The 514,086-nt window shown below is 44.7% G+C and overlaps 1 protein-coding gene and 1 long non-coding RNA gene across 2 annotated transcripts; both read right to left on the minus strand.

Annotated features, from left to right (window-relative positions):
* Positions 1-157,574: 157,574 nt before the first annotated feature.
* LOC145859163 (uncharacterized) lies at positions 157,575-161,241 on the minus strand. Its single transcript, XR_014379417.1, has 3 exons — positions 161,218-161,241; positions 160,164-160,226; positions 157,575-159,323 (listed from the first exon to the last, which is right to left on the minus strand). It is a non-coding gene; the product is annotated as an uncharacterized LOC145859163 (long non-coding RNA).
* A 10,481-nt stretch (positions 161,242-171,722) lies between these two features.
* Positions 171,723-486,931, minus strand: LOC106594058 (puratrophin-1). Its single transcript, XM_045689763.2, has 13 exons — positions 485,594-486,931; positions 479,913-480,371; positions 479,562-479,685; positions 476,561-476,654; positions 459,330-459,416; positions 298,685-298,801; positions 295,956-296,054; positions 294,480-294,628; positions 270,564-270,702; positions 268,445-268,567; positions 266,561-266,752; positions 215,231-216,313; positions 171,723-171,972 (listed from the first exon to the last, which is right to left on the minus strand). The coding sequence occupies exons 2-12, from the start codon at positions 480,328-480,330 to the stop codon at positions 215,261-215,263; spliced, it is 2,595 nt and encodes an 864-aa protein (XP_045545719.2). The 5' UTR covers positions 480,331-480,371; positions 485,594-486,931; the 3' UTR covers positions 171,723-171,972; positions 215,231-215,260.
* Positions 486,932-514,086: the final 27,155 nt, after the last annotated feature.

Here is a 514,086-nt window from a genome sequence, read left to right on the forward strand (position 1 = left end):
TCAGTATTACCCTCTGGTATTATCTCTAGTAGCTACGTTAAGGATCAGTATTACCCTCCGGTATTATCTCTAGTAGCTACAGTAAGGATCAGTATTATCTCTAGTAGCTACAGTAAGGATCAGTATTATCTCTAGTAGCTACAGTAAGGATCAGTATTACCCCCTGGTATTATCTCTAGTAGCTACAGTAAGGATCAGTATTACCCTCTGGTATTATCTCTAGTAGCTACAGTAAGGATCAGTATTATCTCTATTAGCTACAGTAAGGATCAGTATTACCTTCTGGTATTATCTCTAGTAGCTACAGTAAGGATCAGTATTACCCTCTGGTATTATCTCTAGCTACTGTAAGGATCAGTATTATCTCTAGTAACTACAGTAAGGATCAGTATTACCCTCTGGTATTATCTCTAGTAGCTACAGTAAGGATCAGTATAACCCTCTGGTATTATCTCTAATAGCTACAGTAAGTATCAGTATTACCCTCTGGTATTATCTCTAGTAGCTACAGTAAGTATCAGTATTACACTCTGGTATTATCTCTTGTAGCTACAGTAAGGATCAGTATTATCTCTAGTAGCTACAGTAAGGATCAGTATTACCCTCTGGTATTATCTCTAATAGCTACGTTAAGGATCAGTATTACCCTCCGGTATTATCTCTAGTAGCTACAGTAAGGATCAGTATTATCTCTAGTAGCTACAGTAAGGATCAGTATTATCTCTAGTAGCTACAGTAAGGATCAGTATTATCTCTAGTAGCTACAGTAAGGATCAGTATTACCCTCTGGTATTATCTCTAGTAGCTACTGTAAGGATCAGTATTATCTCTAGTAGCTACAGTAAGGGTCAGTATTACCCTCTGGTATTATCTCTAGTAGCTACTGTAAGGATCAGTATTATCTCTAGTAGCTACAGTAAGGATCAGTATTACCCTCTGGTATTATCTCTAGTAGCTACAGTAAGGATCAGTATTACCCTCTGGTATTATCTCTAGTAGCTACAGTAAGGATCAGTATTACCCACTGGTATTATCTCTAGTAGTTTACAGTAAGGATCAGTATTACCCTCTGGTATTATCTCTGGTAGCTACAGTAAGGATCAGTATTACCCTCTGGTATTATCTCTAGCTACTGTAAGGATCAGTATTATCTCTAGTAACTACAGTAAGGATCAGTATTACCCTCTGGGATTATCTCTAGTAGCTACAGTAAGGATCAGTATTACCCTCTGGTATTATCTCTAGTAGCTACGGTAAGGATCAGTATTACCCTCTGGTATTATCTCTAGTAGCTACAGTAAGGACCAGTATTACCCTCTGGTATTATCTCTAGTTGCTACAGCAGGGATCAGTATTACCCTCTGGTATTATCTCTAGTAGCTACAGTAAGGATCAGTATTACCCTCTGGTATTATCTCTAGTAGCTACAGTAAGGATCAGTATTACCCTCTGGTATTATCTCTAGTAGCTACAGTAAGGATCAGTATTACCCTATGGTATTATCTCTAGTAGCTACAGTAAGGATCAGTATTACCCTCTGGTATTATCTCTAGTAGCTACAGTAAGGATCAGTATTACACTCTGGTATTATCTCTAGTAGCTACAGTACGGATCAGTATTATCTCTAGTAGCTACAGTAAGGATCAGTATTACCCTCTGGTATTATCTCTAGTAGCTACAGTAGATAAGTATTACCCTCTGGTATTATCTCTAGTAGCTACAGTAAGGATCAGTATTACCCTCTGGTATTATCTCTAGTAGCCACAGTAAGGATCAGTATTACCCTCTGGTATTATCTCTAGTAGCTACAGTAAGGATAAGTATTACCCTCTGGTATTATCTCTAGTAGCTACAGTAAGGATCAGTATTACCCTCTGGTATTATCTCTAGTAGCTACAGTACGGATCAGTATTATCTCTAGTAGCTACAGTAAGGATCAGTATTACCCTCTGGTATTATCTCTAGTAGCTACAGTAGATAAGTATTACCCTCTGGTATTATCTCTAGTAGCTACAGTAAGGATCAGTATTACCCTCTGGTATTATCTCTAGTAGCTACAGTAAGGATCAGTATTACCCTCTGGTATTATCTCTAGCTACTGTAAGGATCAGTATTATCTCTAGTAACTACAGTAAGGATCAGTATTACCCTCTGGTATTATCTCTAGTAGCTACAGTAAGTATCAGTATTACACTCTGGTATTATCTCTTGTAGCTACAGTAAGGATCAGTATTATCTCTAGTAGCTACAGTAAGGATCAGTATTACCCTCTGGTATTATCTCTAATAGCTACGTTAAGGATCAGTATTACCCTCCGGTATTATCTCTAGTAGCTACAGTAAGGATCAGTATTACCCTCTGGTATTATCTCTAGTAGCTACAGTAAGGATCAGTATTACCCTCCAGTATTATCTCTAGTAGCTACAGTAAGGATCAGTATTATCTCTAGTAGCTACAGTAAGGATCAGTATTATCTCTAGTAGCTACAGTAAGGATCAGTATTACCCTCTGGTATTATCTCTAGTAGCTACAGTAAGGATCAGTATTATCTCTATTAGCTACAGTAAGGATCAGTATTACCCTCTGGTATTATCTCTAGTAGCTACGTTAAGGATCAGTATTACCCTCCGGTATTATCTCTAGTAGCTACAGTAAGGATCAGTATTATCTCTAGTAGCTACAGTAAGGATCAGTATTATCTCTAGTAGCTACAGTAAGGATCAGTATTACCCTCTGGTATTATCTCTAGTAGCTACGTTAAGGATCAGTATTACCCTCCGGTATTATCTCTAGTAGCTACAGTAAGGATCAGTATTATCTCTAGTAGCTACAGTCAGGATCAGTATTATCTCTAGTAGCTACAGTAAGGATCAGTATTACCCCCTGGTATTATCTCTAGTAGCTACAGTAAGGATCAGTATTACCCTCTGGTATTATCTCTAGTAGCTACAATAAGGATCAGTATTATCTCTATTAGCTACAGTAAGGATCAGTATTACCTTCTGGTATTATCTCTAGTAGCTACAGTAAGGATCAGTATTACCCTCTGGTATTATCTCTAGCTACTGTAAGGATCAGTATTATCTCTAGTAACTACAGTAAGGATCAGTATTACCCTCTGGTATTATCTCTAGTAGCTACAGTAAGGATCAGTATTACCCTCTGGTATTATCTCTAATAGCTACAGTAAGGATCAGTATTACCCTCTGGTATTATCTCTAGTAGCTACAGTAAGTATCAGTATTACACTCTGGTATTATCTCTTGTAGCTACAGTAAGGATCAGTATTATCTCTAGTAGCTACAGTAAGGATCAGTATTACCCTCTGGTATTATCTCTAATAGCTACGTTAAGGATCAGTATTACCCTCCGGTATTATCTCTAGTAGCTACAGTAAGGATCAGTATTATCTCTAGTAGCTACAGTAAGGATCAGTATTATCTCTAGTAGCTACAGTAAGGATCAGTATTATCTCTAGTAGCTACAGTAAGGATCAGTATTACCCTCTGGTATTATCTCTAGTAGCTACTGTAAGGATCAGTATTATCTCTAGTAGCTACAGTAAGGATCAGTATTCCCCTCTGGTATTATCTCTAGTAGCTACTGTAAGGATCAGTATTATCTCTAGTAGCTACAGTAAGGATCAGTATTACCCTCTGGTGTTATCTCTAGTAGCTACAGTAAGGATCAGTATTACCCTCTGGTATTATCTCTAGTAGCTACAGTAAGGATCAGTATTACCCTCTGGTATTATCTCTAGTAGTTTACAGTAAGGATCAGTATTACCCTCTGGTATTATCTCTGGTAGCTACAGTAAGGATCAGTATTACCCTCTGGTATTATCTCTAGCTACTGTAAGGATCAGTATTATCTCTAGTAACTACAGTAAGGATCAGTATTACCCTCTGGGATTATCTCTAGTAGCTACAGTAAGGATCAGTATTACCCACTGGTATTATCTCTAGTAGCTACGGTAAGGATCAGTATTACCCTCTGGTATTATCTCTAGTAGCTACAGTAAGGACCAGTATTACCCTCTGGTATTATCTCTAGTTGCTACAGCAGGGATCAGTATTACCCTCTGGTATTATCTCTAGTAGCTACAGTAAGGATCAGTATTACCCTCTGGTATTATCTCTAGTAGCTACAGTAAGGATCAGTATTACCCTCTGGTATTATCTCTAGTAGCTACAGTAAGGATCAGTATTACCCTCTGGTATTATCTCTAGTAGCTACAGTAAGGATCAGTATTACCCTCTGGTATTATCTCTAGTAGCTACAGTAAGGATCAGTATTACACTCTGGTATTATCTCTAGTAGCGACAGTAAGGATCAGTATTACACTCTGGTATTATCTCTAGTAGCTACAGTAAGGATCAGTATTACCCTCTGGTATTATCTCTAGTAGCTACAGTAAGGATCAGTATTACACTCTGGTGTTATCTCTAGTAGCTACAGTAAGGATCAGTATTACCCTCTGGTATTATCTCTACTTGCTACAGTAAGGATCAGTATTACCCTCTGGTATTATCTCTAGTAGCTACAGTAAGGATCAGTATTACCCTCCAGTATTATCTCTAGTAGCTACAGTAAGGATCAGTATTATCTCTAGTAGCTACAGTAAGGATCAGTATTATCTCTAGTAGCTACAGTAAGGATCAGTATTACCCTCTGGTATTATCTCTAGTAGCTACAGTAAGGATCAGTATTACACTCTGGTATTATCTCTAGTAGCGACAGTAAGGATCCGTATTAAACTCTGGTATTATCTCTAGTTGCTACAGTAAGGATCAGTATTACCCTCTGGTATTATCTCTAGTAGCTACAGTAAGGATCAGTATTACCCTCTGGTATTATCTCTAGTAGCTACAGTAAGGATCAGTATTACCCTCTGGTATTATCTCTACTTGCTACAGTAAGGATCAGTATTACCCTCTGGTATTATCTCTAGTAGCTACAGTAAGGATCAGTATTACCCTCCAGTATTATCTCTAGTAGCTACAGTAAGGATCAGTATTATCTCTAGTAGCTACAGTAAGGATCAGTATTATCTCTAGTAGCTACAGTAAGGATCAATATTACCCTCTGGTATTATCTCTAGTAGCTAGAGTAAGGATCAGTATTATCTCTATTAGCTACAGTAAGGATCAGTATTACCCTCTGGTATTATCTCTAGTAGCTACGTTAAGGATCAGTATTACCCTCCGGTATTATCTCTAGTAGCTACAGTAAGGATCAGTATTATCTCTAGTAGCTACAGTAAGGATCAGTATTATCTCTAGTAGCTACAGTAAGGATCAGTATTATCTCTAGTAGCTACTGTAAGGATCAGTATTATCTCTAGTAACTACAGTAATGATCAGTATTACCCTCTGGTATTATCTCTAGTAGCTACAGTAAGGATCAGTATTACCCTCTGGTATTATCTCTAGTAGCTACGGTAAGGATCAGTATTACCCTCTGGTATTATCTCTAGTAGCTACAGTAAGGACCAGTATTACCCTCTGGTATTATCTCTAGTTGCTACAGCAGGGATCAGTATTACCCTCTGGTATTATCTCTAGTAGCTACAGTAAGGATCAGTATTACCCTCTGGTATTATCTCTAGTAGCTACAGTAAGGATTAGTATTACCCTCTGGTATTATCTCTAGTAGCTACAGTAAGGATCAGTATTACCCTCTGGTATTATCTCTAGTAGCTACAGTAAGGATCAGTATTACCCTCTGGTATTATCTCTAGTAGCTACAGTAAGGATCAGTATTACACTCTGGTATTATCTCTAGTAGCTACAGTACGGATCAGTATTATCTCTAGTAGCTACAGTAAGGATCAGTATTACCCTCTGGTATTATCTCTAGTAGCTACAGTAGATCAGTATTACCCTCTGGTATTATCTCTAGTAGCTACAGTAAGGATAAGTATTACCCTCTGGTATTATCTCTAGTAGCTACAGTAAGGATCAGTATTACCCTCTTGTATTATCTCTAGTAGCTACAGTACCGATCAGTATTATCTCTAGTAGCTACAGTAAGGATCAGTATTACCCTCTGGTATTATCTCTAGTAGCTACAGTAGATAAGTATTACCCTCTGGTATTATCTCTAGTAGCTACAGTAAGGATCAGTATTACCCTCTGGTATTATCTCTAGTAGCTACAGTAAGGATCAGTATTACCCTCTGGTATTATCTCTAGCTACTGTAAGGATCAGTATTATCTCTAGTAACTACAGTAAGGATCAGTATTACCCTCTGGTATTATCTCTAGTAGCTACAGTAAGGATCAGTATTACCCTCTGGTATTATCTCTAATAGCTACAGTAAGGATCAGTATTACCCTCTGGTATTATCTCTAGTAGCTACAGTAAGTATCAGTATTACACTCTGGTATTATCTCTTGTAGCTACAGTAAGGATCAGTATTATCTCTAGTAGCTACAGTAAGGATCAGTATTACCCTCTGGTATTATCTCTAATAGCTACGTTAAGGATCAGTATTACCCTCCGGTATTATCTCTAGTAGCTACAGTAAGGATCAGTATTACCCTCTGGTATTATCTCTAGTAGCTACAGTAAGGATCAGTATTACCCTCCAGTATTATCTCTAGTAGCTACAGTAAGGATCAGTATTATCTCTAGTAGCTACAGTAAGGATCAGTATTATCTCTAGTAGCTACAGTAAGGATCAGTATTACCCTCTGGTATTATCTCTAGTAGCTACAGTAAGGATCAGTATTATCTCTATTAGCTACAGTAAGGATCAGTATTACCCTCTGGTATTATCTCTAGTAGCTACGTTAAGGATCAGTATTACCCTCCGGTATTATCTCTAGTAGCTACAGTAAGGATCAGTATTATCTCTAGTAGCTACAGTAAGGATCAGTATTATCTCTAGTAGCTACAGTAAGGATCAGTATTACCCTCTGGTATTATCTCTAGTAGCTACGTTAAGGATCAGTATTACCCTCCGGTATTATCTCTAGTAGCTACAGTAAGGATCAGTATTATCTCTAGTAGCTACAGTAAGGATCAGTATTATCTCTAGTAGCTACAGTAAGGATCAGTATTACCCCCTGGTATTATCTCTAGTAGCTACAGTAAGGATCAGTATTACCCTCTGGTATTATCTCTAGTAGCTACAGTAAGGATCAGTATTATCTCTATTAGCTACAGTAAGGATCAGTATTACCTTCTGGTATTATCTCTAGTAGCTACAGTAAGGATCAGTATTACCCTCTGGTATTATCTCTAGCTACTGTAAGGATCAGTATTATCTCTAGTAACTACAGTAAGGATCAGTATTACCCTCTGGTATTATCTCTAGTAGCTACAGTAAGGATCAGTATTACCCTCTGGTATTATCTCTAATAGCTACAGTAAGGATCAGTATTACCCTCTGGTATTATCTCTAGTAGCTACAGTAAGTATCAGTATTACACTCTGGTATTATCTCTTGTAGCTACAGTAAGGATCAGTATTATCTCTAGTAGCTACAGTAAGGATGAGTATTACCCTCTGGTATTATCTCTAATAGCTACGTTAAGGATCAGTATTACCCTCCGTTATTATCTCTAGTAGCTACAGTAAGGATCAGTATTATCTCTAGTAGCTACAGTAAGGATCAGTATTATCTCTAGTAGCTACAGTAAGGATCAGTATTATCTCTAGTAGCTACAGTAAGGATCAGTATTACCCTCTGGTATTATCTCTAGTAGCTACTGTAAGGATCAGTATTATCTCTAGTAGCTACAGTAAGGATCAGTATTACCCTCTGGTATTATCTCTAGTAGCTACTGTAAGGATCAGTATTATCTCTAGTAGCTACAGTAAGGATCAGTATTACCCTCTGGTATTATCTCTAGTAGCTACAGTAAGGATCAGTATTACCCTCTGGTATTATCTCTAGTAGCTACAGTAAGGATCAGTATTACCCTCTGGTATTATCTCTAGTAGTTTACAGTAAGGATCAGTATTACCCTCTGGTATTATCTCTGGTAGCTACAGTAAGGATCAGTATTACCCTCTGGTATTATCTCTAGCTACTGTAAGGATCAGTATTATCTCTAGTAACTACAGTAAGGATCAGTATTACCCTCTGGGATTATCTCTAGTAGCTACAGTAAGGATCAGTATTACCCTCTGGTATTATCTCTAGTAGCTACGGTAAGGATCAGTATTACCCTCTGGTATTATCTCTAGTAGCTACAGTAAGGACCAGTATTACCCTCTCGTATTATCTCTAGTTGCTACAGCAGGGATCAGTATTACCCTCTGGTATTATCTCTAGTAGCTACAGTAAGGATCAGTATTACCCTCTGGTATTATCTCTAGTAGCTACAGTAAGGATCAGTATTACCCTCTGGTATTATCTCTAGTAGCTACAGTAAGGATCAGTATTACACTCTGGTATTATCTCTAGTAGCGACAGTAAGGATCAGTATTACACTCTGGTATTATCTCTAGTAGCTACAGTAAGGATCAGTATTACCCTCTGGTATTATCTCTAGTAGCTACAGTAAGGATCAGTATTACACTCTGGTGTTATCTCTAGTAGCTACAGTAAGGATCAGTATTACCCTCTGGTATTATCTCTACTTGCTACAGTAAGGATCAGTATTACCCTCTGGTATTATCTCTAGTAGCTACAGTAAGGATCAGTATTACCCTCCAGTATTATCTCTAGTAGCTACAGTAAGGATCAGTATTATCTCTAGTAGCTACAGTAAGGATCAGTATTATCTCTAGTAGCTACAGTAAGGATCAGTATTACCCTCTGGTATTATCTCTAGTAGCTACAGTAAGGATCAGTATTATCTCTATTAGCTACAGTAAGGATCAGTATTACCCTCTGGTATTATCTCTAGTAGCTACGTTAAGGATCAGTATTACCCTCCGGTATTATCTCTAGTAGCTACAGTAAGGATTAGTATTATCTCTAGTAGCTACAGTAAGGATCAGTATTATCTCTAGTAGCTACAGTAAGGATCAGTATTACCCTCTGGTATTATCTCTAGTAGCTACAGTAAGGATCAGTATTACACTCTGGTATTATCTCTAGTAGCGACAGTAAGGATCAGTATTACACTCTGGTATTATCTCTAGTTGCTACAGTAAGGATCAGTATTACCCTCTGGTATTATCTCTAGTAGCTACAGTAAGGATCAGTATTACCCTCTGGTATTATCTCTAGTAGCTACAGTAAGGATCAGTATTACCCTCTGGTATTATCTCTAGTAGCTACAGTAAGGATCAGTATTACCCTCCACTATTATCTCTAGTAGCTACAGTAAGGATCAGTATTATCTCTAGTAGCTACAGTAAGGATCAGTATTACCCTCTGGTATTATCTCTAGTAGCTAAAGTAAGGATCAGTATTATCTCTATTAGCTACAGTAAGGATCAGTATTACCCTCTGGTATTATCTCTAGTAGCTACGTTAAGGATCAGTATTACCCTCCGGTATTATCTCTAGTAGCTACAGTAAGGATCAGTATTATCTCTAGTAGCTACAGTAAGGATCAGTATTATCTCTAGTAGCTACAGTAAGGATCACTATTACCCTCTGGTATTATCTCTAGTAGCTACAGTAAGGATCAGTATTACACTCTGGTGTTATCTCTAGTAGCTACAGTAAGGATAAGTATTACCCTCTGGTATTATCTCTACTTGCTACAGTAAGGATCAGTATTACCCTCTGGTATTATCTCTAGTAGCTACAGTAAGGATCAGTATTACCCTCCAGTATTATCTCTAGTAGCTACAGTAAGGATCAGTATTATCTCTAGTAGCTACAGTAAGGATCAGTATTATCTCTAGTAGCTACAGTAAGGATCAGTATTACCCTCTGGTATTATCTCTAGTAGCTACAGTAAGGATCAGTATTATCTCTATTAGCTACAGTAAGGATCAGTATTACTCTCTGGTATTATCTCTAGTAGCTACGTTAAGGATCAGTATTACCCTCCGGTATTATCTCTAGTAGCTACAGTAAGGATTAGTATTATCTCTAGTAGCTACAGTAAGGATCAGTATTATCTCTAGTAGCTACAGTAAGGATCAGTATTACCCTCTGGTATTATCTCTAGTAGCTACAGTAAGGATCAGTATTACACTCTGGTATTATCTCTAGTAGCGACAGTAAGGATCAGTATTACACTCTGGTATTATCTCTAGTTGCTACAGTAAGGATCAGTATTACCCTCTGGTATTATCTCTAGTAGCTACAGTAAGGATCAGTATTACCCTCTGGTATTATCTCTAGTAGCTACAGTAAGGATCAGTATTACCCTCTGGTATTATCTCTACTTGCTACAGTAAGGATCAGTATTACCCTCTGGTATTATCTCTAGTAGCTACAGTAAGGATCAGTATTACCCTCCACTATTATCTCTAGTAGCTACAGTAAGGATCAGTATTATCTCTAGTAGCTACAGTAAGGATCAGTATTACCCTCTGGTATTATCTCTAGTAGCTAAAGTAAGGATCAGTATTATCTCTATTAGCTACAGTAAGGATCAGTATTACCCTCTGGTATTATCTCTAGTAGCTACGTTAAGGATCAGTATTACCCTCCGGTATTATCTCTAGTAGCTACAGTAAGGATCAGTATTATCTCTAGTAGCTACAGTAAGGATCAGTATTATCTCTAGTAGCTACAGTAAGGATCAGTATTACCCTCTGGTATTATCTCTAGTAGCTACGTTAAGGATCAGTATTACCCTCCGGTATTATCTCTAGTAGCTACAGTAAGGATCAGTATTATCTCTAGTAGCTACAGTAAGGATCAGTATTATCTCTAGTAGCTACAGTAAGGATCAGTATTACCCCCTGGTATTATCTCTAGTAGCTACAGTAAGGATCAGTATTATCTCTAGTAGCTACAGTAAGGATCAGTATTACCCTCTGGTATTATCTCTAGTAGCTACAGTAAGGATCAGTATTACCCTCTGGTATTATCTCTAGTAGCTACAGTAAGGATCAGTATTACCCTCTGGTATTATCTCTAGTAGCTACAGTAAGGATAAGTATTACCCTCTGGTATTATCTCTAGTAGCTACAGTAAGGATCAGTATTACCCTCTGGTATTATCTCTAGTAGCTACAGTACGGATCAGTATTATCTCTAGTAGCTACAGTAAGGATCAGTATTACCCTCTGGTATTATCTCTAGTAGCTACAGTAAGGATAAGTATTACCCTCTGGTATTATCTCGAGTAGCTACAGTAAGGATCAGTATTACCCTCTGGTATTATCTCTAGTAGCTACAGTAAGGATCAGTATTACCCTCTGGTATTATCTCTAGCTACTGTAAGGATCAGTATTATCTCTAGTAACTACAGTAAGGATCAGTATTACCCTCTGGTATTATCTCTAGTAGCTACAGTAAGGATCAGTATTACACTCTGGTATTATCTCTAGTAGCTACAGTAAGGTTCAGTATTACACTCTGGTATTATCTCTAGTAGCTACAGTAAGGATCAGTATTATCTCTAGTAGCTACTGTAAGGATCAGTATTATCTCTAGTAGCTACAGTAAGGATCAGTATTACCCTCTGGTATTATCTCTAGTAGCTACAGTAAGGATCAGTATTACCCTCTGGTATTATCTCTAGTTGCTAGAGTAAGGATCAGTATTACCCTCTGGTGTTATCTCTAGTAGCTACAGTAAGGATCAGTATTACCCTCTGGTATTATCTCTAGTTGCTAGAGTAAGGATCAGTATTATCTCTGGTAGCTACAGTAAGGATCAGTATTACCCTCTGGTATTATCTCTAGCAGCTACAGTAAGGATCAGTATTACCCTCTGGTATTATCTCTGGTATCTACGGTAAGGATCAGTATTACCCTCTGGTATTATCTCTGGTAGCTACAGTAAGGATCAGTATTTCTCTCTGGTATTATCTCTAGTAGCTACTGTAAGGATCAGTATTATCTCTAGTAGCTACAGTAAGGATCAGTATTACCCTCTGGTATTATCTCTAGTATCTACAGTAAGGATCAGTATTACACTCTGGTATTATCTCTAGTAGCGACAGTAAGGATCAGTATTACACTCTGGTATTATCTCTAGTTGCTACAGTAAGGATCAGTATTACCCTCTGGTATTATCTCTAGTAGCTACAGTAAGGATCAGTTTTACCCTCTGGTATTATCTCTAGTAGCTACAGTAAGGATCAGTATTACCCTCTGGTATTATCTCTACTTGCTACAGTAAGGATCAGTATTACCCTCCAGTATTATCTCTAGTAGCTACAGTAAGGATCAGTATTATCTCTAGTAGCTACAGTAAGGATCAGTATTATCTCTAGTAGCTACAGTAAGGATCAGTATTACCCTCTGGTATTATCTCTAGTAGCTAGAGTAAGGATCAGTATTATCTCTATTAGCTACAGTAAGGATCAGTATTACCCTCTGGTATTATCTCTAGTAGCTACGTTAAGGATCAGAATTACCCTCCGGTATTATCTCTAGTAGCTACAGTAAGGATCAGTATTACCCTCTGGTATTATCTCTAGTAGCTACGTTAAGGATCAGTATTACCCTCCGGTATTATCTCTAGTAGCTACAGTAAGGATCAGTATTATCTCTAGTAGCTACAGTAAGGATCAGTATTATCTCTAGTAGCTACAGTAAGGATCAGTATTACCCCCTGGTATTATCTCTAGTAGCTACAGTAAGGATCAGTATTATCTCTAGTAGCTACAGTAAGGATCAGTATTACCCTCTGGTATTATCTCTAGTAGCTACAGTAAGGATCAGTATTACCCTCTGGTATTATCTCTAGTAGCTACAGTAAGGATCAGTATTACCCTCTGGTATTATCTCTAGTAGCTACAGTAAGGATAAGTATTACCCTCTGGTATTATCTCTAGTAGCTACAGTAAGGATCAGTATTACCCTCTGGTATTATCTCTAGTAGCTACAGTACGGATCAGTATTATCTCTAGTAGCTACAGTAAGGATCAGTATTACCCTCTGGTATTATCTCTAGTAGCTACAGTAAGGATAAGTATTACCCTCTGGTATTATCTCGAGTAGCTACAGTAAGGATCAGTATTACCCTCTGGTATTATCTCTAGTAGCTACAGTAAGGATCAGTATTACCCTCTGGTATTATCTCTAGCTACTGTAAGGATCAGTATTATCTCTAGTAACTACAGTAAGGATCAGTATTACCCTCTGGTATTATCTCTAGTAGCTACAGTAAGGATCAGTATTACACTCTGGTATTATCTCTAGTAGCTACAGTAAGGTTCAGTATTACACTCTGGTATTATCTCTAGTAGCTACAGTAAGGATCAGTATTATCTCTAGTAGCTACTGTAAGGATCAGTATTATCTCTAGTAGCTACAGTAAGGATCAGTATTACCCTCTGGTATTATCTCTAGTAGCTACAGTAAGGATCAGTATTACCCTCTGGTATTATCTCTAGTTGCTAGAGTAAGGATCAGTATTACCCTCTGGTGTTATCTCTAGTAGCTACAGTAAGGATCAGTATTACCCTCTGGTATTATCTCTAGTTGCTAGAGTAAGGATCAGTATTATCTCTGGTAGCTACAGTAAGGATCAGTATTACCCTCTGGTATTATCTCTAGCAGCTACAGTAAGGATCAGTATTACCCTCTGGTATTATCTCTGGTATCTACGGTAAGGATCAGTATTACCCTCTGGTATTATCTCTGGTAGCTACAGTAAGGATCAGTATTTCTCTCTGGTATTATCTCTAGTAGCTACTGTAAGGATCAGTATTATCTCTAGTAGCTACAGTAAGGATCAGTATTACCCTCTGGTATTATCTCTAGTATCTACAGTAAGGATCAGTATTACACTCTGGTATTATCTCTAGTAGCGACAGTAAGGATCAGTATTACACTCTGGTATTATCTCTAGTTGCTACAGTAAGGATCAGTATTACCCTCTGGTATTATCTCTAGTAGCTACAGTAAGGATCAGTATTACCCTCTGGTATTATCTCTAGTAGCTACAGTAAGGATCAGTATTACCCTCTGGTATTATCTCTACTTGCTACAGTAAGGATCAGTATTACCCTCCAGTATTATCTCTAGTAGCTACAGTAAGGATCAGTATTATCTCTAGTAGCTACAGTAAGGATCAGTATTATCTCTAGTAGCTACAGTAAGGATCAGTATTACCCTCTGGTATTATCTCTAGTAGCTAGAGTAAGGATCAGTATTATCTCTATTAGCTACAGTAAGGATCAGTATTACCCTCTGGTATTATCTCTAGTAGCTACGTTAAGGATCAGAATTACCCTCCGGTATTATCTCTAGTAGCTACAGTAAGGATCAGTATTACCCTCTGGTATTATCTCTAGTAGCTACGTTAAGGATCAGTATTACCCTCCGGTATTATCTCTAGTAGCTACAGTAAGGATCAGTATTATCTCTAGTAGCTACAGTAAGGATCAGTATTATCTCTAGTAGCTACAGTAAGGATCAGTATTACCCCCTGGTATTATCTCTAGTAGCTACAGTAAGGATCAGTATTATCTCTAGTAGCTACAGTAAGGATCAGTATTACCCTCTGGTATTATCTCTAGTAGCTACAGTAAGGATCAGTATTACCCTCTGGTATTATCTCTAGTAGCTACAGTAAGGATCAGTATTACCCTCTGGTATTATCTCTAGTAGCTACAGTAAGGATAAGTATTACCCTCTGGTATTATCTCTAGTAGCTACAGTAAGGATCAGTATTACCCTCTGGTATTATCTCTAGTAGCTACAGTACGGATCAGTATTATCTCTAGTAGCTACAGTAAGGATCAGTATTACCCTCTGGTATTATCTCTAGTAGCTACAGTAAGGATAAGTATTACCCTCTGGTATTATCTCGAGTAGCTACAGTAAGGATCAGTATTACCCTCTGGTATTATCTCTAGTAGCTACAGTAAGGATCAGTATTACCCTCTGGTATTATCTCTAGCTACTGTAAGGATCAGTATTATCTCTAGTAACTACAGTAAGGATCAGTATTACCCTCTGGTATTATCTCTAGTAGCTACAGTAAGGATCAGTATTACACTCTGGTATTATCTCTAGTAGCTACAGTAAGGTTCAGTATTACACTCTGGTATTATCTCTAGTAGCTACAGTAAGGATCAGTATTATCTCTAGTAGCTACTGTAAGGATCAGTATTATCTCTAGTAGCTACAGTAAGGATCAGTATTACCCTCTGGTATTATCTCTAGTAGCTACAGTAAGGATCAGTATTACCCTCTGGTATTATCTCTAGTTGCTAGAGTAAGGATCAGTATTACCCTCTGGTGTTATCTCTAGTAGCTACAGTAAGGATCAGTATTACCCTCTGGTATTATCTCTAGTTGCTAGAGTAAGGATCAGTATTATCTCTGGTAGCTACAGTAAGGATCAGTATTACCCTCTGGTATTATCTCTAGCAGCTACAGTAAGGATCAGTATTACCCTCTGGTATTATCTCTGGTATCTACGGTAAGGATCAGTATTACCCTCTGGTATTATCTCTGGTAGCTACAGTAAGGATCAGTATTTCTCTCTGGTATTATCTCTAGTAGCTACTGTAAGGATCAGTATTATCTCTAGTAGCTACAGTAAGGATCAGTATTACCCTCTGGTATTATCTCTAGTATCTACAGTAAGGATCAGTATTACACTCTGGTATTATCTCTAGTAGCGACAGTAAGGATCAGTATTACACTCTGGTATTATCTCTAGTTGCTACAGTAAGGATCAGTATTACCCTCTGGTATTATCTCTAGTAGCTACAGTAAGGATCAGTATTACCCTCTGGTATTATCTCTAGTAGCTACAGTAAGGATCAGTATTACCCTCTGGTATTATCTCTACTTGCTACAGTAAGGATCAGTATTACCCTCCAGTATTATCTCTAGTAGCTACAGTAAGGATCAGTATTATCTCTAGTAGCTACAGTAAGGATCAGTATTATCTCTAGTAGCTACAGTAAGGATCAGTATTACCCTCTGGTATTATCTCTAGTAGCTAGAGTAAGGATCAGTATTATCTCTATTAGCTACAGTAAGGATCAGTATTACCCTCTGGTATTATCTCTAGTAGCTACGTTAAGGATCAGAATTACCCTCCGGTATTATCTCTAGTAGCTACAGTAAGGATCAGTATTACCCTCTGGTATTATCTCTAGTAGCTACGTTAAGGATCAGTATTACCCTCCGGTATTATCTCTAGTAGCTACAGTAAGGATCAGTATTATCTCTAGTAGCTACAGTAAGGATCAGTATTATCTCTAGTAGCTACAGTAAGGATCAGTATTACCCCCTGGTATTATCTCTAGTAGCTACAGTAAGGATCAGTATTATCTCTAGTAGCTACAGTAAGGATCAGTATTACCCTCTGGTATTATCTCTAGTAGCTACAGTAAGGATCAGTATTACCCTCTGGTATTATCTCTAGTAGCTACAGTAAGGATCAGTATTACCCTCTGGTATTATCTCTAGTAGCTACAGTAAGGATAAGTATTACCCTCTGGTATTATCTCTAGTAGCTACAGTAAGGATCAGTATTACCCTCTGGTATTATCTCTAGTAGCTACAGTACGGATCAGTATTATCTCTAGTAGCTACAGTAAGGATCAGTATTACCCTCTGGTATTATCTCTAGTAGCTACAGTAAGGATAAGTATTACCCTCTGGTATTATCTCGAGTAGCTACAGTAAGGATCAGTATTACCCTCTGGTATTATCTCTAGTAGCTACAGTAAGGATCAGTATTACCCTCTGGTATTATCTCTAGCTACTGTAAGGATCAGTATTATCTCTAGTAACTACAGTAAGGATCAGTATTACCCTCTGGTATTATCTCTAGTAGCTACAGTAAGGATCAGTATTACACTCTGGTATTATCTCTAGTAGCTACAGTAAGGTTCAGTATTACACTCTGGTATTATCTCTAGTAGCTACAGTAAGGATCAGTATTATCTCTAGTAGCTACTGTAAGGATCAGTATTATCTCTAGTAGCTACAGTAAGGATCAGTATTACCCTCTGGTATTATCTCTAGTAGCTACAGTAAGGATCAGTATTACCCTCTGGTATTATCTCTAGTTGCTAGAGTAAGGATCAGTATTACCCTCTGGTGTTATCTCTAGTAGCTACAGTAAGGATCAGTATTACCCTCTGGTATTATCTCTAGTTGCTAGAGTAAGGATCAGTATTATCTCTGGTAGCTACAGTAAGGATCAGTATTACCCTCTGGTATTATCTCTAGCAGCTACAGTAAGGATCAGTATTACCCTCTGGTATTATCTCTGGTATCTACGGTAAGGATCAGTATTACCCTCTGGTATTATCTCTGGTAGCTACAGTAAGGATCAGTATTTCTCTCTGGTATTATCTCTAGTAGCTACTGTAAGGATCAGTATTATCTCTAGTAGCTACAGTAAGGATCAGTATTACCCTCTGGTATTATCTCTAGTATCTACAGTAAGGATCAGTATTACACTCTGGTATTATCTCTAGTAGCGACAGTAAGGATCAGTATTACACTCTGGTATTATCTCTAGTTGCTACAGTAAGGATCAGTATTACCCTCTGGTATTATCTCTAGTAGCTACAGTAAGGATCAGTATTACCCTCTGGTATTATCTCTAGTAGCTACAGTAAGGATCAGTATTACCCTCTGGTATTATCTCTACTTGCTACAGTAAGGATCAGTATTACCCTCCAGTATTATCTCTAGTAGCTACAGTAAGGATCAGTATTATCTCTAGTAGCTACAGTAAGGATCAGTATTATCTCTAGTAGCTACAGTAAGGATCAGTATTACCCTCTGGTATTATCTCTAGTAGCTAGAGTAAGGATCAGTATTATCTCTATTAGCTACAGTAAGGATCAGTATTACCCTCTGGTATTATCTCTAGTAGCTACGTTAAGGATCAGTATTACCCTCCGGTATTATCTCTAGTAGCTACAGTAAGGATCAGTATTATCTCTAGTAGCTACAGTAAGGATCAGTATTATCTCTAGTAGCTACAGTAAGGATCAGTATTACCCTCTGGTATTATCTCTAGTAGCTACGTTAAGGATCAGTATTACCCTCCGGTATTATCTCTAGTAGCTACAGTAAGGATCAGTATTATCTCTAGTAGCTACAGTAAGGATCAGTATTATCTCTAGTAGCTACAGTAAGGATCAGTATTACCCCCTGGTATTATCTCTAGTAGCTACAGTAAGGATCAGTATTATCTCTAGTTGCTACAGTAAGGATCAGTATTACCCTCTGGTATTATCTCTAGTTGCTAGAGTAAGGATCAGTATTACCCTCTGGTGTTATCTCTAGTAGCTACAGTAAGGATCAGTATTACCCTCTGGTATTATCTCTAGTTGCTAGAGTAAGGATCAGTATTATCTCTTGTAGCTACAGTAAGGATCAGTATTACCCTCTGGTATTATCTCTAGCAGCTACAGTAAGGATCAGTATTACCCTCTGGTATTATCTCTGGTAGCTACGGTAAGGATCAGTATTACCCTCTGGTATTATCTCTGGTAGCTACAGTAAGGATCAGTATTTCTCTCTGGTATTATCTCTAGTAGCTACTGTAAGGATCAGTATTATCTCTAGTAGCTACAGTAACGATCAGTATTACCCTCTGGTATTATCTCTAGTATCTACAGTAAGGATCAGTATTACACTCTGGTATTATCTCTAGTAGCGACAGTAAGGATCAGTATTATCTCTAGTAGCTACAGTAAGGATCAGTATTATCTCTAGTAGCTACAGTAAGGATCAGTATTACCCTCTGGTATTATCTCTAGTAGCTAGAGTAAGGATCAGTATTATCTCTATTAGCTACAGTAAGGATCAGTATTACGCTCTGTTATTATCTCTAGTAGCTACGTTAAGGATCAGTATTACCCTCCGGTATTATCTCTAGTAGCTACAGTAAGGATCAGTATTATCTCTAGTAGCTACAGTAAGGATCAGTATTATCTCTAGTAGCTACAGTAAGGATCAGTATTACCCTCTGGTATTATCTCTAGTAGCTACGTTAAGGATCAGTATTACCCTCCGGTATTATCTCTAGTAGCTACAGTAAGGATCAGTATTATCTCTAGTAGCTACAGTAAGGATCAGTATTATCTCTAGTAGCTACAGTAAGGATAAGTATTACCCCCTGGTATTATCTCTAGTAGCTACAGTAAGGATCAGTATTATCTCTAGTTGCTACAGTAAGGATCAGTATTACCCTCTGGTATTATCTCTAGTTGCTAGAGTAAGGATCAGTATTACCCTCTGGTGTTTTCTCTAGTAGCTACAGTAAGGATCAGTATTACCCTCTGGTATTATCTCTAGTTGCTAGAGTAAGGATCAGTATTATCTCTTGTAGCTACAGTAAGGATCAGTATTACCCTCTGGTATTATCTCTAGCAGCTACAGTAAGGATCAGTATTACCCTCTGGTATTATCTCTGGTAGCTACGGTAAGGATCAGTATTTCTCTCTGGTATTATCTCTAGTAGCTACTGTAAGGATCAGTATTATCTCTAGTAGCTACAGTAACGATCAGTATTACCCTCTGGTATTATCTCTAGTATCTACAGTAAGGATCAGTATTACACTCTGGTATTATCTCTAGTAGCGACAGTAAGGATCAGTATTACACTCTGGTATTATCTCTAGTTGCTACAGTAAGGATCAGTATTACCCTCTGGTATTATCTCTAGTAGCTACAGTAAGGATCAGTATTACCCTCTGGTATTATCTCTAGTAGCTACAGTAAGGATCAGTATTACCCTCTGGTATTATCTCTACTTGCTACAGTAAGGATCAGTATTACCCTCCAGTATTATCTCTAGTAGCTACAGTAAGGATCAGTATTATCTCTAGTAGCTACAGTAAGGATCAGTATTATCTCTAGTAGCTACAGTAAGGATCAGTATTACCCTCTGGTATTATCTCTAGTTGCTAGAGTAAGGATCAGTATTATCTCTGGTAGCTACAGTAAGGATCAGTATTACCCTCTGGTATTATCTCTAGCAGCTACAGTAAGGATCAGTATTACCCTCTGGTATTATCTCTGGTAGCTACGGTAAGGATCAGTATTACACTCTGGTATTATCTCTGGTAGCTACAGTAAGGATCAGTATTTCTCTCTGGTATTATCTCTAGTAGCTACTGTAAGGATCAGTATTATCTCTAGTAGCTACAGTAAGGATCAGTATTACCCTCTGGTATTATCTCTAGTATCTACAGTAAGGATCAGTATTACACTCTGGTATTATCTCTAGTAGCGACAGTAAGGATCAGTATTACACTCTGGTATTATCTCTAGTTGCTACAGTAAGGATCAGTATTACCCTCTGGTATTATCTCTAGTAGCTACAGTAAGGATCAGTATTACCCTCTGGTATTATCTCTAGTAGCTACAGTAAGGATCAGTATTACCCTCTGGTATTATCTCTACTTGCTACAGTAAGGATCAGTATTACCCTCCAGTATTATCTCTAGTAGCTACAGTAAGGATCAGTATTATCTCTAGTAGCTACAGTAAGGATCAGTATTATCTCTAGTAGCTACAGTAAGGATCAGTATTACCCTCTGGTATTATCTCTAGTAGCTACGTTAAGGATCATTATTACCCTCCGGTATTATCTCTAGTAGCTACAGTAAGGATCAGTATTATCTCTAGTAGCTACAGTAAGGATCAGTATTATCTCTAGTAGCTACAGTAAGGATCAGTATTACCCTCTGGTATTATCCCTAGTAGCTACGTTAAGGATCAGTATTACCCTCCGGTATTATCTCTAGTAGCTACAGTAAGGATCAGTATTATCTCTAGTAGCTACAGTAAGGATTAGTATTATCCCCTTGTATTATCGCTAGTAGCAACAGTAAGGATCAGTATTATCTGAAGTAGCTACTGTAAGGATCAGTATTACCCTCTGGTATTATCTCTAGTAGCTACAGTAAGGATCAGTATTACCCTCTGGTATTATCTCTAGTAGCTACAGTAAGGATCAGTATTACCCTCTGGTATTATCTCTAGTAGCTACAGTAAGGATAAGTATTACCCTCTGGTATTATCTCTAGTAGCTACAGTAAGGATCAGTATTAACCTCTGGTATTATCTCTAGTAGCTACAGTACGGATCAGTATTATCTCTAGTAGCTACAGTAAGGATCAGTATTACCCTCTGGTATTATCTCTACTAGCTACAGTAAGGATAAGTATTACCCTCTGGTATTATCTCTAGTAGCTACAGTAAGGATCAGTATTACCCCCTTGTATTATCTCTAGTAGCTACAGTAAGGATCAGTATTATCTCTAGTAGCTACAGTAAGGATCAGTATTACCCTCTGGTATTATCTCTAGTAGCTACAGTAAGGATCAGTATTACCCTCTGGTATTATCTCTAGTAGCTACAGTAAGGATCAGTATTACCCTCTGGTATTATCTCTAGTAGCTACAGTAAGGATAAGTATTACCCTCTGGTATTATCTCTAGTAGCTACAGTAAGGATCAGTATTAACCTCTGGTATTATCTCTAGTAGCTACAGTACGGATCAGTATTATCTCTAGTAGCTACAGTAAGTATCAGTATTACCCTCTGGTATTATCTCTAGTAGCTACAGTAAGGATAAGTATTACCCTCTGGTATTATCTCTAGTAGCTACAGTAAGGATCAGTATTACCCTCTGGTATTATCTCTAGTAGCTACATTAAGGATCAGTATTACCCTCTGGTATTATCTCTAGCTACTGTAAGGATCAGTATTATCTCTAGTAACTACAGTAAGGATCAGTATTACCCTCTGGTATTATCTCTAGTAGCTACAGTAAGGATCAGTATTACCCTCTGGTATTATCTCTAGTAGCTACAGTAAGGATCAGTATTACCCTCTGGTATTATCTCTAGTAGCTACAGTAAGGATCAGTATTACACTCTGGTATTATCTCTAGTAGCTACAGTAAGGTTCAGTATTACACTCTGGTATTATCTCTAGTAGCTACAGTAAGGATCAGTATTATCTTTAGTAGCTACAGTAAGGATCAGTATTATCTCTAGTAGCTACAGTAAGGATCAGTATTACCCTCTGGTATTATCTCTAGTAGCTACGTTAAGGATCAGTATTACCCTCCGGTATTATCTCTAGTAGCTACAGTAAGGATCAGTATTATCTCTAGTAGCTACAGTAAGGATCAGTATTATCTCTAGTAGCTACAGTAAGGATCAGTATTACCCTCTGGTATTATCTCTAGTAGCTACAGTAAGGATCAGTATTACCCTCTGGTATTATCTCTAGTTGCTAGAGTAAGGATCAGTATTATCTCTGGTAGCTACAGTAAGGATCAGTATTACCCTCTGGTATTATCTCTAGCAGCTACAGTAAGGATCAGTATTACCCTCTGGTATTATCTCTGGTAGCTACGGTAAGGATCAGTATTACCCTCTGGTATTATCTCTGGTAGCTACAGTAAGGATCAGTATTTCTCTCTGGTATTATCTCTAGTAGCTACTGTAAGGATCAGTATTATCTCTAGTAGCTACAGTAAGGATCAGTATTACCCTCTGGTATTATCTCTAGTATCTACAGTAAGGATCAGTATTACACTCTGGTATTATCTCTAGTAGCGACAGTAAGGATCAGTATTACACTCTGGTATTATCTCTAGTTGCTACAGTAAGGATCAGTATTACCCTCTGGTATTATCTCTAGTACCTACAGTAAGGATCAGTATTACCCTCTGGTATTATCTCTAGTAGCTACAGTAAGGATCAGTATTACCCTCTGGTATTATCTCTACTTGCTACAGTAAGGATCAGTATTACCCTCCAGTATTATCTCTAGTAGCTACAGTAAGGATCAGTATTATCTCTAGTAGCTACAGTAAGGATCAGTATTATCTCTAGTAGCTACAGTAAGGATCAGTATTACCCTCTGGTATTATCTCTAGTAGCTAGAGTAAGGATCAGTATTATCTCTATTAGCTACAGTAAGGATCAGTATTACCCTCTGGTATTATCTCTAGTAGCTACGTTAAGGATCAGTATTACCCTCCGGTATTATCTCTAGTAGCTACAGTAAGGATCAGTATTATCTCTAGTAGCTACAGTAAGGATCAGTATTATCTCTAGTAGCTACAGTAAGGATCAGTATTACCCTCTGGTATTATCTCTAGTAGCTACGTTAAGGATCAGTATTACCCTCCGGTATTATCTCTAGTAGCTACAGTAAGGATCAGTATTATCTCTAGTAGCTACAGTAAGGATCAGTATTATCTCTAGTAGCTACAGTAAGGATCAGTATTACCCCCTGGTATTATCTCTAGTTGCTAGAGTAAGGATCAGTATTATCTCTGGTAGCTACAGTAAGGATCAGTATTACCCTCTGGTATTATCTCTAGCAGCTACAGTAAGGATCAGTATTACCCTCTGGTATTATCTCTGGTAGCTACGGTAAGGATCAGTATTACCCCCTGGTATTATCTCTAGTAGCTACAGTATGGATCAGTATTATCTCTAGTAGCTACAGTAAGGATCAGTATTACCCTCTGGTATTATCTCTAGTTGCTACAGTAAGGATCAGTATTACCCTCTGGTATTATCTCTAGTAGCTACAGTAAGGATAAGTATTACCCTCTGGTATTATCTCTAGTAGCTACGTTAAGGATCAGTATTACCCTCCGGTATTATCTCTAGTAGCTACAGTAAGGATCAGTATTATCTCTAGTAGCTACAGTAAGGATCAGTATTATCTCTAGTAGCTACAGTAAGGATCAGTATTACCCCCTGGTATTATCTCTAGTAGCTACAGTAAGGATCAGTATTATCTCTAGTAGCTACAGTAAGGATCAGTATTACCCTCTGGTATTATCTCTAGTAGCTACAGTAAGGATAAGTATTACCCTCTGGTATTATCTCTAGTAGCTACAGTAAGGATCAGTATTAACCTCTGGTATTATCTCTAGTAGCTACAGTACGGATCAGTATTATCTCTAGTAGCTACAGTAAGGATCAGTATTACCCTCTGGTATTATCTCTAGTAGCTACAGTAAGGATAAGTATTACCCTCTGGTATTATCTCTAGTAGCTACAGTAAGGATCAGTATTACCCTCTGGTATTATCTCTAGTAGCTACAGTAAGGATCAGTATTACCCTCTGGTATTATCTCTAGCTACTGTAAGGATCAGTATTATCTCTAGTAACTACAGTAAGGATCAGTATTACCCTCTGGTATTATCTCTAGTAGCTACAGTAAGGATCAGTATTACCCTCTGGTATTATCTCTAGTAGCTACAGTAAGGATCAGTATTACACTCTGGTATTATCTCTAGTAGCTACAGTAAGGTTCAGTATTACACTCTGGTATTATCTCTAGTAGCTACAGTAAGGATCAGTATTATCTCTAGTAGCTACAGTAAGGATCAGCATTACCCTCTGGTATTATCTCTAGTTGCTACGTTAAGGATCAGTATTACCCTCCGGTATTATCTCTAGTAGCTACAGTAAGGATCAGTATTATCTCTAGTAGCTACTGTAAGGATCAGTATTATCTCTAGTAGCTACAGTAAGGATCATTATTACCCTCTGGTATTATCTCTAGTAGCTACGTTAAGGATCAGTATTACCCTCCGGTATTATCTCTAGTAGCTACAGTAAGGATCAGTATTATCTCTAGTAGCTACAGTAAGGATCAGTATTATCTCTAGTAGCTACAGTAAGGATCAGTATTACCCCCTGGTATTATCTCTAGTAGCTACAGTAAGGATCAGTATTATCTCTAGTAGCTACAGTAAGGATCAGTATTACCCTCTGGTATTATCTCTAGTTGCTAGAGTAAGGATCAGTATTACCCTTTGGTGTTATCTCTAGTAGCTACAGTAAGGATCAGTATTACCCTCTGGTATTATCTCTAGTTGCTAGAGTAAGGATCAGTATTATCTCTGGTAGCTACAGTAAGGTTCAGTATTACCCTCTGGTATTATCTCTAGCAGCTACAGTAAGGATCAGTATTACCCTCTGGTATTATCTCTGGTAGCTACGGTAAGGATCAGTATTACCCTCTGCTATTATCTCTGGTAGCTACAGTAAGGATCAGTATTTCTCTCTGGTATTATCTCTAGTAGCTACTGTAAGGATCAGTATTATCTCTAGTAGCTACAGTAAGGATCAGTATTACCCTCTGGTATTATCTCTAGTATCTACAGTAAGGATCAGTATTACACTCTGGTATTATCTCTAGTAGCGACAGTAAGGATCAGTATTACACTCTGGTATTATCTCTAGTTGCTACAGTAAGGATCTGTATTACCCTCTGGTATTATCTCTAGTAGCTACAGTAAGGATCAGTATTACCCTCTGGTATTATCTCTAGTAGCTACAGTAAGGATTAGTATTACCCTCTGGTATTATCTCTACTTGCTACAGTAAGGATCAGTATTACCCTCCAGTATTATCTCTAGTAGCTACAGTAAGGATCAGTATTATCTCTAGTAGCTACAGTAAGGATCAGTATTATCTCTAGTAGCTACAGTAAGGATCAGTATTACCCTCTGGTATTATCTCTAGTAGCTAGAGTAAGGATCAGTATTATCTCTATTAGCTACAGTAAGGATCAGTATTACCCTCTGGTATTATCTCTAGTAGCTACGTTAAGGATCAGTATTACCCTCCGGTATTATCTCTAGTAGCTACAGTAAGGATCAGAATTATCTCTAGTAGCTACAGTAAGGATCAGTATTATCTCTAGTAGCTACAGTAAGGATCAGTATTACCCTCTGGTATTATCTCTAGTAGCTACAGTAAGGATCAGTATTATCTCTAGTAGCTACAGTAATGATCAGTATTATCTCTAGTAGCTACAGTAAGGATCAGTATTATCTCTAGTAGCTACAGTAAGGATCAGTATTACCCCCTGGTATTATCTCTAGTAGCTACAGTAAGGATCAGTATTATCTCTAGTAGCTACAGTAAGGATCAGTATTACCCTCTGGTATTATCTCTAGTAGCTACAGTAAGGATCAGTATTACCCTCTGGTATTATCTCTAGTAGCTACAGTAAGGATCAGTATTACCCTCTGGTATTATCTCTAGTAGCTACAGTAAGGATAAGTATTACCCTCTGGTATTATCTCTAGTAGCTACAGTAAGGATCAGTATTAACCTCTGGTATTATCTCTAGTAGCTACAGTACGGATCAGTATTATCTCTAGTAGCTACAGTAAGGATCAGTATTACCCTCTGGTATTATCTCTAGTAGCTACAGTAAGGATAAGTATTACCCTCTGGTATTATCTCTAGTAGCTACAGTAAGGATCAGTATTACCCTCTGGTATTATCTCTAGTAGCTACAGTAAGGATCAGTATTACCCTCTGGTATTATCTCTAACTACTGTAAGGATCAGTATTATCTCTAGTAACTACAGTAAGGATCAGTATTACCCTCTGGTATTATCTCTAGTAGCTACAGTAAGGATCAGTATTACCCTCTGGTATTATCTCTAGTTGCTACAGTAAGGATCTGTATTACCCTCTGGTATTATCTCTAGTAGCTACAGTAAGGATCAGTATTACCCTCTGGTATTATCTCTAGTAGCTACAGTAAGGATTAGTATTACCCTCTGGTATTATCTCTACTTGCTACAGTAAGGATCAGTATTACCCTCCAGTATTATCTCTAGTAGCTACAGTAAGGATCAGTATTATCTCTAGTAGCTACAGTAAGGATCAGTATTATCTCTAGTAGCTACAGTAAGGATCAGTATTACCCTCTGGTATTATCTCTAGTAGCTAGAGTAAGGATCAGTATTATCTCTATTAGCTACAGTAAGGATCAGTATTACCCTCTGGTATTATCTCTAGTAGCTACGTTAAGGATCAGTATTACCCTCCGGTATTATCTCTAGTAGCTACAGTAAGGATCAGAATTATCTCTAGTAGCTACAGTAAGGATCAGTATTATCTCTAGTAGCTACAGTAAGGATCAGTATTACCCTCTGGTATTATCTCTAGTAGCTACAGTAAGGATCAGTATTATCTCTAGTAGCTACAGTAATGATCAGTATTATCTCTAGTAGCTACAGTAAGGATCAGTATTATCTCTAGTAGCTACAGTAAGGATCAGTATTACCCCCTGGTATTATCTCTAGTAGCTACAGTAAGGATCAGTATTATCTCTAGTAGCTACAGTAAGGATCAGTATTACCCTCTGGTATTATCTCTAGTAGCTACAGTAAGGATCAGTATTACCCTCTGGTATTATCTCTAGTAGCTACAGTAAGGATCAGTATTACCCTCTGGTATTATCTCTAGTAGCTACAGTAAGGATAAGTATTACCCTCTGGTATTATCTCTAGTAGCTACAGTAAGGATCAGTATTAACCTCTGGTATTATCTCTAGTAGCTACAGTACGGATCAGTATTATCTCTAGTAGCTACAGTAAGGATCAGTATTACCCTCTGGTATTATCTCTAGTAGCTACAGTAAGGATAAGTATTACCCTCTGGTATTATCTCTAGTAGCTACAGTAAGGATCAGTATTACCCTCTGGTATTATCTCTAGTAGCTACAGTAAGGATCAGTATTACCCTCTGGTATTATCTCTAACTACTGTAAGGATCAGTATTATCTCTAGTAACTACAGTAAGGATCAGTATTACCCTCTGGTATTATCTCTAGTAGCTACAGTAAGGATCAGTATTACCCTCTGGTATTATCTCTAGTAGCTACAGTAAGGATCAGTATTACCCTCTGGTATTATCTCTAGTAGCTACAGTAAGGATAAGTATTATCTTTAGTAGCTACAGTAAGGATCAGTATTATCTCTAGTAGCTACAGTAAGGATCAGTATTACCCTCTGGTATTATCTCTAGTAGCTACGGTAAGGATCAGTATTATCTCTAGTAGCTACAGTAAGGATCAGTATTACCCTCTGGTATTATCTCTAGTTGCTACGTTAAGGATCAGTATTACCCTCCGGTATTATCTCTAGTAGCTACAGTAAGGATCAGTATTATCTCTAGTAGCTACTGTAAGGATCAGTATTATCTCTAGTAGCTACAGTAAGGATCAGTATTACCCCTGGTATTATCTCTAGTATATACAGTAAGGATCAGTATTATCTCTAGTAGCTACAGTAAGGATCAGTATTACCCTCTGGTATTATCTCTAGTAGCTACAGTAAGGATCAGTATTACCCTCTGGTATTATCTCTAGTTGCTAGAGTAAGGATCAGTATTACCCTCTGGTGTTATCTCTAGTAGCTACAGTAAGGATCAGTATTACCCTCTGGTATTATCTCTAGTTGCTAGAGTAAGGATCAGTATTATCTCTGGTAGCTACAGTAAGGATCAGTATTACCCTCTGGTATTATCTCTAGCAGCTACAGTAAGGATCAGTATTACCCTCTGGTATTATCTCTAGTAGCTACTGTAAGGATCAGTATTATCTCTAGTAGCTACAGTAAGGATCAGTATTACCCTCTGGTATTATCTCTAGTAGCTACAGTAAGGATCAGTATTACCCTCTGGTATTATCTCTAGTAGTTTACAGTAAGGATCAGTATTACCCTCTGGTATTATCTCTAGTAGCTACAGTAAGGATCAGTATTACCCTCTAGTATTATCTCTAGTAGCTACAGTAAGGATTAGTATTACCCTCTGGTATTATCTCTAGTAGTTTACAGTAAGGATCAGTATTACCCTCTGGTATTATCTCTAGTGGCTACAGTAAGGATCAGTATTACCCTCTGGTATTATCTCTAGTAGCTACAGTAAGGATCATTACTACCCTCTGGTATTATCTCTAGTAGCTACAGTAAGGATCATTATTACCCTATGGTATTATATCTAGTAGCTACTGTAAGGATCAGTATTATCTCTAGTAGCTACAGTAAGGATCAGTATTACCCTCTGGTATTATCTCTAGTAGCTACAGTAAGGATCAGTATTACCCTCTGGTATTATCTCTACTTGCTACAGTAAGGATCAGTATTACCCTCCAGTATTATCTCTAGTAGCTACAGTAAGGATCACTATTATCTCTAGTAGCTACAGTAAGGATCAGTATTATCTCTAGTAGCTACAGTAAGGATCAGTATTACCCTCTGGTATTATCTCTAGTAGCTACGTGAAGGATCAGTATTACCCTCCGGTATTATCTCTAGTAGCTACAGTAAGGATCAGTATTATCTCTAGTAGCTACAGTAAGGATCAGTATTATCTCTAGTAGCTACAGTAAGGATCAGTATTACCCTCTGGTATTATCTCTAGTAGCTACGGTAAGGATCAGTATTATCTCTAGTAGCTACAGTAAGGATCAGCATTACCCTCTGGTATTATCTCTAGTTGCTACGTTAAGGATCAGTATTACCCTCCGGTATTATCTCTAGTAGCTACAGTAAGGATCAGTATTATCTCTAGTAGCTACTGTAAGGATCAGTATTATCTCTAGTAGCTACAGTAAGGATCATTATTACCCTCTGGTATTATCTCTAGTAGCTACGTTAAGGATCAGTATTACCCTCCGGTATTATCTCTAGTAGCTACAGTAAGGATCAGTATTATCTCTAGTAGCTACAGTAAGGATCAGTATTATCTCTAGTAGCTACAGTAAGGATCAGTATTACCCTCTGGTATTATCTCTAGTAGCTACGTTAAGGATCAGTATTACCCTCCGGTATTATCTCTAGTAGCTACAGTAAGGATCAGTATTATCTCTAGTAGCTACAGTAAGGATCAGTATTATCTCTAGTAGCTACAGTAAGGATCAGTATTACCCCCTGGTATTATCTCTAGTAGCTACAGTAAGGATCAGTATTATCTCTAGTAGCTACAGTAAGGATCAGTATTACCCTCTGGTATTATCTCTAGTTGCTAGAGTAAGGATCAGTATTACCCTTTGGTGTTATCTCTAGTAGCTACAGTAAGGATCAGTATTACCCTCTGGTATTATCTCTAGTTGCTAGAGTAAGGATCAGTATTATCTCTGGTAGCTACAGTAAGGTTCAGTATTACCCTCTGGTATTATCTCTAGCAGCTACAGTAAGGATCAGTATTACCCTCTGGTATTATCTCTGGTAGCTACGGTAAGGATCAGTATTACCCTCTGCTATTATCTCTGGTAGCTACAGTAAGGATCAGTATTTCTCTCTGGTATTATCTCTAGTAGCTACTGTAAGGATCAGTATTATCTCTAGTAGCTACAGTAAGGATCAGTATTACCCTCTGGTATTATCTCTAGTATCTACAGTAAGGATCAGTATTACACTCTGGTATTATCTCTAGTAGCGACAGTAAGGATCAGTATTACACTCTGGTATTATCTCTAGTTGCTACAGTAAGGATCTGTATTACCCTCTGGTATTATCTCTAGTAGCTACAGTAAGGATCAGTATTACCCTCTGGTATTATCTCTAGTAGCTACAGTAAGGATTAGTATTACCCTCTGGTATTATCTCTACTTGCTACAGTAAGGATCAGTATTACCCTCCAGTATTATCTCTAGTAGCTACAGTAAGGATCAGTATTATCTCTAGTAGCTACAGTAAGGATCAGTATTATCTCTAGTAGCTACAGTAAGGATCAGTATTACCCTCTGGTATTATCTCTAGTAGCTAGAGTAAGGATCAGTATTATCTCTATTAGCTACAGTAAGGATCAGTATTACCCTCTGGTATTATCTCTAGTAGCTACGTTAAGGATCAGTATTACCCTCCGGTATTATCTCTAGTAGCTACAGTAAGGATCAGAATTATCTCTAGTAGCTACAGTAAGGATCAGTATTATCTCTAGTAGCTACAGTAAGGATCAGTATTACCCTCTGGTATTATCTCTAGTAGCTACAGTAAGGATCAGTATTATCTCTAGTAGCTACAGTAATGATCAGTATTATCTCTAGTAGCTACAGTAAGGATCAGTATTATCTCTAGTAGCTACAGTAAGGATCAGTATTACCCCCTGGTATTATCTCTAGTAGCTACAGTAAGGATCAGTATTATCTCTAGTAGCTACAGTAAGGAACAGTATTACCCTCTGGTATTATCTCTAGTAGCTACAGTAAGGATCAGTATTACCCTCTGGTATTATCTCTAGTAGCTACAGTAAGGATCAGTATTACCCTCTGGTATTATCTCTAGTAGCTACAGTAAGGATAAGTATTACCCTCTGGTATTATCTCTAGTAGCTACAGTAAGGATCAGTATTAACCTCTGGTATTATCTCTAGTAGCTACAGTACGGATCAGTATTATCTCTAGTAGCTACAGTAAGGATCAGTATTACCCTCTGGTATTATCTCTAGTAGCTACAGTAAGGATAAGTATTACCCTCTGGTATTATCTCTAGTAGCTACAGTAAGGATCAGTATTACCCTCTGGTATTATCTCTAGTAGCTACAGTAAGGATCAGTATTACCCTCTGGTATTATCTCTAACTACTGTAAGGATCAGTATTATCTCTAGTAACTACAGTAAGGATCAGTATTACCCTCTGGTATTATCTCTAGTAGCTACAGTAAGGATCAGTATTACCCTCTGGTATTATCTCTAGTTGCTACAGTAAGGATCTGTATTACCCTCTGGTATTATCTCTAGTAGCTACAGTAAGGATCAGTATTACCCTCTGGTATTATCTCTAGTAGCTACAGTAAGGATTAGTATTACCCTCTGGTATTATCTCTACTTGCTACAGTAAGGATCAGTATTACCCTCCAGTATTATCTCTAGTAGCTACAGTAAGGATCAGTATTATCTCTAGTAGCTACAGTAAGGATCAGTATTATCTCTAGTAGCTACAGTAAGGATCAGTATTACCCTCTGGTATTATCTCTAGTAGCTAGAGTAAGGATCAGTATTATCTCTATTAGCTACAGTAAGGATCAGTATTACCCTCTGGTATTATCTCTAGTAGCTACTTTAAGGATCAGTATTACCCTCCGGTATTATCTCTAGTAGCTACAGTAAGGATCAGAATTATCTCTAGTAGCTACAGTAAGGATCAGTATTATCTCTAGTAGCTACAGTAAGGATCAGTATTACCCTCTGGTATTATCTCTAGTAGCTACAGTAAGGATCAGTATTATCTCTAGTAGCTACAGTAATGATCAGTATTATCTCTAGTAGCTACAGTAAGGATCAGTATTATCTCTAGTAGCTACAGTAAGGATCAGTATTACCCCCTGGTATTATCTCTAGTAGCTACAGTAAGGATCAGTATTATCTCTAGTAGCTACAGTAAGGATCAGTATTACCCTCTGGTATTATCTCTAGTAGCTACAGTAAGGATCAGTATTACCCTCTGGTATTATCTCTAGTAGCTACAGTAAGGATCAGTATTACCCTCTGGTATTATCTCTAGTAGCTACAGTAAGGATAAGTATTACCCTCTGGTATTATCTCTAGTAGCTACAGTAAGGATCAGTATTAACCTCTGGTATTATCTCTAGTAGCTACAGTACGGATCAGTATTATCTCTAGTAGCTACAGTAAGGATCAGTATTACCCTCTGGTATTATCTCTAGTAGCTACAGTAAGGATAAGTATTACCCTCTGGTATTATCTCTAGTAGCTACAGTAAGGATCAGTATTACCCTCTGGTATTATCTCTAGTAGCTACAGTAAGGATCAGTATTACCCTCTGGTATTATCTCTAACTACTGTAAGGATCAGTATTATCTCTAGTAACTACAGTAAGGATCAGTATTACCCTCTGGTATTATCTCTAGTAGCTACAGTAAGGATCAGTATTACCCTCTGGTATTATCTCTAGTAGCTACAGTAAGGATCAGTATTACCCTCTGGTATTATCTCTAGTAGCTACAGTAAGGATAAGTATTATCTTTAGTAGCTACAGTAAGGATCAGTATTATCTCTAGTAGCTACAGTAAGGATCAGTATTACCCTCTGGTATTATCTCTAGTAGCTACGGTAAGGATCAGTATTATCTCTAGTAGCTACAGTAAGGATCAGTATTACCCTCTGGTATTATCTCTAGTTGCTACGTTAAGGATCAGTATTACCCTCCGGTATTATCTCTAGTAGCTACAGTAAGGATCAGTATTATCTCTAGTAGCTACTGTAAGGATCAGTATTATCTCTAGTAGCTACAGTAAGGATCAGTATTACCCCTGGTATTATCTCTAGTATATACAGTAAGGATCAGTATTATCTCTAGTAGCTACAGTAAGGATCAGTATTACCCTCTGGTATTATCTCTAGTAGCTACAGTAAGGATCAGTATTACCCTCTGGTATTATCTCTAGTTGCTAGAGTAAGGATCAGTATTACCCTCTGGTGTTATCTCTAGTAGCTACAGTAAGGATCAGTATTACCCTCTGGTATTATCTCTAGTTGCTAGAGTAAGGATCAGTATTATCTCTGGTAGCTACAGTAAGGATCAGTATTACCCTCTGGTATTATCTCTAGCAGCTACAGTAAGGATCAGTATTACCCTCTGGTATTATCTCTAGTAGCTACTGTAAGGATCAGTATTATCTCTAGTAGCTACAGTAAGGATCAGTATTACCCTCTGGTATTATCTCTGGTAGCTACAGTAAGGATCAGTATTTCTCTCTGGTATTATCTCTAGTAGCTACTGTAAGGATCAGTATTATCTCTAGTAGCTACAGTAAGGATCAGTATTACCCTCTGGTATTATCTCTGGTAGCTACAGTAAGGATCAGTATTTCTCTCTGGTATTATCTCTAGTAGCTACTGTAAGGATCAGTATTATCTCTAGTAGCTACAGTAAGGATCAGTATTACCCTCTGGTATTATCTCTAGTAGCTACAGTAAGGATCAGTATTACCCTCTGGTATTATCTCTAGTAGTTTACAGTAAGGATCAGTATTACCCTCTGGTATTATCTCTAGTAGCTACAGTAAGGATCAGTATTACCCTCTAGTATTATCTCTAGTAGCTACAGTAAGGATTAGTATTACCCTCTGGTATTATCTCTAGTAGTTTACAGTAAGGATCAGTATTACCCTCTGGTATTATCTCTAGTGGCTACAGTAAGGATCAGTATTACCCTCTGGTATTATCTCTAGTAGCTACAGTAAGGATCATTACTACCCTCTGGTATTATCTCTAGTAGCTACAGTAAGGATCATTATTACCCTATGGTATTATATCTAGTAGCTACTGTAAGGATCAGTATTATCTCTAGTAGCTACAGTAAGGATCAGTATTACCCTCTGGTATTATCTCTAGTAGCTACAGTAAGGATCAGTATTACCCTCTGGTATTATCTCTACTTGCTACAGTAAGGATCAGTATTACCCTCCAGTATTATCTCTAGTAGCTACAGTAAGGATCACTATTATCTCTAGTAGCTACAGTAAGGATCAGTATTATCTCTAGTAGCTACAGTAAGGATCAGTATTACCCTCTGGTATTATCTCTAGTAGCTACGTGAAGGATCAGTATTACCCTCCGGTATTATCTCTAGTAGCTACAGTAAGGATCAGTATTATCTCTAGTAGCTACAGTAAGGATCAGTATTATCTCTAGTAGCTACAGTAAGGATCAGTATTACCCTCTGGTATTATCTCTAGTAGCTACGTTAAGGATCAGTATTACCCTCCGGTATTATCTCTAGTAGCTACAGTAAGGATCAGTATTATCTCTAGTAGCTACAGTAAGGATCAGTATTATCTCTAGTAGCTACAGTAAGGATCAGTATTACCCCCTTGTATTATCTCTAGTAGCTACAGTAAGGATCAGTATTATCTCTAGTAGCTACAGTAAGGATCAGTATTACCCTCTGGTATTATCTCTAGTAGCTACAGTAAGGATCAGTATTACCCTCTGGTATTATCTCTAGTAGCTACAGTAAGGATCAGTATTACCCTCTGGTATTATCTCTAGTAGCTACAGTAAGGATAAGTATTACCCTCTGGTATTATCTCTAGTAGCTACAGTAAGGATCAGTATTAACCTCTGGTATTATCTCTAGTAGCTACAGTACGGATCAGTATTATCTCTAGTAGCTACAGTAAGGATCAGTATTACCCTCTGGTATTATCTCTAGTAGCTACAGTAAGGATAAGTATTACCCTCTGGTATTATCTCTAGTAGCTACAGTAAGGATCAGTATTACCCTCTGGTATTATCTCTAGTAGCTACATTAAGGATCAGTATTACCCTCTGATATTATCTCTAGCTACTGTAAGGATCAGTATTATCTCTAGTAACTACAGTAAGGATCAGTATTACCCTCTGGTATTATCTCTAGTAGCTACAGTAAGGATCAGTATTACCCTCTGGTATTATCTCTAGTAGCTACAGTAAGGATCAGTATTACCCTCTGGTTTTATCTCTAGTAGCTACAGTAAGGATCAGTATTACACTCTGGTATTATCTCTAGTAGCTACAGTAAGGTTCAGTATTACACTCTGGTATTATCTCTAGTAGCTACAGTAAGGATCAGTATTATCTTTAGTAGCTACAGTAAGGATCAGTATTATCTCTAGTAGCTACAGTAAGGATCAGTATTACTCTCTGGTATTATCTCTAGTAGCTACGGTAAGGATCAGTATTATCTCTAGTAGCTACAGTAAGGATCAGTATTACCCTCTGGTATTATCTCTAGTTGCTACGTTAAGGATCAGTATTACCCTCCGGTATTATCTCTAGTAGCTACAGTAAGGATCAGTATTATCTCTAGTAGCTACTGTAAGGATCAGTATTATCTCTAGTAGCTACAGTAAGGATCAGTATTAACCTCTGGTATTATCTCTAGTAGCTACGTTAAGGATCAGTATTACCCTCCGGTATTATCTCTAGTAGCTACAGTAAGGATCAGTATTATCTCTAGTAGCTACAGTAAGGATCAGTATTATCTCTAGTAGCTACAGTAAGGATCAGTATTACCCTCTGGTATTATCTCTAGTAGCTACAGTAAGGATCAGTATTACCCTCTGGTATTATCTCTAGTTGCTAGAGTAAGGATCAGTATTATCTCTGGTAGCTACAGTAAGGATCAGTATTACCCTCTGGTATTATCTCTAGTAGCTAGAGTAAGGATCAGTATTATCTCTATTAGCTACAGTAAGGATCAGTATTACCCTCTGGTATTATCTCTAGTAGCTACGTTAAGGATCAGTATTACCCTCCGGTATTATCTCTAGTAGCTACAGTAAGGATCAGTATTATCTCTAGTAGCTACAGTAAGGATCAGTATTATCTCTAGTAGCTACAGTAAGGATCAGTATTATCCCCTTGTATTATCTCTAGTAGCTACAGTAAGGATCAGTATTATCTCTAGTAGCTACAGTAAGGATCAGTATTACCCTCTGCTATTATCTCTAGTAGCTACAGTAAGGATCAGTATTACCCTCTGGTATTATCTCTAGTAGCTACAGTAAGGATCAGTATTACCCTCTGGTATTATCTCTAGTAGCTACAGTAAGGATAAGTATTACCCTCTGGTATTATCTCTAGTAGCTACAGTAAGGATCAGTATTAACCTCTGGTATTATCTCTAGTAGCTACAGTACGGATCAGTATTATCTCTAGTAGCTACAGTAAGGATCAGTATTACCCTCTGGTATTGTCTCTAGTAGCTACAGTAAGGATAAGTATTACCCTCTGGTATTATCTCTAGTAGCTACAGTAAGGATCAGTTTTACCCTCTGGTATTATCTCTAGTAGCTACATTAAGGATCAGTATTACCCTCTGGTATTATCTCTAGCTACTGTAAGGATCAGTATTATCTCTAGTAACTACAGTAAGGATCAGTATTACCCTCTGGTATTATCTCTAGTAGCTACAGTAAGGATCAGTATTACCCTCTGGTATTATCTCTAGTAGCTACAGTAAGGATCAGTATTACCCTCTGGTATTATCTCTAGTAGCTACAGTAAGGATCAGTATTACACTCTGGTATTATCTCTAGTAGCTACAGTAAGGTTCAGTATTACACTCTGGTATTATCTCTAGTAGCTACAGTAAGGATCAGTATTATCTTTAGTAGCTACAGTAAGGATCAGTATTATCTCTAGTAGCTACAGTAAGGATCAGTATTACCCTCTGGTATTATCTCTAGTAGCTACGGTAAGGATCAGTATTATCTCTAGTAGCTACAGTAAGGATCAGTATTACCCTCTGGTATTATCTCTAGTTGCTACGTTAAGGATCAGTATTACCCTCCGGTATTATCTCTAGTAGCTACAGTAAGGATCAGTATTATCTCTAGTAGCTACTGTAAGGATCAGTATTATCTCTAGTAGCTACAGTAAGGATCAGTATTACCCTCTGGTATTATCTCTAGTAGCTACGTTAAGGATCAGTATTACCCTCCGGTATTATCTCTAGTAGCTACAGTAAGGATCAGTATTATCTCTAGTAGCTACAGTAAGGATCAGTATTATCTCTAGTAGCTACAGTAAGGATCAGTATTACCCTCTGGTATTATCTCTAGTAGCTACAGTAAGGATCAGTATTACCCTCTGGTATTATCTCTAGTTGCTAGAGTAAGGATCAGTATTATCTCTGGTAGCTACAGTAAGGATCAGTATTACCCTCTGGTATTATCTCTAGTAGCGACAGTAAGGATCAGTATTACACTCTGGTATTATCTCTAGTTGCTACAGTAAGGATCAGTATTACCCTCTGGTATTATCTCTAGTAGCTACAGTAAGGATCAGTATTACCCTCTGGTATTATCTCTAGTAGCTACAGTAAGGATCAGTATTACCCTCTGGTATTATCTCTACTTGCTACAGTAAGGATCAGTATTACCCTCCAGTATTATCTCTAGTAGCTACAGTAAGGATCAGTATTATCTCTAGTAGCTACAGTAAGGATCAGTATTATCTCTAGTAGCTACAGTAAGGATCAGTATTACCCTCTGGTATTATCTCTAGTAGCTAGAGTAAGGATCAGTATTATCTCTATTAGCTACAGTAAGGATCAGTATTACCCTCTGGTATTATCTCTAGTAGCTACGTTAAGGATCAGTATTACCCTCCGGTATTATCTCTAGTAGCTACAGTAAGGATCAGTATTATCTCTAGTAGCTACAGTAAGGATCAGTATTATCTCTAGTAGCTACAGTAAGGATCAGTATTACCCTCTGGTATTATCTCTAGTAGCTACGTTAAGGATCAGTATTACCCTCCGGTATTATCTCTAGTAGCTACAGTAAGGATCAGTATTATCTCTAGTAGCTACAGTAAGGATCAGTATTATCTCTAGTAGCTACAGTAAGGATCAGTATTACCCCCTGGTATTATCTCTAGTTGCTAGAGTAAGGATCAGTATTATCTCTGGTAGCTACAGTAAGGATCAGTATTACCCTCTGGTATTATCTCTAGCAGCTACAGTAAGGATCAGTATTACCCTCTGGTATTATCTCTGGTAGCTACGGTAAGGATCAGTATTACCCTCTGGTATTATCTCTGGTAGCTACAGTAAGGATCAGTATTTCTCTCTGGTATTATCTCTAGTAGCTACTGTAAGGATCAGTATTATCTCTAGTAGCTACAGTAAGGATCAGTATTACCCTCTGGTATTATCTCTAGTATCTACAGTAAGGATCAGTATTACACTCTGGTATTATCTCTAGTAGCGACAGTAAGGATCAGTATTACACTCTGGTATTATCTCTAGTTGCTACAGTAAGGATCAGTATTACCCTCTGGTATTATCTCTAGTAGCTACAGTAAGGATCAGTATTACCCTCTGGTATTATCTCTAGTAGCTACAGTAAGGATCAGTATTACCCTCTGGTATTATCTCTACTTGCTACAGTAAGGATCAGTATTACCCTCCAGTATTATCTCTAGTAGCTACAGTAAGGATCAGTATTATCTCTAGTAGCTACAGTAAGGATCAGTATTATCTCTAGTAGCTACAGTAAGGATCAGTATTACCCTCTGGTATTATCTCTAGTAGCTAGAGTAAGGATCAGTATTATCTCTATTAGCTACAGTAAGGATCAGTATTACCCTCTGGTATTATCTCTAGTAGCTACGTTAAGGATCAGTATTACCCTCCGGTATTATCTCTAGTATCTACAGTAAGGATCAGTATTATCTCTAGTAGCTACAGTAAGGATCAGTATTATCTCTAGTAGCTACAGTAAGGATCAGTATTACCCTCTGGTATTATCTCTAGTAGCTACGTTAAGGATCAGTATTACCCTCCGGTATTATCTCTAGTAGCTACAGTAAGGATCAGTATTACCTCTAGTAGCTACAGTAAGGATCAGTATTATCTCTAGTAGCTACAGTAAGGATCAGTATTACCCCCTGGTATTATCTCTAGTAGCTACAGTAAGGATCAGTATTATCTCTAGTAGCTACAGTAAGGATCAGTATTACCCTCTGGTATTATCTCTAGTTGCTAGAGTAAGGATCAGTATTACCCTCTGGTGTTATCTCTAGTAGCTACAGTAAGGATCAGTATTACCCTCTGGTATTATCTCTAGTTGCTAGAGTAAGGATCAGTATTATCTCTGGTAGCTACAGTAAGGATCAGTATTACCCTCTGGTATTATCTCTAGCAGCTACAGTAAGGATCAGTATTACCCTCTGGTATTATCTCTGGTAGCTACGGTAAGGATCAGTATTACCCTCTGGTATTATCTCTGGTAGCTACAGTAAGGATCAGTATTTCTCTCTGGTATTATCTCTAGTAGCTACTGTAAGGATCAGTATTATCTCTAGTAGCTACAGTAAGGATCAGTATTACCCTCTGGTATTATCTCTAGTATCTACAGTAAGGATCAGTATTACACTCTGGTATTATCTCTAGTAGCGACAGTAAGGATCAGTATTACACTCTGGTATTATCTCTAGTTGCTACAGTAAGGATCAGTATTACCCTCTGGTATTATCTCTAGTAGCTACAGTAAGGATCAGTATTACCCTCTGGTATTATCTCTAGTAGCTACAGTAAGGATCAGTATTACCCTCTGGTATTATCTCTACTTGCTACAGTAAGGATCAGTATTACCCTCCAGTATTATCTCTAGTAGCTACAGTAAGGATCAGTATTATCTCTAGTAGCTACAGTAAGGATCAGTATTATCTCTAGTAGCTACAGTAAGGATCAGTATTACCCTCTGGTATTATCTCTAGTAGCTAGAGTAAGGATCAGTATTATCTCTATTAGCTACAGTAAGGATCAGTATTACCCTCTGGTATTATCTCTAGTAGCTACGTTAAGGATCAGTATTACCCTCCGGTATTATCTCTAGTAGCTACAGTAAGGATCAGTATTATCTCTAGTAGCTACAGTAAGGATCAGTATTATCTCTAGTAGCTACAGTAAGGATCAGTATTACCCTCTGGTATTATCTCTAGTAGCTACGTTAAGGATCAGTATTACCCTCCGGTATTATCTCTAGTAGCTACAGTAAGGATCAGTATTATCTCTAGTAGCTACAGTAAGGATCAGTATTATCTCTAGTAGCTACAGTAAGGATCAGTATTACCCCCTGGTATTATCTCTAGTAGCTACAGTAAGGATCAGTATTATCTCTAGTAGCTACAGTAAGGATCAGTATTACCCTCTGGTATTATCTCTAGTTGCTACAGTAAGGATCAGTATTACCCTCTGGTATTATCTCTAGTAGCTACAGTAAGGATCAGTATTACCCTCTGGTATTATCTCTAGTAGCTACAGTAAGGATCAGTATTACCCTCTGGTATTATCTCTAGTAGCTACAGTAAGGATAAGTATTACCCTCTGGTATTATCTCTAGTAGCTACGTTAAGGATCAGTATTACCCTCCGGTATTATCTCTAGTAGCTACAGTAAGGATCAGTATTATCTCTAGTAGCTACAGTAAGGATCAGTATTATCTCTAGTAGCTACAGTAAGGATCAGTATTACCCCCTGGTATTATCTCTAGTAGCTACAGTAAGGATCAGTATTATCTCTAGTAGCTACAGTAAGGATCAGTATTACCCTCTGGTATTATCTCTAGTAGCTACAGTAAGGATAGGTATTACCCTCTGGTATTATCTCTAGTAGCTACAGTAAGGATCAGTATTAACCTCTGGTATTATCTCTAGTAGTTTACAGTACGGATCAGTATTATCTCTAGTAGCTACAGTAAGGATCAGTATTACCCTCTGGTATTATCTCTAGTAGCTACAGTAAGGATCAGTATTACCCTCTGGTATTATCTCTAGTAGCTATAGTAAGGATCAGTATTACCCTCTGGTATTATCTCTAGCTACTGTAAGGATCAGTATTATCTCTAGTAACTACAGTAAGGATCAGTATTACCCTCTGGTATTATCTCTAGTAGCTACAGTAAGGATCAGTATTACCCTCTGGTATTATCTCTAGTAGCTACAGTAAGGATCAGTATTACCCTCTGGTATTATCTCTAGTAGCTACAGTAAGGATCAGTATTACACTCTGGTATTATCTCTAGTAGCTACAGTAAGGTTCAGTATTACACTCTGGTATTATCTCTAGTAGCTACAGTAAGGATCAGTATTATCTTTAGTAGCTACAGTAAGGATCAGTATTATCTCTAGTAGCTACAGCAAGGATCAGTATTACCCTCTGGTATTATCTCTAGTAGCTACGGTAAGGATCAGTATTATCTCTAGTAGCTTTCAGTAAGGATCAGCATTACCCTCTGGTATTATCTCTAGTTGCTACGTTAAGGATCAGTATTACCCTCCGGTATTATCTCTAGTAGCTACAGTAAGGATCAGTATTATCGCTAGTAGCTACTGTAAGGATCAGTATTATCTCTAGTAGCTACAGTAAGGATCAGTATTACCCTCTGGTATTATCTCTAGTAGCTACGTTAAGGATCAGTATTACCCTCCGGTATTATCTCTAGTAGCTACAGTAAGGATCAGTATTATCTCTAGTAGCTACAGTAAGGATCAGTATTATCTCTAGTAGCTACAGTAAGGATCAGTATTACCCTCTGGTATTATCTCTAGTAGCTACGTTAAGGATCAGTATTACCCTCCGGTATTATCTCTAGTAGCTACAGTAAGGATCAGTATTATCTCTAGTAGCTACAGTAAGGATCAGTATTATCTCTAGTAGCTACAGTAAGGATCAGTATTACCCTCTGGTATTATCTCTAGTTGCTAGAGTAAGGATCAGTATTACCCTCTGGTGTTATCTCTAGTAGCTACAGTAAGGATCAGTATTACCCTCTGGTATTATCTCTAGTTGCTAGAGTAAGGATCAGTATTATCTCTGGTAGCTACAGTAAGGATCAGTATTACCCTCTGGTATTATCTCTAGCAGCTACAGTAAGGATCAGTATTACCCTCTGGTATTATCTCTGGTAGCTACGGTAAGGATCAGTATTACCCTCTGGTATTATCTCTGGTAGCTACAGTAAGGATCAGTATTTCTCTCTGGTATTATCTCTAGTAGCTACTGTAAGGATCAGTATTATCTCTAGTAGCTACAGTAAGGATCAGTATTACCCTCTGGTATTATCTCTAGTATCTACAGTAAGGATCAGTATTACACTCTGGTATTATCTCTAGTAGCGACAGTAAGGATCAGTATTAGACTCTGGTATTATCTCTAGTTGCTACAGTAAGGATCAGTATTACCCTCTGGTATTATCTCTAGTAGCTACAGTAAGGATCAGTATTACCCTCTGGTATTATCTCTAGTAGCTACAGTAAGGATTAGTATTACCCTCTGGTATTATCTCTACTTGCTACAGTAAGGATCAGTATTACCCTCCAGTATTATCTCTAGTAGCTACAGTAAGGATCAGTATTATCTCTAGTAGCTACAGTAAGGATCAGTATTATCTCTAGTAGCTACAGTAAGGATCAGTATTACCCTCTGGTATTATCTCTAGTAGCTAGAGTAAGGATCAGTATTATCTCTATTAGCTACAGTAAGGATCAGTATTACCCTCTGGTATTATCTCTAGTAGCTACGTTAAGGATCAGTATTACCCTCCGGTATTATCTCTAGTAGCTACAGTAAGGATCAGTATTATCTCTAGTAGCTACAGTAAGGATCAGTATTATCTCTAGTAGCTACAGTAAGGATCAGTATTACCCTCTGGTATTATCTCTAGTAGCTACAGTAAGGATCAGTATTATCTCTAGTAGCTACAGTAATGATCAGTATTATCTCTAGTAGCTACAGTAAGGATCAGTATTATCTCTAGTAGCTACAGTAAGGATCAGTATTACCCCCTGGTATTATCTCTAGTAGCTACAGTAAGGATCAGTATTATCTCTAGTAGCTACAGTAAGGATCAGTATTACCCTCTGGTATTATCTCTAGTAGCTACAGTAAGGATCAGTATTACCCTCTGGTGTTATCTCTAGTAGCTACAGTAAGGATCAGTATTACCCTCTGGTATTATCTCTAGTTGCTAGAGTAAGGATCAGTATTATCTCTGGTAGCTACAGTAAGGATCAGTATTACCCTCTGGTATTATCTCTAGCAGCTACAGTAAGGATCAGTATTACCCTCTGGTATTATCTCTGGTAGCTACGGTAAGGATCAGTATTACCCTCTGGTATTATCTCTGGTAGCTACAGTAAGGATCAGTATTTCTCTCTGGTATTATCTCTAGTAGCTACTGTAAGGATCAGTATTATCTCTAGTAGCTACAGTAAGGATCAGTATTACCCTCTGGTATTATCTCTAGTATCTACAGTAAGGATCAGTATTACACTCTGGTATTATCTCTAGTAGCGACAGTAAGGATCAGTATTAGACTCTGGTATTATCTCTAGTTGCTACAGTAAGGATCAGTATTACCCTCTGGTATTATCTCTAGTAGCTACAGTAAGGATCAGTATTACCCTCTGGTATTATCTCTAGTAGCTACAGTAAGGATTAGTATTACCCTCTGGTATTATCTCTACTTGCTACAGTAAGGATCAGTATTACCCTCCAGTATTATCTCTAGTAGCTACAGTAAGGATCAGTATTATCTCTAGTAGCTACAGTAAGGATCAGTATTATCTCTAGTAGCTACAGTAAGGATCAGTATTACCCTCTGGTATTATCTCTAGTAGCTAGAGTAAGGATCAGTATTATCTCTATTAGCTACAGTAAGGATCAGTATTACCCTCTGGTATTATCTCTAGTAGCTACGTTAAGGATCAGTATTACCCTCCGGTATTATCTCTAGTAGCTACAGTAAGGATCAGTATTATCTCTAGTAGCTACAGTAAGGATCAGTATTATCTCTAGTAGCTACAGTAAGGATCAGTATTACCCTCTGGTATTATCTCTAGTAGCTACAGTAAGGATCAGTATTATCTCTAGTAGCTACAGTAATGATCAGTATTATCTCTAGTAGCTACAGTAAGGATCAGTATTATCTCTAGTAGCTACAGTAAGGATCAGTATTACCCCCTGGTATTATCTCTAGTAGCTACAGTAAGGATCAGTATTATCTCTAGTAGCTACAGTAAGGATCAGTATTACCCTCTGGTATTATCTCTAGTAGCTACAGTAAGGATCAGTATTACCCTCTGGTATTATCTCTAGTAGCTACAGTAAGGATCAGTATTACCCTCTGGTATTATCTCTAGTAGCTACAGTAAGGATAAGTATTACCCTCTGGTATTATCTCTAGTAGCTACAGTAAGGATCAGTATTAACCTCTGGTATTATCTCTAGTAGCTACAGTACGGATCAGTATTATCTCTAGTAGCTACAGTAAGGATCAGTATTACCCTCTGGTATTATCTCTAGTAGCTACAGTAAGGATAAGTATTACCCTCTGGTATTATCTCTAGTAGCTACAGTAAGGATCAGTATTACCCTCTGGTATTATCTCTAGTAGCTACAGTAAGGATCAGTATTACCCTCTGGTATTATCTCTAGCTACTGTAAGGATCAGTATTATCTCTAGTAACTACAGTAAGGATCAGTATTACCCTCTGGTATTATCTCTAGTAGCTACAGTAAGGATCAGTATTACCCTCTGGTATTATCTCTAGTAGCTACAGTAAGGATCAGTATTACCCTCTGGTATTATCTCTAGTAGCTACAGTAAGGATAAGTATTATCTTTAGTAGCTACAGTAAGGATCAGTATTATCTCTAGTAGCTACAGTAAGGATCAGTATTACCCTCTGGTATTATCTCTAGTAGCTACGGTAAGGATCAGTATTATCTCTAGTAGCTACAGTAAGGATCAGTATTACCCTCTGGTATTATCTCTAGTTGCTACGTTAAGGATCAGTATTACCCTCCGGTATTATCTCTAGTAGCTACAGTAAGGATCAGTATTATCTCTAGTAGCTACTGTAAGGATCAGTATTATCTCTAGTAGCTACAGTAAGGATCAGTATTACCCCTGGTATTATCTCTAGTATATACAGTAAGGATCAGTATTATCTCTAGTAGCTACAGTAAGGATCAGTATTACCCTCTGGTATTATCTCTAGTAGCTACAGTAAGGATCAGTATTACCCTCTGGTATTATCTCTAGTTGCTAGAGTAAGGATCAGCATTACCCTCTGGTGTTATCTCTAGTAGCTACAGTAAGGATCAGTATTACCCTCTGGTATTATCTCTAGTTGCTAGAGTAAGGATCAGTATTATCTCTGGTAGCTACAGTAAGGATCAGTATTACCCTCTGGTATTATCTCTAGCAGCTACAGTAAGGATCAGTATTACCCTCTGGTATTATCTCTGGTAGCTACGGTAAGGATCAGTATTACCCTCTTGTATTATCTCTGGTAGCTACAGTAAGGATCAGTATTTCTCTCTGGTATTATCTCTAGTAGCTACTATAAGGATCAGTATTATCTCTAGTAGCTACAGTAAGGATCAGTATTACCCTCTGGTATTATCTCTAGTAGCTACAGTAAGGATCAGTATTAACCTCTGGTATTATCTCTAGTAGCTACAGTACGGATCAGTATTATCTCTAGTAGCTACAGTAAGGATCAGTATTACCCTCTGGTATTATCTCTAGTAGCTACAGTAAGGATAAGTATTACCCTCTGGTATTATCTCTAGTAGCTACAGTAAGGATCAGTATTACCCTCTGGTATTATCTCTAGTAGCTACAGTAAGGATCAGTATTACCCTCTGGTATTATCTCTAGCTACTGTAAGGATCAGTATTATCTCTAGTAACTACAGTAAGGATCAGTATTACCCTCTGGTATTATCTCTAGTAGCTACAGTAAGGATCAGTATTACCCTCTGGTATTATCTCTAGTAGCTACAGTAAGGATCAGTATTACCCTCTGGTATTATCTCTAGTAGCTACAGTAAGGATAAGTATTATCTTTAGTAGCTACAGTAAGGATCAGTATTATCTCTAGTAGCTACAGTAAGGATCAGTATTACCCTCTGGTATTATCTCTAGTAGCTACGGTAAGGATCAGTATTATCTCTAGTAGCTACAGTAAGGATCAGTATTACCCTCTGGTATTATCTCTAGTTGCTACGTTAAGGATCAGTATTACCCTCCGGTATTATCTCTAGTAGCTACAGTAAGGATCAGTATTATCTCTAGTAGCTACTGTAAGGATCAGTATTATCTCTAGTAGCTACAGTAAGGATCAGTATTACCCCTGGTATTATCTCTAGTATATACAGTAAGGATCAGTATTATCTCTAGTAGCTACAGTAAGGATCAGTATTACCCTCTGGTATTATCTCTAGTAGCTACAGTAAGGATCAGTATTACCCTCTGGTATTATCTCTAGTTGCTAGAGTAAGGATCAGCATTACCCTCTGGTGTTATCTCTAGTAGCTACAGTAAGGATCAGTATTACCCTCTGGTATTATCTCTAGTTGCTAGAGTAAGGATCAGTATTATCTCTGGTAGCTACAGTAAGGATCAGTATTACCCTCTGGTATTATCTCTAGCAGCTACAGTAAGGATCAGTATTACCCTCTGGTATTATCTCTGGTAGCTACGGTAAGGATCAGTATTACCCTCTTGTATTATCTCTGGTAGCTACAGTAAGGATCAGTATTTCTCTCTGGTATTATCTCTAGTAGCTACTATAAGGATCAGTATTATCTCTAGTAGCTACAGTAAGGATCAGTATTACCCTCTGGTATTATCTCTAGTAGCTACAGTAAGGATCAGTATTACCCTCTGGTATTATCTCTAGTAGTTTACAGTAAGGATCAGAATTACCCTCTGGTATTATCTCTAGTAGCTACAGTAAGGATCAGTATTATCTTTAGTAGCTACAGTAAGGATCAGTATTATCTCTAGTAGCTACAGTAAGGATCAGTATTACCCTCTGGTATTATCTCTAGTAGCTACAGTAAGGATCAGTATTATCCCTAGTAGCTACAGTAAGGATCAGTATTACCCTCTGGTATTATCTCTAGTAGCTACATTACGGATCAGTATCACCCTCCGGTATTATCTCTAGTAGCTACAGTAAGGATCAGTATTATCTCTAGTAGCTATAGTAAGGATCAGTATTATCTCTAGTAGCTACAGTAAGGATCAGTATTACCCCCTGGTATTATCTCTAGTAGGTACAGTAAGGATCAGTATTATCTCTAGTAGCTACAGTAAGGATCAGTATTACCCTCTGGTATTATCTCTAGTAGCTACAGTAAGGATCAGTATTACCCTCTGGTATTATCTCTAGTTGCTAGAGTAAGGATCAGTATTACCCTCTGGTGTTATCTCTAGTAGCTACAGTAAGGATCAGTATTACCCTCTGGTATTATCTCTAGTTGCTAGAGTAAGGATCAGTATTATCTCTGGTAGCTACAGTAAGGATCAGTATTACCCTCTGGTATTATCTCTAGCAGCTACTGTAAGGATCAGTATTACCCTCTGGTATTATCTCTGGTAGCTACGGTAAGGATCAGTATTACCCTCTGGTATTATCTCTGGTAGCTACAGTAAGGATCAGTATTTCTCTCTGGTATTATCTCTAGTAGCTACTGCAAGGATCAGTATTATCTCTAGTAGCTACAGTAAGGATCAGTATTACCCTCTGGTATTATCTCTAGTAGCTACAGTAAGGATCAGTATTACCCTCTGGTATTATCTCTAGTAGTTTACAGTAAGGATCATTATTACCCTCTGGTATTATCTCTAGTAGCTACAGTAAGGATCAGTATTACCCTCTGGTATTATCTCTAGTAGCTACAGTAAGGATCAGTATTAACCTCTGGTATTATCTCTAGTAGCTACAGTACGGATCAGTATTATCTCTAGTAGCTACAGTAAGGATCAGTATTACCCTCTGGTATTATCTCTAGTAGCTACAGTAAGGATAAGTATTACCCTCTGGTATTATCTCTAGTAGCTACAGTAAGGATCAGTATTACCCTCTGGTATTATCTCTAGTAGCTACAGTAAGGATCAGTATTACCCTCTGGTATTATCTCTAGCTACTGTAAGGATCAGTATTATCTCTAGTAACTACAGTAAGGATCAGTATTACCCTCTGGTATTATCTCTAGTAGCTACAGTAAGGATCAGTATTACCCTCTGGTATTATCTCTAGTAGCTACAGTAAGGATCAGTATTAACCTCTGGTATTATCTCTAGTAGCTACAGTAAGGATAAGTATTATCTTTAGTAGCTACAGTAAGGATCAGTATTATCTCTAGTAGCTACAGTAAGGATCAGTATTACCCTCTGGTATTATCTCTAGTAGCTACAGTAAGGATCAGTATTAACCTCTGGTATTATCTCTAGTAGCTACAGTACGGATCAGTATTATCTCTAGTAGCTACAGTAAGGATCAGTATTACCCTCTGGTATTATCTCTAGTAGCTACAGTAAGGATAAGTATTACCCTCTGGTATTATCTCTAGTAGCTACAGTAAGGATCAGTATTACCCTCTGGTATTATCTCTAGTAGCTACAGTAAGGATCAGTATTACCCTCTGGTATTATCTCTAGCTACTGTAAGGATCAGTATTATCTCTAGTAACTACAGTAAGGATCAGTATTACCCTCTGGTATTATCTCTAGTAGCTACAGTAAGGATCAGTATTACCCTCTGGTATTATCTCTAGTAGCTACAGTAAGGATCAGTATTAACCTCTGGTATTATCTCTAGTAGCTACAGTAAGGATAAGTATTATCTTTAGTAGCTACAGTAAGGATCAGTATTATCTCTAGTAGCTACAGTAAGGATCAGTATTACCCTCTGGTATTATCTCTAGTTGCTACGTTAAGGATCAGTATTACCCTCCGGTATTATCTCTAGTAGCTACAGTAAGGATCAGTATTATCTCTAGTAGCTACTGTAAGGATCAGTATTATCTCTAGTAGCTACAGTAAGGATCAGTATTACCCCTGGTATTATCTCTAGTATATACAGTAAGGATCAGTATTATCTCCAGTAGCTACAGTAAGGATCAGTATTACCCTCTGGTATTATCTCTAGTTGCTAGAGTAAGGATCAGTATTATCTCTGGTAGCTACAGTAAGGATCAGTATTACCCTCTGGTATTATCTCTAGCAGCTACAGTAAGGATCAGTATTACCCTCTGGTATTATCTCTGGTAGCTACGGTAAGGTTCAGTATTACCCTCTGGTATTATCTCTGGTAGCTACAGTAAGGATCAGTATTTCTCTCTGGTATTATCTCTAGTAGCTACTGTAAGGATCAGTATTATCTCTAGTAGCTACAGTAAGGATCAGTATTACCCTCTGGTATTATCTCTAGTAGCTACAGTAAGGATCAGTATTACCCTCTGGTATTATCTCTAGTAGTTTACAGTAAGGATCAGTATTACCCTCTGGTATTATCTCTAGTAGCTACAGTAAGGATCAGTATTACCCTCTGGTATTATCTCTAGTAGCTACAGTAAGGATAAGTATTACCCTCTGGTATTATCTCTAGTAGTTTACAGTAAGGATCAGTATTACCCTCTGGTATTATCTCTAGTGGCTACAGTAAGGATCAGTATTACCCTCTGGTATTATCTCTAGTAGCTACAGTAAGGATCAGTACTACCCTCTGGTATTATCTCTAGTAGCTACAGTAAGGATCATTATTACCCTATGGTATTATCTCTAGTAGCTACTGTAAGGATCAGTATTATCTCTAGTAGCTACAGTAAGGATCAGTATTACCCTCTGGTATTATCTCTAGTTGCTAGAGTAAGGATCAGTATTATCTCTGGTAGCTACAGTAAGTATCAGTATTAACCTCTGGTATTATCTCTAGTAGCTACAGTAAGGATCAGTATTACCCTCTGGAATTATCTCTGGTAGCTACAGTAAGGATCAGTATTACCCTCTGGTATTATCTCTGGTAGCTACAGTAAGGATCAGTATTACCCTCTGGTATTATCTCTAGCTACTGTAAGGATCAGTATTATCTCTAGTAACTACATTAAGGATCAGTATTATCCTCTGGTATTATCTCTAGTAGCTACTGTAAGGATCAGTATTATCTCTAGTAGCTACAGTAAGGATCAGAATTACCCTCTGGTATTATCTCTAGTAGCTACTGTAAGGATCAGTATTATCTCTTGTAGCTACAGTAAGGAGCAGTATTACCCTCTGGTATTATCTCTAGTAGCTACAGTAAGGATCAGTATTACCCTCTGGTATTATCTCTAGTAGCTACAGTAAGGATCAGTATTACCCTATGGTATTATCTCTAGTAGCTACAGTAAGGATCAGTATTACCCTCTGGTATAATCTCTAGTAGTTTACAGTAAGGATCAGTATTACCCTCTGGTATTATCTCTAGTAGCTACAGTAAGGGTCAGTATTACCCTCTGGTATTATCTCTAGTAGCTACAGTAAGGATCAGTATTACCCTCTGGTATTATCTCTAGTAGCTACAGTAAGGATCAGTATTACCCTCTGGTATAATCTCTAGTAGTTTACAGTAAGGATCAGTATTACCCTCTGGTATTATCTCTAGTAGCTACAGTAAGGGTCAGTATTACCCTCTGGTATTATCTCTAGTAGCTACAGTAAGGATCAGTATTACCCTCTGGTATTATCTCTAGTAGCTACAGTAAGGATCAGTATTATCTCTATTAGCTACAGTAAGGATCAGTATTACCCTCTGGTATTATCTCTAGTAGCTACGTTAAGGATCAGTATTACCCTCCGGTATTATCTCTAGTAGCTACAGTAAGGATCAGTATTATCTCTAGTAGCTACAGTAAGGATCAGTATTATCTCTAGTAGCTACAGTAAGGATCAGTATTACCCCCTGGTATTATCTCTAGTAGCTACAGTAAGGATTAGTATTATCTCTAGTAGCTACAGTAAGGATCTGTATTACCCTCTGGTATTATCTCTAGTAGCTACAGTAAGGATAAGTATTACCCTCTGGTATTATCTCTAGTAGCTACAGTAAGGATCAGTATTACCCTCTGGTATTATCTCTAGTAGCTACAGTACGGATCAGTATTATCTCTAGTAGCTACAGTAAGGATCAGTATTACCCTCTGGTATTATCTCTAGTAGCTACAGTAAGGATAAGTATTACCCTCTGGTATTATCTCTAGTAGCTACAGTAAGGATAAGTATTACCCTCTGGTATTATCTCTAGTAGCTACAGTAAGGATCAGTATTACCCTCTGGTATTATCTCTAGCTACTGTAAGGATCAGTATTATCTCTAGTAACTACAGTAAGGATCAGTATTACCCTCTGGTATTATCTCTAGTAGCTACAGTAAGGATCAGTATTACCCTCTGGTATTATCTCTAGTAGCTACAGTAAGGATCAGTATTACCCTCTGGTATTATCTCTAGTAGCTACAGTAAGGATCAGTATTACACTCTGGTATTATCTCTAGTAGCTACAGTAAGGTTCAGTATTACACTCTGGTATTATCTCTAGAAGCTACAGTAAGGATCAGTATTATCTTTAGTAGCTACAGTAAGGATCAGTATTATCTCTAGTAGCTACAGTAAGGATCAGTATTACCCTCTGGTATTATCTCTAGTAACTACAGTAAGGATCAGTATTATCCCTAGTAGCTACAGTAAGGATCAGTATTACCCTCTGGTATTATCTCTAGTAGCTACATTAAGGATCAGTATTACCCTCCGGTATTATCTCTAGTAGCTACAGTAAGGATCAGTATTATCTCTAGTAGCTATAGTAAGGATCAGTATTATCTCTAGTAGCTACAGTAAGGATCAGTATTACCCCCTGGTATTATCTCTAGTAGGTACAGTAAGGATCAGTATTATCTCTAGTAGCTACAGTAAGGATCAGTATTACCCTCTGTTATTATCTCTAGTAGCTACAGTAAGGATCAGTATTACCCTCTGGTATTATCTCTAGTTGCTAGAGTAAGGATCAGTATTACCCTCTGGTGTTATCTCTAGTAGCTACAGTAAGGATCAGTATTACCCTCTGGTATTATCTCTAGTTGCTAGAGTAAGGATCAGTATTATCTCTGGTAGCTACAGTAAGGATCAGTATTACCCTCTGGTATTATCTCTAGCAGCTACTGTAAGGATCAGTATTACCCTCTGGTATTATCTCTGGTAGCTACGGTAAGGATCAGTATTACCCTCTGGTATTATCTCTGGTAGCTACAGTAAGGATCAGTATTTCTCTCTGGTATTATCTCTAGTAGCTACTGCAAGGATCAGTATTATCTCTAGTAGCTACAGTAAGGATCAGTATTACCCTCTGGTATTATCTCTAGTAGTTTACAGTAAGGATCAGTATTACCCTCTGGTATTATCTCTAGTAGCTACAGTAAGGATCAGTATTACCCTCTGGTATTATCTCTAGTAGCTACAGTAAGGATTAGTATTACCCTCTGGTATTATCTCTAGTAGTTTACAGTAAGGATCAGTATTACCCTCTGGTATTATCTCTAGTGGCTACAGTAAGGATCAGTATTACCCTCTGGTATTATCTCTAGTAGCTACAGTAAGGATCAGTATTACCCTCTGGTATTATCTCTAGTAGCTACAGTAAGGATCATTATTACCCTCTGGTTTTATCTCTAGTAGCTACTGTAAGGATCAGTATTATCTCTAGTAGCTACAGTAAGGATCAGTATTACCCTCTGGTATTATCTCTAGTAGCTACAGTAAGGATCAGTATTACCCTCTGGTATTATCTCTAGTTGCTAGAGTAAGGATCAGTATTATCTCTGGTAGATACAGTAAGTATCAGTATTACCCTCTGGTATTATCTCTAGTAGCTACAGTAAGGATCAGTATTACCCTCTGGTATTATCTCTGGTAGCTACATTAAGGATCAGTATTACCCTCTGGTATTATCTCTGGTAGCTACAGTAAGGATCAGTATTACCCTCTGGTATTATCTCTAGCTACTGTAAGGATCAGTATTATCTCTAGTAACTACATTAAGGATCAGTATTACCCTCTGGTATTATCTCTAGTAGCTACAGTAAGGATCGCTGCTCCCACAGCGAGCAGAGCGAGCAGTCGCACCACGCTTCGCTCCACAGGTAATATTCCACTTCGCTACATTACAACGGCTTGATTTGTTTGATCTGAGCAATTCTTCTTAGCTAGCTACATAGCCGTCTTTGTATCAAAGATAATTGTGTAGTTTAGAGTAACTGAGTAATTATCGAGGCTAGCTATCTTCGTCCTCCTAACGTAGTCAACACTGCTAGCTGCTAGCTAGCTAGTCATCACCGTTAGCTAGCCAACTTCTACCGACTAGCAGAAACTATTACATTACAACGCAACGACTTGATTAGTGTGGTGTTAGTGTTAGTTAGCCAGCTACATAGTTGTCCGTGCTGTCTCTGTATCTAAGATAATTGTGTAGTTTGAGTTTGAGTATTATCGAGGTGTTCTAGCCAGCCGCGACGCGGCGCCAGACTTACTCAACACACCTAGTCATCATTAACCCACTGCCAGCTAGCCATCCGTTACCGACTAGCAGCGCTGTAGTTACTAATACTAAACAACGGAACGATTAGACTAGTGCAGTGTTACCTAGCTAGCTACCTAGTTGTCTTTGTCATAACTTGATAATTGTTAATTGATAATTGTTAGCTAGCCAGCCATCGAGGTTAGCTAGCCAGCTATTTCCGTCCCCCGCGACGCCATTTTTCCTAACCTAGCCAACTATTACCGACGAGCAGCATTGTTGAAACTAAATACACTACAAGGAACGTCTTGATTAGTGTTATGTTAGCTAGCTAGCTACAAAGTTGCTTTGTATCATGACAAGGTGTAGTACTGAAACTACCGAGGTTACCTAGCCACCTACACGTTCAAAGTCAACAACGCAGCCACTGCTAGCTAGCCTACTCCACCAGCCAGCAGTACTGTATCATCTTAGTCAATAACATTTTTGCAACGTAAGCTTAACTTCCTGAACATTCGAGACGTGTAGTCCACTTGTCACTCCAATCTCATTTGCATTAGCGTAGCCTCTTCTGTAGCTTGTCTACTATGTGTCTGCCTATCCCTGTTCTCTCTCCTCTGCACAGGCCATACAAACGCTCCACACCGCGTGGCCGCTGCCACTCTAACCTGGTGGTCCCAGCGCGCACGACCCACGTGGAGTTCCAGGTCTCCGGCAGCCTCTGGAACTGCCGGTCTGCGGCCAACAAGGCAGAGTTCATCTCAGCCTATGCTACCCTCCAGTCCCTAGACTTCCTGGCGCTGACGGAAACATGGATCACCACAGATAACACTGCTACTCCTACTGCTCTCTCCTCGTCTGACTACGTGTTCTCGCATACCCCTAGAGCATCGAGCCAGCGGGGTGGTGGCACTGGAATCCTCATCTCTCCCAAGTGGACATTCTCTCTTTCTCCCCTGACCCATCTGTCTATCTCCTCATTTGAATTCCATGCTGTCACAGTTACCAGCCCTTTCAAGCTTAACATCCTTATCATTTATCGCCCTCCAGGTTCCCTTGGAGAGTTCATCAATGAGCTTGACGCCTTGATAAGTTCCTTTCCTGAGGATGGCTCACCTCTCACAGTTCTGGGTGACTTTAACCTCCCCACGTCTACCTTTGACTCATTCCTCTCTGCCTCCTTCTTTCCACTCCTCTCCTCTTTTGACCTCACCCTCTCACCTTCCCCCCCTACTCACAAGGCAGGTAATACGCTTGACCTCATCTTTACTAGATGCTGTTCTTCCACTAATCTCATTGCAACTCCCCTCCAAGTCTCCGACCACTACCTTGTATCCTTTTCCCTCTCGCTCTCATCCAACACTTCTCACTCTCCCCCTACTCGGATGGTATTGCGCCGTCCCAACCTTCGCTCTCTCTCTCCCGCTACTCTCTCCTCTTCCATCCTATCATCTCTTCCCTCTGCTCAAACCTTCTCCAACCTATCTCCTGATTCTGCCTCCTCAACCCTCCTCTCCTCCCTCTCTGCATCCTTTGATCTCCTCTGTCCCCTATCCTCCAGGCTGGCTCGGTCCTCCCCTCCTGCTCCGTAGCTCGACGACTCACTGCGAGCTCACAGAACAGGGCTCCGGGCAGCCGAGCGGAAATGGAGGAAAACTCGCCTCCCTGCGGACCTGGCATCCTTTCACTCCCTCCTCTCTACATTTTCCTCTTCTGTCTCTGCTGCTAAAGCCACTTTCTACCACTCTAAACTCCAAGCATCTGCCTCTAACCCTAGGAAGCTCTTTGCTACCTTCTCCTCCCTCCTGAATCCTCCTCCCCCTCCCCCCCCCCTCCTCCCTCTCTGCGGATGACTTCGTCAACCATTTTGAAAAGAAGGTTGACGACATCCGATCCTCGTTTGCTAAGTCAAACGACACTGCTGGTCCTGCTCACACTGCCCTACCCTGTGCTTTGACCTCTTTCTCCCCTCTCTCTCCAGATGAAATCTCGCGTCTTGTGACGGCCGGCCGCCCAACAACCTGCCCACTTGACCCTATCCCCTCCTCTCTTCTCCAGACCATTTCCGGAGACCTTCTCCCCTACCTCACCTCGCTCATCAACGCATCCTTGACCGCTGGCTACGTCCCTTCCGTCTTCAAGAGAGCGAGAGTTGCACCCCTTCTGAAAAAACCTACACTCGACCCCTCCGATGTCAACAACTACAGGCCAGTATCCCTTCTTTCCTTTCTCTCCAAAACTCTTGAACGCGCCGTGCTTGGCCAGCTCTCTTGCTATCTCTCTCAGAATGACCTTCTTGATCCTAATCAGTCAGGTTTCAAGACTGGGCATTCAACTGAGACTGCTCTTCTCTGTGTCACGGAGGCTCTCCGCACTGCTAAAGCTAACTCTCTCTCCTCTGCTCTCATCCTTCTAGACCTATCTGCTGCCTTTGATACCGTGAACCATCAGATCCTCCTCTCCACCCTCTCCGAGCTGGGCATCTCTGGCACCGCGCACGCTTGGATTGCGTCCTACCTGACAGGTCGCTCCTACCAGGTGGCGTGGCGAGAATCTGTCTCCGCACCACGTGCTCTCACCACTGGTGTCCCCCAGGGCTCTGTTCTTGGCCCACTCCTATTCTCGCTATACACCAAGTCACTTGGCTCTGTCATATCCTCACATGGTCTCTCATATCATTGCTATGCAGATGACACACAATTAATCTTCTCCTTTCCCCCTTCTGACAACCAGGTGGCGAATCGCATCTCTGCATGTCTGGCAGACATATCAGTGTGGATGACGGATCACCACCTCAAGCTGAACCTCGGCAAGACGGAGCTGCTCTTCCTCCCGGGGAAGGACTGCCCGTTCCATGATCTCGCCATCACGGTTGACAACTCCCTTGTGTCCTCCTCCCAGAGTGCTAAGAGCCTTGGCGTGACCCTGGACAACACCCTGTCGTTCTCCACCAACATCAAGGCGGTGACCCGATCCTGTAGGTTCATGCTCTACAACATTCGCAGAGTACGACCCTGCCTCACACAGGAAGCGGCGCAGGTCCTAATCCAGGCACTTGTCATCTCCCGTCTGGATTACTGCAACTCGCTGTTGGCTGGGCTCCCTGCCTGTGCCATTAAACCCCTACAACTCATCCAGAACGCCGCAGCCCGTCTGGTGTTCAACCTTCCCAAGTTCTCTCACGTCACCCCGCTCCTCCGCTCTCTCCACTGGCTTCCAGTCGAAGCTCGCATCCGCTACAAGACCATGGTGCTTGCCTACGGAGCTGTGAGGGGAACGGCACCTCCGTACCTTCAGGCTCTGATCAGGCCCTACACCCAAACAAGGGCACTCCGTTCATCCACCTCTGGCCTGCTCGCCTCCCTACCTCTGAGGAAGCACAGTTCCCGCTCAGCCCAGTCAAAACTGTTCGCTGCTCTGGCACCCCAATGGTGGAACAAGCTCCCTCACGACGCCAGGACAGCGGAGTCAATCACCACCTTCCGGAGACACCTGAAACCCCACCTCTTCAAGGAATACCTGGGATAGGATAAGGTAATCCTTCTAACCCCCCCCCCTTAAAAGATTTAGATGCACTATTGTAAAGTGGTTGTTCCACTGGATATTATAGGTGAATGCACCAATTTGTAAGTCGCTCTGGATAAGAGCGTCTGCTAAATGACTAAAATGTAAATGTAAATGTATTACACTCTGGTATTATCTCTAGTAGCTACAGTAACGTTCAGTATTACACTCTGGTATTATCTCTAGAAGCTACAGTAAGGATCAGTATTATCTTTAGTAGCTACAGTAAGGATCAGTATTATCTCTAGTAGCTACAGTAAGGATCAGTATTACCCTCTGGTATTATCTCTAGTAGCTACAGTAAGGATCAGTATTATCCCTAGTAGCTACAGTAAGGATCAGTATTACCCTCTGGTATTATCTCTAGTAGCTACATTAAGGATCAGTATTACCCTCCGGTATTATCTCTAGTAGCTACAGTAAGGATCAGTATTATCTCTAGTAGCTATAGTAAGGATCAGTATTATCTCTAGTAGCTACAGTAAGGATCAGTATTACCCCCTGGTATTATCTCTAGTAGGTACAGTAAGGATCAGTATTATCTCTAGTAGCTACAGTAAGGATCAGTATTACCCTCTGTTATTATCTCTAGTAGCTACAGTAAGGATCAGTATTACCCTCTGGTATTATCTCTAGTTGCTAGAGTAAGGATCAGTATTACCCTCTGGTGTTATCTCTAGTAGCTACAGTAAGGATCAGTATTACCCTCTGGTATTATCTCTAGTTGCTAGAGTAAGGATCAGTATTATCTCTGGTAGCTACAGTAAGGATCAGTATTACCCTCTGGTATTATCTCTAGCAGCTACTGTAAGGATCAGTATTACCCTCTGGTATTATCTCTGGTAGCTACGGTAAGGATCAGTATTACCCTCTGGTATTATCTCTGGTAGCTACAATAAGGATCAGTATTTCTCTCTGGTATTATCTCTAGTAGCTACTGCAAGGATCAGTATTATCTCTAGTAGCTACAGTAAGGATCAGTATTACCCTCTGGTATTATCTCTAGTAGCTACAGTAAGGATCAGTATTACCCTCTGGTATTATCTCTAGTAGTTTACAGTAAGGATCAGTATTACCCTCTGGTATTATCTCTAGTAGTTTACAGTAAGGATCAGTATTACCCTCTGGTATTATCTCTAGTAGCTACAGTAAGGATCAGTATTACCCTCTGGTATTATCTCTAGTAGCTACAGTAAGGATTAGTATTACCCTCTGGTATTATCTCTAGTAGTTTACAGTAAGGATCAGTATTACCCTCTGGTATTATCTCTAGTGGCTACAGTAAGGATCAGTATTACCCTCTGGTATTATCTCTAGTAGCTACAGTAAGGATCAGTATTACCCTCTGGTATTATCTCTAGTAGCTACAGTAAGGATCATTATTACCCTCTGGTTTTATCTCTAGTAGCTACTGTAAGGATCAGTATTATCTCTAGTAGCTACAGTAAGGATCAGTATTACCCTCTGGTATTATCTCTAGTAGCTACAGTAAGGATCAGTATTACCCTCTGGTATTATCTCTAGTTGCTAGAGTAAGGATCAGTATTATCTCTGGTAGATACAGTAAGTATCAGTATTACCCTCTGGTATTATCTCTAGTAGCTACAGTAAGGATCAGTATTACCCTCTGGTATTATCTCTGGTAGCTACATTAAGGATCAGTATTACCCTCTGGTATTATCTCTGGTAGCTACAGTAAGGATCAGTATTACCCTCTGGTATTATCTCTAGCTACTGTAAGGATCAGTATTATCTCTAGTAACTACATTAAGGATCAGTATTACCCTCTGGTATTATCTCTAGTAGCTACAGTAAGGATCAGTATTACACTCTGGTATTATCTCTAGTAGCTACAGTAACGTTCAGTATTACACTCTGGTATTATCTCTAGAAGCTACAGTAAGGATCAGTATTATCTTTAGTAGCTACAGTAAGGATCAGTATTATCTCTAGTAGCTACAGTAAGGATCAGTATTACCCTCTGGTATTATCTCTAGTAGCTACAGTAAGGATCAGTATTATCCCTAGTAGCTACAGTAAGGATCAGTATTACCCTCTGGTATTATCTCTAGTAGCTACATTAAGGATCAGTATTACCCTCCGGTATTATCTCTAGTAGCTACAGTAAGGATCAGTATTATCTCTAGTAGCTATAGTAAGGATCAGTATTATCTCTAGTAGCTACAGTAAGGATCAGTATTACCCCCTGGTATTATCTCTAGTAGGTACAGTAAGGATCAGTATTATCTCTAGTAGCTACAGTAAGGATCAGTATTACCCTCTGTTATTATCTCTAGTAGCTACAGTAAGGATCAGTATTACCCTCTGGTATTATCTCTAGTTGCTAGAGTAAGGATCAGTATTACCCTCTGGTGTTATCTCTAGTAGCTACAGTAAGGATCAGTATTACCCTCTGGTATTATCTCTAGTTGCTAGAGTAAGGATCAGTATTATCTCTGGTAGCTACAGTAAGGATCAGTATTACCCTCTGGTATTATCTCTAGCAGCTACTGTAAGGATCAGTATTACCCTCTGGTATTATCTCTGGTAGCTACGGTAAGGATCAGTATTACCCTCTGGTATTATCTCTGGTAGCTACAATAAGGATCAGTATTTCTCTCTGGTATTATCTCTAGTAGCTACTGCAAGGATCAGTATTATCTCTAGTAGCTACAGTAAGGATCAGTATTACCCTCTGGTATTATCTCTAGTAGCTACAGTAAGGATCAGTATTACCCTCTGGTATTATCTCTAGTAGTTTACAGTAAGGATCAGTATTACCCTCTGGTATTATCTCTAGTAGTTTACAGTAAGGATCAGTATTACCCTCTGGTATTATCTCTAGTAGCTACAGTAAGGATCAGTATTACCCTCTGGTATTATCTCTAGTAGCTACAGTAAGGATTAGTATTACCCTCTGGTATTATCTCTAGTAGTTTACAGTAAGGATCAGTATTACCCTCTGGTATTATCTCTAGTGGCTACAGTAAGGATCAGTATTACCCTCTGGTATTATCTCTAGTAGCTACAGTAAGGATCAGTATTACCCTCTGGTATTATCTCTAGTAGCTACAGTAAGGATCATTATTACCCTCTGGTTTTATCTCTAGTAGCTACTGTAAGGATCAGTATTATCTCTAGTAGCTACAGTAAGGATCAGTATTACCCTCTGGTATTATCTCTAGTAGCTACAGTAAGGATCAGTATTACCCTCTGGTATTATCTCTAGTTGCTAGAGTAAGGATCAGTATTATCTCTGGTAGATACAGTAAGTATCAGTATTACCCTCTGGTATTATCTCTAGTAGCTACAGTAAGGATCAGTATTACCCTCTGGTATTATCTCTGGTAGCTACATTAAGGATCAGTATTACCCTCTGGTATTATCTCTGGTAGCTACAGTAAGGATCAGTATTACCCTCTGGTATTATCTCTAGCTACTGTAAGGATCAGTATTATCTCTAGTAACTACATTAAGGATCAGTATTACCCTCTGGTATTATCTCTAGTAGCTACAGTAAGGATCAGTATTACACTCTGGTATTATCTCTAGTAGCTACAGTAACGTTCAGTATTACACTCTGGTATTATCTCTAGAAGCTACAGTAAGGATCAGTATTATCTTTAGTAGCTACAGTAAGGATCAGTATTATCTCTAGTAGCTACAGTAAGGATCAGTATTACCCTCTGGTATTATCTCTAGTAGCTACAGTAAGGATCAGTATTATCCCTAGTAGCTACAGTAAGGATCAGTATTACCCTCTGGTATTATCTCTAGTAGCTACATTAAGGATCAGTATTACCCTCTGGTATTATCTCTAGCTACTGTAAGGATCAGTATTATCTCTAGTAACTACATTAAGGATCAGTATTACCCTCTGGTATTATCTCTAGTAGCTACAGTAAGGATCAGTATTACACTCTGGTATTATCTCTAGTAGCTACAGTAACGTTCAGTATTACACTCTGGTATTATCTCTAGAAGCTACAGTAAGGATCAGTATTATCTTTAGTAGCTACAGTAAGGATCAGTATTATCTCTAGTAGCTACAGTAAGGATCAGTATTACCCTCTGGTATTATCTCTAGTAGCTACAGTAAGGATCAGTATTATCCCTAGTAGCTACAGTAAGGATCAGTATTACCCTCTGGTATTATCTCTAGTAGCTACATTAAGGATCAGTATTACCCTCCGGTATTATCTCTAGTAGCTACAGTAAGGATCAGTATTATCTCTAGTAGCTATAGTAAGGATCAGTATTATCTCTAGTAGCTACAGTAAGGATCAGTATTACCCCCTGGTATTATCTCTAGTAGGTACAGTAAGGATCAGTATTATCTCTAGTAGCTACAGTAAGGATCAGTATTACCCTCTGTTATTATCTCTAGTAGCTACAGTAAGGATCAGTATTACCCTCTGGTATTATCTCTAGTTGCTAGAGTAAGGATCAGTATTACCCTCTGGTGTTATCTCTAGTAGCTACAGTAAGGATCAGTATTACCCTCTGGTATTATCTCTAGTTGCTAGAGTAAGGATCAGTATTATCTCTGGTAGCTACAGTAAGGATCAGTATTACCCTCTGGTATTATCTCTAGCAGCTACTGTAAGGATCAGTATTACCCTCTGGTATTATCTCTGGTAGCTACGGTAAGGATCAGTATTACCCTCTGGTATTATCTCTGGTAGCTACAATAAGGATCAGTATTTCTCTCTGGTATTATCTCTAGTAGCTACTGCAAGGATCAGTATTATCTCTAGTAGCTACAGTAAGGATCAGTATTACCCTCTGGTATTATCTCTAGTAGCTACAGTAAGGATCAGTATTACCCTCTGGTATTATCTCTAGTAGTTTACAGTAAGGATCAGTATTACCCTCTGGTATTATCTCTAGTAGCTACAGTAAGGATCAGTATTACCCTCTGGTATTATCTCTAGTAGCTACAGTAAGGATTAGTATTACCCTCTGGTATTATCTCTAGTAGTTTACAGTAAGGATCAGTATTATCTCTGGTAGATACAGTAAGTATCAGTATTACCCTCTGGTATTATCTCTAGTAGCTACAGTAAGGATCAGTATTACCCTCTGGTATTATCTCTGGTAGCTACAGTAAGGATCAGTATTACCCTCTGGTATTATCTCTGGTAGCTACAGTAAGGATCAGTATTACCCTCTGGTATTATCTCTAGCTACTGTAAGGATCAGTATTATCTCTAGTAACTACATTAAGGATCAGTATTACCCTCTGGTATTATCTCTAGTAGCTACTGTAAGGATCAGTATTATCTCTAGTAGCTACAGTAAGGATCAGAATTACCCTCTGGTATTATCTCTAGTAGCTACTGTAAGGATCAGTATTATCTCTTGTAGCTACAGTAAGGATCAGTATTACCCTCTGGTATTATCTCTAGTCGCTACAGTAAGGATCAGTATTACCCTCTGGTATTATCTCTAGTAGCTACAGTAAGGATCAGTATTACCCTCTGGTATTATCTCTAGTAGTTTACAGTAAGGATCAGTATTACCCTCTGGTATTATCTCTAGTAGCTACAGTAAGGGTCAGTATTACCCTCTGGTATTATCTCTAGTAGCTACAGTAAGGATCAGTATTACCCTCTGGTATAATCTCTAGTAGCTACAGTAAGGATCAGTATTATCTCTATTAGCTACAGTAAGGATCAGTATTACCCTCTGGTATTATCTCTAGTAGCTACGTTAAGGATCAGTATTACCCTCCGGTATTATCTCTAGTAGCTACAGTAAGGATCAGTATTATCTCTAGTAGCTACAGTAAGGATCAGTATTATCTCTAGTAGCTACAGTAAGGATCAGTATTACCCCCTGGTATTATCTCTAGTAGCTACAGTAAGGATCAGTATTATCTCTAGTAGCTACAGTAAGGATCAGTATTACCCTCTGGTATTATCTCTAGTAGCTACAGTAAGGATCAGTGTTACCCTCTGGTATTATCTCTAGTAGCTACAGTAAGGATCAGTATTACCCTCTGGTATTATCTCTAGTAGCTACAGTAAGGATAAGTATTACCCTCTGGTATTATCTCTAGTAGCTACAGTAAGGATCAGTATTACCCTCTGGTATTATCTCTAGTAGCTACAGTACGGATCAGTATTATCTCTAGTAGCTACAGTAAGGATCAGTATTACCCTCTGGTATTATCTCTAGTAGCTACAGTAAGGATAAGTATTACCCTCTGGTATTATCTCTAGTAGCTACAGTAAGGATCAGTATTACCCTCTGGTATTATCTCTAGCTACTGTAAGATCAGTGTTATCTCTAGTAACTACAGTAAGGATCAGTATTACCCTCTGGTATTATCTCTAGTAGCTACAGTAAGGATCAGTATTACCCTCTGGTATTATCTCTAGTAGCTACAGTAAGGATCAGTATTACCCTCTGGTATTATCTCTAGTAGCTACAGTAAGGATCAGTATTACACTCTGGTATTATCTCTAGTAGCTACAGTAAGGTTCAGTATTACACTCTGGTATTATCTCTAGTAGCTACAGTAAGGATCAGTATTATCTTTAGTAGCTACAGTAAGGATCAGTATTATCTCTAGTAGCTACAGTAAGGATCAGTATTACCCTCTGGTATTATCTCTAGTAGCTACAGTAAGGATCAGTATTATCTCTAGTAGCTACAGTAAGGATCAGTATTACCATCTGGTATTATCTCTAGTAGCTACAGTAAGGATAAGTATTACCCTCTGGTATTATCTCTAGTAGCTACAGTAAGGATAAGTATTACCCTCTGGTATTATCTCTAGTAGCTACAGTAAGGATCAGTATTACCCTCTGTTATTATCTCTAGCTACTGTAAGGATCAGTATTATCTCTAGTAACTACAGTAAGGATCAGTATTACCCTCTGGTATTATTTCTAGTAGCTACAGTAAGGATCAGTATTACCCTCTGGTATTATCTCTAGTAGCTACAGTAAGGATCAGTATTACGCTCTGGTATTATCTCTAGTAGCTACAGTAAGGATCAGTATTACACTCTGGTATTATCTCTAGTAGCTACAGTAAGGTTCAGTATTACACTCTGGTATTATCTCTAGTAGCTACAGTAAGGATCAGTATTATCTTTAGTAGCTACAGTAAGGATCAGTATTATCTCTAGTAGCTACAGTAAGGATCAGTATTACCCTCTGGTATTATCTCTAGTAGCTACAGTAAGGATCAGTATTATCTCTAGTAGCTACAGTAAGGATCAGTATTACCCTCTGGTATTATCTCTAGTAGCTACATTAAGGATCAGTATTACCCTCCGGTATTATCTCTAGTAGCTACAGTAAGGATCAGTATTATCTCTAGTAGCTATAGTAAGGATCAGTATTATCTCTAGTAGCTACAGTAAGGATCAGTATTACCCCCTGGTATTATCTCTAGTAGGTACAGTAAGGATCAGTATTACCCTCTGGTATTATCTCTAGCTACTGTAAGGATCAGTATTATCTCTAGTAACTACAGTAAGGATCAGTATTACCCTCTGGTATTATCTCTAGTAGCTACAGTAAGGATCAGTATTACCCTCTGGTATTATCTCTAGTAGCTACAGTAAGGATCAGTATTACCCTCTGGTATTATCTCTAGTAGCTACAGTAAGGATCAGTATTACACTCTGGTATTATCTCTAGTAGCTACAGTAAGGTTCAGTATTACACTCTGGTATTATCTCTAGAAGCTACAGTAAGGATCAGTATTATCTTTAGTAGCTACAGTAAGGATCAGTATTATCTCTAGTAGCTACAGTAAGGATCAGTATTACCCTCTGGTATTATCTCTAGTAGCTACAGTAAGGATCAGTATTATCCCTAGTAGCTACAGTAAGGATCAGTATTACCCTCTGGTATTATCTCTAGTAGCTACATTAAGGATCAGTATTACCCTCCGGTATTATCTCTAGTAGCTACAGTAAGGATCAGTATTATCTCTAGTAGCTATAGTAAGGATCAGTATTATCTCTAGTAGCTACAGTAAGGATCAGTATTACCCCCTGGTATTATCTCTAGTAGGTACAGTAAGGATCAGTATTATCTCTAGTAGCTACAGTAAGGATCAGTATTACCCTCTGTTATTATCTCTAGTAGCTACAGTAAGGATCAGTATTACCCTCTGGTATTATCTCTAGTTGCTAGAGTAAGGATCAGTATTACCCTCTGGTGTTATCTCTAGTAGCTACAGTAAGGATCAGTATTACCCTCTGGTATTATCTCTAGTTGCTAGAGTAAGGATCAGTATTATCTCTGGTAGCTACAGTAAGGATCAGTATTACCCTCTGGTATTATCTCTAGCAGCTACTGTAAGGATCAGTATTACCCTCTGGTATTATCTCTGGTAGCTACGGTAAGGATCAGTATTACCCTCTGGTATTATCTCTGGTAGCTACAGTAAGGATCAGTATTTCTCTCTGGTATTATCTCTAGTAGCTACTGCAAGGATCAGTATTATCTCTAGTAGCTACAGTAAGGATCAATATTACCCTCTGGTATTATCTCTAGTAGCTACAGTAAGGATCAGTATTACCCTCTGGTATTATCTCTAGTAGCTACAGTAAGGATTAGTATTACCCTCTGGTATTATCTCTAGTAGTTTACAGTAAGGATCAGTATTACCCTCTGGTATTATCTCTAGTGGCTACAGTAAGGATCAGTATTACCCTCTGGTATTATCTCTAGTAGCTACAGTAAGGATCAGTATTACCCTCTGGTATTATCTCTAGTAGCTACAGTAAGGATCATTATTACCCTCTGGTATTATCTCTAGTAGCTACTGTAAGGATCAGTATTATCTCTAGTAGCTACAGTAAGGATCAGTATTACCCTCTGGTATTATCTCTAGTAGCTACAGTAAGGATCAGTATTACCCTCTGGTATTATCTCTAGCAGTTTACAGTAAGGATCAGTATTACCCTCTGGTATTATCTCTAGTAGCTACAGTAAGGGTCAGTATTACCCTCTGGTATTATCTCTAGTAGCTACAGTAAGGATCAGTATTACCCTCTGGTATAATCTCTAGTAGCTACAGTAAGGATCAGTATTATCTCTATTAGCTACAGTAAGGATCAGTATTACCCTCTGGTATTATCTCTAGTAGCTACGTTAAGGATCAGTATTACCCTCCGGTATTATCTCTAGTAGCTACAGTAAGGATCAGTATTATCTCTAGTAGCTACAGTAAGGATCAGTATTATCTCTAGTAGCTACAGTAAGGATCAGTATTACCCCCTGGTATTATCTCTAGTAGCTACAGTAAGGATCAGTATTATCTCTAGTAGCTACAGTAAGGATCAGTATTACCCTCTGGTATTATCTCTAGTAGCTACAGTAAGGATCAGAGTTACCCTCTGGTATTATCTCTAGTAGCTACAGTAAGGATCAGTATTACCCTCTGGTATTATCTCTAGTAGCTACAGTAAGGATAAGTATTACCCTCTGGTATTATCTCTAGTAGCTACAGTAAGGATCAGTATTACCCTCTGGTATTATCTCTAGTAGCTACAGTACGGATCAGTATTATCTCTAGTAGCTACAGTAAGGATCAGTATTACCCTCTGGTATTATCTCTAGTAGCTACAGTAAGGATAAGTATTACCCTCTGGTATTATCTCTAGTAGCTACAGTAAGGATCAGTATTACCCTCTGGTATTATCTCTAGTAGCTACAGTAAGGATCAGTATTACCCTCTGGTATTATCTCTAGCTACTGTAAGATCAGTGTTATCTCTAGTAACTACAGTAAGGATCAGTATTACCCTCTGGTATTATCTCTAGTAGCTACAGTAAGGATCAGTATTACCCTCTGGTATTATCTCTAGTAGCTACAGTAAGGATCAGTATTACCCTCTGGTATTATCTCTAGTAGCTACAGTAAGGATCAGTATTACTCTCTGGTATTATCTCTAGTAGCTACAGTAAGGTTCTGTATTACAGTCTGGTATTATCTCTAGTAGCTACAGTAAGGATCAGTATTATCTTTAGTAGCTACAGTAAGGATCAGTATTATCTCTAGTAGCTACAGTAAGGATCAGTATTACCCTCTGGTATTATCTCTAGTAGCTACAGTAAGGATCAGTATTATCTCTAGTAGCTACAGTAAGGATCAGTATTACCCTCTGTTATTATCTCTAGTAGCTACAGTAAGGATCAGTATTACCCTCTGGTATTATCTCTAGTTGCTAGAGTAAGGATCAGTATTACCCTCTGGTGTTATCTCTAGTAGCTACAGTAAGGATCAGTATTACCCTCTGGTATTATCTCTAGTTGCTAGAGTAAGGATCAGTATTATCTCTGGTAGCTACAGTAAGGATCAGTATTACCCTCTGGTATTATCTCTAGCAGCTACTGTAAGGATCAGTATTACCCTCTGGTATTATCTCTGGTAGCTACGGTAAGGATCAGTATTACCCTCTGGTATTATCTCTGGTAGCTACAGTAAGGATCAGTATTTCTCTCTGGTATTATCTCTAGTAGCTACTGCAAGGATCAGTATTATCTCTAGTAGCTACAGTAAGGATCAATATTACCCTCTGGTATTATCTCTAGTAGCTACAGTAAGGATCAGTATTACCCTCTGGTATTATCTCTAGTAGCTACAGTAAGGATTAGTATTACCCTCTGGTATTATCTCTAGTAGTTTACAGTAAGGATCAGTATTACCCTCTGGTATTATCTCTAGTGGCTACAGTAAGGATCAGTATTACCCTCTGGTATTATCTCTAGTAGCTACAGTAAGGATCAGTATTACCCTCTGGTATTATCTCTAGTAGCTACAGTAAGGATCATTATTACCCTCTGGTATTATCTCTAGTAGCTACTGTAAGGATCAGTATTATCTCTAGTAGCTACAGTAAGGATCAGTATTACCCTCTGGTATTATCTCTAGTAGCTACAGTAAGGATCAGTATTACCCTCTGGTATTATCTCTAGTAGTTTACAGTAAGGATCAGTATTACCCTCTGGTATTATCTCTAGTAGCTACAGTAAGGGTCAGTATTACCCTCTGGTATTATCTCTAGTAGCTACAGTAAGGATCAGTATTACCCTCTGGTATAATCTCTAGTAGCTACAGTAAGGATCAGTATTATCTCTATTAGCTACAGTAAGGATCAGTATTACCCTCTGGTATTATCTCTAGTAGCTACGTTAAGGATCAGTATTACCCTCCGGTATTATCTCTAGTAGCTACAGTAAGGATCAGTATTATCTCTAGTAGCTACAGTAAGGATCAGTATTATCTCTAGTAGCTACAGTAAGGATCAGTATTACCCCCTGGTATTATCTCTAGTAGCTACAGTAAGGATCAGTATTATCTCTAGTAGCTACAGTAAGGATCAGTATTACCCTCTGGTATTATCTCTAGTAGCTACAGTAAGGATCAGAGTTACCCTCTGGTATTATCTCTAGTAGCTACAGTAAGGATCAGTATTACCCTCTGGTATTATCTCTAGTAGCTACAGTAAGGATAAGTATTACCCTCTGGTATTATCTCTAGTAGCTACAGTAAGGATCAGTATTACCCTCTGGTATTATCTCTAGTAGCTACAGTACGGATCAGTATTATCTCTAGTAGCTACAGTAAGGATCAGTATTACCCTCTGGTATTATCTCTAGTAGCTACAGTAAGGATAAGTATTACCCTCTGGTATTATCTCTAGTAGCTACAGTAAGGATCAGTATTACCCTCTGGTATTATCTCTAGTAGCTACAGTAAGGATCAGTATTACCCTCTGGTATTATCTCTAGCTACTGTAAGATCAGTGTTATCTCTAGTAACTACAGTAAGGATCAGTATTACCCTCTGGTATTATCTCTAGTAGCTACAGTAAGGATCAGTATTACCCTCTGGTATTATCTCTAGTAGCTACAGTAAGGATCAGTATTACCCTCTGGTATTATCTCTAGTAGCTACAGTAAGGATCAGTATTACTCTCTGGTATTATCTCTAGTAGCTACAGTAAGGTTCTGTATTACAGTCTGGTATTATCTCTAGTAGCTACAGTAAGGATCAGTATTATCTTTAGTAGCTACAGTAAGGATCAGTATTATCTCTAGTAGCTACAGTAAGGATCAGTATTACCCTCTGGTATTATCTCTAGTAGCTACAGTAAGGATCAGTATTATCTCTAGTAGCTACAGTAAGGATCAGTATTACCATCTGGTATTATCTCTAGTAGCTACAGTAAGGATAAGTATTACCCTCTGGTATTATCTCTAGTAGCTACAGTAAGGATAAGTATTACCCTCTGGTATTATCTCTAGTAGCTACAGTAAGGATCAGTATTACCCTCTGTTATTATCTCTAGCTACTGTAAGGATCAGTATTATCTCTAGTAACTACAGTAAGGATCAGTATTACCCTCTGGTATTATTTCTAGTAGCTACAGTAAGGATCAGTATTACCCTCTGGTATTATCTCTAGTAGCTACAGTAAGGATCAGTATTACGCTCTGGTATTATCTCTAGTAGCTACAGTAAGGATCAGTATTACACTCTGGTATTATCTCTAGTAGCTACAGTAAGGTTCAGTATTACACTCTGGTATTATCTCTAGTAGCTACAGTAAGGATCAGTATTATCTTTAGTAGCTACAGTAAGGATCAGTATTATCTCTAGTAGCTACAGTAAGGATCAGTATTACCCTCTGGTATTATCTCTAGTAGCTACAGTAAGGATCAGTATTATCTCTAGTAGCTACAGTAAGGATCAGTATTACCCTCTGGTATTATCTCTAGTAGCTACATTAAGGATCAGTATTACCCTCCGGTATTATCTCTAGTAGCTACAGTAAGGATCAGTATTATCTCTAGTAGCTATAGTAAGGATCAGTATTATCTCTAGTAGCTACAGTAAGGATCAGTATTACCCCCTGGTATTATCTCTAGTAGGTACAGTAAGGATCAGTATTACCCTCTGGTATTATCTCTAGCTACTGTAAGGATCAGTATTATCTCTAGTAACTACAGTAAGGATCAGTATTACCCTCTGGTATTATCTCTAGTAGCTACAGTAAGGATCAGTATTACCCTCTGGTATTATCTCTAGTAGCTACAGTAAGGATCAGTATTACCCTCTGGTATTATCTCTAGTAGCTACAGTAAGGATCAGTATTACACTCTGGTATTATCTCTAGTAGCTACAGTAAGGTTCAGTATTACACTCTGGTATTATCTCTAGAAGCTACAGTAAGGATCAGTATTATCTTTAGTAGCTACAGTAAGGATCAGTATTATCTCTAGTAGCTACAGTAAGGATCAGTATTACCCTCTGGTATTATCTCTAGTAGCTACAGTAAGGATCAGTATTATCCCTAGTAGCTACAGTAAGGATCAGTATTACCCTCTGGTATTATCTCTAGTAGCTACATTAAGGATCAGTATTACCCTCCGGTATTATCTCTAGTAGCTACAGTAAGGATCAGTATTATCTCTAGTAGCTATAGTAAGGATCAGTATTATCTCTAGTAGCTACAGTAAGGATCAGTATTACCCCCTGGTATTATCTCTAGTAGGTACAGTAAGGATCAGTATTATCTCTAGTAGCTACAGTAAGGATCAGTATTACCCTCTGTTATTATCTCTAGTAGCTACAGTAAGGATCAGTATTACCCTCTGGTATTATCTCTAGTTGCTAGAGTAAGGATCAGTATTACCCTCTGGTGTTATCTCTAGTAGCTACAGTAAGGATCAGTATTACCCTCTGGTATTATCTCTAGTTGCTAGAGTAAGGATCAGTATTATCTCTGGTAGCTACAGTAAGGATCAGTATTACCCTCTGGTATTATCTCTAGCAGCTACTGTAAGGATCAGTATTACCCTCTGGTATTATCTCTGGTAGCTACGGTAAGGATCAGTATTACCCTCTGGTATTATCTCTGGTAGCTACAGTAAGGATCAGTATTTCTCTCTGGTATTATCTCTAGTAGCTACTGCAAGGATCAGTATTATCTCTAGTAGCTACAGTAAGGATCAATATTACCCTCTGGTATTATCTCTAGTAGCTACAGTAAGGATCAGTATTACCCTCTGGTATTATCTCTAGTAGTTTACAGTAAGGATCAGTATTACCCTCTGGTATTATCTCTAGTAGCTACAGTAAGGATCAGTATTACCCTCTGGTATTATCTCTAGTAGCTACAGTAAGGATTAGTATTACCCTCTGGTATTATCTCTAGTAGTTTACAGTAAGGATCAGTATTACCCTCTGGTATTATCTCTAGTGGCTACAGTAAGGATCAGTATTACCCTCTGGTATTATCTCTAGTAGCTACAGTAAGGATCAGTATTACCCTCTGGTATTATCTCTAGTAGCTACAGTAAGGATCATTATTACCCTCTGGTATTATCTCTAGTAGCTACTGTAAGGATCAGTATTATCTCTAGTAGCTACAGTAAGGATCAGTATTACCCTCTGGTATTATCTCTAGTAGCTACAGTAAGGATCAGTATTACCCTCTGGTATTATCTCTAGTTGCTAGAGTAAGGATCAGTATTATCTCTGGTAGATACAGTAAGTATCAGTATTACCCTCTGGTATTATCTCTAGTAGCTACAGTAAGGATCAGTATTACCCTCTGCTATTATCTCTGGTAGCTACAGTAAGGATCAGTATTACCCTCTGGTATTATCTCTAGCTACTGTAAGGATCAGTATTATCTCTAGTAACTACATTAAGGATCAGTATTACCCTCTGGTATTATCTCTAGTAGCTACAGTAAGGATCAGTATTACACTCTGGTATTATCTCTAGTAGCTACAGTAAGGGTCAGTATTACCCTCTGGTATTATCTCTAGTAGCTACAGTAAGGATCAGTATTACCCTCTGGTATAATCTCTAGTAGCTACAGTAAGGATCAGTATTATCTCTATTAGCTACAGTAAGGATCAGTATTACCCTCTGGTATTATCTCTAGTAGCTACGTTAAGGATCAGTATTACCCTCCGGTATTATCTCTAGTAGCTACAGTAAGGATCAGTATTATCTCTAGTAGCTACAGTAAGGATCAGTATTATCTCTAGTAGCTACAGTAAGGATCAGTATTACCCCCTGGTATTATCTCTAGTAGCTACAGTAAGGATCAGTATTATCTCTAGTAGCTACAGTAAGGATCAGTATTACCCTCTGGTATTATCTCTAGTAGCTACAGTAAGGATCAGTGTTACCCTCTGGTATTATCTCTAGTAGCTACAGTAAGGATCAGTATTACCCTCTGGTATTATCTCTAGTAGCTACAGTAAGGATAAGTATTACCCTCTGGTATTATCTCTAGTAGCTACAGTAAGGATCAGTATTACCCTCTGGTATTATCTCTAGTAGCTACAGTACGGATCAGTATTATCTCTAGTAGCTACAGTAAGGATCAGTATTACCCTCTGGTATTATCTCTAGTAGCTACAGTAAGGATAAGTATTACCCTCTGGTATTATCTCTAGTAGCTACAGTAAGGATCAGTATTACCCTCTGGTATTATCTCTAGTAGCTACAGTAAGGATCAGTATTACCCTCTGGTATTATCTCTAGCTACTGTAAGATCAGTGTTATCTCTAGTAACTACAGTAAGGATCAGTATTACCCTCTGGTATTATCTCTAGTAGCTACAGTAAGGATCAGTATTACCCTCTGGTATTATCTCTAGTAGCTACAGTAAGGATCAGTATTACCCTCTGGTATTATCTCTAGTAGCTACAGTAAGGATCAGTATTACTCTCTGGTATTATCTCTAGTAGCTACAGTAAGGTTCTGTATTACAGTCTGGTATTATCTCTAGTAGCTACAGTAAGGATCAGTATTATCTTTAGTAGCTACAGTAAGGATCAGTATTATCTCTAGTAGCTACAGTAAGGATCAGTATTACCCTCTGGTATTATCTCTAGTAGCTACAGTAAGGATCAGTATTATCTCTAGTAGCTACAGTAAGGATCAGTATTACCATCTGGTATTATCTCTAGTAGCTACAGTAAGGATAAGTATTACCCTCTGGTATTATCTCTAGTAGCTACAGTAAGGATAAGTATTACCCTCTGGTATTATCTCTAGTAGCTACAGTAAGGATCAGTATTACCCTCTGTTATTATCTCTAGCTACTGTAAGGATCAGTATTATCTCTAGTAACTACAGTAAGGATCAGTATTACCCTCTGGTATTATTTCTAGTAGCTACAGTAAGGATCAGTATTACCCTCTGGTATTATCTCTAGTAGCTACAGTAAGGATCAGTATTACGCTCTGGTATTATCTCTAGTAGCTACAGTAAGGATCAGTATTACACTCTGGTATTATCTCTAGTAGCTACAGTAAGGTTCAGTATTACACTCTGGTATTATCTCTAGTAGCTACAGTAAGGATCAGTATTATCTTTAGTAGCTACAGTAAGGATCAGTATTATCTCTAGTAGCTACAGTAAGGATCAGTATTACCCTCTGGTATTATCTCTAGTAGCTACAGTAAGGATCAGTATTATCTCTAGTAGCTACAGTAAGGATCAGTATTACCCTCTGGTATTATCTCTAGTAGCTACATTAAGGATCAGTATTACCCTCCGGTATTATCTCTAGTAGCTACAGTAAGGATCAGTATTATCTCTAGTAGCTATAGTAAGGATCAGTATTATCTCTAGTAGCTACAGTAAGGATCAGTATTACCCCCTGGTATTATCTCTAGTAGGTACAGTAAGGATCAGTATTACCCTCTGGTATTATCTCTAGCTACTGTAAGGATCAGTATTATCTCTAGTAACTACAGTAAGGATCAGTATTACCCTCTGGTATTATCTCTAGTAGCTACAGTAAGGATCAGTATTACCCTCTGGTATTATCTCTAGTAGCTACAGTAAGGATCAGTATTACCCTCTGGTATTATCTCTAGTAGCTACAGTAAGGATCAGTATTACACTCTGGTATTATCTCTAGTAGCTACAGTAAGGTTCAGTATTACACTCTGGTATTATCTCTAGAAGCTACAGTAAGGATCAGTATTATCTTTAGTAGCTACAGTAAGGATCAGTATTATCTCTAGTAGCTACAGTAAGGATCAGTATTACCCTCTGGTATTATCTCTAGTAGGTACAGTAAGGATCAGTATTATCCCTAGTAGCTACAGTAAGGATCAGTATTACCCTCTGGTATTATCTCTAGTAGCTACATTAAGGATCAGTATTACCCTCCGGTATTATCTCTAGTAGCTACAGTAAGGATCAGTATTATCTCTAGTAGCTATAGTAAGGATCAGTATTATCTCTAGTAGCTACAGTAAGGATCAGTATTACCCCCTGGTATTATCTCTAGTAGGTACAGTAAGGATCAGTATTATCTCTAGTAGCTACAGTAAGGATCAGTATTACCCTCTGTTATTATCTCTAGTAGCTACAGTAAGGATCAGTATTACCCTCTGGTATTATCTCTAGTTGCTAGAGTAAGGATCAGTATTACCCTCTGGTGTTATCTCTAGTAGCTACAGTAAGGATCAGTATTACCCTCTGGTATTATCTCTAGTTGCTAGAGTAAGGATCAGTATTATCTCTGGTAGCTACAGTAAGGATCAGTATTACCCTCTGGTATTATCTCTAGCAGCTACTGTAAGGATCAGTATTACCCTCTGGTATTATCTCTGGTAGCTACGGTAAGGATCAGTATTACCCTCTGGTATTATCTCTGGTAGCTACAGTAAGGATCAGTATTTCTCTCTGGTATTATCTCTAGTAGCTACTGCAAGGATCAGTATTATCTCTAGTAGCTACAGTAAGGATCAATATTACCCTCTGGTATTATCTCTAGTAGCTACAGTAAGGATCAGTATTACCCTCTGGTATTATCTCTAGTAGTTTACAGTAAGGATCAGTATTACCCTCTGGTATTATCTCTAGTAGCTACAGTAAGGATCAGTATTACCCTCTGGTATTATCTCTAGTAGCTACAGTAAGGATTAGTATTACCCTCTGGTATTATCTCTAGTAGTTTACAGTAAGGATCAGTATTACCCTCTGGTATTATCTCTAGTGGCTACAGTAAGGATCAGTATTACCCTCTGGTATTATCTCTAGTAGCTACAGTAAGGATCAGTATTACCCTCTGGTATTATCTCTAGTAGCTACAGTAAGGATCATTATTACCCTCTGGTATTATCTCTAGTAGCTACTGTAAGGATCAGTATTATCTCTAGTAGCTACAGTAAGGATCAGTATTACCCTCTGGTATTATCTCTAGTAGCTACAGTAAGGATCAGTATTACCCTCTGGTATTATCTCTAGTTGCTAGAGTAAGGATCAGTATTATCTCTGGTAGATACAGTAAGTATCAGTATTACCCTCTGGTATTATCTCTAGTAGCTACAGTAAGGATCAGTATTACCCTCTGGTATTATCTCTGGTAGCTACAGTAAGGATCAGTATTACCCTCTGGTATTATCTCTAGCTACTGTAAGGATCAGTATTATCTCTAGTAACTACATTAAGGATCAGTATTACCCTCTGGTATTATCTCTAGTAGCTACAGTAAGGATCAGTATTACACTCTGGTATTATCTCTAGTAGCTACAGTAAGGTTCAGTATTACACTCTGGTATTATCTCTAGAAGCTTTAGTAAGGATCAGTATTATCTTTAGTAGCTACAGTAAGGATCAGTATTATCTCTAGTAGCTACAGTAAGGATCAGTATTACCCTCTGGTATTATCTCTAGTAGCTACAGTAAGGATCAGTATTATCCCTAGTAGCTACAGTAAGGATCAGTATTACCCTCTGGTATTATCTCTAGTAGCTACATTAAGGATCAGTATTACCCTCCGGTATTATCTCTAGTAGCTACAGTAAGGATCAGTATTATCTCTAGTAGCTATAGTAAGGATCAGTATGATCTCTAGTAGCTACAGTAAGGATCAGTATTACCCCCACGTATTATCTCTAGTAGGTACAGTAAGGATCAGTATTATCTCTAGTAGCTACAGTAAGGATCAGTATTACCCTCTGTTATTATCTCTAGTAGCTACAGTAAGGATCAGTATTACCCTCTGGTATTATCTCTAGTTGCTAGAGTAAGGATCAGTATTACCCTCTGGTGTTATCTCTAGTAGCTACAGTAAGGATCAGTATTACCCTCTGGTATTATCTCTAGTTGCTAGAGTAAGGATCAGTATTATCTCTGGTAGCTACAGTAAGGATCAGTATTACCCTCTGGTATTATCTCTAGCAGCTACTGTAAGGATCAGTATTACCCTCTGGTATTATCTCTGGTAGCTACGGTAAGGATCAGTATTACCCTCTGGTATTATCTCTGGTAGCTACAGTAAGGATCAGTATTTCTCTCTGGTATTATCTCTAGTAGCTACTGCAAGGATCAGTATTATCTCTAGTAGCTACAGTAAGGATCAGTATTACCCTCTGGTATTATCTCTAGTAGCTACAGTAAGGATCAGTATTACCCTCTGGTATTATCTCTAGTAGTTTACAGTAAGGATCAGTATTATCTCTAGTAGCTACAGTAAGGATCAGAATTACCCTCTGGTATTATCTCTGGTAGCTACAGTAAGGATCAGTATTTCTCTCTGGTATTATCTCTAGTAGCTACTGCAAGGATCAGTATTATCTCTAGTAGCTACAGTAAGGATCAGTATTACCCTCTGGTATTATCTCTAGTAGCTACAGTAAGGATCAGTATTACCCTCTGGTATTATCTCTAGTAGCTACATTAAGGATCAGTATTACCCTCCGGTATTATCTCTAGTAGCTACAGTAAGGATCAGTATTATCTCTAGTAGCTATAGTAAGGATCAGTATTATCTCTAGTAGCTACAGTAAGGATCAGTATTACCCCCTGGTATTATCTCTAGTAGGTACAGTAAGGATCAGTATTATCTCTAGTAGCTACAGTAAGGATCAGTATTACCCTCTGTTATTATCTCTAGTAGCTACAGTAAGGATCAGTATTACCCTCTGGTATTATCTCTAGTTGCTAGAGTAAGGATCAGTATTACCCTCTGGTGTTATCTCTAGTAGCTACAGTAAGGATCAGTATTACCCTCTGGTATTATCTCTAGTTGCTAGAGTAAGGATCAGTATTATCTCTGGTAGCTACAGTAAGGATCAGTATTACCCTCTGGTATTATCTCTAGCAGCTACTGTAAGGATCAGTATTACCCTCTGGTATTATCTCTGGTAGCTACGGTAAGGATCAGTATTACCCTCTGGTATTATCTCTGGTAGCTACAGTAAGGATCAGTATTTCTCTCTGGTATTATCTCTAGTAGCTACTGCAAGGATCAGTATTATCTCTAGTAGCTACAGTAAGGATCAATATTACCCTCTGGTATTATCTCTAGTAGCTACAGTAAGGATCAGTATTACCCTCTGGTATTATCTCTAGTAGTTTACAGTAAGGATCAGTATTACCCTCTGGTATTATCTCTAGTAGCTACAGTAAGGATCAGTATTACCCTCTGGTATTATCTCTAGTAGCTACAGTAAGGATTAGTATTACCCTCTGGTATTATCTCTAGTAGTTTACAGTAAGGATCAGTATTACCCTCTGGTATTATCTCTAGTGGCTACAGTAAGGATCAGTATTACCCTCTGGTATTATCTCTAGTAGCTACAGTAAGGATCAGTATTACCCTCTGGTATTATCTCTAGTAGCTACAGTAAGGATCATTATTACCCTCTGGTATTATCTCTAGTAGCTACTGTAAGGATCAGTATTATCTCTAGTAGCTACAGTAAGGATCAGTATTACCCTCTGGTATTATCTCTAGTAGCTACAGTAAGGATCAGTATTACCCTCTGGTATTATCTCTAGTTGCTAGAGTAAGGATCAGTATTATCTCTGGTAGATACAGTAAGTATCAGTATTACCCTCTGGTATTATCTCTAGTAGCTACAGTAAGGATCAGTATTACCCTCTGGTATTATCTCTGGTAGCTACAGTAAGGATCAGTATTACCCTCTGGTATTATCTCTAGCTACTGTAAGGATCAGTATTATCTCTAGTAACTACATTAAGGATCAGTATTACCCTCTGGTATTATCTCTAGTAGCTACAGTAAGGATCAGTATTACACTCTGGTATTATCTCTAGTAGCTACAGTAAGGTTCAGTATTACACTCTGGTATTATCTCTAGAAGCTTTAGTAAGGATCAGTATTATCTTTAGTAGCTACAGTAAGGATCAGTATTATCTCTAGTAGCTACAGTAAGGATCAGTATTACCCTCTGGTATTATCTCTAGTAGCTACAGTAAGGATCAGTATTATCCCTAGTAGCTACAGTAAGGATCAGTATTACCCTCTGGTATTATCTCTAGTAGCTACATTAAGGATCAGTATTACCCTCCGGTATTATCTCTAGTAGCTACAGTAAGGATCAGTATTATCTCTAGTAGCTATAGTAAGGATCAGTATGATCTCTAGTAGCTACAGTAAGGATCAGTATTACCCCCACGTATTATCTCTAGTAGGTACAGTAAGGATCAGTATTATCTCTAGTAGCTACAGTAAGGACCAGTATTACCCTCTGTTATTATCTCTAGTAGCTACAGTAAGGATCAGTATTACCCTCTGGTATTATCTCTAGTTGCTAGAGTAAGGATCAGTATTACCCTCTGGTGTTATCTCTAGTAGCTACAGTAAGGATCAGTATTACCCTCTGGTATTATCTCTAGTTGCTAGAGTAAGGATCAGTATTATCTCTGGTAGCTACAGTAAGGATCAGTATTACCCTCTGGTATTATCTCTAGCAGCTACTGTAAGGATCAGTATTACCCTCTGGTATTATCTCTGGTAGCTACGGTAAGGATCAGTATTACCCTCTGGTATTATCTCTGGTAGCTACAGTAAGGATCAGTATTTCTCTCTGGTATTATCTCTAGTAGCTACTGCAAGGATCAGTATTATCTCTAGTAGCTACAGTAAGGATCAGTATTACCCTCTGGTATTATCTCTAGTAGCTACAGTAAGGATCAGTATTACCCTCTGGTATTATCTCTAGTAGTTTACAGTAAGGATCAGTATTATCTCTAGTAGCTACAGTAAGGATCAGAATTACCCTCTGGTATTATCTCTAGTAGCTACTGTAAGGATCAGTATTATCTCTTGTAGCTACAGTAAGGATCAGTATTAACCTCTGGTATTATCTCTAGTAGCTACAGTAAGGATCAGTATTACCCTCTGGTATTATCTCTAGTTGCTAGAGTAAGGATCAGTATTATCTCTGGTAGATACAGTAAGTATCAGTATTACCCTCTGGTATTATCTCTAGTAGCTACAGTAAGGATCAGTGTTACCCTCTGGTATTATCTCTGGTAGCTACAGTAAGGATCAGTATTACCCTCTGGTATTATCTCTAGCTACTGTAAGGATCAGTATTATCTCTAGTAACTACATTAAGGATCAGTATTACCCTCTGGTATTATCTCTAGTAGCTACAGTAAGGATCAGTATTACACTCTGGTATTATCTCTAGTAGCTACAGTAAGGTTCAGTATTACACTCTGGTATTATCTCTAGAAGCTTTAGTAAGGATCAGTATTATCTTTAGTAGCTACAGTAAGGATCAGTATTATCTCTAGTAGCTACAGTAAGGATCAGTATTACCCTCTGGTATTATCTCTAGTAGCTACAGTAAGGATCAGTATTATCCCTAGTAGCTACAGTAAGGATCAGTATTACCCTCTGGTATTATCTCTAGTAGCTACATTAAGGATCAGTATTACCCTCCGGTATTATCTCTAGTAGCTACAGTAAGGATCAGTATTATCTCTAGTAGCTATAGTAAGGATCAGTATTATCTCTAGTAGCTACAGTAAGGATCAGTATTACCCCCACGTATTATCTCTAGTAGGTACAGTAAGGATCAGTATTATCTCTAGTAGCTACAGTAAGGATCAGTATTACCCTCTGTTATTATCTCTAGTAGCTACAGTAAGGATCAGTATTACCCTCTGGTATTATCTCTAGTTGCTAGAGTAAGGATCAGTATTACCCTCTGGTGTTATCTCTAGTAGCTACAGTAAGGATCAGTATTACCCTCTGGTATTATCTCTAGTTGCTAGAGTAAGGATCAGTATTATCTCTGGTAGCTACAGTAAGGATCAGTATTACCCTCTGGTATTATCTCTAGCAGCTACTGTAAGGATCAGTATTACCCTCTGGTATTATCTCTGGTAGCTACGGTAAGGATCAGTATTACCCTCTGGTATTATCTCTGGTAGCTACAGTAAGGATCAGTATTTCTCTCTGGTATTATCTCTAGTAGCTACTGCAAGGATCAGTATTATCTCTAGTAGCTACAGTAAGGATCAGTATTACCCTCTGGTATTATCTCTAGTAGCTACAGTAAGGATCAGTATTACCCTCTGGTATTATCTCTAGTAGTTTACAGTAAGGATCAGTATTACCCTCTGGTATTATCTCTAGTAGCTACAGTAAGGATCAGTATTACCCTCTGGTATTATCTCTAGTAGCTACAGTAAGGATTAGTATTACCCTCTGGTATTATCTCTAGTAGTTTACAGTAAGGATCAGTATTACCCTCTGGTATTATCTCTAGTGGCTACAGTAAGGATCAGTATTACCCTCTGGTATTATCTCTAGTAGCTACAGTAAAGATCAGTATTACCATCTGGTATTATCTCTAGTAGCTACAGTAAGGATCATTATCACCCTCTGGTATTATCTCTAGTAGCTACTGTAAGGATCAGTATTATCTCTAGTAGCTACAGTAAGGATCAGTATTACCCTCTGGTATTATCTCTAGTAGCTACAGTAAGGATCAGTATTACCCTCTGGTATTATCTCTAGTTGCTAGAGTAAGGATCAGTATTATCTCTGGTAGATACAGTAAGTATCAGTATTACCCTCTGGTATTATCTCTAGTAGCTACAGTAAGGATCAGTATTACCCTCTGGTATTATCTCTGGTAGCTACAGTAAGGATCAGTATTACCCTCTGGTATTATCTCTGGTAGCTACAGTAAGGATCAGTATTACCCTCTGGTATTATCTCTAGCTACTGTAAGGATCAGTATTATCTCTAGTAACTACATTAAGGATCAGTATTACCCTCTGGTATTATCTCTAGTAGCTACTGTAAGGATCAGTATTATCTCTAGTTGCTACAGTAAGGATCAGAATTACCCTCTGGTATTATCTCTAGTAGCTACTGTAAGGATCAGTATTATCTCTTGTAGCTACAGTAAGGATCAGTATTACCCTCTGGTATTATCTCTAGTCGCTACAGTAAGGATCAGTATTACCCTCTGGTATTATCTCTAGTAGCTACAGTAAGGATCAGTATTACCCTCTGGTATTATCTCTAGTAGTTTACAGTAAGGATCAGTATTACCCTCTGGTATTATCTCTAGTAGCTACAGTAAGGGTCAGTATTACCCTCTGGTATTATCTCTAGTAGCTACAGTAAGGATCAGTATTACCCTCTGGTATTATCTCTAGTAGCTACAGTAAGGATCAGTATTATCTCTATTAGCTACAGTAAGGATCAGTATTACCCTCTGGTATTATCTCTAGTAGCTACAGTAAGGATCAGTATTATCTCTAGTAGCTACAGTAAGGATCAGTATTACCCTCCGGTATTATCTCTAGTAGCTACAGTAAGGATCAGTATTATCTCTAGTAGCTACAGTAAGGATCAGTATTATCTCTAGTAGCTACAGTAAGGATCAGTATTACCCCCTGGTATTATCTCTAGTAGCTACAGTAAGGATCAGTATTATCTCTAGTAGCTACAGTAAGGATCAGTATTACCCTCTGGTATTATCTCTAGTAGCTACAGTAAGGATCAGTATTACCCTCTCGTATTATCTCTAGTAGCTACAGTAAGGATCAGTATTACCCTCTGGTATTATCTCTAGTAGCTACAGTAAGGATAAGTATTACCCTCTGGTATTATCTCTAGTAGCTACAGTAAGGATCAGTATTACCCTCTGGTATTATCTCTAGTAGCTACAGTACGGATCAGTATTATCTCTAGTAGCTACAGTAAGGATCAGTATTACCCTCTGGTATTATCTCTAGTAGCTACAGTAAGGATAAGTTTTACCCTCTGGTATTATCTCTAGTAGCTACAGTAAGGATCAGTATTACCCTCTGGTATTATCTCTAGTAGCTACAGTAAGGATCAGTATTACCCTCTGGTATTATCTCTAGCTACTGTAAGATCAGTATTATCTCTAGTAACTACAGTAAGGATCAGTATTACCCTCTGGTATTATCTCTAGTAGCTACAGTAAGGATCAGTATTACCCTCTGGTATTATCTCTAGTAGCTACAGTAAGGATCAGTATTACCCTCTGGTATTATCTCTAGTAGCTACAGTAAGGATCAGTATTACACTCTGGTATTATCTCTAGTAGCTACAGTAAGGTTCAGTATTACACTCTGGTATTATCTCTAGTAGCTACAGTAAGGATCAGTATTATCTTTAGTAGCTACAGTAAGGATCAGTATTATCTCTAGTAGCTACAGTAAGGATCAGTATTACCCTCTGGCATTATCTCTAGTAGCTACAGTAAGGATAAGTATTACCCTCTGGTATTATCTCTAGTAGCTACAGTAAGGATAAGTATTACCCTCTGGTATTATCTCTAGTAGCTACAGTAAGGATCAGTATTACCCTCTGGTATTATCTCTAGCTACTGTAAGGATCAGTATTATCTCTAGTAACTACAGTAAGGATCAGTATTACCCTCTGGTATTATCTCTAGTAGCTACAGTAAGGATCAGTATTACCCTCTGGTATTATCTCTAGTAGCTACAGTAAGGATCAGTATAACGCTCTGGTATTATCTCTAGTAGCTACAGTAAGGATCAGTATTACACTCTGGTATTATCTCTAGTAGCTACAGTAAGGTTCAGTATTACACTCTGGTATTATCTCTAGTAGCTACAGTAAGGATCAGTATTATCTTTAGTAGCTACAGTAAGGATCAGTATTATCTCTAGTAGCTACAGTAAGGATCAGTATTACCCTCTGGTATTATCTCTAGTAGCTACAGTAAGGATCAGTATTATCTCTAGTAGCTACAGTAAGGATCAGTATTACCCTCTGGTATTATCTCTAGTAGCTACATTAAGGATCAGTATTACCCTCCGGTATTATCTCTAGTAGCTACAGTAAGGATCAGTATTATCTCTAGTAGCTATAGTAAGGATCAGTATTATCTCTAGTAGCTACAGTAAGGATCAGTATTACCCCCTGGTATTATCTCTAGTAGGTACAGTAAGGATCAGTATTATCTCTAGTAGCTACAGTAAGGATCAATATTACCCTCTGGTATTATCTCTAGTAGCTACAGTAAGGATCAGTATTACCCTCTGGTATTATCTCTAGTTGCTAGAGTAAGGATCAGTATTACCCTCTGGTGTTATCTCTAGTAGCTACAGTAAGGATCAGTATTACCCTCTGGTATTATCTGTAGTTGCTAGAGTAAGGATCAGTATTATCTCTGGTAGCTACAGTAAGGATCAGTATTACCCTCTGGTATTATCTCTAGCAGCTACTGTAAGGATCAGTATTACCCTCTGGTATTATCTCTGGTAGCTACGGTAAGGATCAGTATTACCCTCTGGTATTATCTCTGGTAGCTACAGTAAGGATCAGTATTTCTCTCTGGTATTATCTCTAGTAGCTACTGCAAGGATCAGTATTATCTCTAGTAGCTACAGTAAGGATCAGTATTACCCTCTGGTATTATCTCTAGTAGCTACAGTAAGGATTAGTATTACCCTGTGGTATTATCTCTAGTAGTTTACAGTAAGGATCAGTATTACCCTCTGGTATTATCTCTAGTGGCTACAGTAAGGATCAGTATTACCCTCTGGTATTATCTCTAGTAGCTACAGTAAGGATCAGTATTACCCTCTGGTATTATCTCTAGTAGCTACAGTAAGGATCATTATTACCCTCTGGTATTATCTCTAGTAGCTACTGTAAGGATCAGTATTATCTCTAGTAGCTACAGTAAGGATCAGTATTACCCTCTGGTATTATCTCTAGTAGCTACAGTAAGGATCAGTATTACCCTCTGGTATTATCTCTAGTAGCTACAGTATCGATCAGTATTACCCTCTGGTATTATCTCTAGTAGCTACAGTAAGGATCAGTATTACCCTCTGTTATTATCTCTAGTAGCTACAGTAGGGATCAGTATTACCCTCTGGTATTATCTCTAGTTACTAGAGTAAGGATCAGTATTATCTCTGGTAGATACAGTAAGTATCAGTATTACCCTCTGGTATTATCTCTAGTAGCTACAGTAAGGATCAGTACTACCCTCTGGTATTATCTCTGGTTGCTACAGTAAGGATCAGTATTACCCTCTGGTATTATCTCTGGTAGCTACAGTAAGGATCAGTATTACCCTCTGGTATTATCTCTAGCTACTGTAAGGATCAGTATTATCTCTAGTAACTACATTAAGGATCAGTATTACCCTCTGGTATTATCTCTAGTAGCTACTGTAAGGATCAGTATTATCTCTAGTAGCTACAGTAAGGATCAGTATTACCCTCTGGTATTATCTCTAGTAGCTACAGTAAGGATTAGTATTACCCTGTGGTATTATCTCTAGTAGTTTACAGTAAGGATCAGTATTACCCTCTGGTATTATCTCTAGTGGCTACAGTAAGGATCAGTATTACCCTCTGGTATTATCTCTAGTAGCTACAGTAAGGATCAGTATTACCCTCTGGTATTATCTCTAGTAGCTACAGTAAGGATCATTATTACCCTCTGGTATTATCTCTAGTAGCTACTGTAAGGATCAGTATTATCTCTAGTAGCTACAGTAAGGATCAGTATTACCCTCTGGTATTATCTCTAGTAGCTACAGTAAGGATCAGTATTACCCTCTGGTATTATCTCTAGTAGCTACAGTATCGATCAGTATTACCCTCTGGTATTATCTCTAGTAGCTACAGTAAGGATCAGTATTACCCTCTGTTATTATCTCTAGTAGCTACAGTAGGGATCAGTATTACCCTCTGGTATTATCTCTAGTTACTAGAGTAAGGATCAGTATTATCTCTGGTAGATACAGTAAGTATCAGTATTACCCTCTGGTATTATCTCTAGTAGCTACAGTAAGGATCAGTATTACCCTCTGGTATTATCTCTGGTTGCTACAGTAAGGATCAGTATTACCCTCTGGTATTATCTCTGGTAGCTACAGTAAGGATCAGTATTACCCTCTGGTATTATCTCTAGCTACTGTAAGGATCAGTATTATCTCTAGTAACTACATTAAGGATCAGTATTAACCTCTGGTATTATCTCTAGTAGCTACTGTAAGGATCAGTATTATCTCTAGTAGCTACAGTAAGGATCAGAATTACCCTCTGGTATTATCTCTAGTAGCTACTGTAAGGATCAGTATTATCTCTTGTAGCTACAGTAAGGATCAGTATTACCCTCTGGTATTATCTCTAGTCGCTACAGTAAGGATCAGTATTACGCTCTGGTATTATCTCTAGTAGCTACAGTAAGGATCAGTATTACCCTCTGGTATTATCTCTAGTAGCTACAGTAAGGATCAGTATTACCCTCTGGTATTATCTCTAGTAGCTACAGTAAGGATCAGTATTACCCTCTGGTATTATCTCTAGTAGTTTACAGTAAGGATCAGTATTACCCTCTGGTATTATCTCTAGTAGCTACAGTAAGGGTCAGTATTACCCTCTGGTATTATCTCTAGTAGCTACAGTAAGGATCAGTATTACCCTCTGGTATTATCTCTAGTAGCTACAGTAAGGATCAGTATTATCTCTATTAGCTACAGTAAGGATCAGTATTACCCTCTGGTATTATCTCTAGTAGCTACGTTAAGGATCAGTATTACCCTCCGGTATTATCTCTAGTAGTTACAGTAAGGATCAGTATTATCTCTAGTAGCTACAGTAAGGATCAGTATTATCTCTAGTAGCTACAGTAAGGATCAGTATTACCCCCTGGTATTATCTCTAGTAGCTACAGTAAGGATCAGTATTATCTCTAGTAGCTACATTAAGGATCAGTATTACCCTCTAGTATTATCTCTAGTAGCTACAGTAAGGATCAGTATTACCCTCTGGTATTATCTCTAGTAGCTACAGTAAGGATCAGTATTACCCTCTGGTATTATCTCTAGTAGCTACAGTAAGGATAAGTATTACCCTCTGGTATTATCTCTAGTAGCTACAGTAAGGATCAGTATTACACTCTGGTATTATCTCTAGTAGCTACAGTACGGATCAGTATTATCTCTAGTAGCTACAGTAAGGATCAGTATTACCCTCTGGTATTATCTCTAGTAGCTACAGTAAGGATAAGTATTACCCTCTGGTATTATCTCTAGTAGCTACAGTAAGGATCAGTATTACCCTCTGGTATTATCTCTAGTAGCTACAGTAAGGATCAGTATTACCCTCTGGTATTATCTCTAGCTACTGTAAGGATCAGTATTATCTGTAGTAACTACAGTAAGAATCAGTATTACCCTCTGGTATTATCTCTAGTAGCTACAGTAAGGATCAGTATTACCCTCTGGTATTATCTCTAGTAGCTACAGTAAGGATCAGTATTACCCTCTGGTATTATCTCTAGTAGCTACAGTAAGGATCAGTATTACACTCTGGTATTATCTCTAGTAGCTACAGTAAGGTTCAGTATTACACTCTGGTATTATCTCTAGTAGCTACAGTAAGGATCAGTATTATCTTTAGTAGCTACAGTAAGGATCAGTATTATCTCTAGTAGCTACAGTAAGGATCAGTATTACCCTCTGGTATTATCTCTAGTAGCTACAGTAAGGATCAGTATTATCTCTAGTAGCTACAGTAAGGATCAGTATTACCCTCTGGTATTATCTCTAGTAGCTACGTTAAGGATCAGTATTACCCTCCGGTATTATCTCTAGTAGCTACAGTAAGGATCAGTATTATCTATAGTAGCTACAGTAAGGATCAGTATTATATCTAGTAGCTACAGTAAGGATCAGTATTACCCCCTGGTATTATCTCTAGTAGGTACAGTAAGGATCAGTATTATCTCTAGTAGCTACAGTAAGGATCAGTATTACCCTCTGGTATTATCTCTAGTAGCTACAGTAAGGATCAGTATTACCCTCTGGTATTATCTCTAGTTGCTAGAGTAAGGATCAGTATTACCCTCTGGTGTTATCTCTAGTAGCTACAGTAAGGATCAGTATTACCCTCTGGTATTATCTCTAGTTGCTAGAGTAAGGATCAGTATTATCTCTGGTAGCTACAGTAAGGATCAGTATTACCCTCTGGTATTATCTCTAGCAGCTACTGTAAGGATCAGTATTACCCTCTGGTATTATCTCTGGTAGCTACGGTAAGGATCAGTATTACCCTCTGGTATTATCTCTGGTAGCTACAGTAAGGATCAGTATTTCTCTCTGGTATTATCTCTAGTAGCTACTGCAAGGATCAGTATTATCTCTAGTAGCTACAGTAAGGATCAGTATTACCCTCTGGTATTATCTCTAGTAGCTACAGTAAGGATCAGTATTACCCTCTGGTATTATCTCTAGTAGTTTACAGTAAGGATCAGTATTACCCTCTGGTATTATCTCTAGTAGCTACAGTAAGGATCAGTATTACCCTCTGGTATTATCTCTAGTAGCTACAGTAAGGATTAGTATTACCCTCTGGTATTATCTCTAGTAGTTTACAGTAAGGATCAGTATTACCCTCTGGTATTATCTCTAGTGGCTACAGTAAGGATCAGTATTACCCTCTGGTATTATCTCTAGTAGCTACAGTAAGGATCAGTATTACCCTCTGGTATTATCTCTAGTAGCTACAGTAAGGATCATTATTACCCTCTGGTATTATCTCTAGTAGCTACAGTAAGGATCAGTATTACCCTCTGGTATTATCTCTAGTAGCTACAGTAAGGATCAGTATTACCCTCTGGTATTATCTCTAGTAGCTACAGTATCGATCAGTATTACCCTCTGGTATTATCTCTAGTAGCTACAGTAAGGATCAGTATTACCCTCTGTTATTATCTCTAGTAGCTACAGTAATGATCAGTATTACCCTCTGGTATTATATCTAGTTGCTAGAGTAAGGATCAGTATTATCTCTGGTAGCTACAGTAAGTATCAGTATTACCCTCTGGTATTATCTCTAGTAGCTACAGTAAGGATCAGTATTACCCTCTGGTATTATCTCTGGTAGCTACAGTAAGGATCAGTATTACCCTCTGATATTATCTCTGGTAGCTACAGTAAGGATCAGTATTACCCTCTGGTATTATCTCTAGCTACTGTAAGGATCAGTATTATCTCTAGTAACTACATTAAGGATCAGTATTACCCTCTGGTATTATCTCTAGTAGCTACTGTAAGGATCAGTATTATCTCTAGTAGCTACAGTAAGGATCAGAATTACCCTCTGGTATTATCTCTAGTAGCTACTGTAAGGATCAGTATTATCTCTTGTAGCTACAGTAAGGATCAGTATTACCCTCTGGTATTATCTCTAGTAGCTACAGTAAGGATCAGTATTACCCTCTGGTATTATCTCTAGTAGCTACAGTAAGGATCAGTATTACCCTCTGGTATTATCTCTAGTTGCTACAGTAAGGATCAGTATTACCCTCTGGTATTATCTCTAGTAGCTACAGTAAGGATCAGTATTACCCTCTGGTATTATCTCTAGTAGTTTACAGTAAGGATCAGTATTACCCTCTGGTATTATCTCTAGTAGCTACAGTAAGGGTCAGTATTACCCTCTGGTATTATGTCTAGTAGCTACAGTAAGGATCAGTATTACCCTCTGGTATTATCTCTAGTAGCTACAGTAAGGATCATTATTACCCTCTGGTATTATCTCTAGTAGCTACAGTAAGGATCAGTGTTACCCTCTGGTATTATCTCTAGTAGCTACATTAAGGATCAGTATTACCCTCTGGTATTATCTCTAGTAGCTACAGTAAGGATCAGTATTACCCTCTGGTAATATCTCTAGTAGCTACAGTAAGGATCAGTATTACCCTCTGGTATTATCTCTAGTAGCTACAGTAAGGATCAATATTACCCTCTGGGATTATCTCTAGTAGCTACAGTAAGGACCAGTATTACCCTCTGGTGTTATCTCTAGTAGCTACAGTAAGGATCAGTATTACCCTCTGGTATTATCTCTAGTAGTTTACAGTAAGGATCAGTATTACCCTCTGGTATTATCTCTAGTAGCTACAGTAAGGATCAGTATTACCCTCTGGTATTATCTCTAGTTGCTACAGTAAGGATCTGTGTGTGTGTGTGTGTGTGTGTGTGTGTGTGTGTGTGTGTGTGTGTGTGTGTGTGTGTGTGTGTGTGTGTGTGTGTGTGCGCATGTTTATTTCCAATGTGTGTGTGGCGTGTTTGAATGTATTTCTGTGTGTATGTCCAATGTGTGTGTGGCGTGTTTGAATGTATCTCTGTGTGTATCTCTGCGAATTTGAAGCAGCATCTCCTATCAGGTGATGAAAGTCATGTGTCTGTGTTCTGTTCAGCAAATTATCTTCAGACTGGAAACATCTTTCTGCCGGAGGACTTCAGGGATCAGGACAGGTTGGACCAGGAGGCCAGAGCGGCTGGCGTGACGGCCTTCAGGGATCAGGACAGGTTGGACCAGGAGGCCAGAGCGGCTGGCGTGACGGCCTTCAGGGATCAGGACAGGTTGGACCAGGAGGCCAGAGCGGCTGGCGTGACGGCCTTCATGGCAGTGCTACAGAAACGATCCGGTACGCAGACAGTAATTAATCACAAATGACTCGCAGCAAAACTCTTTAACATCCCAAATGACACACTATCTATTCCTTATATAGAGCAATACTGTTTGTGCTCTGGTCTATAGTAGTACCACTATATAGGGAATAGGGCTCTGGTCTATAGTAGTACCACTATATAGGGAATAGGGCTCTGGTCTATAGTAGTGTACTATATAGGGAATAGGGCCCTGGACTATAGTAGTACCACTATATCGGGAAGAGGGCCCTGGTCTATAGTAGTGCACTATATAGGGAATAGGGCTCTGGTCTATAGTAGTGCCACTATATAGGGAATAGGGCTCTGGTCTATAGTAGTGTACTATATAGGGAATATTGTGACTCTGTCTTTATTAAAGTGTTATTACAGTGTGAAAAGGCTTTTGTTCCATGTCCAGACTGACACAGTGATAACATCCTTCTGGTTCGCTATTGATTAAAGACAACAAACTTTGCTACAGTGTATGAAAGTCTGATGTCATGTGAACATTATTCTTTCCCACAGAGCTCTGTGGTGGCGTGGTGAAGTGACTCACACGGGATGAGTCCCAAATGGCACCCTTTTGCCTAATTTATAGTGCATAATGTCCCATAGGGCTCCGGTCAACAGTAGCCCACTATATAGGGAATAGGGTGGCATTTGGGACACTGTCCGATGCTGTAACATGCTGGTAACTACAGTGTGTCATTCTTACCACAGAATTGATTGGTGATGACATCACGCTGCTTCAAGATGGCTGCCCTCAGATGAAGCAGCAGCAGTTGACCCCTCAGCCTCTGTACATTATGACCTTTGACCTGTTGGTGAGGTACCAGGACTCAGCTCTGGGACAGCTCTGTGTGGACAGCAACGTGGAGGGCAGCAGGCTGCACCTCTCTGGCAACGGGGTGGTCTTCCAACACGTAGAGTTAAGTCCATTCAATTCATAACTTTATTTATCCCACAAGAGGCAATAATGTAGGTAGAGGTAGTGTAGATAGGCTGTTCTAGCAGCAAAGGGGGGACCAACTCTATATTAATGGCCAGGATTTTGGAATGAGGTGATTGACGAGTAGGTGTCCACATACTTTTGGTCATGTAGTGTATCTGTCGGTTCTCATGAGATTTCAGATAGTTGTTTGCATCATATCCAGAGGTTTTCCTGGTCAGGTCACAAATTGGTCTGGTAAAACTCCTGGCCCTATTCTAGTTGTCTGGTAAAACTCTTGGCCCTATTCTAGTGGTCTGGTAAAACTCCTGGCCCTATTCTTGAGGTCTGGTAAAACTCCTGGCCCTTTTCTAGACGTCTGGTAAAACTCCTGGCCCTATTCTAGAGGTCTGGTAAAACTCCTGGCCCTATTCTAGAGGTCTGGTAAAAGTCCTGGCCTTATTTTAGTGGTCTGGTAAAACTCCTGGCCCTATTCTAGAGGTCTGGTAAAAGTCCTGGCCCTATTCTAGTGGTCTGGTAAAAGTCCTGGCCCTATTCTAGTGGTCTGGTAAAACTCCTGGCCCAATTCCAGTGGTCTGGTAAAATCCTGGCCCAATTCCAGTGGTCTGGTAAAACTCCTGGCCCAATTCCAGTGGTCTGGTAAAACTGCTGGCCCAATTCCAGTGGTCCTGTAAAACGCCTGGCCATATTCTAGTGGTCTGGTAAAACTCCTGGCCCTATACTAGTGATGATCATAATGTAATTCAGTGACTCACGTTACTGTAGCTACTGGAGAGACGGTGAATGGCAGCGTTGAGTCGTTATCAAACATGGAATAATAACGGTCCTTTCACACTGAGAAGCCTTTTCATTGGTTCAATTGCAACCTTGCACAGCTTACAACCAATGAAATGGCTTCCTTTCTGACGTAGTGTTTTTTTGTTGTTGCGGTGAAGCCGTATGAACAGACCCTAAAACTGTCATTCCCATCGGGGATGTTGTAGGAACTGGTTAGGAACATGTCCCGCTGACTGAGAGGCAGTGTGAACAGACCCTAAAACTGTCATTCCCATTGGGCATGTTGTAGGAACTGGTTAGGAACGTGTCGTGTCCCGCTGACTGAGAGGCAGTGTGAGCTGCCGGGGTTGTGTGACTACCTGGACAGACAGGATGAGGCCTACCACACCTTCAGAGATGCACTGTGGGAGTTCCTACACAGGACCAGGACCACAGGCAGTGAGAGAACACACACACACACACACACACACACACACACACACACACACACACACACACACACACACACACACACACACACACACACACACACACACACACACACACACACACACACACACACTCCCGTTTGGCCTAGTTGTAACTGGTGCTACTGTCTCTGTCTCTCTCTGTCTGTGTTTTACAGGGTGTTTTACAGCAGGGCCCTGGTCCGCCTCAGTGGCAACGTTCAGCATTTATAAAGTTGTTAAAGTTTATGTGGGAACACACTGGTACGCCACTTACTACAAAACCCTGTTAAAGGTACAGTGACACTCCTGTTTCCTCCTTCACTTTACAGTCTCTGTAATCAGCTCAAACTACTCAGACTCTAGACTAGAGTGGTTAGACTGGTTATATTTAACCTTTATTTAACTAGGCAAGTCAGTTAACAACAAATTCTTAATTACAATGACGGCCTACCGGGGAACAATGGGTTAACTGCCTTGTTCAGGGGCAGAACGACAGATTTATACCTTGTCAGCTCGGGGATTCAATCCAACAACCTTTCGGTTTACTAGTCCAACACTCTAACCACTAGGCTACCTGCTGGTTGCTGGTCCAACACTCTAAGCACTAGGCTACCTGCTGGTTACTGACCCAACGCTCTAACCTCTAGGCTACCTGCTGGTTACTGGCCCAACGCTCTAACCACTAGACTACCTGCTGGTTACTGGCGCCAATGCTCTAACCACTAGGCTACCTGCTGGTTACTGACCCAACGCTCTAACCTCTAGGCTACCTGCTGGTTACTGGCCCAACGCTCTAACCACTAGGCTACCTGCTGGTTACTGGCCCAACGCTCTAACCACTAGGCTACCTGCTGGTTACTGGCCCAACGCTCTAACCACTAGGCTAGCTGCTGGTTACTGGCCCAACGCTCTAACCACTAGGCTACCTGCTGGTTACTGGCCCAACGCTCTAACCACTTTTTAAAGGAATTTTATATCTTGATGATAATAATCAATAATCAATTTGCCTTGACTAATGCCCAAGGTTTATAAGACAATGGGTTAAAATAATTAGGCAAGGACTCAGCTTTCTGCAAAAGGTTTCCGTAGCTTTATTCATGAGAACGTTCTGAGGTCAGGATAACAAAACAGTCATTATATAGTTCTTGCTTTCTTACGCACATGCATTTACACACAAACTGTTGGTGACCTGCATCCCCCATAGACTTCACACACTGTTTATCACTATCCAGAGGTCAGCCTGTTCTTTTCCCTCAAGGTTAGGAACTCTTTGAGGTTTTACTCCCTTGACCATCTGTCTCCTGCTGTCCCTCCTAATTGCATACACACATTTCTTTCCCTCTCCAGTGGTTCCTGGACTTTCCGGAACTAATCAGACTAATCGATCCCTACATTGATTACTCATTAAACCTGCTGTATGACTAATAATTCATCATGGTTTATTGATTCATTTACATTTATTAGATAATTCTCTTATCACCACTAGGCTACCTGCTGGTTACTGGCCCAACGCTCTAACCACTAGGCTACCTGCTGGCTACTGGCCCAACGCTCTAACCACTAGGCTACCTGCTGGTTACTGGCCCAACGGTCTAACCACTAGGCTACCTGCTGGTTACTGGCCCAACGCTCTAACCACTAGGCTACCTGCTGGTTACTGGCCCAACGCTCTAACCACTAGGCTACCTGCTGGTTACTGGCCCAACGCTCTAACCACTAGGCTACCTGCTGGTTACTGGCCCAACGCTCTAACCACTAGGCTAGCTGCTGGTTACTGGCCCAACGCTCTAACCACTAGGCTACCTGCTGGTTACTGGCCCAACGCTCTAACCACTTTTTAAAGGAATTTTATATCTTGATGATAATAATCAATAATCAATTTGCCTTGACTAATGCCCAAGGTTTATAAGACAATGGGTTAAAATAATTAGGCAAGGACTCAGCTTTCTGCAAAAGGTTTCCGTAGCTTTATTCATGAGAACGTTCTGAGGTCAGGATAACAAAACAGTCATTATATAGTTCTTGCTTTCTTACGCACATGCATTTACACACAAACTGTTGGTGACCTGCATCCCCCATAGACTTCACACACTGTTTATCACTATCCAGAGGTCAGCCTGTTCTTTTCCCTCAAGGTTAGGAACTCTTTGAGGTTTTACTCCCTTGACCATCTGTCTCCTGCTGTCCCTCCTAATTGCATACACACATTTCTTTCCCTCTCCAGTGGTTCCTGGACTTTCCGGAACTAATCAGACTAATCGATCCCTACATTGATTACTCATTAAACCTGCTGTATGACTAATAATTCATCATGGTTTATTGATTCATTTACATTTATTAGATAATTCTCTTATCACCACTAGGCTACCTGCTGGTTACTGGCCCAACGCTCTAACCACTAGGCTACCTGCTGGCTACTGGCCCAACGCTCTAACCACTAGGCTACCTGCTGGTTACTGGCCCAACGGTCTAACCACTAGGCTACCTGCTGGTTACTGGCCCAACGCTCTAACCACTAGGCTACCTGCTGGTTACTGGCCCAACGCTCTAACCACTAGGCTACCTGCTGGTTACTGGCCCAACGCTCTAACCGCTAGGCTAGCTGCTGGTTACTGGCCCAACGCTCTAACCACTAGGCTACCTGCTGGTTACTGGCCCAACGCTCCTCCTTGGTCCAATCAGTGTACTTTTTTTGGATATTACGCATCTCTATGGCAAGACACATCATTCAACACAAGTGTCATAAAAATCAGGCCAGTGGTGTCTGAGATATCGCGTGGGTTAGCTAGACTCATATCCCTGTGCATGTGTGCCAAATTTCACAACTGAGTCAAACAGATCAAGAGATACAAACATGTGCCCGTTATATCCAAATTGTATCACAACCGGCCGTGGTTGGAAGTCCCGTAGGGCGGCGACACAATTGTCCCAGTGTCGTCCGGGTTTGGCCGGTGTAGACCGTCATTGTAAATAAGAATTTGTTCTTTAACTGACTTGCCGAGTTAAATAAAAAAAATGGCGCCACCGTGTGGTTGATATGAATGTTCTTGTTGAGTCTCGACAGTGTTTGCAACATGTGGACCACATTTTGTTACAATACCAATATCCTTGACTGATTTATATGCATTTATGTGCCAGACCATGCCCACATCAATGTTTATTGGTCAACAGCGGCCATGTTGTTTTATGTACTAGTTTGGGAAATATTGCATTGAGAGACCCGTTGTTCATAGATGCCACATATCAAAATCGTGCAGATCGGTCATTTTTAAGGGGTTTTCACAAAATTCAAAATGGTGGTAAATCCAACATGGCGGAACGTATGGGTCCCTGAGGTAAATGTGTTCTTTGTGAGGAGAGAGACCTATCTACCGAATTTTATGACTTCAGGTCAAACGGGGTGAGTGGCGTGACCTTTCAAAGATTTCATTTTTAATCTCTTGTTATAGCGCCACCATCTGGCCAATCAGTGTCGTTTGGTAAGTGTCGTTCCTCTATGACAAGACGTATCATTCGTCGTCACGTAAAGACGGACGGAGACAGATCCATTGTCCCCCCCGATTTCATCATGGGGGGACAAAAAACACATAAAGCTACATTTTCACATCACACCTCTCCTACAATAACAGCCAAGAGGGTGCAGTAAGTAGGACAGTAGCAGTAGACTTACAGTATAGGGGGAGGTGCAGTAAGTAGGACAGTAGCAGACATACAGTATAAGGGGAGGTGCAGTAAGCAGGACAGTAACATCAGACATACAGTATAGGGGGAGGTGCAGTAAGTAAGACAGTAACATCAGACATACAGTATAGGGGGAGGTGCAGTAAGTGGGACAGTAGCAGACATACAGTATAGGGGGAGGTGCAGTAAGTAGGGGATGTAACAGCATACATACAGTATAGGGGGAGGTGCAGTAAGTAGGACAGTAGCAGACATACAGTATAGGGGGAGGTGCTGTAAGTAGGGCAGTAGCGGACATACAGTATAGGGGGAGGTGCAGTAAGTAGGAGGGTAACAGCATACATACAGTATAGGGGGAGATGCAGTAAGTAGGACAGCAGCAGACATACAGTATAGGGGGAGGTGCAGTAAGTAGGAGAGTAGCAGCAGATATACAGTAAAGGGAGAGTTGCAGTAAGTGAAAGAGTAACAGCAGACATACAGTATAAGGGGAGGTGCAGTAAGTAGGACAGTATAGGCGGAGGTGCAGTAAGTAGGACAGTAGAAGATATACAGTATAGGGGGAGGTGCAGTAAGAAGGACAGTAACAGCAGACATACAGTATAGGGGGAGGTGCAGTAAGTAACACAGTAACAGCAGACATACAGTATAGGGGGAGGTGCAGTAAGTAGGACAGTAGCAGCAGACATACAGTATAGGGGGAGGTGCAGTAAGTAGGACAGTAGCAGCAGACATACAGTATAGGGGGAGGTGCAGTAGGTAGGAGAGTAGCAGCAGACATACAGTATAGGGAGAGGTGCAGTAAGTCGAAGAGTAACAGCAGACATACAGTATAGGAGGAGGTGCAGTACGTAGGACAGTAGCAGCAGACATACAGTATAGGGGGAGGTGCAGTAAGTAGGACGGTAGCAGACATACAGTATAGGGGGAGGTGCTGTAAGTAGGACAGTAGCAGACATACAGTATAGGGGGAGGTGCAGTAAGTAGGAGGGAACAGCATAAAAACAGTATAGGGGGAGGTGCAGTAAGTAGGACAGTAGTAGACATACAGTATAGGGGGAGGTGCAGTAAGAAGGAGAGTAACAGCAGACACAGTATAGGGGGAGGTGCAGTAAATAGCACAGTAGCAGCAGACATACAGTATAGGGGGAGGTGCAGTAAGTAACACAGTAACAGCAGACATACAGTATAGGGGGAGGTGCAGTAAGTAACACAGTAACAGCAGACATACAGTATAGGGGGAGGTGCAGTAAGTAGGCGAGTAGCAGCAGACATACAGTATAGGGAGAGGTGCAGTAAGAAGGAGAGTAACAGCAGACACAGTATAGTGGGAGGTGCAGTAAATAGCACAGTAGCAGCAGACATACAGTATAGGGGGAGGTGCAGTAAGTAACACAGTAACAGCAGACATACAGTATAGGGGGAGGTGCAGTAAGTAACACAGTAACAGCAGACATACAGTATAGGGGGAGGTGCAGTAAGTAGGACAGTGGCAGCAGACATACAGTATACGAGGAGGTGCAGTAAGTAGGGGAGTAACAGCAGACATACAGTATAGGGGGAGGTGCAGTAAGTAGGATGGTAGCACACATACAGTATAGGGGGAGGTGCAGTAAGAAGGACAGTAACAGCAAACATACAGTATAGGGGGAGGTGCAGTAAGTAGAAGAGTAACAGCAGACACAGTATAGGGGGAGGTGCAGTAAGTAGCACAGTAGCAGCAGACATACAGTATAGGGGGAGGTGCAGTAAGTAGGAGAGTAGCAGCAGACATACAGTATAGGGAGAGGTGCAGTAAGTGGAAGAGTAACAGCAGACATACAGTATAGGTGGAGGTGCGGTAAGTAGAACAGTATAGGGGGAGGTGCAGTAAGTAGGAGAGTAGCAGCAGACATACAGTATAGGGGGAGGTGCAGTAAGTGGAAGAGTAACAGCAGACATACAGTATAGGAGGAGGTGCAGTAAGTAGGACAATAGCAGCAGACATACAGTATAGGGGGAGGTGCAGTAAGTGGAAGAGTAACAGCAGACATACAGTATAGGAGGAGGTGCAGTAAGTAGGACAGTAGCAGCAGACATACAGTATAAGGGGAGGTGCTGTAAGTAGGACAGTAGCAGACATACAGTATAGGGAGAGGTGTAGTAAGTGGAAGAGTAACAGCAGACATCCAGTATAGGGGGAGGTGCAGTAAGTAGGACAGTAGCAGCAGACATACAGTATAGGGGGAGGTGCAGTAAGTAGAACGGGAGCAGACATACAATATAGGGGGAGGTGCTGTAAGTAGGACAGTAGCAGACATACAGTATAGGGGGAGGTGCAGTAAGTAAGACAATAGCACACATACAGTATAGGGGGAGGTGCAGTAAGTAAAAGAGTAACAGCAGGCATACAGTATAGGGGGAGGTGCAGTAAGTAGGACAGTAGCAGACATACAGTATAGGGGGAGGTCCAGTAAGTAGCACAGTAGCAGAAGACATACAGTATAGGGGGAGGTGCAGTAAGTAGGAGAGTAGCAGCAGACATAAAGTATAGGGAGAGGTGCAGTAAGTGTAAGAGAAACAGCAGACATACAGTATAGGGGGAGGTGCAGTAAGTAGAAAAGTATAGGGGGAGGTGCAGTAAATAGGACAGTAGCAGACATACAGTATAGGGGGAGGTGCAGTAAGTAGAACAGTATAGGGGGAGGTGCAGTAAGTGGGACAGTAACAGCAGACATACAGTATAGGGGGAGGTGCAGTAAGTAGCAGAGTATCAGCAGACATACAGTATAGGGGGAGGTGCAGTAAGTAGGGGAGTAACAGCAGACATACAGTATAGGGGGAGGTGCAGTAAGTAGGACAGTAGCAGACATACAGTATAGGGGGAGGTGCAGTAAGTAGGACAGTAACAGCAGACATACAGTATAGGGGAGGTGCAGTAAGTGGAAGAGAAACAGCAGACATACAGTATAGGGGGAGGTGCAGTAAGTAGAACAGTATAGGGGGAGGTGTAGTAAATAGGACAGTAGCAGACATACAGTATCGGGGGAGGTGCAGTAAGTTACACAGTAACAGCAGACATACAGTATAGGGGGAGGTGCAGTAAGTAACACAGTAACAGCAGACATACAGTATAGGGGGAGGTGCAGTAAGTAACACAGTAACAGCAGACATACAGTATAGGGGAGGTGCAGTAAGTAGGACAGTAGCAGCAGACATTCAATATAGGTAGAGGTGTAGTAAGTGGAAGAGTAACAGCAGACAGACAGTATAGGGGGAGGTGCAGTAAGTAGGGGAGTTACAGCAGACATACAGTATAGGGGGAGGTGCAGTAAGTAGGACAGTAGCAGACATACAGTATAGGGGGAGGTGCAGTAAGTAGGACAGTAACAGCAGACATACAGTATAGGGGGAGGTGCAGTAAGTAGCAGGGTAACAGCAAACACAGTATAGGGGGAGGTGCAGTAAGTAGAACAGTAGCAGCAGACATACAGTTTAGGGGGAGGTGCAGTACGTAACACAGTAACAGCAGACATACAGTATAGGGGGAGGTGCAGTAAGTATCACAGTAACAGCAGACATACAGTATAGGGGGAGGTGCAGGAAGTAGGACAGTAGCAGCAGACATACAGTATAGGGGGAGGTGCAGTAAGTAGGAAAGTAGCAGCAGACATACAGTATAGGGAGAGGTGCAGTAAGTGGAGGAGTAACAGCAGACATACAGTATAGGGGGAGTTGCAGTAGGTAGGAGAGTAGCAGCAGACATACAGTATAGGGAGAGGTGCAGTAAGTGGAAGAGTAACAGCAGACATACAGTATAGGAGGAGGTGCAGTATGTAGGACAGTAGCAGCAGACATACAGTATAGGGGGAGGTGCAGTAAGTAGGACGGTAGCAGACATACAGTATAGGGGGAGGTGCTGTAAGTAGGACAGTAGCAGACATACAGTATAGGGGGAGGTGCAGTAAGTAGGAGGGAACAGCATACAAACAGTATAGGGGGAGGTGCAGTAAGTAGGACAGTAGTAGACATACAGTATAGGGGGAGGTGCAGTAAGAAGGAGAGTAACAGCAGACACAGTATAGGGGGAGGTGCAGTAAATAGCACAGTAGCAGCAGACATACAGTATAGGGGGAGGTGCAGTAAGTAACACAGTAACAGCAGACATACAGTATAGGGGGAGGTGCAGTAAGTAACACAGTAACAGCAGACATACAGTATAGGGGGAGGTGCAGTAAGTAGGACAGTAGCAGCAGACATACAGTATACGAGGAGGTGCAGTAAGTAGGGGAGTAACAGCAGACATACAGTATAGGGGGAGGTGCAGTAAGTAGGATGGTAGCACACATACAGTATAGGGGGAGGTGCAGTAAGAAGGACAGTAACAGCAAACATACAGTATAGGGGGAGGTGCAGTAAGTAGAAGAGTAACAGCAGACACAGTATAGGGGGAGGTGCAGTAAGTAGCACAGTAGCAGCAGACATACAGTATAGGGGGAGGTGCAGTAAGTAGGAGAGTAGCAGCAGACATACAGTATAGGGAGATGTGTAGTAAGTGGAAGAGTAACAGCAGACATACAGTATAGGGGGAGGTGCAGTAAGTAGAAGAGTAGCAGCAGACATACAGTATAGGGAGAGGTGCAGTAAGTGGAAGAGTAACAGCAGACATACAGTATAGGGGGAGGTGCAGTAAGTAGAAGAGTAACAGCAGACATACAGTATAGGGAGAGGTGCAGTAAGTAGGACAGTAACAGCAGACATACAGTATATGGGGAGGTGCAGTAAGTAACACAGTAGCAGCATACATACAGTATAGGGGGAGGTGCAGTAAGTAGGACAGTAGCAGCAGACATACAGTATAGGGGGAGATGCAGTAAGTAACACAGTAGCAGCATACATACAGTATAGGGGGAGGTGCAGTAAGTAGGACAGTAACAGCAGACATACAGTATTGGGGAGGTGCAGTAAGTAGGACAGTATAGGGGGAGGTGCAGTAAGTAGGACATGAACATCAGACATACAGTATAGGGGGAGGTGCAGTAAGTAACACAGTAACAGCAGACATAAAGTATAGGGGGAGGTGCAGTAAGTAGGAATGTAACAGCAGACATACAGTATAGGGGGAGGTGCAGTAAGTAGGACAGTAACAGCAGACATACAGTATAGGGGGAGGTGCAGTAAGTAACACAGTAACAGGAGACATACAGTATAGGGGGAGGTGCAGTAAGTAACAAAGTAGAAGCAGACATACAGTATAGGGGGAGGTGCAGTAAGTCGGACAGTAGCAGCAGACATACAGTATAGGGGGAGGTGCAGTAAGTAGGACAGTAGCAGCAGACATACAGTATAGGGGGAGGTGCAGTAAGTAGGACAGTAACAGCAGACATACAGTATAGGGGGAGGTGCAGTAAGTAGGAGAGTAACAGCAGACACAGTATAGGGGGAGGTGCAGTAAATAGCACAGTAGCAGCAGACATACAGTATAGGGGGAGGTGCAGTAAGTAACACAGTAGCAGCATACATACAGTATAGGGGGAGGTGCAGTAAGTAGGACAGTAGCAGCAGACATACAGTATAGGGGGAGATGCAGTAAGTAACACAGTAGCAGCATACATACAGTATAGGGGGAGGTGCAGTAAGTAGGACAGTAACAGCAGACATACAGTATTGGGGGAGGTGCAGTAAGTAACACAGTAACAGCAGACATACAGTATAGGGGGAGGTGCAGTAAGTGCACAGTAACAGCAGACATACGGTATAGGGGAGGTGCAGTAAGTAACACAGTAACAGCAGACATACAGTATAGGGGGAGGTGCAGTAAGTAACACAGTAACAGCAGACATAAAGTATAGGGAGAGGTGCAGTAAGTGGAAGAGTAGCAGCAGACATACAGTATAGGGAGAGGTGCAGTAAGTAGAAGAGTAACAGCAGACATACAGTATAGGGGGAGGTGCAGTAAGTAACACAGTAACAGCAGACATACAGTATAGGGGGAGGTGCAGTAAGTAACACAGTAACTGCAGACATACAGTATAGGGGGAGGTGCAGTAAGTAACACAGTAACAGCAGACATACAGTATAGGGGGAGGTGCAGTAAGTAGGACAGTAGAAGCAGACATACAGTATAGGGAGAGGTGCAGTAAGTAGGACAGTAACAGCAGACATACAGTATAGGGGGAGGTGCAGTAAGTAACACAGTAACAGGAGACATACAGTATAGGGGGAGGTGCAGTAAGTAACAAAGTAGCAGCAGACATACAGTATAGGAGGAGGTGCAGTAAGTCGGACAGTAGCAGCAGACATACAGTATAGGGGGAGGTGCAGTAAGTAGGACAGTAACAGCAGACATACAGTATAGGGGGAGGTGCAGTAAGTAGGAGAGTAGCAGCAGACATACAGTATAGGGAGAGGTGCAGTAAGTAGAAGAGTAACAGCAGATATACAGTATAAGGGGAGGTGCAGTTAGTAGGACAGTATAGGCGGAGGTGCAGTAAGTAGGACAGTAGGAGACATACAGTATAGGGGGAGGTGCAGTAAGTAGAACATGAACAGCAGACATACAGTATAGGTGGACAGTAACACAGTAACAGCAGACATACAGTATAGGGGGAGGTACAGTAGGTAGCAGTGTAACAGCAGACATACAGTATAGGGGGAGGTGCAGTAAGTAGGGGAGTAACAGCAGACATACAGTATAGGAGGAGGTGCAGTAAGTCGGACAGTAGCAGCAGACATACAGTATAGGGGGAGGTGCAGTAAGTAGGACAGTAACAGCAGACATACACTATAGAGGGAGGTGCAGTAAGTAGGACAGTAACAGCTGACATACAGTATAGGGGGAGGTGCAGTAAGTAGGAGAGTAACAGCAGACACAGTATAGGGGGAGGTGCAGTAAATAGCACAGTAGCAGCAGACATACAGTATAGGGGGAGGTGCAGTAAGTAACACAGTAACAGCAGACATACAGTATAGGGGGAGGTGCAGTAAGTAGGACAGTAGCAGCAGACATACAGTATAGGGGGAGGTGCAGTAAGTAGGAGAGTAGCAGCAGACATACAGTATAGGGGGAGGTGCAGTAAGTAGGACGGTAGCAGACATACAGTATAGGGGGAGGTGCTGTAAGTAGGACAGTAGCAGACATACAGTATAGGGGGAGGTGCAGTAAGTAGGAGGGAACAGCATACAAACAGTATAGGGGGAGGTGCAGTAAGTAGGACAGTAGTAGACATACAGTATAGGGGGAGGTGCAGTAAGAAGGAGAGTAACAGCAGACACAGTATAGGGGGAGGTGCAGTAAATAGCACAGTAGCAGCAGACATACAGTATAGGGGGAGGTGCAGTAAGTAACACAGTAACAGCAGACATACAGTATAGGGGGAGGTGCAGTAAGTAACACAGTAACAGCAGACATACAGTATAGGGGGAGGTGCAGTAAGTAGGACAGTAGCAGCAGACATACAGTATACGAGGAGGTGCAGTAAGTAGGGGAGTAACAGCAGACATACAGTATAGGGGGAGGTGCAGTAAGTAGGATGGTAGCACACATACAGTATAGGGGGAGGTGCAGTAAGAAGGACAGTAACAGCAAACATACAGTATAGGGGGAGGTGCAGTAAGTAGAAGAGTAACAGCAGACACAGTATAGGGGGAGGTGCAGTAAGTAGCACAGTAGCAGCAGACATACAGTATAGGGGGAGGTGCAGTAAGTAGGAGAGTAGCAGCAGACATACAGTATAGGGAGATGTGTAGTAAGTGGAAGAGTAACAGCAGACATACAGTATAGGGGGAGGTGCAGTAAGTAGAAGAGTAGCAGCAGACATACAGTATAGGGAGAGGTGCAGTAAGTGGAAGAGTAACAGCAGACATACAGTATAGGGGGAGGTGCAGTAAGTAGAAGAGTAACAGCAGACATACAGTATAGGGAGAGGTGCAGTAAGTAGGACAGTAACAGCAGACATACAGTATATGGGGAGGTGCAGTAAGTAACACAGTAGCAGCATACATACAGTATAGGGGGAGGTGCAGTAAGTAGGACAGTAGCAGCAGACATACAGTATAGGGGGAGATGCAGTAAGTAACACAGTAGCAGCATACATACAGTATAGGGGGAGGTGCAGTAAGTAGGACAGTAACAGCAGACATACAGTATTGGGGAGGTGCAGTAAGTAGGACAGTATAGGGGGAGGTGCAGTAAGTAGGACATGAACATCAGACATACAGTATAGGGGGAGGTGCAGTAAGTAACACAGTAACAGCAGACATAAAGTATAGGGGGAGGTGCAGTAAGTAGGAATGTAACAGCAGACATACAGTATAGGGGGAGGTGCAGTAAGTAGGACAGTAACAGCAGACATACAGTATAGGGGGAGGTGCAGTAAGTAACACAGTAACAGGAGACATACAGTATAGGGGGAGGTGCAGTAAGTAACAAAGTAGAAGCAGACATACAGTATAGGGGGAGGTGCAGTAAGTCGGACAGTAGCAGCAGACATACAGTATAGGGGGAGGTGCAGTAAGTAGGACAGTAGCAGCAGACATACAGTATAGGGGGAGGTGCAGTAAGTAGGACAGTAACAGCAGACATACAGTATAGGGGGAGGTGCAGTAAGTAGGAGAGTAACAGCAGACACAGTATAGGGGGAGGTGCAGTAAATAGCACAGTAGCAGCAGACATACAGTATAGGGGGAGGTGCAGTAAGTAACACAGTAGCAGCATACATACAGTATAGGGGGAGGTGCAGTAAGTAGGACAGTAGCAGCAGACATACAGTATAGGGGGAGATGCAGTAAGTAACACAGTAGCAGCATACATACAGTATAGGGGGAGGTGCAGTAAGTAGGACAGTAACAGCAGACATACAGTATTGGGGGAGGTGCAGTAAGTAACACAGTAACAGCAGACATACAGTATAGGGGGAGGTGCAGTAAGTGCACAGTAACAGCAGACATACGGTATAGGGGAGGTGCAGTAAGTAACACAGTAACAGCAGACATACAGTATAGGGGGAGGTGCAGTAAGTAACACAGTAACAGCAGACATAAAGTATAGGGAGAGGTGCAGTAAGTGGAAGAGTAGCAGCAGACATACAGTATAGGGAGAGGTGCAGTAAGTAGAAGAGTAACAGCAGACATACAGTATAGGGGGAGGTGCAGTAAGTAACACAGTAACAGCAGACATACAGTATAGGGGGAGGTGCAGTAAGTAACACAGTAACTGCAGACATACAGTATAGGGGGAGGTGCAGTAAGTAACACAGTAACAGCAGACATACAGTATAGGGGGAGGTGCAGTAAGTAGGACAGTAGAAGCAGACATACAGTATAGGGAGAGGTGCAGTAAGTAGGACAGTAACAGCAGACATACAGTATAGGGGGAGGTGCAGTAAGTAACACAGTAACAGGAGACATACAGTATAGGGGGAGGTGCAGTAAGTAACAAAGTAGCAGCAGACATACAGTATAGGAGGAGGTGCAGTAAGTCGGACAGTAGCAGCAGACATACAGTATAGGGGGAGGTGCAGTAAGTAGGACAGTAACAGCAGACATACAGTATAGGGGGAGGTGCAGTAAGTAGGAGAGTAGCAGCAGACATACAGTATAGGGAGAGGTGCAGTAAGTAGAAGAGTAACAGCAGATATACAGTATAAGGGGAGGTGCAGTTAGTAGGACAGTATAGGCGGAGGTGCAGTAAGTAGGACAGTAGGAGACATACAGTATAGGGGGAGGTGCAGTAAGTAGAACATGAACAGCAGACATACAGTATAGGTGGACAGTAACACAGTAACAGCAGACATACAGTATAGGGGGAGGTACAGTAGGTAGCAGTGTAACAGCAGACATACAGTATAGGGGGAGGTGCAGTAAGTAGGGGAGTAACAGCAGACATACAGTATAGGAGGAGGTGCAGTAAGTCGGACAGTAGCAGCAGACATACAGTATAGGGGGAGGTGCAGTAAGTAGGACAGTAACAGCAGACATACACTATAGAGGGAGGTGCAGTAAGTAGGACAGTAACAGCAGACATACAGTATAGGGGGAGGTGCAGTAAGTAGGAGAGTAACAGCAGACACAGTATAGGGGGAGGTGCAGTAAATAGCACAGTAGCAGCAGACATACAGTATAGGGGGAGGTGCAGTAAGTAACACAGTAACAGCAGACATACAGTATAGGGGGAGGTGCAGTAAGTAGGACAGTAGCAGCAGACATACAGTATAGGGGGAGGTGCAGTAAGTAGGAGAGTAGCAGCAGACATACAGTATAGGGAGAGGTGCAGTAAGTGGAAGAGTAACAGCAGATATACAGTATAAGGGGAGGTGCAGTTAATAGGACAGTATAGGCGGAGGTGCAGTAAGTAGGACAGTAGGAGACATACAGTATAGGGGGAGGTGCAGTAAGTAGAACATGAACAGCAGACATACAGTATAGATGGACAGTAACACAGTAACAGCAGACATACAGTATAGGGGGAGGTACAGTAGGTAGCAGAGTAACAGCAGACATACAGTATAGGGGGAGGTGCAGTAAGTAGGGGAGTAACAGCAGACATACAGTATAGGGGGAGGTGCAGTAAGTAGGACAGTAGAAGACATACAGTATAGGGGGAGGTGCAGTAAGTCGGACAGTAGCAGCAGACATACAGTATAGGGGGAGGTGCAGTAAGTAGGACAGTAGCAGCAGACATACAGTATAGGGGGAGGTGCAGTAAGTAGGACAGTAACAGCAGACATACAGTATAGGGGGAGGTGCAGTAAGTAGGAGAGTAACAGCAGACACAGTATAGGGGGAGGTGCAGTAAATCGCACAGTAGCAGCAGACATACAGTATAGGGGGAGGTGCAGTAAGTAACACAGTAGCAGCATACATACAGTATAGGGGGAGGTGCAGTAAGTAGGACAGTAGCAGCAGACATACAGTATAGGGGGAGATGCAGTAAGTAACACAGTAGCAGCATACATACAGTATAGGGGGAGGTGCAGTAAGTAGGACAGTAACAGCAGACATACAGTATTGGGGGAGGTGCAGTAAGTAACACAGTAACAGCAGACATACAGTATAGGGGGAGGTGCAGTAAGTAACACAGTAACAGCAGACATACGGTATAGGGGAGGTGCAGTAAGTAACACAGTAACAGCAGACATACAGTATAGGGGGAGGTGCAGTAAGTAACACAGTAACAGCAGACATAAAGTATAGGGAGAGGTGCAGTAAGTGGAAGAGTAGCAGCAGACATACAGTATAGGGAGAGGTGCAGTAAGTAGAAGAGTAACAGCAGACATACAGTATAGGGGGAGGTGCAGTAAGTAACACAGTAACTGCAGACATACAGTATAGGGGGAGGTGCAGTAAGTAACACAGTAACAGCAGACATACAGTATAGGGGGAGGTGCAGTAAGTAGGACAGTAGAAGCAGACATACAGTATAGGGAGAGTTGCAGTAAGTAGGACAGTAACAGCAGACATACAGTATAGGGGGAGGTGCAGTAAGTAACACAGTAACAGGAGACATACAGTATAGGGGGAGGTGCAGTAAGTAACAAAGTAGCAGCAGACATACAGTATAGGAGGAGGTGCAGTAAGTCGGACAGTAGCAGCAGACATACAGTATAGGGGGAGGTGCAGTAAGTAGGACAGTAACAGCAGACATACAGTATAGGGGGAGGTGCAGTAAGTAGGACAGTAACAGCAGACATACAGTATAGGGGGAGGTGCAGTAAGTAGGAGAGTAGCAGCAGACATACAGTATAGGGAGAGGTGCAGTAAGTAGAAGAGTAACAGCAGATATACAGTATAAGGGGAGGTGCAGTTAGTAGGACAGTATAGGCGGAGGTGCAGTAAGTAGGACAGTAGGAGACATACAGTATAGGGGGAGGTGCAGTAAGTAGAACATGAACAGCAGACATACAGTATAGGTGGACAGTAACACAGTAACAGCAGACATACAGTATAGGGGGAGGTACAGTAGGTAGCAGAGTAACAGCAGACATACAGTATAGGGGGAGGTGCAGTAAGTAGGGGAGTAACAGCAGACATACAGTATAGGAGGAGGTGCAGTAAGTCGGACAGTAGCAGCAGACATACAGTATAGGGGGAGGTGCAGTAAGTAGGACAGTAACAGCAGACATACAGTATAGGGGGAGGTGCAGTAAGTAGGACAGTAACAGCAGACATACAGTATAGGGGGAGGTGCAGTAAGTAGGAGAGTAACAGCAGACACAGTATAGGGGGAGGTGCAGTAAATAGCACAGTAGCAGCAGACATACAGTATTGGTGGGAGGTGCAGTAAGTAACACAGTAACAGCAGACATACAGTATAGGGGGAGGTGCAGTAAGTAGAACATGAACAGCAGACATACAGTATAGGTGGACAGTAACACAGTAACAGCAGACATACAGTATAGGGGGAGGTACAGTAGGTAGCAGAGTAACAGCAGACATACAGTATAGGGGAAGGTGCAGTAAGTAGGGGAGTAACAGCAGACATACAGTATAGGGGGAGGTGCAGTAAGTAGGACAGTAGAAGACATACAGTATAGGGGGAGGTGCAGTAAGTAGGAGAGTAACAGCAGACATACAGTATAGGGGGAGGTGCAGTAAGTAGGACAGTAGAAGACATACAGTATAGGGGGAGGTACAGTAGGTAGCAGAGTAACAGCAGACATACAGTATAGGGGAAGGTGCAGTAAGTAGGGGAGTAACAGCAGACATACAGTATAGGGGGAGGTGCAGTAAGTAGGACAGTAGAAGACATACAGTATAGGGGGAGGTGCAGTAAGTAGGAGAGTAACAGCAGACACAGTATAGGGGGAGGTGCAGTAAATAGCACAGTAGCAGCAGACATACAGTATAGGGGGAGGTGCAGTAAGTAACACAGTAGCAGCATACATACAGTATAGGGGGAGGTGCAGTAAGTAGGACAGTAGCAGCAGACATACAGTATAGGGGGAGATGCAGTAAGTAACACAGTAGCAGCATGCATACAGTATAGGGGGAGGTGCAGTAAGTAGGACAGTAACAGCAGACATACAGTATTGGGGGAGGTGCAGTAAGTAACACAGTAACAGCAGACATACAGTATAGGGGGAGGTGCAGTAAGTAACACAGTAACAGCAGACATACGGTATAGGGGAGGTGCAGTAAGTAACACAGTAACAGCAGACATACAGTATAGGGGGAGGTGCAGTAAGTAACACAGTAACAGCAGACATACAGTATAGGGGGAGGTGCAGTAAGTAACACAGTAACAGCAGACATACAGTATAGGGGAGGTGCAGTAAGTAGGACAGTAGCAGCAGACATTCAATATAGGGAGAGGTGTAGTAAGTGGAAGAGTAACAGCAGACATACAGTATAGGGGGAGGTGCAGTAAGTAGGACAGTAGCAGACATACAGTATAGGGGGAGGTGCAGTAAGTAGGACAGTAGCAGACATACAGTATAGGGGGAGGTGCAGTAAGTAGAAGAGTAGCAGCAGACATACAGTATAGGGAGAGGTGCAGTAAGTGGAAGAGTAACAGCAGACATACAGTATAGGGGGAGGTGCAGTAAGTAGAAGAGTAACAGCAGACATACAGTATAGGGAGAGGTGCAGTAAGTAACAGAGTAACAGCAGACATAAAGTTTAGGGGGAGGAGCAGTAAGTAGGACTCTAGAAGCAGACATATGTTATTGGGGGAGGTGCAGTAAGTAGGGCAGTAGCAGCAGACATACAGTATAGGGGGAGGTGCAGTAAGTAACGCAGTAACAGCAGACATACAGTATAGGGGGAGGTGCAGTAAGTTACACAGTAACAGCAGACATACAGTATAGGGGGAGGTGCAGTAAGTAACACAGTAACAGCAGACATACAGTATAGGGGGAGGTGCAGTAAGTAACACAGTAACAGCAGACATACAGTATAGGGGAGGTGCAGTAAGTAGGACAGTAGCAGCAGACATTCAATATAGGTAGAGGTGTAGTAAGTGGAAGAGTAACAGCAGACAGACAGTATAGGGGGAGGTGCAGTAAGTAGGACAGTAACAGCAGACATACAGTATATGGGGAGGTGCAGTAAGTAACACAGTAGCAGCATACATACAGTATAGGGGGAGGTGCAGTAAGTAGGACAGTAGCAGCAGACATACAGTATAGGGGGAGATGCAGTAAGTAACACAGTAGCAGCATACATACAGTATAGGGGGAGGTGCAGTAAGTAGGACAGTAACAGCAGACATACAGTATTGGGGGAGGTGCAGTAAGTAGGACAGTATAGGGGGAGGTGCAGTAAGTAGGACATTAGGAGACATACAGTATAGGGGGAGGTGCAGTAAGTAGAACATGAACATCAGACATACAGTATGGGGGAGGTGCAGTAAGTAACAGCAGACATAAAGTATAGGGGGAGGTGCAGTAAGTAGGAATGTAACAGCAGACATACAGTATAGGGGGAGGTGCAGTAAGTAGGACAGTAACAGCAGACATACAGTATAGGGGGAGGTGCAGTAAGTAACACAGTAACAGGAGACATACAGTATAGGGGGAGGTGCAGTAAGTAACAAAGTAGAAGCAGACATACAGTATAGGGGGAGGTGCAGTAAGTCAGACAGTAGCAGCAGACATACAGTATAGGGGGAGGTGCAGTAAGTAGGACAGTAGCAGCAGACATACAGTATAGGGGGAGGTGCAGTAAGTAGGACAGTAACAGCAGACATACAGTATAGGGGGAGGTGCAGTAAGTAGGAGAGTAACAGCAGACACAGTATAGGGGGAGGTGCAGTAAATAGCACAGTAGCAGCAGACATACAGTATAGGGGGAGCTGCAGTAAGTAACACAGTAGCAGCATACATACAGTATAGGGGGAGGTGCAGTAAGTAGGACAGTAGCAGCAGACATACAGTATAGGGGGAGATGCAGTAAGTAACACAATAGCAGCATACATACAGTACAGGGGGAGGTGCAGTAAGTAGGACAGTAACAGCAGACATACAGTATTGGGGGAGGTGCAGTAAGTAACACAGTAACAGCAGACATACAGTATAGGGGGAGGTGCAGTAAGTAACACAGTAACAGCAGACATACAGTATAGGGGGAGGTGCAGTAAATAGGACAGTAACAGCAGACATGCAGTATATGGGGAGGTGCAGTAAGTAACACAGTAACAGCAGACATACAGTATAGGGGGAGGTGCAGTAAGTAACACAGTAACAGCAGACATACAGTATAGGGGGAGGTGCAGTAAGTAACACAGTAATAGCAGACATACAGTATAGGGGGAGGTGCAGTAAGTAACACAGTAACAGCAGACATACAGTATAAGGGGAGGTGCAGTAAGTAGGAGTGTAGCAGCAGACATACAGTATAGAGAGAGGTGCAGTAAGTAGAAGAGTAACAGCAGACATACAGTATAGGAGGAGGTGCAGTAAGTAGGACAGTAGCAGATATACTGTATAGGGGGAAGTGCAGTAAGTAGGAGAGTAACAGCATACATACAGTATAAGGGGAGGTGCAGTAAGTAGGACAGTAGAAGACATACAGTATAGGAGGAGGTGCAGTAAGTAGGACAGTAACAGCAGACATACAGTATAGGGGGAGGTGCAGTAAGTAGGAGAGTAACAGCAGACACAGTATAGGGGGAGGTGCAGTAAATAACATAGTAGCAGCAGACATACAGTATAGGGGGAGGTGCAGTAAGTAACACAGTAACAGCAGAAATACAGTATAGGGGGAGGTGCAGTAAGTAACACAGTAACAGCAGACATACAGTATAGGGGGAGGTGCAGTAAGTAGGACAGTAGCAGCAGACATACAGTATAGGGAGTGGTGCAGTAAGTGGAAGAGTAACAGAAGATATACAGTATAGGGGGAGGTGCAGTAAGTAGGACAGTATAGGGGGAGGTGCAGTAAGTAGCACAGTAGGAGACATACAGTATAGGGGGAGGTGCAGTAAGTAGAACATGAACAGCAGACATACAGTATAGGGGGAGGTGCAGTAAGTAACACAGTAACAGCAGACATACAGTATAGGGGGAGGTACAGTAAGTAGCAGAGTAACAGCAGACATACAGTATAGGGGGAGGTGCAGTAAGTAGGGAAGTAACAGTAGACATACAGTATAGGGGGAGGTGCAGTAAGTAGGACAGTAGCAGACATACAGTATAGGGGGAGGTGCAGTAAGTAGGACAGTAACAGCAGACATACAGTATAGGGGGAGGTGCAGTAAGTAACACAGTAACAGCAGAAATACAGTATAGGGGGAGGTGCAGTAAGTAACACAATAACAGCAGACATACAGTATAGGGGGAGGTGCAGTAAGTAGGACAGTAGCAGCAGACATACAGTATAGGGGGAGGTGCAGTAAGTAGGAGAGTAGCAGCAGACATACAGTATAGGGAGAGGTGCAGTAAGTGGAAGAGTAACAGCATATATACAGTATAAGGTGGAGGTGCAGTAAGTAGGACAGTATAGGCGGAGGTGCAGTAAGTAGGACAGTAGGAGACATACAGTATAGGTGGAGGTGCAGTAAGTAGAACATGAACAGCAGACATACAGTATAGGTGGAGGTGCAGTAAGTAACACAGTAACAGCAGACATACAGTATAGGGGGAGGTACAGTAAGTAGCAGAGTAACAGCAGACATACAGTATAGGGGGAGGTGCAGTAAGTAACACAGTAACTGCAGACATACAGTATAGGGGGAGGTGCAGTAAGTAACACAGTAACAGCAGACATACAGTATAGGGGGAGGTGCAGTAAGTAGGACAGTAGAAGCAGACATACAGTATAGGGAGAGGTGCAGTAAGTAGGAGAGTAGCAGCAGACATACAGTATAGGGGGAGGTGCAGTAAGTAACACAGTAACAGCAGACATACAGTATACGGGGAGGTGCAGTAAGTAGGACAGTAACAGCAGACATACAGTATAGTGGGAGGTGCAGTTAGTATGACAGTAACAGCAGACATACAGTATATGGGGAGGTGCAGTAAGTTACACAGTAGCAGCATACATACAGTGTAGGGGGAGGTGCAGTAAGTAGGACAGTAGCAGCAGACATACAGTATAGGGGGAGGTGCAGTAAGTAACACAGTAGCGGCATACATACAGTATAGGGGGAGGTGCAGTAGGTAGGACAGTATAGGCGGAGGTGCAGTAAGTAGGACAGTAGGAGACATAGAGTATAGGGGGAGGTGCAGTAAGTAGAACATGAACAGCAGACATACAGTATAGGTGGACAGTAACACAGTAACAGCAGACATACAGTATAGGGGGAGGTACAGTAGGTAGCAGAGTAACAGCAGACATACAGTATAGGGGGAGGTGCAGTAAGTAGGGGAGTAACAGCAGACATACAGTATAGGGGGAGGTGCAGTAAGTAGGACAGTAGCAGACATACAGTATAGGGGGAGGTGCAGTAAGTAGGACAGTAACAGCAGACATACAGTATAGGGGGAGGTGCAGTAAGTAGAAGAGTAGCAGCAGACATACAGTATAGGGGGAGGTGCAGTAAGTAACACAGTAACAGCAGACATACAGTATTGTGGAGGTGCAGTAAGTAGGACAGTAGAAGCAGACATACAGTATAGGGGGAGGTGCAGTAAGTAACACAGTAACAGCAGACATACAGTATAGGGGGAGGTACAGTAAGTAGCAGAGTAACAGCAGACATACAGTATAGGGGGAGGTGCAGTAAGTAGGGAAGTAACAGTAGACATACAGTATAGGGGGAGGTGCAGTAAGTAGGACAGTAGCAGACATACAGTATAGGGGGAGGTGCAGTAAGTAGGACAGTAACAGCAGACATACAGTATAGGGGGAGGTGCAGTAAGTAACACAGTAACAGCAGAAATACAGTATAGGGGGAGGTGCAGTAAGTAACACAATAACAGCAGACATACAGTATAGGGGGAGGTGCAGTAAGTAGGACAGTAGCAGCAGACATACAGTATAGGGGGAGGTGCAGTAAGTAGGAGAGTAGCAGCAGACATACAGTATAGGGAGAGGTGCAGTAAGTAGGGGAGTAACAGCATATATACAGTATAAGGTGGAGGTGCAGTAAGTAGGACAGTATAGGCGGAGGTGCAGTAAGTAGGACAGTAGGAGACATACAGTTTAGGTGGAGGTGCAGTAAGTAGAACATGAACAGCAGACATACAGTATAGGTGGAGGTGCAGTAAGTAACACAGTAACAGCAGACATACAGTATAGGGGGAGGTACAGTAAGTAGCAGAGTAACAGCAGACATACAGTATAGGGGGAGGTGCAGTAAGTAACACAGTAACTGCAGACATACAGTATAGGGGGAGGTGCAGTAAGTAACACAGTAACAGCAGACATACAGTATAGGGGGAGGTGCAGTAAGTAGGACAGTAGAAGCAGACATACAGTATAGGGAGAGGTGCAGTAAGTAGGAGAGTAGCAGCAGACATACAGTATAGGGGGAGGTGCAGTAAGTAACACAGTAACAGCAGACATACAGTATACGGGGAGGTGCAGTAAGTAGGACAGTAACAGCAGACATACAGTATAGTGGGAGGTGCAGTTAGTATGACAGTAACAGCAGACATACAGTATATGGGGAGGTGCAGTAAGTTACACAGTAGCAGCATACATACAGTGTAGGGGGAGGTGCAGTAAGTAGGACAGTAGCAGCAGACATACAGTATAGGGGGAGGTGCAGTAAGTAACACAGTAGCGGCATACATACAGTATAGGGGGAGGTGCAGTAGGTAGGACAGTATAGGCGGAGGTGCAGTAAGTAGGACAGTAGGAGACATACAGTATAGGGGGAGGTGCAGTAAGTAGAACATGAACAGCAGACATACAGTATAGGTGGACAGTAACACAGTAACAGCAGACATACAGTATAGGGGGAGGTACAGTAGGTAGCAGAGTAACAGCAGACATACAGTATAGGGGGAGGTGCAGTAAGTAGGGGAGTAACAGCAGACATACAGTATAGGGGGAGGTGCAGTAAGTAGGACAGTAGCAGACATACAGTATAGGGGGAGGTGCAGTAAGTAGGACAGTAACAGCAGACATACAGTATAGGGGGAGGTGCAGTAAGTAGAAGAGTAGCAGCAGACATACAGTATAGGGGGAGGTGCAGTAAGTAACACAGTAACAGCAGACATACAGTATTGTGGAGGTGCAGTAAGTAGGACAGTAGCAGCAGACATACAGTATAGGGGGAGGTGCAGTAAGTAGGAGAGTAGCAGCAGACATTCAATATAGGGAGATGTGTAGTAAGTGGAAGAGTAACAGCAGACATACAGTATAGGGGGAGGTGCAGTAAGTAGGACAGTATAGGGGGAGGTGCATTAAGTAGGACAGTAGCAGACATACAGTATAGGGGGAGGTGCAGTAAGTAGAAGAGTAGCAGCAGACATACAGTATAGGGAGAGGTGCAGTAAGTGGAAGAGTAACAGCAGACATACAGTATAGGGGGAGGTGCAGTAAGTAGAAGAGTAACAGCAGACATACAGTATAGGGAGAGGTGCAGTAAGTAACAGAGTAACAGCAGACATAAAGTTTAGGGGGAGGAGCAGTAAGTAGGACTCTAGAAGCAGACATATGTTATTGGGGGAGGTGCAGTAAGTAGGGCAGTAGCAGCAGACATACAGTATAGGGGGAGGTGCAGTAAGTAACGCAGTAACAGCAGACATACAGTATAGGGGGAGGTGCAGTAAGTAACGCAGTAGAAGCAGACATACGGTATAGGGGGAGGTGCAGTAAGTAACACAGTAGAAGCTGTCTCCTCTTCCCTGTCCTCTCTCCCATCTCTCCCCTGACCCGTTTCCTCTCCCCTGTCCCTTCTCTCCCATTTCCTCTCCCCTGACCCCTCTCCCGTTTCCTCTCCCATCTCCTCTCCCGTGTTCCCTCTCTTGTCTACTCTCCGTTGTCCCCTGTCCCGTCCCATCTCATCCCTGTCCCATCTCTCCCCTGTCCCAGCACCCAGAGCTCCTGTCCAACCCCAGGAAGAGCAGCTGGATCGTATTCGGTCAGAGTCTCCAGATCAAGGCCGACGGAGCGATGTTCAGACACATCCTCAACTTCCTGAGATGTGGACGCCTGTTGCTGCCCTCTGTGTTCAAGTACAGTAGGGAGCATGGAAACTGGACACAGCAGTGAGCCAAAATGGCCGCTCTTTATCGGTCAATACCATTTTTGTGTCCATGCCGTGCAGGGAATGGCGGCTGCAGTGCCATGAGGTAGAGGAGTTTCAGATCCCGGCTCTGACTGGAGCCCTGGAGGACTGCTCTGACTACAGGTGAGAGAGAAGGGCCCCTCTATATACTGTCAGCAGTCTGGTCAACCTGTCAGTCACTCCAGGTGAGAGAGAAGGGCCCCACTATATACTGTCATCAGTCTGGTCAACCTTTCAGTCACTACAGGTGAGAGAGAAGGGCCCCTCTATATACTGTCAGCAGTCTGGTCAACCTGTCAGTCACTACAGGTGAGAGAGAAGGGCCCCACTATATACTGTCATCAGTCTGGTCAACCTGTCAGTCAAATCAGTCATTTTCAATTCAATAAACAATGATCATGAAATGTAATTTTGACTGACTGATTTGACGATGACAACGGTTGGGTTTTGACTGACTGATTTGACGATGACAACGGTTGGGTTTTGACTGACTGATTTGACGATGACAACGGTTGGGTTTTGACTGACTGATTTGACGATGACAGCGATTGGGTTTTGACTGACTGATTTGACGATGACAACGGTTGGGTTTTGACTGACTGATTTGACGATGACAACGGTTGGGTTTTGACTGACTGATTTGACGATGACAGCGGTTGGGTTTTGACTGACTGATTTGACGATGACAACGGTTGGGTTTTGACTGACTGATTTGACGATGACAGCGGTTGGGTTTTGACTGACTGATTTGACGATGACAACGGTTGGGTTTTGACTGACTGATTTGACGATGACAACGGTTGGGTTTTGATTGACTGATTTGACGATGACAATGGTTGGGTTTTGTACAGACTGATTTGACGATGACAACGGTTGGGTTTTGACTGACTGATTTGACGATGACAGCGGTTGGGGACTGGTGAATGGCTTAGTGTTGTGATTGGTCAGTTATTAGAAGAGTCTTGGCCTGTGTGATGCGTCTGTACTCAGGGCCTGGTGTCAGAGCAACAAGCCTGCTGCCGGTAACCAGTCTTCCTTGTCAGCCGAGTCCCTACTCATTTACAACCAGGATCAAGATGGCTCCACGGGGATCGGTAACAACCCTGTACGTTCCTGCTTGCCTTTTTGTCTCGGCTTTGTCAAACACACACACAACCCTGTCTGGGGACTGGTGAATCCTTCCTCTACCAACCCAGAGGGGTTAGGTGTTCCATATGGATTGAATAATGGCTGGTACAACTTACATGGCATGTTGTCAAACCAGCAGTGTCTCAGAGGAGGTGGGCTGATCTAGGATCAGATCCAGCTTGTCCATGTGATCTGATTTTATGATAGACCAAACTGATCGTATATCAGCACTCCTTACTCTGAGAAGCTTTATGAATACAGGCCCTGATCCAGTTTGGAGAAGTGTCCAAGTCAACCTCTTACACAGTTACACTCTCGAGTTGTTGTTGTTGTTGCTTGATAACTAGGAACTCGTCCAAGGAATTTCCTTTGAGCTCGACCCTGCAGGGAGAGGTGGGGAAGGATCCTATTAGATGACCCAGGAAGGATCGTATTAGATGGCCCAGGATGCTTAGTGGTAGAGGAAGGACCAAATGGACCAGGATGCTTAGTGGTGGGCAAGGATCATATTAGATGGCCCAGGATGCTTAGTGGTAGAGGAAGGACCAGATGGACCAGGATGCTTAGTGGTAGAGGAAGGATCGTATTAGATGGCCCAGGGTGCTTAGTGGTAGAGGAAGGATCGTATTAGATGGCCCAGGGTGCTTAGTGGTAGAGGAAGGATCGTATTAGATGGCCCAGGGTGCTTAGTGGTAGAGGAAGGATCGTATTAGATGGCCCAGGATGCTTAGTGGTAGAGGAAGGATCGTATTAGATGGCCCAGGGTGCTTAGTGGTAGAGGAAGGATCGTATTAGATGGCCCAGGATGCTTAGTGGTAGAGGAAGGATCGTATTAGATGGCCCAGGATGCTTAGTGGTAGAGGAAGGACCGTATTAGATGGCCCAGGATGCTTAGTGGTAGAGGAAGGACCAGATGGCCCAGGGTGCTTAGTGGTAGAGGAAGGACCAGATGGCCCAGGGTGCTTAGTGGTAGAGGAAGGATCGTATTAGATGGCCCAGGATGCTTAGTGGTAGAGGAAGACCGTATTAGATGGCCCAGGATGCTTAGTGGTGGGGAAGGACCAGATTAGATGGCCCAGGATGCTTAGTGGTAGAGGACGGATCGTATTAGATGGCTCAGGATGCTTAGTGGTAGAGGAAGGATCGTATTAGATGGCCCAGGATGCTTAGTGGTAGAGGAAGGATCGTATTAGATGGCCCAGGGTGCTTAGTGGTAGAGGAAGGATCGTATTAGATGGCCCAGGGTGCTTAGTGGTAGAGGAAGGATCGTATTAGATGGCCCAGGATGCTTAGTGGTAGAGGAAGGACCAGATGGACCAGGATGCTTAGTGGTAGAGGAAGGATCGTATTAGATGGCCCAGGATGCTTAGTGGTAGAGGAAGGATCCTATTAGATGGCCCAGGATGCTTAGCGGTAAAGGAAGGACCAGATGGACCAGGATACTTAGTGATACACTACTCTACTCTATTCCACTCCACAGGAGAGAATGGATGTAAGTCCATCACAAACACAAGATGGAGCCGGTCCTGAAGACTCCTTCATCTCAGTGGGTGAGGACATCTGTTCCTTGGTGGAAGCAGAGAATGACCTGAGACTGAGAAACTCTCTGCTTCAGAGACTAGAGGAGAACAGACAGGTCAATAGAGAGGACAGAATAGAGTCAAGCCAGCTCCCACCAGCTCCTCTACAGTCAACAGTAGAGTCTGGTGGTCAGACCAGTCACCTCTCAGTCCCCTCTGACAGACTGACTCAGAACAATACCACGTCATATACCACCAGCAAGCTCTCATTATCCCCTTTGGTACAAAACAGAACATTGGATAGCAGAAAGCTATCCTCTTCTCTCTGCAGTGTTACACACCAGCCTGACCATGCTAGTCAATTCTCTCCAACAGGGCTGAGTAGTCCGGGACAGAAACCAGTAGGTTCCAGACACTTCTCATCTCCTGGTCGATATCAGGGTGGTTTGGTAAAGAGGGCAACACCAGACGGTCTAGGTGAGATCTCAGCCTCTCTCCAGAGGATGATCCAGAGGAAGAGAGAGGAGGAGGGCAGTCTTTCTGGACCGCTGCAGAGACTGGTTCAGTTGGCAGAGACTGTGTTTCAGTGTGGGCCTAACACACAGCCCTGGGGGACGCCATCTGGGCTATCAGCCAGGGAAGGGACCCTCTGCCCCTCCACAGGTGCCAGGGGCTCCACGCCTGACCCCATCCCACCTGACCCACTCCCCAATCCAGCCTCAGCCAGGCTGTCTGCCCTCACAGCCCTCCTGGCCAGACAGGGACTCCCTGGGGCGCACAGGGGACAAGGTACCCCACACAGAGGGCCGATGTGGAGAGAGACAGTCAGGGACAGAGCACAGTCAAGTCTAACTGTACTCAGAGAGGTGAGACAGTCAGGGACAGAGCACAGTCAAGTCTAACAGTACTCAGAGAGGTGAGAGAGACAGTCAGGGACAGAGCACAGTCAAGTCTAACTGTACTCAGAGAGGTGAGAGAGACAGTCAGGGACAGAGCACAGTCAAGTCTAACAGTACTCAGAGAGGTGAGAGAGACAGTCAGGCAGAGCACAGTCAAGTCTAACTGTACTCAGAGAGGTGAGAGAGACAGTCAGGGACAGAGCACAGTCAAGTCTAACTGTACTCAGAGAGGTGAGAGAGACAGTCAGGGACAGAGCACAGTCAAGTCTAACAGCAGCACTACTCAGAGAGGTGAGAGAGACAGTCAAGTCTAACAGTACTCAGAGAGGTGAGGGATGCATGCTTCAAAATATGTACAAACGAAGTACGCATTCTAGAAGTTCTCTCCGTGCTTCGTTTCGCATACTTTGATTTAGACCCGTGCTCTAATTTGAGTGCTCTGAGCATGGTTACACAGAGTTTCTAAACCCAGGCACAACATCACGAGACTTCTGGGAACGCTTGAGAAGCAAACCAAACAGACCAGACCGGGGTTTGGGGATTAGAGACCAGACAGACCAGACCGGGGTTTGTGGTTTATAGAAGACCAAACAGACCAGACCGGGGTTTGGGGTTTAGAGACCAGACAGACCAGACCGGGATTGGGGTTTAGAGACCAGACAGACCAGACCGGGGTTTGGGGTTTAGAGAAGACCAAACAGACCAGACCGGGGTTTGGGGTTTAGAGACCAGACAGACCAGACCGGGATTGGGGTTTAGAGACCAGACAGACCAGACTGGGGTTTGGGGTTTAGAGACCAAACAGACCAGACCGGGCTTTGGGGTTTAGAGACCAGACCGGGGTTTGGGGTTTAGAGAAGACCAAACAGACCAGACCGGGGTTAGGGGATATAGAAGACCAAACAGACCAGACCGGGGTTTGGGGTTTAGAGAACAAACAGACCAGACCGGGGTTTGGGGTTTAGAGACCAAACAGACCAGACCGGGGTTTGGGGTTTAGATACCAAACATACCAGACCGGGGTTTGGGGTTTAGAGACCAAACAGACCAGACCGGGGTTCGGGGTTTAGAGACCAAACAGACCAGACCGGGGTTTGGGGTTTAGATACCAAACATACCAGACCGGGGTTTGGGGTTTAGAGACCAAACAGACCAGACCGGGGTTTGGGGTTTAGAGACCAAACAGACGAGACCGGGGTTTGGGGTTTAGAGACCAAACAGACCAGACCGGAGTTTGGGGTTTAGAGACCAAACAGACCAGACCGGGGTTTGGGGTTTAGAGACCAAACAGACCAGACCGGGGTTTGGGGTTTAGAGAAGACCAGGCAGACCAGACCGGGGTTTGGGGTTTAGAGACCAAACAGACCAGACTGGGGTTTGGGGTTTAGAGAAGACCAGGCAGACCAGACCGGGGTTTGGGGTTTAGAGACCAAACAGACCAGATCGGGGTTTGGGGTTTAGAGACCAAACAGACCAGACCGGGGTTTGGGGTTTAGAGACCAAACAGACCAGATCGGGGTTTGGGATTTAGAGATCAAACAGACCAGACCGGGGTTTGGGGATTAGAGACCAAACAGACCAGACCGGGCTTTGGGGTTTAGAGACAAAACAGACCAGACCGGGGTTTGGGGTTTAGAGACCAAACAGACCAGAACAGGGTTTGGGGTTTAGAGAAGACCAAACAGACCAGACCAGGGTTTGGGGATTATAGACCAAACAGACCAGACCATGGTTTGGGGTTTAGAGAAGACCAAACAGACCAGACCGGGGTTTGGGGTTTAGAGAAGAAGACAATGTCAATGATGAAACATTTTTCCTTAGTTGTTAATTTTCTCCAGATGTAAAGGTACAACCCAGAGTGGAGACGTTGTCTTCAGTAGTTCAACATGTTAATACTCCAACCTTGTGAAAGTGATAAACTGACACCTTTTCATTTTCTTCTAAAAAAATTACTTCATATCAAAGGCGTGTTTTTTATTTGACATCCGGGCACGTCTCCGTTAGACGCCAGACGGCCATTAGACCCCATGACGTGTTTCTGGTCATGAGCTCAGCTAGCCGTCGTCACCATGACAACACCTACAGGTTGGATGGGGGATTTCTATTGGAGAAGCAGTGTCTGTCTATCTTCATACTGTACTGTCTGTCTTCATACTGTACTGTCTGTCTGTTTTCATACTGTACTGTCTGTCTGTCTTCATAATGTACTGTCTGTCTTCATACTGTACTGTCCGTCTTCATACTGTACTGTCTGTCTTCATACCGTACTGTCTTCATACCGTACTGTCTATCTTCATACTGTACTGTCTATCTTCATACTGTACTGTCTGTCTTTATACTGTACTGTCTGTCTTTATACTGTACTGTCTGTCTTCATACTGTACTGTCAGTCTTCGTACTGTACTGTCTATCTTTACACTGTACTGTCTATCTTCATACTGTGCTGTCTATCTTCATACTGTGCTGTCTATCTTCATACTGTGCTGTCTATCTTCATACTGTGCTGTCTATTTTCATACTGTACTGTCTTCATACTGTACTGTCTGTCTTCATACTGTACTGTCTATCTTTATACTGTCTGTCTATCTTCATACTGTACTGTCTATCTTCATACTGTACTGTCTGTCTTCATACTGTACTGTCTGTCTTCATACTGTACTATCTTCATACTGTACTGTCTGTCTTCATACTGTCTGTCTTCATACTGTCTGTCTGTCTTCATACTGTACTGTCTATCTTCATACTGTCCGTCTGTCTTCATACTGTACATCTTTATACTGTCTGTCTGTCTTCATACTGTACTGTCTGTCTTCATACTGTACTGTCCGTCTTCATACTGTACTGTCTGTCTTCATACTGTACTGTCTGTCTTCATACTGTACTGTGTCGTGTCTTTGGCTATGCCGGATTAAGTGATATGACATGCTAACTTATAAAATGATTTCTCTGTAATTAATATTACCTGATTAAGCTAATCATGTAAATGTAATTAACTAGAAAGTCGGGGCACCACGGAAGAACGTTTATAGAGCCGTTATCTTCCGAATAAACTCTTAAAATACTTTGTAATATTTTACATTGATTGCAGTCAATATTAACCCTTATTTTATTTTCAGTCTCATAATGAAAGTTGTAAGTTCTTGGCTATCTTCACGAACCCTGGCTAACAAGTTGAATCAGCAATACAAAATTGGGTTTAATTATTTATTTACTAAATACCTAACTAATCACACAGAATTACAAATACACAGAATACAATGATGTCATACAGAAAACGTCCCGGTAGACGGAACAGATATGACGGCTGGTTACACAAAGGAAAGGGGGTTGGGCTTGAATGAAAGAGCGGGAAGATTTAGGAACAGAGAAACAGCAGCTATGCTATCGTAAATACATTATCTTATGCATTCTAAATTACCGCCCATTTGGAAAAGGAAAATGCAATAAATATTTACTCTGAGCTGCGCTTCGGTAGATTGGTCGTAGATGCTGGCCGGGTTGGCCAACAGATCTCCCTGTTTTCGGAAGAATGTCAATGGGGGTCAATTGGATACGTGGTGGTATCTTCGTCTGGTTGTTAGACTGGATCCGTCGTCCGTCCTTTCCTAGCCCACGTTACAGCGGCCGCTGCTAACTCAACGGCTAGGAAGTAGCACTTCTGTAGTGAATAAGCTCAAAGTTCATACCAGTTCATACCATAGCTCACGCCGAGGTTGGCTTAGTTCTGTCCTTGACATGTGTGTCCTTCTAACGTAGAGGCTGCAGACCTCCCGTACTGGAACCAACTGGTTATCTTTTCGTCAAAGGATTATATAGTGGAGAGGGGGAGGGAGGTGTTTCATCGTTTATAACCCCTGTCTCTTCACAGGGTTGGCCACTGATCGAGCAGGGCACTTTCCTTATGAAAACCCAAATCTCTCATTCGGAAGCTAAAATTACATTTCATCTCCTAACAAACATTTTCAATATCAAACATTTCAATTGCATAACAATTCCATGTGACTCTGATAACTAGATGGTGTATACTTTCTCAGATACAGTTTATGTCGTCCTGTCATCAGTCATAATGTCTCAGATGACAACCGAACTGACATACATACTCATTACGTTCCCAAGCATATTTCCAACTGGTTTTATTAAGAAAATATGTGGTACCTTTCCCCATTTGTTTGATGTTCCCAGACTCTCTATATTTAACACAGGCTATTCAAGTCCTTCAGTAGACTCAGAGAGGGGAAGTGATAAAAGGTATTTATGGGGGGGGGGGTCATAAACCTTACCCACAGGCCAACGTCATGACAACTGTCTATCTTTATACTGTACTGTCTGTCTTCATACTGTACTGTCTGTCTTCATACTGTACTGTCTATCTTTATACTGTCTGTCTTCATACTGTACTGTCTGTCTTCATACTGTACTGTCTATCTTTATACTGTACTGTCTGTCTTTATACTGTACTGTCCGTCTTCATACTGTACTGTCCGTCTTCATACTGTACTGTCCGTCTTCATACTGTACTGTCCGTCATCATACTGTACTGTCCGTCTTTATACTGTCTGTCTGTCTTTATACTGTACTGTCTGTCTTTATACTGTACTGTCTGTCTTCATACTGTACTGTCTGTCTTCATACTGTCTGTCTATCTTCCTACTGTACTGTCTATCTTTATACTGTACTGTCTGTCTTCATACTGTACTGTCTGTCTTCATACTGTACTGTCTGTCTTCATACTGTACTGTCTATCTTTGTACTGTAATGTCTGTCTTCGTACTGTCTGTCTTCATACTGTACTGTCTATTTTATACTGTACTGTCTGTCTTCATACTGTACTGTCAATTTTATACTGTCTGTCCATCTTCATACTGTACTGTCCATCTTCATACTGTACTGTCCATCTTCATACTGTACTGTCTGTCTTCATACTGTACTGTCTGTCTTCATACTGTACTGTCTGTCTTCATACTGTACTGTCTATCTTTGTACTGTAATGTCTGTCTTCGTACTGTCTGTCTTCATACTGTACTGTCTATTTTATACTGTACTGTCTGTCTTCATACTGTACTGTCAATGTTATACTGTCTGTCCATCTTCATACTGTACTGTCCATCTTCATACTGTACTGTCCATCGTCATACTGTACTGTCCATCTTTACACTGTACTGTCTATCTTCATACTGTACTGTCTATTTTCATACTGTACTGTCTGTCTTCATACTGTACTGTCTGTCTTTATACTGTCTGTCTATCTTTATACTGTACTGTCTATCTTTATACTGTACTGTCTATCTTCATACTTTACTGTCTATCATCATACTGTCTATCTTCATACTGTACTATCTTCATACTGTACTATCTTCATACTGTACTGTCTTCATACTGTACTGTCTGTCTTTATACTGTACTGTCTGTCTTTATACTGTACTGTCTGTCTTTATACTGTACTGTCTGTCTTCATACTGTACTGTCTGTCTTCATACTGTACTGTCTATCTTCAAACTGTACTGTCTGTCTTTATACTGTACTGTCTGTCTTCATACTGTACTCTCTGTCTTCATACTGTACTGTCTGTCTTTCTACTGTACTGTCTATCTTTATACTGTACTGTCTATCTTCATACTGTACTGTCTTTATACTGTACTGTCTGTCTTTATACTGTACTGTCTGTCTTTATACTGTACTGTCTGTCTTCATACTGTACTGTCTGTCTTTATACTGTACTGTCTGTCTTTATACTGTACTGTCTATCTTTATACTGTACTGTCTATCTTCATACTGTACTGTCTGTCTTCATACTGTACTGTCTGTCTTTATACTGTCTGTCTGTCTTCATACTGTACTGTCTATCTTCATACTGTACTGTCTATCTTCATACTGTCTGTCTGTCTTCATACTGTACTGTCTATCTTTATACTGTCTGTCTGTCTTTCTTCATACTGTACTGTCTGTCTTCATACTGTACTGTCTATCTTTATACTGTCTGTCTGTCTTCCTACTGTGCTGTCTGTCTTTATACTGTACTGTCTGTCTTCATACTGTACTGTCTGTCTTCATACTGCACTGTCTGTCTTTGTACTGTACTGTCTGTCTTCATACTGTACTGTCTATTTTATACTGTACTGTGTCTTCATACTGTACTGTCTATTTTATACTGTCTGTCTATCTTTATACTGTACTGTCCGTCTTCATACTGTACTGTCCGTCTTCATAATGTACTGTCCATCTTTATACTGTACTGTCTATCTTCATACTGTACTGTCTGTCTTTACACTGTACTGTCTGTCTTTGTACTGTACTGTCTGTCTTCGTACTGTACTGTCTGTCTTTGTACTGTACTGTCTATTTTATACTGTACTGTCTGTCTTCATACTGTACTGTCTATTTTATACTGTCTGTCTATCTTCATACTGTACTGTCCATCTTTATACTGTACTGTCTATCTTCATACAGTACTGTCTATCTTCATACAGTACTGTCTATCTTCATACTGTACTGTCTGTCTTTATACTGTACTGTCTGTCTTCATACTGTACTGTGTCTTTATACTGTACTGTCTGTCTTCGTACTGTACTGTCTGTCTTTGTACTGTACTGTCTGTCTTTGTACTGTCTGTCTTCGTACTGTACTGTCTATCTTCATACTGTACTGTCTGTCTTCATACTGTACTGTCTATCTTCATACTGTCTGTCTATCTTTATACTGTACTGTCTGTCTTCATACTGTACTGTCTGTCTTCATACTGTACTGTCTATCTACATACTGTCTGTCTGTCTTCATACTGTCTGTCTGTCTTCATACTGTACTGTCTATCTTTTTTACTGTCTGTCTGTCTTTCTTCATACTGTACTGTCTGTCTTCATACTGTACTGTCTATCTTTATACTGTCTGTCTGTCTTTCTTCATACTGTACTGTCTATCTTCATACTGTCTGTCTGTCTTCATACTGTACTGTCTATCTTTATACTGTCTGTCTGTCTTTCTTCGTACTGTACTGTCTGTCTTCATACTGTACTGTCTATCTTCATACTGTACTGTCAATCTTTATACTGTCTGTCTATCTTCCTACTGTACTGTCTGTCTTCATACTGTACTGTCTATTTTATACTGTACTGTGTCTTCATACTGTACTGTCTATTTTATACTGTCTGTCTATCTTTATACTGTACTGTCCATCTTCATACTGTACTGTCCGTCTTCATACTGTACTGTCCATCTTTATACTGTACTGTCTGTCTTTATACTGTACTGTCTGTCTTCCTACTGTACTGTCTGTTTTCGTACTGTACTGTCTGTCTTCGTACTGTACTGTCTGTCTTTGTACTGTACTGTCTGTCTTCATACTGTACTGTCTGTCTTCATACTGTACTGTCTGTCTTCATACTGTACTGTCTATTTTATACTGTCTGTCTATCTTCATACTGTACTGTCCATCTTCATACTGTACTGTCTGTCTTCATACTGTACTGTCTGTCTTTGTACTGTACTGTCTGTCTTCATACTGTACTGTCTGTCTTCATACTGTACTGTCTGTCTGTCTTCATACTGTACTGTCTGTCTGTCTTCATACTGTACTGTCTGTCTTCATACTGTACTGTCTGTCTTCATACTGTACTGTCTGTCTTCATACTGTACTGTCTGTCTTTATACTGTACTGTCTGTCTTTATACTGTACTGTCTGTCTTCGTACTGTACTGTCTGTCTTCGTACTGTACTGTCTTCATACTGTACTGTCTTCATACTGTACTGTCTGTCTTTATACTGTACTGTCTGTCTTCATACTGTACTGTCTGTCTTTATACTGTACTGTCTTTATACTGTACTGTCTGTCTTTATACTGTACTGTCTATCTTTATACTGTACTGTCTGTCTTCATACTGTACTGTCCGTCTTCATACTGTACTGTCCGTCTTCATACTGTACTGTCTATCTTTATACTGTCTGTCTTCATACTGTACTGTCTATCTTCATACTGTCTCTGTCTTCATACTGTCTGTCTGTCTTCATACTGTACTGTCTATCTTTATACTGTCTTTCTTCATACTGTACTGTCTGTCTTCATACTGTACTGTCTGTCTTCATACTGTACTGTCTGTCTTTATACTGTACTCTCCGTCTTCATACTGTACTGTCTGTCTTCATACTGTACTGTCTGTCTTTATACTGTACTGTCTGTCTTTATACTGTACTGTCTGTCTTCGTACTGTACTGTCTATTTTATACTGTCTGTCTATCTTCATACTGTACTGTCCATCTTCATACTGTACTGTCTGTCTTCATACTGTACTGTCTGTCTTCATACTGTAGTGTCTGTCTTTGTACTGTACTGTCTGTCTTTGTACTGTACTCTCTGTCTTCATACTGTACTGTCTGTCTTCATACTGTACTGTCTATTTTATACTGTCTGTCTATCGTCATACTGTACTGTCCATCTTCATACTGTACTGTCTGTCTTCATACTGTACTGTCTATCTTCATACTGTCTGTCTGTCTTCATACGGTACTGTCTGTCTTCATACTGTACTGTCTGTCTTCATACTGTACTGTCTGTCTTCATACTGTACTGTCTATCTTCATACTGTACTGTCTGTCTTTATACTGTACTGTGTCTTTATTCTGTACTGTCTGTATTTGTACTGTACTGTCTATTTTATACTGTACTGTCTGTCTTCATACTGTACTGTCTGTCTATCTTCATACTGTACTGTCCATCTTCATACTGTCTGTCTGTCTTCATACTGTCTGTCTATCTTTATACTGTACTGTCTGTCTTCATACTGTACTGTCTGTCTTTATACTGTCTGTCTTCATACTCTACTGTCTGTCTTCATACTGTACTGTCTATCTTCATACTGTACTGTCTATCTTCATACTGTCTGTCTGTCTTCATACTGTCTGTCTGTCTTTCTTCATACTGTACTGTCTGTCTTTGTACTGTACTGTACTGTCTATTTTATACTGTACTGTCTGTCTTCATACTGTACTGTCTATTTTATACTGTCTGTCTATCTTCATACTGTACTGTCCATCTTTATACTGTACTGTCTATCTTTATACTGTACTGTCTATCTTCATACTGTACTGTCTATCTTCATACTGTCTGTCTGTCTTTATACTGTCTGTCTTCATACTCTACTGTCTATCTTCATACTGTACTGTCTATCTTTATACTGTCTGTCTGTCTTTCTTCATACTGTACTGTCTATCTTTATACTGTCTGTCTATCTTCCTACTGTGCTGTCTGTCTGTCTTCATACTGTACTGTCTGTCTTCATACTGTACTGTCTGTCTTTGTACTGTACTGTCTGTCTTTGTACTGTACTGTCTGTCTTCATACTGTACTGTCTATTTTATACTGTACTGTCTGTCTATCTTCATACTGTACTGTCCATCTTCATACTGTACTGTCCATCTTTATACGGTACTGTGTCTTTATTCTGTCTGTCTTCATACTGTACTGTCTGTCTTCATACTGTACTGTCTGTCTATCTTCATACTGTACTGTCTGTCTTCATACTGTACTGTCTGTCTTTATACTGTACTCTCCGTCTTCATACTGTACTGTCTGTCTTCATACTGTACTGTCTATTTTATAATGTCTGTCTTCATACTGTACTGTCTATCTTTATACTGTACTGTCTGTCTTCATACTGTACTGTCTGTCTTTATACTGTACTGTCTGTCTTTATACTGTACTGTCTGTCTTCATACTGTACTGTCTGTGACGTTAGTCTGCATTTAGAGGATCACCCTGCTGAGACCTTAAAGACGTTCCCCAGTGGTTATTCCTGTTGAAAAGTATAAACACACTAAAGGGTAAAAACATGTTGTTTTAGTGACTTCTGAGCTCACCATACACTGGGTCTCTTGGGTCTGTGTCTCAGGTGTAGATGGTATGCCTTGGAGCAGGGGAGAGGATGTCTCTCTACCTCTGTCTCTCTCTCTCTCCATCTGTCTCCCTCTGTCTCTCTCTCTGAGTAGATGGCATGCCCTGGAGCAGGGGAGAGGATCTCTCCCTCTCTCTCTCTCTCTCTCTCCGTCTCTCTCCCTCTCCCTCTGTCTCTCTCCCTCTGTCTCTCTCTCCCTCTCTCTGAGTAGATAGCAGGCCTGGCCTGTGTTCAGTACGTCTCATACCAGGGGAGAGGATGTCTCTGTCTCTCTGTCTCTCTCTCTGAGTAGATGGCGTCCATTGGAGCAGGCCTGCCCTGGGGGGCTGCTTGTTCCCTGTGCGGGGTTGTGTCCTGCCTGTGCGGGGCTGTGTCCTCAGGGTTGACCACCCTCCGGTCCTGGGCAGAGGGGAGCCTGGAGGATACTTCACCCAGAGCCTCATCTACACAGCCAGCCCTCCACACACAGGTCAGCTCTTCTTCTGCGTCTTCTTGTCTTTGTCAATGTATTGTAATGTATTTTGCATACCCTTTAGTGTAAATAGTGAACATACATTTTTCAATGGTGAATAAAAAAAGCTTATATGTTATAAAAGCAATATATTTGAATATATTTAGCATACACTCTGTCTAGTCAGTGGCACGTATTTTCCAAAGGTGAATAAAAAAACATGCTTTTTCCCCTCAGGTTACGGAGTCGACAAAGAGCAGAATGTGAGAGTAGATGTCAAGAGTAAGTCCTTCACCTGTTACTGTGAGATGGTTTGATATCTATGTTGCTGTGCTCAGTAAACGCTGTGAGACCACTGCATGCAGTACTCCTCCCTATCCACAAGGGGGAGATGGAGACCACTGCATGCAGTACGCCTCCCTATCCACAAGGGGGAGATGGAGACCACTTTCTGAAATCAGTCTTACGTTTCGTAGCTATAGAAGTCTATGGTAACAGTCTCATTATAGAAATCTATGGTAACAGGCTCATTATAGAAGTCTATGGTAACAGTCTCATTATAGAAGTCTATGGTAACAGTCTCGTGTTCAGTCGCTATGGTAACAGTCTCGTGTTCAGTCGCTATGGTAACAGTCTCGTGTTCAGTAGCTATGGTAACAGTCTCATGTTCAGTACCAGGCATCTGGTCCAGCAGCTATGATGGATTGGACACATTCCTTGTTAGAAAGTTAAACCAACTGTCGTGCTGAGGAGCGTGTAGCGTGATGTAGCTTGTGAGGTAGCATGTGGCGTGTGAGGTAGCGTGTGGCGTGGGGTGTGAGGTAGCGTGTGGCGTGTGAGGTAGCGTGTGGCGTGTGGGGTAGCGTGTGGCGTGTGAGGTAGTGTGTGGGGTAGCGTGTGAGGTAGCGTGTGGCGTGTGGGGTAGCGTGTGGCGTGTAAGGTAGCGTGTGAGGTAGCGTGGTATGGAGCGTGTTTACTAGTCTTGGCACCAGAACTAAATGTTGCGTGTTGAGTTTGTCACCAGACTGTTTCCTGGCCACAGCAGGACAGAACAACTATCATGAAGCTTTATTCATCTAGTTCATTAGAACAGACTGGCTTTAATGTCTGCTGTTGGTTTCCTGTTTAATGAGAGAGAGACAGGCTGCGTCCCAAATGGAAGCCTACTCCCTATATAGTGCACTGCTGGTTAAAACCAATGCAGTATAAAAAGGAAGAGGGAGCCATTTGGGACGTATCCAACAATAGTTTAGACTGTAGAGATTCTGTTGTATATATTTCCTGCTGAGTCGTGGTAAACAAGGTGATTTGCATCCAGACAGTCTGTCTCCAGGTCACCTTCCAGATGTGGCTTTTGCCTGCTTCAACGTGTCCTGGGAGGAGATGGTGTTTGGGAGGCAGTGCCATGTCTTTCTGACTGGACTCATCCTGGACTCCTTAAGACTAGAGGACTCCAAGGACTGCACTCTAAAGATAGCCAATCTGGTCTACTTCCTCTGGGTAACAAGACTAGACTATACGTTTGGTGGCAGTTTCCTGAACACAGATTAAGACTGGGACTAAAATGCAAACTCAATGTTGAATCTCCATTTGAGCATGCTGTTAAATCCAGGATTAGGTTTAACCTGTGTCCGGGAAACTTCCCCTTGATTGTTGATTTATAAGGACTTTTTTTTTATATTGCTAATATTATAGAGTTGATGTTCTGTAAACTGAGTGGTCACCTGAGGCGTCCATATTGGTTTGGTAAAGATGGGTGAAGCTCTTATCCCTTCCCTGACCCCTCTCTCCGTCCCTCTCGTCCTCCCCCAGACAGGACAGGCGAAGGCTGAGGACTGTGTCTCTGAGCTGCTCAGAATCATTTGTCCTGAGAGACGAGACAAGAGCAGAGAGCAGCAGCTCCTGCGGTGGTTGGAGGTGAGCGCCTTAGGATTTCCTCTCAGTGTTTCCCCTAGAATATTGTTGAGACGGGATCCCACAAAAACCCCAACAACCAGGGCCTCTCGAACCAAAATCTTCAGTTGAAATGAATCTAGTGTGATTTATCTGTGACAGATCCATCATTCCTTTCCTTGTTCCAGTTCTCCCTTCCTCTGGCCCGGCGCTACACCGACTGTCTGGAGCAGCTGGATAGAGGACACTGTCATCCAGTCAGTCTGTTTCCTTAAGACAAGACTACAGACCCGGTGTTCCCCAAACCTCAAAACAGACTACAGACCCAGTGTTCCCCACACCTCAACACAGACTACAGACCCAGTGTTCCCCACACCTCAACACAGACTACAGACCCAGTGTTCCCCACACCTCAACACAGACTACAGACCCAGTGTTCCCCACACCTCAACACAGTAAGATAGACTACAGACCCAGTGTTCCCCACACCTCAACACAGTAAGACAGACCCAGTGTTCCCCACACCTCAACACAGTAAGACAGACTACAGACCCAGTGTTCCCCACACCTCAACACAGTAAGATAGACTACAGACCCAGTGTTCCCCACACCTCAACACAGTAAGATAGACTACAGACCCAGTGTTCCCCACACCTCAACACAGTAAGACAGACTACAGACCCAGTGTTCCCCACACCTCAACACAGACTACAGACCCAGTGATCCCCACACCTCAACAGACTACAGACCCAGTGTTCCCCACACCTCAACACAGTAAGACAGACTACAGACCCAGTGTTCCCCACACCTCAACACAGTAAGATAGACTACAGACCCAGTGTTCCCCACACCTCAACACAGTAAGACAGACCCAGTGTTCCCCACACCTCAACACAGTAAGACAGACCCAGTGTTCCCCACACCTCAACACAGTAAGACAGACTACAGACCCAGTGTTCCCCACACCTCAACACAGTAAGACAGACTACAGACCCAGTGATCCCCACACCTCAACAGACTACAGACCCAGTGTTTCCCACACCTCAACACAGACTACAGACCCAGTGTTCCCCACACCTCAACACAGACTACAGACCCAGTGTTCCCCACACCTCAACACAGTAAGACAGACTACAGACCCAGTGTTCCCCACACCTCAACACAGTGACAGACCCAGTGTTCCCCACACCTCAACACAGTAAGACAGACCCAGTGTTCCCCACACCTCAACACAGTAAGACAGACCCAGTGTTCCCCACACCTCAACACAGTAAGACAGACCCAGTGTTCCCCACACCTCAACACAGTAAGACAGACCCAGTGTTCCCCACACCTCAACACAGACTACAGACCCAGTGTTCCCCACACCTCAACACAGTAAGACAGACTACAGACCCAGTGTTCCCCACACCTCAACACAGTAAGATAGACTACAGACCCAGTGTTCCCCACACCTCAACACAGTAAGACAGACCCAGTGTTCCCCACACCTCAACACAGTAAGACAGACTACAGACCCAGTGTTCCCCACACCTCAACACAGTAAGACAGACCCAGTGTTCCCCACACCTCAACACAGTAAGACAGACCCAGTGTTCCCCACACCTCAACACAGTAAGACAGACTACAGACCCAGTGTTCCCCACACCTCAACACAGTAAGATAGACTACAGACCCAGTGTTCCCCACACCTCAACACAGTAAGACAGACCCAGTGTTCCCCACACCTCAACACAGTAAGACAGACCCAGTGTTCCCCACACCTCAACACAGTAAGACAGACCCAGTGTTCCCCACACCTCAACACAGTAAGACAGACCCAGTGTTCCCCACACCTCAACACAGACTACAGACCCAGTGTTCCCCACACCTCAACACAGTAAGACAGACTACAGACCCAGTGTTCCCCACACCTCAACACAGTAAGACAGACTACAGACCCAGTGTTCCCCACACCTCAACACAGTAAGACAGACCCAGTGTTCCCCACAGCTCAACACAGTAAGACAGACCCAGTGTTCCCCACACCTCAACACAGTAAGACAGACCCAGTGTTCCCCACACCTCAACACAGTAAGACAGACTACAGACCCAGTTTTCCCCACACCTCAACACAGTAAGACAGACTACAGACCCGGTGTTCCCCAAACCTCAAAACAGACTACAGACCCAGTGTTCCCCACACCTCAACACAGACTACAGACCCAGTGTTCCCCACACCTCAACACAGACTACAGACCCAGTGTTCCCCACACCTCAACACAGACTACAGACCCAGTGTTCCCCACACCTCAACACAGTAAGATAGACTACAGACCCAGTGTTCCCCACACCTCAACACAGTAAGACAGACTACAGACCCAGTGTTCCCCACACCTCAACACAGTAAGATAGACTACAGACCCAGTGTTCCCCACACCTCAACACAGTAAGATAGACTACAGACCCAGTGTTCCCCACACCTCAACACAGTAAGACAGACTACAGACCCAGTGTTCCCCACACCTCAACACAGACTACAGACCCAGTGATCCCCACACCTCAACAGACTACAGACCCAGTGTTCCCCACACCTCAACACAGTAAGACAGACTACAGACCCAGTGTTCCCCACACCTCAACACAGTAAGATAGACTACAGACCCAGTGTTCCCCACACCTCAACACAGTAAGACAGACCCAGTGTTCCCCACACCTCAACACAGTAAGACAGACCCAGTGTTCCCCACACCTCAACACAGTAAGACAGACTACAGACCCAGTGTTCCCCACACCTCAACAAAGTAAGACAGACTACAGACCCAGTGATCCCCACACCTCAACAGACTACAGACCCAGTGTTTCCCACACCTCAACACAGACTACAGACCCAGTGTTCCCCACACCTCAACACAGACTACAGACCCAGTGTTCCCCACACCTCAACACAGTAAGACAGACTACAGACCCAGTGTTCCCCACACCTCAACACAGTGACAGACCCAGTGTTCCCCACACCTCAACACAGTAAGACAGACCCAGTGTTCCCCACACCTCAACACAGTAAGACAGACCCAGTGTTCCCCACACCTCAACACAGTAAGACAGACCCAGTGTTCCCCACACCTCAACACAGTAAGACAGACCCAGTGTTCCCCACACCTCAACACAGACTACAGACCCAGTGTTCCCCACACCTCAACACAGTAAGACAGACTACAGACCCAGTGTTCCCCACACCTCAACACAGTAAGATAGACTACAGACCCAGTGTTCCCCACACCTCAACACAGTAAGACAGACCCAGTGTTCCCCACACCTCAACACAGTAAGACAGACCCAGTGTTCCCCACACCTCAACACAGTAAGACAGACTACAGACCCAGTGTTCCCCACACCTCAACACAGTAAGACAGACCCAGTGTTCCCCACACCTCAACACAGTAAGACAGACCCAGTGTTCCCCACACCTCAACACAGTAAGACAGACCCAGTGTTCCCCACACCTCAACACAGTAAGACAGACCCAGTGTTCCCCACACCTCAACACAGTAAGACAGACCCAGTGTTCCCCACACCTCAACACAGTAAGACAGACCCAGTGTTCCCCACACCTCAACACAGTAAGACAGACCCAGTGTTCCCCACACCTCAACACAGACTACAGACCCAGTGTTCCCCACACCTCAACACAGTAAGACAGACTACAGACCCAGTGTTCCCCACACCTCAACACAGTAAGACAGACTACAGACCCAGTGTTCCCCACACCTCAACACAGTAAGACAGACCCGGTGTTCCCCACAGCTCAACACAGTAAGACAGACCCAGTGTTCCCCACCCCTCAACACAGTAAGACAGACCCAGTGTTCCCCACACCTCAACACAGTAAGACAGACTACAGACCCAGTTTTCCCCACACCTCAACACAGTAAGACAGACTACAGACCCAGTGTTCCCCACACCTCAACACAGTAAGACAGACCCAGTGTTCCCCACACCTCAACACAGTAAGACAGACTACAGACCCAGTGTTCCCCACACCTCAACACAGTAAGATAGACTACAGACCCAGTGTTCCCCACACCTCAACACAGTAAGACAGACCCAGTGTTCCCCCACACCTCAACACAGTAAGACAGACTACAGACCCAGTGTTCCCCACACCTCAACACAGTAAGACAGACCCAGTGTTCCCCACACCTCAACACAGTAAGACAGACCCAGTGTTCCCCACACCTCAACACAGTAAGACAGACCCAGTGTTCCCCACACCTCAACACAGTAAGACAGACCCAGTGTTCCCCACACCTCAACACAGTAAGACAGACTACAGACCCAGTGTTCCCCACACCTCAACACAGTAAGATAGACTACAGACCCAGTGTTCCCCACACCTCAACACAGTAAGACAGACCCAGTGTTCCCCACACCTCAACACAGTAAGACAGACCCAGTGTTCCCCACACCTCAACACAGTAAGACAGACTACAGACCCAGTGTTCCCCACACCTTAACACAGTAAGACAGACCCAGTGTTCCCCACACCTCAACACAGTAAGACAGACCCAGTGTTCCCCACACCTCAACACAGTAAGACAGACCCAGTGTTCCCCACACCTCAACACAGTAAGACAGACCCAGTGTTCCCCACACCTCAACACAGTAAGACAGACCCACTGTTCCCCACACCTCAACACAGACTACAGACCCAGTGTTCCCCACACCTCAACACAGTAAGATAGACTACAGACCCAGTGTTCCCCACACCTCAACACAGTAAGACAGAACTAGTGTTCCCCACACCTCAACACAGTAAGACAGACCCAGTGTTCCCCACACCTCAACACAGTAAGACAGACTACAGACCCAGTGTTCCCCACACCTCAACACAGTAAGACAGACTACAGACCCAGTGATCCCCACACCTCAACAGACTACAGACCCAGTGTTTCCCACACCTCAACACAGACTACAGACCCAGTGTTCCCCACACCTCAACACAGACTACAGACCCAGTGTTCCCCACACCTCAACACAGTAAGACAGACCCAGTGTTCCCCACACCTCAACACAGTGACAGACCCAGTGTTCCCCACACCTCAACACAGTAAGACAGACCCAGTGTTCCCCACACCTCAACACAGTAAGACAGACCCAGTGTTCCCCACACCTCAACACAGTAAGACAGACCCAGTGTTCCCCACACCTCAACACAGTAAGACAAACCCAGTGTTCCCCACACCTCAACACAGACTACAGACCCAGTGTTCCCCACACCTCAACACAGTAAGACAGACTACAGACCCAGTGTTCCCCACACCTCAACACAGTAAGATAGACTACAGACCAAGTGTTCCCCACACCTCAACACAGTAAGACAGACCCAGTGTTCCCCACACCTCAACACAGTAAGACAGACCCAGTGTTCCCCACACCTCAACACAGTAAGACAGACTACAGACCCAGTGTTCCCCACACCTCAACACAGTAAGACAGACCCAGTGTTCCCCACACCTCAACACAGTAAGACAGACCCAGTGTTCCCCACACCTCAACACAGTAAGACAGACCCAGTGTTCCCCACACCTCAACACAGTAAGACAGACCCAGTGTTCCCCACACCTCAACACAGTAAGACAGACCCAGTGTTCCCCACACCTCAACACAGTAAGACAGACCCAGTGTTCCCCACACCTCAAGACAGTAAGACAGACCCAGTGTTCCCCACACCTCAACACAGTAAGACAGACCCAGTGTTCCCCACACCTCAACACAGACTACAGACCCAGTGTTCCCCACACCTCAACACAGTAAGACAGACTACAGACCCAGTGTTCCCCACACCTCAACACAGTAAGACAGACTACAGACCCAGTGTTCCCCACACCTCAACACAGTAAGACAGACCCAGTGTTCCCCACACCTCAACACAGTAAGACAGACCCAGTGTTCCCCACACCTCAACACAGTAAGACAGACCCAGTGTTCCCCACACCTCAACACAGTAAGACAGACTACAGACCCAGTGTTCCCCACACCTCAACACAGTAAGACAGACTACAGACCCAGTGTTCCCCACACCTCAACACAGTAAGACAGACCCAGTGTTCCCCACACCTCAACACAGTAAGACAGACTACAGACCCAGTGTTCCCCACACCTCAACACAGTAAGATAGACTACAGACCCAGTGTTCCCCACACCTCAACACAGTAAGACAGACCCAGTGTTCCCCACACCTCAACACAGTAAGACAGACTACAGACCCAGTGTGCCCCACACCTCAACACAGACTACAGACCCAGTGTTCCCCACACCTCAACACAGTAAGACAGACTACAGACCCAGTGTTCCCCCACACCTCAACACAGTAAGACAGACTACAGACCCAGTGTTCCCCACACCTCAACACAGTAAGATAGACTACAGACCCAGTGTTCCCCACACCTCAACACAGTAAGACAGACCCAGTGTTCCCCACACCTCAACACAGTAAGACAGACCCAGTGTCCCCACACCTCAACACAGTAAGACAGACCCAGGTTCCCCACACCTCAACACAGTAAGACAGACCCAGTGTTCCCCACACCTCAACACAGTAAGACAGACTACAGACCCAGTGTTCCCCACACCTCAACACAGTAAGACAGACCCAGTGTTCCCCACACCTCAACACAGTAAGACAGACTACAGACCCAGTGTTCCCCACACCTCAACACAGTAAGATAGACTACAGAACCAGTGTTCCCCACACCTCAACACAGTAAGATAGACTACAGACCCAGTGTTCCCCACACCTCAACACAGTAAGACAGACCCAGTGTTCCCCACACCTCAACACAGAATACAGACCCAGTGTTCCCAACACCTCAACACAGTAAGACAGACTACAGACCCAGTGTTCCCCACACCTCAACACAGTAAGACAGACTACAGACCCAGTGTTCCCCACACCTCAACACAGACTACAGACCCAGTGATCCCCACACCTCAACAGACTACAGACCCAGTGTTCCCCACACCTCAACACAGACTGCAGACCCAGTGTTCCCCACACCTCAACACAGACTACAGACCCAGTGTTCCCCTCACCTCAACACAGTAAGACAGACCAAGTGTTCCCCACACCTCAACACAGTAAGACAGACCCAGTGTTCCCCACACCTCAACACAGTAAGACAGACCCAGTGTTCCCCACACCTCAACACAGACTACAGACCCAGTGTTCCCCACACCTCAACACAGTAAGACAGACCCAGTGTTCCCCACACCTCAACACAGTAAGACAGACTACAGACCCAGTGTTCCCCACACCTCAACACAGTAAGACAGACTACAGACCCAGTGTTCCCCACACCTCAACACAGTAAGACAGACCCAGTGTTCCCCACACCTCAACACAGTAAGACAGACTACAGACCCAGTGTGCCCCACACCTCAACACAGACTACAGACCCAGTGTTCCCCACACCTCAACACAGTAAGACAGACTACAGACCCAGTGTTCCCCCACACCTCAACACAGTAAGACAGACTACAGACCCAGTGTTCCCCACACCTCAACACAGTAAGATAGACTACAGACCCAGTGTTCCCCACACCTCAACACAGTAAGACAGACCCAGTGTTCCCCACACCTCAACACAGTAAGACAGACCCAGTGTCCCCACACCTCAACACAGTAAGACAGACCCAGGTTCCCCACACCTCAACACAGTAAGACAGACCCAGTGTTCCCCACACCTCAACACAGTAAGACAGACTACAGACCCAGTGTTCCCCACACCTCAACACAGTAAGACAGACCCAGTGTTCCCCACACCTCAACACAGTAAGACAGACTACAGACCCAGTGTTCCCCACACCTCAACACAGTAAGATAGACTACAGAACCAGTGTTCCCCACACCTCAACACAGTAAGATAGACTACAGACCCAGTGTTCCCCACACCTCAACACAGTAAGACAGACCCAGTGTTCCCCACACCTCAACACAGAATACAGACCCAGTGTTCCCAACACCTCAACACAGTAAGACAGACTACAGACCCAGTGTTCCCCACACCTCAACACAGTAAGACAGACTACAGACCCAGTGTTCCCCACACCTCAACACAGACTACAGACCCAGTGATCCCCACACCTCAACAGACTACAGACCCAGTGTTCCCCACACCTCAACACAGACTGCAGACCCAGTGTTCCCCACACCTCAACACAGACTACAGACCCAGTGTTCCCCTCACCTCAACACAGTAAGACAGACCAAGTGTTCCCCACACCTCAACACAGTAAGACAGACCCAGTGTTCCCCACACCTCAACACAGTAAGACAGACCCAGTGTTCCCCACACCTCAACACAGACTACAGACCCAGTGTTCCCCACACCTCAACACAGTAAGACAGACTACAGACCCAGTGTTCCCCACACCTCAACACAGTAAGACAGACTACAGACCCAGTGTTCCCCACACCTCAACACAGTAAGATAGACTACAGACCCAGTGTTCCCCACACCTCAACACAGTAAGACAGACCCAGTGTTCCCCACACCTCAACACAGTAAGACAGACCCAGTGTTCCCCACACCTCAACACAGTAAGACAGACCCAGTGTTCCCCACACCTCAACACAGTAAGACAGACTACAGACCCAGTGTTCCCCACAACTCAACACAGTAAGACAGACTACAGACCCAGTGTTCCCCACACCTCAACACAGTAAGACAGACCCAGTGTTCCCCACACCTCAACACAGTAAGACAGACTACAGACCCAGTGTTCCCCACACCTCAACACAGTAAGATAGACTACAGAACCAGTGTTCCCCACACCTCAACACAGTAAGATAGACTACAGACCCAGTGTTCCCCACACCTCAACACAGTAAGACAGACCCAGTGTTCCCCACACCTCAACACAGAATACAGACCCAGTGTTCCCAACACCTCAACACAGTAAGACAGACTACAGACCCAGTGTTCCCCACACCTCAACACAGTAAGACAGACTACAGACCCAGTGTTCCCCACACCTCAACACAGACTACAGACCCAGTGATCCCCACACCTCAACAGACTACAGACCCAGTGTTCCCCACACCTCAACACAGACTGCAGACCCAGTGTTCCCCACACCTCAACACAGACTACAGACCCAGTGTTCCCCTCACCTCAACACAGTAAGACAGACCAAGTGTTCCCCACACCTCAACACAGTAAGACAGACCCAGTGTTCCCCACACCTCAACACAGTAAGACAGACCCAGTGTTCCCCACACCTCAACACAGACTACAGACCCAGTGTTCCCCACACCTCAACACAGTAAGACAGACTACAGACCCAGTGTTCCCCACACCTCAACACAGTAAGACAGACTACAGACCCAGTGTTCCCCACACCTCAACACAGTAAGATAGACTACAGACCCAGTGTTCCCCACACCTCAACACAGTAAGACAGACCCAGTGTTCCCCACACCTCAACACAGTAAGACAGACCCAGTGTTCCCCACACCTCAACACAGTAAGACAGACCCAGTGTTCCCCACACCTCAACACAGTAAGACAGACTACAGACCCAGTGTTCCCCACACCTCAACACAGTAAGATAGACTACAGACCCAGTGTTCCCCACACCTCAACACAGTAAGACAGACCCAGTGTTCCCCACACCTCAACACAGACTACAGACCCAGTGTTCCCAACACCTCAACACAGTAAGACAGACTACAGACCCAGTGTTCCCCACACCTCAACACAGTAAGACAGACTACAGACCCAGTGTTCCCCACACCTCAACACAGACTACAGACCCAGTGATCCCCACACCTCAACACAGACTACAGACCCAGTGTTCCCCACACCTCAACACAGTAAGACAGACCCAGTGTTCCCCACACCTCAACACAGTAAGACAGACCCAGTGTTCCCCACACCTCAACACAGTAAGACAGACCCAGTGTTCCCCACACCTCAACACAGTAAGACAGACCCAGTGTTCCCCACACCTCAACACAGACTACAGACCCAGTGTTCCCCACACCTCAACACAGTAAGACAGACTACAGACCCAGTGTTCCCCACACCTCAACACAGTAAGACAGACTACAGACCCAGTGTTCCCCACACCTCAACACAGTAAGACAGACCCAGTGTTCCCCACACCTCAACACAGTAAGACAGACTACAGACCCAGTGTTCCCCACACCTCAACACAGTAAGACAGACTACAGACCCAGTGTTCCCCAACCCTCAACACAGTAAGACAGACCCAGTGTTCCCCACACCTCAACACAGTAAGACAGACTACAGACCCAGTGTTCCCCACACCTCAACACAGTAAGATAGACTACAGACCCAGTGTTCCCCACACCTCAACACAGTAAGACAGACCCAGTGTTCCCCACACCTCAACACAGTAAGACAGACTACAGACCCAGTGTGCCCCACACCTCAACACAGACTACAGACCCAGTGTTCCCCACACCTCAACACAGTAAGACAGACTACAGACCCAGTGTTCCCCCACACCTCAACACAGTAAGACAGACTACAGACCCAGTGTTCCCCACACCTCAACACAGTAAGATAGACTACAGACCCAGTGTTCCCCACACCTCAACACAGTAAGACAGACCCAGTGTTCCCCACACCTCAACACAGTAAGACAGACCCAGTGTCCCCACACCTCAACACAGTAAGACAGACCCAGGTTCCCCACACCTCAACACAGTAAGACAGACCCAGTGTTCCCCACACCTCAACACAGTAAGACAGACTACAGACCCAGTGTTCCCCACACCTCAACACAGTAAGACAGACCCAGTGTTCCCCACACCTCAACACAGTAAGACAGACTACAGACCCAGTGTTCCCCACACCTCAACACAGTAAGATAGACTACAGAACCAGTGTTCCCCACACCTCAACACAGTAAGATAGACTACAGACCCAGTGTTCCCCACACCTCAACACAGTAAGACAGACCCAGTGTTCCCCACACCTAAACACAGACTACAGACCCAGTGTTCCCAACACCTCAACACAGTAAGACAGACTACAGACCCAGTGTTCCCCACACCTCAACACAGTAAGACAGACTACAGACCCAGTGTTCCCCACACCTCAACACAGACTACAGACCCAGTGATCCCCACACCTCAACAGACTACAGACCCAGTGTTCCCCACACCTCAACACAGACTGCAGACCCAGTGTTCCCCACACCTCAACACAGACTACAGACCCAGTGTTCCCCTCACCTCAACACAGTAAGACAGACCCAGTGTTCCCCACACCTCAACACAGTAAGACAGACCCAGTGTTCCCCACACCTCAACACAGTAAGACAGACCCAGTGTTCCCCACACCTCAACACAGACTACAGACCCAGTGTTCCCCACACCTCAACACAGTAAGACAGACTACAGACCCAGTGTTCCCCACACCTCAACACAGTAAGACAGACTACAGACCCAGTGTTCCCCACACCTGAACACAGTAAGATAGACTACAGACCAAGTGTTCCCCAAACCTCAACACAGTAAGACAGACCCAGTGTTCCCCACACCTCAACACAGTAAGACAGACTACAGACCCAGTGTTCCCCACACCTCAACACAGTAAGATAGACTACAGACCCAGTGTTCCCCACACCTCAACACAGTAAGACAGACCCAGTGTTCCCCACACCTCAACACAGACTACAGACCCAGTGTTCCCAACACCTCAACACAGTAAGACAGACTACAGACCCAGTGTTCCCCACACCTCAACACAGTAAGACAGACTACAGACCCAGTGTTCCCCACACCTCAACACAGACTACAGACCCAGTGATCCCCACACCTCAACAGACTACAGACCCAGTGTTCCCCACACCTCAACACAGACTGCAGACCCAGTGTTCCCCACACCTCAACACAGACTACAGACCCAGTGTTCCCCTCACCTCAACACAGTAAGACAGACCCAGTGTTCCCCACACCTCAACACAGTAAGACAGACCCAGTGTTCCCCACACCTCAACACAGACTACAGACCCAGTGTTCCCCACACCTCAACACAGTAAGACAGACTACAGACCCAGTGTTCCCCACACCTCAACACAGTAAGACAGACTACAGACCCAGTGTTCCCCACACCTCAACACAGTAAGATAGACTACAGACCCAGTGTTCCCCACACCTCAACACAGTAAGACAGACCCAGTGTTCCCCACACCTCAACACAGTAAGACAGACCCAGTGTTCCCCACACCTCAACACAGTAAGACAGACTACAGACCCAGTGTTCCCCACACCTCAACACAGTGACAGACCCAGTGTTCCCCACACCTCAACACAGTAAGACAGACCCAGTGTTCCCCACACCTCAACACAGTAAGACAGACCCAGTGTTCCCCACACCTCAACACAGTAAGACAGACCCAGTGTTCCCCACACCTCAACACAGTAAGACAGACCCAGTGTTCCCCACACCTCAACACAGACTACAGACCCAGTGTTCCCCACACCTCAACACAGTAAGACAGACTACAGACCCAGTGTTCCCCACACCTCAACACAGTAAGATAGACTACAGACCCAGTGTTCCCCACACCTCAACACAGTAAGACAGACCCAGTGTTCCCCACACCTCAACACAGTAAGACAGACCCAGTGTTCCCCACACCTCAACACAGTAAGACAGACTACAGACCCAGTGTTCCCCACACCTCAACACAGTAAGACAGACCCAGTGTTCCCCACACCTCAACACAGTAAGACAGACCCAGTGTTCCCCACACCTCAACACAGTAAGACAGACCCAGTGTTCCCCACACCTCAACACAGTAAGACAGACCCAGTGTTCCCCACACCTCAACACAGTAAGACAGACCCAGTGTTCCCCACACCTCAACACAGTAAGACAGACCCAGTGTTCCCCACACCTCAACACAGTAAGACAGACCCAGTGTTCCCCACACCTCAACACAGACTACAGACCCAGTGTTCCCCACACCTCAACACAGTAAGACAGACTACAGACCCAGTGTTCCCCACACCTCAACACAGTAAGACAGACTACAGACCCAGTGTTCCCCACACCTCAACACAGTAAGACAGACCCAGTGTTCCCCACAGCTCAACACAGTAAGACAGACCCAGTGTTCCCCACACCTCAACACAGTAAGACAGACCCAGTGTTCCCCACACCTCAACACAGTAAGACAGACTACAGACCCAGTTTTCCCCACACCTCAACACAGTAAGACAGACTACAGACCCAGTGTTCCCCACACCTCAACACAGTAAGACAGACTACAGACCCAGTGTTCCCCACACCTCAACACAGTAAGATAGACTACAGACCCAGTGTTCCCCACACCTCAACACAGTAAGACAGACCCAGTGTTCCCCCACACCTCAACACAGTAAGACAGACTACAGACCCAGTGTTCCCCACACCTCAACACAGTAAGACAGACCCAGTGTTCCCCACACCTCAACACAGTAAGACAGACCCAGTGTTCCCCACACCTCAACACAGTAAGACAGACCCAGTGTTCCCCACACCTCAACACAGTAAGACAGACCCAGTGTTCCCCACACCTCAACACAGTAAGACAGACTACAGACCCAGTGTTCCCCACACCTCAACACAGTAAGATAGACTACAGACCCAGTGTTCCCCACACCTCAACACAGTAAGACAGACCCAGTGTTCCCCACACCTCAACACAGTAAGACAGACCCAGTGTTCCCCACACCTCAACACAGTAAGACAGACTACAGACCCAGTGTTCCCCACACCTCAACACAGTAAGATAGACTACAGACCCAGTGTTCCCCACACCTCAACACAGTAAGACAGACCCAGTGTTCCCCACACCTCAACACAGTAAGACAGACTACAGACCCAGTGTGCCCCACACCTCAACACAGACTACAGACCCAGTGTTCCCCACACCTCAACACAGTAAGACAGACTACAGACCCAGTGTTCCCCCACACCTCAACACAGTAAGACAGACTACAGACCCAGTGTTCCCCACACCTCAACACAGTAAGATAGACTACAGACCCAGTGTTCCCCACACCTCAACACAGTAAGACAGACCCAGTGTTCCCCACACCTCAACACAGTAAGACAGACCCAGTGTCCCCACACCTCAACACAGTAAGACAGACCCAGGTTCCCCACACCTCAACACAGTAAGACAGACCCAGTGTTCCCCACACCTCAACACAGTAAGACAGACTACAGACCCAGTGTTCCCCACACCTCAACACAGTAAGACAGACCCAGTGTTCCCCACACCTCAACACAGTAAGACAGACTACAGACCCAGTGTTCCCCACACCTCAACACAGTAAGATAGACTACAGAACCAGTGTTCCCCACACCTCAACACAGTAAGATAGACTACAGACCCAGTGTTCCCCACACCTCAACACAGTAAGACAGACCCAGTGTTCCCCACACCTAAACACAGACTACAGACCCAGTGTTCCCAACACCTCAACACAGTAAGACAGACTACAGACCCAGTGTTCCCCACACCTCAACACAGTAAGACAGACTACAGACCCAGTGTTCCCCACACCTCAACACAGACTACAGACCCAGTGATCCCCACACCTCAACAGACTACAGACCCAGTGTTCCCCACACCTCAACACAGACTGCAGACCCAGTGTTCCCCACACCTCAACACAGACTACAGACCCAGTGTTCCCCTCACCTCAACACAGTAAGACAGACCCAGTGTTCCCCACACCTCAACACAGTAAGACAGACCCAGTGTTCCCCACACCTCAACACAGTAAGACAGACCCAGTGTTCCCCACACCTCAACACAGACTACAGACCCAGTGTTCCCCACACCTCAACACAGTAAGACAGACTACAGACCCAGTGTTCCCCACACCTCAACACAGTAAGACAGACTACAGACCCAGTGTTCCCCACACCTGAACACAGTAAGATAGACTACAGACCCAGTGTTCCCCACACCTCAACACAGTAAGACAGACCCAGTGTTCCCCACACCTCAACACAGTAAGACAGACCCAGTGTTCCCCACACCTCAACACAGTAAGACAGACCCAGTGTTCCCCACACCTCAACACAGTAAGACAGACTACAGACCCAGTGTTCCCCACACCTCAACACAGTAAGATAGACTACAGACCCAGTGTTCCCCACACCTCAACACAGTAAGACAGACCCAGTGTTCCCCACACCTCAACACAGACTACAGACCCAGTGTTCCCAACACCTCAACACAGTAAGACAGACTACAGACCCAGTGTTCCCCACACCTCAACACAGTAAGACAGACTACAGACCCAGTGTTCCCCACACCTCAACACAGACTACAGACCCAGTGATCCCCACACCTCAACAGACTACAGACCCAGTGTTCCCCACACCTCAACACAGACTGCAGACCCAGTGTTCCCCACACCTCAACACAGACTACAGACCCAGTGTTCCCCTCACCTCAACACAGTAAGACAGACCCAGTGTTCCCCACACCTCAACACAGTAAGACAGACCCAGTGTTCCCCACACCTCAACACAGACTACAGACCCAGTGTTCCCCACACCTCAACACAGTAAGACAGACTACAGACCCAGTGTTCCCCACACCTCAACACAGTAAGACAGACTACAGACCCAGTGTTCCCCACACCTCAACACAGTAAGATAGACTACAGACCCAGTGTTCCCCACACCTCAACACAGTAAGACAGACCCAGTGTTCCCCACACCTCAACACAGTAAGACAGACCCAGTGTTCCCCACACCTCAACACAGTAAGACAGACTACAGACCCAGTGTTCCCCACACCTCAACACAGTGACAGACCCAGTGTTCCCCACACCTCAACACAGTAAGACAGACCCAGTGTTCCCCACACCTCAACACAGTAAGACAGACCCAGTGTTCCCCACACCTCAACACAGTAAGACAGACCCAGTGTTCCCCACACCTCAACACAGTAAGACAGACCCAGTGTTCCCCACACCTCAACACAGACTACAGACCCAGTGTTCCCCACACCTCAACACAGTAAGACAGACTACAGACCCAGTGTTCCCCACACCTCAACACAGTAAGATAGACTACAGACCCAGTGTTCCCCACACCTCAACACAGTAAGACAGACCCAGTGTTCCCCACACCTCAACACAGTAAGACAGACCCAGTGTTCCCCACACCTCAACACAGTAAGACAGACTACAGACCCAGTGTTCCCCACACCTCAACACAGTAAGACAGACCCAGTGTTCCCCACACCTCAACACAGTAAGACAGACCCAGTGTTCCCCACACCTCAACACAGTAAGACAGACCCAGTGTTCCCCACACCTCAACACAGTAAGACAGACCCAGTGTTCCCCACACCTCAACACAGTAAGACAGACCCAGTGTTCCCCACACCTCAACACAGTAAGACAGACCCAGTGTTCCCCACACCTCAACACAGTAAGACAGACCCAGTGTTCCCCACACCTCAACACAGACTACAGACCCAGTGTTCCCCACACCTCAACACAGTAAGACAGACTACAGACCCAGTGTTCCCCACACCTCAACACAGTAAGACAGACTACAGACCCAGTGTTCCCCACACCTCAACACAGTAAGACAGACCCAGTGTTCCCCACAGCTCAACACAGTAAGACAGACCCAGTGTTCCCCACACCTCAACACAGTAAGACAGCCCCAGTGTTCCCCACACCTCAACACAGTAAGACAGACTACAGACCCAGTTTTCCCCACACCTCAACACAGTAAGACAGACTACAGACCCAGTGTTCCCCACACCTCAACACAGTAAGACAGACCCAGTGTTCCCCACACCTCAACACAGTAAGACAGACTACAGACCCAGTGTTCCCCACACCTCAACACAGTAAGATAGACTACAGACCCAGTGTTCCCCACACCTCAACACAGTAAGACAGACCCAGTGTTCCCCCACACCTCAACACAGTAAGACAGACTACAGACCCAGTGTTCCCCACACCTCAACACAGTAAGACAGACCCAGTGTTCCCCACACCTCAACACAGTAAGACAGACCCAGTGTTCCCCACACCTCAACACAGTAAGACAGACCCAGTGTTCCCCACACCTCAACACAGTAAGACAGACCCAGTGTTCCCCACACCTCAACACAGTAAGACAGACTACAGACCCAGTGTTCCCCACACCTCAACACAGTAAGATAGACTACAGACCCAGTGTTCCCCACACCTCAACACAGTAAGACAGACCCAGTGTTCCCCACACCTCAACACAGTAAGACAGACCCAGTGTTCCCCACACCTCAACACAGTAAGACAGACTACAGACCCAGTGTTCCCCACACCTTAACACAGTAAGACAGACCCAGTGTTCCCCACACCTCAACACAGTAAGACAGACCCAGTGTTCCCCACACCTCAACACAGTAAGACAGACCCAGTGTTCCCCACACCTCAACACAGTAAGACAGACCCAGTGTTCCCCACACCTCAACACAGTAAGACAGACCCACTGTTCCCCACACCTCAACACAGACTACAGACCCAGTGTTCCCCACACCTCAACACAGTAAGATAGACTACAGACCCAGTGTTCCCCACACCTCAACACAGTAAGACAGAACTAGTGTTCCTCACACCTCAACACAGTAAGACAGACCCAGTGTTCCCCACACCTCAACACAGTAAGACAGACTACAGACCCAGTGTTCCCCACACCTCAACACAGTAAGACAGACTACAGACCCAGTGATCCCCACACCTCAACAGACTACAGACCCAGTGTTTCCCACACCTCAACACAGACTACAGACCCAGTGTTCCCCACACCTCAACACAGACTACAGACCCAGTGTTCCCCACACCTCAACACAGTAAGACAGACCCAGTGTTCCCCACACCTCAACACAGTGACAGACCCAGTGTTCCCCACACCTCAACACAGTAAGACAGACCCAGTGTTCCCCACACCTCAACACAGTAAGACAGACCCAGTGTTCCCCACACCTCAACACAGTAAGACAGACCCAGTGTTCCCCACACCTCAACACAGTAAGACAGACCCAGTGTTCCCCACACCTCAACACAGACTACAGACCCAGTGTTCCCCACACCTCAACACAGTAAGACAGACTACAGACCCAGTGTTCCCCACACCTCAACACAGTAAGATAGACTACAGACCAAGTGTTCCCCACACCTCAACACAGTAAGACAGACCCAGTGTTCCCCACACCTCAACACAGTAAGACAGACCCAGTGTTCCCCACACCTCAACACAGTAAGACAGACTACAGACCCAGTGTTCCCCACACCTCAACACAGTAAGACAGACCCAGTGTTCCCCACACCTCAACACAGTAAGACAGACCCAGTGTTCCCCACACCTCAACACAGTAAGACAGACCCAGTGTTCCCCACACCTCAACACAGTAAGACAGACCCAGTGTTCCCCACACCTCAACACAGTAAGACAGACCCAGTGTTCCCCACACCTCAACACAGTAAGACAGACCCAGTGTTCCCCACACCTCAAGACAGTAAGACAGACCCAGTGTTCCCCACACCTCAACACAGTAAGACAGACCCAGTGTTCCCCACACCTCAACACAGACTACAGACCCAGTGTTCCCCACACCTCAACACAGTAAGACAGACTACAGACCCAGTGTTCCCCACACCTCAACACAGTAAGACAGACTACAGACCCAGTGTTCCCCACACCTCAACACAGTAAGACAGACCCAGTGTTCCCCACACCTCAACACAGTAAGACAGACCCAGTGTTCCCCACACCTCAACACAGTAAGACAGACCCAGTGTTCCCCACACCTCAACACAGTAAGACAGACTACAGACCCAGTGTTCCCCACACCTCAACACAGTAAGACAGACTACAGACCCAGTGTTCCCCACACCTCAACACAGTAAGACAGACCCAGTGTTCCCCACACCTCAACACAGTAAGACAGACTACAGACCCAGTGTTCCCCACACCTCAACACAGTAAGATAGACTACAGACCCAGTGTTCCCCACACCTCAACACAGTAAGACAGACCCAGTGTTCCCCACACCTCAACACAGTAAGACAGACTACAGACCCAGTGTGCCCCACACCTCAACACAGACTACAGACCCAGTGTTCCCCACACCTCAACACTGTAAGACAGACTACAGACCCAGTGTTCCCCCACACCTCAACACAGTAAGACAGACTACAGACCCAGTGTTCCCCACACCTCAACACAGTAAGATAGACTACAGACCCAGTGTTCCCCACACCTCAACACAGTAAGACAGACCCAGTGTTCCCCACACCTCAACACAGTAAGACAGACCCAGTGTCCCCACACCTCAACACAGTAAGACAGACCCAGGTTCCCCACACCTCAACACAGTAAGACAGACCCAGTGTTCCCCACACCTCAACACAGTAAGACAGACTACAGACCCAGTGTTCCCCACACCTCAACACAGTAAGACAGACCCAGTGTTCCCCACACCTCAACACAGTAAGACAGACTACAGACCCAGTGTTCCCCACACCTCAACACAGTAAGATAGACTACAGAACCAGTGTTCCCCACACCTCAACACAGTAAGATAGACTACAGACCCAGTGTTCCCCACACCTCAACACAGTAAGACAGACCCAGTGTTCCCCACACCTCAACACAGAATACAGACCCAGTGTTCCCAACACCTCAACACAGTAAGACAGACTACAGACCCAGTGTTCCCCACACCTCAACACAGTAAGACAGACTACAGACCCAGTGTTCCCCACACCTCAACACAGACTACAGACCCAGTGATCCCCACACCTCAACAGACTACAGACCCAGTGTTCCCCACACCTCAACACAGACTGCAGACCCAGTGTTCCCCACACCTCAACACAGACTACAGACCCAGTGTTCCCCTCACCTCAACACAGTAAGACAGACCAAGTGTTCCCCACACCTCAACACAGTAAGACAGACCCAGTGTTCCCCACACCTCAACACAGTAAGACAGACCCAGTGTTCCCCACACCTCAACACAGACTACAGACCCAGTGTTCCCCACACCTCAACACAGTAAGACAGACCCAGTGTTCCCCACACCTCAACACAGTAAGACAGACTACAGACCCAGTGTTCCCCACACCTCAACACAGTAAGACAGACTACAGACCCAGTGTTCCCCACACCTCAACACAGTAAGACAGACCCAGTGTTCCCCACACCTCAACACAGTAAGACAGACTACAGACCCAGTGTGCCCCACACCTCAACACAGACTACAGACCCAGTGTTCCCCACACCTCAACACAGTAAGACAGACTACAGACCCAGTGTTCCCCCACACCTCAACACAGTAAGACAGACTACAGACCCAGTGTTCCCCACACCTCAACACAGTAAGATAGACTACAGACCCAGTGTTCCCCACACCTCAACACAGTAAGACAGACCCAGTGTTCCCCACACCTCAACACAGTAAGACAGACCCAGTGTCCCCACACCTCAACACAGTAAGACAGACCCAGGTTCCCCACACCTCAACACAGTAAGACAGACCCAGTGTTCCCCACACCTCAACACAGTAAGACAGACTACAGACCCAGTGTTCCCCACACCTCAACACAGTAAGACAGACCCAGTGTTCCCCACACCTCAACACAGTAAGACAGACTACAGACCCAGTGTTCCCCACACCTCAACACAGTAAGATAGACTACAGAACCAGTGTTCCCCACACCTCAACACAGTAAGATAGACTACAGACCCAGTGTTCCCCACACCTCAACACAGTAAGACAGACCCAGTGTTCCCCACACCTCAACACAGAATACAGACCCAGTGTTCCCAACACCTCAACACAGTAAGACAGACTACAGACCCAGTGTTCCCCACACCTCAACACAGTAAGACAGACTACAGACCCAGTGTTCCCCACACCTCAACACAGACTACAGACCCAGTGATCCCCACACCTCAACAGACTACAGACCCAGTGTTCCCCACACCTCAACACAGACTGCAGACCCAGTGTTCCCCACACCTCAACACAGACTACAGACCCAGTGTTCCCCTCACCTCAACACAGTAAGACAGACCAAGTGTTCCCCACACCTCAACACAGTAAGACAGACCCAGTGTTCCCCACACCTCAACACAGTAAGACAGACCCAGTGTTCCCCACACCTCAACACAGACTACAGACCCAGTGTTCCCCACACCTCAACACAGTAAGACAGACTACAGACCCAGTGTTCCCCACACCTCAACACAGTAAGACAGACTACAGACCCAGTGTTCCCCACACCTCAACACAGTAAGATAGACTACAGACCCAGTGTTCCCCACACCTCAACACAGTAAGACAGACCCAGTGTTCCCCACACCTCAACACAGTAAGACAGACCCAGTGTTCCCCACACCTCAACACAGTAAGACAGACCCAGTGTTCCCCACACCTCAACACAGTAAGACAGACTACAGACCCAGTGTTCCCCACACCTCAACACAGTAAGACAGACTACAGACCCAGTGTTCCCCACACCTCAACACAGTAAGACAGACCCAGTGTTCCCCACACCTCAACACAGTAAGACAGACTACAGACCCAGTGTTCCCCACACCTCAACACAGTAAGATAGACTACAGAACCAGTGTTCCCCACACCTCAACACAGTAAGATAGACTACAGACCCAGTGTTCCCCACACCTCAACACAGTAAGACAGACCCAGTGTTCCCCACACCTCAACACAGAATACAGACCCAGTGTTCCCAACACCTCAACACAGTAAGACAGACTACAGACCCAGTGTTCCCCACACCTCAACACAGTAAGACAGACTACAGACCCAGTGTTCCCCACACCTCAACACAGACTACAGACCCAGTGATCCCCACACCTCAACAGACTACAGACCCAGTGTTCCCCACACCTCAACACAGACTGCAGACCCAGTGTTCCCCACACCTCAACACAGACTACAGACCCAGTGTTCCCCTCACCTCAACACAGTAAGACAGACCAAGTGTTCCCCACACCTCAACACAGTAAGACAGACCCAGTGTTCCCCACACCTCAACACAGTAAGACAGACCCAGTGTTCCCCACACCTCAACACAGACTACAGACCCAGTGTTCCCCACACCTCAACACAGTAAGACAGACTACAGACCCAGTGTTCCCCACACCTCAACACAGTAAGACAGACTACAGACCCAGTGTTCCCCACACCTCAACACAGTAAGATAGACTACAGACCCAGTGTTCCCCACACCTCAACACAGTAAGACAGACCCAGTGTTCCCCACACCTCAACACAGTAAGACAGACCCAGTGTTCCCCACACCTCAACACAGTAAGACAGACCCAGTGTTCCCCACACCTCAACACAGTAAGACAGACTACAGACCCAGTGTTCCCCACACCTCAACACAGTAAGATAGACTACAGACCCAGTGTTCCCCACACCTCAACACAGTAAGACAGACCCAGTGTTCCCCACACCTCAACACAGACTACAGACCCAGTGTTCCCAACACCTCAACACAGTAAGACAGACTACAGACCCAGTGTTCCCCACACCTCAACACAGTAAGACAGACTACAGACCCAGTGTTCCCCACACCTCAACACAGACTACAGACCCAGTGATCCCCACACCTCAACAGACTACAGACCCAGTGTTCCCCACACCTCAACACAGTAAGACAGACCCAGTGTTCCCCACACCTCAACACAGTAAGACAGACCCAGTGTTCCCCACACCTCAACACAGTAAGACAGACCCAGTGTTCCCCACACCTCAACACAGTAAGACAGACCCAGTGTTCCCCACACCTCAACACAGACTACAGACCCAGTGTTCCCCACACCTCAACACAGTAAGACAGACTACAGACCCAGTGTTCCCCACACCTCAACACAGTAAGACAGACTACAGACCCAGTGTTCCCCACACCTCAACACAGTAAGACAGACCCAGTGTTCCCCACACCTCAACACAGTAAGACAGACTACAGACCCAGTGTTCCCCACACCTCAACACAGTAAGACAGACTACAGACCCAGTGTTCCCCAACCCTCAACACAGTAAGACAGACCCAGTGTTCCCCACACCTCAACACAGTAAGACAGACTACAGACCCAGTGTTCCCCACACCTCAACACAGTAAGATAGACTACAGACCCAGTGTTCCCCACACCTCAACACAGTAAGACAGACCCAGTGTTCCCCACACCTCAACACAGTAAGACAGACTACAGACCCAGTGTGCCCCACACCTCAACACAGACTACAGACCCAGTGTTCCCCACACCTCAACACAGTAAGACAGACTACAGACCCAGTGTTCCCCCACACCTCAACACAGTAAGACAGACTACAGACCCAGTGTTCCCCACACCTCAACACAGTAAGATAGACTACAGACCCAGTGTTCCCCACACCTCAACACAGTAAGACAGACCCAGTGTTCCCCACACCTCAACACAGTAAGACAGACCCAGTGTCCCCACACCTCAACACAGTAAGACAGACCCAGGTTCCCCACACCTCAACACAGTAAGACAGACCCAGTGTTCCCCACACCTCAACACAGTAAGACAGACTACAGACCCAGTGTTCCCCACACCTCAACACAGTAAGACAGACCCAGTGTTCCCCACACCTCAACACAGTAAGACAGACTACAGACCCAGTGTTCCCCACACCTCAACACAGTAAGATAGACTACAGAACCAGTGTTCCCCACACCTCAACACAGTAAGATAGACTACAGACCCAGTGTTCCCCACACCTCAACACAGTAAGACAGACCCAGTGTTCCCCACACCTAAACACAGACTACAGACCCAGTGTTCCCAACACCTCAACACAGTAAGACAGACTACAGACCCAGTGTTCCCCACACCTCAACACAGTAAGACAGACTACAGACCCAGTGTTCCCCACACCTCAACACAGACTACAGACCCAGTGATCCCCACACCTCAACAGACTACAGACCCAGTGTTCCCCACACCTCAACACAGACTGCAGACCCAGTGTTCCCCACACCTCAACACAGACTACAGACCCAGTGTTCCCCTCACCTCAACACAGTAAGACAGACCCAGTGTTCCCCACACCTCAACACAGTAAGACAGACCCAGTGTTCCCCACACCTCAACACAGTAAGACAGACCCAGTGTTCCCCACACCTCAACACAGACTACAGACCCAGTGTTCCCCACACCTCAACACAGTAAGACAGACTACAGACCCAGTGTTCCCCACACCTCAACACAGTAAGACAGACTACAGACCCAGTGTTCCCCACACCTGAACACAGTAAGATAGACTACAGACCCAGTGTTCCCCACACCTCAACACAGTAAGACAGACCCAGTGTTCCCCACACCTCAACACAGTAAGACAGACCCAGTGTTCCCCACACCTCAACACAGTAAGACAGACCCAGTGTTCCCCACACCTCAACACAGTAAGACAGACTACAGACCCAGTGTTCCCCACACCTCAACACAGTAAGATAGACTACAGACCCAGTGTTCCCCACACCTCAACACAGTAAGACAGACCCAGTGTTCCCCACACCTCAACACAGACTACAGACCCAGTGTTCCCAACACCTCAACACAGTAAGACAGACTACAGACCCAGTGTTCCCCACACCTCAACACAGTAAGACAGACTACAGACCCAGTGTTCCCCACACCTCAACACAGACTACAGACCCAGTGATCCCCACACCTCAACAGACTACAGACCCAGTGTTCCCCACACCTCAACACAGACTGCAGACCCAGTGTTCCCCACACCTCAACACAGACTACAGACCCAGTGTTCCCCTCACCTCAACACAGTAAGACAGACCCAGTGTTCCCCACACCTCAACACAGTAAGACAGACCCAGTGTTCCCCACACCTCAACACAGACTACAGACCCAGTGTTCCCCACACCTCAACACAGTAAGACAGACTACAGACCCAGTGTTCCCCACACCTCAACACAGTAAGACAGACTACAGACCCAGTGTTCCCCACACCTCAACACAGTAAGATAGACTACAGACCCAGTGTTCCCCACACCTCAACACAGTAAGACAGACCCAGTGTTCCCCACACCTCAACACAGTAAGACAGACCCAGTGTTCCCCACACCTCAACACAGTAAGACAGACTACAGACCCAGTGTTCCCCACACCTCAACACAGTAAGACAGACCCAGTGTTCCCCACACCTCAACACAGACTACAGACCCAGTGTTCCCCACACCTCAACACAGTAAGACAGACTACAGACCCAGTGTTCCCCACACCTCAACACAGTAAGACAGACTACAGACCCAGTGTTCCCCACACCTCAACACAGACTACAGACCCAGTGATCCCCACACCTCAACAGACTACAGACCCAGTGTTCCCCACACCTCAACACAGACTACAGACCCAGTGTTCCCCACACCTCAACACAGACTACAGACCCAGTGTTCCCCACACCTCAACACAGTAAGACAGACCCAGTGTTCCCCACACCTCAACACAGACTACAGACCCAGTGTTCCCCACACCTCAACACAGTATGACAGACTACAGACCCAGTGTTCCCCACACCTCAACACAGTAAGACAGACTACAGACCCAGTGTTCCCCACACCTCAACACAGACTACAGACCCAGTGATCCCCACACCTCAACAGACTACAGACCCAGTGTTCCCCACACCTCAACACAGACTACAGACCCAGTGTTCCCCACACCTCAACACAGACTACAGACCCAGTGTTCCCCACACCTCAGTAAGACATGTACACTGACCTTCACCCTCCTCAGGATCCCAGTGAAAACCAACAGCCTCCTTCTGGATACAAAGCAATCCATCTTTATTAAAACGTTTCAACTTGTTAGGATGAAGAGAGATGACAGGTGATGAGACGTTCGTGCTCCAGCTTCGACTAGTGGAAAGTCATGTTGTATGTTTGAGAAGGGTGATTCCCCGCTGCTTCCCTGCTGGTTAATACCTATATGTACAACGTTACCACAGTCTTCCTCAGCTTCCTCCTACACAATACTACAACCAAAGAGCACCACTGGTGAAAATATTTACAGACAGACAATGTACATTTTAGGTGTTTTTCCTTTATGCCATCTTTTTTAAAACATTAAAGCATTTGAAACTCTGTAGGTGAAAGTAGCCTCTCAGTGTGTATCGTTGTCCTCGTCCCGTTCTACAGCACAACAGCCCCGAGTCACACAGCTGAGAGGACAGATCCACAGACCCACTGGCTCTGACCTGTCAGGAAACTGACCTGGAGTCAGGGTGCGCATCACAAATACCACCTTATTCCCTATATAGTGCACTAGTTTTGACCAGAGCTTTTGGCCATAGGTCTCTGGTCAACAGTAATCACCTACATAATGAATAGGTTGCTATTTGGGATACACCCTTAGTCAGACCTGACCAGCTACAGGAGGTACTAAGGAAGTGACAACAACAACAACAACACCACCACAGTAAAACAAGATGGAGGAATCTGACCACAGAACAGATATTATGTGAAGACACTGTGAAAGAGTCGTACCAGAATGCTGCCTTTTGAAAAAATAAACATGTTGCCTTTGAATAGTATCCTGCCTGATTCAGAACTAGCCTTTCACCCAGGGTATAACATCAATCAACAGGTGAATCAGAACTAGCCTTTCATCCCAGGGTATAACATCAATCACCAGGTGAATCAGAACTAGCCTTTCATCCCAGGGTATATCAACAGGTGAATCAGAACTAGCCTTTCATCCCAGGGTATATCATCAATCAACAGGTGAATTAGAACTAGCCTTTCATCCCAGGGTATATCATCAATCAACAGGTGAATCAGAACTAGCCTTTCATCCCAGGGTATAACATCAATCAACAGGTGAATCAGAACTAGCCTTTCATCCCAGGGTATAACATCAATCAACAGGTGATTCAGAACTATCCTTTCATCCCAGGGTATAACATCAATCACCAGGTGAATCAGAACTCGCCTTTCATCCCAGGGTATAACAGGTGAATCAGAACTAGCCTTTCATCCCAGGGTATAACAGGTGAATCAGAACTAGCCTTTCATCCCAGGGTATAACATCAATCAACAGGTGATTCAGAACTATCCTTTCATCCCAGGGTATATCATCAATCAACAGGTGATTCAGAACTAGCCTTTCATCCCAGGGTTTATCATCAATCAACAGGTGAATCAGAAGTTGCAGTCTGTAGTAAAAGTGGTCAACAAGACAAGAGGAAGAAACCAACCGTTCATAAATTCACAGGAAACTATTAAAATAATTATTTACAAAATAACCAATATACTACAGAAAAAAACCTACTGCACACACCAGTACTTTTGGAGAAAAGAAAAATATAACTATATTTAAATTAACTTTCTTCTTTTTTTTAAACAATATAAAAGCTATGCTCAAAAGTGGCTTTTTCTTTTTATAAAACAGTCCCAGGTCTTTTCAGTGTCCATGTGAGATGAGAGTTGCTGCTGGCAACGCGAGAAAATAAATACATATTTGTCTCGTCTGTCTTCCTTGGCGTGGAAATAGTGTCTTCCTGGATATCAGACCTGTAGAGAGACCAGAGAACAGACTTACTACAGAGATACTACAGCACCCAGACTTACAATCAAAACACCACAGCTAGCCTGAAATACAGACCTGTTTTGTGCTAACATTCCACTGCTTGTACTCTTGTGTCATTTGTTTGGCACGACAAGGAGATAGATGAAGGTTAACACAAAGAGACTGGTACCCAGGCTATGTCACAAACAGCAGCAGCTTGGAGAAATACAGGCTTCCATACAGTATAGACGAGCACAGCTCTTAGCCCAGGCTCCATATTCACATATCATCTCAGTACCACTGCTGATCTGGGATCAGTTTTCCCCCTTTTTAGATCATAATGAATGAGATTACAAGGACTGGTGGGACCTGATCCTAGTTCAATCACTCCTACTCTGAGAGGTGTTGTGAATACAGGCCCTGGGCGTTGTTTAGAGAAGGTGAGTTGAGGCGTTGTGAATACAGGCCCTGAGCGTTGTTTAGAGAAGGTGGTTTGAGTTGAGGCATTGTGAATACAGGCCCTGGGCGTTGTTTAGAGAAGGTGGTTTGAGTTGAGGCGTTGTGAATACAGGCCCTGGGCGTTAGAGAAGGTGAGTTGAGGCGTTGTGAATACAGGCCCTGGGCGTTGTTTAGAGAAGGTGGTTTGAGTTGAGGCATTGTGAATACAGGCCCTGGGCGTTGTTTAGAGAAGGTGGTTTGAGTTGAGACGTTGTGAATACAGGCCCTGGGCGTTGTTTAGAGAAGGTGAGTTGAGGCGTTGTTTAGAGAAGGTGGTTTGAGGCGTTGTGAATACAGGCCCTGGGCGTTAGAGAAGGTGGTTTGAGTTGAGACATTGCTCTACTTACTCCAAGCAGGGTTCCAGTCTGGAATCACACTATAGTAGAAGGGCCTATGATCTGAGTTACTTTCTGTAGATGGATGGAGGGAGGGAGGGAGGGAGGGAGGGAGGGAGGGAGGGAGGGAGGGAGGGAGGGAGGGAGGGAGGGAGGGAGAGAGAGAGAGGGAGGGAGGGAGGGAGGGAGAGAGAGAGAGAGGGAGGGCGAGAGAGAGAGAGGGAGGGAGGGAGAGAGAGAGAGAGAGGGAGGGAGGGAGGGAGGGAGGGAGAGAGAGAGAGAGAGAGAGAGAGAGAGAGAGAGGGAGGGAGGGAGGGAGGGAGGGGGGCGAGAGAGAGGGAGGGAGGGCGAGAGGGAGGGAGGGCAGGAGAGAGGGAGGGAGAGAGAGAGGGAGGGAGGGAGGGAGGGCGAGAGAGGGAGGGAGGGAAGGAGAGAGGGAGGGAGGGCGAGAGGGAGGGCAGGAGAGAGAGAGGGAGGGAGGGTGAGAGAGAGAGGGAGGGAGGGCGAGAGAGAGGGCAGGAGAGAGGGAAGGAGGGAGGGAGGCAAGGAGAGAGGGAAGGAGAGAGGGAGAGAGGGAAGGAGAGAGGGAGGGAAGGAGAGAGGGAGGGAGAGAGGGAGGGAGAGAGGGAAAGAGGGAGGGCGGGAGGGAAAGAGGGAGGGCGGGAGGGAAAGAGGGAGGGAGGCCAGGGTTACAAATGTGTTATTATGAGGAATGTTACAAGCATTGATCATGTCAGCAGGGTTTTGCACAAAGCCAAGCTCGTACAGGTGACGTTTAATCAATGAAATGATTGTTAACATGAATCAATAGTATATATCACATTCAATTAGAGACAAACTATCGACCGTTCTTCCATGACTGCAGATTGCAGGGATCGTCACATATCACAAATCAGACCAGCATTGTGTAAATGTTAGTACGAAGCGGCCCTCTGAAAACACCACACTGAACTGGTGTTGTAGCGCTGGGCTGGAGAAAAACCCTGCACACACTGCATTTCTCCAGGACCATAGCCACTGTGTATAAAGTGTAACCTGGTATGGATGAGCCACTACGTGTACTTACAGCTGATATGTACTGGCTGTTGTAGCGCTGGGCTGGAGAAAAACCCTGCACACACTGCATTTCTCCAGGACCATAGCCACTGTGTATAAAGTGTAACCTGGTATGGATGAGCCACTACGTGTACTTACAGCTGATATGTACTGGCTGTTGTAACGCGGCTTGTCTTTGGGGAGGCTGGGGGACGTTACAGCGTCGGACGGGGGTCGGCAGGGGAACGAGGGATCCTCAGGGAGGTGGCTGGACACACAGCCACTGTCTGAACCACTGGAGCCGCTGCCGGACAGACAGTGGGACGATGAACCTGAGCTCTCTGTAGCTGTGGGGGGAGAGAGAGAGAGATAGGGAGAGAGAGAGAGAGAGGGAGAGAGAGAGAGCGAGAGAGAGAGAGAGAGAGAGAGAGAGAGAGATAGGGAGGGAAAGAGAGAGGGAGAGAGAGAGAGCGAGAGAGAGAGAGAGAGAGAGAGAGAGAGAGGAGAGGAGTTGATCAACACTGATATATGGGATGGCTGGTACAGTAGCTGAGAAAGACTATATAAATATTCATCTTTAACTTCCAATCTGTAGAAACTATGAGATTACAATGGTTCAGAATACAGGTGAAACAGAACAGAACAGTTGAAATATATATGTTACATGTAAATCATAAGAGGGTAGTTTAATAAGGAGATAGATGGGATGGACAGAGAGTCAATGATTAGTAGGCTGTGTAGTACTACCCTGATATACTGTCCTGAGACAGGCTGTGTAGTACTACCCTGATATACTGTCCTGAGACAGGCTGTGTAGTACTACACTGATATACTGTCCTGAGACAGGCTGTGTAGTACTACACTGATATACTGTCCTGAGACAGGCTGTGTAGTACTACCCTGATATACTGTCCTGAGACAGGCTGTGTAGTACTACCCTGTATACTGTCCTGAGACAGGCTGTGTAGTACTACCCTGATATACTGTCCTGAGACAGGCTGTGTAGTACTACCCTGATATACTGTCCTGAGACAGGCTGTGTAGTACTACCCTGATATACTGTCCTGAGACAGGCTGTGTAGTACTACCCTGATATACTGTCCTGAGACAGGCTGTGTAGTATTACCCTGATATACAGTCCAGAGACAGGCTGTGTAGTACTACCCTGATATACTGTCCTGAGACAGGCTGTGTAGTACTACCCTGATATACTGTCCTGTCCTGAGACAGGCTGTGTAGTATTACCCTTATATACTGTCCAGAGACAGGCTGTGTAGTACTACCCTGATATACTGTCCTGAGACAGGCTGTGTAGTACTACCCTGATGTACTGTCCTGAGACAGGCTGTGTAGTACTACACTGATATAATGTACTGTCCTGAGACAGGCTGTGCAGTACTACCCTGATAAACTGTAAAGAGACAGGCTGTGTAGTACTACCCTGATATACTGTCCTGAAACAGGCTGTGTAGTACTACCCTGATATACTGTCCTGAAACAGGCTGTGTAGTACTACCCTGATATACTGTCCTGAGACAGGCTGTGTAGTACTACCCTGATATACTGTACTGAGACAGGCTGTGTAGTACTACCCTGATATACTGTCCTGAGACAGGCTGTGTAGTACTATCCTGATATACTGTCCTGAGACAGGCTGTGTAGTACTACCCTGATATAATGTACTGAGACAGGCTGTGTAGTACTACCCTGATATAATGTACTGTCCTGAGACAGGCTGTGTAGTACTACCCTGATAACTGTCCTGAGACTGGCTGTATGTATTATGGATGGATAGTCTGATCTATACAGTATGTACTCATGGATGGATGATCTATACAGTATGTAGTCATGGAGGGATGATCTATACAGTATGTAGTCATGGAGGGATGATCTATACAGTATGTAGTCATGGAGGGATGATCTATACAGTATGTAGTCATACAGTATGTAGTCATGGAGGGATGATCTATACAGTATGTACTCATGGAGGGATGATCTATACAGTATGTAGTCATGAGGGATGATCTATACAGTATGTAGTCATGGAGGGATGATCTATACAGTATGTAGTCATACAGTATGTAGTCATGGATGGATGATCTATACAGTATGCACTCATGGAGGGATGATCTATACAGTATGAAGTCATGGAGGGATGATCAATACAGTATGTAGTCATGGAGGGATGATATATACAGTATGTAGTCATGGAGGGATGATCTATACAGTATGTAGTCATGGAGGGATGATCAATACAGTATGTAGTCACGGAGGGATGATCTATACAGTATGTACTCACGGAGGGATGATCTATACAGTATGTACTCATGGAGGGATGATCTATACAGTATGTACTCATGGAGGGATGATCTATACAGTATGTAGTCATGGAGGGATGATCTATACAGTATGTAGTCATGGAGGGATGATCTATACAGTATGTAGTCATGGAGGGATGATCTATACAGTATGTAGTCATGGAGGGATGATCTATACAGTATGTAGTCACGGAGGGATGATCTATACAGTATGTACTCATGGATGGATGATCTATACAGTATGTACTCATGGATGGATGATCTATACAGTATGTAGTCATGGATGGATGATCTATACAGTATGTAGTCATGGAGGGATGATCTATACAGAATGTAGTCACGGAGGGATGATCAATACAGTATGTAGTCACGGAGGGATGATCTATACAGTATGTACTCACGGATGGATGATCAATACAGTATGTAGTCACGGAGGGATGATCTATACAGTATGTAGTCACGGAGGGATGATCTATACAGTATGTACTCATGGAGGGATGATCTATACAGTATGTACTCATGGATGGATGATCTATACAGTATGTACTCATGGATGGATGATCTATACAGTATGTACTCATGGAGGGATGATCTATACAGTATGTACTCATGGATGGATGATATATACAGTATGTAGTCATGGAGGGATGATCTATACAGTATGTACTCATGGATGGATGATCTATACAGTATGTACTCATGGATGGATGATCTATACAGTATGTACTCATGGAGGGATGATCTATACAGTATGTACTCATGGATGGATGATATATACAGTATGTAGTCATGAGGGATGATCTATACAGTATGTAGTCATGGAGGGATGATCTATACAGTATGTACTCATGGATGGATGATCTATACAGTATGTACTCATGGATGGATGATCTATACAGTATGTACTCATGGATGGCTGGCTGCTGGTCTCGTGCTCCATCTCGTCCTCCTCCATACACGGGCTGATGAAGGGCCTCTCTCCCCCAGGCAGCAGGGCCTGGCTGTGGCTGCTGTACATGTGCAGGTTGAGGGGCCCCAGGAGAGTGCAGGAGCCAGATGCAGCAGGGGCCCCGCTGCCAGACCCCCCGTTACCCGACGCTGTACGCTTGAAGGGGTTGGAGTGGTCGAACAGGGACACAGCGATGGAGGCTCGAGTTCTGGCACCTGGGGAACCAGAGAGGACAGGACGGGTCAGTCATATATTCAGAAACAGCTTTGTTGTCAGAAACGCCAAAACTAATTCTACATTATAATGAACATGGTGTGGCCAGTTTTATCATTCCTATAACCCAGAAATAAGGATATGAAGTGTGGAATTAACACAGTGGTTTAGTGGTTATTGATCATTGTAATAGACAGTGGTTTAGTGGTTATTGATCATTGTAATAGACAGTGGTTTAGTGGTTATTGATCATTGTAATAGACAGTAGTTTAGTGGTTATTGATCATTGTACTAGACAGTGGTTTAGTGGTTATTGATCATTGTAATAGACAGTGGTTTAGTGGTTATTGATCATTGTAATAGACAGTGGTTTAGTGGTTATTGATCATTGTACTAGACAGTGGTTTAGTTTAGTGGTTATTGATCATTGTAATAGACAGTGGTTTAGTGGTTATTGATCATTGTACTAGACAGTGGTTTAGTTTAGTGGTTATTGATCATTGTAATAGACAGTGGTTTAGTGGTTATTGATCATTGTAATAGACAGTGGTTTAGTGGTTATTGATCATTGTAATAGACAGTGGTTTAGTGGTTATGGATCATTGTAATAGACAGTGGTTTAGTGGTTATTGATCATTGTAATAGACAGTGGTTTAGTGGTTATTGATCATTGTACTAGACAGTGGTTTAGTGGTTATTGATCATTGTAATAGACAGTGGTTTAGTGGTTATTGATCATTGTAATAGACAGTGGTTTAGTGGTTATTGATCATTGTAATAGACAGTGGTTTAGTGGTTATTGATCATTGTAATAGACAGTGGTTTAGTGGTTATTGATCATTGTAATAGACAGTGGTTTAGTGGTTATTGATCATTGTAATAGACAGTGGTTTAGTGGTTATTGATCATTGTAATAGACAGTGGTTTAGTGGTTATTGATCATTGTAATAGACAGTGGTTTAGTGGTTATTGATCATTGTAATAGACAGTGGTTTAGTGGTTATTGATCATTGTACTAGACAGTGGTTTAGTGGTTATTGATCATTGTAATAGACAGTGGTTTAGTGGTTATTGATCATTGTAATAGACAGTGGTTTAGTTTAGTGGTTATTGATCATTGTAATAGACAGTGGTTTAGTGGTTATTGATCATTGTAATAGACAGTGGTTTAGTGGTTATTGATCATTGTAATAGACAGTGGTTTAGTGGTTATTGATCATTGTAATAGACAGTGGTGTAGTGGTTATTGATCATTGTACTAGACAGTGGTGTAGTGGTTATTGATCATTGTACTAGACAGCGGTTTAGTGGTTATTGATTATTGTAATAGACAGCGGTTTAGTGGTTATTGATCATTGTACTAGACAGTGGTTTAGTTTAGTGGTTATTGATCATTGTAATAGACAGTGGTTTAGTGGTTATTGATCATTGTACTAGACAGTGGTTTAGTTTAGTGGTTATTGATCATTGTAATAGACAGTGGTTTAGTGGTTATTGATTATTGTAATAGACAGTGGTTTAGTGGTTATTGATCATTGTAATAGACAGTGGTTTAGTGGTTATTGATCATTGTACTAGACAGTGGTTTAGTGGTTATTGATCATTGTAATAGACAGTGGTTTAGTGGTTATTGATCATTGTAATAGACAGTGGTTTAGTGGTTATTGATCATTGTAATAGACAGTGGTTTAGTGGTTATTGATCATTGTACTAGACAGTGGTGTAGTGGTTATTGATCATTGTACTAGACAGTGGTTTAGTGGTTATTGATCATTGTACTAGACAGTGGTTTAGTTTAGTGGTTATTGATCATTGTAATAGACAGTGGTTTAGTGGTTATTGATCATTGTAATAGACAGTGGTTTAGTGGTTATTGATCATTGTACTAGACAGTGGTTTAGTGGTTATTGATCATTGTAATAGACAGTGGTTTAGTGGTTATTGATCATTGTAATAGACAGTGGTTTAGTTTAGTGGTTATTGATCATTGTAATAGACAGTGGTTTAGTGGTTATTGATCATTGTAATAGACAGTGGTTTAGTGGTTATTGATCATTGTAATAGACAGTGGTTTAGTGGTTATTGATCATTGTAATAGACAGTGGTGTAGTGGTTATTGATCATTGTACTAGACAGTGGTGTAGTGGTTATTGATCATTGTACTAGACAGCGGTTTAGTGGTTATTGATCATTGTAATAGACAGCGGTTTAGTGGTTATTGATCATTGTACTAGACAGTGGTTTAGTTTAGTGGTTATTGATCATTGTAATAGACAGTGGTTTAGTGGTTATTGATCATTGTACTAGACAGTGGTTTAGTTTAGTGGTTATTGATCATTGTAATAGACAGTGGTTTAGTGGTTATTGATCATTGTAATAGACAGTGGTTTAGTGGTTATTGATTATTGTAATAGACAGTGGTTTAGTGGTTATTGATCATTGTAATAGACAGTGGTTTAGTGGTTATTGATCATTGTACTAGACAGTGGTTTAGTGGTTATTTATCATTGTAATAGACAGTGGTTTAGTGGTTATTGATCATTGTAATAGACAGTGGTTTAGTGGTTATTGATCATTGTAATAGACAGTGGTTTAGTGGTTATTGATCATTGTACTAGACAGTGGTGTAGTGGTTATTGATCATTGTACTAGACAGTGGTTTAGTGGTTATTGATCATTGTACTAGACAGTGGTTTAGTTTAGTGGTTATTGATCATTGTAATAGACAGTGGTTTAGTGGTTATTGATCATTGTACTAGACAGTGGTTTAGTTTAGTGGTTATTGATCATTGTACTAGACAGTGGTTTAGTGGTTATTGATCATTGTACTAGACAGTGGTGTAGTGGTTACCTCGTCCCTTCATGATGTAGTCTATAGCCCTGTCGTTGATCGCAGCATCACTGGGTTTAATGTCCAGGAACGGCTTGTTACCCACTCCCATGGAAACCATCTCCTGATTACGGATCTCTGAACACAACACAGAGATGAATTAACCACACTGAGCCGACCCAAACAGACACAGTCCACAGTAACACAGAGATGAATTAACCACACTGAGCCGACCCAAACAGACACAGTCCACAGTAACACAGAGATGAATTAACCACACTGAGCCGACCCAAACAGACCCAGTCCACAGTAACACAGAGATGAATTAACAACACTGAGCCGACCCTAACAGACCCAGTCGACAGTAACACAGAGATGAATTAACCACACTGGGCCGACCCAAACAGACCCAGTCAACAGTAACACAGAGATTAATTAACCACACTGGGCCGACCCAAACAGACCCAGTCCACAGTAACACAGAGATGAATTAACCACACTGGGCCGACCCAAACAGACCCAGTCCACAGTATCACAGAGATGAATTAACCACACTGAGCCGACCCAAACAGACCCAGATAACACTTTTTTTTTTCTCTCTCTCGCTCTCTCTCTCCCTCTGTCTCTCTCTCTCCCTCTCTGTTTCTCTCTCTCTCTCGGTCTCTCTCTCTGTGTCTCTCTCTGTGTCTCTCTCTCTCTGTCTCTCTCCCTCTCTCTCTGTCTCTCTCTGTCTCTCTGTATCTCTCTCCTCTACCTTTATTCCGTGTAGCCTGCTGCCAGAGGATACGTGCGATGTTGGTGGTCCAGGCGTGTTTGATGTCTGTGTTGGAGGCCTGCAGAACGTACGTCTGGTTCTTACTGGTCCTGCGTCTGAACCACACCTCGAAACGAAGACTGTTGTCCCCAGATGTCTCTGTCATCCCCACGTCTGCCGTCTGGAGGGAGGGAGGGAGATGTGATTCCCAACAAAATAACCTTCAATTTTTTCCAACTTCTACGTTTCTGCTTATCACATCTCTACATTGTAAAAACAAAGGAGAACCAAATCCCTATGTCACTACCACAACTGACCACAGTATAACCAAATCCCTATGTCACTACTACAACTGACCACAGTATAACCAAATCCCTATGTCACTACTACAACTGACCACAGTATAACCAAATCCCTATGTCACTACTACAACTGTCCACACTTAAAGGAGTGTTTGTAGATATGAAGGGCCCTACCTTAAAGGAGTATTTGTAGATATAAAGGGCCCTACCTTAAAGGAGTATTTGTAGATATGAAGGGCCCTACCTTAAAGGAGTGTTTGTAGATGTAAACGTCCAGTCCTCCTTCGATGCGTTTGGGTTTACTGAACAGCACCAGGTCTTCAAACAGGAAGACATGGCGCTGACACTTCTTCCTGCCGTACCAGATCCAGAACTCATCCTGTCTGACCAGCTGACCCTGCTCCTTCAGGTTCACCTGGGGAGGACCAGAGAAGAGACGGGCTTAAGACACAAGAGTTCATGTTACTCAAAAACTTGTTGCACGTTGCCATCCTCCCTCGTTCTTCACGCTGCTGCTGTTTCTGAACACGAGGAAGTGAATGTCCTGACTGCTAAAGCAAGTCTAAAACTGTATCAGTGTGGTATTTTACAATCCCCCACTTGTATTTCAGACTTTCCAAAATCGTTCAGTTCCACAGAGAGTTTGTCGTATTATCGTTGTACCACACAGGAGGTTGGTGGCACCTCAGTTGGGGAGGATGGGCTCATGGTAACGGCTGGAGTGGAATAGGTGGAATGGTATCAAACACATCAAACACGTGGTTTCTATGTTTGATACCGTTCCACTCCAGCCGTTATTATGAGCTGTCCTCCCCTCACCAGCCTCCATTGTTGTACCATAACTTGTACCTCTGTGTTTTCTGTGAGGGTCAAAGAAGACATGATATCTCTCAGGCTGAAGGTTTAGGGAGGACTCACGTCACAGTCTCGGATGGCGTCCATGGCGAGCAGGTCGTTGCCGTGACGCAGCTGGAACTTGACCATCTCTGCAGCGGCTTGGAGGTAGCCCAGCTCTGTCTCCTGCGCCTCGCTCACCTCCTTGATCAGGTCTTTGAGGAGCAGGGCGTACTTAGACATTCTCTGGATGGGCTTTAACAGGTAGGAGGCCAGGTCCATCTTATCTCCCAGCTCCAGCTGCTTGTTCTATAGCGATTAGAGGTCAAAGGTTATACCAGACAGACAGACAGACAGACAGACAGACAGACAGACAGACAGACAGACAGGCAGGCAGGCAGGCAGGCAGGCGCTAAAAGCCACAGCTAGTTGTCTGTAAGGTCTGAAGTATAGCACATGTATGTGTGTTCATGTGTTCTGGTGTGTTCTCTTCCCTCACCCTGAAGAAGCTGTTTCCGTGGCTGGCCAACAGCGTATCAGACCTTGGCTTGTTCTTACTGTACAGAGCGTACAGGCCAAACGCGTCTTGCTGTGGATTACATGGAAACAGAACAAATCATTCTACCGAGAGAAAACAGAAAAAACATCTCTTGTTCTGTAAACATACCCTGTACCGAATATGAAACGGGGGACTCTCCATTTATCAACCACTTCGGTTTTATTTGGCGAGAATTCTGACGAAACGTCAAATTACTGTGTAATATCGCTCCCAGACTTTGATAGCCAGGAATGTGTCCACTTAGTCTGTGTCCCAAATGGCACTCTAGTCCCTATGTAGTGCACTAGCCCATAAGGCTCTGGTCAAAAGAAGTGCACTATATAGGGAATATAGGGTGCCATCTGGGACGCAGATTCCAGTCTCCCTGTTATAAGCTTAGGAGAGAGGACTATTTCTCCCTGTTATAAGCCTGGGAGAGAGGACTATGTCTCCCTGTAATAAGCCTGGGAGAGAGGACTATGTCTCCCTGTTATAAGCCTGGGAGAGAGGACTATGTCTCCCTGTTATAAGCCTGGGAGAGAGGACTATGTCTCCATGTTATAAGCCTGGGAGAGAGGACTATGTCTCCAGCTGCTGTTTGAAGGGTGGAAAATCAGGATGTTTAAATCAAACCAAGGGGTCTGAGAACGACCACAGGTATGAAGGTAGAGAGAGAGAAAGTCTATGTGTGTGTGTGTGTGTGTGTGGGGGGGGACAGGGTTGTGACAACATGGAACCTGCTAGAGAGATTAGGGGCTGCAGGTAGAGTAGAGTTCAGTATTTTCACAGCTGGGTTGGTAGTTGAAGGTAAAAGCGCCTCCCTAAAGCCAAAATCCCGACTTGAGGTAAACAAGCAGCCAGATACCAGGGCCTGCCAGTTAAATGTACTTGACCTAGGAACCTCAGCAACACATTGTCATCATTAGCATATAGTATACTATAGATGTCTAGAGGTGTAGGAAACAGTGAGACTAAAGGGGGTGGTTACAGCAGTAATGTTACCTCAGGACGTAGTTGAACTGTAATCACCAGTAATGTTACCTCAGTATAGTTGAACTGTAATCACCAGTAATGTTACCTCAGGACGTAGTTGAACTGTAATCACCAGTAATGTTACCTCAGGACGTAGTTGAACTGTAATCACCAGTAATGTTACCTCAGTATAGTTGGACTGTAATCATCAGTAATGTTACCTCAGTATAGTTGGACTGTAATCACCAGTAATGTTACCTCAGGACGTAGTTGAACTGTAATCACCAGTAATGTTACCTCAGTATAGTTGGACTGTAATCATCAGTAATGTTACCTCAGTATAGTTGAACTGTAATCATCAGTAATGTTACCTCAGGACGTAGTTGAACTGTAATCACCAGTAATGTTACCTCAGTATAGTTGAACTGTAATCACCAGTAATGTTACCTCAGTATAGTGGAACTGTAATCACCAGTAATGTTACCTCAGGGACACTTTGTCATTCGGCTGTAACAGAAGTGGATATCCTCTACCGTTTGACGAACATACTGTCATTAGGCTACAACTGTGACTCTAACCGTTAGGCTATAGAGTAAGAGGTATGAAGTCTCTTACGAGTCGTAGGAAGGAGTGTGAGACTCGTAATAGGTGATTTCAGTAGTAACGTTACCTTTACCTCTAGGTATATTGAAACAAGTCGTTAGAGGTATGAAGAGATCTCTTACGTGTCGCAGGAAGCAGTGTGAGACTGGTAATAGCTGATTTCAGTAGTAACGTTACCTCTAGGTATATTGAAACAAGTCGTTAGAGGTATGAAGTCTCTTACGTGTCGTAGGAAGCAGTGTGCCACCCTCAGAGGGTGGTTGCAGCAGCTCTCCAACTCCTTGAGGAAGTATTGGCTGTGGAAGTCCATAAGTTTCTCCAGGTTCCCAAAGATGACGCTCCGTTTTCCCCTGAGGTCCTGTGGGAGGTCTCCTCTCTCCATCTCGGGGAAGTAGTGCTCGATGATGTAACAGAGGGAACGCACGTACTCCCTCTCCGTGGTCACCATTTCATCCACGATGTGACGCAGCTTACTGTGGCGAGAGGAGATAAACTGTTAAGACTGGTCAGTTTACCGTGGAGGGAGAGAGAGGACTGTTAGACTGGTCAGTTTACCGTGGAGGGAGAGAGAGGACTGTTAAGACTGGTCAGTTTACTGTGGAAGGAGAGAGAGGACTGTTAAGACTGGTCAGTTTACTGTGGAGGGAGGGAGAGGACTGTTAAGACTGGTCAGTTTACCGTGGAGGGAGAGAGAGGACTGTTAGACTGGTCAGTTTACTGTGGTGGGAGAGAGAGGACTGTTAAGACTGGTCAGTGTGGTCCTAAGTCCCCTGCTACCTGTCTCAATATGTCCTAGTGGTCCTCAGTCCCCAGCTACCTGTCTCAATATGTCCTAGTGGTCCTCAGTCCCCAGCTACCTGTCTCAATATGTCCTAGTGGTCCTCAGTCCCCAGCTACCTGTCTCAACATGTCAGTGTGGTCCTCAGTCCCCAGCTACCTGTCTCAACATGTCCTAGTGGTCCTCAGGCCCCAGCTACCTGTCTCAACATGTCAGTGTGGTCCTCAGTCCCCAGCTACCTGTCTCAACATGTCAGTGAGGTTCTCAGTCCCCAGCTACCTGTTTCAACATGTCAGTGTGGTTCTCAGTCCCCAGCTACCTGTCTCAACATGTCAGCGTGGTCCTCAGTCCCCAGCTACCTGTCTCAACATGTCAGCGTGGTCCTCAGTCCCCAGCTACCTGTCTCAACATGTCCTAGTGGTTCTCAGTCCCCCAGCTACCTGTCTCAACATGTCAGTGAGGTCCTCAGTCCCCAGCTACCTGTCTCAACATGTCAGTGTGGTTCTCAGTCCCTAGCTACCTGTCTCAACATGTCAGCGTGGTCCTCAGTCCCCAGCTACCTGTCTCAACATGTCAGTGTGGTCCACAGTCCCAGCTACCTGTCTCCACATGTCAGCGTGGTCCTCAGTCCCCAGCTACCTGTCTCAACTTGTCAGTGTGGTCCTCAGTCCCTAGCTACCTGTCTCAACATGTCAGTGTGGTCCTCAGTCCCCAGCTACCTGTCTCAACATGTCCTAGTGGTCCTCAGTCCCCAGCTACCTGTCTCAACATGTCAGCGTGGTCCTCAGTCCCCAGCTACCTGTCTCAACATGTCAGCGTGGTCCTCAGTCCCCAGCTACCTGTCTCAACATGTCAGCGTGGTCCTCAGTCCCCAGCTACCTGTCTCAACATGTCCTAGTGGTTCTCAGTCCCCCAGCTACCTGTCTCAACATGTCCTAGTGCTTCTCAGTCCCCCAGCTACCTGTCTCAACATGTCAGCGTGGTCCTCACCCCACCTCTAGAAACTGTACCCTAGGAGAATGTAGAATGTATCCAAGTCTAGAGAATGCTGCTTGGTGAAAACACCTCAGCAAACCAATGAAGGATGAATCATCATGTTATAACAATGATAACACTACTTACTACCACTACTACTACTAATACCACTACCACTACCACTACTACTACCACTACTACCACTACCACTACTACTACTACCACTACTACTACCACTACTACTACCACTACTACTGATACTACTACTACTACTACTACTACTACTACCACTACTACTACCACCACTACTACTACTACTACTACCACCGATACCACTACTACTACTACTACTACTACTACCACCACCGATACCACTACCACTACTACTACCACTGCTACTACTACTACTACTGATACCACTACCACTACTACTACTACTACTACTACCACTACTACTACTACTACTGATACCACTACCACTACTACTGTTGCTGCTGCTGCTACAGTGAGGGAAAAAAGTATTTGATCCCCTGCTGATTTTGTACGTTTGCCCACTGACAAAGAAATTATCAGTCTATAATTTTAATGGTAGGTTTATTTGAACAGTGAGAGACAGAATAACAACAACAAAAAATCCAGAAAAACGCATGTCAAAAATGTTAGAAATGTATTTGCATTTTAATGAGGGAAATAAGTATTTGACCCCCTCTCAATCAGAAAGATTTCTGGCTCCCAGGTGTCTTTTATACAGGTAACGAGCTGACATTAGGAGCACACTCTTAAAGGGAGTGCTCCTAACCGCAGCTTGTTACCTGTAAAAAAGACACATATCCACAGAAGCAATCAATAAATCAGATTCCACACTCTCCACCATGGCCAAGACCAAAGAGTTCTCCAAGGATGTCAGGGCCAAGATTGTAGGCCTACACAAGGCTGGAATGGGCTACAAGACCATCGCCAAGCAGCTTGGTGAGAAGGTAACAACAGTTGGTTCGATTATTCGCAAATGGAAGAAACACAAAAGAACTGTCAATCTCCCTCGGCCTGGGGCTCCATGCAAGATCTCACCTCGTGGAGTTGCAATGATCATGAGAATGGTGAGGAATCAGCCCAGAACTACACGGGAGGATCTTGTCAATGATCTCAAGGCAGCTGGGACCATAGTCACCAAAAAAACTATTGGTAACACACTACGCCGTGAAGGACTGAAATCCTGCAGCGCCCGCAAGGCCCCCTACTCAAGAAAGCACATATACATGCCCATCTGAAGTTTGCCAATGAACATCTGAATGATTCAGAGGACAACTGGTTAAAGTGTTGTGGTCAGATGAGACCAAAATGGAGCTCTTTGGCATCAACTCAACTTGCTGTGTTTGGAGGAGGAGGAATGCTGCCTATGACCCCAAGAACACCATCCCCACCGTCAAACATGGAGGTGGAAACATTATGCTTTGGGGGTGTTTTTCTGTTAAGGGGACAGGACAACTTCACCGCATCAAAGGGACAATGGACGGGGCCATGTACCGTCAAATCTTGGGTGAGAACCTCCTTCCCTCAGCCAAGGCATTGAAAATGGGTCGTGGATGGGTATTCCAGCATGACAATGACCCAAAACACACGGCCAAGGCAACAAAGGAGTGGCTCAAGAAGAAGCACATTAAGGTCCTTGTCATGACTGTCCTGATCAGGTCAGGGTACAGGAGACCACCACCCTACAGATTATCTCCCAAACCCCCAACAGAGGAGGAGAGATCTAGGGGTCTGAAGAGGTGGGGGTTTTATGACCCCTCACGCCCATAATAAACCTTAGGCCACAGAGAAATTCCTTTGTCCTCACAATGGAGAACTGGCCTCAGAACATTAAACATGCAATAAAGGGACTTTGGAACAATGGTTTCCGTCAGCCACAATGGTGGTCATGACGAGAGGTGGAATATGAAAATGTATGTAACTTTTGTATTGTTATTAAAGGTTAAGAGATGACGTTATTATGAAAACATTGTACCTTTAAGAGTTTTCCCAGTATATGCCTGATGTTTATACATTGTACGTTGTGTGTAAAATATCCAAATCAAAGAGAATGTTTTGGTAAAGATGAGATGTGAAGGTAGTGTCTAAAATAGGATTTTAGTCAAATCTAGGCCTTGCCCCTTAACTTGGTCCGCCCAGAGAATTGCCCTAAAGGCGGTTACGCCCACTTCTGACCCGAGGGTATAAGACAGGAGAGTGAAGAATTAACATAGGAGACTAATTGACCCCAAGCTGCAGCGAAGGTCTAACAAAGTCAACGAACCCCAAAACGAAACACAAGGTTGAAGACAAAGAAATATTTTTCTACACGAGCTACGGACGAGTAGCTGTGTCTAAGCGGGTGAATTCAAGCCGAACCACCCAGCCTCCACTCTCCATTGAATCGTGGTATCTACACCGTTCGAGTCCGAAGCTGTGAGCTCTGAGCTACAGAGCTGTCTGTCCTCAGAAGACCCCTTTCAGATCAAGGGCGAGGGATCAGACCACTAAGCCAAGAAGGACACTGACATCGTGAGGACAACCAGAGAGTTGCGCCGGAGAAGTGCGTCATTGAGAAGCCTAAACGACCCACGCGGAGCTTCCCACCTGAGACCTCCAACACGTAATTACATCATTATATTCTGACCCATAAGAGCGGCAGTTCGGGGCAAGGCTAGGTTTAAATAAGCATGGCTGACAAATTAACCCAAATGTATATTTCTCTCGTGTACTTTCCTTGTTTCTCTCTCTTTTAAATCCCCATTTTGGGTAACACGTGCCATAGTGTGTTGGCCCGTTATACTAAGTCCTAATCAATAGCTAGACTGTGTTTTGTGTATATGTATTTTTATCATCATTTTAGCTTGCTAGTAAATAAATAATCAACTAAGATTGGTGTGGTAAACTTATTGGTGTAGCCCGGGTTCGTGCAGCTTCCCGGATTATGCGATGTTCAGACATGAGACAAGAGGTTGATTAATTTAGCGACTGTTGTAAAATCGATATTCTGATATCCTTTGAGTTAATTTGGGAAATAGAAACTCAATCCAAATAATGTTCCCATGGTGCCCCAGGTTAATGAGTTAATAATTGCTTGATTCATTGCTTAATTCATTTAATCACGCAATTATAAACCGTTCATCATTCGATGAGCAACAGTCGTCACATTAACTAATACAACGTCACGACATCCTGGAGTGGCCTAGCCAGTCTCCAGACCTTAATCCCATAGAAAATCTGTGGAGGGAGCTGAAGGTTTGAGTTGCCAAACGTTAGCCTCGAAACCTTAATGACTTGGAGAAGATCTGCAAAGAGAAGTGGGACAAAATCCCTCCTGAGATGTGTGCAAACCTGGTGGCCAACTACAAGAAACGTCTGACCTCTGTTATTGCCAACAAGGGTTTTGCCACCAAGTACTAAGTCATGTTTTGCAGAGGGGTCAAATACTTATTTCCCTCATTAAAATGCAAATCAATTTATAACATTTTTGACATGCGTTTTTCTGGATTTTTTTGTTGTTATTCTGTCTCTCACTGTTCAAATAAACCTACCATTAAAATTATAGACTGATAATTTCTTTGTCAGTGGGCAAACGTACAAAATCAGCAGGGGATCAAATACTTTTTTCCCTCACTGTACTACCACTACTACAACAACTACTACCAGGAAGGACAGAAATAACATTCCTGGTCGGGTCTGCTTTCCCTACATGCTGTTAGACAGGACCAAAAGTAGCCTGGTTTCCAAGAAAATATCAAAAATAACATTCCTCTTGCACTAAATACCACTTTTAATCAAATAGAGACTTGACTTGTAATATCAACTCGGTCTCAACTGCTTCCCTCTCTCTCAGAGTGTGTCTTGGCTGGCTGGTGTGTCTACAGACTGTCAGAGCAGACTGTCAGACCAGAACAGGGGGGAGACGCCCTGGGGTCTGAGGGTTCTGATAGATTACACTGAGACAGTGGCTGAGTCCCCAATTGCCCCCTATTCCCTACATAATGCACTATGAGTCCTAGTCAAGAGTAGTGCACTATATAGGGAACAGGGTTCCAATTGGAACCCAGCCCAGTGCGGAAGGCTCTGATAGAAGGTGTTTCCAGTGAGACAGTGGTCAGGTCCATCTGTGTCAGTCTCAGTGGACTATGAGACTAATACCCCTCTCTCTACGGGGTCTGGTTTATCCTAATATTATGACCAGCCACTATGGCAACCACGACCACTACCGGCCACCTAACCACCACGACCACCTAACCACCACGACCACCACGACCACCTAACCACCACGACCACCACGACCACCTAACCACCACGACCACCACGACCACCTAACCACCTAACCACCACGACCACCACGACCACCTAACCACCTCGACCACCTAACCACCACGACCACCTAACCACCACGACCACCTAACCACCACGACCACTCTGACCACCACAACCACCTAACCACCACGACCACCTAACCACCACGACCACCACAACCACCTAACCACCATGACCACCTAACCACCACGACCACCTAACCACCACGACCACCTAACCACCACGACCACCTAACCACCATGACCACCTAACCACCATGACCACCTAACCACCACGACCACCTAACCACCATGACCACCTAACCACCACGACCACCTAACCACCACGACCACCTAACCACCATGACCACCTAACCACCACGACCACCTAAACACCACGACCACCACGACCACCTAACCACCACGACCACCTAACCACCACGACCACCATGACCAGCACGACCACCTAACCACCACGACCACCTAACCACCATGACCACCTAACCACCACGACCACCTAACCACCACGACCACCTGACCACCACGACCACCTAACCACCTAACCACCTAACCACCATGACCACCACAACCATCTAACCACCACGACCACCTAACCACCATGACCACCAAGACCACCTGACCACCACAACCACCTAACCACCACGGCCACCTAACCACCACGACCACCTAACCACCACGACCACCTAACCACCACGACCACCACGACCACCTAACCACCACGACCACCACGACCACCTAACCACCACGACCACATAACAACCTCGACCACCTAACCACCACGACCACCTAACCACCACGACCACCACGACCACCTAACCAACACGACCACTCTGACCACCACAACCACCTAACCACCACGACCACCTAACCACCACGACCACCTAACCACCACGACCACCACGACCACATAACCACCACGACCACCTAACCACCACGACCACCACGACCACCTAACCACCACGACCACCTAACCACCACGACCACCTAACCACCACGACCACCTCGACCACCACGACCACCACGACCACCTAACCACCACGACCACCTAACCACCACGACCACCACGACCACCTAACCACCACGACCAGCTAACCACCACGACCACCTAACCACCACGACCACCAAGACCACCTAACCACCACGACCACCTAACCACCACGACCAGCTAACCACCACGACCACCTAACCACCACAACCACCTAACCACACCACGACCACCTAACCACCACGACCACCTAACCACCTAACCACCACGACCACCTAACCACCACGACCACCACGACCACCTAACCACCACGACCACCTAACCACCACGACCACCACGACCACCTAACCACCACGACCACCTAACCACCACGACCACCTGACCACCACGACCACCTAACCACCACGACCACCTGACCACCACGACTACCTAACCACCACGACCACCTGACCACCACGACCACCTAACCACCACAACCATCTAACCACCACGACCACCTCACCACGACCACCACGACCACCTAACCACCACGACCACCTAACCACCACGACCACCTGACCACCACGACCACCTAACCACCACGACCACCTGACCACCACGACTACCTAACCACCACGACCACCTGACCACCACGACCACCTAACCACCACAACCACCTAACCACCACGACCACCACAACCATCTAACCACCACGACCAGCTAACCACCACGACCACCTAACCACCACGACCAACTAACCACCACGACCACCTGACCACCACGACCACCTAACCACCTAACCACCTAACCACCACGACCACCAAACCACCAGGACCACCACGACCACCTAACCACCACGACCACCTAACCACCACGACCACCTGAACACCACGACCACCATGACCACCTAACCACCAAGACCACCTGACCACCTGACCACCACGACCACCTAACCACCACGACCACCTAACCACCACGACCACCACGGCCACCTAACCACCACGACCACCACAACCATCTAACCACCACGACCACCATGACCACCTAACCATCACGACCACCTAACCACCATGACCACCACGACCACCTAACCACCACCTGACCACCACGACCACCTAACCACCACGACCACCACGGCCACCTAACCACCACCTAACCACCACGACCACCTAACCACCACGACCACCTAACCACCTAACCACCACCTAACCACCACGACCACCTAACCACCACGACCACCTAACCACCTAACCACCACGACCACCACGACCACCTAACCACCACGACCACCACGACCACCTAACCACCACGACCACCTAACCACCACAACCACCACGACCACCTAACCACCACGAACACCACAACCATCTAACCACCACGACCACCAAACCACCACGACCATCACGACCACCTAACCACCACGACCACCTAACCACCACGACCACCTGACCACCACGACCACCTGACCACCACGACCACCTAACCACCACGACCACCTAACCACCACGACCACCACGACCACCACAACCATCTAACCACCACGACCACCTAACCACCACGACCACCTGACCACCATGACCACCTAACCACCACGACCACCTGACCACCTGACCACCACGACCACCTAACCACCACGACCACCTAACCACCACGACCACCACGGCCACCTAACCACCACGACCACCACAACCATCTAACCACCACGACCACCATGACCACCTAACCACCACGACCACCACGGCCACCTAACCACCACCTAACCACCACGACCACCTAACCACCACGACCACCTAACCACCTAACCACCACCTAACCACCACGACCACCTAACCACCACGACCACCTAACCACCTAACCACCACGACCACCACGACCACCTAACCACCACGACCACCACGACCACCTAACCACCACGACCACCTAACCACCACAACCACCACGACCACCTAACCACCACGACCACCACAACCATCTAACCACCACGACCACCAAACCACCACGACCACCTAACCACCACGACCACCTAACCACCACGACAAACCACTACCACCTAACCACCACGACCACCTAACCACCACGACCACCACGACCACCTAACCACCACGACCACCTAACCACCACGACCACCTAACCACCTAACCACCACGACCACATAACCACTACTACCATCACGACCACCTAACCACCACGACCACCTAACCACCACGACCACCTAACCACCACGACCACATAACCACTACTACCATCACGACCACCTAACCACCACGACCACCTAACCACCACGACCACCTAACCACCACGACCACCTGACCACCACGACCACCATGACCACCTAACCACCACGACCACCACGACCACCTAACCACCACGACCACCTAACCACCACGACCACCTAACCACCTAACCACCACGACCACATAACCACTACTACCATCACGACCACCTAACCACCACGACCACCTAACCACCACGACCACCTAACCACCACGACCACATAACCACTACTACCATCACGACCACCTAACCACCACGACCACCTAACCACCACGACCACCTAACCACCACGACCACCTGACCACCACGACCACCATGACCACCTAACCACCACGACCACCTGACCACCTAACCACCACAACCACCTAACCACACCACGACCACCTAACCACCTAACCACCACGACCACCTAACCACCACGACCACCACGACCACCTAACCACCACGACCACCTAACCACCACGACCACCACGACCACCTAACCACCACGACCACCTAACCACCACGACCACCTGACCACCACGACCACCTAACCACCACGACCACCTGACCACCACGACTACCTAACCACCACGACCACCTGACCACCACGACCACCTAACCACCACGACCACCACAACCATCTAACCACCACGACCACCTAACCACCACGACCACCACAACCATCTAACCACCACGACCAGCTAACCACCACGACCACCTAACCACCACGACCAACTAACCACCACGACCACCTGACCACCACGACCACCTAACCACCTAACCACCTAACCACCACGACCACCAAACCACCAGGACCACCACGACCACCTAACCACCACGACCACCTAACCACCACGACCACCACGACCACCTCGACCACCACGACCACCACGACCACCTAACCACCACCTCGACCAACACGACCACCTAACCACCACGACCACCTAACAACCACGACCACCACCTCCACCTAACCACCACGACCACCTAACCACCACGACCACCAAGACCACCTAACCACCACGACCACCTAACCACCACGACCAGCTAACCACCACGACCACCTAACCACCACAACCACCTAACCACACCACGACCACCTAACCACCACGACCACCTAACCACCTAACCACCACGACCACCTAACCACAACGACCACCACGACCACCTAACCACCACGACCACCTAACCACCACGACCACCACGACCACCTAACCACCACGACCACCTAACCACCACGACCACCTGACCACCACGACCACCTAACCACCACGACCACCTGACCACCACGACTACCTAACCACCACGACCACCTGACCACCACGACCACCTAACCACCACAACCATCTAACCACCACGACCACCTCACCACGACCACCACGACCACCTAACCACCACGACCACCTAACCACCACGACCACCTGACCACCACGACCACCTAACCACCACGACCACCTGACCACCACGACTACCTGACCACCACGACCACCTGACCACCACGACCACCTAACCACCACAACCACCTAACCACCACGACCACCACAACCATCTAACCACCACGACCAGCTAACCACCACGACCACCTAACCACCACGACCAACTAACCACCACGACCACCTGACCACCACGACCACCTAACCACCTAACCACCTAACCACCACGACCACCAAACCACCAGGACCACCACGACCACCTAACCACCACGACCACCTAACCACCACGACCACCACGACCACCTCGACCACCACGACCACCACGACCACCTAACCACCACCTCGACCAACACGACCACCTAACCACCACGACCACCTAACAACCACGACCACCACCTCCACCTAACCACCACGACCACCTAACCACCACGACCACCACGACCACCTAACCACCATGACCACCTGACCACCACGACCACCTAACCACCACGACCACCTGACCACCACGACCACCTAACCACCACGACCACCTAACCCTCATGACCACCTAACCACCACAACCACCTAACCACCACGACCACCTAACCACCACGACCACCACGACCACCTAACCACCACGACCACCTAACCACCACGACCACCTAACCACCACCTAACCACCACAACCACCACGACCACCTAACCACCACGACCACCTAACCACCACGACCACCACGACCACCTAACCACCACGACCACCTAACCACCACGACCACCTAACCACCTAACCACCACGACCACATAACCACTACTACCATCACGACCACCTAACCACCACGACCACCTAACCACCACGACCACCTGACCACCACGACCACCTGACCACCACGACCACCTAACCACCACGACCACCTAACCACCACGACCATCACAACCATCTAACCACCACGACCACCTAACCACCACGACCACCTGAACACCACGACCACCATGACCACCTAACCACCACGACCACCTGACCACCTGACCACCACGACCACCTAACCACCACGACCACCTAACCACCACGACCACCACGGCCACCTAACCACCACGACCACCACAACCATCTAACCACCACGACCACCATGACCACCTAACCATCACGACCACCTAACCACCATGACCACCACGACCACCTAACCACCACCTGACCACCACGACCACCTAACCACCACGACCACCACGGCCACCTAACCACCACCTAACCACCACGACCACCTAACCACCACGACCACCTAACCACCTAACCACCACCTAACCACCACGACCACCTAACCACCACGACCACCTAACCACCACGACCACCTAACCACCTAACCACCACCTAACCACCACGACCACCTGACCACCACGACCACCTGACCACCACGACCACCTAACCACCACGACCACCTAACCACCACGACCACCACGACCACCACAACCACCTAACCACCACCTCGACCAACACGACCACCTAACCACCACGACCACCTAACCACCACGACCAACTAACCACCACGACCACCTGACCACCACGACCACCTAACCACCTAACCACCTAACCACCACGACCACCAAACCACCAGGACCACCACGACCACCTAACCACCACGACCACCTAACCACCACGACCACCACGACCACCTCGACCACCACGACCACCACGACCACCTAACCACCACCTCGACCAACACGACCACCTAACCACCATGACCACCTAACAACCACGACCACCACCTCCACCTAACCACCACGACCACCTAACCACCACGACCACCAAGACCACCTAACCACCACGACCACCTAACCACCACGACCAGCTAACCACCACGACCACCTAACCACCACAACCACCTAACCACACCACGACCACCTAACCACCACGACCACCTAACCACCACGACCACCAAGACCACCTAACCACCACGACCACCTAACCACCACGACCAGCTAACCACCACGACCACCTAACCACCACAACCACCTAACCACACCACGACCACCTAACCACCACGACCACCTAACCACCTAACCACCACGACCACCTAACCACCACGACCACCACGACCACCTAACCACCACGACCACCTAACCACCACGACCACCACGACCACCTAACCACCACGACCACCTAACCACCACGACCACCTGACCACCACGACCACCTAACCACCACGACCACCTGACCACCACGACTACCTAACCACCACGACCACCTGACCACCACGACCACCTAACCACCACAACCATCTAACCACCACGACCACCTCACCACGACCACCACGACCACCTAACCACCACGACCACCTAACCACCACGACCACCTGACCACCACGACCACCTAACCACCACGACCACCTGACCACCACGACTACCTAACCACCACGACCACCTGACCACCACGACCACCTAACCACCACAACCACCTAACCACCACGACCACCACAACCATCTAACCACCACGACCAGCTAACCACCACGACCACCTAACCACCACGACCAACTAACCACCACGACCACCTGACCACCACGACCACCTAACCACCTAACCACCTAACCACCACGACCACCAAACCACCAGGACCACCACGACCACCTAACCACCACGACCACCTAACCACCACGACCACCACGACCACCTCGACCACCACGACCACCACGACCACCTAACCACCACCTCGACCAACACGACCACCTAACCACCACGACCACCTAACAACCACGACCACCACCTCCACCTAACCACCACGACCACCTAACCACCACGACCACCACGACCACCTAACCACCATGACCACCTGACCACCACGACCACCTAACCACCACGACCACCTGACCACCACGACCACCTAACCACCACGACCACCACGACCACCTAACCACCACGACCACCTAACCACCACGACCACCTAACCACCACCTAACCACCACAACCACCACGACCACCTAACCACCACGACCACCTAACCACCACGACCACCACGACCACCTAACCACCACGACCACCTAACCACCACGACCACCTAACCACCTAACCACCACGACCACATAACCACTACTACCATCACGACCACCTAACCACCACGACCACCTAACCACCACGACCACCTGACCACCACGACCACCTGACCACCACGACCACCTAACCACCACGACCACCTAACCACCACGACCATCACAACCATCTAACCACCACGACCACCTAACCACCACGACCACCTGAACACCACGACCACCATGACCACCTAACCACCACGACCACCTGACCACCTGACCACCACGACCACCTAACCACCACGACCACCTAACCACCACGACCACCACGGCCACCTAACCACCACGACCACCACAACCATCTAACCACCACGACCACCATGACCACCTAACCATCACGACCACCTAACCACCATGACCACCACGACCACCTAACCACCACCTGACCACCACGACCACCTAACCACCACGACCACCACGGCCACCTAACCACCACCTAACCACCACGACCACCTAACCACCACGACCACCTAACCACCTAACCACCACCTAACCACCACGACCACCTAACCACCACGACCACCTAACCACCTAACCACCACGACCACCACGACCACCTAACCACCACGACCACCACGACCACCTAACCACCACGACCACCTAACCACCACAACCACCACGACCACCTAACCACCACGAACACCACAACCATCTAACCACCACGACCACCAAACCACCACGACCATCACGACCACCTAACCACCACGACCACCTAACCACCACGACCACCTGACCACCACGACCACCTGACCACCACGACCACCTAACCACCACGACCACCTAACCACCACGACCACCACGACCACCACAACCATCTAACCACCACGACCACCTAACCACCACGACCACCTGACCACCACGACCACCATGACCACCTAACCACCACGACCACCTGACCACCTGACCACCACGACCACCTAACCACCACGACCACCTAACCACCACGACCACCACGGCCACCTAACCACCACGACCACCACAACCATCTAACCACCACGACCACCATGACCACCTAACCATCACGACCACCTAACCACCATGACCACCTGACCACCACGACCACCTAACCACCACGACCACCACGACCACCTGACCACCACGACCACCTAACCACCACGACCACCTAACCACCACGACCACCACGGCCACCTAACCACCACCTAACCACCACGACCACCTAACCACCACGACCACCTAACCACCTAACCACCACCTAACCACCACGACCACCTAACCACCACGACCACCTAACCACCTAACCACCACGACCACCACGACCACCTAACCACCACGACCACCACGACCACCTAACCACCACGACCACCTAACCACCACAACCACCACGACCACCTAACCACCACGAACACCACAACCATCTAACCACCACGACCACCAAACCACCACGACCATCACGACCACCTAACCACCACGACCACCTAACCACCACGACCACCTGACCACCACGACCACCTGACCACCACGACCACCTAACCACCACGACCACCTAACCACCACGACCACCACGACCACCACAACCATCTAACCACCACGACCACCTAACCACCACGACCACCTGACCACCACGACCACCATGACCACCTAACCACCACGACCACCTGACCACCTGACCACCACGACCACCTAACCACCACGACCACCTGACCACCTGACCACCACGACCACCTAACCACCACGACCACCTAACCACCACGACCACCTAACCACCACGACCACCACGACCACCACAACCATCTAACCACCACGACCACCTAACCACCACGACCACCTGACCACCACGACCACCATGACCACCTAACCACCACGACCACCTGACCACCTGACCACCACGACCACCTAACCACCACGACCACCTAACCACCACGACCACCACGGCCACCTAACCACCACGACCACCACAACCATCTAACCACCACGACCACCATGACCACCTAACCATCACGACCACCTAACCACCATGACCACCTGACCACCACGACCACCTAACCACCACGACCACCACGACCACCTGACCACCACGACCACCTAACCACCACGACCACCTAACCACCTAACCACCACCTAACCACCACGACCACCACGACCACCTGACCACCACGACCACCTAACCACCACGACCACCTAACCACCACGACCACCACGGCCACCTAACCACCACCTAACCACCACGACCACCTAACCACCACGACCACCTAACCACCTAACCACCACCTAACCACCACGACCACCTAACCACCACGACCACCTAACCACCTAACCACCACGACCACCACGACCACCTAACCACCACGACCACCACGACCACCTAACCACCACGACCACCTAACCACCACAACCACCACGACCACCTAACCACCACGAACACCACAACCATCTAACCACCACGACCACCAAACCACCACGACCATCACGACCACCTAACCACCACGACCACCTAACCACCACGACCACCTGACCACCACGACCACCTGACCACCACGACCACCTAACCACCACGACCACCTAACCACCACGACCACCACGACCACCACAACCATCTAACCACCACGACCACCTAACCACCACGACCACCTGACCACCACGACCACCATGACCACCTAACCACCACGACCACCTGACCACCTGACCACCACGACCACCTAACCACCACGACCACCTAACCACCACGACCACCACGGCCACCTAACCACCACGACCACCACAACCATCTAACCACCACGACCACCATGACCACCTAACCATCACGACCACCTAACCACCATGACCACCTGACCACCACGACCACCTAACCACCACGACCACCACGGCCACCTAACCACCACCTAACCACCACGACCACCTAACCACCACGACCACCTAACCACCTAACCACCACCTAACCACCACGACCACCTAACCACCACGACCACCTAACCACCTAACCACCACGACCACCACGACCACCTAACCACCACGACCACCACGACCACCTAACCACCACGACCACCTAACCACCACAACCACCACGACCACCTAACCACCACGACCACCACAACCATCTAACCACCACGACCACCAAACCACCACGACCACCTAACCACCACGACCACCTAACCACCACGACAAACCACTACCACCTAACCACCACGACCACCTAACCACCACGACCACCACGACCACCTAACCACCACGACCACCTAACCACCACGACCACCTAACCACCTAACCACCACGACCACATAACCACTACTACCATCACGACCACCTAACCACCACGACCACCTAACCACCACGACCACCTAACCACCACGACCACCTGACCACCACGACCACCTAACCACCACGACCACCTAACCACCACAACCACCTAACCACCACGACCACCACGGCCACCTAACCACCACGACCACCACAACCACCTAACCACCACGTCCACCTAACCACCACGACCACCTAACCACCACGACCACCTAACCACCTAACCACCACGACCACCTAACCACCACGACCACCTAACCACCACGACCACCACGACCACCTAACCACCACGACCACCTAACCACCACGACCACCTGACCACCACGACCACCTAACCACCACGACCACCTGACCACCACGACTACCTAACCACCACGACCACCTGACCACCACGACCACCTAACCACCACAACCATCTAACCACCACGACCACCTCACCACGACCACCACGACCACCTAACCACCACGACCACCTAACCACCACGACCACCTGACCACCACGACCACCTAACCACCACGACCACCTGACCACCACGACTACCTAACCACCACGACCACCTGACCACCACGACCACCTAACCACCACAACCACCTAACCACCACGACCACCACAACCATCTAACCACCACGACCAGCTAACCACCACGACCACCTAACCACCACGACCAACTAACCACCACGACCACCTGACCACCACGACCACCTAACCACCTAACCACCTAACCACCACGACCACCACGACCACCTAACCACCATGACCACCTGACCACCACGACCACCTAACCACCACGACCACCTGACCACCACGACCACCTAACCACCACGACCACCTAACCCTCATGACCACCTAACCACCACAACCACCTAACCACCACGACCACCTAACCACCACGACCACCTAACCACCACGACCACCTAACCACCACCTAACCACCACAAACACCACGACCACCTAACCACCACGACCACCTAACCACCACGACCACCACGACCACCTAACCACCACGACCACCTAACCACCACGACCACCTAACCACCTAACCACCACGACCACATAACCACTACTACCATCACGACCACCTAACCACCACGACCACCTAACCACCACGACCACCTGACCACCACGACCACCTGACCACCACGACCACCTAACCACCACGACCACCTAACCACCACGACCATCACAACCATCTAACCACCACGACCACCTAACCACCACGACCACCTGAACACCACGACCACCATGACCACCTAACCACCACGACCACCTGACCACCTGACCACCACGACCACCTAACCACCACGACCACCTAACCACCACGACCACCACGGCCACCTAACCATCACGACCACCTAACCACCATGACCACCACGACCACCTAACCACCACCTGACCACCACGACCACCTAACCACCACGACCACCACGGCCACCTAACCACCACCTAACCACCACGACCACCTAACCACCACGACCACCTAACCACCTAACCACCACCTAACCACCACGACCACCTAACCACCACGACCACCACAACCATCTAACCACCACGACCACCATGACCACCTAACCATCACGACCACCTAACCACCATGACCACCACGACCACCTAACCACCACCTGACCACCACGACCACCTAACCACCACGACCACCACGGCCACCTAACCACCACCTAACCACCACGACCACCTAACCACCACGACCACCTAACCACCTAACCACCACCTAACCACCACGACCACCTAACCACCACGACCACCTAACCACCTAACCACCACGACCACCACGACCACCTAACCACCACGACCACCACGACCACCTAACCACCACGACCACCTAACCACCACAACCACCACGACCACCTAACCACCACGAACACCACAACCATCTAACCACCACGACCACCAAACCACCACGACCATCACGACCACCTAACCACCACGACCACCTAACCACCACGACCACCTGACCACCACGACCACCTGACCACCACGACCACCTAACCACCACGACCACCTAACCACCACGACCACCACGACCACCACAACCATCTAACCACCACGACCACCTAACCACCACGACCACCTGACCACCACGACCACCATGACCACCTAACCACCACGACCACCTGACCACCTGACCACCACGACCACCTAACCACCACGACCACCTAACCACCACGACCACCACGGCCACCTAACCACCACGACCACCACAACCATCTAACCACCACGACCACCATGACCACCTAACGATCACGACCACCTAACCACCATGACCACCTGACCACCACGACCACCTAACCACCACGACCACCACGACCACCTGACCACCACGACCACCTAACCACCACGACCACCTAACCACCACGACCACCACGGCCACCTAACCACCACCTAACCACCACGACCACCTAACCACCACGACCACCTAACCACCTAACCACCACCTAACCACCACGACCACCTAACCACCACGACCACCTAACCACCTAACCACCACGACCACCACGACCACCTAACCACCACGACCACCACGACCACCTAACCACCACGACCACCTAACCACCACAACCACCACGACCACCTAACCACCACGAACACCACAACCATCTAACCACCACGACCACCAAACCACCACGACCATCACGACCACCTAACCACCACGACCACCTAACCACCACGACCACCTGACCACCACGACCACCTGACCACCACGACCACCTAACCACCACGACCACCTAACCACCACGACCACCACGACCACCACAACCATCTAACCACCACGACCACCTAACCACCACGACCACCTGACCACCACGACCACCATGACCACCTAACCACCACGACCACCTGACCACCTGACCACCACGACCACCTAACCACCACGACCACCTAACCACCACGACCACCACGGCCACCTAACCACCACGACCACCACAACCATCTAACCACCACGACCACCATGACCACCTAACCATCACGACCACCTAACCACCATGACCACCTGACCACCACGACCACCTAACCACCACGACCACCACGGCCACCTAACCACCACCTAACCACCACGACCACCTAACCACCACGACCACCTAACCACCTAACCACCACCTAACCACCACGACCACCTAACCACCACGACCACCTAACCAGCTAACCACCACGACCACCACGACCACCTAACCACCACGACCACCACGACCACCTAACCACCACGACCACCTAACCACCACAACCACCACGACCACCTAACCACCACGACCACCACAACCATCTAACCACCACGACCACCAAACCACCACGACCACCTAACCACCACGACCACCTAACCACCACGACAAACCACTACCACCTAACCACCACGACCACCTAACCACCACGACCACCACGACCACCTAACCACCACGACCACCTAACCACCACGACCACCTAACCACCTAACCACCACGACCACATAACCACTACTACCATCACGACCACCTAACCACCACGACCACCTAACCACCACGACCACCTAACCACCACGACCACCTGACCACCACGACCACCTAACCACCACGACCACCTAACCACCACAACCACCTAACCACCACGACCACCACGGCCACCTAACCACCACGACCACCACAACCACCTAACCACCACGTCCACCTAACCACCACGACCACCTAACCACCACGACCACCTAACCACCTAACCACCACGACCACATAACCACTACTACCATCACGACCACCTAACCACCACGACCACCTAACCACCACGACCACCTGACCACCACGACCACCTAACCACCACGACCACCTAACCACCACAACCACCTAACCACCATGACCACCACGACCACCACAACCATCTAACCACCACGACCACCTAACCACCACGACCACCTGACCACCACGACCACCATGACCACCTAACCACCACGACCACCTGACCACCTAACCACCACAACCACCTAACCACACCACGACCACCTAACCACCTAACCACCACGACCACCTAACCACCACGACCACCACGACCACCTAACCACCACGACCACCTAACCACCACGACCACCACGACCACCTAACCACCACGACCACCTAACCACCACGACCACCTGACCACCACGACCACCTAACCACCACGACCACCTGACCACCACGACTACCTAACCACCACGACCACCTGACCACCACGACCACCTAACCACCACGACCACCACAACCATCTAACCACCACGACCACCTGACCACCACGACCACCACGACCACCTAACCACCACGACCACCACAACCATCTAACCACCACGACCAGCTAACCACCACGACCACCTAACCACCACGACCAACTAACCACCACGACCACCTACCACCACGACCACCTAACCACCTAACCACCTAACCACCACGACCACCAAACCACCAGGACCACCACGACCACCTAACCACCACGACCACCTAACCACCACGACCACCACGACCACCTCGACCACCACGACCACCACGACCACCTAACCACCACCTCGACCAACACGACCACCTAACCACCACGACCACCTAACAACCACGACCACCACCTCCACCTAACCACCACGACCACCTAACCACCACGACCACCACGACCACCTAACCACCATGACCACCTGACCACCACGACCACCTAACCACCACGACCACCTGACCACCACGACCACCTAACCACCACGACCACCTAACCCTCATGACCACCTAACCACCACAACCACCTAACCACCACGACCACCTAACCACCACGACCACCTAACCACCACGACCACCTAACCACCTAACCACCACGACCACCTAACCACCACGACCACCACGACCACCTAACCACCACGTCCACCTAACCACCACGACCACCACGACCACCTAACCACCACGACCACCTAACCACCACGACCACCTAACCACCTAACCACCACGACCACATAACCACTACTACCATCACGACCACCTAACCACCACGACCACCTAACCACCACGACCACCTGACCACCACGACCACCTGACCACCACGACCACCTAACCACCACGACCACCTAACCACCACGACCACCACGACCATCACAACCATCTAACCACCACGACCACCTAACCACCACGACCACCTAACCACCACGACCACCACGACCATCACAACCATCTAACCACCACGACCACCTAACCACCACGACCACCTAACCACCACGACCACCTAACCACCTAACCACCACGACCACCACGACCACCTAACCACCACGACCACCACGACCACCTAACCACCACGACCACCTAACCACCACAACCACCACGACCACCTAACCACCACGACCACCACAACCATCTAACCACCACGACCACCAAACCACCACGACCACCTAACCACCTAACCACCACGACCACATAACCACTACTACCATCACGACCACCTAACCACCACGAGCACCTAACCACCACGACCACCTAACCACCACGACCATCTGACCACCACGACCACCTAACCACCACGACCACCTAACCACCACAACCACCTAACCACCACGACCACCACGACCACCTAACCACCACGACCACCACAACCACCTAACCACCACGTCCACCTAACCACCACGACCACCTAACCACCACGACCACCTAACCACCTAACCACCACGACCACATAACCACTACTACCACCACGACCACCTGACCACCACGACCACCATGACCACCTAACCACCACGACCACCTGACCACCTGACCACCACGACCACCTAACCACCACGACCACCACGACCACCACGACCACCACAACCATCTAACCACCACGACCACCATGACCACCTAACCATCACGACCACCTAACCACCATGACCACCTGACCACCACGACCACCTAACCACCACCTGACCACCACGACCACCTAACCACCACGACCACCACGGCCACCTAACCACCACCTAACCACCACGACCACCTAACCACCACGACCACCTAACCACCACCACGACCACCTAACCATCACGACCACCACGACCACCTAACCACCACGACCACCTAACCACCACGACCACCTAACCACCACCACGACCACCTAACCACCACGACCACCTAACCACCACGACCACCTAACAAACCACGACCACCACGACCACCTAACCACCACGACCACCACGACCACCTAACCACCACGACCACCTAACCACCACAACCACCACGACCACCTAACCACCACAACCACCACGACCACCTAACCACCACGACCACCTAACCACCACGACCACCACAACCATCTAACCACCACGACCACCTAACCACCACGTCCACCTAACCATCACGACCACCTAACCACCACGACCACCTAACCACCACGACCACCTAACCACCACGACCACCATGACCACCACGACCACCTAACCACCACGACCACCACAACCATCTAACCACCATGACCACCTAACCACCACGACCACCTAACCACCACGACCACCTAACCACCACGTCCACCTAGCCATCACGACCACCTAACCACCACGACCACCTAACCACCACGACCACCTAACCACCACGACCACCATGACCCCCACGACCACCTAACCACCACAACCATCTAACCACCACGACCACCTAACCACCACGACCACCTAACCACCACGACCACCACGACTACCACGAACACCTAACCACCACGACCACCACGTCCACCTAACCACCACGACCACCTAACCACCACGACCACCATGACCACCTAACCACCACGACCACCTAACCACCACGACCACCTAACCACCACGACCACCACGACCACCTAACCACCACGACCACCACGACCACCTAACCACCACGACCACCTGACCACCACGACCACCTGACCACCACGACCACCTAACCACCACGACCACCTAACCACCACGACCACCACGACCACCTGACCACCACGACCACCTAACCACCACGACCACCTAACCACCATGACCACCTAACCACCACGACCACCACGACCACCTAACCACCACGACCACCTAACCACCACGACCACCTAACCACCACGACCACCACAACCATCTAACCACCACGACCACCTAACCACCACGTCCACCTAACCATCACGACCACCTAACCACCACGACCACCTAACCACCACGACCACCTAACCACCACGACCACCATGACCACCACGACCACCTAACCACAACGACCACCTAACCACCACGACCACCACGACCACCTCGACCACCATGACCACCACCACCACGACCACCACGACCACCTAACCACCACCACCGCCACAACCACCTTGACCACCATGACCACCACGACCACCTAACCACCACCTCGACCACCTAACCACACGACCACCACAACCATCTAACCACCATGACCACCTAACCACCACGACCACCACGACCACCTAACCATCACGACCACCTAACCACCATGACCACCTAACCACCACCTCGACCACCACGACCACCTAACCACCACGACCACCACGTCCACCTAACCAACACGACCACCTAACATCCACGACCACCACGACCACCTAACCACCACGACAACCTAACCACCACGACCACCTGACCACCACGACCACCTAACCACCACGACCACCTAACCACCACGACCACCTAACCACCACGACCACCTAACCACCACGACCACCTGACCACCACGACCACCTAACCACCACGACCACCTAACCACCACGACCACCACGACCACCTAACCACCACGACCACCTGACCAACACGACCACCTAACCACCACGACCACCTAACCACCACGACCACCACGACCACCTAACCACCACGACCACCTAACCACCACCACGACCACCTAACCATCACGACCACCACGACCACCTAACCCCCACGACCACCTAACCACCACGACCACCTAACCACCACCACGACCACCTAACCATCACGATCACCTAACCACCACGACCACCTAACCACCACGACCACCTAACCACCACGACCACCTAACAAACCACGACCACCACGACCACCTAACCACGACCACCTAACCACCACGACCACCACGACCACCTAACCACCACAACCACCACGACCACCTAACCACCACAACCCCCACGACCACCTAACCACCACGACCACCTAACCACCACGACCACCACAACCATCTAACCACCACGACCACCTAACCACCACGTCCACCTAACCATCACGACCACCTAACCACCACGACCACCTAACCACCACGACCACCTAACCACCACGACCACCATGACCACCACGACCACCTAACCACCACGACCACCTAACCACCACGACCACCTAACCACCACGACCACCACGACCACCTCGACCACCATGACCACCACCACCACGACCACCACGACCACCTAACCACCACCACCACCACAACCACCTTGACCACCATGACCACCACGACCACCTAACCACCACCTCGACCACCTAACCACACGACCACCACAACCATCTAACCACCATGACCACCTAACCACCACGACCACCACGACCACCTAACCATCACGACCACCTAACCACCATGACCACCTAACCACCACCTCGACCACCACGACCACCTAACCACCACGACCACCACGTCCACCTAACCAACACGACCACCTAACATCCACGACCACCACGACCACCTAACCACCACGACAACCTAACCACCACGACCACCTGACCACCACGACCACCTAACCACCACGACCACCTAACCACCACGACCACCTAACCACCACGACCACCACGACCACCTAACCACCATGACCACCTAACCACCACGACCACCTAACCACCACCACGACCACCTAACCATCACGACCACCACGACCACCTAACCACCACGACCACCTAACCACCACGACCACCTAACCACCACCACGACCACCTAACCATCACGATCACCTAACCACCACGACCACCTAACCACCACGACCACCTAACCACCACGACCACCTAACAAACCACGACCACCACGACCACCTAACCACCACGACCACCACGACCACCTAACCACCACGACCACCACGACCACCTAACCACCACAACCACCACGACCACCTAACCACCACAACCACCACGACCACCTAACCACCACGACCACCTAACCACCACGACCACCACAACCATCTAACCACCACGACCACCAAACCACCACGACCACCTAACCACCACGACCACCTAAACACCACGACCACCTAACCACCACGACCACCTAACCACCACGACCACCTAACCACCACGACCACCACGACCACCTAACCACCACGACCACCTAACCACCACGACCACCTAACCACCACGACCACCACGACCACCACGACCACCTAACCACCACGACCACCTAACCACACCACGACCACTTGACCACCACGACCACCTAACCACCACGACCACCACAACCATCTAACCACCAGGACCACCTAACCACCACGACCACCTGACCACCACGACCACCTAACCACCACGACCACCATCACCACCTAACCACCACGACCACCTAACCACCACGACCACCACGACCACCTAACCACCACCTAACCACCACGACCACCTAACCACCACGACCACCACGACCACCTAACCACCACGACCACCACGTCCACCTAACCACCACGACCACCTAACCACCACGACCACCACGACCACCTAACCACCACGACCACCTAACCACCACGTCCACCTAACCACCACGACCACCTAACCACCTAACCACCACGACCACATAACCACTACTACCATCACGACCACCTAACCACCACGACCACCTAACCACCACGACCACCTGACCACCACGACCACCTAACCACCACGACCACCTAACCACCACAACCACCTAACCACCATGACCACCACGACCACCACAACCATCTAACAACCACGACCACCTAACCACCACGACCACCTGACCACCACGACCACCATGACCACCTAACCACCACGACCACCTGACCACCTAACCACCACAACCACCTAACCACACCACGACCACCTAACCACCTAACCACCACGACCACCTAACCACCACGACCACCACGACCACCTAACCACCACGACCACCTAACCACCACGACCACCTAACCACCACGACCACCTAACCACCACGACCACCTGACCACCACGACCACCTAACCACCACGACCACCTGACCACCACGACTACCTAAACACCACGACCACCTGACCACCACGACCACCTAACCACCACGACCACCACAACCATCTAACCACCACGACCACCTGACCACCACGACCACCACGACCACCTAACCACCACGACCACCACAACCATCTAACCACCACGACCAGCTAACCACCACGACCACCTAACCACCACGACCAACTAACCACCACGACCACCTGACCACCACGACCACCTAACCACCTAACCACCTAACCACCACGACCACCAAACCACCAGGACCACCACGACCACCTAACCACCACGACCACCTAACCACCACGACCACCACGACCACCTCGACCACCACGACCACCACGACCACCTAACCACCACCTCGACCAACACGACCACCTAACCACCACGACCACCTAACAACCACGACCACCACCTCCACCTAACCACCACGACCACCTAACCACCGCGACCACCACGACCACCTAACCACCATGACCACCTGACCACCACGACCACCTAACCACCACGACCACCTGACCACCACGACCACCTAACCACCACGACCACCTAACCCTCATGACCACCTAACCACCACAACCACCTAACCACCACGACCACCTAACCACCACGACCACCACGACCACCTAACCACCACGACCACCACGACCACCTAACCACCACGTCCACCTAACCACCACGACCACCACGACCACCTAACCACCACGACCACCTAACCACCACGACCACCTAACCACCTAACCACCACGACCACATAACCACTACTACCATCACGACCACCTAACCACCACGACCACCTAACCACCACGACCACCTGACCACCACGACCACCTGACCACCACGACCACCTAACCACCACGACCACCTAACCACCACGACCACCACGACCATCACAACCATCTAACCGCCACGACCACCTAACCACCACGACCACCTGACCACCACGACCACCATGACCACCTAACCACCACGACCACCTGACCACCACGACCACCACGACCACCTAACCACCACGACCACCTAACCACCACGACCACCACGGCCACCTAACCACCACGACCACCACAACCATCTAACCACCACGACCACCATGACCACCTAACCATCACGACCACCTAACCACCATGACCACCACGACCACCTAACCACCACCTGACCACCACGACCACCTAACCACCACGACCTCCACGGCCACCTAACCACCACCTAACCACCACGACCACCTAACCACCACGACCACCTAACCACCTAACCACCACCTAACCACCACGACCACCTAACCACCACGACCACCTAACCACCTAACCACCACGACCACCACGACCACCTAACCACCACGACCACCACGACCACCTAACCACCACGACCACCTAACCACCACAACCACCACGACCACCTAACCACCACGAACACCACAACCATCTAACCACCACGACCACCAAACCACCACGATCATCACGACCACCTAACCACCACGACCACCTAACCACCACGACCACCTGACCACCACGACCACCTGACCACCACGACCACCTAACCACCACGACCACCTAACCACCACGACCACCACGACCACCACAACCATCTAACCACGACCACCTAACCACCACGACCACCTGACCACCACGACCACCATGACCACCTAACCACCACGACCACCTGACCACCTGACCACCATGACCACCTAACCACCACGACCACCTAACCACCACGACCACCACGGCCACCTAACCACCACGACCACCACAACCATCTAACCACCACGACCACCATGACCACCTAACCATCACGACCACCTAACCACCATGACCACCTGACCACCACGACCACCTAACCACCACCTGACCACCACGACCACCTAACCACCACGACCACCACGGCCACCTAACCACCACCTAACCACCACGACCACCTAACCACCACGACCACCTAACCACCTAACCACCACCTAACCACCACGACCACCTAACCACCACGACCACCTAACCACCTAACCACCACGACCACCACGACCACCTAACCACCACGACCACCACGACCACCTAACCACCACGACCACCTAACCACCACAACCACCACTACCACCTAACCACCACGACCACCACAACCATCTAACCACCACGACCACCAAACCACCACGACCACCTAACCACCACGACCACCTAACCACCACGACAAACCACGACCACCTAACCACCACGACCACCTAACCACCACGACCACCACGACCACCTAACCACCACGACCACCTAACCACCACGACCACCTAACCACCTAACCACCACGACTACATAACCACTACTACCATCACGACCACCTAACCACCACGACCACCTAACCACCACGACCACCTAACCACCACGACCATCTGACCACCACGACCACCTAACCACCACGACCACCTAACCACCACAACCACCTAACCACCACGACCACCACGGCCACCTAACCACCACGACCACCACAACCACCTAACCACCACGTCCACCTAACCACCACGACCACCTAACCACCACGACCACCTAACCACCTAACCACCACGACCACATAACCACTACTACCACCACGACCACCTGACCACCACGACCACCATGACCACCTAACCACCACGACCACCTGACCACCACGACCACCTAACCACCACGACCACCACGACCACCACGACCACCACAACCATCTAACCACCACGACCACCATGACCACCTAACCATCACGACCACCTAACCACCATGACCACCTGACCACCACGACCACCTAACCACCACCTGACCACCACGACCACCTAACCACCACGACCACCACGGCCACCTAACCACCACCTAACCACCACGACCACCTAACCACCACGACCACCTAACCACCACCACGACCACCTAACCATCACGACCACCACGACCACCTAACCACCACGACCACCTAACCACCACGACCACCTAACCACCACCACGACCACCTAACCATCACGATCACCTAACCATCACGACCACCTAACCACCACGACCACCTAACCACCACGACCACCATGACCACCACGACCACCTAACCACCACGACCACCACAACCACCTAACCACCACGACCACCTAACCACCACGACCACCTAACCACCACCTAACCATCACGACCACCTAACCACCACGACCACCTAACCACCACGACCACCTAACCACCACGACCACCATGACCCCCACGACCACCTAACCACCACGACCACCACAACCATCTAACCACCATGACCACCTAACCACCACGACCACCTAACCACCACGACCACCTAACCACCACGACCACCACGACTACCACGACCACCTAACCACCACGACCACCACGTCCACCTAACCACCACGACCACCTAACCACCACGACCACCACGACCACCTAACCACCACGACCACCTAACCACCACGACCACCTAACCACCACGACCACCACGACCACCTAACCACCACGACCACCACTTCCACCTAACCACCACGACCACCTAACCACCACGACCACCACGACCACCTAACCACCACGACCACCTGACCACCACGACCACCTGACCACCACGACCACCTAACCACCACGACCACCTAACCACCACGACCACCACGACCACCTGACCACCACGACCACCTAACCACCACGACCACCTAACCACCATGACCACCTAACCACCACGACCACCACGACCACCTAACCACCACGACCACCTAACCACCACGACCACCTAACCACCACGACCACCACAACCATCTAACCACCACGACCACCTAACCACCACGTCCACCTAACCATCACGACCACCTAACCACCACGACCACCTAACCACCACGACCACCATGACCACCACGACCACCTAACCACCACGACCACCTAACCACCACGACCACCTAACCACCACGACCACCACGACCACCTCGACCACCATGACCACCACCACCACGACCACCACGACCACCTAACCACCACCACCGCCACAACCACCTTGACCACCATGACCACCACGACCACCTAACCACCACCTCGACCACCTAACCACACGACCACCACAACCATCTAACCACCATGACCACCTAACCACCACGACCACCACGACCACCTAACCATCACGACCACCTAACCACCATGACCACCTAACCACCACCTCGACCACCACGACCACCTAACCACCACGACCACCACGTCCACCTAACCAACACGACCACCTAACATCCACGACCACCATGACCACCTAACCACCACGACAACCTAACCACCACGACCACCTGACCACCACGACCACCTAACCACCACGACCACCTAACCACCACGACCACCTAACCACCACGACCACCTAACCACCACGACCACCTGACCACCACGACCACCTAACCACCACGACCACCTAACCACCACCACGACCACCTAACCATCACGATCACCTAACCACCACGACCACCTAACCACCACGACCACCTAACCACCACGACCACCTAACAAACCACGACCACCACGACCACCTAACCACCACGACCACCACAACCACCTAACCACCACGACCACCACGACCACCTAACCACCACGACCACCTAACAAACCACGACCACCACGACCACCTAACCACCACGACCACCACGACCACCTAACCACCACGACCACCACGACCACCTAACCACCACAACCACCACGACCACCTAACCACCACAACCACCACGACCACCTAACCACCACGACCACCTAACCACCACGACCACCACAACCATCTAACCACCACGACCACCTAACCACCACGTCCACCTAACCATCACGACCACCTAACCAACACGACCACCTAACCACCACGACCACCTAACCACCACGACCACCATGACCACCACGACCACCTAACCACCACGACCACCTAACCACCACGACCACCTAACCACCACGACCACCACGACCACCTCGACCACCATGACCACCACCACCACGACCACCACGACCACCTAACCACCACCACCACCACAACCACCTTGACCACCATGACCACCACGACCACCTAACCACCACCTCGACCACCTAACCACACGACCACCACAACCATCTAACCACCATGACCACCTAACCACCACGACCACCACGACCACCTAACCATCACGACCACCTAACCACCATGACCACCTAACCACCACCTCGACCACCACGACCACCTAACCACCACGACCACCACGTCCACCTAACCAACACGACCACCTAACATCCACGACCACCACGACCACCTAACCACCACGACAACCTAACCACCACGACCACCTGACCACCACGACCACCTAACCACCACGACCACCTAACCACCACGACCACCTAACCACCACGACCACCTAACCACCACGACCACCTGACCACCACGACCACCTAACCACCACGACCACCTAACCACCACGACCACCACGACCACCTAACCACCACGACCACCTGACCACCACGACCACCTAACCACCACGACCACCTAACCACCACGACCACCACGACCACCTAACCACCATGACCACCTAACCACCACGACCACCTAACCACCACCACGACCACCTAACCATCACGACCACCACGACCACCTAACCACCACGACCACCTAACCACCACGACCACCTAACCACCACCACGACCACCTAACCATCACGATCACCTAACCACCACGACCACCTAACCACCACGACCACCTAACCACCACGACCACCTAACAAACCACGACCACCACGACCACCTAACCACCACGACCACCACGACCACCTAACCACCACGACCACCACGACCACCTAACCACCACAACCACCACGACCACCTAACCACCACAACCACCACGACCACCTAACCACCACGACCACCTAACCACCACGACCACCACAACCATCTAACCACCACGACCACCAAACCACCACGACCACCTAACCACCACGACCACCTAAACACCACGACCACCTAACCACCACGACCACCTAACCACCACGACCACCTAACCACCACGACCACCACGACCACCTAACCACCACGACCACCTAACCACCACGACCACCTAACTACCACGACCACCACGACCACCACGACCACCTAACCACCACGACCACCTAACCACACCACGACCACTTGACCACCACGACCACCTAACCACCACGACCACCACAACCATCTAACCACCAGGACCACCTAACCACCACGACCACCTGACCACCACGACCACCTAACCACCACGACCACCATCACCACCTAACCACCACGACCACCTAACCACCACGACCACCACGACCACCTAACCACCACCTAACCACCACGACCACCTAACCACCACGACCACCACGACCACCTAACCACCACGACCACCACGTCCACCTAACCACCACGACCACCTAACCACCACGACCACCACGACCACCTAACCACCACGACCACCTAACCACCACGACCACCTGACCACCATGACCACCTAACCACCACGACCACCTGACCACCACGACCACCTAAACACCACGACCACCTAACCACCATGACCACCTGACCACCACGACCACCTAACCACCACGACCACCTAACCACCACGACCACCACAACCATCTAACCACCATGACCACCTAACCACCACGACCACCTAACCACCACGACCACCTAACCACCACGACCACCACGACTACCATGACCACCTAACCACCACGACCACCACGTCCACCTAACCACCACGACCACCTAACCACCACGACCACCACGACCACCTAACCACCACGACCACCTAACCACCACGACCACCTAACCACCACGACCACCACGACCACCTAACCACCACGACCACCACTTCCACCTAACCACCACGACCACCTAACCACCACGACCACCACGACCACCTAACCACCACGACCACCTGACCACCACGACCACCTGACCACCACGACCACCTAACCACCACGACCACCTAACCACCACGACCACCACGACCACCTAACCACCACGACCACCTAACCACCACGACCACCTAACCACCACGACCACCACGACCACCTAACCACCACGACCACCACTTCCACCTAACCACCACGACCACCTAACCACCACGACCACCACGACCACCTAACCACCACGACCACCTGACCACCACGACCACCTGACCACCACGACCACCTAACCACCACGACCACCTAACCACCACGACCACCACGACCACCTGACCACCACGACCACCTAACCACCACGACCACCTAACCACCATGACCACCTAACCACCACGACCACCTAACCACCACGACCACCTAACCACCACGACCACCTAACCACCACGACCACCTAACCACCACGACCACCACAACCATCTAACCACCACGACCACCTAACCACCACGTCCACCTAACCATCACGACCACCTAACCACCACGACCACCTAACCACCACGACCACCTAACCACCACGACCACCATGACCACCACGACCACCTAACCACCACGACCACCTAACCACCACGACCACCTAACCACCACGACCACCACGACCACCTCGACCACCATGACCACCACCACCACGACCACCACGACCACCTAACCACCACCACCACCACAACCACCTTGACCACCATGACCACCACGACCACCTAACCACCACCTCGACCACCTAACCACACGACCACCACAACCATCTAACCACCATGACCACCTAACCACCACGACCACCACGACCACCTGACCACCACGACCACCTAACCACCACGACCACCTAACCACCATGACCACCTAACCACCACGACCACCTAACCACCACGACCACCTAACCACCACGACCACCTAACCACCACGACCACCTAACCACCACGACCACCACAACCATCTAACCACCACGACCACCTAACCACCACGTCCACCTAACCATCACGACCACCTAACCACCACGACCACCTAACCACCACGACCACCTAACCACCACGACCACCATGACCACCACGACCACCTAACCACCACGACCACCTAACCACCACGACCACCTAACCACCACGACCACCACGACCACCTCGACCACCATGACCACCACCACCACGACCACCACGACCACCTAACCACCACCACCACCACAACCACCTTGACCACCATGACCACCACGACCACCTAACCACCACCTCGACCACCTAACCACACGACCACCACAACCATCTAACCACCATGACCACCTAACCACCACGACCACCACGACCACCTAACCATCACGACCACCTAACCACCATGACCACCTAACCACCACCTCGACCACCACGACCACCTAACCACCACGACCACCACGTCCACCTAACCAATACGACCACCTAACATCCACGACCACCACGACCACCTAACCACCACGACAACCTAACCACCACGACCACCTGACCACCACGACCACCTAACCACCACGACCACCTAACCACCACGACCACCTAACCACCACGACCACCGAACCACCACGACCACCTAACCACCACGACCACCTGACCACCACGACCACCTAACCACCACGACCACCTAACCACCACGACCACCACGACCACCTAACCACCACGACCACCTGACCACCACGACCACCTAACCACCACGACCACCTAACCACCACGACCACCACGACCACCTAACCACCACGACCACCTAACAACCACGACCACCTAACCACCACCACGACCACCTAACCATCACGACCACCACGACCACCTAACCACCACGACCACCTAACCACCACCACGACCACCTAACCATCACGATCACCTAACCACCACGACCACCTAACCACCACGACCACCTAACCACCACGACCACCTAACAAACCACGACCACCACGACCACCTAACCACCACGACCACCACGACCTCCTAACCACCACGACCACCACGACCACCTAACCACCACAACCACCACGACCACCTAACCACCACAACCACCACGACCACCTAACCACCACGACCACCTAACCACCACGACCACCACAACCATCTAACCACCACGACCACCAAACCACCACGACCACCTAACCACCACGACCACCTAAACACCACGACCACCTAACCACCACGACCACCTAACCACCACGACCACCTAACCACCACGACCACCACGACCACCTAACCACCACGACCACCTAACCACCACGACCACCTAACCACCACGACCACCACGACCACCTAACCACCACGACCACCTAACCACACCACGACCACTTGACCACCACGACCACCTAACCACCACGACCACCACAACCATCTAACCACCAGGACCACCTAACCACCAGGACCACCTGACCACCTAACCACCACGACCACCTAACCACCACGACCACCACGACCACCACGACCACCTAACCACCACCTAACCACCACGACCACCTAACCACCACGACCACCACGACCACCTAACCACCACGACCACCACGTCCACCTAACCACCACGACCACCTAACCACCACGACCACCACGACCACCTAACCACCACGACCACCTAACCACCACGACCACCTGACCACCACGACCACCTAACCACCACGACCACCTGACCACCACGACCACCTAAACACCACGACCACCTAACCACCATGACCACCTGACCACCACGACCACCTAACCACCACGACCACCTAACCACCACGACCACCACAACCATCTAACCACCATGACCACCTAACCACCACGACCACCTAACCACCACGACCACCTAACCACCACGACCACCTAACCACCACGACCACCACGACTACCACGACCACCTAACCACCACGACCACCACGTCCACCTAACCACCACGACCACCTAACCACCACGACCACCACGACCACCTAACCACCACGACCACCTAACCACCACGACCACCTAACCACCACGACCACCTAACCACCACGACCACCTGACCACCACGACCACCTAACCACCCACGACCACCTAACCACCACGACCACCTAACCACCACGACCACCTAACCACCACGACCACCACGACCACCTAACCACCACGACCACCACAACCATCTAACCACCACGACCACCACGACCACCTAACCATCACGACCACCTAACCACCACGACCACCTAACCACCACGGCCACCACGACCACCACGACCACCACGACCAGCTAACCACCACGACCACCTAACCACCACGACCACCTGACCACCACGACCACCTAACCACCTAACCACCACAACCATCTAACCACCACAACCACCTAACCACCATGACCACCAAGACCACCTGACCACCACAACCACCTAACCACCACGACCACCTAACCACCACGACCACCTAACCACCACGACCACCTAACCACCACGACCACCTAACCACCAGGACCACCTAACCACCTAACCACCATGACCACCTAACCACCACGACCACCACAACCATCTAACCACCACGACCACCTAACCACCATGACCACCAAGACCACCTGACCACCACAACCACCTAACCACCACGACCACCACAACCATCTAACCACCACGACCACCTAACCACCATGACTACCAAGACCACCTAACCACCACGACCACCTAACCACCACAACCACCTAACCACCATGACCACCAAGACCACCTGACCACCACAACCACCTAACCACCACGACCACCACAACCATCTAACCACCACGACCACCTAACCACCATGACCACCAAGACCACCTAACCACCACGGCCACCTAACCACCACAACCACCTAACCACCACGACCACCTAACCACCACGACCACCACGACCACCTAACCACCACGACCACCTAACCACCACGACCACCTGACCACCATGACCACCTAACCACCACGACCACCTGACCACCACGACCACCTAAACACCACGACCACCTAACCACCATGACCACCTGACCACCACGACCACCTAACCACCACGACCACCTAACCACCACGACCACCACAACCATCTAACCACCATGACCACCTAACCACCACGACCACCTAACCACCACGACCACCTAACCACCACGACCACCACGACTACCATGACCACCTAACCACCACGACCACCACGTCCACCTAACCACCACGACCACCTAACCACCACGACCACCACGACCACCTAACCACCACGACCACCTAACCACCACGACCACCTAACCACCACGACCACCACGACCACCTAACCACCACGACCACCACTTCCACCTAACCACCACGACCACCTAACCACCACGACCACCACGACCACCTAACCACCACGACCACCTGACCACCACGACCACCTGACCACCACGACCACCTAACCACCACGACCACCTAACCACCACGACCACCACGACCACCTAACCACCACGACCACCTAACCACCACGACCACCTAACCACCACGACCACCACGACCACCTAACCACCACGACCACCACTTCCACCTAACCACCACGACCACCTAACCACCACGACCACCACGACCACCTAACCACCACGACCACCTGACCACCACGACCACCTGACCACCACGACCACCTAACCACCACGACCACCTAACCACCACGACCACCACGACCACCTGACCACCACGACCACCTAACCACCACGACCACCTAACCACCATGACCACCTAACCACCACGACCACCTAACCACCACGACCACCTAACCACCACGACCACCTAACCACCACGACCACCTAACCACCACGACCACCACAACCATCTAACCACCACGACCACCTAACCACCACGTCCACCTAACCATCACGACCACCTAACCACCACGACCACCTAACCACCACGACCACCTAACCACCACGACCACCATGACCACCACGACCACCTAACCACCACGACCACCTAACCACCACGACCACCTAACCACCACGACCACCACGACCACCTCGACCACCATGACCACCACCACCACGACCACCACGACCACCTAACCACCACCACCACCACAACCACCTTGACCACCATGACCACCACGACCACCTAACCACCACCTCGACCACCTAACCACACGACCACCACAACCATCTAACCACCATGACCACCTAACCACCACGACCACCACGACCACCTAACCATCACGACCACCTAACCACCATGACCACCTAACCACCACCTCGACCACCACGACCACCTAACCACCACGACCACCACGTCCACCTAACCAATACGACCACCTAACATCCACGACCACCACGACCACCTAACCACCACGACAACCTAACCACCACGACCACCTGACCACCACGACCACCTAACCACCACGACCACCTAACCACCACGACCACCTAACCACCACGACCACCGAACCACCACGACCACCTAACCACCACGACCACCTGACCACCACGACCACCTAACCACCACGACCACCTAACCACCACGACCACCACGACCACCTAACCACCACGACCACCTGACCACCACGACCACCTAACCACCACGACCACCTAACCACCACGACCACCACGACCACCTAACCACCACGACCACCTAACAACCACGACCACCTAACCACCACCACGACCACCTAACCATCACGACCACCACGACCACCTAACCACCACGACCACCTAACCACCACCACGACCACCTAACCATCACGATCACCTAACCACCACGACCACCTAACCACCACGACCACCTAACCACCACGACCACCTAACAAACCACGACCACCACGACCACCTAACCACCACGACCACCACGACCTCCTAACCACCACGACCACCACGACCACCTAACCACCACAACCACCACGACCACCTAACCACCACAACCACCACGACCACCTAACCACCACGACCACCTAACCACCACGACCACCACAACCATCTAACCACCACGACCACCAAACCACCACGACCACCTAACCACCACGACCACCTAAACACCACGACCACCTAACCACCACGACCACCTAACCACCACGACCACCTAACCACCACGACCACCACGACCACCTAACCACCACGACCACCTAACCACCACGACCACCTAACCACCACGACCACCACGACCACCTAACCACCACGACCACCTAACCACACCACGACCACTTGACCACCACGACCACCTAACCACCACGACCACCACAACCATCTAACCACCAGGACCACCTAACCACCAGGACCACCTGACCACCTAACCACCACGACCACCTAACCACCACGACCACCACGACCACCACGACCACCTAACCACCACCTAACCACCACGACCACCTAACCACCACGACCACCACGACCACCTAACCACCACGACCACCACGTCCACCTAACCACCACGACCACCTAACCACCACGACCACCACGACCACCTAACCACCACGACCACCTAACCACCACGACCACCTGACCACCACGACCACCTAACCACCACGACCACCTGACCACCACGACCACCTAAACACCACGACCACCTAACCACCATGACCACCTGACCACCACGACCACCTAACCACCACGACCACCTAACCACCACGACCACCACAACCATCTAACCACCATGACCACCTAACCACCACGACCACCTAACCACCACGACCACCTAACCACCACGACCACCTAACCACCACGACCACCACGACTACCACGACCACCTAACCACCACGACCACCACGTCCACCTAACCACCACGACCACCTAACCACCACGACCACCACGACCACCTAACCACCACGACCACCTAACCACCACGACCACCTAACCACCACGACCACCACAACCATCTAACCACCATGACCACCTAACCACCACGACCACCTAACCACCACGACCACCTAACCACCACGACCACCTAACCACCACGACCACCACGACTACCACGACCACCTAACCACCACGACCACCACGTCCACCTAACCACCACGACCACCTAACCACCACGACCACCACGACCACCTAACCACCACGACCACCTAACCACCACGACCACCTGACCACCACGACCACCTAACCACCACGACCACCTAACCACCACGACCACCTAACCACCACGACCACCTAACCACCACGACCACCACGACCACCTAACCACCACGACCACCACAACCATCTAACCACCACGACCACCACGACCACCTAACCATCACGACCACCTAACCACCACGACCACCTAACCACCACGGCCACCACGACCACCACGACCACCACGACCAGCTAACCACCACGACCACCTAACCACCACGACCACCTGACCACCACGACCACCTAACCACCTAACCACCACAACCATCTAACCACCACAACCACCTAACCACCATGACCACCAAGACCACCTGACCACCACAACCACCTAACCACCACGACCACCTAACCACCACGACCACCTAACCACCACGACCACCTAACCACCACGACCACCTAACCACCAGGACCACCTAACCACCTAACCACCATGACCACCTAACCACCACGACCACCACAACCATCTAACCACCACGACCACCTAACCACCATGACCACCAAGACCACCTGACCACCACAACCACCTAACCACCACGACCACCACAACCATCTAACCACCACGACCACCTAACCACCATGACTACCAAGACCACCTAACCACCACGACCACCTAACCACCACAACCACCTAACCACCATGACCACCAAGACCACCTGACCACCACAACCACCTAACCACCACGACCACCACAACCATCTAACCACCACGACCACCTAACCACCATGACCACCAAGACCACCTAACCACCACGGCCACCTAACCACCACAACCACCTAACCACCACGACCACCTAACCACCACGACCACCACGACTACCACGACCACCTAACCACCACGACCACCTAACCACCATGACCACCTAACCAACACGACCACCTAACCACCACGACCACCTAACCACCATGACCACCTAACCACCACGACCACCTAACCACCACGACCACCTAACCACCACGACCACCTAACCACCACGACCACCATGACCACCTGACCACCACGACCACCTAACCACCTAACCACCACGACCACCTAACCACCACGACCACCTAACCACCACGACCACCTAACCACCACGACCACCACGACCACCTGACCACCACGACCACCTAACCACCACGACCACCTAACCACCACGACCACCTAACCACCACGACCACCACGACCACCACCACCACCTATCCACCACGACCACCACGACCACCTAACCACCACCTAACCACCACGACCACCTAACCACCACGACCACCTGACCCCCACGACCACCACGACCACCTAACCACCACGACCACCTAACCACCACGACCACCTAACCACCACGACCACCACAACAATGTAACCACCACGACCACCTAACCACCACGACCACCTAACCACCACGACCACCACGACCACCTAACCACCACGACCACCTAACCACCACAACCACCACGACCACCTAACCACCACGACCACCTAACCACCACGACCACCACGACCACCTAACCACCACGACCACCACAACCACCACGACCACCTAACCACCACGACCACCACGACCACCTAACCACCACGACCACCTAACCACCACGACCACCTGACCACCACGACCACCTGACCACCACGACCACCTAACCACCACGACCACCTAACCACCACGACCACCACGACCACCTAACCACCACGACCATCTAACCACCACGACCACCTAACCACCACGACCACCTAACCACCACGACCACCACGACCACCTAACCACCACGACCACCTAACCACCTAACCACCACGACCACCTAACCACCACGACCACCACGACCACCTAACCACCACGACCACCACCACCACCTATCCACCACGACCATCTCTCAGCTTCTCCTCCCGCCCCCCCCTCCCCCCTCTCTCCCTCCAGAGTATCAGTTCAGGGGGTTCTGTACCACTCTGTGTGGGGTTGGGGTCTCTCCCTCCCTCTCTCCCCCCCTCCCTCCCCCCCTTGGGGTCTGTGAACAGTGTGACAGGTTCTCTGGTGACAGCCTCTCGGCATCAGGCCCAGCCTTCATACGACCACACACACAGCCTTTTACACACACACTTCCCACCAGGATGCTAAGGAGACTAAACACGAGGTGTGTAGCCGAGGAGAGAAGGGCTTAACAACAGGATCTGGGGGAGCTGGACACACACTGTAAAATCAACGTTAGTTCCTCATTCTGGAGCTCTCTCTCTCTCCCTCCCTCTCTCTCTCTCCCTCCCTCCCTCTCCCTCCCTCTCTCTCTCTCTCCCTCCCTCCATCTCTCCCTCCCTCTCTCTCCCCCTCCCTCTCTCTCTCCCTCCCTCTCTCTCTCTCTCTCTCTCCCTCCCTCTCTCTCTCTCTCTCTCTCCCTCCCTCCATCTCTCCCTCCCTCTCTCTCCCCCTCCCTCTCTCTCTCCCTCCCTCTCTCCCTCTCTCCCTCCCTCCCTCCCTCTCTCTCTCCCTCTCCCTCCCTCCCTCTCTCTCCCTCTCCCTCTCTCCCTCCCTCCCTCTCCCTCCCTCGCTCTCTCTCTCTCTCTCTCTCTCTCTCTCTCTCACAAACACACACAGGGCAGAGATGGACTGGGAAACAGTAGAGTAGTGGTAGCTAGACTAAAACCCATCTGTCTGTCTGTGTGTGTGTGTGTGTGTGTGTGTGTGTGTGTGTGTGTGTGGTAGCTTGACTAGACAGGTACCCACCTGCCCTTGGCGCGGGTCTCTGCTACAGGACTACTGGTAGTGCTGGTGGGGGGGGGTCCTTCGTGCCTCTCCTGCTGCCCAGCCAGGAGGCGTCATTCTGGGGGAGTAGGGTCGCTCAGCCACCTCCCTACTACTGACCTCCAGGCCTTTAATAAACACCCCAGTGTTCCCACGCCGCACCGGCTCGCTCAGCGTACGCTGACAGGTCCCGTAGCGGAAGGAGTCAGGGACGGCAGGGACGGGGGCCTGGCAGTCGAAGCTCTGGGTCTTTCGGAGCGGCGGTCGGCGAGCAGGGTTCGGGACGGAGCTTGGCTCCAGGGGGGTCAGGGAGGGGGAGAAGGAGCAAGAGGAGCTGCGGCCCTGCGCTTCAATACGGGCCCCGTGGGACGACTCCTCGGAGGAAGTGCTACGGGTGAGGCGCTGGGTGGAGAGGGGGGTGTAGGGGGTGTCTTGGGGGGTGAGGGGGGTGTCTTGGGGGGTGTGTTGGGGGGTGTCTTGGGGGGTGAGGGGGAGCCTGTGCACCAGACTGTAGGGAGAGGAGGTTAGGGGTGTCTTGGCTCCTGCTGTCTCCTGTCTGAGGCTGCAGACCGACTGAGCTGAGGCAGAGCTGGAGGAGAGCCTCTCTCTGACCCCCCACACGCCACTAAAGGCCTTTCTACAGGCGTATGACACACTGCTGCTCCTCTTCTGTCCCACGCCACTGTTAACGTCAGAGAAACGTCTGGGGGTGGCATCCCCTGCCCCGCCGTCCTTCCCTGTACCCGTTGTTGTACCCGACCCGGGCGACTCTCCCGTGGGCAGGGCTCGCCTCGTCCTCAGAGCGGCCTCCAGCTTCTTCTCAAACACCTGCTTGGTCTCCTGGCACTTGGACCAGGCGAACTTCCACTGTTTGAGGCCCTGCTCGCTCTTCATCTCCCCGGCCAGCTCCTTCATCTCCTGGAAGCGGAGGTCGGGGATCGGGGGGTGCTGCCGGCGGTACCCCTCCAGACAGCTGATCACCCCCTGGCTCTTGTCGGGCACCGTGCAGTCCTCCATGCTGATGCTGGCCAGGTGACGCATCCCTTCCAACGCCCACTCATACGCCTGGAGAGAGAGAGGAGAGGAGGGAGGAGGGAGGGAGGGAGAGGAGAGGAGAGGAGAGGAGAGGAGAGGAGAGGAGAGGAGAGGAGAGGAGAGGAGAGGAGAGGAGAGGAGAGGAGAGGAGAGGAGAGGAGAGGAGAGGAGAGGAGAGGAGAGGAGAGGAGAGGAGAGAGAGGAGAGAGGAGAGAGAGGAGAGAGAGGAGAGGAGAAGAGATGAGAGAGGAGAGCGAGAAGGAGAGAGGAGAGAGAAGGAGAGAGGAAAGAGGAGAGGAGAGAGAAGGAGAGAAGAGAGAAGGAGAGAGAAGGAGAGAGGAAAGAGGAGAGGAGAGAGAGGAGAGAGAAGGAGAGAGAAGGCGAGAGGAGAGAGAAGGAGAGAGGAGGAGAGAGAAGGAGAGAAGGAGAGGAGAGAGGAGAGAGTTAATCAGTAGTTATCTTGAATGTTCCAAACTGATATGCCTGGAGAGAGAAGGAACAACAAGCCGGTCTTCTGCTACATTTCACATGTTGGTCATTTAGCAGACACTCATATCCAGATCATTACAGTCAGTGTGTTAAACTAAGGTGGTAGGAAGACAGAGGGAGAGAACAGAGAGAACGACAGAGAGAGAGAGACACAGAAGGAGAGAGAGAGAGACAAGGAAAGTGAGAGAAACAGGAGGAGAGAGAGAGAGACAGAATGAGAGAGAGAGACAGAAGGAGAGAGCGAGAGAGATACATAAGGAGAGAGAGAGACAGAAGGAGAGAGACAGAGAGACAGAAGGAGAGAGACAGAGAGACAGAGACAGTGAGACAGAAGGAGAGAGAGAGATGGAAGGAGAGAGAGATAAGGAGAGAGAGAGAGAGACAGAAGGAGAGAGAGAGAGAGAGAGACAGAAGGAGAGAGAGAGAGAGGCAGAAGGAGAGATACATAAAGTGAGAGAGAGAGAGATAATCCACAGGCAAAGACTACCGGCGCGATAGTTAACCTAGAAGAACCATCTGGGAGGAGGCCCGTACTAGTCACCTCAACAGGCCCGTACTAGTCACCTCAACAGGCCCGTACTAGTCACCTCAACAGGCCTCAGGCCCGTACTAGTCACCTCAACAGGCCCGTACTAGTCACCTCAACAGGCCTCAGGCCCGTACTAGTCACCTCAACAGGCCCGTACTAGTCACCTCAACAGGCCTCAGGCCCGTACTAATCACCTCAACAGGCCTCAGGCCCGTACTAGTCACCTCGAGAGGCCTCAGGCCCGTACTAGTCACCTCAACAGGCCTCAGGCCCGTACTAGTCACCTCAACAGGCCTCAGGCCCATACTAGTCACCTCAACAGGCCCGTACTAGTCACCTCAACAGGCCCGTACTAGTCCCTTCAACAGGCCCGTACTAGTCACCTCAACAGGCCTCAGGCCCGTACTAGTCACCTCAACAGGCCCGTACTAGTCACCTCAACAGGCCCGTACTAGTCACCTCAACAGGCCCGTACTAGTCACCTCAACAGGCCTCAGGCCCGTACTAGTCACCTCAACAGGCCTCAGGCCCGTACTAGTCACCTCAACAGGCCCGTACTAGTCCCTTCAACAGGCCTCAGGCCCGTACTAGTCACCTCAACAGGCCTCAGGCCCGTACTAGTCACCTCAACAGGCCTCAGGCCCGTACTAGTCACCTCAACAGGCCTCAGGCCCGTACTAGTCACCTCAACAGGCCCGTACTAGTCACCTCAACAGGCCTCAGGCCGAACTAGTCACCTCAACAGGCCCGTACTAGTCACCTCAACAGGCCTCAGGCCCGTACTAGTCACCTCGACAGGCCTCAGGCCCGTACTAGTCACCTCAACAGGCCTCTGGCCCGTACTAGTCACCTCAACAGGCCTCTGGCCCGTACTAGTCACCTCAACAGGCCCGTACTAGTCACCTCAACAGGCCCGTACTAGTCACCTCAACAGGCCCGTACTAGTCACCTCAGGGTGAGGATGGTGGACAGAGAGAGACTGAAAGCCTCTCAGGGTGAGGATGGTGGACAGAGAGACTGAAAGACTCCTCTCAGGGTGAGGATGGTGGACAGAGAGAGACTGAAAGACTCTCAGGGTGAGGATGGTGGACAGAGAGAGACTGAAAGACTCTCAGGGTGAGGATGGTGGACAGAGAGAGACTGAAAGACTCTTCTCAGGGTGAGGATGGTGGACAGAGAGACTGAAAGACTCCTCTCAGGGTGAGGATGGTGGACAGAGAGAGACTGAAAGACTCCTCTCAGGGTGAGGATGGTGGCCAGAGAGACACTGAAAGACTCCTCTCAGGGTGAGGATGGTGGACAGAGAGAGACTGAAAGACTCCTCTCAGGGTGAGGATGGTGGACAGAGAGAGACTGAAAGACTCCTCTCAGGGTGAGGATGGTGGCCAGAGAGACACTGAAAGACTCCTCTCAGGGTGAGGATGGTGGACAGAGAGAGACTGAAAGACTCCTCTCAGGGTGAGGATGGTAGACAGAGAGACACTGAAAGACTCCTCTCAGGGTGAGGATGGTGGACAGAGAGAGACTGAAAGACTCCTCTCAGGGTGAGGATGGTGGACAGAGAGACACTGAAAGACTCCTCTCAGGGTGAGGATGGTGGACAGAGAGAGACTGAGACTCTCAGGGTGAGGATGGTGGACAGAGAGAGACTGAAAGACTCTCAGGGTGAGGATGGTGGACAGAGAGAGACTGAAAGACTCTCAGGGTGAGGATGGTGGACAGAGAGACTGAAAGACTCCTCTCAGGGTGAGGATGGTGGACAGAGAGAGACTGAGACTCTCAGGGTGAGGATGGTGGACAGAGAGAGACTGAAAGACTCTCAGGGTGAGGATGGTGGACAGAGAGAGACTGAAAGACTCTCAGGGTGAGGATGGTGGACAGAGAGACTGAAAGACTCCTCTCAGGGTGAGGATGGTGGACAGAGAGAGACTGAAAGACTATCAGGGTGAGGATGGTGGACAGAGAGAGACTGAAAGACTCCTCTCAGGGTGAGGTTTGTGGACAGAGAGAGACTGAAAGACTCCTCTCAGGGTGAGGATGGTGGACAGAGAGAGACTGAAAGACTCTCAGGGTGAGGATGGTGGACAGAGAGAGACTGAAAGACTCTTCTCAGGGTGAGGATGGTGGACAGAGAGAGACGTATGAAGAGGTGGGGTCAGGACAGAAGCCCTCTCTGCTCTGACCAGTCAAGACCCCTATCCATACTACAGCAACACACACACACACACACACACATACACCTCCTTAATGAGCTCTAACAAGCTGTCTAATCTCTGTAACGCTGATGAGAAAGACATGCTCAGTCTTACCAAATTAACACCTCTATCTAATACGTTAACCCATCTCATTTAACCAACCAGAATCCATCTCATTTAACCGACCAGAATCCATCTCATTTAACCGACCAGAATCCATCTCATTTAACGGACCAGAATCCATCTCATTTAACGGACCAGAATCCATCTCATTTAACCGACCGGAATCCATCTCATTTAACCGACCAGAATCCATCTCTCAGTATCATCACCAACAGGTCATGTTGAGACTTCATGAAGACCAACAGAAGAATGTCTATATCCTGTCTGAATGACCAGACCAGGACATGTTGAGACTTCATGAAGACCAACAGAAGACTGTCTATATCCTGTCTGAAGGACCAACAGGACATGGATCCTCAGAACGACAGACTACAGCTAATATTGGACTGGGGAAACAGTCTCTTTCAGAAGAGGATTTTCCTCTGAACCAGGGATATTGAGGGAGTCTTTCAATTGTAAATCATGTCTCTGTTGAGTCACTCTATTCAACACTCTCTAAAGCAAAACAAGTAGACAAATCATGGCTCGAATAGTAACCTATTCCCTACATAGTGCACTACTTTTAACCAGGGCGAATAGAGTGGACAAAGTCGTGCACTATGTAGGGAACGAGGCCGTTTGGGACGCAGACCACCTCGGGTGTCTGAGCTCTGCTGGCTACTGGCCTCAGTGTATAGAAGGTGGCTAGGGTCTGACAGGAGGTTACGGTCAGATCAAATGCTCACTGCTGTGACCCCAGAGGGAGAGAGAGAGAGAGACAGGGAGAGAGAGAGAGAGAGAGAGAGAGAGAGAGAGAGAGAGAGAGAGAGAGAGAGAGAGAGGTAATCGCTTAGGAGACCTGATGTTGAGAGGAGCCACCCGGGCCCCTGGACATTCCAACAGCTCTCTAGAAATTCCTCTCTTCCCTCTGATTAACTGGACCTGCTGACAGAGAACTCTCTCTGTGTCTCTCTCTCTCTGTGTCTGTCTCTCTCTCTGTGTGTGTCTGTCTCTCTCTGTGTCTCTGTCTCTCTCTGTCTGTCTGTCTCTCTCTATCTGTCTCTCTCTGTGTCTCTCTCCCTCTCTCTGTGTCTCTCTCTCACTCTCTCATCTGTCCTTTGTGGCCCCTAGGTTTCAGAGTCCATCCCCCCACCAACTCCAGCGTCTCTTCCCCCTGGCCGCACTGTGTGTATATATATGTGTCTCTAACGTCTCAGCGTGACCTTGCAGGGAGGTGTGTCCCTAATGTCTCAGTGTGACCTTGCAGGGGGGTGTGTCCCTAGCGTGACCTTGCAGGGGGGTGTGTCCCTAGTGTGACCTTGCAGGGAGGTGTGTCTCTAACGTCTCAGCGTGACCTTGCAGGGAGGTGTGTCCCTAGCGTGACCTTGCAGGGGGGTGTGTCCCTAGCGTGACCTTGCAGGGAGGTGTGTCCCTAGCGTGACCTTGCAGGGAGGTGTGTCCCTAGCGTCTCAGCGTGACCTTGCAGGGAGGTGTCCCCCTAGCGTCACCTTGCAGGGGGGTGTGTCCCTAGCGTGACCTTGCAGGGAGGTGTGTCCCTAGCGTCACCTTGCAGGGGGGTGTGTCCCTAGCGTGACCTTGCAGGGAGGTGTGTAGGTGACACTACGGTCACATACCAGCGCTCTGAGGGCTGCGAGGGCCACGGCACTGAGACACTAAAGCTACTGACCCTGAAGCCAGGTCCCAGGTCGCAGGTCAGCAGAGAGCTCAGACACATAGAGACTAATGGGTGACAGCACAGAGGAACCCGCTGTCATGAAAAGGACAACCAGGGGAACACAGTGGTTCACTGATCTACTCTACTATTCATTATACAACTATTCACGTTGTTAAAAACACTGACTAGAGAGAGACTAGAGAGAGAGAGAGAGAGCGAGAGAGACTAGAGAGAGACAAGAGAGACTAGAGAGACTAGAGAGAGAGAGAGAGACTAGAGAGAGCGACTAGAGAGAGACAAGAGAGACTAGAGAGACTAGAGAGAGAGAGACTAGAGAGACTAGAGAGAGAGAGAGAGAGAGACTAGAGAGAGACAAGAGAGAATAGAGAGACTAGAGAGAGAGAGAGAGGGAGAGAGAGAGAGAGACTAGAGAGAGACAAGAGAGACTAGAGAGACTAGAGACAGACTAGAGAGATACTAGAGAGACTAGAGAGATACTAGAGAGACTAGAGACAGACTAGAGAGACTAGAGACAGACTAGAGAGACTAGAGAGAGACTAGAGAGAGACTAGAGACAGACTAGAGAGACTAGAGAGACTAGAGAGATACTAGAGAGACTAGAGAGATACTAGATAGACTAGAGAGATACTAGAGAGACTAGAGAGATACTAGAGAGACTAGAGAGATACTAGAGAGACTAGAGAGATACTAGAGAGACTAGAGAGATACTAGAGAGAGACTAGAGACAGACTAGAGAGACTAGAGACAGACTAGAGAAACTAGAGACAGACTAGAGACAGACTAGAGAGACTAGAGAGACTAGAGACAGACTAGAGAGACTAGAGACAGACTAGAGAGAGACTAGAGACAGACTAGAGAGAGTAGAGAGATACTAGAGAGACTAGAGAGATACTAGAGAGACTAGAGAGAGACTAGAGACAGACTAGAGAGACTAGAGACAGACTAGAGAGACTAGAGACAGACTAGAGACAGACTAGAGAGATACTAGAGAGATACTAGAGAGACTAGAGACAGACTAGAGAGACTAGAGACAGACTAGAGAGACTAGAGACAGACTAGAGACAGACTAGAGAGATACTAGAGAGATACTAGAGAGACTAGAGACAGACTAGAGAGACTAGAGACAGACTAGAGAGAGACTAGAGACAGACTAGAGAGATACTAGAGAGACTAGAGAGACTAGAGAGATACTAGAGAGACTAGAGAGATACTAGAGAGAGACTAGAGAGAGACTAGAGAGATACTAGAGAGAGACTAGAGAGATACTAGAGAGACTAGAGAGATACTAGAGATACTAGAGAGACTAGAGAGATACTAGAGAGAGACTAGAGACAGACTAGAGAGACTAGAGACAGACTAGAGACAGACTAGAGACAGACTAGAGAGATACTAGAGAGACTAGAGACAGACTAGAGAGACTAGAGAGAGACTAGAGACAGACTAGAGAGATACTAGAGAGATACGAGAGAGACTAGAGAGATATTAGAGAGACTAGAGAGATACTAGAGAGACTAGAGACAGACTAGAGAGACTAGAGACAGACTAGAGAGACTAGAGAGAGACTAGAGAGAGACTAGAGATACTAGAGAGACTAGAGACAGACTAGAGAGACTAGAGACAGACTAGAGAGATAGTAGAGAGAGAGACTAGAGACAGACTAGAGAGAGACTAGAGAGAGAGACTAGAGATACTAGAGAGAGAGACTAGAGAGATACTAGAGACAGACTAGAGACAGACTAGAGAGAGAGACTAGAGATACTAGAGAGAGAGACTAGAGAGATACTAGAGACAGACTAGAGAGAGAGAGAGAGAGAGAGACTAGAGACAGACTAGAGAGAGAATAGAGACAGTCTAGAGAGAGACTAGAGACAGACTAGAGACAGACTAGAGAGATACTAGAGAGAGAGACTAGAGAGATACTAGAGACAGACTAGAGAGATAGAGAGAGAGACTAGAGACAGACTAGAGAGAGACTAGAGACAGACTAGAGAGAGACTAGAGACAGACTAGAGAGAGACTAGAGACAGACTAGAGAGATACTAGAGACAGACTAGAGACAGACTAGAGACAGACTAGAGAGATACTAGAGAGAGAGACTAGAGAGATACTAGAGACAGACTAGAGAGTAAGACACGAGAGAGAGACTAGAGACAGACTAGAGAGAGAGACTAGAGAGAGAGACTAGAGAGATACTAGAGAGAGAGACTAGAGAGACTAGAGACAGACTAGAGAGATACTAGAGAGAGAGTCTAGAGACAGAGAGAGAGAGAGAGAAAGAGACAGAGAGAGAGAGAGAGAGAGAGAGAGTGAGTTTTTATAAAACCTTTATTTTATACTCAAGTGTTAACATAAATAATGACACACTGCCTTTTCAGAAATGATAATAATAAAATAACAAGAAATTTAAAAAAATATATATATATAAAAAAATAAAGAACATATACATTCAACTTATTTCCTCGACAAAAAATAGTTTCCCCTCCTCTACAAAACAAAGCGCTCCTTCGTATGCCCAGTTCTTCTCAAACAATGGGAGATCTTTCACAGCTGAGTAGAACTCAAAATCCACTTTTATTCTTATTTTCACTAATCCTTTAAAAACACATCTTACATCCTGCCCATATCCCGTTTCTATCTTATGTTTCCTACTCAGAAAAATGGACATCTTTGCTTGTCCCAAAATAAAATTGAACAGTTGACATTTTCTTTTCTGTTGCTTTCTATATTGAAACCCCAAAATAAAAACAGTGTCATTGAAAATCTCCCCTACAGCTTTAAACAAAGACTCCAGCATTTCCAAGAGAGGTTTTATCCTCTCACACTCCATAAAACAGTGAAAAATGGTTTCTCTTATATTACAAAAAGGACATCCAGCTCCAACATCTGAGTTAATAACAGATATAAAAGCATTAACTGCAATGATGCCATGCAAAACCCTCCATTGCATATCACCAGTACCCTTTTGTAACGGTGGCTTGTACAGTGCTCTCCATGCTGGCTTTACCTTGTCATCAATGCCCAATTTTACCCTCCATGGAGTGTCTTTTCTATTTTTCAATTTATCTTTATTCAACACCTTGACACACCCCCTATATAAGTCTTTCCCATTCACCTCATCCAAACCCACCTCTTCCAACCCTCTCAAATCCAGTAATATCGCCTTTCTTTCTGACTCTGGGATATTTGGTGTAATCCCTAGTCTTGGAAATGAGACGTCTTCATCTTGTACCTTCTTCTTGTGGCTATGAAGCATACCCCACTCTTCTACTGACAGAGCCTTCCTGCAGCTTCCCAGCAGTTGTCCTACAATCCTTACCGACTTCACCCCCAAATGTTCAGCCACCCATCTTCCATCCATTAACCTGTTAGGGCTAGGGGGCAGTATTTGCACGGCTGGATAAAAAAATGTACCCGATTTAATCTGGTTACTAATCCTACCCAGTAACTAGAATATGCATATACTTATTATATATGGATAGAAAACACCCTAAAGTTTCTAAAACTGTTTGAATGGTGTCTGTGAGTATAACAGAACTCATTTGGCAGGCAAAACCCTGAGACATTTTCTGACAGGAAGTGGATACCTGATGTGTTGTATTACCTTTAAACCTATGCCATTGAAAAACACAGGGGCTGAGGAATATTTTGGCACTTCCTATTGCTTCCACTAGATGTCACCAGCCTTTACAAAGTGTTTTGAGTCTTCTGGAGGGAGATCTGACCGAACAAGAGCCATGGAACGATGATGGCCCATTAGACACCTGGCGCGCGAGTTCATGTTGGGTACCCTCGTTCCAATACGTTATAAAAGAGAATGCATTCGTCCACCTTGAAAATTATTCATGTTCTGGTTAAAAAAGGCCCTAATGATTTATGCTATACAACGTTTGACATGTTTGAACGAACGTAAATATATTTTTTCCCCTCGTTCATGAAGTGAAGTCCGGCGGGCTTAGATCATGTGCTAACAAGACGGAGATTTTTGGACATAAATGATGAGCTTTTTTGAACAAAACTACATTCGTTATGGACCTGTGATACCTGGAAGTGACATCTGATGAAGAGAATCAAAGGTAATGGATTATTTACATAGTATTTTCGATTTTAGATCTCCCCAACATGGCGCCTAGTCTTTATCGCAACGCGTATTTTTCTGGGCGCAGTGCTCAGATTATTGCAAAGTGTGATTTCCCAGTAAGGTTATTTTTAAATCTGGCAAGTTGATTGCGTTCAAGAGATGTAAATCTATAATTCTTTAAATGACAATATAATATTTTACCAATGTTTTCTAATTTTAATTATTTAATTTGTGGTGCTGACTTGAATGCCGGTTATTGGAGGGAAACGATTTCCTGAACATCAACGCCACAGTAAAACGCTGTTTTTGGATATAAATATGAACTTGATAGAACTAAAAATGCATGCATTGTCTAACACAATGTCCTAGGAGTGTCATCTGTTGGAGATTGTAAAAGGTTAGTGCATAATTTTAGCTGATTTTATGGTTTTGGTGACGCCTGTCTTTGAATTTGCACAACATTACACACAACTCTTGTAAATGTACTGTCCTAACATACTCTAAATTTATGCTTTCGCCGTAAAACCTTTTTGAAATCGTAAAACGTGGTTAGATTAAGGAGATGTTTATCTTTCAAAGGGTGTAAAATAGTTGTATGTTTGAAAAATTTGAATTTTGACATTTATTTGGATTCAAATTTGCCGCTCTTGAAATGCACCTGCTGTTGATGGAGTGCACCACGGGTGGGACGCTTGCGTCCCACCTAGCCCATAGAGCTTAAGGCGGGCCCAGCCATGGCCATTAACTGTTTTAACCTCTTGGGGCTAGGTGGGACGCTAGCGTGCCACCCGTGGTGCACTCCATCAACAGCAGGTGCATTTCAAGAGCGGCAAATTTGAATCCAAATAAATGTCAAAATTCAAATTTTTCAAAAATACAACTATGTTACACCATTTGAAAGATAAACATCTCCTTAATCTAACCACGTTTTACGATTTCAAAAAGGTTTTACGGCGAAAGCATAAATTTAGAGTATGTTAGGACAGTACATTTACAAGAGTTGTGTGTAATGTTTTGTCAAGTCAAAGACAGGGTCACCAAAACCATAAAACCAGCTAAAATGATACACTAACCTTTTACAATCTCCATCAGATGACACTCCTAGGACATTATGTTAGACAATGCATGCATTTTTAGTTCTATCAAGTTCATATTTATATACAAAAACAGCGTTTTACTATGGCATTGATGTTGAGGAAATCGTTTCCCTCCAATAACCGGCAGTCAAGTCAGCGTCACAAATTAAATAATTAAAATTAGAAAACATTGGTAAAATATTATATTGTCATTTAAAGAATTATAGATTTACATCTTTTGAACGCAATCAACTTGCCAGATTTAAAAATAACCTTACTGGGAAATCACACTTTGCAATAATCTGAGCACTGTGCCCAGAAAAATACGCGTTACGATACAGACTAGACGTCATGTTGGGGAGATCTAAAATCGAAAATACTATGTAAATAATCCATTACCTTTGATTCTCTTCATCAGATGTCACTTCCAGGTATCACAGGTCCATAACGAATGTAGTTTTGTTCAAAAAAGCTCATCATTTATGTCCAAAAATCTCCGTCTCGTTAGCACATGATGTAAGCCAGCCGGACTTCTCGTCATGAACGAGGGGAAAAAATATATTTCCGTTCGTTCAAACATGTCAAACGTTGTATAGCATAAATCATTAGGGCCTTTTTTAACCAGAACATGAATAATATTCAAGGTGGACGAATGCATAGTCTTTTATAACGTATTGGAACGAGGGTACCCAACATGAAGTAGCGCGCCAGGTGTCTAATGGGACATCACCGTTCCATGGCTCTTGTTCGGTCAGATCTCCCTCCAGAAGACTCAAAACACTTTGTAAAGGCTGGTGACATCTAGTGGAAGCAATAGGAAGTGCCAAAATATTCCTAAACCCCTGTGTTTTTCAATGGGATAGGTTTAAAGTCAATACAACACATCAGGTATCCACTTCCTGTCAGAAAATGTCTCAGGGTTTTGCCTGCCAAATGAGTTCTGTTATACTCACAGACACCATTCAAACAGTTTTGGAAACTTTAGAGTGTTTTCTATCCATATATAATAAGTATATGCATATTCTAGTTACTGGGTAGGATTAGTAACCAGATTAAATCGGGTACATTTTTTTTATCCAGACGTGCAAATGCTGCCCCCTAGACCCAACAGGTTAAAGTGATGATTTTGCCCTTCACCAGAATCTTGGAAAAATGTGGAACAGCTGCAGTTGTGCAATCCAGTCTTGCCCCATACACCAGAGGTTCCTCCAACAGCCAATGCACTGACTCCGCTGAAGTTCGTCTGGACACCTTCATTATGCTCCACACCCTAAGAAGGCCTCTGTAAAACGGAGGTATTCCCTCCCTAGAAATTTGGCTACTATCAACCAAAAATAAAGCTTTCTTTAAACCTAATCCTCCAACCTGCTGTAATACAAGACCTGCCACCCCTCTCCAAACCACTTTTTCCGGTCCATAAAGCAACCTTTGAATAAACTGCAACCGGAAAGCAGCAGCCCTACTAGCCAGGTGTACAAGACCTTGTCCCCCCTCCTCTTTTGACAAATACAAAACACTTTGTGGAACCCAGTGATATTTATCCCAAAAGAAATCCACAATTATTGCCTGTATCTTAGCCAGAAGGCCAGATGGTGGTTCTAAAACTGACAACCGATGCCACAGTGCAGAGGCAATCACATTGTTAACTATAATAGTGCGCCCCCTATATGACATACGAGATAGCAAGCAACGCCATCTCCTTATCCTCCCTTCCACCATTTCAACCACCCCAATCCAATTTTTTTCCATAGTCCCCTCATCTCCTAGGTACACTCCAAGATACTTAAAACCTCCCTTACACCATTCCAGCCCCCCTGGCAAAGCCATGATCCCTCCAGACCATTCTCCAATCTGTAAAGCACAACTCTTTTCCCAATTTACCTTTGCAGAGGATATTCCCCTAAAACGATCAACCATTAGACTCAAACTATCCACCTCCGCTTGATTTTTCACTAAAACAACTACATCATCAGCATAGGCTGAGAGACGAATAGGAGGAATATCCCTCGAAAGGTACACCCCTTCAATGCGACTTCTAATGCTATTTAGTAGTGGCTCTATAGCAATGGCATATAAGATTCCCGACAAAGAACATCCCTGCCTAATACCTCTACACACTTTAAAAGGAGCACTCAAACCACCGTTAACTTTTAATACACTTTCAATGTCACCATATATCACCTCTATCATGGCAATAAAACCAGAGCTGAACCCAAACGCCTCCAAAGTGTGCCATAAATATTGATGTTCAACTCGGTCAAATGCCTTTTCCTGATCAATTGAAATTAGACCAGCATCCAACCCAATAGCCCTAGAGACGTCCAAAAAATCACGAATCAGAGAAATGTTATCCCCTATCTGCCTGCCAGGAACACAGTAAGACTGGTCCGTATGTATGATTTGCCCCATCACCTCCCTCAACCTGTTGGACAAAGCCTTTGACAGGATCTTATAATCAGTGCACAATAAAGCCACCGGCCTCCAGTTCTTCACCTCCCTAGGGTCACCCTTTTTGGGCAGTAGGGTGAGGACAGCCCTTCTGCAGCTTATTGGTAGTAACCCTCCGGTTAAACTATCATTAACTACTGCTAGCCAATCCTCTCCCAACATAGCCCAAAAAGACTTAAAAAAGTCAACGGGAAGCCCATCAATGCCTGGTGCCCTTCCATTTTCCATTCCTTTTAATGCAGTGTATAACTCCTGCAAAGACAATGGTTGCTCAAGCTCAACCTGAGCTTCTGCAGCCACCTGTGGGAGCCCATCAAGGAACTGCTCTGTCACTGTTTTATCCTCTTTGTACTCACACTTGTAGAGCTCAGCATAGAACTCTACTGCCCTCTTTCTAATTTCACTAGGTCTGGTGAGCTCTTGTCCAACAGCTGATTTGAGACAATGAATAATTTTTCTTTGTCCATTCTTTTTCTCTAAACCAAAGAAAAATTTGGATGAGGCATCCATTTCAGAGATTCCCTGAAACTTACAATGAGACGTTTTAAAAAAGTCCTTGAGGCTATATGAGGTTCTTTGTGATTTCTATCTAAATCACTGACTGTGCAGTTAAAATCCCCAGCAATAAATAAATAATCTTCATTGTTACATTTCTCAATGGTATTTGATAATGTCTCTAAAAAGCATACCCTCTCAACTGCCACCACTGGGGCATATACATTTATCAGACACATATTGATGTTTTCATACCTTACTCTAACTTTTAACCTCTATGGGCTAGGTGGGACGCTAGCGTGCCACCCGTGGTGCACTCCATCAACAGCAGGTGCATTTCAAGAGCGGCAAATTTGAATCCAAATAAATGTCAAAATTCAAATTTTTCAAAAATACAACTATTTTACACCATTTGAAAGATAAACATCTCCTTAATCTAACCACGTTTTACGATTTCAAAAAGGTTTTACGGCGAAAGCATAAATTTAGAGTATGTTAGGACAGTACATTTACAAGAGTTGTGTGTAATGTTTTGTCAAGTCAAAGACAGGGTCACCAAAACCATAAAACCAGCTAAAATGATGCACTAACCTTTTACAATCTCCATCAGATGACACTCCTACGACATTATGTTAGACAATGCATGCATTTTTAGTTCTATCAAGTTCATATTTATATCCAAAAACAGCGTTTTACTATGGCATTGATGTTGAGGAAATCGTTTCCCTCCAATAACCGGCAGTCAAGTCAGCGTCACAAATTAAATAATTAAAATTAGAAAACATTGGTAAAATATTATATTGTCATTTAAAGAATTATAGATTTACATCTCTTGAACGCAATCAACTTGCCAGATTTAAAAATAACCTTACTGGGAAATCACACTTTGCAATAATCTGAGCACTGCGCCCAGAAAAATCCGCGTTGCGATACAGACTAGACGTCATGTTGGGGAGATCTAAAATCGAAAATACTATGTAAATAATCCATTACCTTTGATTCTCTTCATCAGATGTCACTTCCAGGTATCACAGGTCCATAACGAATGTAGTTTTGTTCAAAAAAGCTCATCATTTATGTCCAAAAATCTCCGTCTTGTTAGCACATGATCTAAGCCAGCCGGACTTCTCGTCATGAACGAGGGGAAAAAATATATTTCCGTTCGTTCAAACATGTCAAACGTTGTATAGCATAAATCATTAGGGCCTTTTTTAACCAGAACATGAATAATATTCAAGGTGGACGAATGCATACTCTTTTATAACGTATTGGAACGAGGGTACCCAACATGAACTCGCGCGCCAGGTGTCTAATGGGACATCATCGTTCCATGGCTCTTGTTCGGTCAGATCTCCCTCCAGAAGACTCAAAACACTTTGTAAAGGCTGGTGACATCTAGTGGAAGCAATAGGAAGTGCCAAAATATTCCTCAGCCCCTGTGTTTTTCAATGGGATAGGTTTAAAGTCAATACAACACATCAGGTATCCACTTCCTGTCAGAAAATGTCTCAGGGTTTTGCCTGCCAAATGAGTTCTGTTATACTCACAGACACCATTCAAACAGTTTTAGAAACTTTAGAGTGTTTTCTATCCATATATAATAAGTATATGCATATTCTAGTTACTGGGTAGGATTAGTAACCAGATTAAATCGGGTAAAAAAAATTATCCAGACGTGCAAATGCTGCCCCCTAGCCCTAACAGGTTAATAACCTCCCCTCAACTACCTCTTCAACCTCATATGACAAAGGCAAAAACCCTTTTGAGAACAAGATGGCCACACCCCCACTTTTTCAGTTTTTATGACTACACACCACTGTCCCCCCCCCACTCCTGTTTCCACATAACTTCATTTTCCAAATTACTATGCGTTTCTTGTAGAAAAATTATGTCACTTCCCTTTCCCCTAATTAACTCATACACTATGGCTCTTTTTTTAACGTCTCTTGCCCCATTTACGTTTAAAGAAGAAATCTTAAAACTGCTCATGGATGAAAAAAAATACAGAGGAAGACCCAGAAACCACATCTCTTTACAGAGTTAAAGCTGCGACTGAACTCTTTCATTTTCTTTAGAATTTACATCACTTATCACTCTCACTACCACTTTCTTGAGTCTAGCAATTTCAGGGCTTGTCAAACCTCCCCCTGTTATTTTTTACATTAGAAACTTTGCTAATTCAATAAACAATTCACTTTCAGGGAAAAAGTCTGTTACATTAAAAACTCCACCATCTCTACAACCTGTTTATCTTCAAGTGATTTATCAATCTCTACCTTCCTCTTGGAATTAGACCCTTCACCACCCCTTTCATTCTTCCTCTTACTCCTCGGTACTTTGAAAACAGCTGCTTCCTTTTCCATTATTTCAATCTCCTCTTGACCTCCAATTTCATTGTCCAACACCACCTCAGTGACGGTAGTCGCAATCTCACCGACTGTTTCCCCTCCCTCTTTGTTCTGATCTACCACAATTGCCCCCGTATCCACACTGCCTTCCTCTCCTACTTTTCCTACCACATCTGCCCACCTTCTCCCTTCCCCTGCACCCTTAGCATGTTCATCCCTTCGCGGTGGTGCGTTAGCTGCACCAGCACTAGAGCTGCTACCGGGCTCTGCGTGCTCATTCTCGGGACAATTACGCTCTTCCACAGCCAAAGCATTTCATTGATTCAGTAGAAGCGTAGAAGACATAATCAAATCCATCAATCTTAAAACTGAATGCTAAATTCAGTTCATCAGTGTCCTTTTTTAAAATCATATGCACTTCTCTCCTATGAGACACGACATGTTTCAGCAACTGAGATTTGCATCCAAAAAGAACCTTCTTTATTGTTGATACAATTTGACCATGACGAGATAACTCTCGCTCCAACACTTCATCTCTAACAAATGGTGGCACGTTAGAAAGTATAACTTTCTTTGCCGGATTCATAAGCGGAAACACCGTTGTCTGTGTCTCCCGCAACACAACACAACACCACTCTCAACTATCGTATTCACCTTTTCAATGGAATCTAAAAATATCACTACAGCGCTATTCATCCTTGAGGCTGATTTGATACTATCATACCCAATGATAGCACCCACTGCCAAGCTACATTCTTCCACTGAACACCCGGCTGCAGCAGGAATCTTTACTCCATGTCGCCGACTAAGTTTTTCAAACTCCAAACTTCCGCGAGTGGCCATTGCAACCAGCCCCACCCGCTGGTTGTGCCCTCGCGAAAACCAATCCCAACGATCCCACCACCCCTATACGTGCTTAGTGATATTTAGAGAAGATACCCTTAAAACAACTAAACTAATCAACATATATATATATACACACCAAAACCCAATAGAGTGAAGATAATTCCAGTCGCTCTCACAATCACTCCTGCTTCACGACTCACTCCCAGCATGCACTAGAGAGAGAGAGAGAGAGAGAGAGAGAGAGACAGACAGACAGAGAGAGAGAGAGAGAGAGAGAGAGAGAGACTAGAGAGAGACTAGAGAGAGAGACAGAGAGAGACAAGAGAGACTAGAGAGACTAGAGAGAGAGACAGAGAAAGACAGAGAGAGGCAGAGAGAGACAGAGAGAGAGAGAGACTAGAGAGAGAGAGAGACTAGAGATAGACTAGAGAGAGACTAGAGAGAGACTAGAGAGAGACTAGAGAGAGACTAGAGAGAGACGTCTGATAATGTATGACTGTCGTCCAGTTTAAATGAATTTAACGGGCAAAAAGTAATTAAAAACAGAAGTGTATTCATTGATGTGGGATGTGTTGTATCTGTTTGGTAACTAGTGAAGGTTAGATATTCTCAGCTAAAGGAAACTACTGCCAGAAATAGATACATGGCAACACAACAGTCCTTAGCAACACAAACACAAAGTGTCCTTGTGTCCATATCAACCCACCACTGTCACCAAAAGGTTTTATATGAGAGGAGAGAAGTAATGTAGGCGTGAGTGAGACAATGTTACAGCTGAAGAGACCACAGCCACCCAGACCCCTGCTGCCAAAACAAAAGGCTAACAATCTCTCTCTGTCTCTCTGTCTGTCTCTGTCTGTCTCTCTGTCTCTGTCTCTCTCTCTGTCTCTCTGTCTCACTCTCTCTCTCTCTCTGTCTGTCTCTCTGTCTCTCTCTCTCTGTCTCTCTCTCTCTCTGTCTCTCTCTCTCTGTCTCTCTCTCTCTGTCTCTCTGTCTCTCTCTCTCTCTCTCTCTCAATTTCAATTTAAGGGTTTTATTGACATGGGAAACATATGTTAACATTGCCAAAGTAAGTGAAGTAGATAATAAACAAAAGTGAAACAAACAATAAAAATGAACAGTAAACATTACACTCATAGAAGTTCCAAAGGAATAGAGACATTTCATATGTCATATAAAGTCTATATACAGTGGTGTAACGATGTACAAATAGTTAAAGAACAAAAGGGACCAACCAATCTCCCACAATACCTCCATGTGTCTACCAACCAATCATCTCCCACAACACCTCCATGTATCTACCAACCAATCACCTCCATGTATCTACCAACCAATCACCTCCATGTATCTACCAACCAATCACCTCCATGTATCTACCAACCAATCACCTCCATGTGTCTATCAACCAATCACCTCCATGTGTCTACCAACCAATCACCTCCATGTATCTACCAACCAATCACCTCCATGTGTCTATCAACCAATCATCTCCATGTATCTACCAACCAATCACCTCCATGTATCTACCAACCAATCACCTCCATGTGTCTATCAACCAATCACCTACATGTATCTACCAACCAATCACGTCCATGTGTCTACCAACCAATCACCTCCATGTATCTACCAACCAATCACCTCCATGTGTCTACCAACCAATCATCTCCCACAACATCTCCATGTGTCTACCAACCAATCATCTCCCACAACATCTCCATGTATCTACCAACCAATCACCTCCACGTGTCAACCAACCAATCATCTCCCACAACACCTCCATGTGTCTACCAACCAATGACCTCCATGTGTCTACCAACCAATCACCTCCATGTGTCTACCAACCAATCACCTCCATGTATCTACCAACCAATCTCCTCCATGTATCTACCAACCAATCATCTCCCACAACACCTCCATGTGTCTACCAACCAATCACCTCCATGTGTCTAACAACCAATCACCTCCATGTATCTACCAACCAATCATCTCCCACAACACCTCCATGTGTCTACCAACCAATCACCTCCATGTGTCTACCAACCAATCACCTCCATGTATTTACCAACCAATCATCTCCCACAACACCTCCATGTGTCTACCAACCAATCACCTCCATGTGTCTACCAACCAATCACCTCCATGTATCTACCAACCAATCATCTCCCACAACACCTCCATGTGTCTACCAACCAATCACCTCCATGTGTCTACCAACCAATCACCTCCATGTATCTACCAACCAATCATCTCCCACAACACCTCCATGTGTCTACCAACCAATCACCTCCATGTATCTACCAACCAATCACCTCCATGTATCTAGGGCACCTCTTCGTCCACCAGCAGCAGCTGAACTGCCTCCATACTGACTGGCAGAACAGGCAGCTGTTGCTTCATTAAAACTCATTCATTGTGATAAAATAATGTTACCACAGTAGCTAGCTAGCTTACTGAAGGAACATTTAGCATTTAGTGTTGAACTGGCTGCTTTTCCTTCATTTCATATGAAGTGGCTGGCTCAGGTTTAGAGATGTAATGGACTAGTGGTTGGCTCAGGTTTAGAGATGTAATGGACTAGACTGGCTCAGGTTTAGAGATGTAATGGACTAGTGGTTGGCTCAGGTTTAGAGATGTAATGGACTAGTGTCTGGCTCAGGTTTAGAGATGTAATGGACTAGTGGTTGGCTCAGGTTTAGAGATGTAATGGACAAGTGGTTGGCTCAGGTTTAGAGATGTAGTCTAATGGACTAGTGGTTGGCTCAGGTTTAGAGATGTAATGGACTAGTGGCTGGCTCAGGTTTAGAGATGTAATGGACTAGTGGTTGGCTCAGGTTTAGAGATGTAATGGACTAGACTGGCTCAGGTTTAGAGATGTAATGGACTAGTGTCTGGCTCAGGTTTAGAGATGTAATGGACTAGGGGTTGGCTCAGGTTTAGAGATGTAATGGACAAGTGGTTGGCTCAGGTTTAGAGATGTAATGGACTAGTGGTTGGCTCAGGTTTAGAGATGTAATGGACTAGTGGCTGGCTCAGGTTTAGAGATGTAGTCTAATGGACTAGTGGTTGGCTCAGGTTTAGAGATGTAATGGACTAGTGGCTGGCTCAGGTTTAGAGATGTAATGGACTAGTGGTTGGCTCAGGTTTAGAGATGTAATGGACTAGACTGGCTCAGGTTTAGAGATGTAATGGACTAGTGTCTGGCTCAGGTTTAGAGATGTAATGGACTAGGGGTTGGCTCAGGTTTAGAGATGTAATGGACAAGTGGTTGGCTCAGGTTTAGAGATGTAATGGACTAGTGGTTGGCTCAGGTTTAGAGATGTAATGGACTAGTGGCTGGCTCAGGTTTAGAGATGTAATGGACTAGTGGTTGGCTCAGGTTTAGAGATGTAATGGACAAGTGGCTGGCTCAGGTTTAGAGATGTAATGGACATTTTCAAACATCAGAAATACCGCTCCTTCAACCACTACACTTCTTAGCTATATGTTAAATTGTGTGATCAAGAACTCCTCTGCAAAACTTCAAAATTAATTACAGATTCCTTGAGTTATGTTGACTTTTCTTTAGGGCGAAGTGATGTTCTTGCTAGGTAACACACTGAGGTTCATGGGAAATGTTCTGCCAAGGGAACCTATTTGCAAAAATGTAACGATGACAAAAACTTGACTCAGTAGGTCAGTCCCATAGAATTCTGTGGTCACTCCCACTAAGGCCAACGAGATGTCCCAGGCTTTACAGCCTGGGGGACCGGAGGTTACTCTCCCAGTGACCTCCGCCCAGTGGACCGGATCAAACTCTGCTACCAACCAACGCACAGTCCGATAAGTGAGTGGGAGAGAAGAGCAGAGAGCGAGAGGTTTAGGATGACATCATTCCTGAATCGTTAGCCCGGGCGCCGGGCACCTTTGAAGTGTGAATGGATTGTGTGCAGGGAGGGAGGGAGAGATGGACGGAGGGAGGTTTTGATTGGCGAGCGCCTAAATAAAGCCAGCGAGGAGACCAGAGGGGTCTTTGGAGCTCGGCTACATCTCCTCTAAGAGGCCCCTGCTTTAACAACAGCCACAAAGGGGCCAGATCCCTCCTTTTGACTGGGAGGGGGAGGAGAGTTGGGGAGGTGCCAGATAAAGAGCTGAGAGGGAGGAGGAGAAGAAGAGGCCTTCAGCTTTTGTACATAAGGATAAATTAAAATGACGCTTGAGTGGAGTTTTTACTCTCTCTGGTGAGAGAGGGAGAGAGAGAGAGACAGAGAGAGAGAGACAGAGAGAGAGGGGCAGAGAGAGAGGGGCAGAGAGAGAGAGAGGGACAGAGAGAGAGAGAGAGAGACAGAGAGAGAGGGACAGAGAGAGAGGGACAGAGAGAGAGAGACAGAGAGAGAGAGAGACAGAGACAGAGAGAGAGGGTCAGAGAGAGAGGGACAGAGCGAGAGAAAAGGAGAGAGCGAGACAGAGAGAGAGAGGGAGGGACAGAGAGAGAGAGAGAGACAGAGAGAGAGAGAAACTACTTGAGAGGTTTTTTGTGGATGAAAAGGGTTTCATGACATCAAGCCAATTTATTACCTCATCTGTGAGTCTGGACAGGAATTTGTTTTGTTGAAAGAGAGAGACTGTTCATATCCTACAGAAGGAGGAAAGGGCTTGGAATTACGTCACTTCTCCTAAAGGCACCACTCTACTCTATGCAGCCAGGTACTGTTGATTCAGGGAGCTCTGAGGTCCACTTTTAGTCTAAATGTCAACAACAAAAAGTCTAACGTTTAGGGGGATGTAAGTAACTCAGTGGTTTCATAATGCATGTGAGTGACTACACCACACAGACACTGGGTAGATTTGGCTGAGGTCTTTCAGTTCCAAACGGTCTGTTTTCTATCTCCTTCTGTTTGACAGTCAGCTCCTATCCTTCTGGCCCAGTCTTGGATATTAGAGGATCCATTCCGTGTGCTGGAAGTCAAGAGTCACTAAACAGTCTATTTTACACCTCCAGTCATGAGGCTTAGAACAAACCACAGCTGTACAACTAGTGCAGCCAGGTAAAAACATGGTGAGACCACAGATAGAACAATGTCTTCCTGAATCTCTTATAAGATTCTCTTCCTAGGTCTCTTCCTTGGTCTCTTCCTGGATCTCTTCCTGGATCTCTTCTTCCTGAATCTCTTATAAGATTCTCTTCCTAGGTCACTTCCTGGATCTCTTATAAGATTCTCTTCCTATGTCTCTTCCTGGATCTCTTCCTGAAACTCTTCCTGAATCTCTTCTTGGATCTCTTCCTGGATCTCTTCCTGAATCTCTTCTTTCTGAATCTCTTCTTCCTGAATCTCTTCTTCCTGAATCTCTTCCTGAATCTCTTCCTCCTGGATCTCTTCTTCCTGGATCTCTTCTTCCTGGATCTCTTCTTCCTGGATCTCTTCTTCCTGGATCTCTTCTTCCTGGATCTCTTCTTCCTGGATCTCTTCTTTCTGGATCTCTTCTTTCTGAATCTCTTCTTTCTGAATCTCTTCCTATATCTCTTTCTGAATCTCTTCCTATATCTCTTTCTGAATCTCTTCCAATATCTCTTTCTGAATCTCTTCCTGGATCTCTTTCTGAATCTCTTCCTGAGCTGAACTTCTCTGTCTCTTCATTAAGAGATAAAGGTCCGCTGACCTGGCTGTAAACGTTTAAGAGTGAAGTGAGGAGAGAGAAGTGATCTCTGTTGTGGTGACATGGAGGTGGTGGGGTCCCACACAGCCAGTTGGATACGAGGCAGAACCCATCCCCTGTTCTCTCAATTAACCACTGAGCACACAGCAGGAAGAGGCAAGACAGAGGGAGATGACTCTAAATGTCAAGCTTCTGCCTCTAACCCTAGGAAACTGTTTACCACCTTCTCCTCCCTCCGTAATTCTCCTCCTCCATCCCCCCTCCCTTCCCTCTCTGCAGACAACTTTGTCAACCACTTTGAAAAGAAGGTCGACGAAATCTGCTCCTCATTCACTCAGCCTATTGAGTCCACTGGTCCCAGTCATTCACTCAGCCTATTGAGTCCACTGGTCCCAGTCATTCACTCAGCCTATTGTCCACTGGTCCCAGTCATTCACTCAGCCTATTGAGTCCACTGGTCCCACTCATTCACTCAGCCTATTGAGTCCACTGGTCCCACTCATTCACTCAGCCTATTGAGTCCACTGGTCCCAGTCATTCACTCAGCCTATTGAGTCCACTCACACAGAACTACCCTACGCCTTAACCTCTTTCTCACCTCTCTCTCCAGATGAAATCTTGCGACTAGTCTGTGCCTGGCAGATATCTCAGCTTGGATGTCGGCCCACCACCTCAAGCTCAACCTCGACAAGATGGAGCTGCTTTTCCTCCCGGGGAAGGCCCGCACGCTCAAATACCTCTCCATCATGGTTGACAACTCCATGTTGACCCCCTCCCAGAGTGCCAAGAACCTTGGCTTGACCCTGGACAACACCAACCAGGGTCTCCCAGAGTCTACCAACCAGGGTCTCCCAGAGTCTACCAACCAGGGTCTCCCAGAGTCTACCAACCAGGGTCTCCCAGGGTCTACCAACCAGGGTCTCCCAGGGTCTACCAACCAGGGTCTCCCAGAGTCTACCAACCAGGGTCTCCCAGAGTCTACCAACCAGGGTCTCCCAGGGTCTACCAACCAGGGTCTCCCAGGGTCTACCAACCAGGGTCTCCCAGGGTCTACCAACCAGGGTCTCCCAGGGTCTACCAACCAGGGTCTCCCAGAGTCTACCAACCAGGGTCTCCCAGAGTCTACCAACCAGGGTCTCTTTAGCTGTTGAGCCTGGGGACGTCCCAATATCCGTCTCTGTAGCTGTTGAGCCTGGGGACGTCCCTCAATCCGTCTCTTTAGCTGTTGAGCCTGGGGACGTCCCTCAATCCGTCTCTTTAGCTGTTGAGCCTGGGGACGTCCCTCTATCCGTCTCTGTAGCTGTTGAGCCTGGGGACATCCCCTCTATCCGTCTCTGTAGCTGTTGAGCCTGGGGACGTCCCTCTATCCGTCTCTGTAGCTGTTGAGCCTGGGGACGTGTTTAGTGACTGAGATACTAAAATGTTTCGGTACTGAAGCAGTTTTTTGGTAATCTGTTGCAGATCGTAGCTGTGGGGATCACATAATAAACATTTTAATATGTCTACTTGGGCTACATGATGTCAATAGCTGCGTTTATAAGAGTGTGTACGTCAAACACTTTGAGTGTTTGTGTTCATGTATGACGCTGGTGAAATATGAGGAGTTTCACTGCTGTGACCAATGTGATGTAGATTACAGTACTGTAGGTCTACTGCATTAGGATACAGCCTGACTGGACACTACTACTGTAGGTCTACTGCATTAGGATACAGCCTGACTGGACACTACTACTACTGTAGGTCTAATGCATTAGGATACAGCCTGACTGGACACTACTACTGTAGGTCTACTGCATTAGGATACAGCCTGACTGGAACCTACTACTGTAGGTCTACTGCATTAGGATACAGCCTGACTGGACACTACTACTGTAGGTCTACTGCATTATGATACAGCCTGACTGGACACTACTACTACTGTAGGTCTACTGCATTAGGATACAGCCTGACTGGACACTACTACTACTGTAGGTCTACTGCATTAGGATACAGATGAGAGAGAGAGAGACAGAGAGAGAGAGACAGACAGACAGAGAGAGACAGACAGAGAGAGACAGAGAGAGACCGAGAGAGATAGACAGAGAGAGAGAGAGAGAGACAGAGAGAGCGAGAGAGAGACAGAGAGAGAGAGAGAGAGAGAGACAGAGAGAGGAAGAGAGAGAGACAGAGAGAGAGAGACAGAGAGAGAGAGACAGAGACAGAGAGAGAGACAGAGAGAGGAAGAGAGAGAGACAGAGAGAGAAAGAGAGTCTGACTACATCCCTAATGCCACTTTATTCCCTATATCGTGCTATACTATGGACATTGGTCAACAGTAGTGAGGGAATCTAATGCCACTCTATTCCCTATATAGTGCTATACTATGGACATTGGTCAACAGTAGTGGGGGAATCTAATGCCACTCTATTCCCTATATAGTGCTATACTATGGACATTGGTCAACAGTAGTGGGGGAATCTAATGCCACTCTATTCCCTATATAGTGCTATACTATGGACATTGGTCAACAGTAGTGGGGGAATCTAATGCCACTCTATTCCCTATATAGTGCTATACTATGGACATTGGTCTACAGTAGTGGGGGAATCTAATGCCACTCTATTCCCTATATAGTGCTATACTATGGACATTGGTCTACAGTAGTGGGGGAATCTAATGCCACTCTATTCCCTATATAGTGCTATACTATGGACATTGGTCAACAGTAGTGGGGGAATCTAATGCTGCTTCTGTCATTGATCACGTCTGATTAAAGCACATGAAGAGATCCACTGGTCTCTTATCGACGTGAATGGATCGGTCACTGGCTCCCCTTCGTTATGGCGTGCCAGCGATGACATGTCTGCATACGGCTGGCCATGGCTGTGCGTTCAGACTCGTAGCTTCATGAATGTCAATACAGCCTGTAGACTCTGTCTGTCCGAGGAAGTGCAAAGCAACGCTAGGTTTCGTTGAGTCTCACGCAACAGGAAGTCATGCCTGCACGCGGACACGCACGCACGCACGTACACGCCCTGACAGATGTGTCTCTGTGGCCCTCTTAACCGGAAGGTCATCTCACTGTTGTTGTGTGTAGTAACACGGGGTCCTCATTAGAAAGAGGAGTGTGCCTGGTAATCTGATTTTATATGCAGAACAGTCTCAGAGCGGGGGAGAAAAAGAGAGAGAGAGAGAGAGAGAGAGAGAGGGGGGAGATAGAGGGAGTGAGATAGAAAGAGAGAGAGAGACTGGGAGAAAGAGAGAGGCAGTGAGAGAGATAGTGAGACAGGGAGAGAGTGAGAAAGTGGGGTCCCGTGTAGCTCAGTTGGTAGAGCATGGTGTTTGCAACGCCAGGGTTGTAGGTTCGATTCACACGGGGGACCGGTACGGGGGGGAAAAAATGTATGAAATATATGCATTCACTACTGTAAGTCGCTCTGGATAAGAGTGTCTGCTAAATGACTAAAATGTAAAAATGATAGTGAATCATGACTTCAACATGTTGAAGTGAACAGCTACAACAGAGACTGTTAGCTCAGCTCCCCTTGTCCCTAAGAGGAAAGCTGTTGTTTCCAGTGGCTGCTTCCCAAATGCTGCTTCCCAAAAAGCACCCTAGTAGTTCAACCCGGATGATGCTGGGCTAATTGTGTCGCCGCCCTACGGGACTCCCAATCACGGCCATTAGGGCCATAATCCAACTCCCCTCTGTCAAAACAACATTTCCTTTACTAGTCCTATTTACTACAGTTCCTTCCTTTACTAGTCCTATTTACTCCAGTTCCTTCCTTCACTAGTCCTATTTACTACAGTTCCTTCCTTTACTAGTCCTATTTACTACAGTTCCTTCCTTTACTAGTCCTATTTACTACAGTTCCTTCCTTTACTAGTCCTATTTACTACAGTTCCTTCCTTTACTAGTCCTATTTACTACCGTTCCTTCCTTTACTAGTCCTATTTACTACCGTTCCTTCCTTTACTAGTCCTATTTACTACTGTTCCTTCCTTTACTAGTCCTATTTACTACAGTTCCTTCCTTTACTAGTCCTATTTACTACAGTTCCTTCCTTTACTAGTCCTATTTACTACTGTTCCTTCCTTTACTAGTCCTATTTACTACAGTTCCTTCCTTTACTAGTCCTATTTACTACTGTTCCTTCCTTTACTAGTCCTATTTACTACAGTTCCTTCCTTTACGAGTCCTACCCAGAACCCCCTGTTGGTCACGTGTTTTTACCTGTTTTGTTTACTACATTTTTTCCCTCTTCCCAGCATAGGGCGCTAGTCGATTCAGGCGCAGCTGGGAATTTTATGGACCGTGGACTTGCCATTAAGCTGGGCATTCCACGGGTGCCGATAGATTCCCCTTTCCCCGTGCACTCCCTAGATAGCCGACCATTAGGGTCAGGGCTAGTCAGGGAGTCTACGGTGCCACTGGACATGGTAACGCAGGGGAATCATATGGAATGCATTCGTTTTTTACTTATTGATTCACCTGCGTTTCCGGTGGTGCTGGGGGTTCCCTGGCTGGCTGGTCACAATCCCCGTATTTCGTGGAAACAGGGGGTTCTCCAGGGGTTGTCAGAGGAGTGTTCAGGGAGGTGTCTAGGAGTTTCCATAGGTGCCACGTCGGTGGAGAGTCCAGACCAGGTGTCCACCATGCGCATTCCCCCTGAATACGCCGATTTGGCAATCGCTTTTTGTAAAAAGAGAGCGACTAAATTACCACCTCATCGACAGGGAGATTGTGCGATAGATCTCCAGGTTAACGCTGCGCTTCCCAGGAGTCACGTGTACCCCTTGTCACAGGAGGAGACGGCGGCTATGGAGACATATGTCACGTCCCTAGGACAGGGGTACATTCGGCCCTCCATCTCACCCGCTTCATCGAGTTTCTTTTTTGTGAAGAAAAAGGAGGGAGGTCTGCGTCCGTGCATTGATTACCGAGGTCTAAACGCGATCACGGTGGGGTTTAGTTACCCACTACCTCTCATCGCTACGGCGGTGGAATCATTTCACGGGGCACAGTTCTTCACAAAACTGGATCTCAGGAGCTCGTATAATCTGGTGCGTATCAAGAAGGGAGACGAGTGGAAAACCGCCTTTAGTACCACATCAGGCCATTATGAGTACCTCGTCATGCCGTATGGGTTGAAAAATGCTCCAGCCGTCTTTCAATCCTTTGTTGACAAAATTCTCAGGGACCTGCACGGGCAGGGCGTGATTGTCTATATCGATGACATTCTGATATATTCCGCCACCCGCTCCGCGCATGTGTCCCTGGTGTGCAAGGTGCTTGGTAGACTGCTGGAGCATGACCTATACGTTAAGGCTGAGAAGTGTGAGTTTTCCAAACGAGCCGTCTCCTTTCTGGGTTATCGCATTTCCACCACGGGGGTGGTGATGGAGTGTGACCGCGTTAAGGCCGTGCGTAATTGGCCGACTCCAACCACGGTGAAGGAGGTGCAGCGGTTCTTAGGCTTTGCCAATTACTACCAGAGGTTTATCCGGGGTTTTGGCTAGGTGCGGCTCCCATTACCTCACTGCTGAAGGGGGGGCCGGTGCGTTTGCGATGGTCGACGGAGGCGGACGGAGCCTTCAAGAAGTTGAAGACGCTGTTCACCGACGCACCCGTGTTGGCGCACCCGGACCCGTCTTTAGCGTTCGTAGTGGAGGTGGACGCATCCGAGGCTGGGGTGGGTGCCGTGCTATCACAGCGCTCGGGTACGCCATCGAAACTCCTCCCCTGCGCTTTCTTTTCGAAGAAGCTAAGTTCAGCGGAGCGTAACTACGATGTGGGGGACAGGGAGTTGCTAGCGGTGGTCAAGGCCCTGAGGGTGTGGCGGCACTGGCTTGAGGGGGCTAAACACCCCTTTCTCATCTGGACCGACCACCGAAACCTGGAGTACATCCGGGCAGCGAGGAGACTGAATCCACGTCAGGCGAGGTGGGCCCTGTTCTTCGCCTGGTTTAGGTTTACCATCTCCTATAGACCGGGTTCCCTGAATACTAAAGCCGACGCGCTGTCCCGTCTCTATGACACGGAGGACCGGCCCATCGATCCAACTCCCATCATTCCAGCGTCTAGGCTGGTGGCACCAGTGGTATGGGAGGTGGACGCGGACATCGAGCGGGCATTGGTGTTGGAACCTGCGCCTGCCCAGGTGCCCGTGGGGCGCATGTATGTGCCGCTCGGTGTTCGTGATCGGTTGATTCGGTGGACGCACATGCTACCTACTGCGGGTCATCCTGGTGAGGCGAGGACAGTGCGGAGTCTAAGGGGGAAGTACTGGTGGCCCACCTTGGCTAAGGACGTGAGGTCCTATGTCTCTTCCTGTTCGGTGTGTGCCCAGAGTAAGGCTCCTAGGCATCTACCGAGAGGGAAGTTACAGCCCCTCCCCGTTCCACAACGACCATGGTCGCACCTGTCCATCGACTTCTTGACAGATCTTCCCCCCTCTCAGGGGAACACGGCGATTCTGGTGGTTGTGGATCGGTTCTCTAAGTCCTGCCGTCTCCTCCCATTGCCTGGTCTCCCTACGGCCCTGCAGACTGCGGAGGCCCTATTTACCCACGTCTTCCGGCACTACGGGGTGCCGGAGGACATTGTCTCTGATCGAGGTTCCCAGTTCACATCCAGGGTCTGGAGAGCGTTTATGGAGTGGCTGGGGGTCTCGGTCAGTTTGACCTCCGGTTATCACCCCGAGAGCAATGGGCAGGCGGAGAGGGTGAACCAGGAGGTGGGCAGGTTCCTGAGGTCGTATTGCCAGGACCGGCCAGGGGAGTGGGCGAGGTATATTCCATGGGCTGAATTAGCCCAGAACTCACTTCGCCACTCCTCTACTAACATATCACCCTTTCAGTGTGTGTTAGGTTACCAGCCGGTCCTGGCACCATGGCACCGGAGCCAGACCGAGGCTCCTGCGGTGGAGGACTGGGTCCAGCACTCCAAGGAGACCTGGAGAGCTGTCCAGGACTCACTAAAGGAGGCCAGTGCGCGGCAGAAGAGGAGTGCTGACCCGCACCGCAGTGAGGCGCCCGTGTTCGCACCGGGAGACAGGGTCTGGCTCACGACCCGGAACCTGCCCCTCCGCGTGCCCTGCCGGAAGCTGGGGCCGCAGTGTGTGGGGCCCTTCAAAGTCCTGAGGAGGATAAACGAGGTGTGTTATCGGTTGCAACTCCCTTCCTATTACCGTATTAACCCCTCGTTTCATGTGTCTCTCCTCAAGCCGGTGGTAGCTGGTCCCCTTCAAGAAGATGAGGTGCCGGAGGTCCCTCCGCCCCCTCTGGACATCAGGGGGTCCCCGGCGTACAGCATACGGGCCATTCTGGACTCGAGACGCCGGGCGAGGGGCCTGCAGTACCTCGTGGACTGGGAGGGGTACGACCCGGAGGAGGACGTCCTGGACCCATCTATGTTGAGGGATTTCCACCACCTCTGTCCGGATCGCCCTGCGCCTCGCCCTCCGGGTCGACCTCGAGGCCGGTGTGGGCGCGCTGCGGGAGCCGCGCGTCAGGAGGGGGGTACTGTCACGATTCCCACCGACGGTGGCGCCCCCTCCTGCTCGGGTGGCGCTCGGCGGTCGTCGCCACCGATTCCCTATTGCTTTTCCCTTTTTTTTATTTTAGACACCTGTGGTCAATTAGCCATTAGAGGGGATATTTAGTTTAGCTGGCCCGCTCCTATGTTGTGCGGGATTAATTTGTTGTTATCGACTGTCTTGTTCGTGTTGGCTTGGCATTGTTGCACCTTGTATTTATTCCCTTGTGTTTGGGAACTTTGTTTTCGTCCTTCAAAGTGTTATTAAAAACACCACTCCCTGTGCTCGTTGCTTCCTGCGCCTCATTCCTACAAACACGACTACCAACGCCGTTACATGTTCCTTCCTTTACTAGTCCTATTTACTACAGTTCCTTCCTTTACTAGTCCTATTTACTACTGTTCCTTCCTTTACTAGTCCTATTTACTACTGTTCCTTCCTTTACTAGTCCTATTTACTACAGTTCCTTCCTTTACTAGTCCTATTTACTACAGTTCCTTCCTTCACTAGTCCTATTTACTCCTGTTCCTTCCTTTACTAGTCCGATTTACTACAGTTCCTTCCTTTACTAGTCCTATTTACTACAGTTCCTTCCTTCACTAGCCCTATTTACTCCTGTTCCTTCCTTTACTAGTCCTATTTACTACAGTTATTTCCTTTACTAGTCTTATTTACTCCAGTTCCTTGGTTACCATGGAACACTGTAATAGAATCCAGTCAGAGGCTTCTGTTACTCTGTCAGTGATGTGCTGCCCCCTCCAAAACTGTGTGTGTCTACATAAGTTCTCTCTGTGTGTGTGTGTGTGTGTGTGCTCTGCGGGCCCTGGGAACACACCGCCTGGTGAGCGGTAGCTGGGTAGCGTCAGGGAGAGGGACAGAGCTGACTGAGTGGTCAGAGTATATCCGTATGAGCATCAGTATGATGAGCACTCAGCCGTTACACACACACACACACACACACACACTCCTTAATAACACACACACACCTTAATAACACACACACACACACACACACACACACACACACACACACACACACACACACACACACACACCTTATTAATACACACACACACACCTTAATAACACACACACACACACACACACTCCTTAATAACACACACACACCTTAATAACACACACACACACACACACTCCTTAATAACACACACACACCTTATTAATATACACACACACACACACACACACTCCTTATGAACACACACACTGCTTATAAACACACACACACTCCTTGATAACACACACACACACACACTCCTTATTAACAAACACACACACACACACACACACACACACACACACACACACACACACACACACACACACACTCTGCTTATAAACACACACACACACTGCTTATAAACACACAAAATACGCACGCACACACACGCGACTCCCCGTTAACTAGGCCTGGGAGAAGAGGAGCGAGGACTAATTCAATAACACAGCCTCTGTTTCTATGTGTGTTTGACTCATCACATTATACAGCGAGCCCAGAGAGACACAGTGACACACAGACATGTCAATGAACCCCCCCAAGGGTATTCACATGGATCCCACTTAGCATCTCATCTCACAACCCTTTCAATGGAACAGACAGATTCATGGAATATCAATCAGAGGTTATTAGATCAGTCAGACACCTAAACCTTGTTAACCAAGAAGACTGTTTTTCATGTTGAACAATTAGACAGGTGTTTTAAAGTGAAGTTGGAAGGCGTAGAATGATAGGACACATTAGTAAAGCACACTATGAATAAACCAGAGCTTCAGGCCCTAGAAGACAGAGAGTAGGACTGGTCGACAACTAGCAGCTAGGCTATCATTAGCATGTAACAAACACTAGCACCTAGGCTATCATTAGCATGTAACAAATACTAGCAGCTAGGCTATCATTAGCATGTAATTAGCATTGGCCTTCCCTGTAGCTCAGTTGGTAGAGCATGGTGTTTGCAACACCAGGGTTGTGGGTTCGATTCCCACGGGGGGCCAGCACAGAAAAAAAAAAAAAAAATATGTATGAAATGTTTGCATTCACTACTGTAAGTCGCTCTGGATAAGAGCGTCTGCTAAATGACTCAAATGTAAATGTAAATGTAAATGTAACAAACACTAGCAGCTAGGCTATCATTAGCATATAACAAAAACTAGCAGCTATGTTATCATTAGCATGTAACAAACACTAGCAGCTATGCTATCATTAGCATATAACAACTGTGTTTGGGGGTCTGGTCAGGGGGGCGGAGGGACACACAACAGGGGTACGGGGCAGACAGAGGGCTGTGTTTGGGGGTCTGGTCAGGGGGGCGGAGGGACATACAACAGGGGTACGGGGCAGACAGAGGGCTGTGTTTGGGGGTCTGGTCAGGGGAGCGGAGGGACACACAACAGGGGTACGGGGCAGATAGAGGGCTGTGTTTGGGGGTCTGGTCAGGGGGGTGGTGGGACAGTGTCCCCGCGTGGATGGGGGGGGCCTTGGGTCCAGTCAAGCAGGAGGTCATGCTCACCCCCCCCCCCCCTGGGGTTCAGGAACAAGGGGAGAGAAACCCCCAAAAGATGAAAGGGGAACTGGGGTTGTCCCACTTTCTGTTGAGGGGACTGTGTCCCAAATGACACCCTATTCCCTTACGGGCCCTGGTCTAAAGTAGTGCACTACCATAGGGCCCTGGTCTAAAGTAGTGCATGACCATAGGGCCCTGGTCTAAAGTAGTTCACTACCATAGGGCCCTGGTCTAAAGTAGTGCGCGACCATAGGTCCCTGGTCTAAAGTAGTACACTACCATAGGGCCCTGGTCTAAAGTAGTGCGCGACCATAGGGCCCTGGTCTAAAGTAGTGCATGACCATAGGGCCCTGGTCTAAATTAGTGCACTACCATAGGGCCCTGGTCTAAAGTAGTGCATGACCATAGGGCCCTGGTCTAAAGTAGTGCACTACCATAGGGCCCTGGTACCACGATCCCGTGTGGCTCAGTTGGTAGAGCATGGTGTTTGCAACGCCACGGTTGTGGGTTCGATTCCCACGGGGGACCAGTACAAAAATAACCCCTAACCTATACAGTACTGATCTGAGAGCAGTTGAAGGACCATTCAGAGCTCTCTCTCATTCTCTCTCACTGACCACCAACCATGACAACAACTGATCTGAGAGCAGTTGAAGGACCATTCAGAGCTCTCTCTCATTCTCTCTCACTGACCACCAACCATGACAACAACTGATCTGAGAGCAGTTGAAGGACCAATCAGAGCTCTCTGTGTCTCTTTTCCTGTCTCATATCAGGCCAATAACCCCGTCCTGTGGGACACCTAGTCTGATATCTCTGCTGAGGACAATAAAACAACCAAATCAATCCTTTTTCCCCGAGGAAAAGCTGCATAGTTCCACTCAGTGTTAATTGCTTTTTGCTGACACACACACACATAGACACACCCACAAGTTGACACCAGGTTCCCCCAGAGTGTGAGTGTTGAAGAAAGCAATCAACACCTCATCATATTTTTATTTTATTTTTCATTTTAATTTTACCTTTATTTAACTAGGCAAGTCAGTTAAGAACAAATTCTTATTTTCAATGACGGCCTAGGAACAGTGGGTTAACTTCCATGGGCAGTATGTGTTGTTAATGTGTTGCTATCCTTTATTGTTGCTATCCCACCTACAACATGTTAGCTCTGAGGCTAATAGTAGTAGTGCTATCCTTTATAAAGCAGTAGTACCCTCCTACAACATGTTAGCTCTGAGGCTAATAGTAGTAATGCTATCCTTTATAAAGCAGTAGTCCCCTCCTACAACATGTTAGCTCTGAGGCTAATAGTAGTAATGCTATCCTTTATAAAGCAGTAGTCCCCTCCTACAACATGTTAGCTCTGAGGCTAATAGTAGTAATGCTATCCTTTATAAAGCAGTAGTACCCTCCTACAACATGTTAGCCCTGAGGCTAATAGTAGTAGTGCTATCCTATATAAAGCAGTAGTACCCTCCTACAACATGTTAGCCCTGAGGCTAATAGTAGTAATGCTATCCTTTATAAAGCAGTAGTCCCCTCCTACAACCTGTTAGCCCTGAGGCTAATAGTAGTAGTGCTATCCTATATAAAGCAGTAGTCCCCTCCTACAACCTGTTAGCCCTGAGGCTAATAGTAGTAATGCTATCCTATATAAAGCAGTAGTCCCCTCCTACAACATGTTAGCCCTGAGGCTAATAGTAGTAATGCTATCCTTTATAAAGCAGTAGTCCCCTCCTAGAACATGTTAGCCCTGAGGCTAGGCTAGCTAGTAGTAGTGCTGTCCCACTATTTCACTAAATGATATTGGTAAATTCAGCTTGACTGCTATTCAGAAAGGGGAAATGTGCAGCATACCTCCTAACACTAGATCTATAACCCGTTAGCCTGAGGCTAGCTCATAGAGGTACTTAGGATAGCTAGTACAAGTGCTTTTCCACTAAGTGCTAATCCATTGGTAGACTCAGCTTGACTGCTATTCAGTAAAAGGGGAAATGTACAGCACACCCCCCAATAGCTAACACTAGATCCCTCAAACAAACACCCCTTCTCCTCACCCTGCAATTCACACCGAGAACTAACATTTAGGATGCTCTCCACTGAAACATGCATTCACACGTGTTACACAGTGCTGTGTTAGAAGAGAGAGAGAGAGAGAGAGAGAGAGAGAGAGACGGGGAGAGGAGAGGGGTAGAGAGAGGGGGTAGGGAGAGGAGAGGGGAAGAGAGAGGGGTAGGGAGAGGAGAGGGGAAGAGAGAAAGGGTAGGGAGTGGAGAGGGGAAGAGAGAGAGGGGCTAGGGAGAGGAGAGAGGAAGAGAGAGGGGGTAGGGGGTAGGGAGAGGCGAGAGGGGTAGGGAGAGGAGAGGGGAAGAGAGAGGAGGGTAGGGAGAGGAGAGGGGAAGAGAGAGAGGGGGTAGGGAGAGGAGAGGGGAAGAGAGAGGGGGTAGGGAGAGGAGAGGAGAAGAGAGAGGGTAGGGAGAGGAGAGGGGAAGAGAGAGGGGGTAGGTAGAGGAGAGGGGAAGAGAGAGGGGGTAGGTAGAGGAGAGGGGAAGGGGGGTAGGGAGAGGAGAGGGGAAGAGAGAGGGGGTAGGGAGAGGCGAAGAGAGAGAGGGGGTAGGGAGAGGAGAGAGGAAGAGAGAGAGGGATGGAAGTAGGAGTCAGTTAGTGGTCTGTCCTGATGAGACCACCAGAGCTCCATTCAAGCCAAAACCACCCAGAGATTCCTGGTGTCAGTTAGGGCTACTGACACATTCACTTTACCTTCCTATTCTTCTCTTGTATTATTAGTTATTATTGTTGTTGCATTGTCCAGAAAGAACCTGCAAGTAAGCGTTTCATTGGACGGTGTGTACCATGTGTAACATACGACTAATAAAACTAAATAGGTTTTCAGCTCCACAGCAAAAAACCACAAAGACACACACTCTGGCATAGCCAACAAGTTGAGACAAGTAGTGAGTTCAAACCACCGTTCTCTACAAAAGAAGAGGTTACAGTCATACACTCTCACACCCCGAAACAAGTCAACTTGGAATCCAAACTTTCCAGGCAACATGCTAAAAACCACAACACAGTCAAACCAGCCTCCTTCTCGTTGCCTAGGTTTAGGGTAGCGGGGTACAGTGTGGGATTGGCTCTGTCGCCATGCATTAGTGTGTCCCGAGTCATGTGGTCCGACCACAACCTCTTCCTAAACCCTTCTTTCCCGCTCCCTTCTCTTTCCCATGTCTGTTGGGTAGTCTCCGCTGTCCTACCTCAGTCTGTCCTACCTCAGTCTGTCCTGTGTGTGTGTTGTAGTGTGTATAGTCTCCGCTGTCCTACCTCAGTCTGTCCTGTGTGTGTGTGTTGTAGTGTGTATAGTCTATAGTGTCCTACCTCAGTCTGTCCTGTGTGTGTGTTGTAGTGTGTATAGTCTATAGTGTCCTACCTCAGTATGTCCTGTGTGTGTGTTGTAGTGTGTATAGTCTATAGTGTCCTACCTCAGTCTGTCCTGTGTGTGTGTTGTAGTGTGTATAGTCTATAGTGTCCTACCTCATTCTGTCCTGTGTCGGTGGGTTCCTGTGTGGAGCAGGCAGCTGCAGCAGTCATCCTAACAGTCCTGATGGCCGTGCCGGGACGCTAACTAACCACCAACTTCTCACTGACGCTAGCAGCCTGTCCTGACGCCAACCTCTCGCTGAGATCCTGAGAGACACACTGAGCCCCTGTTGCCCAGGCAGACTCTGCCTTTACCTCCCCCTGTCCCGTCCCCAAACCTCCTCCCCCTTCCCCCTATTCACAGGCAAATGGTAGGCTAAATACCAGATGGGCTTGTCCCAGCAACTGCAGGACAGGCAGAGAGGGGGAGGAGGGGGTAAGAGGGAGGAGGGAGGAGAGTTGGAGGGGAGGAGAGAGGGAGGGGACGACTCTGTCGCTGCCACTACAAGCCACTTCAGTGAAAGCAAGGAAAAAGGGAGGGAGGCATGGAGGGAGGGAGAGAGGGAGGCATGGAAAGAGGGAGAGAGGCATGGAGAGAGGGAGGGAGGGAGGCATGGAGGGAGGCATGAAGGGAGGGAGAGAGGGAGGCATGGAGGGAGGGAGAGAGAGAGGCATGGAGGGAGGGAGAGAGGCATGGAGGGAGGGAGAGAGGCATGGAGGGAGGGAGAGAGGCATGGAGGGAGGGAGAGAAGGAGGGAGAGAGGGAGGCATGGAGAGAGGCATGTAGGGATGTAGAGAGGGAGGGAGGCATGGAGGGAGGGAGAGAAGGAGGGAGAGAGGGAGGCATGGAGAGAGGCATGTAGGGATGTAGAGAGGCATGGAGGGAGGGAGAGAGGGAGGGAGGGAGAGAAGGAGGGAGAGAGGGAGGCATGGAGAGAGGCATGTAGGGATGTCGAGAGGGAGGGAGGCATGGAGGGAGGGAGAGAGGGAGGGAGGTATGAAGGGAGGCATGGAGGGAGGGAGAGAAGGAGGGAGGTCAAACTTGGCACTGGACTGCTACCTGGACTGTGCGAACAACACACACACACACACACACACACACACACACACACACACACACACACACACACACACACACACACACACACACACAGAGCAGGCTTAGTTTGATAGATGAGTAGGGCTGGTGCCTGTGGCCTCTACTATTGTGTCTTATTGTACACACTGGATATACACTATGAGGTAGACAAATGACTGTGGGGAGAGACGTGACCAATCAAAGGCCAGAGGCAGGCTAGCTCCTGGGGACATGGAAAAGCTACATGGCTCATACATTGTCTCTCCATAGACGGGTCTGTTTCGGAACAAAGAAGAGCATGTATTTTTTTAACCTTTATTTAAACTAGGCAAGTCAGTTAAGAACAAATTCTTATCTACAATGACGGCCTACCGGGGAATAATGGGTTAACTGCCTTGTTCAGGGGCAGAACGACAGATTTGTACCTTGTCAGCTCGGGGATTTGCACTTGCAACCTTTCAGTTACTAGTCCAACACTCTAACCACTAGGCTACCTGCCGCCCCTCCACTCTAACCACTAGGCTACCCTGCCGCCGTATTGATATTGGAAGGTGCTGAGAGGAGGGTTGATCCTATAGAATGACATACAGAACTGGTTTATAGGATCTCTGTGGTTGATCCTATAGAATATAACTGATTTATAGGAGCTCTGTGGTTGATCCTATAGAATGACATACATAACTGATTTATAGAATCTCTGTGGTTGATCCTATAGAATATAACTGATTTATAGGAGCTCTGTGGTTGATCCTATAGAATATAACTGATTTATAGGACCTCTGTGGTTGATCCTATAGAATATAACTGATTTATAGGAGCTCTGTGGTTGATCCTATAGAATATAACTGATTAATAGGACATCTGTAGTTGATCCTATAGAATATAACTGATTTATAGGACCTCTGTGGTTGATCCTATAGAATATAACTGATTTATAGGAGCTCTGTGGTTAATCCTATAGAATATAACTGATTTATAGGACCTCTGTGGTTGATCCTATAGAATATAACTGGTTTATAGGAGCTCTGTGGTTGATCCTATAGAGTATAACTGATTTATAGGATCTCTGTGGTTGATCCTATGACTGGGTCTCTGCAGGACTGTTGACAGAGAAGCTGCTAGGGGCTTTGACATGCTAATTTACTCCTTTGATTGGTTAAGAAGCAGGAAGTGTGTGTCAGTCCGTGGGGTCTCGGTGTAGGCTGAGGTTCTCTGAGACGCAGCAGGATATCAATATCCTCCCGATCAATAACCTGTGCCGCTCACAGCCTGTTACACCATACTGTACCGTGACCAAACCACAGAGGAACCGATCAATACTCCTTCTGTCAGGTCAAATACACAACAATACATCCCCATCTAGCTACTGGGGCAGTAATACATCCTCATCTAGCTACTGGGGCAGTAATACATCCCCATCTAGCTACTGGGGCAGTAATACAGCCCCATCTAGCTACTGGGGCAGTAATACATCCCCATCTAGCTACTGGGGCAGTAATACATCCTCATCTAGCTACTGGGGCAGTAATACATCCCCATCTAGATACTGGGGCAGTAATACATCCCCATCTAGCTACTGGGGCAGTAATACATCCCCATCTAGCTACTTGGGCAGTAATACATCCCCATCTAGCTACTGGGGCAGTAATACATCCCCATCTAGCTACTGGGGCAGTAATACATCCCCATCTAGATACTGGGGCAGCAATACATCCCCATCTAGCTACTGGGGCAGTAATACATCCCCATCTAGCTACTGGGGCAGTAATACATCCTCATCTAGCTACTGGGGCAGTAATACATCCCCATCGAGCTACTGGGGCAGTAATACATCCCCATCTAGCTACTGGGGCAGCAATACATCCCCATCTAGCTACTGGGGCAGTAATACATCCTCATCTAGCTACTGGGGCAGTAATACATCCCCATCTAGCTACTGGGGCAGTAATATTGGACAAAACATTTGGACCACTACACTATGGCTCTGATCCAATGTCCATACTTGTACCCTACTTAGAATGAAGCTATGTACCTGTGCACTACTTAGAATTAAGGTATGCATTGGGCATGCGTTCTAAGTGGCATATTAGTTTGGATATTGGAAGGTAGATTAGGACTGTGTTAGGAAGGTAGATTAGGACTGTGTTAGGAAGGTAGATTAGGACTGAGTTAGGAAGGCAGATACCATCTGCAACGTTTGTATTTAAATGTGTCTATAGGAGAGGAAATTGTATGGTCTCCATACAGGCTGTAACCGGTTTCTTCACCAGAGATTACTTCTCAAGGTGGGACAGATGCTCTCTAGGAGTCTCAAGGGGAACGGCACAAAGCAACAGCCGTGACCGCTCCTAACCAAACACTATCTAGTGAAACTAATGGAAACCAGGTTCAAGGAGGATGCAGCAACAACAGAACTAGAACAAGGAGGCCTGTCTTGTCCTGGAAGCCAGGTTCGAGGAGGAAGCAGCAACAACAGAACTAGAACAAGGAGGCCTGTCTTGTCCTGGAAGCCAGGTTCGAGGAGGAAGCAGCAACAACAGAACTAGAACAAGGAGGCCTGTCTTGTCCTGGAAGCCAGGTTCGAGGAGGAAGCAGCAACAACAGAACTAGACCAAGGAGGCCTGTCTTGTCCTGGAAGCCAGGTTCGAGGAGGAAGCAGCAACAACAGAACTAGAACAAGGAGGCCTGTCTTGTCCTGGAAGCCAGGTTCGAGGAGGATACAGCAACAACAGGACTAGACCAAGGAGGCCTGTCTTGTCCATGTAATGGTAAAGCAAACATACAACTTTGACTAATGTTTACTGAGACAAAACTCTTACCAATGTGACTGTACTGAACAGAGGACAGTAAAGATAAGAGTCTTACCAATGTGACTATACTGAACAGAGGACAGTAAAGATAAGACTCTTACCAATGTGACTGTACTGAACAGAGGACAGTAAAGATAAGAGTCTTACCAATGTGACTGTACTGAACAGAGGACAGTAAAGATAAGAGTCTTACCAATGTGACTATACTGAACAGAGGACAGTAAAGATAAGAGTCTTACCAATGTGACTGTACTGAACAGAGGACAGTAAAGATAAGAGTCTTACCAATGTGACGATACTGAACAGAGGACAGTAAAGATAAGAGTCTCATCAATGTGACTATACTGAACAGAAGACAGTAAAGATAAGAGTCTTACCAATGTGACTATACTGAACAGAGGACAGTAAAGATAAGACTCTTACCAATGTGACTGTACTGAACAGAGGACAGTAAAGATAAGAGTCTTACCAATGTGACTGTACTGAACAGAGGACAGTAAAGATAAGAGTCTCATCAATGTGACTATACTGAACAGAGGACAGTAAAGATAAGAGTCTTACCAATGTGACTATACTGAACAGAGGACAGTAAAGATAAGAGTCTTACCAATGTGACTGTACTGAACAGAGGACAGTAAAGATAAGAGTCTCATCAATGTGACTATACTGAACAGAGGACAGTAAAGATAAGAGTCTTACCAATGTGACTATACTGAACAGAGGACAGTAAAGATAAGAGTCTTGTCTCCAAGGTGGTAGCTCTAGCTAGCTGCTAGCTGGTTACATTGTAAGCGTTGGGTGTTAGTGGCAGGCCTTGTCTCCAGGGTGGTAGCTCTAGCTAGCTGCTAGCTGGTTACATTGTAAGCGTTGGGTGTTAGCTGCAGGCCTTGTCTCCAGGGTGGTAGCGCTAGCTAGCTGCTAGCTGGTTACATTGTAAGCGTTGTGTGTTAGCGGCAGGCCTTGTCTCCAGGGTGGTAGTTCTAGCTAGCTGCTAGCTGGTTACATTGTTAGCGGCAGGCCTTGTCTCCAGGGCGGTAGCTCTAGCTAGCTGCTAGCTGGTTACATTGTTAAGAGCAGCTTAGGGCTGCTTAGTGATTAGTAATAAGACCTTCTGGAGGAGAACAAGGCCACAAATGGCACCCTATTCCCATAGGGCTTTGGTCAAAAGTAGTGCACTATATAGGAAATATAGTCCCATTTGGGATGCAGACTCTGTTCATCAATGTACAGCCAGGGACAATACATAGCCACACAGCCACAACCTGAGCCAAACTCATTCAGACCTCTTAACAGAGAACCCTGGCTGTGCCAACACTGTCTGTCTTTCACCTCATTCCCACTGGACTACGACGGCTACTGAAGCCTCCAGGAAATAGACGCTCTATTGACATGGACTACTGTGTGGGTGACAGTCCCTACTGCTTGACGTATAGGGAGGGCAGTGCATTCATACACTAATAGCTGTCAATTCAATACGCAAAGCCTGAAACAGTGTTCGAGGAAAAATATGTGCAAGACAACACCATTTTTGCCCAGAGCGAGGCTGGGGTATTGAGGCAAAGGCTGGGGTATTGAGGCCAGGCTGGGGTATTGAGACCAGGCTGGGGTATTGAGCCCAGGCTGGGGGTGGGGTATTGAGGCCGGGCTGGGGTATTGAGACCAGGCTGGGGTATTGAGTCCAGGCTGGGGTATTGAGACCAGGCTGAGCCTGGGGTATTGAGGCCAGGCTGGGGTATTGAGGCCAGGCTGGGGTGGGGTATTGAAGCCAGGCTGGGGTATTGAGGCCAAGCTGGGGTATTGAGTCCAGGCTGGGGTATTGAGGCCAGGCTGGGGTATTGAGGCCAGGCTGGAGTATTGAGGCCAGGCTGGAGTATTGAGGCCAGGCTGGAATATTGAGACCCAGACTGTGGTATTGAGGCCAGGCTGAGGTATTGAGATCCTGCTGGGGTATTGAGACCAGGCTGGGGTATTGAGGCCAGGCTGGGGTATTGAGGCCAGGCTGGGGTATTGTAACCAGGCTGAGACTGGGGTATTGAGGCCAGGCTGGGGTATTGAGGCCAGGCTGGGGTATTGGAACCAGGCTGAGGGTGGGGTATTGAGGCCAGGCTGGAGTATTGAGACCCAGTCTGTGGTATTGAGGCCAGACTGTGGTATTGAGGAAGGCTGGGGTATTGAGGACAGGCTGGGGTATTGAGACTAGGCTGGGGTATTGAGGCCAGGCTGGGGGTGGGGTATTGAGGCAAGGCTGGGGTATTGAGGCCAGGCTGGAGTATTGAGGCTCAGACTGTGGTATTGAGGCCAGACTGTGGTATTGAGGCAGGCTGGGGTATTGAGGCCAGACTGTGGTATTGAGGCCAGGCTGGGGTATTGAGACTAGGCTGGGGTATTGAGACTCGGCTGGGGTATTGAGCCCAGGCTGTGGTATTGAGGCCAGGCTGTGGTATTGAGGCCAGGCTGGGGTATTGAGGCCAGGCTGTGGTATTGAGACCAGGCTGGGGTATTGAGGCCAGGCTGGAGTATTGAGACCCAGACTGTGGTATTGAGGCCAGACTGTGGTATTGAGGAAGGCTGGGGTATTGAGGCCAGACTGTGGTATTGAGGCCAGGCTGGGGTATTCAGACTAGGCTGGGGTATTGAGACTAGGCTGGGGTATTGAGCCCAGGCTGGGGGTGGGGTATTGAGCCCAGGCGGGGTATTGAGGCCAGGCTGGGTATTAAGGCCAGGCTGGGGTATTGAGGCCAGGCTGGGGTATTGAGCCCAGGCTGGAGTATTGAGCCCAGGCTGGGGTATTGAGGCCAGGCTGAGGTATTGAGATTAGGCTGGGCTATTGAGGCCAGGCTGGGGTATTGAGCCCAGGCTGGGGTATTGAGCCAGGCTGAGACTGGGGTATTGAGGCCAGGCTGGAGTATTGAGACCCAGACTGTGGTTTTGAGGAAAGGCTGTGGTATTGAGGCAGGCTGGGGTATTGAGGCCAGGCTGGGGTATTGAGGCCAGGCTGGGGTATTGAGGCCAGGCTGGAGTATTGAGACCAGGCGGGGTATTGAGGCCAGGCTGAGAGGGGGGTATTGAGCCCAGGCTGGAGTATTGAGGCCAGACTGTGGTATTGAGGCCAGACTGTGGTATTGAGACAGGCTAGGGTATTGAGGACAGACTGTGGTATTGAGGCCAGGCTGGGGTATTGAGGCCAGGCTGAGAGGGGGGTATTGAGCCCAGGCTGGAGTATTGAGGCCAGGCTGGAGTATTGAGACACAGACTGTGGTATTGAGGCCAGACTGTGGTTTTGAGACAGGCTAGGGTATTGAGGACAGACTGTGGTATTGAGGCCAGGCTGGGGTATTGAGGCCAGGCTGGGGTATTGAAGCCAGGCTGGGGTATGGAGTCCAGGCTGAGGCTGGGGTATTGAGGCCAGGCTGGGGTATTGAGACTCTGTGCTCTGATATCTCTGCAGTGGACTCACCACTGATCGTTCTGATATCTCTACAGTGGACTCACCACTGATCGTTCTGATATCTCTACAGTGGACTCACGACTGATCGTTCTGATATCTCTACAGTGGACTCACGACTGATCGTTCTGATATCTCTACAGTGGACTCACGACTGATCGTTCTGATATCTCTACAGTGGACTCACGACTGATCGATCTGATATCTCTACAGTGGACTGACGACTGATCGATCTTGCACAGCCTTTTGTATTCCTCTCAGACATGTGAGACTTCATCACACCCACACACTGTACTCTGTCTTTGGGACCATCTGGTGCCTAAGGAGGTCACTGTCCGGCATGTGACATGCTGGGGGGGGGGGGGGGGCAGACCACATACGATGCACCCTGGCCCATACCCCAAACACCCCTGTCCTCCCTTACCCCCTGTCTCCAAACCCCCACCCCATGTCTCCTATCCTGTGTCGCCCCCCCCCAGGCCAAATCCCAATCACAGCACAAATCAATGGTCAGTGCAGCGCTGCACTTTCAATGGGAGATGATTAGCGCGATGTGTAAAGCTGCCCTTTAGCCACAAACACACCCCCCCCCCCCCCCACCTCCTCCCTTCACCTCAGTGCTAACTGTCACTTTCCCCTGATCTGTGATGGGGCTGTCTGGCTGTCGGTTTGGCTGTAGGGGGTTTACTACAGGGAGAGACATGTCAATAAAGGGTTGGAATATGTGTCTGAGCCCAGGGCTGTGGTGTGGATGTGGATTGGTATTGTTTGGCATCCCTACTCTGTGGGACAGAAGAACATAGGGGTTGGTGGACACAAACAATGTCTATATTTGGTCCAATACATGTCTTTATGTTCCTGTTACAGCTGTGAGAGAGACTTCCAGACCTTTTCTGTTTGTCCTTGAGGATAACAAAAAAGCTGTCATATCCTAATCTCATTTCAATTCAATAAATGGGTCATTGCATTCGGAAAGTATTGACTTTTTCCACATTTTGTTAAGTTACAACCTTATTCTAAAATTGATTAAATTCATGTATTTTCCTCATCAATATACACACAATACACCATAATGACAAAGCGAAAACAGGTTTTAAGAAATGTTTACAAACGTATTAAAAATAAATACTTATGTAAATAAGGTATCTGTTTTTCAGTTTTTAATACATTTATTGACATTTCTAAAAACCTGTTTTCTCTATTGTGTGTAGATTAATGAGGAAAAAAATGAATTTAATCAATTTTAGAATAAGGCTGTAATGTAACAAAATGTGGAAAAAGTAAAGGGGTCTGAATACTTTCCGAATGCACTTTATGTTTAATTTAGACCAGACTGGGACTGTCTACAGTGATTCATGTCTAATTTAGACCAGACTTTGACTGTCTACAGTGAAATATGAAACATAGGGGTCTTGGGTAGCCTCCTACCAGAGTCTCCGCTGAGCACAGTACACACAGACAGAACACTGCTGTAAAGTACTTCAGTAAAAATACTTTGAAGTTCTACGTATGTAGTTTTGGGGGGTATGTGTACTTTACTTTACTATTTATATTTTTGAGAACTTTTACTTTACTACATTCCTAAATAAAATAATGTACTTTTTACTGAATACATTTTACCTGACACCCAAAAGTAGTCGTTACATTTTGAATGTTTAGCAGGACAGGAAAATGGTCCAATTCACGCACTTATCAACAGAACATCCCTGGTCATCCCTACTGCCTCTGATCTGGAGGACTCACTAAACAGAGAACATCCCTGGTCATCCCTACTGCCTCTGATCTGGTGGACTCACTAAACAGAGAACATCCCTGGTCATCCCTACTGCCTCTGATCTGGAGGACTCACTAAACAGAGAACATCCCTGGTCATCCCTACTTCCTCTGATCTGGAGGACTCACTAAACAGAGAACATCCCTGGTCATCCCTACTGCCTCTGATCTGGAGGACTCACTAAACAGAGAACATCCCTGGTCATCCCTACTGCCTCTGATCTGGAGGACTGTTTGTCTGTACTAATTCTAGCCCGTGGGACTGTTTGTCTGTACTAATTCTAGCCTGTGGGACTGTTTGTCTGTATTAATTCTAGCCTGTGGGACTGTTTGTCTGTATTAATTCTAGCCTGTGGGACTGTTTGTCTGTACTATCATGCCAAATAGATCATTAATGATTAAATGTTTATATTTGAAGATTGCTGCATGAGGTCAGACTGTTTGGCATGACGATGAGCAATGAAGTTGGAAAAGAGAGAGACAAAACAGATCTGGGACCAGGCTAGTGGAAGTTAATACCAAACCCAGTCAGGTTAAAAAGGCATCTTCCTTCAGGCTGATCTGAAGTAGAAAGAGATGGGTGTTGTTCCTATCAGATCTGGGACCGGGCTAGCTGTTTGGGTGAGATGGGTGTTGTTCCTATCAGATCTGGGACCGGGCCAGCTGTTTGGGTGAGATGGGTGTTGTTCCTATCAGATCTGGGACCGGGCTAGCTGTTTGGGTGAGATGGGTGTTGTTCCTATCAGATCTGGGACCGGGCTAGCTGTTTGGGTGAGATGGGTGTCGTTCCTATCAGATCTGGGACCGGGCTAGCTGTTTGGGTGAGATGGTTGTCGTTCCTATCAGATCTGGGACCGGGCTAGCTGTTTGGGTGAGATGGTTGTCGTTCCTATCAGATCTGGGACCGGGCTAGCTGTTTGGGTGAGATGGGTGTCGTTCCTATCAGATCTGGGACTGGGCTAGCTGTTTGGGTGAGATGGGTGTTGTTCCTATCAGATCTGGGACCGGGCTAGCTGTTTGGGTGAGATGGGTGTTGTTCCTATCAGATCTGGGACCGGGCTAGCTGTTTGGGTGAGATGGGTGTCGTTCCTATCAGATATGGGACCGGGCTAGCTGTTTGGTTGAGATGGGTGTTGTTCCAACATGAAGACGAGGCCTTCTGTGTTGTGTCATATCCCTGTTGTCTATCTGTGTCTTTTGATTTACATTAACACAGCTAACAGCTAACAGCTCAATATGATTAACATTAACACAGCTAACAGCTAACAGCTCAATATGATTCACATTAACACAGCTAACAGCTCAATATGATTCACATTAACACAGCTAACAGCTCAATATGATTCACATTAACACAGCTAACAGCTCAATATGATTCACATTAACACAGCTAACAGCTCAATATGATTCACATTATTAACACAGCTAACAGCTCAATATGATGCACATTAACACAGCTAACAGCTCAATATGATTCACATTAACACAGCTAACAGCTCAATATAATTCACATTAACACAGCTAACAGCTCAATATAATACACATTAACACAGCTAACAGCTCAATATGATTCACATTAAAACAGCTAACAGCTAACAGCTCAATATGATTCACATTAACACAGCTAACAGCTCAATATGATTCACATTAACACAGCTAACAGCTCAATATGATTCACATTAAAACAGCTAACAGCTAACAGCTCAATATGATTCACATTAACACAGCTAACAGCTCAATATTTTTTTACATTTTTTACATTTTTGTCATTTAGCAGACGCTCTTATCCAGACATTTCATACATTTTTTTTCTCCGTACTGGTCCCCCCGTGGGAAGCCATTATCCACACCATTCTCTTTGTACTGTAACTGAATAAGTGATCAGAGCTAGTGATAAGAGCTAGATGATGCACATTAACACAGCTAACAGCTCAATATGATTCACATTAAAACAGCTAACAGCTAACAGCTCAATATGATTCACATTAACACAGCTAACAGCTCAATATGATGCACATTAACACAGCTAACAGCTCAATATGATTCACATTAACACAGCTAACATCTCAATATGATTCACATTAAAACAGCTAACAGCTCAATATGATTCACATTAACACAGCTAACAGCTCAATATGATTCACATTAACACAGCTAACAGCTCAATATGATTCACATTAACACAGCTAACAGCGCAATATGATTAACATTAACACAGCTAACAGCTAACAGCTCAATATGATTCACATTAAAACAGCTAACAGCTAACAGCTCAATATGATTCACATTAACACAGCTAACAGCTCAATATGATTCACATTAACACAGCTAACAGCTCAATATGATTCACATTAACACAGCTAACAGCTAGCAGCCCAATATGTCAACAGATGGTAGGAGATAGTGTAGCTCTGCCGACACCCCCACTGGGGTCACTCTGCCGTGGTTTAAGGGGAGGAAGAGAGAGGGGGAGAACAAGGTGGGAGGGGTGCTAGGATGATGCTCATTACTAAATGTGATACTGATCATTCTGTAGGGAGGACAACTGTTGTGGGCTGTAACCATGGCTGCTCACCCTGAGAGAGAGAGGGACTGTCTGTCTGCAGAGGGAGAGATATCATCCCATATAGCACCCTATTCCCTATATAGTGCAGTACTTTTCACCAGAGACCTATAGGGAACAGGGTGCCATTTGGGACACAGCCATGGAGACTGGTGGAGAATGTAGTTGTAGTTAGCAGCTGTGAATGAAGGGGTGACTGGGTGACTGGGTGACTTACTGACTGACTGGCTAGCTGGCTGGCTGACTTACTGACTGACTGACTGGCTGGCTGGCTGGGTGCCTGGCTGCCTGGCTGGCTGCCTGACTTACTGGCTGGCTGGCTGCCTGGCTGACTGCCTGCCTGGCTGGCTGCCTGGCTGGCTGCCTGATGGCTGGCTGGCTGGCTGGCTGGCTGCCTGGCTGACTTACTGGCTGCCTGACTGGCCGACTGACTGGCCGACTGGGCACTGAGCGATAAACATTGATAGAGGGCTGCTATTTTAGTGTCCTGACAGTATTGGCTCTGGAGAGACAACAGACGACCAGCTTGGTTGAACTGACTCAGTATTATACTGTATGAGAAGGCTACTGTAAAGTAAACAACGTTCTGAGAGTTCAGGGGTTCAATCGGGTTAATGCCATAAGTATTTACCGAGTTCAAAGTCAAACCTGGAGCAGTTTGTCAAGTCAGACATTTTCTCCAGCAGACTGAGTTTAAATTGAAGACTCTCTATTGGTTAATGTTTATGAGGTTTGTTAACGTTAGTTAACAGGATTTATTGATACTGTTCTGTCTAAGTCTCTACAGCAGCTCAGAGCTTACAGTATGCCTTGTCTAAGATACTGTTCTGTCTCTACAGTAGCTCAGAGCTTACAGTATGCCTTGTCTAAGATACTGTTCTGTCTCTACAGTAGCTCAGAGCTTACAGTATGCATTATCTAAGATACTGTTCTGTCTAAGTCTCTACAGTAGCTCAGAGCTTACAGTATGCCTTATCTAAGATACTGTTCTGTCTCTACAGCAGCTCAGAGCTTACAGTATGCCTTGTCTAAGATACTGTTCTGTCTCTACAGTAGCTCAGAGCTTACAGTATGCCTTATCTAAGATACTGTTCTGTCTCTACAGCAGCTCAGAGCTTACAGTATGCCTTGTCTAAGATACTGTTCTGTCTCTACAGTAGCTCAGAGCTTACAGTATGTCTTATCTAAGATACTGTTCTGTCTCTACAGCAGCTCAGAGCTTACAGTATGCCTTGTCTAAGATACTGTTCTGTCTCTACAGCAGCTCAGAGCTTACAGTATGCCTTATCTAAGATACTGTTCTGTCTCTACAGTAGCTCAGAGCTTACAGTATGCCTTGTCTAAGATCTGACTGAGACAAGGAAGTGACTGACAATGTCGTGACCTCACACACACACGCACATACACAAATGTGCGTGTCTCTGTGTGTATGGCTGTGGTGAGAGACAATTGATTGTCAAGGCAATGAAGTCACAGGTCACTGAGAGAGCTCTCTGTAACACAGTGTGTCTACAGTCCCTCCTGGCACTGCTTTAAGACACACACACACACACACACACACACACACACACACACACACACACACACACACTAGAGGTGCGTGGTCAGCTGTTTGTTCACCCGCACCGACCCACAATTACCAACAACCCATCCGTAACCACCCGACTATATGTGATAAAGTGAAATAGCTAGGAAGATGCATTGTAGGGTACAGTCAGAGACAGCAGAAAGACTTTTGGACAGGGTGCAGGATTTTTTAGGGGGCCGACTTCTGCTTATAATTTCTGTCATTTTGGTGGAAGGCTATTAGTTAGTCAACTTGTCTATAATTAGATAGACGCAGCTTCTCTTCTGTCATTACTCGTTGCCCTAGAAGACTAAATAAACCATATTGCTCAACAGAATAATGTTATGAAGTGATAGAATGAATGAATCTAGTTGACATCGGTCAAGTTCTCTCTGTCATCTCCACTCCATTAAGGAACAAAAAGATTTTTAGGGACCAAGGAGAAAATGCAATAAAAATAAATGACGGGAAATTATTTTCTGCATCAGTTTGACCCGTTGAAAGGAAAATAGAAAGCTGTGAAAAACGACCCAACATGTTTCTGATAAGATTTCAGTTCAACTTGGATGCATATTTTATGTGGTTGAAATACTATCAGCTTTTATGATGCTGATAAAGATAGCACCTTTACAGACGGTCCCTAACTTTAAATTCACATTCTCTCTAAATGCTGATAAAGATAACACCTTTACAGACGGTCCCTAACTACACATTCACATTCTCTCTAGATGCTGATAAAGATAGTACCTTTACAGATGGTCCCTAACTACACATCCACATTCTCTCTAGATGCTGATAAAGATAGTACCTTTACAGATGGTCCCTAACTTTAAATTCACATTCTCTCTAGATGCTGATAAAGATAGCACCTTTACAGACGGTCCCTAACTTTAAATTCACATTCTCTCTAGATGCTGATAAAGAGGGCACCTTTACAGACGGTCCCTAACTACACATTCACATTCTCTCTAGATGCTGATAAAGAGGGCACCTTTACAGACAGTCCCTAACTGCACATTCACATTCTCTCTAGATGCTGATAAAGAGGGCACCTTTACGGACGGTCCCTAACTGCACATTCACATTCTCTCTAGATGCTGATAAAGATAGCACCTTTACAGACGGTCCCTAACTGCACATTCACATTCTCTCTAGATGCTGATAAAGATAGCACCTTTACAGACGGTCCCTAACTACACATTCACATTCTCTCTAGATGCTGATAAAGAGGGTACCTTTACAGACAGTCTCTAACTACACATTCAAATTCTCTCTAGATGCTGATAAAGATAGCACCTTTACAGACGGTCCCTAACTACACATTCGCATTCTCTCAAGATGCTGAAATAAAGAAACCATATTTCTCCACTTCTGTTCCCGAATCAAAATGTACATTTGGTGTATCATATTACTGCAAGAAATGTTTCATTCTGCAGGAAGAACATTCAAACAAAGCTATTCGAAATAGCATGTGCCACACCGAGTCTTGTGAATGATGCTGAGGCAGTAAAGAGAGCCTGAGACAGAGAGAGAAAGAGGGGGTGAGAGAAGGAGAGAGAGACATAGAGAGAGAGGGTGAGTGAGAGTGAGAGAATGAGAGAGATACAGAGGGAGAGAGAGAGAGAAAGAGAGCGAGTAGTTCCTCTTACCTTGTCGAAGAACTCATAGAGACGTACGGTCTTGTCGATGTTGGTCTTGGTGTTTTCTACCCTCTGGGAGAAGTCGTGCAGGTGGACCCAGAAGGATCGAACTTTGACCTCGTACAACTGCAACTCGGCTGACGACAAGTCTTCCCAGCGTTCTAGACGTTTCAGCAGCGCCTCACCTCCCTTACAGTGTTCCTGAAGACAGGATGAATATACAGTCAACTCTAACCCTTACAGTGTTCCTGAAGACAGGATGAATATACAGTCAACTCTAACCCTTACAGTGTTCCTATAGACAGGATGAATATACAGTCAACTCTAACCCTTACAGTGTTCCTATAGGACAGGATGAATATACAGTCAACTCTAACCCTTACAGTGTTCCTATAGACAGGATGAATATACAGTCAACTCTAACCCTTACAGTGTTCCTATAGACAGGATGAATATACAGTCAACTCTAACCCTTACAGTGTTCCTATAGGACAGGATGAATATACAGTCAACTCTAACCCTTACAGTGTTCCTATAGACAGGATGAATATACAGTCAACTCTAACCCTTACAGTGTTCCTGAAGACAGGATGAATATACAGTCAACTCTAACCCTTACAGTGTTCCTATAGGACAGGATGAATATACAGTCAACTCTAACCCTTACAGTGTTCCTATAGACAGGATGAATATACAGTCAACTCTAACCCTTACAGTGTTCCTATAAGACAGAACAGACAGTAACTTTTATAGCTCACACACACACACACACACACCCACCCACCCACCCCCACACACACACACACACACACACACACACACACACACACACACACACACACACACACACACACACACACACACACACCCCCACCCACCCACCCACCCACCCACCCACCCACACACCCCGGTTTTCACACAGCAAAGACCTTGAAGTCTCCAGCCACTCAGCCTTGTTAAAATACTCCAAACCAGAAGGTGGCAGTAGTGTTGTTTGGCAATGCATGTCTGTGTTATTTGCTTAGTTTATGGTCTTGATTCCAATGTTAGCTAGCTATCTAGCTAGCTACGCTAATGTTGATATTTTGTATAAAGCCCCTGTAGATAATAGCCAGATCCCACAGCTAGATAACTAAAAAAACAAATGAATTCACTCTCCATGATCCCATACTGCCAGTGGCAGCCCATAGCCACATGTTTAGCTAACTAACGTTAGCATATTCGCTAGCTAGCACAACATAGCTAGCTAGCTATGCTAGCCCGCTGTTTCATGGAAACTAATCCATTGTGATTTAATGATATAATACTAGCTAGTATTGACATTATAATGTGGTTGTTAGCTAGCATGGAGGAAGTGTTTACTGTTGTGTGCATTGCGTCTGTGCACGATCCCATAGCCCACATTATGAAGTGATACTGGCTCATGACATGTAACCGTGGATGTCAGTCAGTCAGACAGACAGACAGACAGACAGACAGACAGACAGACAGACAGACAGACAGACAGACAGACAGACAGACAGACAGACAGACAGACAGACAGACAGACAGACAGACAGACAGACAGACAGACAGACAGACAGACAGACAGACAGACAGAGGTACCTATGTAAGCAGCAGTGTAGACAGACAGCCAGTCAGCCAGCCAGTCAGCCAGAGGTACCTACGTAAGCAGCAGTGTAGAAGGACAGCCAGCCAGTCAGCCAGTCAGTCAGTCAGAGGTACCTACGTAAGCAGCAGTGTAGAAGGACAGCCAGCCAGTCAGCCAGTCAGCCAGTCAGTCAGTCAGAGGTACCTACGTAAGCAGCAGTGTAGAAGGACAGCCAGCCAGTCAGCCAGTCAGTCAGCCAGTCAGCCAGTCAGTCAGCCAGCCAGTCAGCCAGAGGTACCTACGTAAGCAGCAGTGTAGAAGTCTCTGAAGAGGGTCTGTTTGCTGTGCAGCTGCTCCAGAGAATCCTCCAGCTCTCCGAGTGTTCTCAGACGCCTCTCTCCTACCTCCTCAATCCAGTCACTCACCTACACACACACACACACACACACACACACCACACACACACACACACACACACACACACACACACACACACACACACACACACACACACACACACAGAATGACAATAACTGTAAATCTATGACAGCCTCCTAATGTACAGTTGATGCTTGTAATCAGGGGTTCCCAAAACCTTTTCTGCCCCGTGACTCCATTTTGATAAATAAATAAACGTGGCGACCCCCCATCATGTAAAACAAAGCTCTATAATCAACGGCCAACGTTTATGGTTTATAGAAAATATATTCCACAGCGGTTTAGATGGTACAGTGATTCTCTACACTAGACTTGTTTAGTGTTTTATCAACCAGGAAATGGCGGAGCAATTTCTGCACATTGCACCTTTAAGTCATTATGTATATACTGTTTTTCTATACTATTCTACTGTATCTCAGTCCGTTCTGCTCTGACATCGCTCATCCATATGTATAAAGTCTTAATTCATTCCTACTTAGATTTATGTGTTATTTTGCGGTTTATGTTGTCAAACTGTTAGATATTACTAGTTAGATATTACTGTACTGTCGGAGCTAGAAACACAAGCATTTCACTACACTCGCAATATCATCTGCTAATCACGTGTATGTGACCAATACAATGTTATTTGATTTTAAACGTTTGACAAGATAGAGCCTCTCTGTTTACTAGAACCTCATCTAGAGGCTACCGGAGGTTACCGATGTGACCCCAGTTCTACGAACCAACTCTCTGTTTACTAGAACCTCATCTAGAGGCTACCGGAGGTTACCGATGTTATCCCGGTTCAACCAACCAAACGCAACGTTTAGTTTTTTCTCCTGACCCCATTTTCATATCAGGACCCCTAGTTTGGAATACTCTGCTATAATGCATCATAGCTGAGTTATAAGCTGTTATGTACAGTACCTCCTTGAATCCCTCTCCAGGTTCCTGAACCATGGTAAACTCCAGTCCCAGCCCCTATAACCAGCCCCTATAACCAGCCCCTATCCCTATATCCAGCCCCTATCCCCAGCCCCTATAACCAGCCCCTATCCCTATAACCAGCCCCTATCCCCAGCCCCTATCCCCAGCCCCTATACCCAGCCCCTATACCCAGCCCCTATAACCAGCCCCTATAACCACCCCTATCCCTATAACCAGCCCCAGACCCTATAACCAGCCCCTATCCCCAGCTCCCAGCCCCTATAACCAGCCCCTATACCCAGCCCCTATAACCAGCCCCTATCCCTATAACCAGCCCCTATCACTATAACCAGTCCCTATAACCAGCCCCTATCCCCCAGCCCCTATAACCAGCCCCTATAACCATCCCCCAGCCCCTATAACCAGCCCCTATAACCAGCCCCCAGCCCCCACCCCGTCCCTATCCCCAGCCCCTATAACCAGCCCCCAGCCCCTATAACCAGCCCCTATAACCAGCCCCTATAACTAGCCCCTATCCCCCAGCCCCTATAACCAGCCCCAGCCCCTATAACCAGCCCCTATCCCCCAGAACCTATAACCAGCCCCAGCCCCTATAACCAGACCCTATCCCCAGCCCCTATAACCAGCCCCTATAATCAGCCCCTATCACCAGCCCCTATAACCAGCCCCTATAACCAGCCCCTATATCCTGTCCCTATAACAGCCCCCCTCACCTCCCTGAATCCCTGTTTCAGCCCTATACCCCAGCCCTATACCCCAGCTCCTCTCACCTCCTTGAATCCCTGCTCCAGCCCTATACCCCAGCCCTATACCCCAGCCCCTCTCACCTCCTTGAATCCCAGCTCCAGCACTATACCCCAGCCCTATACCCCAGCCTTATACCATAGCCCTATACCCCAGCCCTATACCACAGCCCTATACCCCAGCCCTATTCCCCAGCCCTATACCCCAGCCCTATACCCCAGCCCTATACCCCAGCCCTATACCCCAGCCCTATACCCCAGCCCTATTCCCCAGCCCTATACCCCAGCCCTATACCCCAGCTCCTCTCACCTCCTTGAATCCCAGCTCCAGCCTCTTGAACTCCATGATAAAGTCCAGTTCCTGAGTGCGTTGGTTGGACAGCATCACCAGCTTGTGAACCAGCTCATCCACATGATCATACAGACCAGCCACAACCTCTACGGCATCTCTGGAGGGACACAGAGAGAGAGAGAGAGAGAGATACAGTCCTTTAGACTTCCAGCAGCATAGAGAGAGGCTCCGATAGAAGACAGTACGGTCGTTCCTCAGTCCAATACAACTTTTCCCTCTTTCTTTGCACAGTAGAAACAGAACACTTTCAGCTAGGAAAGACTGTCTTGACTCAGAGGACTATCTTTCACCACAATCAAACTTCTGATGTTTTAACTGTAGAAGAAAGACCTGAGTGTATTGTTGACCGTCCCTCTCTGAAGAAAAGTTAATCTTTCCAACCCACTGTGTGCTGTCTTTAGTTGACGACAGACAGAACCAGTCTGTGGTACTACTGAACACTGAGGTTATCACTGACATGGACTGGCAGAGCAGGATGACATCTCATTGGATCACCAGTTGAATTGATTGACATGGGGGGGTGTGGATGTGCTGATTGAGTTGAGGGATGAGAGATAAGAGTTTTCATTGGATGAGCTGGTTTGAGTGACAGAGCAGAGTGTGTGTGTGTGTACTCTACCGTGTCTGTCTGCTTCCTTGTCCGTTGTGTGTATCTGTTGTTAAGGAAGCATTAGCTCAGGGCCGCAGCAGCAGACACTGACTGAGGACATTGTGAGGGAAGCCTGGGCTGAAGGCCGGGTGGATGAGTACAACATGACTTCATAGCCTCTAGCAAGCTCTACTGTAGTCCAGTATTACACTACACTGCATTGTCCTCACCTTATACTGTACACTCTGTTTCCCCTACAGTTACACCAACTCACACACACCAGTTACACCAACTCACACACACCAGTTACACCAACTCACACACACACCAGTTAGACCAACTCACACACACACACACACACCAGTTAGACCAACTCACACACACACACCAGTTAGACCAACTCAGACACACACACCAGTTAGACCAACTCACACACACACACACCAGTTAGACTAACTCACACACACACACACACCAGTTAGACCAACTCACACACACACACCAGTTAGACCAACTCAGACACACACACCAGTTAGACCAACTCACACACACACCAGTTAGACCAACTCACACACACACACCAGTTAGACCAACTCACACACACACCAGTTAGACCAACTCACACACAACAGTTAGACCAACTCAGACACACACACCAGTTAGACCAACTCACACACACACACACCAGTTAGACCAACTCACACACACACACCAGTTAGACCAACACACACACACACACACACCAGTTAGACCAACTCACACACACCAGTTAGACCAACTCACACACACACACACCAGTTAGACCAACTCACACACACACCAGTTAGACCAACTCACACACACCAGTTAGACCAACTCACACACACACCAGTTAGACCAACACACACACACCAGTTAGACCAACTCACACACACACACACCAGTTAGACCAACTCACACACACCAGTTAGACCAACTCACACACACCAGTTAGACCAACTCACACACACACCAGTTAGACCAACTCACACACACACCAGTTAGACCAACTCACACACACCAGTTAAACCAACTCATACACACACCAGTTAAACCAACTCACACACACACACACCAGTTAGACCAACTCACACACACACACACCAGTTAGACCAACTCACACACACACACACCAGTTAGACCAACTCAGACACACACCAGTTAGACCAACTCACACACACACCAGTTAGACCAACTCACACACACACACACACACACACCAGTTAGACCAACTCACACACACACACACACACACACCAGTTAGACCAACTCACACACACACGCACACACCAGTTAGACCAACTCACACACACACACACACACACACCAGTTAGACCAACTCACACACACACACACACACACCAGTTAGACCAACTCACACACACACGCACACACCAGTTAGACCAACTCACACACACACCAGTTAGACCAACTCACACACACACACACCAGTTAGACCAACTCACACACACACACACACACACCAGTTAGACCAACTCACACACACACACACCAGTTAGACCAACTCACACTCACACACACCAGTTAGACCAACACACACACACACCAGTTAGACCAACTCACACACACACACACACCAGTTAGACAAACTCACATACGCTGCAGGTAGCCAAGTGGTTAGAGCGTTGGGCCAGTAACCAGCAGGTAACCTAGTGGTTAGAGCGTTGGGCCAGTAACCAGCAGGTAACCTAGTGATTAGAGCGTTGGGCCAGTAACCAGCAGGTAGCCTAGTGGTTAGAGCGCTGGGCCAGTAACCAGCAGGTAACCTAGTGGTTAGAGCGTTGGGCCAGTAACCAGCAGGTAACCTAGTGGTTAGAGCGTTGGGCCAGTAACCAGCAGGTAACCTAGTGATTAGAGCGTTGGGCCAGTAACCAGCAGGTAGCCTAGTGGTTAGAGCGTTGGGCCAGTAACCAGCAGGTAACCCAGTGGTTAGGTCGTTGGACCAGTAACCAGCAGGTAGTCTAGTGGTTAGAGCGTTGGGCCAGTAACCAGCAGGTAGCCTAGTGGTTAGAGTGTTGGGCCAGTAACCACGACAAGCTTCAATGCCATACAACTCTCCTTCCGTGGTCTCCAACTGCTCCTAAATACAAGTAAAACTAAATGCATGCTCTTCAACCGATCGCTGCCTGCACCTGCCCGCCTGTCCAGCATCACTACTCTGGACGGTTCTGACTTAGAATATGTGGACAACTACAAATACCTAGGTGTCTGGTTAGACTGTAAACTCTCCTTCCAGACTCACATCAAACATCTCCAATCCAAAGTTAAATCTAGAATTGGCTTCCTATTTCGCAACAAAGCATCCTTCACTCATGCTGCCAAACATACCCTCGTAAAACTGACCATCCTACCATTCCTTGACTTCGGCGATGTCATTTACAAAATAGCCTCCAATACCCTACTCAACAAACTGGATGCAGTCTATCACAGTGCCATCCGTTTTGTCACCAAAGCCCCATATACTACCCACCACTGCGACCTGTACGCTCTCGTTGGCTGGCCTTCGCTTCATAATCGTCGCCAAACACATTGGCTCCAGGTCATCTACAAGACCCTGCTAGGTAAAGCCCCCCCTTATCTCCGCTCACTGGTCACCATAGCAGCACCCACCTGTAGCACGCGCTCCAGCAGGTATATCTCTCTGGTCACCCCCAAAGCCAACTCCTCCTTTGGTCGTCTCTCCTTCCAGTTCTCTGCTGCCAATGACTGGAACGAACTACAAAAATCTCTGAAACTGGAAACACTTATCTCCCTCACTAGCTTTAAGCACCAGCTGTCAGAGCAGCTCCCAGATCACTGCACCTGTACATAGCCCATCTATAATTTAGCCCAAACTACTACCTCTTCCCCTACTGTATTTATTTATTTTATTTATTATTTTGCTCCTTTGCACCATATTATTTATATTTGAACTTTGAACTTTCTTCAAATTACAAATCTACCATTCCAGTGTTTTACTTGCTATACTTTATTTACTTTGCCACCATGGCCTTTTTTTGCCTTTACCTCCCTTATCTCACATCATTTGCTCACACTGTATATAGTCTTATTTTTTTCTACTGTATCATTGATTGTATGTTGTTTTACTCCATGTGTAACTCTGTGTTTTTGTATGTTGTCGAACTGCTTTGCTTTATCTTGGCCAGGTCGCAATTGTAAATGAGAACTTGTTCTCAATTTGCCTACCTGGTTAAATAAAGGTGAAATAAATAAAAAAAAGGTAGCCTAGTGGTTAGAGCGTTGGACCAGTAACCGTAAAGGTTGCTGGGTTGCTGGATCGAGTCCCCGAAGTAAAGTAAAAATCTGTCGTTCTGCCCCTGAGCAAGGCAGTTAACCCACTGTTACCCTGAACAAGGCAGTTAACCCACTGCTCCCCTGAACAAGGCAGTTAACCCACTGTTCCCCTGAACGAGGCAGTTAACCCACTGTTCCCCTGAACAAGGCAGTTAACCCACTGTTCCCCTGAACGAGGCAGTTAACCCACTGTTCCCCTGAACGAGGCAGTTAACCCACTGTTCCCCTGAACAAGGCAGTTAACCCACTGTTCCCCTGAACAAGGCAGTTAACCCACTGTTCCCCTGAACAAGGCAGTTAACCCACTGCTCCCCTGAACAAGGAGGTTAACCCACTGTTCCCCTGAACAAGGCAGTTAACCCACTGTTACCTGGGCGCCGAAGACGTGGATGTGGATTATGGCAGCCCAGTTGAATAATGACATTTCAGTTGAATGCATTCAGTTATACACCTGACCAGGTATCCCCCCTCTCCTTCCTGAACACACTAAGTCTGCCCCCTGCTGGCAGAGACAGGAAACGCACAACACAACTACAGAATCAGCAGTCGTCCCAGTCAGACTTCACCACTGAATCGGTGTAGAGTGACTTGACTGTCACGTCGTCCAAGCAACGGTAGAACCAGTGTGGTGCTTCCCTAGCAACAGGCTGGCCCGGCAGGGGTTCTGTTGTCATGCTAATGTATGGCGGCATGCTGACTGGACCAGGCTGTCAATCATTATGGCTTTGTCCAGGAAAAGGGAAGGATGGGGTTAGGAAGGCACCTTGGTCTGGCTGTGGGATCTGATAGGCTGGGCCAGGGAGGGTGGGAGATGTTCACAGCCTCAAAATGGAGACTGTGGAAAATCATAAACAATGCAAGGTGCAGAAACACCCACTGTGAGGGGTCCCGTCAGACTGCTGCTGGAGGATCAATGGTAAAAAATGAGTCTGGATCTCTGTGTGTCTCCTCAGTAGGGGATCAATGGTTCACTAGTGTGTTATAATACAGCTACGACATGGGGCCTGATAGAACAGACACCTACAACTACAGTAGATATAATAACACCTTGTCACGCCCTGACCAGGTGAACTCGGGTATTTTGGGTCAGGGTGTGTCATGTTGGGTATTTTTCCTTGGTTTGTTGTCTATGTTAGCGTTATAGCCTTGTGTTAGATCTATGTGGGTTATTTCTATGTTGGGTTCTGTCGATTCCCAATCAGAGACAGCTGTCGCTAGTTGTCTCTGATTGGGATCACATTTAAGTTCCTCTTTCCCCCACGCTGTTTGTGGGGTGTTGTCTCTTTGATTTTGAGCAGCTAACGTATCGGCATTTTCTTGATTTTGTGTATGTGTTTATTTCAGTGTAAAAGAATAAACATGTGTTCGCTCCCAGCTGCGTTTTGGTCCGCTTCCTCGTCACCCGATGACGATCGTTACACACCTATAACTACAGTAGATATTATAACACCTATAACTACAGTAGATATTATAACACCTATAACAACAGTAGATATTATAACACAGGCCTATAACTACAGTAGATATTATAACACAGGCCTATAACTACAGTAGATATTATAACACCTATAACTACAGTAGATATTATAACACCTATAACTACAGTAGATATTATAACACAGGCCTATAACTACAGTAGATATTATAACACCTATAACAACAGTAGATATTATAACACAGGCCTATAACTACAGTAGATATTATAACACCTATAACTACAGTAGATATTATAACACAGGCCTATAACTACAGTAGATATTATAACACCTATAACTACAGTAGATATTATAACACCTTTAACTACAGTAGATATTATAACACAGGCCTATAACTACAGTAGATATTATAACACCTATAACTACAGTATATATTATAACACAGGCCTATAACTACAGTAGATATTATAACACCTATAACTACAGTAGATATTATAATACCTATAACTACAGTAGATATTATAACACAGGGCTATAACTACAGTAGATATTATAACACCTATAACTACAGAAGATATTATAACACAGGCCTATAACTACAGTAGATATTATAACACCTATAACTACAGTAGATATTATAACACCTATAACTACAGTAGATATTATAACACAGGCCTATAACTACAGTAGATATTATAACACAGGCCTATAACTACAGTAGATATTATAACACAGGCCTATAACTACAGTAGATATTATAACACCTATAACTACAGTAGATATTATAACACCTATAACTACAGAAGATATTATAACACAGGCCTATAAATACAGAAGATATTATAACACCTATAACTACAGTAGATATTATAACACCTATAACTACAGTAGATATTATAACACCTATAACTACAGTAGATATTATAACACAGGCCTATAACTACAGTAGATATTATAACACCTATAACAACAGTAGATATTATAACACAGGCCTATAACTACAGTAGATATTATAACACCTATAACTACAGTAGATATTATAACACCTATAACAACAGTAGATATTATAACACAGGCCTATAACTACAGTAGATATTATAACACAGGCCTATAACTACAGTAGATATTATAACACAGGCCTATAACTACAGTAGATATTATAACACCTATAACTACAGTAGATATTATAACACCTTGTGACGTAGAAGTCCGTCACTGGCCGCGGGCAGCATTTGGTACTTTAACGCACGCACACATTCATCACTCCTCCCTGCTCCGTTATCAGATAAGTTAACAATGTGGGTCGACACACAAGTTAACGTCTCTATCTTAGTACATACATTTCACACTTACTTCAGTAACCAGTTAGGGTATAAAGAAATAAAGACAGGTGTTCATATTTAATATAAGCAATATTTAGTATACTTATCGATGTTATGGATGAGCACGGTTGTTTGTTCTGTTCCTCTCTCTCTCCATCTCTGTAGCTTCCAGGTATGCTGGATAAGGACCCGAGCTAAGGGAATTGGGCTTACTTTGTAGTGCCTGTCCGGAATGGCTCATTAATGTAAACGGGCATATTGGAAGACACTGTCAGTAGTGATGTAATTTTGTAAATGTTATATTGTGATGTTGTTTCATAAACGTGTTGCAATGTATATATTTTGGTATGTTTAGATAAATGGAAACTGTATGTTGAATAGGTAATTGCTTAATTAATTAGTGTTAATTGTTCTGAGGGGAGGGGCTACCCCTACAAAAGGAGCCTCTCTTTCAGTTCATGGAGAGGCATTTTGGATTGAGCTGTGGGTGGGGCAGCTTTGTTTTTAAGCTGTCCCATAAGGTATACGTTTGATGGCAGTACTGTTGTTTTGTTCCGGAATCACTATGTAAATAAACACCGTTGCACAGAAGAACTTTTGCGGCTCCGCCATCTTTTTATTTTTTATAGAGGTTAGGTTTTCCAGTTTAGCCTTCTGGCCTACTCTACGTGACATATGGTGGCAGCAGTGGGATGGCGCACCGCAAATCAGTGAATTCCAACAAGAGAGGTAAAGGAATGCGTACAGGATTGCGTTCTCAGCAGCAGCATCAACTGTCAGAAAAGGTAATTGAAGTTGAAACTGGGTGGAATACCATGGAATCTTCTGGTGAAGAGGTTAATTATGAGAAACTAGGAGCCCGACCAAGGGGCCAAACACAAACAGAACTGTTTGAACTACCGGTTGAACCAGCAGATATAGCAATAAGAGACCAGCTGACTGAAGGAGCAGTTGGGGGACCAGAACCACACCCAACCATGGTAGCCCTTTTCCAGCAACTTTTCACCTGCCTTGAGAAGAGGGACGAAGACCTCAAGCAGGAGTTTCGGGGCCTACGCCAATCTATCCTCACAGCTCCTCACCAAGCGGAACTCGTCAGTGAGAGCCCAAGATTGGGTCTGCCAACACCAGGACGACAAAGGCTCGACGCAGCAGGGACTTCAACTCCACAGCAGGATCCCCAAGCAGTAATGAGGCCAGCCCCAGCACCAGGAGACCAGTCCAGCAGTGTTAACGTTCATCTTCCAGCATTCCTGAGGAAGGAGCCAAAGATGCCCTCATACCAGCAGGGGGAGGACATTGAAAACTACTTGCTGAGGTTTGAGCGAATGGCCAAGACGTGGCAGTGGCCGGAGGTAGAGTGGGCCTGCAGGCTTGTCCCATTGCTCACGGGCAAGGCCTTAGAGGCTTACACAGCAATGGATGAGGGGCTGTCCAACGTCTACAAGGGCTTGAAGGAAGCGCTGCTGGTGAAGTTCGACATCTCCTCGGAGACCTACCGTCAACGCTTTAGAGCTGCATCGACGCCATCGGGTGAGTCACCGACAGAGACGTACCACCGCCTCAAGGGTCTCTACCGACGATGGGTTCAACCAGAGGAGAAGACACAGGACGAGATCGGTGAGGTCATCATCCTCGAGCAACTTCTACAAGTTCTACCACACGACATTCGAACCTGGGTTCGAGAGCACGAGCCCAAGGACGGGCTTATGGCGGCCAAGCTTGCGCTGCAGTACCATAATGCACGTAAAGGGGGCCCACCACGACCTGCAGCACCCGCTCCAAGGAGTCTCCGAGACACAAGGGACATCAGAGATACCCGAGATGGTGGAGGTAACTCTGGGGGTTATGTGTCTGGGAGGAGGGAGGTAAGGGATTATGCAGTTCGCTCTGATGGGAGGGGTCTGACCTGTTTTTACTGCCGACAGCAGGGGCACAAGGCTTCAATGTGTCCGCTACGTAAATCCAAGCTCTCAGGTTACTGTTATGTGCCCAGAGAGGGGGATGGTGTTCAGAATAGACAGACTGGGGAAGGGTCAGTCTTGGTACCTGTAAAAGTGAATGGTAAAAGTCTTACTGCAATGATTGACACCGGCAGTTCCCTGTCGTTGATCAGAAAATTTTATGTACCTGTTAACCTGTTAGGGCTAGGGGGCAGCATTGACACGGCTGGATAAAAAACATACCCGATTTAATCTGGTTACCACTCCTACTCAGTAACTAGAATATGCATATACTTATTACATATGGATAGAAAACACCCTAAATTTTCTAAAACTGTTTGAATGGTGTCTGTGAGTATAACAGAACTCAAATGGCAGGTCAAAACCTGAGAGATTCCTTTACAGGAAGTGGCCTGTCTGACCATTTCTGGAACTTCTTTGCCATCTCTATCATTTACTAAGGATCTCTGCTCTAACGTGACACTTCCCACGTCGTCCATAGGCTCTCATAGCCCGGGAAAAAAGAGAATGTCGTCATTCCAGCCCCAGGCTGAAACACATTATCGCCTTTCTCAAGTGGCCCATCAAGAGACACTAGCTTATGCGCGTGACCCCGACCGCCCCCGCCTTTGGGATTTTTTCCTCTGTTTGCCGAAAAGGAGATTCCCTGTCGGAATTTTACCGCTTTTCTACGAGAAAAATGACGTAAAAATTGATTTTAAACAGCGGTTGACATGCTTCGACGTACGGCAATTGAATACTTTGAATTTTATTGTCAGGAATTGCGCCAAGCGCGCGACACTTCTTTACTATTTCGGATAGTGTCTGGAACGCACGAACAAAACGCCGCTATTCGGATATAACGATGGATTATTTTGGACCAAACCAACATTTGTTATTGAAGTAGACGTCCTGGGTGTGCATTCTGACGAAGACAACAAAAGGTAATGACATTTTTATAATAGTAAATATGATTATGGTGAGTGCTAAACTTGCCGGATGTCTAAATAGCGAGCCCGTGATGCCTGGGCTATATACTTAGAATATTGCAAAATGTGCTTTCACCAAAAAGCTATTTTAAAATCGGACATATCGAGTGCATAGAGGAGGTCTGTATCTATAATTCTTAAAATAATTGTTTGCTTTTTGTGAACGTTTATCGTGAGTAATTTAGTAAAATGTTAGCGAATTCCCCGTAAGTTTGCGGGGGGTATGCTAGTTCTGAACGTCACATGCTAATGTAAAAAGCTGGTTTTTGATATAAATATGAACTTGATTGAACAAAACATGCATGTATTGTATAACATAATGTCCTAGGGTTGTCATCTGATGAAGATCATCAAAGGTGAGTGCTGCATTTAGCTGTCTTCTGGGTTTTGGTGACATTATATGCTGGCTTGAAAAATGGGTGTCTGATTATTTCTGGCTTGGTACTCTGCTGACATAATCTAATGTTTTGCTTTCGTTGTAAAGCCTTTTTGAAATCGGACAGTGTGGTTAGATTAACGAGAGTCTTATCTTTAAATGGCTGTAAAATAGTCATATGTTTGAGAAATTGAAGTAATAGGATTTTGAAGATTTTGAAAATCGCGCCACAGGCTGGCAGTGGATGTTACGTAGGTGGGACGAATTCGTCCCGCCGGTCCCATAGAGGTTAATGACATTGATTACGGTCACCAGACACTGATCCAATGTGTCCATGGTGACCAGTCACAGCAGCCCACAGCTGAACTCACAGTGGAGATTCAGGGTCAGAAATACCTCCTCAAAGTTGGGGTAATGGAGAAACTACCTTTTGAGATGATTTTGGGGAGGGATGTGCCTGTACTCTCTGATCTGTTGGGAAGTGTGGGGGGTCAGCTATATGAGCAGTCAGTTTGCCAGTCTGATGTTCAGGTGTCATGTTCAGTTGTCACTCGTGCACAGGCCAAAGCTGGTTTACAACCTCTGCCTGACTTGTGTGATAGTCTGTGTGAGGGGGGAACCAAAGGGCCCAGAAAGTCACGCCGCCAGCGGCGTCTTGAGAAGTATGTGGGAACCCCTGTACCTGTTGCTGATGTGTCTGGGTTAGAAGTGCAATGGGAAGTTCCACAAAATTTTGCTACACTGCAGAAGTCTGATGCAACCTTGAAAGGTTTATTTGATAAGGCCTTAGCTGGGGACAGCCAATCTTCATGTGGGGGAATATACACAGTAGACAACCACATACTCTACCTTGGGTCAGAAGCAGATAGCAGGAAGTTAGTGGTGCCATCTACATGTAGACCACTTGTTCTCAACCTTGCACATACAGTTCCATGGGCAGGCCATCTAGGGCAACATAAGACCTATCTTAGGCTAGGCTCCCGTTTCTTTTGGCCCTCCATGTATACTGATGTACAAACATACTGCAAAACATGCCCCACGTGCCAGAAAACCAGTGCTGTCCGTAGGTCTGACCGGGCTCCTCTATGTTCACTGCCAGTTATCTCTACCCCATTCAAGAGAATTGCAATGGACATTGTTGGACCCTTGGAGAAGAGTAGTGCAGGTTACCAGTATATATTGGTGATCTGTGACTATGCCACCCGGTTCCCAGAAGCCTTCCCACTCCGTTCCATAACCACTCCAAAAATAATCAGTGCTCTTGTTCAGCTCTTTTCTCGTGTAGGAATCCCAGATGAAATCCTGACGGACCAAGGCACAAACTTCACTTCACGACTGATGGTTCAACCCCACCGACAGCTGGGCATTAAAGGCTTGAGGACCACTCCCTACCATCCCCAAACGGATGGGCTTGTAGAGAGATTCAATCAAACGCTCAAGAATATGCTGAGGAAGTTTGTGGCTGACACTGGTAAAGACTGGGATAAGTGGTTACCCTTTCTGCTTTTTGCTTACAGGGAGGTGCCTCAGGCATCGACAGGTTTCTCACCATTCGAACTCCTCTATGGATGGCCAGTGCAGGGACCACTGGACCTGCTGAAGAAGTGCTGGGAAGGTTCCCCAGTAGCTACCTCAGGACAGGGGATTGTCCAGTACGTTCTCCAGATGCGAGACAGGCTGGAGCGGTACCGAGAGGAGGCTAGGGCAAATCTTCAGCAAGCCCAGAAGGCCCAGAAGCGAGGGTATGACCAGCACGCTCGCCACAGAGCGTTTGAGCCAGGACAGAAAGTCCTGCTCCTCCTTCCCTCGTCTACCAGCAAGCTCCTTGCGCAGTGGCAAGGGCCGTACCTAATCGGGAGGAAGATGGGCCCGGTGACCTACGAGGTGCTGCACCCGGACAAGGGTAAGGAGAAGCAAACCTACCATGTGAACCTCCTCAAGGCCTGGGAGGAGAAAGGGGAACTCTCCAAGGTAAAGTCCTTTCTGGTCCGCAGAGTAGAAGAAGAGGACGAGTCAGATGGGGTCACAGAGGCATGGAAAGGACGAGCAGAGGTCATACTGGCTCACCTAGAAGAAGACAAGCAAGATGAGCTGAAGCAGCTGTTTGACAAGTATCCGGCCCTCTTCAGTCAGAGGCCAGGAAGAACCAAAGTCCTGGAACACGTCATTTGTTTGAAGCCTGGCCAGAACCCTGTCCGCCAGCATCCTTACCGTGTGCCTGAGAGGCTGGTGGTAGCCCTCAAAGAGGAGGTCCACACCATGATAGACATGGATGTTGTCGAGCCATCGTCAAGTGAATGGAGCAGCCCTATTGTCATTGTCCCAAAGAAGGATGGCTCTTTGCGCGTCTGCATGGACTTCCGTAAGGTGAATGCCATCTCCCAGTTTGATGCCTACCCCATGCCCCGCATTGACGACTTACTGGAGAGAATAGGTAGAGCTCATTACATCACCACATTGGATCTCTGCAAAGGGTACTGGCAGGTGCCCCTGGACGAACAATCCAAGGCCTACACTGCCTTCCGGACACCGATGGGCCTGTTCCAGTTTAAGGTCATGCCGTTTGGCCTTCATGGGGCCCCTGCAACTTTCCAGAGGCTTATGGACAAGGTCCTCCAGGACTGTGACGATTACTGTGCTGCTTACTTGGATGACGTGGTGATCTACAGCCACTCCTGGGAGGAGCACATACAGCATCTTAGCAGAGTCCTGGGGAAGATCCATGATGCAGGCCTCACGCTTAACCTCCTGAAGTGTGAGTGGGCAAAACAGGAGACTAAGTATCTGGGTTACCAGCTGGGTAAGGGTGAAGTTCGACCTCAGGTGGACAAAGTGGAGTCCATCAGGAACAGCCCTCAACCCAGAACCAAGACACAGGTGAAGTCCTTCCTAGGTCTGGCAGGATGGTACCGGAGATTCATTCCGCAGTTTTCGACCATCGCTGTCCCTATAACCAACCTCACTTCAAAGGTGGCCAGCAACCCTGTGAAGTGGACTGAGGAGTGTGAGGAAGCCTTCAGGATACTGAAAAAACGACTGTGCTCATTCCCTGTTCTCCAGACCCCTGATTTTCAGAAGAGGTTTCTCGTGCAGGTGGACGCTTCGGCTGTGGGAATTGGAGCTGTACTGGCCCAAGGGGAGCCAGGAGAAGAGCTTCCTGTACTGTACCTGAGTCGGAAGCTGTTGCCGAGGGAAACCATGTATTCGACAATCGAGAAGGAGTGCCTGGCTATAAAGTGGGCCCTAGATAGCCTCCGTTACTACCTTCTTGGGAGGGAATTTGACCTGCACACAGACCACAGAGCACTGACCTGGATCCAGACCATGAAGGACCGGAATTCTCGTGTGACCAGGTGGTATCTGGAGCTCCAGCCTTTCAGGTTCTGTGTCCGTCATAAGGCAGGAAAAGAAAATGTCACGGCAGACTACCTATCCAGACTCCCGAACCTGGTCGCTTCAGGAGAGGAGGAAGGTAATGTGACGTAGAAGTCCGTCACTGGCCGCGGGCAGCATTTGGTACTTTAACGCACGCACACATTCATCACTCCTCCCTGCTCCGTTATCAGATAAGTTAACAATGTGGGTCGACACACAAGTTAACGTCTCTATCTTAGTACATACATTTCACACTTACTTCAGTAACCAGTTAGGGTATAAAGAAATAAAGACAGGTGTTCATATTTAATATAAGCAATATTTAGTATACTTATCGATATTATGGATGAGCACGGTTGTTTGTTCTGTTCCTCTCTCTCTCCATCTCTGTAGCTTCCAGGTATGCTGGATAAGGACCCGAGCTAAGGGAATTGGGCTTACTTTGTAGTGCCTGTCCGGAATGGCTCATTAATGTAAACGGGCATATTGGAAGACACTGTCAGTAGTGATGTAATTTTGTAAATGTTATATTGTGATGTTGTTTCATAAACGTGTTGCAATGTATATATTTTGGTATGTTTAGATAAATGGAAACTGTATGTTGAATAGGTAATTGCTTAATTAATTAGTGTTAATTGTTCTGAGGGGAGGGGCTACCCCTACAAAAGGAGCCTCTCTTTCAGTTCATGGAGAGGCATTTTGGATTGAGCTGTGGGTGGGGCAGCTTTGTTTTTAAGCTGTCCCATAAGGTATACGTTTGATGGCAGTACTGTTGTTTTGTTCCGGAATCACTATGTAAATAAACACCGTTGCACAGAAGAACTTTTGCGGCTCCGCCATCTTTTTATTTTTTATAGAGGTTAGGTTTTCCAGTTTAGCCTTCTGGCCTACTCTACGTGACACACCTATAACTACAGTAGATATTATAACACCTATAACTACAGTAGATATTATAACACAGGCCTATAACTACAGTAGATATTATAACACCTATAACAACAGTAGATATTATAACACCTATAACAACAGTAGATATTATAACACAGGCCTATAACTACAGTAGATATTATAACACCTATAACTACAGTAGATATTATAACACAGGCCTATAACTACAGTAGATATTATAACACCTATAACTACAGTAGATATTATAACACAGGCCTATAACTACAGTAGATATTATAACACCTATAACTACAGTAGATATTATAACACAGGCCTATAACTACAGTAGATATTATAACACCTATAACTACAGTAGATATTATAACACAGGCCTATAACTACAGTAGATATTATAACACAGGCCTATAACTACAGTAGATATTATAACACCTATAACTACAGTAGATATTATAACACCTATAACAACAGTAGATATTATAACACAGGCCTATAACTACAGTAGATATTATAACACAGGCCTATAACTACAGTAGATATTATAACACCTATAACTACAGTAGATATTATAACACAGGCCTATGACTACAGTAGATATTATAACACAGGCCTATAACTACAGTAGATATTATAACACCTATAACTACAGTAGATATTATAACACAGGCCTATAACTACAGTAGATATTATAACACCTATAACTACAGTAGATATTATAACACAGGCCTATGACTACAGTAGATATTATAACACAGGCCTATAACTACAGTAGATATTATAACACAGGCCTATAACTACAGAAGATATTATAACACCTATAACTACAGTAGATATTATAACACCTATAACTACAGTAGATATTATAACACAGGCCTATAACTACAGTAGATATTATAACACCTATAACTACAGTAGATATTATAACACCTATAACTACAGTAGATATTATAACACAGGCTTATAACTACAGTAGATATTATAACACCTATAACTACAGTAGATATTATAACACCTATAACTACAGTAGATATTATAACACAGGCCTATAACTACAGTAGATATTATAACACCTATAACTACAGTAGATATTATAACACAGGCCTATAACTACAGTAGATATTATAACACCTATAACTTCGCAACGGTTTGTTTCTTTGTGTGTATATGTCTGTGTGTGTGTGTGTCTGTGTGTGTGTCTCTGTGTGTGTGTGTGTGTGTGTGTGTGTGTGTGTGTGTGTGTGTGTGTGTACGGCTTGGCGGGGTCAGTAATGTTCTTTTTTACATTTTAATTTGTACTCCTTTTTCGTGATATCCAATTGGTAGTTACAGTCTTGTCCCATCGCTGCTACTCCCCTACCGACTCGGGAGAGGCGAAGGTCAAGAGCCGTGCGTCCCCCGAAACACGACCCCGCCAAGCCGTACTGCTTCTTCACACATCTCGCTTAACCCGGAAGCCAGCCGCACCAATGTGTCGGAGGAAACACCGTCCAGCTGGCGACTGAGGTCCAGCTGGCGACTGCTTGCAGGCACCTGGTCCGCCACAAGGAGTCGCTAGAGCGCGACGGGACAAGGAAATCCCGGCCGGCCCAACCCTCCCCTAACCCCGGACGACGCTGGGCCAATTGTGCGCCGCCTCATGGGTCTCCCGGTCACGGCCGGCTGTGACAAAGCCTGGGTTCAAACCCGGGTCTGTGGTGACGCCTCAAGCACTGCGATGCTGTGCCTTAGACCGCTGTGCCACTCTGGAGACCCCGAGCTCAGTGACTTTCAACGTGGCACCGTCATAGGATGCCACGTTTCCAACAAGTCAGTTTGTCAAATGGTCAACTGTAAGTGTTGTTATTGTGAAGTGGAAACGTCTAGGAGCAACAACGGCTCAGCCGTGAAGTGGTAGGCCACACAAGGTCACAGAACGGGATCGGCGAGTGCTGAAGCGCATGGCGCGTAAAAATCGTCTGTCCTCGGCTGCAACACTCACTACCGAGTTCCAAACAGCCTCTGGAAGCAACATCAGCAGAAGAACTGTTCATCGGGAGCTTCATGAAATGGGTTTCCATGGCCGAGCAGCTGCTCATAAGCCTAAGATCACCATGCGCAATGCCAAGCGTTGGCTGGAGGGGTGTAAAGCTCACTGCCATTGGACTCTGGAGCAGTGGAAACGTGTTCTCTGTAGTGATGAACCACGCTTCGTTTGGCGGATGCCAGGAGAATGCTACCTGCCTCATTGCATAGTGCCAACTGTAAAGTTTGGTGGAGGAGGAATAATTGTCTGGGGCTGTTTTTCATGGTTCGGGCCCCTTAGTTCAAGTGAAGGGATATCTTAACCCTACAGTATACAATGACATTCTAGAGGATTCTATGCTTCCAACTTTGTGGCAACAGTTTGGGGAAGGCCCTTTCCTGTTTCAGCATGACAATGCCCCCGTGCACAAAGTGAGGTCCATACAGAAATGGTTTGTCGAGATTGGTGTGGAAGAACTTGACTGGCCTGCACAGAGCCTTGACCTCAACCCCACCTTTGGGATGAATTGTAACGCCGACTGTGAGCCAGGCCTAATCGCCCAACAGCAGTGCTCGACCTCACTAATTGTCTCGTGGCTGAATAGAAGCAAGTCCCCTCAGCAATGTTCCAACATCTAGTGGAAAGCCTTCCCAGAAGAGTGGAGGACTGTTCTAGCAGCAAAGGGGGGATCAACTCTATATTAATGGCCAGGATTTTGGAATGAGGGGATTGACGAGCAGATGTCCACATACTTTTGGTCATGTAATATATGTGCATATAGGTAGTGCAGAGGTCAGGGTAAAGTGACTGAAGGGACCCATTAATCATACAACAGACAGACAGACAGACAGACAGACAGACAGACAGACAGACAGACAGACAGACAGACAGACAGACAGACAGACAGACAGAGAGTGTAATGTTTACTGTTCATTTTTATTGTTTATTTCACTTTTGTATATTATTTACTTAACTTACTTTGGCAATGTTAACATATGTTTCCCATGTCAATAAAGCCCCTTGAGTTGAATTGAATTGAGAGAAAGAAAGAAAGAGAGAGAAAGGGAGAGAGAGAGAGAGAGGTAGAGAGAGGGTTCAAAGACATTCCTGCGGCAGGAAGAGAGGAGAGAGAGAGAGAGAGAGGGGGAGAGGAGAGAGGCGGATAGACAAGAGTTTAAATGGTCAGGCATGATGAAAACCTTTAGTCACCAGCCATACTGTTACTATACACAGGACAGGGCTGGGTCCCTACCACTGTTAGGATGGAAGGAAGCACAGTGTGGAGAAAGACTGGGTTAGGAAGGGGAGGAGAGAGAGGGAAACAGTGGGTTAGGAAGGGGAGGAGAGAGAGGGAAACAGTGGGTTAGGAAGGGGAGGAGAGAGAGGGAAACAGTGGTTAGGAAGGGGAGGAGCGAGAGAGAAACAGTGGGTTAGGAAGGGGAGGAGAGAGAGGGAAACAGTGGGTTAGGAAGGGGAGGAGAGAGAGGGAAACAGTGGTTTAGGAAGGGTGGAGAAGAGAGATAACCACCACATACCTCCCCCCGCCTCCTCTACCCCCCCTCCTCCCCCCTCCTCGTCCTCCAGGGTATCAGTGTGCAGAGCAGCAGATTACTGACAGAGAGAGAGGCCCTGGCCGGGTAACGTTAACAACACATGACTAATAATACCACATGATTACAGTCAGTTAACACACAGCACCCAAAGGCAAGACATTTACTGCATGTAAACTGAACTACAGCACCGAGGGGAAAGTCTGATTAAGTTTGGGACTGCAGCTCCAGGAAAATACGACCCCATACTGACACACAGAGTGGTGTTACTGCAGCTCCAGGAACAATACGACCCCATACTGACACACAGAGAGGTGTTACTGCAGCTCCAGGAACAATACGCTATCTATAATATGCTGTCTTGCCTCTGAAGCTAAGCAGGGTTGGTCCTGGTTGTTCCCTGGATGGGAGACCAGCTGCTGGAAGTGGTGTTGGAGGGCCAGTAGGAGGCACTCTTTCCTCTGGTCTAAAAAATATCACAATGTCCCAGGGCAGTGATTGGGGACATTGCCCTGCGTAGGGTGCTGTCTTTCGGATGGGATGTTAAACGTGGTGTCCTGACTCTCTGTGGTCACTAAAGATTCTCCTTCAGCTGACCAGAACCAAAACAAGTCCCTCAGTCTTTTTGTTGTCTTGTTCTCCACTTCTCCTTCAGCTGACCAGAACCAAAACAAGTCCCTCAGTCTTTCTGTTGTCTTGTCTCCACTTCTCCTTCAGCTGACCAGAACCAAAACAAGTCCCTCAGTCTTTCTGTTGTCTTGTCTCCACTTCTCCTTCATGTCCATCACACCATGTCTTTCTCTCTGATCTCCTCATAAAGCCCTGACTTCCTCTAAAACAAGAGCTTAGCCTTCTCCTCTGACACAGGTCCTTTATAGACTGACCCCAAAGACACAACACACAGACAAAGCATTTCTCTGACTCGGCCAACCCCACCACCACAGGGAAAATAAACATATCAAAAGCATTTATCTGCAAAGCCCCAGAAGTTAGGAACTAGAAGGAAACATTCCCCCCCGCATGTTTGAGTGAGTTGAAAATGCCCTCTAGTCAGGAGCAGGTAGGGAGAGTACATTCCTGAGAAACGGGAGGGGTGTGGCGGGCAGCGCCTGAGGTGACAGACAGGGATCAGGAGAGGGGTTAGTCGCAGGACGGAAGTAGACTGAATCACATCATGACATAAGACCACTGCTAGCTGGTGACGACAGACATAGGCTGGGTCCCTAATGACTCCCTATGGGTGTAGACATAACAGGAGACGTTAAGACACACAGGAGACGTTAAGACACACAGGAGACGTTAAGACACACAGGAGACGTTAAGACAACAGGAGACGTTAAGACAACAGGAGACGTTAAGACAACAGGAGACGTTAAGACACACAGGAGACGTTAAGACAACAGGAGACGTTAAGACAACAGGAGACGTTAAGACAACAGGAGACGTTAAGACAACAGGAGACGTTAAGACACACAGGAGACGTTAAGACACACAGGAGACGTTAAGACACACAAGAGACGTTAAGACACACAAGAGACGTTAAGACAACAGGAGACGTTAAGACAACAGGAGACGTTAAGACAACAGGAGACGTTAAGACAACAGGAGACGTTAAGACACACAGGAGACGTTAAGACACACAGGAGACGTTAAGACAACAGGAGACGTTAAGACAACAGGAGACGTTAAGACACACAGGAGACGTTAAGACAACAGGAGACGTTAAGACAACAGGAGACGTTAAGACAACAGGAGACGTTAAGACAACATGAGACATTAAGACACACAGGAGACGTTAAGACACACAGGAGACGTTAAGACACACAGGAGACGTTAAGACAACAGGAGACATTAAGACACACAGGAGACGTTAAGACAACAGGAGACGTTAAGACAACAGGAGACATTAAGACAACAGGAGACGTTAAGACAACAGGAGACGTTAAGACAACAGGAGACGTTAAGACAACAGGAGACGTTAAGACACACAGGAGACGTTAAGACACACAGGAGACGTTAAGACAACAGGAGACGTTAAGACAACAGGAGACGTTAAGACAACAGGAGACGTTAAGACAACAGGAGACGTTAAGACAACAGGAGACGTTAAGACACACAGGAGACGTTAAGACAACAGGAGACGTTAAGACACACAGGAGACGTTAAGACACACAGGAGACGTTAAGACACACAGGAGACGTTAAGACACAGAGGAGACGTTAAGACAACAGGAGACGTTAACCTGTTAGGGCTAGGGGGCAGCATTTGCACGTCTGGATAAAAAAAATGTACCCGATTTAATCTGGTTACTAATCCTACCCAGTAACTAGAATATGCATATACTTATTATATATGGATAGAAAACACTCTAAAGTTTCTAAAACTGTTTGAATGGTGTCTGTGAGTATAACAGAACTCATTTGGCAGGCAAAACCCTGAGACATTTTCTGACAGGAAGTGGATACCTGATGTGTTGTATTGACTTTAAACCTATCCCATTGAAAAACACAGGGGCTGAGGAATATTTTGGCACTTCCTATTGCTTCCACTAGATGTCACCAGCCTTTACAAAGTGTTTTGAGTCTTCTGGAGGGAGATCTGACCGAACAAGAGCCATGGAACGATGATGTCCCATTAGACACCTGGCGCGCGAGTTCATGTTGGGTACCCTCGTTCCAATACGTTATAAAAGAGTATGCATTCGTCCACCTTGAATATTATTCATGTTCTGGTTAAAAAAGGCCCTAATGATTTATGCTATACAACGTTTGACATGTTTGAACGAACGGAAATATATTTTTTCCCCTCGTTCATGACGAGAAGTCCGGCTGGCTTAGATCATGTGCTAACAAGACGGAGATTTTTGGACATAAATGATGAGCTTTTTTGAACAAAACTACATTCGTTATGGACCTGTGATACCTGGAAGTGACATCTGATGAAGAGAATCAAAGGTAATGGATTATTTACATAGTATTTTAGATTTTAGATCTCCCCAACATGACGTCTAGTCTGTATCGCAACGCGTATTTTTCTGGGCGCAGTGCTCAGATTATTGCAAAGTGTGATTTCCCAGTAAGGTTATTTTTAAATCTGGCAAGTTGATTGCGTTCAAGAGATGTAAATCTATAATTCTTTAAATGACAATATAATATTTTACCAATGTTTTCTAATTTTAATTATTTAATTTGTGACGCTGACTTGACTGCCGGTTATTGGAGGGAAACGATTTCCTCAACATCAATGCCATAGTAAAACGCTGTTTTTGGATATAAATATGAACTTGATAGAACTAAAAATGCATGCATTGTCTAACATAATGTCGTAGGAGTGTCATCTGATGGAGATTGTAAAAGGTTAGTGCATCATTTTAGCTGGTTTTATGGTTTTGGTGACCCTGTCTTTGACTTGACAAAACATTACACACAACTCTTGTAAATGTACTGTCCTAACATACTCTAAATTTATGCTTTCGCCGTAAAACCTTTTTGAAATCGTAAAACGTGGTTAGATTAAGGAGATGTTTATCTTTCAAATGGTGTAAAATAGTTGTATTTTTGAAAAATTTGAATTTTGACATTTATTTGGATTCAAATTTGCCGCTCTTGAAATGCACCTGCTGTTGATGGAGTGCACCACGGGTGGCACGCTAGCGTCCCACCTAGCCCATAGAGGTTAAGACAACAGGAGACGTTAAGACAACAGGAGACGTTAAGACAACAGGAGACATTAAGACAACAGGAGACGTTAAGACAACAGGAGACGTTAAGACAACAGGAGTCATTAAGACAACAGGAGACGTTAAGACACACAGGAGACGTTAAGACAACAGGAGACGTTAAGACAACATGAGACGTTAAGACAACAGGAGACGTTAAGACAACAGGAGACATTAAGACACACAGGAGACGTTAAGACAACAGGAGACGTTAAGACAACAGGAGACGTTAAGACAACAGGAGACGTTAAGACAACAGGAGACGTTAAGACAACAGGAGACGTTAAGACAACAGAACAATATTCACTAGAGGTCTGATAAAGACCAGAGACACCTTAGATGAGAAACAGGAGGGGAGAGAGAGAGACAAAGACACAGAGAGAGAGAGAGACAGAGAGAGAGAGACAGAAATAGAGAGAGAGAGAAAGACAGAGAAATAGAGAGAGAGAGACAGAGAGAGAGAGAGCGAGAGAGACAGAGAGAGACAGAGAGAGAGAGAGAGACAGAGAGAGAGAGAGCGAGAGAGACAGAGAGAGACAGAGAGAGAGAGAGAGAGAGACAGAGAGAGAGAGAGAGAGACAGAGAGAGAGAGAGAGAGAGAGAGAGAGAGAGAGAGAGAAGAGAGAGAGAGAGAGAGCCAGCGCAGGAATCATCTGAGGAGAGAGAGAGACAGAGAGAGAAGAGAGAGAGAGAGAGAGAGGTGTCAACAGCAACCTTGGGGAAATCCTCTGCATTATCATTAACAGCAGACTCGTACATTTCCTCAGTGAAAACAACGTACTGAGCAAATGTCAAATTGGCTTTTTACCAAATTACCGTACGACAGACCACGTATTCACCCTGCACACCCTAATTGACAAACAAACAAACCAAAACAAAGGCAAAGTCTTCTCATGATTTGTTGATTTCAAAAAAGCCTTCGACTCAATTTGGCTCGAGGGTCTGCTATACAAATTGACAGAAAGTGGTGTTGGGGGGGGAAAACATTCAACATTATAAAATTCATGTACACAAACAACACGTGTGCGGTTAAAACTGGCAGAAAAAAATACATTTCTTTCCACAGGGATGTGGGGTGAGACAGGGATGCAGCTTGAGCCCCACCCTCTTCAACATGTGTGTGTATATATATAGATATATATATATAACAATGAATTGGCGAGGGCACTAGAACATTCCTCAGCAGTTCTCTGGCCCAGCGAACAACCCATGGAGCCAGGTGGAGATGTATTGGACCCCTTATACTGACAAACAAAATGAGAAGAGAGGGGAAAATGGAGGAGAGGGAGGTTGGACTAAGGGGGATGAGGGAGAATATAGAGGAGAGGGAGGTTGGACTAAGGGGGATGAAAGAGAATTTAGAGGAGAGGGAGGTTGGACTAAGGGGTTGAGGGAGAATATAGAGGAGAGGAGAGAGGGAGGTTGGACTAAGGGGAATGAGGGAGAATATAGAGGAGAGGAGAGAGGGGAAAATAGAGGAGAGGGAGGATGGACAAAGGGGGATGAGGGAGAATATAGAGGAGAGGGAGGTTGGACTAAGGGGATGAGGGAGAATATAGACGAGAGAAGAGAGGAGAATATAGAGGAGAGGGAGGTTGGACTAGGGGGAATGAGGGAGAATATAGAGAAGAGGGAGGTTGGACTAAGGGGGATGAGGGAGAATATAGAGGAGAGGGAGGTTGGACTAAGGGGGATGAGGGAGAATATAGAGGAGAGGGAGGTTGGACTAAGGGGATGAGGGAGAATATAGAGGAGAAGGAGGTTGGACTAAGGGAATGAGGGAGAATATAGAGGAGAAGGAGGTTGGACTAAGGGAATGAGGGAGAATATAGAGGAGAGGGAGGTTGGACTAAGGGAATGAGGGAGAATATAGAGGAGAGGAGAGAGCGTAGGTTGGAGAATGGTGCTGGGCTGTATACATGTGTCAAGTTGCTGTGGATACAAGTGTATCTTTAAAGGTGCAATGTGCAGAAATCGCTCCACCATTTCCTGGTTGATAAAATTCTAATTGTTCCCCTAATTTCAGTTTATGTGACAAAAACAAACAAGTCTAATGTAGAGAATCATTGTACCATCTAAACCACAGTGGAATATATTTTCAATAACCAAAAATATTGTATTTTCGGCTGTTTAAAGCTGGTGAACAAAACCGAAAGTAAAAGACGCAAAAAACAAAACTTAAGAACGGGAAGCATAGAAATAGCACACATAGAACAGATATACCGCTTCTTAGACTTTCAATGAGAATGACAGATCTGTAACTCACATTGCTATGTGAATCTGTTGGGGTTGCCCAGAAAGGTCCATATCCCAGCGTTAACGACCCAATCATTACCTGTAGTCGTCGCTGAGGCTGACACTGGTTTCCTCTTTACGGAGGCGGGACAGGTTGGCTCCTCCCTCCAGCTGGAATCTAGCCAATCGGCTGTCCTCCAGGACGCTACACATCACACCCCTGTACCTGGCAAGTAACACCTGGGCCTCCTGGGGGGAGGAGCGGAGGGGGGGGAGTTAGCGTTTTATACACGTGTTGCAACACAAGTTAATTAATTTGTTTTCTAAACTCTTCCACATCCACCAAACATCCTTCCTAAACATCTCCTGTCCTGTAATTCATCTCTACCTGACCACTCCATTTCCTGTCCTGTAATTCATCTCTACCTGACCACTCCATTTCCTGTCCTGTAATTCATCTCTACCTGACCACTCCATTTCCTGTCCTGTAATTCATCTCTCCAAGACCACTCCATTTCTTGTCCTGTAATTCAACTCTCCAAGACCACTCCATTTCCTGTCCTGTAATTCATCTCTACCTGACCACTCCATTTCCTGTCCTGTAATTCATCTCTACCTGACCACTCCATTTCCTGTCCTGTAATTAATCTCTCCAAGACCACTCCTTTTCTTGTCCTGTAATTCAACTCTCCCTGACCACTCCATTTCCTGTCCTGTAATTCATCTCTACCAGACCACTCCATTTCCTGTCCTGTAATTCATCTCTACCAGACCACTCCATTTCCTGTAATTAATCTCTACCAGACCACTCCATTTCCTGTCCTGTAATTCATCTCTACCAGACCACTCCATTTCCTGTAATTCATCTCTACCAGACCACTCCATTTCCTGTCCTGTAATTCATCTCTACCTGACCACTCCATTTCCTGTCCTGTAATTCATCTCTACCTGACCACTCCATTTCCTGTCCTGTAATTCATCTCTCCCTGACCACTCCATTTCCTGACCTGTAATTCATCTCTATCAGACCACTCCATTTCCTGTCCTGTAATTCCTCTCTACCTGACCAGCAGTAGCTGGCAGGACAGTACACTACAGACTATATTAACACGGTAGTTACCTCAGCGGTAGCTGGCAGGACAGCAGACTACAGACTATATTAACACGGTAGTTACCTCAGCGGTAGTCGGCAGGACAGTAGACTACAGACTATATTAACACGGTAGTTACCTCAGCAGTAGCTGGCAGGACAGCAGACTACAGACTATATTAACACAGTAGTTACCTCAGCGGTAGTTGGCAGGACAGCAGACTACCAGACTATATTAACACGGTAGTTACCTCAGCGGTAGCTGGCAGGACAGTAGACTACAGACTATATTAACACGGTAGTTACCTCAGCAGTAGCTGGCAGGACAGCAGACTACAGACTATATTAACACGGTAGTTACCTCAGCGGTAGCTGGCAGGACAGCAGACTACAGACTATATTAACACGGTAGTTACCTCAGCGGTAGTTACCTCAGCGGTAGCTGGCAGGACAGCAGACTACAGACTATATTAACACGGTAGTTACCTCAGCGGTAGTCGGCAGGACAGCAGACTCCAGATCAGCGATGGTACTCTGTAGAAGGTTGACAGCGTCCTCACAGTGACTGGTTAGCTGTTCCACTCTCTGAAACATCACGGTCAGAACAGAGACACAGACAGACACACTGTTAAACCACATGAAAGACAACTATACAAATACGTAGAGACAGACAGTCAGATAACGAAGCATAGACAACAACTTCAGTCTTCTCCGGTAAGACGCTCACAGCAGCACGTGGTTGCCATGGCGCCGTAAAGCAGCCTAAATAGAGAGTTCTGGAACATTGGACATATTTTTTTTTTTTAATTGATTTTGTTTTTGATTAAGTCATTGATTTGATTGGATATATCTGGTTGTTGCAGGACTGATGGCATGTTGACTTGTCGGGTTTGGCTAGCTAGCTACCTGGCTAATGTATCTCAACGCCGGCTGCTTCTTGATCAATGAGACCTGACTGCATTGTGGAAATGTCCAAGAGCTCGTAGTGAGGATGCCTACTGCTCTGGACTGATGGGTGGTGGGATGTTAGTGCAGCAGCACAGGGAGCACCCACATGGGTGGTGGGCTGTTAGAGCAGCAGCACAGGGAACACCCACGTGGGTGGTGGGCTGTTAGAGCAGCAGCACAGGGAGCACCCACGTGGGTGGTGGGCTGTTAGTGCAGCAGCACAGGGAGCACCCACATGGGTGGTGGGCTGTTAGAGCAGCAGCACAGGGAGCACCCACGTGGGTGGTGGGCTGTTAGAGCAGCAGCACAGGGAGCACCCACGTGGGTGGTGGGCTGTTAGAGCAGCAGCACAGGGAGCACCCACGTGGTTGATGGGCTGTTAGAGCAGCAGCACAGGGAGCACCCACGTGGGTGATACACGTTAGATGTGGAGGTATGAATTCCAGGCTTCAGAGAGGATGAGCTGAGGGAGATATCAGGGTCAGCAAGACAACTCCTTCACCATCACCTAGCTTCACCATCACCTGGCGTCACCATCACCTGGATTCACCATCACCTGGCTCCACCATCACCTGGCTTCACCATCACCTGGATTCACCATCACCTGGATTCACCATCACCTGGATTCACCATCACCTAGCTTCACCATCTTCACCATCACCTAGCTTCACCATCACCTAGCTTCACCATCACCTGGCTTCACCATCACCTGGATTCACCATCACCTGGATTCACCATCACCTGGCTTCACCATCACCTAGCTTCACCATCTTCACCATCACCTGGCGTCACCATCACCTAGCTTCACCGTCACCTGGCTTCACCATCACCTGGATTCACCATCACCTGGCTTCACCATCACCTAGCTTCACCATCACCTGGCGTCACCATCACCTAGCTTCACCATCACCTGGCTTCACCATCACCTGGATTCACCATCACCTGGCTTCACCATCACCTGGCTTCACCATCACCTGGCTTCACCATCACCTGGCTTCACCATCTTCACCATCACCTGGCTTCACCATCTTCACCATCACCTGGATTCACCATCACCTGGCTTCACCACCACCTAGCTTCACCATCTTCACCATCACCTGGCGTCACCATCACCTAGCTTCACCATCACCTGGCTTCACCATCACCTGGATTCACCATCACCTAGCTTCACCATCACCTACCTTCACCATCACCTGGCTTCACCATCACCTGGATTCACAATCACCTGGCTTCACCATCACCTGGCTTCACCATCACCTAGCTTCACCATCTTCACCATCACCTGGCTTCACCATCACCTAGCTTCACCATCACCTGGCTTCACCATCACCTGGCGTCACCATCACCTGGATTCACCATCACCAAACCATCATGTACCAGGGTGTAGGATCTGTGTGGTAACGTTGGGCTGCTCCAGACTGTTTCATTATGTGTTGTCTGAGTCACCACTATGACCAGTAGGTCTCCGGGTCCATCCTAGGACTACCATGTTGATGTTAGTTCATGTTCGGACCATTTATTTAACAGGACCACAATGGAAATAAATCATCCTTGATGATTTGAAATCATTATCCACATGTGGGGTTGTATTGTGTTTTAAATTAAATACATCTAGAGAAGTAGTGCTCAATGTATAACAGGTAAAACTACAAAATACAGAGAGAAGACTACAAGGTCCAGGGGACTGTGGTGCTGTCTGTACCGTTCTGAAGAAGACCCATGTGCTGTGTGAGAGGTGAAACTACAAACACAGAGAAGTACAACATCCAGAAGGCTATCTCACCGTTCTGAAGCAGACCCAAGTGCTGTGTGAGAGGAGAAACTACAAACACAGAGAACTACAACGTCCAGAAGGCTATCCCACCATTCTGAAGCAGACCCAGGAGCTGTGTGAGAGGAGAAACTACAAACACAGAGAACCACAACGTCCAGAAGGCTATCTCACCATTCTGAAGCAGACCCAGGAGCTGTGTGAGAGGAGAAACTACAAACACAGAGAACTACAAGGTCCAGAAGGCTATCTCAGCAATCTGAAGCAGACCCAAGTGCTGTGTCAGAGGAGAAACTACAAACACAGAACTACAACGTCCAGAGGGCTATCTAACCGTTCTGAAGCAGACCCAGGTGCTGTGTGAGAGGAGAAACTACAAACACAGAGAACTACAACATCCAGAAGGCTATCTCACCGTTCTGAAGCAGACCCAGGAGCTGTGTGAGAGGTGAAACTACAAACACAGAGAACTACAACGTCCAGAAGGCTATCTCACCATTCTGAAGCAGATCCAGGAGCTGTGTGAAAAGGGGAAGGTTCCGTCAAACTCAGTAGGCAGCTGAGACACCTCCACATGCTTATGGAGAGACTTCAGAGAGGTCAACAACTCCACCTGGATAGAGAGGGGAGAGATAGGAGGAGGGGGGAGAGAGAGAGAGGAGAGAGAAAAGAGAGAGAGAGAGCGAGAGAGAGAGAGAGAGAGAAGGGAGGAGAGAGGGAGAAAGAGAGAGAGAGAGAGAGAGAAGGGAGGAGAGAGAGAGAAAGAAGAGAGGAGAGAGAGAGAAAGGAGGAGAGAGAGAGAGACAGAGAGAGAGAGGAGAGAGAGGAGAGAGAGAAAGGAGAGAGGAGAGAGAGAGAGACAGAGAGAGAGAGAGAGAGAGAGAGAGAGAGAGAGAGAGGAGAGAAGAAAGGAGATATTTAGGACAACAATAACAACACACCACTAGCAACAGCAGATCTATAAAGGTTTGTAACAAGCCTCTCAACGCTCTGCCAGACAGAACTCAATACTAAATACATTACAACAGGCCCTCAACACTCTGCCAGACAGAACTCAATACTAAATACATTACAACAGTCCCTCAACACTCTGCCAGACAGAACTCAATACTAAATACATTACAACAGCCTCTCAACACTCTGCAAGACAGAACTCAATACTAAATACATTACTACAGCCCCTCAACACTCTGCCAGACAGACCTCAATACTAAATACATTACAACAGGCCCTCAACACTCTGCCAGACAGAACTCAATACTAAATACATTACAACAGGCCCTCAACACTCTGCCAGACAAACCTCAATACTAAATACATTACAACAGCCCATCAACACTCTGCCAGACAGAACTCAATACTAAATACATTACAACAGGCCCTCAACACTCTGCCAGACAGAACTCAATACTAAATACATTACTACAGCCCCTCAACACTCTGCCAGACAGACCTCAATACTAAATACATTACAACAGGCCCTCAACACTCTGCCAGACAGAACTCAATACTAAATACATTACAACAGGCCCTCAACACTCTGCCAGACAAACCTCAATACTAAATACATTACAACAGCCCATCAACACTCTGCCAGACAGAACTCAATACTAAATACATTACAACAGCCCCTCAACACTCTGCTAGACAGAACTCAATACTAAATACATTACAACAGCCCCTCAACACTCTGCCAGACAGAACTCAATACTAAATACATTACAACAGCCCCTCAACACTCTGCCAGACAGATCTCAATACTAAATACATTACAACAGCCCATCAACACTCTGCCAGACAGAACTCAATACTAAATACATTACAACAGCCCCTCAACACTCTGCTAGACAGAACTCAATACTAAATACATTACAACAGCCCCTCAACACTCTGCCAGACAGAACTCAATACTAAATACATTACAACAGCCCCTCAACACTCTGCCAGACAGAACTCAATACTAAATACATTACAACAGCCCCTCAACACTCTGCCAGATGAACTCAATACTAAATACATTAAAACAGCCCCTCAACACTTTGCCAGACAGAACTCAATACTAAATACATTACAACAGGCCCTCAACACTCTGCCAGACAGAACTCAATACTAAATACATTACAACAGCCCCTCAACGCTCTGCCAGACAGAACTCAATACTAAATACATTACAACAGCCTCTCAATGCTCTGCCAGACAGAACTCAATACTAAATACATTACAACAGCCTCTCAACACTCTGTCAGACAGAACTCAATACTAAATACATTACAACAGGCCCTCAACACTCCGCCAGACAGAACTCAATACTAAATACATTCCAACAGCCCCTCAACACTCTGCCAGACAGAACTCAATACTAAATACATTACAACAGCCTCTCAACACTCTGCCAGACAGAACTCAATACTAAATACATTACAACAGCCCCTCAACACTCTGCCAGACAGAACTCAATACTAAATACATTACAACAGCCCCTCAACACTCTGCCAGACAGATCTCAATACTAAATACATTACAACAGCCCATCAACACTCTGCCAGACAGAACTCAATACTAAATACATTACAACAGCCCCTCAACACTCTGCTAGACAGAACTCAATACTAAATACATTACAACAGCCCCTCAACACTCTGCCAGACAGAACTCAATACTAAATACATTACAACAGCCCCTCAACACTCTGCCAGACAGAACTCAATACTAAATACATTACAACAGCCCCTCAACACTCTGCCAGATGAACTCAATACTAAATACATTAAAACAGCCCCTCAACACTTTGCCAGACAGAACTCAATACTAAATACATTACAACAGGCCCTCAACACTCTGCCAGACAGAACTCAATACTAAATACATTACAACAGCCCCTCAACACTCTGCCAGACAGAACTCAATACTAAATATATTACAACAGCCCCTCAACACTCTGCCAGACAGAACTCAATACTAAATACATTACAACAGGCCCTCAACACTCTGCCAGACAGAACTCAATACTAAATACATTACAACAGGCCCTCAACACTCTGCCAGACAGAACTCAATACTAAATACATTACAACAGCCCCTCAACACTCTGTCAGACAGAACTCAATACTAAATACATTACAACAGGCCCTCAACACTCTGCCAGACAGAACTCAATACTAAATACATTACAACAGCCCCTCAACACTCTGCTAGACAGAACTCAATACTAAATACATTACAACAGCCCCTCAACACTCTGCAAGACAGAACTCAATACTAAATACATTACAACAGTCCCTCAACACTCTGCCAGATGAACTCAATACTAAATACATTAAAACAGACCCTCAACACTTTGCCAGACAGAACTCAATACTAAATACATTACAACAGGCCCTCAACACTCTGCCAGACAGAACTCAATACTAAATACATTACAACAGCCTCTCAAAGCTCTGCCAGACAGAACTCAATACTAAATACATTACAACACACTCTCAATGCTCTGCCAGACAGAACTCAATACTAAATACATTACAACAGCCTCTCAACGCTCTGTCAGACAGAACGCAATACTAAATACATTACAACAGGCCCTCAACACTCCGCCAGACATAACTCAATACTAAATACATTCCAACAGCCCCTCAACACCCTGCCAGACAGAACTCAATACTAAATACATTACAACAGCCTCTCAACAATCTGTCAGACAGAACTCAATACTAAATACATTACAACAGGCCCTCAACACTCTGCCAGACAGAACTCAATACTAAATACATTACAACAGGCCCTCAACACTCTGCCCGACAGAACTCAATACTAAATACATTACAACAGGCCCTCAACACTCTGCCAGACAGAACACAATACTAAATACATTACAACAGCCCCTCAACACTCTGCCAGACAGAACTCAATACTAAATACCTTACAACAGCCCCTCAACACTCTGCCAGACAGAACTCAATACTAAATACATTACAACAGGCCCCTCAACACTCTGCCAGACAGAACTCAATACTAAATACAGTTCAACAGCCACTCAACACTCTGCCAGACAGACCTCAATACTAAATACATTACAACAGCCCCTCAACACTCTGCCAGACAGACCTCAATACTAAATACATTACAACAGGCCCTCAACACTCTGCCAGACAGAACTCAATACTAAATACATTACAACAGGCCCTCAACACTCTGCCAGACAGACCTCAATACTAAATACATTACAACAGCCCATCAACACTCTGCCAGACAGAACTCAATACTAAATACATTACAACAGCCCCTCAACACTCTGCTAGACAGAACTCAATTCTAAATACATTACAACAGCCCCTCAACACTCTGCCAGACAGAACTCAATACTAAATACATTACAACAGTCCCTCAACACTCTGCCAGACAGAACTCAATACTAAATACATTACAACAGCCTCTCAACACTCTGCCAGACAGAACTCAATACTAAATACATTACTACAGCCCCTCAACACTCTGCCAGACAGACCTCAATACTAAATACATTACAACAGGCCCTCAACACTCTGCCAGACAGAACTCAATACTAAATACATTACAACAGGCCCTCAACACTCTGCCAGACAAACCTCAATACTAAATACATTACAACAGCCCATCAACACTCTGCCAGACAGAACTCAATACTAAATACATTACAACAGCCCCTCAACACTCTGCTAGACAGAACTCAATACTAAATACATTACAACAGCCCCTCAACACTCTGCCAGACAGAACTCAATACTAAATACATTACAACAGCCCCTCAACACTCTGCCAGACAGATCTCAATACTAAATACATTACAACAGCCCATCAACACTCTGCCAGACAGAACTCAATACTAAATACATTACAACAGCCCCTCAACACTCTGCTAGACAGAACTCAATACTAAATACATTACAACAGCCCCTCAACAATCTGCCAGACAGAACTCAATACTAAATACATTACAACAGCCCCTCAACACTCTGCCAGACAGAACTCAATACTAAATACATTACAACAGCCCCTCAACACTCTGCCAGATGAACTCAATACTAAATACATTACAACAGGCCCTCAACACTCTGCCAGACAGAACTCAATACTAAATACATTACAACAGCCCCTCAACACTCTGCCAGACAGAACTCAATACTAAATATATTACAACAGCCCCTCAACACTCTGCCAGACAGAACTCAATACTAAATACATTACAACAGGCCCTCAACACTCTGCCAGACAGAACTCAATACTAAATACATTACAACAGGCCCTCAACACTCTGCCAGACAGAACTCAATACTAAATACATTACAACAGCCCCTCAACACTCTGTCAGACAGAACTCAATACTAAATACATTACAACAGGCCCTCAACACTCTGCCAGACAGAACTCAATACTAAATACATTACAACAGCCCCTCAACACTCTGCTAGACAGAACTCAATACTAAATACATTACAACAGCCCCTCAACACTCTGCCAGACAGAACTCAATACATTACAACAGCCCCTCAACACTCTGCAAGACAGAACTCAATACTAAATACATTACAACAGTCCCTCAACACTCTGCCAGATGAACTCAATACTAAATACATTAAAACAGACCCTCAACACTTTGCCAGACAGAACTCAATACTAAATACATTACAACAGGCCCTCAACACTCTGCCAGACAGAACTCAATACTAAATACATTACAACAGCCTCTCAAAGCTCTGCCAGACAGAACTCAATACTAAATACATTACAACACACTCTCAATGCTCTGCCAGACAGAACTCAATACTAAATACATTACAACAGCCTCTCAACGCTCTGTCAGACAGAACGCAATACTAAATACATTACAACAGGCCCTCAACACTCCGCCAGACATAACTCAATACTAAATACATTCCAACAGCCCCTCAACACCCTGCCAGACAGAACTCAATACTAAATACATTACAACAGCCTCTCAACAATCTGTCAGACAGAACTCAATACTAAATACATTACAACAGGCCCTCAACACTCTGCCAGACAGAACTCAATACTAAATACATTACAACAGGCCCTCAACACTCTGCCCGACAGAACTCAATACTAAATACATTACAACAGGCCCTCAACACTCTGCCAGACAGAACACAATACTAAATACATTACAACAGCCCCTCAACACTCTGCCAGACAGAACTCAATACTAAATACCTTACAACAGCCCCTCAACACTCTGCCAGACAGAACTCAATACTAAATACATTACAACAGGCCCCTCAACACTCTGCCAGACAGAACTCAATACTAAATACAGTTCAACAGCCACTCAACACTCTGCCAGACAGACCTCAATACTAAATACATTACAACAGCCCCTCAACACTCTGCCAGACAGACCTCAATACTAAATACATTACAACAGGCCCTCAACACTCTGCCAGACAGAACTCAATACTAAATACATTACAACAGGCCCTCAACACTCTGCCAGACAGACCTCAATACTAAATACATTACAACAGCCCATCAACACTCTGCCAGACAGAACTCAATACTAAATACATTACAACAGCCCCTCAACACTCTGCTAGACAGAACTCAATTCTAAATACATTACAACAGCCCCTCAACACTCTGCCAGACAGAACTCAATACTAAATACATTACAACAGCCCCTCAACACTCTGCCAGACAGAACTCAATACTAAATACATTACAACAGCCCCTCAACACTCTGCCAGATGAACTCAATACTAAATACATTAAAACAGCCCCTCAACACTTTGCCAGACAGAACTCAATACTAAATACATTACAACAGGCCCTCAACACTCTGCCAGACAGAACTCAATACTAAATACATTACAACAGCCCCTCAACACTCTGCCAGACAGAACTCAATACTAAATATATTACAACAGCCCCTCAACACTCTGCCAGACAGAACTCAATACTAAATACATTACAAAAGGCCCTCAACACTCTGCCAGACAGAACTCAATACTAAATACATTACAACAGGCCCTCAACACTCTGCCAGACAGAACTCAATACTAAATACATTACAACAGCCCCTCAACACTCTGTCAGACAGAACTCAATACTAAATACATTACAACAGGCCCTCAACACTCTGCCAGACAGAACTCAATACTAAATACATTACAACAGCCCCTCAACACTCTGCTAGACAGAACTCAATACTAAATACATTACAACAGCCCCTCAACACTCTGCCAGACAGAACTCAATACTAAATACATTACAACAGCCCCTCAACACTCTGCAAGACAGAACTCAATACTAAATACATTACAACAGTCCCTCAACACTCTGCCAGATGAACTCAATACTAAATACATTAAAACAGACCCTCAACACTTTGCCAGACAGAACTCAATACTAAATACATTACAACAGCCCCTCAACACTCTGCCAGACAGAACTCAATACTAAATACATTACAACAGGCCCTCAACACTCTGCCAGACAGAACTCAATACTAAATACATTACAACAGCCCCTCAACACTATGCCAGACAGAACTCAATACTAAATACATTACAACAGTCCCTCAACACTCTGCCAGACAGAACTCAATACTAAATACATTACAACAGGCCCTCAACACTCTGCCAGACAGAACTCAATACTAAATACATTACAACAGCCCCTCAACAATCTGTCAGACAGAACTCAATACTAAATACATTACAACAGGCCCTCAACACTCTGCCAGACAGAACTCAATACTAAATACATTACAACAGCCCCTCAACACTCTGCTAGACAGAACTCAATACTAAATACATTACAACAGCCCCTCAACACTCTGCCAGACAGAACTCAATACTAAATACATTACAACAGCCCCTCAACACTCTGCAAGACAGAACTCAATACTAAATACATTACAACAGTCCCTCAACACTCTGCCAGATGAACTCAATACTAAATACATTAAAACAGACCCTCAACACTTTGCCAGACAGAACTCAATACTAAATACATTACAACAGCCCCTCAACACTCTGCCAGACAGAACTCAATACTAAATACATTACAACAGGCCCCTCAACACTCTGCCAGACAGAACTCAATACTAAATACATTACAACAGGCCCTCAACACTCTGCCAGACAGATCTCAATACTAAAAACATTACAACAGCCCCTCAACACTCTGCCAGACAGAACTCAATACTAAATACATTACAACAGGCCCTCAACACTCTGCCAGACAGAACTCAATACTAAATACATTACAACAGCCTCTCAAAGCTCTGCCAGACAGAACTCAATACTAAATACATTACAACACACTCTCAATGCTCTGCCAGACAGAACTCAATACTAAATACATTACAACAGCCTCTCAACGCTCTGTCAGACAGAACGCATTACTAAATACATTACAACAGGCCCTCAACACTCCGCCAGACATAACTCAATACTAAATACATTCCAACAGCCCCTCAACACCCTGCCAGACAGAACTCAATACTAAATACATTACAACAGCCTCTCAACAATCTGTCAGACAGAACTCAATACTAAATACATTACAACAGGCCCTCAACACTCTGCCAGACAGAACTCAATACTAAATACATTACAACAGGCCCTCAACACTCTGCCCGACAGAACTCAATACTAAATACATTACAACAGGCCCTCAACACTCTGCCAGACAGAACACAATACTAAATACATTACAACAGCCCCTCAACACTCTGCCAGACAGAACTCAATACTAAATACCTTACAACAGCCCCTCAACACTCTGCCAGACAGAACTCAATACTAAATACATTACAACAGGCCCCTCAACACTCTGCCAGACAGAACTCAATACTAAATACAGTTCAACAGCCACTCAACACTCTGCCAGACAGACCTCAATACTAAATACATTACAACAGGCCCTCAACACTCTGCCAGACAGAACTCAATACTAAATACATTACAACAGGCCCTCAACACTCTGCCAGCCAGACCTCAATACTAAATACATTACAACAGCCCATCAACACTCTGCCAGACAGAACTCAATACTAAATACATTACAACAGCCCCTCAACACTCTGCTAGACAGAACTCAATTCTAAATACATTACAACAGCCCCTCAACACTCTGCCAGACAGAACTCAATACTAAATACATTACAACAGCCCCTCAACACTCTGCCAGACAGAACTCAATACTAAATACATTACAACAGCCCCTCAACACTCTGCCAGATGAACTCAATACTAAATACATTAAAACAGCCCCTCAACACTTTGCCAGACAGAACTCAATACTAAATACATTACAACAGGCCCTCAACACTCTGCCAGACAGAACTCAATACTAAATACATTACAACAGCCCCTCAACACTCTGCCAGACAGAACTCAATACTAAATATATTACAACAGCCCCTCAACACTCTGCCAGACAGAACTCAATACTAAATACATTACAACAGGCCCTCAACACTCTGCCAGACAGAACTCAATACTAAATACATTACAACAGGCCCTCAACACTCTGCCAGACAGAACTCAATACTAAATACATTACAACAGCCCCTCAACACTCTGTCAGACAGAACTCAATACTAAATACATTACAACAGGCCCTCAACACTCTGCCAGACAGAACTCAATACTAAATACATTACAACAGCCCCTCAACACTCTGCTAGACAGAACTCAATACTAAATACATTACAACAGCCCCTCAACACTCTGCCAGACAGAACTCAATACTAAATACATTACAACAGCCCCTCAACACTCTGCAAGACAGAACTCAATACTAAATACATTACAACAGTCCCTCAACACTCTGCCAGATGACCTCAATACTAAATACATTAAAACAGACCCTCAACACTTTGCCAGACAGAACTCAATACTAAATACATTACAACAGCCCCTCAACACTCTGCCAGACAGAACTCAATACTAAATACATTACAACAGCCCCTCAACACTCTGCCAGACAGAACTCAATACTAAATACATTACAACAGGCCCTCAACACTCTGCCAGACAGAACTCAATACTAAATACATTACAACAGCCCCTCAACACTATGCCAGACAGAACTCAATACTAAATACATTACAACAGTCCCTCAACACTCTGCCAGACAGAACTCAATACTAAATACATTACAACAGCCCCTCAACACTATGCCAGACAGAACTCAATACTAAATACATTACAACAGGCCCTCAACACTCTGCCAGACAGAACTCAATACTAAATACATTACAACAGGCCCTCAACACTCTGCCAGACAGAACTCAATACTAAATACATTACAACAGCCCCTCAACACTCTGTCAGACAGAACTCAATACTAAATACATTACAACAGGCCCTCAACACTCTGCCAGACAGAACTCAATACTAAATGCATTACAACAGGCCCTCAACACTCTGCCAGACAGAACTCAATACTAAATACATTACAACACGCCCACAATACTCTGCCAGAAAGAACTCAATACTAAATACATTACAACAGCCCCTCAACACTCTGCCAGACAGAACTCAATACTAAATACATTACAACAGCCCCTCAACACTCTGCCAGACAGAACTCAATACTAAATACATTACAACAGCCTCTCAACAATCTGCCAGACAGAACTCAATACTAAATACATTACAACAGGCCCTCAACACTCTGCCAGACAGAACTCAATACTAAATACATTACAACAGGCCCTCAACACTCTGCCAGACAGAGCTCAATACTAAATACATTACAACAGGCCCTCAACACTCTGCCAGACAGAACTCAATACTAAGTACATTACAACAGCCCCTCAACACTCTGCCAGACAGAACTCAATACTAAATACCTTACAACAGCCCCTCAACACTCTGCCAGACAGAACTCAATACTAAATACATTACAACAGGCCCCTCAACACTCTGCCAGACAGAACTCAATACTAAATACAGTTCAACAGCCCCTCAACACTCTGCCAGACAGACCTCAATACTAAATACATTACAACAGCCCCTCAACACTCTGCCAGACAGACCTCAATACTAAATACATTACAACAGGCCCTCAACACTCTGCCAGACAGAACTCAATACTAAATGCATTACAACAGGCCCTCAACACTCTGCCAGACAGACCTCAATACTAAATACATTACAACAGCCCATCAACACTCTGCCAGACAGAACTCAATACTAAATACATTACAACAGCCCCTCAACACTCTGCTAGACAGAACTCAATACTAAATACATTACAACAGCCCCTCAACACTCTGCCAGACAGACCTCAATACTAAATACATTACAACAGCCCCTCAACACTCTGCCAGACAGAACTCAATACTAAATACATTACAACAGGCCCTCAACACTCTGCCAGACAGACCTCAATACTAAATACATTACAACAGCCCATCAACACTCTGCCAGACAGAACTCAATACTAAATACATTACAACAGCCCCTCAACACTCTGCTAGACAGAACTCAATTCTAAATACATTACAACAGCCCCTCAACACTCTGCCAGACAGAACTCAATACTAAATACATTACAACAGCCCCTCAACACTCTGCCAGACAGAACTCAATACTAAATACATTACAACAGCCCCTCAACACTCTGCCAGATGAACTCAATACTAAATACATTAAAACAGCCCCTCAACACTTTGCCAGACAGAACTCAATACTAAATACATTACAACAGGCCCTCAACACTCTGCCAGACAGAACTCAATACTAAATACATTACAACAGCCCCTCAACACTCTGCCAGACAGAACTCAATACTAAATATATTACAACAGCCCCTCAACACTCTGCCAGACAGAACTCAATACTAAATACATTACAACAGGCCCTCAACACTCTGCCAGACAGAACTCAATACTAAATACATTACAACAGGCCCTCAACACTCTGCCAGACAGAACTCAATACTAAATACATTACAACAGCCCCTCAACACTCTGTCAGACAGAACTCAATACTAAATACATTACAACAGGCCCTCAACACTCTGCCAGACAGAACTCAATACTAAATACATTACAACAGCCCCTCAACACTCTGCTAGACAGAACTCAATACTAAATACATTACAACAGCCCCTCAACACTCTGCCAGACAGAACTCAATACTAAATACATTACAACAGCCCCTCAACACTCTGCAAGACAGAACTCAATACTAAATACATTACAACAGTCCCTCAACACTCTGCCAGATGAACTCAATACTAAATACATTAAAACAGACCCTCAAAATTTTGCCAGACAGAACTCAATACTAAATACATTACAACAGCCCCTCAACACTCTGCCAGACAGAACTCAATACTAAATACATTACAACAGCCCCTCAACACTCTGCCAGACAGAACTCAATACTAAATACATTACAACAGGCCCTCAACACTCTGCCAGACAGAACTCAATACTAAATACATTACAACAGCCCCTCAACACTATGCCAGACAGAACTCAATACTAAATACATTACAACAGTCCCTCAACACTCTGCCAGACAGAACTCAATACTAAATACATTACAACAGGCCCCTCAACACTCTGCCAGACAGAACTCAATACTAAATACAGTTCAACAGCCACTCAACACTCTGCCAGACAGACCTCAATACTAAATACATTACAACAGGCCCTCAACACTCTGCCAGACAGAACTCAATACTAAATACATTACAACAGGCCCTCAACACTCTGCCAGACAGACCTCAATACTAAATACATTACAACAGCCCATCAACACTCTGCCAGACAGAACTCAATACTAAATACATTACAACAGCCCCTCAACACTCTGCTAGACAGAACTCAATTCTAAATACATTACAACAGCCCCTCAACACTCTGCCAGACAGAACTCAATACTAAATACATTACAACAGCCCCTCAACACTCTGCCAGACAGAACTCAATACTAAATACATTACAACAGCCCCTCAACACTCTGCCAGATGAACTCAATACTAAATACATTAAAACAGCCCCTCAACACTTTGCCAGACAGAACTCAATACTAAATACATTACAACAGGCCCTCAACACTCTGCCAGACAGAACTCAATACTAAATACATTACAACAGCCCCTCAACACTCTGCCAGACAGAACTCAATACTAAATATATTACAACAGCCCCTCAACACTCTGCCAGACAGAACTCAATACTAAATACATTACAACAGCCACTCAACACTATGCCAGACAGAACTCAATACTAAATACATTACAACAGGCCCTCAACACTCTGCCAGACAGAACTCAATACTAAATACATTACAACAGGCCCTCAACACTCTGCCAGACAGAACTCAATACTAAATACATTACAACAGCCCCCCAACACTCTGTCAGACAGAACTCAATACTAAATACATTACAACAGGCCCTCAACACTCTGCCAGACAGAAGTCAATACTAAATGCATTACAACAGGCCCTCAACACTCTGCCAGACAGAACTCAATACTAAATACATTACAACACGCCCACAATACTCTGCCAGAAAGAACTCAATACTAAATACATTACAACGGCCCCTCAACACTCTGCCAGACAGAACTCAATACTAAATACATTACAACAGCCCCTCAACACTCTGCCAGACAGAACTCAATACTAAATACATTACAACAGCCTCTCAACAATCTGCCAGACAGAACTCAATACTAAATACATTACAACAGGCCCTCAACACTCTGCCAGACAGAACTCAATACTAAATACATTACAACAGGCCCTCAACACTCTGCCAGACAGAGCTCAATACTAAATACATTACAACAGGCCCTCAACACTCTGCCAGACAGAACTCAATACTAAATACATTACAACAGGCCCTCAACACTCTGCCAGACAGAACTCAATACTAAATACATTACAACAGCCCCTCAACAATCTGTCAGACAGAACTCAATACTAAATACATTACAACAGGCCCTCAACACTCTGCCAGACAGAACTCAATACTAAATACATTACAACAGCCCCTCAACACTCTGCTAGACAGAACTCAATACTAAATACATTACAACAGCCCCTCAACACTCTGCCAGACAGAACTCAATACTAAATACATTACAACAGCCCCTCAACACTCTGCAAGACAGAACTCAATACTAAATACATTACAACAGTCCCTCAACACTCTGCCAGATGAACTCAATACTAAATACATTAAAACAGACCCTCAACACTTTGCCAGACAGAACTCAATACTAAATACATTACAACAGGCCCTCAACACTCTGCCAGACAGAACTCAATACTAAATACATTACAACAGGCCCTCAACACTCTGCCAGACAGAGCTCAATACTAAATACATTACAACAGGCCCTCAACACTCTGCCAGACAGAACTCAATACTAAGTACATTACAACAGCCCCTCAACACTCTGCCAGACAGAACTCAATACTAAATACCTTACAACAGCCCCTCAACACTCTGCCAGACAGAACTCAATACTAAATACATTACAACAGGCCCCTCAACACTCTGCCAGACAGAACTCAATACTAAATACAGTTCAACAGCCCCTCAACACTCTGCCAGACAGACCTCAATACTAAATACATTACAACAGCCCCTCAACACTCTGCCAGACAGACCTCAATACTAAATACATTACAACAGGCCCTCAACACTCTGCCAGACAGAACTCAATACTAAATGCATTACAACAGGCCCTCAACACTCTGCCAGACAGACCTCAATACTAAATACATTACAACAGCCCATCAACACTCTGCCAGACAGAACTCAATACTAAATACATTACAACAGCCCCTCAACACTCTGCTAGACAGAACTCAATACTAAATACATTACAACAGCCCCTCAACACTCTGCCAGACAGACCTCAATACTAAATACATTACAACAGCCCCTCAACACTCTGCCAGACAGAACTCAATACTAAATACATTACAACAGGCCCTCAACACTCTGCCAGACAGACCTCAATACTAAATACATTACAACAGCCCATCAACACTCTGCCAGACAGAACTCAATACTAAATACATTACAACAGCCCCTCAACACTCTGCTAGACAGAACTCAATTCTAAATACATTACAACAGCCCCTCAACACTCTGCCAGACAGAACTCAATACTAAATACATTACAACAGCCCCTCAACACTCTGCCAGACAGAACTCAATACTAAATACATTACAACAGCCCCTCAACACTCTGCCAGATGAACTCAATACTAAATACATTAAAACAGCCCCTCAACACTTTGCCAGACAGAACTCAATACTAAATACATTACAACAGGCCCTCAACACTCTGCCAGACAGAACTCAATACTAAATACATTACAACAGCCCCTCAACACTCTGCCAGACAGAACTCAATACTAAATATATTACAACAGCCCCTCAACACTCTGCCAGACAGAACTCAATACTAAATACATTACAACAGGCCCTCAACACTCTGCCAGACAGAACTCAATACTAAATACATTACAACAGGCCCTCAACACTCTGCCAGACAGAACTCAATACTAAATACATTACAACAGCCCCTCAACACTCTGTCAGACAGAACTCAATACTAAATACATTACAACAGGCCCTCAACACTCTGCCAGACAGAACTCAATACTAAATACATTACAACAGCCCCTCAACACTCTGCTAGACAGAACTCAATACTAAATACATTACAACAGCCCCTCAACACTCTGCCAGACAGAACTCAATACTAAATACATTACAACAGCCCCTCAACACTCTGCAAGACAGAACTCAATACTAAATACATTACAACAGTCCCTCAACACTCTGCCAGATGAACTCAATACTAAATACATTAAAACAGACCCTCAAAATTTTGCCAGACAGAACTCAATACTAAATACATTACAACAGCCCCTCAACACTCTGCCAGACAGAACTCAATACTAAATACATTACAACAGCCCCTCAACACTCTGCCAGACAGAACTCAATACTAAATACATTACAACAGGCCCTCAACACTCTGCCAGACAGAACTCAATACTAAATACATTACAACAGCCCCTCAACACTATGCCAGACAGAACTCAATACTAAATACATTACAACAGTCCCTCAACACTCTGCCAGACAGAACTCAATACTAAATACATTACAACAGGCCCCTCAACACTCTGCCAGACAGAACTCAATACTAAATACAGTTCAACAGCCACTCAACACTCTGCCAGACAGACCTCAATACTAAATACATTACAACAGGCCCTCAACACTCTGCCAGACAGAACTCAATACTAAATACATTACAACAGGCCCTCAACACTCTGCCAGACAGACCTCAATACTAAATACATTACAACAGCCCATCAACACTCTGCCAGACAGAACTCAATACTAAATACATTACAACAGCCCCTCAACACTCTGCTAGACAGAACTCAATTCTAAATACATTACAACAGCCCCTCAACACTCTGCCAGACAGAACTCAATACTAAATACATTACAACAGCCCCTCAACACTCTGCCAGACAGAACTCAATACTAAATACATTACAACAGCCCCTCAACACTCTGCCAGATGAACTCAATACTAAATACATTAAAACAGCCCCTCAACACTTTGCCAGACAGAACTCAATACTAAATACATTACAACAGGCCCTCAACACTCTGCCAGACAGAACTCAATACTAAATACATTACAACAGCCCCTCAACACTCTGCCAGACAGAACTCAATACTAAATATATTACAACAGCCCCTCAACACTCTGCCAGACAGAACTCAATACTAAATACATTACAACAGCCACTCAACACTATGCCAGACAGAACTCAATACTAAATACATTACAACAGGCCCTCAACACTCTGCCAGACAGAACTCAATACTAAATACATTACAACAGGCCCTCAACACTCTGCCAGACAGAACTCAATACTAAATACATTACAACAGCCCCCCAACACTCTGTCAGACAGAACTCAATACTAAATACATTACAACAGGCCCTCAACACTCTGCCAGACAGAAGTCAATACTAAATGCATTACAACAGGCCCTCAACACTCTGCCAGACAGAACTCAATACTAAATACATTACAACACGCCCACAATACTCTGCCAGAAAGAACTCAATACTAAATACATTACAACGGCCCCTCAACACTCTGCCAGACAGAACTCAATACTAAATACATTACAACAGCCCCTCAACACTCTGCCAGACAGAACTCAATACTAAATACATTACAACAGCCTCTCAACAATCTGCCAGACAGAACTCAATACTAAATACATTACAACAGGCCCTCAACACTCTGCCAGACAGAACTCAATACTAAATACATTACAACAGGCCCTCAACACTCTGCCAGACAGAGCTCAATACTAAATACATTACAACAGGCCCTCAACACTCTGCCAGACAGAACTCAATACTAAATACATTACAACAGGCCCTCAACACTCTGCCAGACAGAACTCAATACTAAATACATTACAACAGCCCCTCAACAATCTGTCAGACAGAACTCAATACTAAATACATTACAACAGGCCCTCAACACTCTGCCAGACAGAACTCAATACTAAATACATTACAACAGCCCCTCAACACTCTGCTAGACAGAACTCAATACTAAATACATTACAACAGCCCCTCAACACTCTGCCAGACAGAACTCAATACTAAATACATTACAACAGCCCCTCAACACTCTGCAAGACAGAACTCAATACTAAATACATTACAACAGTCCCTCAACACTCTGCCAGATGAACTCAATACTAAATACATTAAAACAGACCCTCAACACTTTGCCAGACAGAACTCAATACTAAATACATTACAACAGCCCCTCAACACTCTGCCAGACAGAACTCAATACTAAATACATTACAACAGGCCCCTCAACACTCTGCCAGACAGAACTCAATACTAAATACATTACAACAGGCCCTCAACACTCTGCCAGACAGAACTCAATACTAAATACATTACAACAGGCCCTCAACACTCTGCCAGACAGAACTCAATACTAAATACATTACAACAGCCCCTCAACACTCTGTCAGACAGAACTCAATACTAAATACATTACAACAGGCCCTCAACACTCTGCCAGACAGAACTCAATACTAAATACATTACAACACGCCCACAATACTCTGCCAGAAAGAACTCAATACTAAATACATTACAACAGCCCCTCAACACTCTGCCAGACAGAACTCAATACTAAATACATTACAACAGCCCCTCAACACTCTGCCAGACAGAACTCAATACTAAATACATTACAACAGCCTCTCAACAATCTGCCAGACAGAACTCAATACTAAATACATTACAACAGGCCCTCAACACTCTGCCAGACAGAACTCAATACTAAATACATTACAACAGGCCCTCAACACTCTGCCAAACAGAACTCAATACTGAATACATTACAACAGGCCCTCAACACTCTGCCAGACAGAACTCAATACTAAATACATTACAACAGCCCCTCAACACTCTGCCAGACAGAACTCAATACTAAATACCTTACAACAGCCCATCAACACTCTGCCAGACAGAACTCAATACTAAATACATTACAACAGGCCCTCAACACTCTGCCCGACAGAACTCAATACTAAATACATTACAACAGGCCCTCAACACTCTGCCAGACAGAACACAATACTAAATACATTACAACAGCCCCTCAACACTCTGCCAGACAGACCTCAATACTAAATACATTACAACAGGCCCTCAACACTCTGCCAGACAGAACTCAATACTAAATACATTACAACAGGCCCTCAACACTCTGCCAGACAGACATCAATACTAAATACATTACAACAGCCCATCAACACTCTGCCAGACAGAACTCAATACTAAATACATTACAACAGCCCCTCAACACTCTGCTAGACAGAACTCAATACTAAATACATTACAACAGCCCCTCAACACTCTGCCAGACAGAACTCAATACTAAATAAATTACAACAGCCCCTCAACACTCTGCCAGACAGAACTCAATACTAAATACATTACAACAGCCCCTCAACACTCTGCCAGATGAACTCAATACTAAATACATTAAAACAGCCCCTCAACACTTTGCCAGACAGAACTCAATACTAAATACATTACAACAGCCCCTCAACACTCTGCCAGACAGAACTCAATACTAAATACATTACAACAGCCCCTCAACACTCTGCCAGACAGAACTCAATACTAAATACATTACAACAGCCTCTCAACAATCTGCCAGACAGAACTCAATACTAAATACATTACAACAGGCCCTCAACACTCTGCCAGACAGAACTCAATACTAAATACATTACAACAGGCCCTCAACACTCTGCCAGACAGAGCTCAATACTAAATACATTACAACAGGCCCTCAACACTCTGCCAGACAGAACTCAATACTAAGTACATTACAACAGCCCCTCAACACTCTGCCAGACAGAACTCAATACTAAATACCTTACAACAGCCCCTCAACACTCTGCCAGACAGAACTCAATACTAAATACATTACAACAGGCCCCTCAACACTCTGCCAGACAGAACTCAATACTAAATACAGTTCAACAGCCCCTCAACACTCTGCCAGACAGACCTCAATACTAAATACATTACAACAGCCCCTCAACACTCTGCCAGACAGACCTCAATACTAAATACATTACAACAGGCCCTCAACACTCTGCCAGACAGAACTCAATACTAAATGCATTACAACAGGCCCTCAACACTCTGCCAGACAGACCTCAATACTAAATACATTACAACAGCCCATCAACACTCTGCCAGACAGAACTCAATACTAAATACATTACAACAGCCCCTCAACACTCTGCTAGACAGAACTCAATACTAAATACATTACAACAGCCCCTCAACACTCTGCCAGACAGACCTCAATACTAAATACATTACAACAGCCCCTCAACACTCTGCCAGACAGAACTCAATACTAAATACATTACAACAGGCCCTCAACACTCTGCCAGACAGACCTCAATACTAAATACATTACAACAGCCCATCAACACTCTGCCAGACAGAACTCAATACTAAATACATTACAACAGCCCCTCAACACTCTGCTAGACAGAACTCAATTCTAAATACATTACAACAGCCCCTCAACACTCTGCCAGACAGAACTCAATACTAAATACATTACAACAGCCCCTCAACACTCTGCCAGACAGAACTCAATACTAAATACATTACAACAGCCCCTCAACACTCTGCCAGATGAACTCAATACTAAATACATTAAAACAGCCCCTCAACACTTTGCCAGACAGAACTCAATACTAAATACATTACAACAGGCCCTCAACACTCTGCCAGACAGAACTCAATACTAAATACATTACAACAGCCCCTCAACACTCTGCCAGACAGAACTCAATACTAAATATATTACAACAGCCCCTCAACACTCTGCCAGACAGAACTCAATACTAAATACATTACAACAGGCCCTCAACACTCTGCCAGACAGAACTCAATACTAAATACATTACAACAGGCCCTCAACACTCTGCCAGACAGAACTCAATACTAAATACATTACAACAGCCCCTCAACACTCTGTCAGACAGAACTCAATACTAAATACATTACAACAGGCCCTCAACACTCTGCCAGACAGAACTCAATACTAAATACATTACAACAGCCCCTCAACACTCTGCTAGACAGAACTCAATACTAAATACATTACAACAGCCCCTCAACACTCTGCCAGACAGAACTCAATACTAAATACATTACAACAGCCCCTCAACACTCTGCAAGACAGAACTCAATACTAAATACATTACAACAGTCCCTCAACACTCTGCCAGATGAACTCAATACTAAATACATTAAAACAGACCCTCAACACTTTGCCAGACAGAACTCAATACTAAATACATTACAACAGCCCCTCAACACTCTGCCAGACAGAACTCAATACTAAATACATTACAACAGCCCCTCAACACTCTGCCAGACAGAACTCAATACTAAATACATTACAACAGGCCCTCAACACTCTGCCAGACAGAACTCAATACTAAATACATTACAACAGCCCCTCAACACTATGCCAGACAGAACTCAATACTAAATACATTACAACAGTCCCTCAACACTCTGCCAGACAGAACTCAATACTAAATACATTACAACAGCCCCTCAACACTATGCCAGACAGAACTCAATACTAAATACATTACAACAGGCCCTCAACACTCTGCCAGACAGAACTCAATACTAAATACATTACAACAGGCCCTCAACACTCTGCCAGACAGAACTCAATACTAAATACATTACAACAGCCCCCCAACACTCTGTCAGACAGAACTCAATACTAAATACATTACAACAGGCCCTCAACACTCTGCCAGACAGAAGTCAATACTAAATGCATTACAACAGGCCCTCAACACTCTGCCAGACAGAACTCAATACTAAATACATTACAACACGCCCACAATACTCTGCCAGAAAGAACTCAATACTAAATACATTACAACAGCCCCTCAACACTCTGCCAGACAGAACTCAATACTAAATACATTACAACAGCCCCTCAACACTCTGCCAGACAGAACTCAATACTAAATACATTACAACAGCCTCTCAACAATCTGCCAGACAGAACTCAATACTAAATACATTACAACAGGCCCTCAACACTCTGCCAGACAGAACTCAATACTAAATACATTACAACAGGCCCTCAACACTCTGCCAGACAGAGCTCAATACTAAATACATTACAACAGGCCCTCAACACTCTGCCAGACAGAACTCAATACTAAATACATTACAACAGGCCCTCAACACTCTGCCAGACAGAACTCAATACTAAATACATTACAACAGCCCCTCAACAATCTGTCAGACAGAACTCAATACTAAATACATTACAACAGGCCCTCAACACTCTGCCAGACAGAACTCAATACTAAATACATTACAACAGCCCCTCAACACTCTGCTAGACAGAACTCAATACTAAATACATTACAACAGCCCCTCAACACTCTGCCAGACAGAACTCAATACTAAATACATTACAACAGCCCCTCAACACTCTGCAAGACAGAACTCAATACTAAATACATTACAACAGTCCCTCAACACTCTGCCAGATGAACTCAATACTAAATACATTAAAACAGACCCTCAACACTTTGCCAGACAGAACTCAATACTAAATACATTACAACAGGCCCTCAACACTCTGCCAGACAGATCTCAATACTAAAAACATTACAACAGCCCCTCAACACTCTGCCAGACAGAACTCAATACTAAATACATTACAACAGGCCCTCAACACTCTGCCAGACAGAACTCAATACTAAATACATTACAACAGGCCCTCAACACTCTGCCAGACAGAACTCAATACTAAATACATTACAACAGCCCCTCAACACTCTGTCAGACAGAACTCAATACTAAATACATTACAACAGGCCCTCAACACTCTGCCAGACAGAACGCATTACTAAATGCATTACAACAGGCCCTCAACACTCTGCAAGACAGAACTCAATACTAAATACATTACAACACGCCCACAATACTCTGCCAGAAAGAACTCAATACTAAATACATTACAACAGCCCCTCAACACTCTGCCAGACAGAACTCAATACTAAATACATTACAACAGCCCCTCAACACTCTGCCAGACAGAACTCAATACTAAATACATTACAACAGCCTCTCAACAATCTGCCAGACAGAACTCAATACTAAATACATTACAACAGGCCCTCAACACTCTGCCAGACAGAACTCAATACTAAATACATTACAACAGGCCCTCAACACTCTGCCAAACAGAACTCAATACTGAATACATTACAACAGGCCCTCAACACTCTGCCAGACAGAACTCAATACTAAATACATTACAACAGCCCCTCAACACTCTGCCAGACAGAACTCAATACTAAATACCTTACAACAGCCCCTCAACACTCTGCCAGACAGAACTCAATACTAAATACATTACAACAGGCCCTCAACACTCTGCCCGACAGAACTCAATACTAAATACATTACAACAGGCCCTCAACACTCTGCCAGACAGAACACAATACTAAATACATTACAACAGCCCCTCAACACTCTGCCAGACAGACCTCAATACTAAATACATTACAACAGGCCCTCAACACTCTGCCAGACAGAACTCAATACTAAATACATTACAACAGGCCCTCAACACTCTGCCAGACAGACCTCAATACTAAATACATTACAACAGCCCATCAACACTCTGCCAGACAGAACTCAATACTAAATACATTACAACAGCCCCTCAACACTCTGCTAGACAGAACTCAATACTAAATACATTACAACAGCCCCTCAACACTCTGCCAGACAGAACTCAATACTAAATAAATTACAACAGCCCCTCAACACTCTGCCAGACAGAACTCAATACTAAATACATTACAACAGCCCCTCAACACTCTGCCAGATGAACTCAATACTAAATACATTAAAACAGCCCCTCAACACTTTGCCAGACAGAACTCAATACTAAATACATTACAACAGCCCCTCAACACTCTGCCAGACAGAACTCAATACTAAATACATTACAACAGCCCCTCAACACTCTGCCAGACAGAACTCAATACTAAATACATTACAACAGGCCCTCAACACTCTGCCAGACAGAACTCAATACTAAATACATTACAACAGCCCCTCAACACTATGCCAGACAGAACTCAATACTAAATACATTACAACAGCCCCTCAACACTCTGCCAGACAGAACTCAATACTAAATACATTACAACAGCCCCTCAACACTATGCCAGACAGAACTCAATACTAAATACATTACAACAGCCCCTCAACACTCTGCCAGACAGAACTCAATACTAAATACATTACAACAGCCCCTCAACACTCTGCCAGACAGAACTCAATACTAAATACATTACAACAGCCCCTCAACACTCTGCCAGACAGAACTCAATACTAAATACATTACAACAGGCCCTCAACACTCTGCCAGACAGAACTCAATACTAAATACATTACAACAGGCCCTCAACACTCTGCCAGACAGAACTCAATACTAAATACATTACAACAGCCCCTCAACACTCTGTCAGACAGAACTCAATACTAAATACATTACAACAGGCCCTCAACACTCTGCCAGACAGAACTCAATACTAAATGCATTACAACAGGCCCTCAACACTCTGCCAGACAGAACTCAATACTAAATACATTACAACACGCCCACAATACCCTGCCAGAAAGAACTCAATACTAAATACATTACAACAGCCCCTCAACACTCTGCCAGACAGAACTCAATATTAAATACATTACAACAGGCCCTCAACACTATGCCAGACAGAACTCAATACTAAATACATTACAACAGGCCCTCAATGCTCTGCCAGACAGAACTCAATACTAAATACATTACAACAGCCTCTCAACGCTCTGCCAGACAGAACTCAATACTAAATACATTACAACAGCCTCTCAATGCTCTGCCAGACAGAACTCAATACTAAATACATTCCAACAGCCCCTCAACACTCTGCCAGACAGAACTCAATACTAAATACATTACAACAGCCTCTCAACACTCTGCCAGACAGAACTCAATACGAAATACATTACAACAGGCCCTCAACACTCTGCCAGACAGAACTCAATACTAAATACATTACAACAGGCCCTCAACACTCTGCCAGACAGAACTCAATACGAAATACATTACAACAGGCCCCTCAACACTCTGCCAGACAGAACTCAATACTAAAAACATTACAACAGCCCCTCAACACTCTGCCAGACAGAACTCAATACTAAATACATTACAACAGCCCCTCAACACTCTGCCAGACAGACCTCAATACTAAATACATTACAAAAGCCCCTCAACACTCTGCCAGACAGAACTCAATACTAAATACAATACAACAGGCCCTCAACACTCTGCCAGACAGAACTCAATACTAAATACATTACAACACGCCCACAATACTCTGCCAGAAAGAACTCAATACTAAATACATTACAACAGCCCCTCAACACTCTGCCAGACAGAACTCAATACTAAATACATTACAACAGGCCCTCAACACTCTGCCAGACAGAACTCAATACTAAATACATTACAACAGGCCCTCAACACTATGCCAGACAGAACTCAATACTAAATACATTACAACAGGCCCTCAATGCTCTGCCAGACAGAACTCAATACTAAATACATTACAACAGCCTCTCAACGCTCTGCCAGACAGAACTCAATACTAAATACATTACAACAGCCTCTCAATGCTCTGCCAGACAGAACTCAATACTAAATACATTCCAACAGCCCCTCAACACTCTGCCAGATAGAACTCAATACTAAATACATTACAACAGCCTCTCAACACTCTGCCAGACAGAACTCAATACTAAATACATTACAACAGGCCCTCAACACTCTGCCAGACAGAACTCAATACTAAATACATTACAACACGCCCACAATACTCTGCCAGAAAGAACTCAATACTAAATACATTACAACAGCCCCTCAACACTGCAAGACAGAACTCAATACGAAATACATTACAACAGGCCCTCAACGCTCTGCCAGACAGAACTCAATACTAAATACATTACAACAGGCCCTCAACACTCTGCCAGACAGAACTCAATACGAAATACATTACAACAGGCCCCTCAACACTCTGCCAGACAGAACTCAATACTAAATACATTACAACAGCCTCTCAACGCTCTGCCAGACAGAACTCAATACTAAATACATTACAACAGGCCCTCACCACTCTGCCAGACAGAACTCAATACTAAATACATTACAACAGGCCCTCAACACTCTGCCAGACAGAACTCAATACTAAATACATTACAACAGCCTCTCAACACTCTGTCAGACAGAACTCAATACTAAATACATTACAACAGGCCCTCAACACTCCGCCAGACAGAACTCAATACTAAATACATTACAACACGCCCACAATACTCTGCCAGAAAGAACTCAATACTAAATACATTACAACAGCCCCTCAACACTCTGCCAGACAGAACTCAATACTAAATACATTACAACAGGCCCTCAACACTCTGCCAGACAGAACTCAATACTAAATACATTACAACAGCCCCTCAACACTCCGCCAGACAGAACTCAATACTAAATACATTACAACACGCCCACAATACTCTGCCAGAAAGAACTCAATACTAAATACATTACAACAGCCCCTCAACACTCTGCCAGACAGAACTCAATACTAAATACATTACAACAGGCCCTCAACACTCCGCCAGACAGAACTCAATACTAAATACATTACAACACGCCCACAATACTCTGCCAGAAAGAACTCAATACTAAATACATTACAACAGCCCCTCAACACTCTGCAAGACAGAACTCAATACGAAATACATTACAACAGGCCCTCAACGCTCTGCCAGACAGAACTCAATACTAAATACATTACAACAGGCCCTCAACACTCTGCCAGACAGAACTCAATACGAAATACATTACAACAGGCCCCTCAACACTCTGCCAGACAGAACTCAATACTAAATACATTACAACAGCCTCTCAATGCTCTGCCAGACAGAACTCAATACTAAATACATTACAACAGCCTCTCAATGCTCTGCCAGACAGAACTCAATACTAAATACATTACAACAGCCTCTCAACACTCTGTCAGACAGAACTCAATACTAAATACATTACAACAGTCCCTCAACACTCCGCCAGACAGAAGTCAATACTAAATACATTCCAACAGCCCCTCAACACTCTGCCAGACAGAACTCAATACTAAATACATTACAACAGCCTCTCAACACTCTGCCAGACAGAACTCAATACTAAATACATTACAACAGGCCCTCAACACTCTGCCAGACAGAACTCAATACTAAATACATTACAACAGGCCCTCAACACTCTGCCAGACAGAACTCAATACTAAATACATTACAACAGCCTCTCAACACTCTGTCAGACAGAACTCAATACTAAATACATTACAACAGGCCCTCAACACTCTGCCAGACAGAACTCAATACTAAATACATTACAACAGGCCCTCAACACTCTGCCAGACAGAACTCAATACTAAATACATTACAACAGCCCCTCAACACTCCGCCAGACAGAACTCAATACTAAATACATTACCACACGCCCACAATACTCTGCCAGAAAGAACTCAATACTAAATACATTACAACAGCCCCTCAACACTCTGCCAGACAGAACTCAATACTAAATACATTACAACAGGCCCTCAACACTCTGCCAGACAGAACTCAATACTAAATACATTACAACAGGCCCTCAACACTCTGCCAGACAGAACTCAATACTAAATACATTACAACAGCCTCTCAACACTCTGTCAGACAGAACTCAATACTAAATACATTACAACAGCCCCTCAACACTGCAAGACAGAACTCAATACGAAATACATTACAACAGGCCCTCAACGCTCTGCCAGACAGAACTCAATACTAAATACATTACAACAGGCCCTCAACACTCTGCCAGACAGAACTCAATACGAAATACATTACAACAGGCCCCTCAACACTCTGCCAGACAGAACTCAATACTAAATACATTACAACAGCCTCTCAACGCTCTGCCAGACAGAACTCAATACTAAATACATTACAACAGGCCCTCACCACTCTGCCAGACAGAACTCAATACTAAATACATTACAACAGGCCCTCAACACTCTGCCAGACAGAACTCAATACTAAATACATTACAACAGCCTCTCAACACTCTGTCAGACAGAACTCAATACTAAATACATTACAACAGGCCCTCAACACTCCGCCAGACAGAACTCAATACTAAATACATTACAACACGCCCACAATACTCTGCCAGAAAGAACTCAATACTAAATACATTACAACAGCCCCTCAACACTCTGCCAGACAGAACTCAATACTAAATACATTACAACAGGCCCTCAACACTCTGCCAGACAGAACTCAATACTAAATACATTACAACAGCCCCTCAACACTCCGCCAGACAGAACTCAATACTAAATACATTACAACACGCCCACAATACTCTGCCAGAAAGAACTCAATACTAAATACATTACAACAGCCCCTCAACACTCTGCCAGACAGAACTCAATACTAAATACATTACAACAGGCCCTCAACACTCCGCCAGACAGAACTCAATACTAAATACATTACAACACGCCCACAATACTCTGCCAGAAAGAACTCAATACTAAATACATTACAACAGCCCCTCAACACTCTGCAAGACAGAACTCAATACGAAATACATTACAACAGGCCCTCAACGCTCTGCCAGACAGAACTCAATACTAAATACATTACAACAGGCCCTCAACACTCTGCCAGACAGAACTCAATACGAAATACATTACAACAGGCCCCTCAACACTCTGCCAGACAGAACTCAATACTAAATACATTACAACAGCCTCTCAATGCTCTGCCAGACAGAACTCAATACTAAATACATTACAACAGCCTCTCAATGCTCTGCCAGACAGAACTCAATACTAAATACATTACAACAGCCTCTCAACACTCTGTCAGACAGAACTCAATACTAAATACATTACAACAGTCCCTCAACACTCCGCCAGACAGAAGTCAATACTAAATACATTCCAACAGCCCCTCAACACTCTGCCAGACAGAACTCAATACTAAATACATTACAACAGCCTCTCAACACTCTGCCAGACAGAACTCAATACTAAATACATTACAACAGGCCCTCAACACTCTGCCAGACAGAACTCAATACTAAATACATTACAACAGGCCCTCAACACTCTGCCAGACAGAACTCAATACTAAATACATTACAACAGCCTCTCAACACTCTGTCAGACAGAACTCAATACTAAATACATTACAACAGGCCCTCAACACTCTGCCAGACAGAACTCAATACTAAATACATTACAACAGGCCCTCAACACTCTGCCAGACAGAACTCAATACTAAATACATTACAACAGCCCCTCAACACTCCGCCAGACAGAACTCAATACTAAATACATTACCACACGCCCACAATACTCTGCCAGAAAGAACTCAATACTAAATACATTACAACAGCCCCTCAACACTCTGCCAGACAGAACTCAATACTAAATACATTACAACAGGCCCTCAACACTCTGCCAGACAGAACTCAATACTAAATACATTACAACAGGCCCTCAACACTCTGCCAGACAGAACTCAATACTAAATACATTACAACAGCCTCTCAACACTCTGTCAGACAGAACTCAATACTAAATACATTACAACAGGCCCTCAACACTCTGCCAGACAGAACTCAATACTAAATACATTACAACAGGCCCTCAACACTCTGCCAGACAGAACTCAATACTAAATACATTACAACAGCCCCTCAACACTCCGCCAGACAGAACTCAATACTAAATACATTACCACACGCCCACAATACTCTGCCAGAAAGAACTCAATACTAAATACATTACAACAGCCCCTCAACACTCTGCCAGACAGAACTCAATACTAAATACATTACAACAGGCCCTCAACACTCCGCCAGACAGAACTCAATACTAAATACATTACAACACGCCCACAATACTCTGCCAGAAAGAACTCAATACTAAATACATTACAACAGACCCTCAACACTCTGTCAGACAGAACTCAATGCTAAATACATTACAACAGGCCCTCAACACTCCGCCAGACAGAACTCAATACTAAATACATTCCAACAGCCCCTCAACACTCTGCCAGACAGAACTCAATACTAAATACATTACAACAGCCTCTCAACACTCTGCCAGACAGAACTCAATACTAAATACATTACAACAGGCACTCAACACTCCGCCAGACAGAACTCAATACTAAATACATACCAACAGCCCCTCAACACTCTGCCAGACAGAACTCAATACTAAATACATTACAACAGCCTCTCAACACTCTGCCAGACAGAACTCAATACGAAATACATTACAACAGGCCCTCAACACTCTGCCAGACAGAACTCAATACTAAATACATTACAACAGGCCCTCAACACTCTGCCAGACAGAACTCAATACGAAATACATTACAACAGGCCCCTCAACACTCTGCCAGACAGAACTCAATACTAAAAACATTACAACAGCCCCTCAACACTCTGCCAGACAGAACTCAATACTAAATACATTACAACAGCCCCTCAACACTCTGCCAGACAGACCTCAATACTAAATACATTACAAAAGCCCCTCAACACTCTGCCAGACAGAACTCAATACTAAATACAATACAACAGGCCCTCAACACTCTGCCAGACAGAACTCAATACTAAATACATTACAACACGCCCACAATACTCTGCCAGAAAGAACTCAATACTAAATACATTACAACAGCCCCTCAACACTCTGCCAGACAGAACTCAATACTAAATACATTACAACAGGCCCTCAACACTCTGCCAGACAGAACTCAATACTAAATACATTACAACAGGCCCTCAACACTATGCCAGACAGAACTCAATACTAAATACATTACAACAGGCCCTCAATGCTCTGCCAGACAGAACTCAATACTAAATACATTACAACAGCCTCTCAACGCTCTGCCAGACAGAACTCAATACTAAATACATTACAACAGCCTCTCAATGCTCTGCCAGACAGAACTCAATACTAAATACATTCCAACAGCCCCTCAACACTCTGCCAGATAGAACTCAATACTAAATACATTACAACAGCCTCTCAACACTCTGCCAGACAGAACTCAATACTAAATACATTACAACAGGCCCTCAACACTCTGCCAGACAGAACTCAATACTAAATACATTACAACACGCCCACAATACTCTGCCAGAAAGAACTCAATACTAAATACATTACAACAGCCCCTCAACACTGCAAGACAGAACTCAATACGAAATACATTACAACAGGCCCTCAACGCTCTGCCAGACAGAACTCAATACTAAATACATTACAACAGGCCCTCAACACTCTGCCAGACAGAACTCAATACGAAATACATTACAACAGGCCCCTCAACACTCTGCCAGACAGAACTCAATACTAAATACATTACAACAGCCTCTCAACGCTCTGCCAGACAGAACTCAATACTAAATACATTACAACAGGCCCTCACCACTCTGCCAGACAGAACTCAATACTAAATACATTACAACAGGCCCTCAACACTCTGCCAGACAGAACTCAATACTAAATACATTACAACAGCCTCTCAACACTCTGTCAGACAGAACTCAATACTAAATACATTACAACAGGCCCTCAACACTCCGCCAGACAGAACTCAATACTAAATACATTACAACACGCCCACAATACTCTGCCAGAAAGAACTCAATACTAAATACATTACAACAGCCCCTCAACACTCTGCCAGACAGAACTCAATACTAAATACATTACAACAGGCCCTCAACACTCTGCCAGACAGAACTCAATACTAAATACATTACAACAGCCCCTCAACACTCCGCCAGACAGAACTCAATACTAAATACATTACAACACGCCCACAATACTCTGCCAGAAAGAACTCAATACTAAATACATTACAACAGCCCCTCAACACTCTGCCAGACAGAACTCAATACTAAATACATTACAACAGGCCCTCAACACTCCGCCAGACAGAACTCAATACTAAATACATTACAACACGCCCACAATACTCTGCCAGAAAGAACTCAATACTAAATACATTACAACAGCCCCTCAACACTCTGCAAGACAGAACTCAATACGAAATACATTACAACAGGCCCTCAACGCTCTGCCAGACAGAACTCAATACTAAATACATTACAACAGGCCCTCAACACTCTGCCAGACAGAACTCAATACGAAATACATTACAACAGGCCCCTCAACACTCTGCCAGACAGAACTCAATACTAAATACATTACAACAGCCTCTCAATGCTCTGCCAGACAGAACTCAATACTAAATACATTACAACAGCCTCTCAATGCTCTGCCAGACAGAACTCAATACTAAATACATTACAACAGCCTCTCAACACTCTGTCAGACAGAACTCAATACTAAATACATTACAACAGTCCCTCAACACTCCGCCAGACAGAAGTCAATACTAAATACATTCCAACAGCCCCTCAACACTCTGCCAGACAGAACTCAATACTAAATACATTACAACAGCCTCTCAACACTCTGCCAGACAGAACTCAATACTAAATACATTACAACAGGCCCTCAACACTCTGCCAGACAGAACTCAATACTAAATACATTACAACAGGCCCTCAACACTCTGCCAGACAGAACTCAATACTAAATACATTACAACAGCCTCTCAACACTCTGTCAGACAGAACTCAATACTAAATACATTACAACAGGCCCTCAACACTCTGCCAGACAGAACTCAATACTAAATACATTACAACAGGCCCTCAACACTCTGCCAGACAGAACTCAATACTAAATACATTACAACAGCCCCTCAACACTCCGCCAGACAGAACTCAATACTAAATACATTACCACACGCCCACAATACTCTGCCAGAAAGAACTCAATACTAAATACATTACAACAGCCCCTCAACACTCTGCCAGACAGAACTCAATACTAAATACATTACAACAGGCCCTCAACACTCCGCCAGACAGAACTCAATACTAAATACATTACAACACGCCCACAATACTCTGCCAGAAAGAACTCAATACTAAATACATTACAACAGACCCTCAACACTCTGTCAGACAGAACTCAATGCTAAATACATTACAACAGGCCCTCAACACTCCGCCAGACAGAACTCAATACTAAATACATTCCAACAGCCCCTCAACACTCTGCCAGACAGAACTCAATACTAAATACATTACAACAGCCTCTCAACACTCTGCCAGACAGAACTCAATACTAAATACATTACAACAGGCACTCAACACTCCGCCAGACAGAACTCAATACTAAATACATACCAACAGCCCCTCAACACTCTGCCAGACAGAACTCAATACTAAATACATTACAACAGCCTCTCAACACTCTGCCAGACAGAACTCAATACGAAATACATTACAACAGGCCCTCAACACTCTGCCAGACAGAACTCAATACTAAATACATTACAACAGGCCCTCAACACTCTGCCAGACAGAACTCAATACGAAATACATTACAACAGGCCCCTCAACACTCTGCCAGACAGAACTCAATACTAAAAACATTACAACAGCCCCTCAACACTCTGCCAGACAGAACTCAATACTAAATACATTACAACAGCCCCTCAACACTCTGCCAGACAGACTTCAATACTAAATACATTACAAAAGCCCCTCAACACTCTGCCAGACAGAACTCAATACTAAATACAATACAACAGGCCCTCAACACTCTGCCAGACAGAACTCAATACTAAATACATTACAACACGCCCACAATACTCTGCCAGAAAGAACTCAATACTAAATACATTACAACAGCCCCTCAACACTCTGCCAGACAGAACTCAATACTAAATACATTACAACAGCCCCTCAACACTCTGCCAGACAGAACTCAATACTAAATACATTACAACACGCCCACAATACTCTGCCAGAAAGAACTCAATACTAAATACATTACAACAGCCCCTCAACACTCTGCAAGACAGAACTCAATACGAAATACATTACAACAGGCCCTCAACGCTCTGCCAGACAGAACTCAATACTAAATACATTACAACAGGCCCTCAACACTCTGCCAGACAGAACTCAATACGAAATACATTACAACAGCCTCTCAACGCTCTGCCAGACAGAACTCAATACTAAATACATTACAACAGCCTCTCAATGCTCTGCCAGACAGAACTCAATACTAAATACATTACAACAGCCTCTCAACACTCTGTCAGACAGAACTCAATACTAAATACATTCCAACAGCCCCTCAACACTCTGTCAGACAGAACTCAATACTAAATACATTACAACAGCCTCTCAACACTCTGCCAGACAGAACTCAATACTAAATACATTACAACAGGCCCTCAACACTCTGCCAGACAGAACTCAATACTAAATACATTACAACAGGCCCTCAACACTCTGCCAGACAGAACTCAATACTAAATACATTACAACAGGCCCTCAACACTCCGCCAGACAGAACTCAATACTAAATACATTACAACACGCCCACAATACTCTGCCAGAAAGAACTCAATACTAAATACATTACAACAGCCCCTCAACACTCTGCCAGACAGAACTCAATACTAAATACATTACAACAGGCCCTCAACACTCTGCCAGACAGAACTCAATACTAAATACATTACAACAGCCCCTCAACACTCCGCCAGACAGAACTCAATACTAAATACATTACAACACGCCCACAATACTCTGCCAGAAAGAACTCAATACTAAATACATTACAACAGCCCCTCAACACTCTGCCAGACAGAACTCAATACTAAATACATTACAACAGGCCCTCAACACTCCGCCAGACAGAACTCAATACTAAATACATTACAACACGCCCACAATACTCTGCCAGAAAGAACTCAATACTAAATACATTACAACAGCCCCTCAACACTCTGCAAGACAGAACTCAATACGAAATACATTACAACAGGCCCTCAACGCTCTGCCAGACAGAACTCAATACTAAATACATCACAACAGCCTCTCAATGCTCTGCCAGACAGAACTCAATACTAAATACATTACAACATCCTCTCAACACTCTGTCAGACAGAACTCAATACTAAATACATTACAACAGGCCCTCAACACTCTGCCAGACAGAACTCAATACTAAATACATTACAACAGCCCCTTAACACTCTGTCAGACAGAACTCAATACTAAATACATTACAACAGACCCTCAACACTCTGCCAGACAGAACTCAAAACTAAATAAATTACAACAGCCCCTCAACACTCTGCCAGACAGAACTCAATACTAAATACATTACAACAGCCTCTCAACACTCTGTCAGACAGAACTCAATACTAAATACATTACAACAGGCCCTCAACACTCCGCCAGACAGAACTCAATACTAAATACATTCCAACAGCCCCTCAACACTCTGCCAGACAGAACTCAATACTAAATACATTACAACAGCCTCTCAACACTCTGCCAGACAGAACTCAATACTAAATACATTACAACAGGCACTCAACACTCTGCCAGACAGAACTCAATACTAAATACATTCCAACAGCCCCTCAACACTCTGCCAGACAGAACTCAATACTAAATACATTACAACAGCCTCTCAACACTCTGCCAGACAGAACTCAATACGAAATACATTACAACAGGCCCTCAACACTCTGCCAGACAGAACTCAATACTAAATACATTACAACAGGCCCTCAACACTCTGCCAGACAGAACTCAATACGAAATACATTACAACAGGCCCCTCAACACTCTGCCAGACAGAACTCAATACTAAAAACATTACAACAGCCCCTCAACACTCTGCCAGACAGAACTCAATACTAAATACATTACAACAGCCCCTCAACACTCTGCCAGACAGACCTCAATACTAAATACATTACAAAAGCCCCTCAACACTCTGCCAGACAGAACTCAATACTAAATACAATACAACAGGCCCTCAACACTCTGCCAGACAGAACTCAATACTAAATACATTACAACACGCCCACAATACTCTGCCAGAAAGAACTCAATACTAAATACATTACAACAGCCCCTCAACACTCTGCCAGAAAGAACTCAATACTAAATACATTACAACAGGCCCTCAACACTCTGCCAGACAGATCTCAATACTAAATACATTACAACAGGCCCTCAACACTATGCCAGACAGAACTCAATACTAAATACATTACAACAGGCCCTCAATGCTCTGCCAGACAGAACTCAATACTACATACATTACAACAGCCTTTCAACGCTCTGCCAGACAGAACTCAATACTAAATACATTAAAACAGCCTCTCAATGCTCTGCCAGACAGAACTCAATACTAAATACATTCCAACAGCCCCTCAACACTCTGCCAGACAGAACTCAATACTAAATACATTACAACAGCCTCTCAACACTCTGCCAGACAGAACTCAATACTAAATACATTACAACAGGCCCTCAACACTCTGCCAGACAGAACTCAATACTAAATACATTACAACAGGCCCTCAACACTCTGCCAGACAGAACTCAATACTAAATACATTACAACAGCCTCTCAACACTCTGTCAGACAGAACTCAATACTAAATACATTACAACAGGCCCTCAACACTCCGCCAGACAGAACTCAATACTAAATACATTACAACTCGCCCACAATACTCTGCCAGAAAGAACTCAATACTAAATACATTACAACAGCCCCTCAACACTCTGCCAGACAGAACTCAATACTAAATACATTACAACAGGCCCTCAACACTCTGCCAGACAGAACTCAATACTAAATACATTACAACAGCCCCTCAACACTCTGCCAGACAGAACTCAATACTAAATACATTACAACAGCCCCTCAACACTATGCCAGACAGAACTCAATACTAAATACATTACAACAGGCCCTCAACACTCTACCAGACAGAACTCAATACTAAATACATTACAACAGGCCCTCAACACTCTGCCAGACAGAACTCAATACTAAATACATTACAACAGCCTCTCAACACTCTGTCAGACAGAACTCAATACTAAATACATTACAACAGGCCCTCAACACTCCGCCAGACAGAACTCAATACTAAATACATTACAACACGCCCACAATACTCTGCAAGAAAGAACTCAATACTAAATACATTACAACAGCCCCTCAACACTCTGCCAGACAGAACTCAATACTAAATACATTACAACAGGCCCTCAACACTCTGCCAGACAGAACTCAATACTAAATACATTACAACAGCCCCTCAACACTCTGCCAGACAGAACTCAATACTAAATACATTACAACAGCCCCTCAACACTATGCCAGACAGAACTCAATACTAAATACATTACAACAGTCCCTCAACACTCTGCCAGACAGAACTCAATACTAAATACATTACAACAGCCCCTCAACACTCTGCCAGACAGAACTCAATACTAAATACATTACAACAGGCCCTCAACACTCTGCCAGACAGAACTCAATACTAAATACATTACAACAAGCCCTCAACACTCTGCCAGACAGAACTCAATACTAAATACATTACAACAGCCCCTCAACACTCTGTCAGACAGAACTCAATACTAAATACATTACAACAGGCCCTCAACACGCTGCCAGACAGAACTCAATACTAAATGCATTACAACAGGCCCTCAACACTCTGCCAGACAGAACTCAATACTAAATACATTACAACACGCCCACAATACTCTGCCAGAAAGAACTCAATACTAAATACATTCCAACAGCCCCTCAACACTCTGCCAGACAGACCTCAATACTAAATACATTACAACAGCCCCTCAACACTCTGCCAGACAGAACTCAATACTAAATACATTACAACAGCCTCTCAACAATCTGCCAGACAGAACTCAATACTAAATACATTACAACAGGCCCTCAACACTCTGCCAGACAGAACTCAATACTAAATACATTACAACAGGCCCTCAACACTCTGCCAGACAGAACTCAATACTAAATACATTACAACAGGCCCTCAACGCTCTGCCAGACAGAACTCAATACTAAATACATTACAACAGCCCCTCAACACTCTGCCAGACAGAACTCAATACTAAATACCTTACAACAGCCCCTCAACACTCTGCCAGACAGAACTCAATACTAAATACATTACAACAGGCCCCTCAACACTCTGTCCGACAGAACTCAATACTAAATACAGTTCAACAGCCCCTCAACACTCTGCCAGACAGACCTCAATACTAAATACATTGCAACAGCCCCTCAACACTCTGCCAGACAGACCTCAATACTAAATACATTACAACAGCCCATCAACACTCTGCCAGACAGAACTCAATACTAAATACATTACAACAGCCCCTCAACACTCTGCTAGACAGAACTCAATACTAAATACATTACAACATCCCCTCAACACTCTGCCAGACAGAACTCAATACTAAATACATTACAACAGCCCCTCAACACTCTGCCAGACAGAACTTAATACTAAATACATTACAACAGCCCCTCAACACTCTGCCAGATGAACTCAATACTAAATACATTAAAACAGCCCCTCAACACTTTGCCAGACAGAACTCAATACTAAATACATTACAACAGCCCCTCAACACCCTGCCAGACAGAACTCAATACTAAATACATTACAACAGCCCCTCAACACTCTGCCAGACAGAACTCAATACTAAATACATTACAACAGGCCCTCAACACTCTGCCAGACAGAACTCAATACTAAATACATTACAACAGCCCCTCAACACTATGCCAGACAGAACTCAATACTAAATACATTACAACAGTCCCTCAACACTCTGCCAGACAGAACTCAATACTAAATACATTACAACAGCCCCTCAACACTCTGTCAGACAGAACTCAATACTAAATACATTACAACAGGCCCTCAACACTCTGCCAGACAGAACTCAATACTAAATACATTACAACAGCCCCTCAACACTCTGCCAGACAGAACTCAATACTAAATACATTACAACAGCCCCTCAACACTCTGCCAGACAGAACTCAATACTAAATACATTACAACAGGCCCTCAACACTCTGCCAGACAGAACTCAATACTAAATACATTACAACAGGCCCTCAACACTCTGCCAGACAGAACTCAATACTAAATACATTACAACAGCCCCTCAACACTCTGTCAGACAGAACTCAATACTAAATACATTACAACAGGCCCTCAACACTCTGCCAGACAGAACTCAATACTAAATGCATTACAACAGGCCCTCAACACTCTGCCAGACAGAACTCAATACTAAATACATTACAACAGGCCCTCAATGCTCTGCCAGACAGAACTCAATACTAAATACATTACAACAGCCTCTCAACGCTCTGCCAGACAGAACTCAATACTAAATACATTACAACAGCCTCTCAATGCTCTGCCAGACAGAACTCAATACTAAATACATTCCAACAGCCCCTCAACACTCTGCCAGACAGAACTCAATACTAAATACATTACAACAGCCTCTCAACACTCTGCCAGACAGAACTCAATACTAAATACATTACAACAGGCCCTCAACACTCTGCCAGACAGAACTCAATAATAAATACATTACAACAGGCCCTCAACACTCTGCCAGACAGAACTCAATACTAAATACATTACAACAGCCTCTCAACACTCTGTCAGACAGAACTCAATACTAAATACATTACAACAGGCCCTCAACACTCCGCCAGACAGAACTCAATACTAAATACATTACAACTCGGCCACAATACTCTGCCAGAAAGATCTCAATACTAAATACATTACAACAGGCCCTCAACACTCTGCCAGACAGAACTCAATACTAAATACATTACAACACGCCCACAATACTCTGCCAGAAAGAACTCAATACTAAATACATTACAACACGCCCACAATACTCTGCCAGAAAGAACTCAATACTAAATACATTACAACAGCCCCTCAACACTCTGCCAGACAGAACTCAATACTAAATACATTACAACAGCCTCTCAACAATCTGCCAGACAGAACTCAATACTAAATACATTACAACAGGCCCTCAACACTCTGCCAGACAGAACTCAATACTAAATACATTACAACAGGCCCTCAACACTCTGCCAGACAGAACTCAATACTAAATACATTACAACAGGCCCTCAACACTCTGCCAGACAGAACTCAATACTAAATACATTACAACAGCCCCTCAACACTCTGCCAGACAGAACTCAATACTAAATACCTTACAACAGCCCCTCAACACTCTGCCAGACAGAACTCAATACTAAATACATTACAACAGGCCCCTCAACACTCTGTCCGACAGAACTCAATACTAAATACAGTTCAACAGCCCCTCAACACTCTGCCAGACAGACCTCAATACTAAATACATTGCAACAGCCCCTCAACACTCTGCCAGACAGACCTCAATACTAAATACATTACAACAGCCCATCAACACTCTGCCAGACAGAACTCAATACTAAATACATTACAACAGCCCCTCAACACTCTGCTAGACAGAACTCAATACTAAATACATTACAACAGCCCCTCAACACTCTGCCAGACAGAACTCAATACTAAATACATTACAACAGCCCCTCAACACTCTGCCAGACAGAACTCAATACTAAATACATTACAACAGCCCCTCAACACTCTGCCAGATGAACTCAATACTAAATACATTAAAACAGCCCCTCAACACTTTGCCAGACAGAACTCAATACTAAATACATTACAACAGCCCCTCAACACTCTGCCAGACAGAACTCAATACTAAATACATTACAACAGCCCCTCAACACTCTGCCAGACAGAACTCAATACTAAATACATTACAACAGGCCCTCAACACTCTGCCAGACAGAACTCAATACTAAATACATTACAACAGCCCCTCAACACTATGCCAGACAGAACTCAATACTAAATACATTACAACAGTCCCTCAACACTCTGCCAGACAGAACTCAATACTAAATACATTACAACAGCCCCTCAACACTCTGTCAGACAGAACTCAATACTAAATACATTACAACAGGCCCTCAACACTCTGCCAGACAGAACTCAATACTAAATACATTACAACAGCCCCTCAACACTCTGCCAGACAGAACTCAATACTAAATACATTACAACAGCCCCTCAACACTCTGCCAGACAGAACTCAATACTAAATACATTACAACAGGCCCTCAACACTCTGCCAGACAGAACTCAATACTAAATACATTACAACAGGCCCTCAACACTCTGCCAGACAGAACTCAATACTAAATACATTACAACAGCCCCTCAACATTCTGTCAGACAGAACTCAATACTAAATACATTACAACAGGCCCTCAACACTCTGCCAGACAGAACTCAATACTAAATGCATTACAACAGGCCCTCAACACTCTGCCAGACAGAACTCAATACTAAATACATTACAACAGGCCCTCAATGCTCTGCCAGACAGAACTCAATACTAAATACATTACAACAGCCTCTCAACGCTCTGCCAGACAGAACTCAATACTAAATACATTACAACAGCCTCTCAATGCTCTGCCAGACAGAACTCAATACTAAATACATTCCAACAGCCCCTCAACACTCTGCCAGACAGAACTCAATACTAAATACATTACAACAGCCTCTCAACACTCTGCCAGACAGAACTCAATACTAAATACATTACAACAGGCCCTCAACACTCTGCCAGACAGAACTCAATACTAAATACATTACAACAGGCCCTCAACACTCTGCCAGACAGAACTCAATACTAAATACATTACAACAGCCTCTCAACACTCTGTCAGACAGAACTCAATACTAAATACATTACAACAGGCCCTCAACACTCCGCCAGACAGAACTCAATACTAAATACATTACAACTCGGCCACAATACTCTGCCAGAAAGAACTCAATACTAAATACATTACAACAGGCCCTCAACACTCTGCCAGACAGAACTCAATACTAAATACATTACAACACGCCCACAATACTCTGCCAGAAAGAACTCAATACTAAATACATTACAACACGCCCACAATACTCTGCCAGAAAGAACTCAATACTAAATACATTACAACAGCCCCTCAACACTCTGCCAGACAGAACTCAATACTAAATACATTACAACAGCCTCTCAACAATCTGCCAGACAGAACTCAATACTAAATACATTACAACAGGCCCTCAACACTCTGCCAGACAGAACTCAATACTAAATACATTACAACAGGCCCTCAACACTCTGCCAGACAGAACTCAATACTAAATACATTACAACAGGCCCTCAACACTCTGCCAGACAGAACTCAATACTAAATACATTACAACAGCCCCTCAACACTCTGCCAGACAGAACTCAATACTAAATACCTTACAACAGCCCCTCAACACTCTGCCAGACAGAACTCAATACTAAATACATTACAACAGGCCCCTCAACACTCTGTCCGACAGAACTCAATACTAAATACAGTTCAACAGCCCCTCAACACTCTGCCAGACAGACCTCAATACTAAATACATTGCAACAGCCCCTCAACACTCTGCCAGACAGACCTCAATACTAAATACATTACAACAGGCCCTCAACACTCTGCCAGACAGAACTCAATACTAAATACATTACAACAGGCCCTCAACACTCTGCCAGACAGACCTCAATACTAAATACATTACAACAGCCCATCAACACTCTGCCAGACAGAACTCAATACTAAATACATTACAACAGCCCCTCAACACTCTGCTAGACAGAACTCAATACTAAATACATTACAACAGCCCCTCAACACTCTGCCAGACAGAACTCAATACTAAATACATTACAACAGCCCCTCAACACTCTGCCAGACAGAACTCAATACTAAATACATTACAACAGCCCCTCAACACTCTGCCAGATGAACTCAATACTAAATACATTAAAACAGCCCCTCAACACTTTGCCAGACAGAACTCAATACTAAATACATTACAACAGCCCCTCAACACTCTGCCAGACAGAACTCAATACTAAATACATTACAACAGCCCCTCAACACTCTGCCAGACAGAACTCAATACTAAATACATTACAACAGCCCCTCAACACTCTGCCAGACAGAACTCAATACTAAATACATTACAACAGCCCCTCAACACTCTGCCAGACAGAACTCAATACTAAATACATTACAACAGCCCCTCAACACTCTGCCAGACAGAACTCAATACTAAATACATTACAACAGCCCCTCAACACTATGCCAGACAGAACTCAATACTAAATACATTACAACAGTCCCTCAACACTCTGCCAGACAGAACTCAATACTAAATACATTACAACAGCCCCTCAACACTCTGCCAGACAGAACTCAATACTAAATACATTACAACAGGCCCTCAACACTCTGCCAGACAGAACTCAATACTAAATACATTACAACAAGCCCTCAACACTCTGCCAGACAGAACTCAATACTAAATACATTACAACAGCCCCTCAACACTCTGTCAGACAGAACTCAATACTAAATACATTACAACAGGCCCTCAACACTCTGCCAGACAGAACTCAATACTAAATGCATTACAACAGGCCCTCAACACTCTGCCAGACAGAACTCAATACTAAATACATTACAACACGCCCACAATACTCTGCCAGAAAGAACTCAATACTAAATACATTCCAACAGCCCCTCAACACTCTGCCAGACAGACCTCAATACTAAATACATTACAACAGCCCCTCAACACTCTGCCAGACAGAACTCAATACTAAATACATTACAACAGCCTCTCAACAATCTGCCAGACAGAACTCAATACTAAATACATTACAACAGGCCCTCAACACTCTGCCAGACAGAACTCAATACTAAATACATTACAACAGGCCCTCAACACTCTGCCAGACAGAACTCAATACTAAATACATTACAACAGGCCCTCAACACTCTGCCAGACAGAACTCAATACTAAATACATTACAACAGCCCCTCAACACTCTGCCAGACAGAACTCAATACTAAATACCTTACAACAGCCCCTCAACACTCTGCCAGACAGAACTCAATACTAAATACATTACAACAGGCCCCTCAACACTCTGTCCGACAGAACTCAATACTAAATACAGTTCAACAGCCCCTCAACACTCTGCCAGACAGACCTCAATACTAAATACATTGCAACAGCCCCTCAACACTCTGCCAGACAGACCTCAATACTAAATACATTACAACAGGCCCTCAACACTCTGCCAGACAGAACTCAATACTAAATACATTACAACAGGCCCTCAACACTCTGCCAGACAGACCTCAATACTAAATACATTACAACAGCCCATCAACACTCTGCCAGACAGAACTCAATACTAAATACATTACAACAGCCCCTCAACACTCTGCTAGACAGAACTCAATACTAAATACATTACAACAGCCCCTCAACACTCTGCCAGACAGAACTCAATACTAAATACATTACAACAGCCCCTCAACACTCTGCCAGACAGAACTCAATACTAAATACATTACAACAGCCCCTCAACACTCTGCCAGATGAACTCAATACTAAATACATTAAAACAGCCCCTCAACACTTTGCCAGACAGAACTCAATACTAAATACATTACAACAGCCCCTCAACACTCTGCCAGACAGAACTCAATACTAAATACATTACAACAGCCCCTCAACACTCTGCCAGACAGAACTCAATACTAAATACATTACAACAGGCCCTCAACACTCTGCCAGACAGAACTCAATACTAAATACATTACAACAGCCCCTCAACACTATGCCAGACAGAACTCAATACTAAATACATTACAACAGTCCCTCAACACTCTGCCAGACAGAACTCAATACTAAATACATTACAACAGCCCCTCAACACTCTGTCAGACAGAACTCAATACTAAATACATTACAACAGGCCCTCAACACTCTGCCAGACAGAACTCAATACTAAATACATTACAACAGCCCCTCAACACTCTGCCAGACAGAACTCAATACTAAATACATTACAACAGCCCCTCAACACTCTGCCAGACAGAACTCAATACTAAATACATTACAACAGGCCCTCAACACTCTGCCAGACAGAACTCAATACTAAATACATTACAACAGGCCCTCAACACTCTGCCAGACAGAACTCAATACTAAATACATTACAACAGCCCCTCAACACTCTGTCAGACAGAACTCAATACTAAATACATTACAACAGGCCCTCAACACTCTGCCAGACAGAACTCAATACTAAATGCATTACAACAGGCCCTCAACACTCTGCCAGACAGAACTCAATACTAAATACATTACAACAGGCCCTCAATGCTCTGCCAGACAGAACTCAATACTAAATACATTACAACAGCCTCTCAACGCTCTGCCAGACAGAACTCAATACTAAATACATTACAACAGCCTCTCAATGCTCTGCCAGACAGAACTCAATACTAAATACATTCCAACAGCCCCTCAACACTCTGCCAGACAGAACTCAATACTAAATACATTACAACAGCCTCTCAACACTCTGCCAGACAGAACTCAATACTAAATACATTACAACAGGCCCTCAACACTCTGCCAGACAGAACTCAATACTAAATACATTACAACAGGCCCTCAACACTCTGCCAGACAGAACTCAATACTAAATACATTACAACAGCCTCTCAACACTCTGTCAGACAGAACTCAATACTAAATACATTACAACAAGCCCTCAACACTCTGCCAGACAGAACTCAATACTAAATACATTACAACAGCCCCTCAACACTCTGTCAGACAGAACTCAATACTAAATACATTACAACAGGCCCTCAACACTCTGCCAGACAGAACTCAATACTAAATGCATTACAACAGGCCCTCAACACTCTGCCAGACAGAACTCAATACTAAATACATTACAACACGCCCACAATACTCTGCCAGAAAGAACTCAATACTAAATACATTACAACAGCCCCTCAACACTCTGCCAGACAGACCTCAATACTAAATACATTACAACAGGCCCTCAACACTCTGCCAGACAGAACTCAATACTAAATACATTACAACAGGCCCTCAACACTCTGCCAGACAGAACTCAATACTAAATACATTACAACAGGCCCTCAACACTCTGCCAGACAGAACTCAATACTAAATACATTACAACAGCCCCTCAACACTCTGCCAGACAGAACTCAATACTAAATACCTTACAACAGCCCCTCAACACTCTGCCAGACAGAACTCAATACTAAATACATTACAACAGGCCCCTCAACACTCTGCCAGACAGAACTCAATACTAAATACATTACAACAGCCCCTCAACACTCTGCCAGACAGAACTCAATACTAAATACATTACAACAGCCCCTCAACACTCTGCCAGACAGAACTCAATACTAAATACATTACAACAGGCCCTCAACACTCTGCCAGACAGAACTCAATACTAAATACATTACAACAGCCCCTCAACACTATGCCAGACAGAACTCAATACTAAATACATTACAACAGTCCCTCAACACTCTGCCAGACAGAACTCAATACTAAATACATTACAACAGCCCCTCAACACTCTGTCAGACAGAACTCAATACTAAATACATTACAACAGGCCCTCAACACTCTGCCAGACAGAACTCAATACTAAATACATTACAACAGGCCCTCAACACTCTGCCAGACAGAACTCAATACTAAATACATTACAACAGCCCCTCAACACTCTGCCAGACAGAACTCAATACTAAATACATTACAACAGGCCCTCAACACTCTGCCAGACAGAACTCAATACTAAATACATTACAACAGCCCCTCAACACTCTGCCAGACAGAACTCAATACTAAATACATTACAACAGCCCCTCAACACTATGCCAGACAGAACTCAATACTAAATACATTACAACAGTCCCTCAACACTCTGCCAGACAGAACTCAATACTAAATACATTACAACAGCCCCTCAACACTCTGCCAGACAGAACTCAATACTAAATACATTACAACAGGCCCTCAACACTCTGCCAGACAGAACTCAATACTAAATACATTACAACAAGCCCTCAACACTCTGCCAGACAGAACTCAATACTAAATACATTACAACAGCCCCTCAACACTCTGTCAGACAGAACTCAATACTAAATACATTACAACAGGCCCTCAACACTCTGCCAGACAGAACTCAATACTAAATGCATTACAACAGGCCCTCAACACTCTGCCAGACAGAACTCAATACTAAATACATTACAACACGCCCACAATACTCTGCCAGAAAGAACTCAATACTAAATACATTACAACAGCCCCTCAACACTCTGCCAGACAGACCTCAATACTAAATACATTACAACAGCCCCTCAACACTCTGCCAGACAGAACTCAATACTAAATACATTACAACAGCCTCTCAACAATCTGCCAGACAGAACTCAATACTAAATACATTACAACAGGCCCTCAACACTCTGCCAGACAGAACTCAATACTAAATACATTACAACAGGCCCTCAACACTCTGCCAGACAGAACTCAATACTAAATACATTACAACAGGCCCTCAACACTCTGCCAGACAGAACTCAATACTAAATACATTACAACAGCCCCTCAACACTCTGCCAGACAGAACTCAATACTAAATACCTTACAACAGCCCCTCAACACTCTGCCAGACAGATCTCAATACTAAATACATTACAACAGGCCCCTCAACACTCTGTCCGACAGAACTCAATACTAAATACAGTTCAACAGCCCCTCAACACTCTGCCAGACAGACCTCAATACTAAATACATTGCAACAGCCCCTCAACACTCTGCCAGACAGACCTCAATACTAAATACATTACAACAGGCCCTCAACACTCTGCCAGACAGAACTCAATACTAAATACATTACAACAGGCCCTCAACACTCTGCCAGACAGACCTCAATACTAAATACATTACAACAGCCCATCAACACTCTGCCAGACAGAACTCAATACTAAATACATTACAACAGCCCCTCAACACTCTGCTAGACAGAACTCAATACTAAATACATTACAACAGCCCCTCAACACTCTGCCAGACAGAACTCAATACTAAATACATTACAACAGCCCCTCAACACTCTGCCAGACAGAACTCAATACTAAATACATTACAACAGCCCCTCAACACTCTGCCAGATGAACTCAATACTAAATACATTAAAACAGCCCCTCAAAACTTTGCCAGACAGAACTCAATACTAAATACATTACAACAGCCCCTCAACACTCTGCCAGACAGAACTCAATACTAAATACATTACAACAGCCCCTCAACACTCTGCCAGACAGAACTCAATACTAAATACATTACAACAGGCCCTCAACACTCTGCCAGACAGAACTCAATACTAAATACATTACAACAGCCCCTCAACACTCTGCCAGACAGAACTCAATACTAAATACATTACAACAGGCCCTCAACACTCTGCCAGACAGAACTCAATACTAAATACATTACAACAAGCCCTCAACACTCTGCCAGACAGAACTCAATACTAAATACATTACAACAGCCCCTCAACACTCTGTCAGACAGAACTCAATACTAAATACATTACAACAGGCCCTCAACACTCTGCCAGACAGAACTCAATACTAAATGCATTACAACAGGCCCTCAACACTCTGCCAGACAGAACTCAATACTAAATACATTACAACACGCCCACAATACTCTGCCAGAAAGAACTCAATACTAAATACATTACAACAGCCCCTCAACACTCTGCCAGACAGACCTCAATACTAAATACATTACAACAGCCCCTCAACACTCTGCCAGACAGAACTCAATACTAAATACATTACAACAGCCTCTCAACAATCTGCCAGACAGAACTCAATACTAAATACATTACAACAGGCCCTCAACACTCTGCCAGACAGAACTCAATACTAAATACATTACAACAGGCCCTCAACACTCTGCCAGACAGAACTCAATACTAAATACATTACAACAGGCCCTCAACACTCTGCCAGACAGAACTCAATACTAAATACATTACAACAGCCCCTCAACACTCTGCCAGACAGAACTCAATACTAAATACCTTACAACAGCCCCTCAACACTCTGCCAGACAGAACTCAATACTAAATACATTACAACAGGCCCCTCAACACTCTGTCCGACAGAACTCAATACTAAATACAGTTCAACAGCCCCTCAACACTCTGCCAGACAGACCTCAATACTAAATACATTGCAACAGCCCCTCAACACTCTGCCAGACAGACCTCAATACTAAATACATTACAACAGGCCCTCAACACTCTGCCAGACAGAACTCAATACTAAATACATTACAACAGGCCCTCAACACTCTGCCAGACAGACCTCAATACTAAATACATTACAACAGCCCATCAACACTCTGCCAGACAGAACTCAATACTAAATACATTACAACAGCCCCTCAACACTCTGCTAGACAGAACTCAATACTAAATACATTACAACAGCCCCTCAACACTCTGCCAGACAGAACTCAATACTAAATACATTACAACAGCCCCTCAACACTCTGCCAGACAGAACTCAATACTAAATACATTACAACAGCCCCTCAACACTCTGCCAGATGAACTCAATACTAAATACATTAAAACAGCCCCTCAACACTTTGCCAGACAGAACTCAATACTAAATACATTACAACAGCCCCTCAACACTCTGCCAGACAGAACTCAATACTAAATACATTACAACAGCCCCTCAACACTCTGCCAGACAGAACTCAATACTAAATACATTACAACAGGCCCTCAACACTCTGCCAGACAGAACTCAATACTAAATACATTACAACAGCCCCTCAACACTATGCCAGACAGAACTCAATACTAAATACATTACAACAGTCCCTCAACACTCTGCCAGACAGAACTCAATACTAAATACATTACAACAGCCCCTCAACACTCTGTCAGACAGAACTCAATACTAAATACATTACAACAGGCCCTCAACACTCTGCCAGACAGAACTCAATACTAAATACATTACAACAGCCCCTCAACACTCTGCCAGACAGAACTCAATACTAAATACATTACAACAGCCCCTCAACACTCTGCCAGACAGAACTCAATACTAAATACATTACAACAGGCCCTCAACACTCTGCCAGACAGAACTCAATACTAAATACATTACAACAGGCCCTCAACACTCTGCCAGACAGAACTCAATACTAAATGCATTACAACAGGCCCTCAACACTCTGCCAGACAGAACTCAATACTAAATACATTACAACAGGCCCTCAATGCTCTGCCAGACAGAACTCAATACTAAATACATTACAACAGCCTCTCAACGCTCTGCCAGACAGAACTCAATACTAAATACATTACAACAGCCTCTCAATGCTCTGCCAGACAGAACTCAATACTAAATACATTCCAACAGCCCCTCAACACTCTGCCAGACAGAACTCAATACTAAATACATTACAACAGCCTCTCAACACTCTGCCAGACAGAACTCAATACTAAATACATTACAACAGGCCCTCAACACTCTGCCAGACAGAACTCAATACTAAATACATTACAACAGCCTCTCAACACTCTGTCAGACAGAACTCAATACTAAATACATTACAACAGGCCCTCAACACTCCGCCAGACAGAACTCAATACTAAATACATTACAACAGGCCCTCAACACTCTGCCAGACAGACCTCAATACTAAATACATTACAACAGCCCATCAACACTCTGCCAGACAGAACTCAATACTAAATACATTACAACAGCCCCTCAACACTCTGCTAGACAGAACTCAATACTAAATACATTACAACAGCCCCTCAACACTCTGCCAGACAGAACTCAATACTAAATACATTACAACAGCCCCTCAACACTCTGCCAGACAGAACTCAATACTAAATACATTACAACAGCCCCTCAACACTCTGCCAGATGAACTCAATACTAAATACATTAAAACAGCCCCTCAACACTTTGCCAGACAGAACTCAATACTAAATACATTACAACAGCCCCTCAACACTCTGCCAGACAGAACTCAATACTAAATACATTACAACAGCCCCTCAACACTCTGCCAGACAGAACTCAATACTAAATACATTACAACAGCCCCTCAACACTCTGCCAGACAGAACTCAATACTAAATACATTACAACAGCCCCTCAACACTCTGCCAGACAGAACTCAATACTAAATACATTACAACAGCCCCTCAACACTCTGCCAGACAGACCTCAATACTAAATACATTACAACAGCCCATCAACACTCTGCCAGACAGAACTCAATACGAAATACATTACAACAGCCCCTCAACACTCTGCTAGACAGAACTCAATACTAAATACATTACAACAGCCCCTCAACACTCTGCCAGACAGAACTCAATACTAAATACATTACAACAGCCCCTCAACACTCTGCCAGACAGAACTCAATACTAAATACATTACAACAGCCCCTCAACACTCTGCCAGATGAACTCAATACTAAATACATTAAAACAGCCCCTCAACACTTTGCCAGACAGAACTCAATACTAAATACATTACAACAGCCCCTCAACACTCTGCCAGACAGAACTCAATACTAAATACATTACAACAGCCCCTCAACACTTTGCCAGACAGAACTCAATACTAAATACATTACAACAGCCCCTCAACACTCTGCCAGACAGAACTCAATACTAAATACATTACAACAGCCCCTCAACACTCTGCCAGACAGAACTCAATACTAAATACATTACAACAGGCCCTCAACACTCTGCCAGACAGAACTCAATACTAAATACATTACAACAGCCCCTCAACACTATGCCAGACAGAACTCAATACTGAATACATTACAACAGGCCCTCAACACTCTGCCAGACAGAACTCAATACTAAATACATTACAACAAGCCCTCAACACTCTGCCAGACAGAACTCAATACTAAATACATTACAACAGCCCCTCAACACTCTGTCAGACAGAACTCAATACTAAATACATTACAACAGGCCCTCAACACTCTGCCAGACAGAACTCAATACTAAATGCATTACAACAGGCCCTCAACACTCTGCCAGACAGAACTCAATACTAAATACATTACAACACGCCCACAATACTCTGCCAGAAAGAACTCAATACTAAATACATTACAACAGCCCCTCAACACTCTGCCAGACAGACCTCAATACTAAATACATTACAACAGCCCCTCAACACTCTGCCAGACAGAACTCAATACTAAATACATTACAACAGCCTCTCAACAATCTGCCAGACAGAACTCAATACTAAATACATTACAACAGGCCCTCAACACTCTGCCAGACAGAACTCAATACTAAATACATTACAACAGGCCCTCAACACTCTGCCAGACAGAACTCAATACTAAATACATTACAACAGGCCCTCAACACTCTGCCAGACAGAACTCAATACTAAATACATTACAACAGCCCCTCAACACTCTGCCAGACAGAACTCAATACTAAATACCTTACAACAGCCCCTCAACACTCTGCCAGACAGAACTCAATACTAAATACATTACAACAGGCCCCTCAACACTCTGTCCGACAGAACTCAATACTAAATACAGTTCAACAGCCCCTCAACACTCTGCCAGACAGACCTCAATACTAAATACATTGCAACAGCCCCTCAACACTCTGCCAGACAGACCTCAATACTAAATACATTACAACAGGCCCTCAACACTCTGCCAGACAGAACTCAATACTAAATACATTACAACAGGCCCTCAACACTCTGCCAGACAGACCTCAATACTAAATACATTACAACAGCCCATCAACACTCTGCCAGACAGAACTCAATACTAAATACATTACAACAGCCCCTCAACACTCTGCTAGACAGAACTCAATACTAAATACATTACAACAGCCCCTCAACACTCTGCCAGACAGAACTCAATACTAAATACATTACAACAGCCCCTCAACACTCTGCCAGACAGAACTCAATACTAAATACATTACAACAGCCCCTCAACACTCTGCCAGATGAACTCAATACTAAATACATTAAAACAGCCCCTCAACACTTTGCCAGACAGAACTCAATACTAAATACATTACAACAGCCCCTCAACACTCTGCCAGACAGAACTCAATACTAAATACATTACAACAGCCCCTCAACACTCTGCCAGACAGAACTCAATACTAAATACATTACAACAGGCCCTCAACACTCTGCCAGACAGAACTCAATACTAAATACATTACAACAGCCCCTCAACACTATGCCAGACAGAACTCAATACTAAATACATTACAACAGTCCCTCAACACTCTGCCAGACAGAACTCAATACTAAATACATTACAACAGCCCCTCAACACTCTGTCAGACAGAACTCAATACTAAATACATTACAACAGGCCCTCAACACTCTGCCAGACAGAACTCAATACTAAATACATTACAACAGCCCCTCAACACTCTGCCAGACAGAACTCAATACTAAATACATTACAACAGCCCCTCAACACTCTGCCAGACAGAACTCAATACTAAATACATTACAACAGGCCCTCAACACTCTGCCAGACAGAACTCAATACTAAATACATTACAACAGGCCCTCAACACTCTGCCAGACAGAACTCAATACTAAATACATTACAACAGCCCCTCAACACTCTGTCAGACAGAACTCAATACTAAATACATTACAACAGGCCCTCAACACTCTGCCAGACAGAACTCAATACTAAATGCATTACAACAGGCCCTCAACACTCTGCCAGACAGAACTCAATACTAAATACATTACAACAGGCCCTCAATGCTCTGCCAGACAGAACTCAATACTAAATACATTACAACAGCCTCTCAACGCTCTGCCAGACAGAACTCAATACTAAATACATTACAACAGCCTCTCAATGCTCTGCCAGACAGAACTCAATACTAAATACATTCCAACAGCCCCTCAACACTCTGCCAGACAGAACTCAATACTAAATACATTACAACAGCCTCTCAACACTCTGCCAGACAGAACTCAATACTAAATACATTACAACAGGCCCTCAACACTCTGCCAGACAGAACTCAATACTAAATACATTACAACAGGCCCTCAACACTCTGCCAGACAGAACTCAATACTAAATACATTACAACAGCCTCTCAACACTCTGTCAGACAGAACTCAATACTAAATACATTACAACAGGCCCTCAACACTCCGCCAGACAGAACTCAATACTAAATACATTACAACAGGCCCTCAACACTCTGCCAGACAGACCTCAATACTAAATACATTACAACAGCCCATCAACACTCTGCCAGACAGAACTCAATACTAAATACATTACAACAGCCCCTCAACACTCTGCTAGACAGAACTCAATACTAAATACATTACAACAGCCCCTCAACACTCTGCCAGACAGAACTCAATACTAAATACATTACAACAGCCCCTCAACACTCTGCCAGACAGAACTCAATACTAAATACATTACAACAGCCCCTCAACACTCTGCCAGATGAACTCAATACTAAATACATTAAAACAGCCCCTCAACACTTTGCCAGACAGAACTCAATACTAAATACATTACAACAGCCCCTCAACACTCTGCCAGACAGAACTCAATACTAAATACATTACAACAGCCCCTCAACACTCTGCCAGACAGAACTCAATACTAAATACATTACAACAGCCCCTCAACACTCTGCCAGACAGAACTCAATACTAAATACATTACAACAGCCCCTCAACACTCTGCCAGACAGACCTCAATACTAAATACATTACAACAGCCCATCAACACTCTGCCAGACAGAACTCAATACGAAATACATTACAACAGCCCCTCAACACTCTGCTAGACAGAACTCAATACTAAATACATTACAACAGCCCCTCAACACTCTGCCAGACAGAACTCAATACTAAATACATTACAACAGCCCCTCAACACTCTGCCAGACAGAACTCAATACTAAATACATTACAACAGCCCCTCAACACTCTGCCAGATGAACTCAATACTAAATACATTAAAACAGCCCCTCAACACTTTGCCAGACAGAACTCAATACTAAATACATTACAACAGCCCCTCAACACTCTGCCAGACAGAACTCAATACTAAATACATTACAACAGCCCCTCAACACTTTGCCAGACAGAACTCAATACTAAATACATTACAACAGCCCCTCAACACTCTGCCAGACAGAACTCAATACTAAATACATTACAACAGCCCCTCAACACTCTGCCAGACAGAACTCAATACTAAATACATTACAACAGGCCCTCAACACTCTGCCAGACAGAACTCAATACTAAATACATTACAACAGCCCCTCAACACTATGCCAGACAGAACTCAATACTAAATACATTACAACAGTCCCTCAACACTCTGCCAGACAGAACTCAATACTAAATACATTACAACAGCCCCTCAACACTCTGTCAGACAGAACTCAATACTAAATACATTACAACAGGCCCTCAACACTCTGCCAGACAGAACTCAATACTAAATACATTACAACAGGCCCTCAACACTCTGCCAGACAGAACTCAATACTAAATACATTACAACAGCCCCTCAACACTCTGTCAGACAGAACTCAATACTAAATACATTACAACAGGCCCTCAACACTCTGCCAGACAGAACTCAATACTAAATGCATTACAACAGGCCCTCAACACTCTGCCAGACAGAACTCAATACTAAATACATTACAACAGGCCCTCAATGCTCTGCCAGACAGAACTCAATACTAAATACATTACAACAGCCTCTCAACGCTCTGCCAGACAGAACTCAATACTAAATACATTACAACAGTCTCTCAATGCTCTGCCAGACAGAACTCAATACTAAATACATTCCAACAGCCCCTCAACACTCTGCCAGACAGAACTCAATACTAAATACATAACAACAGCCTCTCAACACTCTGCCAGACAGAACTCAATACTAAATACATTACAACAGGCCCTCAACACTCTGCCAGACAGAACTCAATACTAAATACATTACAACAGCCCCTCAACACTCTGCCAGACAGAACTTAATACTAAATACATTACAACAGCCCCTCAACACTATGCCAGACAGAACTCAATACTAAATACATTACAACAGTCCCTCAACACTCTGCCAGACAGAACTCAATACTAAATACATTACAACAGCCCCTCAACACTCTGCCAGACAGAACTCAATACTAAATACATTACAACAGGCCCTCAACACTCTGCCAGACAGAACTCAATACTAAATACATTACAACAGGCCCTCAACACTCTGCCAGACAGAACTCAATACTAAATACATTACAACAGCCCCTCAACACTCTGTCAGACAGAACTCAATACTAAATACATTACAACAGGCCCTCAACACTCTGCCAGACAGAACTCAATACTAAATGCATTACAACAGGCCCTCAACACTCTGCCAGACAGAACTCAATACTAAATACATTACAACACGCCCACAATACTCTGCCAGAAAGAACTCAATACTAAATACATTACAACAGCCCCTCAACACTCTGCCAGACAGAACTCAATACTAAATACATTACAACAGGCCCTCAACACTCTGCCAGACAGAACTCAATACTAAATACATTACAACAGCCCCTCAACACTATGCCAGACAGAACTCAATACTAAATACATTACAACAGCCTCTCAACACTCTGCCAGACAGAACTCAATACTAAATACATTACAACAGGCCCTCAACACTCTGCCAGACAGAACTCAATACTAAATACATTACAACAGGCCCTCAACACTCTGCCAGACAGAACTCAATACTAAATACATTACAACAGCCTCTCAACACTCTGTCAGACAGAACTCAATACTAAATACATTACAACAGGCCCTCAACACTCCGCCAGACAGAACTCAATACTAAATACATTACAACTCGCCCACAATACTCTGCCAGAAAGAACTCAATACTAAATACATTACAACAGCCCCTCAACACTCTGCCAGACAGAACTCAATACTAAATACATTACAACAGGCCCTCAACACTCTGCCAGACAGAACTCAATACTAAATACATTACAACAGCCCCACAACACTCTGCCAGACAGAACTCAATACTAAATACATTACAACAGCCCCTCAACACTATGCCAGACAGAACTCAATACTAAATACATTACAACAGGCCCTCAACACTCTGCCAGACAGAACTCAATACTAAATACATTACAACAGCCCCTCAACACTATGCCAGACAGAACTCAATACTAAATACATTACAACAGCCTCTCAACACTCTGCCAGACAGAACTCAATACTAAATACATTACAACAGGCCCTCAACACTCTGCCAGACAGAACTCAATACTAAATACATTACAACAGGCCCTCAACACTCTGCCAGACAGAACTCAATACTAAATACATTACAACAGCCTCTCAACACTCTGTCAGACAGAACTCAATACTAAATACATTACAACAGGCCCTCAACACTCCGCCAGACAGAACTCAATACTAAATACATTACAACTCGCCCACAATACTCTGCCAGAAAGAACTCAATACTAAATACATTACAACAGCCCCTCAACACTCTGCCAGACAGAACTCAATACTAAATACATTACAACAGGCCCTCAACACTCTGCCAGACAGAACTCAATACTAAATACATTACAACAGCCCCACAACACTCTGCCAGACAGAACTCAATACTAAATACATTACAACAGCCCCTCAACACTATGCCAGACAGAACTCAATACTAAATACATTACAACAGGCCCTCAACACTCTGCCAGACAGAACTCAATACTAAATACATTACAACAGGCCCTCAACACTCTGCCAGACAGAACTCAATACTAAATACATTACAACAGCCTCTCAACACTCTGTCAGACAGAACTCAATACTAAATACATTACAACAGGCCCTCAACACTCCGCCAGACAGAACTCAATACTAAATACATTACAACACGCCCACAATACTCTGCCAGAAAGAACTCAATACTAAATACATTACAACAGCCCCTCAACACTCTGCCAGACAGAACTCAATACTAAATACATTACAACAGGCCCTCAACACTCTGGCAGACAGAACACAATACTAAATACATTACAACAGCCCCTCAACACTCTGCCAGACAGAACTTAATACTAAATACATTACAACAGCCCCTCAACACTATGCCAGACAGAACTCAATACTAAATACATTACAACAGTCCCTCAACACTCTGCCAGACAGAACTCAATACTAAATACATTACAACAGCCCCTCAACACTCTGCCAGACAGAACTCAATACTAAATACATTACAACAGGCCCTCAACACTCTGCCAGACAGAACTCAATACTAAATACATTACAACAGGCCCTCAACACTCTGCCAGACAGAACTCAATACTAAATACATTACAACAGCCCCTCAACACTCTGTCAGACAGAACTCAATACTAAATACATTACAACAGGCCCTCAACACTCTGCCAGACAGAACTCAATACTAAATGCATTACAACAGGCCCTCAACACTCTGCCAGACAGAACTCAATACTAAATACATTACAACACGCCCACAATACTCTGCCAGAAAGAACTCAATACTAAATACATTACAACAGCCCCTCAACACTCTGCCAGACAGACCTCAATACTAAATACATTACAACAGCCCCTCAACACTCTGCCAGACAGAACTCAATACTAAATACATTACAACAGCCTCTCAACAATCTGCCAGACAGAACTCAATACTAAATACATTACAACAGCCCATCAACACTCTGCCAGACAGAACTCAATACTAAATACATTACAACAGCCCCTCAACACTCTGCTAGACAGAACTCAATACTAAATACATTACAACAGCCCCTCAACACTCTGCCAGACAGAACTCAATACTAAATACATTACAACAGCCCCTCAACACTCTGCCAGACAGAACTCAATACTAAATACATTACAACAGCCCCTCAACACTCTGCCAGATGAACTCAATACTAAATACATTAAAACAGCCCCTCAACACTTTGCCAGACAGAACTCAATACTAAATACATTACAACAGCCCCTCAAAACTCTGCCAGACAGAACTCAATACTAAATACATTACAACAGCCCCTCAACACTCTGCCAGACAGAACTCAATACTAAATACATTACAACAGGCCCTCAACACTCTGCCAGACAGAACTCAATACTAAATACATTACAACAGCCCCTCAACACTATGCCAGACAGAACTCAATACTAAATACATTACAACAGTCCCTCAACACTCTGCCAGACAGAACTCAATACTAAATACATTACAACAGCCCCTCAACACTCTGTCAGACAGAACTCAATACTAAATACATTACAACAGGCCCTCAACACTCTGCCAGACAGAACTCAATACTAAATACATTACAACAGCCCCTCAACACTCTGCCAGACAGAACTCAATACTAAATACATTACAACAGCCCCTCAACACTCTGCCAGACAGAGCACAATACTAAATACATTACAACAGGCCCTCAACACTCTGCCAGACAGAACTCAATACTAAATACATTACAACAGGCCCTCAATGCTCTGCCAGACAGAACTCAATACTAAATACATTACAACAGCCTCTCAACGCTCTGCCAGACAGAACTCAATACTAAATACATTACAACAGCCTCTCAATGCTCTGCCAGACAGAACTCAATACTAAATACATTCCAACAGCCCCTCAACACTCTGCCAGACAGAACTCAATACTAAATACATTACAACAGCCTCTCAACACTCTGCCAGACAGAACTCAATACTAAATACATTACAACAGGCCCTCAACACTCTGCCAGACAGAACTCAATACTAAATACATTACAACAGGCCCTCAACACTCTGCCAGACAGAACTCAATACTAAATACATTACAACAGCCTCTCAACACTCTGTCAGACAGAACTCAATACTAAATACATTACAACAGGCCCTCAACACTCCGCCAGACAGAACTCAATACTAAATACATTACAACAGGCCCTCAACACTCTGCCAGACAGACCTCAATACTAAATACATTACAACAGCCCCTCAACACTCTGCCAGACAGAACTCAATACTAAATACATTACAACAGCCCCTCAACACTCTGCCAGACAGAACTCAATACTAAATACATTACAACAGCCCCTCAACACTCTGCCAGATGAACTCAATACTAAATACATTAAAACAGCCCCTCAACACTTTGCCAGACAGAACTCAATACTAAATACATTACAACAGCCCCTCAACACTCTGCCAGACAGAACTCAATACTAAATACATTACAACAGCCCCTCAACACTTTGCCAGACAGAACTCAATACTAAATACATTACAACAGCCCCTCAACACTCTGCCAGACAGAACTCAATACTAAATACATTACAACAGCCCCTCAACACTCTGCCAGACAGAACTCAATACTAAATACATTACAACAGGCCCTCAACACTCTGCCAGACAGAACTCAATACTAAATACATTACAACAGCCCCTCAACACTATGCCAGACAGAACTCAATACTAAATACATTACAACAGTCCCTCAACACTCTGCCAGACAGAACTCAATACTAAATACATTACAACAGCCCCTCAACACTCTGTCAGACAGAACTCAATACTAAATACATTACAACAGGCCCTCAACACTCTGCCAGACAGAACTCAATACTAAATACATTACAACAGGCCCTCAACACTCTGCCAGACAGAACTCAATACTAAATACATTACAACAGCCCCTCAACACTCTGTCAGACAGAACTCAATACTAAATACATTACAACAGGCCCTCAACACTCTGCCAGACAGAACTCAATACTAAATGCATTACAACAGGCCCTCAACACTCTGCCAGACAGAACTCAATACTAAATACATTACAACAGGCCCTCAATGCTCTGCCAGACAGAACTCAATACTAAATACATTACAACAGCCTCTCAACGCTCTGCCAGACAGAACTCAATACTAAATACATTACAACAGTCTCTCAATGCTCTGCCAGACAGAACTCAATACTAAATACATTCCAACAGCCCCTCAACACTCTGCCAGACAGAACTCAATACTAAATACATAACAACAGCCTCTCAACACTCTGCCAGACAGAACTCAATACTAAATACATTACAACAGGCCCTCAACACTCTGCCAGACAGAACTCAATACTAAATACATTACAACAGCCCCTCAACACTCTGCCAGACAGAACTTAATACTAAATACATTACAACAGCCCCTCAACACTATGCCAGACAGAACTCAATACTAAATACATTACAACAGTCCCTCAACACTCTGCCAGACAGAACTCAATACTAAATACATTACAACAGCCCCTCAACACTCTGCCAGACAGAACTCAATACTAAATACATTACAACAGGCCCTCAACACTCTGCCAGACAGAACTCAATACTAAATACATTACAACAGGCCCTCAACACTCTGCCAGACAGAACTCAATACTAAATACATTACAACAGCCCCTCAACACTCTGTCAGACAGAACTCAATACTAAATACATTACAACAGGCCCTCAACACTCTGCCAGACAGAACTCAATACTAAATGCATTACAACAGGCCCTCAACACTCTGCCAGACAGAACTCAATACTAAATACATTACAACACGCCCACAATACTCTGCCAGAAAGAACTCAATACTAAATACATTACAACAGCCCCTCAACACTCTGCCAGACAGAACTCAATACTAAATACATTACAACAGGCCCTCAACACTCTGCCAGACAGAACTCAATACTAAATACATTACAACAGCCCCTCAACACTATGCCAGACAGAACTCAATACTAAATACATTACAACAGCCTCTCAACACTCTGCCAGACAGAACTCAATACTAAATACATTACAACAGGCCCTCAACACTCTGCCAGACAGAACTCAATACTAAATACATTACAACAGGCCCTCAACACTCTGCCAGACAGAACTCAATACTAAATACATTACAACAGCCTCTCAACACTCTGTCAGACAGAACTCAATACTAAATACATTACAACAGGCCCTCAACACTCCGCCAGACAGAACTCAATACTAAATACATTACAACTCGCCCACAATACTCTGCCAGAAAGAACTCAATACTAAATACATTACAACAGCCCCTCAACACTCTGCCAGACAGAACTCAATACTAAATACATTACAACAGGCCCTCAACACTCTGCCAGACAGAACTCAATACTAAATACATTACAACAGCCCCACAACACTCTGCCAGACAGAACTCAATACTAAATACATTACAACAGCCCCTCAACACTATGCCAGACAGAACTCAATACTAAATACATTACAACAGGCCCTCAACACTCTGCCAGACAGAACTCAATACTAAATACATTACAACAGGCCCTCAACACTCTGCCAGACAGAACTCAATACTAAATACATTACAACAGCCCCTCAACACTCTGTCAGACAGAACTCAATACTAAATACATTACAACAGGCCCTCAACACTCTGCCAGACAGAACTCAATACTAAATGCATTACAACAGGCCCTCAACACTCTGCCAGACAGAACTCAATACTAAATACATTACAACACGCCCACAATACTCTGCCAGAAAGAACTCAATACTAAATACATTACAACAGCCCCTCAACACTCTGCCAGACAGAACTCAATACTAAATACATTACAACAGGCCCTCAACACTCTGCCAGACAGAACTCAATACTAAATACATTACAACAGCCCCTCAACACTATGCCAGACAGAACTCAATACTAAATACATTACAACAGCCTCTCAACACTCTGCCAGACAGAACTCAATACTAAATACATTACAACAGGCCCTCAACACTCTGCCAGACAGAACTCAATACTAAATACATTACAACAGGCCCTCAACACTCTGCCAGACAGAACTCAATACTAAATACATTACAACAGCCTCTCAACACTCTGTCAGACAGAACTCAATACTAAATACATTACAACAGGCCCTCAACACTCCGCCAGACAGAACTCAATACTAAATACATTACAACTCGCCCACAATACTCTGCCAGAAAGAACTCAATACTAAATACATTACAACAGCCCCTCAACACTCTGCCAGACAGAACTCAATACTAAATACATTACAACAGGCCCTCAACACTCTGCCAGACAGAACTCAATACTAAATACATTACAACAGCCCCACAACACTCTGCCAGACAGAACTCAATACTAAATACATTACAACAGCCCCTCAACACTATGCCAGACAGAACTCAATACTAAATACATTACAACAGGCCCTCAACACTCTGCCAGACAGAACTCAATACTAAATACATTACAACAGGCCCTCAACACTCTGCCAGACAGAACTCAATACTAAATACATTACAACAGCCTCTCAACACTCTGTCAGACAGAACTCAATACTAAATACATTACAACAGGCCCTCAACACTCCGCCAGACAGAACTCAATACTAAATACATTACAACACGCCCACAATACTCTGCCAGAAAGAACTCAATACTAAATACATTACAACAGCCCCTCAACACTCTGCCAGACAGAACTCAATACTAAATACATTACAACAGGCCCTCAACACTCTGGCAGACAGAACACAATACTAAATACATTACAACAGCCCCTCAACACTCTGCCAGACAGAACTTAATACTAAATACATTACAACAGCCCCTCAACACTATGCCAGACAGAACTCAATACTAAATACATTACAACAGTCCCTCAACACTCTGCCAGACAGAACTCAATACTAAATACATTACAACAGCCCCTCAACACTCTGCCAGACAGAACTCAATACTAAATACATTACAACAGGCCCTCAACACTCTGCCAGACAGAACTCAATACTAAATACATTACAACAGGCCCTCAACACTCTGCCAGACAGAACTCAATACTAAATACATTACAACAGCCCCTCAACACTCTGTCAGACAGAACTCAATACTAAATACATTACAACAGGCCCTCAACACTCTGCCAGACAGAACTCAATACTAAATGCATTACAACAGGCCCTCAACACTCTGCCAGACAGAACTCAATACTAAATACATTACAACACGCCCACAATACTCTGCCAGAAAGAACTCAATACTAAATACATTACAACAGCCCCTCAACACTCTGCCAGACAGACCTCAATACTAAATACATTACAACAGCCCCTCAACACTCTGCCAGACAGAACTCAATACTAAATACATTACAACAGCCTCTCAACAATCTGCCAGACAGAACTCAATACTAAATACATTACAACAGCCCATCAACACTCTGCCAGACAGAACTCAATACTAAATACATTACAACAGCCCCTCAACACTCTGCTAGACAGAACTCAATACTAAATACATTACAACAGCCCCTCAACACTCTGCCAGACAGAACTCAATACTAAATACATTACAACAGCCCCTCAACACTCTGCCAGACAGAACTCAATACTAAATACATTACAACAGCCCCTCAACACTCTGCCAGATGAACTCAATACTAAATACATTAAAACAGCCCCTCAACACTTTGCCAGACAGAACTCAATACTAAATACATTACAACAGCCCCTCAAAACTCTGCCAGACAGAACTCAATACTAAATACATTACAACAGCCCCTCAACACTCTGCCAGACAGAACTCAATACTAAATACATTACAACAGGCCCTCAACACTCTGCCAGACAGAACTCAATACTAAATACATTACAACAGCCCCTCAACACTATGCCAGACAGAACTCAATACTAAATACATTACAACAGTCCCTCAACACTCTGCCAGACAGAACTCAATACTAAATACATTACAACAGCCCCTCAACACTCTGTCAGACAGAACTCAATACTAAATACATTACAACAGGCCCTCAACACTCTGCCAGACAGAACTCAATACTAAATACATTACAACAGCCCCTCAACACTCTGCCAGACAGAACTCAATACTAAATACATTACAACAGCCCCTCAACACTCTGCCAGACAGAGCACAATACTAAATACATTACAACAGGCCCTCAACACTCTGCCAGACAGAACTCAATACTAAATACATTACAACAGGCCCTCAACACTCTGCCAGACAGAACTCAATACTAAATACATTACAACAGCCCCTCAACACTCTGTCAGACAGAACTCAATACTAAATACATTACAACAGGCCCTCAACACTCTGCCAGACAGAACTCAATACTAAATGCATTACAACAGGCCCTCAACACTCTGCCAGACAGAACTCAATACTAAATACATTACAACACGCCCACAATACTCTGCCAGAAAGAACTCAATACTAAATACATTACAACAGCCCCTCAACACTCTGCCAGACAGAACTCAATACTAAATACATTACAACAGCCCCTCAACACTCTGCCAGACAGAACTCAATACTAAATACATTACAACAGCCTCTCAACAATCTGCCAGACAGAACTCAATACTAAATACATTAGAACAGGCCCTCAACACTCTGCCAGACAGAACTCAATACTAAATACATTACAACAGGCCCTCAACACTCTGCCAGACAGAACTCAATACTAAATACATTACAACAGGCCCTCAACACTCTGCCAGACAGAACTCAATACTAAATACATTACAACAGCCCCTCAACACTCTGCCAGACAGAACTCAATACTAAATACCTTACAACAGCCCCTCAACACTCTGCCAGACAGAACTCAATACTAAATACATTACAACAGGTCCCTCAACACTCTGCCAGACAGAACTCAATACTAAATACAGTTCAACAGCCCCTCAACACTCTGCCAGACAGACCTCAATACTAAATACATTACAACAGCCCCTCAACACTCTGCCAGACAGACCTCAATACTAAATACATTACAACAGGCCCTCAACACTCTGCCAGACAGAACTCAATACTAAATACATTACAACAGGCCCTCAACACTCTGCCAGACAGACCTCAATACTAAATACATTACAACAGCCCATCAACACTCTGCCAGACAGAACTCAATACTAAATACATTACAACAGCCCCTCAACACTCTGCTAGACAGAACTCAATACTAAATACATTACAACAGCCCCTCAACACTCTGCCAGACAGAACTCAATACTAAATACATTACAACAGCCCCTCAACACTCTGCCAGACAGAACTCAATACTAAATACATTACAACAGCCCCTCAACACTCTGCCAGATGAACTCAATACTAAATACATTAAAACAGCCCCTCAACACTCTGCCAGACAGAACTCAATACTAAATACATTACAACAGGCCCTCAACGCTCTGCCAGACAGAACTCAATACTAAATACATTACAACAGCCTCTCAACGCTCTGCAAGACAGAACTCAATACTAAATACATTACAACAGCCTCTCAATGCTCTGCCAGACAGAACTCAATACTAAATACATTACAACAGCCTCTCAACACTCTGTCAGACAGAACTCAATACTAAATACATTACAACAGGCCCTCAACACTCCGCCAGACAGAACTCAATACTAAATACATTCCAACAGCCCCTCAACACTCTGCCAGACAGAATCAATACTAAATACATTACAACAGCCTCTCAACACTCTGCCAGACAGAACTCAATACTAAATACATTACAACAGGCCCTCAACACTCTGCCAGACAGAACTCAATACTAAATACATTACAACAGGCCCTCAACACTCTGCCAGACAGAACTCAATACGAAATACATTACAACAGGCCCCTCAACACTCTGCCAGACAGAACTCAATACTAAATACATTACAACAGCCTCTCAACGCTCTGCCAGACAGAACTCATTACTAAATACATTACAACAGCCTCTCAATGCTCTGCCAGACAGAACTCAATACTAAATACATTACAACAGGCCCTCAACACTCTGCCAGACAGAACTCAATACTAAATACATTACAACAGGCCCTCAACACTCTGCCAGACAGAACTCAATACGAAATACATTACAACAGGCCCCTCAACACTCTGCCAGACAGAACTCAATACTAAATACATTACAACAGCCTCTCAACGCTCTGCCAGACAGAACTCAATACTAAATACATTACAACAGCCTCTCAATGCTCTGCCAGACAGAACTCAATACTAAATACATTACAACAGGCCCTCAACACTCTGCCAGACAGAACTCAAAACTAAATACATTACAACAGCCTCTCAATGCTCTGCCAGACAGAACTCAATACTAAATACATTACAACAGCCTCTCAACACTCTGTCAGACAGAACTCAATACTAAATACATTACAACAGGCCCTCAACACTCCGCCAGACAGAACTCAATACTAAATACATTCCAACAGCCCCTCAACACTCTGCCAGACAGAACTCAATACTAAATACATTACAACAGCCTCTCAACACTCTGCCAGACAGAACTCAATACTAAATACATTACAACAGCCCCTCAACACTCTGCCAGACAGATCTCAATACTAAATAAATTACAAAGCCCCTCAACACTCTGTCAGACAGAACTCAATACTAAATACAATACAACAGGCCCTCAACACTCTGTCAGACAGAACTCAATACTAAATACATTACAACAGCCCCTCAACACTCTGCCAGACAGAACTCAATACTAAATACATTACAACAGGCCCTCAACACTCTGCCAGACAGAACTCAATACTAAATACATTACAACAGGCCCTCAACACTCTGCCAGACGGAACTCAATACTAAATACATTAAAACAGCCCCTCAACACTTTGCCAGACAGAACTCAATACTAAATACATTAAAACAGCCCCTCAACACTCTGCCAGACAGAACTCAATACTAAATACATTACAACAGCCTCTCAACACTCTGCCAGACAGAACTCAATACTAAATACATTACCACAGGCCCTCAACACTCTGCCAGACATAACTAAATACTAAATACATTCCAACAGCCCCTCAACACTCTGCCAGACAGAACTCAATACTAAATACATTACAACAGCCTCTCAACACTCTGCCAGACAGAACTCAATACTAAATACATTACAACAGGCCCTCAACACTCTGCCAGACAGAACTCAATACTAAATACATTACAACAGGCCCTCAACACTCTGCCAGACAGAACTCAATACTAAATACATTACAACAGCCTCTCAACACTCTGTCAGACAGAACTCAATACTAAATACATTACAACAGGCCCTCAACACTCCGCCAGACAGAACTCAATACTAAATACATTACAACACGCCCACAATACTCTGCCAGAAAGAACTCAATACTAAATACATTACAACAGCCCCTCAACACTCTGCCAGACAGAACTCAATACTAAATACATTACAACAGGCCCTCAACACTCTGCCAGACAGAACTCAATACTAAATACATTACAACAGCCCCTCAACACTCTGCCAGACAGAACTCAATACTAAATACATTACAACAGGCCCTCAACACTCTGCCAGACAGAACTCAATACTAAATACATTACAACAGGCCCTCAACGCTCTGCCAGACAGAACTCAATACTAAATACATTACAACAGGCCCTCAACGCTCTGCCAGACAGAACTCAATACTAAATACATTACAACAGCCTCTCAACGCTCTGCAAGACAGAACTCAATACAAAATACATTACAACAGCCTCTCAATGCTCTGCCAGACAGAACTCAATACTAAATACATTACAACAGCCTCTCAACACTCTGTCAGACAGAACTCAATACTAAATACATTACAACAGGCCCTCAACACTCCGCCAGACAGAACTCAATACTAAATACATTACAACAGCCTCTCAACACTCTGCCAGACAGAACTCAATACTAAATACATTACAACAGGCCCTCAACACTCTGCCAGACAGAACTCAATACTAAATACATTACAACAGGCCCTCAACACTCTGCCAGACAGAACTCAATACTAAATACATTCCAACAGCCCCTCAACACTCTGCCAGACAGAACTCAATACTAAATACATTACAACAGCCTCTCAACACTCTGCCTGACAGAACTCAATACTAAATACATTACAACAGGCCCTCAACACTCTGCCAGACAGAACTCAATACTAAATACATTACAACAGCCCCTCAACACTCTGCCAGACAGAACTCAATACTAAATACATTACAACAGCCCCTCAACACTCTGCCAGACAGAACTCAATACTAAATACATTACAACAGGCCCTCAACACTCTGCCAGACAGAACTCAATACTAAATACATTACAAAAGCCCCTCAACACTCTGCCAGACAGAACTCAATACTAAATACATTACAACAGGCCCTCAACACTCTGCCAGACAGAACTCAATACTAAATACATTACAACAGCCCCTCAACACTCTGCCAGACAGAACTCAATACTAAATACATTACAACAGCCCCTCAACACTCTGCCAGACAGATCTCAATACTAAATAAATTACAAAGCCCCTCAACACTCTGTCAGACAGAACTCAATACTAAATACAATACAACAGGCCCTCAACACTCTGCCAGACAGAACTCAATACTAAATACATTACAACAGCCCCTCAACACTCTGCCAGACAGAACTCAATACTAAATACATTACAACAGGCCCTCAACACTCTGCCAGACAGAACTCAATACTAAATACATTACAACAGGCCCTCAACACTCTGCCAGACAGAACTCAATACGAAATACATTACAACAGGCCCTCAACACTCCGCCAGACAGAACTCAGTACTAAATACATCCCAACAGCCCCTCAACACTCTGCCAGACAGAACTCAATACTAAATACATTCCAACAGCCCCTCAACACTCTGCCAGACAGAACTCAATACTAAATACATTACAACAGCCTCTCAACACTCTGCCAGACAGAACTCAATACTAAATACATTACAACAGGCCCTCAACACTCTGCCAGACAGAACTCAATACTAAATACATTACAACAGGCCCTCAACACTCTGCCAGACAGAACTCAATACTAAATACATTACAACAGCCTCTCAACACTCTGTCAGACAGAACTCAATACTAAATACATTACAACAGGCCCTCAACACTCCGCCAGACAGAACTCAATACTAAATACATTACAACACGCCCACAATACTCTGCCAGAAAGAACTCAATACTAAATACATTACAACAGCCCCTCAACACTCTGCCAGACAGAACTCAATACTAAATACATTACAACAGGCCCTCAACACTCTGCCAGACAGAACTCAATACTAAATACATTACAACAGCCCCTCAACACTCTGCCAGACAGAACTCAATACTAAATACATTACAACAGGCCCTCAACACTCTGCCAGACAGAACTCAATACTAAATACATTACAACAGGCCCTCAACGCTCTGCCAGACAGAACTCAATACTAAATACATTACAACAGGCCCTCAACGCTCTGCCAGACAGAACTCAATACTAAATACATTACAACAGCCTCTCAACGCTCTGCAAGACAGAACTCAATACAAAATACATTACAACAGCCTCTCAATGCTCTGCCAGACAGAACTCAATACTAAATACATTACAACAGCCTCTCAACACTCTGTCAGACAGAACTCAATACTAAATACATTACAACAGGCCCTCAACACTCCGCCAGACAGAACTCAATACTAAATACATTACAACAGCCTCTCAACACTCTGCCAGACAGAACTCAATACTAAATACATTACAACAGGCCCTCAACACTCTGCCAGACAGAACTCAATACTAAATACATTACAACAGGCCCTCAACACTCTGCCAGACAGAACTCAATACTAAATACATTCCAACAGCCCCTCAACACTCTGCCAGACAGAACTCAATACTAAATACATTACAACAGCCTCTCAACACTCTGCCTGACAGAACTCAATACTAAATACATTACAACAGGCCCTCAACACTCTGCCAGACAGAACTCAATACTAAATACATTACAACAGGCCCTCAACACTCTGCCAGACAGAACTCAATACTAAATACATTACAACAGCCCCTCAACACTCTGCCAGACAGAACTCAATACTAAATACATTACAACAGGCCCTCAACACTCTGCCAGACAGAACTCAATACTAAATACATTACAAAAGCCCCTCAACACTCTGCCAGACAGAACTCAATACTAAATACATTACAACAGGCCCTCAACACTCTGCCAGACAGAACTCAATACTAAATACATTACAACAGCCCCTCAACACTCTGCCAGACAGAACTCAATACTAAATACATTACAACAGCCCCTCAACACTCTGCCAGACAGATCTCAATACTAAATAAATTACAAAGCCCCTCAACACTCTGTCAGACAGAACTCAATACTAAATACAATACAACAGGCCCTCAACACTCTGCCAGACAGAACTCAATACTAAATACATTACAACAGCCCCTCAACACTCTGCCAGACAGAACTCAATACTAAATACATTACAACAGGCCCTCAACACTCTGCCAGACAGAACTCAATACTAAATACATTACAACAGGCCCTCAACACTCTGCCAGACAGAACTCAATACTAAATACATTAAAACAGCCCCTCAACACTTTGCCAGACAGAACTCAATACTAAATACATTACAACAGCCCCTCAACACTCTGCCAGACAGAACTCAATACTAAATACATTACAACAGCCTCTCAACACTCTGCCAGACAGAACTCAATACTAAATACATTACCACAGGCCCTCAACACTCTGCCAGACATAACTATATACTAAATACATTACAACAGGCCCTCAACACTCTGCCAGACAGAACTCAATACTAAATACATTACAACAGCCCCTCAACACTCTGCCAGACAGAACTCAATACTAAATACATTACAACAGCCCCTCAACACTCTGCCAGAAAGAACTCAATACTAAATACATTACAACAGGCCCTCAACACTCTGCCAGACAGAACTCAATACTAAATACATTACAACAGGCCCTCAACACTCTGCCAGACAGAACTATATACTAAATACATTACAACAGGCCCTCAACACTCTGCCAGACAGAACTCAATACTAAATACATTACAAAAGCCCCTCAACACTCTGCCAGACAGAACTCAATACTAAATACATTACAACAGGCCCTCAACACTCTGCCAGACAGAACTCAATACTAAATACATTACAACAGCCCCTCAACACTCTGCCAGACAGAACTCAATACTAAATACATTACAACAGGCCCTCAACACTCTGCCAGACAGAACTCAATACTAAATACATTACAACAGGCCCTCAACACTCTGCCAGACAGAACTCAATACTAAATACATTAAAACAGCCCCTCAACACTTTGCCAGACAGAACTCAATACTAAATACATTACAACAGCCCCTCAACACTCTGCCAGACAGAACTCAATACTAAATACATTACAACAGCCTCTCAACACTCTGCCAGACAGAACTCAATACTAAATACATTACCACAGGCCCTCAACACTCTGCCAGACATAACTAAATACTAAATACATTACAACAGGCCCTCAACACTCTGCCAGACAGAACTCAATACTAAATACATTACAACAGCCCCTCAACACTCTGCCAGACAGAACTCAATACTAAATACATTACAACAGCCCCTCAACACTCTGCCAGAAAGAACTCAATACTAAATACATTACAACAGGCCCTCAACACTCTGCCAGACAGAACTATATACTAAATACATTACAACAGGCCCTCAACACTCTGCCAGACAGAACTATATACTAAATATATTACAACAGGCCCTCAACACTCTGCCAGACAGAACTCAATAATAAATACATTAAAACAGCCCCTCAACACTCTGCCAGACAGAACTCAATACTAAATACATTACAACAGGCCCTCAACACTCTGCCAGACAGAACTCAATACTAAATACATTACAACAGGCCCTCAACACTCTGCCAGACAGAACTCAATACTAAATACATTAAAACAGCCCCTCAACACTTTGCCAGACAGAACTCAATACTAAATACATTACAACAGCCCCTCAACACTCTGCCAGACAGAACTCAATACTAAATACATTACAACAGCCTCTCAACACTCTGCCAGACAGAACTCAATACTAAATACATTACCACAGGCCCTCAACACTCTGCCAGACATAACTATATACTAAATACATTACAACAGGCCCTCAACACTCTGCCAGACAGAACTCAATACTAAATACATTACAACAGCCCCTCAACACTCTGCCAGACAGAACTCAATACTAAATACATTACAACAGCCCCTCAACACTCTGCCAGACAGAACTCAATACTAAATACATTACAACAGGCCCTCAACACTCTGCCAGACAGAACTATATACTAAATACATTACAACAGGCCCTCAACACTCTGCCAGACAGAACTCAATACTAAATACATTAAAACAGCCCCTCAACACTCTGCCAGACAGAACTCAATACTAAATACATTACAACAGGCCCCTCAACACTCTGCCAGACAGAACTCAATACTAAATACGTTACAACAGCCCATCAACACTCTGCCAGACAGAACTCAATACTAAATACATTACAACAGGCCCTCAACACTCTGCCAGACAGAACTCAATACTAAATACATTACAACAGCCTCTCAACACTCTGCCAGACAGAACTCAATACTAAATACATTACCACAGGCCCTCAACACTCTGCCAGACAGAACTATATACTAAATACATTACAACAGGCCCTCAACACTATGCCAGACAGAACTCAATACTAAATACATTACAACAGGCCCTCAACGCTCTGCCAGACAGAACTCAATACTAAATACATTACAACAGCCTCTCAACGCTCTGCCAGACAGAACTCAATACTAAATAAATTACAACAGCCTCTCAATGCTCTGCCAGACAGAACTCAATACTAAATACATTCCAACAGCCCCTCAACACTCTGCCAGACAGAACTCAATACTAAATACATTACAACAGCCTCTCAACACTCTGCCAGACAGAACTCAATACTAAATACATTACAACAGGCCCTCAACACTCTGCCAGACAGAACTCAATACTAAATACATTACAACAGGCCCTCAACACTCTGCCAGACAGAACTCAATACTAAATACATTACAACAGCCCCTCAACACTCCGCCAGACAGAACTCAATACTAAATACATTACAACACGCCCACAATACTCTGCCAGAAAGAACTCAATACTAAATACATTACAACAGCCCCTCAACACTCTGCCAGACAGAACTCAATACTAAATACATTACAACAGCCCCTCAACACTATGCCAGACAGAACTCAATACTAAATACATTACAACAGTCCCTCAACACTCTGCCAGACAGAAGTCAATACTAAATACATTACAACAGCCCCTCAACACTCTGCCAGACAGAACTCAATACTAAATACATTACAACAGGCCCTCAACACTCTGCCAGACAGAACTCAATACTAAATGCATTACAACAGGCCCTCAACACTCTGCCAGACAGAACTCAATACTAAATACATTACAACACGCCCACAATACTCTGCCAGAAAGAACTCAATACTAAATACATTACAACAGCCCCTCAACACTCTGCCAGACAGACCTCAATACTAAATACATTACAACAGCCCCTCAACACTCTGCCAGACAGAACTCAATACTAAATACATTACAACAGCCCCTCAACACTCTGCCAGACAGAACTCAATACTAAATACATTACAACAGCCTCTCAACGCTCTGCCAGACAGAACTCAATACTAAATAAATTACAACAGCCTCTCAATGCTCTGCCAGACAGAACTCAATACTAAATACATTCCAACAGCCCCTCAACACTCTGCCAGACAGAACTCAATACTAAATACATTACAACAGCCTCTCAACACTCTGCCAGACAGAACTCAATACTAAATACATTACAACAGGCCCTCAACACTCTGCCAGACAGAACTCAATACTAAATACATTACAACAGGCCCTCAACACTCTGCCAGACAGAACTCAATACTAAATACATTACAACAGCCTCTCAACACTCTGTCAGACAGAACTCAATACTAAATACATTACAACAGGCCCTCAACACTCCGCCAGACAGAACTCAATACTAAATACATTACAACACGCCCACAATACTCTGCCAGAAAGAACTCAATACTAAATACATTACAACAGCCCCTCAACACTCTGCCAGACAGAACTCAATACTAAATACATTACAACAGGCCCTCAACACTCTGCCAGACAGAACTCAATACTAAATACATTACAACAGCCCCTCAACACTCTGCCAGACAGAACTCAATACTAAATACATTACAACAGCCCCTCAACACTATGCCAGACAGAACTCAATACTAAATACATTACAACAGGCCCTCAACACTCTGCCAGACAGAACTCAATACTAAATACATTACAACAGGCCCTCAACACTCTGCCAGACAGAACTCAATACTAAATACATTACAACAGCCCCTCAACACTCTGCCAGACAGAACTCAATACTAAATACATTACAACAGCCCCTCAACACTATGCCAGACAGAACTCAATACTAAATACATTACAACAGTCCCTCAACACTCTGCCAGACAGAAGTCAATACTAAATACATTACAACAGCCCCTCAACACTCTGCCAGACAGAACTCAATACTAAATACATTACAACAGGCCCTCAACACTCTGCCAGACAGAACTCAATACTAAATGCATTACAACAGGCCCTCAACACTCTGCCAGACAGAACTCAATACTAAATACATTACAACACGCCCACAATACTCTGCCAGAAAGAACTCAATACTAAATACATTACAACAGCCCCTCAACACTCTGCCAGACAGACCTCAATACTAAATACATTACAACAGCCCCTCAACACTCTGCCAGACAGAACTCAATACTAAATACATTACAACAGCCTCTCAACAATCTGCCAGACAGAACTCAATACTAAATACATTACAACAGGCCCTCAACACTCTGCCAGACAGAACTCAATACTAAATACATTACAACAGGCCCTCAACACTCTGCCAGACAGAACTCAATACTAAATACATTACAACAGGCCCTCAACACTCTGCCAGACAGAACTCAATACTAAATACATTACAACAGCCCCTCAACACTCTGCCAGACAGAACTCAATACTAAATACCTTACAACAGCCCCTCAACACTCTGCCAGACAGAACTCAATACTAAATACATTACAACAGGCCCCTCAACACTCTGCCAGACAGAACTCAATACTAAATACAGTTCAACAGCCCCTCAACACTCTGCCAGACAGACCTCAATACTAAATACATTGCAACAGCCCCTCAACACTCTGCCAGACAGACCTCAATACTAAATACATTACAACAGGCCCTCAACACTCTGCCAGACAGAACTCAATACTAAATACATTACAACAGGCCCTCAACACTCTGCCAGACAGAACTCAATACTAAATACATTACAACAGGCCCTCAACACTCTGCCAGACAGAACTCAATACTAAATACATTACAACAGGCCCTCAACACTCTGCCAGACAGAACTCAATACTAAATACATTACAACAGGCCCTCAACACTCTGCCAGACAGAACTCAATACTAAATACATTACAACAGCCCCTCAACACTCTGCCAGACAGAACTCAATACTAAATACCTTACAACAGCCCCTCAACACTATGCCAGACAGAACTCAATACTAAATACATTACAACAGGCCCTCAACACTCTGCCAGACAGAACTCAATACTAAATACATTACAACAGGCCCTCAACACTCTGCCAGACAGAACTCAATACTAAATACATTACAACAGCCCCTCAACACTCTGCCAGACAGAACTCAATACTAAATACATTACAACAGCCCCTCAACACTATGCCAGACAGAACTCAATACTAAATACATTACAACAGTCCCTCAACACTCTGCCAGACAGAAGTCAATACTAAATACATTACAACAGCCCCTCAACACTCTGCCAGACAGAACTCAATACTAAATACATTACAACAGGCCCTCAACACTCTGCCAGACAGAACTCAATACTAAATACATTACAACAGGCCCTCAACACTCTGCCAGACAGAACTCAATACTAAATACATTACAACAGCCCCTCAACACTCTGTCAGACAGAACTCAATACTAAATACATTACAACAGGCCCTCAACACTCTGCCAGACAGAACTCAATACTAAATGCATTACAACAGGCCCTCAACACTCTGCCAGACAGAACTCAATACTAAATACATTACAACACGCCCACAATACTCTGCCAGAAAGAACTCAATACTAAATACATTACAACAGCCCCTCAACACTCTGCCAGACAGACCTCAATACTAAATACATTACAACAGCCCCTCAACACTCTGCCAGACAGAACTCAATACTAAATACATTACAACAGCCTCTCAACAATCTGCCAGACAGAACTCAATACTAAATACATTACAACAGGCCCTCAACACTCTGCCAGACAGAACTCAATACTAAATACATTACAACAGGCCCTCAACACTCTGCCAGACAGAACTCAATACTAAATACATTACAACAGGCCCTCAACACTCTGCCAGACAGAACTCAATACTAAATACATTACAACAGCCCCTCAACACTCTGTCAGACAGAACTCAATACTAAATACCTTACAACAGCCCCTCAACACTCTGCTAGACAGAACTCAATACTAAATACATTACAACAGCCCCTCAACACTCTGCCAGACAGAACTCAATACTAAATACATTACAACAGGCCCTCAACACTCTGCCAGACAGAACTCAATACTAAATACATTACAACAGGCCCTCAACACTCTGCCAGACAGAACTCAATACTAAATACATTACAACAGCCCCTCAACACTCTGCCAGACAGAACTCAATACTAAATACATTACAACAGCCCCTCAACACTATGCCAGACTGAACTCAATACTAAATACATTACAACAGGCCCTCAACACTCTGCCAGACAGAACTCAATTCTAAATACATTACAACAGGCCCTCAACACTCTGCCAGACAGAACTCAATACTAAATACATTACAACAGCCCCTCAACACTCTGCCAGACAGAACTCAATACTAAATACATTACAACAGCCCCTCAACACTATGCCAGACAGAACTCAATACTAAATACATTACAACAGTCCCTCAACACTCTGCCAGACAGAAGTCAATACTAAATACATTACAACAGCCCCTCAACACTCTGCCAGACAGAACTCAATACTAAATACATTACAACAGGCCCTCAACACTCTGCCAGACAGAACTCAATACTAAATACATTACAACAGGCCCTCAACACTCTGCCAGACAGAACTCAATACTAAATACATTACAACAGCCCCTCAACACTCTGTCAGACAGAACTCAATACTAAATACATTACAACAGGCCCTCAACACTCTGCCAGACAGAACTCAATACTAAATACATTACAACAGCCTCTCAACAATCTGCCAGACAGAACTCAATACTAAATACATTACAACAGGCCCTCAACACTCTGCCAGACAGAACTCAATACTAAATACATTACAACAGGCCCTCAACACTCTGCCAGACAGAACTCAATACTAAATACATTACAACAGGCCCTCAACACTCTGCCAGACAGAACTCAATACTAAATACATTACAACAGCCCCTCAACACTCTGTCAGACAGAACTCAATACTAAATACCTTACAACAGCCCCTCAACACTCTGCTAGACAGAACTCAATACTAAATACATTACAACAGCCCCTCAACACTCTGCCAGACAGAACTCAATACTAAATACATTACAACAGGCCCTCAACACTCTGCCAGACAGAACTCAATACTAAATACATTACAACAGGCCCTCAACACTCTGCCAGACAGAACTCAATACTAAATACATTACAACAGCCCCTCAACACTCTGCCAGACAGAACTCAATACTAAATACATTACAACAGCCCCTCAACACTATGCCAGACTGAACTCAATACTAAATACATTACAACAGGCCCTCAACACTCTGCCAGACAGAACTCAATTCTAAATACATTACAACAGGCCCTCAACACTCTGCCAGACAGAACTCAATACTAAATACATTACAACAGCCCCTCAACACTCTGCCAGACAGAACTCAATACTAAATACATTACAACAGCCCCTCAACACTATGCCAGACAGAACTCAATACTAAATACATTACAACAGTCCCTCAACACTCTGCCAGACAGAAGTCAATACTAAATACATTACAACAGCCCCTCAACACTCTGCCAGACAGAACTCAATACTAAATACATTACAACAGGCCCTCAACACTCTGCCAGACAGAACTCAATACTAAATACATTACAACAGGCCCTCAACACTCTGCCAGACAGAACTCAATACTAAATACATTACAACAGCCCCTCAACACTCTGTCAGACAGAACTCAATACTAAATACATTACAACAGGCCCTCAACACTCTGCCAGACAGAACTCAATACTAAATGCATTACAACAGGCCCTCAACACTCTGCCAGACAGAACTCAATACTAAATACATTACAACACGCCCACAATACTCTGCCAGAAAGAACTCAATACTAAATACATTACAACAGCCCCTCAACACTCTGCCAGACAGACCTCAATACTAAATACATTACAACAGCCCCTCAACACTCTGCCAGACAGAACTCAATACTAAATACATTACAACAGGCCCTCAACACTCTGCCAGACAGAACTCAATACTAAATACATTACAACAGGCCCTCAACACTCTGCCAGACAGAACTCAATACTAAATACATTACAACAGGCCCTCAACACTCTGCCAGACAGAACTCAATACTAAATACATTACAACAGGCCCTCAACACTCTGCCAGACAGAACTCAATACTAAATACATTACAACAGGCCCTCAACACTCTGCCAGACAGAACTCAATACTAAATACATTACAACAGCCCCTCAACACTCTGCCAGACAGAACTCAATACTAAATACCTTACAACAGCCCCTCAACACTATGCCAGACAGAACTCAATACTAAATACATTACAACAGGCCCTCAACACTCTGCCAGACAGAACTCAATACTAAATACATTACAACAGGCCCTCAACACTCTGCCAGACAGAACTCAATACTAAATACATTACAACAGCCCCTCAACACTCTGCCAGACAGAACTCAATACTAAATACATTACAACAGCCCCTCAACACTATGCCAGACAGAACTCAATACTAAATACATTACAACAGTCCCTCAACACTCTGCCAGACAGAAGTCAATACTAAATACATTACAACAGCCCCTCAACACTCTGCCAGACAGAACTCAATACTAAATACATTACAACAGGCCCTCAACACTCTGCCAGACAGAACTCAATACTAAATACATTACAACAGGCCCTCAACACTCTGCCAGACAGAACTCAATACTAAATACATTACAACAGCCCCTCAACACTCTGTCAGACAGAACTCAATACTAAATACATTACAACAGGCCCTCAACACTCTGCCAGACAGAACTCAATACTAAATGCATTACAACAGGCCCTCAACACTCTGCCAGACAGAACTCAATACTAAATACATTACAACACGCCCACAATACTCTGCCAGAAAGAACTCAATACTAAATACATTACAACAGCCCCTCAACACTCTGCCAGACAGACCTCAATACTAAATACATTACAACAGCCCCTCAACACTCTGCCAGACAGAACTCAATACTAAATACATTACAACAGCCTCTCAACAATCTGCCAGACAGAACTCAATACTAAATACATTACAACAGGCCCTCAACACTCTGCCAGACAGAACTCAAAACTAAATACATTACAACAGGCCCTCAACACTCTGCCAGACAGAACTCAATACTAAATACATTACAACAGGCCCTCAACACTCTGCCAGACAGAACTCAATACTAAATACATTACAACAGGCCCTCAACACTCTGCCAGACAGAACTCAATACTAAATACATTACAACAGCCCCTCAACACTCTGCCAGACAGAACTCAATACTAAATACATTACAACAGCCCCTCAACACTATGCCAGACAGAACTCAATACTAAATACATTACAACAGTCCCTCAACACTCTGCCAGACAGAAGTCAATACTAAATACCTTACAACAGCCCCTCAACACTATGCCAGACAGAACTCAATACTAAATACATTACAACAGGCCCTCAACACTCTGCCAGACAGAACTCAATACTAAATACATTACAACAGGCCCTCAACACTCTGCCAGACAGAACTCAATACTAAATACATTACAACAGCCCCTCAACACTCTGCCAGACAGAACTCAATACTAAATACATTACAACAGCCCCTCAACACTATGCCAGACAGAACTCAATACTAAATACATTACAACAGTCCCTCAACACTCTGCCAGACAGAAGTCAATACTAAATACATTACAACAGCCCCTCAACACTCTGCCAGACAGAACTCAATACTAAATACATTACAACAGGCCCTCAACACTCTGCCAGACAGAACTCAATACTAAATACATTACAACAGGCCCTCAACACTCTGCCAGACAGAACTCAATACTAAATACATTACAACAGCCCCTCAACACTCTGTCAGACAGAACTCAATACTAAATACATTACAACAGGCCCTCAACACTCTGCCAGACAGAACTCAATACTAAATGCATTACAACAGGCCCTCAACACTCTGCCAGACAGAACTCAATACTAAATACATTACAACACGCCCACAATACTCTGCCAGAAAGAACTCAATACTAAATACATTACAACAGCCCCTCAACACTCTGCCAGACAGACCTCAATACTAAATACATTACAACAGCCCCTCAACACTCTGCCAGACAGAACTCAATACTAAATACATTACAACAGCCTCTCAACAATCTGCCAGACAGAACTCAATACTAAATACATTACAACAGGCCCTCAACACTCTGCCAGACAGAACTCAAAACTAAATACATTACAACAGGCCCTCAACACTCTGCCAGACAGAACTCAATACTAAATACATTACAACAGGCCCTCAACACTCTGCCAGACAGAACTCAATACTAAATACATTACAACAGGCCCTCAACACTCTGCCAGACAGAACTCAATACTAAATACATTACAACAGCCCCTCAACACTCTGCCAGACAGAACTCAATACTAAATACATTACAACAGCCCCTCAACACTATGCCAGACAGAACTCAATACTAAATACATTACAACAGTCCCTCAACACTCTGCCAGACAGAAGTCAATACTAAATACATTACAACAGCCCCTCAACACTCTGCCAGACAGAACTCAATACTAAATACATTACAACAGGCCCTCAACACTCTGCCAGACAGAACTCAATACTAAATACATTACAACAGGCCCTCAACACTCTGCCAGACAGAACTCAATACTAAATACATTACAACAGCCCCTCAACACTCTGTCAGACAGAACTCAATACTAAATACATTACAACAGGCCCTCAACACTCTGCCAGACAGAACTCAATACTAAATGCATTACAACAGGCCCTCAACACTCTGCCAGACAGAACTCAATACTAAATACATTACAACACGCCCACAATACTCTGCCAGAAAGAACTCAATACTAAATACATTACAACAGCCCCTCAACACTCTGCCAGACAGACCTCAATACTAAATACATTACAACAGCCCCTCAACACTCTGCCAGACAGAACTCAATACTAAATACATTACAACAGGCCCTCAACACTCTGCCAGACAGAACTCAATACTAAATACATTACAACAGGCCCTCAACACTCTGCCAGACAGAACTCAATACTAAATACATTACAACAGGCCCTCAACACTCTGCCAGACAGAACTCAATACTAAATACATTACAACAGGCCCTCAACACTCTGCCAGACAGAACTCAATACTAAATACATTACAACAGGCCCTCAACACTCTGCCAGACAGAACTCAATACTAAATACATTACAACAGCCCCTCAACACTCTGCCAGACAGAACTCAATACTAAATACCTTACAACAGCCCCTCAACACTATGCCAGACAGAACTCAATACTAAATACATTACAACAGGCCCTCAACACTCTGCCAGACAGAACTCAATACTAAATACATTACAACAGGCCCTCAACACTCTGCCAGACAGAACTCAATACTAAATACATTACAACAGCCCCTCAACACTCTGCCAGACAGAACTCAATACTAAATACATTACAACAGCCCCTCAACACTATGCCAGACAGAACTCAATACTAAATACATTACAACAGTCCCTCAACACTCTGCCAGACAGAAGTCAATACTAAATACATTACAACAGCCCCTCAACACTCTGCCAGACAGAACTCAATACTAAATACATTACAACAGGCCCTCAACACTCTGCCAGACAGAACTCAATACTAAATACATTACAACAGGCCCTCAACACTCTGCCAGACAGAACTCAATACTAAATACATTACAACAGCCCCTCAACACTCTGTCAGACAGAACTCAATACTAAATACATTACAACAGGCCCTCAACACTCTGCCAGACAGAACTCAATACTAAATGCATTACAACAGGCCCTCAACACTCTGCCAGACAGAACTCAATACTAAATACATTACAACACGCCCACAATACTCTGCCAGAAAGAACTCAATACTAAATACATTACAACAGCCCCTCAACACTCTGCCAGACAGACCTCAATACTAAATACATTACAACAGCCCCTCAACACTCTGCCAGACAGAACTCAATACTAAATACATTACAACAGCCTCTCAACAATCTGCCAGACAGAACTCAATACTAAATACATTACAACAGGCCCTCAACACTCTGCCAGACAGAACTCAAAACTAAATACATTACAACAGGCCCTCAACACTCTGCCAGACAGAACTCAATACTAAATACATTACAACAGGCCCTCAACACTCTGCCAGACAGAACTCAATACTAAATACATTACAACAGCCCCTCAACACTCTGCCAGACAGAACTCAATACTAAATACCTTACAACAGCCCCTCAACACTCTGCCAGACAGAACTCAATACTAAATACATTACAACAGGCCCCTCAACACTCTGCCAGACAGAACTCAATACTAAATACAGTTCAACAGCCCCTCAACACTCTGCCAGACAGACCTCAATACTAAATACATTGCAACAGCCCCTCAACACTCTGCCAGACAGACCTCAATACTAAATACATTACAACAGGCCCTCAACACTCTGCCAGACAGAACTCAATACTAAATACATTACAACAGGCCCTCAACACTCTGCCAGACAGACCTCAATACTAAATACATTACAACAGCCCATCAACACTCTGCCAGACAGAACTCAATACTAAATACATTACAACAGCCCCTCAACACTCTGCTAGACAGAACTCAATACTAAATACATTACAACAGCCCCTCAACACTCTGCCAGACAGAACTCAATACTAAATACATTACAACAGGCCCTCAACACTCTGCCAGACAGAACTCAATACTAAATACATTACAACAGGCCCTCAACACTCTGCCAGACAGAACTCAATACTAAATACATTACAACAGCCCCTCAACACTCTGCCAGACAGAACTCAATACTAAATACATTACAACAGCCCCTCAACACTATGCCAGACTGAACTCAATACTAAATACATTACAACAGGCCCTCAACACTCTGCCAGACAGAACTCAATACTAAATACATTACAACAGGCCCTCAACACTCTGCCAGACAGAACTCAATACTAAATACATTACAACAGCCCCTCAACACTCTGCCAGACAGAACTCAATACTAAATACATTACAACAGCCCCTCAACACTATGCCAGACAGAACTCAATACTAAATACATTACAACAGTCCCTCAACACTCTGCCAGACAGAAGTCAATACTAAATACATTACAACAGCCCCTCAACACTCTGCCAGACAGAACTCAATACTAAATACATTACAACAGGCCCTCAACACTCTGCCAGACAGAACTCAATACTAAATACATTACAACAGGCCCTCAACACTCTGCCAGACAGAACTCAATACTAAATACATTACAACAGCCCCTCAACACTCTGTCAGACAGAACTCAATACTAAATACATTACAACAGGCCCTCAACACTCTGCCAGACAGAACTCAATACTAAATGCATTACAACAGGCCCTCAACACTCTGCCAGACAGAACTCAATACTAAATACATTACAACACGCCCACAATACTCTGCCAGAAAGAACTCAATACTAAATACATTACAACAGCCCCTCAACACTCTGCCAGACAGACCTCAATACTAAATACATTACAACAGCCCCTCAACACTCTGCCAGACAGAACTCAATACTAAATACATTACAACAGGCCCTCAACACTCTGCCAGACAGAGCTCAATACTAAATACATTACAACAGGCCCTCAACACTCTGCCAGACAGAACTCAATACTAAATACATTACAACAGGCCCTCAACACTCTGCCAGACAGAACTCAATACTAAATACATTACAACAGCCCCTCAACACTCTGCCAGACAGAACTCAATACTAAATACCTTACAACAGCCCCTCAACACTCTGCCAGACAGAACTCAATACTAAATACATTACAACAGGCCCCTCAACACTCTGCCAGACAGAACTCAATACTAAATACAGTTCAACAGCCCCTCAACACTCTGCCAGACAGACCTCAATACTAAATACATTGCAACAGCCCCTCAACACTCTGCCAGACAGACCTCAATACTAAATACATTACAACAGGCCCTCAACACTCTGCCAGACAGAACTCAATACTAAATACATTACAACAGGCCCTCAACACTCTGCCAGACAGACCTCAATACTAAATACATTACAACAGCCCATCAACACTCTGCCAGACAGAACTCAATACTAAATACATTACAACAGCCCCTCAACACTCTGCTAGACAGAACTCAATACTAAATACATTACAACAGCCCCTCAACACTCTGCCAGACAGAACTCAATACTAAATACATTACAACAGCGCCTCAACACTCTGCCAGACAGAACTCAATACTAAATACATTACAACAGCCCCTCAACACTCTGCCAGATGAACTCAATACTAAATACATTAAAACAGCCCCTCAACACTTTGCCAGACAGAACTCAATACTAAATACATTACAACAGCCCCTCAACACTCTGCCAGACAGAACTCAATACTAAATACATTACAACAGGCCCTCAACACTCTGCCAGAGAGAACTCAATACTAAATACATTACAACAGGCCCTCAACACTCTGCCAGACAGAACTCAATACTAAATACATTACAACAGCCCCTCAACACTCTGCCAGACAGAACTCAATACTAAATACATTACAACAGCCCCTCAACACTATGCCAGACAGAACTCAATACTAAATACATTACAACAGGCCCTCAACACTCTGCCAGACAGAACTCAATACTAAATACATTACAACAGGCCCTCAACACTCTGCCAGACAGAACTCAATACTAAATACATTACAACAGCCTCTCAACACTCTGTCAGACAGAACTCAATAGTAAATACATTACAACAGGCCCTCAACACTCCGCCAGACAGAACTCAATACTAAATACATTACAACACGCCCACAATACTCTGCCAGAAAGAACTCAATACTAAATACATTACAACAGCCCCTCAACACTCTGCCAGACAGAACTCAATACTAAATACATTACAACAGGCCCCTCAACACTCTGCCAGACAGAACTCAATACTAAATACAGTTCAACAGCCCCTCAACACTCTGCCAGACAGACCTCAATACTAAATACATTGCAACAGCCCCTCAACACTCTGCCAGACAGACCTCAATACTAAATACATTACAACAGGCCCTCAACACTCTGCCAGACAGACCTCAATACTAAATACATTACAACAGGCCCTCAACACTCTGCCAGACAGACCTCAATACTAAATACATTACAACAGCCCATCAACACTCTGCCAGACAGAACTCAATACTAAATACATTACAACAGCCCCTCAACACTCTGCTAGACAGAACGCAATACTAAATACATTACAACAGCCCCTCAACACTCTGCCAGACAGAACTCAATACTAAATACATTACAACAGCGCCTCAACACTCTGCCAGACAGAACTCAATACTAAATACATTACAACATCCCCTCAACACTCTGCCAGATGAACTCAATACTAAATACATTAAAACAGCCCCTCAACACTTTGCCAGACAGAACTCAATACTAAATAAATTACAACAGCCCCTCAACACTCTGCCAGACAGAACTCAATAGTAAATACATTACAACAGCCCCTCAACACTCTGCCAGACAGAACTCAATACTAAATACATTACAACAGGCCCTCAACACTCTGCCAGACAGAACTCAATACTAAATACATTACAACAGGCCCTCAACACTCTGCCAGACAGAACTCAATACTAAATACATTACAACAGCCCCTCAACACTCTGCCAGACAGAACTCAATACTAAATACATTACAACAGCCCCTCAACACTATGCCAGACAGAACTCAATACTAAATACATTACAACAGGCCCTCAACACTCTGCCAGACAGAACTCAATACTAAATACATTACAACAGGCCCTCAACACTCTGCCAGACAGAACTCAATACTAAATACATTACAACAGCCTCTCAACACTCTGTCAGACAGAACTCAATAGTAAATACATTACAACAGGCCCTCAACACTCCGCCAGACAGAACTCAATACTAAATACATTACAACACGCCCACAATACTCTGCCAGAAAGAACTCAATACTAAATACATTACAACAGCCCCTCAACACTCTGCCAGACAGAACTCAATACTAAATACATTACAACAGGCCCTCAACACTCTGCCAGACAGAACTCAATACTAAATACATTACAACAGCCCCTCAACACTCTGCCAGACAGAACTCAATACTAAATACATTACAACAGCCCCTCAACACTATGCCAGACAGAACTCAATACTAAATACATTACAACAGTCCCTCAACACTCTGCCAGACAGAACTCAATACTAAATACATTACAACAGCCCCTCAACACTCTGCCAGACAGAACTCAATACTAAATACATTACAACAGGCCCTCAACACTCTGCCAGACAGAACTCAATACTAAATACATTACAACAGGCCCTCAACACTCTGCCAGACAGAACTCAATACTAAATACATTACAACAGCCCCTCAACACTCTGTCAGACAGAACTCAATACTAAATACATTACAACAGGCCCTCAACACTCTGCCAGACAGAACTCAATACTAAATACATTACAACAGCCCCTCAACACTCTGTCAGACAGAACTCAATACTAAATACATTACAACAGGCCCTCAACACTCTGCCAGACAGAACTCAATACTAAATGCATTACAACAGGCCCTCAACACTCTGCCAGACAGAACTCAATACTAAATACATTACAACACGCCCACAATACTCTGCCAGAAAGAACTCAATACTAAATACATTACAACAGCCCCTCAACACTCTGCCAGACAGACCTCAATACTAAATACATTACAACAGCCCCTCAACACTCTGCCAGACAGAACTCAATACTAAATACATTACAACAGCCTCTCAACAATCTGCCAGACAGAACTCAATACTAAATACATTACAACAGGCCCTCAACACTCTGCCAGACAGAACTCAAAACTAAATACATTACAACAGGCCCTCAACACTCTGCCAGACAGAACTCAATACTAAATACATTACAACAGGCCCTCAACACTCTGCCAGACAGAACTCAATACTAAATACATTACAACAGCCCCTCAACACTCTGCCAGACAGAACTCAATACTAAATACCTTACAACAGCCCCTCAACACTCTGCCAGACAGAACTCAATACTAAATACATTACAACAGGCCCCTCAACACTCTGCCAGACAGAACTCAATACTAAATACAGTTCAACAGCCCCTCAACACTCTGCCAGACAGACCTCAATACTAAATACATTGCAACAGCCCCTCAACACTCTGCCAGACAGACCTCAATACTAAATACATTACAACAGGCCCTCAACACTCTGCCAGACAGAACTCAATACTAAATACATTACAACAGGCCCTCAACACTCTGCCAGACAGACCTCAATACTAAATACATTACAACAGCCCATCAACACTCTGCCAGACAGAACTCAATACTAAATACATTACAACAGCCCCTCAACACTCTGCTAGACAGAACTCAATACTAAATACATTACAACAGCCCCTCAACACTCTGCCAGACAGAACTCAATACTAAATACATTACAACAGGCCCTCAACACTCTGCCAGACAGAACTCAATACTAAATACATTACAACAGGCCCTCAACACTCTGCCAGACAGAACTCAATACTAAATACATTACAACAGCCCCTCAACACTCTGCCAGACAGAACTCAATACTAAATACATTACAACAGCCCCTCAACACTATGCCAGACTGAACTCAATACTAAATACATTACAACAGGCCCTCAACACTCTGCCAGACAGAACTCAATACTAAATACATTACAACAGGCCCTCAACACTCTGCCAGACAGAACTCAATACTAAATACATTACAACAGCCCCTCAACACTCTGCCAGACAGAACTCAATACTAAATACATTACAACAGCCCCTCAACACTATGCCAGACAGAACTCAATACTAAATACATTACAACAGTCCCTCAACACTCTGCCAGACAGAAGTCAATACTAAATACATTACAACAGCCCCTCAACACTCTGCCAGACAGAACTCAATACTAAATACATTACAACAGGCCCTCAACACTCTGCCAGACAGAACTCAATACTAAATACATTACAACAGGCCCTCAACACTCTGCCAGACAGAACTCAATACTAAATACATTACAACAGCCCCTCAACACTCTGTCAGACAGAACTCAATACTAAATACATTACAACAGGCCCTCAACACTCTGCCAGACAGAACTCAATACTAAATGCATTACAACAGGCCCTCAACACTCTGCCAGACAGAACTCAATACTAAATACATTACAACACGCCCACAATACTCTGCCAGAAAGAACTCAATACTAAATACATTACAACAGCCCCTCAACACTCTGCCAGACAGACCTCAATACTAAATACATTACAACAGCCCCTCAACACTCTGCCAGACAGAACTCAATACTAAATACATTACAACAGGCCCTCAACACTCTGCCAGACAGAGCTCAATACTAAATACATTACAACAGGCCCTCAACACTCTGCCAGACAGAACTCAATACTAAATACATTACAACAGGCCCTCAACACTCTGCCAGACAGAACTCAATACTAAATACATTACAACAGCCCCTCAACACTCTGCCAGACAGAACTCAATACTAAATACCTTACAACAGCCCCTCAACACTCTGCCAGACAGAACTCAATACTAAATACATTACAACAGGCCCCTCAACACTCTGCCAGACAGAACTCAATACTAAATACAGTTCAACAGCCCCTCAACACTCTGCCAGACAGACCTCAATACTAAATACATTGCAACAGCCCCTCAACACTCTGCCAGACAGACCTCAATACTAAATACATTACAACAGGCCCTCAACACTCTGCCAGACAGAACTCAATACTAAATACATTACAACAGGCCCTCAACACTCTGCCAGACAGACCTCAATACTAAATACATTACAACAGCCCATCAACACTCTGCCAGACAGAACTCAATACTAAATACATTACAACAGCCCCTCAACACTCTGCTAGACAGAACTCAATACTAAATACATTACAACAGCCCCTCAACACTCTGCCAGACAGAACTCAATACTAAATACATTACAACAGCGCCTCAACACTCTGCCAGACAGAACTCAATACTAAATACATTACAACAGCCCCTCAACACTCTGCCAGATGAACTCAATACTAAATACATTAAAACAGCCCCTCAACACTTTGCCAGACAGAACTCAATACTAAATACATTACAACAGCCCCTCAACACTCTGCCAGACAGAACTCAATACTAAATACATTACAACAGGCCCTCAACACTCTGCCAGAGAGAACTCAATACTAAATACATTACAACAGGCCCTCAACACTCTGCCAGACAGAACTCAATACTAAATACATTACAACAGCCCCTCAACACTCTGCCAGACAGAACTCAATACTAAATACATTACAACAGCCCCTCAACACTATGCCAGACAGAACTCAATACTAAATACATTACAACAGGCCCTCAACACTCTGCCAGACAGAACTCAATACTAAATACATTACAACAGGCCCTCAACACTCTGCCAGACAGAACTCAATACTAAATACATTACAACAGCCTCTCAACACTCTGTCAGACAGAACTCAATAGTAAATACATTACAACAGGCCCTCAACACTCCGCCAGACAGAACTCAATACTAAATACATTACAACACGCCCACAATACTCTGCCAGAAAGAACTCAATACTAAATACATTACAACAGCCCCTCAACACTCTGCCAGACAGAACTCAATACTAAATACATTACAACAGGCCCCTCAACACTCTGCCAGACAGAACTCAATACTAAATACAGTTCAACAGCCCCTCAACACTCTGCCAGACAGACCTCAATACTAAATACATTGCAACAGCCCCTCAACACTCTGCCAGACAGACCTCAATACTAAATACATTACAACAGGCCCTCAACACTCTGCCAGACAGACCTCAATACTAAATACATTACAACAGGCCCTCAACACTCTGCCAGACAGACCTCAATACTAAATACATTACAACAGCCCATCAACACTCTGCCAGACAGAACTCAATACTAAATACATTACAACAGCCCCTCAACACTCTGCTAGACAGAACGCAATACTAAATACATTACAACAGCCCCTCAACACTCTGCCAGACAGAACTCAATACTAAATACATTACAACAGCGCCTCAACACTCTGCCAGACAGAACTCAATACTAAATACATTACAACATCCCCTCAACACTCTGCCAGATGAACTCAATACTAAATACATTAAAACAGCCCCTCAACACTTTGCCAGACAGAACTCAATACTAAATAAATTACAACAGCCCCTCAACACTCTGCCAGACAGAACTCAATAGTAAATACATTACAACAGCCCCTCAACACTCTGCCAGACAGAACTCAATACTAAATACATTACAACAGGCCCTCAACACTCTGCCAGACAGAACTCAATACTAAATACATTACAACAGGCCCTCAACACTCTGCCAGACAGAACTCAATACTAAATACATTACAACAGCCCCTCAACACTCTGCCAGACAGAACTCAATACTAAATACATTACAACAGCCCCTCAACACTATGCCAGACAGAACTCAATACTAAATACATTACAACAGGCCCTCAACACTCTGCCAGACAGAACTCAATACTAAATACATTACAACAGGCCCTCAACACTCTGCCAGACAGAACTCAATACTAAATACATTACAACAGCCTCTCAACACTCTGTCAGACAGAACTCAATAGTAAATACATTACAACAGGCCCTCAACACTCCGCCAGACAGAACTCAATACTAAATACATTACAACACGCCCACAATACTCTGCCAGAAAGAACTCAATACTAAATACATTACAACAGCCCCTCAACACTCTGCCAGACAGAACTCAATACTAAATACATTACAACAGGCCCTCAACACTCTGCCAGACAGAACTCAATACTAAATACATTACAACAGCCCCTCAACACTCTGCCAGACAGAACTCAATACTAAATACATTACAACAGCCCCTCAACACTATGCCAGACAGAACTCAATACTAAATACATTACAACAGTCCCTCAACACTCTGCCAGACAGAACTCAATACTAAATACATTACAACAGCCCCTCAACACTCTGCCAGACAGAACTCAATACTAAATACATTACAACAGGCCCTCAACACTCTGCCAGACAGAACTCAATACTAAATACATTACAACAGGCCCTCAACACTCTGCCAGACAGAACTCAATACTAAATACATTACAACAGCCCCTCAACACTCTGTCAGACAGAACTCAATACTAAATACATTACAACAGGCCCTCAACACTCTGCCAGACAGAACTCAATACTAAATGCATTACAACAGGCCCTCAACACTCTGCCAGACAGAACTCAATACTAAATACATTACAACACGCCCACAATACTCTGCCAGAAAGAACTCAATACTAAATACATTACAACAGCCCCTCAACACTCTGCCAGACAGACCTCAATACTAAATACATTACAACAGCCCCTCAACACTCTGCCAGACAGAACTCAATACTAAATACATTACAACAGCCTCTCAACAATCTGCCAGACAGAACTCAATACTAAATACATTACAACAGGCCCTCAACACTCTGCCAGACAGAACTCAATACTAAATACATTACAACAGGCCCTCAACACTCTGCCAGACAGAACTCAATACTAAATACATTACAACAGGCCCTCAACACTCTGCCAGAATGAACTCAATACTAAATACATTACAACAGCCCCTCAACACTCTGCCAGACAGAACTCAATACTAAATACCTTACAACAGCCCCTCAACACTCTGCCAGACAGAACTCAATACTAAATACATTACAACAGGCCCCTCAACACTCTGCCAGACAGAACTCAATACTAAATACAGTTCAACAGCCCCTCAACACTCTGCCAGACAGACCTCAATACTAAATACATTGCAACAGCCCCTCAACACTCTGCCAGACAGACCTCAATACTAAATACATTACAACAGGCCCTCAACACTCTGCCAGACAGAACTCAATACTAAATACATTACAACAGGCCCTCAACACTCTGCCAGACAGACCTCAATACTAAATACATTACAACAGCCCATCAACACTCTGCCAGACAGAACTCAATACTAAATACATTACAACAGCCCCTCAACACTCTGCTAGACAGAACTCAATACTAAATACATTACAACAGCCCCTCAACACTCTGCCAGACAGAACTCAATACTAAATACATTACAACAGCCACTCAAAACTCTGCCAGACAGAACTCAATACTAAATACATTACAACAGCCCCTCAACACTCTGCCAGATGAACTCAATACTAAATACATTAAAACAGCCCCTCAACACTTTGCCAGACAGAACTCAATACTAAATAAATTACAACAGCCCCTCAACACTCTGTCAGACAGAACTCAATACTAAATACATTACAACAGCCCCTCAACACTCTGCCAGACAGAACTCAATACTAAATACATTACAACAGGCCCTCAACACTCTGCCAGACAGAACTCAATACTAAATACATTACAACAGCCCCTCAACACTATGCCAGACAGAACTCAATACTAAATACATTACAACAGTCCCTCAACACTCTGCCAGACAGAACTCAATACTAAATACATTAAAACAGCCCCTCAACACTCTGTCAGACAGAACTCAATACTAAATACATTACAACAGGCACTCAACACTCTGCCAGATAGAACTCAATACTAAATACATTACAACAGCCCCTCAACACTCTGCCAGACAGAACTCAATACTAAATACATTACAACAGCCCCTCAACACTCTGCCAGACAGAACTCAATACTAAATACATTACAACAGGCCCTCAACACTCTGCCAGACAGAACTCAATACTAAATACATTACAACAGGCCCTCAACACTCTGCCAGACAGAACTCAATACTAAATACATTACAACAGCCCCTCAACACTCTGTCAGACAGAACTCAATACTAAATACATTACAACAGCCCCTCAACACTCTGCCAGACAGAACTCAATACTAAATACATTGCAACAGCCTCTCAACAATCTGCCAGACAGAACTCAATACTAAATACATTACAACAGGCCCTCAACACTCTGCCAGACAGAACTCAATACTAAATACATTACAACAGGCCCTCAACACTCTGCCAGACAGACCTCAATACTAAATACATTACAACAGCCCATCAACACTCTGCCAGACAGAACTCAATACTAAATACATTACAACAGCCCCTCAACACTCTGCTAGACAGAACTCAATACTAAATACATTACAACAGCCCCTCAACACTCTGCCAGACAGAACTCAATACTAAATACATTACAACAGCCACTCAAAACTCTGCCAGACAGAACTCAATACTAAATACATTACAACAGCCCCTCAACACTCTGCCAGATGAACTCAATACTAAATACATTAAAACAGCCCCTCAACACTTTGCCAGACAGAACTCAATACTAAATAAATTACAACAGCCCCTCAACACTCTGTCAGACAGAACTCAATACTAAATACATTACAACAGCCCCTCAACACTCTGCCAGACAGAACTCAATACTAAATACATTACAACAGGCCCTCAACACTCTGCCAGACAGAACTCAATACTAAATACATTACAACAGCCCCTCAACACTATGCCAGACAGAACTCAATACTAAATACATTACAACAGTCCCTCAACACTCTGCCAGACAGAACTCAATACTAAATACATTAAAACAGCCCCTCAACACTCTGTCAGACAGAACTCAATACTAAATACATTACAACAGGCACTCAACACTCTGCCAGACAGAACTCAATACTAAATACATTACAACAGCCCCTCAACACTCTGCCAGACAGAACTCAATACTAAATACATTACAACAGCCCCTCAACACTCTGCCAGACAGAACTCAATACTAAATACATTACAACAGGCCCTCAACACTCTGCCAGACAGAACTCAATACTAAATACATTACAACAGGCCCTCAACACTCTGCCAGACAGAACTCAATACTAAATACATTACAACAGCCCCTCAACACTCTGTCAGACAGAACTCAATACTAAATACATTACAACAGCCCCTCAACACTCTGCCAGACAGAACTCAATACTAAATACATTACAACAGCCTCTCAACAATCTGCCAGACAGAACTCAATACTAAATACATTACAACAGGCCCTCAACACTCTGCCAGACAGAACTCAATACTAAATACATTACAACAGGCCCTCAACACTCTGCCAGACAGAACTCAATACTAAATACATTACAACAGGCCCTCAACACTCTGCCAGACAGAACTCAATACTAAATACATTACAACAGCCCCTCAACACTCTGCCAGACAGACCTCAATACTAAATACATTACAACAGCCCCTCAACACTCTGCCAGACAGACCTCAATACTAAATACATTACAACAGGCCCTCAACACTCTGCCAGACAGAACTCAATACTAAATACATTACAACAGGCCCTCAACACTCTGCCAGACAGACCTCAATACTAAATACATTACAACAGCCCATCAACACTCTGCCAGACAGAACTCAATACTAAATACATTACAACAGCCCCTCAACACTCTGCTAGACAGAACTCAATACTAAATACATTACAACAGCCCCTCAACACTCTGCCAGACAGAACTCAATACTAAATACATTACAACAGCCCCTCAACACTCTGCCAGACAGAACTCAATACTAAATACATTACAACAGCCCCTCAACACTCTGCCAGATGAACTCAATACTAAATACATTAAAACAGCCCCTCAACACTCTGCCAGACAGGACTCAATACTAAATACATTACAACAGGCCCTCAATGCTCTGCCAGACAGAACTCAATACTAAATACATTACAACAGCCTCTCAACGCTCTGCAAGACACAACTCAATACTAAATACATTACAACAGCCTCTCAATGCTCTGCCAGACAGAACTCAATACTAAATACATTACAACAGCCTCTCAACACTCTGTCAGACAGAACTCAATACTAAATACATTACAACAGGCCCTCAACACTCCGCCAGACAGAACTCAATACTAAATACATTCCAACAGCCCCTCAACACTCTGCCAGACAGAATCAATACTAAATACATTACAACAGCCTCTCAACACTCTGCCAGACAGAACTCAATACTAAATACATTACAACAGGCCCTCAACACTCTGCCAGACAGAACTCAATACGAAATACATTACAACAGGCCCCTCAACACTCTGCCAGACAGAACTCAATACTAAATACATTACAACAGCCTCTCAACGCTCTGCCAGACAGAACTCAATACTAAATACATTACAACAGCCTCTCAATGCTCTGCCAGACAGAACTCAATACTAAATACATTACAACACTCTGCCAGACAGAACTCAATACTAAATACATTACAACAGGCCCTCAACACTCTGCCAGACAGAACTCAATACGAAATACATTACAACAGGCCCCTCAACACTCTGCCAGACAGAACTCAATACTAAATACATTACAACAGCCTCTCAACGCTCTGCCAGACAGAACTCAATACTAAATACATTACAACAGCCTCTCAATGCTCTGCCAGACAGAACTCAATACTAAATACATTACAACAGCCTCTCAACACTCTGTCAGACAGAACTCAATACTAAATACATTACAACAGGCCCTCAACACTCCGCCAGACAGAACTCAATACTAAATACATTCCAACAGCCCCTCAACACTCTGCCAGACAGAACTCAATACTAAATACATTACAACAGGCCCTCAACACTCTGCCAGACAGACCTCAATACTAAATACATTACAACAGCCCATCAACACTCTGCCAGACAGAACTCAATACTAAATACATTACAACAGCCCCTCAACACTCTGCTAGACAGAACTCAATACTAAATACATTACAACAGCCCCTCAACACTCTGCCAGACAGAACTCAATACTAAATACATTACAACAGCCCCTCAACACTCTGCCAGACAGAACTCAATACTAAATACATTACAACAGCCCCTCAACACTCTGCCAGATGAACTCAATACTAAATACATTAAAACAGCCCCTCAACACTCTGCCAGACAGAACTCAATACTAAATACATTACAACAGGCCCTCAATGCTCTGCCAGACAGAACTCAATACTAAATACATTACAACAGCCTCTCAACGCTCTGCAAGACACAACTCAATACTAAATACATTACAACAGCCTCTCAATGCTCTGCCAGACAGAACTCAATACTAAATACATTACAACAGCCTCTCAACACTCTGTCAGACAGAACTCAATACTAAATACATTACAACAGGCCCTCAACACTCCGCCAGACAGAACTCAATACTAAATACATTCCAACAGCCCCTCAACACTCTGCCAGACAGAATCAATACTAAATACATTACAACAGCCTCTCAACACTCTGCCAGACAGAACTCAATACTAAATACATTACAACAGGCCCTCAACACTCTGCCAGACAGAACTCAATACTAAATACATTACAACAGGCCCTCAACACTCTGCCAGACAGAACTCAATACGAAATACATTACAACAGGCCCCTCAACACTCTGCCAGACAGAACTCAATACTAAATACATTACAACAGCCTCTCAACGCTCTGCCAGACAGAACTCAATACTAAATACATTACAACAGCCTCTCAATGCTCTGCCAGACAGAACTCAATACTAAATACATTACAACACTCTGCCAGACAGAACTCAATACTAAATACATTACAACAGGCCCTCAACACTCTGCCAGACAGAACTCAATACGAAATACATTACAACAGGCCCCTCAACACTCTGCCAGACAGAACTCAATACTAAATACATTACAACAGCCTCTCAACGCTCTGCCAGACAGAACTCAATACTAAATACATTACAACAGCCTCTCAATGCTCTGCCAGACAGAACTCAATACTAAATACATTACAACAGCCTCTCAACACTCTGTCAGACAGAACTCAATACTAAATACATTACAACAGGCCCTCAACACTCCGCCAGACAGAACTCAATACTAAATACATTCCAACAGCCCCTCAACACTCTGCCAGACAGAACTCAATACTAAATACATTACAACAGCCTCTCAACACTCTGCCAGACAGAACTCAATACTAAATACATTACAACAGGCCCTCAACACTCTGCCAGACAGAACTCAAAACTAAATACATTACATCAGCCTCTCAATGCTCTGCCAGACAGAACTCAATACTAAATACATTACAACAGCCTCTCAACACTCTGCCAGACAGAACTCAATACTAAATACATTACAACAGGCCCTCAACACTCTGCCAGACAGAACTCAATACTAAATACATTACAACAGCCTCTCAACACTCTGTCAGACAGAACTCAATACTAAATACATTACAACAGGCCCTCAACACTCCGCCAGACAGATCTCAATACTAAATACATTACAACACGCCCACAATACTCTGCCAGAAAGAACTCAATACTAAATACATTACAACAGCCCCTCAACACTCTGCCAGACAGAACTCAATACTAAATACATTACAACAGGCCCTCAACACTCTGCCAGACAGAACTCAATACGAAATACATTACAACAGGCCCCTCAACACTCTGCCAGACAGAACTCAATACTAAATACATTACAACAGCCTCTCAACGCTCTGCCAGACAGAACTCAATACTAAATACATTACAACAGCCTCTCAATGCTCTGCCAGACAGAACTCAATACTAAATACATTACAACACTCTGCCAGACAGAACTCAATACTAAATACATTACAACAGGCCCTCAACACTCTGCCAGACAGAACTCAATACGAAATACATTACAACAGGCCCCTCAACACTCTGCCAGACAGAACTCAATACTAAATACATTACAACAGCCTCTCAACGCTCTGCCAGACAGAACTCAATACTAAATACATTACAACAGCCTCTCAATGCTCTGCCAGACAGAACTCAATACTAAATACATTACAACAGCCTCTCAACACTCTGTCAGACAGAACTCAATACTAAATACATTACAACAGGCCCTCAACACTCCGCCAGACAGAACTCAATACTAAATACATTCCAACAGCCCCTCAACACTCTGCCAGACAGAACTCAATACTAAATACATTACAACAGCCTCTCAACACTCTGCCAGACAGAACTCAATACTAAATACATTACAACAGGCCCTCAACACTCTGCCAGACAGAACTCAAAACTAAATACATTACATCAGCCTCTCAATGCTCTGCCAGACAGAACTCAATACTAAATACATTACAACAGCCTCTCAACACTCTGCCAGACAGAACTCAATACTAAATACATTACAACAGGCCCTCAACACTCTGCCAGACAGAACTCAATACTAAATACATTACAACAGCCTCTCAACACTCTGTCAGACAGAACTCAATACTAAATACATTACAACAGGCCCTCAACACTCCGCCAGACAGATCTCAATACTAAATACATTACAACACGCCCACAATACTCTGCCAGAAAGAACTCAATACTAAATACATTACAACAGCCCCTCAACACTCTGCCAGACAGAACTCAATACTAAATACATTACAACAGGCCCTCAACACTCTGCCAGACAGAACTCAATACTAAATACATTACAACAGCCCCTCAACACTCTGCCAGACAGAACTCAATACTAAATACATTACAACAGGCCCTCAACACTCTGCCAGACAGAACTCAATACTAAATACATTACAACAGGCCCTCAACACTCTGCCAGACAGAACTCAATACTAAATACATTACAACAGGCCCTCAACACTCTGCCAGACAGAACTCAATACTAAATACATTACAACAGGCCCTCAACGCTCTGCCAGACAGAACTCAATACTAAATACATTACAACAGCCTCTCAACGCTCTGCAAGACAGAACTCAATACTAAATACATTACAACAGCCTCTCAATGCTCTGCCAGACAGAACTCAATACTAAATACATTACAACAGCCTCTCAACACTCTGTCAGACAGAACTCAATACTAAATACATTACAACAGGCCCTCAACACTCCGCCAGACAGAACTCAATACTAAATACATTACAACAGCCTCTCAACACTCTGCCAGACAGAACTCAATACTAAATACATTACAACAGGCCCTCAACACTCTGCCAGACAGAACTCAATACTAAATACATTACAACAGGCCCTCAACACTCTGCCAGACAGAACTCAATACGAAATACATTACAACAGGCCCCTCAACACTCTGCCAGACAGAACTCAATACTAAATACATTACAACAGCCTCTCAACGCTCTGCCAGACAGAACTCAATACTAAATACATTACAACAGCCTCTCAATGCTCTGCCAGACAGAACTCAATACTAAATACATTACAACAGCCTCTCAACACTCTGTCAGACAGAACTCAATACTAAATACATTACAACAGGCCCTCAACACTCCGCCAGACAGAACTCAATACTAAATACATTCCAACAGCCCCTCAACACTCCGCCAGACAGAACTCAATACTAAATACATTCGAACAGCCCCTCAACACTCTGCCAGACAGAACTCAATACTAAATACATTACAACAGCCTCTCAACACTCTGCCAGACAGAACTCAATACTAAATACATTACAACAGGCCCTCAACACTCTGCCAGACAGAACTCAATACTAAATACATTACAACAGGCCCTCAACACTCTGCCAGACAGAACTCAATACTAAATACATTACAACAGCCTCTCAACACTCTGCCAGACAGAACTCAATACTAAATACATTACAACAGGCCCTCAACACTCTGCCAGACAGAACTCAATACTAAATACATTACAACAGGCCCTCAACACTCTGCCAGACAGAACTCAATACTAAATACATTACAACAGCCCCTCAACACTCTGCCAGACAGAGCTCAATACTAAATACATTACAACAGGCCCTCAACACTCTGCCAGACAGAACTCAATACTAAATACATTACAAAAGCCCCTCAACACTCTGCCAGACAGAACTCAATACTAAATACATTACAACAGGCCCTCAACACTCTGCCAGACAGAACTCAATACTAAATACATTACAACAGCCTCTCAACACTCTGCCAGACAGAACTCAATACTAAATACATTACAACAGGCCCTCAACACTCTGCCAGACAGAACTCAATACTAAATACATTACAACAGGCCCTCAACACTATGCCAGACAGAACTCAATACGAAATACATTACAACAGGCCCCTCAACACTCTGCCAGACAGAACTCAATACTAAATACATTACAACAGCCTCTCAACGCTCTGCCAGACAGAACTCAATACTACATACATTACAACAGCCTCTCAATGCTCTGCCAGACAGAACTCAATACTAAATACATTACAACAGCCTCTCAACACTCTGTCAGACAGAACTCAATACTAAATACATTACAACAGGCCCTCAACACTCCGCCAGACAGAACTCAATACTAAATACATTCCAACAGCCCCTCAACACTCTGCCAGACAGAACTCAATACTAAATACATTACAACAGCCTCTCAACACTCTGCCAGACAGAACTCAATACTAAATACATTACAACAGCCCATCAACACTCTGCCAGACAGAACTCAATACTAAATACATTACAACAGGCCCTCAACACTCTGCCAGACAGAACTCAATACTAAATACATTACAACAGCCTCTCAACACTCTGCCAGACAGAACTCAATACTAAATACATTACCACAGGCCCTCAACACTCTGCCAGACAGAACTATATACTAAATACATTACAACAGGCCCTCAACACTATGCCAGACAGAACTCAATACTAAATACATTACAACAGGCCCTCAACGCTCTGCCAGACAGAACTCAATACTAAATACATTACAACAGCCTCTCAACGCTCTGCCAGACAGAACTCAATACTAAATAAATTACAACAGCCTCTCAATGCTCTGCCAGACAGAACTCAATACTAAATACATTCCAACAGCCCCTCAACACTCTGCCAGACAGAACTCAATACTAAATACATTACAACAGCCTCTCAACACTCTGCCAGACAGAACTCAATACTAAATACATTACAACAGGCCCTCAACACTCTGCCAGACAGAACTCAATACTAAATACATTACAACAGGCCCTCAACACTCTGCCAGACAGAACTCAATACTAAATACATTACAACAGCCTCTCAACACTCTGTCAGACAGAACTCAATACTAAATACATTACAACAGGCCCTCAACACTCCGCCAGACAGAACTCAATACTAAATACATTACAACACGCCCACAATACTCTGCCAGAAAGAACTCAATACTAAATACATTACAACAGCCCCTCAACACTCTGCCAGACAGAACTCAATACTAAATACATTACAACAGGCCCTCAACACTCTGCCAGACAGAACTCAATACTAAATACATTACAACAGCCCCTCAACACTCTGCCAGACAGAACTCAATACTAAATACATTACAACAGCCCCTCAACACTATGCCAGACAGAACTCAATACTAAATACATTACAACAGTCCCTCAACACTCTGCCAGACAGAAGTCAATACTAAATACATTACAACAGCCCCTCAACACTCTGCCAGACAGAACTCAATACTAAATACATTACAACAGGCCCTCAACACTCTGCCAGACAGAACTCAATACTAAATACATTACAACAGGCCCTCAACACTCTGCCAGACAGAACTCAATACTAAATACATTACAACAGCCCCTCAACACTCTGTCAGACAGAACTCAATACTAAATACATTACAACAGGCCCTCAACACTCTGCCAGACAGAACTCAATACTAAATGCATTACAACAGGCCCTCAACACTCTGCCAGACAGAACTCAATACTAAATACATTACAACACGCCCACAATACTCTGCCAGAAAGAACTCAATACTAAATACATTACAACAGCCCCTCAACACTCTGCCAGACAGACCTCAATACTAAATACATTACAACAGCCCCTCAACACTCTGCCAGACAGAACTCAATACTAAATACATTACAACAGCCTCTCAACAATCTGCCAGACAGAACTCAATACTAAATACATTACAACAGGAACTCAACACTCTGCCAGACAGAACTCAATACTAAATACATTACAACAGCCCCTCAACACTCTGCCAGACAGATCTCAATACTAAATACCTTACAACAGCCCCTCAACACTCTGCCAGACAGAACTCAATACTAAATACATTACAACAGGCCCCTCAACACTCTGCCAGACAGAACTCAATACTAAATACAGTTCAACAGCCCCTCAACACTCTGCCAGACAGACCTCAATACTAAATACATTGCAACAGCCCCTCAACACTCTGCCAGACAGACCTCAATACTAAATACATTACAACAGGCCCTCAACACTCTGCCAGACAGAACTCAATACTAAATACATTACAACAGGCCCTCAACACTCTGCCAGACAGACCTCAATACTAAATACATTACAACAGCCCATCAACACTCTGCCAGACAGAACTCAATACTAAATACATTACAACAGCCCCTCAACCCTCTGCTAGACAGAACTCAATACTAAATACATTACAACAGCCCCTCAACACTCTGCCAGACAAAACTCAATACTAAATACATTACAACAGCCCCTCAACACTCTGCCAGACAGAACTCAATACTAAATACATTACAACAGCCCCTCAACACTCTGCCAGATGAACTCAATACTAAATACATTAAAACAGCCCCTCAACACTTTGCCAGACAGAACTCAATACTAAATAAATTACAACAGCCCCTCAACACTCTGCCAGACAGAACTCAATACTAAATACATTACAACAGGCCCTCAACACTCTGCCAGACAGAACTCAATACTAAATACATTACAACAGGCCCTCAACACTCTGCCAGACAGAACTCAATACTAAATACATTACAACAGCCTCTCAACACTCTGTCAGACAGAACTCAATACTAAATACATTACAACAGGCCCTCAACACTCCGCCAGACAGAACTCAATACTAAATACATTACAACACGCCCGCAATACTCTGCCAGAAAGAACTCAATACTAAATACATTACAACAGCCCCTCAACACTCTGCCAGACAGAACTCAATACTAAATACATTACAACAGGCCCTCAACACTCTGCCAGACAGAACTCAATACTAAATACATTACAACAGCCCCTCAACACTCTGCCAGACAGAACTCAATACTAAATACATTACAACAGCCCCTCAACACTATGGCAGACAGAACTCAATACTAAATACATTACAACAGTCCCTCAACACTCTGCCAGACAGAACTCAATACTAAATACATTACAACAGCCCCTCAACACTCTGCCAGACAGAACTCAATACTAAATACATTACAACAGGCCCTCAACACTCTGCCAGACAGAACTCAATACTAAATACATTACAACAGGCCCTCAACACTCTGCCAGACAGAACTCAATACTAAATACATTACAACAGCCCCTCAACACTCTGTCAGACAGAACTCAATACTAAATACATTACAACAGGCCCTCAACACTCTGCCAGACAGAACTCAATACTAAATGCATTACAACAGGCCCTCAACACTCTGCCAGACAGAACTCAATACTAAATACATTACAACACGCCCACAATACTCTGCCAGAAAGAACTCAATACTAAATACATTACAACAGCCCCTCAACACTCTGCCAGACAGACCTCAATACTAAATACATTACAACAGCCCCTCAACACTCTGCCAGACAGAACTCAATACTAAATACATTACAACAGCCTCTCAACAATCTGCCAGACAGAACTCAATACTAAATACATTACAACAGGAACTCAACACTCTGCCAGACAGAACTCAATAATAAATACATTACAACTGGCCCTCAACACTCTGCCAGACAGAACTCAATACTAAATACATTACAACAGGCCCTCAACACTCTGCCAGACAGAACTCAATACTAAATACATTACAACAGCCCCTCAACACTCTGCCAGACAGATCTCAATACTAAATACCTTACAACAGCCCCTCAACACTCTGCCAGACAGAACTCAATACTAAATACATTACAACAGGCCCCTCAACACTCTGCCAGACAGAACTCAATACTAAATACAGTTCAACAGCCCCTCAACACTCTGCCAGACAGACCTCAATACTAAATACATTGCAACAGCCCCTCAACACTCTGCCAGACAGACCTCAATACTAAATACATTACAACAGGCCCTCAACACTCTGCCAGACAGAACTCAATACTAAATACATTACAACAGGCCCTCAACACTCTGCCAGACAGACCTCAATACTAAATACATTACAACAGCCCATCAACACTCTGCCAGACAGAACTCAATACTAAATACATTACAACAGCCCCTCAACCCTCTGCTAGACAGAACTCAATACTAAATACATTACAACAGCCCCTCAACACTCTGCCAGACAAAACTCAATACTAAATACATTACAACAGCCCCTCAACACTCTGCCAGACAGAACTCAATACTAAATACATTACAACAGCCCCTCAACACTCTGCCAGATGAACTCAATACTAAATACATTAAAACAGCCCCTCAACACTTTGCCAGACAGAACTCAATACTAAATAAATTACAACAGCCCCTCAACACTCTGCCAGACAGAACTCAATACTAAATACATTACAACAGGCCCTCAACACTCTGCCAGACAGAACTCAATACTAAATACATTACAACAGGCCCTCAACACTCTGCCAGACAGAACTCAATACTAAATACATTACAACAGCCTCTCAACACTCTGTCAGACAGAACTCAATACTAAATACATTACAACAGGCCCTCAACACTCCGCCAGACAGAACTCAATACTAAATACATTACAACACGCCCGCAATACTCTGCCAGAAAGAACTCAATACTAAATACATTACAACAGCCCCTCAACACTCTGCCAGACAGAACTCAATACTAAATACATTACAACAGGCCCTCAACACTCTGCCAGACAGAACTCAATACTAAATACATTACAACAGCCCCTCAACACTCTGCCAGACAGAACTCAATACTAAATACATTACAACAGCCCCTCAACACTATGGCAGACAGAACTCAATACTAAATACATTACAACAGTCCCTCAACACTCTGCCAGACAGAACTCAATACTAAATACATTACAACAGCCCCTCAACACTCTGCCAGACAGAACTCAATACTAAATACATTACAACAGGCCCTCAACACTCTGCCAGACAGAACTCAATACTAAATACATTACAACAGGCCCTCAACACTCTGCCAGACAGAACTCAATACTAAATACATTACAACAGCCCCTCAACACTCTGTCAGACAGAACTCAATACTAAATACATTACAACAGGCCCTCAACACTCTGCCAGACAGAACTCAATACTAAATGCATTACAACAGGCCCTCAACACTCTGCCAGACAGAACTCAATACTAAATACATTACAACACGCCCACAATACTCTGCCAGAAAGAACTCAATACTAAATACATTACAACAGCCCCTCAACACTCTGCCAGACAGACCTCAATACTAAATACATTACAACAGCCCCTCAACACTCTGCCAGACAGAACTCAATACTAAATACATTACAACAGCCTCTCAACAATCTGCCAGACAGAACTCAATACTAAATACATTACAACAGGCCCTCAACACTCTGCCAGACAGAACTCAATACTAAATACATTACAACAGGCCCTCAACACTCTGCCAGACAGAACTCAATACTAAATACATTACAACAGGCCCTCAACACTCTGCCAGACAGAACTCAATACTAAATACATTACAACAGCCCCTCAACACTCTGCCAGACAGAACTCAATACTAAATACCTTACAACAGCCCCTCAACACTCTGCCAGACAGAACTCAATACTAAATACATTACAACAGGCCCCTCAACACTCTGCCAGACAGAACTCAATACTAAATACAGTTCAACAGCCCCTCAACACTCTGCCAGACAGACCTCAATACTAAATACATTGCAACAGCCCCTCAACACTCTGCCAGACAGACCTCAATACTAAATACATTACAACAGGCCCTCAACACTCTGCCAGACAGAACTCAATACTAAATACATTACAACAGGCCCTCAACACTCTGCCAGACAGACCTCAATACTAAATACATTACAACAGCCCATCAACACTCTGCCAGACAGAACTCAATACTAAATACATTACAACAGCCCCTCAACACTCTGCTAGACAGAACTCAATACTAAATACATTACAACAGCCCCTCAACACTCTGCCAGACAGAACTCAATACTAAATACATTACAACAGCCCCTCAACACTCTGCCAGACAGAACTCAATACTAAATACATTACAACAGCCCCTCAACACTCTGCCAGACAGAACTCAATACTAAATACATTACAACAGCCCCTCAACACTCTGCCAGACAGAACTCAATACTAAATACATTACAACAGCCTCTCAACAATCTGCCAGACAGAACTCAATACTAAATACATTACAACAGGAACTCAACACTCTGCCAGACAGAACTCAATAATAAATACATTACAACTGGCCCTCAACACTCTGCCAGACAGAACTCAATACTAAATACATTACAACAGGCCCTCAACACTCTGCCAGACAGAACTCAATACTAAATACATTACAACAGCCCCTCAACACTCTGCCAGACAGATCTCAATACTAAATACCTTACAACAGCCCCTCAACACTCTGCCAGACAGAACTCAATACTAAATACATTACAACAGGCCCCTCAACACTCTGCCAGACAGAACTCAATACTAAATACAGTTCAACAGCCCCTCAACACTCTGCCAGACAGACCTCAATACTAAATACATTGCAACAGCCCCTCAACACTCTGCCAGACAGACCTCAATACTAAATACATTACAACAGGCCCTCAACACTCTGCCAGACAGAACTCAATACTAAATACATTACAACAGGCCCTCAACACTCTGCCAGACAGACCTCAATACTAAATACATTACAACAGCCCATCAACACTCTGCCAGACAGAACTCAATACTAAATACATTACAACAGCCCCTCAACCCTCTGCTAGACAGAACTCAATACTAAATACATTACAACAGCCCCTCAACACTCTGCCAGACAAAACTCAATACTAAATACATTACAACAGCCCCTCAACACTCTGCCAGACAGAACTCAATACTAAATACATTACAACAGCCCCTCAACACTCTGCCAGATGAACTCAATACTAAATACATTAAAACAGCCCCTCAACACTTTGCCAGACAGAACTCAATACTAAATAAATTACAACAGCCCCTCAACACTCTGCCAGACAGAACTCAATACTAAATACATTACAACAGGCCCTCAACACTCTGCCAGACAGAACTCAATACTAAATACATTACAACAGGCCCTCAACACTCTGCCAGACAGAACTCAATACTAAATACATTACAACAGCCTCTCAACACTCTGTCAGACAGAACTCAATACTAAATACATTACAACAGGCCCTCAACACTCCGCCAGACAGAACTCAATACTAAATACATTACAACACGCCCGCAATACTCTGCCAGAAAGAACTCAATACTAAATACATTACAACAGCCCCTCAACACTCTGCCAGACAGAACTCAATACTAAATACATTACAACAGGCCCTCAACACTCTGCCAGACAGAACTCAATACTAAATACATTACAACAGCCCCTCAACACTCTGCCAGACAGAACTCAATACTAAATACATTACAACAGCCCCTCAACACTATGGCAGACAGAACTCAATACTAAATACATTACAACAGTCCCTCAACACTCTGCCAGACAGAACTCAATACTAAATACATTACAACAGCCCCTCAACACTCTGCCAGACAGAACTCAATACTAAATACATTACAACAGGCCCTCAACACTCTGCCAGACAGAACTCAATACTAAATACATTACAACAGGCCCTCAACACTCTGCCAGACAGAACTCAATACTAAATACATTACAACAGCCCCTCAACACTCTGTCAGACAGAACTCAATACTAAATACATTACAACAGGCCCTCAACACTCTGCCAGACAGAACTCAATACTAAATGCATTACAACAGGCCCTCAACACTCTGCCAGACAGAACTCAATACTAAATACATTACAACACGCCCACAATACTCTGCCAGAAAGAACTCAATACTAAATACATTACAACAGCCCCTCAACACTCTGCCAGACAGACCTCAATACTAAATACATTACAACAGCCCCTCAACACTCTGCCAGACAGAACTCAATACTAAATACATTACAACAGCCTCTCAACAATCTGCCAGACAGAACTCAATACTAAATACATTACAACAGGCCCTCAACACTCTGCCAGACAGAACTCAATACTAAATACATTACAACAGGCCCTCAACACTCTGCCAGACAGAACTCAATACTAAATACATTACAACAGGCCCTCAACACTCTGCCAGACAGAACTCAATACTAAATACATTACAACAGCCCCTCAACACTCTGCCAGACAGAACTCAATACTAAATACCTTACAACAGCCCCTCAACACTCTGCCAGACAGAACTCAATACTAAATACATTACAACAGGCCCCTCAACACTCTGCCAGACAGAACTCAATACTAAATACAGTTCAACAGCCCCTCAACACTCTGCCAGACAGACCTCAATACTAAATACATTGCAACAGCCCCTCAACACTCTGCCAGACAGACCTCAATACTAAATACATTACAACAGGCCCTCAACACTCTGCCAGACAGAACTCAATACTAAATACATTACAACAGGCCCTCAACACTCTGCCAGACAGACCTCAATACTAAATACATTACAACAGCCCATCAACACTCTGCCAGACAGAACTCAATACTAAATACATTACAACAGCCCCTCAACACTCTGCTAGACAGAACTCAATACTAAATACATTACAACAGCCCCTCAACACTCTGCCAGACAGAACTCAATACTAAATACATTACAACAGCCCCTCAACACTCTGCCAGACAGAACTCAATACTAAATACATTACAACAGCCCCTCAACACTCTGCCAGACAGAACTCAATACTAAATACATTACAACAGCCCCTCAACACTCTGCCAGACAGAACTCAATACTAAATACATTACAACAGCCCCTCAACACTATGGCAGACAGAACTCAATACTAAATACATTACAACAGTCCCTCAACACTCTGCCAGACAGAACTCAATACTAAATACATTACAACAGCCCCTCAACACTCTGCCAGACAGAACTCAATACTAAATACATTACAACAGGCCCTCAACACTCTGCCAGACAGAACTCAATACTAAATACATTACAACAGGCCCTCAACACTCTGCCAGACAGAACTCAATACTAAATACATTACAACAGCCCCTCAACACTCTGTCAGACAGAACTCAATACTAAATACATTACAACAGGCCCTCAACACTCTGCCAGACAGAACTCAATACTAAATGCATTACAACAGGCCCTCAACACTCTGCCAGACAGAACTCAATACTAAATACATTACAACACGCCCACAATACTCTGCCAGAAAGAACTCAATACTAAATACATTACAACAGCCCCTCAACACTCTGCCAGACAGACCTCAATACTAAATACATTACAACAGCCCCTCAACACTCTGCCAGACAGAACTCAATACTAAATACATTACAACAGCCTCTCAACAATCTGCCAGACAGAACTCAATACTAAATACATTACAACAGGCCCTCAACACTCTGCCAGACAGAACTCAATACTAAATACATTACAACAGGCCCTCAACACTCTGCCAGACAGAACTCAATACTAAATACATTACAACAGCCCCTCAACACTCTGCCAGATGAACTCAATACTAAATACAATACAACAGCCCCTCAACACTTTGCCAGACAGAACTCAATACTAAATAAATTACAACAGCCCCTCAACACTCTGCCAGACAGAACTCAATACTAAATACATTACAACAGCCCCTCAACACTCTGCCAGACAGAACTCAATACTAAATACATTACAACAGGCCCTCAACACTCTGCCAGACAGAACTCAATACTAAATACATTACAACAGCCCCTCAACACTCTGCCAGACAGAACTCAATACTAAATACATTACAACAGCCCCTCAACACTCTGCCAGACAGAACTCAATACTAAATACATTACAACAGGCCCTCAACACTCTGCCAGACAGAACTCAATACTAAATACATTACAACAGGCCCTCAACACTCTGCCAGACAGAACTCAATACTAAATACATTACAACAGCCCCTCAACACTCTGTCAGACAGAACTCAATACTAAATACATTACAACAGGACCTCAACACTATGCCAGACAGAACTCAATACTAAATGCATTACAACAGGCCCTCAACACTCTGCCAGACAGAACTCAATACTAAATACATTACAACACGCCCACAATACTCTGCCAGAAAGAACTCAATACTAAATACATTACAACAGCCCCTCAACACTCTGCCAGACAGAACTCAATACTAAATACATTACAACAGCCCCTCAACACTCTGCCAGACAGAACTCAATACTAAATACATTACAACAGCCCCTCAACACTCTGCCAGACAGAACTCAATACTAAATACATTACAACAGCCCCTCAACACTATGCCAGACAGAACTCAATACTAAATACATTACAACAGGCCCTCAACACTCTGCCAGACAGAACTCAATACTAAATACATTACAACAGGCCCTCAACACTCTGCCAGACAGAACTCAATACTAAATACATTACAACAGCCTCTCAACACTCTGTCAGACAGAACTCAATACTAAATACATTACAACAGGCCCTCAACACTCCGCCAGACAGAACTCAATACTAAATACATTACAACACGCCCACAATACTCTGCCAGAAAGAACTCAATACTAAATACATTACAACAGCCCCTCAACACTCTGCCAGACAGAACTCAATACTAAATACATTACAACAGGCCCTCAACACTCTGCCAGACAGAACTCAATACTAAATACATTACAACAGCCCCTCAACACTCTGCCAGACAGAACTCAATACTAAATACATTACAACAGCCCCTCAACACTATGCCAGACAGAACTCAATACTAAATACATTACAACAGTCCCTCAACACTCTGCCAGACAGAAGTCAATAGTAAATACATTACAACAGCCCCTCAACACTCTGCCAGACAGAACTCAATACTAAATACATTACAACAGGCCCTCAACACTCTGCCAGACAGAACTCAATACTAAATACATTACAACAGGCCCTCAACACTCTGCCAGACAGAACTCAATACTAAATACATTACAACAGGCCCTCAACACTCTGCCAGACAGAACTCAATACTAAATGCATTACAACAGGCCCTCAACACTCTGCCAGACAGAACTCAATACTAAATACATTACAACACGCCCACAATACTCTGCCAGAAAGAACTCAATACTAAATACATTATAACAGCCCCTCAACACTCTGCCAGACAGACCTCAATACTAAATACATTACAACAGCCCCTCAACACTCTGCCAGACAGAACTCAATACTAAATACATTACAACAGCCTCTCAACAATCTGCCAGACAGAACTCAATACTAAATACATTACAACAGGCCCTCAACACTCTGCCAGACAGAACTCAATACTAAATACATTACAACAGGCCCTCAACACTCTGCCAGACAGAACTCAATACTAAATACATTACAACAGGCCCTCAACACTCTGCCAGACAGAACTCAATACTAAATACATTACAACAGCCCCTCAACACTCTGCCAGACAGAACTCAATACTAAATACATTACAACAGGCCCCTCAACACTCTGCCAGACAGAACTCAATACTAAATACAGTTCAACAGCCCCTCAACACTCTGCCAGACAGACCTCAATACTAAATACATTGCAACAGCCCCTCAACACTCTGCCAGACAGACCTCAATACTAAATACATTACAACAGGCCCTCAACACTCTGCCAGACAGAACTCAATACTAAATACATTACAACAGGCCCTCAACACTCTGCCAGACAGACCTCAATACTAAATACATTACAACAGCCCATCAACACTCTGCCAGACAGAACTCAATACTAAATACATTACAACAGCCCCTCAACCCTCTGCTAGACAGAACTCAATACTAAATACATTACAACAGCCCCTCAACACTCTGCCAGACAGAACTCAATACTAAATACATTACAACAGCCCCTCAACACTCTGCCAGACAGAACTCAATACTAAATACATTACAACAGCCCCTCAACACTCTGCCAGATGAACTCAATACTAAATACATTAAAACAGCCCCTCAACACTTTGCCAGACAGAACTCAATACTAAATAAATTACAACAGCCCCTCAACACTCTGCCAGACAGAACTCAATACTAAATACATTACAACAGGCCCTCAACACTCTGCCAGACAGAACTCAATACTAAATACATTACAACAGGCCCTCAACACTCTGCCAGACAGAACTCAATACTAAATACATTACAACAGCCTCTCAACACTCTGTCAGACAGAACTCAATACTAAATACATTACAGCAGGCCCTCAACACTCCGCCAGACAGAACTCAATACTAAATACATTACAACACGCCCACAATACTCTGCCAGAAAGAACTCAATACTAAATACATTACAACAGCCCCTCAACACTCTGCCAGACTGAACTCAATACTAAATACATTACAACAGGCCCTCAACACTCTGCCAGACAGAACTCAATACTAAATACATTACAACAGCCCCTCAACACTATGGCAGACAGAACTCAATACTAAATACATTACAACAGTCCCTCAACACTCTGCCAGACAGAACTCAATACTAAATACATTACAACAGCCCCTCAACACTCTGCCAGACAGAACTCAATACTAAATACATTACAACAGGCCCTCAACACTCTGCCAGACAGAACTCAATACTAAATACATTACAACAGGCCCTCAACACTCTGCCAGACAGAACTCAATACTAAATACATTACAACAGCCCCTCAACACTCTGTCAGACAGAACTCAATACTAAATACATTACAACAGGCCCTCAACACTCTGCCAGACAGAACTCAATACTAAATGCATTACAACAGGCCCTCAACACTCTGCCAGACAGAACTCAATACTAAATACATTACAACACGCCCACAATACTCTGCCAGAAAGAACTCAATACTAAATACATTACAACAGCCCCTCAACACTCTGCCAGACAGACCTCAATACTAAATACATTACAACAGCCCCTCAACACTCTGCCAGACAGAACTCAATACTAAATACATTACAACAGCCTCTCAACAATCTGCCAGACAGAACTCAATACTAAATACATTACAACAGGCCCTCAACACTCTGCCAGACAGAACTCAATACTAAATACATTACAACAGGCCCTCAACACTCTGCCAGACAGAACTCAATACTAAATACATTACAACAGGCCCTCAACACTCTGCCAGACAGAACTCAATACTAAATACATTACAACAGCCCCTCAACACTCTGCCAGACAGAACTCAATACTAAATACCTTACAACAGCCCCTCAACACTCTGCCAGACAGAACTCAATACTAAATACATTACAACAGGCCCCTCAACACTCTGCCAGACAGAACTCAATACTAAATACAGTTCAACAGCCCCTCAACACTCTGCCAGACAGACCTCAATACTAAATACATTGCAACAGCCCCTCAACACTCTGCCAGACAGACCTCAATACTAAATACATTACAACAGGCCCTCAACACTCTGCCAGACAGAACTCAATACTAAATACATTACAACAGGCCCTCAACACTCTGCCAGACAGACCTCAATACTAAATACATTACAACAGCCCATCAACACTCTGCCAGACAGAACTCAATACTAAATACATTACAACAGCCCCTCAACACTCTGCTAGACAGAACTCAATACTAAATACATTACAACAGCCCCTCAACACTCTGCCAGACAGAACTCAATACTAAATACATTACAACAGCCCCTCAACACTCTGCCAGACAGAACTCAATACTAAATACATTACAACAGCCCCTCAACACTCTGCCAGACAGAACTCAATACTAAATACATTACAACAGCCCCTCAACACTCTGCCAGACAGAACTCAATACTAAATACATTACAACAGCCTCTCAACAATCTGCCAGACAGAACTCAATACTAAATACATTACAACAGGAACTCAACACTCTGCCAGACAGAACTCAATAATAAATACATTACAACTGGCCCTCAACACTCTGCCAGACAGAACTCAATACTAAATACATTACAACAGGCCCTCAACACTCTGCCAGACAGAACTCAATACTAAATACATTACAACAGCCCCTCAACACTCTGCCAGACAGATCTCAATACTAAATACCTTACAACAGCCCCTCAACACTCTGCCAGACAGAACTCAATACTAAATACATTACAACAGGCCCCTCAACACTCTGCCAGACAGAACTCAATACTAAATACAGTTCAACAGCCCCTCAACACTCTGCCAGACAGACCTCAATACTAAATACATTGCAACAGCCCCTCAACACTCTGCCAGACAGACCTCAATACTAAATACATTACAACAGGCCCTCAACACTCTGCCAGACAGAACTCAATACTAAATACATTACAACAGGCCCTCAACACTCTGCCAGACAGACCTCAATACTAAATACATTACAACAGCCCATCAACACTCTGCCAGACAGAACTCAATACTAAATACATTACAACAGCCCCTCAACCCTCTGCTAGACAGAACTCAATACTAAATACATTACAACAGCCCCTCAACACTCTGCCAGACAAAACTCAATACTAAATACATTACAACAGCCCCTCAACACTCTGCCAGACAGAACTCAATACTAAATACATTACAACAGCCCCTCAACACTCTGCCAGATGAACTCAATACTAAATACATTAAAACAGCCCCTCAACACTTTGCCAGACAGAACTCAATACTAAATAAATTACAACAGCCCCTCAACACTCTGCCAGACAGAACTCAATACTAAATACATTACAACAGGCCCTCAACACTCTGCCAGACAGAACTCAATACTAAATACATTACAACAGGCCCTCAACACTCTGCCAGACAGAACTCAATACTAAATACATTACAACAGCCTCTCAACACTCTGTCAGACAGAACTCAATACTAAATACATTACAACAGGCCCTCAACACTCCGCCAGACAGAACTCAATACTAAATACATTACAACACGCCCGCAATACTCTGCCAGAAAGAACTCAATACTAAATACATTACAACAGCCCCTCAACACTCTGCCAGACAGAACTCAATACTAAATACATTACAACAGGCCCTCAACACTCTGCCAGACAGAACTCAATACTAAATACATTACAACAGCCCCTCAACACTCTGCCAGACAGAACTCAATACTAAATACATTACAACAGCCCCTCAACACTATGGCAGACAGAACTCAATACTAAATACATTACAACAGTCCCTCAACACTCTGCCAGACAGAACTCAATACTAAATACATTACAACAGCCCCTCAACACTCTGCCAGACAGAACTCAATACTAAATACATTACAACAGGCCCTCAACACTCTGCCAGACAGAACTCAATACTAAATACATTACAACAGGCCCTCAACACTCTGCCAGACAGAACTCAATACTAAATACATTACAACAGCCCCTCAACACTCTGTCAGACAGAACTCAATACTAAATACATTACAACAGGCCCTCAACACTCTGCCAGACAGAACTCAATACTAAATGCATTACAACAGGCCCTCAACACTCTGCCAGACAGAACTCAATACTAAATACATTACAACACGCCCACAATACTCTGCCAGAAAGAACTCAATACTAAATACATTACAACAGCCCCTCAACACTCTGCCAGACAGACCTCAATACTAAATACATTACAACAGCCCCTCAACACTCTGCCAGACAGAACTCAATACTAAATACATTACAACAGCCTCTCAACAATCTGCCAGACAGAACTCAATACTAAATACATTACAACAGGCCCTCAACACTCTGCCAGACAGAACTCAATACTAAATACATTACAACAGGCCCTCAACACTCTGCCAGACAGAACTCAATACTAAATACATTACAACAGCCCCTCAACACTCTGCCAGACAGAACTCAATACTAAATACCTTACAACAGCCCCTCAACACTCTGCCAGACAGAACTCAATACTAAATACATTACAACAGGCCCCTCAACACTCTGCCAGACAGAACTCAATACTAAATACAGTTCAACAGCCCCTCAACACTCTGCCAGACAGACCTCAATACTAAATACATTGCAACAGCCCCTCAACACTCTGCCAGACAGACCTCAATACTAAATACATTACAACAGGCCCTCAACACTCTGCCAGACAGAACTCAATACTAAATACATTACAACAGGCCCTCAACACTCTGCCAGACAGACCTCAATACTAAATACATTACAACAGCCCATCAACACTCTGCCAGACAGAACTCAATACTAAATACATTACAACAGCCCCTCAACACTCTGCTAGACAGAACTCAATACTAAATACATTACAACAGCCCCTCAACACTCTGCCAGACAGAACTCAATACTAAATACATTACAACAGCCCCTCAACACTCTGCCAGACAGAACTCAATACTAAATACATTACAACAGCCCCTCAACACTCTGCCAGACAGAACTCAATACTAAATACATTACAACAGCCCCTCAACACTCTGCCAGACAGAACTCAATACTAAATACATTACAACAGCCCCTCAACACTATGGCAGACAGAACTCAATACTAAATACATTACAACAGTCCCTCAACACTCTGCCAGACAGAACTCAATACTAAATACATTACAACAGCCCCTCAACACTCTGCCAGACAGAACTCAATACTAAATACATTACAACAGGCCCTCAACACTCTGCCAGACAGAACTCAATACTAAATACATTACAACAGGCCCTCAACACTCTGCCAGACAGAACTCAATACTAAATACATTACAACAGCCCCTCAACACTCTGTCAGACAGAACTCAATACTAAATACATTACAACAGGCCCTCAACACTCTGCCAGACAGAACTCAATACTAAATGCATTACAACAGGCCCTCAACACTCTGCCAGACAGAACTCAATACTAAATACATTACAACACGCCCACAATACTCTGCCAGAAAGAACTCAATACTAAATACATTACAACAGCCCCTCAACACTCTGCCAGACAGACCTCAATACTAAATACATTACAACAGCCCCTCAACACTCTGCCAGACAGAACTCAATACTAAATACATTACAACAGCCTCTCAACAATCTGCCAGACAGAACTCAATACTAAATACATTACAACAGGCCCTCAACACTCTGCCAGACAGAACTCAATACTAAATACATTACAACAGGCCCTCAACACTCTGCCAGACAGAACTCAATACTAAATACATTACAACAGCCCCTCAACACTCTGCCAGATGAACTCAATACTAAATACAATACAACAGCCCCTCAACACTTTGCCAGACAGAACTCAATACTAAATAAATTACAACAGCCCCTCAACACTCTGCCAGACAGAACTCAATACTAAATACATTACAACAGCCCCTCAACACTCTGCCAGACAGAACTCAATACTAAATACATTACAACAGGCCCTCAACACTCTGCCAGACAGAACTCAATACTAAATACATTACAACAGCCCCTCAACACTCTGCCAGACAGAACTCAATACTAAATACATTACAACAGCCCCTCAACACTCTGCCAGACAGAACTCAATACTAAATACATTACAACAGGCCCTCAACACTCTGCCAGACAGAACTCAATACTAAATACATTACAACAGGCCCTCAACACTCTGCCAGACAGAACTCAATACTAAATACATTACAACAGCCCCTCAACACTCTGTCAGACAGAACTCAATACTAAATACATTACAACAGGACCTCAACACTATGCCAGACAGAACTCAATACTAAATGCATTACAACAGGCCCTCAACACTCTGCCAGACAGAACTCAATACTAAATACATTACAACACGCCCACAATACTCTGCCAGAAAGAACTCAATACTAAATACATTACAACAGCCCCTCAACACTCTGCCAGACAGAACTCAATACTAAATACATTACAACAGCCCCTCAACACTCTGCCAGACAGAACTCAATACTAAATACATTACAACAGCCCCTCAACACTCTGCCAGACAGAACTCAATACTAAATACATTACAACAGCCCCTCAACACTATGCCAGACAGAACTCAATACTAAATACATTACAACAGGCCCTCAACACTCTGCCAGACAGAACTCAATACTAAATACATTACAACAGGCCCTCAACACTCTGCCAGACAGAACTCAATACTAAATACATTACAACAGCCTCTCAACACTCTGTCAGACAGAACTCAATACTAAATACATTACAACAGGCCCTCAACACTCCGCCAGACAGAACTCAATACTAAATACATTACAACACGCCCACAATACTCTGCCAGAAAGAACTCAATACTAAATACATTACAACAGCCCCTCAACACTCTGCCAGACAGAACTCAATACTAAATACATTACAACAGGCCCTCAACACTCTGCCAGACAGAACTCAATACTAAATACATTACAACAGCCCCTCAACACTCTGCCAGACAGAACTCAATACTAAATACATTACAACAGCCCCTCAACACTCTGCCAGATGAACTCAATACTAAATACATTAAAACAGCCCCTCAACACTTTGCCAGACAGAACTCAATACTAAATAAATTACAACAGCCCCTCAACACTCTGCCAGACAGAACTCAATACTAAATACATTACAACAGGCCCTCAACACTCTGCCAGACAGAACTCAATACTAAATACATTACAACAGGCCCTCAACACTCTGCCAGACAGAACTCAATACTAAATACATTACAACAGCCTCTCAACACTCTGTCAGACAGAACTCAATACTAAATACATTACAACAGGCCCTCAACACTCCGCCAGACAGAACTCAATACTAAATACATTACAACACGCCCGCAATACTCTGCCAGAAAGAACTCAATACTAAATACATTACAACAGCCCCTCAACACTCTGCCAGACAGAACTCAATACTAAATACATTACAACAGGCCCTCAACACTCTGCCAGACAGAACTCAATACTAAATACATTACAACAGCCCCTCAACACTCTGCCAGACAGAACTCAATACTAAATACATTACAACAGCCCCTCAACACTATGGCAGACAGAACTCAATACTAAATACATTACAACAGTCCCTCAACACTCTGCCAGACAGAACTCAATACTAAATACATTACAACAGCCCCTCAACACTCTGCCAGACAGAACTCAATACTAAATACATTACAACAGGCCCTCAACACTCTGCCAGACAGAACTCAATACTAAATACATTACAACAGGCCCTCAACACTCTGCCAGACAGAACTCAATACTAAATACATTACAACAGCCCCTCAACACTCTGTCAGACAGAACTCAATACTAAATACATTACAACAGGCCCTCAACACTCTGCCAGACAGAACTCAATACTAAATGCATTACAACAGGCCCTCAACACTCTGCCAGACAGAACTCAATACTAAATACATTACAACACGCCCACAATACTCTGCCAGAAAGAACTCAATACTAAATACATTACAACAGCCCCTCAACACTCTGCCAGACAGACCTCAATACTAAATACATTACAACAGCCCCTCAACACTCTGCCAGACAGAACTCAATACTAAATACATTACAACAGCCTCTCAACAATCTGCCAGACAGAACTCAATACTAAATACATTACAACAGGCCCTCAACACTCTGCCAGACAGAACTCAATACTAAATACATTACAACAGGCCCTCAACACTCTGCCAGACAGAACTCAATACTAAATACATTACAACAGCCCCTCAACACTCTGCCAGACAGAACTCAATACTAAATACCTTACAACAGCCCCTCAACACTCTGCCAGACAGAACTCAATACTAAATACATTACAACAGGCCCCTCAACACTCTGCCAGACAGAACTCAATACTAAATACAGTTCAACAGCCCCTCAACACTCTGCCAGACAGACCTCAATACTAAATACATTGCAACAGCCCCTCAACACTCTGCCAGACAGACCTCAATACTAAATACATTACAACAGGCCCTCAACACTCTGCCAGACAGAACTCAATACTAAATACATTACAACAGGCCCTCAACACTCTGCCAGACAGACCTCAATACTAAATACATTACAACAGCCCATCAACACTCTGCCAGACAGAACTCAATACTAAATACATTACAACAGCCCCTCAACACTCTGCTAGACAGAACTCAATACTAAATACATTACAACAGCCCCTCAACACTCTGCCAGACAGAACTCAATACTAAATACATTACAACAGCCCCTCAACACTCTGCCAGACAGAACTCAATACTAAATACATTACAACAGCCCCTCAACACTCTGCCAGACAGAACTCAATACTAAATACATTACAACAGCCCCTCAACACTCTGCCAGACAGAACTCAATACTAAATACATTACAACAGCCCCTCAACACTATGGCAGACAGAACTCAATACTAAATACATTACAACAGTCCCTCAACACTCTGCCAGACAGAACTCAATACTAAATACATTACAACAGCCCCTCAACACTCTGCCAGACAGAACTCAATACTAAATACATTACAACAGGCCCTCAACACTCTGCCAGACAGAACTCAATACTAAATACATTACAACAGGCCCTCAACACTCTGCCAGACAGAACTCAATACTAAATACATTACAACAGCCCCTCAACACTCTGTCAGACAGAACTCAATACTAAATACATTACAACAGGCCCTCAACACTCTGCCAGACAGAACTCAATACTAAATGCATTACAACAGGCCCTCAACACTCTGCCAGACAGAACTCAATACTAAATACATTACAACACGCCCACAATACTCTGCCAGAAAGAACTCAATACTAAATACATTACAACAGCCCCTCAACACTCTGCCAGACAGACCTCAATACTAAATACATTACAACAGCCCCTCAACACTCTGCCAGACAGAACTCAATACTAAATACATTACAACAGCCTCTCAACAATCTGCCAGACAGAACTCAATACTAAATACATTACAACAGGCCCTCAACACTCTGCCAGACAGAACTCAATACTAAATACATTACAACAGGCCCTCAACACTCTGCCAGACAGAACTCAATACTAAATACATTACAACAGCCCCTCAACACTCTGCCAGATGAACTCAATACTAAATACAATACAACAGCCCCTCAACACTTTGCCAGACAGAACTCAATACTAAATAAATTACAACAGCCCCTCAACACTCTGCCAGACAGAACTCAATACTAAATACATTACAACAGCCCCTCAACACTCTGCCAGACAGAACTCAATACTAAATACATTACAACAGGCCCTCAACACTCTGCCAGACAGAACTCAATACTAAATACATTACAACAGCCCCTCAACACTCTGCCAGACAGAACTCAATACTAAATACATTACAACAGCCCCTCAACACTCTGCCAGACAGAACTCAATACTAAATACATTACAACAGGCCCTCAACACTCTGCCAGACAGAACTCAATACTAAATACATTACAACAGGCCCTCAACACTCTGCCAGACAGAACTCAATACTAAATACATTACAACAGCCCCTCAACACTCTGTCAGACAGAACTCAATACTAAATACATTACAACAGGACCTCAACACTATGCCAGACAGAACTCAATACTAAATGCATTACAACAGGCCCTCAACACTCTGCCAGACAGAACTCAATACTAAATACATTACAACACGCCCACAATACTCTGCCAGAAAGAACTCAATACTAAATACATTACAACAGCCCCTCAACACTCTGCCAGACAGAACTCAATACTAAATACATTACAACAGCCCCTCAACACTCTGCCAGACAGAACTCAATACTAAATACATTACAACAGCCCCTCAACACTCTGCCAGACAGAACTCAATACTAAATACATTACAACAGCCCCTCAACACTATGCCAGACAGAACTCAATACTAAATACATTACAACAGGCCCTCAACACTCTGCCAGACAGAACTCAATACTAAATACATTACAACAGGCCCTCAACACTCTGCCAGACAGAACTCAATACTAAATACATTACAACAGCCTCTCAACACTCTGTCAGACAGAACTCAATACTAAATACATTACAACAGGCCCTCAACACTCCGCCAGACAGAACTCAATACTAAATACATTACAACACGCCCACAATACTCTGCCAGAAAGAACTCAATACTAAATACATTACAACAGCCCCTCAACACTCTGCCAGACAGAACTCAATACTAAATACATTACAACAGGCCCTCAACACTCTGCCAGACAGAACTCAATACTAAATACATTACAACAGCCCCTCAACACTCTGCCAGACAGAACTCAATACTAAATACATTACAACAGCCCCTCAACACTATGCCAGACAGAACTCAATACTAAATACATTACAACAGTCCCTCAACACTCTGCCAGACAGAAGTCAATACTAAATACATTACAACAGCCCCTCAACACTCTGCCAGACAGAACTCAATACTAAATACATTACAACAGGCCCTCAACACTCTGCCAGACAGAACTCAATACTAAATACATTACAACAGGCCCTCAACACTCTGCCAGACAGAACTCAATACTAAATACATTACAACAGGCCCTCAACACTCTGCCAGACAGAACTCAATACTAAATGCATTACAACAGGCCCTCAACACTCTGCCAGACAGAACTCAATACTAAATACATTACAACACGCCCACAATACTCTGCCAGAAAGAACTCAATACTAAATACATTATAACAGCCCCTCAACACTCTGCCAGACAGACCTCAATACTAAATACATTACAACAGCCCCTCAACACTCTGCCAGACAGAACTCAATACTAAATACATTACAACAGCCTCTCAACAATCTGCCAGACAGAACTCAATACTAAATACATTACAACAGGCCCTCAACACTCTGCCAGACAGAACTCAATACTAAATACATTACAACAGGCCCTCAACACTCTGCCAGACAGAACTCAATACTAAATACATTACAACAGGCCCTCAACACTCTGCCAGACAGAACTCAATACTAAATACATTACAACAGCCCCTCAACACTCTGCCAGACAGAACTCAATACTAAATACCTTACAACAGCCCCTCAACACTCTGCCAGACAGAACTCAATACTAAATACATTACAACAGCCTCTCAACAATCTGCCAGACAGAACTCAATACTAAATACATTACAACTGGCCCTCAACACTCTGCCAGACAGAACTCAATACTAAATACATTACAACAGGCCCTCAACACTCTGCCAGACAGAACTCAATACTAAATACATTACAACAGGCCCTCAACACTCTGCCAGACAGAACTCAATACTAAATACATTACAACAGCCCCTCAACACTCTGCCAGACAGAACTCAATACTAAATACCTTACAACAGCCCCTCAACACTCTGCCAGACAGAACTCAATACTAAATACATTACAACAGGCCCCTCAACACTCTGCCAGACAGAACTCAATACTAAATACAGTTCAACAGCCCCTCAACACTCTGCCAGACAGACCTCAATACTAAATACATTGCAACAGCCCCTCAACACTCTGCCAGACAGACCTCAATACTAAATACATTACAACAGGCCCTCAACACTCTGCCAGACAGAACTCAATACTAAATACATTACAACAGGCCCTCAACACTCTGCCAGACAGACCTCAATACTAAATACATTACAACAGCCCATCAACACTCTGCCAGACAGAACTCAATACTAAATACATTACAACAGCCCCTCAACCCTCTGCTAGACAGAACTCAATACTAAATACATTACAACAGCCCCTCAACACTCTGCCAGACAGAACTCAATACTAAATACATTACAACAGCCCCTCAACACTCTGCCAGACAGAACTCAATACTAAATACATTACAACAGCCCCTCAACACTCTGCCAGATGAACTCAATACTAAATACATTAAAACAGCCCCTCAACACTTTGCCAGACAGAACTCAATACTAAATAAATTACAACAGCCCCTCAACACTCTGCCAGACAGAACTCAATACTAAATACATTACAACAGGCCCTCAACACTCTGCCAGACAGAACTCAATACTAAATACATTACAACAGGCCCTCAACACTCTGCCAGACAGAACTCAATACTAAATACATTACAACAGCCTCTCAACACTCTGTCAGACAGAACTCAATACTAAATACATTACAGCAGGCCCTCAACACTCCGCCAGACAGAACTCAATACTAAATACATTACAACACGCCCACAATACTCTGCCAGAAAGAACTCAATACTAAATACATTACAACAGCCCCTCAACACTCTGCCAGACTGAACTCAATACTAAATACATTACAACAGGCCCTCAACACTCTGCCAGACAGAACTCAATACTAAATACATTACAACAGCCCCTCAACACTATGGCAGACAGAACTCAATACTAAATACATTACAACAGTCCCTCAACACTCTGCCAGACAGAACTCAATACTAAATACATTACAACAGCCCCTCAACACTCTGCCAGACAGAACTCAATACTAAATACATTACAACAGGCCCTCAACACTCTGCCAGACAGAACTCAATACTAAATACATTACAACAGGCCCTCAACACTCTGCCAGACAGAACTCAATACTAAATACATTACAACAGCCCCTCAACACTCTGTCAGACAGAACTCAATACTAAATACATTACAACAGGCCCTCAACACTCTGCCAGACAGAACTCAATACTAAATGCATTACAACAGGCCCTCAACACTCTGCCAGACAGAACTCAATACTAAATACATTACAACACGCCCACAATACTCTGCCAGAAAGAACTCAATACTAAATACATTACAACAGCCCCTCAACACTCTGCCAGACAGACCTCAATACTAAATACATTACAACAGCCCCTCAACACTCTGCCAGACAGAACTCAATACTAAATACATTACAACAGCCTCTCAACAATCTGCCAGACAGAACTCAATACTAAATACATTACAACAGGCCCTCAACACTCTGCCAGACAGAACTCAATACTAAATACATTACAACGGCCCTCAACACTCTGCCAGACAGAACTCAATACTAAATACATTACAACAGGCCCTCAACACTCTGCCAGACAGAACTCAATACTAAATACATTACAACAGCCCCTCAACACTCTGCCAGACAGAACTCAATACTAAATACCTTACAACAGCCCCTCAACACTCTGCCAGACAGAACTCAATACTAAATACATTACAACAGGCCCCTCAACACTCTGCCAGACAGAACTCAATACTAAATACAGTTCAACAGCCCCTCAACACTCTGCCAGACAGACCTCAATACTAAATACATTGCAACAGCCCCTCAACACTCTGCCAGACAGACCTCAATACTAAATACATTACAACAGGCCCTCAACACTCTGCCAGACAGAACTCAATACTAAATACATTACAACAGGCCCTCAACACTCTGCCAGACAGACCTCAATACTAAATACATTACAACAGCCCATCAACACTCTGCCAGACAGAACTCAATACTAAATACATTACAACAGCCCCTCAACACTCTGCTAGACAGAACTCAATACTAAATACATTACAACAGCCCCTCAACACTCTGCCAGACAGAACTCAATACTAAATACATTACAACAGCCCCTCAACACTCTGCCAGACAGAACTCAATACTAAATACATTACAACAGCCCCTCAACACTCTGCCAGACAGAACTCAATACTAAATACATTACAACAGCCCCTCAACACTCTGCCAGACAGAACTCAATACTAAATACATTACAACAGCCCCTCAACACTCTGCCAGACAGAACTCAATACTAAATACATTACAACAGCCCCTCAACACTCTGCCAGACAGAACTCAATACTAAATACATTACAACAGCCCCTCAACACTCTGCCAGACAGAACTCAATACTAAATACATTACAACAGCCCCTCAACACTATGCCAGACAGAACTCAATACTAAATACATTACAACAGGCCCTCAACACTCTGCCAGACAGAACTCAATACTAAATACATTACAACAGGCCCTCAACACTCTGCCAGACAGAACTCAATACTAAATACATTACAACAGCCCCTCAACACTCTGCCAGACAGACCTCAATACTAAATACATTACAACAGCCCCTCAACACTCTGCCAGACAGAACTCAATACTAAATACATTACAACAGCCTCTCAACAATCTGCCAGACAGAACTCAATACTAAATACATTACAACAGGCCCTCAACACTCTGCCAGACAGAACTCAATACTAAATACATTACAACGGCCCTCAACACTCTGCCAGACAGAACTCAATACTAAATACATTACAACAGGCCCTCAACACTCTGCCAGACAGAACTCAATACTAAATACATTACAACAGCCCCTCAACACTCTGCCAGACAGAACTCAATACTAAATACCTTACAACAGCCCCTCAACACTCTGCCAGACAGAACTCAATACTAAATACATTACAACAGGCCCCTCAACACTCTGCCAGACAGAACTCAATACTAAATACAGTTCAACAGCCCCTCAACACTCTGCCAGACAGACCTCAATACTAAATACATTGCAACAGCCCCTCAACACTCTGCCAGACAGACCTCAATACTAAATACATTACAACAGGCCCTCAACACTCTGCCAGACAGAACTCAATACTAAATACATTACAACAGGCCCTCAACACTCTGCCAGACAGACCTCAATACTAAATACATTACAACAGCCCATCAACACTCTGCCAGACAGAACTCAATACTAAATACATTACAACAGCCCCTCAACACTCTGCTAGACAGAACTCAATACTAAATACATTACAACAGCCCCTCAACACTCTGCCAGACAGAACTCAATACTAAATACATTACAACAGCCCCTCAACACTCTGCCAGACAGAACTCAATACTAAATACATTACAACAGCCCCTCAACACTCTGCCAGACAGAACTCAATACTAAATACATTACAACAGCCCCTCAACACTCTGCCAGACAGAACTCAATACTAAATACATTACAACAGCCCCTCAACACTCTGCCAGACAGAACTCAATACTAAATACATTACAACAGCCCCTCAACACTCTGCCAGACAGAACTCAATACTAAATACATTACAACAGCCCCTCAACACTCTGCCAGACAGAACTCAATACTAAATACATTACAACAGCCCCTCAACACTATGCCAGACAGAACTCAATACTAAATACATTACAACAGGCCCTCAACACTCTGCCAGACAGAACTCAATACTAAATACATTACAACAGGCCCTCAACACTCTGCCAGACAGAACTCAATACTAAATACATTACAACAGCCTCTCAACACTCTGTCAGACAGAACTCAATACTAAATACATTACAACAGGCCCTCAACACTCCGCCAGACAGAACTCAATACTAAATACATTACAACACGCCCACAATACTCTGCCAGAAAGAACTCAATACTAAATACATTACAACAGCCCCTCAACACTCTGCCAGACAGAACTCAATACTAAATACATTACAACAGGCCCTCAACACTCTGCCAGACAGAACTCAATACTAAATACATTACAACAGCCCCTCAACACTCTGCCAGACAGAACTCAATACTAAATACATTACAACAGCCCCTCAACACTATGCCAGACAGAACTCAATACTAAATACATTACAACAGTCCCTCAACACTCTGCCAGACAGAAGTCAATACTAAATACATTACAACAGCCCCTCAACACTCTGCCAGACAGAACTCAATACTAAATACATTACAACAGGCCCTCAACACTCTGCCAGACAGAACTCAATACTAAATACATTACAACAGGCCCTCAACACTCTGCCAGACAGAACTCAATACTAAATACATTACAACAGGCCCTCAACACTCTGCCAGACAGAACTCAATACTAAATGCATTACAACAGGCCCTCAACACTCTGCCAGACAGAACTCAATACTAAATACATTACAACACGCCCACAATACTCTGCCAGAAAGAACTCAATACTAAATACATTATAACAGCCCCTCAACACTCTGCCAGACAGACCTCAATACTAAATACATTACAACAGCCCCTCAACACTCTGCCAGACAGAACTCAATACTAAATACATTACAACAGCCTCTCAACAATCTGCCAGACAGAACTCAATACTAAATACATTACAACAGGCCCTCAACACTCTGCCAGACAGAACTCAATACTAAATACATTACAACAGGCCCTCAACACTCTGCCAGACAGAACTCAATACTAAATACATTACAACAGGCCCTCAACACTCTGCCAGACAGAACTCAATACTAAATACATTACAACAGCCCCTCAACACTCTGCCAGACAGAACTCAATACTAAATACCTTACAACAGCCCCTCAACACTCTGCCAGACAGAACTCAATACTAAATACATTACAACAGCCTCTCAACAATCTGCCAGACAGAACTCAATACTAAATACATTACAACTGGCCCTCAACACTCTGCCAGACAGAACTCAATACTAAATACATTACAACAGGCCCTCAACACTCTGCCAGACAGAACTCAATACTAAATACATTACAACAGGCCCTCAACACTCTGCCAGACAGAACTCAATACTAAATACATTACAACAGCCCCTCAACACTTTGCCAGACAGAACTCAATACTAAATACCTTACAACAGCCCCTCAACACTCTGCCAGACAGAACTCAATACTAAATACATTACAACAGGCCCCTCAACACTCTGCCAGACAGAACTCAATACTAAATACAGTTCAACAGCCCCTCAACACTCTGCCAGACAGACCTCAATACTAAATACATTGCAACAGCCCCTCAACACTCTGCCAGACAGACCTCAATACTAAATACATTACAACAGGCCCTCAACACTCTGCCAGACAGAACTCAATACTAAATACATTACAACAGGCCCTCAACACTCTGCCAGACAGACCTCAATACTAAATACATTACAACAGCCCATCAACACTCTGCCAGACAGAACTCAATACTAAATACATTACAACAGCCCATCAACACTCTGCCAGACAGAACTCAATACTAAATACATTACAACAGCCCCTCAACCCTCTGCTAGACAGAACTCAATACTAAATACATTACAACAGCCCCTCAACACTCTGCCAGACAGAACTCAATACTAAATACATTACAACAGCCCCTCAACACTCTGCCAGACAGAACTCAATACTAAATACATTACAACAGCCCCTCAACACTCTGCCAGATGAACTCAATACTAAATACATTAAAACAGCCCCTCAACACTTTGCCAGACAGAACTCAATACTAAATAAATTACAACAGCCCCTCAACACTCTGCCAGACAGAACTCAATACTAAATACATTACAACAGGCCCTCAACACTCTGCCAGACAGAACTCAATACTAAATACATTACAACAGGCCCTCAACACTCTGCCAGACAGAACTCAATACTAAATACATTACAACAGCCTCTCAACACTCTGTCAGACAGAACTCAATACTAAATACATTACAGCAGGCCCTCAACACTCCGCCAGACAGAACTCAATACTAAATACATTACAACACGCCCACAATACTCTGCCAGAAAGAACTCAATACTAAATACATTACAACAGCCCCTCAACACTCTGCCAGACTGAACTCAATACTAAATACATTACAACAGGCCCTCAACACTCTGCCAGACAGAACTCAATACTAAATACATTACAACAGCCCCTCAACACTATGGCAGACAGAACTCAATACTAAATACATTACAACAGTCCCTCAACACTCTGCCAGACAGAACTCAATACTAAATACATTACAACAGCCCCTCAACACTCTGCCAGACAGAACTCAATACTAAATACATTACAACAGGCCCTCAACACTCTGCCAGACAGAACTCAATACTAAATACATTACAACAGGCCCTCAACACTCTGCCAGACAGAACTCAATACTAAATACATTACAACAGCCCCTCAACACTCTGTCAGACAGAACTCAATACTAAATACATTACAACAGGCCCTCAACACTCTGCCAGACAGAACTCAATACTAAATGCATTACAACAGGCCCTCAACACTCTGCCAGACAGAACTCAATACTAAATACATTACAACACGCCCACAATACTCTGCCAGAAAGAACTCAATACTAAATACATTACAACAGCCCCTCAACACTCTGCCAGACAGACCTCAATACTAAATACATTACAACAGCCCCTCAACACTCTGCCAGACAGAACTCAATACTAAATACATTACAACAGCCTCTCAACAATCTGCCAGACAGAACTCAATACTAAATACATTACAACAGGCCCTCAACACTCTGCCAGACAGAACTCAATACTAAATACATTACAACGGCCCTCAACACTCTGCCAGACAGAACTCAATACTAAATACATTACAACAGGCCCTCAACACTCTGCCAGACAGAACTCAATACTAAATACATTACAACAGCCCCTCAACACTCTGCCAGACAGAACTCAATACTAAATACCTTACAACAGCCCCTCAACACTCTGCCAGACAGAACTCAATACTAAATACATTACAACAGGCCCCTCAACACTCTGCCAGACAGAACTCAATACTAAATACAGTTCAACAGCCCCTCAACACTCTGCCAGACAGACCTCAATACTAAATACATTGCAACAGCCCCTCAACACTCTGCCAGACAGACCTCAATACTAAATACATTACAACAGGCCCTCAACACTCTGCCAGACAGAACTCAATACTAAATACATTACAACAGGCCCTCAACACTCTGCCAGACAGACCTCAATACTAAATACATTACAACAGCCCATCAACACTCTGCCAGACAGAACTCAATACTAAATACATTACAACAGCCCCTCAACACTCTGCTAGACAGAACTCAATACTAAATACATTACAACAGCCCCTCAACACTCTGCCAGACAGAACTCAATACTAAATACATTACAACAGCCCCTCAACACTCTGCCAGATGAACTCAATACTAAATACATTAAAACAGCCCCTCAACACTTTGCCAGAGAGAACTCAATACTAAATAAATTACAACAGCCCCTCAACACTCTGCCAGACAGAACTCAATACTAAATACATTACAACAGCCCCTCAACACTCTGCCAGACAGAACTCAATACTAAATACATTACAACAGGCCCTCAACACTCTGCCAGACAGAACTCAATACTAAATACATTACAACAGCCCCTCAACACTCTGCCAGACAGAACTCAATACTAAATACATTACAACAGCCCCTCAACACTCTGCCAGACAGAACTCAATACTAAATACATTACAACAGGCCCTCAACACTCTGCCAGATAGAACTCAATACTAAATACATTACAACAGGCCCTCAACACTCTGCCAGACAGAACTCAATACTAAATACATTACAACAGCCCCTCAACACTCTGTCAGACAGAACTCAATACTAAATACATTACAACAGGCCCTCAACACTCTGCCAGACAGAACTCAATACTAAATGCATTACAACAGGCCCTCAACACTCTGCCAGACAGAACTCAATACTAAATACATTACAACACGCCCACAATACTCTGCCAGAAAGAACTCAATACTAAATACATTACAACAGCCCCTCAACACTCTGCCAGACAGAACTCAATACTAAATACATTACAACAGCCCCTCAACACTCTGCCAGACAGAACTCAATACTAAATACATTACAACAGCCTCTCAACAATCTGCCAGACAGAACTCAATACTAAATACATTACAACAGGCCCTCAACACTCTGCCAGACAGAACTCAATACTAAATACATTACAACAGGCCCTCAACACTCTGCCAGACAGAACTCAATACTAAATACATTACAACAGGCCCTCAACACTCTGCCAGACAGAACTCAATACTAAATACATTACAACAGCCCCTCAACACTCTGCCAGACAGAACTCAATACTAAATACCTTACAACAGCCCCTCAACACTATGCCAGACAGAACTCAATACTAAATACATTACAACAGGTCCCTCAACACTCTGCCAGACAGAACTCAATACTAAATACAGTTCAACAGCCCCTCAACACTCTGCCAGACAGACCTCAATACTAAATACATTACAACAGCCCCTCAACACTCTGCCAGACAGACCTCAATACTAAATACATTACAACAGGCCCTCAACACTCTGCCAGACAGAACTCAATACTAAATACATTACAACAGGCCCTCAACACTCTGCCAGACAGACCTCAATACTAAATACATTACAACAGCCCATCAACACTCTGCCAGACAGAACTCAATACTAAATACATTACAACAGCCCCTCAACACTCTGCTAGACAGAACTCAATACTAAATACATTACAACAGCCCCTCAACACTCTGCCAGACAGAACTCAATACTAAATACATTACAACAGCCCCTCAACACTCTGCCAGACAGAACTCAATACTAAATACATTACAACAGCCCCTCAACACTCTGCCAGATGAACTCAATACTAAATACATTAAAACAGCCCCTCAACACTCTGCCAGACAGAACTCAATACTAAATACATTACAACAGGCCCTCAACGCTCTGCCAGACAGAACTCAATACTAAATACATTACAACAGCCTCTCAACGCTCTGCAAGACACAACTCAATACTAAATACATTACAACAGCCTCTCAACACTCTGCCAGACTGAACTCAATACTAAATACATTACAACAGGCCCTCAACACTCTGCCAGACAGAACTCAATACTAAATACATTACAACAGCCCCTCAACACTATGGCAGACAGAACTCAATACTAAATACATTACAACAGTCCCTCAACACTCTGCCAGACAGAACTCAATACTAAATACATTACAACAGCCCCTCAACACTCTGCCAGACAGAACTCAATACTAAATACATTACAACAGGCCCTCAACACTCTGCCAGACAGAACTCAATACTAAATACATTACAACAGGCCCTCAACACTCTGCCAGACAGAACTCAATACTAAATACATTACAACAGCCCCTCAACACTCTGTCAGACAGAACTCAATACTAAATACATTACAACAGGCCCTCAACACTCTGCCAGACAGAACTCAATACTAAATGCATTACAACAGGCCCTCAACACTCTGCCAGACAGAACTCAATACTAAATACATTACAACACGCCCACAATACTCTGCCAGAAAGAACTCAATACTAAATACATTACAACAGCCCCTCAACACTCTGCCAGACAGACCTCAATACTAAATACATTACAACAGCCCCTCAACACTCTGCCAGACAGAACTCAATACTAAATACATTACAACAGCCTCTCAACAATCTGCCAGACAGAACTCAATACTAAATACATTACAACAGGCCCTCAACACTCTGCCAGACAGAACTCAATACTAAATACATTACAACGGCCCTCAACACTCTGCCAGACAGAACTCAATACTAAATACATTACAACAGGCCCTCAACACTCTGCCAGACAGAACTCAATACTAAATACATTACAACAGCCCCTCAACACTCTGCCAGACAGAACTCAATACTAAATACCTTACAACAGCCCCTCAACACTCTGCCAGACAGAACTCAATACTAAATACATTACAACAGGCCCCTCAACACTCTGCCAGACAGAACTCAATACTAAATACAGTTCAACAGCCCCTCAACACTCTGCCAGACAGACCTCAATACTAAATACATTGCAACAGCCCCTCAACACTCTGCCAGACAGACCTCAATACTAAATACATTACAACAGGCCCTCAACACTCTGCCAGACAGAACTCAATACTAAATACATTACAACAGGCCCTCAACACTCTGCCAGACAGACCTCAATACTAAATACATTACAACAGCCCATCAACACTCTGCCAGACAGAACTCAATACTAAATACATTACAACAGCCCCTCAACACTCTGCTAGACAGAACTCAATACTAAATACATTACAACAGCCCCTCAACACTCTGCCAGACAGAACTCAATACTAAATACATTACAACAGCCCCTCAACACTCTGCCAGACAGAACTCAATACTAAATACATTACAACAGCCCCTCAACACTCTGCCAGACAGAACTCAATACTAAATACATTACAACAGCCCCTCAACACTCTGCCAGACAGAACTCAATACTAAATACATTACAACAGCCCCTCAACACTCTGCCAGACAGAACTCAATACTAAATACATTACAACAGCCCCTCAACACTCTGCCAGACAGAACTCAATACTAAATACATTACAACAGCCCCTCAACACTCTGCCAGACAGAACTCAATACTAAATACATTACAACAGCCCCTCAACACTATGCCAGACAGAACTCAATACTAAATACATTACAACAGGCCCTCAACACTCTGCCAGACAGAACTCAATACTAAATACATTACAACAGGCCCTCAACACTCTGCCAGACAGAACTCAATACTAAATACATTACAACAGCCCCTCAACACTCTGCCAGACAGACCTCAATACTAAATACATTACAACAGCCCCTCAACACTCTGCCAGACAGAACTCAATACTAAATACATTACAACAGCCTCTCAACAATCTGCCAGACAGAACTCAATACTAAATACATTACAACAGGCCCTCAACACTCTGCCAGACAGAACTCAATACTAAATACATTACAACGGCCCTCAACACTCTGCCAGACAGAACTCAATACTAAATACATTACAACAGGCCCTCAACACTCTGCCAGACAGAACTCAATACTAAATACATTACAACAGCCCCTCAACACTCTGCCAGACAGAACTCAATACTAAATACCTTACAACAGCCCCTCAACACTCTGCCAGACAGAACTCAATACTAAATACATTACAACAGGCCCCTCAACACTCTGCCAGACAGAACTCAATACTAAATACAGTTCAACAGCCCCTCAACACTCTGCCAGACAGACCTCAATACTAAATACATTGCAACAGCCCCTCAACACTCTGCCAGACAGACCTCAATACTAAATACATTACAACAGGCCCTCAACACTCTGCCAGACAGAACTCAATACTAAATACATTACAACAGGCCCTCAACACTCTGCCAGACAGACCTCAATACTAAATACATTACAACAGCCCATCAACACTCTGCCAGACAGAACTCAATACTAAATACATTACAACAGCCCCTCAACACTCTGCTAGACAGAACTCAATACTAAATACATTACAACAGCCCCTCAACACTCTGCCAGACAGAACTCAATACTAAATACATTACAACAGCCCCTCAACACTCTGCCAGACAGAACTCAATACTAAATACATTACAACAGCCCCTCAACACTCTGCCAGACAGAACTCAATACTAAATACATTACAACAGCCCCTCAACACTCTGCCAGACAGAACTCAATACTAAATACATTACAACAGCCCCTCAACACTCTGCCAGACAGAACTCAATACTAAATACATTACAACAGCCCCTCAACACTCTGCCAGACAGAACTCAATACTAAATACATTACAACAGCCCCTCAACACTCTGCCAGACAGAACTCAATACTAAATACATTACAACAGCCCCTCAACACTATGCCAGACAGAACTCAATACTAAATACATTACAACAGGCCCTCAACACTCTGCCAGACAGAACTCAATACTAAATACATTACAACAGGCCCTCAACACTCTGCCAGACAGAACTCAATACTAAATACATTACAACAGCCTCTCAACACTCTGTCAGACAGAACTCAATACTAAATACATTACAACAGGCCCTCAACACTCCGCCAGACAGAACTCAATACTAAATACATTACAACACGCCCACAATACTCTGCCAGAAAGAACTCAATACTAAATACATTACAACAGCCCCTCAACACTCTGCCAGACAGAACTCAATACTAAATACATTACAACAGGCCCTCAACACTCTGCCAGACAGAACTCAATACTAAATACATTACAACAGCCCCTCAACACTCTGCCAGACAGAACTCAATACTAAATACATTACAACAGCCCCTCAACACTATGCCAGACAGAACTCAATACTAAATACATTACAACAGTCCCTCAACACTCTGCCAGACAGAAGTCAATACTAAATACATTACAACAGCCCCTCAACACTCTGCCAGACAGAACTCAATACTAAATACATTACAACAGGCCCTCAACACTCTGCCAGACAGAACTCAATACTAAATACATTACAACAGGCCCTCAACACTCTGCCAGACAGAACTCAATACTAAATACATTACAACAGGCCCTCAACACTCTGCCAGACAGAACTCAATACTAAATGCATTACAACAGGCCCTCAACACTCTGCCAGACAGAACTCAATACTAAATACATTACAACACGCCCACAATACTCTGCCAGAAAGAACTCAATACTAAATACATTATAACAGCCCCTCAACACTCTGCCAGACAGACCTCAATACTAAATACATTACAACAGCCCCTCAACACTCTGCCAGACAGAACTCAATACTAAATACATTACAACAGCCTCTCAACAATCTGCCAGACAGAACTCAATACTAAATACATTACAACAGGCCCTCAACACTCTGCCAGACAGAACTCAATACTAAATACATTACAACAGGCCCTCAACACTCTGCCAGACAGAACTCAATACTAAATACATTACAACAGGCCCTCAACACTCTGCCAGACAGAACTCAATACTAAATACATTACAACAGCCCCTCAACACTCTGCCAGACAGAACTCAATACTAAATACCTTACAACAGCCCCTCAACACTCTGCCAGACAGAACTCAATACTAAATACATTACAACAGCCTCTCAACAATCTGCCAGACAGAACTCAATACTAAATACATTACAACTGGCCCTCAACACTCTGCCAGACAGAACTCAATACTAAATACATTACAACAGGCCCTCAACACTCTGCCAGACAGAACTCAATACTAAATACATTACAACAGGCCCTCAACACTCTGCCAGACAGAACTCAATACTAAATACATTACAACAGCCCCTCAACACTTTGCCAGACAGAACTCAATACTAAATACCTTACAACAGCCCCTCAACACTCTGCCAGACAGAACTCAATACTAAATACATTACAACAGGCCCCTCAACACTCTGCCAGACAGAACTCAATACTAAATACAGTTCAACAGCCCCTCAACACTCTGCCAGACAGACCTCAATACTAAATACATTGCAACAGCCCCTCAACACTCTGCCAGACAGACCTCAATACTAAATACATTACAACAGGCCCTCAACACTCTGCCAGACAGAACTCAATACTAAATACATTACAACAGGCCCTCAACACTCTGCCAGACAGACCTCAATACTAAATACATTACAACAGCCCATCAACACTCTGCCAGACAGAACTCAATACTAAATACATTACAACAGCCCCTCAACCCTCTGCTAGACAGAACTCAATACTAAATACATTACAACAGCCCCTCAACACTCTGCCAGACAGAACTCAATACTAAATACATTACAACAGCCCCTCAACACTCTGCCAGACAGAACTCAATACTAAATACATTACAACAGCCCCTCAACACTCTGCCAGATGAACTCAATACTAAATACATTAAAACAGCCCCTCAACACTTTGCCAGACAGAACTCAATACTAAATAAATTACAACAGCCCCTCAACACTCTGCCAGACAGAACTCAATACTAAATACATTACAACAGGCCCTCAACACTCTGCCAGACAGAACTCAATACTAAATACATTACAACAGGCCCTCAACACTCTGCCAGACAGAACTCAATACTAAATACATTACAACAGCCTCTCAACACTCTGTCAGACAGAACTCAATACTAAATACATTACAGCAGGCCCTCAACACTCCGCCAGACAGAACTCAATACTAAATACATTACAACACGCCCACAATACTCTGCCAGAAAGAACTCAATACTAAATACATTACAACAGCCCCTCAACACTCTGCCAGACTGAACTCAATACTAAATACATTACAACAGGCCCTCAACACTCTGCCAGACAGAACTCAATACTAAATACATTACAACAGCCCCTCAACACTATGGCAGACAGAACTCAATACTAAATACATTACAACAGTCCCTCAACACTCTGCCAGACAGAACTCAATACTAAATACATTACAACAGCCCCTCAACACTCTGCCAGACAGAACTCAATACTAAATACATTACAACAGGCCCTCAACACTCTGCCAGACAGAACTCAATACTAAATACATTACAACAGGCCCTCAACACTCTGCCAGACAGAACTCAATACTAAATACATTACAACAGCCCCTCAACACTCTGTCAGACAGAACTCAATACTAAATACATTACAACAGGCCCTCAACACTCTGCCAGACAGAACTCAATACTAAATGCATTACAACAGGCCCTCAACACTCTGCCAGACAGAACTCAATACTAAATACATTACAACACGCCCACAATACTCTGCCAGAAAGAACTCAATACTAAATACATTACAACAGCCCCTCAACACTCTGCCAGACAGACCTCAATACTAAATACATTACAACAGCCCCTCAACACTCTGCCAGACAGAACTCAATACTAAATACATTACAACAGCCTCTCAACAATCTGCCAGACAGAACTCAATACTAAATACATTACAACAGGCCCTCAACACTCTGCCAGACAGAACTCAATACTAAATACATTACAACGGCCCTCAACACTCTGCCAGACAGAACTCAATACTAAATACATTACAACAGGCCCTCAACACTCTGCCAGACAGAACTCAATACTAAATACATTACAACAGCCCCTCAACACTCTGCCAGACAGAACTCAATACTAAATACCTTACAACAGCCCCTCAACACTCTGCCAGACAGAACTCAATACTAAATACATTACAACAGGCCCCTCAACACTCTGCCAGACAGAACTCAATACTAAATACAGTTCAACAGCCCCTCAACACTCTGCCAGACAGACCTCAATACTAAATACATTGCAACAGCCCCTCAACACTCTGCCAGACAGACCTCAATACTAAATACATTACAACAGGCCCTCAACACTCTGCCAGACAGAACTCAATACTAAATACATTACAACAGGCCCTCAACACTCTGCCAGACAGACCTCAATACTAAATACATTACAACAGCCCATCAACACTCTGCCAGACAGAACTCAATACTAAATACATTACAACAGCCCCTCAACACTCTGCTAGACAGAACTCAATACTAAATACATTACAACAGCCCCTCAACACTCTGCCAGACAGAACTCAATACTAAATACATTACAACAGCCCCTCAACACTCTGCCAGATGAACTCAATACTAAATACATTAAAACAGCCCCTCAACACTTTGCCAGAGAGAACTCAATACTAAATAAATTACAACAGCCCCTCAACACTCTGCCAGACAGAACTCAATACTAAATACATTACAACAGCCCCTCAACACTCTGCCAGACAGAACTCAATACTAAATACATTACAACAGGCCCTCAACACTCTGCCAGACAGAACTCAATACTAAATACATTACAACAGCCCCTCAACACTCTGCCAGACAGAACTCAATACTAAATACATTACAACAGCCCCTCAACACTCTGCCAGACAGAACTCAATACTAAATACATTACAACAGGCCCTCAACACTCTGCCAGATAGAACTCAATACTAAATACATTACAACAGGCCCTCAACACTCTGCCAGACAGAACTCAATACTAAATACATTACAACAGCCCCTCAACACTCTGTCAGACAGAACTCAATACTAAATACATTACAACAGGCCCTCAACACTCTGCCAGACAGAACTCAATACTAAATGCATTACAACAGGCCCTCAACACTCTGCCAGACAGAACTCAATACTAAATACATTACAACACGCCCACAATACTCTGCCAGAAAGAACTCAATACTAAATACATTACAACAGCCCCTCAACACTCTGCCAGACAGAACTCAATACTAAATACATTACAACAGCCCCTCAACACTCTGCCAGACAGAACTCAATACTAAATACATTACAACAGCCTCTCAACAATCTGCCAGACAGAACTCAATACTAAATACATTACAACAGGCCCTCAACACTCTGCCAGACAGAACTCAATACTAAATACATTACAACAGGCCCTCAACACTCTGCCAGACAGAACTCAATACTAAATACATTACAACAGGCCCTCAACACTCTGCCAGACAGAACTCAATACTAAATACATTACAACAGCCCCTCAACACTCTGCCAGACAGAACTCAATACTAAATACCTTACAACAGCCCCTCAACACTATGCCAGACAGAACTCAATACTAAATACATTACAACAGGTCCCTCAACACTCTGCCAGACAGAACTCAATACTAAATACAGTTCAACAGCCCCTCAACACTCTGCCAGACAGACCTCAATACTAAATACATTACAACAGCCCCTCAACACTCTGCCAGACAGACCTCAATACTAAATACATTACAACAGGCCCTCAACACTCTGCCAGACAGAACTCAATACTAAATACATTACAACAGGCCCTCAACACTCTGCCAGACAGACCTCAATACTAAATACATTACAACAGCCCATCAACACTCTGCCAGACAGAACTCAATACTAAATACATTACAACAGCCCCTCAACACTCTGCTAGACAGAACTCAATACTAAATACATTACAACAGCCCCTCAACACTCTGCCAGACAGAACTCAATACTAAATACATTACAACAGCCCCTCAACACTCTGCCAGACAGAACTCAATACTAAATACATTACAACAGCCCCTCAACACTCTGCCAGATGAACTCAATACTAAATACATTAAAACAGCCCCTCAACACTCTGCCAGACAGAACTCAATACTAAATACATTACAACAGGCCCTCAACGCTCTGCCAGACAGAACTCAATACTAAATACATTACAACAGCCTCTCAACGCTCTGCAAGACACAACTCAATACTAAATACATTACAACAGCCTCTCAATGCTCTGCCAGACAGAACTCAATACTAAATACATTACAACAGCCTCTCAACACTCTGTCAGACAGAACTCAATACTAAATACATTACAACAGGCCCTCAACACTCCGCCAGACAGAACTCAATACTAAATACATTCCAACAGCCCCTCAACACTCTGCCAGACAGAATCAATACTAAATACATTACAACAGCCTCTCAACACTCTGCCAGACAGAACTCAATACTAAATACATTACAACAGGCCCTCAACACTCTGCCAGACAGAACTCAATACTAAATACATTACAACAGGCCCTCAACACTCTGCCAGACAGAACTCAATACGAAATACATTACAACAGGCCCCTCAACACTCTGCCAGACAGAACTCAATACTAAATACATTACAACAGCCTCTCAACGCTCTGCCAGACAGAACTCAATACTAAATACATTACAACAGCCTCTCAATGCTCTGCCAGACAGAACTCAATACTAAATACATTACAACAGGCCCTCAACACTCTGCCAGACAGAACTCAATACTAAATACATTACAACAGGCCCTCAACACTCTGCCAGACAGAACTCAATACGAAATACATTACAACAGGCCCCTCAACACTCTGCCAGACAGAACTCAATACTAAATACATTACAACAGCCTCTCAACGCTCTGCCAGACAGAACTCAATACTAAATACATTACAACAGCCTCTCAATGCTCTGCCAGACAGAACTCAATACTAAATACATTACAACAGCCTCTCAACACTCTGTCAGACAGAACTCAATACTAAATACATTACAACAGGCCCTCAACACTCCGCCAGACAGAACTCAATACTAAATACATTCCAACAGCCCCTCAACACTCTGCCAGACAGAACTCAATACTAAATACATTACAACAGCCTCTCAACACTCTGCCAGACAGAACTCAATACTAAATACATTACAACAGGCCCTCAACACTCTGCCAGACAGAACTCAAAACTAAATACATTACAACAGCCTCTCAATGCTCTGCCAGACAGAACTCAATACTAAATACATTACAACAGCCTCTCAACACTCTGTCAGACAGAACTCAATACTAAATACATTACAACAGGCCCTCAACACTCCGCCAGACAGAACTCAATACTAAATACATTCCAACAGCCCCTCAACACTCTGCCAGACAGAACTCAATACTAAATACATTACAACAGCCTCTCAACACTCTGCCAGACAGAACTCAATACTAAATACATTACAACAGGCCCTCAACACTCTGCCAGACAGAACTCAATACTAAATACATTACAACAGCCTCTCAACACTCTGTCAGACAGAACTCAATACTAAATACATTACAACAGGCCCTCAACACTCCGCCAGACAGAACTCAATACTAAATACATTACAACACGCCCACAATACTCTGCCAGAAAGAACTCAATACTAAATACATTACAACAGCCCCTCAACACTCTGCCAGACAGAACTCAATACTAAATACATTACAACAGGCCCTCAACACTCTGCCAGACAGAACTCAATACTAAATACATTACAACAGCCCCTCAACACTCTGCCAGACAGAACTCAATACTAAATACATTACAACAGGCCCTCAACACTCTGCCAGACAGAACTCAATACTAAATACATTACAACAGGCCCTCAACACTCTGCCAGACAGAACTCAATACTAAATACATTACAACAGGCCCTCAACGCTCTGCCAGACAGAACTCAATACTAAATACATTACAACAGCCTCTCAACGCTCTGCAAGACAGAACTCAATACTAAATACATTACAACAGCCTCTCAATGCTCTGCCAGACAGAACTCAATACTAAATACATTACAACAGCCTCTCAACACTCTGTCAGACAGAACTCAATACTAAATACATTACAACAGGACCTCAACACTCCGCCAGACAGAACTCAATACTAAATACATTACAACAGCCTCTCAACACTCTGCCAGACAGAACTCAATACTAAATACATTACAACAGGCCCTCAACACTCTGCCAGACAGAACTCAATACTAAATACATTACAACAGGCCCTCAACACTCTGCCAGACAGAACTCAATACGAAATACATTACAACAGGCCCCTCAACACTCTGCCAGACAGAACTCAATACTAAATACATTACAACAGCCTCTCAACGCTCTGCCAGACAGAACTCAATACTAAATACATTACAACAGGCCCTCAACACTCTGCCAGACAGAACTCAATACTAAATACATTACAACAGGCCCTCAACACTCTGCCAGACAGAACTCAATACTAAATACATTACAACAGCCTTTCAACACTCTGCCAGACAGAACTCAATACTAAATACATTACAACAGGCCCTCAACACTCTGCCAGACAGAACTCAATACTAAATACATTACAACAGGCCCTCAACACTCTGCCAGACAGAACTCAATACTAAATACATTACAACAGCCCCTCAACACTCTGCCAGACAGAACTCAATACTAAATACATTACAACAGGCCCTCAACACTCTGCCAGACAGAACTCAATACTAAATACATTACAAAAGCCCCTCAACACTCTGCCAGACAGAACTCAATACTAAATACATTACAACAGGCACTCAACACTCTGCCAGACAGAACTCAATACTAAATACATTACAACAGCCTCTCAACACTCTGCCAGACAGAACTCAATACTAAATACATTACAACAGGCCCTCAACACTCTGCCAGACAGAACTCAATACTAAATACATTACAACAGGCCCTCAACACTCTGCCAGACAGAACTCAATACGAAATACATTACAACAGGCCCCTCAACACTCTGCCAGACAGAACTCAATACTAAATACATTACAACAGCCTCTCAATGCTCTGCCAGACAGAACTCAATACTAAATACATTACAACAGCCTCTCAACACTCTGTCAGACAGAACTCAATACTAAATACATTACAACAGGCCCTCAACACTCCGCCAGACAGAACTCAATACTAAATACATTCCAACAGCCCCTCAACACTCTGCCAGACAGAACTCAATACTAAATACATTACAACAGCCTCTCAACACTCTGCCAGACAGAACTCAATACTAAATACATTATAACAGGCCCTCAACACTCTGCCAGACAGAACTCAATACTAAATACATTACAACAGGCCCTCAACACTCTGCCAGACAGAACTATATACTAAATACATTACAACATGCCCTCAACACTCTGCCAGACAGAACTCAATACTAAATACATTAAAACAGCCCCTCAACACTCTGCCAGACAGAACTCAATACTAAATACATTACAACAGGCCCTCAACACTCTGCCAGACAGAACTCAATACTAAATACATTACAACAGGCCCTCAACACTCTGCCAGACAGAACTCAATACTAAATACATTAAAACAGCCCCTCAACACTTTGCCAGACAGAACTCAATACTAAATACATTACAACAGCCCCTCAACACTCTGCCAGACAGAACTCAATACTAAATACATTACAACAGCCCCTCAACACTCTGCCAGACAGAACTCAATACTAAATACATTACAACAGGCCCTCAACACTCTGCCAGACAGAACTATATACTAAATACATTACAACAGGCCCTCAACACTCTGCCAGACAGAACTCAATACTAAATACATTACAACAGGCCCCTCAACACTCTGCCAGACAGAACTCAATACTAAATACGTTACAACAGCCCATCAACACTCTGCCAGACAGAACTCAATACTAAATACATTCCAACAGCCCCTCAACACTCTGCCAGACAGAACTCAATACTAAATACATTACAACAGCCCCTCAACACTCTGCTAGACAGAACTCAATACTAAATACCTTACAACAGCCCCTCAACACTCTGCCAGACAGAACTCAATACTAAATACATTACAACAGGCCCCTCAACACTCTGCCAGACAGAACTCAATACTAAATACAGTTCAACAGCCCCTCAACACTCTGCCAGACAGACCTCAATACTAAATACATTGCAACAGCCCCTCAACACTCTGCCAGACAGACCTCAATACTAAATACATTACAACAGGCCCTCAACACTCTGCCAGACAGAACTCAATACTAAATACATTACAACAGGCCCTCAACACTCTGCCAGACAGACCTCAATACTAAATACATTACAACAGCCCATCAACACTCTGCCAGACAGAACTCAATACTAAATACATTACAACAGCCCCTCAACACTCTGCTAGACAGAACTCAATACTAAATACATTACAACAGCCCCTCAACACTCTGCCAGACAGAACTCAATACTAAATACATTACAACAGCCCCTCAACACTCTGCCAGATGAACTCAATACTAAATACATTAAAACAGCCCCTCAACACTTTGCCAGAGAGAACTCAATACTAAATAAATTACAACAGCCCCTCAACACTCTGCCAGACAGAACTCAATACTAAATACATTACAACAGCCCCTCAACACTCTGCCAGACAGAACTCAATACTAAATACATTACAACAGGCCCTCAACACTCTGCCAGACAGAACTCAATACTAAATACATTACAACAGCCCCTCAACACTCTGCCAGACAGAACTCAATACTAAATACATTACAACAGCCCCTCAACACTCTGCCAGACAGAACTCAATACTAAATACATTACAACAGGCCCTCAACACTCTGCCAGATAGAACTCAATACTAAATACATTACAACAGGCCCTCAACACTCTGCCAGACAGAACTCAATACTAAATACATTACAACAGCCCCTCAACACTCTGTCAGACAGAACTCAATACTAAATACATTACAACAGGCCCTCAACACTCTGCCAGACAGAACTCAATACTAAATGCATTACAACAGGCCCTCAACACTCTGCCAGACAGAACTCAATACTAAATACATTACAACACGCCCACAATACTCTGCCAGAAAGAACTCAATACTAAATACATTACAACAGCCCCTCAACACTCTGCCAGACAGAACTCAATACTAAATACATTACAACAGCCCCTCAACACTCTGCCAGACAGAACTCAATACTAAATACATTACAACAGCCTCTCAACAATCTGCCAGACAGAACTCAATACTAAATACATTACAACAGGCCCTCAACACTCTGCCAGACAGAACTCAATACTAAATACATTACAACAGGCCCTCAACACTCTGCCAGACAGAACTCAATACTAAATACATTACAACAGGCCCTCAACACTCTGCCAGACAGAACTCAATACTAAATACATTACAACAGCCCCTCAACACTCTGCCAGACAGAACTCAATACTAAATACCTTACAACAGCCCCTCAACACTATGCCAGACAGAACTCAATACTAAATACATTACAACAGGTCCCTCAACACTCTGCCAGACAGAACTCAATACTAAATACAGTTCAACAGCCCCTCAACACTCTGCCAGACAGACCTCAATACTAAATACATTACAACAGCCCCTCAACACTCTGCCAGACAGACCTCAATACTAAATACATTACAACAGGCCCTCAACACTCTGCCAGACAGAACTCAATACTAAATACATTACAACAGGCCCTCAACACTCTGCCAGACAGACCTCAATACTAAATACATTACAACAGCCCATCAACACTCTGCCAGACAGAACTCAATACTAAATACATTACAACAGCCCCTCAACACTCTGCTAGACAGAACTCAATACTAAATACATTACAACAGCCCCTCAACACTCTGCCAGACAGAACTCAATACTAAATACATTACAACAGCCCCTCAACACTCTGCCAGACAGAACTCAATACTAAATACATTACAACAGCCCCTCAACACTCTGCCAGATGAACTCAATACTAAATACATTAAAACAGCCCCTCAACACTCTGCCAGACAGAACTCAATACTAAATACATTACAACAGGCCCTCAACGCTCTGCCAGACAGAACTCAATACTAAATACATTACAACAGCCTCTCAACGCTCTGCAAGACACAACTCAATACTAAATACATTACAACAGCCTCTCAATGCTCTGCCAGACAGAACTCAATACTAAATACATTACAACAGCCTCTCAACACTCTGTCAGACAGAACTCAATACTAAATACATTACAACAGGCCCTCAACACTCCGCCAGACAGAACTCAATACTAAATACATTCCAACAGCCCCTCAACACTCTGCCAGACAGAATCAATACTAAATACATTACAACAGCCTCTCAACACTCTGCCAGACAGAACTCAATACTAAATACATTACAACAGGCCCTCAACACTCTGCCAGACAGAACTCAATACTAAATACATTACAACAGGCCCTCAACACTCTGCCAGACAGAACTCAATACGAAATACATTACAACAGGCCCCTCAACACTCTGCCAGACAGAACTCAATACTAAATACATTACAACAGCCTCTCAACGCTCTGCCAGACAGAACTCAATACTAAATACATTACAACAGCCTCTCAATGCTCTGCCAGACAGAACTCAATACTAAATACATTACAACAGGCCCTCAACACTCTGCCAGACAGAACTCAATACTAAATACATTACAACAGGCCCTCAACACTCTGCCAGACAGAACTCAATACGAAATACATTACAACAGGCCCCTCAACACTCTGCCAGACAGAACTCAATACTAAATACATTACAACAGCCTCTCAACGCTCTGCCAGACAGAACTCAATACTAAATACATTACAACAGCCTCTCAATGCTCTGCCAGACAGAACTCAATACTAAATACATTACAACAGCCTCTCAACACTCTGTCAGACAGAACTCAATACTAAATACATTACAACAGGCCCTCAACACTCCGCCAGACAGAACTCAATACTAAATACATTCCAACAGCCCCTCAACACTCTGCCAGACAGAACTCAATACTAAATACATTACAACAGCCTCTCAACACTCTGCCAGACAGAACTCAATACTAAATACATTACAACAGGCCCTCAACACTCTGCCAGACAGAACTCAAAACTAAATACATTACAACAGCCTCTCAATGCTCTGCCAGACAGAACTCAATACTAAATACATTACAACAGCCTCTCAACACTCTGTCAGACAGAACTCAATACTAAATACATTACAACAGGCCCTCAACACTCCGCCAGACAGAACTCAATACTAAATACATTCCAACAGCCCCTCAACACTCTGCCAGACAGAACTCAATACTAAATACATTACAACAGCCTCTCAACACTCTGCCAGACAGAACTCAATACTAAATACATTACAACAGGCCCTCAACACTCTGCCAGACAGAACTCAATACTAAATACATTACAACAGCCTCTCAACACTCTGTCAGACAGAACTCAATACTAAATACATTACAACAGGCCCTCAACACTCCGCCAGACAGAACTCAATACTAAATACATTACAACACGCCCACAATACTCTGCCAGAAAGAACTCAATACTAAATACATTACAACAGCCCCTCAACACTCTGCCAGACAGAACTCAATACTAAATACATTACAACAGGCCCTCAACACTCTGCCAGACAGAACTCAATACTAAATACATTACAACAGCCCCTCAACACTCTGCCAGACAGAACTCAATACTAAATACATTACAACAGGCCCTCAACACTCTGCCAGACAGAACTCAATACTAAATACATTACAACAGGCCCTCAACACTCTGCCAGACAGAACTCAATACTAAATACATTACAACAGGCCCTCAACGCTCTGCCAGACAGAACTCAATACTAAATACATTACAACAGCCTCTCAACGCTCTGCAAGACAGAACTCAATACTAAATACATTACAACAGCCTCTCAATGCTCTGCCAGACAGAACTCAATACTAAATACATTACAACAGCCTCTCAACACTCTGTCAGACAGAACTCAATACTAAATACATTACAACAGGACCTCAACACTCCGCCAGACAGAACTCAATACTAAATACATTACAACAGCCTCTCAACACTCTGCCAGACAGAACTCAATACTAAATACATTACAACAGGCCCTCAACACTCTGCCAGACAGAACTCAATACTAAATACATTACAACAGGCCCTCAACACTCTGCCAGACAGAACTCAATACGAAATACATTACAACAGGCCCCTCAACACTCTGCCAGACAGAACTCAATACTAAATACATTACAACAGCCTCTCAACGCTCTGCCAGACAGAACTCAATACTAAATACATTACAACAGGCCCTCAACACTCTGCCAGACAGAACTCAATACTAAATACATTACAACAGGCCCTCAACACTCTGCCAGACAGAACTCAATACTAAATACATTACAACAGCCTTTCAACACTCTGCCAGACAGAACTCAATACTAAATACATTACAACAGGCCCTCAACACTCTGCCAGACAGAACTCAATACTAAATACATTACAACAGGCCCTCAACACTCTGCCAGACAGAACTCAATACTAAATACATTACAACAGCCCCTCAACACTCTGCCAGACAGAACTCAATACTAAATACATTACAACAGGCCCTCAACACTCTGCCAGACAGAACTCAATACTAAATACATTACAAAAGCCCCTCAACACTCTGCCAGACAGAACTCAATACTAAATACATTACAACAGGCCCTCAACACTCTGCCAGACAGAACTCAATACTAAATACATTACAACAGCCTCTCAACACTCTGCCAGACAGAACTCAATACTAAATACATTACAACAGGCCCTCAACACTCTGCCAGACAGAACTCAATACTAAATACATTACAACAGGCCCTCAACACTCTGCCAGACAGAACTCAATACGAAATACATTACAACAGGCCCCTCAACACTCTGCCAGACAGAACTCAATACTAAATACATTACAACAGCCTCTCAACGCTCTGCCAGACAGAACTCAATACTACATACATTACAACAGCCTCTCAATGCTCTGCCAGACAGAACTCAATACTAAATACATTACAACAGCCTCTCAACACTCTGTCAGACAGAACTCAATACTAAATACATTACAACAGGCCCTCAACACTCCGCCAGACAGAACTCAATACTAAATACATTCCAACAGCCCCTCAACACTCTGCCAGACAGAACTCAATACTAAATACATTACAACAGCCTCTCAACACTCTGCCAGACAGAACTCAATACTAAATACATTATAACAGGCCCTCAACACTCTGCCAGACAGAACTCAATACTAAATACATTACAACAGGCCCTCAACACTCTGCCAGACAGAACTATATACTAAATACATTACAACATGCCCTCAACACTCTGCCAGACAGAACTCAATACTAAATACATTAAAACAGCCCCTCAACACTCTGCCAGACAGAACTCAATACTAAATACATTACAACAGGCCCTCAACACTCTGCCAGACAGACCTCAATACTAAATACATTACAACAGGCCCTCAACACTCTGCCAGACAGAACTCAATACTAAATACATTAAAACAGCCCCTCAACACTTTGCCAGACAGAACTCAATACTAAATACATTACAACAGCCCCTCAACACTCTGCCAGACAGAACTCAATACTAAATACATTACAACAGCCCCTCAACACTCTGCCAGACAGAACTCAATACTAAATACATTACAACAGGCCCTCAACACTCTGCCAGACAGAACTCATATACTAAATACATTACAACAGGCCCTCAACACTCTGCCAGACAGAACTCAATACTAAATACATTACAACAGGCCCCTCAACACTCTGCCAGACAGAACTCAATACTAAATACGTTACAACAGCCCATCAACACTCTGCCAGACAGAACTCAATACTAAATACATTACAACAGGCCCTCAACACTCTGCCAGACAGAACTCAATACTAAATACATTACAACAGCCTCTCAACACTCTGCCAGACAGAACTCAATACTAAATACATTACCACAGGCCCTCAACACTCTGCCAGACAGAACTATATACTAAATACATTACAACAGGCCCTCAACACTCTGCCAGACAGAACTCAATACTAAATACATTACAACAGCCCCTCAACACTCTGCCAGACAGAACTCAATACTAAATACATTACAACAGCCCCTCAACACTCTGCCAGACAGAACTCAATACTAAATAATATATATAATAACAGTATATCATTATATATTATTGTCATATTATTTTTATTTATTGTTTGTTATTTTAAATTATTATATATATATCTATTTTGAGGTATTTTTCTTAAAAATGCATTGTTGGTTAAGGGTTTGTAAGTAAGCATTTCACTGTGAGGTCTACTACACCTGTTGTATTCAGCATTTCACTGTGAGGTCTACTACACCTGTTGTATTCAGCACTTCACTGTGAGGTCTACTACACCTGTTGTATTCAGCATTTCACTGTGAGTTCTACTACACCTGTTGTATTCAGTATGTCACTGTGACGTCTACCACACCTATTGTATTCAGCATTTCACTGTAAGGTCTACCTACACCTGTTGTATTCAGCATTTCACTGTAAAGGTCTACACCTGTTGTATTCAGCATTTCACTGTGAGGTCTACTACACCTGTTGTATTCAGCATTTCACTGTGAGGTCTACACCTGTTGTATTCAGCATTTCACTGTAAGGTCTACTACACCTGTTGTATTCAGCATTTCACTGTAAGGTCTACTACACCTGTTGTATTCAGCATTTCACTGTAAGGTCTACTACACCTGTTGTATTCAGCATTTCACTGTAAGGTCTACTACACCTGTTGTATTCAGCATTTCACTGTGAGGTCTACTACACCTGTTGTATTCAGCATTTCACTGTGAGGTCTACTACACCTGTTGTATTCAGCATTTCACTGTGAGGTCTACACCTGTTGTATTCAGCATTTCACTGTGAGGTCTACACCTGTTGTATTCAGCATTTCACTGTATGGTCTACTACACCTGTTGTATTCAGCATTTCACTGTGAGGTCTACTACACCTGTTGTATTCAGCATTTCACTGTGAGGTCTACTACACCTGTTGTAGTCGGCGCATGTGACAAATAACATTTGATTTGATTTTATTTGAATTCCGGCTCAGTACGAGAGGTGGGGGGGATGCGTTTGTCATATCCTGTCCTTCAGGGCCACATCCTGGTGCCACCTCGTCCTCGTCCCCGTCCAATCACAACACACACACACACCACAGCTCTCCTTCAGGGCCACATCCTGGTGCCACCTCGTCCTCGTCTCCGTCCAATCACAACACACACACACACCACAGCTCTCCTTCAGGGCCACATCCTGGTGCCACCTCGTCCTCGTCCCCATCCAATCACAACACACACACACACCACAGCTCTCCTTCAGGGCCACATCCTGGTGCCACCTCGTCCTCGTCCCCGTCCAATCACAACACACACACACACCACAGCTCTCCTTCAGGGCCACATCCTGGTGCCACCTCGTCCTCGTCTCCGTCCAATCACAACACACACACACACCACAGCTCTCCTTCAGGGCCACATCCTGGTGCCACCTCGTCCTCGTCTCCGTCCAATCACAACACACACACACACCACAGCTCTCCTTCAGGGCCACATCCTGGTGCCACCTCGTCCTCGTCCCCGTCCAATCACAACACACACACACACCACAGCTCTCCTTCAGGGCCACATCCTGGTGCCACCTCGTCCTCGTCCCCATCCAATCACAACACACACACACACACACCACAGCTCTCCTTCAGGGCCACATCCTGGTGCCACCTCGTCCTCGTCTCCGTCCAATCACAACACACACACACACTACAGCTCTCCAAAATACTACATTCCTCACACACACATTCCACTGCAGTGTGGAGCCATGGCTTGGTTTGAGAACGGAAATAAAACTGGACTTTACAAAGAGACAGTCTTCTGAGAGATATGAGGGACGCCTTGAGAAATCAAGGACGTTACAGAGTATTACTGTGAGGGACGCCTTGAGAAATCACGGACGTTACAGAGTATTACTGTGAGGAACGCCTTGAGAAATCACGGACGTTACAGAGTATTACTGTGAGGGACGCCTTGAGAAATCACGGACGTTACCACACAGAGTATTACTGTGAGGGACGCCTTGAGAAATCACGGACGTTACCACACAGAGTATTACTGTGAGGGACGCCTTGAGAAACCATGGACGTTTCCACACAGAGTATTACTGTGAGGGACGCCTTGAGAAATCACGGACGTTACCACACAGAGTATTACTGTGAGGGACGCCTTGAGAAATCACGGACGTTACAGAGTATTACTGTGAGGGACGCCTTGAGAAACCACGGACGTTACAGAGTATTACTGTGAGGGACGCCTTGAGAAACCACGGACGTTACAGAGTATTACTGTGAGGGACGCCTTGAGAAATCACGGACGTTACAGAGTATTACTGTGAGGAACGCCTTGAGAAATCACGGACGTTACAGAGTATTACTGTGAGGGACGCCTTGAGAAATCACGGACGTTACAGAGTATTACTGTGAGGAACGCCTTGAGAAATCACGGACGTTACAGAGTATTACTGTGAGGGACGCCTTGAGAAATCACGGACGTTACCACACAGAGTATTACTGTGAGGGACGCCTTGAGAAATCACGGACGTTACCACACAGAGTATTACTGTGAGGGACGCCTTGAGAAACCATGGACGTTTCCACACAGAGTATTACTGTGAGGGACGCCTTGAGAAATCACGGACGTTACCACACAGAGTATTACTGTGAGGGACGCCTTGAGAAGTCACGGACGTTACAGAGTATTACTGTGAGGGACGCCTTGAGAAACCACGGACGTTACAGAGTATTACTGTGAGGGACGCCTTGAGAAACCACGGACGTTACAGAGTATTACTGTGAGGGACGCCTTGAGAAATCACGGACGTTACAGAGTATTACTGTGAGGGACGCCTTGAGAAACCATGGACGTTTCCACACAGAGTATTACTGTGAGGGACGCCTTGAGAAATCACGGACGTTACCACACAGAGTATTACTGTGAGGGACGCCTTGAGAAACCATGGACGTTACAGAGTATTACTGTGAGGGACGCCTTGAGAAACCACGGACGTTACAGAGTATTACTGTGAGGGACGCTTTGAGAAATCACGGACGTTACAGAGTATTACTGTGAGGGACGCCTTGAGAAACCATGGACGTTACCACACAGAGTATTACAGAGTAATACTCTGTGTTCACTAGGTCTATACAGGAACACAGTCCTACCCTCACAGTAATACTCTGTGTGGTAACGTCCATGGTTTCTCTAGGCGTCCCTCACAGTAATATTCTGTGTTCACTAGGTCTATACAGGAACACAGTCCTACCCTCACAGTAATACTCTGTGTTCACCAGGTCTGTACAGGAACACAGTCCTACCCTCACAGTAATACTCTGTGTTCACCAGGTCTGTACAGGAACACAGTCCTACCCTCACAGTAATACTTCAGTGTAAATTAACTGGTAAAGCCCAAGAGGTTTTGTCAGCGCTACCTCTTGAAGACAGTTTGAATTATGAAGTGGTCAAAGCTACTGTTCTTCGCGCCTATGAGCTTGTTCCTGAGGCATACCGACAGAGATTTAGGTGAGGGACACACAGTGAGAGGACCAATGAAAGTCCTTATTAAAGAACAGTTTTTGTCCCAAGAGTTGTGTACGGGAGATGAGAACGTGTTGGACTACGTTAGTCGCTTTCGTGAGCGCCTACACCAAGCCTGTGCTCTCGCAAAGGAAGCTCTGTCTTCCTCAGAGAGGAGAATGAAAAGACACGATGATAAACAGGCTGTTTCCCGTCCACTACAGCCAGGTGACCAAGTACTGGTGTTATTGCCTGTTCCATGATCTTCACTGTCAGCTCGTTTCTCTGGCCCTTATTTCATTGAAAAGAAATGAAGTGAAACTGATTATGTGCTTCAAACTCCTGATAGAAAACGCCGATCTCGTGTGTGTGCCACATTAACATGTTGAAAGCATACCACACCCGACCCATCACCCAGGTAGATAGTTCAGAAACAGCGGAAGGTACTGTCTCCTCTGCTATGATAGTGGACTGTCATATTAATGATGTTGATGGAGATGGATTAGAGTTTCGCAATACTCAGCAGCAGTGTGTGAGATTGCCCAACTCAGAAATGCTGATGTCTCTCCAGTCAGATCTGGTTCATTTAACGGACGGACAGGCCGACGATATCGTGAGGCTAAAACACAGTTTTCCATGTCTCTTTATTGACGTTCCTACTCGCACGAACGTGTTGGAACATGACATTAATGTTGGAAATGCTGCCCCTATCAAGCAACACCCATATCGTGTCAACGCTTCTAAGAGGAAGATAATGAGGGATGAGGTGAGATATTTGTTGGAGAACGACCTGGCTACGCCAAGTTCAAGCCCTTGGAGTTCTCCTTTTGCATTCTGGTTCCTAAACCTGACGGTACGTCCAGGTTATGTACGGATTATCGAAAGGTAAATTCTGTCACAGTGCCAGATTCGTTCCCGTTACCCAGACTGGACGACTGTATCGACACTGTTGGTGCTGCTACTTATGTAACCAAGTTGGACCTCTTAAAAGGTTACTGGCAGGTTCCGTTAACCTCACGTGCTTCTGAGATTTCTGCTTTTGTGACCCCAGACAACTTCCTACAATACTCTGTCATGGCTTTTGGGATGCGGAATACACCAGCCACTTTCCAACGACTGGTTAACTCCGTATTAGCTGGCGTTCCCCATTGTAGTGCCTACCTAGATGAGCTAGTGATTTATTCGTCTGAGTAGTCAGATCATGTTAACTCTCTAAGGGAAGTATGTGAACGTTTGGCAGCTGCTTCTTTAACCCTGAACTTGACAAAGTGCAAGTTTGGGAAGGCTACTGTTACCTATCTCGGCAAAGATGTCGGCCATGGACAGGTGCGCCCTGTTGATGCCAAGGTCTTGGCTATCGCTGCATTCCCCGCACCTACCACCAGACGAGAGCTACGCCGCTTTTTAGGAATGGTTGGCTACTACCGTAGTTTCTGTAAAAACTTCTCTGCGGTAGTTGCTCCCTTGACCGATTTGCTCAGTCCGGCTAGATCATTTTGAGTGGTCCCCGGATTGTAAAGGTATCTTTTGATACTGCTAAAGCACTCTTATGTAATACCCCTATACTCGCTGCTGCGGATTTTGAACAACCGTTTAAACTTGAGGTAGATGCTAGTGCCAGAAGTACTGGTGCTGTTTTACTGCAGCAGGACAAGAGTGGACCGGATCATCCTGTACGTTATTTTTCACGTAAATTTAACACGTCAGGCTAACTATTAGGCCATACTTGGCCATGATTACAGACACCTGTGTGTCTTCTGACACTATATAAATGAGTCATCTCACAGTGTTTGTGATGATACCCTGATGAAGACAGCTTTGCTGTCGAAAACGTTGGTTATTAGGATATTACATTTTGGCATCTGAGCTCTTAGAGTGTGCGGCTTTCCCTTATTTTCAGGCTAACTAAATCAAATCAAATGTATTTATATAGCCCTTCTTACATCAGCTGATATCTCAAAGTGCTGTACAGAAACCCAGCCTAAAACCCCAAACAGCAAGCAATGCAGGTGTAGAAGTACGGTGGCTAGGAAAAACTCCCTAGAAAGGCCAGAACCTAGGAAGAAACCTAGAGAGGAACCAGGCTATGAGGGATGGCCAGTCCTCTTCTGGCTGTGCCGGGTGGAGATTATAACAGCACATGGCCTAGATGTTCAAATGTTCATAAATGACCAGCATTGTCTACTAATAATAATCATAGTAGTTGTCGAGGGTGCAACAAGTAACACAAGAGTAAGTGTCAGTTGGCTTTTTCATAGCCGATCTTTGAGAACTATGCAACCATCGAGCAAGAAGCTCTAGCTTTGTTGTTAGCTCTGCGATACTTTGAACCTGTATATCGGCTCTAGTGCCCTACCAGTGATCGTATATAAGGACCATAACCCCTTAGTGTTTCTCCACCGGATGTACAACCAGAACCAGAGCCTTATGCGTTGAGCGCTTATTGTGCAGAATTATAATTTGGGAGATTCGCCACAAAAAGGGTTCTGATAATGTGTTAGCAGATGCTTTGTCTCGTGTGTAAAAATGATTTTTGTATGTTTCGTAAGGTTGACTTTGTTTGATCTTGTGGGTATACATTGTAAATACTTGGGTCGTAATCCCCCCCTGGGGTGGCTCTTTTAAGGGTGGGAGTGTTTCGGATACAGGTATCCTGTGTGTGTATTTCTTTTCTCACCTTCTTCCCTCCTCACAGGTGACAATCATAATTCCCCAATCAGAAGACACCTGCTCCTTTTCTCTTACCCAATCACATCCCTTTCCCTTGGTTTAAACACCTAGTCAGTTGTTTTCTCTGGAGCTCAATCTCTCTGTTACTTAATCTCTCTGAATCTCTCCCTTTGGAGATCTCTCTTGTGTTTCTCCAGGTGTAGAACCAGGTCTCTGTGTTACCTGTACGGCTGAGGGTTTCTCCATGTGTAGAACCAGGTCTCTGTGTTACCTGTACGGCTGAGGGTTTCTCCATGTGTAGAACCAGGTCTCTGTGTTACCTGTACGGCTGAGGGTTTCTCCATGTGTAGAACCAGGTCTCTGTGTTACCTGTACGGCTGAGGGTTTCTCCAGACGTAGAACCAGGTCTCTGTGTTACCTGTACGGCTGAGGGTTTCTCCAGGCGTAGAACTAGGTCTCTGTGTTACCTGTACGGCTGAGGGTTTCTCCAGGCGTAGAACCAGGTCTCTGCGTTACCTGTATGGCTGAGGGTTTCTCCATGTGTAGAACCAGGTCTCTGTGTTACCTGTACGGCTGAGGGTTTCTCCAGGTGTAGAACCAGGTCTCTGTGTTACCTGTACGGCTGAGGGTTTCTCCAGACGTAGAACCAGGTCTCTGTGTTACCTGTACGGCTGAGGGTTTTTCCAGGCGTAGAACCAGGTCTCTGTGTTACCTGTACGGCTGAGGGTTTTTCCAGGCGTAGAACCAGGTCTCTGTGTTACCTGTACGGCTGAGGGTTTTTCCAGGTGTAGAACCAGGTCTCTGTGTTACCTGTACGGCTGAGGGTTTTTCCAGGCGTAGAACCAGGTCTCTGTGTTACCTGTACGGCTGAGGGTTTCTCCAGACGTAGAACCAGGTCTCTGTGTTACCTGTACGGCTGAGGGTTTCTCCATGTGTAGAACCAGGTCTCTGTGTTACCTGTACGGCTGAGGGTTTCTCCAGACGTAGAACCAGGTCTCTGTGTTACCTGTACGGCTGAGGGTTTCTCCAGGCGTAGAACCAGGTCTCTGTGTTACCTGTACGGCTGAGGGTTTCTCCAGGCGTAGAACCAGGTCTCTGTGTTACCTGTACGGCTGAGGGTTTCTCCAGACGTAGAACCAGGTCTCTGTGTTACCTGTACGGCTGAGGGTTTCTCCAGGCGTAGAACCAGGTCTCTGTGTTACCTGTACGGCTGAGGGTTTTTCCAGGCGTAGAACCAGGTCTCTGTGTTACCTGTACGGCTGAGGGTTTTTCCAGGCGTAGAACCAGGTCTCTGTGTTACCTGTACGGCTGAGGGTTTTTCCAGGTGTAGAACCAGGTCTCTGTGTTACCTGTACGGCTGAGGGTTTTTCCAGGCGTAGAACCAGGTCTCTGTGTTACCTGTACGGCTGAGGGTTTCTCCAGGCGTAGAACCAGGTCTCTGTGTTACCTGTACGGCTGAGGGTTTCTCCATGTGTAGAACCAGGTCTCTGTGTTACCTGTACGGCTGAGGGTTTCTCCAGACGTAGAACCAGGTCTCTGTGTTACCTGTACGGCTGAGGGTTTCTCCAGGCGTAGAACCAGGTCTCTGTGTTACCTGTACGGCTGAGGGTTTCTCCAGGCGTAGAACCAGGTCTCTGTGTTACCTGTACGGCTGAGGGTTTCTCCAGACGTAGAACCAGGTCTCTGTGTTACCTGTACGGCTGAGGGTTTCTCCCGGCGTAGAACCAGGTCTCTGTCAGCCAGTAACAGGACAGTGTAGATACAGCCGGGCATAGCATCCTGTCAGGGAGAGAGAGAGACAGAGAACAAGAGAGAGAGATCAGTAGAATAAAAGACAAGCAGGTGAAGCTGTCTGAACAAGAGACAACATGGGTAGGAGTTGGCAGATGAAGCTGTCTAAACAAGAGACAACATGGGTAGGAGTTGGCAGATGAAACTGTCTGAACAAGAGACAACATGGGTAGGAGTTGGCAGGTGAAGCTGTCTAAGCAAGAGACAACATGGGTAGGAGTTGGCAGATGAAACTGTCTAAACAAGAGACAACATGGGTAGGAGTTGGCAGATGAAGCTGTCTGAACAAGAGACAACATGGGTAGGAGTTGGCAGATGAAGGTTTTGACAGCCTTAAATGGTTGCTCAGACAAACATATGAAAGGATGATTTAAAGCAGGATAGCAGCCAGTGATATGTGGCACAGTATCCAGTTTAACACCTCCAGTCTCCAGTCTCCAGTTTAACACCTCCAGTCTCCAGTCTCCAGTTTAACACCTCCAGTCTCCAGTCTCCAGTTTAACACCTCCAGTCTCCAGTTTAAGACCTACAGTCTCCAGTCTCCAGTTTAACACCTACAGTCTCCAGTTTAACACCTCCAGTCTCCAGTTTAACACCTCCAGTCTCCAGTTGAACACCTCCAGTCTCCAGTCTCCAGTTGAACACCTCCAGTCTCCAGTTTAACACCTCCAATCTCCAGTCTCCAGTTTAATACCTCCAGTCTCCAGTTTAACACCTACAGTCTCCAGTTTAACACCTACAGTCTCCAGTTTAACACCTCCAGCCTCCAGTCTCCAGTTTAACACCTACAGTCTCCAGTTTAACACCTACAGTATCCAGTTTAACACCTACAGTATCCAGTTTAACACCTACAGTCTGCTGTTTAACACCTCCAGTCTCCAGTCTCCAGTTTAACACCTACAGTCTCCAGTTGAACACCTCCAGTCTCCAGTTGAACGTCTCCAGTTTAACGTCTCCAGTCTCCAGTTTAACGTCTCCAGTCTCCAGTTTAACGTCTCCAGTCTCCAGTTTAACGTCTCCAGTCTCCAGTTTAACGTCTCCAGTCTCCAGTTTAACGTCTCCAGTCTCCAGTTTAACACCTACAGTCTCCTGTTTAACACCTCCAGTCTCCAGTTTAACGTCTCCAGTCTCCAGTTTAACGTCTCCAGTCTCCAGTTTAACGTCTCCAGTCTCCAGTTTAACGTCTCCAGTCTCCAGTTTAACACCTACAGTCTCCTGTTTAACACCTCCAGTCTCCAGTTTAACGTCTCCAGTCTCCAGTTTAACGTCTCCAGTCTCCAGTTTAACGTCTCCAGTCTCCAGTTTAACGTCTCCAGTCTCCAGTTTAACACCTCCAGTCTCCAGTTTAACGTCTCCAGTCTCCAGTTTAACACCTACAGTCTCCAGTTTAACGTCTCCAGTCTCCAGTTTAACGTCTCCAGTCTCCAGTTTAACGTCTCCAGTCTCCAGTTTAACGTCTCCAGTCTCCAGTTTAACGTCTCCAGTCTCCAGTTTAACGTCTCCAGTCTCCAGTTTAACGTCTCCTGTCTCCAGTTTAACACCTACAGTCTCCAGTTTAACACCTCCAGTTTCCAGTCTCCAGTTTAACACCTCCAGTCTCCAGTTTAACACCTACAGTCTCCAGTCTCCAGTTTAACACCTCCAGTCTCCAGTCTCCAGTTTAACACCTCCAGTCTCCAGTTTAATACCTCCAGTCTCCAGTTTAACACCTCCAGTCTCCAGTTTAACACCTACAGTCTCCAGACACTGGTTGATTTTCAACAACTTGCATGATGTACAAACCGCTAAGGGCCAGATATCCCGCTAGTTCTGATTAATGGTTGAACACACCGCTAAGGGCCAGATATCCCTCTAGTTCTGATTAATGGTTGAACACACCGCTAAGGGCCAGATATCCCTCTAGTTCTGATTAATGGTTGAACACACCGCTAAGGGCCAGATATCCCTCTAGTTCTGATTAATGGTTGAACACACCGCTAAGGGCCAGATATCCCTCTAGTTCTGATTAATGGTTGAACACACCGACTGAGTGACGGACTTGTTTTAAACCCTATTCCCTTAACAAGACATGTGAAGTGAGACAAGTGCACACTATAAAAAGTAGGGTGCAAAAACTAATTTTCAGTGCCCTTATCTAAAAAAAGGCTTGTTCCTTCATGCATGAAAAGAATATTCTGAAAAACCATTTTACTGTGTATTCACTGTGCTTGTGTCTTGAAGGTTTTGTCCATTCTGTTGTCAGTAAATTAATGGGTATTACTAACATGTTTCCTATTCTGGTCTTCCTCCCATCTGGAAGGCGCTAACACACACACACACACGCACGCACACACGCATACACACATACACACACACACACACACACAAACACACTCTAATCCTTAGGACAGGGTCATGAATAGAATCCGTAACCTTGATAAACTAACTGTTTGTTCTGAGCAAACATCACCTCAGCAGAATCAAACTCCTACACACCCAGACTAACATTAACACCCTCCACCCTCTAATGCAGAACGCTACATTAACCCCCTCTACCCACAATGCAGAACGCTACATTAACCCCCTCTACCCCCTAATGCAGAACACTACATTAACCCCCTCTACCCCTTAATGCAGAACGCTACATTAACCCCCTCTACCCCCCTACCCCGTAATGCAGAACGCTACATTAACACCCTCTATCCCCCTACCCCCTAATGCAGAACGCTACATTAACCCCCTCTACCCCCTACCCCCTAATGCAGAACACTACATTAACCCCCTCTACCCCCCTACCCCCTAATGCAGAACGCTACATTAACCCCCTCTACCCCCCTACCCCCTAATGCAGAACACTACATTAACCCCCTCTACCCCCCTCCACCCCCCTAATGCAGAACGCTACATTAACCCCCTCTACCCCCTAATGCAGAACACTACATTAACCCCCTCTACCCCCTCCACCCCCCTAATGCAGAACACTACATTAACCTCCTCTACCCCTTAATGCAGAACGCTACATTAACCCCCTCTACCCCCTAATGCAAACTCTACATTAACCCCCTCTACCCCCCTACCCCCTAATGCAGAACACTACATTAACCCCCTCTACCCCTTAATGCAGAACACTACATTAACCCCCTCAACCCCCCTAATGCAGAACGCTACATTAACCCCCTTCACCCACTCTACCCCCTAATGCAGAACGCTACATTAACCCCCTCTACCCCCTAATGCAGAACGCTACATTAACCCCCTCTACCCTCTCTACCCCCTAATGCAGAACGCTACATTAACCCCCTCTACCCCCTAATGCAGAACGCTACATTAACCTCCTCTACCCCTTAATGCAGAACGCTACATGAACCCCCTCTACCCCCTAATGCAAACTCTACATTAACCCCCTCTACCCCCTAATGCAGAACACTACATTAACCCCCTTTACCCCTTAATGCAGAACGCTACATTAACCCCCTCTACCCCCTAATGCAGAACGCTACATTAACCCCCTCTACCCCCTCCACCCTCTAATGCAGAACGCTACATTAACCCCCTCTACCCTCAATGCAGAACGCTACATTAACCCCCTCTACCCCCTCCACCCTCTAATGCAGAACGCTATATTAACCCCCTCTACCCTCAATGCAGAACGCTACATTAACCCCCTCTACCCCTTAATGCAGAACACTACATTAACCCCCTCTACCCCTTAATGCAGAACGCTACATTAACCCCCTCTACCCCCTCTACCCCCTAATGCAGAACGCTACATTAACCCCCTCTACCCCCTTAATGCAGAACACTACATTAACCCCCTCTACCCCCTAATGCAGAACGCTACATTAACCCCCTCTACCCCCTCTACCCCCTTAATGCAGAACACTACATTAACCCCCTCTACCCCCTCTACCCCCTTAATGCAGAACACTACATTAACCCCCTCTACCCCCTAATGCAGAACACTACATTAACCCCCTCTACCCCCTTAATGCAGAACGCTACATTAATCCCCTCTACCCCCTTAATGCAGAACGCTACATTAACCCCCTCTACCCCCCTACCCCCTAATGCAGAACGCTACATTAACCCCCTCTACCCCCTACCCCCTAATGCAGAACACTACATTAACCCCCTCTACCCCCCTACCCTCTAATGCAGAACGCTACATTAACCCCCTCTACCCCCCTACCCCCTAATGCAGAACACTACATTAACCCCCTCTACCCCCCTACCCCCTAATGCAGAACACTACATTAACCCCCTCTACCCCCCCCCCCACCCCCCTAATGCAGAACGCTACATTATCCCCCTCTACCCCCTAATGCAGAACACTACATTAACCCCCTCTACCCCCTAATGCAGAACACTACATTAACCCCCTCTACCCCCTCCACCCCCCTAATGCAGAACACTACATTAACCTCCTCTACCCCTTAATGCCGAACGCTACATTAACCCCCTCTACCCCCTAATGCAAACTTTACATTAACCCCCTCTACCCCCCTACCCCCTAATGCAGAACACTACATTAACCCCCTCTACCCCTTAATGCAGAACGCTACATTAACCCCCTCAACCCCCCTAATGCAGAACGCTACATTAACCCCCTTCACCCACTCTACCCCCTAATGCAGAACGCTACATTAACCCCCTCTACCCCCTAATGCAGAACGCTACATTAACCCCCTCTACCCCTTAATGCAGAACGCTACATTAACCCCCTCTACCCTCTCTACCCCCTAATGCAGAACGCTACATTAACCCCCTCTACCCCCTAATGCAGAACGCTACATTAACCTCCTCTACCCCTTAATGCAGAACGCTACATGAACCCCCTCTACCCCCTAATGCAAACTCTACATTAACCCCCTCTACCCCCTAATGCAGAACACTACATTAACCCCCTTTACCCCTTAATGCAGAACGCTACATTAACCCCCTCTACCCCCTAATGCAGAACGCTACATTAACCCCCTCTACCCCCTCCACCCTCTAATGCAGAACGCTACATTAACCCCCTCTACCCTCAATGCAGAACGCTACATTAACCCCCTCTACCCCCTCCACCCTCTAATGCAGAACGCTACATTAACCCCCTCTACCCTCAATGCAGAACGCTACATTAACCCCCTCTACCCCCTAATGCAGAACACTACATTAACCCCCTCTACCCCTTAATGCAGAACGCTACATTAACCCCCTCTACCCCCTCTACCCCCTAATGCAGAACGCTACATTAACCCCCTCTACCCCCTTAATGCAGAACACTACATTAACCCCCTCTACCCCCTAATGCAGAACGCTACATTAACCCCCTCTACCCCCTCTACCCCCTTAATGCAGAACACTACATTAACCCCCTCTACCCCCTCTACCCCTTAATGCAGAACACTACATTAACCCCCTCTACCCCCTAATGCAGAACACTACATTAACCCCCTCTACCCCCTTAATGCAGAACGCTACATTAACCCCCTCTACCCCCTTAATGCAGAATGCTACATTAACCCCCTCTACCCCCCTACCCCCTAATGCAGAACGCTACATTACCCCCTCTACCCCCTACCCCCTAATGCAGAACACTACATTAACCCCCTCTACCCCCCTACCCCCTAATGCAGAACGCTACATTAACCCCCTCTACCCCCCTACCCCCTAATGCAGAACACTACATTAACCCCCTCTACCCCCCTACCCCCTAATGCAGAACACTACATTAACCCCCTCTACCCCCCTCCACCCCCCTAATGCAGAACGCTACATTATCCCCCTCTACCACCTAATGCAGAACACTACATTAACCCCCTCTACCCACTCCACCCCCCTAATGCAGAACACTACATTAACCCCCTCTACCCCTTGATGCAGAACGCTACATTAACCCCCTCTACCCCCTAATGCAGAACTCTAAATTAACCCCTCCACCCCCTCTACCCCCTAATACAGAACACTACATTAACCCCCTCTACCCCTTAATGCAGTAGACTACATTAACCCCCTCTACCCCCCTACCCCCTAATGCAGAACACTACATTAACCCCCTCTACCCCCTAATGCAGAACGCTACATTAACCCCCTCAACCCCCCTAATGCAGAACGCTACATTAACCCCCTTCACCCACTCTACCCCCTAATGCAGAACACTACATTAACCCCCTCTACCCCCTAATGCAGAACGCTACATTAACCCCCTCTACCCCTTAATGCAGAACGCTACATTAACCCCCTCTACCCTCTCTACCCCCTAATGCAGAACGCTACATTAACCCCTCTACCCCCTAATGCAGAATGCTACATTAACCCCCTCAACCCCCTAATGCAGAACGCTACATTAACCACCTCTACCCCTTAATGCAGAACGCTACATTAACCCCCTCTACCCCCTAATGCAGAACGCTACATTAACCCCCTCTACCCCCTCTACCCCCTTAATGCAGAACACTACATTAACCCCCTCTACCCCCTAATGCAGAACACTACATTAACCCCCTCTACCCCCTCTACCCCTTAATGCAGAAAGCTACATTAACCCCCTCCACCCCCTCTACCCCCTAATGCAGAACACTACATTAACCCCCTCTACCCCCTAATGCAGAACTCTACATTAACCCCCTCTACCCCCTCTACCCCCTTAATGCAGAACACTACATTAACCCCCTCTACCCCCTCTACCCCTTAATGCAGAACACTACATTAACCCCCTCTACCCCCTTAATGCAGAACGCTACATTAACCCCCTCTACCCCCCTACCCCTTAATGCAGAACGCTACTTTAACCCCCTCTACCCCCCTACCCCCTAATGCAGAATGCTACATTAACCCCCTCTACCCCCTACCCCCTAATGCAGAACACTAAATTAACCCCCTCTACCCCCCTACCCCCTAATGCAGAACGCTACATTAACCCCCTCTACCCCCTACCCCATCATGCAGAACACTACATTAACACCCCTCTACCCCCCTACCCCCTAATGCAGAACACTACATTAACCCCCTCTACCCCCCTCCACCCCCTCTAATGCAGAACGCTACATTAACCCCCTCTACCCCCCTACCCCCTAATGCAGAATGCTACATTAACCCCCTCTACCCCCTACCCCCTAATGCAGAACACTACATTAACCCCCTCTACCCCCCTACCCCCTAATGCAGAACACTACATTAACCCCCTCTACCCCCCTCCACCCCCCTAATGCAGAACGCTACATTAACCCCCTCTACCCCCCTACCCCCTAATGCAGAACACTACATTAACCCCCTCTACCCCTTAATGCAGAAGACTACATTAACCCCCTCTACCCCCCTACCCCTAATGCAGAACACTACATTAACCCCCTCTACCCCCTAATGCAGAACGCTACATTAACCCCCTCAACCCGCATAATGCAGAACGCTACATTAACCCCCTTCACCCCCTCTACCCACTAATGCAGAACGCTACATTAACCCCCTCTACCCCTTAATGCAGAACGCTACATTAACCCCCTCTACCCTCTCTACCCCCTAATGCAGAACGCTACATTAACCCCCTCTACCCCCTAATGCAGAACGCTACATTAACCCCCTCAACCCCCTAATGCAGAACGCTACATTAACCCCCTCTACCCCCTAATGCAGAACGCTACATTAACCCCCTCTACCCCCTAATGCAGAACGCTACATTAACCCCCTCTACCCTCTAATGCAGAACGCTACATTAACCCCCTCTACCCCCTAATGCAGAACGCTACATTAACCCCCTCTACCCCCTCTACCCCCTTAATGCAGAACACTACATTAACCCCCTCTACCCCCTAATGCAGAACACTACATTAACCCCCTCTACCCCCTCTACCCCTTAATGCAGAATGCTACATTAACCCCCTCCACCCCCTCTACCCCCTAATGCAGAACACTACATTAACCCCCTAATGCAGAACGCTACATTAACCCCCTCTACCCCCTCTACCCCCTTAATGCAGAACACTACATTAACCCCCTCTACCCCCTCTACCCCTTAATGCAGAACACTACATTAACCCCCTCTACCCCCTAATGCAGAACACTACATTAACCCCCTCTACCCCCTTAATGCAGAACGCTACATTAACCCCCTCTACCCCCCTACCCCTTAATGCAGAACGCTACTTTAACCCCCTCTACCCCCCTACCCCCTAATGCAGAACGCTACATTAACCCCCTCTACCCTCTCTACCCCCTAATGCAGAACGCTACATTAACCCCCTCTACCCCCTAATGCAGAACGCTACATTAACCCCCTCTACCCTCTCTACCCCCTAATGCAGAATGCTACATTAACCCCCTCTACCCCCTAATGCAGAACGCTACATTAACCCCCTCAACCCCCTAATGCAGAACGCTACATTAACCCCCTCTACCCCCTAATGCAGAACGCTACATTAACCCCCTCTACCCCCTAATGCAGAACACTACATTAACCCCCTCTACCCCTTAATGCAGAACGCTACATTAACCCCCTCTACCCCCTAATGCAGAACGCTACATTAACCCCCTCTACCCCCTCCACCCTCTAATGCAGAACGCTACATTAACCCCCTCTACCCCCTAATGCAGAACGCTACATTAACCCCCTCTACCCCCTCTACCCCCTTAATGCAGAACACTACATTAACCCCCTCTACCCCCTAATGCAGAATGCTACATTAACCCCCTCTACCCCCTCTACCCCCTTAATGCAGAACACTACATTAACCCCCTCTACCCCCTCTACCCCTTAATGCAGAACGCTACATTAACCCCCTCTACCCCCTAATGCAGAACGCTACATTAACCCCCTCTACCCCCTAATGCAGAACACTACATTAACCCCCTCTACCCCCTAATGCAGAACGCTACATTAACCCCCTCCACCCCCTCTACCCCCTTAATGCAGAACGCTACATTAACCCCCTCTACCCCCTTAATGCTGCTGGGTGATAAAGACAGACCTAGAATCAGACAAAACAGTGAACTACAGTAGCAGAGTCTGTACGTTCCCTGTATAGACATGCTTCTTTCACATGCTTTGCTTGCTGTTTGGGGTTTTAGGCTGGGTTTCTGTACAGCACTTTGAGATATCAGCTGATGTACAAAGGGCTAAATAAATAAATTTGATTTGATGTACAATGATCTTCAGGAGAAAACTGTGTGTGTGTGTGTGTGTGTGTCTGTGTGTGTTCTCATGTGACATAGGGCTCAGTAAAATATGAGTCAGATTTACTTATTTTATTTTTTATTTATTTAACCTTTATTTAAACTAGGCAAGTCAGTTAAGAACAAATTCTTATTTACAATGACGGCCAAACCTGGACGACGCTGGGCCAAATTTAAAATATACTGAACTAAAATATAGACCCAACATGGAACAATTTCAAGTTTTTATTGAGTTACAGTTCATAAAAGGAAATTAGTCCAACCTAACCGGTACCCCCTGTATATAGCCTCCACATTGACTCTGTACCGGTACCCCCTGTATATAGCCTCCACATTGACTCTGTACCATAACACCCTGAATATAGCCTCCACATTGACTCTGTACCGTAACACCCTGTATATAGCCTCCACATTGACTCTGTACCGGTACCCCCTGTATATAGCCTCCACATTGACTCTGTACCGGTACCCCCTGTATATAGCCTCCACATTGACTCTGTACCGGTACACCCTGTATATAGCCTCCACATTGACTCTGTACCGTAACACCCTGTATATAGCCTCTACATTGACTCTGTACCGTAACACCCTGTATATAGCCTCCACATTGACTCTGTACCATAACACCCTGTATATAGCCTCCACATTGACTCTGTACCGGTACACCCTGTATATAGCCTCCACATTGACTCTGTACCGTAACACCCTATATATAGCCTCTACATTGACTCTGTACCGTAACACCCTGTATATAGCCTCCACATTGACTCTGTACCGTAACACCCTGTATATAGCCTCCTTATTGACTCTGTACCGTAACACCCTGTATATAGCCTCCACATTGACTCTGTACCGTAACACCCTGTATATAACCACATTGACTCTGTACCATAACACCCTGTATATAGCCTCCACATTGACTCTGTACCGGTACCCCCTGTATATAGCCTCCACATTGTTATTTTACTGCTGCTCTTTAATTATTGGTTCTTCTTCTATTGAAATTAATTTTTTGTTTTTTGTTTTTTACTTCAGTTTATTTTAGTAAATACTTGAACACTTATTTTTCTTAAAATTGCATTGTTGGTTAAGGGCTCGTAAGTAAGCATTTCACTGTAATGTCTACACCTGTTGTATTCAGCATTTCACTGTAAGGTCTACACCTGTTGTACTCAGTGCATCTGACAAATAACATTCGATGAGATTTGAAGTCAATTGAAATAAATTCATTAGGTCCTAATCTATGGATTTCACATGAGTGGGCGGCGGTGCAGCCACGGGTGGGCCTTAGAGGGCATAGGTCCACCCACTGGGGAGCCAGGACCACTCACTGGGGAGCCAGGCCCAGCCAATCAGAATGAGTTTCCCCCACAGAGGGGCTTTACAACAGACAGAAATCCAACTTGACAGGACATCAAATCATGTCCACCAACTGACTATCAAAGCACCCATTGTGGTCAAATCAATCAGTGAACAATGCATCAAAGACAGAGACTGTGGCCGGCCCAGGATAGGCCCAGTACTGGTCTAAAGTAGTGCACTATGAAGGGAATAGGGTGCCATTTGGGACACAAACGAGGTGTCAGGCCCTTAGACCCAGTAATAACATGATGCTATCTGGAAACATTGTGTGTTGGGGAGGAGGGGGTCCGTGGGAGCTGTTCCCTGTGGGACCAGGAGGTCTGGTGAGGGGCTTCATTAGGGGACGGACCTCTGTGGCTGAGGGCGATAACCCTGCTCCTCTGTCATTGTTAGCAGTGACCTGGAATGGAAGGAAGAACATACGTGTTCTAGAACCCTCACAACATCAGACAGAGCACTCAGTTCTAGAACCCTCACAACATCAGACAGACAGAGCACTCAGGTCTAGAACCCTCACAACATCAGACAGAAAGACAGAGCACTCAGTTCTAGAACCCTCACAACATCAGACAGACAGACAGAGCACTCAGTTCTAGAACCCTCACAACATCAGACAGACAGACAGAGCACTCAGTTCTAGAACCCTCACAACATCAGACAGACAGACAGAGCACTCAGTTCTAGAACCCTCACAACATCAGACAGACAGACAGAGCACTCAGTTCTAGAACCCTCACAACATCAGACAGACAGACAGAGCACTCAGTTCTAGAACCCTCACAACATCAGACAGACAGACAGAGCACTCAGTTCTAGAACCCTCACAACATCAGACAGACAGAGCACTCAGTTCTAGAACCCTCACAACATCAGACAGACAGAGCACTCAGTTCTAGAACCCTCACAACAGACAGACAGACAGACAGAGCACTCAGTTCTAGAACCCTCACATCATCAGACAGACAGAGCACTCAGTTCTAGAACTCTCACAACATCAGACAGACAGAGCACTCAGTTCTATAACCCTCACAACATCAGACAGACAGATCACTCAGTTCTAGAACCCTCACAACATCAGACAGACAGAGCACTCAGTTCTAGAACTCTCACAACATCAGACAGACAGAGCACTCAGTTCTAGAACTCTCACAACATCAGACAGACAGAGCACTCAGTTCTAGAACCCTCACAACATCAGACAGACAGAGCAGTCAATTCTAGAACCCTCACATCCGACAGACAGAGCACTCGATTCTAGAACCCTCACAACATCAGACAGACAGAGCACTCTGTTCTAGAACCCTCACAACATCAAACAGACAGAGCACTCAGTTCTAGAACCCTCACAACATCAAACAGACAGAGCACTCAGTTCTAGAACCCTCACAACATCAGACAGACAGAGCACTCAGTTCTAGAACCCCCACAACAGACAGACACAGACCTGCCAACCCTGTACAACTTTTTAGAGTACCAGACGCTCGCAGAAAATTGGAGACTCAACTCCCGTATTTGAGTTTTCTTTCCCCCTGCACGCTCGTGAGTCTGATCGTAATTATAGAATTGTACCAAATCAAGTCTATAAAAGTTTGGAATACATTCTTTCTTGACAGCATTCCATTTACACACATGGTAAACGTTACTAACTGTCACGACTTCCGCCGAAGTTGGTTCCTCTCCTTGTTCGGGCGGCGCTCGGCGGTCGCCGGTCTTCTAGCCATCATCGATCCACTTTTCATTTTCCATTTGTTTTCCTCACACCTGGTTTCAATCCCCTCAATCACTTGTTGTGTATTTCACCCTCTGTTCCCCCCCATGTCTTTGTGTGGGATTGTTTATTGTTTCATGTATGCGCACGTTAGACTGGTTGCGCTGGGTTATGTCAACCCGTATTGTATTTCGTGTTCGTTGTGCCGTGTGTTTTTTGGTTCGCCTAAATAAAAGGCTCCGTTTGCTACCCAATATCTGCTCTCCTGCACCTGACTCCCTTACTGTCACGCCCTGACCTTAGAGAGTCTGTTTTATTCTCTATTTGGTTAGGTCAGGGTGTGACTTGGGTGGGCAAATTTATGTTTATATTTCTATGTTGGTCTGGTGTGGTTTCCAATCAGAGGCAGCTGTTTATCGTTGTCTCTGATTGGGGATCATACTTAGGCAGCCCTTTTTTCCCACCTGAGATTGTGGGATCTTGTTTTTGCATTGTGTTGTCTAGCCCTGCAGAACGGTGCGTTCGGTTTTTGTATTTTGTTGGTGTTCATCTAATAAAGTAAAATGTACTCTTACCACGCTGCACCATGGTCTCCTCATTCAAACGACACTTACAGCCATTTACGCATACCTAACACTAAGAAGATATAATTAGAAAAAACACACAAACCGCCTTTATTCTTGGGAATTTTTTTATTTTAATAAACTAATAATAACAAGTGATTTGTTTAGGTACAAAATGTACAAATGTCTTATCCCCGATAAAAAACTATATATGATATGAAGAAGAAATGTTTGAAGCAGCTGCATCAGTATGAAATAAACATGTTCTCCATGATACAAACCAAAAAGCTTTGATAGGAAACAGTAGGTGAGAACTAATCTTCTGGAGACCTTCAAATGTTCCGGAAATCATTTCCTAGACAGATTAGCCTGGTAGCTAGCAGATTTAGCCTTACAGGGCATCAGGGTCGACTTCTCTGTGGCAAACAGTTCCTCTGGTAATCACTGAAACCGTATTGGTAACGAGGGCACTCAGCAGGTCTGTACCGAGGGAAGCTCTGTCCTGGGTTTTGTTCTTGGAAACGAGACTGAATATTCGTTGGCAGTCTGCATTGCTGTAGAATATGACCAATATCCCCAGCATCACAGCAGAAAGGTGGGAGTAACGTCAATTTCAGCAACATGTAGTCTACTGCAGAAGAAAAGAAGTCTCTGACATCTGCATAGAAGGTCTGCAGATCCAGCTTCCTCTGTCGGTGTGGGGATCCAGGTTGCCTTGGCTTCCTCTGTCGGTGTGGGGATCCAGGTTGTCTTGGCTTCCTCTGTCGGTGTGGGGATCCAGGTTGCCTTGGCTTCCTCTGTCGGTGTGGGGATCCAGGCTGTCTTGGCTTCCTCTGTCGGTGTGGGGATCCAGGTTGCCTTGGCTTCTTCTGTCGGTGTGGGGATCTAGGTTGTCTTGGCTTCCTCTGTCGGTGTGGGGATCCAGCTTGCCTTGGCTTCCTCTGTCGGTGTGGGGATCCAGGTTGCCTTGGCTTCCTCTGTCGGTGCGGGTGTCCTGGCCAATGACCAGTTCCTCGTCAGGAAGCTTGTTTTGTCTCTCCAGGTAGAGTGTCGGCTTCACACCTTTCATTTTTTGTTCATGAGCACATGTGCTTCGACAAACATTACGGATCACAGCTGGTCCAGTTCAGTCCTCTGACAAGGCATTCAGAAAGCATAAATAACAGATTTATACTGATAAGTACAGAACAAATAAAACAAATATATGTTTTGTGGAATTAGAACAGTCTGTATGTTTATTCCACTACATGTACAGTGGATAATGGAGAAAATTCTCTATAATGTTTTTTTCTTAGCACATGTCCCCAAGTTTAGTCGCTATAGTAGAGGAACGCTAGTCACCTCTCAAACAGGGCCAATCACTACGGCCAGCTCACGAGTATTGGCTTTTTAGACACGGTTCCTAATCAACGCTAAAAACAAAATCATCTTGAAAACATAAAAACAAAAACAAATGATCGCATCGACACAGACAGCGAACTGGCTACACACAAAGCTTAAGTAGGATACCGCAAAGGGAATCTGATCGCTGTTCAGTAGGCTACCTCAAAGGGAATATGAACGCTGTTCAGTAGGCTATCGCAAAGGGAATCTGAACACTGTTCAGTAGGCTACCTCAAAGGGAATATGAACGATGTTCAGTAGGCTACCGCAAAGGGAATATGAACACTGTTCAGTAGGCTACCGCAAAGGGAATATGAACACTGTTCAGTAGGCTACCTCAAAGGGAATCTGATCGCTGTTAAGTAGGCTACCTCAAAGGGCATCACAACGCTGTTCAGTAGGCTACCTCAAAGGGAATCTGACCTCTGTTCAGTAGGCTACCATCTGAACACTGTTAAGTAGGCTACCTCAAAGGGCATCTCAACGCTGTTCGCTAGAAGAGTCCGGTGTTTCAGCCTATGGAAAAGGCGTATACATCATTTCAGCTTTTCAAAATTGATAAATACTCAAATCTAGTGCAAAGGCATTTCAGAAGCACAGAACCCTCACAACATCAGACAGAGCACTCAGTTCTAGAACTCTCACAACATCAGACAGAGCACTCAGTTCTAGAACCCTCACAACATCAGACAGAGCACTCAGTTCTAGAACCCTCACAACATCAGACAGACTGAGCACTCAGTTCTAGAACCCTCACAACATCAGACAGACAGACAGAGCACTCGGTTCTAGAACCCTCACAACATCAGACAGGCAGAGCACTCAGTTCTAGAACCCTCACAACATCAGACAGACAGACAGAGCACTCAGTTCTAGAACCCTCACAACATCAGACAGACAGACAGAGCACTCAGTTCTAGAACCCTCACAACATCAGACAGACAGACAGACAGACAGACAGACAGACAGACAGACAGACAGACAGACAGACAGACAGACAGACAGACAGACAGACAGACAGACAGACAGACAGACAGACAGACAGACAGACAGACATACAGACAGAGCACTCAGCTCTAGAACCCTCACAACATCAGACAGAGCAGAGCATTCAGAGGTTCTAGAACCCTCACAACATCAGACAGAGCAGAGCACTCAGAGGTTCTAGAACCCTCACAACATCAGACAGAGCACTCAGAGGTTCTAGAACCCTCACAACATCAGACAGAGCACTCAGAGGTTCTAGAACCCTCACAACATCAGACAGAGCACTCAGAGGTTCTCTAAATCAGATTGTAGAGAAAATGACTAAATCTAACGGTGTTGTTGTGTCCCGGTGTCTGACACCAGCGTAGCTTCAAGAGACAGTTTGAACAGAGCAGAGTAATAATACACAGTACTGCATGGCAGTAATGAAGTCCTCTCACAATCTATTCCTACTGAAATGGAGACATGCTGGACGCTCCAGGGTGTCCACTAGACAACCATCAAGTGGAATGTTTGGAGGATAAAGGCATCCTGATTACAAACAGACTCCATGACCACAACAAGCTGTTTTTACATTTAACAGATGCTCTTATCCAGAGAGACTTACAGTAGAGAGTCATTTACCAGACTCTCTTATCCAGAGAGACTTACAGTAGAGAGTCATTTAACAGACTCTCTTATCCAGAGAGACTTACAGTAGAGAGTCATTTACCAGACTATCTTATCCAGACAGACTTACAGTAGAGAGTCATTTAGCAGACTCTCTTATCCAAACAGACTTACAGTAGAGAGTCATTTAGCAGACTCTCTTATCCAGAGAGACTTTTACAGTAGAGAGTCATTTAACAGACTCTCTTATCCAGAGAGACTTACAGTAGAGAGTCATACATGTTTATACTGGTCCCCCAGTGGGAATCGAACCCACAACCCTGACGGTGCAAGAGCCATGCTCTACCAACTGAGGCCACACAGGACCTGAGTTGTTCCTTTCACCAGGACCTTAAGACTGCTGTCTGTCTGTCTGTCTGTCTGTCTGTCTGTCTGTCTGTCTGTCTGTCTGTCTGTCTGTCTGTCTGTCTGTCTGTCTGTCTGTCTGTCTGTCTGTCTGTCTGTCTGTCTGTCTGTCTGTCTGTCTGTCTGTCTGTCTGTCTTGTCTGTCTTGTCTGTCTGTCTTGTCTGTCTGTCTTGTCTGTCTTGTCTGTCTTGTCTGTCTGTCTGTCCAGGCCTGGAGTTGGTCCTGGCAAAGTAAGAAAGACCCAGGCTTCATGATGACTCAGGGCCTGTTGGGGGGGATAGTCAGGGCTGGACCCTTATTCCACCAGAGAGGAGAGTGGTATCTGAGCAACGGTGTCTGAGAAACGGTGTCTGAGCAACGGTGTCTGAGCAACGGTGTCTGAGCAACGGTGTCTGAGCAACGGTATCTGAGCAACGGTGTCTGAGCAACGGTGTCTGAGCAACGGTATCTGAGCAACGGTATCTGAGCAACGGTGTTGTCTCATTATCAACTGAATGGCAGTCTGGAGACACAACAACATCTCCATATAAATACATTGACCTTTATTTGGTAGGGTCCAGAGTTTTTCCCATCTCTCCATCACAGCTGTCATCATCAGACCGGTCCAGGGTCGACTCATCCAGCTTCTAAAGCTGTTGTTGACTAGAGCCTGGTACTAACCAGAGGCAGACGGTCTAATCTCTGCAGGACACCACGGACCCAGTTCAGCAGAAGAACAGCTCGTCTTCAGAGGAACTGGAACTCAGGAGGGCTGACCAGACCCCCAGTGTGATGAGGCTTGTCGTTTACCCAGTTTACTGATACTGACCAGGTGAACGATTGTTCCACATGATAGGCAGAAGGACGTGGCTGTGTTAACATCATTTGTCTGACAGGAAGTTGGGATGTGTCTCCACTGTATGTGTTTCTCTGTAAAAACGCTAACAGCAGTCACAGGGTCTGTAAACACTGTTCCCTGGTATCCTGTTTGACTGTGTCTTACCTGTAGTATGTTGAAGGCTTTAAACAGAGCGGGGACAGGGGAACACCTCCGTGAGTCCACCAGGACTGTCAACCCTAGGGAACGCACCTCCTTCCTGTAACACACAGGATATGACATCAGAGACAGAGACTCAACCCACAACAGTAAGCTCTTCAGAACCGTAGAGCCAGGGAGAAAGTACAACCAGCAGGACTGTGGGACATGAGGGTCTGTGTTGTAGTCTACACCCCTAACCTGTCTTCACACAGTGTGATGCTGTACCTGACAACTGATGGACTGATTGGTGTATGTGTGTGTGTGTGTGTGTCAAAGTTAGCCGGGATTTGCCGGCTTTAGGCCAAAAAAAAATCATTGACCAGATTGACCGGGAGATAAAACAATCCCATTGCTTTTTATTAATACATGGAAATACATTTGACTTTAATGTTTATCAATCTATTGGTTAATTTGCATAATTGAGTGTAACTAGATTGGCGTGTATTTTCATTGGTCGTCAAGCTGCAGCTCCTCCCTGCTGGAGTGAAACACTAGAGCTGCAGCTCCTCTCAGTTCCTCCCTGCTGGAGTGAAACACTAGAGCTGCAGCTCCTCTCAGTTCCTCCCTGCTGGAGTGAAACACTAGAGCTGCAGCTCCTCTCAGTTCCTCCCTGCTGGAGTGAAACACTAGAGCTGCAGCTCCTCTCAGTTCCTCCCTGCTGGAGTGAAACATGCTTTATATGCCCAGTCACTGAGCAACAACTATAAATGTAATCGTGTTACAAAACAGTTTCGTTGGACAGAAAAATAGCTACTATTTGTATTTCTCATCTGGTAATTGAAGGGCGCCTCCCATGTGCCATTTTAAGTGCGTAGACAACAGTATTCAGCCTATCAGCACGTCACTCACCACTTCGCAACGTGAGCTGGAGGCATTTTCACAACTGACACTAGGCGGATTGAAACCTGAACGTTTTACTTCATATTATGAGGCATGTCTGACCTTGCTTCAACGTAGCCTAGACAAAACCCCACCATTGAAATGTGGAGGCCATTATTTTATAAAGACTTCCCCCCCTCTTTCACGCTGCTGCTACTCTCTGTTATTATCTATACATAGTCACTTTAATAACTCTACCAACATGTACATATTACCTCAATTACCTCGACACCGGTACCTCCTGTATATAGCCTCCACATTGACTCTGTACCGGTACCTCCTGTATATAGCCTCCACATTGACTCTGTACCGGTACCTCCTGTATATAGCCTCCACATTGACTCTGTACCGGTACCTCCTGTATATAGCCTCCACATTGACTCTGTAACGGTACCTCCTGTATATAGCCTCCACATTGACTCTGTACCGGTACCTCCTGTATCTAGCCTCCACATTGACTCTGTACCGGTACCCCCTGTATATAGCCTCCACATTGACTCTGTACCGGTACCCCCCTGTATATAGCCTCCACATTGACTCTGTACCGTAACACCCTGTATATAGCCTCCACATTGACTCTGTACCGTAACACCCTGTATATAGCCTCCACATTGACTCTGTATCGGTACCTCCTGTATATAGCCTCTACATTGACTCTGTACCGTAACACCCTGTATATAGCCTCGCTACTGTTATTTACTGCTGCTCTTTAATTATGTTACATTTATATCTTACTTTTTGAATGTATTTTTCTTAAAACTGCTAGTGGGACAACTTCTGGTGAAACTTCAGGGCCTGAGCAACAGGAAGTTTACTGTGGGCACGTCATTCAGACAGGAACTGGAGAAAAAAGGGGCCTAGCCCTAAGAAGTTCAGGGCTTGTAAGGAAGTATTTCACTGTAATTCTACACCTGTTGTTGTATTCAGCGCATGTGAATAATAACATTTGACTTGAAATCAGCATTTCTCTCCTGTTCTATTGGTTTTCATATCAACTTTCTTTCCTTGTCCAGAAGCCAAAGGCACCATCCTGGTCATAGTATCAACCCATCCTGGTCGTATTATCAACCCATTCTGGTCATATTAACAACCCATCCTGGTCATATTATCAACCCATCCTGGTTGTATTAACAACCCATCCTGGTCATATTATCAACCCATCCTGGTCATATTATCAACCCATCCTGGTTGTATTAACAACCCATCCTGGTCATATTATCAACCCATCCTGGTCATATTATCAACCCATCCTGGTCATATTATCAACCCATCCTCGTCATATTATCAACCCATCCTGGTCATATTATCAACCCATCCTGGTCATATTATCAACCCATCCTGGTCGTATTAACAACCCATCCTGGTTGTATTAACAACCCATCCTGGTCATATTATCAACCCATCCTGGTTATATTATCAACCCATCCTGGTCATATTGTCAACCCATCCTGGTCATATTATCAACCCATCCTGGTCATATTAACAACCCATCCTGGTCATATTATCAACCCATCCTGGTTATATTATCAACCCATCCTGGTCATATTATCAACCCATCCTGGTCATATTATCAACCCATCCTGGTTATATTAACAACCCATCCTGGTCATATTATCAACCCATCCTGGTCATATTATCAACCCATCCTGGTCATCTCAGCCCATCCTGGTCATATTATCAACCCATCCTGGTTATATTATCAACCCATCCTGGTCATATTAACAACCCATCCTGGTCATATTATCAACCCATCCTGGTCATCAACCCATCCTGGTCATATTATCAACCCATCCTGGTCATATTACCGGCCCCCCTGTGGCTCAGTTGGTAGAGAATTGTGTTTGCAACGCCAGCATGGTGTGTGCAACGCCAGGGTTGTGGGTTCGATTCCCACGGGGGGCCAGTACAATTTTTTTTTATGAAATGTATGTATTCACTACTGTAACTCATCTGCTAAATGACTAAAATGTAAATGTAAATATTATCAACCCATCCTGGTCATATTATCAACCCAACCCTGGTGTGTGTGTGTGTGTGTGTGTGTGTGTGTGTGTGTGTGTGTGTGTGTGTGTGTGTATAACAGTACCTGAGCACTGTGCAGTAGTAGACCAGGATTCTGACCAGTTCTCCACAGTCACAGCTGGGGTTCAACCAGACGGTGTTCCTAGTTGTCACGGTCACCAGGGCCCGACCTCCCTTATCTCTTGTTCCTGAGACAAACACACAAACAGGACGTCTATCAATCAAACACAGTCACTGAAGTGAAACAACGTCATGTAGCGTGAAGGTAGTAATTGGTCTCAGATCAGATCATGTTTTACCAGTGACACAGCTAGTCACATCAAGACAGAATCACCGTTACTTCATCAAACAAGCCTGGTCGGACATGAAATATAAAAGCTTGTGTGTTTCCAGAGATGTGGGCTGTTCTACTCACCAGGCAGACAGAGCACCCCAGAACTGAGGACAGCAGCATTAATGTTGTGGGCCTCTGTCAGTGTCTGGGAGCACTGGCTGGACCGGGAGTAGGACCTGGTTAACTGGGCTGGGGACTGGGTTAGCTGGGCTGGGGACTGGGAACACTGGCTGGACTGGGAGTAGGACCTGGTTAACTGGGCTGGGGACTGGGCTAGCTGGGCTGGGGACTGGGTTAACTGGGCTGGGGACTGGGTTAGCTGGGCTGGGGACTGGGTTAACTGGGCTGAGGACTGGGTTAACTGGGCTGGGGACTGGGTTAGCTGGGCTGGGGACTGGTGTAGTTGGAGAGAGGGAGGAGGAGGGTCGTGAAACATCACTGCTGGGGTCCGCTGTAGTTCTGGGTCTCTGTGGTTGGTTTCAGTGGATGGCTTGTCCATGGAACAGGATTTTAACACAGGTTCTTCTGGCTGAATGGGGCCTGGATGGAGAGAGAGAGAGAGAGAGAGAGAGAGACAGAGAGAGAGAGAGAGAGAGAGAGAGAGAGAGAGAGAGAGAGAGAGACAGAGAGAGATACAGAGAGAGAGAGAGACAGAGAGAGAACAGAGAGAGAACAGAGAGAGAGAGAGAGAGAGAGAGAGAGACAGAGACAGAGACAGAGAGAGAGAGAGAGAGAGAGAGAGACAGCTAGTCACTGACTGACAGGCATGGAACACACACCTGCATACTGACACACAACCTCGAGACACGAGATACACATTTTTAGAACAGTTCTAAACAGATATAATCACTAAACATCTAATCTAAACCTTTATAAACATATATAAATCACTAAACAGTTTATATAAACCTTTATAAACATATATAAATCACTAAACATTTCATATAAACCTTTATAAACATATATAAATCACTAAACATTTCATCTAAACCTTTATAAACATATATAAATCACTAAACATTTAATCTAAACCTTTATAAACCTTTATAAACATATATAAATCACTAAACATTTCATCTAAACCTTTATAAACATATATAAATCACTAAACATTTAATCTAAACATTTATAACATATATAAATCACTAAACATTTAATCTAAACATTTATAAACACATATAAATCACTAAACATTTCATTTAAACCTTTATAAACATATAAATCACTAAACAGTTCATTTAAACCTTTATAAACATATATAAATCACTAAACATTTCATTTAAACCTTTATAAACATATATAAATCACTAAACATTTCATCTAAACCTTTATAAACATATATAAATCACTAAACATTTCATCTAAACCTTTATAAACATATATAAATCACTAAACATTTCATCTAAACCTTTATAAACATATATAAATCACTAAACATTTCATCTAAACCTTTATAAACATATATAAATCACTAAACATTTCATTTAAACCTTTATAAACATATATAAATCACTAAACATTTCATCTAAACCTTTATAAACATATATAAATCACTAAACATTTCATTTAAACCTTTATAAACATATATAAATCACTAAACATTTCATCTAAACCTTTATAAACATATATAAATCTCTAAACCTTTATAAACAGTGAGATATAAATCACTAAACATTTCATCTAAACCTTTATAAACCTTTATAAACATATATAAATCACTAAACATTTCATCTAAGCATATATAAATCACTAAACATTTCATCTAAACATTTATAAACATATATAAATCACTAAACAGTTCATCTAAACCTTTATAAACATATATAAATCACTAAACATTTAATCTAAACCTTTATAAACATATAAATCACTAAACATTTAATCTAAACATTTCATCTAAACCTTTATAAACACATATAAACCTGTCAAGACATCCAGGCATCAACACACACTGCATCTCTATCGTCTCCTACAGTGAGATCAGATCAGATCAGTCTCTTCATTACAACACACTGCATCTCTATCGTCTCCTACAGTGAGATCAGATCAGATCAGTCTCTTCATTACAACACACTGCATCTCTATCGTCTCCTACAGTGAGAGGCTCTGCATCTGTCCTCGTGCTCCTAGATCTTAGTGCCGCTTTTGATACCATCGATCACCACATTCTTTTGCAGAGATTGGAAACCCAAATTGGTCTACATGGACAAGTTCTGGCCTGGTTTAGATCTTATCTGTCGGAAAGATATCAGTTTGTCTCTGTGAATGGTTTGTCCTCTGACAAATCAATTGTAAATTTCGGTGTTCCTCAAGGTTCCGTTTTAGGACCACTATTGTTTTCACTATATATTTTACCTCTTGGGGATGTCATTCGAAAACATAATGTTAAATTTCACTGCTATGCGGACGACACACAGCTGTACATTTCAATGAAACATGGTGAAGCCCCAAAATTGCCCTCGCTAGAAGCCTGTGTTTCAGACATAAAGAAGTGGATGGCTGCAAACTTTCTACTTTTAAACTCGGACAAAACAGAGATGCTTGTTCTAGGTCCCAAGAAACAAAGAGATCTTCTGTTGAATCTGACAATTAATCTGGATGGTTGTACAGTCGTCTCAAATAAAACTGTGAAGGACCTCGGCGTTACTCTGGACCCTGATCTCTCTTTTGAAGAACATATCAAGACTGTTTCAAGGACAGCTTTTTTCCATCTACGTAAGATTGCAAAAATCAGAAACTTTCTGTCCAAAAATGACGCAGAAAAATTAATCCATGCTTTTGTTACTTCTAGGCTGGACTACTGCAATGCTCTACTTTCCGGCTACCCGGATAAAGCACTAAACAAACTTCAGTTAGTGTTAAATACGGCTGCTAGAATCCTGACTAGAACCAAAAAATTTGATCATATTACTCCAGTGCTAGCCTCCCTACACTGGCTTCCTGTTAAGGCAAGGGCTGATTTCAAGGTTTTACTGCTAACCTACAAAGCATTACATGGGCTTGCTCCTACCTATCTTTCCGATTTGGTCCTGCCGTACATACCTACACGTACGCTACGGTCACAAGACGCAGGCCTCCTAATTGTCCCTAGAATTTCTAAGCAAACGGCTGGAGGTAGGGCTTTCTCCTATAGAGCTCCATTTTTATGGAATGGTCTGCCTACCAATGTGAGAGACGCAGACTCAGTCTCAACCTTTAAGTCTTTACTGAAGACTTATCTCTTCAGTAGGTCCTATGATTAAGTATAGTCTGGCCCAGGAGTGTGAAGGTGAACGGAAAGGCTGGAGCAACGAACCGCCCTTGCTGTCTCTGCCTTGCCGGTTCCCCTCTTTCCACTGGGATTCTCTGCCTCTAACCCTTTTACAGGGGCTGAGTCACTGGCTTACTGGTGTTCTTCCATGCCGTCCATGGGAGGGGTGCGTCACTTGAGTGGGTTGAGTCACTGACGTGGTCTTCCTGTCTGGGTTGGCGCCCCCCCTTGGGTTGTGCCATGGCGGAGATCGTTGTGGGCTATACTCGGCCTTGTCTTAGGACGGTAAGTTGGTGGTTGGAGACATCCCTCTAGTGGTGTGGGGGCTGTTCTTTGGCAAAGTGGGTGGGGTTATATCCTGCCTGTTTGGCCCTGTCCGGGGGTATCATCGGATGGGGCCACAGTGTCTTCTGATCCCTCCTGTCTCAGCCTCCAGTATTTATGCTGCAGTAGTTTATGTGTCGGGGGGCTAGGGTCAGTCTGTTACATCTGGAGTATTTCTCTTGTCTTATCCGGTGTCCTGTGTGAATTTATATATGCTCTCTCTAATTGTCTCTTTCTCTCTTTCTGTCTTTCTCTCGGAGGACCTGAGCCCTAGGACCATGCCTCAGGACTACCTGGTATGATGACTCCTTGCTGTCCCCAGTCCACCTGGCCGTGCTGCTGCTCCAGTTTCAACTGTTCTGCCTGCGGCTATGGAACCCTGACCTGTTCACCGGACGTGCTTGTTGCACCCTCGACAACTACTATGATTATTATTATTTGACCATGCTGGTCATTTATGAACATTTTAACATCTTGACCATGTTCTGTTATAATATCCACCCTGCACAGCCAGAAGAGGACTGGTTCCTCTCTAGGTTTCTTCCTAGGTTTTTGGCCTTTCTAGGGAGTTTTTCCTAGGGAGTTTTTCCTAGCCACCGTGCTTCTTTCACATGCATTGCTTGCTGTTTGGTGTTTTAGGCTGGGTTTCTGTACAGCACTTTGAGATATCAGCTGATGTACGAAGGGCTATATAAATCAATTTGATTTGATTTGATTTGAGATCAGATGAGATCAGTCTCTTCATTACAACACACTGCATCTCTATCGTCTCCTACAGTGAGATCAGATCAGATCAGTCTCTTCATTACAACACACTGCATCTCTATCGTCTCCTACAGTGAGATCAGATCAGATCAGTCTCTTCATTACAACACACTGCATCTCTATCGTCTCCTACAGTGAGATCAGATCAGATCAGACTCTTCATTACAACACACTGCATCTATCATCTCCTACAGTGAGATCAGATCAGCCTCTTCATTACAACACACTGCAGCTCTATCGTCTCCTACAATGAGATCAGATCAGACTCTTCATTACAACACACTGCATCTCTATCGTCTCCTATAGTGAGATCAGATCAGATCAGTCTCTTCATTACAACACACTGCATCTCTATCGTCTCCTACAGTGAGATCAGATCAGATCAGTCTCTTCATTACAACACACTGCATCTCTATCGTCTCCTATAGTGAGATCAGATCAGATCAGTCTCTTCATTACAACACACTGCATCTCTATCGTCTCCTACAGTGAGATCAAATCAGATCAGTCTCTTCATTACAACACACTGCATCTCTATCGTCTCCTACAGTGAGATCAAATCAGATCAGTCTCTTCATTACAACACACTGCATCTCTATCGTCTCCTACAGTGAGATCAGATCAGATCAGTCTCTTCATTACAACACACTGCATCTCTATCGTTTCCTACAGTGAGATCAGATCAGATCAGATCATATCAGTCTCTTCATTACAACATGACACACGACTGCTAGAGGATGAGGCTATCTGACGCTAGCTAGGTGTCTCTGGGATGCATTCCAAATGGCACCCTATTCCCTATCTAGTGCACTACTAGGGCTCTGCCTCTGGTCTAAAGTAGTGCACTACATAGGGAATAGGGTGCCATTTGGGACACAGAAAACCCTCCTTCAGAGAGAGGAGAGATCAGGAGTCTAGTCTATGCATCACAGGACAAGCTATGCTACCTTAGAAAACACACTCAAAAGACCCCAATCCTCTCTCTCTCTCGGTCTCTCTCTCTGTCTCTCTCTCTTTGTCTCGCTCTCTCTCTCTCTCTCTCTCTCTTTGTCTATCTCTCTCTCTCTTTGTCTCTCTCTCTCTCTCTTTGTCTCTCTCTCTCTCTTTGTCTCTCTCCCCCTACTTTCTCTCTATCTGTCTCTCTCTCTAAGAGGCGAGGCTTAAAGAGGAGGGCTAGAACCACTACAGGAAGGACAACAGGTGGAGAAGGAGGAGTTGGAGGAGAAGGTGGAGAGGAGTCATTCAGGCCAACATGTCATTGGTGACTGCTAAACAGGAGTGACTGCTAAACAGGAGCAGTATTTGTAGGACTAAAAGGGACAAAAGGGCGGGGGGGGGGGGGGGTAAGCAGCAGTGCAGAACGGGAGGATGGTGGATGATTAGGGGGATGAACGAGGGATGAAGGAGAGAGAGAGATAGGTACCTGTCTCTTCTTTCTCTTGGGGCTCAGTAGCTGAGTGGTTCTCCTCCTCTTCCTCCTCCTCCTCCTCCTCCTCCTCGTCCTCCGATCTCTGCTCCTCTGATTCAGTGGAAGGTGTGTCTATGTTCTCTGCTGGTGCGTAGTGTGGTTGGTGGTCAGTGGGAGTGGGAGTGGGGACTAAGTGTATGAGAGTCTCGGTCAGAGTGTTCACTGCCTGGTCCTCTCCTTGGGGAGTGTTTGATTGGCCTGTGGAGGCCTCAGGGGCATCATGGTGAGAGTCTGTCTCACTGATGCCAACCACCTGTAAGGTGCCAACATGGCTGGCCCTCTCCTCTATCTCTGTCCTGGTTTCTGAACCACTATCCCTCTCCTCTGTCTCTATCCTGGTTTCTGAACCACTATCCCTCTCCTCTGTCTCTGTCCTGGTTTCTGAACCACTATCCCTCTCCTCTGTCTCTGTCCTGGTTTCTGAACCACTATCCCTCTCCTCTGTCTCTGTCCTGGTTTCTGAACCACTATCCCTCTCCTCTGTCTCTGTCCTGGTTTCTGAACCACTATCCCTCTCCTCTGTCTCTGTCCTGGTTTCTGAACCACTATCCCTCTCCTCTGTCTCTGTCCTGGTTTCTGAACCACTATCCCTCTCCTCTGTCTCTGTCCTGGTTTCTGAACCACTATCCCTCTCCTCTGTCGCTGTCCTGGTTTCTGAACCACTATCCCTCTCCTCTGTCTCTGTCCTGGTTTCTGAACCACTATCCCTCTCCTCTGTCTCTGTCCTGGTTTCTGAACCACTATCCCTCCTCTCCTCCACCACTGTTCCTGTCTCTTCCGGGACTCTGTCTGTCTCCTCACTGTCTTCCTGACTGAGAGACTCTTCCCTCTCCACTATACTGTGTGACTGGGTTAAAACCTCCTGGCTGTCAGTCTGGGGGTGACTGAGAGACTCTTCCCTCTCCACTATACTGTGTGACTGGGTTAAAACCTCCTGGCTGTCAGTCTGGGGGTGACTGAGAGACTCTTCCCTCTCCACTATACTGTGTGACTGGGTTAAAACCTCCTGGCTGTCAGTCTGGGGGTGACTGAGAGACTCTTCCCTCTCCACTATACTGTGTGACTGGGTTAAAACCTCCTGGCTGTCAGTCTGGGGGTCAGAAACCACTGATAGGGCTGTGCTGTCACACACTGACCAGTGAGACTCAGAGACACGTGTTCGCCTCTGGAGACGAGCAGCATTACCTTCTGTACGGTCTGACGGTGTCCTCTCTCCGCTGACCCCCTCTCTGGCCGTGGAGGAGGATGGGGAGGAGGGGGAGATGGCGGAGGAGGGGGAGGAGGGGGCCGTGGGGGAGGTGGGGGAGGAGGGGGAGGTGGGGGCCGTGGGGGAGGAGGGGGAGGTGGGGGCCGTGGGGGAGGAGGGGGAGGAGGGGGCCGTGGGGGAGGAGGGGGAGGTGGGGGCCGTGGGAGAGGAGGAGGAGGTGGGGGAGGTGGGGGCCGTGGGAGAGGAGGGGGAGGTGGGGGCCGTGGGAGAGGAGGGGGCCGTGGGAGAGGAGGGGGCCGTGGGAGAGGAGGGGGCCGTGGGGGAGGAGGGGGCCGTGGGAGAGGAGGAGGAGGTGGGGGCCGTGGGAGAGGAGGGGGAGGTGGGGGCCGTGGGAGAGGAGGGGGCCGTGGGAGAGGAGGTGGGGGTGAAGATGACAGGGCATAACACGTCGTTGTTCAGGTTTTCCTCGATGAGTCTGCAACACACCATGGACTGGGAGAAAGTGCTGCTTTTCACTGGAGCCTGAAAGGGCCTGGCGGGGGTTGCTTTGGGGGGGTGTTGGGGTGGGTGTAAAGGTTTAAGGGGTGTGTGTTGGGGTGTGTGTTGGGGTGTGTGTTGGGGTGTAGTCCAGGGTTTATGCAGGTTCCTGTAGTTCAGGCTAATAGACTGTGTTAAGGATCCTTTCTGAGGAGAGAAGCGTGGTAGACAGATCTCTTCCAGTTCAACATACTCTCCCTCGGCGTCCGAGTCCTCTTCTGCTGCGATGTCAAAACCGTTTCCATCGTTACTGGTCTCGATAGGCTGTCTCAACCGTGGGAGGAGCTTCACCTCTTTACTCTCTCCACACTGGTCCTTGGATGTGTCAATCAAAATGCATCTGGCCCTCTCCGAAGGCTTGAAGACATCCTGTTCCCTCCCCCTGTCCCCTTCTCCCTTGGTAGGGACCCGAATCGGCGCAGCCACCGTGGCTGTGGGTCTGTTAATGAACTGAGGGTGGACGACATCCTCCCAGGGTACTCTGAAGATGTCGTTCCCTGCAGAAAGGAGGCAGTGGGACAGTGTCCTCCCAGACCCTGTCCCCGACAATGTCCCAGACCTTGTCCCAGACCCTGTCCCCGTTCCTGTCCCCGTTCCTGTCCCCGTTCCGCTCCGATCCCTGTTGACTGAGAAGAACAATAATTTATTAATCCATACCAGACAGAAATGTGTCTTCATCAGTAACCATTAACCCAGGGTTGCCCAACTGGCGGCTCCTCAAGTTTTCTGTTGAACATAAAATACTGTAAAAAAACACCAGCAAATCAGCACGTAGTGATTTTAATGTTGGAACTCTGTTCCAAAGTAATCCCAGGCATAATAGAGAGATACAGGGCCTTCAGAAAGTATTCAGACCCCTTGACTTTCCCCACGTTTTACAGCCTTGTTTTAAAATGTATTAAAAAAAATGTTTTTCTCCCCCTCATCAATCTACACACAATACCTCATAATGACAAAGCAAACACAGGTTTTTAGAAAATTTTGCAAATGTATTTAAAATAAAAACCGGAAATATCACATTTACAGACCCTTTACTCTGTACTTTCTTAAATCACCTTTGGCAGCGATTACAGCATCGGGTCTTCTTGGGTATGATGCTACAAGCTTGGTACACCTGCATTTGGGGAGTTCCTCACATTCTTCTCTGCAGATCCTCTCAAGCTCTGTCAGGTTGGATGGGGAGCATCGCTGTACAGCTATTTTAAAGTCTCTCCAGATGTTCGATCGGGTTCAAGTCCAGGCTTTGGCTGAGCCTCTCAAGGACATTTTGAGACTCGTCCTGAAGCCACTCCTGTATTGTATTGGCTGTGTGCTTAGGGTCATTGTCCTGTTGGAAGGTGAACCTTCGCCCCAATCTGAGGTCCTGAGCGCTCTGGAGCGGGTTTTCATCAAGAATCTCTCAGTACTTTGCTTCGTTAATCATTGCCTCGATCCTGATTAGTCTCCCAGTCCCTGCCACTGAAAAACACCCCCACAGCATGATGCTGCCACCACATCTGAGACTCTTTAGGTGCCTTTCGGCAAACTCCAAGCGGGCTGTCATATGCCCTTTACTGAGGAGTGGCTTCCATCTGGCCACTCTACCATAAAGGCCTGATTGGTGGAGTGCTGCAGAGATGGTTGTCCTTCTGCAATGTTCTCCCATCTCCACAGAGGAACTCTGGAGCTCTGTCAGAGTGACCAACGGGTTCTTGTTCACCTCCCTGACCAAGGCCTTGCTCTTTTGCACTGTCAACTGTGGTACCTTATAAAGACAGGTGTGTGCCTTTCCAAATCATGTCCAATCAATTTGATTTACCACAGGTGGACTCCAATCAAGTAGAAACATCTCAAGGATGATCAATGTTAACAGGATGCACCTGAGCTCAATGTAGCAAAGGGTCTGAATACTTACATAAATAAGGTATTTCTGTTTTTTATCTTTAATACGTTTGCAAAAATGTCTAAAAACCTGTTTTTGCTTTGTCATTATGGGGTATTGTGATGTCATTATGGGGTATTGTGATGTCATTATGGGGTATTGTGATGTCATTATGGGGTATTGTGTTTAGATTGCTGAGGATTTCTTTTTTATTTAACTGATTTTGGAATAAGGCTGTAACGTAACAAAATGTGGAATAGGTCAAGGGGTCTGAATACTTTCCGAAGGCACTGTATATGTGATCGTATACAAATGTATGCAATGTTTGAAAATGAATATGTTTTATATCTGTTTGATATTCTTGCGGTCAATTTGCAGTCTACAAATGATTTGTAATTATGTTTCCGGGCCCTCGGCCAGCCGCTCCAGAACAAAACCGTCCCGCGGCTGAATCTAGTTGATGATCCCTGCATTAACCCCGCCGAATAACCACACACACACACACACACACACACACACACACACACACACACACACACACACACACACACACACACACACACACACACACAACACACACACACACACACACACACACACACACACACACACGTTGGAGGAGCTGAAGCAGAGGGCAGTTACATGCAGTGTCCAATGAGTGCAGTTTACCTGAGTGGAGCCAGGCCATGGTGAAGAGGGAGGTGTAGGCTAGCTCTGGTACCTTTACCTCCTCTACATGCTGCCCACTGGGGGCCAGACAACGCAGGATGATACAGGGGGGGCTGGAGGGGGAGAGAGAGAGAGAGGTTACCCGGTTACCTTACATTGCTGCCCACTGGTTGGCCAGAGAACGCATGATGATACAGGGTGGGTTGGAGAGGGAGACACCATGTCCAAACCGGACGTGTGCGTGCGTCTGCCATTGTGCGTAAATTGATTTTGTCCCCCCCCCACCAAACGCAATCACGACACGCATGTTAAAATATCAAAACAAACACTGAACCAATTATATTAATTTGGGGACAGGTCGAAAAGCATTAAACGTGTATGGCAATTTAGCTAGCTAGCTTACTGTTGCTAGCTAATTTGTCCTATTTAGCTAGCTAGCTTACTGTTTCTAGTTTGTCCTGTGATATAAACTTTGAGTTGTTATTTTAGTCATCTCTTCTCCTTCCAGGCTTATTCTTCTTCTTTGGACTTTACATGGCGATTGACAACTAACTTTCATAATAAGGTGCATTACCAGAACCGACCGACTGACCTCAGTTCATCTTTCAATCACCCACGTGGGTTCAGTATATGCTTCTAAAAGCCGATGAGGAGATGGCACGTGGGTTCAGTATATGCTTCTAAAAGCCAATGAGGAGATGGGAGAGGCGGGACTTGCGTCGCGTTCGGCGTCACAAATAGATGCAACTTCTATTTTAGCGCCTGGCAACGCAGACGCTCGTTGGCGCACACGAACAGTGTGGGTGCAATGATTTAATAACATGTACATTAATTTAGAAACGCTCGCGCAAGCGACACTTCCGATTTGGGTAGCGTGAGAAAGAGGTTACCTGGTTATCTTACTAGGGCTGGGCGGTATACCGTATTTTACAATGTACCGGTATTGAAGCAAGGACCAGTTTGGGTTTTTACTTTACCTTCTATAACGGTATGTTTGGTTTGTTAAATGTGATTCGTCATTTCGTTTGTATAGTTTTACTCGCTACTTGAGTTGACTCTCTCACCAAGCCCCGCCCCCTGTCACACAAGGAGCGCCATTGGTCAATGCAGCAGATGCAACAATATGTTGATGACAACAATGGTGCTTTCCACTTTGCTTCTTAATATCAATCCACAAACGTTCTATAATTAAACTATTAGTCTGTGAATCTTACTGTCTGTGTATCTTACTGTCTGTGTATCTTACTGTCTGTGTATCTTACTGTCTGTGTATCTTACTGTCTGTGTATCTAACTGTCTGTGTATCTAACTGTCTGTGTATCTAACAAGATTCTTACTGTCTGTGTATCTTACTGTCTGTGTATCTTACTGTCTGTCTATCTTACTGTCTGTCTATCTTACTGTCTGTGTATCTAACTGTCTGTGTATCTAACTGTCTGTGTATCTAACTGTCTGTGTATCTTACTGTCTGTGTATCTTACTGTCTGTGTATCTTACTGTGTGTGTATCTTACTGTCTGCTAGTTTGTATTTTCTTAGCAAATTGCTAAAATAAAATCTTGTTAGCAGCTAATACTGATTGCTATTTAGCTGGCTAGCTAGCTAATACACATATTTTTTTTATTTAACTAGGCAAGTCAGTTAAGAACAAATTCTTATTTACAATGACGGCCTAGGAACAGTGGGTTAACTGCCTTGTTCAGGGGGCAGAATGACAGATTTGTACCTTGTCACCTCGGGGGATTCAATCTAGCAACCTTTCGGTTACAAGTCCAACACTCTAACCACTAGGCTACCTGCCGCCCCTCCATTCTAACCACTAGGCTACCTGCCGCCCCTCCACTCTAACCACTAGGCTACCTGCCGCCCCTCCACTCTAACCACTAGCCTACCTGCCGCCCCTCCACTCTAACCACTAGGCTACCTGCCGCCCCTCCACTCTAACCACTAGGCTACCTGCCGTATTGAGTCAGAACAAACGTAGCTAGCTAATACAGCTTGATACCAGTGGCCTAAATCAGCATGTTGTTTGTGCAACGGTATCTTCCGAGAGGAATAGGCGAAGCATGAATATGTTAGCTACCTGAAGTAAGAGAAAACATTTTAATGTAGCCAAGAGATTTTAGGGTCCCAGTCCCCTGGGAAAAACTGCCCAAAACATTGGTTCCTACTCGTTCACAACAACACCACCATACAGATCCTATTAGTATTCTACTGAATAATTATTTAAACACCTCCTGGCTTTTTGCCCACTATTACACGCTAACTATAGAATTAGAAAATGAATTATATATGTCCATAATTCCACCCAAGTGTTTTGATCTGAATCGCAAGTGAAATCAAAAGGGTTATATTTTTATTAAAAATAAGGCCTAGATTTTTTTGCCCTACGTGGCAGCGTGGAAATGAGATCAACTTTTGATTGACCGGTATAAAACAATCAAAATGGAGAAAGACCCATTGAAATCACGTATAATGTATGTGTTGCCACCCTAGTTTCAAACACTACTCATAAAGCAAATTTAGAACTTTTTTTATATTTAAAAAAAAAACATTAAATACTGTAAAATATTGTCATACTGTCAAAAAAATGTGATTTTTTTTTTGTGATATGACATTTTGGCCATATCGTCCAGCCCTATACCTTACCCTTACCCATGATTCACAGCAGAGCTACGGATCACAGGGTACCACAGGTACGACTAGACAAGACCTGGTTATATAATACACTGAACAAAAATATAAACACAACAATCTCAAAGATTTTACTGAGTTACAGTTCAAAGAAGGAAATCAGTCAATAGAAATAAATTCATTAGGACCTAATCTATGGATTTCACATGACTGGGAATACAGATATGCATCTGTTGGTCACAGATACCTTAACAAAAAAAAGAACTGGGGGCATTTTCAGCTTACAGGAATTGAGTACAGATCCTTGAGACATTATCATGCTGAAACATGAGGTGATGGCGGCGGATGAATGACACGACAGCGGGGGCCTCAGGATCTCGTTAAAGTATCTCTGTGCATTCAAATTGCCATCGATAAAATGCAATTGTGTTTGTTGTCCGTAGCTTATGCCTGCCCCATACCATAACCCCACCGCCACCATGGGGCACTCTGTTCACAACGTCGACATCAACAAACCGCTCACCCACACGACGCCATACACGTGATCCGCGGTTGTGAGGCCGATTGGACGTAGTGCCAAATTCTCTAAAACGACTGAAGGCGGCTTATGGTAGAGAAATGAACATTCTATTCTCTGGCAACAGCTCTGGTGGACATTCCTGCAGTCAGCATGCCAATTGCACGCTCCCTCAAAACTTGAGACATCTGAGGCATTGTGTTGTGTGGCCTTTTATTGTCCCCCAGCACAAGGTGCACCTGTGTAATGATCATGCTGTTTAATCAGCTTCTTGATATGCCACAGATTGATGGATTATCTTGGCAAAGGAGAAATGTTCATTAACAGGGATGTAAACAAAATTGTGCAGAAAATTTGAGAGAAAAAAGCTTTTTGTGCGTACGGAAAATTTCAGGGATCTTTTATTTCAGCTCATGAAACATGGGACCAACACTTTACATGTTACGTTTATATTTTAGTTCTGTCACGCCCTGATCTGTTTCACCTGTCCCTGTGATTGTCTCCACCCCCTCCAGGTGTCGCTTTCACCAGTGTATTTATCCCTGTGTTTCCTGTCTCTCTGTGCCAGTTCATCTTGTATGTTTAGTCAAGTCAACCAGCGTGTTTTTACCCCGTACTCCTTTTTGCTAGTCTTCCTGGATTTGACCCCTGCCTGACTCTGGACTACTTTCCCACCTGCCTGATCATCCAGCCTGCCCTGACCTTGATTCTGCCTGCCCTGACCTTGATTCTGCCTGCCCTGACCTTTATTCTGCCTGCCCTGACCTTGATTCTGCCTGCCCTGACCTTGATTCTGCCTGCCCTTCTGTACCTATTGAACTCTGAACTGGTTCTGACCTTTTGCCTGTATACGACCATTCTCTCTTGCCTACCCCCCTTTTTTGGGGGGGATTTAATAAACATTGTAAGACGCCAACCATCTGCCTCAGGGTCTTGCCTTGTGACTTGATAAGTTCAGTGTAGAATGAGAGAGGATGTCTCACCTGGGGGTGTTGGTGGAGGAGGGGCTAGAGGTGGGGGAGACAGAGGGTGATGCCACCTGAATGAAAACATACATGGATTTTAGTAGACATAACCTACATACATATAAAAATGTGCCCCTGCCATTTGAATACAACAACAACAATACATTAAAAATGACTGAGGATTTAAAATGTAATAAAAATCTCCAGGTTTATTTCCATGTTGATCTGCTGTGGTTATAATCAGGTGGTGGGAATGGACAGATCGGGCTAGACTGGCTATTAGCTACTTCACATTCAATACAATACCTGGTGGCCTGGAGTGGTCTAGGGTGGTCAGAGGTCTAGGGTGGTCAGGGGTCTATGGTGGTCTAGTGTGGTCAGGGGTCTAGGGTGGTCAGGGGTCTAGGGTGGTCTAGAGTGGTCAGGGGTCTAGGGTGGCCAGGGGTCTAGGGTGGTCTAGGGTCTAGGGTGGTCAGGGGTCTAGGGTGGTCAGGGGTCTAGGGTGGTCTAGGGTGGTCAGGGGTCTAGGGTGGTCAGGGGTCTAGGGTGGTCTAGGGTGGTCAGGGGTCTAGGGTGGTCTACATTAGTCAGTGGTCTAGGGTGGTCAGGGGTCTAGGGTGGTTTAGGGTGGTCAGGGGTCTAGAGTGGTCAGGGGTCTAGGGTGGTCAGGGGTCTAGGGTGGTTTAGGGTGGTCAGGGGTCTAGAGTGGTCAGGGGTCTAGGGTGGTCAGGGGTCTAGGGTGGTCTAGGGTGGTCAGGGGTCTAGGGTGGTCAGGGGTCTAGGGTGGTCTACATTAGTCAGTGGTCTAGGGTGGTCAGGGGTCTAGGGTGGTCTAGGGTGGTCAGGGGTCTAGAGTGGTCAGGGGTCTAGGGTGGTCAGGGATCTAGAGTGGTCAGGGATCTAGAGTGGTCAGGGGTCTAGGGTGGTCAGGGGTCTAGGGTGGTCAGAGGTCTAGGGTGGTCAGGGGTCTAGAGTGGTCAGGGGTCTAGGGTGGTCTAGGGTGGTCAGGGGTCTAGGTTGGTCAGGGGTCTAGAGTGGCAAGGGGTCTAGGGTGGTCAGGGGTCTAGAATGGTCTACATTAGTCAGTGGTCTAGGGTGGTCAGGGGTCTAGGGTGGTCTAGGGTGGTCAGGGGTCTAGGGTGGTCAGGGGTCTAGGGTGGTCAGGGGTCTAGAGTGGCAAGGGGTCTAGGGTGGTCAGGGGTCTAGAGTGGTCTAGGGTGGTCAGGGTTTAGGGTGGTCAGGGGTCTAGGGTGGTCAGGGGTCTAGGGTGGTTAGGGGTTTAGGGTGGTCAGGGGTCTAGGGTGGTCAGGGGTCTAGGGTGGTCTAGGGTGGTCAGGGGTCTAGGGTGGTCAGGGGTCTAGAGTGGTCAGGGGTCTAGAGTGGTCAGGGGTCTAGGGTGGTCAGGGGTCTAGGGTGGTCTAGGGTGGTCAGGGGTCTAGAGTGGTCAGGGGTCTAGGGTGGTCAGGGGTCTAGGGTGGTCAGGGGTCTAGAGTGGTCAGCGGTCTAGGGTGGTCAGGGGTCTAGGGTGGTCAGGGGTCTAGGGTGGTCAGGGGTCTAGGGTCTAGGGCGGTCAGGGGTCTAGGGTGGTCTAGGGTGGTCTAGGGTGGTCAGGGGTCTAGTGTGCTCTAGGGTGGTCTAGAGTGGTCAGGGGTCTAGGGTGGTCTAGGGTGGCCTATTGGTCTAGGGTGGTCTAGGGTGGTCAGGGGTCGAGGGTGGTCAGGGGTCTAGGGTGGTCAGGGGTCTAGAGTGGTCAGGGGTCTAGAGTGGTCAGCGGTCTAGGGTGGTCAGGGGTCTAGGGTGGTCAGGGGTCTAGGGCGGTCAGGGGTCTAGGGTGGTCTAGGGTGGTCTAGGGTGGTCAGGGGTCTAGTGTGGTCTAGGGTGGTCTAGAGTGGTCAGGGGTCTAGGGTGGTCTAGGGTGGCCTATTGGTCTAGGGTGGTCTAGGGTGGTCAGGGGTCGAGGGTGGTCTAGGGTGGTCTAGGGTGGTCAGGGGTCCAAGGTGGCCAGGGGTCTAGGGTGGTCTAGGGGTCTAGAAAGGTCAGGGGTCTAGTGTGGTCAGGGGTCTAGGGTGGTCAGGGGTCTAGGGTGGCCTATGTGACCAAGGGTGGTCTAGGGGTCTAGGGTGGCATAGGGTGGACAGGGGTCTAGGGTTGCCTAGAGTGGTCGAGGGTGGTCTACGATGGCCTAGACTGGTCTAGGGTGGTCAAGGATGGTCTAGGGGCCTAGAGTGGTATAGGGTGGTATAGGGGTCTAGAGTGGTATACGGTGGTCTAGGGGTCTAGAGTGGTCTAGGGTGGTCTAGGATGGGCCAGATTGGTCTAGGGTGGCCTAGGGTGGTCTAGGGGTACAGAGTGGTATAGGATGATCTAGGGGTCTAGAGTGGTATAGGGGTATAGGGTGGTCTAGGGTGGTCTAGGGGTATAGGGTGGCCAAGGGTGGTCTAGGGGTATAGGGTGGTCTAGGGGTCTAAGCCACATATCTACAGTGTCAGTAGGTTCTAATCTGCTCTTCTGTTCTTTAACACAACATCTATCTGTCTGTTCAATAAAGTCAGAACAGATCCCCACTGTCTTCCTGTCTCTGTTCAATAAAGTCAGAACAGATCCCCACTGTCATCCTCTCTGTTCAATAAAGTCAGAACAGATCCTCACTGTCTTCCTGTCTCTATCTGTTCAATAAAGTCAGAAAAGATCCTCACTGTCTTCCTGTCTCTGTCTGTTCAATAAAGTCAGAACAGATCCTCACTGTCTTCCTGTCTCTATCTGTTCAATAAAGTCAGAAAAGATCCTCACTGTCTTCCTGTCTCTGTCTGTTCAATAAAGTCAGAACAGATCCTCACTGTCTTCCTGTCTCTACCTGTTCAATAAAGTCAGGACAGATCCTCACTGTCTTCCTGTCTCTACCTGTTCAATAAAGTCATAACAGATCCTCACTGTCATCCTGTCTCTCTCTGTTCAATAAAGTCAGAACAGATCCGCACTGTCTTCCTGTCTCTATCTGTTCAATAAAGTCAGAACAGATCCGCACTGTCTTCCTGTCTCTATCTGTTCAATAAAGTCAGAACAGATCCCCACTGTCTTCCTGTCTCTGTTCAATAAAGTCAGAACAGATCCTCACTGTCTTCCTGTCTCTACCTGTTCAATAAAGTTAGAACAGATCCTCACTGTCTTCCTGTCTCTGTTCAATAAAGTTAGAACAGATCCTCACTGTCATCCTCTCTCTGTTCAATAAAGTCAGAACAGATCCTCACTGTCTTCCTGTCTCTCTCTGTTCAATAAAGTCAAAACAGATCCTCACTGTCATCCTCTCTCTGTTCAATAAAGTCAGAACAGATCCCCACTGTCTTCCTGTCTCTGTTCAATAAAGTCAGAACAGATCCCCACTGTCATCCTCTCTCTGTTCAATAAAGTCAGAACAGATCCTCACTGTCTTCCTGTCTCTGTTCAATAAAGTCAGAACAGATCCTCACTGTCTTCATCTGTTCAATAAAGTCAGAACAGACCATGAAAACAGCTCTTTATGATAGAATACCTGTAGGTAGAAGTCCCCGGGGCGGAGGATGCGTGGATCCAGAGAAGAGAGCTGGATGATCACCTTGTCGTGGAGACACAGAGGCCAGCCCTGGTGACGGAATAACAGGCCACAGTACGGGAACTACAGGAGAGAGATGGAGACGGAGGAAATAAATCATTCCTTTAATAAAACATCAACAAGTAGAATTTGATGAGTGACAGAGAGAGAGAGAGAGAGAGAGAGAGAGAGAGAGAGAGAGATGAGGGGAAAGACATTGAAGTAAATCATTTTACTGATAAAATGTAAAGTGATTTCCGCTCAGAGGTCGTCTTTCAGCACCAGGCAGCCGCACACCGGTAAACAAATCACCCGATCCCTCCCTCTCATCCCCCTTTCCCATTCCAGAGACCCCCAATTCTCTACACTCTAAACGAGGGATTCAGTGATGTTCTCTGATAGCGCTGAGAGACACAGACCCCTGCTCTGTCTGTCTGTCTTCCCTCCCTCCCCCTCCTCCCTCCATTCTACCTTCACTCTCCCTCCTCCCTCCTCTTCCTCCCCCTGAGTAAGAGACAGAACAGGAGAGGACTGAGCTCCCCTCTCTCTCTCTCTCTCTCTCTCTCTGTTCTCTCTCTCTCTCTCTCTGTCTCTCTCTCTCTCTCTCTCTCTGTCTCTCTCTCTGTTCTCTCTCGATCACTCTCTCTCTCTCTCTCTCTCTCTCTCTCTCTCTCTGTCTCTCTCTGTCTCTCGATCTGTCTCTCTCTGTTTCTCGATCTGTCTCTCTCTGTCTCTCTCTCGATCTCTGTCTCTCTCTCGATCACTCTCTCTTTTCCTTGTTAGACGTTTTCCTCCGGAGTTACTAACGAAGGTGCTCTCCCACACTCTACTGCTCTGAGTCACCTAAATGAGGTGTTTCCACCCATGTCTTACAACTCATCCAGGTGGTGAACCATTCCCTCTCATTACACCACTCTCTGGTCTCATTCTGTATGGCCTGGTCTTGTCTGGTCATGTCTGTGATACGTAGTTCTGCTACGTGTCCTGTTTGGGTAACCTCTCTCTAGGAAGACCGTAGTCACCGAGCCAGTCAAACCAAGAGGAGGAAGACTGTAGTCACCGAGCCAGTCAAACCAAGAGGAGGAAGACTGTAGTCACCGAGCCAGTCAAACCAAGAGGAAGAGGAAGGCTGTAGTCACCGAGCCAGTCAAACCAAGAGGAGGAAGACCGTAGTCACCGAGCCAGTCAAACCAAGAGGAGGAAGACCATAGTCACCGAGCCAGTCAAACCAAGAGGAGGAAGACCGTAGTCACCGAGCCAGTCAAACCAAGAGGAGGAAGACCGTAGTCACCGAGCCAGTCAAACCAAGAGGAGGAAGACTGTAGTCACCGAGCCAGTCAAACCAAGAGGAGGAAGACTGTAGTCACCGAGCCAGTCAAACCAAGAGGAGGAAGACTGTAGTCACCGAGCCAGTCAAACCAAGAGGAGGAAGACTGTAGTCACCGAGCCAGTCAAACCAAGAGGAGGAAGACTGTAGTCACCGAGCCAGTCAAACCAAGAGGAGGAAGACTGTGTAGTTATTGTTAGTGCTTCATGTTTTGGTTATAAAACAAGCCAGACCTCCCAAATGAAACGTCCCGTCATCACTCCAGCTGATGTTTACCAGCCAACCCATAATCCTCCTCTCTGCCCTGCGTTAAGTAGAAAAGTTCACATGTTACCCATCATCCCCCTCTCTGCCCTGCGTTAAGTAGAAAAGTTCACATGTTACCCATCATCCTCTTCTCTGCCCTGCGTTAAGTAGAAAAGTTCACGTTACCCATCATCCTCCTCTCTGCCCTGCGTTAAGTAGAAAGGTTCACATGTTACCCATCATCCTCCTCTCTGTCCTCCGTTAAGTAGAAAGGTTCACATGTTACCCATCATCCTCCTCTCTGTCCTCCGTTAAGTAGAAAGGTTCACATGTTACCCATCATCCTCCCCAATACAGAACTCCTGGTGTGTTGTCAGAATGGAACACAACACCATACCAATACAGAACTCCTGGTGTGTTGTCAGAATGAAACACAACACCATATCAATACAGAACTCCTGGTGTGTTGTCAGAATGGAACACAACACCATACCAATACAGAACTCCTGGTGTGTTGTCAGAATGGAACACAACACCATATGAATACAGAACTCCTGGTGTGTTGTCATTTGCAAACATTTCTACAAACCTGTTTTTGATTTGTCATTATGGAGTATTGCGTGTAAATAAATGAGGGGGAAAAAACGATTTAATAAATTTTAGAATAAGGCCGTACCTTAAAACAATGTGGAAAAAGTCAAGGGGTCTGAATACTTTCCCAATGCACTGTAGTGCACTACTGTTGACCAGGGCACTGAACAGGGTGGCATTTGAGGCACAGCCCATTCTGTCTGGGGGGAAGGTGTCCCATTATGTGACCCGGGAAGACTGGAGGCCTGAGTAGACGAGGTGTGTTCATTTAAAGAGCCTAAGAAAACCAGTCTCCACATTCCTCTCTTTACCTTCCTCCCTCCCTCCCCTCTCTAGTAGTAGTAACAGCAGTAGTAGTAATAGTAGTAGTAATAGTAGTAATAGTAATAGTAGCAGTAGTAGTAATAGTAGTAACAGTAGTAGTAGTAGTAACAGTAGTAGTAGTAACAGCAGTAGTAGAGTAGTAATAGTAGTAGTAAATAGTAGTAATAGTAATAGTAGCAGTAGTAGTAATAGTAGTAACAGTAGTAGTAGTAGTAACAGTAGTAGTAGTAATAGTAGTAGTAATAGTAGCAGCAGTAGTAATAGTAGTAGTAATAGTAGTAATAGTAATAGTAGCAGTAGTAGTAATAGTAGTAACAGTAGTAGTAGTAGTAACAGTAGTAGTAGTAATAGTAGTAGTAATATTAGTAATAGTAATAGTAGTAGTAGTAACAGTAGTAATAGTAGCAGTAGTAGTAGTAGTAGTAATAGTAGTAGTAGTAGTAATAGTAGTAATAGTAGTAGTAGTAGTAGTAGTAGTAGTAGTATTAACAATAGTAGTAGTAACAGCAGTAGTAGTAATAGTAGTAACAGTAGTAGTAGTAGTAGTAGTAGTAGTAATAGTAGTAATAGTAATAGTAGCAGTAGTAGTAATAGTAGTAACAATAGTAGTAGTAACAGTAGTAGTAATAGTAATAGTAGTAATAGTAGTAGTAGTAGTAGTAGTAATAATAGTAGTGGTAATAGTAGTAGTAGTAGTAACAGTAGTACTAGTAGTAGCAGTAGTAACAGTAGCAGTAGTAGTAATAATAACATTAGTAGTAATAGTAGTAGTAGTAATAGTAGTACCAGTAGTAGTAGTAACAGTAGTAACAGTAGTAGTAGTAGTAGTAGTAGTAGTAGTAGTAATAGTAGTAGTAGTAATAGTAGTAGTAATAGTAGTAATAGTAGTAGTAATAGTAGTAGTAGTAATAGTAGTAATAGTAGTAGTAGTAGTAGTAGTAGTAGTAACAGTAGTAGTAGTAACCGTAGTAGTAGTAGCAGTAGTATTAGTAACAGTAGTAGTAGTAGTAGTAGTAGTAGTAGTAGTAACAGTAGTAATAGTAGTAGCAGTAGTAACATTAGTAGTAGTAGTAGTAATAATAACAGTAGTAATAGTAGCAGTAGTAATAGTAGTAGTAGTAACAGTAGTAACAGTAGTAGTAGTAACAGTAGTAACAATAGTAGTAGTAACAGTAGTAGTAGTAATAGTAGTAACAGTAGTAGTAGTAGTAGTAGTATAAGGTTACTATAGTATAACGCAGTAGTATAAGGTTACTATAGTATAATGTAGTAGTAGTAGTAGTATAAGGTTACTATAGTAGTAGTAGGAGTAGTAGGAGTAGTAGTATAAGGTTACTATAGTATAACGTACTAGTAATAGTAGTAGTAGTATAAGGTTACTATAGTATTAGTAGTAGTAGTAAAGGTTACTATAGTATAATGTAGTAGTAATAGTAATAGTAGTATAAGGTTACTATAGTATAACATAGTAGTAGTATGATGTTACTATAGTATAACGTAGTAGTAATAATAGTAGTAGTAGTAGTAGTATAAAGTTACTATAGTATAACGTAGTAGTAGTAGTAGTAGTAGTAGTAGTATAAGATTACTATAGTATAAAATAGCAGTAGTAGTAGTAGTAGTAGTAGTATAAGATTACTATAGTATAACGTAGTAGTAGTAGTAGTAGTAGTAGTAGTATTAGGTTACTATAGTAGTAGTAGTAGTATTAGGTTACTATAGTAGTAGTAGTAGTAGTATTAGGTTACTATAGTATAACGTAGTAGTAGTAGTAGTAGTATAAGATTACTATAGTATAACGTAGTAGTAGTAGTAGCAGTAGTATTAGGTTACTATAGTAGTAGTAGTAGTAGTAGTAGTAGTAGTAGTATTAGGTTACTATAGTAGTAGTAGTAGTAGTAGTAGTAAGTTACTATAGTAGTAGTAGTAGTAGTAGTAGTATTACGTTACTATAGTAGTAGTAGTAGTAGTAGTAGTAGTAGTAGTAAGTTACTATAGTAGTAGTAGTAGTAGTAGTAGTATTAGGTTACTATAGTATAACGTAGCAGCTACTCACACAGGCATGTTGCTGGATGGTCTGCAGGATGTGTTTGGCAGGGACCAGGAAGTCTATCAGGTATCTCAATCCGTCTCCTCTGTAGCTGGTCTCCACCCCATCAAATACCTGACACAGCACCGTGGCAGCTGTGGCATCAAACGGAGGGTAGAGGGCTGACAGGGTGCTCTGGATACAACTGTCCAGAGATTCAGAGTCCTGAGGAGAGAAGATACGAGGAGAGAGAGGAGGAGAGGAGGAGAGAGGAGGAGAGAGAAGAGAGGGGAGGAGAGAGAGAGGAGAGAGTAGGAGGAGAGAGGAGGAGGAGAGGAGGAGAGAGGAGGAGAGAGGAGAGGGGAGGAGAAGAGAGGAGAGAGTAGGAGAGAATGAGAGAGAAGAGGATGAGAGAGGATGAGAGAGGAGAAGAGAGGAGAGAGTAGGAGAGAATGAGAGAGAAGAGGATGAGAGAGGAGGAGAGGGGAGGAGAGAGAGGAGAGGATGAGAGAAGATGAGAGAGGAGGAGAGGAGAGGACGAGAGAGGAAGAGAGAGGGCAGGAGAGAGAGGAGAGGATGAAGAGGAGGAGAGAGGGCAGGAGAGAGAGGAGAGGATGAAGAGGAGGAGAGAGGGCAGGAGAGAGAGGAGAGGATGAAGAGGAGAGGATGAGATGGAGAAGAGAAGAAAGGTGGTTAGATACACATACATACAAAGGTTCGTTCCAACACAACACCATAACCTTCAACAGAGTTTTCATCAGAAGGTAGAAAGACTTCACCATTTTCCACAAAGACAACAGAAAGCAGAACTCTCCCTCCCTCCCTCCCTCCCTCCCTCCCTCCCTCCCTCCCTCCCTCCCTCCCTCTACAATGGTGTTTGTTCTTCACTGGTTGACCTTTTCTTGTAGCAACAGGTCACAAATCTTGCTGCTGTGATAGAACACTGTGGAATTTCACCCAGTAGATATGGTAGTTTATCAGAATCGGATGTTTTCAAATTCTTTGTGGATCTGTGTAATCTGAGGGAAATATGTGTCTCTAATATGGTCATACATTTGGCAGGAGGTTAGGAAGTGCAGCTCAGTTTCCACCTCATATTGTGGGCAGAGTTGCACATAGCCTGTCTTCTCTTGAGAGCCAGGTCTGCCTACGGCGGCCTTTCTCAATAGCAAGGCTATGCTCACTGAGTCTGTACATAGTCAAAGCTTTCCTTAAATTCGGGTCAGTCACAGTAGTCAGGTTCTCTCCCCCTCTCCCTCCCCCCCTCTCCCTCTCTCCCCCCCCTCTCCCCCTCCCTCCTCTCCCTCCCCCCCTCTTTCTCCCCTCCCCCCCTCTCCCTCTCCCCCCCTCCGCCCCCCCCCCTCTCCAAAGTGTGTGCAGCAGCAGAGCAGACAGTATAGCCAGACGGGCGCTAAGCGGTCGAGAGGAGGCAGGCCGGTGACTGTTGGGCCTAAATAAAGCCTTGGTTCTTGGAGAATAGTCTACTCTAGTAACCCAATGACAAGACCAGCTGTCTGTCTGTCTGTCTGTCTGTCTGTCTGTCTGTCTGTCTGTCTGTCTGTCTGTCTGTCTGCCTATCTGTCTGCCTATCTGTCTGCCTATCTGTCTGTCTGCCTGCCTGCCTGCCTGCCTGCCTACAGATTCCTTCTGCACCAGGGTGTCATGGTATAAGTTATATGACTGTTGCTGGGTGATTATTGGCCAGACTAGTTTTATTGGAGTGTCTACGACATGTGGTGCAGAAGGAATCTGTAGGCAGGCAGGCAGGCAGGCAGGCAGGCAGGCAGGCAGGCAGGCAGGCAGGCAGGCAGGCAGGCAGGCGAGACAGGTGAGGCAGGCGAGACAGGTCAGACAGACAGACAGACAGACAGACAGACAGACAGACAGACAGACAGACAGACAGACAGACAGACAGACAGACAGACAGACAGACAGACAGACAGACAGACAGACAGACAGACAGACAGACAGACAGTGGTAGATAAGGCTGGTCTAGCCAGACTAACCGTGTGACTTGGTTCATGAGAACAATTAACCTGCATTATCTTGTGTTGACATAACTCCATCAATACAGGTCGTACACACACACACACACACACACACACACACACACACACACACACACACACACACACACACACACACGTCATATCTAAGACCAGCGGTGTAGTGTGAAGACACCAGAAGAGATGAACGGTTATTCTTTAACTGTTACAGAGGAATCTGTAGTTAATGGTTCATTAAAGGTTTCAACACTGACCAGCCCTGAGAGATGTTCTGCTTGGGGTTTAGTCTCTTAGAACAGGGCTAGTCATGGCTGCCCTCACCGTGGAGGACGTCTCTTAGAACAGGGCTAGTCATGGCTGCCCTCACCGTGGAGGACGTCTCTTAGAATGGGGCCAGTCATGGCTGCCCTCACCGTGGAGGACGTCTCTTAGAACGGGGCCAGTCATGGCTGCCCTCACCGTGGAGGACTCTTAGAACGGGGCTAGTCATGGCTGCCCTCACCGTGGAGGACGTCTCTTAGAACAGGGCTAGTCATGGCTGCCCTCACCGTGGAGGACGTCTCTTAGAACGGGGCTAGTCATGGCTGCCCTCACCGTGGAGGACGTCTCTTAGAACGGGGCTGGTCATGGCTGCCCTCACCGTGGAGGACGTCTCTTAGAACGGGGCTAGTCATGGCTGCCCTCACCGTGGAGGACGTCTCTTAGAACAGGGCTAGTCATGGCTGCCCTCACCGTGGAGGACGTCTCTTAGAACGGGGCTAGTCATGGCTGCCCTCACCGTGGAGGACGTCTCTTAGAACAGGGCTAGTCATGGCTGCCCTCACCGTGGAGGACGTCTCTTAGAACGGGGCTAGTCATGGCTGCCCTCACCGTGGAGGACGTCTCTTAGAACGGGGCTAGTCATGGCTGCCCTCACCGTGGAGGACGTCTCTTAGAACAGGGCTAGTCATGGCTGCCCTCACCGTGGAGGACGTCTCTTAGAACGGGGCTAGTCATGGCTGCCCTCACCGTGGAGGACGTCTCTTAGAACAGGGCTAGTCATGGCTGCCCTCACCGTGGAGGACGTCTCGTAGAACAGGGCTAGTCATGGCTGCCCTCACCGTGGAGGACGTCTCTTAGAACGGGGCTAGTCATGGCTGCCCTCACTGTGGAAGGTGTGGCCAGCTGTGGGAGTTCTCGTTGTGTATTCATGTGTGTGTGTGTGTGTGTGTGTGTGTGTGTGTGTGTGTGTGTGTGTGTGTGTGTGTGTGTGTGTGTGTGTGTGTGTGTGTGTGTGTGTGTGTGTGTACAAAACTGTGCATGGACTTTATCTGTGTCTACACGCATACTATTCTATGTGTGAGTGAGTTATTATTTCAGATAGCCATGTCTATCTGTCTGTGTGTGTGTGTGTGTGTGTGTGTGTGTGTGTGTGTGTGTGTGTGTGTACAGTGATATGTTCCCAGGCTGACTGAGTTACAACAGGCTAGAAAACAACACTCCACGCTGCACTGCTTGTGTCGCCTTCCTCCCAGGTGTCCCTGCAACCCTGGCTACCCTCCTTGCCCTCTGTCACAGGAAGAGGGGGAGAAAGAGAAGGGGGAGGGGGGGGGGGGGGTCAGGGGTGCCTCTCTTTATCTGGCTCTAATATCACTTTGATGCCGTCTAGGGATTTCAGCACTATTTAATTAGGTTGTTATTCAGGCAGGGGATTTCTCTGCCTCCAGTGTACAGGCCCTCTGTTAACGTCTATGGAAAGGTCTAACTTCACACACCATTCATTCTCCTATTAATACCATATTCAAAAATGATGTCATTACCGTATAGGGGTTTAGAGAGACAGAGGGTGATGTCATTACCATATAGGGGTTAAAGAGGCAGAGGGTGATGTCATTACCGTATAGGGGTTAGAGAGGCAGAGGGTGATGTCATTACCGTATAGGGGTTAGAGAGGCAGAGGGTGATGTCATTACCGTATAGGGGTTAGAGAGACAGAGGGTGAGGTCATTACCGTATAGGGGTTAGAGAGACAGAGGGTGATGTCATTACCGTATAGGGTTTAGAGAGACAGAGGGTGATATCATTACCGTATAGGTGTTTAGAGAGGCAGAGGGTGATGTCATTACCGTATAGGGGTTAGAGAGACAGAGGGTGATGTCATTACCGTATAGGGGTTAGAGAGGCAGAGGGTGATGTCATTACCATATAGGGGTTAGAGAGGCAGAGGGTGAGGTCATTACCGTATAGGGGTTAGAGAGGCAGAGGGTGATGTCATTACCGTATAGGTGTTTAGAGAGGCAGAGGGTGATGTCATTACCGTATAGGGGTTAGAGAGACAGAGGGTGATGTCATTACCGTATAGGTGTTTAGAGAGGCAGAGGGTGATGTCATTACCGTATAGGGGTTAGAGAGACAGAGGGTGATGACATTACCATATAGGGGTTAGAGAGGCAGAGGGTGATGTCATTACCGTATAGGGGTTAGAGAGACAGAGGGTGAGGTCATTACCGTATAGGGGTTTAGAGAGGCAGAGGGTATTGTCATTACCGTATAGGGTTTAGAGAGGCAGAGGGTGATGTCATTACCGTATAGGGTTTAGAGAGGCAGAGGGTGATGTCATTACCGTATAGGGTTTAGAGAGGCAGAGGGTGATGTCATTACCATATAGGGTTTAGAGAGGCAGAGGGTGATGTCATTACCGTATAGGGTTTAGAGAGGCAGAGGGTGATGTCATTACCGTATAGGGTTTAGAGAGGCAGAGGGTGAGGGTGATGTCATTACCGTATAGGGTTTAGAGAGGCAGAGGGTGATGTCATTACCGTATAGGGTTTAGAGAGGCAGAGGGTGATGTCATTACCGTATTGGGTTTAGAGAGGCAGAGGGTGAGGTCATTACCGTATAGGGTTTAGAGAGGCAGAGGGTGATGTCATTACCGTATAGGGTTTAGAGAGGCAGAGAGTGATGTCATTACCGTATAGGGTTTAGAGAGGCAGATGGTGAGGGTGATGTCATTACCGTATAGGGTTTAGAGAGGCAGAGGGTGATGTCATTACCGTATAGGGGTTAGAGAGGCAGAGGGTGATGTCATTACCATATAGGGTTTAGAGAGGCAGAGGGTGATGTCATTACCATATAGGGTTTAGAGAGGCAGAGGGTGATGTCATTACCGTATAGGGTTTAGAGAGGCAGAGGGTGATGTCATTACCGTATAGGGTTTAGAGAGGCAGAGGGTGAGGGTGATGTCATTACCATATAGGGGTTAAAGAGGCAGAGGGTGATGTCATTACCGTATAGGGGTTAGAGAGGCAGAGGGTGATGTCATTACCGTATAGGGGTTAGAGAGGCAGAGGGTGATGTCATTACCGTATAGGGGTTAGAGAGACAGAGGGTGAGGTCATTACCGTATAGGGGTTAGAGAGACAGAGGGTGATGTCATTACCGTATAGGGTTTAGAGAGACAGAGGGTGATATCATTACCGTATAGGTGTTTAGAGAGGCAGAGGGTGATGTCATTACCGTATAGGGGTTAGAGAGACAGAGGGTGATGTCATTACCGTATAGGGGTTAGAGAGGCAGAGGGTGATGTCATTACCATATAGGGGTTAGAGAGGCAGAGGGTGAGGTCATTACCGTATAGGGGTTAGAGAGGCAGAGGGTGATGTCATTACCGTATAGGTGTTTAGAGAGGCAGAGGGTGATGTCATTACCGTATAGGGGTTAGAGAGACAGAGGGTGATGTCATTACCGTATAGGTGTTTAGAGAGGCAGAGGGTGATGTCATTACCGTATAGGGGTTAGAGAGACAGAGGGTGATGTCATTACCATATAGGGGTTAGAGAGGCAGAGGGTGATGTCATTACCGTATAGGGGTTAGAGAGACAGAGGGTGAGGTCATTACCGTATAGGGGTTTAGAGAGGCAGAGGGTATTGTCATTACCGTATAGGGTTTAGAGAGGCAGAGGGTGATGTCATTACCGTATAGGGTTTAGAGAGGCAGAGGGTGATGTCATTACCGTATAGGGTTTAGAGAGGCAGAGTGTGATGTCATTACCATATAGGGTTTAGAGAGGCAGAGGGTGATGTCATTACCGTATAGGGTTTAGAGAGGCAGAGGGTGATGTCATTACCGTAGAGGGTTTAGAGAGGCAGAGGGTGAGGGTGATGTCATTACCGTATAGGGTTTAGAGAGGCAGAGGGTGATGTCATTACCGTATAGGGTTTAGAGAGGCAGAGGGTGATGTCATTACCGTATTGGGTTTAGAGAGGCAGAGGGTGAGGTCATTACCGTATAGGGTTTAGAGAGGCAGAGGGTGATGTCATTACCGTATAGGGTTTAGAGAGGCAGAGAGTGATGTCATTACCGTATAGGGTTTAGAGAGGCAGAGGGTGAGGGTGATGTCATTACCGTATAGGGTTTAGAGAGGCAGAGGGTGATGTCATTACCGTATAGGGGTTAGAGAGGCAGAGGGTGATGTCATTACCGTATAGGGTTTAGAGAGGCAGAGGGTGATGTCATTACCATATAGGGTTTAGAGAGGCAGAGGGTGATGTCATTACCGTATAGGGTTTAGAGAGGCAGAGGGTGATGTCATTACCGTATAGGGTTTAGAGAGGCAGAGGGTGAGGGTGATGTCATTACCGTATAGGGTTTAGAGAGGCAGAGGGTGATGTCATTACCGTATAGGGTTTAGAGAGGCAGAGGGTGATGTCATTACCGTATTGGGTTTAGAGAGGCAGAGGGTGATGTCATTACCATATAGGGTTTAGAGAGGCAGAGAGTGATGTCATTACCGTATAGGGTTTAGAGAGGCAGAGGGTGATGTCATTACCGTATAGGGTTTAGAGAGGCAGAGAGTGATGTCATTACCGTATAGGGTTTAGAGAGGCAGAGGGTGAGGGTGATGTCATTACCGTATAGGGTTTAGAGAGGCAGAGGGTGATGTCATTACCATATAGGGGTTAGAGAGACAGAGGGTGATGTCATTACCATATAGGGGTTAGAGAGGCAGAGGGTGATGTCATTACCATATAGGGTTTAGAGAGGCAGAGGGTGATGTCATTACCGTATAGGGTTTAGAGAGGCAGAGGGTGATGTCATTACCGTATAGGGTTTAGAGAGGCAGAGGGTGAGGGTGATGTCATTACTGTATAGGGTTTAGAGAGGCAGAGGGTGATGTCATTACCGTATAGGGTTTAGAGAGGCAGAGGCAGAGGGTGATGTCATTACCGTATAGGGTTTAGAGAGGCAGAGGGTGATGTCATTACCGTATAGGGTTTAGAGAGGCAGAGGGTGATGTCATTACCGTATTGGGTTTAGAGAGGCAGAGGGTGAGGTCATTACCGTATAGGGTTTAGAGAGGCAGAGGGTGATGTCATTACCGTATAGGGTTTAGAGAGGCAGAGGGTGAGGGTGAGGGTGATGTCATTACCGTATAGGGTTTAGAGAGGCAGAGGGTGATGTCATTACCGTATAGGGGTTAGAGAGACAGAGGGTGATGTCATTACCGTATAGAGTTACATCGACTCTAAATATGACCAGCAAGAGATATGTGGTAAAAAAATTCAGCGACTCCAGGAATGGTGGTCCCCGGAACGCACACAGACACACAGACACACACAGACACACAGACACACACAGACTTGTCTTTTTCTCTCCTATTCTCCCCAGACTGTGTGTTTACCATGTAGGTGGAAACTGAGTCCTGTAGAATGATGCCATTGTAGAGGCTGTCCAGAGTCCTTCGAGTCTCTCTTCTTCTCCACACTTCACAGAATAACACTGGCAAGCCCCCTGCTTCCCCTTTACTTACAGAGTCAATGTGGAGGCTATATACAGGGTGTTACGGTACAGAGTCAATGTGGAGGCTATATACAGGGTGTTACGGTACAGAGTCAATGTGGAGGCTATATACAGGGGGTACCGGTACAGTCAATGTGGAGGCTATATACAGGGGGTACCGGTACAGAGTCAATGTGGAGGCTATATACAGGGTGTTACGGTACAGAGTCAATGTGGGGGCTATATACAGGGTGTTACGGTACAGAGTCAATGTGGAGGTTATATACAGGAGGTACATGTTAGTCAATGTAATTTGTAAAGTGACTAAGCATAGATAATAAACAGCAAGTAGCAGCAGTGTAAAACAATATCATATTGGAATAAGCAAGTCATGTCATGTTGGAATAAACCTGTCATGTCATGTTGGAATAAACCTGTCATGTCATGTTGGAATAAACCTGTCATGTTGGAATAAGCCTGTCATGTCATGTTGCAATAAACCTGTCATGTCATGTTGGAATAAGCCTGTCATGTCATGATGGAATAAACCTGTCATGTCATGTTGGAATAAACCTGTCATGTCATGTTGGAATAAGCCTGTCATGTCATGTTGGAATAAACCTGTCATGTCATGTTGGAATAAACCTGTCATGTTGGAATAAACCTGTCATGTCATGTTGGAATAAACCTGTCATGACATGTTGGAATAAACCTGTCATGTTGGAATAAACCTGTCATGTCATGTTGGAATAAACCTGTCATGTTGGAATAAACCTGTCATGTTGGAATAAACGTTTCATGTTGGAATAAACGTTTCATGTCATGTTGGAATAAACCTGTCATGTTGGAATAAATCTGTCATGTCATGTTGGAATAAACCTGTCATGACATGTTGGAATAAGCATGTCATGTTGGAATAAACCTGTCATGTCATGTTGGAATAAACCTTGTCAAGATAGGAAACAGATTTAGGTTAGCATGTATTTCTTCATTTAAGGAGCTTTGGTAAGGACTCATCCTTCAGTCAACCTTTTAAGGACCATTGGTGAGGACTCGTCCTTCAGTCCACCATTTAAGGACCATTGGTCAGGACTCATGCTTCAGTCAATCATTTAAGTACCATTGGTGAGGACTCATCCTTCATTCAACCATTTAAGGACCATTGGTAAGGACTCATCCTGTAGTCCACCATTTAAGGACCATTGGTAAGGACTCATCCTTTAGTCCACCATTTAAGGACCATTGGTAAAGACTCATCCTTTAGTCCACCATTTAAGGACCATTGGTAAAGACTCATCCTTCAGTCCACCATTTAAGGACCATTGGTAAAGACTCATCCTTCAGTCCACCATTTAAGGACCATTGGCAGTGGTGTCTCCACTGTCTCATCAGCTGGTTAACTGACAGACAGTTTGAGACGTTGATGGACGGCTAATGATGACTTCATTTATTATTCAACAGGGTCTTTGGTCTGGGTGGACTAAAACACCGTCGCCTGGGAAACTATCTCTCTCTCTGTCTCGCTCCCTGTCCCCTGGGAAATTCTCTCTCTCTCTGTCTCGCTCCGTCCCCTGGGAAACTCTCCATCTCTCTGTCTCGCTCCCTGTCCCCTGGGAAACTATCTATCTCTCTGTCTCGCTCCCTGTCCCCTGGGAAACTCTCTCTCTCTGTCTCGCTCCCTGTCCCCTGGGAAACTCTCTATCTTTCGCTCCCTGTCCCCTGGGAAACTCTCTCTCTCTCTCTCTGTCTCGCTCCCTGTACCCTGGGAAACTCTCTCTCTCTCTCTGTCTCGCTCCCTGTCCCCTGGGAAACTCTCTATCTCTCTGTCTCGCTCCCTGTCCCCTGGGAAACTATCTCTCTCTCTGTCTCGCTCCCTGTCCCCTGGGAAACTCTCTATCTCTCTCTCCCTGTCCCCTGGGTGTCATTAACTCAGATGGGTGGAGGCTTTGTAGGCACAACACCCCACCACGGGATGATGGGAGGGGTGTGTGTGTGTGTGTGTGTGTGTGTGTGTGTGTGTGTGTGTGTGTGTGTGTGTGTATATATATATATATATATATATTGAAAAAGGTAAGGGGCCTAGACAGCTGCCCTGGGGAATTCCTGATTCTACCGGATTATGTTGGAGAGGTTTCCATTAAAGAACACCCTCTGTTCTGTTAGACAGGTAACTCTTTACCCACATTATAGCAGGGGGTGTAAAGCCATTATAGCAGGGGGTGTAAAGCCATTATAGCAGGGGGGTTAAAGCCATTATAGCAGGGGGTGTAAAGCCATTATAGCAGGGGTGTAAAGCCATTATAGCAGGGGGTGTAAAGCCATTATAGCAGGGGGAGTAAAGCCATTATAGCAGGGGGTGTAAAGCCATAACATATACATTTTTTCCAGCAGCAGACTATGATGGATAATGTCAAAAGCCGCACTGAAGTCTAACAAAACAGCCCCCACAACCTGTTTATCATCAATTTAACTCAACCAATCATTATGTTGCCTTAAGGTAAAGCCATCACAGTTCACACAGCTCACACACACTAATGGGAGAGCAGAACACACTCTCTCAGTGATGGGTCTAATGGGAGAGGAGAACACACTCTCTCAGTGATGGGTCTAATGGGAGAGGAGAACACACTCTCTCAGTGATGGGTCTAACGGGAGAGCAGAACACACTCTCTCAGTGATGGGTCTAATGGGAGAGGGGAACACACTCTCTCAGTGATGGGTCTAATGGGAGAGGGGAACACACTCTCTCAGTGATGGGTCTAATGGGAGAACAGAACACACTCTCTCAGTGATGGGTCTAATGGGAGAACAGAACACACTCTCTCAGTGATGGGTCTAATGGGAGAACAGAACACACTCTCTCAGTGATGGGTCTAATGGGAGAGCAGAACACACTCTCTCAGTGATGGGTCTAATGGGAGAGGAGAACACACTCTCTCAGTGATGGGTCTAATGGGAGAGGGGAACACACTCTCTCAGTGATGGGTCTAATGGGAGAGGGGAACACACTCTCTCAGTGATGGGTCTAATGGGAGAGGGGAACACACTCTCTCAGTGATGGGTCTAATGGGAGAGGGGAACACACTCTCTCAGTGATGGGTCTAATGGGAGAACAGAACACACTCTCTCAGTGATGGGTCTAATGGGAGAACAGAACACACTCTCTCAGTGATAGGTCTAATGGGAGAACAGAACACACTCTCTCAGTGATGGGTCTAATGGGAGAGGGGAACACACTCTCTCAGTGATGGGTCTAATGGGAGAGGAGAACACACTCTCTCAGTGATGGGTCTAATGGGAGAGGGGAACACACACAACCATACGGCCAGGCTCCTGGATGTGTCCCAAATGGCACCCTATTCCCTATGGGTCTTGGTCAAAAGTAGTCCACTACATAGTGAATAGGGAGCCATAGGGTCCTGGTCTAAAGTAGTGCACGATATAGGGAATATGGAGCCATAGGGCTCTGGTCTAAAGTAGTGCACTATATAGGGAATATGGAGCCATAGGGCTCTGGTTTAAAGTAGTGCACTATATAGGGAATAGGGTGTCATAGGGCTCTGGTCTAAAGTAGTGCACTATGTAGGGAATAGGGTGTCATAGGGCTCTGGTGTAAAGTAGTGCACTATATAGGGAACAGGGTGCCATTTGGAGCACAGCCCTTGGCCCACTGGCACTCTGCTCTGTTCTGTTGTGAGCCAATCAGATTCTTCTCCCTGAGGGAATGTGTTTCACAACACGTTTACTGCTTAAACGAGCCCTGTTTTAAACCTGCCAAGGGTGTGTGTGTGTGTGTGTGTGTGTGTGTGTGTGTGTGTGTGTGTGTGTGTGTGTGTGTATATTTTACTACATTATCAGGACCAGAATGTCCTGACAAGTCCCCAGAACGTCCCGACAAGTCCCCAGAACGTCCCGACAAGTCCCCAGAACGTCCCGACAAGTCCCCAGAACGTCCTGACAAGTCCCCAGAACGTCCCGACAAGTCACCAGAACGTACCGACAAGTCCCCAGAACGTACCGACAAGTCCCGACAAGTCCCCAGAACGTCTCGACAAGTCACCAAAACGTCCTGACAAGTCACCAAAACGTCCTGACAAGTCCCCAGAACGTCCTGACAAGTCAAAGTTTTAGGGTTTGGGGTTAAGGTCAGGTTTCGGGTTAAGAGTTAGGGTTAAGGTTAGGGAAAATTGTTCTTTGACTGGGAAGACAT

This window comes from Salmo salar, chromosome 11, assembly GCF_965601325.2.
Source record: "Salmo salar chromosome 11, fSalSal1, whole genome shotgun sequence".
NCBI lineage: Eukaryota > Metazoa > Chordata > Actinopteri > Salmoniformes > Salmonidae > Salmo > Salmo salar.

What these genes read in the sequence shown, in the direction of transcription:
- LOC106594058 (XM_045689763.2), bottom strand. Translation starts at nt 480,330, where the DNA reads ATGGACAAGCCATCCACTGAAACCAACCACAGAGACCCAGAACTACAG. An exon ending in AAGCCTTCAACATACTACAG is followed by an intron (nt 459,417 to 476,560) that starts GTAAGACACAGT and finishes TCTCCCTGACAG; the next exon opens with GATGCTATGCCCGGCTGTAT. An exon ending in AGCCTCAGCGACGACTACAG is followed by an intron (nt 270,703 to 294,479) that starts GTAATGATTGGG and finishes GTGTCCCTCCAG; the next exon opens with AGATGCCGTAGAGGTTGTGG.